Genomic DNA, 576,716 nt, shown 5'->3' with positions numbered 1-576,716 from the left:
GGCCTCCACTGTAGAAAGGGTGTGGATGCATTGGAGAAGGTCCAGCAGAGGGCAACCAAAATGATTAGGGGGCTGGAGTACATGACCTATGAGGAGAGGCTGAGGGATTTGGGTTTATTTAGTCTGCATAAGAGAAGAGTGAAGGGGGATAGATAGCAGCCTTCAACTTCCTGAAGGGAGGTTTCAAAGAGGATGGAGAGAAGCTGTTCTCAGAAGTGGTAGATGGCAGAACAAAGAGCAATGGTCTCAAGTTACAGTGAGGGAGTTCTGGGTTGGATATTAGGAAAAACTATTTCACTAGGGGTATGTCTACACTACAGCGCTAGTTCGAACTAACTTAGTTCGAATTAGTTAATTCGAACTAAGCTAGTTCGAACTAACGCATCTAGAACTAAAAACTAGTTCGAACTAGCGTTTTGCTAGTTCGAACTAGCAAGTCCACATTGAGTGGACTCTGAACAGGGCTTAAGGATGGCCGGAAGCAGTGCCGGCAGGGCATAAAAGGAGGACTTAGAGCGTGGAGATGCTGTCTCAGGCTAGCCGAGGGCTGCGCTTAAAGGGTCCCGACCCCCACCCCGGACACACAGTTCTAAGGGGTGCCCCGCTTGCAAAGAAGTTCTGGCTTGGAGTGCCCTGAGTGCCCACACTGGGCACATCACACCACTCGGCCATCAGCCCGGCTGCACTTGCCGCAGGCTGCCATCTGGGGAGAGGGAGTAATTGGGGGGCTGCAGGAGAGCTTCCACCCCCAGAAGCCCGCAGAGCCAGCCCAGTCCTCCCCATCGGGGGCTCGTACCCCATTCCTCCCTCACCTCCTTCCACTTACCCTTCCTTAGCCCCCCTTCTTATTGATGTACAAAATAAAGATAACGTTTCTTCCAACATTGACTCTGTCTTTATTGAAAAAAAACTGGGGGAGACTGGGAAAAGGAGGTGGGAGAGGGGAAGAGAAAGGCTGGGAGAGGGGAGGGCAACTAACATGATCAGGGGTTGGGAACAGGTCCCAGATGAAGAAAGGCTACAGAGACTGGGACTGTTCAGCTTAGAAAAGAGGAGACGGAGGGGGGACAGGATAGAGGTCTCTAAAAGCAGGGGTTGGGTGGAGAGGGTGCATTCAGAAAAGTTCTTCCTGAGTTCCCATAAAGAAGGACTAGAGGACACCAAAGGAAAGGAATGGGTAGCAGGCTTGAAACTAGTAAGAGAAAGTTGTTCTTCTTGACAAAGCAAATAGTTAACCTGTGGAACTCCTTGCTGCAGGAGGCTGTGAAGGCTACAACTAGAACAGAGTTGAAAGGGAAGTGAGATAAAGTGATGGAGGTTGGGTCCATGGAGTCCTATTAGCCAGAGGGTAGGAGTGGTGTCCCTGCCCAAAGTTTGTGGAAGGCTGGAGAGGGATGGCACGAGACAAATGGCTTGGTCATTGTCTTCAGTCCATCCCCTCCAGGGTCCCTAGGGTTGGCCGCTGTTGGCAGACAGGCTACTGGGCTAGATGGACCTTTGGTCTGACCCAGTACAGCCATTGTAAGCTCAGGGCTCAGGGTCGGGGGTCTCAGTGGACCCCCTTGATTTTCATGCACACCTGGTCCTGGGTGGCCAGGCTGGCAGCTCTCCTGCCCTAGACGGCCACTTTCCTGTGCCTAGTGCGGAGATCGTGGACGAGGTCCACGATGTCTGCACTAGCCCAGGAAGGTGCCCGCCTCTTGCGGTCCAGGGCAAGCTCCCGGGAGCCGCCAGCCTGGTCCCGGCAAGAGGGGGTGGGCTGGGGGGCATCGGGTGGGTGGCTCTGTGCCGTGCCAGGTGCAGGGTCTGCTAGCTGGGTGCTGGCAGGCTTGCACCTGGCACGGGCACCGTAGCCAGCCCGTGCCCCTTTAAGGGGTCCGGGGCCGGGAGGGGGGCATAGAGTTTCCCTGGTGTTGGCCAGAGTGGCCACCAGGGAAACCTGGGGAGGGCTAGCCTCCCACTAGTTCGAACTAAAGGGCTACACAGCCCTTAGTTCGAACTAGCTAGTTCGAACTAGGCGTTAGTCCTCGTAAAATGAGGTTTACCTAGTTCGAACTAAGCGCTCCGCTAGTTCGATTCAAATTCGAACTAGCGGAGCGCTAGTGTAGCACCTATTAAAGTTAGTTCGAACTAACGTCTGTTAGTTCGAACTAACTTTGTAGTGTAGACATACCCTAGGAGGGTGGTGAAGTACTGGAATGGGTTACCTAGGGAGGTGGTGAAATCTCCATCCCTAGAGATTTTTAAGTCCCAGCTTGATAAAGCCCTGGCTGGCATGATTTAGTTAGGGTTGGTTCTGCTTTGGGCAGGGGGCTGGACTCGATGACCTCCTGAGGTCTCTTCCAGCCTTAGGATTCTAGGATCCTATGATTCTAAGTGTTGCAGTGCACCTATTTTTAATGTACTTTTAGAAATGACTCAAACCAGTTGGGAAGACAGGCTTTTTGAGACAGTGTCATTGCAATCCATCTGAACAAACTTTACATGATTTATTTGTTTCTAAATATTTCCAGCTGAACATTTGTGAAATGAGAACACTTCTTCATGGTTTATCAGAGAGCTACAGATATAAACACTGGGAAATTAGCAGCTCACTGCATTAACAAAATGCTTAAAAGCCTCTCAAGTATAAAACGCCCAAACAAACAATTAACATAAAAATTGATTTATCCCAAATTTTGTGAAAAAGTTGATTTTTCACAATATTGCACCTGTGTGAGTCAGAGGCAAATGGAACATGGACATAAGAAACAACACGGGGACCAAGGAATTCTGAGTGGTTCAAAGATACTTTCTCTAGTATTTCTTTTCAAATATGTTTCCCTGCTAGGAGCTGAATGTTCGTGAACAGTGCCAGAAATACAACACAGTAATTTCAAGTCCTCTATTTACCCACTGAACCAGTAGAACGTGGGTAATTTAAGACAACCTCTTGGAATAAGATTTTAAGTTCTATGCTTCTAATCTTTGGCTCCATTCTCAACTGAGAAGAGTAATAAGCATTAAATATAATGCTTACTGTAACAGTAATTTTTGTGCTTTGATCACTGTCTAGTAGACAGACATCATCAACTCATTTCATGGAGGCCATCAAGCGTCAGACAGTTACTTATGAATGCTATAAACCTAGATGGGATCTGAACCAGTCACCTAATAGCAAAAACCCAAAGGCTACACTATTACAAACTCTTTTAGAATTTCACCATTGTATATACTGTGTAAGCTGCTTCTGCAACTTCCAAGTCAGCTTCATTCACTATATTATCATAATGTTTTGTATTATTTATACATTGCCCAAATGTGTGCTGTTCTAGGCACTTTGAGTGTGTCTAAACTACACCCTTTGCCGACAGAGGGATGTAGATTAGGCACATTGCTATTGCAAATGAAGTGGGGATTTAAATATCCTGTGCTTCATTTATATAGAAATGGCTGCTGCTTTTTGCTGCTGTGGCATTTTGCCGGCAAAAAGCAGCAGTTTAGATGGGGATTAGTCGACAAGAAAAGCCTTTTCTGACTGACTCTGTAAACCTCATTGCACGAGGCATAAGGGATTGGTTGGAAAAGACTTTCCTTGTCGACCGATCCCTGTCTAGATTGCCGCTTTTTCACGGTAAAGTGCTGCTGCGGCAAAGAGCGGTGGCCATTTCTATTCAAATGAAGCGCAGGATATTTAAATCCCCACTTCATTTGCAATAGCGATGTGCCCAATCTACATCCCTCTGTCGGCAAAGGGATGTAGTTTAGACACACCCTTTGTGAACATACAAAAGATATGTAAGGACACCTTTTTCTTTGGATACCTTACTATGTTAGGAACATAGGCCTGGCTTCCTAGGGTTTTTAGAATGCAGATCACTTATTAATACAGAAGAGAGATTTTCACCTCTCTTTCACAATTGGATAGACTGCCTCCCCCTGCATTTATAGAATGCAATTTGAAGCCACTGCCACAGGCAAAATATAGAAAGGGGGATATGTCAGATGAAAGGACTTCAGTGAGGCCCCCTGTGGTTGCAAGTGTCTGGAAGGGTTAGTATGCTTTGTAAACCGGGTTAGTTATTGCTGTCCTGAGACAACAGGAGTTGAGATGTTTTTTATTATAGAATGTATTTACCCCACTTTTTCCTTTGGCTCTTTTACTTCTCTCTCTCCCCTTTCAGTCCTAAAAAGTGATTTCCTAGTGCTCCCTCTCTTTCTTTTTTCGAAATTTTAATCCCATTGAGGCTTAGGTTTTATTTTTGTTTTAGATACTTTCTGTTTATTAAGCTCTTATCTATTCTTTTATATAATTTATTCATCAATAGGTGACATTCACCTCAAATCTGTGCTATGTTTTGGTGGAGGACTGCTCAGCACATTCTTTCAGAGGTATTTTATAAATGTGGGTAATAAAATATAGGTAAAAAGTACAGCAAAGGTTGAGATCTCTCCGGTAAGTTATACCATCCTTAACTTTCCCATTCTTATCAGTGGGAGCTGCAGACATTCAGCATGAGCAGGGCTGGGACTTGTGTGGAGAGCCATTAGTGCCAATACCAAGTCCTTCAGTAAATGGCAGAAGACTATTTTTGAGATTACTAATGGCAATAAGTCAGGTGGCTGCAATCTGTAAATATTGCTGAAATTACTTTTCTGAATTGTATCTTTCCAAACAAGGCAGGAGACAACTCAATTTCACCATAGGTCAGTGAAGAGATGAGCTGTTAGGTCTTTTTATTTCCCTAACAATTACTACTCTGAGCTCTTATATAATATACTACTCCACTTACTAGTATACCACATAAAACAGAGAATTGTCTGGATCTTGTGTTTTCAACCACTTTCTGCCATTTTATTTTAGCATCACCAACATTTTATACACATCACCAGAGACACACAAGCTAAAGTTTTTTATTAAAGAAAACCTTGCCACTCTCATTTTTTCAGTTCTGCAAAATAGTTGTTTTCTCGGGTATAGTAATGCTCTGTGTGTGTTTAAAATGATGGGACAACAATATCTAGCTCTTCATCCCTAGCTATCAGAGTACTTTACTATGGAAATTTTATAAAGTGAGAAACTGAAGCACAGAGAGGAATGTGAACAGAAATCCTTATTCTCACACAAGACCTCTAACCAGTAGGCCAGATTACTTTCCCAAAAGAAACAATCTTTCCAACATCTTATAAAGTGGCAATAGATACACTCACTTTTGGTAGCCCGTGTCAAAAGGGATATGAAAAAAGTATTTCAGTATTTCTAATACCAAATTCATACAAGTTATTGGACTGCTTTTGTTCTTTGGGAATATATTTACGATCTCTTAAAGAACTAACTTTACATACTATAAGACAAAAAGGTATGGAATTTCTATTTAAACTGTAGTGCTTATAATGGAGATGGTATTATTTCAGTGGAAAGCAATTCAACTTTTTAGTATTTATAAAATTCTTGGGACAATTCTTTTAACCTAAAGTATTCTCTTTTCACTATTACTTATCTCAGCAATATCTGACATATGCTTTTTAGTTATAAAAGCCTCAAATAGTGCAGAATCTATATTACAAACTTTTGGTAATAAAAGGCCTCAATTTTAACTGTATTTTTATCCATACTCTTGATTATAAATCCTTTAAAAGTGGCAGTTTCAGAAAAATATAGTAATTCTTGCCTAATCTTTGTCTCACCTTTGTAGTATTTCAAATGAAGCCCTGCATATTAAGGATTCATAATTACAGCTTCTAAGGCATGCATGTTTTTAATCTATTTGCAAGTGAATTTACTAGACAAGGGTTTTGTGAAGCATTCACACACATGGATTACTAAACAATGCTAAACAACTATTGGTCAAATTTTGCCTTCAGTTTAATTCATGCATCTCAGTTAACTGGAAAAATATTTACAATATTCCCTTTAAAAATGTATTAATGTTAAGACTGCCAGACTTCACAGCTCATTACACAAACTGTACAAATCCAAGAAAATGAGCAGTTAAGATATTCTGCTGTTTCTACCCATTAGTTCTCCTCAGCCTCAGCCACCATACTTCCATCATCCACTGCCCTCATATCTTCATCATTGTCCTAAATAGTGAGTATATATCAAAATTGATAGTATTTGTATGTGGGCCCAAAGTCTGGTTCTGTTATTATTAGTGGGACTTCAGCGGGACCAGAATGTTGGCTCACAAATAGCAATCAATGTTTCATCTTCCCATATCACTACTACTCTTCTGGGACACATCCTCCTTACCCCTGACAAACTTGCACTCCTCCTTCATGTTCTCTGTAGGGATGCAGACCTCACTAGTTCTTCTTCATTGAAGACCCAAATACATATGAAAGTGCAGTTCCTCTCTAACAAACCATAAGTAAGAAGATACTTACTTTGTCATCCTGACTAGAGCCCATTCTTGAGTAAGGATTTCCTTACCACTTCTAGCTACTTGAATAGTTAAATAGTTTTTACTTTCTTATATGCCACATAGCTCTTATAAGACAATTGCCTTCTGCAACAGGAAAGGAGTGTTGAAACTGCCCATTCATATCAGACATTGGCAAGCAGTCTCAGAACTGTCTTCAAGCCTGATAAATTTTAAATACTTCCCCTGTGTTGGGCCAAAGGAATCACTGTAATCATCTTGTTTGACCTCCTGCATAACACAGCCAGAACATCACTCACTAATTTCTTCTGTAGAGGGAATTTTTCTTCCTTTTGTAAATGAGGACCATCACTGGATTCTGGGACAAATAAGCCATTATAGTCCTTTGTGAATTGTAATTGAACAAAATTTTGTCTTTTTCCTCAGTGTCAAAATGATAATCTTTATGGGGAATTTCTCTGGCTTCAGGGTATTATATATATATATATATATATATATATATATATATATATATATATATATATATATATATGCTAAATCGACACCACTGGTTTACAAGGAGTAAGAGAAGTTGATGGGAGAGTTTCTTCTGTTCACCTCCTGTAGCTGTAGTGGGGATGCCACAAAAATTTGACCCATGGTACATCAACTCCAGCTATGCTATCCTTGTAGATAGAGTTGCGTATCTTAGGTCGACTTTCTCTGGTAATGTACATCTGGCCTTATTTAGTGAATGCTCTTCTGTTTATCAGTAGGAACTTTTTACTTCTGTTTGCTGATGTTTCTAGAAGGGGAGCTCACAGATTGTTTCCCTCCTCTTTACTTGTTTGCACTTTAATCATATTTGACGCAAGTTGTCATTTTCAAATGAGACATAATTTGTAATGATTCCTTGTTTTATATCTATTCAAGTCTAATATCCATTTATCCATCCTTGTGATAGATATACAATCCAGAAGTACAATACAATTTCTAAATAAATATGCTGGGATGAGGGGAGGAAGAGAAACTATTTGGGGGTCGCTCACAAATTTAAAAAGAATCTACTAATTTACAACTTTATAATTTATTATGATACTTTGGAGACCAGGAATCTGAGTGGCATTTTGAGTCCAGTCTTTTATTCCAAAGCCTAACACATATTTTTCTCAGTATGTAACTGTGTCTCAATCACCCTTAAATTCATGTTTTCTCCACTGGCATCTTTCTAGCTTTTTCATTGAGACTTGGCAGGTGATTTAGGTCCCAAAAGCTCATTACCTAGCCTTTAGCATCTCTCAGGTTAGAGGAATCTTAAAAAACTCCTCACAATAGTAAAATTTCTTAAACAATATTTATTTCAAAAAGAGATAATACTGATTCTAATCAAAGTATGGATATACTAATTACACTAGTCTGGAGATCAGAAATAATGATCTAGATTTCCTCTTCTCAACAATTAAATCAGATCAGAAGCATCCTTTAGCTATAACTACAGAAAAGAAGCAAAGATCTTATTTGTTCAGAAAGCAAATCCTGGTTTTCCCCTCTTCTGTGAGAAATCCAGCCTCATGATGTTCACAGAAAAGGGGACGCCTCCTACACTCACCCAACCAGTTTTTCCAAATTCAGGTCACAGAATTGGTTACCATGTCTGGGGAGATCACTTTTCTCCTGAAAACAAGAGCTCTCTATTACGGCTCCTACATGAGACAGACAATCTTAATTCCTAAGGCAGTTTTCCTATGTCCCACTCTTAGGGCTTAGACATAACAAATCGATCCCCAAGTGTCCTGTTGATTCTGGTACTCCTCCAGGATGAAAAGAGTAGTCAGAATCGATGGGAGAGCAGCCCCTGATGATCTTGCTGCACAGAAAACACCACAGTGCATATGTTGACTTGAGCTATGTTATTTGTTCACAGAAAAGGGGACGTTTCCTACATTCACCCAACTAGATTTTCCAAATTCAGGTCACAGAGTTGGTTATTATGTCAGGGGAGATCACTTTTCTTAAATGTAAGCTTAACTCATCAAATTGACAAATTGCGGATGGACCTATTCATTGCTCTCGAAGAAGAAAATTCAGAATGACTGGGAGGGGCGTTTTTTCTCAAGCTAAAATTAACCTTGAGTTCCTTGATTATAATATAAATAATAAATAATGCATCAATTTACTGACAAACCATAGTTAGTCTGTCACATTAACATTGTTAGAATCATGTACAGTGGGGACACTCAACTTTGAAAGCCCCGGGGGCCACAATGATACAGAACATGCCAAGGGCCGCAACTTAAGTGTGGTTGCATATACATGCAAATATATGCAAATAGCTTCTCTCATACTGACTGACATGAATACAAAGATTAAGGCAAGATTACACAATACGTAAATCCCATGTAAGTCAGTTATGCTGATATTAATAAAAGGCAATATTTACCTGATTTCCACCCATATAACAGCACTTTTAATGAGCAATGACAGTCCAGGAATTTAACTATTAAAATGCATATCAACAAAAGACCATTGTATTAACTCGACATTATCAAGTGTGTTCCAAGTGGAGGCCATGTTCAAGAATACCACCCACAGGCTGAATATTGAGCCCAGCGTAAATCCAAACTGCATGGTGGGCAAACAAACCGGCCACGGGCCACATGCGGCTCCTGGTCTGTGTGTTGAGTAGCCTGATGTACAGACTATATGCCAGCAATTGAAGGATCCAAGCAAGAAATAAATAGAATAAGAAACATATTATTTGTGCTGTTTTCAACTAAAGAACTGGCTATTATGACAAAAGTTTTCTTAAACCACCAGACTAGTTTCAAGATCAAATAGTAGAGCTCAGATATCTTTAATATTTTTATCTACTACTAGTCCATTAAGGCATATATTTTAAAACATTTTATTTATTTTTAAGTGAAATTGGGATTTTATTTCCCTCTGTTATTTAAATTTCAGTGGTACCTACAAAGTGTTACATGGCCATTGCGTATCCATCAGTAGTCTAATTAGAAAGCATGTGATTGTAGATCTTGTGAATTTGGGTTACTATAGTTTCAAGTGAGGAAACTGACACTGGGAATTTAACAGTACTTGCATCTCTGTTGACTAATAAGAAAAATAATTCTCCAATACTAAGTATTATGCATACTGCTAATTTGTATTTAGTGCCACATCTTGCAATCCCTACTTCAGCAAAGTAGTTTCTGAATTTGGCTCTGGTTTTTTTTATTATTATTACTCTTTTTATAGCTTGTACTTATGAACTATCTGTACCATGCTTTTAAAATGTGTATCTCAAGAAAACTATTTACACATAACTAGTCTAATCAGCATAGCTACACAGAATCAACATTGATAATACGTTCAGGAGTGAAGGGTGGGTAAAATTCCTGCATATGTGGCCAGGTCAAGTAAAAGCACTGAAAACATGAAAATTTGTTCACCAAGCCTAGGATTTTCAAAGAAGCTTAAGAGAGCTAGACATCCATCCTATTAAAATTCAATTGGAATTTGACATATAACAACCAGGTCCTCCTGAAAAATGTGAGGATTTTCAAAGGAGACTCCCTCCCCCTACCACATATATTTCTGCCCTTCAGCCTAAATAAAGAGTAACCCCAATTGAAATCAACACAATTATACCAAAGTTCAATGGTAGAAATAATATCAGAATCAGACCCATAATAATTAGCCAGCAGCAGTGTGAGGTTTATTCTGAGTGTGTCATGTGCCTGCACTTTAAAGATAACCTACAGGTGAATTATCCACAAGAACCTGCAAAATATAAGGCAAAGGCACAGGTCTCAAATCAAGTCTGTTGGCACAAGAGATGTAAATTTGGTGCTCTCACCTGCCTTCTCCCACCTATTCCACAGTTGCTTCATAGCAGTAAAGATGCGGAGACAGGCCTTAAACAGTACAGTCTAATTGTAGGAGTACATTGGTCAACACCAGGTCTTTCAGTGAAGCAGAAAGATTTTGTACCACCAGTGGTGTCAGGTAACCAATATAAATCAGCACAGTGCATTTGCTTGGAAACTCTGCAGATTCCCAATAAAAAGGAATGCTTTCCTTTTTACAGAAGAAAACCAGATGCTAGGTCTACACTATAATTTTTTTTCCGAAAAAGTTATGCAAATTAAACTTGCAATTTGCGTTGCTTTTTCCAATTGCTTTTCTGGAAGAGACTTTTCCACCATTTGGTCTCCTCTTTTGGCAGAGCCCTCATTCCTCATAGAACAAGGTAGACAGGGCTCCCTGAAAGAGTGTGTTTGCTCTTCCACAAAAAAAGTGGAAGAGCAAACGTGTTGCCTGGATGCAGCAGAGTTTTCTTGCAGTGTAGACATACCCAGACTGTGAGCACAACGATGGTTATGTTATTTTGATCATTGTTGAATTCCCACTCCATGCTTGTCATCCTTCTGATGCTGCTATCCCAGCAAACAGCTCTTTGAATCTTTGGATTACATCCATATCCATAGTATCTGCAAACATAGAATATATGTTGGACCTCCCTGGTTTGGCACCCTCACCTGACCTGTCCCGGATGAGGAATTTTGCCAGACCAGATGTGCTCATTTCTGGTCCTCCTGTCACCATCCCCACCAGCCTTGGCCCAACCACAGCCCTCCCAACTGGTTCCCCCCTCTCACTGGCCGCACTGCCCTGTCAGCCTCCACTACCCTACGAGGCAGCCCTACCACCTCTGCTCGTCAGGCTCCCACAGTTGTGCCAAGCAGCCCTATCACCTGTGTGCACACCAGGCTCTTGCTGCAGCACTGGGCAGCCCTACTGTCTTCACGCTCCGGGCTGTCAGTGCTACTCTGTGCTGCCCCACTGCCCCTGCACACTAGGTTTCCACTGCCTCTGCACTGGGCTTCTGCAGCCCTGCTGGGAAGCCCCACTGCCCTGTCAGGTTGCAAGGCTCCATAGTGCTAATCCTCCACTGGGATTCTCTGGTCTGGCAACATCCATGATCCTGCCAGACCACAGATGTTGCCAGACAGAGAGTCCTGGTTAAGAGTTTCAACCTGTACTTTTACATTTGATATCATGTCAGATGATCATTGTCAGAAAGATTATTGCAACACATACTTTACTTACACTGGAAATGCTTTAGGAAGAAGAAGAAGAGGGATTTTACTTAGGAATTCACAAAACATACTTTTGAAATTGATGTTAGGTAAAGGTTATCATATGAAACATTCAAATTATCTACACTGGCTGCTAGCTTCAAAGAGATAACTGAAAAATTCTGAAATAACAATCAACAACACAATGCTGAAATCAATGTTGTTAGGCTGCTTTGAAGAGGATATTGCTTTTGCCTGTAAAATTGACAATAATACAGAGAACTGAATGATGAACTTAAAGATTTGTATCAGTGTGAGATTCATTGCTGTCAATCTCTGAAATGAAGACCAGAAAGATGTAGGGAAATGTAATCCCTGCTAAAATGCCAAGAAACTCATTTGCAAAGGCTTATTTTCAATTATATGAAACTACATGCAGTGTATGAGATCCTATGTCTCTATCTGTCTCCAAGAAGGTTTTATCAAATAAAAGCTTATTTGGGGATGGCAGACTTGTCTGTAGCACACAGATAAAAGAGTAATGACACTTTCCTATAATCCATTCAGACATATCTTGTTAGTCATTGTTATTCATCACCACATTAAAAAAACCAAAACAACCAAAACAAAACAACCAAACAAAACAACTCCTCCCCCAAAATACATTATGAATCTCAATCATTCTGGGCTCTGTGTATTTTTAAAATATAGCTGAACATCTAAATAACCTAGGGTATGTCTATACTACCCTCCTAGTTCGAACTGGGAGGGTAATGTAGGCATACCCCTATTTAGGATATTGTTGAACATGAGGAAATGGTGATTTTTACTAGTACAGTTACACGCAGTACTGGTGACTACTTGGATTATACATTTTTTTGAGACTGGGTGTGAATGAACTCTTTAATTAATAGCTTCATGGGGTAGACGAATTAGTTTGTACAGGATAAACTTAAAAAACAACCAATAGTCTGGTAGCACTGTAAAGAGTAACAAAACATGTAGATGATATCATGAGCTATCGTTGGCACAGCCCACTTTTTCAGATGACTGGAGTGTTGGATGTCCAGAACTAAAATAAATAGGAGAGAAGGAGGGGGACAGGAGAGGGAGAAAGAAAATAATGGGAGGAGGGGAAACAGGAAGAGGCAGTAGGTATAATGTGAGTATCAGGATGAGTTAGCAAGAAGGCCCCTCACCTGGGTTGTTGCCCCATGCCCTAGGCGCCTCCCGATGACTCACCTTTAATACAACTACTCAGTGATGATTCATCTTTTGCAATTATTTTAAGACCTATAAGTTAGCCACTTTTTAGTCTGGGTAACGTATGTTATTTTGATTTTGTATTTTTCTAGTTTCTTAATCAAACTATAATGAAGTAACAAGCCAAATGTCTTATAGAAGTCTTGCTATCTGGTATTTCTCCCCATACCACTTTAGGAATAGGAGAAATTCATGAATAACCAGAATTTTGCTCTTCCCTGTCACCCTCATGATTATGACTCTGTGGGCATGGCTACATTAGGAACTTATTTAGAAATAACTTATTACGAAATAATTATTTCAAAATAGCATGTCCATACTGCAGGGTAGCCTCAAAATTAGTCCATGGCAGGCTCCCCTAATGCGGATGTGCTGCCTCAACTTAGAGCCCCAGGAAGCACTGGGGAGTAAATACTTTGAATGTCTCTGGGGAGTAGTTATTTCAAAATAGCAGTAGTAGAGTGTCCACATTACCGCTATTTCGAAATAACTATTTCAAAATAAGTTTTATTCCTTATGGACAGCTGGAATTATTATTTTGAAATAACCAGCCTGTTATTTTGAAATAACAGGCTTGGTAGTGTGGATGCTCTGTGTGTTATTTCAAAATAAGGGGAGTTATTTTGAAATAATTCCCTAGTGTAGATGAGGCTTGAATTACAACTACAACCTTTTAGATCAAGCGATATTCACTGTGATTGCAAGTGTAACAAGCCTTTCATGTAGATGCACCAATATTGTGACAAAACAATTGCTATTTGCTCCAAGGGGCCACCAATTATGAGAAGGGTCAAGTCTCTGACAAGACCTCAGTACACTTGCATTGTCTGCTTTTTTAAGTGAAACATGAGGACCAGAAATTTAACACATTAATCCCATTTCACAGCACTAAAACTTAACCAACAGATCAGCAGGCTACTTCATTTTCTTGTAGTGGGGGTTACGGAGAAAGACTTTTGAAAGGTTTAATTGAAAAATATTCTTATGATTTCATTTGTGACCCATGGCATTTTCACTTGTAATGTCAAAGATATGTATCTTCCTGTGATGGGGTGTACCAACCCCTAACTGGACCATGCTAGGGTTAACCTGGCCGAGACAGCCCTACTCCTACAGCCCTGCTGGGCATGCTCCAACTGGAGGCCAGCAGAGCAGCTCAGTCAGACTCTGCTGCCAGAGCTCTGCAGGAATGGCTACAGACAGACTGAACCATGGAGGGCAGTCAGCAGAAAACAGCTGGAGAAGCCCTTAGCCCAGCAGAAACTGAAGAAGAAGCCAACTGCTGTGAGTACGGTAGGAAGTAGCCCAGAATGGGGAGTTAGATCCTTGAGAGCTAAGCATGTTTTGTTCAGATTCCCCACTGAGCTAGTGGCAGGACATGCTCACCACTGACAGAGCCCCGGGCTGGGACCTGGTGGAGAAGGTGGGCCCCGATCCTCTTACCGCTTCCCCTCTTCCATTAACTCCCTAAGGGGATGCTACCACTGTGATTATTGACTCTGGCCACTGGGCCTTATTGCCCTGAGAACAGGGAGTATTGATTATTGACTCTGGCCTTACTGCCCTGAGGGAAGTGGGTGGGGGTTGCCACTGGCCACTAGGCCTTGCCGCCCGCAGGGAAGGGGGTGATTACTGACTCTTTCTGCTGGCTCTCACTACCCTTTCAGAACAGGGTGTTTAATAACTGTTGCCGCTAGGCTGGACTGTTTTATTGGAGAAGGGGGTGCAGTGAGAGGACCTGAGCCCTAGGGATTGAGACACTTGCATTGTCTGCTTTTTTAAGTGAAACAGACAATGAGCCCTAGGGATTGAGACACTCATAGGGTGGAGCTTTGAGAGGCTTGAAAGGCCTAATGCCCTGCCTCCGAGGGGGCGAGGCATATCCACCCCATGACACTTCCCATTTCAAAATGCTGTGTTTTGCTATTAATTGAAATGTTTTGTATAAGGGTGAGTAATCCTGTGTGTTATCATCAGATTTAATTGTGATTGTTGGAATTGGTGAATTTCATATAGTCTAGAGATTTCATACCACTCAAAATCACAGCTAACAGCATGAAAGTCAACACATTGACAGTAGTGTGAGATCAGAATGAAAGTCACAACAGATTATCTTAGTCTGTAGGACTCGTATCAGTCTGGACCTGATTCCTGTCAGGTAACCTTAAAAAAATGGTTCTTTCAACGGTATGAGTTCCGTGAGAGTTTCTCTTAGAAAAGCAGAAAGATTAGGCTGTTAGTATAATTAATTACCAAGCACAAAGCAACAGCATTAACATCTTTTCTGACAAAAACTTTGGTACAGCTCAAATGATTGAATCACATTAAAGCAGAAGGTTGATAAAATCACATTCTTCATTATGAATGACTAGTTTGGACTCATAATTCCATATAAAAGAAACAAATTATGCTTAAAAGAGTAAAAATGGTTTGTTTTATGCTCTCATTCTCACCCTACAGTCCATTCTATAAATCAGCCTGTTTCCTGATATATCCAGGGACCACAATTATTCTTGTTATGGTTTCATTAGTACTGAAAATATGCTGAGGCTTTCACAGAAACAGCTCCATAAGTATATTTTAAAATTCAATGGAAAGAGGCTTTATCAAATTAAATCACCTCTGTGTCTGCTTTTAAGCAGACAGTCAACGGTATTTATCGCCAAGGTAATGAGAATTCTGTACACACTATTTGTCTTTACTTTGCTACATAATGAAGAGGTCTCCAGACAGATTCTGAATCTGGGTTGGATTATAGCCCTAATTCAGCAAGGCATTTAAGTACATGTGTAACTGTAGGCACATGTTCCAATTAAAATCAGCAATACTATTTATGTGCATAAAGTTAGGCAGAAAACTACCTACCTTGCTGAACTGAGGCTTAAATTCTTGGGTATTTGATCAAACAGTATTCCAAACACAGCATGGGCTATTCTGCAGCAACTTTCCAGTAACATTATACTAAAATAAGATTGTTGTGATATATGTTTTTAGAGATTGAGCAATGTTGCAGGAAACTTAGAAGCAAACTGTAAAGGAACAGCAAAGATTTACAAATAGAAGGGAGAGCTGATTGTAATTGGCTCATGGTTCATTTAACCTAGTCCCAATTTTGGAGTAGAATTGTTTTTATTATTCCTAGCTCACTGGAGTTAGTGATGTCCTTGTTCCATATATCTCCAATTATGGCAATTCCACATCTTCTTTTGGCAGCTTGTATATTGTTCTAATACACTTTTTTCTTATTTGTAATCTAAATGAGGGAATTCAGTAAATAAAATGAAGCAGAACCATAGACTCATAGGGCTGGAAGAGACCTCAGGAAGTCATCAAGTCCAGGCCCTGCCCAAAGCAGGACCAATCCCAACTAAATCATTCCAGCCAGGACTTTGTCAAGCCAGTACTTAAAAACCTCTAGGGATGGAGATTCCACCACCTCCCTGGGTAACCCATTCCTGTACTTCACACCCTCCTAATAAAATAGTTTTTCCTAATATCCAACCTAGACCTCTCCCACAGTAACTTGTTCTGCCATCCATCACTACAGAAAACAGCCTCTCTCCATCCTCTTTGGAACCTTCCTTCAGGAAGTTGAAGGCTGCTATCAAATCACTCCTCACTCGTCTCTTCTGCAGACTAAATAAATCCAAATCCTTCAGCATCTCCTCATAGATTATATGCCTCCGCCCCCTAATCATTTTGGTTGCCCTCCTCTGGACCCTCTCCAACTCACCCACATCCTTTCTGTATTTGGGGGTCCAGAACTGGAAAATTGCTGGAAACAAAACTGTTACATATTATAGATACAAAATTCTAGCATTTACAGATATTCAGTACAATTATTTATCTGTTAAATACATAATTTCATTACAAATATAGTTACAATTACACTGATCTACAATTTTTTAGAAGGCGTCTGCTTCAGAGATAAAATGTGCTATTTATTATGTATTTTGATGTGCTGAATTCAAATATGACAATTAAAACAACTGATTGGCTACTGTTTCCAAGATATTTAAGTTTTTACATTTTATGTCTATGTATATTGTGTAGATAGTAGAGCTATAATCATAAATTGTAAACCTAGATCTTTTCATGTATTTATGGTTGCTTTACATGATAATATTTCACCTGTTCTGTTTATGTAACACTTTAAAAATCAGCAAAAGGGTTATATATATAAAATTTATTATGAAACAAAAGGCAAAAAACTATTATGTACGTAGTTTAGTCCTATTCAGTGTCTACTCGGCGCTTCTTGGCTTGTCTCTTGTATTCATTAAATGGAGCATCTCTTGTCACTGTCCAGCAATAGTCTGGAAGCATTGATTGGCTCCATTTGCCCTGATAGCATTTCTCCATTGTTGCAATGTCCTGGTGAAATCGCTCGCCGTGCTTGTCGCTCACTGCTCCGCAGTTTGGTGGAAAAAAATCTAGATGAGAGTACAAAAAATGTATCTTTAGTGACATGTTGCAACCAAGGCTTTTGTATGCCTTGAGGAGGTTTTCCACCAACAACCTGTAGTTGTCTGCCTTGTTGTTTCCGAGAAAATTTATTGCCACTAACTGGAAGGCTTTCCATGCCGTCTTTTCCTTGCTACACACTGCATGGTCAAATGCATCATCTCGAAGAAGTTCACGAATCTGAGGACCAACAAAGACACCTTCCTTTATCTTAGCTTCACTTAACTTTGGAAATTTTCCACGGAGGTACTTGAAAGCTGCTCGTGTTTTGTCCATGGCCTTGACAAAGTTCTTCATCAGACCCAGCTTGATGTGTAAGTGTGGTAACAAAATCTTCCTTGATTCAACAAGTGGTCGATGCTGAATACTTTTCCTCCCAGGCTCCAATGACTGTCGGAGTGGCCAATCTATCTTGATGTAGTGGGAATCTCTTGCACGACTATCTCATTCGCAGAGAAAACAGCAGTACTTTGTATATCCAGTCTGCAGACCAAGCAAGAGAGCAACAACCTTCAAATCGCCACAAAGCTGCCACTGATGTTGGTCATAGTTTATACACTTCAAAAGTTGTTTCATGTTGTCATAGGTTTCCTTCATATGGACTGCATGACCAACTGGAATTGATGGCAAAACATTGTCATTATGCAGCAAAACATCCATGACTTCTAGGAATAACATGATGCAATTCATATCATGTATGACGCAATACCAGCTTCAGATTGCATCATTCATTGTTTTGCCTAAAAAGCAAGTACTGTCTAAACCCTGTCATAGATTTATTCATAGATCCAGTCAAAGATGTATTTTAGTCATTTCTGGTTTAAACTGAGATCCCTTCCCTTTATAACTCACTTATCCTCTGCCATTCGCAAGTCAAGGGTCGTATATACTGACACAATAGTATATCTTGAAAACTAGAGCCAATCAACAATTTTAAGCATTATTTCGTTCTCAGTGACCCAGACTTAGTAAAGTTTGACTACATTTATTTCAGAAGCATTTTGGCTGTAGAGCAGTGTTATCTGTAAGATGACACATGAAAAACACAAATTATCACTGCCAGAGTTGAAGTGAGTGTTTCCATTAATTAATAGAAATATGAACTATATTGTTCCTATAGTAATGGCTATGAGCTGGAGACTGAAATAATACAGAAGTACAAATCAAGTATCATTGCTGTCTGCTCTCTGTAGGAATACATTCCCTCAACCCACAATGAGAGACAATAAACAATATTTTTTCTTTAGAACAGAATCAAACTGAAAAGAGAAATATAAAAGATGGAGGAGTATTTCTCTATTAAAAAGCCAGGCATGATGCTGACAAGACCACATTTCAAGAATAGTAATAGTCATAGATTACTGATGGAAATTTTTTGAGTTGTATCTATAGTTCTTTGTATCATGTCAAATGCAAATGCTGGCTGAAGGAAAGATCTAGAAATTACCAACATCCATTTTGCAAATTCGCACTATTGGAGTAATCAGGTACTACATGGAGAATAGAGGTTGATGAGCTTATAAATGGGGATTATCTCCAGCTCCAGGAGCCTTGCCTGACCAGACAAAAAGCCTTTCTGATGGATTCTGAGTTTGGGAGATCTGAACCAGGGTCCTGAAGTACTGGGTTTTGCACTGCAATTCCAAATCCTCCTTCCCTGGATCTTCATGAAAGGAGACATATTTAATTAATTTGTTTTGGCTTCTCCTTATCCCAGTGAAATGCAAGAGGATTCATTGATGTGGAGTGGGGGGGGGGGGCAGAATTCATTCACAGTGCCACACCCTGACACCAGGGGACACCTATGGTGGCCCCTCCCTTTTCAATGTGATATTAACTACAATGCTAACATGGTACAACAGGCCATGTTAAAATGAACAGTTTCAGAGGTTGATGTTGTTTCCATCTTATACAATTGGTGAAAACATCAATGCTAGCTAAATAATGGTGAAACAAATGAGAAAAGTTGGCTATCAAGAATGTATGTCCAAAACACAACTTCAAATTACATGAACTCAGAGAAAATCTTTATTATCAAAACATTAAGTCATAACTGTCTCCAAGCCATCTCTATGAGCTATCTGCAGAGTATTCCCATAATGCATTTACAAGTTTGAATATGAAACAATTAACTCAATTATTTTTCTTCAGGGGGTAGCCGAGTTAGTCTGTACAGGATAACCTTAAAAAACAAAAACTGGTCTGATAGCAGTTTATAGACTATCAAAACATATTGATGGTATAAGCATTGTATGGCCACCAGCAAAGTATGTTCCCTTATAATACCTGGTACTAATCAAGCCAGGCTAAATATTGTTTGCTTCAACACTGTGACTTGATCTATATCAAGGCTGTATCATGAAAAGGCAAGTTCTACCAGTGTAATCTGAGGCAAAATAAATATTACAGCATTATGCTATATTGAATAAGTATTATGACAAACCCAAGAGTTTTTATCATGCATCTGAAATTTAAAATGTGTATTACAATAAAATATTAGTTTGTGTGATGTTAGGGCTAACTCGAAATAAGCTATGAAACTTGAGCTATGCTGATTGCGTAGCTTAAGTCGAAATAGTTTATTTCCAACTTGGGCTCGTCCACACAGCACACATTTCAAAATAGAGCACTCTTCCTCTGACTTTCCTTACTCCTCATACAATGAGGTTTAAAGAAGTCAGAGTAAGAAGCTCGTGTAGAGGTCAATTGTGGAAGAACTCTGCATGTGTGAAGTATAGGAGTGGTGAGGCCTGCATTCTCCCCCCTTATCTATTCTCTTTCCGTTCCCTACTACTGATGAGCCAGAAACAAGCCTCTAGGAACATACGCCATTGTAGCAAGAATGAATTGTAGCTAAGGGCAGGAACATAACAATCTCGTTTATCTGAATGTACTGATCATGTAAACAAAGTCAAAGGATAAGCAGTACAGCTGAGCCATACTGTAACAAGCAATAAGTAACACCCAGAAATTTCCAAACTGCCACAAACAAGGTAGAGACACAGTATTTAAAGCTGCACCAGAGCACAGCAATTTGGACCTTACTGATGGGCTTTGGGTACCGGTGCCTCGGAAGCTGAGACAGACTCCCACTTCATCTGCAGCCAAAATGGGGTTCCCGGCTAGCCGAAGGGATGTAAGAAATGCTGCTTTTCCTATCATGTTGTTCTTTTAGTTAAAGGGCACAGCTGATAGCTGTCAGGAAATAAACTGCTTGTGTTTGACAGATACCTGTGTAGTGTTTTTTGTACTTTGAGAACCCAGTGTCGGACATCAGATTTACTCTTGCTGGCAACAGTTCTTTATTTCAAATTTATTTCCAAATAATGGGCTTGCTATGTACATGTGCAATATGTAATTAAAAACTGGTGTGTAAATGTATCCTTAGGGTACCATAGCTTGAAATAAGATACACAGTTTGAGCTATGCAAATTGCATATCTTATTTTGATCTTATCTCCAAAAAGCTTATTTTGTAATTTGGCTTTGTCTACACAGCATCAAATTTTGAAATAGCCTGCTATTCCAAAACGTCCCTTATGCTTTGTGGAATGAGGTTTACAGGGACGTTGGAACTTCAAAATAATGGGCTTGATGTGAAGAGGCAGAATAGCTATGGGTGTGTCTACACTACAAAGTTAGTTCGAACTAACGTCCGTTAGTTCGAACTAACTTTCATAGGCGCTACACTAGCGCTCCGTTAGATCAAATTTAATTCAAACTAACGGAGTGCTTATTTCGAACTAGGAAAACTTCATTTTACGAGGATTAAGCCCAGTTCGAACTAGCTAGTTCAAATTAAGGGGTGTGTAGCCCCTTAATTCGAACTAGTGGGAGGCTAGCCCTCCCCAGGTTTCCCTGGTGGCCACTCTGACCAACACCAGGGAAACTATTCTGCCACCCTCCCGGCCCCGGACCCCTTAAAGGGGCACGGGCTGGCTACGGTGCCCGTGCCAGGTGCAAGCCTGCCAGCACCCAGCCAGCAGACCCTGCACCTGGTACGGATCGAGCCACCCACCCGATGCCCCCCAGCCCTCCCCCTCTTCCCGGGACCAGACTGGCGGCTCCCGGGAGCTTGTCCGGAACTGCAAGAGGCAGGCACCCGTCTGGGCTAGTGCAGACATCGTGGACTTCGTTCACGATCTCCGCACTAGGCACAGGAAAGTGGCCATCTAGGGCAGGATAGCTGCCAGCCTGGCCACCCAGGAGCAGGTGTGCAAGAGAATCAAGGGGGGTCCAGTGAGACCTCCGACCCTGAGCCCTGAGCTTACAATGGCCGTCCTGGGTCAGACCAAAGGTCCATCTAGCCCAGTAGCCTGTATGCCGACAGCAGCCAACCCTAGGGACCCTGGAGGGGATGGACCGAAGACAGTGACCAAGCCATTTGTCTCATGCCATCCCGCTCCAGCCTTCCAAAACTTTGGGCAGGGACACCACTCCTACCCCCTGGCTAATACCATTCCATGGACCCAACCTCCATCACTTTATCTCACTTCTCTTTAAACTCTGTTCTAGTTCTAGCCTTCACAGCCTCCTGCAGCAAGGAGTTCCACAGGTTGACTCTTTGCTTTGGGAAGAACAACTTTCTGTTACTAGTTTGAAGCCAGCTACCCATTCCTTTCCTTTGGTGTCCTCTAGTCCTTCTATTATGGGAACTAATGAAGTACTTTTCTGTATGCACCCTCTCCACCCCACTCATGCTTTTAGAGACCTCTATCCTGTCCCCCCTCCGTCTCCTCTTTTCTAAGCTGAAAAGTCCCAGTCTCTTTAGCCTCTCTTCATATGGGACCTGTTCCCAACCCCTGATCATTTTAGTTGCCCTCCCCTCTCCCAGCCTCTCTCTTCCCCTCTCCCACCTCCTTTTCCCAGTCTCCCCCAGTTTTGTTCAATAAAGACAGATTCCATTTTGGAAGACACGTTATCTTTATTTTGTACATCAAGAAGAGGGGCTACGGAAGGGTAAGTGGCAGATGGCAGCCTGCGACAAGTGCAGCCGGGCTGATGGCCGAGTGCTGTGTTGTGCCCAGTGTGGGTAGTCCGGGCAATTCAAGCCAGGACTGCTTTGCAAGCGGGGCACCCTGAGAACTGTCTGTCCGGGGTGGATGTCGGGACCCTTTAAGCACAGCCCTCGGCTAGCCTGAGAAAGCATCTCCACGCTCTAAGTTCTTCTCTGATGCCCTGCCGGCACTGCTTCCGGCCATCCTTAAGCCTGGTTCAGGGTCCACTTAATGTGGACATGCTAGTTCGAATTAGAAAAATGCTAATTCGAACTAGTTTTTTAGTCTGGATCCGTTAGTTCGAATTAGCTTAGTTCGAATTAACTAATTCGAACTAAGTTAGTTCGAATTAACGTTGTAGTGTAGATATATCCTATTTTGGGATACTCCGGCATTTTGAAATAGTGCTGGATGTAGACGTAGCCTTTGAGTATATAACAGTGTTGGATTTGGGTTAAGAATACATAATTAAAAAACCCTCCTATTTTGTGTTATTAAAAATTCCGTTCAATTTTAGTTGATGTAGTGACTTATATTTAGCATCTTTCCATAAGAAAAGCCATGTATTCACAGCCTATGGTATCTTGGTTTTTGTATTCTTGATTACAAGGTTTATCTATATCTTTTATGTTTTAAATATAACACTTGACTTATATATGATAGTGGTAGGTTAGAACTGAACGAAAAGACTATTTTCCTTTCTGATAGTCACTTCAAATTCTGTTATCTTTATTATATAATTTGTATTTGAATTAAGCATCACCTCAGAGTCCATCTGATTACCCATTTCAGATAATTACCTTTCAGTATACTTGATCAAGAAATAATCAGTGATATTTTTCAATGCCTTATACTCAACCTCCCACTAAGCCCCATGGAAGAAAGCCAGCAAGCATTTTCACAAGAGCAAAGAACAGCATTGCTCCAAGTTTAATTAGCTATTTTAAAGGAAAAAAAGTGTCAATAAGAAAGCATGGATGAGAGAATGTGTTAAAAGAAATGTTCTTACTCTATGGAGCAAGAGTGACTGACTTGGTTTGAATGAAAGAAACTAATTTAGAATTTGAAATTGCTCTTAAGATTCAGTCTATGTCCTGGAGTGGAGACCATTCTAGTCCTGTAATCTCCAATTCAGGCTGCTAAGAGTAAAAATGTCTTACCAACTAGACAGCGTGCGTACGAGGGCAGGCTGATATAGTGCCAATTAGGATATTTTTTCTTTTTAAATATCAAACTAACTTACAATTTATAACTGACACATTTATACAGTGATTGTTAGTCAAGTGACATTATTAATGGTTTTGAAGTGAAATCCTTGAACTTGATAGATACTTGGAAAAAGTTATTTTAACCTCCATTAAATTATGTGATGAGACCTATGCATTATGAGGCCCCAAATCAGCAAGTTGTTCTTACTGTGCAGACCCTAGTACTGAGACCAAACTCCATTGAATTCAATGGAGTATCCATGGTCTCTATGCATGTGGTAGGATTGGGGCTTAGACTGGGGTTTAGGATTGTGGTAGGATTGAGACTTAGGTTCAGAAAAGAGCAACAAAAATTATTAGGGGTTTGAAACGGGTCCCATATGAAGAGAGATTAAAAAGAATGGGACTTTTCAGTTTAGAAAAAAGGAGACTAAGGGGGGATATGATAGAAGTCTATAAAATCCTGACTGGTATGGAAAAAGTGAATAAGGAAAAGTAATTTACTTATTCCCACAATATAAGAACTAGGGGTCACCAAATGTAATTAATAGGCAGCAGATTTAAAACAAACCAGTGGAACTCCTTGCCAGAGGATGTAATGAAAGCTAAATCTTTAACAGGGTTCAAAAAAGAGCTAGATAGATTCATGGAGGTTAGGTCCACCAATGGCTATTAGCCAGGATAGGTAGGAATGGTATCCCTAATCTCTATTTCTCTGGAGGTGGGTTACTGGGGAGGGATCACATGAGGATTACCTGTTGTGATGCCTCCCTCTGAGAAATCTGGTATTAACCATGGTCGGCAGACAGGATACTAGCCTAGATGGACCTTTGTTCTGACCCAGTATGGCCATTCTTATATTTTTTTGTTCCCGCCACCACGCTGTTATCGATTGTTTTGGAGGTTACAGAAGCAGTTAGATATAAATAAGCACATTTAAATGAAATATAACCGACACCTAGCTTTTCTTCTACTTGTGTATTCCTTTGATATATCACAAATTTTACTAGTCCATCAGTTCTATGTAGTCTTCCACAAAAGAAAAGCCTTTTCTAAAATCAGAAATTAGCAACATAAACATTCAAAACTTAAAGAACCCTTCTGAACATCTTTATGCATTATTTTGTAAAAAGTGTATTTTTTCATCCTTTGCAAACAGATGAATGATTTTTAATTAAAAATCAGGGGTTTTATATAGAGGATTTTTATTTGACTTGCTAATTCTTTACTTTGTTCTAATACTGGAGTCTTAAATTGCTAAAAAGGACATTTTAATTAGTTTTCTAAATACTGCCAGAATTTAAGATTTCTCATTGAGGTTTCACCTGCTCAGACATTTCACTATTACATTGTTTAAGTTTTTGCACTGTACATGTTAGGCTATATTGAATGCAGATCATTTTGAAAAAGGCATTGCATGTGGGAAAAAAAACCCTGTTCTTTTAAGCTTTTGAGAATATTCTGAAGTTTTAGCAATACTTGCAATGCTGACCTCATTTTTACACTTGAAAATTGCAGAGGTCAATCATATGTGTAATGAGAAACCCTTCTTTTCTTGATTATCCCAAAATTAGCAGCCACTTGCCTTTAAATGCAAATCTACAATTTAGATAAACTACAAAAACACAGACGCTTCTCAATGTCTTTAGATGCCACATATGGCACCCACTGAATTAATAAAAGAGTGAAGAAGAGCCACACATATGGTTAATTATTTCCAGTAATTAAACCTAGAGTATACAGTGTAATAAATGCCAAAAGCTGATAGTTAATATATATCAGAGCCTGGCTCACTCTCTGCCTACACAGCAGAATGTAAACTATCTGGCTATGTCTAGACTGGAAGCCTCTTTTGAAAGAGGCTTTTTCAAAAGATACTTTCAAAAAAGCCTCTTTCGAAAAAGAGCGTCCAGACTACAACCAGTACTTTTGAAAAAGCAAGCCGCTTTTTAGAAAGAGAGCGCCCAAGCAGTCTGGAGCTCTCTTTTGAAAAAGGACAATTGGCATTACATAGTGCTTTTTTTCGAAAAAGCACTTTCAAAAAAAGATGTTATTCCTTGTAAAACAAGGTTTTCCACAGTCGAAAATACTGCTACATTCTTTTGATTTACTTTCGAAAGAAAGCAGCAGCAGTCTAGACCCAGGAGAAGTTTTTTCAAAAAAACCCTGTAGTCTACACACACCGTCTGGGTCTCCAAACCCCATCAGTATTCAGAGGGAAGTGCCAAACCCTTCTCAGCCATGCTGTTATATGGGCTGCCACCTTTACTACCACATTCCTGGCCAGTCAGAAGTCACTGAAGTCTACAATCTTCTAGCACATAATCCATGGGATGTAGGACTATAAATATAAGACCTAAAGAGAAGTTTGCATTAGTATAAGGTAGAACATAGAATGACTGACAATGGGAGAGAGTTAAGCTTATGTGTTAAATTTTTGAAGGACTGATTTTTTTTCTAGAACATTTTGCAACTGTTGCACCTGTCCTTCAATATACAAAATTTACAAGAGAGGAAAAATAATTGGTAATGAATATTTTGATTTCTTTTTCTTCACAATTAATCTGGGTCATATTACAATTTCTTCTAATGTATTCATTTTCTCTTCTGATTCACTGGTGGATTTTTGTGAGTAATTCTTGAATTTCAAGTTGTTCATGAACTTTTTAATACAAATACTCATTTCCAAAGTTTGAAATGTGAATTGTGCTTTTGAGCAGATACATAGGCCAGATGGTATTATTTCTGTTTGTGATTGGATTAATCTAGCTCTTTGAATCTGATGTCATACTTACAAAGTTCAAAGTTTTGATTCCATGAAAATTCTATTAGGGTACGTCTACACTACAGCGCTAGTTCGAACTAACTTAGTTCGAATTAGTTAATTCGAACTAAGCTAGTTCGAACTAACGCATCTAGAACTAAAAACTAGTTCGAACTAGCGTTTTGCTAGTTCGAACTAGTAAGTCCACATTGAGTGGACTCTGAACAGGGCTTAATGATGGCCGGAAGCAGTGCCGGCAGGGCATAAAAGGAGGACTTAGAGCGTGGAGATACTGTCTCAGGCTAGCCGAGGGCTGCGCTTAAAGGGTCCCGACCCCCACCCCGGACACACAGTTCTAAGGGGTGCCCCGCTTGCAAAGAAGTTCTGGCTTGGAGTGCCCTGAGTGCCCACACTGGGCACATCACACCACTCGGCCATCAGCCCGGCTGCACTTGCCGCAGGCTGCCATCTGGGGAGAGGGAGTAATTGGGGGGCTGCAGGAGAGCTTCCACCCCCAGAAGCCCGCAGAGCCAGCCCAGTCCTCCCCATCGGGGGCTCGTGCCCCATTCCTCCCTCACCTTCTTCCACTTGCCCTTCCCTAGCCCCCCTTCTTATTGATGTACAAAATAAAGCTAATGTTTCTTCCAACATTGACTCTGTCTTTATTGAAAAAAACTGGGGGAGACTGGGAAAAGGAGGTGGGAGAGGGGAAGAGAAAGGCTGGGAGAGGGGAGGGCAACTAACATGATCAGGGGTTGGGAACAGGTCCCAGATGAAGAGAGGCTACAGAGACTGGGACTGTTCAGCTTAGAAAAGAGGAGACGGAGGGGGGACAGGATAGAGGTCTCTAAAAGCAGGGGTTGGGTGGAGAGGGTGCATTCAGAAAAGTTCTTCCTGAGTTCCCATAAAGAAGGACTAGAGGACACCAAAGGAAAGGAATGGGTAGCAGGCTTGAAACTAGTAAGAGAAAGTTGTTCTTCTTCCCAAAGCAAATAGTTAACCTGTGGAACTCCTTGCTGCAGGAGGCTGTGAAGGCTAGAACTAGAACAGAGTTTAAAGGGAAGTGAGATCAAGTGATGGAGGTTGGGTCCATGGAGTCCTATTAGCCAGAGGGTAGGAGTGGTGTCCCTGCCCAAAGTTTGTGGAAGGCTGGAGAGGGATGGCACGAGACAAATGGCTTGGTCATTGTCTTCGGTCCATCCCCTCCAGGGTCCCTAGGGTTGGCCGCTGTTGGCAGAGAGGCTACTGGGCTAGATGGACCTTTGGTCTGACCCAGGACGGCCATTGTAAGCTCAGGGCTCAGGGTCGGGGGTCTCAGTGGACCCCCTTGATTTTCATGCACACCTGCTCCTGGGTGGCCAGGCTGGCAGCTCTCCTGCCCTAGACGGCCACTTTCCTGTGCCTAGTGCGGAGATCGTGGACGAGGTCCACGATGTCCGCACTAGCCCAGGAAGGTGCCCGCCTCTTGCGGTCCAGGGCAAGCTCCCGGGAGCCGCCAGCCTGGTCCCGGCAAGAGGGGGTGGGCTGGGAGGCATCGGGTGGGTGGCTCTGTGCCGTGCCAGGTGCAGGGTCTGCTAGCTGGGTGCTGGCAGGCTTGCACCTGGCACGGGCACCGTAGCCAGCCCGTGCCCCTTTAAGGGGTCCGGGGCCGGGAGGGGGGCATAGAGTTTCCCTGGTGTTGGCCAGAGTGGCCACCAGGGAAACCTGGGGAGGGCTAGCCTCCCACTAGTTCGAACTAAAGGGCTACACAGCCCTTAGTTCGAACTAGCTAGTTCGAACTAGGCGTTAGTCCTCGTAAAATGAGGTTTTCCTAGTTCGAACTAAGCGCTCCGCTAGTTCGATTCAAATTTGAACTAGCGGAGCGCTAGTGTAGCGCATAGGAAAGTTAGTTCGAACTAACGTCCGTTAGTTCGAACTAACTTTCTAGTGTAGACATACCCTTACTCTCTTAAATTTCTATTTCTGCAAACACCTCAGCCAGTAAATAGATCATTAGCATACTCATGGAAAGCAAGCTGCAAAGGAGCATAAAAAAGGCAAAACTATGCTTATTCAATCAGGAAATGTCTTGAATAAATGACAAATATTTTGAGAGTTTACTCCCTCCAAAAATTACACTAAAAATCCAGCAACAACTGCATTTGTCCCCAAATGTCAGAGAAGTATCAAAAATCATTTTTGTTTTAGTTCAGTGTACATATGTCATCAGGCCCACCAATGTGGTGAGGGGCAAAGGGGGCAATTGTCCCAGGCTCGGCAATTCAAAGTGGTCTTGGGCTTGGCCTGCCACTGATGCCACCCCAGCAACTGTGACAGCCAGAGTCCAGGCCCTTAAAATCACTGACAGAGGGCTGCACTATCCCCGCCCCTCCACCATCACTGCCCTCGGCCTCTTCTACCTTGGCCAGGGGCCTACATAGGCTGTCTGCTCCTGTGTATGTCAGACAGCAGCTCCAGGACTTTTTGCACTCCACACTGAGACTCCCTCTCCTGACCCAATTCAACACATGGCTTCAGGAAGCATTATCACAAATATATTGCCCATCTGGTACAGATATCAGGCATTTCTGTGCCCAAAACAGCTGGCACTCAATGGGTTCTATTTATTAGCAAATACAGAAGATTAATAAAAATGAACTTGTTCATCTAGGATACTAGAAATATGTTTGTTTTATTAATTCATAGTGTGTTATCTTTCTGCTACCTTCAGATTTGATGCCTACTGATGGCTGTTGACTACTCATGATGACGCATTCTCCAGAACACTTAATTTACATGTTACATTGTTACAAAGTGGTGCCAGTCTTCCATTCATTATTCATTACTCAAGCATTCTATATTACTTCTCTGCATATTAAATATCTGATTAAACAAAATATATGCAGAGCTACGTGATAAACAAGTTGTTCTACTTGCTTCAAGTTTGTCCAATCCACTGTTCTAAAGTACTTGCATCAGGCATACTTCATTCTCACGTGAGATCCCTTACAATTTATAAAAAATGCTAAACATTCAGTACATGTTCTGGCTCCTTATAGTTACAACATGCAATATTTATACCAGGTACTCTATGCCATATTTTGGCATACCTGCTATTTTTCATATTAGTTCATGTACTTATTTAGGTCATATATGCAAAAAGGTTAGGGATGGAAGAGACCTCACAAAGTCATCTAGTCCAACCCCTTGCTCCAAGTACAACCAACCCCAATTAAATCATTTCAGCCAAGGCTTTGTCAAGCCTGGCCTTAACAACCTCTAAGTATGGAGATTCTAACACCTCCTTACTCAGGCCGTTCCAGCGCTTCACTACCATCTTAGTAAAATATTTTTTCTTAATATCCAATCTAGCCTTCCCCCATTGCAACTTGAGACAACTGCTCGTTGGTCTGTCATCTGCCTCCACTGAGACTAGCCAGGCTCCATCCTGCTTGGAATCCTCACTTCAAATAGCTGAAGGCTGCTATCAAATCTCCCCTCATTCTTCTCGTCAGTGTCATCTGTGAACTTGCTGAGTATGTGAACCAACCCATCATCGAGGCAAGGATTGTATTTCACTCCGTACAAGTAGATCAATGTTATATCCAGCTCTGATCAAAGTTAGTTTCTAGACAGTTTCCAGACAAATAAATAATAATGGTGAGAGTAGGAGAATGAGTCAGAGCTCATTATTGCTTTGCGTGCTTTATCACTTATATCTGAGTGATTTCTTGAACAAATGATTTCTTGAACAAATCATTTCATCCCTTGGTGTTTCATTATATATATTTGTAAAACATGTATAATACTAGAAGATGATAGAAATGTAGCCGTGTTAGTCTGGGGTAGTTGAAGCAAAATGCAGGACAATGTAGCACTTTAAAAACTAACAAGATGGTTTATTAGATGATGAGCTTTCGTGGGCCAGACCCACTTCCTCAGATCAAATAGTGGAAGAAAGTAGTCACAACCATATATACCAAAGGATACAATTAAAAAAATGAACAAATATGAAAAGGACAAATCACATTGCAGAACAGAAGGGGGATGCGGGGGGGGGAGGAGGGGGAGGAAGGAAGGTAAGTGTCTGTGAATTGATGATATTAAAGGTAGGGAGAGTGGGATGTTTGTGAGTTAATGGTATTACAGGTGATAATTGGGGAAACTGTCTTGGTAATGGGTGAGATAGTTCAAATTCTTGTTAAGTCCTTGTTGGCAAGTGTCGAATTTTAACATGAATGACAGTTCAGAGGATTCCCTTTCAAGTGCAGATGTAAAAGGTCTTTGTAGCAGAATGCAGGTGGCTAAGTCATTTAGAGAGTGTCCTTTCTGGTTAAAGTGGCAAGAAACTGTTTTCTCTTTGTGTTCTTGTCTGATATCTGTTTTGTGGGCATTAATCCTTTGGCGAAGATGGACGTGGCATTGTTTGGGTCCTTCAGGGCAAGGGTCTAGAGTTGTAGGGGACAAGAGTCAGGGCAGGGGCTTCAGGATGTGGGGGTATCAGGCTGTGAGTCTGGAGGTGCAGGAGTTAGGGTTGAGGTGTGAGGAGGGGCTCAGGACAGGGAATGGGAGCGTGCAGGAGTCAGGGCAGTGTGTTGGGAGGTGTAGGAAGGATCAGGGGACTCAGGGCAAGGGTTGGAGTTGGGCACCAGCTGCTCCCTGGGGCTAGCCCAGGGGAGCAGGAGTGGCACTCCTCAGCTGGTAGGTGCTCCCTGGCTCTATGGGGGTGTCAGGGCAATGGCGGTGTGCTTGCTTGCTAACCCCCTGCAGTCATTCAAGAGTATAACTGTCCCCTACGCTTGCCTTCCCCCTCTGGTCATTGTGAATGGTATCTGTCTCTGTTATCATATGAGAAACAATAGCATTCCATGAACATTCCATTGTGCTTGCTTTAAGTTATGGTAAAAGGAAGCTGAATACCAAATTTCATGGTCCTCACTCTCACCATTTAGATGTTCTTGAACAAACAAACTCATAGATGGATGGATGAATGGACACACAGACACACACAGACATGCTTGCCCTAGCTCTCATTAAGCTAGTTTGCTAAAAATAGAAGTGTGGTTCTGGAAGCATGGGCTAGTCATCTCTAGCACAAATTGGCCTGTACCAAATGGGTACATACTTGGGGTGGCTAGCATGTGCCATGGCTCACCTGACTTACTATTTAATACTATTCAACATGACTAAGTGGAAGGGGGTTGGGCATCTGCGCCAACTAGTACTGCTCTCCAGGAAGTCTGTGTTGATATCACTCAGTGTGTCTAAACTACATGGCTCCATCGACAGGAGCCATGTAGATTAGGGAGGACGGCAAAGAGAAATGAAGCGGCGATTTAAATAATCCCTGCTTCATTTAAATAAAAATGGCCGCCATGCTGTGCCGATCAGCTGATTGTCAGCACAGCGCGGGGATCGGCAGATCCCCGTCGAGACTGCAGTGCTATGCCAACAATCAGCTGATCGGCAAAGCACGGCGGCCATTTTGATTTAAATGAAGTGCCGCTTCATTTCCCTTTGCTGAGTAAACTAATCTACATGGCTCTGTCGACGGAGCCATGTAGTTTAGACATACCCAATGGTAAAAGTCTGTGTGACTGGAGGTAGGGAAACCCAGTATCTCTCTGCTTGACCAGATTCCAAACAGGGCCCTGTGACTGGCAGTCTGGGAAATGAAGATTGGGGCCAACCACCATCAAACCTGCTCCCTGTGTCATTTTCTATCATGTCTTCTGCCTCTCCAAAGTGACAACTGGAACTTCTTATGCACCCACTAAAGGGTGGGCTTCTCCCTGCCTGTGGTCTAGCAGCACATCTCCATCAATCTAGGCCTGCCATCCCTAGTCTCCACCAAGACTTCAGCAATTTGACAATGGCGCTGGTCCAGGAGGTATAGTGTTCCTGAAGCCTCTCTGCAGGAACTAACAGCAGCTCCTTTCTTTTGTTCACCTTGACTGAGGTCACTCTATTTTAGCTCTGCTTGCACTGTGAGCATGACTGGCAGGTGAGGCTGGGAAGGGCCTTCTAGGCCCAGAGTTACTTGGTTCCCCTGTGTGGGGCTTACCCTATAACATCACTCTTCTGTGTTTGATGTGCTATCAGGATGAGAGACAACAAAATTTTATCTATGTGACCTGGCATTGTATCCCTAGCTTTGATTATAAATGTAGCCATGTGGCAGAATCAGGCTATAACTCTTTAGTCTTCTACCTTGCTCCATACTAGTCAGAATCACTTTCCAAATAATTCAATGAAATACAGTGTCTGATAAAGAAAGTCTAGCTTCTATTTCTTTGCCCACAAAAATATGCACAAAATTTGGGGTGAGTAATGAAATATGTGTCCTTGTGTTTTGCTGACTGGCTATAAACTTTCTTCCCATTAAAAACAACAAAATGAGTAGTCCTGTGGCACCTTAAGGTGCATCTACATTGCACCTGAAGCTCAAAATAAGCTACACAAATTGAGCTACGCAAATTGCGTAGCTTATTTTGAGTCAATTACAAAACAGCAGTTATTTCTAAATAAATCACTATTCCAAAACGTCCCTTTCTCCTTGTGCAATAAGGTTTACAGGGATGTCGGAATAGCAAGTCCATTATATTTCGAAACAACAGGAGTGCTCAAAAGATGCCAAATAGCTATTTCAGGATATCTCTGATATCTAGAAATAGCACTGAAGTGTAGATGTAGCCATAGAGACTAACAAAAATATATAGTATCATGAGCTTTCATGAGTAAAGCCCACTTCAACGGATGAGCTGGAGTGGAATTTCATTTATTAAAGCCTCAGTTCATCTACCTAAGAGAGTTCTGTATAAGCTCGAAAGCGTGTTCTCTCATCCACTGAAGGTTGCCCAATAAAAGATAGGTTTGATGTGACATGACCATTCTTTATCCATTAATTAAAACATTATATGACACAGAATGATTGCTTCAGCTATGAACTTATTCTGTCTGTGAAATGGTATTCTTGACATTTCACATCATGGTTATTTTCTGAGAATTACATATGAGAAAGTGCTACAAGTTATTATTCATAATGTTATTATTAGTCCAATTTTCAAACTTAGACATAGCAGGACTTACTGAGGCAGTACTATGGAGTAGTGGGTTTGTAGATGCCTTGTTTTCTGAATGGAAAGATCTCAAATATGGTTAATTTTTTTTTCCACTTATTTAAAATTTCAGTGACATTTTCTCATGAAAAATTGTGACTGTATTTTGAAGAATTGTTATATTTTTTGACCAGCTCCAACCTGGATACAGTGCTTACTTGAGGAATTACAAAACATGAAAATTCCCTGTGCCTCAACTATACAATCTGTAAAATTAGAAATAAATCCCTCATATTTCTGAACCCCAACCCTCTGTGCCAGTCCAGAGCCCTTCATCCCTGGTCCCACCCCATAGTCTACATCCCTAGCCAGACTTCTTGCATCCCTGCACCCTAATCCTCTTATCCACCCCTGAACCCATCATCCCCAGCTTCATTCTAGAGCAACATGACCCCAGCCAGAGATCTGACACTTCTGCACCCAATCCTCTGTCCCAGGCCTGAACTCCCTCCGGGTGTGTCTACACTACCCTCCTAGTTCGAACTAGGAGGGTAATGTAGGCATACCGCACTTGCAAATGAAGCCCGGGATTTGAATTTCCCGGGCTTCATTTGCATAAGCGGGGAGCCGCCATTTTTAAAACCCCGCTGGTTCGAACCACGTGCAGCGCGGCTACACGGGGCACGAACTAGGTAGTTCGAACTAGGCTTCCTAGTTCGAACTACCGTTACTCCTCGTGCTACCTAGTTCGTGCCCCGTGTAGCCACGCTGCACGGGGTTCGAATCAGCAGGGTTTTAAAAATGGCGGCTCCCCGCTTATGCAAATGAAGCCCGGGAAATTCAAATCCAGGGCTTCATTTGCAAGTGCGGTATGCCTACATTAGCCTCCTAGTTCGAACTAGGAGGGTAGTGTAGACATACCCTCCCATACACAGATCTCCTTGACCCCACCTCTGCCACATGAATTCTGTTATGTGCACCAATATGAAAGTGATGTGACTCACATCACCTCCATATTGGTGCACATAACAAAATTAATTCCACTCAGTGGTGGGAAAATTAGAAGGAACACTGATAGGCACAGTGGGTTCCAAATAATCATGTTAAAAAACTAGATGTATAATGTATATATAGCACATGCGAGCACACACATACACACACACTTCTCTGGAAAGGTTTCGGTAGCTTCTGAAACACGGAAGAGAGAGGGGGTCATAAAAGGGCTCACAAGCTATTTGAAAAGGATATTTCCCAATTCCTATGCAGTCTACGGGGGTAGGAAAAAACCCTCTTTTCCTCTATTATGCAGGTGGTCTCTTTCAGAGATCCCAGTGTGGGAGAGAATGATTCTTGGAGTAAGGCAAACTCAGGGGTTTTCAGGAATGACTGAATATAAGAACGTAAGTAAGACCATACTGGGTCAGACCAATGATTCATTTAGCCCCGTATCCTGTCTTCTTACAGTGGCCAATGCCAGATGCCCCAGAGAGAGCGAACAGAATAGGTAAGTGATCCCTCTCATCAAGTGATCCATTTCCAGACTCTGACAAACAGAGGCTAGGGATGCCATTCCTACCCATCCAGAATGATAAGTATTGATAAACCTAACCTCCATACATTTATCTAGTTCTCTTTTGAATGCTGTTGAAGTCCTGGTCTTTGCAACATCCTCTAGCAAGGAGTTCCACAGGTTTGCTGTGCATGGCGTGAAGAAAAACTTCCTTTTGTTTGTTTTAAAACTGATATAAAAGAATGGAATTTTAACCATGTAACCTTAATATTTAATTAATTAGGGTTTATTTGCAACATAGATACAGTATAAATTTTAAAAAATCAAGTGATAATTAATACCTTTCTATAGCTCCAGGAAATCAGCCCTGATTACAAATATTTAATATATCATAGGACATAAAATAGCTAGAAAAAAGTGTGACTTGATATTTGTGAAGCACCAACTTTCTGTATAAATATTTTTTTCTGCAGTTCTATCAAGAGCCACAATATTTGTTTACTTTTCATGAGAAAGGTCATCAAAAGCCTCCAGACATATTTAGAAATGATCGGTTTAATTGTTCCTTTGTGACTAAAATGTGAGGTTCACTTTAATGTAAAGACAGACTCAGACCTTTCTTTTGGCACTACTCTAGCATCATCCATGCTTTGCTCCAGGGACTGCTAGGTCAATATATCTGGTTTTGAGAAGAGGGATTAAGTACATGACAGAACTTTTAGCTGATGATGGCCTGAGAGTATGGTAACAATGTTCAACTTACTGCAAACTACCACGTTCACTATCTCCCCCTTTGCTTACCTCCTGGCAGGACATTATATGTTCCTTGAGAGAAAATTATCCAAGTGTGAAGTTCTCTTTTCTGATGGTTATCTTTTATGTGGCCTGAGTTATAGAATAATCCTCTCGCCTGTATTCATAAATCTCTTGTGTCTCTCTGTATATATGTCCAAAATGCAATAACTCAAAAGTAGAGTTCACTTCTTGCAGGAAGAGTGCATTTATAAACACTGAAAAAGCTGTCACTTAATTTAGATTTACAGACAACAACTCCTTGCACTGAAGTTCTATTACCTCTAAATTGGGATAAAGAATGGGAATACTATAATCAATAATAGCAAATATTAAAAATATATTATATTTTATTCATGATGCATCCAGATATACTCAGTGACTATTTTTTATTGATAAAGTACAATATATGGCTATCTGGAAGTGGTTTTACAAAAGAATTAAATAAGGACAATACTAATGTTTAATTAAATTGTGTTTTTCAAGACACATATATTTTGTCTGATTTCCAGTTCTGTTGTGTGTATGGCATGGAGGAGTTAGAAAAGAAGTGGAACTGGAAATTATTATATGTAAAATAGATTCTAAAATCCTTTCAATTAATAATTTTTCTAACAACTTTTACCATAGAATATGGTGCTATGTACCCTTAATTTCCTCATGAGAAATGGGACAAGCAAATTAGACTGTTTGAAAATTCCTCTTTGCCACTGCTAATTATTATTTGATATGTAAATTATAGAAGCAGCCTTACAATCTAAAACACTAATCCTGCACCAAATCTACTTGTACAGACCTCTTTGTATTGTACCCACGGAGCTTCAGAGGACAGTAAATAAGGATACAATCAGATGTATACATTTTGGAAGTACATGTGCTTATATTTATCTTATATTTATCACTGAATTGGTTAAGTGACTTTCCAGATTATTTAGGATTGTGCAATGATTTCACCTGTTCAGAAGTAGGTTGTACCATAAGGACACAATGCTACCCAATGAGCATCTCAGGGGAAAGAACTGGTTCAGGTATCCTCCCTGCTCTTTTTTGCTTCAGAGGATTGCTGATTTTGCTGCTTCTCTACACAAGCAGCATTTTTAAAATTCTCCCTCCTACACAGGCTCAGCTTTGTAGGATGATGCCTTAATGTGATGGGGACACAAATCTACTGCATAGTCTTGTGGTTTGATTCACAATCTAATCTTTATCAGAGGGGCAACCGTGTTAGTCTGTATCTGCTTAAAAAATGAGTCCTGTGGCACATTAAAGACTAGCATATTTGTTTAGGCATAGGTTTTCTTGAGCAAAAAAACCTACTTAATCTAATAAAATGGGGTTTTATCAAAAGCTTATGTCCAAATAATTCTGGTAGGGTATGTCTACACAGCAAAGTTATTTCGAAATAACAGCCTTTATTTAAAAATAACTTTCCTAGCATCTACACAGTCAAACGGCAATTTTGAAATAAATTAGAAATAGCGGAGCACTTATTTCAAATTTGGTAAACCTCATTCCATGAGGAATAACACCAAATTCGAAATAGCAATTTCAAAATAAGTGCTGTGTAGACACTTATTTCAAAATAGGGGGCCTCCAGCCATCCCAGGGTGCCCTGGTTGCCACTCTAGCCTCAACCAAGAACACTCCTCTCCCTCCTCCCCAGAGCCCTTACACAGGTAGACTCTGGCCACAGGTCCTGTGCCAGCTCCAAGCCTGCCAGCCCAGAGCCAGCAGTTACTGCCCCTGACCCAGTAGCCCCAAAACATGAGCCAGCAAGCCACTGGCAGCCAGCCCTCCACCACTCCCCAGGAGCTGTCTGCCAGCTCCCAGGAGCCTGCCAGGGCCCAGAGAAGGCAGGCGCCTTCCTGGTCCAGGGTGGAGATCATAGACCTTATTCAGGTTTGGAGGTGATGCCCCCAGCATCCAAGATCTCTGCACTAGATGGAGGAACGCTGCTGTCTATGGCAGGATAGCTGCCAGCCTGGCCACCAAAGGCCACATGTGAACCCTGGAGCAGGTTTGCATGACTATCAAGTTGGTCCGGTGAGACCCCCAACCCTGAGCCCTGAACTTCCCCTCACCCTTCTTTCCCTTGTTTCCTCCTTCCAGCTCCCTCCTCCCAGGTTTCCCCCTCCCTTCTCCCACCCTCTCTATCCCTTCTCCTCCTTTCCCCAGTCTCACCAGAGTTTCATTCCCTCCCCTCAGTTTTGTTAAATAAAGAAAGTTTGTGTTCATGAAAATACTGTATTTTATTTGACATCAGGAAGGGGGGTTAGGGAGAGGTAAGTGGGAGGACATGAGGGAGGAATGAGGCACAAGCCTCCAATGGGACAGACTAGGGAGGTTCTTAGTGCTCCTTAAGGTGGAAGCTCTCCCACAGGGCCTCCTGGATACTGACAGCCCCCCGATGGACCTCCAGGATGGCAGCCTGCAGAAAGTGCAGTCAGGCTCACAGCAATGTATCCAAGAGAAGCCCCAGAGTGCCCAGGGGCAGCTCTGGCTCCATGTTGAAGAGTGCTGTGGTGTCCTGAGTGAGGGCAATCAGAGCACGCAGAGACAAAATACTTTCCTGTCACTCATTGAGGTAGACAAGCAAGCAGGGAAACCTGAGAACTGGCTGTCCAGGGATATCCCTTTAAGCACAGACCTCAGATAGCCCCAGGCAGCAGCCCCACACAGTAAGTCGTGACCCAGTGCCCTGCCAGAACTGGTTCTGGGTAGCCTTAAATGCGATTCAGAGTCCACACAGTGTGGACGTGCTATTTTGAAATAGCAAAATGCTATTCCAAAATGCATTTTGTGGGTAGATGTGTTATTTCAAAATAAACGCAGTCTCCAAGGTTCTGTAGGATTCCTCGACGTTTTAATGAAATCTTTATTACAAAATGTACATAATAAAGTGTATACATGAACGTGCTGAAAATAAGTGTAGGTCCTCTAGTTCAGTGTCTCTCAACCAGTTGTATGGGTACACGAGAGACATCTGGGTATACATCAATACAACTGAAATTTGAAGAAAACTGATTTTTTGTTTTAAGTTTTACAAAGCTTTACTATTTTTGTCCTCTTTACAACCAAAAATTCCATCGCCCGCCTGGCTACAATGAAGTTGTTTAAACAATGCAATGGTAGAAAACAAAATTGTGTGTCTGAAAACTGTAGGTACTGGGAGTACTTTATAAAAAAGGTTGAGAAACTACTCTAGTTATTAAGCAAGAAGAACTAATGAAAGATGACATCAAGATAGCTGAAGTGTAAATGCCTGTTTTGCTTCATTCTTTGCTAAAAAGTTTAATGGTAACTAGATACTCAACACAATTAATATTAACATCAAAGGGAAAAGAACAAAAGTCAAATTTGTGAGAGAACAGGTTAAAGAATATTTAGATAAATGAGATGTATTCAAGTTGTGAATGTTGCAAGCGGGGGGAAGGGAATAAGGAACCCTGGGAGATATGAATTTACTTGCAACTAACCTTGGACTAACAAGTATTGGGACCACGAGGTAACGGGCGCAAATGGCTTTAATTGCTTTAACCATCTCTGGAAGGAGGAGAAAGGAGAGACTCACTCTCACTATCCACAATCACACTTACAGTCTGACAAAATACAGTCTGAGCGCCAGGCACCAGAAGGAGTTCATGCTGAGGTTCATGCAGTTGATCTCTTCCCGTGATGATTCTGGAACCAGTTTTCTGGCCAGGCAATCCGAGCAGAGGATACCCTCGAGAGGTCCTGCTTGGTGATCCCCCTTCCGGGTTCTCTCGCTCTTTTATGGATCGATGACATACAGGCCATTGCAGCTTCTGGGTCTAATGGCCTTCCTCACTGTACTTGCTGGGCCGTGTGCAGGGGGCTGTGTGCACTTAAGTTCAGGTGAGTAAAAGTTCATCACCCATTGCATGTTCATTTCCCACACACACCATGCGTTCATTCAGCAAGGGGGATCCCTGAGGGGAACTTACAGAACGTAAGCCGATAAAAATTCAGCTTTACATAAATTATAACTTGCAAACAAAGAACAATGTCCTTCACTCTCAACAGGGAGGACCTAATACAACTCACCCTAGGATGTTTAAGGAACTAGCTTAAGCAGTCTCAGAACTATTAGAAATTACTTGTTAGAAGGGTGAATGGATCAGATTGCTGAAGACTGGAGAAGAGCAAACAGAGTGCCGGTTGAACCTCCCTTAACCAGGACTACCTGAGCCAGCAATATCCATAGGACAGCATGGATCACAGATGTTCCTGGACCATGGATCCCAGGAAGAGGGAGGTCTGGTGGTGGGGCAGGAGTGCTATAGGGATCAACAGCGGCTCAGCCGTGAGCTCAGAGTGTGTGCATGCAGGGGAAGGATGGGCAGCACGGCAGGGAATTCTCACCCCAGTGGAGCTCCCTGGCCCCAGCAGCTGGGGAACTCTAGCCTGACAGTGGCGATGGAGCTCTGACCCCAGGGACAGCCAGGGAGCTCAATTCTGGCTCCAAAAGCTGGGGAGCTCCAGCCCCAGTCCCAGCCCTAGCAAAAGCATCACCCAGGGAGCTCTGGCTTGGGCCAAAGAGCTCCCGCCCTGAACCAATACGTCAATCCTGGCCGTGGAGCTCTGGCTCCAGCTGCAGAGTCAGGCAGTTGCAGAGCTCTACTTTGGTTGCACAGCTCAGGTTGGGGTGTTCCAGCTCCAGCGGTAGCAGGGCTGGTGACATCTAGAGAGCCCCGGGAGGCTGGGACAGCAGTGGGGGCAGGCTGGAGCCCTATCCCAGTAGCAGTGTGGGCCATGAGGGGAGGGATCTTCCCTGGTCCAGAAAATCAGGTCATTTGGGACCAGTCAGGTCCCAAGGTCACCGGATCATGGAGGTCAAACCTGTACCCACCTTCCTTTAACACGAGGAACAAAAGGACCCAGGCAACCATAGACCAGTTGGCCTAACTTTGATACCTGGGAAGATACTGAAACAAATTATTAATCAATACATTTGTGAAAGGTTGAAGGATCATAGAATCATAGAACCATTGATCTGGAAAAGACCTCAGAAGGTCATCAAGTCCAGCTCCCTGCTCTAGGCAGGACCAATCCCAACTAAATTAACCCAGCCATGGCTTTATCAAGCCAAGACTTAAACACCGCTAAGCATGGAGACTCCACTACTTCCCTAACCTCTCCCACCCCAAATTGAGACCATTGCTCCTTGTTCTGCCATCTGTCACTACTGAGAACAGCCTTTCTCCATCCTCTTTGGAATCTCCCTTCAGGAAGCTGAAGGCTGTTATCAAATTCCCCCTCACTCTTTGCTTCTGCAGACTAAACAGACCCAAGTCCCTCAGCATCTCCTCATAGGTCATATGCTCTAGCCCCCTAATAATTTTGGTTGCCCTCTGCTGGACCCTGTCCAATACGTCCACATCCTGTTTGTAGTGGGGGGTCCAGAACTGGACACAATACTCCAGATGTGCCCTCACCAGAGCCGAATAAAGGGGAATAATGACATCTCTGGATCTGCTGGCAATGCTCCTCTTAATGCAACCTAATAGGCCATTAGCCTTCTTGGCTACAAGGGCACACTGTTGACTCATATCCAGCTTCTCATCCACTGTAACCCCCAGATCCTTTTCTGCAGAACTACTACTTAGCCTGTAACAATGCTTGGGATTCTTCCATCCCAAGAGCAGGACTTGGCACTTGTCCTTGTTGAACCTCATTAGATTTCTTGTGGCCCAATCCTCCAATTTGTCTAAGTCACTCTGGACCCTATCTCTTCCCTCAAGCGTATCTACCTCTCCCCCTAGCTTAGTGTCATCTGCAAACTTGCTGAGGATGCAATTTCCTCATCCAGGTCATTAATAAAGATATTGAACAAAACCAGTCCTAGAACTGAACCTTGGGGCACTCCACTAGAAACTGACCGCCATCTTGACATCAGGCCATTGATCACTACCTGCTGGGCCCAGCCTTCTAGACAGCTTTCCATCCATCTTACCGTCCATTTATCCAATCCACATTCCCTTAACTTGCTGGCAAGAATATTGTGGGAGACCTATCAAAAGCCTTGCTAAAGTCAAGGTATATCACATGAACTGACTTACGAATGTCCATAGAGCCAGTTACCTCATATCATAGAAGCTAATCAGATTGGTCAGGCACGACTTGCCCTTTGTGAATCCATGCTGACTATTCCTAATCAGTTTCCTCTCTTCCAAGTGCCTCAAAATAGATTCCTTAAGGATCCCTTCCATGATTTTTCCAGGAACCGAGGTAAGACTGATCGGCCTATAGTTTCCTGGATCGTCCTTCTTCCTTTTTTTGAAGATGGACACTACACTTGCCTTTTTCCGATCATCTGGAATCTCTACCGATCTCCACAATTTTTCAAAGATAATGGCCAAAGGCTCCTCAATGACATTTGCCAACTCCCTCAGTACCCTCGGAGGCACTGAGTCCGGACCCATGGATGTGTGTACATTTAGCTTTTCTAAATAGTTCCTAACCTGTTCTTTACCCACCAAGGGCTGTCCATCTTCATCCCATCTTGTGTTACTTAGTTTGTTAGTCTGGGAGCTGACCTTGTCCATGAATACAAAGGCAAAGAAAGCATTGAGTACTTCAGCTTTCCCCACATCATCTGTCACTAGGTTACCTCCTTCATCCAGTAGGGGCCCCACACCCTCTCTGATCACCTTCTTCTTGTTAACATGCCTGTAGAAACCTTTCTTGTTATCCTTCACATCCTTTGCCAGTCACAATTCCAATTTCATTTTCACCTTCCTGATAACCCCCTGTCATTCTTGAGCTATACATTTAAACCCCTCCCTGTTCATTTGTCCAAGTTTCCACTTTTTGTAAGGTTGCCCCATAAGCCAATCTGGTCTCCTACCAGATTTGCCTCTCTTGCTATGCATCGGGATGGTTTCTTTTTATGCCTTCAATAAGGCTTCTTTAAAATACTGCCAGCTGTCCTGAACTCCTTTCCCCTTCATGTTAGCATCTCAGGGGATTCTGCCCATCAGGTGTCTGAGGGAATCAAAATCTGCTTTTCTGAATTCCAAGGTGTGTATTTTACTACTCTGTTTTCTTCCTTTGGTCAGGATCCTGAAATCTACCATCTCATGATCACTGTTTCCCAGGTTATCACCCACCTCTGCTTCCCCTATTAGTTCCTCCCTGTTTGTGAGCAGAAGGTCAAGCTGCGCATGGCCCCTGGTCGGATCCTTCAGCACTTGTACCAAGAAGTTATCCCCAACATTCTCCAAAAACTTCCTGGATTGCCTGTGTACTGCCATATTGGTTTCCCAACAGATGTCAGAGTGATTAAAGTCCCCCACGAGAACCAGGGCCTGCAATCTGGAAGCTTCTCTCAGTTGTCCGAAGAAAGCCTCATCTACCTCATCCACTTGATTCGGTGGCCTGTAGTAGACACCAACCACAACATCACTGCTGATGTTTGCACTTCTAAACTTAACCCATAGACTCTCAACAGGTTTTTTTCCCTGCTATATACTGGAGTTCAGCGCAATTATAGTGGTCTCTTATGTATAGTGCAACTCCTCCTCCTTTTCTCCCCTGCCTGTTCTTCCTGAACAGTCTATATCCTTCCATGACAGTGCTCCAGTCATGCGAGTCATCCCACCAAGTCTCTGTTATCCCAATTAAATCATATTTCTTGGACTGGGCCAGGGCCTCCAGTTCTCCCTGCGTGTTGCCCAGGCTTCTCACATTAGTGTACAAACACCTCAGATAACCAGTTGATCATCCTATCTTCTCCATTCGAATCAGGGGTCCTCCTTTCTTGCGAAAAGGGTCGAATCATGGGTCCTTGTTCCTCTTTGCATTTCTTCCTGGTATCCAACTTTACTCCTCCCCTCAGGGTTTTGGTCACCATCCCCCAATGAACCTAGTTTAAAGCCCTCCTCACTAGGTTTGCAAGCCTGCCCGCAAAGATGCTCCTTCCTCTCTTCATTAGGTCGATCCCATCTCTTCCTAACAATCCTTGTGCCCAGAACAGAGTCCCATGGTCGAAGAAACCGAAGCCCTCTCTGCGACACCATGCATTTACTTCCTCAATTTGACGATCCCTGCCCAGTCCTTTCCCTTCAACAGGGAGGATGAATGAGAACACCACTTGTGCTCCGAATTCTTGGATCCTTCTTCCCAGCGCTACATAACCCACAGTAACCCACTCAAGGTCATTCTTGGCTGTATCGTTAGTTCCCACATGGAGAAGCAGGAAGGGGTAGCGATCTGAAGGTTTGATCAGTTTGGTAAGCCCCTCAGTCACATCCTGAATACGAGCTCCTGGTAAGCAGCACACCTCTTGAGATTCCAGGTCCAGACGCAGATGTATGGTTCAGTGCCTCTTAGGAGGGAGTCCCCGACCACCACCACAGAATATGCCAGATCAACCTAGTTTCCTTCTTTGACAGGACTGATAGCCTATTGGATAGAGAAAAAGCAGTAGAAATGAAATATTTTGACTTTAATAAGGCTTTTCATATAGCCACCCATGATATTCTGAAACAAATTAAGCAAGTGTGATCTAGATGAAATAAGTCAGTGCACAACTAGTTGAAAGACTACTCAAAGAATAATTATAGTATTCATTGTCAAACTCAGAGGCTGTGTCTCATGGGGTCCTGTGCTGGGTCAAGAACTACTTACTATTTTCATTAATGATCTGGATAATGATATACTTGGAAATTATGCTTTAAAAATGGCAGGTAACACTAGACATTGACTTAAACTCTGAACTGGTCTGAAAAGACCCATCTGCAGCTACCAAACTCAACAACTCTATATAACTGAACCTCAGTTATAGAACTGAACTCATGTCTGTATGTATATTGATCTGTTAACGGATATTTCTCTTTTCTTTTTAAATAAATTTTAATTTAGTTAATAAGAATTGCCTATAAACATGTATTTGTGATAAGGCCTAAAATATTTATTGATCTGGAATGTAATGTGTCCTGTCTTTTGGGATTGGTAGAACTTTATCTGACATGGGTGTCTGGGTGGAAGCCTGAGTCTGGATACTTTAAGAGTACTGCATTGTTTGAACTTCTGATTAACCAATAAGTTAATACAAAAATGTTTTTTGCTGGCTCAGTAAATAAAAATATTGTAATAACCACAAGCTTTGGGGATTGGCCATCCCATTTCTTGCAGTGTACACTAATTGAGTCACCTCAGGTAGCTCCCCTAGGACTCCAGTTATCACATGGTGTAATCTACAGTAAGAGAGATTTAGGTGGATACTAACAAGAACTATCATGCTAACTATCATGGTAGTTAAGTTCTAGAACAGGTTTTTAAGGAAAGTTTTGTGGAATCCCCATCAATAGAAGTTAAAGAACATGTTGGACAAACACTGGTCAGCAATGATCTAGGTTTAACTTCATCCCGCTTTAATGCTAGGGGCTGAAATTGGTGACCTATTGAGTTCCCTGCCAAAACTATTTTCTATAATTATTTTGTAGTGCCTATGAGTCCAGGTTGGTGGGAGTAATGGCTAAATAAAGATGATGAGTCTGTGATGTCCTTAGGACTATATGATCCTTAGCATGAGCTTTAACCAAAATTTTGTATATTTACCAAGTTACATTGAATTATCATGTGGAATCACATTTATGCCTGAGATCCCAAACCAAACTGTACCTTCTATTTATGACTACAAATCTCTGTCTTGTGTACTAGATCTTTGCTATAACCTGTTTGGCCCTCACCTGCAGAATTATTGCAATGGTCACTCACTTTAGATGCATTATAGAAGCATATTTCATAAAGAGGAGCCAATTCTTGAACAATTTCCCTAGCATTATGTTAATACATGTTTTTAAGACTTCAAGCACATATGGCAAACATTGTTCTAATTTTTCCATCATGAGCAAACAGACTTTATTATGGCCTCTATAAGGAAATTAGCACTCATCCTTTGTGTTGGAGTTCCTCAGAGCCCTCATGTTTTTAATCTCAGAGCACTGGTTAAGTCCAAGATGTTGTGCTAAACTCTTGTTGTTTTTCTTCTCAGACAGCCCTACAGAGCTCCAAGTGACTAGACAATCTTACAGTGCTAGTGACTTCTTCTCAGCTATGTCTATGTCTGAGATACTCAAATAGTCTTTTATCATGCTATTTGAAGGTTCAGTATATACTATTTGTGGCAGGCCTTTCCTGCCAAATTCTCAGCACTCTCAGCTTTCATTAAAATGAGAACCAGTCTCATGTGACTTACTAATGGAGGCTCAAATCCTGCAAATGACTATCCATGATTCTCACACACTGCCCCATTGAAGTCAAGAATTCTGTCCACACAAAGTGAGTTGCAGGATATAAAGTCTATGACAGATGATATTTAGTCAAATACAAACTATAAGGCTCAATACTGAGGTGGAGGGGGTAACTGGGTGAAATTTTATGACCTCTGAATCTCAGATGGACTAAGTGTGTGTGTCCATCAGCAGGTCTGCTCATCATGCTTTTGTAAACAAGAGTTCAAATTAGTGGTAGTGGCTTCTTGCTTGATTTTTTTCAGTTTATTTTCATATGGACAATATTTGAAAATATATATTGTTAGAAATTTTGTTCTGCTTTGCATTTGATCAATTAATAACTGGTTTATATTCCAGTGAAGTTTTCCTTTTAATGCTTACAACCAACCAAAACTTGTATGCAGCTACAAGTACATTCACAAAATATATAATTGTAAAGCCCAAGAAATTACCATAACGCAGGAAATTTCAATAATTTGTTCAGTGTTCTATCTGGCCACAGATGTATTTTAAATAATAGCATTGCTACAAGTGGATTTTGGTTTATTTCAAACATCATTATCTGTAATTACAGGGTTTATAGTCTAGCTTGAGCTTTTTTGAATTTGTTATGAAACAAAGCACCAGCTATGACTTGCAATAGCACTGTATTAAAAGCACAGTATGCTAAAATAATGTCATATCAGAGGAACAAGTTCTGCATTACAAAATATAACTGTGAGTCATACTACTACTGAGTGGGAAGTAGATATGTTTAAAATTAATGAACCTAGGCTGCAGATAATGCAGAGTGACAGAGAAAAATGTTAAATGAGAAGCAAGAATTGCATCTGTGCCGGTGCAAATGAAAATATTATAATTCACTAACAGGTGAGAAAATGCCCTGCATTTTTGGTATCTTGCTTCAGATAGGTTATGTATTTTAAAATACTGGATTTTCCATACACAAAATACCTTTTTGCCAAGATAGGCAACATTGCAGATACTTTAAAAGACCTGAATTTTAAAAATATTAAGTATACTCAATGGATAAAAATATACTGACAGTTTAGTTTTCCAAAATGTAAGTCTACAACTGGAATTGGATAGGAAAGGAAACAATCCCTACATGTCAGACAAGCATTCTCAAATATGGCACATCTTTGAAAAATAATTTCAGACTTAAGACCTACTCTGATGCTCCTATTCACATTGTCCATACCTTACTTCATAAGTAGTCCCATAGAAATCACTATGTAATGTGGTTGGTGCAGAGGAATAGGCCATTGGAAACCCTTCTTGAACATTGCTCACAAGCACTATAGAATTTGACTATGACTCTATCTATGCTTATCATTAATGTTACATGTCCTTGTGGTCTTTTCCTTTGGTTAATACAGTCATATATAATTCTCAGAATAATGACACCAGCTGGAATTCAGTTTAGCAGAAGAAAGGTTACAAAGGCGGCTCCTTTTCTGTGGCTAGTAAAAAACATTTCTCTTTTGTTTGAAAGAGAAACTTCAACTTCCTCTCAGAGTTACTTCCTGAGATAGGGACCCTTCCTACCACCAGGAGACATCCAGAGGAGCTGGATGTGGGAGTGCCAAGAAACACCCAGCCAGCACAGTAACTTAAGTCCAACTGTAAGATGAACAGTTCCTAGGTTTAGTGTAAAGTAATTGTGAACAAAAGTTCACCCTCTAGGAACCTAAACTAGCACTTCCTTTTAGTAGCTGAATCACTGATTAGCCTGGCAAATTATACAGTAGTGTAGATCAGGGACCATCTTGTCTGCTCTTATCAAAAGGAGCACAACCCACACATAGATTCTCAATATTTAAAATACTAGCAGACTTACCTGGCATTGCCTGGATCCTTCACGGCAGGGGGCTGGTGGGTGGAGCATGCAGGACTCAAGGTAGGGTGTTGGGTATGTGAGTTGGGAGTAGAGGAGGCTGGGAGTTGATGGGTGGGAGAGTGAGAGTTGGGGGTGAGGAAGGGCTCAGGATGGGAGGTCCCATCCAGCATGGACCTTTTTTCTCTCCTTCCCAGTCCTCCCCACAGCTGCCAGGAGCCCTTATTCTCCCCCCAGACCCATCCAGCTGCCAGGAGCCTTCCCCCCAGGAGGTGGGAATGTGTTTGGGGCAGGCAGGCTATTTACTCGGTGTGCTCACAAGCAAGATGGCAGAACACCAATCCTACTGACCAGTCCTTTGGTGGTATGGCTTCCCCCAGTGGACATTATGCAGGATAGCTCTCCCCTAGGCTTGCTGCCCCCAGTGGTCACTCTCAGTATAGCACCCCTCCTTTCTATGCCCCTCCCTTTCCATGTTATGGAAAATAGTTCTTTTCCCAGAGCCAATGGTTGTCCTGGCACAACCAAACCCTGACCTTACTTTAAGGAAGGAGAATTGGAATTTGAACACCAAATTGGATGGCCTTAGCTTGTACTGTTTAAGAGGAGTTGAACAAAACACACTCACAGCTAGACACACAGACAGAAAGGACTTCTGGGATTATCATGTATTTTACTGGCCTTTTAGAAAGATAATCCAAGATGTTCTTTCACAGAGCTCACATTGCATATTGATGTATTCCATGTTCCATCCTAACACTGCTATCTGCTGGCAAATAAACAACAACAGTAATTCTAATCCTGATTGGAGAAACTGGGTAAGAGAATATATTTTTGAGAATTTATTTTAGTCTGCCACAAATTATTTTTTTGCAAATCTTGTAGAGAAACATTTATTTTTATTAGTTATATATACTCTCTGAGAATCTTTCTGAATTTTACCTTTTTCCCCACATTTCCATCTTTTGGATATGTAAAAATCAAATAGATTCTGATATTCTTAATAGGTGGAAGAATATAAACACATTCATAAATTTTATCTGAATTTAGTTACTATAAGTCTAGTTATATCTGCATCATTTAAGACTGTATATTGTCTCTACAAACTTTGTCCCTGCTAATACTACCAAAAGTAAAATGCTTCCAATATTTTTAGTGCTGCAAAGAAAAATGCATTCAGAGAGACAATGCAAATGACAGCTTACCATAAACATCTGTGTGAATAAGATGTAATTACTCTAGTCACTACTAAAGGCAGCTTTCATACACTATAAAAACTATTAATGCAAAATACTGAAATAAATACAGATACTAAAATGAACAATTAGGTTATTAAAACTAGGGTAATAAATTATGCTGTTTTTCTATGGATTAAAACCCTATCACACAGCCCCAGACAGCACATATTTCCATTTGTCTTTACTATTACCTTCTGGTTGCTGTAGGTCAACATTCAGCATAATGTGCAATACTGTGCACTATGCTACTACAGCCTGAAAACCTGTCTGAAGGCAATCATTCTTTTCTCCCTTACATTGGAGTGAATCCAAGATAGTTTCAATGGACTTAGTTGATCGTCTCGTATTTGGTCCACCATCTGCATTCTAGGATTCTTTAGGCAGAAGAGTGCTTCTTCCCAAAGTGCATTCACAACATATGGAGACATTACTTGGTTATTACTGATTGTCATAATGCCTCAGTGGTCTCACAGCGTTTCTAACAAACAAAATAATGAAGCAAAAATGATTAAATAGCTTTCCTGTGCTGGATCTTTTGTTTTTTTTACTAATTTCTTTTGCCTTAAAAGCAAACACTTAATTCTTAAAAAAAAACCATAGCTGTGAAGATAAGCACTTTTTAAAATCTGCCTGATACATTCTGAACATATACAGTTCAGGGCAGACTAAATGGAGCATTGGTGACCATTTTATTTTTATTTTTTAAGTGAAGAAATATTTTATTGCAGTTACTCTACATAGGGAGCTTGCAGCATGTATCTGTTTGTGAATCACACAAACACTTTTTTGTTGCTAATTTCTGCCTAGAACTCCAGGCAAATTGTGCTGATGTAAATGTTGCTGTGACTGCCAAATATATCATGTCCAAACAAGGCAGATTATCAAATCAGTCTTATCCTTTCAATGCTTTCCCTCATTTCCTTGTGTGTACGTACTGTGAAATCCCATCTACCCTGCAGAGGGTCCAGTCCTGCAAGGTACTCAGTGTCACTTTCAGTAAAAGTTATGGGCACTCATTATCTCCCAAGAAACAATTAGAGCGGTTGCCTAGGTGAGGCTACCTGCATGAGTGATGGTGAATGAGTGTGGTTGTCTCGGCATTTACAAACAATCAGAAACAAAACAAATCTCACTCACCATGGGTGCGAGAAGTGATGTCCCCTGGAATGAAAAGGGATGGGACTTCAGGAGATGACAACAGGGGTGACTGTTGTCAGTGGCAATTGTGCAGAAGACTGAACTAAAAGGAGTCCTGCTTTCACACTTCCCCCACATAGCACTGTGTGAATAATGGATTTTTCAGTTTGCTGGCAGTTCCACAAACAAACAAACAAACAAACAAATAAATAAATAAAATAAAAGATTGCCCAGCTCTGCTCTGAGGCATTATAAATCTTGGCAGCATTACTACCCATACTCAATAATCACCTGCTCGGTTGTACTAAAGGGCAGACAGTCAACGAATGGCAGGTGGAAAGTGTGTATACACATCACATTTATTGTAGACAGTGGAATTAATTAGTCCAAGAGATGCTGTCTTCTTTTCTTTGTAAATGAAACAATGGATGATCTAATCACTTTTCCTTATGGATCTGTGGTTGTTTTCCTTCTTTATATAGCAGTAATCCAAAGAAGAATAAGAGCTCTCTATAACTATGGATTTTATTTGCTGAATTTTCAAATAGCCAACAAAGCCTTGGGGATAGGGAAGAAAATGTAGCTGTGATCAAGCTTAGAATTTTACCAATCTTTTAGTTATCCTTAATGGTTTCATACCAGGATTAAGAGAACCTGTTCTAATCAGGAACTATGTTATACATTTTCTCTAGGTGAAAATTGCAGATTTTTTCACTGCAAACACATTACCATGACAAAATCTAATTTCATATGATATTACATATAGGTCTTATTTTTTTATAGTGCATCTTGCAGTTAAATTTATAATTTATAATGTTCATGCTACAATGAATTACAAATTATAACTCAGAACACATATAGCAAATCTGATTTGCCTTTCTCACAGGAGTCTTTTCTTGGACCTCAATTAGATATGTAATGGGTGTGTCTACTGAAGGGTATGCATGGAGAGGCATGCTGTGGCTCACCACCCTACCAACAGCCTGGGGGAGGCCAAGGGGAGGGGGGTGAGCTCGGCATGTGGACTGGAGAGGTGCGGGCATGTGACAAACAAAGCCATATATGGAAAGGTTGGATCTGATTGGTTTAGAAGTTTGTGTTATGTAACCTGTAACCATGTGCTATAAAACAGCAAGGGGAGGGGCTCCTTGCTTGAGGGGCTCTGGCTGATTTTAGTACCAGGGGCTCTCCCTTTGTGCACATTGAATAAAGTATTGAATTGAATTGAATCGAATCGAATTGAATCGAATTGAATTGAAGACCCTTGATTCTGCCCAGCACCTGACTCTCTGGGAACCACAAAATCCCAACAGTTTCTTGGCGCAGCGAGCAGGGTGAGAAATATCCTTCAGGATCAAGACCTACAATCAAGTTAGAGGGTGATTTTGTTCATTTTTCATTTGGTTGTTTGTCCCTGACCTGACTGGTGACTCTCACACCTTTTGTAGTAAGTGAAACTGGGTGTTGGAGAATTTAAGGGGTTTGTTGCAGTTTTGTAACATTTTGGTTGCAGTCTTAAGACACTGTACTTAGTGTGGGGGCGGGTTAAGCTGTAAGTTCCTCTGACTAAGTGTTGTTGAAGTGGGAAATCAAAGAGGCCATAAGGACCAACAGTTAATGTAGGGGCAGGTATAGCCATAAGTACCTCTAGTTAATGTGTTGGCTGGCCCAGATCTCCTAATTGGAAATTGTTATTAGTTTGTAAACAGTATTGTATTTAAAGATTTTGAGATTGGAGGATATTTAGGTTAAAAAAAAGGGTAAGATGAAGGGATTTAGTGATCCAAAATATGAAGAGTGTTTAATTAGTGCTTTTATCACTATTGTAGCAGTAAGTTTATTAGTTTTCTTGTTGAGATATCTTGGCTGTATGACTGAAAGAAAGAAGGATGACCAACCCCCATTACAAGTGGGCAACACTGATTTTGTGCATAAACCACAATATTTATCAAAGGACAAATTGGCTGGTATGTGTTTAATTGTTGATTATGAACAGCTGGTTAGAAAGTGTGATATGCTAAAAGGAAGGGTAGGAGAGTTAGAAGCAGAGGTAGAAAAACTGCAAACAGAAGCAAAAATATATAAAGAAACAGCCTTGCAGGAAAAGAGATCTTGTCCCTCAGCACTTTTGGACCCTACATGTGGAATGTGGGGATATCAGTCTGGTTTTATGGCTCCAGTGAGAGTGCACACTGTCCTTAATCCTCAACAAGGGGAAGGGGACCCTGCTACTGTGAGTCGCCTAGAGCACACTCCTATGAGTCCATCTGACTTGCGGAGCATGTTAAAAGAATTGCCATCTTTGCAGCTTAATAACCCAAACCTACTCTTCTGGGAAAAGGTGCACGAGTGGATGGTCATGGGAGGCCTGCATGCTTTTATTGTTTTCACCATGGTAAAAGCAAAATGTCCTGTGCACCCTGACAGTCAATTTTGGTTTGCATTTACTGTTAAAGGGAAGCAATATACTTTTACTCACTTAAGCCAAGGTTTTCATAACTCACCTACTTTGTTTCATAGAGCATTAGCTGATGTGCTGGCAAAGCTGCCAGACATGGCTTCTTGTGTTGTACAGTATGTTGATGATCTTCTTATCTCTTCACCAGATCTTCTTATCTCTTCACCAAACGCACATGAAAGACTTAGAAGTGATCTAAGTTGGTTAGGTCCTCACTGTTGTACTCAGCCATCTATTAAAAACTACTAAAATGTCTGAGCAAGCTTTGGTCTGGAATGGTGTTATCATACTGGCATGGTGTTAACATTAAAGTTGCAGCCCTGATAGGAGACTTGCTCGTGTCACAGGTGCCCTGTTGGGTGAGAGCCGCAGTTCTCAAAGACCGAATGTCTTCACCTTGCATGATGGCAGGGGTGTGGTCTCTATTGATAATGGGCATTTTGGAATGATTATTCCATCTTTGGAGAGGTGTTAATTCCTGTGGGTTGGTCTCCTGGATTGGAGGCTCATCCCTTCCACCCACTCCCATTATCATGTCATAGACACCTGTGTAGCTGAGGTTTAACAGTTAGTTTGATTTAGGGGCTTTAATCCGAAATACTGGGTCCCTGCTGCGTGTAGATGCGGGCAGTTAGTCCGGACTTGTAAATTTTAAAAATGGCAACCGGCCGGGGAGATGCAAATCAAGAGTGGGATATTTAAATCCCGGGCTTGATTTGCAACTTCGAATGCCTACATTAGCCTCCCTAGTTTGAACCAGGGGGCTAGTGTAGACACACCCTTACTCTTCATACAATGAGGATTACAGGAGTCAGAGTAAGAAGTCCTCCAGCTTGACAGTATTTCAACATTATTTTTTGAAAAACTGCCTGCTGTGTAGACACAGACTACATTATTCCAAAATAATGCTAGTTATTTCAAAATAATGTTGCTGTGTAGACGTACCCATAACGTGTGGGTAAGGCAAGCAGGATTTGGCCCAAAGTAGTTAACATAAAATCACCACTTAGAAAATTAAGGGCTGTATTTTTTCAAAACAATATAAATGTTCAGTGTTAATCACAAGGTATTCTTGCACATGATTAGACAGGCAATTGGGCATGCAAGATATACTTTTAATTTTTTTTTAAAGTCATTCATGTGCATATACTGGTTTGAGTTTGCAGTTAGCCATTCTGCATAAACAAATGTGTGTTTTACCTGTGTAATTGCCTCTTTGGAAACCATGCTGCCTATTTTGTAGGTGCAGCAGAGTTGCTGAGTTTTGCAAACCTTACATTTACATTTCTGTAAGTCACTGAAGAATTACTAAAGTCAATAGTTATCTCATTTATACCTGAGAGAAAACAAGTAATACTCGGCTGTGTCAACACTAGAAAGCTGAAAACGGTGCAACTGTGATAAAGATGTGTTGTGGTAAAATGATTTGTTTAGTTGCTCTATGCCAGCAGTGAGCTAATACCAGTCTGTGGGCTGGATCTGGCTCCCCAGGGTTAGCCTCTGAAGGGCCACTGTGCCTCCATGGTGTTCTGGTCTATACCTGCAGTTGCCCATACCTATGAAGGTCCAGCATGAACCACTGTGATCTTATTGGGGACGAGGAGTCCTGTGGCACCTTATAGACTAACTGAAGTGTTCTTATTGCCCACCTCTGCTCCATGTCAATAGAAGCGAGTTCTTTGGTTGGCCTAATAAAAGCACCTCAATGAGTGGCAGTAGCAGTTCAGTGCACACTAGCACATATGCTAGCAAAACTTATGCCATAGGAGTGTTTTTTCACAGCCCATTTATAGACGCTTCCTTTTAATCTTACTGATCACTTCCTGTCACATTACTACACCACTTCTCTCTTTTCATAGGATGCTGATACTTGAAACTTTTTATTTTTCATCTACTTTCAAGGATATTTCTTCCGTCTTCACATTTTTGTAATTACATATCACAAACTTGTTTTTTCCTCCTTTTTGAGCCCATCTCTCTCCAATATGTCTCTCCATTTATGAAGACGCTCTCTTCACAGCACAGACCTTTAGCATTCAGACTTGGAAAAGGCATGTATTAAAGAGTCTTCTTCTGTGTTCCTTGTGTGGATATTCAGGGTGAGGAGAAACAACTAAATGCTGAGCTGATTTTTTTGATGCACTCCTGCCTTTACCAATAATTTATTTGTTTCACCACTATTAATGTTCTGACTAATGTTTGTCCCCTTGAATGAGTCACACAACGTACAGGTGACAATTTCCTACTTATACATCTCTAGCAGATGGCTTCTCTTGGAACTCAAAAGCCTTTTCCATATCAATGAATACCATGTGAATATTTTCCTTTTCTCTCTTTTTTCCACTACCTGCTTTAGGACAAAAACAGATTTTATTGCTGACCTTCCTGGCACAAAGTCACGGTGATTAATATCCACTTCACTTCTTAGTCTCTCATTGATGACATACTCTCATTTTATGACTCATCTTGCTTTCTATCTCTATAAATAGTGCAATTGCCAGTGTCACCTCTTCCCTTGTCCATCAGCACCAACAAAGATGCATTTCCTCTATACATTTGGTATCTTTTCACATCTCATGACTGAATTAAAGAGGTATGTCAGAAGATGGATGCCTTCTATTCCAAGCTTTTTCAGTGCCTCTAGTATGGATTCTGTCTGATCCTAGGGTCCTTTTTTTTTCATTTCATTTACAACGTTTGCTTCTTCAGTTGGTTAAATAGGCTCCATTGCTTTCTTGGGTTTTCTTTATTAAAAACCTATTGAGGGTACCATCTCTTTACATGACTATCAACAGTTTCACCTATGATAAAAACTTCACTTCTTTTACATTTTTAGTACTTCTTTCCCATGCTTTTGCCAGCTTGTGCACTTCTTTTTCCCTCTTCCTTTGTTCCAAGTATTGTGTAAAGTTCTTTGGAGATCTTTCTTCCCACTTTTGTAACTTCATTACTGCCCTTTGTCTTTACCTCTTTTGTATTCCTCCAGGTATCATTTGCCAGAATTCATACATTCCACCCCTCCCCCCTCAATCTTTTATCACTTCTATACTTCTGCAAGGCAACACAGGCTTCTATTTGAATAAAGGCTTTCCCTTTTGATTCACCCGTAACTTATTTAGCACTCTCCAATATACAGGTTGAACCTCCCTTGTCCGGCACCCTTGGGACCTGACTGGTCATGGATGAGGGATTTTTCTTGACAAGGGGAGGTCATTTCTGGCCTCCCTGCTACCAACCACACCCCCCCCATGGGCTTCCTGGATCCCCCCCACAGCCCAACAGAGCCCACCCCCCCCTCGCAGCCCAGCTGAGCTACCCACCGGGCTTCCAGGCTTCCTGACTCATGCCCCTCGTGCATCCCTCCACATAGCGCTAGGTTCCTGCCCCCTCCCAGTGAACCAGAACTCTGAGACCCTGGAACACCTTTCTAGACCATGGATATTGCTGGACCAAAGATCTCTGGTTTATTACGGTGCAAACTGTATTTGTTACCATAAAATTCCAGTTTAACTGCTCTTTTCACATGGTGATGCTGACCTCATTTTCTCCATCATCAAAAACATGTTGTTTTTGACACTTTATATTTGGTGTTACCCATTTTTCGCGGGATTTTTCTCTATACCTTTATTCTAAGAAACATATTTAAGATGCCTTGCAGTCTTTTATTTTCCAGTGGAAAGTAGTCAATCTGGTTTCTAGTAATTCCACTCTTGTAAGGATGATCATGTTCATCTCCCTTTATAAAGAATGTGTTGGCTAGAACTAGGTTGTAAGTTTATGCTAGCTGCAATATACTTTCTCTATTGTTATTGAAAGTTCCATAAGCCCTGGCTACTATGTAGTCATGCCTGTCTGTTCCATAATGTCTGCTTAAGTCAGTGCCAATAACAATTTCCTCAGTTCCTGGAATTTGCTGAAGAGCCATGTCTGAGGGTATGTCTACACTACCCCGCTAGTTCGAACTAGCGGGGTAATGTAGGCATACCCTCACATTTCCTAGAAACTTGTTTTCTTGTCCTTGCCACAGTCAGACTGAGATGCATATTTTCTATGGTTAGAAAGCCACATTAAAAAAGCCATAGTAACCAACATTATCCTGGTACTAATTCTATTTATGTTACCACACGTTCCTTTATTTTAACAAAAGCCTTGCTTATTCTGTTTCTTGAGGTAGAGGTCCCTCCCCCAGTATTTTCTCCAATTATCTTTTGCCTTCTCTTGTTTCAATTTTATTTCCTGAATACTTACTATCTGCACCTTCTTCCTCTTCAATCCTATACTAGGGCCAGTTAATGTGCCAACATTCCAATTTAAAAATCTGATATTAGTTTCCGGGGCTGGCTTTTTGAACTTCACAAAGGAAAAATTATATGTTAACCCACAGTTACCTTCCATGCTTGGATGGAGGAACTGTGCATCCTTTTAAATTACCCCTCATTTTCTTGATTCTTTGAAGACTTATATTGTTAGCATATGACAATTTTTATAGACAGCTGCTAATCTACTGCCAGCTGTCCTCCTTTTTCTTATGATCTTGGAATTGGCTATGGCAGAGTTGCTAGTCATGTGTAATCTAAATCTCCCTTGCTGCATATTAAGCTCAATTTTTGTCTGACCTTCGGTGGACATGGTCACTGCCATTCTTATAGCATCCAATACTTTGTTTGAAGATAGGGGAGATTGGATTAGTCTTATTTTCTCAAGACTATACATGCCCAGTTAAAAAAAACCCTCCTCATGAATCAGGTCTTATTAATCTTTTATTATTTGTGTTGCTGTTCTATTGACTCTCCCCAATTTGTCCTAAATTGTAGTGTTGTATCCCAGTTGGAGTAGTGTGTCCAGTTCTGGGCACCATGTTTCAAGAAACAGGTAAAATAATTGGAGAAGATCCAGAGAAGAGCAACAAAAATGATTAAAGGTCTAGAAAACATGACGTATGAGGGAAGACTAAAATAAATGGACTTGTTTAGTTTAGAAAAGAGAAGATGGAGAGGGGACATGATAGCAATTTTCAAATATCTAAAAGGGTGTTACAAGGAGGAGGGAGGAAAATTGTTCTCCTTGGCCTCTGATGACAGGACAAGAAGCAATAGTCTTAAATTGAAGCAAGGAAGGTTTAGGTTGGACACTGGGAAACATTTTCTAACTGTCAGGCTGGTTAATCACTGGAATAAGCTGCCTAGGGAGGTTGTGGAATTTCCATCACTGGAGATATTTAAGAGCACACCGGATAGACATCTGTCAGTGATGATCTAGACAGTGCTTAGTCCTGCTGTGAGGGCAGGGGACTGAATTTGATGACCTCTCAAGGTTCTTTTCAGTTCTATGATTCTGTGATTCTAAAGTATGACACTCAGAATTGAATGCAGCACTCCATCTGAGGTCTCAAGAGTGCCAAACAGAGCAGGACAAATACTGCCTCTGTCTGACATCTGGCATGCTTAATGGTACATACCAGGATGATATTAGCCTTTTAAAAGACCCTGTATCACATTTTCTGATTCACATTCAATCTGTGACTCACTAAAACCCACAGATTCTTTTCTGTACTACTAACACCCAGACAATTTATTCCTTATCTTATATTTCTGCATTTGATTTTTCCATGTAATATTCTGCATCTGCCTTAATTGAATTTCATCCTGTTGATTTCATACCAGTTCTCCAATTAGTCAAGGTCATTTTGAATTCTAATCTTGTCCTTGAAAGTGCTAGTAACTCCTCCTCCTTTTGTATTCGCCACGAGTGCTATAAGCATTTTTTCCACAATATTATCTACGTCATTAATACAAATTTCATATAGTGCCAGATCCAGGGCAGACTCCGGCAGGACTGCGCTAAAAATGTCCTCCTACTTTGAAAGCAAACCATTGGTAACTGTTCTTTGATTGTGGTCATTCAACCAGTTGTGTACTCACTTTGTTGTAATTTAATCTAGATTGCATTTCACTGGTTTGCTTATGAGAATATCACGTGGGACCATGTCAAAAGCCTTACTAAACCCAGGATACATCATGTCTACTGCTTCCTCTCATCTGCTAGCCCAGTAACTATGTCAAAGAAAGAAATTAGGTTGATTTGGCATGATTTGATCTTGACATATCTATATTGACTTTCCCCCATTTTGGCTTGTGTGTCCTCTTTTAGAGCACAGTTGAGTATCTGGCCACAATTAACCTTTTTCCTGAACACTAAGGCAAAACAATCATTAAACAACTCAGCCTTTTTTATGTTTGCTATTGGCTTTCCTTCCTTTCCTAGTACAGGACCTACACTTTCCCTTCTCTAGTGGTCCCCCAGCCTAGGAGCTGGACTTGCTGTGCTGGCTGTTTCCCTCAGCTGGCAGCAGCAGTTTTGGGGCTTGGGAAGAGACATCTCTCTTCAATGCAACCCCGAGCACCTGTGTGGGGCTTAATAGCCCTGCATAGGGTTTATTGGGAAGCTTTCTGACCACTCAGCTTTGCAGGAACTTAGATGAAAATGCTTGTGATGTTAATCAGTATCTTTAATTATTCTTTGCTGGTATTTGTGGTGAATGTTTTAAAATAGTGTGCAATGAAAAAAGGACAATACAAGGAAGAAGAAAAGAAAGCAAATGTCAGAATGAATGAAAGGGAACAAAGACTATGAAGCCAGTTCTAATGTATAAGGCACTGCATGGCCCAATGCAGCTGCTGAATTCAAGGGAAAGAATAAAGTAAGTATCCCAGACATATGAAATTAAATAATCACTTTCAATGTAAGATCCCTGAATTACACTTTGTGCTGTACATCTTCAAGATTTCCCCAGCATGTTTGAGACCTGTCATGATGGACAGCATTTGGGGGAAAAAAGAAATTGACAACATGCGTACTGAATATAAAGCAATATTATTGGAAACACATAAATCAATGTTTATACTCTTGTGTGGTAAAAGTGTCAGTGATGCAGTAAAGGAGTTAGTGAATAAATATCTTTTTATAAGTGGTGCGTATTATGTGGAGATTGGATTCCATCTCAGGCAAGCTGGCGACAGAATGTAAGACAAGTTTTTTGATCAATATTGGAAATGGGAGGAGTTGCACCTTTCCACAATTATCAGATATCCGGCTGTCTCAGAAACTAAAATAATGACCCATTCTAGTGATATGCCAGGCAGATGAATGAAACATAGAAACTGGAATGGTACTGAAATGGCAATCCACAACTTATTAAGTTAGTAGTGCGTAAGGACATTATCTTCTCATTCTCATCATATACTAGGCATTTAACTGGATTCAGCATGTGGTTAAATGGCCTCACATCATACAATTTGGAATTAATCCTAATCCACTTAACACCCTGAATTCATCCCCCTTTTGAATCGTCCTGCTTCCCCCTTGAAAATGTTTGAGGATACATAGAGTCTGAAAATATTTAGGAGGTTCCCTTCTTCCTAGAAAATGCCTATCAGCCATTCCCTGGTCTTTGTCTCCGGGAGCTGGCTGTTTTACCCTCACTGGCATTAGAGTCTTTCATTTCTAAATGGAATTTATCTGAGTTCAGTTTCCAGCCATTGTTTCTGTTTTTGATTTCTTGCTAGATATAAAGAGTCCCTAATACTTACTATTTTCCCCATAAAGGTATATATTCTCTGTAAGTCAAGTTACTGCCCAGCCTCTTTGACAACAGAATAAGCTTTTTTCACCACTTACTAAATCATTGTCTCCAGCTCTAAAATACTTCTGTGCCTCTTTTCTGCTCTTCTGGTGTTCTTCCAAATTTTTCAATATCCTTTTCAAGATGCGGATGCAGAACTGTTTTCAGTATTCCACTATTGGTCTCACCAATGCTAGATACAAAAGTATAATCACCTTCCTATCTCAACTCACTAATCCCTAGGTTATACATTTAAGGATCAATTAGTGCCTTTTGTTACAGCATCACACAGAGAACTCATTTTCAGCTGCTTATCCACTATTGCCCCAAAATTCTTCAGAGTCACTGCTTGCCAGGATACAGTCTCTTATTCTGTAGGGGTAGTTTGTAGTCATTGTTTCTAGATGGATAATTTTGCAATAAGTAATATTAAAATCATTTTGTTTGACTAGGCCCAGATTACCAAATGATCCAGACTCTTCTGTACAAAATCTTGTTCTCATTGCTATATTCTTTATCCACCAATCTTAATGTCATCCACACATTTTTCAGTGGTAATTTTATAATTACTTCCAGACCACTGGTGAAAATGTTGAATAGCATAGGCTCTACTACTAATCCCTGTGCAATTCCATTAGAAACATCCCCTTTCAATAATGATTCCTATTGGCAACTATTTTTGAGATTGGTCGGTTAGCCATTTCTTAATCTATTTAACACATATAGTTGTATTGCATTAAATTTTTAATCTCAATGTACTATGGTACAAAATCAAATACCTTTCAAAAATATAAATGTATTGCATCTACAAAACTCTATTTTTATCTAACTATGTTAAGAGACATTAAATTTTTACTAATAGAATCCTACATGAACTTTTTCATTATTCTGCCTGGGAACGATGTCAGGCTAATTGGCCTATATTTACTTAGATCTTTCCTCTTGACCTTTTTGAATACTGATACATCATCAGCAGTCTTTCAGTCTTCTGCAATTCCCTGGCCTTCCAAGATTTATTAATAATGAACATTAGTGGGCAGAGATGTCCTCAACCAGCTATTTTAGGACTCTTGGTACAAGCTGTCCAGGCCTGACAATTTAAAAATGATTTTCCTAGTAGATGATTAATATAGTCCTTAGGGTATGTCTACACTATAGCGTTATTTGAAATATCTTATTATATATTAAGATATTTTAAGATATTTCGAAATAACGCATCTACACACAAAATGCATTTCAAGATTGCAAGTGCAAGGTTTTTCCATAGGGTGTCAGGGCTTACTGAGATAGGATGAAGAGCTCAGCTATACGGGAGAGCCTTGAAGTAGAGTTGTTTCTCCTCTGGATCAAAAGGAGACAGCTGAGGAGGTTCAGGCACCCAACTAGAGCTGTACCAGGGATGTCCCACTGAGTGGAGGCCCTGAGGCTGACCCAGGACATGCTAGAGACATTACATATCCTAGGTGGGAGGCATTATATCATTCCAGCTGGGAATGCTAGAATCCCCTGGGAGGAGCTGGAACCTGTTGCAGAGGAAAAGGAGATCTGATCCTCCCTTACTTTCCATGCTGTTGCTATGACTCACAGCAGGAAAAGGAGCATGAAGAAGGAGGAGGAAAGGCTAGGCTTTAGCATGTCTTAGCATGAAACCTCTCTCCTACATTCCTCTTCACATGAGTTGGCCATTCCACTGCTGAAAAGATCAAATTCCTCTTTCTTGCAAGCTGGGGATTGGGCCTTCTATTACCCTTCTCCATCCAGCTCTGTGAAAACTTTGTTAGATGTCTGGGATAAGAAGCCAGCCCATTAATTGTTTCTACTCTCCAGACAGAATGTGCCAGCTGGGACCAAGTTAACATCTAATGTATCAGAGCCTCAACACTCTGACAATGTACTTCACTCATATCTTATCAGAGCAACACTGATCACAGCTGACAGATGATATACTGTTGTACTGCATGCACAGTGCCATTTCTCTTAAGGTGTAATAATGCAGTAGATCCTATGAATGCCATTTATCTTCTGAGGTAGAGTACAAATCTCTCATGTAACCTCTCTCTCCTGCTCCTGCCACATACACCCACCCACTGTTAGAAGCACAATTTTGGGAAGATTCTGCCTTAATGCACATTTTTGGCTTAAACACTGACTAGGCCAAAATAATTAATGAATATTGCATGAAAAGCACTGCATATAGTTAGTACAGATGATGGTCTACATATGAAAAGTAGCCAACCTGAATTTGGGCCTGTATGCTGATGTTACCCGGCAGGCGCAATGGTAATGGTGTCTACTAATTGATTGATTGCCAATTAGCCTAATTAACCTGTGAGACGATTACAAGTGCGGACCCTCTCCTGTATCTAATCACCAGGTAGTCTCAGGAACTGGCGCAGAAATAAAAACCTACAATTTGGATAGATTTTACAACCACAAGACTATATTAAAAACATGAAATAATTGAACAAACACTCTTTTGGGGAAGTCCCAAAGAAGAAAGAAACAACAGAGCCTTACGGCGCGGAGACGATGGACCAGGAGTTGGCAACCTACAAGCCGTTGGTCCCGTAGGGCCTTGGGTGAGGAACAGCCAGGAGTCCCTCGGAGTCCTGTCTCTGGATGGACGCAGGCGACCTCAATCTGTTGGCTAAATTTAAGCTGCGGGAGAGGACCAGCCAGGCGATCCCCTAAGAGCTGAGCTGAATCGCTGGTTTCACCTTCCGTGAAGAATGATTCTTCAGGTTTTTCGGTGCCACTGGATCAAGACTATTGTGGATGATAACCTAGACCTAACCTAACCTAACCTAACTAAAAGAAAACCTAAGTAAACGCGCCGCGCCCGCCGTACAGACACGATGACAGCTGACATGCGTTGAACCGACGCAGCCTGACGGACAGTCACGATGACAAAGAGCTATCCTATCTAAACCTAACTAACTTAATTTAATTGAAGACAAGACCTTCCATCTTACTTCGAAGAAAAGAAGAGCTCTGATGCCTAGACTACCTAAGCCCGACACCCCGACTCAGCAACTTGCAACTGCCGCTGCGTGGTCTAAAAAAGGCTGGGCTCATGCATATTCATAAGTGTTCCATTTCAAATTGATTGGCTGAATGGAGACACTTATCTGCATGATTTAAATCTATTGGCTACCTAAACAATAACAATTTACATGGAGACATTTCAAATCTGAACAGACAGGTAATGGTACGTGTCCTGCGTGACAAACCAATATACAGGAATGGCTTCCTTTGACTGACAGCTAGTAATGGTTGACAGTTAATAGATTGACAAATGTACATCAAGGTCACATAATACATTTCATATGTACATTTCATATGCATGAGACTCATTTGCATACATAATTAATTACAGGATGGCATGCATTCAATTAAAACTAGAAACGTCCAGTTGTGGCTAACACTGAGATAGCTCAGAGTACATAGCAGCAGTATATGAGTTGTCATTTAGTGTAATATGTGAGGGCTGGTAAGCCTACCCTACTTGTGAGCCTAACTTGTAGTACATACATGTTCATAATGTATCACACAATACCATATAATATCTATAAAGAAAAAGTTGCAACAGGAAAACAAACAGAATTTGTCCAAACAAAAAGGCCTACTGATATAATTCAAGCACTATAGCTATGCCTGATAAACAAGACAAATATGGGACTGGAAATAAATGGACCAAATTAATGGACAAAATAAGCGGGGATGGGCTATAATGCTCCTCAATCTTCTTTCTGCACCCTCAGAAAGAGACTCTGAGATTGAAAATTGGAGCAGGTAAATATTGAAATTTTACCATCATTGCTTTCTCTATAAATTCTACCACATTTCCTGGGATCCCAATGCCAGATTAAGAAAGGGGATTTATGGGCTGCAGCCCAGAGCCTTATGCTAAGGGGAGCCCCTGCAAAAAGATATCCAGGCTGCCAAAAGTACAGGTCTTTTTGCAAGGCCCGCTTAGACTGAGGCCCTTGGCTGCAGCCACTAAAGCCTGTGCAATATAGCACCACCTGCCAGATGCAGGGAGATGCAACTCTGAGTGCTGCCATTTCTCCCTCCTCCACAGGGTTGGAGCTGCAACTGCAAGCACCAGGAAGCTCTGGCCGCATGGAGAGCCCTTTCCCCTTCCCAAGCCTGAGTTATCAAAGGGGAGCTACCCTGTAGGAATAGATTCTGGACACCGCGTATGAAGCAAGTACCCCAAACCTCTCTGTTCCAACCAGGAGCTCCCCCTACAGCTCAAATGCCTCATCTCCACCCAAGAGCATGCACGAGGAGTAACAGTTAATTCAAACTAAGGACTTAGTTCAAATTAACGTTTCAGTGCCGCGTGTAGCCGCGCGGCAGTGAGTTCGGGCTAGTGAAATTTCAAAATGGCAACCAGACGGGAACATGCAAATAAAGCCCGGGATATTTAAATCCCATGCTTCATTTGCAACTCCGGTCACCTCATTTGCCTACCTAACTCGAATTAACGAGGTAGTGTAGACATACCCTATGGGCTTTGTCCTAATCCTCAGACATGCCCTGATCAGAGAAAGGAACAGAGATGATATCACCACTTCACCAGCTCTGGATAAATCTTAAATACCAAAAGGGATGTAAGATGACTTCCCATTGCTCTGTGGATGTCCTTTTCCACCCACCACTATATTTCTTCTATTACCTGTATCTTTCTTTTTGTCTTCTATCTAACAAAAGTCTGGTTTATCCATATTTTGCAATACTTATGTAAACTTGTGATAGAAAAGCACCTAAAAGCATTGACTGAACCTACCTGACTCTGGGGGAAGTTTTCCAGGTGTTAGCATGGCCAATAAAATTGTGTGCCATTCTGAGTTTTTTCCCAGCTATGAGATTGTAAATAAGAATCAAAACCTGAGACAACAGCTGTATTTCTATCTTTGCTGTTATTATCTGTGTGCACACATGCATGTGTACATGAGGGTATGTCTACACTACCCTCCTAGTTCGAACTAGGAGGGTAATGTAGGCATAGCACACTTGCAAATGAAGCCCGGGATTTGAATTTCCCGGGCTTCATTTGCATAAGCGGGGAGCCGCCATTTTTAAAACCCCGCAGGTTCGAACCCCGTGCAGCGCAGCTACACGGGGCACGAACTAGGTAGTTCGAACTAGGCTTCCTAGTTTGAACTACCGTTACTCCTCATTTCACGAGGAGTAACGGTAGTTCGAACTAGGAAGCCTAGTTCGAACTACCTAGTTCATGCCCCGTGTAGCCGCGCTGCACGGGGTTCGAACCAGCGGGGTTTTAAAAATAGTGGCTCCCCGCTTATGCAAATGAAGCCCGGGAAATTCAAATCCCGGGCTTCATTTGCAAGTGCGGTATGCCTACATTACCCCGCTAGTTCGAACTAGCGGGGTAGTGTAGACATACCCTGAGAGTGTTTGTTTTCCCTTAGGAAATGTGATTAGACTTCAACAACTCCAGCCCATCTCAACTAACTTTTTCTCTTTTCACTTATAAGACCAATTATTACCATGTAAAGAGTCTGTCTAACAAGGTTTTTTTTGCCTTCTAAAAGCTCTTTATAGCTAAAGAAAAAGAGAACAAGAGCTGTCAAAATGAAAGTCTTATTTAATGCTTTACATTTCAAATGCTGTTTCCCTTCTTTTATGTATCTTTAATAAAAAGAGGGAAAAGATTTTTTATTCGTGTTTTTGTCATGGAATTAAGGCTGAAGTCTCTCTATATCAAAATCCAAACATTGTTTAAGGCCATTTAATGTAGGACATTGACAGGGTCACATTTAACAGCTTTAAGTGTTTGGCCCATGTATGACATCTTAGGCTACATCAACACTGCAAGCTTCTTTCAGAATAAGAATTTCTGGAAGAGATCTTGCAGAAAAGCTTATTTCGAAATAGATCATCCACACACAAAAAGCGCAATGAAATAGCAATGTACTATTTAGAAAGATAGCGTCCACACTGATTGGATGCTAACTTGCATTTAAGGCCACCCAGAACCAGTTCAGGCAGGGCATTAGGTCAGTAGTTGCTTCTGGGTGCCTAAGGGTACATCTACACTTGTTCCCTAGTTCAAGCTAGGGATGCAAATGTAGGTGACTGAAATTGCTAATGAAGCGAGGATTTAAATATCCTGCACTTCATTAGCATGATCTCACCGGCGCATTACTCCGCTCAACAGCTGATTCAAAACAGGAAGTGTGTGCTGGGATGCGCTAGCTCAAACCAAACCTCTTGGTTTGAACTAACATTACTCCTCATTTTTTTGGGATCATGCTAATGATATTTAAATGGACCAAATCGTGGGCGGATGTGCCTCTGCGGGCTTCCCTAACTGCAGGGAATGGGGGCTATAGATGGAACCAACATCCCCTCCGTGCCCCAGATCATCGGACTGCCCAGGGTATAAACCACAAGAGATAGTTTTCTATGGTCCTGAAGGCCCTGGTCGACCACCGCAGACAGTTTTTGGACATTTTCGTCAGCTGGTCGGAGAAGTTGCATGACTCCCACTTCTTCAGAAACTTCAACCTCTACCAGAAGCTGGAGGCTGGCACATTCTTCCCCCAGGAAACATCATGGTTGGAGAAGTTGAGATGCCACTGTGTATTGTGAGGGACATGGCCTATCCCCTGATGCCATGGCTGATGAAGCCGTGCATCAGCCACTGGACCCAAGCAGGGACCACTTCAATGCCCACCTGAGCAGGGCCAGCCTACAGGCCAAATGTGCCTTTGGGCACTTGAAGGCATGGTTCAAGTGCCTCCTGCCCAGCCTTGATGTGGGGGAGCACAACGTACCCCAGGTGGTGTTGTCCTGTTTTGTTCTCCACAACACTGTGGAGAGGAAGAGGAAGGTCTTTTTTCTGGGGTGGGGAGTAGAGGCTGGCCAGAGGGAGTGGCCTTTGAGCAGCTGCACACAGCTGCCATCTCCCAGGCCCATTAGGTGGAGGTGTAAATCTGGGAGGCCCTGAGGGAGAGTTTCTCTGAAGAACCCTAGTAACTTTCCCCAGGGCCTCCCCACTAGTGGTTTGTGCCTTGCCCCTCTCTGCTTTTCCCACAAAAACCTCTCACTTCCCCCCTACAACTGCCTTTTCCCGCAGACCCAATAAAAACAACTGTTCGGTTTTGAAAAAAATAACTGCTTGGTTTTTTATTTGGTATAAAAATAACTGGGGGAGGGGGAGGCTAGAAATCTGGATATGGGGAGGGGAGTGAGAACCTTGGAGTGGGGAGAAGAGGCTCAGCGCTGGGGCTGAGACTGGCTCATGATTTGGGTGCTTGTTTCACCTCGTGTCCAGGGACCTCAGCCACCTCAGGGGTGAGGGGTCCTGGGAGAAAAGGGGGATAGGCAGGAGGGGAGCTGGATTGGTGGTCGGAATGGGAGAGGGACAGAGATTGGAGCAGGGACTGGGATTGGTGCTGCATACGCCTCATCTCCCGGACGGTCACACTCTTGTTGCAGCTTTGCGTCAGCAGCTTGGTCCACATCAGGGCCCACCATTGTGCATTGTCCTGGACCATCTGCGCCAGTATCTGCCGCATGTCCCAGAGGATGGGCACGTTCTCCCTCATCAGGTCCTCATGGACCCTCCAATGTCTGCAGCTCCCCCGGGGTCAAGCAGCTGGCTCGGGTGGTGTCGATCACCCCATAGTCGTGGCTGGTCCGGCTGGGGAGAATAAAGAGAGGTTGTCAGTCATCCCTAGAGACACTGTCCCTGAGGTCTTGCCCTCATCAGCAAGCTGAGAGCAGCAGTTCTCAGGACAGAGAACAGTGATGTCTCAGGAACAAGGCCATGTGTGGCCTGCACAGTGTACCTTGCCTCACACGCCTTCCCCCCTTCCCCCATCACATGAACAAGCAGGAAAGGGAACTGTCCGGCCAAACTGGGATCCAATGGATGGGCGAGGGGCCTTGAGCTGCCTGGGCTTCCATCGAGGCTGCACACAAACATGCACTGTGCCCGTGTGCGGTGCTTCAGAGTCTGAGTTTGGGTGTGTGTGTGCTCTTGTCCCCAGCCTCCTTCCAGCAGTGACTGGTGGTGGGAGGGAATCCCCCAACAGGGGTCAGAAGTGTGTCTGGCTTTTCCAGAACCCATAAGCAGAAGCCCAGGTGTGCTCCAGGGCTATCTCTAGGGGCTGCATGGTGCAGATTGGTGCTGCATATGCATATCCATGTGAACAGATTGCAGCATGAGGGCCAGGCTGAGAAGGCTGAGCAACGATTGCACCACAACCTCTCAGCGCCCGCCCTGTGTGTGAGAAAAACTAAAAGCACTCACCTGATGATCCTTCCTTAGCCTTGGAGGATGCCTGGGAGACATCCAGGCCCTGGGGTACAAGCTCCAACATGATCGTGTTGGCCGTTTCTTCCTCCTCCTCCAGCTCCTCGTCCTCCTCCTCCTCCTTCTGGGCTGGGACTCCTGGGCGGATGATGACAGTTGTTTCTAGCCCCAAGACCACCACCAGAGATGGGAAAGGGGCTGCACTGCCCCCCAGGATGCTGTGCAGTTCTTCATAGTAGGGGCAGGAATGAGGTCCTGCCCTGGAGCAAGAGCTGCTTTCCCTCACCCTGGCATAGCCCTGCTGGAACTCTTTTACTTTGCTCTTGACCTGCTCCAGAGTCCTGTGGTGGTCCCTCGTGGCCAGGTGGTCAGCCATTTGGTCATGTATATCGGCATTACACCATCTGGAGCAGAGGGTCTCCTCCGTGCTCCTTAATTCCAGTTGGGCCAGGATCTCCGCCCCAGACTAAGATGGGGGACATCTTTTCCAGCCCCTGGCAGGTTCCTGGGAGCCCTGTGTATGCTCCCTGGGAGGGCCAGTAGGCTCTTGGGGGGCTTGTGGCTGGGACATGGGTGTCCACACGTCAGGCATGGGTAGCCACACAGTGTGTGACGTCTCTCTAGGCCGGCTTCCTGCCACAAGCCCTGTCCCCGATTTCTGCAGCTTTCAGAGCTGCCAGGGGATAGGAACTATAGAGTTGTGATGAGCATGGACAAAGTGGCCAGCAGGACACCTGTGTTATTTCTGGGAGGCCTCTTTTTTCGAAAGAACTCCCTCTTCTGTGTTTACACCGCCTTTTTCCAAAAAAAGGTTTTTTAGAAAAAGACTTATTCCTCATTGAATGAGATTTTACCACTGTCAGAAAAAGCACACAACTATACCGACTGTCAAAATAACACAATTGCAGTGTGGATGCTAGTATTGTTTTTTCAGAATAATGGATGTTATTCCAGAAAAACACTGCAGTGTAGACATACCTTCAATGAATACATTACATTTTTGTGGGCATGTGATTTTAAATAAAATTATGAAAAGATAAATCAAGCATAATTAGATTTTAATAAGTTCATTTATACATATATAAAAGAAAAACAATGAAAAGTAATAGTTATTCTGTGTGTCAAGAACTGGAATACGGAATGTATTACTCCTGGTGACCACAATTTTAATTTTATCACCACCAGTTGAGCTACAAATTGCTTTGATTTTACTATAACATATTTTTACATTTTTGTGCAGTGGCCTTGCAGTTTATTATTCAGAGCAGTTACCTGAATAATGGAAAAATGAGCATTCTGAGGCACACAGCTATTTGATAATTGCAAGTAGTGCTGTGGGTTACATTTTGGTTGTCTGATAGCATCAGGTGCATAGATGTATGCAAAATATGCTTTGTGTAGCAGCCATACACTTACCAAGGCTGATATTCCTGGTGTCTGACAGGAAATTGAACAGAAAAGAAGCTAAATATATCAAACACCATTTGTCTTGATTTTTCCTTCATGCATGGTATAATACCGGTGTTCCTGCAATATTTCACCAATGCTAGTTCTATGAAAGAGCATAGCAAGACACTGAGTTTAATTATAGGCTTTGATATCATTTCCCATAGGTATACCAGAGAATCTAAGGCACAGAAAAGGGACACTTACCCCCGTTTTCTGCCTAAGATGTAGCTACTGGTCCATATTTATTTCTGGTGAAACTCTACTGAAATCAGGTCCCAAACTTGCAGATGCAGAGGATGGTGTATCTGCACACAGCCTTGTTGTCATTAGTGGGAGTCTGTACAGGTTCATTCAAGCTGTTGAAGGATCAGAATGCCAAACTGTTTGTTTGATTTACAAGTTAATGGAAAATTACTGTGATTAGTCAGATGCTGACTAAAGTAATATTTACTTAATATTTACACGTATGTAGACTTAATACAGTAAAACTCCATTAGTCCGGCATCCAATGCTCCGGGACTCCTGATGGTCCGGCACCATCAGGAACCCGGAAGTGCTGGGGCAGCCGGACAGGCTTCCCACATTCAGCTGCTGCTGAAACTGCCTTGTATATTAAAAATGTACACACTTGGACTGAAGTGGAGATGAACGTAGGAGATAGCTGTGTAGAGAGTCTCTAGGTTAAGCTAAAAGGGGTAAAAAATGAGGGTGATATCATGCTACGAGTCTACTACAAACCACCTAGCCAGGTGGAAGAGGTGGATGAGGCCTTTTTTAAACAATTAACAAAACTATCCAAAGCCCAAGATTTGGTGGTGATGGGGGACTTCAACTATCCAGACATATGTTGGGAAACTAACACAGCGAGGCACAGGCTATCCAATAAGTTTCTGGACTGCATTGGAGACAACTTTCTGTTTCAGAAGGTTGAAAAAGCTACCAGAGGAGAAGCTGTTCTGGATTTGGTTTTAACAAATAGGGAGGAACTAGTTGAGAACTTGAAAGTGGAAGACAGTATAGGGGACAGTGATCACGAAATAATAGAGTTCATGATCTTAAGGAAAGGTAGAAGGGAGACCAGCACAATTGAGGTAATGGATTTCAGGAAGGCAGATTTTGATAAGCTCAGAGAACTTGTAGGTAAGGTCCCATGGGAAGCAAGACTGAAGGGAAAAACAACTGAGGAGAGTTGGAAGTATTTCAAAGGGACGTTGTTAAGGGCCCAAAAGCAAACAATTCCGCTGTGTAGGAAAGATAGAAAATATGGCAAAAGACCAGCTTGGCTTAACAAGGAGATCTTGCATGATCTCAAAATAAAAAAGGAGTCATATAAAAAATGGAAATTAGGACAAATAACAAAGGATGAATATAGGCAAGCAACACGGGAATGCAGGGGCAAGATTAGAAAGGCAAAGGCACAAAATGAGATCAAACTAGCTACAGGCATAAAGGGAAACAAGAAGACCTTTTATAAATACATTAGAAGCAAGAGGAAGACCAAGGACAGGGTAGGCCCACTGCTTAGTGAGGAGGCAGAAGCAGTAACAGGAAACTTGGAAATGGCAGAGGTGCTTAATGACTTCTTTGTTTCGGTCTTCACCGAGAAGTCTGGAGGTGTGCCTAACGTAGTGAATACAAGCAGAGAGAGGCTAAGTTTAGAAGATAGGATACGCAAAGAACAAGATAAAAATCACTTAGGAAAGTTAGATGTCAGCAAGTCACCAGGTCCTGATGAAATGCATCTCAGGATACTCAAGGAGCTGATAGAGGAGGTATCTGAGCCTTTAGCTATGATTTTTGAAAAATCATGGCAGACAGGGGAGATTCCAGAAGACTGGAAAAGGGCAAATATTGTGCCCATCTATAAAACGGGGAATAAGAACAACCCAAGAAACTACAGACTGGCAGTTTAACGTCTGTCCCAGGGAAGATAATGGAGCAGGTAATTAAGGAAATCATATGCAAACACTTGGAAGGTAATAAAGTGATAGGGAATAGCCAGCATGGGTTTGTGAAGAACAAGTCATGCCAAACTAATCTGATAGCTTTCTTTGATAGGATAACGAGCCTTGTGGATAAGGGAGAAGCGGTGGATGTCATATACCTAGACTTTAGTAAGGTATTTGATACGGTCTCGCATGATATTCTTATTGATAAACTAGGCAAATATAACTTAGATAGGGCCACGATAAGGTGGGTGCATAATTGGCTGGATAACCGTAGTCAGAGAGTTGTTGTTAATGGTGCTAAATCCTGCTGGAAAGGGATAACAAGTGGAGTTCCGCAAGGGTCTCTTTTGGGACCCGTACTGTTCAATATCTTCATCAATGATGTAGATATTGGGATAGAGAGTACGCTTATTAAGTTGGCAGATGATACCAAATTGGGTGGGGTTGCAACTTCTTTGGAGGATAGGAACATAATTCAAAATGACCTTAGCAAGTTAGAGAAATGGTCAGAGGTGAACAGGATGAGGTTTAATAAAGAGAAATGCAAAGTGCTCCACTTAGGAAGGAACAATCAGTTCCATACATACAAGATGGGAAGCGACTGTTTAGGAAGGAGCATGGCGGAAAGGGATCTAGGGGTCATAGTGGACCACAAGTTGAATATGAGTCAACAGTGTGATGCTGTTGCAAAAAAAGCAAATATGATTCTAGGTTGTATCAACAGGTGTGTTGTAAGCAAAACTCTTGAAGTCATTCTGCCGCTCTACTCTGCACTAGTTAGGCCTCAGCTGGAGTACTGTGTTCAGTTCTGGGCGCCACATTTCAAGAAAGATGTGGAGAAATTGGAAAGGGTACAGAGAAGAGCGACAAGAATGATTAAAGGTTTAGAGAACATGACCTATGAAGCCAGGCTTCATGAACTGGGCTTGTTTAGTTTGGAAAAAGAAGATTAAGGGGGGACATGATAGCGGTTTTCAAATATCTAAAAGGGTGTCACAAGGAGGAAGGAGAAAATTTGTTCCTCTTGGTTTCTGAGGACAGGACAAGGAGTAATGGGCTTAAAGTGCAGCAGGGGAGGTTTAGATTGGACATTAGGAAAAAATTCCTAACTGTCAGGGTGGTCAAATATTGGAATAAATTGCCAAGGGAGGTGGTGGAATCTCCCTCTCTGGAGATATTTAAGAACAGGTTAGATAGACATCTGTCAGGGATGGTGTAGATGGGGCTTGGTCCTGCCTTGAGGGCGGGGGGCTGTACTCGATGACCTCTTGAGGTCCCTTCCAGTCCTATTATTCTATGATTCTATGATTCTATGCAAATGAAGTGCTAGAAAATGCTAATGAGCGCTTCATTGGCATTGCCTTGTCCGCAAAAAAAAATTGTAGTATAAATATAGCCTAAATATATTGCTGTCTATGCTGCTTAGGTGGGTCCTTGATTATGGAGAAAGCCATTGTACATATGAAGGGAAAGATATTTAAAAGCTTTAGTAATGTTCTGATGCTGACATCACCTATGAGCTAAGAGTAAACAAAAGAACAGGGCCATTTTAAGGAGAAAGGTGAGAAATAGCATCTTTCAATTAGCCATCGTTGACTTGAGCATCTGCTAATAAAGAAATAATAGGCTCCAAAATACCCTTTGCTGATGGTTTGAAATACCTTTAAACTCTGTAAAAATCATAATAAATTATTTATGATAACAGCTAAGTGCTCCTTACTAATGACAAATAGTACAAAGTAAGAGCTACTGTAGTAGGAAGAGAACCTGAGGCCTGGGCTGAAATAGTAGTCAAAGCTTTGCTAATATGAAGCTAAATCAGCCTGAGAATTAGAAGCAGGCCCTACTCACAGAATAGGGAAGTAACAGGGCTCATGTAGCAGACATACACGTTGTTAAGTGGTGTTAGGTACAAGAATATACATAAGAACACATTCTGGATGGGTGGTACATAACACCCTAATACCAACACATCCCCCCCAAAAATAACAGGAATATTCTGACCCATCATGAGGATAAGGTCATAATGACAGCATGGTGGATAAAGATGTTTTGGTTGAACCAAAATGTACAAGGCAATGGATGGCAAATGAGCACTGTAATTTGTTTGTATCAGTGCATAAAATTAGAAGGAATGTCTTCGGCTAAGTTGGGGCAATGGAATGTCCATTATCACTGGCATACATGCATGACTGTAACTGTAGATATTGATCCAGGGAATGAGGGCTGTGCATAGCTGACAGTGAACTTGGTTGGGCCTTTGTACCTTAATGGATCTTGGGTGATTTGCTCATGGTCTGCTGTGCCAGCTACTGTCATGGAGCTGTGACAGCAAACAAAGAGCACGCAAATATACATGCAAATAAACATCTGACAACACTGTTGAGGGGAACTCTTGTGAAAGCAAAAGCTGACATTTTCTGGGCCATATAACTGACCATTATACACACGTTTAAGGTGTATATTCATTATTTTGTCCAAATCAAATCAGAAGCATTCGGTAACCTGATTTTTTTTACTGATAAGGATCAATGTTTCTTCCCATACCTTAAACATATCTTAGAGATATGCTTAATGGACATGTTATAAACAACAATCCCATCCTGAAGATCACAAGAGTGAACCATAAGATTAACCTGAAGGTTTCTGCGAGCACAGATGACAAATTTCATTATGTCTCCTGAGCAAGCCTTGTGTTTTGAGTTATCTTGGAAGTTCACAAGAAAGACTTTTCTTTATACATAAGATATTGTCTATGTCAAACATTAGAACATCCTTAAAGTCATTTAAACATTTTCACAGATTTCCTGATATTCAATTGAAGCCAAAAAAAAAAAAGGCGTGGGGGAGATGGTAAATATTAAGTGAATAAAAGATAAACATGTTCTTTCTTGCCAACTCACAAGGAATTCCTTCATCTTGATCATATTACTGATATTATCCTCAAAGCAACAGTCTCTTAGATTTCTAAGGGTATGTCTACACATCAAAGATATTTCGAAATAACAGCCATTATTTTGAAATAACTTTACTAGCATCTACACAGCCAAACTGCTATTTCAAAATTAATTTGAAATACCGGAGGGCTTATTTCAAAATTGGTAAACCTCATTCCATGAGGAATAACACCAAATTTGAAATAGCTATTTCAAAATAAGTGCTATATAGACACTTATATCAAAATAGGGGGCCTCCAGCCTTCCCAGGGTGCCCTCGTGACCACTCCAGCCTCAACCAAAAACACTCCTCTCTCTCCTGCCTCCCCAGAGCCCTTAAATGGGTAGACTCTGGCCACAGTGCCCGTCTCAGCTCCAAGCTTGCCAGCCCAGAGCCAGCAGTCACTGCCCCTGACCCAGTGGCCCCAAAATATGAGCCCTCAAGCAACTGGCAGCCAGCCCTCCACCACTCCCCAGGAGCAGTCTGCCAGCTCCCAGGAGCCTGCCAGGGCCCGGAGAAGGCGGGTGCCTTCCTGGTCCAGGATGGAGATCATGGACCTTATTCAGGTTTGGGGGGGGGATGCCCCCAACATCCATGATCTGTGCACTAGATGGAGGAATGCGGCTGTCTATGGCAAGATAGCTGCCAGCCTGGCCACCAAAGGCCATATGTAAACCCTGGAGCAGGTTTGCATGACAATAAAGTTGGTCCGGCGAGACCCCCCAACCCTGAGCTTCCCCTCCCGCTTCTTCCCATTGTTTCCCCCTCCCCTCTCTCACCCTCTCTTCTCCCCTCTCCTGCCTCCTTTCCCCAGTCTCATCAGAGTTTCATTCACCCCCAACCCCTAGTTTTGTTAAATATAGGGAGTTTGTGTTCATGAAAGTATGTGTATTTTATTTGACATCAGGAAGAGGGGCTAGGGAGGAGTAAGTGGAAGGATGTGAGAGAGGAATGAGGCACAAGCCCCCAATGGGGCAGACCAGGGAGGCTCTTAGTGCCCCTCAGGGTGGAAGCTCTCCCGCAGGGCCTCCTGGATACTGACAGCCCCCCGATGGATCTCCTGGATGGCAGCCTGCAGAAAGTGCAGCCAGGCTCACAGCAAAGCATCCACGAGAAGCCCCAGAGTGACCAGGGGCAGCTCTGGCTCCATGTTGCAGAGTGCTGTCGTGTCCCAAGTGAGGGCAACCAGAGCACGCAGAGACAAAATGCTTTGCTGTCCCTCATCGAGGTAGGTAAGCAAGCAGGTAAAGCTGAGAACTGTCTGTCCGGTGGGGGGGGAGCGGGTCCCTTTAAGCCCAGCCCTCAGATAGCCTCAGGCAGCAGCCACACAAAGTAACTCCTGACCTGATGCCAGACCTGGTTCCGGCCGGCCTTAAATGCGATTCAGTGTCCACTCAGTGTGTACATGCTATTTCGAAATAGCAAAATGCAATTTGTTTTTTGAAAACAAAAAAAACCCTAGTCATGTAGCACTTTAAAGACTAACAAGATGGTTTATTAAGTGATGAGCTTTTGTGGGGAGACCCACTTCTTCAGATCATATTCTGAAAGTGAATTGGCATGACCATTATATAACAGAGGGATACAATGAAGAAGTAAACAAATTATAAAGTACCGAATCAGCTACATAGAATCAGAAGGTGGGCAGGAGGGGACGAGGAAGAGATAAGGAAGGAGGAAATTGCTTATTGTAAGAGTCAATTAAGTGACTAATCTGGAGTTACTACGAATATCAAAAGGTGGGGAGGCTTGTCTTTGTAATGTGTAAGGTAATTATTATCTAAATTAAGGCCCATTTCCAACATGTCGAATTTTAGCATAACTAGGCAAAGAGATAAAAAACACCATTGCTGCTAAAGTAAAAGGTTAGTATAAAGGCTGTGGCAATATTAATTCATCAATTAAATTATTATTTATTATTAGCATTACAGTAATTCCTAAGAACTCATTGTAGAAGGAAGCATACAAACTCTAGAGATCCTTGGCTGCTGTAAGCACTATTTCTGTGATCTGGCTAAATCCTGCCTGGGTTTGCATTATGTCCAAACAGAGCATTGATGTACACAGAGTGTAAAGTCTTGCTTAGAGATGGTGTCAAATCTTTGCCTGATGTACTTATTAATTTTCTCATGGAGATTCCATGGCAAGACTGCTGTTTCCCTACCATCATGGTATGACACTCTCCCAAATGTTCCCTCAGATTGTGCTGCCAGAACCAAGTTGACATAGAGTATGGCTACATAAGGAGCGGGGTGCCCCTGGTTTGCATCCAGAAGCAGAGCCCAGGTTTTACTGTTAACCTTAAGCAGGGATATGTCAGCCAGAGTAATGGCAACCCACCTTTAAAACTCACCATGATCAGAGTGTCTGGAGAGATCTGTGTTTCATAGAATCATAGAATCATAGGACTGGAAGGGACCTCGAGAGGTCATCAAGTCCAGCCCCCCACCCTCAAGGCAGGATCAAGCTCCATTTACACCATCCCTGACAGATGTCTATCTAACCTGTTCTTAAATACCTCCAGAGAGGGAGATTCCACCACCTCCCTTGGCAATTTATTCCAATATTTGACCACCCTGACAGTTAGGAATTTTTTCCTAATGTCCAATCTAAACCTCCCTTGCTGCACTTTAAGCCCATTACTCCTTGTCCTGTCCTCCTTCCTCCTTGTGACACCCTTTGAGTTATTTGAAAACCGCTATCATGTCCTCCCTTAATCTTCTTTTTTCCAAACTAAACAAGCCCAGTTCATGAAGCCTGGCTTCATAGGTCATGTTCTCTAAACCTTTAATCATTCTTGTCGCTCTTCTCTGTACCCTTTCCAATTTCTCCACATCTTTCTTGAAATGTGGCGCCCAGAACTGGACACAGTACTCCAGCTGAGGCCTAACTAGTGCAGAGTAGAGCAGCAGAATGACTTCACAAGTTTTGCTTACAACACACCTGTTGATACAACCTAGAATCATGTTTGCTTTTTTTGCAACAGCATCACACTGTTGACTCATATTCAACTTGTGGTCCACTATGACCCCCAGATCCCTTTCTGCCATGCTCCTTCCTAGACAGTTGCTTCCCATCTTGTATGTATGGAACTGATTGTTCCTTCCTAAGTGGAGCACTTTGTATTTCTCTTTATTAAACTTCATCTTGTTTACCTCTGACCATTTCTCTAACTTGCTAAGGTCATTTTGAATTTTGTCCCTATCCTCCAAAGAAGTTGCAACCCCACCCAGTTTGGTATCATCTGCAAACTTAATAAGCGTACTCTCTATCCCAATATCTACATCATTGATGAAGATATTGAACAGTACGGGTCCCAAAAGAGACCCTTGCGGAACTCCACTTGTTATCCCTTTCCAGCAGGATTTAGCACCATTAACAACAACTCTCTGACTACGGTTATCCAGCCAATTATGCACCCACCTTATTGTGGCCCTATCTAAGTTATATTTGCCTAGTTTATCAATAAGAATGGTTGCCTCTAGAGAAACAAGAAAAGTGGACAGTTTTGTTCAGAGACATGCCTATTAGTGAAATGTTGCAATCTTTATCAGGAAAAGTATAATAACTCTATTGTTAATAACAAGAAATGGTCTGGTAGCACTTTATAGGCTAACAAAACATGTAGATGGTATCGTGACCTTTCGTGGGCACAACCCACTTCTTAAGATGACCGGAGTTATGAGTAGGGGATATGAAAACTTGAAATAAATAAGAGATGGGAAGGGGGGGAGGGTAGAGAAAGATTCTGTCTCCCACCCCCCTTCCTGTTTTCTGGAAAATGGGTGTTAGACCAAAGCAGATAAAAATCAATATCTGCTTTGGTCTAACACCCATTCTCCAGTAAACAGGAACGGGGCTGGGAGACAGCATCTTTCTCTACCCCCCCCCCCTCTTTTCCTATTTATTTCGAGTTTTCATATCCCCTATTCATAACTCCAGTCTTCTGAAGAAGTGGGCTGTGCCCACGAAAAGCTCATGATACCATCTACATGTTTTGTTAATCTATAAAGTGCTACCAGACCATTTATTGTTTTTTTCTGTAACAGACTAACTCAGCTACCCCCTGAAGCTCTCTTGCTAATGGTTACTTTCTGGAAAGAAAGTCTCAGCCTGTAGATTTCTGTATAGGCCACTGTTCCCAAAGATGCATGCACCATACACCTTTTCAGACCACCCATATTTATGTCTGTGAAATGCCTGTGGTGATCCACAAGTGCCAAAAGCACCATGGAGAAGTACCCCTTCCAATTAATGTACACTGAAGCAAGGTGGGGTGGTGCTATAAAGGGAATATGTGTGCCATTAATTGCCCCACCACACTTTGGAAAGCCCATTTCAGCAAAGCCAGGCACCATAATATCATCCACATTTCCTAGAGTTACAATCCAATTGAATAAATTACTATGTATTGCCCTACACACTCACAGAAATGCTGCCCGGATGGTCAGGATGGTAGACTTCCCCACTCCATACTAATTTGAAACTGAACGGTAGCAATTGGAACATGCCAGCTTCCAGAAATCAATTGCAACACTCTTCTCTACTGAGAAAGTAGCTCTCTCTTGAGTGTCCTTACACCACAGGTCAAGGGCCAGCTCAGCACACAGCTCCAGGAAGGTTACTTTATGCATCCAAAAGTTTTATAGCCACTGCTCTTCCCCCCACAAATGCATGACTATGTGATCTCACTAGTCAGTGCTGGTTTTTCTAGTCCAAAAATGACACTCTACTGTTCACTGCTGCTCTGTGACAGTGCAGTGAAATGTCACTTCACTGCTGTCCCTAACACTCCCTTTGTCATCTGCATCTGAGTCTTTGCCCTCTGCTATTAAATGCATAAGTAGCTCTGATGCAAAGTGTGATGACCTAAGCATATTGAATAGAAAATGGGAGAGATGTATGGGATCCATGATTTCTTACAGCAGATGCTGGAGTTCACTGCAAGGTCTATCATTCAAGTGGCAGGAAAGTAATCTAGAAGCCACAGGAGGGCTGGGAAGCAAAGAGGTGGCTGATGAGATGTTTTTCACATTTCCCAAATGCCTACCACTTATGTTGCATGTTTCCACAGTGTTTAGCAACTGAAAGTGATGCCATGTACTGTGGGATGCATATCCACATTCCTTTGCTCTTTCTGTCGATGGGGGAACTAACAAGGTGGCCAAGATATACTAACAAAGGGTAGACTTGTAAACAGGATTTGCCATCTTTCTTTTTGGTGACTTATGAATATTGACAGTACTTTCATCACCAAATCTTTCCAGTGTAGACATAGTTTTGTCACGTGTTGTACAGTGCCTATCATAATGGGGCCCCAATCTGAGTTGAGGACTTGAGATGTCACTGAACTAGAAGCAACAACATAAGGAGGCTTTCATTACCACTCCCTGTTTAGTATCTTTGTCTGGCTAAACAGAGCCTTTATATTTCCCCCAGGCTTGAAGTATTTCAGAAGCACTAAATGCACTAATAAAATATTAGTCCAGAAGAGTGCTAATTATTTGCATAGTAACACAGAATGATGGCAAGCTCTCTCACAAAGTTAGTGACAAAGGAATTTCAAACCTCAAATAGCACAATTAATCTGGACCTTGAGTAGCTCTTTTAGTCCACATGCAAGAATTCAAGTGTTCCTATGAATTCATTGCTGTCCCTTTTCAAGGTCTGAAAGAAAAGGAAGGCAATAATTCAGGTAGGTTCACAGTGTTCTTTAACAGTGCAAATGGTTGAATTAGAGAGATGATTGAAAAGGCTTGCAATTTAAAGAACGTATGTAACTGAAGACTTTTCACCTTGAATACACTTCTCAGATCTATCATAAAGGCACAAATAAATACACACACAATTGACTGAAATTTTTCATCAAAAAGTTTCACAGTATTTTCCCCACATATTTAGATTTTTTCTTTTTGACAAAAAAGATGCATCATACTCTGATCTGTTGATAGTTGTTTTCTTCTGAATGCTTTTTACTTTTTCCAGTTGATGTCTGACATATCTGATAAACTCTTCTGTTACTTTGTTGTTTCAAAGAATCACTGGCTGATTTGGAATAAGAACATGAGCACATCTTAGTTGCAATGAAATCCCTACTCCAGAGGGTCTCCCACATTCCTAATGAAAGTCCTTACCATTGAGTTAAAGGTTATGGTGGGGAGGGAGGCTCCTCCTGATTCCCATTTCATCTAAAACCTTGTCTACATTGAGAGATAAGGTTGAATTTATTATGGTTGATTTACTAGCACCTGATTTTGTGAAGTTGAAAGTTCATGGCCACAAGAATTTAATATAGTTTGACATAATGCATTCCCAGTAAGGTGGCTACCATCAGATTTTAGAGTGATGCACTGTGGGTAGCTATCCCACAGTTCCTACACCTCTTTGCATTCTGAGTTATGCTCCCAGTGCATGCTGGGACTACAACTGTGAAGCAGGTGGTTCTGGGAATATGTTATCAGCATCCCATAATACATTTATTTCCTCCTTTCCCCCCTGCTTGAAAACAAAGGCAAAGAGTATTTTTGTATCCTTTTTCCCCCTGGTTATCCATGTAGACACCATAGCAGGGTAAGAATGGAACAAAACATGGAACCTGTTCAGCAGCAAAGTTCTATGGAAGTCATATGGATCACCATATGCCTTTTGCTGGATAATATCCGAAGTATATTCAGGGCCTTCTGGAACAAGGAAAAATATTGGAGAGCTGTGAACATACTCTTATGTGAAGCACTTGAGTTGAGCGACTTGCAAATGCTGTTTGCTTTTGATCCTCATGACACAGTGAAATGCCGGTCTGGTGCCATCAGACAAGCAGAGACAGGTTGGACCTCATAGTTATGCAACTAGGAGACAATCAGCAATGGCTGCCAAACTTTCACATGAAAAAGGCCACTTTCATGGAAGCTTGTGAATTGTATCCTTCACTCAGAAGTGCAGGAAAATCAGAATGAGACCTGCTCTGACAGTGGAGAAGCGAGTGGCAATAGCTTTGTGGAATTTTGCAACACCAGACAGCTACTGGTCAGTTAGAAATCAATTCAGAATGAGGAAATCTACAGTGGGGGCTGTTGTGATCCAAGTACCCAAGACAATCAATATCCTTCTGTTACAGAAGGTAGTGACTCTGGGAAATGTGGAGGACATAGCTGAGGGTTACGGATAATGGGGTTCCTTACTGTGGTAGAGCAAGAGATGGAATGTACATTGCTATCTTGGCAGCCAACCACCTTACCAAAGAACACATAAGCCACAAAGGGTAGTTCTTAATGATGCTGTAGGTGCTCGTGATTCACAAAAGCCATTTCAACAGCTTGATTAATAAATAAGTAAATGTTCAAGTGGTGAAATCATGTGAACAGCTCTTGAAATTCAACTCTTTATATAGTTTGGTGATACTTTGAAGAAGTAAGTCCTTTTTTTTACATATGAAACAATCACCTGGTTTTTCAATATGTTAGCAATGCCATATTTTACACACATAGCATGTATTTCAGAAAGTAATTTCTTTCTCTTTCAAGGCTCTGACATCTGTAGTAGGCTTGTTGAGGTTTCACATCAAAAAGAAATCTAGGGAGCTGAGGATAAGATTTTTACATCACAGCTGAGCAAAAAGAAAATAATCACACTTTTTAAAAAAGTGTGACTGCAAAAAGAAATCAGTTCATTAACATTTAATTCCAGTACTGAATGTATTCCATGTTTCATCCACTTCATAAAAGCCAAGATGCTTTCAGATACCATGATGTATATCAGATAAACAAGTGAGATAGATGCAAGAGAGCTAAAATCTACGTTAGTAACAATAAAAAAAAACTTTCTGAAAATGGTCTTTAATAACCAACATGCTGCCAAACTACAAGTCTTGTGTGTTTAGCCACAGTCACCTGGATAGTCCTTATTTCTCACGTAATTCCTTGTTTACTTTAGATATCATTTCTTTGAAGTTGGAGGAACAATTTTCTTCTCCAATTTCATAATTAAGAATATTCAGCATCTTACAGGACTGGTTTCAGCATATATCTCAATAATATGTAGTGGCAGAGAGTCACATAGATTAATAATTTATTTAAAATAATTATTTTTCCCTATCTAAGTGAATATATTTCCTAGCCAACAAGGATATCCAAAAATATATATTTAATTGACCTTTCATTTACCTTAGCTGTATCATTTCTTTATATTCAGTAAATGTTTTATTTTACTTTTGAGATCAAAGTAATTTCTGCACTGTGTTTTTATTTCAGCACATTAAAAAGCATGCCATATTTTTACATGTAGAATATTCTGATATCTGAATTTTCAGATCTAGTTAATGTTCATTTGCTGTGATCCATGGTGCCCTCCTGGGGCATACATTCATTGTCATGCAAATTTAGGAAATAGTAGTACAACTGTTAAGCATATGTTATTCATTAAAAACAAACAAAATTAATGCTCATAATTGCATGCCAACAACTGACCACATACTTCATTACAAATTTCAGATATACGATGGACATGGGTAACCATTTTAAAATTACTAATTTCCCATAAAGTAATAATTTTAAATATATTTTATTTTATTACATTTTGGTTAAAATGGCTGTTAACAAGATATAATGCACATCAATTGGTCAGGTTTATGGCTGAGTATGGCAGAACTGCTCATATTAATACTCTTAAGTGATGTAATGCTATTGCCTCAAAAAGTACTGTCTATTTGCATATCCTTTGCATTTGATGCCCCTAAATAAATTTGAGAAATGGATAAAAAGCCAGTCATAGACAGGGAACTTATATTTTAAAGACTCCCAGTGGCATGCATTTTGGCAGGGAGGGTCATTGGCTCAGTCCTGCTAGAAGTGAAGGTTCTCAAAATCTGCAGGCATTACACAGCACCAGAGCTCTGCAAAATGGCCAGGATTTCAGTTCAGTAGCCAAACCAAAAACAAAAGAAAAAGAAAAAAATGATACATTCTGGGTCAACATTTTGAATTTCTCAAGAACATCAAAGGTCGACAAAAATTTCATTTAATGACATAAGTGTGTGTACTCACTCTTAAAGGGGATTTAAATGTGAAATGCTCTTGACTTTTACAGAGTAGAAGATAACCTACCTCCTTGTGGCACAGTAGGGGTTAAATTTTACTCCTTAACAGGGTTTAGGTAGGATGGATGCATCTGCATACAAGGAAATGATGTGCTAGAGGTGAGTGGCCATGGTATAGGCAGCAGTGCTACTTTCATAATATATATTTACATACCAAAATACAGGACTATGTAGCACTTTAAAGATTAACAAGATGGTTTATTAGATGATGAGCTTTCGTGGGCCAGACCCACTTCCTCAGATCAAATAGTGGAAGAAAATAGTCACAGCCATATATACCAAAGGATACAATTAAAAAAAAATGAACATATATGAAAAGGACAAATCACATTTCAGAACAGAAGGGGGATACGGGGGGGGGGGAGGAGGAAGGTGAATGCCTGTGAGTTAATGATATTAGATGTGGGGGAAGGGTAGATGTCTGTGAGTTAATGGTATTCACCTTCTTTCCCCCCCCCCCCCCCCGCATCCCCCTTCTGTTCTGAAATGTTATTTGTCCTTTTCATATGTGTTCATTTTTTTTAATTGTATCCTTTGGTATATATGGTTGTGACTATTTTCTTCCACTATTTGATCTGAGGAAGTGGGTCTGGCCCACGAAAGCTCGTCATCTAATAAACCATCTTGTTAGTCTTTAAAGTGCTACATAGTCCTGTATTTTGTTTCAGCTGCCCCAGACTAACACGGCTACATTTCTATCACTATTTACATACCAGAATCTCAAGCCTCTCTGATCATTTTCATAGTTAGAGTTTCTGAAAGCTTGGATTTCAGTGCAGCAGGAGACCTGCTATTTCCTCTGTTAGCACAAATGGAATGAGTAGCAAAATATTCTTCCTGCCCACATTTCTATGTATGCTATCATGCTAGCTGGTAACTAAATGCATTACAGTTATTAAGTTATATTAAGCAGTTTTATTCAATGCCTAGCAAAACAACATCAGAAAGTTTGTTTTAGGAAGATTATAAATATTACTAATTGGAAGTGTTCTTGCAAAGTTTGTTCTGAATTCTCTTGAATAGAACCAAAAAGGCATGCTGTCACCTGTTGCTAAGTTACCAACAGAAGTTCATTTCTCTTCAAGGGAAAGCAATTAGGCCTTTTAACCTATTTTAATGGGAAAAAAATCCATAAAATTTAGACTTGCTGGATGGCTTTCGAGTGTGCAAAGTGCTTGTTTCCAGAGGCACCTGCAAAGTTAATTTCAAGTGCACTGTAGAAAGCCAGTGTTTCCTGGTCCTTCCTCTTCTCATGCTAATTACCACAGGAGCAAGAATCCTAAGATTACTGCCAAACTCATTTTCTTTTTAGGGCCAGTGTCATTTCACGTGAAACATTACTAGCACACCTTGAGACTGCAAACATTTACAATACATAAACAGCAACTATGGTCAGTTAGTGGTATGGAAATCCAACATTTGAAAATGGATTCTTTATTTTTTTTAAAAAGGTAAAGTTGTGGAGCCCAATCCTGCTTTCCTTGAAAACAATAGCAAAACTGCCATTCCTTTAATCAGAGCAGGATCAACAACTTATTTCCTTGGACAAGTATGAAAGAAAGGACTACCCATGTGTAATTGTTGGCAAGAGCATTTGGTCTATATGAACTGAAGTATTTCTCTTTTTAATGGTAAAAATATATCAGGATTGGGATATTTTTTATTATTTAAAAAACACAACAGTGATCAGTATTCCTGAATAACTAATTCATATAGACAGCCCTGGAAATTCTTTTACATTTGATTTGGCAGTGCCAAAAAAATCAGTTCCATGACAGCATATCAGCTAAAAATAAAACAAATACTAGAAATGCAAAGGTTACTTCAAAACACATTCTAAGTATTATAAAATTCTACCATGCACATTTGAATTTCTCACTATTCCTTTATATCTTTTACTTTTATTTTGAATATATAGTCTATATTGATGTTCCTGGTTACTCAGTTTTATGCTCTTAATAAAATCCTAGGTCTCCAAAAGATATCTTAAAAGTAAAATCTCTCTCTATAAAAAACCCTTTTCCTGAGGGACACCAGTGATGTCATCAAGTCACTCTGTGTCCCGACTGCCTTGTCCCTATCCTTTCTCCAGCGCTCCGCAGCTGTGCTGTTGCTTCCCCGTCCTGCCCACCCTCTGGTGGTTGGGGGGGTGGGGGAGGAGGAAGGGGTGGAAGGGACTGAGGGGGCAAGAGCAGGGGCAGCCTTGGGACAAGAGGCAGCGGGCGGAGAGGCAGGACCAGGGAGGCCTCAGACCCTCCCTGGTGGTGGTGGTGAGAGAAGAACCTCAGCTTGGCCACTTCCAGCAGCCGGGCTGAGATCTGCGCTGCCTCAACCTGGACCACCTCCACCCCCAGTGGCCAAAAGGAAAGAGACAGACCTGCTGTAGCCTTGGCCTAGCCCAACCCTCCGACAGCCAGTGGTGGGGAGGAGGTGCCAGGCAGGCCTGGCCTCAGGGGGGACCAGCATCTTGGAGGAGAGAGATAGGGCAGGTCAGGGCTGCCACACCTTGGCCTGGCCTTCTCCAGTGGCTGGCTGGAGAACTGGGGCTGCCTACCCCCAGAGAAGGTGGCAAGTATAGCAAGCAGGGGGAACGGACCCCTCGTTAAAAGCAAAAAGCAAAATACTGTAAATTTTCTGGCAACATTAAACATATGGGCTGTGTCTAGACTGGCATGATTTTGCGCAAATACTTGTAATGGAATAGTTTTTCCATTCAAAGTATTTGTTCAAGAGAGTGTCTATACTGGCATGTGCCTTTGCACAAAATATTTGCTTTTGCGCAAAAGCATCCGTGCCAGTGTAGACGCTCTCTTGCACAAGAAAGCTCCAATGGCCATTTTAGCCATCGGGCTTTCTTGTGCAAGAAATTAACTTGGCTGTCTACACTGGCCCTCTTGTGCAAGAATACTTGCGCAAGAGGGCTTATCCCTGAGCAGGAGCGTCGGAGTATTTGCGCAAGAACCACTGATTTTTTACAGTACAAAGTCAGTGTTCTTGCACAAATACTCATGGCCAGTCTAGACAGGCGGCAAGATTTTGCTTTTGCACAAAATCTTGCCAGTCTAGACGTATATGATGTTTTATGTAGCACCTGGGAAGAGGATAATGGATTATGTCTAGATTAATTTTCAGATGAAATACTAACAGGTGATTTTCTTTTTCATGCCCATTCTCTCTCAACTTTACAATGCAACTGGAAACATTTTCTATTACTAATTCATACTGTGCTTTGTCCAGACATTCGTCTCAACTACTTCTGAAAGTTTTAATTTGTGTTGTTCATTAGATTGAATATTCCTATTCAGTTGCAATGAAGTACACCTTTGTGAAATAATTACTTTATTGCTGCTTCATGAAAGGAACAATGTTGGCTCTGTAATCTATTTAGCATGGCAGTGATTGGCAGGAACAGCCCAGAAATTCTGAGAGAAAGCCAAGGCAAAACCACATTGTTCTTTGCTCTCTTGCAAGCAAAGTCTCTATGAGTAGTGCATCACTGGGGCCACTCAGATTTTGGAGAGTGAATGTATCCTGGGGACAGATTTTTCTTTATGACATTGTCCCCTAGGGGCAACAAAGAATAATTCCAACACACATCAAAGTCTGGAAGCAAAATTTAAAAATTGTCCAAGTTCAGGAGATGAATCTTTAAACATCATTACATGTGTACCTTTTCCTATCATGTACCTAGAACTCTGTATATATTCACCAGTATGATGGGTTCCTTTTTCATGCTTTTTTTTTCTGCATTTCATGCTCCCAAATTCAGTTTTGTTCCATTACTAAATATGGCAAAAACATTCACATTTAATTCCTACTTACGGTAGGCAGTCTTCAAAAAGCACAAACACATAGACACATAGCCGAAGGTGTAACTTACATGCTGAGAAAGAGGTGTAAGCAGGAAAAAAAACAGGAAGATATAATAAGCGTAACTTGAAGTAGGCAACACATTCAAATAATTGTCATTTAGGCTATGTCTAGACAACAGGCTTCTTTCGGAAGAAGCTTTTCCAGAAGAGACCGTCTGAAAAATCTTCTGAAAGAGTGTCCACACTGCGAAAGTGCAACGAAAAAGCGATCTGCTTTTTTGATAGTGTCCGCACTGAATGGATGCTATCTCGCATGTAAGCTGTGATTACTATGGGTGGAATGGCCGGGGTACCTGTGCTTTTTCCTCTTTTTGCAAAGAACTCCCTCTTCCCCGTCCACACACTCCTTTTTCCGAAAGAGCTCTTTTGGAAAAAGGCTTCTTCCTCATAGAAAGAGGTTTACCAATGTCAGAAAAATCCCTCAGTTCTTTCCATTTTTTTTGAAGCACTGTGACTGCAGCGTGGATGTAATTGAAGTTTTTTTTCGGAAAAAACACTGTTTTTCCGAAAAAAACGCTGTAGTGTAGACATACTCTTATTTACAAACTCCTGTTGATTTTTCAGATAAATTTTTCCATCTATACACAAGTAAATCATGCCAATTTATAATCTTAGAGACTCAGTTGGCTAGTTTTGAAAGCACTTTAAGAGTTATACATCAATATATGGGGGTGAATTTAAAGGATTTGGTGCAATTTACATACTGAGGGGTTTGGAAGAAAAAGGATCAATACAACTTTTAATTTGGCCTATAATCTACACCAAGAAACATAAAAGTTCTCTGAAACTGTTTAAAAGTCTTGTAGTCATTTCTTATTGGCTCCCCAACTGGAGAGTTGGGCTCTCCGCCAGAGTCTCTTCCAACAACAGTAGCTACCAACAATCTATAAAATGTCTGAGCAGCACAAGCTTTCCTATCCTGGCTTGCTCATTTCAGCTTCTCCGAAGATAAACTACATGAGACTATAATGAAGCTGAAGGAAAAGAAGAACTCAGAAAGTCTTATGCACACATGATAAAATGTTGATGATAGAGGTGGTGATCCAGAATATGGATCAGGATGTTAATGGTCTAAGATCTTGAGCTAACTAAGGGTACGTCTAGCTAGGCATACCTGGGAGGTCGACAAATGCCTTTGATGTTAACTGCGGAACGTCCAGACTACCGCGCTGAGCCGACAAACAGCTGATCGGCTCAGCGCGGCAGCCATGTAAATTTAAACGAAGCGGCGATTATTTAAATCGTCGTTTCATTTTCCTATGCTGCGTAGTCTAATCTACATGCCTCTGTCGCCAGAGGCATGTAGTCTAGATGTACCCCACCTTAGACAATGCTGTGTCCATTATAGATGTAAAATCCCATTTTATTAGTTAATTAGTGAAATGTTACTTTTAATCAATTAACCAATTACATTGGGATGGGCTGGAATGTCCTCCCTCACTGCAGATGGGGGCTTCTCCAGCCAGGCTGTGCCAGCCCTAGATGGGGGATATTCTGGCTAGGCTGGAGTACCCCCCACAATGGTGGGCCCTGCAGGATTGGCGTAGTCTCCCACCCCTGCTGGTTATCTGTAACTAGTTAACTATTCACATCCCTAGTATCTATACATACATTTTCAAATCTAGTTCAGCAGCTGTAGACTCATAGGGTGAGAAGGGACTGTCAGGGTCATCTAGTCTAACCCCCAATAGAAGTTTGCTATAAAATGTACAAACTAAGTATGGATTTTGATTTTGGTCTACTTATATTTTTGACTCTTCATTCTAACTTTCCTGTACTGTTCATTTTAAGTATGAAATGACTTAATGACACTATATAACAAATGTCAAATAAAATCTTCAACTTGGAGTTATCAAATCTATTGTTCGGCGCTATTGGAAAAGTATTTACCACATATAAGGGGCATACATTTTCCTCACACAATAATCATTATATTGGTTCTTGACAGGGCCCTGTAGCACTCCACTGATTCATACCCTATTGTCTGGTCTCATGCCAAATCAGCTGATTTCTTTATTCACTTGTAGAGGGACTGTAGCTAACATGTTTATATATATAAATGGCTGTTAAAATTCAGGTTTGTGATGGCTTTCAATAGTGTACATGTCTACAGTGTGCAACGAGATATGTAATTTGGCAATTTTGTTATAGAGGTTACTATATATAAAAAGGTAACAAAGTTGGTCATAAGATCATTTCTCTACAAGACTTATGGATGGATCGTGCGAAGACTCAAATTCAGCGTATAATTTGTGCTAAAGCTTTCTGGATCTTATCCTGAGGACCTGTAGGTTTGTCAGTTCATAGTCATAGCACCTCTGGGATTGATACCTGGCATCTTTCCTTACAAACTAAGCACTGCTTAAATAGACTCACTGAATCATGTTCCATTTTTAAATTTAAGTTTTGCTCATTTGGGTGACTTTTTGTGTTAATTTGTAATTAAGTGAACAGTGTATGGGCAGGTCAGGAAAAGAAATGATCAGCATATTGGACACATGGGAGCACCTGGATGGAACTGTGGAGCACACTTTTTTAAAAATGCAACTTCTAATATTCTGACATCGTTCTCATAGAGAAATGTGTGTAGTACATTTGCTCCATCCCACATTAAGTGCAAAAATTGCCATGATGATTTACCATTTTGCAGATTAAGTGATGCTTTTTGTGTCATCCCCAGTTTTGTGTCTTTGTAGAAGGGTTAATTATAGTTTGGCCCTGCATTTACTGGATGAGAGATTCACTTCATGCTGTTAAGGTCTCTGTGGCCTCAGGCTGTGTCTACATTGGCAAGATTTTGCGCAAAAGCAGCCGCCTGTCTACACTGGCGTGCAATTCTTGCTCAAGAACAGTGATGTGCTAATGTAAGAAATCAGTGCTTCTTGCGCAAGAACTATAATGCTCCCACTCAGGAATAAGCCCTCTTGCACAAGTGTTCTTGCGCAAGAGGCCAGTGTAGACAGGCAACATGAATTTCTTGCTCAAGAAAGCCCAATGGCTAAAATGACCCATTTCTTGCGCAAGAGAGCCCATTGTCCATTTCTTGCGCAAGAAAGCATCTACACTAGCATGGATGCTTTTGCACAAAAGCACATGTCTTGCGCAAAAGCACATGCCAGTATAGACGCTCTCTTGCGCAAATACTTTAACGCAAAAAATCTTGCGTTAAAAGTATTTGCACCAAATCTTGCCAATGTAGACATAGCCTCACTGGCATGTTATGATGTATAAATGTCCAATTTTTTCCTTACAAAAATAGATATTCATCATGCCAGGACATCTTAAAGTGAAAAAATTTATATTAAGCTACTTATTCCATCTTGGAGCTCAGTCGAATGTTTAGATATGACCCTTATTCTTATGAGTGGACTTTACTTTTTACTTATGCAAGGGCTTCAGTAGAACTGCTTACTGAGTTAAGTTTTGCAGGATAAGTACCTTTGACGGGTCCCTTTTTCAAAAACACATTTGAACTCTCTGTGGGTATGTCTACACTACCCTCCTAGTTCGAACTAGGAGGGTAATGTATGCATACCGCACTTGCTAATGAAGCCCGGGATTTGAATTTCCCGGGCTTCATTAGCATAAGCGGGGAGCCGCCATTTTTAAATCCCCGCTGCTTCGAACCCCGTGTAGCGCGGCTACACGGGGCTCGAACTAGGTAGTTCGGACTAGGGTGCCTATTCCGAACTACCGGTACACCTCGTTTCACGAGGAGTAACGATAGTTCGGAATAGGAACCTAGTCCGAACTACCTAGTTCGAGCCCCGTGTAGCCGCGCTACACGGGGTTCGAAGCAGCGGGGATTTAAAAATGGCGGCTCCCCGCTTATGCTAATGAAGCCCGGGAAATTCAAATCCCGGGCTTCATTAGCAAGTGCGGTATGCATACATTACCCCGCTAGTTCGAACTAGCGGGGTAGTGTAGACATACCCTGAAACATATAAGAGGGATGGGAATAAAAAATGTGAATGCAGTGTAGATATTCAGATGAAAATATCAGGTTTGTGCACATAGCTTGACTCAATCAAGAATTAAGCTTGTGGAATGCTGATACGTGGATTGAACGTGGGACCTTTGGAGCTTAGTGTATGAGTCTCTACCACAGAAGCTAAAAGCCAGATTGCTCTCCACTAATTCTGTGGAACAGACCCATTAATTTCCCTTCAAGTGCTCCTGCCGCTTCTAGCTGGAACAATGCACTACACACCTACTAGTGTGTGGGTTATATACTTCCCCTAGCTGAGGAAACACATCCTGAGCCTCAGAGTCTTTCCAGATGATGTCCCAGATGAACCCCCACGTAAAACACGAACAGATAGAATTAAAGCTGGATCATGCATGAGCCTTTACTGCATGAGCTAAAGGTCAGTATATATCCCACACATCTGCTGGATCTGGCGTACTCTTGCACTTACTTTGTCTGTAATAGATTTTATAAGCGTATGTATACTGCTCAATAGAAAAAGAAACACTAATGGAAATTCTATGTTCATTTTCATCACTACATTTGCTCATGTTCCTTGTAATATTTTGTAATTATTAATTCATCAGAAATTTTGAAAGAGGATAGAAGAGAAGAGATAACATTTTAATATGATATCTTTATCTAAGGAATGATAAAATGTTATTCCATAACTTAAAATGCCTGTTTGAGGAGACCATTATAATGACACTGTTCATAACTGTAATTCAGAGAACGTCTGTGTTGTACTTTGAGGCAGGCTGAAAAAACAAAAACAAAATCTGTTTTGTCATGTACATTATAGCTAGGAAAGTTGTGGAGCATAATACTGCAATACCAAGAATAATAAAAAAAAATTAGTTTTGTAGTTTCTCAACAGTTCTTGATTGCTTTCAGATGCTTTGATGTTCTACAAGATTGTGCCATACAGAACATGTCATTATTTTGGGAAAGACGAGCTTTCCATAGATTAATGAAGCAAAGCTTCAAAACTTTAAAAAAATATATTAATCCACATGAAAGTCACAAAAAGGGGAAGATCTGAAAGTTGCAAAAGGAACATAAGACTTTTTGGAACAATAATATAAATGGAACTGGTAAAGTAAGGCTGTCCTGTTTTCTTTTAAGAACTTTTGATTAGTGTCTTTTAATTTCTGTCCTTTCTTAGAAGATCAATACAAGTTGTGAGTACATACCAGAAAATAGAATTCAACTGTTAAATTAAAAAGCATCAGGAGTTAAGAGAATGATTGTCTATATTTGCTTAAATCACACTGATGTATATAGAGCAGAACTCTAAGTACTTTTTTTTGCACAATAGAAACGAAAGACATTAAGCAATCATTGGATTAAAAAAAATTCCACCCCCTCAAAAACATAACAAAGAAAAAGTTTTGACTTTGGGAAAGAGAAATCAATATATTGGTTCAGATATTGGTCTCATATCACAAGCCATTGGACTGGCATGACTATGAACATCTCTGAACAGTGGGATTTTTGACACCAAGAACCATTTCTCCCTTTCCTTCTCAGACCCTCCTCTCCTAAATAAAACTTACACATTCAACCATTCATGAGTAAGTGAATAAAAAATTACAAGTACAAATTTATTTGTTAGTATATTCATAAATATGTCTTTGCTGTAATTACACATTTCTAAACATAATGAAAACAATGTGGACAGAAATTCTCCTTTTAACCACATTCTGTCCTGTTTAAAATATATTTCCATAGTATTGAGATTTGTTTCCATTTTTGACCTTTGTGCTGAAACATCCAGTAAGTCTACACTTATAATTGCATTCTTGCTTGTTTTTAATTAGACACACTAGTCGATTACGAACAGGACTGAAGCCATTACACATCTCATGAGACAAAAACCCCTTATTTTTAACAGCCTTCAAATGTCCTATAGCAACATTTTTGCCTTCACTAGAAATGGGTAAGACTTTCAGAAACCATAATGAGGGCAATTATTCAAAACAGATATCCTGTATAAAGTTTAGCTGTCAGCAATAGCACAGAACTACATTTTTCTTGGCAAAAGTCAACATAAATTTCCAGTGGATAGTCATGTGAAAATATTTTCAGAGATACTGACAATTTCATGGGATCTGTTTACTCATATGAGCAACATTAGAACTAAGACCTAAATATGCTGCTTATTAGAGATCAAACCCTGGTCAGCAAACCACTAAGCTCATTGCCATTAAGCTATTCTGCTTAGTATGAAAAGCTTAAAAACTGCTACCATTCAAAGAATTTGCTTGCTTGTTTTGGTCTGACTGGGACTTTTTAGCAAGGCTGGATCGGGAACAAATATAATACATGTAAGATTCACCCCTTCTTGTCCCTCCCTCCCCAATATGGAGATTTCTGCAATAACTTTAATTAAAATTCTCAGCAGGGTTGCATACTTGGAGAGCTTTAAAAGTGCTTACTTATCAAGTGGGCTTTTTCCAAACTCTCAGCTCTTAATTAAAACATCTGTAAACAAGCTGATCATAGTCACCAAAAACCTGAGAATATTTATGAAGAACAATCACCTTATCACAAGTTTTCTTTTGAACTTGCCACATGGGATTATGACATGAAGTTAAAGAGGAATATTTTACGCATTATACAAATATTTGCCTTCTGAATTCAAAAGATACCACAGGGAGTTATTCTGAAATATCCCTGTATTATAACATTCAGTCAGGATGTTCTCTGCCAGCAGACATACAAGCCAATTAATTCTGGACACCAGAAAAAATCCCCAAATATCAGCTAACAGCCTGTTTTCTAATGACAGATTAGTGCCATTTCTTTGGCATATAAAAAGGACAGCATCATGCTCTGTTTCTCCAAAGCAACAGGAAAAGCCAACTCATTATACATGTTTTCCAAATTTTTCCAAAGACCAGTTTCTCATCCTACATCGTCTAATTTAAGCAATGGATACTTTGTTAACTGCAGCCAGTTTTGAAGAAACTTTGGATTTCACTGCCTGAATACATGGTTGAAACTTGGATATCTTTTGCAGTAAGTCAAGTCAAAGAGCTGAGCCAAAAAAGAAAGTGTGTATTGCTTTTGTCTCTGCTGAGGGATTGTGGAATCTCTTATGAGCATGGATTAGTCTTAGACACTTAAAAGTTCATGTCATTAGTGATGTTCTTTTATAAATTTTGTTGAAGTTCACTCATTTTTTGCAGAGCAGATGAATCTCTAGTCAAAACTTAGCCACAGGCGTAACGATCTCTGTCATCCAGATACAGATGACTACTTTGAGCATCAATAACACTTAGCAAGTTAGTCATGAGTGCAGAAGACAAAAAAAAACAAAAACCCTTATTCCAATATGGATCATAATATAAAAGCATAGGTCATAAAACCTGCTCAAGAAATGTGATCACTGAATAAGTTAATAGGCTAGCAATATAGCTACTCCATTCAAGATCTTAAAATAACTCCCCAGACTGTGCCAGTTGCTAAATTGAAAGACTCCAAAGAGTCTATAAAAATTAACACTGTAAAGATGTTAGATGCCACTATACAACACTGAACACTGCTAATAATAGCTCTAATAATAATAGAAAACTGGATCACGTAGATTTGTCAGTTTTTAAGTTTCAAGCTTTTCAAATATATATACCGTAAAATCGTGAGTATACTGTGTGCTTTTCCCCCTGTTTGAGGTTTTCTGTTAAAGTTTAAAACTCACCCTCCCCTCTGCACAAAAACTTTCCAGCTGCAGCGCAGCACCCTGCCAGGCTCCCGGACAGGGCGAGGAGCCAGCGGTGCTGCCAGGCTGCAGTGCCCTGGCTTGCTGCTTGCCAGGTCTGTCCAGCAGGTGGGTGGGGGGGCTCAGCGAACTCAGCGGGCAGCTAGGCAGGGGGCCCCTGCAGCAGGCGTGAGTTCAGCTGGGCAGGGGGCCCCTGTGGCAGGCGCAAGCTCAGCGTGGCACGAGCTCAGCTGGGCAGGGGGCCCCTGCAGCAGGTGCGAGCTCAGCACAGCGCGAGCTCAGCTGGACAGGGGGCCCCTGAGGCAGGTGAGGTGAGGAGCCGGTGGCACCACCAGGCTGCAGCGCTCTGGCTTACTGCCTGCCCGGTCTCGGAGCGGGCAGCTGGGCAGAGGGCCCCCGCGGCAGGCGCGAGCTCAGCAGGGCAGGGGGCCCCCTTGGCAGGCGAGAGCCCCTTCCTTCCTATATATACCATAAAATCGCAAGTATAATGGGGGTGCACATTATAGATAAGAGTTCAGTGTATTCCAGAATTCTGACATTTAAAAGGCAGGTGTGCATTATACTCACTATTTTATGGTATATATATTATATACCAAACATTTTGCTAAAGATTTTCATTAATAATACCTGTCACATTCTGGGATGCAATGCATACCAGTCTGAGGTTTGTCATCATTTATCCTGTAACCCAGAGTACCCCAAAATGCTTTGCTACTGCAACCCAAGGTCAGCAAACAGACACTAAGGGTATGTCTAGACTACATGGCTCCATCGACAAAGCCATGTAGATGAGTTTACTAGACATAGGGAAATGAAGCGGTGATTTAAATAATCGCCGCTTCATTTACATCAAAATGGCCGCTGCGCTGTGCCAATCAGCTGTTTGGCGGCACAGTGGGGCAGTCTGGACACTCCGCGGTTGACAACGGAAGCCTTTGTCTAGCGTTCCAGTAAACCTCATTCCACGAGGCGTAATGGAGCGGTCGACAAAGACTTCCGTTGTCGACCACAGAGTGTCCAGACTGCCCTGCTGTGCTGCCAAACAGCTGATCGGCACAGCGCAGTGGCCATTTTGATGTAAATGAAGCAGCGATTATTTAAATCACTGCTTCATTTCCCTATGTCTAGTAAACTCATCTACATGGCTCCATCAACGGAGCCATGTAATCTAGACGTACCCTCAGTGAATGCTTGTGTGTTGAGCAGGCAGTTCAACAACTCTGACTCCAGCAGTTGCATTCTCATCTGCACCAGACAAGTGACTTCAACACACCCACAAGTTCCCCCAAAGCCATCTGCCCTCAAATGTCCCCTCTTTTCCTGGGACATTCCTCTTTCTTTCGAGCCATGACGGACTTTCTCAATCAGGACCATTTGTTATCTTAGTTATCTTGTCTTAGTTATCTTCCTATGTGAAATATTTTTGTCTGAGCATGTTTCTCACCTACCTTCACTTTCTGGAAACATCAATTTGGGCTACGTCTACACTGGCCCCTTTTTCGGAAGGGACATGCTAATTTTGAAAGTGGGAATAGGGAAATCCGTGGGGGATTTAAATATCCCCCGTGGATTTTAATAAACATGGCCGCCACTTTTTTTCCGGCTTGGGGAAAAGCCGGAAAAAAAGCGTCTAGACTGGCCCGATCCTCCGGAATAAAGCCCTATTCCAGAGGATCTCTTATTCCTACAAAGTAAATGGGGCTTTATTCCGGAGGATCGGGCCAGTCTAGACACTTTTTTTCCGGCTTTTCCCCAAGCCAGAAAAAAAGCGGCGGACATGTATATTTAAATCCGCGGGGGATATTTAAATCCCCCACGGATTTCCCTATTCCCACTTTAAAAATTAGCATGCCCCTTCCAAAAAAGGGGCCAGTGTAGACATAGCCCAACACTCTTAAATGAAGGTTCCATCCTTCTCACTTTGCATGAACTCTCTGACACCTTGAGGAAGATTTATGATGGATACCAGAATGGCTTCTTTCCCTGAACCCTCCTCCTTACAATCAAAGTGACCTCATGCTGTTTTTCTCTTTCTGGAGACATCCCACATTCACATACAAATCAGCAGGTGGAGGAGACATGTATTCATAGAATCATAGAATCATAGAATAATAGGACTGGAAGAGACCTCGAGAGGTCATCGAGTCCAGCCCCCCCGCCCTCAAGGCAGGACCAAGCTCCGTCTACACCATCCCTGACAGATGTCTATCTAACCTGTTCTTAAATATCTCCAGAGAGGGAGATTCCACCACCTCCCTTGGCAATTTATTCCAATATTTGACCACCCTGACAGTTAGGAAGTTTTTCCTAATGTCCAATCTAAACCTCCCCTGCTGCACTTTAAGCCCATTACTCCTTGTCCTGTCCTCAGAAACCAAGAGGAACAAATTTTCTCCTTCCTCCTTGTGACACCCTTTTAGTTATTTGAAAACCGCTATCATGTCCTCCCTTAATCTTCTTTTTTCCAAACTAAACTAGCCCAGTTCATGAAGCCTGGCTTCATAGGTCATGTTCTCTAGACCTTTAATCATTCTTGTCGCTCTTCTCTGTACCCTTTCCAATTTCTCCACATCTTTCTTGAAATGTGGCGCCCAGAACTGGACACAGTACTCCAGCTGAGGCCTAACTAGTGCAGAGTAGAGCAGCAGAATGACTTCACGAGTTTTGCTTACAACACACCTGTTGATACAACCTAGAATCATATTTGCTTTTTTTGCAACAGCATCACACTGTTGACTCATATTCAACTTGTGGTCCACTATGACCCCTAGATCCCTTTCCGCCATGCTCCTTCCTAGACAGTCGCTTCCCATCTTGTATGTATGGAACTGATTGTTCCTTCCTAAGTGGAGCACTTTGCATTTCTCTTTATTAAACCTCATCCTGTTTACCTCTGACCATTTCTCTAAGTTGCTAAGGTCATTTTGAATTATGTCCCTATCCTCCAAAGAAGTTGCAACCCCACCCAGTTTGGTATCATCTGCAAACTTAATAAGCGTACTCTCTATCCCAATATCTACATCATTGATGAAGATATTGAACAGTACAGGTCCCAAAACAGACCCTTGCGGAACTCCACTTGTTATCCCTTTCCAGCAGGATTTAGCACCGTTAATAACAACGGTTATCCAGCCAATTATGCACCCACCTTATCGTGGCCCTATCTAAGTTATATTTGCCTAGTTTATCAATAAGAATATCATGCGAGACTGTATCAAATGCCTTACTAAAGTCTAGGTATATAACATCCACCGCTTCTCCCTTATCCACAAGGCTCGTTATCCTATCAAAGAAAGCTATCAGATTAGTTTGGCATGACTTGTTCTTCACAAACCCATGCTGGCTATTCCCTATCAATTTATTACCTTCCAACTGTTTGCATATGATTTCCTTAATTACCTGCTCCATTATCTTCCCTGGGACAGACGTTAAACTGACCGGTCTGTAGTTTCCTGGGTTGTTCTTATTCCCCTTTTTATAGATGGGCACAATATTTGCCCTTTTCCAGTCTTCTGGAATCTCCCCTGTCTGCCATGATTTTTCAAAGATCATAGCTAAAGGCTCAGATACCTCCTCTATCAGCTCCTTGAGTATCCTGGGATGCACTTCATCAGGACCTGGTGACTTGCTGACATCTAACTTTCCTAAGTGATATTTAACTTTTTCTTTGTGTATCCTATCTTCTAAATTTATCCTCTCTCTGCTTGTATTCACTACGTTAGGCACACCTCCAGACTTCTCGGTGAAGACCGAAACAAAGGCATGCTTTACATAGCAGACAAATAGAGAGCTGCCTTCCCTCATGTCTGCCAGAAAACCTGTTTTTCTTCCCTTTGGTCACTGACTTCAAAGCATAATATTAGCAAATATCCATAATTCTTCAAGTACTGTTAATACATCATTTTCACAATATTAGCTATCAGTGTGTCACCTTTCACACATCATGCCTTATGTAGCCCATTTTAGTTACAGCTGAGGAGTTGGCAGTGCATTAGACTAGTGAAGCCAGCTGAAACTCACCCCTGCTCACCAAGGAGCCACTTGCCATCCAGGTGCTGTTAGACTGACGGTATCACAGGTAATTAATATTTCCATGAAGACTTATTCCAGATTCTTTGCTCTTTTAATATGGCTACTCAACAAAGGGTGAAAACTCTCTGCCCTGGGCAAAAAGGTGTTTTTGCAAACTTCAAAGCCTGCATTGCTCTCATCATAATTCACACAATGTTGCAGGACTTCCTAAGTTATTTTATCCTATTACTGCTGATGGCCAGCCATGTAGCACAGCACGTCTAGGGCATTCTAGGCTGCTGCTCCCCCCCCATCCGGCTCTCCCCCAGTTTCCACTAGCCACCCCATTCCTGCTGCCTAGTCCTATTGTGGCATGATTCTGCATTGAGAAATGTGAAGAAGTCTTCAGAGGAGAATCTATGGTCATCTTTCTCAGTTTAGCTATGATTACACTGTACAATTATTTTGGAATTAGTTATTCCAAAAGAAATCCTCTGAAAGAGCTTATTTTGAAATAGAATGTCTATGTATCAAATGCCCATAGAACCAGTGCTGAGCTATTCTGAAATACAGTGTCCAAACTCATTGGATGCTGAATCACATTTAAGACCACCTGGAAGCACTTCAGGCAGGGCATCGGGACTGCACTCACTTTGGGTACATCTAAACTACATCCCTTTTTCGATAAAGGGATGTAATTTAGACATATCGAAATTGTAAACGAATCTGGGATTTGAATTTCCCAAGCTTCATTTATATAATGGCATCTGCAGCTTTTTTTCTAAAAGCTACTTTTTGAAAAAAAAACCTGCGGTCAAGATGGGGCTCTTTTGACAGAAATGCCCCATTTCGAAAGATCCTGTAATCCTCAAAAAATGAGGGTTACAGGATCTTTCAAAATGGGGCATTTCTGTCAAAAGATCCCCATCTTGACTGAGGGTTTTTTTTCGAAAAGCAGCTTTAAAAAAAAAAAGCCGCGGCCGCCATTATGTAAATGAAGCGCAGCAAATTCAAATCCCGGCTTCATTTATAATTTCAATACGTCTAATTTACAGCCCTTTATTGAAAAAGGGATGTAGTTTAGACGTACCCTTTCTGTGGCTGCTGACTGAAGCTTGTGCTTAAAGGCACCCCCCTTTACAGAAGTGTCTCAGGCTTTTCTCCATTCCTTTGCCTGCTGTTGTTGCCCTTACTGACACCTTAGCACTCCAGCTATGGATCTGGAGCTGGAGTTGCCTCTGGGCAGTTGACGACTATTGCAGCTTGTGCTGCACCTCATGCAGCAGTTTCTGCAGGCTGACTCCCAGGCTCTAAAAGAATTCAACCCCCTGTTAATCTTGGAGACCCTCATCAGCCCTCTGCAGACACAGCTCATGCTGCTGGATCCCACCCACCCTCCCCTGCACACTGAGGTTTTTCAGTCCCACCCTCACATAGCCCTACTGGGAGATGGGAAGAGAGGGTTTGCTCCTGCTATATTAGGGGAGGGGCTCAGGGATCTCCCAAGGGCTCTGGCAATGCTGTGATTCTCTGTTTGTTTGTCTCCTTCTACAGGGCCATCAACATGGTCCTGCTGTGCAGGGTCATCAGCTTGGAGATGTGGACACCATTGTTGCTGGTGTTGCTGACATGGGCTTCCCCAGCTGCAGGGAAGGGACTGTTGATGGCACTCATGTCCCCATCTGGGTCCCTGACTATCAAGCATCTATGTACAACAACTGGAAGGGGTACTTTTCAATGGTCCTGCAGACCACCATGGCCATTTCACAGACAACTTCATAGGGAAGATGGTCAGGGAAGATGCACGACGCCCGCATCTTCCACAATTCCAGCATGTTCCAGAAGCTGCACACCGGCACTTTTTTCCCTGAACTCATCATCAGGGTTGGAGATGTGGACATGCCGGTCTGTATTGTGGGGAACATGGCCTACCCTCTGTTTCCCTGGCTCATGAAGCCCTACTCTGGCCACCTTGACCACTACAAGAAACACTACAATGCCAGGCTCAGCAGGGTCAGCATGGTGGTGGTGGGTGCCTTCGGGCATCTGAAGGCAAGGTTCCATTGCCTCCTCACCCGGCTGGATGTCAGGGACTGGAACATCCCACAAGTGGTGTCCACATGCTGTGTCTTTCACAATATTTGTGAAAGCAAGTGAGAGGCATTTCTCCCTGGATGGAGTGGCGGGGGTGGGAAGCTGAGGCTGACTGGATTATTTGGCAGAATAAACTTAAAAAACAACAAATAGTATGGTAGCACTTTAAATACTAACAAAAACTTCAAGCAGCTTTTTGAGCTAACTTGAAGCAGTGGCAGCTCCTGCTGTCTGCAACGAGACTTTTCCCCTAAGGCTGCAGCTGTAAGGGCTCCAGGGGAAGTGAGGACTACAGAGTTTTGATGAGTGTGGACAGAACAGCTAGCAGGGCACTGTGGGAAGGGCTGGAGGCCAATTATTTTGAAATAACTCCATCCGCCCGGTCTACGCAGATACTAGTCTAAAATATCTGTTTTGGAAGAGGCATTATTCCTTGTGGAATGACATTTACAAATGCTAAAATAAGCTGTTCGTTATTTCAAATTTATTTCAAAATAAAAGATTAGCTGTATAGATGCTTGCATAGTTATTTTGGAATAACAGATATTATTCTGAAATAACACTGCTTTGTAGACCTACCTTGGAATATACATCTCTGAAGATATTTAAGAGCAGATTATATAGACATGTATCAGGGATGGTTTAGATGGTACTGGGTCCTGCCATGAGGGCAGGGGACTTGACTCGATGACCTCTTGAGGTCCCTTCCAGTTCTATCTATGATTCTATGATTTATGTGCCAGGGTATTATTCCTGCAGCTGGATCTGGGAGTATTAGACCCTCTTGACTGCACTCCAGCTCTCTGTCCTTGTGTAGAAGGATTAGAGTGGGAAAAAGGTATTACATGAGCTCCCCCCAATTAGGATGTGGTCATAAACTCAGTAGTATGACTATTTATGGTTCAGATGAAGATCCCAATTCTTCAAAATTATTCATGTCAGTCACTCCCTGGAAGTCAGAGTATTCTTGTGAGCAAGTATTAACTAAATCAGAGCCTAATAGTGAAGAGTTACTAAGATGATATGTTGAGAATGCCATGGAAATGCTTTGTAAATAATATATTCTAGAAACCATCTGAAGAAATGTAATAATATTAGTTTTTAAAAATACTGACTCTTCAGTGTCCTGGCAGTAACACTGACATATTTCATAGCTTTTCAGTTGTACAAAGCTATGCTCTTTGAGAATATAACTCTTCAGATAGACCATTTTATGATTTATTCTGTGTTACCGTAAAGTCAATTGTGGAGAGCAGGAAGTAATAGCCTGCAAGAGGGAAATAAGAGCTAAATCCTAGACAGCCCAGGACACTATATAAGTCTTCTTCTAGTCTTCTTCTTGGACAGAGAAAACTAGGGATCTCCCAATCCTAAAGAACTGTGGAGGTACAAAGTTTCAGACTCACAGTGGGTTAGCTGTGCTGTTACAGTATTTCACTGATCTCTACTTTCTGAAAAGCAGAACTTCCTTCTTGTTTCCATTGACCAAATGCCATGCTAAAAATCTACCTCCAACACCCCTACTTCCAACACTTACTTCAGATGCACCATTATGAGAGGCAGGTACGCGTCCTAAAAAAAGGGTATTTCTGGTGCTATCTATTTAGATTTCTGTCTTCACTAAGATAGTCATAGTCTCTGGAGATAGAATCTCAGACCCTTCTTCCTACAAAAATAAAAGGGCCTAGGAGAGGAATTGTCACAAGGTCCTGGAAAAAGGAAGACGTTACTCTCCTGATAATTCCTCCTTTTTCTATCCTGTTTATACCGAACCTGCTCCATATGTGCACCCTGTTATTTACGGAATAGGAAGGACAATCTAGTCCTTTGAGATAGTGTCTATCAGAACTCCAGGTATGTCTACACTACAAAGTTAGTTCGAACTAACGGATGTTAGTTCGAACTAACTTTGATAGGCGCTACACTAGCGCTCCGTTAGTTCGAACTTATTTCGAACTAACGGAGCGCTTAGTTCGAACTAGATAAACCTCATTTTACGAGGATTAAGCCTAGTTCAAACTAGCTAGTTCGAATTAAGGGCTGTGTAGACCCTTAATTCGAACTAGTGGGAGGCTAAGGCTTCCCAGGTATCCCTGGTGGCCACTCTGGCCAACACCAGGGAAATTCTATTGCCCCCCTCCCGGCCCCAGTGCCCTTAAAGGGGCATGGGCTGGCTACACAGTTTGTGCCAGTTGCAAGGCTGCAAGCACCCGTGCCAGCAGACCCTACACCTGCCACACCATGAGCCAGCCACCCGATGACACCCAGCCCTCCACTGCTCCCCAGGACCAGCCTGGCGGCTCCCAGGAGCCTGCCTGGGGGTGCAAAAGGTGGGCGCCCGCTTGGTCAAGTGCGGACATCGTGGACCTCATCGAGGTTTGGGGGGAAGCCTCCAATGTCCACAATCTCTGCACTAGCCACAGGAACGCGGCCGTCTACGGCTGTATGGCTGCCAGCCTGGCCGCCAGGGGCCACCAGCGCAGCCAGGATCAGGTCCGGTGCAAAATTAAGGACCTGCGGCAGTCCTACTCCCGGGCCTGCCAGCCAGGGGCAACCCGGAGGCCTGCCCCCACTTCCACGCCCTGGACCACCTCCTGGGGGCTCAAGCCGTCCCTGCCCCCCGGGATGTGATTGACCCCGGGGCAGAGGGCCCGCTCCTGGAGACGGAGGAGGAGGAGGAGGGCTCTGAGAGCCAGGAGCCTGCCGCCAGCCTGCCCAGGACCCGGGATCCCCGAGGCACCCCAAAGAGCCGCTCGCCTGTATTGTCTGAGGCCGGGGAGGCGTCCACCTGTGAGTACCATCGTGTTCCCCTTATGTGTACGGGGGGCTGGGGCAAGAGGGAGCCCCGGGACCATGCGCCTGGGCCTTGCCCACCACGGAGCAGCAGCTGGGGATCCTGCAGGGGCCCTGGTCTTGCAGAGGGGAGCTGGGTTTCACACACCTGGGCCCCTGGGGTAATTGACCGCTGGTCTTGTTGCACCACAGCTGCAGCACGTGGGCCTGCAGGGCGCACCACACCGCCTGCAGCAGCTGCCGGTGCCCGGGCAAGCAGGAGAGCCAGGAACGAGGAGGAGTACCAAAGGCGGCACCTCCGGTTCATGGACCACCAGCTCCGCACCCAGGACCACTGGGTCCAGGAGGACCTGAGGCTGCGCCGGAGGAGTCTGGAGGCCCTGGAGGAGCAGGGCCATGCCCTGCGAGGCCACCTCCAGAGCCTGCTCGACCGCTTCCCATTTCCTCCTCCCCCTGCTCCCCGTGCTCCCCCTTCTCCCCCTGGTCCCCCTGCTCCTCCTGTTCCTGCTCCTGCTTCCGCTCCTGCTTCCTCCACACCCCCTGTCCCTCCTGCTCACCCCTCCACAACCATTTCCCACCGACGCCTCCGGACCCGCAGTGTGGCGAGACGGGAGAGGCAGCCGGACTCCCACCACTGAGCTTTCCTTTCCCTTCCTCCCTTCCCTCCCCTTCCAGCTCCCTCGTCCCAGGTTTCCCCCTCCCCTCTCCCAACCTCCCCCCTCCCTCCCCCACCCCACTTATGTTAAATAAACATACGTTTTTGTTTGAAAAACAGGTGTCTTTATTCTACAGTAGGTAGGGAGGGGAAAGGGGAAGGGGGGTAGGGTGGAAGAAGGCCCCAGTGGGGCATGCAAGGGAGAGGTCAGTCCTCCTCCTCTACCAGAAAGCTCTCCCACAGGGCTTCCCGGATCCGGACGGCCCCCCCGCTGGGCTTCCCGGATGGCGGCGGTGTGGGGCTGACCGTAGTGTCCAGCCATGCGGTCAGCCTCAGCCATCCAGGCTGGCAGGAAAGCCTCCCCCTTTCGCTCACACAAATTGTGGAGCACACAACATGCTGCCACCACTGGAGGGATGTTGTGCTCGGCGAGGTCGAGGCGGGTGAGGAGGCACCTAAATCGGGCTTTCAGTCGCCCGAAGGCCCCCTCCACCACGATGCGGGCCCTGGTCAGCCTGGCATTGAAGGCCTGGCGGGAGGGATTGAGGTGCCCCGTGTAGGGCTTCATCAGCCACGGCTGCAGTGGGTAGGCAGCATCCCCCACCAGGCACATGGGCATGTCCACGTCCCCGACCCTGATGTGGCGGTCGGGGAAGAAGGTCCCGGCCTGCAGCCGCTGGCACACGGAGGAGTTGCGGCACACCCGGGCATCGTGTGCTTTGCCGGACCAGCCCACATTAATGTCCGTGAACTGTCTCCGGTGGTCACACACGACCTGCAGGATCACGGAGAAGTACCCCTTGCGGTTGACGTACTGGGATGCCTGGTGTTCCGGGGCACGATGGGGATGTGCGTCCCGTCGATGGCCCCCCCGCAGCTGGGGAAGCCGAGGTCGCCGAAGCCCCGGATGACGGCGTCCGGGTCGGCAAGGCGGACCACCCTGCGGAGCAGCACCCAGTTGATGGCCTTGACCACCTGCGGAGAGAGACACAGCAAAGCGCCAATCAGTAGGGCGCCCGGGTGGCTGGGAGAGTTCGTGCCCTGACAGTGCCCCGCGCCCCACTCCCGGTAGCAACCCCCCTGGCGGCGTGTAGTACGGCCTCCTCCCGCCCCCCCTTTGTCCCTGGGGCGTCCCATCCCCTCCTCGCAGCCCCCCTCGCCCCCCGGCTCGGTGGCCAACGAGTGCCATACCTGCATGAGCACCGCTCCGACGGTGGATCTCCCCACGCCGAACTGGTTCCCGACGGATCGGTAGCTGTCCGGCGTGGAGAGCTTCCAGAGGGCGATGGCCACCCGCTTCTGCAGGGGGATGGCGGGCCTCATGCGAGTGTCCCTTCTGCGCAGGGCAGGGGCGAGCTACTCGCAGAGCTCCAGGAAGGTGTCCCTCCTCATCCTGAAGTTCTGGGTCCACTGTCGGTCCTCCCAGCGCTCCAGGACGATGCGGTCCCACCAGTCGGTGCTGGTGTCCAGACGTCAGACGCGGCGGGGCACGCCGGTGCCAGGGCGCCGCTGTGGCTCCTCCACGGCCCCCAGGGCGGCCAGGCGGAGAGGCAGGGGGCTGATGTGCACCAGGTGGTGCCAGGCAGCCTCGAGCCATTGCTGGCAGGCTTGCAGCAGCAAGTCCAGAAAGTGCACCAGAAGGTGCAGGGCGAGATGTGGCTCCATGTTGCCACCTGCGGCGGCCCCCCCGAAGGGAAGCACCGACACAGACGGGCACAGAGACCAACACTTTGCTGTACCTCGGCGAGGTTGGCAAGCAAGCAGGAAAAGCTGGGAACCGGCTGTCCGGGGGGGTTCCTTTAAGCTCGAGCCTCAGATAGCCTCAGACAGCAGCCACACAAAGCAACTACTGACCTGATGCCCTGCCAGAACCAGTTTCAGCTGCCCTTAAATGCCCCCCTGCGTCCAATCAGTGTGGACGCGCTAGTTCGAATTAGCAAAACGCTAATTCGAACTAGTTTTTAGTTCTAGATGCGCTAGTTCGAATTAGCTTAGTTTGAATTAACTAATTCGAACTAAGTTAGTTCGAATTAGCGCTGTAGTGTAGACGTACCCTATCTGTCTGACTCCAGAGGATATATACTGGTAAGTTATGAAAGGTTTAACAATTTTATCTTTCATCACTCAGAGACATCTAGTAGATGTTTCCTAATTTCAGTTTCAATAGATCTGGAAATGTCTTTTTATTCTCTATAAAATAAAAAAAATCAAGGCATGCTTTTGAGTCTGCTATAAGTACAGAATCTAATAGAAACTGATGAACAAGTTTACACCAGCTTTTACATATATTTACAATAACTCAAGCCACTCTTCCCATCCCGTGAGGTTCCAAAACAGAATTTAAAGATAAATATGGCTATTAAAATAAGCTTTTAACCCTAGGTAATAAAAATAATATCAACTTTGCTTTTTATAGCACACAGTTCAGAAAAATGTCATGTTGACAAAAGTAGAAACTTTGTTAACAGAATTATTTTAGCTTAGGGCAGTGCAAACTACTTCATATGTCAAAGCTGATGTATCATCACTTTAATGAGGCACATCAGCTTCTAAGTTTATTCAGTCCTGGGCCTCCCTGCTGAGGCTGACAACAGAGGTGCCAATTGTGAACAGTTTTTAAAATACAGACTCCTGTGAATTAGTTACCAGACTGAAGCTACCCACCAGCACCCCCACATAACCCAATAAACTGTTGGATCAAATTAAAGAGATTCAGACTCTACTGACAGATTTTTAATGAATATTCATGGACATTTTGCAGCAATAACCAGCAATCTGGGAAAATCTCTGGAAGTTCAAGTTGCAAAAACTTCATCAAAATAAAATGACTAAAAGCAATTGAGATATGTTGCATGCCAAACCCAAGCAAAGCCTTCACTGGTGGACTTCACATCCTTCAAGATGATACACTGAGTTTTCAGGAATCCAACTTGGCTTATTTTATGGGCCTTGACTATTAACAATCACTATTCAGCAGGGACAGTGGTAGAAATGTATCACAGATGGAGATACATTTTATAGGACCAGACAAAAATAAAGGAACTTGTAATACAAGGAGGAACAAGTTGAAAGATACTAAAAATCAGACAAAATTAATGTTCTTGTCTACATACACAGAGTAGTATAAATGAGCAAAGAAAGGAAGCAGATGCAGCTCAGTAGCAAGAGAAGTGCCTATAGATCAGGGGTGGGCAATAATTTTTAAAAGGGGGCCACTTCAGAAATGTCTAAATTGGCTCCAGACCACCCTGAAAGGGGTGGGGTCTTGGGCAGAAGGGGCAGGGCCTGGACACTTCTTGTGCTCCTTCCCCCCCCCCCACACACACACCTTGATTGCCCTGAGGATGGGGAGCGGCAGGGCAGTTGAGGGCTGGATCCACCGGCTTGGCGGGCCAGATCCAGCTGGCAGAGAGCCTTTTGCCCACCCCTGCTATAGACTAATGGGAAGTTACCCTACCATAAGAAACATACCATAGGTCTTTGCAAGTCTCCTGATCAAAATTCAAGAAAGCTGCAGAGTTGATAGTTCTATCATGCCATTTTGTAAGAGAGAGAAAACAAGGTATAAGACTGAATGATCAGTTTTCAAAATTGTTAAGAAATAAACAATAGGAAGAAAAAGGTTTTATGTTTAGAATTGGTGTTCTTTATGTTCTGGACTAGGAGTTAGACAGTGAGGTGGGAAAAACTGCAAATGACACAAATTAATAAAATTAGTCAAAGCAAGAGAAAACTTCAGAGAGATCTGACAAATCAAGGGCAGTTGTGAGCATAATGTCTAATGAAAGTCACAGTTCTCAAATGCAAAGTAAGGACTAATCTGAGCTATTTATACCAATGAAGCAATCTACATGAGTAATAAATCCTAGGACTAATTTGTAACAATGGTCTCAGTGAAAACAACTGCTCAATGTGAACTGTTGCTCACCAAAAAAAGAAAAGTGTTAGGACGTACAAAGGTGGAATAAGAGGCAATATCAGGTTGTTATAATATCATGAGTTTTTGTTGGCATATATGTGATACCAATATATTTTTGTTAGTCTCTAAGGGTATGTCTACACTTGCAGCCTAATTTGAACTAGGGCTGCAAATGTAGGAATTCGAAATTGCAAATCAAACCCAGGATTTAAATATCCTGCGCTTGATTTGCATCTTCCCGGCCTGGCGCCATTTTTGAAATTTACAAGCCCGAATAACTGCCCGCATCTACACGCGGCAGTGAAATGGTCATTCAAAATAAAGCCCTAGTTTGAACTACCTGTTAAACCTCATTGCAGGAGGAATAACAGGTAGTTCAAATTAGGGCTTTATTTCGAATGCCCGTTTCACTGCCACGTGTAGATGTGGACAGTTACTTCAGGCTTGTAAATTTCGAAAAATGGCGCCTGGCCGGGAAGATGCAAATCAAGCGTGGGATATTTAAATCCCAGGATTGATTTGCAATTCCGAATGCTTACATTTGCAGACGTAGTTCAAATTAGGCTGCAAGTGTAGACATACCCTAAGATGCCACAAGACTACTTGTTGTTTTTAAAGTTACAGACTAACACAGGTGTCTCTCTGAGACTTGGTGATATCAACATAACATTTAAGGCACGTTATTTGTAGGCAATTGTCTGCTGTAGGGTTTCTTACACCTTTTCTGAAGCATCTGATTGGTACTGTGCTTTGACAGCAACAGAATAGTGAACCGGATGGACTGCCAGCATGATCAGGTAGGGCAGCTCCCGTGTTAAAGGGAATGCATATGGGGGCAATCAACTTTTGAGCACCTTCTGCTGATGCATCTGATACTTCCCTGCCCTTACAACAATCTGATGGTTATCAGCCTTCAATGGCTGGTCTTCAGTCGCTCCGCCTCTGGCTAAGTCATACAATCAAAAATGGACCCTTGCAGGCTAGCAAAGAGTTCACCCAATTGCCCAAACCAGGGTCTTTAGCCTCAGCTCTGGGTCCTTTAAATCCAGCTATTGACTTGGGCTTCTAAAGAAACATTGTTCCTTTCATAAGGCATAGGCCACTTTGGTGGCAAGAGGAGGTGGGGGTAAGGAGGGGGCCCACAGGGACCATTTACTAGCTCAGGTTCCAATCCAGGGCCCATATTCAGTAACATACTCTCACCCTCAATAACTTGCTGCTGCATTCCCTGGGTTCCTTCCTACTGGCCCCTTTAGCTTCATCCCTCGAGGAATTGTAGCAGGCAGAGTTCTCAGGTCCTCCTTCTCCCAGTTTAAGCAAATGCAACCAGTCACACATCTTTGAACAACACATGTAGACATACCCTTCCTGACCTCTCTGCTGCTATCCACTCAGCTCCCTACAGCTTCTTTTATTTGAGCCTGCTTGACTCTGATAGGGTGCTTCCACAAGACCTCTCTAGGAAGAACTGAATGGTCCACCTCTGCTCCTCTTTCTGGTGTGGGGTGCATTAAGTCTTCAGGGCCTCTAGCAGGAGGCACAAATGACCACCCACACTCCGTCAGAGTGGGGTATAAATGAGTGATGGATTTGACTAACACGTAGTCAAATACAAATAGTGTTTCATTTTGTTCAAACACAACTAGAAAAAATGTGCTAACAATACAGAATTATGTTTCTGTAGTTTAATGAGTTAGAAATAAAAAGTGATGTGGACTGGATCAAAGAGTTGGAATACCACCTACACCTTCAACACGCCTACACAGCAAATAACTTAGCAGCAGAATGATATAAGATAGGTTAGCTGAGATCTGAAACGCAGTGTAATTTTAGGCAGCAGTCATGAAAATGAACAAGATCTTTGAATGCGTAGCAGAAAATAAGAGAGTAAAATCACATTGCATCCATCATTAAAAGAACCTCCAGGCTACTGTACACACTGTTAGGTGTCATACTAAAAGGAAAGCTTTGAACTCAGAGGGCAACAAGTAAAATTAAAAGACTGAGAGTTTACAGCCATGAATGGGGACTAAAACACCCAAGGATTTTCAAAGGTAAGAGATCGGTGTCTAACTTTCCGTGGTGTGATTTTGAAAACAAGAAATAGTGAAGGGATGTGGCTGCCATACAGAAGCACAGAAGAGAAGAGGGATTCTGTGGCCGTATAAAATAGTAGAGAAAAAATAAGAGGCACCTAGGGAATTTAGAAACAACTTGTTTAGTCAGAGAAGCCTCATTCTTGCAAGTATTTATGTACATGCTTAATTTCTTGCATGTGCATAAATTCAGTGAATTGAAAAGGACTTCCTGGATGCATAAATGATTGTAGGTGCAAGATCCCAGTACATCCTCCACTCACAGAGCTACACTTACTTTTGCTGGTATAGTCAAGATGACCACTTTTCCTCCTGAGGGGTGAATTCCTTCTGAAGACCAGGGATCCTCGCCCAGTATATAATAGTGGAGTGCAAAAAATCACTGTCAAATGACAATCTAACAATGCCAGTAATATTTCATTATACTTACTTAGTACCTGACATCTAACTCTAAAGTACTTTTCAAACAATGAATGAATTCAGTCTCCATTGTATGAATAGGTACGTTATTATTTAGCACCATTTGACAGATTAAGAAATTAATGCTCAGAGGAATTATGTGTCACAAAGGAATTTCAAAGAGAGTCAAGAAATAAAATGAAGGCTTCCCTCCATTTTATTCAATGGCAAAACAAGAGAAGTGATAGAGAAGTTCATAAACCAGTTCTAATTTTGTTCTTATTCCATGTACACGATTCTGGACTCCTATAGATGGCAAACAGCACACATCTTGATAAATCAGCTAACATCACACAAAAGCTAGTATGGAAAGACTGGACTCTGTTGCTATTTTATAGCTCAGCCAATATTTTCCTTTGTTAAAGGTGAGTTTTAGATCTTAAAAAAAAAAAAAAAAAAAAAAGTACAGTGGAGATAATAAAACAGCTTTAGCTTTGGCAGTCCTACCTGTTTTTTCTTAAGCTGGCAGTTTAAAGATTCAGTATGAGATCACATTATAGAGGGGGTTAACTGCTTATAGTTTCCTGGAAAATGAAACTGTGATTGTAGTAATTTAAAGAAAAAAAAAGCTCATGTGTCATCCTTCAGGATTCTAGGCAAAACCTTTCATGTGTCATTCTATCAATTAATCTGAAATTCATTCTCTGCCACATAAAAGAACACATAAACATATCACAGCAGCTGGGCTTGGAATGGAAATGTGACTGTTATGTTCAAAAGCTAAACATCCTTGAGTGATATTTTAATATGTACTTATATTGCTCACGATATTGCTTTTAAATCTATTACAGCCACACAAATAAATGAGTTAATTTTTAGTCCACCATTGCAGATGAAATATTGCACTTGGAAGATATATTGTATGCATGCTAATCGGTATTGCTACTGCCTTTACTGTTACTAGCTATATACATTTCTTTTCTGATGTCATTCTTGTTTGCACAGTCTTTTAATAGATTACTATGATAGTGAAGGGCAGTCAGTTCTTTTACCATGGGTGTCTTTATGACCAACTCCCCGATCACAAGTAAAGCATATTTTGCTGATAAATGACCAGCCTATTTTATAGTTTGTGAACTAATTATCAATAATGATCCCAAGCAGGTAATTCTAGTTTTGAAAACACTATAAAATACTGTTAAAAGGCTAAAGAAATGAAATACACAAGTATGCTACTCGAAGCAGAAAATTCAAGAACTGAATTATTTCTTTTTTAAATTCTGTTTCAGCAGTTCATGGAAATAAAATCCTGCTCAGCTCTGGGGGTTTGCAATTTACCAAAAGCTCTTTATGAAAGCGAGTATTATATTATAATGCAAATAATTGAAAAATAGGAGGGCGCATAATAATTTTACTGTGTACTTCCATTTATTAAGTTTACAATCATTGTCACCTTTGTACAGTTTCAGTTTGATTGTAACTTTTGCATTTGTTTCTATTGTGTTACTTTTTTATTTCTGGCATTAACATCCTCCTTTCTTTTTCAAAACTCTCAAAAAAGCAAGATTATCTTTTTGAATAGCTGTAGTAATAAAGTTTGTATGAACACAATGAAGCCCATTTTACTGTGTACATATTTCTAAATTGTGAAAATAGTTTTCTCTCACATTCTTTTGAATGTACTACTGGTAGATTAGCAAAAGTGCAATATACATTGAAAGCTTTGTTATCCACCAGTCATGGGGAATTGGAGTTGTCAGTTAGTTGAATGTGCCAGATAACAAAGCTTATTGCTATGCCCCTGGGTATGTCTACACTACAAAGTTAATTTGAACTAACAGCCGTTAGTTCAAATTAACTTTCATAGCATCTATACATGCAAACCGCTAGTTCGAACTTAATTCGAACTAGAAGAGCGCTTAATTCAAACTAGATAAACCTCATTCTATGAGGACTAACACCTAGTTTGAATTAAGTAGTTCGAATTAAGGGCTGTGTAGCCACTTAATTCGAACTAGTTGGAGGCTAGCCCTTCCCAGGTTGCCCTGGTGGCCACTCTGGGCCAAACCAAGGAAACTTTTCTGCCCCCCTCCCAGCCCCGGAGCCCTTAAAGGGGCACGGTCTGGCTATGGTGCTCATGCCAGTTGCAAGTCTGCCAGCACCCAGCCAGCAGACCCTGCACCTGGCACGGCATGAGCCAGCCACCTGGTGACACCCAGCACTCTGCCTCTTCCCAGGACCAGGTTGGAAGCTCCCAGGAGCCTGCCCGGGACCATAAGAGGCAGTGCCCGCCTGGTCTAGCGCAGAGATCATAGACCTCATCGAGGTTTGGGGGGAGGCCTCCAACGTCCACGATCTCTGTGCTAGGCACAGGAATGCAGCCATCTAGGGCAGGATAGCTGCCAGCCTGGCCACCAAAGGCCACATGCAAACCCAGGAGCAGGTTTGCATAAAATCAAGTTGGTGCAGTAAGACCCCCAACTCTGAGCCCTGAGCTTAGAACATAAGAACATAAGAATGGCTGTACTGGGTCAGACCAAAGGTCCATCTAGCCCAGTATCCTGTCTGCCGACAGTGGCCACCACCAAGTACCCCGGAGGGGACGGACCGAAGACAATGACCAAGCGATTTGTCTCGTGCCATCCATCTCCAGCCTTCCACAAATAGAGGCCAGGGACACCGTTCCTACCCCCTGGCTAATAGCACTCCATGGACCCAACCTCCATGACTTTATCTAACTTCTCTTTAAACTCTGTTATAGTTCTAGCCTTCACAGCCTCCTGTGGCAAGGAGTTCCACAGGTTAACTATGTGCTGTGTGAAGAAGAACTTTCGCTTATTAGTTTTAAACCTGCTGCCCATTCATTTCATTTGATGTCCTCTAGTCCTCATATTATGGGAACTAATGAAGAACTTTTCTTTATTCACCCTCTCCACACTACTCATGCTTTTATAGACCTCTATCATATCCCCCCTCAGTCTTCTCTTTTCTAAGCTGAAAAGTCCCAGTCTCTTTAGCTTCTTTTCATATGGGACCTGTTCCAAACCCCTAATCATTGTAGTTGCTCTTTTCTGAACCCTTTTCAAGGCCAAAATATCTTTTTTGAGGTGAGGAGACCACATCTGTACACAGTACTGAAGATATGGCGTACCATAGTTTTATTCTTCTCCTACTCCTTCTTCCCCTGGGTTCCCCCTTCCAGGTCCCTCCTCTCAGGTTTCCCCCTCTCCTCTTCCACCCTCTCTCTTCCACTCTCCCACCTCCTTTTCCCATCTCCCCAGAGGTTAATCCCCCGCTCCCGCCCCAGTTTTGTTAAATAAAGAGAGTTTCTATTTTTGAACACGTATCCTTTATTTTTTACATCAGGAAGGGAGGCTAGAGAGGGGTAAGTGGAAGAAGGTGAGGGAGGAATGGAGCACTAGCCCCTGATGGGGAGGACTGGGGTGGCTCTGCGGGCTCCTCGGGGTGGATGCTCTCCCACAGGGCCTCCTGGATCCTGACAGCCCCCATTTGACCCCCCCAGATGGCAGCCTGAGGCAAGTGTAGCCGGGCTGATGGCCGAGTGCTGTGATGTGCCGAGTGCAGGCACTCAGGGAACTCCAAGTCAGGACTGCTTTGCTGTCCCTCATTGAGGTAGACAAGCAGGGAACCCTGAGAACTGTCTGTCCGGGGTGGGGGTCGGGTCCTTTTAAGCACAGCCCTTGTCTAGCCTGAGGCAGCAGCTCTACGCTCTAAGTCTTAACTTGATGCCCTGCCGGCACTGCTTCTGGCCATCCTTAACCTCGGTTCAGGGTCCACTCAGTGTGGATATGCTATTTCGAATTAGCAAAACGCTAATTCGAATTAGTTTTAGGTCTAGATGCGCTAAGTCAAATTAGCTTAGTTCGAATTAACTAATTCGAATTAAGTTAGTTCGAATTAGTGCTGTAGTGTAGACATACCCCCTGCTCCCTACTGGCAGATCTGGCTCTCAGCAGTTCAAGGCAGGCTGCGGGGGAAGGAGGCACCTACTGATGATGTTAGTCTGTGGTGCTGGCTGTCAGAAGTCCTCATAATAGTTGGCTGGACAGGCAGGAGTCAGGTGCATATGCCTGAAGACACGGCAATATTGTGTCTGGGGGGTAATGCCAGTTAACAATGTTTTCCGGTTGATAGAGTGCCAGATAACAAAGCTTTCACTGTAACTGGAACAGGTTGCGTTTTTCTGGAATTCAGGTATTTTGGTTTGCAAACATTTTCAAGAAGCTAAATATTGGGAAACATTGTGCAAAAAAGTATCAACTGACAGAAAAATAAAACCTTTTTCAGGAAGCCATGTGTGATTCCATTATTTTAGTAAGGATAGCAAATCCATATACATTTCCTATAATTACCTTTGTGAGGTGTTAAGAAAATGCAACCAACCAACAACTACAAAAAATAAAAGCCCAGTGCAGTCAATAACAATTAGAAATTATTCTATTTTTATATTCTGGGGGCTCCTGGATTAACCTTCAAATCTTATATCCTCCCCCTGTGGCTGACCAGTGAATGCTATTATGTACATTCCTGTTATGAGCCCATACAATCTTGATTCTGCAATGAATTCTCCCTGAGCAAATCCCTGTGACTATATAGAACCCTGTTGATGTAAGAAGCTGACCCACAGCAGAACTTGTTAAATGATCACAGCCATATTTTGGATTCCTACTTCACTGCCTCAGCACTTTAATTTGTGTTGGTAGGAGCGGTAAGAGACTTCAGCAAAGAGTTCATTCTCTGCACCCTGCCAAACAGACCAACAATAATAAAAACCACTCAGAGGTGATAATTACACCATAAAACTCAGTTACTATGGTAATAGGTGTCACTATAAACCCCTAAGTCAAATACAGCCTTCCTTGGATTAGTGTACATTCTCTTAATATTTCATTCTTAGATTTTAAAAAAGTCTTGCAGTTAATTTGTTTCCCTTAACCTCTTTTTTGGGGGCTTCATTTTGTGTTTGGAACATGGGCTTCCCATTGTAATGAGGTTTAACAGGATCTTTCAACAAAGCCTTCCCTTTTCGAAAGAAACGTGTCTAGACCACAGTTTCACTTTCAAAATGGTGCTTTTTCGAAAGAGTGCCATTATGTGATTATGCAAATGAAGCGCGGGAAATGCAAATCCCAGCTTCATTTGCAATGTCTAAGTGCCTAATTTACATCCCTTTGTCGAAAGAGGGTTGTAATCTAGACACAGCCTATATCTGTTTAGGTGGGTGAACCCGATTTGTTGCACTCTTTTCCTACCAGAGTCCTCTTTTGGCAGGGCTCTTGAGCAGTGGATATTGGAACTAACCCTCTATTAAATTAGTGAGATAGTTCATATCACTCAGAATTATTGTTTCGGGCTGTTTACAAACGGGCAGATAGCACTGCTTCAGTTACACACAGTTGCCTTTAGAAACTTTCAGAATTTAGTTTTCAAATAGGAAAGCTGGGAATCTGATGTAATCACATGACTCCTGGAGCCAGGTTTCCAGGCACTGCTGTGCAGAGGGGTCTCAAACTCTTGGCTCACAGGCCACCCCTGACTGGAGAGATTATGCAATCCAGTTCAGGACTCCCACTGAGCTGAAGTTGAGGGCCTGTTCATTACCAGCTTTCAAGCCCCTACCTTTCCTGCCATTGCTCTGCTGTTTCCCTCCCAATGCACTCCCTCCCTGAGGACATGACTTCATGGGACGGGTGGTGGAAGAGCTGGTGCAGCAGCAACAGTCAGGATTCCCCACACTCCCCGTGGCAGCAGGAGCTATGGGGGAAGCAGAGAGCACTTGCTGAGTGCACTTCCTCCACTGTGCTCCACTTTCCCGTGGCTCCTGCCACTGCGCAGCATGCACAGGGGCACGGCCATTGCCACTGCATCCTCAGGGATGGGGTCCCATGGGGAGGAGAGGACAGGGCAATGTCAGGAAGGGTCAGGCTCGGGGGCTGTTAATGGATGGGCCCCCAGACCACCACGTGTCCTGGGCCTGATTGCATAATTTCCCCACCCAGGGAATGGCCCCATGACCATGGGTTTATACTGGCCTATAGCATCTATGGCTGAATCCTGCCCTGCATGTAGAGTGCATATAAAATCTAATCTTGAGATGACAAAGATATGGATACCACATATAGTTTTAGCTAAGTATAGACAGGGATGTTAAATATCAATTAATTGAATAGTCGGTTAACCTCATTAATTCTTATTAATTAGTCGACTATTCTATAGTCCCTGGGGGTGAGGCTGGCAGCTAGTGCACTCCAGCCCCACTCCCAAGGATCCCTCTGCCATCCCACACTGCTGTGTCTCTATCAGAGGCAACAGCATGGGGTGCCAGGCGGGAACTAGTCTGCAAGGGAAGCCAGTTTCGTGGTCTTTGCCCATGAAAGCTTATGCTCCAACACTTCAGTTAGTCTATAAGGTGCCACAGGACTCCTCGCCGCTTTTGCAGTTTTTAAACTGGCTCCCTTCTCAGTCTGTCTGCCTGACGCCCTATACTGCTGCCTTTGATACAGTGGCAGCAGCAGAGAGTGGCAGCAGCCCTTTTCCTGAGGGGCAGTGTCTGAGCTCCCGGACCTGGCACGAGCTGGAATTGAATTGGGAAACCTGCCTACTTGGCTCCTAATACACTTCAAATGCAGAGCCACTGCAGGGGTAAGTCCCAGACCTGTGGCAAGCCGGGTCTGAGCCGTGTTGCTGGCTAGCCTGCTAAAAAATTTACTGGCAAGGTTTGTGGGGGAGGGGAGAGGGGAATGCCTGTAGTCTATAGCATTAACCTATAAGCTTTTGCTTATCGGTTAATCTGTTAATCGATTATACTATTACATCCCTAGTACAGACTGGCCACTACTGTATTCGTTCTTTCAATTGTTTTCCCGCTCCCATTAGTGTGATGCCAGGACACCAAAGACCTGTACTCTAAGATTTGTCTTTCCAAGTGGAATTGAGTGGAGAGGGATTTTAAACTTTGCAGTTGGAGAGATGCAATTAAAATATAGTTATTTGTATCTTGAAGAGAGAAATAGAGACTTTTTGTTTGAAAGGAAAGGCTTGCATAATTTTAAGGGCAGATCGCATTCCTTCTGGAGAATACATTTGACAGAATTTTGTGAGTGTTCATCAGCTAACTTATTCAATGAGTATATTTTTGCAGTGTTCAGTCAATTCTGTGGCTGAGCAAATACTATTTTTAAATATGTTTTTCAGCAAATAATGACATCTCTTGAATACATTTTTGGCGGATTTTTTGGTTCACATTTGACTGGCTCCAATCACTTTATTAACAGGGATTCTTTGCAAAATATCTGGGTAGTAAACTCTTTCTGCGGAGAGATCTGTGGATACATCAATCTATACTATTATAAAAGGAGAGGTGTCTGTCTCGCTGTCTGTCACAGAGAACATCTGAGAAAACTTGAGAGGTTTCTAGGGGGAGGCAGGCCCCAGCTGCATCTACAGCACCACCACATCCACTGAGGACTCGCCCCCCACCAGGGGAAGGAGGAGCCACAATCCCACCATGGGGAGGGGAAGAACACACGCATGCCCCAGTGTTCCTGGAGCAGTGGGGAGGGAAGAGGACTCATGGCCCTAGTTCCCCCCATACACACACCCCGGAGCAACAGGGAGAGAAGAGGCCATGTGCACATGCCCCCCAACCACCACCAAGGAGAAGGGAAGAGTGTGTGCTTGTGTCCCAGAATCCCTGGAGCAGTGGGGAGGGAAGAGGATTCATGACCCCAACTCCACCCCTTCTCCTGGGAGCAGCAGGGAGGAAGGAGTGTACATGGCTGCAGCCTCCCCAGCCCTGGAGCAGCTGGAAGGGAGGCAGACGTGTGATCCAAGCCTGTCCAAGTCTTCCTGCCCCTGGGAACAGAAGGGAGGAAGGAGGCCCTGTGTACGTCTACAATCACAATGGGATGGATAATGCTAGCATTACATAAAAATTGTTAAAGAAAACCAAGATTTTTTGCTTTTGTGAATCCAATTTTTTACTAGTTTCTTTAAGGGGAAAGCTTCACACAGTTGTAAATACCTCCACCTTCCTTGAAGCATCTTTTACTTTATCTTTCATATCTTCAGTACATCTTAACTTTCAGTATGATCTATTTCTTCTAAATACAAAAAGTAAGGACCTGATGTATGTATAAATCACTTAGGCATGTATAAATCAGGAATAGATTATTGGAGTCAATGGTGTTAAACTGATGTAAGATATGAGCAATAGGCCCTTTGAGTTTTTCCACCCCAAGTTTTCCCTTGTTAAGTATGTCCCAGTGATTGTATTTTGTAAGTATCGTAAGTATTCAAGAAGAATAGTAAATTTTAAAAAACCAAAATGTATGTAAGGATATATTTGTAACTTATTTAATAAAGTACTTTGCTGTAAATTAATTGCTTCCCTTATTCAATATTTATTTTACCTGCTTTTAATTAGGAATTGTGAGTCCATTGACAAATGCTCTGATTTGAATTGTTTACTTTCACTGTAGCTTCTGTTTTTTTACTTTCTTATAGCAATTCTCCTCAATGAGGTGTACCTGGATGCCTTATCTTACAACTGTGCACTAAGGAAAGGAGACTGTTGTCTTTCTTACTTGATGTGGAAACACAGGCTACATCTAGATTACAAATATGTCAGAAAAAGATATACAAATTGCAAACCGCAATTTACGTATCTTTTTCTTTTGTTCTTTCGAAAGACACTTTTCTGAAATTTGGTGTGTCTACATGGCACCAAATTCAGAAAAACCTGCTCTTTTGACACGTCCTTTCCTCCTCATAGAATGAAGTTTATGGGGATGGCAAAAGAACGTATCCGCTTTTCTGATTTTTTTTTTTTCAGAAAAGCGGACGCTTTCCTTGGATGTGGCATTACTTCTCCAGGATACCAGAGGAAAAGCGTTGCAGTCTAGACGTAGCCGTATTGGTATTACCAAGGCCTTAGCTACATAAAAAATCAATATAAGAAGCAATCCTCAAAAAAGAACTATAGACTGTGAGTCGATAGTTACCAGTTGTGCCAATACTTGTATTATTCTATATTTTTTGTCTAACATCTTTATAAAGAAGCATGCAGTGAGTAGACAAATATTACAGAGTATCTATCACATGCACATCCAGGATGTTTCTGAAAAGAGCTTGTTCTGATGCTTGCACCTAGTACATTAAACACAAACTGAGACCATTTTCAAAAAAGCAGGCTCTGAATAACTTGAGTTCAGAGGTTCTCACTTTCCCCCCTAGCATGGACTGCATTTGAATAGAGATACTGTTTCATGCTCTTCATATTTATGTAGACCACCTCCTCTCCCTTTTAGGATTAACTAACTTCCCTATGGCAACTACTAATATTGCTCACTGAGGAAGAGATGCCTACAGTTAAACTTGCCTGATGCTTTTTCTTTATAAGAATATTTTTTTAGGTTGCTTATGGCATTGCAAATTAATCTGTTTAGCTGAAATTTCCCCTGCCAGGTGTTTGCTTCAGGCTAAATACTTTGGAAACATTTCTGCAAAAACAGTATAGCTGTTTCACAAAAAGTGAGAGTTTAAGGTAAGAAGAACATCAGATCTTCTAGTCTAACATCTTGGTTCTCACGGTACACCAATACCACCCTGCACCAGAAAACTAACCTCAATAGCCAAAAATAAATGAAAGTATAATAGCCCACAGAAACTAAAATATATGTTCAACACGCAAGGAATAGGATGAACTAAGATGCACTATCGCCTGAGGCAGTGGATTGATTAAATGCCGCGGTGCATTGGAGCAGGGACTAAGTCACAATTTCCGGTGACATTGCCCTAGTTTCAAAGATGTGCCTTTTGCCATTGCTGTGAAAAAAATCTATCCAAATTTAACCATGTTTTGAGTTTCTGGAAATCTTAATTTGTATATGCTCAATGGATTATTATAGCCAGTAACTTCTCCAAATGCCTGTACTGAGCATTCTGCAGACCAGAACTTCACACACTGAAAAGAACATTTCCTACAATTACATCTTCCATTATCTAGAAGCCACTTTGGTGCTGAACACAGTAGTGTTGTCTTCAAGTCATCATTGTAAAGTCCAAGTCGAGTCTCAAGTCACTACAGTTCAAGTCCCAAGTCGAGTCTCAAGTCTTAATTTAAAAAACATCAAGTTGCTTTTGTACAAGCCATCAATTACAAGCCATTTTGTACAAGCCATATCGGTATTTTCGGACAATTTTTTCAGTCAACTTAACAAAATTAGCAAGTCTCAAGTCAAGTCTCAAACAATGAACCCGAGTCAAGTCTCAAGTCAAGTCATCAAGGCAACTTAAGTCAGACTCAAGTTCAAGTCGTGGGACTCGAGTCAATAACTCTGGTACTCAGTGTCTATGCTACCAAGTTCTGTCTTTTTAGTGCAGGGCTATTCAACAGATGGCCCACGGGCCACATGCAGCCCGGGGCCTGTTGGTTTGTTGCCTGCAGTGCAGTTTGGGTTAATGCGGAGCTCAACATGCAGCCTGCGGTGGAAGCCAAAACAAAAAAGTAGTCAATATAATAGTCTTCTGTTGATATACGTTTTAGTAGTTAAATTCCTGGACTGTTGTTGCTCATTAAAAGGCTGTCATATGGATGGAAATTGGGTGAATATTGCATTTTATTAATATCAGCAGAACTGACTTAAATGGGGTCTGTGTGCTGTGTAGTCTTGACTTAAACTTTGTAGTCATGCCCATCAGTGTGAAAGAAGCTATTTTCATATATTTGCACATCTATTTGCATGTAGATGCAACCACACTTAAATTGTGTCCCTCGGCATGTGCTGTGAGTATCATTGTGGACCCTGGGATTTCTAATTTTGAGTAGCCCTGCTTAAGTGCCTTCTGTGTTCCTCCGGTGATTCTTAAATTTGAGTGCTTGATTTTGCAACCTTTACATTGTTTTAATATAGTTTTTGAAATGTATTACTTATTAAGAGAAAGTAATATCAAGAAAATATTTAGGGAGAGATCAACTGGTCAAGTCAATGGAGCTGCACCAATTAATACCAGTTGAGGATAAGGCCCCTACATTTAGCTTTTTAAAAAAATAAATAAATTTAGCAGTTAGAAAAGGATAGAAAATTGGCAAAACTAGTAAATAAAAAGTGAAACAGAATATTAGGAATAATTAGGAAAGGGATATCGTATATGACACAAAATGTTATAATGCCGCTATATAATCCATGTATGGCCATATCTTTAATCCTGAGTGCAGTTCTGATATATTAGAATTGGAAAACATTCAGAGAAGCACAACAAAACCATTAAGGGAATGAAACAGCTTCCATATGAAAAGAGATTAAAAATACTGGGGCTTTCTGCTTGGAAAAGAAATTACTAAGAAAAATGTGATAGAGGCCAATAAAATCATAAATGGTATGTAGAAAGTGAATAAGTAAATGTTATTTATTCCTTCATATAACACAGGAACCACAGGTCATCCAATTAACAGGCAACAGAGTTAATACAAAATAGAAAAGGACATACTTCTTCTTGCAACCTGTGGAATTCATTACCACAGGATATTGTAAAGGCCAAAACCATAACAGGGATGTGACCCCATGTTCTAGGTGTGCTGCAATTTAGCTGCTCCTACTCTCACTGACCTGCTGCTCCTGCCCTCTGCCTTGGAGCTGCTCCCAGGAACCTCCTGTTTGATGTTCATCTATTGTGTTTCCTCCCTCCTGCCTCAGTCTATGCTGCCTCACAGTGTGAGGCTACATTTACAACATGTTAACCCTTGATGGCTCAGTCGAATGTTAATTCATCATTTAATGCAAAACATTCCCTGGGAAATATTCCACCGTCAGGGTATATCTACACTAGCCCCCTAGTTGGAACTAGGGAGGCTAATGTAGGCATTCAAAGTTGCAAATCAAGCCTGGGATTTAAATATCCCGGGCTTAATTTGCATCTTCCTGGCCTGTTGCCAGTTTTGAAATTTACAAGTCCGGACTAACTGCCCGCGTCTACACGCAGCAGGGACCTGGTAGTTCGAATTCAAGCCCTAGTTCAAACTACCTGTTAAACCTCATTCCAGGAGGAATAACAGATAGTTAGAACTAAGGCTTTAATTCAAACTACGGGGTCCCTGCCGCATGTAGACGCGGGCAGTTAGTCCGGACTTGTAAATTTCAAAAATGGCAACCGGCCAGGAAGATGCAAATCAAGTGCAGGATATGAATCCTGGGCTTGATATGCAACTTCGAATGCCTACATTAGCCTCCCTAGTTTGAACTAGGGAGCTAGTGTAGACATACCCTCAAATTCCAGCATCTCAACTTAGCATCAGGATCATCATTGCTTTTTACAGTATTAAATTATTCAACATTTCTTAAAACTTTCATTTATATGTGTATACTGCCTTGATATGCTAAAAACAATTTCCCTTGAACCTACTCCCTTCCATTTACATTATTTCTTATGGGGAAATTGCATTCGCTTAACATCATTTCGCTTAAAATAGCATTTTTCAGGAACATAAACACAATGTTAAGCACGGAGTTACTGTAGCGGGAAAGTTGGTTCTTGTGCCCTTAATAATGTCTCACATTGAACATTCCCTTTGAAAATATAAAAACAAAAAGATATCTTTTTTTTCCTGTCCATATAGATTGTATATTCCACTAGTGTAGTGTATAATTTATTCACTAATCTTAACCATGTTCTTTCTGTTCCCAAGTTGTTTGCAAATGAACAGATATTTCATATTTAGATTATTTGATTAATATGTTATGCAAACATATTTCAACCTTTGGTCTGCTTTTTAACTATTCATTCTGTCTATGTGCTAACCAATTTAGCTACATAAATTTAGGAATGAATATAGTCAAATTGATGCAACTCTATCATATGGAAAGATTGATATCAATTTAAAGGTGATTATATTGGTTATCTACATTCCATACATTTACCAATATAGTTAAATCAGTAAAAGCCATGGGTAGACCAGCTCTATGAATTAGCTGTTCAATTGCTTCTTAAAATGACTTGTTATTTTTTCTGCTTTTTGAAAATTTTGGCTAAAATTTGTATTCATAGGAATAGGGAAATCTACAATATTTCAAAGTAGTTGCATGAACACTTCCAGCATCAGACTTTACATGAAGATATTACCATGATTGGCCTCAAGAGATTTACTTTATATGAGCGTTCTTGCAAACAAGGAACTCACTCCTAAGAATGTTCCTGAAAATAGACATAAAAGACAATGGCATACTGATAAACAATCATCAGAATTAGAGCCTGCTTATATCTGCTTTAATCACCGAGTTTATTCATTTGATACTGAAACAAAATGCATCCTGAACAAAAAGATCAGATGCCATAGCAATAATACAGTTTTCACCTATTATATTTTATGTAAAAACTCTTAATTTCAAATGCCTTTTTGCTTGTACATTTATGTTTCCTCTTCCCATAGCATTTACTGAGAACATTATTTTCCTGAATCTTTCAGGTATTTTTATTGCTGCTTTTTTTCTATTGTTATATTTTCACCCTCTTCTTTAAATCAAATGCTTAAAATCTGTCCCCTTGGGAAGAAGTTGCTTTTGAGTTTGAGTGGAGGCACTTTTCTGCATCTCTGGAGATTTCTTCTTCCCTTTGTCTTTTGTTCTTTGTTCCTGGTGCATTGAACTTTTTGTCTGTTGTTTTCTTTCTTATCTCCTCCCATTCCCCCAAAAAGAAATAGAATTTGTTTAAGGTGTTTCCTTGACTACTTACTTTTACTGCCTAAAAGATATCAAAGAACACAAAGATAAAACCATCCTGCTTAATAAAGTCCCACTGCTGCCATTCACCTCAACTTCTAAGCCATGAAGTATCACTTGGAGTAAGTGAGTGTAAAATGTGATTTAATTTGGAGTACTTTCTCATCAGTAGGAATTAAATCTGAGGGGTTTTCACTAAGTTAGATATCCAAGAAAATTGAGTGGACTCCAAAATGAATAGATGGCCTGGACTGGTGCTTAAACATTATGTGTGAGGAGCAAAGTTTAAATACTGGAGTAGAATAGTTTGGCACAATCAGTCATCATGCAGAAGTTGCTTCAGGGATTTTGCTGAGCCACAGATGGAACTGAGGAGATCAAATTAGTTCTAAATATACTCCAATCAGCTGACAAGGGAAACCCAGACCTATTCTCTTTTATGGATGAACTGTGCTACAAAAATGTAATAAGAAAGATTTTATCTATGGGGAAAGGAAATACAGGATTTCTATTAGGAAGTCTCTAGCCTAACCAGATCAACACCACCAGAGTTAATACAATATCATTCTATGATCCTCATGACAGAGATTAAAGCCTGAAAGCATCCATGAGATTAAAAAAATTGCTTACATAAAACATAATCTGTTACTTTTTCTGGGATTTATTTTAGCCACACAGCCAGGCCAAAAAAGCATTTTTTCTGCTAAAATAATTGTATAGATATGCTTCTTTGCAAAAATGAGATTTTTATATGATAATAAAATCCAATTTTCTTTAAATTCAACAAATTTGATGGAAAATTAAAGAAAAAAGTCAGTCTGTAGGTCACAAACCATTGCCCAAATTTTCCGGAGTCTGGTAGTCCTGCCCAAATTACACATTCTGGATTTCAAGCACCCTCTCTGGATCAATGTAGAAGCAAGTTTCTCCATTCTATCCTCCTCCCCCTGCACACTTCAACTTACAGGCTGCTCTTTTTATCAGCAAGGCTCACAGGACAAAGTCTATTAAGCCATTCAAGTTGTTCAGCAAGGGAAGAGCAAGGTGTCTCTCTTGTCTGTTCAGAGGAAGATTGTTAAGAGAAAGAGATTAGATGAATTGCTGTTTTAACCCCATTTTCATAAACATTAGTTTCCTGTTTATATCTGTTGGCTAGCTTTGGTTAGCTTGTTCACAGCTGTATATAAAATTGCTTTATTTTCTTCAGAGCCTCCTGTTTGATGTTCAGTCCCTGAATAAACGTGGCACATCCAACATTTCCCAGGTCTTTTTTCCTTCATAAAACACCTGCCAAGAACAGCCATGAAACAGAACCTGAGAATTGTGAATGGTCACGGATCTTGTAATCTAAGGTAAGAAATGACCTTTGTACTGACTGTTCAGTGCATGGAAGGACATCTCCGTGACCAGAACAAGAGAATGAATGTAAAGCTACGTATCTGAAAATTACTGTGTAAATCAGATTAATTATTTGTGAATATATTTGTAGAATCATCAGCTAAGTATATTAGCTAGATAAATAATTCAGTATATTTATATTGAATAAAACCATTTGTAAAATATTGAGACATTAACCAAATGAATCATCAGACAAATATTATTTTACTGCCTATATTCATGACTATCATCAAAATGATATGGAAAAATTTCACAATGCATACAGTACTATTGAAAATCCATCTTATCATATTTAGAATAGTCATGATCAGTATGATCTAGAAATCCAGGCTGAAAATATGAGGGAATGGGAAAGTATATTTATATAATCATCACTCCCATTTCTTTTGCTAACACATAGCAGAGATCTGCTGCAAGTGGAGGTCATACAGATGTTTCATACTCCATTATTCCTGACTGATTGGTCCACCCAGTCTCTGCAAGGCTCTATAAAATAGATCTGATTATTGGTTTGTCATTTGCAAAACAACAGGAGATTTGCACAATAGTTATAGCTTACAGACTAATCATTTCTCTTTGGCATCCTGTTGAGCACTAAGAACTTTTAAGTTTAAGGAAAAAAGATTTATTCTTCTTTTGAAACTTTTGACTTCACCTATGCCTTTGTTATGAGAGAATACTACATAAAATAGCTATATATGGGCCACAGATGAAATGCCATCACTTCTGGTGTGTAACCCTGCAAATGAATTTATAGAACTGATGTATGTTGATTGTACAGTTTGTTTGAATATCATGGTGCTTCTTGGGAAGATATTGATGTACTTATTAGAGATGGGATGATGAGACAATGAGGTGTTAGCCTAAATCTGATCTGAAGACTAAGCTTCAAGGGGTAGCCGAGTTAGTCTGCATACGATAAACTTAAAAAACAACAAATAGTCTGGTAGCACTTTAAAGACTAACAAAACATGTGGATGGTATCATGAGCTTTCATGGGCACAGCCCACCATGAAAGCTCATGATACCATCGGTGGCTGCATCTAGACTGGCAAGTTTTTCCGCAAAAGCAACTGCTTTTGCGGAAAAACTTGCCAGCTGTCTACACTGGCCACTTGAATTTGTGCAAGAACACTGACGAGCTAATGTAAGATTATCAATGTTCTTGCGCAAATACTATGTTGCTCTTGCTTGGGAAAAAGCCCATTGCACAAATTCTTTTGTGCAAGAGGGTCAGTGTAGACAGGTAAAAACTGTTTTGTGCAAAAAAGCCCCGATGGCGAAAATGGCAATCGGGGCTTTCTTGTGCAAAACCACGTCTTCCTCAAAAAGTGCTTTTGCGTAAAAGCATCCGTGCCAATCTAGACGCTCTTTCCCACAAGTGCTTTTAATGGAAACACTTTTCCGTTAAAAACATTTGCGGAAAATCATGCCAGTCTAGACGCAGCCTACATGTTTAGTTAGTCTTTAAAGTGATACCAGACTATTTGTTGTTTTTTAAGTTTATCCTGAAAACTAAGGTTCAGCATTTCTGAACCAATCAAATCTAGGATTGGGATTCAATACTACTGAAATCTTACCAGCTATTGTCAAAAGAATTTATCCCTAAATGTTCTAACTCTCATGAAAACAGCTGCTGTTCTAGAAGTTTCTATGAATCAAAATAGGAACCTGAAAAAGCCCTGTAACAGAGCAGTTGCCACACACCAAAATGTAGAGAGTTAAAATGTCCTGGAGGAGGGCTAACCCCAAAAGAGACATTTGGGAAGGAGCTTCTGGCACTCAAGCAGAGTCTAGCAAGGCTATGTTAACCAGATGGCTGGCAAGAGGAAAGTGAGTCTCTCTCCAGTTTGGGAGAGACAAGGACTCACTGCCTAATCAGATAAGAGTACCTTGCAAGGAGCAGTGCTGAGGAAGACCAGTAGGAACTGAGAAGCACTGGCCTGGCAAACTCCCAGGAGGAGGTATTTTTGTAAAAGAGCTGTAGAGGTGCTAGAGATGCACAGGAACAGCCAGGATGGGAATAGGCAGCAGGTCCACCCCCCTTGCCAGTGATGGGCGTGGCCATGTTTGACTGCAATTTGTTCCTGAGGGAAAGGGCAAGAGAAAGGTTGATAATTGATCACTGAAGCAAGTAGTGATCAGGAGGAAGTACCATGGTAGTGAGTGCAAACTTGATATAGGCCTCTTGCTGCTTTTCACTTTGACCTGAAACCACAACTGTAGGAATTCAAATCCTAACTCCTTTGGGTATATCTATACTACAGCGTTATTTTTAAATATCTTATTTTGAAATAGTTATTTCGAAATAACACGACTACACACAAAATGCATTTTGAAATAGCTTTTTGCTATTTCGAAATAGCATGTCCACACTGAGTGGACACTGAATCGCATTTAAGACTGGCTAGAACCAGGTCTGGCATTAGGTCAGGAATTCCTTTGTGTAGCTTCTGCCTGAGGCTATCTGAGGCCTGTGCTTAAAGGGACATCCCCCCCCCCCCCCCCCCGGACAGATGGTTATCAGCTTTCCCTGCCTGCTTGCCTACCTCTATGAGGGACAGCAAAACATTTTGACTCTGAGGGTATGTCTACACTAGCTTGTTAGTTCGAGCTAGGTAGGCAAATGAGGGCAACCGGGGTTGCAAATGAAGCCCGGGATTTAAATATCCCGGGCTTCATTTGCATGTCCCCGGGTGCCGCCATTTTTAAATCCCCCTTAGTCCGAACTCTGTGCCCGCGGCTACACGCGGCACGGAGTAGGTAATTCGAATTAGGATCTCTAATTCGAACTACCGTTACTCCTCATGGAACGAGGTATATCGGTAGTTCGAATTAGAGATCCTAATTCGAACTACCTCCTCCGTGCCACGTGTAGCCGAGGGCACGGAGTTCGGACTAAGGGGGATTTAAAAATGGCGGCACCTGGGAACATGCAAATGAAGCCCGGGATATTTAAATCCCAGGCTTCATTTGCAACCCCGGTTGCCCTCATTTGCCTACCTAGCTCGAACTAATGAGCTAGTGTAGACATACCCTGAGTGCTCTGATTACCCTCACTTGGGACAATACAGCACTGTGCAACATGGAGCAAGAGATGCCAGTGAGCACTCTGGTGCTTCTCGTGGATGTGCTGCTGTGAGCCTGGTTATCGGGGGGGCTATCAGTATCCAGGAGGCCCTGTGGGAGAGCTTCCACCCTGAGGAGCACTAAGAGCCTCCCTGGTCTGCCCCACTGGGGGCTTGTGCCTCATTCCGCCCTCACATCCTTCTACTTCCTCCTTCCTGATGTCAAATAAAAGACATGTATTTTCATGAACACAAACTCTCTTTATTTAACAAAACTGGTGGGAGGAGGGGAGAAATGAAACTAGTGAGACTGGGGAAAGGAGGTGGGAAAGGGGAGAAGAGAGGAGGGGAAAACCTTGGAGGAGGAAGCTGGGTGGGGGAAACAAAGGGAAAAAGCGGGAGGGGAAGCTCAGGGCTCAGGGTCATGCCAGACCAACTTGATTTTCATGCAAACCTGCTCCTGGGTTCACATGTGGCCTTTGGTTGCCAGGCTGGCAGCTATTCTGCCATAGACGGTTGTGTTCGTCTGTCTAGTGTGGAGATCATGCACATTGGGGGCATCTCCTCCAAACCTGAATAAGGTCCATGATCTCCACCCTGGACCAGGAAAGCGCCTGCCTTCTCCGAGCCCTGTCAGGCTCCTGGGAGCTGGCAGACTGATCCTGGGGAGTGGTGGAGGGGTGGCTGCCAGTTGCTTGCTGGCTCATGTTTTGGGGCCACTGGGTTGGGGTAGTGACTGCTGGCTCTGGGCTGGCAGGCTTCGAGCTGACACAGACACTGTGGCCAGAGTCAACCCCTTTAAGGGCTCCGGGGAGAGAGGGAGGGAGAGGAGAGTTCTTGGTTGAAGCTGGAGTGGCCACCAGGGCACCCTGGGAAGGCTGGAGACCCCCTATTCTGATATGTGTCTACACAGCACTTATTTCGAAATAGTTATTTTGAATTTGGCATTATTCCTCATGGAATGAGGTTTACCAAATTTGAAATAAGTGCTCTGCTATTTCAAATTAATTTCGAAATATCAGTTTGGCTATGTAGATGCTAGTAAAGATATTTTGAAATAGCTGTTATTTCGAAATAACTTTGCTGTGTAGACATACCCTTTCTGAATTTGATATAGTTCTTATGTGATGTTTTGACAGCTCCCTAGTCCCTACCAGAGATTGTGTCAATAAATATTTAATCACTAATGAAATATGTTCATCCCAATAGCCAGGTTTTCCATATCACATGCTTATAGATATAAACAGCTGTGGAAATTTTAATCTTAAATTTAGCCTTGTTTTCAAATGACTGGAACAAACAATGAGAAGTCCTGTGACACCTGATAGACTTAAGGTACATCTACACTTGTTCCCTATCTTGAGATAGGAATGCAAATGTAGTGTACCGAAATTGCTAGTGAAGCGCGGGATTTAAATATCCTGCACTTAATTCGCGTAATCACGTCCAGGTGCCCTGTGTAGCAGCGTAATTTTGAGAGAAAACCTTTACCTACTTTCAAAAGTAGGAATAAGAGATCCTTCGGAAAAGGGCTTTATTCTGGAGGATCGCGCCAGTCTGGATGCTCTTTTCCGGCTTTTCCCCAAGCCGGAAAAAAAGCAGTGGCCATGTTTATTTAAATCCCTATTCCAAAGTTAGAAATTAGCATGCCTCTTCCGAAGAAGGGGCCAGTGTAGATGTAGCCAAGGAATAAAAGGAGGTGCTAATTTAATATGTTCTGAGTCCATTGTGCTTAGGTGAATAACTGACACTCTTCAGTGACCACTTGAATAGTGGTACCTGTTGTCTTCCTGGTCATAACTTATCCCCTGTCCTTTGACATACAAAAGAACAAAAATACAAAAGTAGTTTATTACCCATTCAATCATCTCATGCTTCTTCTAGATGGACAATGCCTCATAAACAACATAGGAATTAGCAGTATTTTCACCTTATCTGGGATACTGGCTGAAAGGTTATTTCCTTCTATCAAGACTCAACGTCAAGCCACATCGAGGCTACTTATTAAATACACTAATATAAGCATATTAAAATATAACAAATTAATCTTTATACTCAATGTCTAAATGACTATGTTCATATACATTGTACATAAGCATGGAGAAGTAGGATAGAGAGGAACTGAAAAAAGCTTTGAAGTTGCGAGCACAATTAATTTCTTTTCAAGTATTTTCAATACAATAGGTGAGGTAAAATGTTTGAAATAAAATAAATAATAAAAATATTCAACGTGGAAAGAGAGGGGAAGCCAGTGAAGGGGTAAAAAGAAAGGAGTGACAAATTGGGAGAGGAAGACAATTTCAGTTGGGTAGTTTGTTTCTTTTATATACAATATAGTGTGGCAAGATGACTTGCCCAGAATCTCAAAGTGGATGGACAGCATCACAGTAAGGAGCTGTCAAATAGTTAAGATTAAGAGATAAGAACAGTCAATATTTTGCTGAATATCTACACATATGAGTGGTCAGATGAAATTAGAAAACATGGAAAAGCTTGTAATGACTCAGTTCAAGAATCTTCTGTGGAATTTCATGGCTTATTATTGACACTAGTAACTGAAAATACCATATGATTAACCTGTAAAAGTGAAAGATATCCATGTGTCAATAGGATGTTACAGAAAAAAACAGATAGGAAAAATGGCAACACGTTAAATGACAAACTCCTTTGTGATCAAGAACTAATACACAGTGTAGAATATTCAGATCCAAATATTACCCTAATATTACCGAGAATATAGTAATTTAGAAGTTCTCATTCTGAAAGCTGTTTTATATTTGTTGCAAATTGAGGGTACTGCTGGACACGAGAACTGATACAGAACTAGCTACAGTTGACTGTTAGATTTCTTTGGATGCGCATGTAATATTGAAGAAACTATTAAATGGTTAATTTGCCATATTTATCATATTTAATTAGTTTCTTTAAATGTCCGGCTATGAGAATGATATTGGAATTACAATGTACAGTTCACACTAGAATAAATACTTTGTCATACATATATATATACACATACACACTGTGTTCCAAGTGTGCAAAATGTTTGTACAATGAAACACAAACCATTCAAAATTTAGGCTCAAATCCTGTTATAATCCCAAATTTAATCAGTTTTCATTTAAAATATCTCAGGTTCACAAATCTCCTTAATGTACCCAAGCCCAGCTTTTGGTAAACGTAAACCCTATTTTTACCAAACCTAGGTCAGTGGAGGTTTTATGTCATAATAATGCATGCAAAATTTGCTAATTGCAAAACTAGAGTTCTAATTCTGTGGTTTCAGATGAGTTTCACTTTCAGGTTTTGGGTTTGTTCAAAACACACATCAAGGCCAAGGAAAACTTAAGTCAAGAGGATGAATAGTCATGGAAGGGAAATTCAAGTTTGCAAAAGAACTCAGATGGAAAGGCAAGAAAATGTTCTTCCGAATTCCATTGAAGAAAACTGCTAAGGGGTAGCAAGGTTTCTCACTGAGACATTGCCAGTTTCTGGGGGTATACTTAACAGTACATCAGGAAGAATATCTAGATTTTTTATACATTATTTGAAAGGTTATCACCTGAGTAAATGACATGCTCATTTAATGAACTGCTGAGGAACATAGGTGTCAATTTGATCAAATTAATTTAGAAGTAAAAGACTCATGGGAGGATGCTAAATTGGAAAGGCATACATTTGATTGGAAAAATACAGATGTTAATGAAATGTTTGAACTGCTAAGTGGCATGAGGTCAATAAAAGTAGGGGATTATTAGAGGTGATGGATACAAATTTTTAAACCATTAAAATGCTATAAAGTTCATGTCTAGCCCAGGGGTATATTTTCTCCATCTGTCACTGTGGGAATTGGTTGTTCCAACTATCATGGGTACGATATAGAGGGGGGCTGAAAAGGAGCAATTGCCCTGGGACCTGGCAATTTAAAAGGGCCTAGGGCTCCAGCCTGCTGCTGCTGCTACCACAGCAGTAGTCATGGCCAGAGCTCCATATCCTAAATTGCTGCTGGAGCCCCAGTGTGGTGTGTGGAGGGCTGGTGTGTGGAGGTCTGGGTGGTTCTGAGGGCTAGCTATCCTTAATCCTGTCCCTTCCACATGTGGCCACACCCCTTCCTGGGGCTAGAGCAGAGTCCCGCAACATTGCCCAGGGCTCAGCGAAGTTTGTCCCCAGCACTAATCGTGGGAAGATATAGTTATTTACTTAACTCTTGTCCAAAAAAACTAATATCTAAGGGTACGTCTACACTACAGCGCTAATTCGAACTAACTTAGTTCGAATTAGTTAATTCGAACTAAGCTAATTTGAACTAACGTGTCTAGAACTAAAAACTAGTTCAAATTAGTGTTTTGCTAATTCGAACTAGCATGTCCACATTAAGTGGACCCTGAACCGAGCTTAAGGATGGCCAGAAGCAGTGCCAGCAGGGCATCACAGGAGGACTTAGAGCGTGGAGATGCTGTCTCAGACTAGCCGAGGGCTGTGCTTAAAGGGACCCGACCCCCACCCCGGACAGACAGTTCTCAGGGGTGCCCCGCTTGCAAAGCAGTCCTGGCTTGGAGTGCCCGGAGTACCCACACTGGGCACATCACAGCACTCGGCCATCAGCCCGGCTGCACTTGCCGCAGGCTGCCATCTGGGGAGAGGAGGCAATCGGGGGGCTGCAGGAGAGTTTCCACCCCCAGAATCCCGCAGAGCCACCCAGTCCTCCCCATCAGGGGCTCGTACCCCATTCCTCCCTCACCTCCTTCCACTTACCCTTCCCTAGCCCCTTTTCTTGATGTACAAAATAAAGGACAATTGTGTTCAAAAATGAAATCTGTCTTTATTGAACAAAACTGGGGGAGACTGGGAAAAGGAGGTGGGAGAGGGGAAGAGAGAGGCTGGGAGAGGGGAGGGCAACTGCAATGATCAGGGGTTGGGAACAGGTCCCATATGAAGAGAGGCTAAAGAGACTGGGACTTTTCAGCTTAGAAAAGAGGAGACGGAGGGGGGACAGGATCGAGGTCTCTAAAAGCAGGAGTTGGGTGGAGAGGGTGCATACAGAAAAGTTCTTCATTAGTTCCCATAAAGAAGGACTAGAGGACACCAAAGGAAAGGAATGGGTAGCAGGCTTCAAAGTAGTAAGAGAAAGTTGTTCTTCACAAAGCAAAGAGTCAACCTGTGGAACTCCTTGCTGCAGGAGGCTGTGAAGGCTAGAACTAGAACAGAGTTTAAAGGGACGTGAGATCAAGTCATGGAGGTTGGGTCCATGGAGTGCTATTAGCCAGGGGGTAGGAGTGGTGTCCCTGCCCAAGGTTTGTGGAAGGCTGGAGAGGGATGGCACGAGACAAATGGCTTGGTCACTGTCTTCAGTCCATCCCCTCCAGGGTCCCTAGGGTTGGCTGCTGTTGGCAGACAGGCTACTGGGCTAGATGGACCTTTGGTCTGACCCAGGACGGCCATTGTAAGCTCAGGGCTCAGGGTCAGGGGTCTCAGTGGACCCCCTTGATTTTCATGCACACCTGCTCCTGGGTGGCCAGGCTGGCAGCTCTCCTGCCCTAGACGGCCACTTTCCTGTGCCTAGTGCGGAAATCGTGGACGAGGTCCACGATGTCGGCACTAGCCCAGGCGGGTGCCCGCCTCTTGCAGTCCCAGGCAAGCTCCCGAGAGCCGCCAGCCTGGTCCCGGGAAGAGGCGGAGGGCTGGGGGGCATCGGGTGGCTGGCTCGAGCCGTGCCAGGTGCAGGGTCTGCTGGCTGGGTGTTGGCAGGCTTGCACCTGGCACGGGCACCGTAGCCAGCCCGTGCCCCTTTAAGGGGTCCGGGGCCGGGAGGGGGGCAATAGAGTTTCCCTGGTGTTGGCCAGAGTGGCCACCAGGGAAACCTGGGGAGGGCTAGCCTCCCACTAGTTCGAATTAAGGGGCTACACACCCCTTAATTCGAACTAGCTAGTTCGAACTAGGCTTAATCCTCGTAAAATGAGGTTTTCCTAGTTCGAACTAAGCGCTCTGCTAGTTCGAATTAAGTTCGTCTAGCGGAGCACTAGTGTAGCTCCTATGAAAGTTAGTTCGAACTAACGTCCGTTAGTTCAAACTAACTCTGTAGTGTAGACATACCCTCAGATATTAGTGATCTGATGATCTAACATTCAGATGAATTACATGCAGAGAAAGAAAAAAGCTTATTCACACAGCGTTTTCATTGTTAGGTCCGACAACCACATAGTATGCCATCAATGACTAGAGCTGGATCTAACACAAGAAAGACTCATATCTCCTTGTATGCAGCCACTTCCTTTTCATGTGCCATCTTGCAATGCTTTCTCTTCTTGAGCATTTCTACCCTGCTCACCTTCCAGTCTGTTCAAAAGAAAACTCATTATTAAGCCAGAAGTTGCAATCACCTTAAACTACCCCATAGATGTCCATTATGTGGACACACACTCCCCATGAAATATGGATACTACAATTCACAGGGTCTGGGTGCTCTGACAACATAAACAAATGCAAGAAAAGGAGCAATAGCGATCTAGGTCTCCCTATGTGATTTTATCCCAAGAGCATCGTTTAACTGTAAAATGAAAAGCAAGTAAAGACAACATCAATGATCCTGACCTACTGAAAAACTGCAGGACTTCATCGTTGTTGTGTGTGAGGGGGAAGATTGTCAGACAGCAAAGGAGCCTATAGAAATACTTTATATTATGTATGATCTGCCCTAACTAGAAGTTTACAGGAAAACCAAAATTTATTATTTAAAATTATTAAAAAACCTCAAGACACAATCAGGGCCCTTTGTGCGAAGAAGACTTTAAGCAACAAGTCCCAGCTCAGATAGTTTTAAGTCTCTCAGAAAAAAGAAGGATGAGAAGCAGAAGAAGATGGAAAATGAACCAAGTAAGTGTTGTACAGTAAGTAACCATCATGGTTCAGCACCAGCCTCACTTTCTTAGAGAACAGTATTTCAAGTAAAAGGAAAATGGAAGTTTAAACTTTGAAATTGTTATCAGAGTGAAAGCAGGATAAACACAAGTCTATTGAACTTAAAATAAGAGACCTCTTGTCCAGGTAGTAATTTCATAGAGTGAATTAGTATGGAGAGCCACATAGCACAAATATCAGCATTTCTTCCTAAAATGAAAATCATCTTTCCCTTGTAGTAAATTGGCTGGAACTCTGAGTGTGTTTGAACATATGTGTGTGGGGGGAGGAGAGGCGGAATTTTTGTTTGTTTAGAATAAATGATGTCTCTTTTCTAGGACAATTATGTGTAAATAGCTTTGTGTTCACCCTCTGATAGAGCAGCAGAAAATAATATATCCAAGAGACCTATGGGAAAGCTGCTAAATGAACCAGTTTGCTTTTTGTCTCTTGAACTTAATCCTCATGCAAATGCAGAATTCTGGTAAAGCGTCCGTGAATTGCAAGGTACTCAGCTAGTCCCAAGCTTTGGCATTTTAAAATCCTGCTGATGAAGAGTGTCCCGTATGACCAAAAAAACCCACACCTCCTTCTGGGAAAAGGGGAGTTTGAGCCACCCCTCGTGGCAATTTTAAGTAAGCATATATGGCCAGAGAACACAATGGGACAGTTTAGATGACTTCAGTGTGCACCCAGCCATGTTCACTCACCTTAGTTCTGCTTCATCTGCTTTCTAGCTTCCTCCATCCTGTTTCCAAGGCAGAGTTTTGATGGGAATGGCGTGGTCTTTGTATTACAAAGTTAATGCAGCAACTCGAGCCTAAGATATAAGAGTTCCTGGATTGTTGAGTAAGTGTTCCTCTTTTGAAGACTGAGTGAAGATTTGGACAGTTGCCACTCAATAGGCAAAAATCTTCCAGTCCAGGAGACATTTGAACAGCCAACAGGTGGCATAGTGAACTCCAAATTCTCTCTCAGGATCTAGCTCACTGTGAGCATAGATCTCAGAAGGCACTGACATTAAATATATAATGTTCATGTACGGCCAAGAAGGTTTGTTTTCTTATCAACCACTTCACTGATCTTTAGCATAAAATCCCTATATATTTTAGAGTCTGTCTGCCTGTCTGTCTGTGAATCGGTTTGTTCAAGAACTCCTCAGCATGCAAGAAGTCAGGGTTTGGTTGTGCCAGGACAAATGGAAGCCCCAGGAAAAGGACTGTTTCTCATAATATGCAAAGGGAGGGGCTACTGTTCAGAGGAATGCAATATGAGACAGACCACTAGGGACAGTGATCCTATAGGAGAGAACTATACTGAAGTGTCCACTTGGAGCAACTGTACCACCAAAGGAGTGGCCATCAGGGGAATACTGAGTAAGTAACCCCCTGCCCTCCTTGCCCCAAACTCTTTCCCCCCTCCTGGCCTTTGGCCTCAGTGCCGGGGGAGACTTCTGGTGGCCACAAGAAACATGTGGGGGGGGGGGAGAGAAAATGCACTTGATGGGTGGGTGGCAGGGGAAGCTGGAAGGAGAGAAAACAACCCTGGCAGTTCTGGGATGGGTGGCTGGGAGAGAAAAAAAGCCCGTGTGGGTTGCTAGGGCTGGAGAGAGAGAAAATGTCTCTGATGGGCAGGAAATGCCAGTCAGCCAGAGAGAGAGAAACCACCCCTACTGGCTGGAGAAGGACTGGGAGGAGAGAAAACACCCTGCCGGCTGGTGAGGGGCTGGGGGAAGAGAAAATACCCATGCCTGATGGGATCCCTTGCCCTTAGCCCCTCATCACTCACCCATAGATTGGAGAGAAGGAGGAGAGAGGAGCACATCCTCTCAGAGAATGATAGAGGCTCCAGCCATTTTGAGTTTAGAGACCCCAGCCCAGCCCCAGGTCCCCCAACATATCTAACTTCTCATCCACAGGGTTATACTAAAACCAAAATAATATATTAAAATGAACACTTGAGAGTTTTATTTATTAACAATTAAGTCATTATACCAATGGCATATATATTAAAAATGTAACTTTAATTTTGAGATTCCATTGCAAACAAAACTCCTAATTTTTGGAATGTTTTTCTGGCTTTGCTGTGTGCAAACTTGTTTATAATTGGAAAAAAATCTTATTTACATGCAACATCACTGTTAATGTTAAACATGGCAACCCCACTTAAACACTCTTGTCCCAGTGTAGAACGATTATAGTTCTTTGCTTGTTTTAACACGTTGAATGTGCATTTACCTGAAGCCACTGATACAGGGAGACACAAAAATACGTAATGCAATTGTGATATTAGGAAATACAGTCAGCTGGCAGACATTGAATATTTCTTGAAGCAGTTATTTTGGCTTGCAGTCTGATTTAAAGTTGGTGGAATGTATTTGTTTTACAAAGATGATCTCGTCACAGAGATCTCTTGAAATTTCATTGTTGTACCTATGTTGAAACTGTTCAGCTGCTGAATATAGATCTTCATCACTTAATTCTCTGAACTCCCAGAGGAATCCAAAAAGGGGACAAATTTGTCGCAGTGATTTAAATTGACATGTAAGACCAGATTTAATGGCATCCATAATAACAACAAAAATTGACTCAATAGTGCCTTTCTGCAACAGATTGAAATGTTAAGCTGCGATTAGTAAAAATCTCAGGTGAAATATCAATACCCTGTGCTACTGATTCGGACACAGACAGAATTGCATCCCACTGATCATGAATCTTTTTAATATCTTTAAGAAGTCATTAAATGTTATCCCTTTCAACATCTAATGTAGCATTGCATGCTTCAATTAGAAGATTAGTTTCATGGATCATTTTTAGCAGCTTCATCCACATGGATGACATTAAATTGCTTTCAAATTTGATATATACTTCTAAATTTACTTAAGGTCAGGGTGAGCCTATGCTGAGAGAGTAAGAGATTTAAGCTCACTGAAAGCATCTCTCAAAGAGTCCAAATACTGTGCACCTGGTTTAGCACCAGCAATTTGTGCTGATCATCTTGTTGTCAACATGGCGTAAAGGAAGACAGGGAGATGCTGCTTCAGAATTTTCCACTTTTGAGGTCTGCTACTGAAGAGGTTGTGCAATTGCTGGATTGTTCTAAAGTATGTGATTGCTTCCTTGCATGATTCAGTATAATCCATTCCAACAAGATTTAGTGTGTAGTTGTCACAACTGGAGAAAATACACAGTTTGGATTTTGTTCAAGAAAGATTGTTTGTATTCTGTTGTACTTTCCAGACATATTGGATCTATTGTCATAGGCTTGGCCAGTATAGACTTGAAAATTTAATTTGAAGCCTTCCAGGGTTTCTAATACACAAGCAGCAATTTCTTTTCTAGTTTTTTTCATAAAATTATCCAACAAAATGAATCATTATCCAATTGAAATCTTTGAACTTCCTGAAATACTAACATATGACAACCAAGGTCGTCTGTTCTTTATGGCTGTGTCTACACTGGCATGAATTTCCGGAACTGCTTAAAACGAAATACTATTCCGTTTTCAGTTTTTCCGGAAAAGGAGTGTCTACATTGGCAGGCTGCTTTTCCGGAAAAGCCCTTTTTCCGGAAAAGACTACTGGGCTGTCTACACTGGGGCTATGTCTAGACTGCAGGCTTCTTTCGAAAGAGGCTCTTCCGAAAGTATCTTTCGAAAGAGCCTCTTTCGAAAGAGAGCGTCTAGACTACATGGAGAAATTTCGAAAAAGCGGCTTGCTTTTTCGAAAGAGAGCACCCAGCGAGTCTGGATGCTCTCTTTCGAAGACAGCCTCTTTACATTGAAGAACGCCTTCTTTCGAAAGAGGAGCTTTCGAAAGAAGGCGTTCTTCCTCGTGAAATGAGGTTTACCGCCATCGAAAGAAAAGCCGCGTTCTTTCGAAATAATTTCGAAAGAACGCGGCTTGAGTCTGGACGCAGGGGAAGTTTTTTCGGGAAAAGGCTACTTTCCCCGAAAAAAACCCTGAGTGTGGACACGGCCTGGCCCTTTTCCAGAACAGTGTTCCGGAACAAGGACTTATGCCCGAGCGGGAGCAGAATAATTTTTCTGGAATAGCAGCTGATTATGTACAGTAGAGCGTCGTTGCTTTTCTGGAAATTCAAGGGCCAGTGTAGACAGCTCGCAGCTTATTCCGGAAAAGCAGCTGATTTTCCAGAATAAGTGGCCCAGTGTAGACACAGCCTATGAGAACAGTCTGCAGTTGCATCAATAATAATTGAAAAGTACTTCTCATGTCCTATATCTTCAAGAATTGTTGTTTGCATAAATATCCCACACAGAATCAATAAACTTGTTTTGTATTCTGGTAGACAATGGACTTGAATGCATTTTCCTCTCATGTGATTCATGAACATGTTTAACATGCCCTGATAAAAGTGGGTCATATTTTCTAAGAAGTGCAAGTATCCAAGAAAGTTTCCATTTGTAGGGTCACCAATATGTTGTCTGGAGCCAAACAAAGCCAATCCCTGTTCAGAAAGAAAAAGAATGACATTCAATATGTGCTCAAGGAGTTTTTTCCAGGTATCACTTTCCAGTTTATTTCACTCAGGAGTAAGTTTTCAATTGAACTATCAGTTAGTGCTGTTCTACTAGCTGATTTCCATGTAAAAGTCTTCTTTATGTGATACTGAAGTTTCATGTGCAGGTATTCGGTCTTTCAGTTTCCTCCAACCTCTACTGATGCTCCAACTGAGCAGACAGTACTGATGCATGTGAAATATTACTATTAAAAATTAAACAGAGTACACATTACAGAGCCATGCTCCAGCACAGCCAGTCTCTTGTGTAGATCTCTGCATTTGGAAGAGTTTTGGTCAGCAAAAGAGTGGAAAAAGCATGATTTTCAGCATCTCTAACTTTGAGAAACGACTTCATTTGAGCAACATTGTTTTTATCAAGAAGTCCAGTATCAGGTTCTGATGCCACTCTTGTTGCAACTAGCACAGGTCACTGTGTAAGTTCTTGCTCTTGCTGCACAGCATCTCTGAGGTTCACGTTTTCTGCCTGCAGAGTCTCTAAATCGAGTATAGATTCTGCCTCTATTGCTATTATTGGCATTTCTGAGTTTGATTAATGACCTCCTCATTTTGAGTCAGTGGTAGTGAAATATCATTTGTGAGTACACTGTTTTCATTGTCAGAACTGGGAGTGTCACTCTCAGTGTGGCCACTGTCTAAGGCTAAGAAGTCTTTTCTACGGGAAATGATGTTATTGGCTTTAACCTCCTAACTGCTGCTTCACTCTGTTGATTTCACCATCTCTTACACCACTTTCAAATCTTTGCTTCATTTTTATAAAAGGGTTCTTTTAAAGCACAATAACACACAATAAATTAATTCACTAAAGGCTATTGGTTATACAAATTTTGAATTGCATATACATCACAATGAATATTATATAATAATGGTTTGGGAGAGGGGAGGTGTTATTTACTATGGCCCTTATAGCTTTATTTCAAAATCCTGAAATTTTGTCTAACATGTTTCCATTATTAAATTCCTCTAATAACTGCTGCATTATTATGAATATGAACATAGGGTGATTGCCAGATTACATATAAAGTTTATTAAACAACTAGAATTAAAAGTTTATTATCACAAACAAAGCTTTTTAAAGGTAAATCTAAAACTGGATGAAGAGGTAGCTTACAGTTGAGCCTGATTGGTTATTGTATACAAAGACACATAAGAAAAAACAGGAATATGAAAATATTCCATGCAGTGACAAACATCTAACTTAAAGCTTAAACTCACCCACACACCAAGCAAAATCATTTTACAGCAACAAAATTAATTACGACCTTCAAAACCTCTAAATTATGCAGAGATTGTAAACAGGGTTTCATAACATAGAATCACTAATCACAGAAAATATTTCAGTCATGCAGATGAAAACTCGGACAGAAAAATGTGACGAAGGCCAGAGGTCTCACAATGATTTAAATATTTTTTGCAGGTATATATATAGCTTCTTTTGTTGTCTCTGTTATAACTACAACGTTTATAATAAATGGAAATGACTTGGTAAAAAAAAGTCAAAATTTGAGGCCCCTTTGTCTCCTTAGGCCTGAACCAAATGGCCCTCCTGGTCCTGCCATCTGACAGGGCCTGGGGAAGGGTGAGGGCTGGAAGCAAAGACTAACATCTCTCCCAGATCCTCCTCCCCCCCCCCATCTTGAAGAAAGACCTCTTCCTTCCTGCTGCTATTATTGCTTCTGCATCACCTCCTGAGTAAGCAGCCTGCACCCTTTAAGACTAAGAACATTTAGCTACAGGCATTGCCTGCAGCCATTGTCAGGGATGGGCTTAAACCCAGGAGGCTGCCGCCAGCAGTGAGTCACCAAGGCCAAAGGGGTGAGCCAAAGAGGGCTGACCTTTGGGAGGGCCCTTCGCGGCAGACTGAGGGCAAGGGTATATGTTACGTTGTGGCTGTGATTCGTTTTACGTGTCTGTGTCTGGTATACAGGCAGTCCCCGAGTTACGCGGATCCGACTTATGTTACGAACGGGGATTTTCTCACCCTGGAGGACTGGAGCGGCGGGACGCCTGGTCCCGCCGCCCGCCTCCTCCGGGGCGAGAAAAGCTGCTCCCCGTCTCCCTGGTCTGCTGGGGGAGCCAGCAGACCAGGGAGACGGGGAGCAAAGCGGCGGAGGACCTGGGGCCGGACCCATGGCCGCTTCCAGATCAGCTGGAAGTGCCGCGGGTCCGGCCGGGTCCTCCGCGGCTTTGCTCCCCGTGTCACAGACACAACGTAACATATACCCTTGCCCTCAGTCTGCCGCGAAGGGCCCTCCCAAAGGTCAGCCCCCTTTGGCTCACCCCTTTGGCCTTGGTGAGTCACTGCCGGCAGCAGCCTCCTGGGTTTAAGCCCATCCCTGACAATGGCTGCAGGCAATGCCTGTAGCTAAATGTTCTTAGTCTGCAGACCAGAGAGACGCTGAGCAAAGCCGCGGAGGACCCGGCCGGACCCGTGGCGCTTCCAGCTGATCTGGAAGCGCCGCAGGTCCGGCCCAGGTCCTCCACCGCTTTGCTCCGCGTCTCCCTGGTCTGCTGGGGGGGGGACGCAGCTAGTGTTCCCCCCCCCCAGCAGACCAGGGAGACGTGGAGCAAAGCCCGGACCTGTGGTAGAGCAGGTGGGGCGCTGCCGGTTGGTCCCGCAGCACCGCTCCTTGGCGCTACTGGACCAACCCGGCAGCACCCCAGCTGCTCTGCCCCAGGAGTCCTGATTCAGCCGCTGCTGATCAGTTTCAGCAGTGGTTGAATCAGGACGCCTGGGGCAGAGCAGCTGGGGTGCTGCTGGGTTGGTCCAGTAGCGCCGAGAAGCGGCCGCGCTACTGGACCAACCCAGCAGCACCCGAGCTGCTCTGCCCCAGGCATCCCCAAGTTAGCCACTGCTGAAACTGACCAGCGGCTGACTACAGGAAGCCTGAGGCAGAGTTGCTCTGCCCCGGGCTTCCTGGAATCAGCTGCTGATCAGTTTCAGCAGCAGCTGACTTGGGGATGCCTGGGGTTCTTAAGTTGAATCTGTATGTAAGTCAGAACTGGTGTCCAGATTCAGCCGCTATTGAAACTGATCAGTTTCAGCAGCGGCTGAATCTGGATGCCAGTTCCGACTTACATACAGATTCAACTTAAGAACAAACCTACAGTCCCTATCTTGTACGTAACCCGGGGACTGCCTGTAGTTTAATTTTGTTTTTTTGTGAGGGTTTGTTGTGGTTGTTTTTTTTCTGGTGAGAGCAGCCCCATTGTTACAAGACAACTATGATTAAGGATTTAATCCTGGATAAAGGGGCAGACCTGGCCTGTATCACTGTGACCTGGATGGAAGTGGAGGGAGGCACTGACCTTTCCCAATTGGGCCTGGCTATGTTTTTGGTTCAGCACCAGCCTCAGCTTGATAGTTGAGGAGGGGAGTGGCAATTGTATATTAGAGGATACCATCTCACTAGCCAGGACCCTGGTACAACAAAGTGCTTATAGCCTGAGAGAGAAAGAATGTGTGTGTGGTGGGGGGGAGTGAGGGTTACCCCTCTTCTCAGTTTGTCTTAGTAGGTTTTATGCCCCCCTCTTGGGTTCTTTCATTTTACGTTTTTATATATTGTGTTTTAAAACTTTATTTATAATATTCAAGGCAGCTTACGGAGAGGCAGGGTAACATTTTTTTTAAATCAACCAATCGTTGAATCTTGCAAGCCCCACCAGCCACCTACCTCCTTCACTCCCTGCACATAGTCACACTGCCAGTCCCCTGCTCTGAAGGTCCTGGTAATGCCAGGTAGGTCTGTTAGTGTTATTATAATAACTGTGGCACTGAACAGTTCAAACTATACATTTTAAACACATGAAAATATTTTCTACTTTACATTTTAATATTTTGACAGGTAAAGACTCTGTGTTGGACATTTTGTGACATCTAGATGCTGAAAATAATTAAAAAGCACACAGAGAAAAAATATTAAGATAAACAAACTGCCCAACATTCTAGTTAGTTATTTTTCTTTAGAATGGCACCATTAGACCAAGATACCTGATTCTGGTCTAATTTACATGTGTGTAAGCTGCAGGTTAGTTATTCCCGATTTACCACAAATGTGTGATGAGAACCAGTCCCAGTAAAATTTCTTTTCTAGTAAAATAATATTCAAGTTGCAGATACACAAATAAGAAGTACACAGTTTACATTATAATCTGCTATGTAATCACATTTGCATTGCAAACTTATTGATTTAATAATATTAAGCAGCCCTTTGGACAGATCCCTTTTTCTCCAACAACAAAAGTAGCTTAAATGGCAAACCTAAGAACATGCTACTCATTAAATGGGTTTATTGTCTCCTGGGCACTATTTAATTACCCCTTTAAAGCCTGTGTTCATTGAATAGTTCCCTTTTTATCAGGAAATATAAAAGCAAGTTTTATTGTTAGAAATGGTTGGTTTTACATATGTAAAACTGGGTTGCTTAATTAGTTCTGATCAATGAGAAATTTACATTTTTCCTGAAACAATCAGCTTCTTAATTATTGTCCATATTTTCTGGTGGCTTTTTATAGTTCCCTTTTAGGAATTAATTATTTACAACTTCTGCTGATTGTTATTATTATTTATATGTCTGGTTGCACTAAATGATTCTTGGCCAATGGTGTTAGTCATTGTACTGACATATAAGAGAAAGTTCTTGTAGTCAGCATAAGGCTAGTGGCAACAAGTGAATCCAAATGGAAACAATGACATAATTATGATAATGAGTGGTCCCATGGCACCTTATAGACTAACCAAAATATATAGAATAATGAGCTTTCATGGGCAAAATCCACTTCATCAGATGAAATGGACTGGAAATAACAGAAATCAAAAGGTATATATAACTGAGTAAGTACCTGTCAATTGTAAGACCCATGTTAATGAGATTAATTAAGTGGGCTGAATGTGTCACATACATAGCTTTTGATGTGGAAAAGCAGATGTTAATTTCAGGAGAAATTGTCTTAGTAATGTGCCAGCCAGCTAATGTCTTTGTTAAGACCCAGGGTAACAGTGTCAAATCTGTAGATTCTCTTGGTAACTGGTTAGTGAAATTCCTTTGTAGAAGAATGGCTACTTTTAAATCCATGACTGAGTGACCAGACAAGTTAAAATGTTCCCCTACAGGGTTATGTGTGTTACCATTTCTGGAGTCGGATTTGTGTCCATTTATCCTTTGGCATAGAGACTGTCTGGTTTGGGGAATACACATGGCAGAGAGGCATTGCTGGCACTTGATAACATACATCACATTAGTAGATGTGCAGGTGATGAGCCTCTGATGTTGTGGCTTATGTGGTTAGATCCTATGATGGTGTCACTTGTATATACAGGCAGTCCCCGGGTTACATGGATCCGACTTACATCGGATCCCTACTTACAAACGGGGTGAGGCAACCCCGCACTAGCTGCTTCCCCCCAGCAGACCAGGGAGATGCGAAGCTAGCGCCTCCCCCAGCAGACCAGGGAAACGCAGAGCGGTTTTTCTAAGCAGACACCTCAGCTTGAGAATAAAGGACTGAGGGAAGTGAGGTGTGGGAGAATAAAACTGAGCTCTGGAGAAATGTTTGGCTAGAGTTTCCCCTACAATATGTACCAGTTCCGACTTACATACAGATTCAACTTAAGAACAAACCTACAGTCCCTATCTTGTACGTAACCCGGGGACTGCCTGTATGTGTAGTTAGAATTGGCAACAGGGTTTGTTGCAGGGATAGGTTCCTGGGTGAGTGTATCTGAGGTGTGATGTATGGCTGTTGGAAAATATTTGTTTCAGGTTGGGAGGTTGTCTGTAGGCAAGGAATGGCCTGTCTCCCAATGCCTATGAGAGTGTGGGATCATTTTCCAGGGTAGGCTGTCAATGATGCGTTGGAGGGGGTTAAGCTGAGAGCTGTAGGTGATGACCAGTGGTGTTCTATTATTTTCCTTGATGGACCTTATTTTCCTTGTTCTATTATTTTCCTTGTTGGGTCTTGAAGGAGTTGACTTCTGGATACTTGCCTGTCTCTGTCAATCTGTTTCCTCACTTCCCCAGGTGGGTATTTAAGTTTTAAGAATGCTTGGTAAAGATCTTGTAGGAGTTTATCTCTGTCTGTGGGATTGGAGCAAATCCGGTTATATCTTAGGGCTTGGCTGTAGACAATGGATTGTGTGATGTGTCTGGGATGTAACCTAGAGGCATGTAGGTAAGTATAGCAGTCAGTAGGTTTCCAGTATAGGGAACTCTTTATGTGACCATTATTTATGTGTGGACTAGTCCAGGCTGAGGTTGACAGTTTTGTGGAAATTGTTGAAATCCCTGTGGAATTCTTCAAGGGTCTCCTTTCTGTGGGTCCATATGATGAAGATGTCATCAATGGTAAGTAGAGGAAAGATGATAGGAGTTGAGAGCTGAGGAAATTTTGTTCGAGATCAGTATAAAAATGTTGGCATATTGTGGGGCCATGTGGCTGGCCATAGCAGTGCCACCAACTAGAAGGTATAAATTGTCCCCTTATTGGAAATATGTGTGGGTGAGGACAAAGTCACATAGCTCAACCACCAGGTGTGGCTGTGGCGTCACCGGGGATAGTATCCCAGAAAGCTTATAGTCCATCCTCATGTGGAATGTTGGTATAAAGAGCTTCTGTGTTCATGGTAGCCAGAATGGTGTTTTTAGGAAGATTACTGATGCACTGTAGTTTCCTCCAGAAGTCAGTGGTGTCTCAAAGATAGCTAGGAGTGCTAGTAGCACAGGGTCTGAGGAGAGGTGCCAGCAAATTAGCTGTCTAGGGCATCCAGACATTTTGAGCTGATGTGCATATGAAGAAAGGAATGGAAAAGTAAAATAAAATTAAATAAACAGATAGTAGTATATAAAGGGAGGATGAGTCAACTGTTAGAGTGTTGATTTAGAACTGATGAAAAGCAGATTCTGTTCCTGGTGTGCCACAGACTTTTTGTGTAACTTAAGGCAAGTCGCTTGGCCTCTCTGAGCCTCAGTTCCCATTTGCAAAATGGAGTGAAAAATCACTTCTGTATCTCCACAGGGTTGTTGTGAGCATAAATACAAGACACTCTGATACAATGGTTATGGGGGGGGCCACTGCAATAACAAAGATAGATATAATTATCTTACAATATATCTCTGTTCATATTGTTGAACAATGATAATTGACTTTACACTTGGTTACGTTCACAGAATATAACCCTATTCAAAAATAATTAGAGATTTTCTTTGACACCTCAAGCTCTTTTCACTTTCAGGAAACTTTGCAAAGAAAAGCACTCACCTCATATTCACTCCTAATTAACGATGTGTAAGAAAGTTCACTAGAGTTGTTAGATCTGAGTGAATGAGTACTAACAATATGCACATTAAAATTGACAATTTTCCTGAATTTTTAAATGAATTTTCTTTGGCCAATGATATGTCCCTCTTGAGTTCTTTTTTAAGAATATGTGTATGACTAAGTCTTACAGATATGGTTGTTTACAGGAAGCAAATATAGAGCTTTTGACGTGAATATTTACAGAAAATATTTTAAATTCATTTTTCTGAGTACAGATGACAAAATTAGTTGAACATGAACACTCATCAAAATTAAGAGTAGCAATACCATATATTATGACAAATCATAGTGAAATAATTTCTCTGGAATAGAAAATTATTACTCAGAAATCTGTTCAATAATAATTCATTTATAAAAATTACTGAAGGTAGTCACAGAATAATTCAGAAATGTCTGATGGAATGGTAAACTACTGATGATTAAACTAAAAAACCATCAAATGGTTCTGCAGTACCTTTAGAGACTAACAAAAAACACTACTTTACAAACTCAACAATAAAGGGAGAAAGAGAGATTATACAAAGATAAGTGAAGCACAATTGATCCGCATGCTGAGGTGTGAGGTCTGTAAATTGATGTGTGGATTTATTTAATGAAATATCAAAGTTTTGTGTTCCTGTAAAAACCTAATCTAGAGATTACTCATTACATTCATAAAGGTAATTATTTGCCTACATATTTATGGTAGTCAAATGAATCAGGAAAAAAATTCAAACCTTGTCTAACTCTAGGGACACAGTATCCCAGCCAATATCCTGCTGCAGTCATGCTATTGATCCAGAGATAACACTGGCTGTATGAACAGCTGTCTGTGAAGCCAAGAATTACATGAACTCCCTTAAGAATAGCTTTCAAAGCTTGACACCTGATTCTTTTAATAGTTAACTGAGCTGCTGTGATTCTACTACTGCAGGAGGGAGCGGAAAAATAATCATTGTTTCATTCATTTTATTATTTTATAAACTGTATTTTACTGAACAAAAATATTTTATTGCAGACATAATTTGAAGGTAGCTGAAATCCTAAATTTAAAAAATGTAAATGTTCTGTTAAGAAACATGCTACAATAATTGAAAAGTAAAAAGAAATATTGAAATAACTATGAGACAGATTGCCTATTGAGAGCCAGTCCCATTGCACAATTCAGGAGGCACAAAGTGGTCAGGATCTGTCCACACATCACTAGAAAAAAATTCCCTGTAGGAGATATTTTCCCCGTTAGTGCACAGATGCCAGATGTGTGTCCCACCCTGTGTCCCACCCTCACTCAGCATAAATTGCATGTTGCAAGCAGAAGAGAGCATGTAGAGGCAGGGAGATCTGAGAAAGCGGCCTGGCAAAACTCAGTTCTGATACATCTTGTGACAGGCTGCCCCCTGAGGATGCTACCTAATGTGCTGAGATATCACTGAGCCTGCCTCTTGTGGCAGCCTGGACACACTGTCTTGCTGAGCCAGTGTCTTACGCCTCCTCCAACACTCACAGATGCAGGATCACACCCAACTGCAGAATGATCGACACTGTGATTCATCTTCAGGGACTTGCCCCAGCACTCATGTGTACACCTCCCTCGGAATGCAGACCAAAGATATACTATGAAATCTACCTCCTCTCTCAATGTGGAGGAAGGTATGCACAGCCTTTTACTCCTCCCGCTGCAAATAATGAATTGTACAAACAGGGTTATATTAAAAAAACGTGTTTCTTGTTATTAGCTACAAAGGGGTAGATTTTAAATGGCTAAAGAGGCAGGAAACAGAACAAAGCAAATTACTAAGCAAAAAAAGCATGCAAGCTCAGCTTGATTCACTAAAGAAACTAGTTAGAAATAGTAATTCCTCACCCTAAATATTGTTGCTGGCAGATTACTGAAAGTCTTGGAAGGCAGCTTCACTGGAATGCAGCTTGAGAGCTCAGGTATTATTACTCAGAAGCTGCATGGACCCAACTCTTCTCCTACAGGTTCAGTTCTTGTTTTCAGTTGTGTTTCAGCGTCTCGTTGGGTAGAAATACAGGCAGAGGAGAACCTTGATAATGCCAGTCCCTAGCTTATATATAGTTGTGTGTAAGGTGGGGCCCCCATGTTCTCCAGAAGAAAAACACTGGTATTCCAAACAGAGAAGAGGAGTGTCCAATATTAGATGATTGGAGCCCTGACTCTGCAGAGCTATGGCAGCCATTACTTGCTGGCTGACTGGAGTTTCCATAGGAGGACTAAACTCCTTTACAGACCTTTGCTGTGGCTAATGGGCCATCAGCTCTGTCTGGCCTTTTCATTGTTGTACCTGAAGGGCTAGTGGTGGTTGACTTCTAAAGTAGCACATTTGAAATACAGATGTGTATTTCAGATGTGAATATTCTAAACTTCAGATGCAATACAGGCATACAAATTGGATAATCACATTCAGTAAATCATAATCTTTCCAATGATAGCCATCTTGCATAAAGGACATCCAGGTATGTCACTTCCATATCATAAGCATATTTTCATAGAATACTAGGATTGGAAGGGACTTCGAGAGGTCATCAAGTCCAATGCCCTGCCCTCACGGCAGAACCAAGCCATCTGGACCATCCCCGACAGATGTCTATCTAACCTGCTCTTAAATATCTCCAGTGATGGAGATTTCACAAACTCCCTAGGCAATTTATTCCAGTGTTCAACCACTTTGACAGGAAGTTTTTCCGAATGTTCAATCTAAATCTACCTTGCTGGAGTTTAAGTCCATTGCTTCTTGTTTTATCAGCAGAGGCCAAGGAGAAGAATTATTCTCCCTCCTCCTTGTATGACCCTTTTAGATATTTGAAAACTGCTATCGTGTCCCCCCCTTAGTCGTCTCTTTTCTAAGTTAAACAAACCTAATTATTTCAGTCTTCTCTCACAGGTCATGTTTTCTAGAACTTTAATAATATTTGTTGTTCTTCTCTGGACCTTCTCCAATTTCTCCACATCTTTCTTGAAATGTGGTGCCCAGAACTGGACACAATACTCCAACTGAGGCCTAATCAGGGCAAAGTTGATTGGAAGAATGACTTATTGAGTCTTGCTCACAACACTCCTGTTAATGCATCCCAGAATCATGTTTGCTTTTTTTTGCAACAGTGTCGCACTGTTGATTATTATTCAGCTTGTGGTCCTCTATGACTCCTAAATCCTTTTCTGCAGTACTCCCTCCTAGGGCTACTCAACTTTGGAAGCCTCAGGAACCGCAATGATACTCACAGTATAAGCCGAGGGTCGCAACCTAAGTGTGGTTGCATATACATGCAAATAGATAGAAGGTATTTACATGTATTTGTATTTTACACTGATGGGTATGAATATAAAGTTTAAGTCAAGACTACACAATGCATAGGTCTCATTTAAGTCAGTTCTGCTGATATTAATAACATGCTATATTTACCCAATTTCCACCCATATGACAACAATATTAATGAGCAATAACAGTCCAGGAATTTAACTACTAATATACATATCAACACACTATTATATATACCACTTTTTTTTGGCTCCTACACGTGGGTCATGTGTTGCGTATCCCTGTCTTAGACAGTCGCTTCCCATTCTGTATATGTGAAACTGATTGTTCCTCCCTAAGTGGAGTACTTTGCATTTATCCTTATTCAATTTCATCCTACTTACCTCAGACCATTTCTCCAGTTCATTTTGAATTATGACTCTATCCCCAATAAAGAATATGAAATGTACTGTCACACATCTGTGCCCCCACTGCTATTGGAGCTAAGGGCTTTAAGTTAGTAGCACAAATTACAGCTGAATGACAAAAGTTGAATGCAAGCTAAAGCTGGTCCTCAGAATCCAGGAGACAGATCCGATCTTTAACATCTCTATTCCTGTGCCAAGCTAGACTCTGGTGCAGAAGAGAATCAGCCCTAGGCTGTAACTAAATGAGGACATTAAACTCAGGTGCAGATAAAAAGATTTTCTTGACTCCCTCTTCCAGAGTTCTTATTATCTAGTTAATGACCACAAACTCCTCTCATCATTAAATACCATGGAAAGGGTGGTACAGCAATAACTCTGAATTGAAAGTATATGAAAATCATCATTTTGATTTAGAGATATATTTCCCAACTTCCTCAGTCTAGCAGAACATGGGCTTCTGTAGCACCCCTCCCCCAGACTTCATGTCTAAGAAGCTAAACCACTTAAAAGCTGAATCTCTCAACTCTCTGAATCCAGAAAGTGAGTTTTAATGTAGGATAAGAAATTAAGCACGGTCATACTGGGTCAGACCAAACGTCCATCTAGCCCAGTATCCTGTCTGCCGACAATGGCCAATACCATATGCCCCAGAGGGAGGGATCACAATCAGTAATCCTCGTATGATCCCTCCTCTGTAACCCACCTCCACAGAAACAGAGGCTAGGGACACCATTCCCACCCATCCTGGCTAATAGCCATTGATGGATCTAACCTCCATGAAATCTATCTAGCTCTTTTCTGAGCCCTGTTAAAGTTCTAGCATTCACCGCATCCTCTGACAAGGAGTTCGACAGGTTGACTATGTGCTGAGTGAAGAAAAACTTCCTTTGTTTGTTTTAAACCTGCTGCCTATTAATTTCATTTGGTGACCCCTAGTTCTTATATTGTGAGAATAAGTAAATAACTTTTCCTTATTCACTTTTTCCATACCAGTCATGATTTTATAGATATCTATCATATTGCCCCTTAGGCTCCTCTTTTCTAATCTGAAAAGTCCAAGTCTTGTTAATCTCTCTTCATATGGGACCCGTTCGAAAGCCTAATAATTTTTACTGCCCCTTTCTGAACCTTTTCCAATGCCAATATATCTTTTTTGAGATGAGGCGACCACATCTGTACATAGTATTCAAACCATGGTTTTATATAGAGGCAATAAGATATTTTCTGTCTTATTCTCTATTCCTTTTTTAATGGCCCCTAACATTCTATTTGCTTTTTTGATTTCTGCTGCACACTGATTGGATGTTTTCAGAGAACTATCCACAATGATTCCAAGAGCTTTCTCTTGAGTAGTTGTAGTCAAATTAGTCCTCATCATATTGTGTGTATAGTTAGGATTTTTTTTCCAGTGTGCATTACTTTACATTTATCAACATTAAACTTCATTTGCCATTTTGTTGCCCAATCACTTAGTTTGGTGAGATCTTTTTTGAAGCTCTTCACAGTCTGCTTTGGACTTAACTATCTTGAGCAGTTTGGTATCATCTGCAAATTTTGCCATCTCACTGTTTACCCCTATCTCTAGATCATTTATAAATAAGTTGAATAGGATGGGTCCCAGGACAGATCGTTGGGGGACCCCACTAGTTACTTCTCTCTACTCCGAAAACATACCATTTATTCCTACCCTTTGTTTCCAGTCTTTTAACCAGTTATCAGTCCATGAAAGGACCTTCCCTCTTATCCCATGGCAACTTACTTTACTTAAGAGCCTTTGGTGAGGGACTTTTTTAAAGGCTTTCTAGAAATCTGAGTATACTATATCCACTGGATAAAAAATGATCTTGCATTCTCTCTGTGTGTGATTGGTTGCTCCTTCCCATTCTTTGAGGCAAAAAGATATCTGCTCCCAACTGGCCTGTAATTCTCACCCAAGGAACTCATGCTAATCTATTAAACCTTAAACTGATGAATTGGGTGAAGAACTATAATGGTCCTGATCAAAGTTTTTTTCCCCTCTTTTCTAAGTAGGCATTGAGCAATATCCATCCACTTCATAACATTCTGACTGGGATTTCCTGAGATCCACAGGAACTGCATATATAAAACTCTTAGGACCCTTTGAGAATCTCAGCCTATTTTACCATCAGTAATAAAGGAGTATCTTAGTATTTCAATTTTGAGATCAAGGAATGTGGTGTGATCAAAAAGTCTGTTTGTTGGGGTTGCCCTTCTGAGGATTTGCAGAAGACAGTCATTTGTGGAATACTATTTTCTGTATTTGGGATGTGAAAATTTGACCCAATTCATTCATGTGAGCTGGATGTCTAGGTTAATATCAGTCATATCCAATTCCTAACGCAATTATGGTAGAATGATTACTCTTGGAATCAAAATTATTTTCTTTGATGCATGAAACTTCAACATTTATATGCCAGTTTGAAGCCAAGGTGTGCTTAATTGTGGCTGAGAAGGGAGATATGAACACATGCCAAAGTAATTCAGCATCCAAGGGAATTTTGCCCCAAGGGAAATTCCTGCTCAGCAGGATGCCTTCCAAAGACTACCAAACTTGCAGTTTCACAGAGCCTGTTAGATTGAACTAGCATAGATTTTGAATATTCATATTAATATTAAAGATTCATACAACGATTACAAGTTATCACAGATTAACAATAATGATACTATAGTTAATACTGAATTCAAATTTGCATTGAAGCCTCCAGGCTTATTTGTTTAAAATGTTGTATTTTATTATATCTTCAGTATATCATCTGTTCAAAACAGATGAGGCTGCATTCATACTAGCTGGAGCCATAATTTGCCCCTTTCCATACTGAGGAAAACTAGGCTTTCTAGAGGACAGATAGTACTGAAATTTAGCTTTTCTAGTGCTAGTCCTGGCCAACTGGGAACCTGAAAATGCCCAGGATAATACTGAGGCTAAGTCTACACTACAGCTTTTTTTTTTTTCAAGAAAAAGCTACGCTACACATTTTGCGTACCTTTTTCTGATTTTTTTTCGGAAGAGGCTTTTCCAAAATTTATTGGGCCAAATTTTGGAAAATCCCCCTCTTTCAGAAGATGCCTTCTTCCTCATGGAATGAGGAAAACAGGGCTTCCGAAAGACGCTTTTGTACTTCCTAAAAAAAATGCGGAAAAGCAAACGCATTCCCTGGATGTGGCGGAGTTTTTCCGGGATACCACCAGTATCACAGAAAAACCCCACAATGTAAACGTACTTCAGGAGTCTGCCCCAAGAAACAATAGCAGATCTTTTCCCAGACTTCATATAGCCCCTTCCTATGCTAACAATAAATACATCGACCAAGGTAACAGGACTAAGGGTGTCATTAGCAATGTGAGAATCAAGACATTGTGCTGACTCTGGAAAGCACTACCAAATAAATATAAGCATGTCTTTTGCTCAGCTCATCACTTCAGTGCACTGGGTCCTGTATACTTGTTTTGCTGCATTGTGCTAAATGCTTCATCATACACTGCCTTATCTAATAGTTTAGGAACACTTCTGCTGAGAAAAATGATAGAGGTAATGTCAATGTTCCTGTTACCCTTGGTTAAATCATATGATTCCCAGTGCATTAGTATTCATTTTCAACTGCATTACACTGACAAGACTGTACTCACAAGTTAATATATTATACATGTGTCTTGTGGCTACCTTATGAAATGGTTTAAGACTGACTTGCAGTTTGGCATATGCGTCTGCCTTGATCTTAACATATTTTGTCTTTTCCCTTCTGGAGGACAGGAAATCTGACATATGAGAGTGTTTATTTCATCATGGCAGTTGTACTGAAAAACTAAATAGCTAGACAACAAAAGATGCAGAATATACCTGGATATATGTTTTTTATCCTTTCTGAAGGGATTACAGCATCTGAAGTTGTTGTTACAAATGAATGAACCAGTTTAGTGGCAAACCTAACGTTTCAACGGCTGAAATTTTTATTAAAGACCTTGAACTTTATAAATAGGGTATAACTCCTCTGTGGACTGCCTTGCTGCTATAGCAAGAGCCAAAAAAAAAAAAAAAAATCATTTGTAGGCTTATTTTCGGAACCCCAACCACTTGGATATTTGAGTGTGACTTTGTTTTAAACATGATATGCCTCTTAGAGCTGCTACAGTCTTTTCCTATACAAATATTCTAGATAGTTTGAGGATGAAGGACTGATTGTTTGAGTACCTAATGTGTTGTACAAGGTCTCCCATCAGGTGTACAAGTGAACATAATGCTGTGATTTTGCCTTTCCCCACTACTTATTTGTTATAGAACATGATGTTGGTACTTAGCCAATAGGCAGTAAGCAAGATTATTATTTCTGCAATCATACAAACAAAATAGTTCTTAAACATGAGGGCTTTTTCCTTAGTATTCCAGAAAAATCCAGTTAACTTGTGGCTATATCACACTATTATAGACTCCATTTTATAGCACTGGCAACAGAGTTACCTTTGCTTATGCAATACTTTGCTAAATATAAACACTTAAGATAATTTTATAGGAAAACTATGCATAGTAGGTTAAAACCTGTAGGTGCTGATTTTTAAAATAACAGGTAAATTGGATACTTCTGTTTCTGGATGCCCAGGAAGAGATGTCTAAAGGGTGTACAATATTCAGAGTGTAGTTTTGCACTAATTTTCAAGTAATCATTTTGCCAATGGTGCTCTCATTAGCAATTATCTGTTTAACAGAAAAAAGAAAAAATTCAGAAAGCTTTTTGTGAGAAGTACATTTGTGATTGGCTAAATATAGAACAAATCAATTTGCTTTTAGCTTTGATAACTCTTTTGATATTAAAGGGGGCAGAGAAAGAGTTTAAAACAAACAATCTGCTTAGTCTTGCTACATAGGGAGAATGTGCTTTTCTGCTTCCATCAGCTCAGTCCTGTCTTGACCATGGCCTGAGGAGCTTACTTGTCTTTTGTACATGCACAAGTCTGTATAATATGCTAATGAGAATGGGCACCTGGCTCAGCTTCTGGCTCCCATGATACACTCACAAAAGCTGCCGCTTTGAAGGGCTCGCCTGCTTGCATTCCCTTTTCCTGCTAGGTTACTGAATACAGAAGAATGAGACCTTTACATTCCTCCCAACTTAATTAAATATTGTGAGCTTCACTTCAAAAGTTGATTGGGTGTCTGTTAGAGCATGCCTTCAAAAATAGCTCTTTTTTTTACTCATGTATTTTTATTGACCGGTAACTGTATCCTGAGTTACCAATTACTGCCAGAGAGTTATGATCCACTCACTTGCTTGCCACTGTAATAAAGCGATTGCTGTTCCTTTCTAGCTTTTCTCAGGGGCTTACTCAGTCTGTCTGTGACAGCTATAGCATTACTTCTGCTAGAGGCTAGGAGCTGGCATATGGGCTGTCACTGAATGAGAGTTCTAGAAGCCAATAGATGATGCCCTTTTCTGCCCCACTACCAGATGCTACTAATAAAAATGACCTCTCTGGCTTATGGGGGCCTTTTACAATGAAGTGGCATACACTATGTTTAGTAAAAGGGGAGGGAGATAGACTTTAGGGCTGAAATTCTGGAATGAAAATATCCTTGAAATAGGAGAATGAAGTACCCAGGATTGCTCTGGATAGTAACAAGGAGAAATATTAACTTTAGAAGAAACATATTTTAGAGCTAGTTAAATTATATTAATCAAACAGAAAAATCTTGCTGTCTTTGAATTTACCAATCATTCATATACTAGTCCTGTTAGCTGTGAGCATATTCAGCATTTGAAAGTATCTACTAAATATTTTGGAGAAATACTTTAAGACCATGTGCTTTAAGGCATGTAGGTCTGGAAGGGACCTCTTAAAGTCAATCTAGTCCATTCCCTGCTCTGAGGCAGGATTCAGTATATCTAGATATTCCTTCACAGATGTTTGTGTAACCTGTTGTTAAAAATACCTCCAGTGATGGAAATTCTGCAGTCTTGCTAGGTAACCAGTTTCAGTCCTTAATTATTTCTTGTTAGAAAGTTTTTTCTTAATATCTAACAAGTTTTCCTTGCTCCACCTAAACCAATTTCTTCTATTATTACCAGACTATTTGATCATTTCTTGCTATTATGTGTACTCTGTGATTTCATAAATGAAAATACCTCACAGATAATGAATGGAAAATAGTAGATATGAGTTGTTTCATGAATACTCAAATACTTTAGTTACAAATAGCTGAATCCCACAATATTTATTTATTTATCACTATTTAACATACCTACATTATTCAATGAACTCTGTTACAATACCTGATCAGCGTGGGAATGTAGTAGTGGATTTGTCCTACAAATTAGCATATTCACTTTTATAAGTGCAGGTTTACTGGAAAATTTTCAAGAAAACCTCTAGAAAAATCAAACTGATTCAGATCAAAGAGCGAGTTGAAAATTAAGAGTGCATGTCAGAGGATACATTATCTTTGTTCCCTAGAGGTGAACAGCCAAAAACCCATAGCTACATCAACACTGCAGGCTTCTTGCACAAGAACTGTTTTGCGCAAGAGTTTTTGCACAAAAGGTCTTGTTCAAGAGTGTGCCCACACTGCCATGTGCTTTTGCGCAAGAGATGTGCTCTGATAGCCATTTTAGCCATAGATGTTTCTTTTGCAAGAAACACCTGTTGCTCGTCCAAGAGCTCTTGCTCAAGAGGGCTTATTCCTTGTGGGGAGAGGAATAACTCTTGTGCAAGAAGCCCTCTGTTCCGACGCTTTATGGTAAATTTACTTGTGCAAGAACGTATATGCAGTGTAGACGCTCTGCAAGTTTTTGCGCAAGAATGGTTGTTCTTGCGCAAGAAGCCTGCAGCCCATGAGAGACTGAGAAGCTGTTGATTTAAGTGCTGTTTGATAAGTAGTCCAGAACAAACATCTATTCTCTTTCCCAAGTTACAGTAATATCTCCAACACACCTCCATCTACAAAACCGATTCTATTAAAATAAAATATCTCCCCTAGTAGGAATCAAGGAAAAGCACAGATTTCATCCTTTCTTAAACCTAGTCTCTCATTTACCAGAGTGCTACTAGTCCCTCCCTTCTTCTGTTATACCCAACAGCTGGGCCTGATAGTTAAAGGAGTCCAGCTGCATATGCATCACACCCTTTAACTTTTTTCTGTCTGCCTCCACATCTGTATCAACACAGAGAGAGAGCCAGAGAACTGAGCTGGAGCTATCTAGCTGAATCCAAGCCCATTTATAAGGGGCTCAGTGACACACTGGGTACGTCTAGACTGGCATGATTTTCCGCAAATGCTTTTAACAGAAAAGTTTTCCGTTAAAAGCATTTGTGAAAAAGAGCGTCTGGATTGGCATGGATGCTTTTCCGCAAAAGCACTTTTTGCGGCAAAGTGCCCGTGCCAATCTAGATGCGCTTTTTTCTGCAAAACAAATCTGAGCTGTCTACACTGGCCCTTTTGTGCAAAAGCTTTGCGCAAAAGGACTTTTGCCCGAACAGGAGCAGCATAGTATTTCCGCAAGAAGCATTGATTTCAGACAGTAGGAAGTCAGTGTTCTTGAGGAAATTCAAGCGGCCAGTGTAGACAGCTGGCAAGTTTTTCCGCAAAAGCAGCTGCTTTAGCAGAAAAACTTGCCTGTCTAGACACAGCCACTGAGTTCTCCATTTAGATTTATATACTAGGTTCCGTCTTGAGGTTAAGTTACTTAATAACCAATCTGGAGTTGAAATATCAATTCTTTTACTGTGTTTTTTTAGTCACTGAAATTACACTCTAGCATAGTAGTGTCAACATTGCTACCAATATTGCAGCAAGGAAGAGAGAGCACAATACAATCACATGAGACAGCTTTGCCCCTTGTATACTAACTCCAAGTGGAACTACCATTTGATAATAGAAGCATCACAGAAGCAACTGTGTTCTGCTTGTTTTCAGTGACCCAGCTATTACTGGTAATTAGTGATAGAAATGTAGCCGTCTTAGTCTGGTGTAGCTAAAACAAAATACAGGACTATGTAGCACTTTAAAGACTAACAAGATGGTTTATTAGATGATGAGCTTTTGTGGGCCAGACCCACTTCCTCAGATCAAATAGTGGAAGAAAATAGTCACAGCCATATATACCAAAGGATACAATTAAAAAAAAGTGAACACATATGAAAAAGACAAATCACATTTCAGAACAGAAGGGGGAATGCGGGGGGGGGGGGGGAAGGAAGGTGAATGCCTGTGAGTTAATGATATTAGAGGTGGGGAAGGGTAGATGTCTGTGAGTTAATAGTGTTAGAGGTGATAATTAGGGAAGCTATCTTTGTAATGGGTAAGATAGCTGGAGTCTTTGTTCAGGCCTCCGCGGAGAGTGTCGAATTTTAGCATGAAATTCATGCTAAAATTCATGCTAAAATTCGACACTCTCCGCGGAGGCCTAAACAAAGACTCCAGCTATCTTAGCCATTACAAAGATAGCTTCCCTAATTATCACCTCTAATACTATTAACTCACAGGCATTCACCTTCCTCCGCCCCCCCCCCCCCCCGCACCCCTCTTCTGTTCTGAAATGTGATTTGTCTTTTTCATATGTGCTCACTTTTTTTTAATTGTATCCTTTGGTATATATGGCTGTGACTATTTTCTTCCACTATTTGATCTGAGGAAGTGGGTCTGGCCCACGAAAGCTCATCATCTAATAAACCATCTGGTTAGTCTTTAAAGTGCTACATAGTCCTGTATTTTGTTTTGGTAATTATCTAGTAATTCAGGGAAGGAAATTGATAATGTGAAGCATCAGCATACAGAAGGAGGAGGAAATAGAGCAAACTCTTGTCTCCGTTTGATTAGTGGTGGACAGGGAGGAAGGTGGCAACTCCCTACACTTCTGGGACATATTGTATTCCTGATGCCTTTTCCAGCATGTTAGGAACTGGCAAAAGGAGGAGAATGGCACCAGTTTTCCCAGGGGCTAAAGAGCAAATCAGCCCCACAATCATCCAGTCAACCTTGGTTGTTTTTGGGGCTGTTCTTGTCTCCCTTCTCCAGCATTGTGCTATGATACCTGGGATCATATGGCGTTGGGACACCAGGCACTATATTGCACCACCACATAGTGAAATCTCAGTGGGCCAATGGAAGGGCAGCCAAGCTAAATGTGAGTAACTCCGCAAAACTGTGCACTAAGTTGCTACATCCAGAGTAGGAATCTGGATTCAGCCCAATGGGACAAGAATTGTTACTGCCAGTGAGTTGGAGAAGGCCTAATCTCCAGCCCTTCCTTGTCCAAACTTTCCCTCTGCACCAGATTGGAATTAGGGCTGCAGTGCAGGGGCAGAGGTGCAGCAGGTGTTATACGAGCCAATAGGTTTAACTGAAGATGGTATCACCAATGAGCCACTGTCCCCTGGCTCTGCTACTGCATTGTAGTAAATCAACCCTGAGTTAGCTGTGGTAACATAAGACAAATCATGTGCATAGCGAATTGGGTTTATATGTACATATTTCAATAGAGTTTTCATTAAAAATGTCATCCAATAAGTACAGAACTAGCACTTTGCATATTTTATATGGCGTACCCTTGAAGGTGGTTAACAGGTCTATTAAGTTCTCTTTATAAATTATTCCAGCTAGGGAATGTCATAAAATGGATAACTTCAAACAAAGGTGATTGTCATTACTTTTAACTTTGAAGGTGGGGCTAACGTATTTGCTTTTATAATACGAGCCACTCATTTGTTGTTCCATGGGTGTCAGGACAGACCAAGGACTGTCACTAAGTCTACACAACACACTGTGAACAGATGCCCAAGTTTTTAATTGCTATTATTCACGATAGCAGCAAAGTCTGTTTCAGATAAATAATGTATATTCAGCTGGTTCCTTGCTACATGCAGCCAGAATAAAGGGTCATTTATAGAATTTAAAGCATGTGCAAAACTGTTGGCTTCCACCATTAGAGTCATGAGGAAATTGAAATATCTATCAATTGAATGAATGTATTTGCACTGGTCTGAGTGGGGTCATCATATTAGAGAGCAGTAGCAGAAGTAACTGCTCTCCTGGGCTTTGCTGACATGGAGGCCCAGTTTTTCTCTTGGCAGTGCTTGTTTAGTCCTTTGCATTATGTGGAACACAAGCATTCTGATTTGGAAGAGCTGTATCCCTTCAACACATAGGTGTAAATAGCCTGCATTCTGGCCAGTGGAGACTTCCACATCCTTTGTAATCCAGACGTCCCCAGGCATTTTGTTTATGCAATCTATACCTCAGCTGAAGATCTGAACTAATAAAATACAGTAAAAGTGCTGTTATCCTGTACTCAATTAACCAGCATTTCTGATATCTTCCAATACAAATCCTCAGTCTAGTATCTAGGGCTAATATACTGCCCAGCACATTATGCAGTTGCATACTTTGCACTCTACTTTTATGCAAAAGAGTCAGAAGACAAGGAAGCAAGGGATTTATTAAAAAAAATAAAAAGCTGTTTCCAGAGTGTGTCATAGAGGTCATTACAGATTCAGCCCAATCTCTTACACCTTCTCTGTCTTCAGTGATAATGGATGTTGACTGTGGGCAGCAGGTGAACCAAAGGCTTGAGAGGGCTAACCTGGCCCCTCCTGCCCCCATTTCCCGATACTCCTGCTGGAACCCAAAGCACCTTCCCGCCAGTCTAGGAGTGCCCAGTAGCAGACAGGTGGGCAGGCAGCTGAGCACAGACTGTCGTGCTCGGGCAGTTAGCATGGCCCTGCCCTGAAGGGCCAGTTGTGTGGGTGACATATGTACCAGTTCCAGCTGCCTGGAGTCCCTGGTTGCAGGCTGGACCCCATAGTCCCATTTTGGGCCATGGGCACTGGAGCCCTCCCAAAATTGGGGGTGCAGAGATAGAGGTGAAAGCAAGCAGCCCTCTGCCCATGTCCCAGAGCCCATCACCCAAGGCAGGTGGAAGGACACAAATCCCTCATACCTTCCTGTGTAGCTCTTCCTAATCTGGTTCTGGCTGAGGGGAGAGGCTTGGAGCCACAGCCCAGCCATGATAAGAGGAGGGCAGGCAGCTTTGCGGGACTCTCCACGTGACTGGCATGTGTAGGGGTGAGAATAGCTTGTGTCCCATGTTCCCCAGCTCCTGGGCTCCTCACCCATCCAGGGCTGGAAGAAGATCCACGACTCCACGCTTCTTCACAGCTGCCCATGCATGGCTGTTGCTCCAAGGTCCCGCCTCCAACTGAAGCTAGGTGGCCAGCTGAGAGAGCTATCATAGAATTGCAGACCCTCCTCTTGCTTGTGCAGCCTGGGAGAAGGGGAGCATGGTGGGAGGGACATAGGCTGCTCTCAAATCCCCAATCCCAACCCAGGCAGATGGAAAGTTGCTGCAGCTCTCAGCACTGGCCTAGCTGGGGCTGGGACCTCTGTGGGGAAGAAGGGAAGCAGAAGGCTATGACCACTGGTCCCCTTCCACCTCCTCTTCCGGATTATGGCACCACTGGCCCAGGATCCCCAGCAGCAGAGCATGGTGGGAAGCAGGAGTGTGGGAAGGCAAGACAAGCAGTTTGGGTAAGGTTAGTCTTCCCCTGCCAGTTACCTTGCGCCCACCATGATGACCCTGAAGCACTGCAAGATCCTGAAAGGTCCTCTCAATAATCAAAGAAAGATTAAATTATGTTCAGGATTCTTGTAGTATTAAAGGTATTTCTAATGATCTGGGTATACTCCAGGCATTGACCACAGTGATAAAACCTACTGTGTAGAAAGCTGTCCCTGTGCATAACACCTAAGTGCTTCAAGAAACCAAACTCTCTACTCTACAGCCTGACTACTGGATTGGAGAATACCTGTATTCTACTTTACAGTTTGTTCATTTTATTGTATTCTAATTCTTTGAAAATTGGCATTCCATTGGCAAAGTATAATTCTTAGTTAACCAGAATATGTTATTAACTGTCACCCCTATTCTCCCAACATGCCAAATTACAGAACTTTTATCTGTAATAAAGTGAAGTACCAAACTGAGTTTACCTCTTCCTTTTAATGCATAATCCCAGATTATTACAACTCATATTGTGAGATAAGATCTTCCACAAATGTAGCATGACAAATATTTGATCTGTGGAGAGAAATGTCATTTTAAGAAATAAAATGATATCCAAGAATGTGTTCTTGTCCTCCCAGCTGTTATAGAACATATACAAGCACTTAAACTTATCATTTTGTGTGACCTTTGAAAAGTAATTTGAAAAGCATCCTTTTTTACAGTACCTAATGCTTCAGAATATCTCTTGGAGATACAATGAAATGGAAAGAGTTTTATTATAGTTTTACTAGACATGGAAAGATAAACACAGCTTCCTTAAAGTGGTATGAGAACATCTGAAGATTCTGTTTAAGAGAAAGAGAATTGTTTTTTGCATATTTAAGACCCCAGCTCAGCAGGATTAGAAAAAAAATTAATAGGCATCCGAAAATATTTTACAAATGAAAACAGACAATCCAACTTGCATCTTGCTAAATTAAAGGTGAAATGATGACAGATGAAATTCTGGGCCCACTGAAGTTAATGAGAGTTTTGCAATTGGTTTCACTGGATCTGAAATTTCACACCAAAGCTTCTTTTTTGGTGGGGAATGGAGAGGAGAATATGAAGATAAGACGTATCTCCAGCATTTGCATCTAAACTTCCACAAGATTTTGGAGTCACTGAGGCTATGGCTACACTGCCTTTTTTTTTGCAGAAGAGGCTATGCAAATCACACTCGTTTGCATATCTTCTTCTCATTCTTTTTTGGAAGATATTTTGCCAATAAAAAGCCCCATGTAGACGAGGCCATTTGTTGGAAAAAAAAAACTTTTTTTGCAAGATCCTGTAAACCTTGATTTTTGAGGAATAAGGGAACTTGCGAAAAAGGGTTTTTTCTAACATATGTCCCAGGCTACATGGGGCTTTTTATCAGCAAAACCACTTCTGCAAAAAAAATTGGACGAAGATATGCAAATGAGAGAGTGATTTGCATATTCTCTTCTGCAAACAAATGGCAGTGTAGCGATAGCCTCAGTGACTCCAAAATCTTGTGGAAGTTTAGATGCAAATGCTGGAGATACGTCTTATCTTTATATTCTCCTCTCCATTCCCCACCAAAAAAGAAGCTTTGGTGTGAAATCTGTTGGTGGGCTTTGATCCGCCTCTGGACTACTAATTAAAATGGACTACTTTGAAAAAGATTTAAAATATTGAAGTAACTTTTTTTCTACTGTTAAATGATAAAAGCTAAACAAGAACATCCCTTTCCACCAAAAAAGGTAGGGATGTAGAAGGGTGTATGTGGAAGGGATTGTTTCCTAGCTTTTCTCTTGTCACAAAATTTTTCCTCTCTGAAACCAATGAGTGCAGAATTTTCAAAAAAATTTGCAGAGCACATTACAAAGCAAAATGTAGCCATTTTTCTTCTCTATCCCCATTCTGAATACATCTACACTATGGTGCTATTTCGGGATACTTCCGGTATCTTGACATAGTTATGTCTTTGAAATGGGCTTGCTGTTCCAACATCCCTGTAAATCTCATTTCACAAGGATTAAGGGACAATTTGGAATCAACGTTTATTTCAAAATTTGGCACCATCTACACTGCACCAAATTACAAAATAAGCTACTTTAAAATTAACTTGAAATAAGCTATGCTATTTGCATAGCTCTAATTGACTAGCTTATTTCAAGCTAAGCATGCTATGTAGACGCATCCCTGGAGGGCTAACAAATATCTCGTACACTATGCATAATATCTGTAACCTCCAAAGTGAATATTATAACAAAGTTGCGGATGTCTGCATAAAAAGCTTTCCTTTTTCAGCTTACTTGTAAACCTTTTAATCCTTTTCCTGTTTTCATAAGGTTAGCCACATTGTCTGAATCTGATGACAATCTAGACCTTTGCAATAGATAACTCTGTAATAGCGCTCTCCTAAAATGTAAATTGTGATTCTGGAAAGGGCCCTTTTTTCCTAGGTCACTGACTGAATTTCTGTCTGATTGTTTAAGGTGGCAGGCATTATGTTGTTATATACTGAGTGTTAGAATGTTTAAAGTCTTCTATTGATGTCTTCTTGGCTATTTAAAAATAAGTGAATAAATAAAAACAAATATAATACAATAAGTTATGTATTAATCTTACACAAGGCTACCTAATGAAATACAGAGAGCTAAATTGTCAGTTGTTTATATTAAAGTAGTCTATTCTAATCACTGAAGCAATGCAGATTAATACTGGTTGGTGTTCAGGAGCTGGCTTTAACTACTGAGTTATTTCTATTGGCTGAAATTCACCCCTTTTTGATAGTAGGTAGATAAAATTGTGTGTGTGCTTGGAATCTGACTGACTCCAGTGGGACAGGGTAAGTCTGCAGCAGCAGTTTGCACATGTTCTATTAATTGCAGATAAAAGTAGGTGGGAAATGACTGTCCTTTTCTACAAAAGTACATTGAGATTTCAAAAGGTTTCCTATCTCAAATCAGGATCAAAAGTTGACATCTTAATTTTTTTGTGAATTGAAATAACAATAGTACTCTCTTCCTCCAAAAAAGCTCATTCACCCATGGTTTGGGTTGATCAAAACATTGTGTTCTGTTAATGTGGAAATATTTTTTACCATATTTACTAAAGCTCAAAATTATACCTAGACATACACTGAGGCTACGTTTACCCTACAGGTGTTTTTGCACAAAACTAACTGTTTTTGCTCAAAAATCTGTGGCATGTCCACACCTCAAGTGAGTCTTTGTGCAAGTAAATTTACAGTAAATCAAAAGAACAGAGGGCTTTTTGCAGTGTAGGTATTCCTCTTTCTACGAGGAATAACTCCTTTTTGTGCAAGAGTTCTTGCGCAAAAAGATGTGTGTTGATGGGCAACAGAGGGTTTTTGCGCAAAAAGAGCCGATGGAAAAAAGCACAGGTGCTCTGGTGGCTATTCTGTGAATAGATACCAGAGTTTTCTTTCAAGAGAGCGTCCATGCAGTCTGAACACTCTCTTGCACAAAAGCGCGTCGATTTTGTGATGCGCTTTTCTAGTGTGGATATGCTCTTGCACAAGAAGCCTGCAGTGTAGACGTAGCCTAAGACTGTAAAATCTTCTGGGCAGGGTTCATTTTTCTATATGTTTGTGCATTGCCTAGCAGGGTGGAGTATTGGCTTCTACATGCTACTGTAAAACAGAAAGTAATATGGAAGGAAGGCAGAAATAAACATTCTTTACCTGTGTAAATTTTCCAGGACAAAATGTTAACAGGGATTTTACCAGACAGTTGAATGCCTATGAAAATCAAATGTAGTTAGTCATAATGAGAGCTGGGTATTCTGTCCTATCTATTTTTTCTTGTCAATAAAAAAAAAGAACAGAAAAGAAATTATTGGTACAATATAAGATTGTTCAAGGCCTAATGACAGACTCAGTTGTCTTCAAAAGACCTTGGATCAGGCCGCGCGTGCACAAGTTTTTCAACAGCTTGGATTACAAAGACCTACCCTTCTCCCGAAGTCCTAGAGCTACAATTAGCAGATGAATTAAAGCTTCTTGTGAAGAACAAAAGTCACAATCTGCCTTCCATTGCCCCTCCCCTGCCTCCGCTCTGGAAGTAAGGGTGGGGGAATATCCCTGGCATCAGCACTCATCTGCAGTCCTCTCACATATGGCTGGATAACAGTTCTATGGAACTTGTTTTTCCCTCAGCACTAACAAGAATTAATTTACAAATGAATATAAAATATTTTTCATTTAAAGTAACTACATTGGAGGTTTTCAGCACAAAGTTACGTTGGAGATTTAAATATTTAATACATTTTAACTAGTAAAAATTTGTCCAATTTAGCACTGACAAAAATGTGAACTGTTGATTGCATTTGTCATCCTTAATCCTCAAATTTACAAAGTTGAAGTGCCTGTCAGTGCTGTATTCTGTGCTTGGCTTGTCTAAATGTCAGAATAGTTAACTGAACATTAATGATCACTTCTGCGTTACTGAGACCTTTCATTGCTCATCAGCATGGGTAATTTATTACTCACCCAACCAATACTCACCTAAGCTTTTCCAAAATATAGAACTAGCTGTGCTTTTAGGTTAACAGAGAGTTACTATACATTGCAAGTGACAGGAACATTGCCTTTTGAAAACACTCAGCTCTACCTTCTAGCCATCTTGTTAATTTCTCTACAAAAAGGTTAAAATTGTAGCTTTGCTGTCAAAATAATCTAAGAATTCTTCATCTGAAGCCAAAATACAATATGGACCGTGTACATATATTTAAATAATGGTCAATTTTGATAATATAACTAATTCAGGTGGAATGACTGCTGTGTATTTAGACATGGTACATATCGATCAGATCAGATCATCATACATCTTGCAGGCTTTGTGTCCTGAATCATTAGCATTGGCATAAACAACACAATAAAAAAGTCAACTTTATGGTGTTATTTACAGCAAAATGCCCATCTCATTTGCTGAGCAAAACATTAATAGAAATCAAATACATATTCTCATTTAAAAGTATTAAATAAGCAAAGTAAACAGAATGGAAATCTGCAACAGTTTGTAAATAAATTATTTTAATTAAAGCTAATATTTCACCAAAAGCCACTTACAAAAACACGGATTAAATAAAAGTCTTTAATCTCTTTTACGACTACAATGGGTTTTTGAAAGGTAATTGTACAGAATATAAATGCATTTTCATTGCACCACCAAAATTTGTAATGCCTACAGTGTTTGTTAATATTCTGAAAAATATTAGTGGCATACAAGCATTAATAAAAGTATTCAGAGAAATATGATTTTCCATAGTTAAGGATAATACTAATTTATCATAAACCTAATTATGATGCCCTCAATCTTCTAACTTAGACCAAACTAATCTGCCTAACATGTCAAGGGGTGATCTTGTGCCATCCTAGAAATTTTCAGACAAGAATATTCAAGGGATTACAAAAATGTAGGCTGGGGTGTTTATTGTTTTGTGGGGTTTTTTTTTTTTGTTTTGTTTTGGTTCATCATAGTTTCAAAACAACATGGCAAAGCAATTTCAATTGTTTTACTCTGTCGGTTTTAGAAACAACTACAGCCTTTGCCTAGGTATGGGAGCTTTGCTGTTGTATTTGTTAAAATTGGCTTGTGTATGGCTGGTGGAACATATAACACTATCTGGCTCCAATGCTACTGTAACTCATACACCTTCTGGGTATGGTTCACTGTCATAGACCATTTACAGACAGAAAGTACAAATGAGTTTCTTCTATAGCCTTAGCTGAGAGTCAGCTGGCTTTTAGCTCAAGCTGTAGAGGCTCATGCTCTTAAACTTCGAAGATCCTAGGTTTGGTTCCACCAGGGTAACACTACAACGAGGAAAGTAACAACAGGAAAGAACATGAGAGGGGTTTGGGGCCACTAGAAAGAGAAAGAACCACTGTATAGAGAAAGCCTCCTGGGTGGTAAGGGGAGCATTATAGACCATTTAGCAATACAGAGCGCACTCTCCAAAGAAAGCCACTAATGCTACTTATATGCCCTTTCCTAACAGTGGCTCTGCAGTCCCCCAGCACTCCCACTATGGCCCAGTGGGCTCTGCGCTCCCCTCCAGTGGTCCCTCTGCTGCCCTCCTCCTGGTGATAGGGAGCTCCGCCTTTCCCTCTTCCTATTCCTCCCTCCCTCCACCCCCCGGAGACCAGGGGCTCCACTCTCCTCTCAATGGCAATGTTGCCTCCAGGGCTCCTTTAGTATAACTTTAACTTTGAATTTCTAGAGTAATGGTGGGTTGTTGTTGGTTTTTTTAAAGAAAACTAACACCTAACGTGTTTTCAGAATTATCTACAAATGAAACTCTATGCTAATAAAAGGTTTTACTTGTGAATTATTTCTAGGATCAATCCTAGTTTTAATTTTTGGCCTCTTTGTGAATCTAATTTATACGATAGAGCAAACTAAAATTAGTTTTCATTATATGAGACATTCAATAGGTTTCTAGATACGTTGTAATCTCTTGCTTGCACATATATCTTCCTCTACAATATCTAAAGGGAAGGTTAGTGGAAGGTTGCTTTTTCCTCTGCAGAGTTCTGCTCCTATTTTTTCACTATCAACCTACTTTACCTCCCACAGAAATTAAAGTGTTTTTTTTTCCATTTTCACATCATAATTTCAGTACTTATCTGCAATCATAGTCGCTCTGTAATTCTGACAACAAGCTATGCTCTTTTTATTCCTTTGTATTTAACAACAGTTACAGTGACTAGCTATCTGCTTTTTAACGATGGTTTATATTGTGAAAAGCACTGGGAGGTTTGGGAAAGAACACTTTTAACATTTTTTACAATACTGTTACTAGCCTGATTATTATTTGGAAGCTATTCAAAGCTTTTGCTTAAAAATTCAAATGCAATGTTGCAATTTGTAAGAAGATATATGCAATTTTGAAATTTAAACCTCAAGTTGACTGTAATGTATACACTGCGTTATTAATACAATATTTCCTTTTCTGAGACAGAAAAACATCACAGCTTATGAGAAATTATTTTTAATACAAACAAAACAGACTCTGAGAGATGCAGCTTCCTGGTATTACAATGAGAGCCTGTTCATACATACAATGTTTTTAACTGCTAATGTTCTTTAAAGTTAAATATATTCTTGTTTCTGATGCAGTATTTGTTCCAAGTAGGGAAGATTGCTGTGTTTTGATTAAAAGCTTTTTCCTTGAAGCAGGAAAAGCACAAACATCTACAAAAGACGTTTTGCTTCAGCTTGTAAAACTTTATCTAAGGATGCAGCAACAGATTTCTTTCAGCTTGCAGACCAGATTGCTGCACCTTCAATATGCTGCTGAGTTCATTAGTATTTATCACGGTGTTTATCTTCATTTCTTTCCTCTCCTTCTAGTATTTCATATTATTTAGATCATTCGGATCTGATCTGATAGCAGCAGCAGTTTAGGCTAATCACAAAGTGTGTTTCTGGGTGGGTGGGTGGACAGTGAGCAAGAAGGGTTCTTTAAATAAGTATTTGATGAAGATGTTCTATCTTGTATTGTATGACTGAATTTCAATGTATATTTAGGATTATTTTGGTAATTGGATAGTTCTTGTCTATATAGTATAAAGATTAGTCAGACTAAACAAAATTCTATGAAAATTAAGTGCAGTTCCTACATTCAGAATTACAATATGGGAATTTAAATTACATTATAATTGATCTGAGACAAAAAGAGAGAGAGAAGTGATAGAATTTAAATCCACTTTTAGATTATATAGGATGGGATTTTCAACAGTACTAATTGTTCCTACTGTAGTGGGAAGAAGTGCTATGGACTTCAGTGCAAGTAGAGAAAGAGTTATCCCAACCATGAGTACCCATAAAGGGTAAATTTTTCAATGATCTCTCGATGACTTGAGAACCTAAATCCCACTTACAAAAGTGACGGAGAGAGATAGGAAACACAGGGTAAACTCTTGGCTGCCTTGAAGTTAATGGGAGTTTTGCTTCGACTTCACAGAATCTTAGAAATGTAGGACTGGAAGGGATTTTGTAAGATCAACTAGTCCAGCCCCTCATACTGAGGCAAAACCATGTAAACAGCATCCATGTCTGACAGATATGTCTCTAACCTGTTTTTAAAAGTTTCCGCTGACAGAGAATCCACAGCTGCCACTGTAAGCCTATTCCAGTGCTTAACTGCCCTAACAGAAAGTTATTCCTACTATCTAACCATTGTGTTATCAGTAGTGGGATTGAAGATTCATTGGTCACCTTCCTTTTTATAACAGCTCTTTACATATTTGAAGCTGTTAACTGCCCTTCCTCTTATTTTCTCAAGACTAAATATACCCAACTTTTTTACCTTTCCTCATACAGCAGGTATGCTAAACATTTTATCAATAGACCAGTATTTCTCCCTCTGTCTCATTCCAAATCAATAAGACTTAATGGGGGTTCAACTGTGCTCTTCATAATAATTTCAATTGTAACTGAAAAAAACCATACATCCTCAAAGATTAAATACTATTGACTTAAATATACACCTAACACAAAAACACGGAGTTGGGGGGCTGATCAACTTCATTTTTATTTGTGAGAGGATATATTTTTTGTTGCACAGCTATCAGATGCTCTGCATTTTTTCCATGCATCAATTCATTATTAAATGTAACTAGTCAGGACAAGAAAAAGAAATAATGTACATATGGGAAGCTGACAGCTTATGAAATGGTTCATATAAAAGTGAACTTGCTAGAAATGTATTCATTATGAAAAGCATGTAGAGAAGCAACAATTCTAGACTTCTAAAATCATGACGAAGAAATAAAATATAAAGAGACTTCACCGATGGTTGGAAAGATAAATCAAGTTAAATTGCCCACAGAAACAAACCAAAAACTTCTCACTGTAAATCTAGAAAATTAAGTTTGTAGTTTCTTGGGAATTTTGCAACTATTTGTTTTCATTTCCTTGACTTCTCTTCATTTATATTTTGAGGCTGGATTCCAAAATAATGATCAAAACAACATCAAAATTTGTTCCACAAGGATTCAGGGTGAGAGTAATATTTACCAAAGTAAGGCAAAGTAAAGAAATCAAAATGGGGTCCAGTACTTTTAAAAAAGGAAAAGGGAGAAAAAAAACTGGATAGTAAGAACAAGATAATTTTGCAACTGATTTTTCTAGCAAGAAGCTTCCATCATAATTGTTAACCTTAATTGGGCAGCAAAAAGCAGAAATTGAAACCATACCAACAACTGGCTTTCAGTGATGCTGACCTTTGTGTTTTCTTACATTGACAATATTTGTCAGAGTTCATTAGCAACATCATTTCTCTTGATAGCTACATTCCTCTGAAAGTTCAAGGAAAAAAATTAATATGTTTACCTCATTATTTGCTTCTCATTCATTTTATGTTAACTCAATATAAACAAGCTACATTATTTGAGAAACTAAACTCTAGAAATAAGTAATCTAATTGCTTTCATCCAGTGTGATTTGCAGTTCTCTGTGTTTGTGCTGAGTTTGATAGCACTGGTGAATTGAAAGAGAGGGGGATTAAATATATTAGTGCGCTTGGTTAGTGCCATGGCTTTTGGTAGTGTGTTGCACCTGAATGCTATTTTAGCATGACTTCCTTTTTAGTGTTCATGCTAAGGGGATGAAAAAACCAGAGCACTGCCTGGATATAGTCATTAGCTATTGAAGCAGGGGGTGGAGAGAGGCTAGATGCAGTGGCCAGAAGTAACGTGCACAGTCAGGAATTGTTATATCTCAACAAAAGAAATGTCAAACCTAGAGTCCAGCTCTGCAGTTTCATGCTGCAATTCCTATGCAAACTTGGCACTATCACACCACTCTGAATAGAAACAGAGTGACTAGCTCACAACAAAAAGCATTTTCACCTCTTTTGGTATTCTTGCCTTCTCATCAACTGTTTGAAATGGGCCTCTGTGATGACGCAGTCGGGGTTTCCCCATTCCTGCACCCCCATAGCAGCAAGAACAGACTCCACCAGCCAGTAGAATAGAGGGAGTTTATTGCTTCTCCTGGATACAGCACAGCATAGATGTAGTCTGGTTACAGGGCCAGGCCTAAGATGCCTCAGCCACCCTTGAATGAGGGAGACTGGGCCTCTGAATCCCAGCCCCCTCGCTTAGGCTGCTTCCTCCATGATTACAGCCAGAAACTGCTCAACTTCCAGCCCTGCCCCCCAGCCAGGGCCTGCACTCTGCCTTCCTCCCTTTGTTCCTCTCCCTGGGAGGTAACCGGTAGAATAGGTTACCTACCTGACCCATCAGCTACTCTGCTGGGCCATGGTACAGACAGCAGCCAGTGGCGGTCACCCACAACCAGTGGCGGTTACCCTCAGCCCAAGCCTAGCAACTAGCAAGGTACCAACACTACATCACAGCCACATACACCCTGAATGAATTGGGCTTATTAGCACTGGACCTCCTTTTAGTAATGTAACTTTGCATGTGTGTATATACACCTACCAAACTGAAGCTTCTTGATAGCTGACAAAAGGAGTTCCAGCCCACAAAAGCTTATGCCCTAATACCTTTGTTAGTCTATTATGTACCCCAGCACTCAACCAGATTAACAAGGCTACCCCTTTGAAACTAGTGTGAGTCAGTAATCAGAAGCAGGATACAAACTGGAGCTCAAAACCACAAGTTAGAAATCGAAGGAGCCAAGCCAGGTCAGGTTAGAATTCTAAGAAGTTGAGCCAGAAGAAGAGTAAGTGTGGGACGGTCAAGTTGGATCCCAGTCCTTCAGATACCTTCCTGTTTCTGGCTTAAGACAGGCTGGCCTGCCAGGCTAATTGGCTGCCCTGAAACTTCTCCAGGACAGGGGCAAAAACCTCAAAGAAGAGCTGGGCTTTATGGATCCTAGGTCAGCAGTTATCAGCCAGCTGCTAAGTGGAGGGTTGATACATGACGGCTCCTGTGATGCTGGGGTTGAGGCCCATGGCTTATGACAATGGGACAGAGGAGCAGTGAGAATGCACTAGTATTTCCATAGCTTTTGAAGCATATTGACCTATAGTGATTTGACAGGGACAAGCCTTTATGGGCTTATTTTTGTCTCTATTATTTCTTGCATCATGAATAAGGATAAGAGTTTGTCATTCCATTACTTTCGGAGATGTCTGTGATATTTTCTGCTTCTGCCCTGGGGATGGTAGAATTAGAGCTGCCAGGTAGTGAGAATCCCAGCCTTCTGAGCAACTACAGGTAGTGGGGGCCCCAGAGTGCTCCAAGTGGTGGGTGGTGCAACCCTTTCCCACCCTGCAGCAGAGTTTGGGATCTCATTCCCCCACCATAGATCTCAGGCTTCAGTTGTCCCCTTGTCAGAGCCCTGCAACCTGCTCATTATTCATAGTAAACATTCCAGAAGGTCACCAGCTTCTGTGAATTTTATTACCTATAGACTGTCTAGGACTAAAAATAACTGTCACAATATCTTAACCTTACCAATGAGGTGCCATGTGCTTACTGGGTGAATTGCATCTTCACTGTTTTAAGCTGCCGCTGTGTCAGCTGTACTGCATGTTACAGAGTTAGCCACAATATTAAACAGAAAGAAACCCAAGTATTCAATTATTGCTTATGCGGTATGGCTTACTGACTGCAGAACCACTACATTCTGTCTGTTCACATGATCTGTGATCAGGGGAAAAATCCAAGCAGGCAAAAGACCTCCACATCAAGTCTCAGGTCCCACACCTATCTTTGGAGTTAGGGCTCCTCTTTCATAGCCTTTGGATCTTCCTACAATAAAGAAACTCCCATAGCCAGGGTACTTTTCTCACCCATTCTTTGCTTTCTGCTACATAAAGAACTCCTCATTCCTCCTCCCTATCTTGTGGTAATTTTTACCTAAAGCCTTTTTAGTTCTGCCACCCAAACTTGAGGTTAAGTTCACAAGTTTCATCCCACTAATTTCTTTCTCTCTCACAGGGCCTATTCTGTCCAGGAGCCTAACTTCCTCAACTGATAACCTTGCAACTCCCTTCCAGTATAAGTTCTGCCTGCCTTCCTATTAAAGATCAGGTAATCACCTGCCAGTTAAACCACCTAGCAGTCAATTAGCCACCTGAAGCTGGTTTACCAGCCTTGGTCAATAGTAGAATAGCTCAGATTCCTCCAGAAAAACAGGTTTCTTAAGAAAACTTCCATGCTTTATATGGCCCTCTCTAGCCTTTATTGAAATGTGCACATAGCTTTTTAGTTAATCATATATTATATTACTTTCAGGAATGGAATGTTTGTCACATTTACCTGGTGGCTTAAAGGGCTAGGCAGCATAATGGTCAGAGTGAATTTTTCTCAGCCTCCTGATTATTTCAGCCTTTAAGACCAGAGAGTAGGGAACCCAGGCCCCCTTTCCACCAGGTCCCCACCTAGGGCTTTGTGTACATCAATCCCGGGGACAACCTGCCAGCAAGGATTAAAAATTCACTGTCCTGGTAGCAGGTTTAAAGCAGAGAAAAGGAAGTGTTTCTTCACACAATGCACAGTCAACCTGTGGAACTCCTTGCCAGAGGATGTTGTGAAGTCCAAGATTATAACAGAATTCAAAAAAGAGCAAAATAAATTACTGGAGTATTGGTCCACCAATGACTATTAGCCAGAATGGGCAAGAATGGTGTCCCTAACCTTTGTTTGTCAGAATTTGGGAATGGGAGAATGGGAATGGATTATTTGATGATTATCTGTTCTGCTCATTTCCTCTTGGGCACCCGGCATTGGCCACTGTCAGAAGACAGGATACTGTGCTAACAGACATTTGGTCTGACCCACTATGGGCATTCTTACATTCTCCCTCGGATGATACCTTGCCAGGCTGTGTCAGGCACAGCACCCATAAATTAGTAACCCCTCACCTCAATATCTCTGGGTTTGTTCACTCAGATACTTCAAGTGCTGGATGCTCCTAGGTCTACCCCCCACAATCTCTGTGGACTGAGCAGTCAGTGCTCTCTCTCTGCTGGTTGCCTTACCTGGCAGGCTAGTGCTACTTCTCCTCAATTTAGGAAGAGGCTAGCTCCTGCCTCTTTTCCAGTCAGTCCCAACCTGAGTCATGCTTTCTCCTTTTCTCTCTACCATTCCAGTTCTAGCATTAGCTACAGGTGTAGTGAGGCAGGGCTAGCTGGGCACAATGACTTTCTTTAGCTCTTGCTGTACAGACAACACATCACACTAGAAGAATCATGTCATACTTCATGCCTTATCCTTTTTCTCAGTAAAGGCAAATGATCTATAGCTGTTCTTAATTTCTCTACCTATTGCACCATGTGGCATGCACTTCACAGCTCTCTGTGTTAAATTTCTTTGTGGTTTGGCATATAACTTAGGAACTCTTTAGAAAAGCTAAACATATACAAATCCATGGATCCGGACTTAATGCATCCGATGGTACTGAAGGAGTTGGCAAATGTCATTGAGGAGCTTTTGGCTATTATCTTTGAAAAGTCATGGAGATCAGGAGAAATCCCGGATGATTGGACAAAGGCAAATGTAGTGCCCATCTTCAAAAAAGGGAAGAAGGACGATCCAGGGAACTATAGGCCGATGAGTCTTACCTCGGTTCCTGGAAAAATAATGGAAGGAATCCTTAAGGAATTAATTTTGAGGCACTTAGATGAGAGGAAAGTGATTAGGAATAGTCAGCATGGATTCACAAAGGGTGAGTCATGTCTGATCAATCTGATTAGCTTCTATGATGAGGTAACTGGCTCGGTGGACATGGGAAAGTCAGTGGATGTGATATACTTTAGCAAGGCTTTTGATACGGTCTCCCACAATATTCTTGCCAGCAAGTTAAGGGAATGTGGCTTGGATAAATGGACGGTAAGATGGATAGAAAGATGACTAGAAGGCTGGGCCCAGCGGGTAGTGATCAGCGGCTCGATGTCAGAATGGTGGTCGGTTTCTAGCGGAGTGCTCCAAGGTTCGGTTCTAGGACTGGTTTTGTTCAATATCTTTATTAATGACCTGGATGAAGGGATGGATTGCACCCTCAGCAAGTTTGTGGATGACACTAAGCTGGGGGGAGAGGTAGATACAATTGAGGGCAGAGATAGGATCCAGAGTGACTTAGACAAATTGGAGGATTGGGCCACAAGAAATCTGATGAGGTTCAACAAGGAGAAGTGTAGAGTCCTGCACTTGGGACGGAAGAATCCCAAGCATAGTTACAAGCTGGGGACCAACCAGTTAAGTAGTAGTTCTGCAGAAAAGGACCTGGGGGTTATAGTGAATGAGAAGCTGGATATGAGTCAACAGTGTGCCCTTGTAGCCAAGAAGGCTAATGGCATATTAGGTTGCATTAAGAGGAGCATTGCCAGCAGAGCCAGAGATGTCATTATTCCCCTTTATTCGGCTTTGGTGAGGCCACATCTGGAGTATTGTGTCCAGTTCTGGGCCCCCCACTACAAAAAGGATATGGACGCATTGAAGAGGGTCCAGTGGAGGGCAACCAAAATGATTAGGGGGCTGGAGCATATGTCTTATGAGGAGAGGCTGAGGGACTTGGGTCTGTTTAGGCTGCAGAAGCAAAGACTGAGGGGGGATTTGATCGCAGCCTTCAACTTCCTGAAGGGAGGTTCGAAAGAAGATGGAGAGAGGCTGTTCTCAGTAGTGACAGATGGCAGAACAAAGAGCAATGGTCTCAAGTTGTGGTGGGAGAGATCTAGGTTGGATATTAGGAAAAACTATTTCACTGGGAGGGTGGTGAAGCACTGGAATGGGTTACCTAGGGAAGTAGTGGAGTCTCCATCCCTAGAGGTGTTTAAGTCTCGGCTTGACAAAGTCCTGGCTGGGTTGATTTAGTTGGAATTGGTCCTGCCTAGAGCAGGGGGCTGGACTTGATGACCTTCTGAGGTCTCTTCCAGTTCTATAGTTCTATGATTCTATGATTCTATGATAATGCAACACCCCTTCCTCTCAGGATATTCAGTGGACTTTGCAAAATGAAAATCTTGTGGCAGGCCCAGTTTTGTCATTTTTCTTTAACTCTGACTTTTCTGCAAAGGTAGAATGCTAGGCTGCTACCCAGCCTTTTGAAAGACAGCTGACCTGTGCCAACCATATGTGTTTTATTGTAGTACAGACAAATTATTAAAGTTCGAGTGCCATGACACTCATGCTGCATCGAGAATCCCATGATGAAGCATATAAATTGATAGCCAAATACTTTGACCAATCTGGCTGGGTTGAAGGAGCAGTTCTCTCTAGGTGCCACGTGCCCCATGTAGGGGAGGAGATTTTGTGTGCTCCCTTGACCCAAGCCAATTGGGACCCTGGGGAGGGGGAGAACACAAAGTCATTCATTGTTCAAAAGGGCTGTTGGTTCCCTCTAGGTATTGTGTGTGAAGGTAGGGAGCCACCAGATACTTTGAACAGCAAATTATTTTGCACACTCCCTCACCCCCAGGTTTCGATTGGCCCACGGGCTGGATCAAACAGGTTGGCAGGCCGGATTGCTCACCTCTGAAGTAAACCATCTCCTAAAATGTTTGCAACAGGGGCAGCTGCATCAGCATTATCGAACTCTAAGTTCCCTAGAATTATCCTTCTGAAAAGTGGACCAGATACTCTACAACTGCATTGAAATAAGAGGAGACTTTCCCATAGCAGACTATCACTGAAGCTCTGAATCCACTCTTCCTTGCCATCACTATGTGCTGGTAATGAGTCAAGGTCAGGCTTTGGCAGTCATGGTGCTTATATAATTTCCAAAATTTGCCATGAAATTATCACTGTGGAAAGATTATTGGGCCCTGTTACAATCACACCTTCCTGAAGACTTGGTAGGAATGTGAATGAATTCACTGGATAGAAACTCAAACCTATTACCCCTTTTGCCTAAGAAGCTGCTAGACTTCCCATAGGGAATCTTCTTGATGTTCACTATGTTGGGGGCAGCCTACCCTACTTTGTGATATCAAAAGCTATCACTATCAGCAACAGTACTAATATGAGCACCAAATGCTAGCCCACTGTTGCATAAATTCCCTCATTTGAGCCACCATCTGATTGGTTAGATGTGAAATCAGTCAGTCACACTTGACATATTTAGGCACTTTATTGCAATGACTAGAACCAGTGTTGTAGTGGTAATGCTAGCATTTATAGAAATATTCTAGATCAGAGAAAGGTTGTGAAACTGAAACGTCACAGAGAAGAAAGAAAAAAACCTCGCTTATGAGATCTGCTATGTCATGAAGCCCATAGAGTGTTAATATTTATTTAAGTAATATAAATTTAAATAATTAAAAATGCATTGTTTAAAATGTATTCATGGAGACACAATATTCTGTATTATCTCAATCCATAGGAAAATTCTGGACATTCAAAAAAGCCCCACAAATCAAGATGAGACTATGCTATAAAGTTTTATTAAAGGAAGTTTCTCTAGCATATTATGCATGAATGATAAACATTATAGTTGCAAATATATCAACGTTTCGTTTAATTACAAATATGGCAAAAATAGTACACGAAAAAAATTTATTGTAATGGTCCCTTCTGGCATTAAATATCTATGAAAATCATTAGCCATGCTCCTGGATCTACATACAACTATTCAGAACTAGCTGTGCGTTTTGAGTTACTCTGTACATATACCTCAGGCGATGTTCTGAGGCACATGATTTGGAGGCAAATGCCCCAATGTCTGAAAAATTGCACATAACACTTTATGGCCTGTCATGTATAGAACATATATACAAGGTTGGCAGTAGGATATCAATCCTAACTGTTCAAAAGGGAGATCAGGATTCAAATCCAGATGAGCAAACGTGCCTATACACTGAGCTATGATCAAGGGAATAAATTACTTCTGATAGATGGTCTTCCAAAATATAAAGACCTAAATAATACACCAAGATTCTGAATCAAACCCAGAAAACCTTTCTGACCAGTAGCATAGGAGCTGGAAGACTTAAGGTTTTTTCCTCAAAGACCAATGGCAAGCAATGTCTCCAATACACACCTCATTAAAGACCAAAGAACCCAGTGGCTTTTCATTCCCATGGAAAATGTGGTCCAATTTGAACTGCATCCACACTTCACCTGGCAGCTACACATAAATGGGGATGGATATAAGCCTATTTGTTACTAGAGAAATGGACTTCTAACCTATGTAACATCTCATTAATTGCTGACCCAAACAATTTCATCCTAGCAGTATCTCTGACATTCACTTTTATCACTTGAAGAACTTTAAAGACTAACAAGATGGTTTAATAGGTGATGAGCTTTTGTGGGCCAGACCTACTTCCTTAGATCATATTTTGGAAGAGAATAGCTATATTCCCTCCCTCCCTTCCTCCCCCTCACCCCACCTTCAGTTCTAAATCTGATTTGTCAGTTTAATAATGTGTTCACTTTTTTCATTGTATTCCTTTGGTATATATGGTCATGCTCAATTCTCTTCCAGAATATGATCAGAGGAAGTAGGTCTGGCCCACGAAAGCTCATCACCTATTAAACCATCTTGTTAGTATTTAAAGTGCTATATAGTTTTTCCTTTTGTTTTAGCAAGATCAGACTAACACGGCTACCTCTCTATTACTTTTTATCACTTGAAGCATTCAATTGGACTACCAATGTCTTGGGCATCTAACATTGTTGGTTTTAACCCATTCAGAAGAATAATATGGAAAATAAACATGGCATTCCACTATCCATCAGCTTGAATTTTATCTTTATTACAGTCTTCTTTTAAATATTGTGTACATGCATACACAAGACTGATGCTTTCAGTAGTATCCTAATATATATTCATTTTTAGCTCTGTTTCATTTTGTTCTCCTGAATTTTTGAGAGTTGGCTTTGTGCATTTCTTGAGAAGAATTCTGATACTGGTAAATCTTTTGTGGTTTGTTTGTGTAGGAAAGCATAGAAAGAAATACAACACACTCCTTTGACAAAGCCAATGTATACTTTTGGAACTCTTGTCTATAAGATCAAGATATAGGGAGAGCAGATGTCTTCTTTAAATAATTCAGATTAGGTTTAGGAGCATCATGACAAGGTGACAGAAAGTAAGTAGCTATATATGATTTTGGATAAGAATATGTCAATATGTATAATCTTAGAGGGAACTCTCAAGGTACATACCCTCTGTTACATGTTTTACTACTACTACCTAGTATGCTAAATTCTGTTGTAATAGGACACATTCTGGTCAGTTAAATCTGGACCAACTACAGTATTTTTGGTGGAGCTTTTCTAGATTTAGAATGGCAAAACAGAACAGAATTTGCCCTTTAGATTATTATTGTTCAAAGTATTATTAAAATTAAAGTTTTAGATCACCATTTAGGGTCCTCACTGTGTATACTATGCATGAGTTAGCACAATGGTATTTTATTAAGGTTTTTCAACAATGCAAGGGATTAATTAAAAACATCAAGACATTTGATTAGGTTTAAAGGTAAAGTCATTCTTCTTATTTGAAGAGACAAATATATTTAAAATGTAAAGCAACACAAGGCAAACACTAGAAAGAGTGGCTTTCTCTCATGGAGAGAGACTTAGGATGTGCCTAAACTACAGAGCTTTTTCGAAAAAATTGGCCTTTTTTTAAAAAAAACTTTCCCTGCATCTAGACTGCTGCCGTGTTCTTTCAAAATTAAATAGAAAGAACACGGCATTTTTTTTTACCACAGTAAACCTCATTTTACGAGGAAGAGCGCCTTTCTTGAAAGTGCTCTTTCGAAAAAAAGGCATTTTTGAATGCAAACAGGGCTTTTTCAAAAGAAAGCATCCAGACTGCCTAGGTGCTCTCTTTCGAAAAAGCAGCTCACTTTTTTGAAAGAAGTGGTTGCAGTCTAGACGCTCTCTTTCAAAAGAGGCTTTTTCTAAAGATTCTTTTGAAAAACCCTCTTTTGAAAGGGGCTTGTAGTCTAGACATAGCCTTAAAGAGTTTAACATGTCTTCCATTCATTTAACCTAGAAGAACTTCCTTCTTTTGAAAAAAAACCATTAACTTTTAGTGGTCTGCATTCAACAGTCATGCCATATTTACAGAAGTGTCTAAACAAGGTACGTCACACCTGTCAAAAAAGGTATGTCACACATATCTCTGAGCTACAATAATTAGACACATAGTGGAGTTCTCGTCATGACATCCAGATAACCATCAAAGCAAATTTTGTAGAGTGCAGAATGTCATATAATACCCAAACTACATGTGTATATCCATTGGTCATTTACTATAGTTGGCCACACAAAAGCTTCCCCCTGTCCTTCTTAACTCTAGCACGCTTCATCGAGAAGTATCAGTCTGTCATTTTAATGCATACAAAATGCACATAAAAATTAGAGCTGTCTGATTTTTGTGAGCTATTTTTTTCATGAAAAAAGGGCAGATTCAATTGAAACAATTCATTAATTACGATTGATTCTGGCAAATTGTCAAGTTTTTAAAAAAATGTTGACACAGCACTTTTCTGCCTTTCAAAAATGTTTCACAGTTTCCTCCCAGAAAGATACTGTATTTCAGAACTTCACTGAAACATTTCAAGAAACTGCAAAACCTCAAAACCAAAATATTTTGGGTTTTTTTGTTGAGCTAAAAAATTTTTTCCCAAGTTTTCAGTTTTGTCATATAACTGAAAAATTAGTTATTTACTTTATATAAAATGATAGCATTTATTCAATACAGTGATACTATTGAAACTACATGGTTCCATTTCCAATATGAATTTTGTTGTTTCTTCTTGCCTTAATTAAAATAAATTGAAATTTTGCCATTAAATGGACATAAGATTAGGTGCTTGCTACATTGTTATGCTAGTCTCTAATATATTACCAGATATATTACTGTAATCGAACAAGATGAAATTTTAACTAATGAACAAAGATTATATATATATATATAAATTAAGAAGCAGAACAAAAGACATTAACATGTTTGGTTTAAAAGATGGTCACTTGAAGTGCTATACAATACACACTTCATTTTAATTCTACAAAGAAGTATAGAAGTATTCAACTAGAAGATGCTTCAGTAAATAATCTAATTCAGTCACCTGTACCCAAGGAAACACTTAGGATGCAACTACACTGCTCGCTTACTTCAAAATAAGGTATTCTGGAATAGTTATTCCAAAATAGCTTATTTCAAAATAGCATGTCTTCACTGCAGGGAAGCCTCAAAATTAGCCTGAGGCCAACTTCCCTAATGTAGACGTGCTATCATGATTTAAAGCCCCAGGAGGCACTGGGGAGGAATAACTTAGAATGACCCTTGTGAGGGGCTATTTTGAAATAGCAGCACTGGAGCAGCTACACACACCTTATTTCAAAATAGCTATTTCGGAATAGGCGTTATTCCTCGTAAAATGAGTTTTATAGATTTCGGAATAAGCAGTCCATTATTTTGAAATTATTTCAAACTAACAGAATGGCTGTGTAGATACTCGCATTGTTATTTCAAAATAATGCTAGTTACTTGAAATAATAGTGCAGTGTAGACGCACCTTAAATAATTACTACGCTAATCCTGACAGGTTTGACTATTCTGTTCTTAAAAACCTCTAATCATGGGGATTCTATAACTTCCCTGAGTTATTTGTGCCTGTGCTTAAATACCCTTACTATTAGCAAATTTTTCCTAGTGTCTAATCTAAACCTCCCTTGCTAGAATTTAACCCCATTTTTCATTTTGAATTCTTTGGGGAATCATTATTTAAATTTAATAAGAGGATTTTCTTTTCTTTTATTATTGTCTTAATTTGTAAGTAATATTTGAGATACACCTATGGAAAACATAACTTTATTTGGAGGAAATTTGCAAACTTCAAGCAGAAAACAGAAAATCTGCAGAGCATCGAGACTACTCCAAAGTATTTACAGAAATAAGCTCAGAAACAGCACAGGATATGGAAAGAAGACAGAGGACAGTTTATTCCTCAGCTGGTATAAGTTGGGATAGTTCTATTGACTTCAGTGGAGTTATATTGATTTATATTAGAAAACATATGTAATTTATTGTCATTGTGGGATCTATTTTGTCCTTAATGCTCTCATTACTCCAAATGACATTAGTAAAAATTTACATATAAATCAAGGGCAATAGCAATGTGTCCTTCATACATTTACTAGCACTCCAAGCAAATACTCTTAATGCTAATACTAGAGATTCAGAAATTAAAATTAATTGCCTTAAAATATTTATTAATTAAAAACATTAAAATATTTGTACAAAGATGATGAGAAAATTCTCATGCAAAATCTTCAAATACAATAAAAATAAGTAGATAGTAATATGGTAATTTTACTTAAATTATAGCTTCTTTATAGTAACTTTTATGGGGAAGAGTTGCTGTAATCTGTGTGCCTTAAAGCACTAGTCAGAGTAATTCCAAAGCTATATTTAAAAGTTATAATTTTTTCTATGGAACTTATGCCAAGATTTTCACACTTTTCACTATGATTAACATTTAATACCCTATTACTACTACTCAGAAAACTGGACATAGACATATGAACACTGAGTGATAAATTCCTCAATATCACTGTACTTCTAAACAATTTATGTTAATGCATAAAGTTGCCAAAAATAGATTTCGATAATTCCCTTAAATGATGAACATATCTTGAGATTGTAATGGATGACATCTGTTTTCTGCTTAATTACAAATCTGCACTGAATTTATAATTTGTGTATATTACAAGTAATTTGCATAAGTAAAACAATTAAGGGATTGACATATCATGGCAATTAGAAATGCATCAAACTCTGAATGTTGTACAAAAGAGAGCTTCAATATGAAACATTAATTCTCTGAGAACTAAATATCCTACAGGTTGCTGCAGAGCAACCTGAACAAATTCAACTTGTGTTCACTGAACTTCAGTATGAAAAAGTATTTCTTGGGGATATCTGGTTCTTCTTTTAGTTGTTGGAATTTGAATCAGAAAAAGACAAAAAATGCTGTTTCTTCATTTCATTATCTATGGCAGTCACAGTATTGACTTGTGTGTTTATTGCAGATTTCAAAAATTCTTATCTCATTTTCCTTAGCCTTATTCTGTTTTCTTTGTCCCTCTTTTTAAGAATAAGAATGAACTGGTTGAAAAAGTGCTCTTGGTCTTTTTTCTTCTGAACAAGTCGAAACCGCTGATCTCTGCCATATTTCTCTGCAAACTCTTTAAATGTTGTTCTGCAGAAAAAAAATGAATACATGAGCAAAGGATCATTAAAAGCTTTGCCTTTTTCAATGTATTATTAAATTCTTTACTCCTTAGTTTTATATCTGACTTTTCATATTGGTCGTAAAAGCACCAAGATTGTTCCTCTTGAACTGTGCCCAAATTTAGTAGTGTCCCATGCTGCATATAACTCGCACCATGCAAGGGCAGTGCTGGCTCAAGTAGCCCCAAATCCCAGTCCCACTCCCCTGCACAGCTTCTGCATCGCTTCTTGGCCCGGGTGGCCCAATCCTTTGCCTTGATCTGCCTACCGACCCCAGAGTCCCAATCCACCAGCCCCTCCTCCGCCTCCTGGCTATTGCAGCCCAAACCCTCAGCTTTCTCATCCCTGCTCCTCCTCCTCACCCTGGCAGTTGAATCCACCAGCCCCATGCTCTGCCTCCCAGTACTGGAAGTTGAATACCCTACTTCCCCCATCCCTGCTCTAATCACTTCCTGGTCTTGGTGGCCCAAACCCTCAATCCCCTGATCCTCTGCTTCACCTCCTAGGGTTGCCAGGTGTCCAGTTTTGAACTGGACAGTCCAGCATTTGAGCTTTCTGTTCGGGAAACAAATTGAGAAAATATAAATGAGAAAATATAAATGTCCGGTATTTTCTAAATAAGATGTAATGTAGATTGTGATATAATGTCAAGTGTGTCCGGTATTTTTGTTGAAACCATCTGGCAACCCTACCACCTCCTAGCCCTAGTGGCCAAATCCCTCAAGCCCTCATTCTGCCCCCCACTCCAGTGGCAAAATCCCCCAGCTCTCCACCCCCTGCTCTGATCACTCAGCCAGTTTTAGTGGCCACAGTCCCCTAGGCCTCTCCTCCACAAACTAGCATCTGCAACCCCAATCTCCCTCTGCTCTGCTTCCTGGCCCACAGCTCTGGTGGGCTACACCACACCCTATTCTGCCTGGTTTACCACCAGCCTCCCTGCCTGTTCCTGCACCCACAGTCCTGAGCACAGACACCCCCTGCAGAGTTGCTGCCCTTGACAGAGGATGGGGGACAGTGTTCCCTCTAAACTGAGCATCAGCACAACTTCACAGGTAATTAATCAGACCCAATCCTGTCAGTGAGCTCCATGCAGGGATCCCCAAGCCTCTGACTGAACAGGGCTGATTAATCACCTGTGAATCTGTGCTGCTGCTCAGCTTAGAGGGAACACTGATGAGGAGACTAGGTACTCAGGCTGTGCAGGGCACCAGACGTCATAAGTTTAGCCCTATTCCTGAAACTATTTATCAAGAGCATCAGTGGGACCACTGTGAGTCAAGAGGCAATGCTAAAGTCAAAATCACCTTTGCTTCTTGATCCACTTGGCCTGCCTGCACTAATCATTATTCTCATCTTTGTATAGTGTACATTTATTGATTTTGAAAAGCTTGCTGAGTAATTAGTTTATCCTGGTGATGTAGAATAATGGACATAATAGCTGCCGAAATGTGTTCATTTAGTAATACTGCTGGTTGATGAGCATCATTTTTACAAAGGCATTCTCAGATTTTCCATAATTATTCAAAGTCATAGTAGAAAACACTACTCTGTGTAATCAATTGGAAAACATTTTCTCAGTAATACATGGTAAATGATACCTAAAAAAACCACTTTGATTTATCTCTTCTAATAAGTCACAGGAAAATTGCATAAGGGCTATATGATCATGCCCGGTATTTACAAATGTGATTGCTATATTTGGGTATGTCTAGACTACATGGCTCCATCAACGGCGCTATGTAAACTAGTTTACCCGGCATAGGCAAAGAAGCAAGGATTTAAATAATCCCCACTTCATTAAGATAAACGTGGCCACCATGCTGTGCCAATGAAAAGCTGATCCGGCACAGCGTAGCAGTCTAGACGTGGATCTGTCGGTTAGGGAAGCCTTTGCTGACCAATCCCTTATGCCTCATGAAATGAGGTTTATAGGATCGGTCGGCAAAGGCTTCCCCAGCTGACAGATCCGCATCTAGACTGCCACACTGTGCTGGACCAGCTGATCGTTGGCAGAGCACAGTGGCCATGTTTATTTTAATGAAGCAGCGATTATTTAAATCCTTGCTTCTTTGCCTATGCTAGGTAAACTAGTTTACATGGCTCCGTTGATGGAGCCATGTAGTCTAGACATGCCCTATGAGAGTAAAGATGCTGGCTTATGTTTGTACTCAGATATCATGGTGCTGAGCATGGGAAGTACTTGGGTAAATAAGCATTTGGCTAAACATAGTCATATGATATGCCAGTAAGTTTCTCTTCAGAAATCACCAATAGCAAAGTCAGGAATTATGTTTAATTAATTATCTTCTATCAGTATATTTTAGAAATGTGCATCTGTCTATCTGTTCAAGAACTACTAAATGATAAGAGCTGGGACCACCAAATTTATTATGCAGCTTCCTCTTATGTTAACCTAAAGTAAGGTCAGGGTTTGGTGGTGACAAGACAGAGGGATGTGCCTGGAACTGGATTGTTTCTCGTGGAATTGAAAAGGGAAGGGTCTGGTACTATACTATGGAATGACCACAGGAAATAGAAAGGCCCAGCCTAAAGCCTCTGGCTGGCAGCACCCACCACCCTGGTCTGTCCCAGGGAGCAGCTGCTGGCCACTGGGTGGCCCTGCAGCCTCCCCCACCCCTGGTCTGGCTCTTAGACTAAGCCGGCAGCCAGGATACGTGGTTCTACCAGGTCTTTTAATACAACATAATAAAAATATTGGCATCCTGACTCACTCAAAGGTCATTAATAAGTTACTGTTTCCTGGATGTCCAATTTGATATTTCCCTTAGAATCCAAGGTTGTTGTTGTTTTTAAGGTTACTCTCAAATGATTTTGAAAAGTTATGGAAAAATACAGATGTAATGGGAATAGTGGAGAAAAGTAATAATAATATGTAGGAGCTGATAAAAAGCATGTTCTGTGAACTGGAGATGGACCCAAAAGCAGTACTGAGATTGCTCTGCAGGTCTGCCATTAACTTGTGTGATCTTGCACAAATTCATTTATCTGCTCAGTGCCTCAGTTTCCCCATATGTACAATTTGGATTGTACTTACACTACTTTGAAGTGCTGTATGATCTTCAGCTAACTGTTACTAAACAAAATAATCTAATCTTCATACAAGTTTCATTGAAATAAATTCTGGATTTTTGTCTTAACATCCAAGTACTTCATAGATACACAGTTGCAAACTTATATACATGAAATTGTAGACCGTTATGACCTTTAGATCCAGAACCTAACTCCAAAGTACAGGGGGATTTATATCTAAAGATAGTTTGGGATCATCTCTAGAATGAATTTTGGGAATTCTGGAGATTGGTTTGCTGTGTGCTTCTCTGAATTTACTGTGGCAATACTTGTGGCTGCTTACTTTTGCATTCCATTAGATTTATTTTTCAACATTGGGCTGGCTTGCTGACTGCTTCTTTATTTTAATTACTGTCCATTCCCATATGAATGTTTGATGATTTGTCATTAACTACGTGTTGTTATATAGTACGCAGATTTGTAATGGTCAACTTGGAAATTACTTGTTCTTTATTTGATAATACTAGAGACTGATCCAGGATTATTTAAAAGGTGAGAATATTACTAAAGTCTGGGTATTCCAGCTGAATTGGGCAAACCCAGAAAGTGCAAAATCCTCTGTACTCTTGTAGGCCATGAATATTACAAGTACACACAGAATGATTTTATTCTTGAAAATAAAAACACAATTGCTTGAGCCAATTATTAGCTATTAGATTGGCCTGGAGTATTCTTAGTTCCGCTGTCAAAAAGATACTTTTAATTATTACTTCAATACAATTTGATTAAATGTTGTTCATTTCTTGATATGTGGACACACAGTGCCACAAAATTATCTTCCATTTTAGTAAAAGAACTATAATTTCATCTTTATTTTAATGATTTACCAGAGTCATAAACAAAAAAGAGAAAATGTATATATCTGCATAATTTACCTTAAAAAAGCAATATCATAAGAATGTAATTTCTTAGATACAATTCTTGACCCTAAATATCTTTGGAAACACAAGCAATAGCTACTTAAAATGTCATTGACACATACAGGCATGGCATTAATCATAATTCTTTAAAAAGTGTAATTTATTTTTTGTCAAAAACCACACAAATAGAAAATACTTTGTAATTTTGCATTAAAGACACTTGTATGCTTGTTATTTTTATCACACTTTTTATATACTTTCCAGTTCCAGGAATGTCACACGATACTGCAAACTATTATTGAGGAAGAAAGCATACAATGACATTAATTTTTAGTGCAACAGTAAAACAGGATAATTTAATTTTATCCTACCCAAAGATCTCCATTTGTAATGTCAGATTTTTTTCTACAAAACTTGACTTGGAAGTTTTACTGGATGTCAAGGAGAACAATCATAACCTAATGTACATGGTTTCTTCTCCATTTTTTGTTTTGATTAATAAGAGACAACAAATATCAATTGCTTCACAAAATAGCTCCATACCTTGGTGACAGTTTGGATTCCTCCAGAAGTTTTTTAAATTCTTCTTTGGCTAGCAATAATTTATTTTTCTTTTCCTTGTACTCATCTCTTATTCTGGTCTTGACAAACTGCTCAAATATCTTTTTTTAAAAGAAACAAATGTAGAAGGATTTATTAACAAGCACATTGTGGTATACATGGTAAATCAAAGGGTTACAGGCAGCCTTTGAGTACTGCAGTGCTTTAGCTACATAATAGGTTGGAGATGTCAATTTTGGCCGTTGTTTCTAGATCCTAACACAAAGTTCAATCTTAATCAGAACTTCGGGTACGTCTACACTACAGCGCTAGTTCGAACTAACTTAGTTCGAATTAGTTAATTCGAACTAAGCTAGTTCGAACTAACGCATCTAGAACTAAAAACTAGTTCGAACTAGCGTTTTGCTAGTTCGAACTAGCAAGTCCACATTGAGTGGACTCTGAACAGGGCTTAAGGATGGCCGGAAGCAGTGCCGGCAGGGCATAAAAGGAGGACTTAGAGCATGGAGATGCTGTCTCAGGCTAGCCGAGGGCTGCGCTTAAAGGGTCCCGACCCCCACCCCGGACACACAGTTCTAAGGGGTGCCCCGCTTGCAAAGAAGTTCTGGCTTGGAGTACCCGGAGTACCCACACTGGGCACATCACACCACTCGGCCATCAGCCCGGCTGCACTTGCCGCAGGCTGCCATCTGGGGAGACGGGGCAATCGGGGGGCTGCAGGAGAGCTTCCACCCCCAGAAGCCCACAGAGCCAGCCCAGTCCTCCCCATCGGGGGCTCATACCCCATTCCTCCCTCACCTCCTTCCACTTACCCTTCCCTAGCCCCCCCTTCTTATTGATGTACAAAATAAAGATAACGTTTCTTCCAACATTGACTCTGTCTTTATTGAACAAAACTGGGGGAGACTGGGAAAAGGAGGTGGGAGAGGGGAAGAGAAAGGCTGGGAGAGGGGAGGGCAACTAACATGATCAGGGGTTGGGAACAGGTCCCAGATGAAGAGAGGCTACAGAGACTGGGACTGTTCAGCTTAGAAAAGAGGAGACGGAGGGGGACAGGATAGAGGTCTCTAAAAGCAGGGGTTGGGTGGAGAGGGTGCATTCAGAAAAGTTCTTCCTGAGTTCCCATAAAGAAGGACTAGAGGACACCAAAGGAAAGGAATGGGTATCAGGCTTCAAACTAGTAAGAGAAAGTTGTTGTTCTTCCCAAAGCAAATAGTTAACCTGCGGAACTCCTTGCTGCAGGAGGCTGTGAAGGCTACAACTAGAACATAGTTTAAAGGGAAGTGAGATCAAGTCATGGAGGTTGGGTCCATGGAGTGGTATTAGCCAGGGGGTAGGAGTGGTGTCCCTGCCCAAAGTTTGTGGAAGGGCTGGAGAGGGATGGCACGAGACAAATGGCTTGGTCACTGTCTTCGGTCCATCCCCTCCAGGGTTTCTAGGGTTGGCCGCTGTCAGCAGACAGGCTACTGTGCTAGATGGACCTTTGGTCTGACCCAGGATGGCCATTGTAAGCTCAGGGCTCAGTGTCGGGGGTCTCAGTGGACCCCCTTGATTTTCATGCACACCTGCTCCTGGGTGGCCAGGCTGGCAGCTCTCCTGCCCTAGACGGCCACTTTCCTGTGCCTAGTGCGGAGATCGTGGACGAGGTCCACGATGTCCGCACTAGCCCAGGAAGGTGCCCACCTCTTGCGGTCCAGGGCAAGCTCCCGGGAGCCGCCAGCCTGGTCCCGGCAAGAGGGGGTGGGCTGGGGGGCATCGGGTGGGTGGCTCTGTGCCGTGCCAGGTGCAGGGTCTGCTAGCTGGGTGCTGGCAGGCTTGCACCTGGCACGGGCACCGTAGCCAGCCCGTGCCCCTTTAAGGGGTCCGGGGCCGGGAGGGGGGCATAGAGTTTCCCTGGTGTTGGCCAGAGTGGCCACCAGGGAAACCTGGGGAGGGCTAGCCTCCCACTAGTTCGAACTAAAGGGCTACACAGCCCTTAGTTCGAACTAGCTAGTTCGAACTAGGCGTTAGTCCTCGTAAAATGAGGTTTTAACTAGTTCGAACTAAGCGCTCCGCTAGCTCGATTCAAATTCGAACTAGCGGAGCGCTAGTGTAGCACCTATTAAACTTAGTTCGAACTAACGTCCGTTAGTTCGAACTAACTTTGTAGTGTAGACATACCCTCTTTGTCATACATGTAGATTCCTCATCATGCTCACAGCTAAACATTCATAAGATCCACATTATATTTATTTGGTTTGAAATATGCATCTTGCCTGAACTCCCAACTGTGAAACTGTCTCTGATGCTCAGATAGCAATTTCATGGAAGTTACATAAAGGAAGATTGAATGGTCCTTCACCTCGGCTGGATTCCATGAGATACACTGTACCTATGTATATGAAGCCAATAATGTCTATGTGAAATCAGGCACCTACATACTGTAATAAATCTCTCAAGATGCCAATCTGCTTCTTTAAGCATCTAAATATCTATGTGAATTTTCCTACCAAAGAAAAAGCTACATAGGCACAGAATAGAAATTAATACTTTGCTTACGAATAATTTACAATTGTTTAACACTCCAATGGTGGAACAAAAGCAGCTGTTTGTCAAAAGGCTCTTAGTTCTCTTTATCTGCCAATTTCTTGTTTGCACTGTAAAAAGTACACAAACACCCTCTGGGTACTAGGGACTTTTCATTCACTCATGAATGATGCATATATGCAAATCTACATTTCATGCAAGATAGAGTGAAAAATCATTCAGTTTATTTTATGAAACTGATACACAGTAACATGGATTTTTACCTGATGCACAGTTAAGGGAAGAAATGCTTCTGGTAAAGTTTACACTCAAAAGGCGGATAAAGTAAGTGGGATCAGTAAAAAAAGTAAAAAAAGCAAGTAAAAAAAGTAAACAAGTAAAAAAAGCAGATGAAATTATTGCAAGTGTTCTTACAAGTTGGGTAAGTAAATATGTGATAGAAACAAATGAAACATAAAATCAGTTGATGTTGCCATTACTAGTGCTATCACCATGCATTCACCTTCAGTATTGGTAAAGTCATTATCATTTAGTTCTATTCATTGAAATAGTGCTTGGCTAGCAATCATAATTGTTTTCTAGAAGTATTGGCGTATGAAAGAGCTTGTCAGAGAATATATAGTTCGCCTCTTGGGGTTCCAATAGAAGGAATTCTCATTATACTGCTTACACAGTGATTATTTTTGTCCAAAGCTCAACTAAATAAAGGAAAAATACAATAAATAATGTGTTCGATCGCTCCTTTCTCCCTTTATCTACAGAGAATTCCAATTAATAAGCAGTCTCTTTGTTAGTATTACAGAAAAGGAGTCCCAAAATGACAACACTTGATAATCTTAATAAAAATTAATAGATCACTTCATTTTCTAATACAATATCTCCTTCACATATCACTATTTCTTGCCATAGTCTATTTCACTGGAGTCTAATGTGTGATGCCATTTTCTACTGGGTGGTAAAAACCCCTTGGGAAATATTGCTAAGTAAACAGAGCAAACATGTAGTATTACATAAAAGATCATTGCATTCCCCAAACAGCACCGAGAAAACTACACACAAACATTAAAAAAAACAACCACAACAACAACCACAGTTTGCATCATGATCAAATTAATACAAGAGAAAGATCAAATCAGGGTTCATGCTCTTTCTGTTTGTGGGTGCAATTAACCTACACTTTTCAAGCTTCCTGTTTGTCTGAGACCAAAAGATGGAAGCAGCATCAATTATTGATTGTATAAAAAGCCATCACCTAGGTATGAATCCTATATTTAATTTTTGATGTGGTCTTCAAAAAACTCACCACAGAGTCCACAAAACATGAATTAATTCAGATAACTCCAAAACTGCATGGGCATGCATCCCTTCATGCCAAAACTTACTGATTTACAGCACAGGTTATTTTTTTCCCTCCAACCCCCCAATCCTGATAGTTTTACTTGAAATAAGGCCTTGGAATCTGCATCAGTACAGGCAAATTTTTTGATGAATCTGATAACAAAAGGGTGATTATTTCTTTTACCAATTTTAGCTATATTGAAACGAATATATAATGATTCATTACGTCAGTCATTTAATATTATCCAAGGCCACCCTCTTTTTCAGGAATAAAAGAGAATAATAGATAAATAAGTGTAATTGCTTCCAGTCTGTGGTCACACTATTTAAGTATCTATAATTTCAGTATGCAGATGCCACCTACTAAATATGTTAGACCCATGGCACCTGGCTCACAGTTCAATATGTCTACCCAGCAAATCATCTAAATTAGAAACCTCTATTTTGATTAATCTTTACTTACTGTGAACTATTTTCGTAACAGTTCTCAAAAAATGCATGGATTAATTTTTAGCATATGCACATTTAAAAATAGTTCCAGACTGTCTCATTTCTTTGCTGGCTCAGAAAATCCAGGGTACTCTCTCTTTACCTTCTCCATACTTTTTACACAGTATCTAATTATATTCCACTTCTACATTGATTTTAAGCTTGAATTATTTTGTCTCAGTAGCAGCATTAGCATGACTTTGATCTTCTCTATATAGTTATACTCCTTTTTGTAATATAGTTATGATTGTATCTATATAGTCTTTTGTTCTTCACAATGATTTTCCTTCAGTATTTAATATATCCCATAAATGAGGCTCATGTCAGCAAGACTTCAAGCTAACGCCTATAAATGAATTTCTCATGTGTATCACACATGCACTTGATAAAAAGAAAGAAGCAATAAGATTGAGCAATGTCTACATTGTGTCCTTGTTGAATCACTGAAGGAAATACAAAGCCTGCTTGCTATGTATCACTGTCTTCTTGGTCCATTACTAAGCTTCTATTCTAAATATTTCTCTCATTTTCATAATCAAATTTTATAAAACGTATAAAGAAAAATAAAATTTGGAAAGGGTTTACATGGAAAGGGTATGTTAATATATTTTTAATATTAAGGACAGAAGAGTATTACTGTATGTGTTTCCTTAAGGAACTTTCCTTTTGTACTCTGCATCACAGGCAACTGTTCCTCCACTTTCAAGGCCTCACCTATAGAGCCCCACAAAGTTCAGTCCTCTTCATCATCCCATTCAATAACTATATGAAGTCATTTAGGGGAACTGTGGAGACAATATATGGGTGGAAGCATGAACAAGGACAAGGACAAGACCTGATTCTATATCTCTTTTATATCTAAAGTTAACATAACCATTCCCCGGGTTCTTGAAGCTCCTGAATGATGAGAGCTGATTGAGAAAGAAACTGGTTGAGAGAGAAACTCGAGGTGACAGAAATAATAAGATGGAAGCATTTTGATGAATGGAACTTCTTCATAACATTCTTATTATATAGGGCATTTGCCCTCAAAAGTTTGTTAGGCTGGTTGGGCTTTGAAGTCTTTTTGAACCATCAGTGGTACTGGATACCCAAATAACCATGATCACAATAAAATCCACTTCTATTCACAGCTTGTCAGAAACCTGTGTTCATCCTATTGGACACAGACCAACACATTATGATACCATTCATCCATTAACTTCAGGGTTGACTACTGGAATGTATATCAATGAAAAAAAAAACAAGTACCCTGAAAAAGTTTTAGCGGATACAAAGAACATCATTTCATCTGCTAAAGTAACACAAATCATTATAGAAATAGCCCCTTGATGTCCTCCCTCCCTGATTTTCAGAGCTGTTTGGGGGGTTGGCCCTGACAGCTGTGTTCTATGGGTTGCCCAACATAGAGACTTGTGAAATCAGGTGATAGGAATTTCACAAGAGCGGCACCTAGACTCAATCTCATTTCACAAATATTAAAAAAAAAATCCTTAACTGTAGTTAACATTTTAAATCCTACTTTCTAGAGAAGAAGAGAGGAAGGAAGGTTACGATTACAATGGTAAGTATCACCAATAAGATACTCGATAGACTGATAACATACATTATTAATTCTCTTTTGAACTCACCTGTTTACGTTCCTCAGAGTTTAGCAGAAGGTAACGTGGATCAAATACTATTTTATGTAATTCTTTTTCCCATGTAGAAAATGCTGAGACCTGAAGAAATACATGAATGCATCTGCTTTAGACAACATCACTAGGGTCTTGTAATAAAGAAGTGTTCCAAGCCACAGAACTATCTTTAATACACGCGTGGGCAATAAGGGGTGTCCTGAATTGTGTTGCTTCCTGCAGCTCCCATTGGTAAGGAATGGCAATCCATGATAAATGAGAGCTGCGTGCAGCTATACCTGCAGATGTGCAGGTAAATAAAGTGCCAGTAGCCTGTCGGGGCTAATGCTGGCAAACTGCATCCAGCCTGCAGGATGCTAATTTCCCATCCCTGATTTAATGGCATAGAGTCTCCTGACAAAATATTCACACAAATGTGACTGGGATAGGATGTTTCTAGGAGGATACAAAATGAAGAACCAAAGTGAAGGGAAAAACTGGATGAAGAAAACTAACCTGAAAGTGAGGGTGCCATTTGAGAAACTTATCGACTCAAACAACAGAAAAGGAAAACAAGAGAGCACTGTGATACAAGGCTTCTTTGAACTAGTGTGGGAAAATATTGTACCCGAAGGAAGCAAACACATAAATAAGGAAAATTATAATTTTTCAATCCGTTGGGTTAAATTGATTTCTGACTCTCACCATACATTATTTTGTAGTTCTACTTATTATATCTCTATTTAGCCACCTCCTTTTATCTCCATTTATCCTTTTATCTTTATTTACCTATAAAATGACCATCTGTCTACTGATTTCTACTAACAATTGTCTAGTCTTCAACTGCATTTTTTTCTGGAAGTTTCAGTCTTATGTGAAAATGTTTATTACTTGTAATCTGACTATTGATTTCTACTAACAATTTTTATGATCATTTTCCACTTGATTTGATATATCTGCCACAGGTTTTTTGAACCCTGCAGTATATATTTACTTTAATCTTGCTTTTCTGTTTTTCTGCTTCCTTAAATATAGCCTTTAATTGTACTTTTTCTAGAAGCATCTGTCTGTTTATGTGATAACATTTATAACCATAAATGCCTAAACAGAAACAAAAACAAACCTACAAAAGAAAATGTCTTGTGGACAAAGTGTGGGAAAATCACAGCTAATGCTGGAAAACAGACAGATAGTTAATGAGCACTTTGAAAACACATTGGTAAAATTTATTGTGAATGAGTGGGAAAGGATGGTTGATTTCTAATCTGTGTGTGGAGAGACAATTTATCTGATTAGTGCCAGACTATCAATACTGATTGCTGAAGATAAGGTGTAACTAATAGATGGGACTATATAAGAAAAGGAAATTCCACAGACTTTCCCTCCTTCCCCCAATAAAATATTTCACTGAACATTTTTACAAAACAATGAATTAATGATGCATATGCTTTATTGGATTAAGATCTCATTAATTCTTTACATAATGGTAGTGAGAAGAGTCCTAAGCTTCATTTGCTAGCACTGTACCAATATAAAACAAACAGAGAACCATTGTCCTGGAAAGATAGCTCCCTCAACACTCCTTAAGAATACACTTCCTCTTTCCCCCCCATCAAGTCAAAATTCAATTCATTTAAAGCAATATATCTCAACACATTTACCCAAATAAAAAAGGGCTAAATTATGGCTGCTTATGTGAGCGTGCACTAAGGAAGGTTATAATAATTGAGCCTATAAATTTACCCTAATGATAAGTCTCAGAGGGGTAGCTATGTTACTCACTCTTTTTCTCCACTTGGCTGAGGAAGTAGTTACCCTAATTGTAAGTTCAACTTTGGGAGAAGTGGTTAAAGATTTAAAAAATGGCTACAATAGCCTTTACTAAAAATAATGGGGGAGGGAGGCCTGATGAGGTATGACTTAAACTTGAGGCCCATGGCAGGGAATAACAGACTGAACTCCCCATATGTCCCACAGAGCAGCGGACAGTGCTAGGCCAGCATTGCCCATAGTGCTCTAGGTTCCCACTGTCTGCCAGCTCCAGCCGTGCTGGCCCGGGGCGGAAGCTGCACTAGAAAATATTATGGAAATCTCTGAAAGTCATGGCATCTGAGATTTCCATGGCAAACTCTTATCCGAAATCATACTGCTTCCTTCTGCCACCCTTGATGAAGTATTCCAGAGGTTGTATCCTACATTTCTGTCACCACATTTCCTCACTAGCCCCCAAAACAACCATTTAACTCCAGATTATATTGCTTTTATATATAATATTCAACCAAACAATAGCCATTTCATTCCATCATGAAAGCTCAAGTCAATTCAAACAAATACATACACAAATCAATGTAATGGAAAGAAACACTCTAATGGGGAGCATCTGCCTTGTTTTTGTAAACCGTATACTCTTCACGGGAGGGATTGTGTCTCCATTTTTTGTTGGAACACATCGGCACTTTAGGTGATAAATAATAATAAATTGTAACAAAAAGACTTCCTGATGTTCTCAGAAACATCCCTGTGGTTGCTCGCTTGGAATGTGTTATTCTTTTAGGAAACCATCAGAGGACAGCATGCAAATGACTCTGCTTCTTTTGGTGCAGAATTATCCTTCCAGTGCCGCAGGCAGACTCATTTTGCGGCCATTAGCTCAATTATCAATCAAGAATTTTTCTTTGCAGACAAGCCCCTAATATCAGAAACATTATTAAATTAATAAGGCCAGTGGGGGGACAAAACATTAGATTTGAGGGTCTTCTATATTCTTATTCACCTTTGCTCAGAAGCTTTTATGATGTGACATTTTCAATATATGTGAGTTAAATCCCTAGCGTGGTTTCAAATCTTATATAATATCACTGTTAATTAATTAATTATACAAAATATCATCAGTAACATAAAATATTCTAATTAATGCTGGCACAAAATGAAATTTATTTTTGTATAACATGACTAGGGGCATAGGTCTGCAATGCCTTCCAATGAAAAGCTGCCTTTGATTTAACTTGGAGTTTTGCCTTTGTGCAGAATGCAGGATTGGGCCCTGGAGCTGACAAAATTAATTCTAAATAGGAGATAATAAAATTGGGAACTGATCTTTATATAGGATTAGTTGCCATACACCTACCAATTATGCTATTGTTTTACACAATAATAAATAAAATCATATAAATGAAAACAAAACTCATGTTTAACATTCTATTATTCACTCACACTCAGAAAATACATATTTTATATAAGTGTATCCCCTACACAACAATGTGGTATTTAAGCAAAATATTCTGTGCTAAACAGAAGTCGTGATTGGCACTTAAGCTTTGTATTCTTAAAAATGCCTGCAGCAGCCCTAGTGCTATTCAAAGAAATCATCTTTGAAAAAACAATGGCACTGCTGCAAAATGGCAAATGATATTTAAATAATCAGTATGAAATAAGAATAACAACTATACTTCTCTGCATTTCCTGAGGAAGTTATAGCCAACTGGGATTAATCATCAGCATGCCCTGGACAGTTAGTATTTAGTAAGTGCCTTGGGCTTCAGTCATTAAGCAATGTAGAATCAATATACATTTAAGTGATAACGGAAATGACAAATTTCTCATTGTTCTAACAAGTTAATCTGAATTTTATCAGTGTACAACATTTCAAAATGCTTTTCATATAACAACCCTGATACTTTTAAACTTTGACCATGACAGTTGAATACCTAAATCATTGCACATTTCTTGTGCTATGTTTAGTAATATTTGGAAATATTCTGCACACTTTTGGTCATAAAATAATGAAATCTTAATAAAATAAGTTTGATTTATGGGTAGTTTACTGCTAAACTACAGACACACCTATCTCTAATTCTGTCACCCCACCCCAGTTGTGGACTACAGATTAGAAACTACCCCTCCCCCTCCTATAGTATATATGATGGGAAAAGACATGTGCCACCATTTTGAAATGCTTTTTCTAAAAGTCACAGTTTCTCCCATAAGAAATATATTTGGGGGCTGTAGACTCCCTTTGATTCATGAGAGGTTAAAGGCACTGATTCTATAACACTTCAATATCTGAGTAGTCCCACTGAATACAGTATGTGCATTATTTGTTTGCAGAGTTGGGACATATATGTATAATGCTTGTTAATTCCAACAGGAATTGATATTGAATCCTCCTTCATTGTACTGAGGGAAGAGGAGACACTGGGGGGTCTAATTTTGTGGGTGAAATTTTATGGTCACAGTATTAGACAGATCTATAATTCAGATTGTGGTGATGATTATGAGACAGATATAACTGATTTATTCTACCTGTAATTTAAATGTACACTTTATTTACCTACTCAGAATGTTGATTGTACAACATTTAAAGGGCATGGATAAGTCCAAGCACTCCAATAACTGAAAAAAGGCATAATAATTGAAATTACTTGAATAGTGACTTTCCATTAATACTCACCAATAATCTCATACCCCACAACTGTAAACACTGGAGTCCAGATTCACAGGTCTGATTGAGGTGTACACCACACAAAATTGGAGATGGGGGAAAGATGTTTTTATGCCACCTTTGAATTCCCTAGAATTTCTGGTAAGCCTGATGCAATACAGGTTGCAGGCGTAAATAAATAGAGACATGCAAATCCATAGATATCCACTTTATAGCCTCTGGGTACGTCTACACTACAAAATTAATTTGAACTAACAGACGTTAGTTTGAATTAACTTTCATAGGTGCTACACTAGTGTTCCGCTAGTTCGAACTTAATTCGAACTAGCGGAGCGCTTAGTTCGAACTAGGTAAACCTCATTTAACGAGGACTAAGCGTAGTTCGAACTTACTAGTTCGAATTAAGGGCTGTGTAGCCCCTTAATTCAAACTAGTGGGAGGCTAGCCCTCCCCAGCTTTCCCTGGTGGCCACTCTGGGCACCACCAGGGAAACTCGTATGCCCCCCTCCCGGCCCCAGAGCCCTTAAAGGGGCAAGGGCTGGCTATGGTGCCCGTGCCAGGTGCAAGCCTGCCAACACCCAGCCGGCAGACCCTGAACCTGGCACGCCATGAGCCAGCCACCCGATGCCCCCCAGCCCTCCACCTCTTCCCGGGACCAGGCTGGCGGCTCTCGGGAGCCTGGCCAGGACCGCAAGTGGTGGGCACCTGCCTGGTCTAGTGCAGAAATCGTGGACCTCATCCACGAACTCTGCACTAGGCACAGGAAAGTGGCAGGAGAGCTGCCAGCCTGGCCACCCAGGAGCAGGTGTGCATAAAAATCAAGGTGGTCCACTGAGACCCCCAACACTGAGCCCTGAGCTTACAATGGCTGTACTGGGTCAGACCAAAGGTCCATCTAGCTCAGTAGCCTGTCTTCTGACAGCAGCCAACCCTAGGTACCCTAGAGGGGATGGACCAAAGACAGTGACCAAGCCATTTGTCTCGTGCCATCCATCTCCAGCCTTCCACAAACTTTGGGCAGGGACATCATTTCTACCCCCTGGCTAACAGCACTCCATGGACCCAACCTCCATGACTTTATCTCATGTCTCTTTAAACTCTGTTCTAGTTGTAGCCTTCACAGCCTCCTGCAGTAAGGAGTTCCACAGGTTGACTCTTTGCTTTGTGAAGAACAACTTTCTGTTACTAGTTTGAAGCCTGCTACACATTCCTTTCCTTTGGTGTCCTCTAGTCCTTCTATAATGGGAACTAATGGAGAACTTTTCTTTATGCATCCTCTCCACACCACTCTTGCTTTTATAGACCTCTATCATATCCCCCCTCTGTCTCCTCTTCTCTAAGCTGAAAAGTCCCAGTCTCTTTAGCCTCTCTTCATATGGGACCTTTTCCAAACCCCTGATCATTTTAGTTGCCCTCTCCTCTCCCAGCCTCTCTCTTCCCCTCTCCCACCTCTTTTTCCCAGTCTCGCCCAGTTTTGTTCAATAAAGAGAGATTCTATTTTTGACCACATGTTTTCTTTATTTTGTACATCAGGAAGGGAGGCTAGGGAGGGGTAAGTGGAAGGAGGTGAGGGAGGAATGGGGTACGAGCCCCCGATGGGGAGGACTGGGCTGGCTCTGCGGGCTTCTTGGGGTGGAAGTTCTCCTGCAGCCCCCGATATCTCCCTCCCCCCGGATGGCAGCCTGCGGCAAGTGCAGCCGGGCTGATGGCCGAGTGCTGTGATGTTCCGCGTGTGGGCACTCAGGGCACTCCAAGCCAGGACTGCTTTGCAAGCAGGGAACCCTGAGAACTGTCTGTCCGGCGTTGGGGTTGGGTCCCTTTAAGCACAGCCCTCGGTTAGCCTGAGACAGCAGCTCCACGCTCTAAGGCTGTGTCCAGACTCCATGCCTCCGTCGACGGAGGCATGTAGATTAGCCAGCTCGGAAGAGGGAAATGAAGCCGCGATTAAAATAATCGCGGCTTCATTTAAATTTAAATGGCTGCCCCGATCTGCCGATCAGCTGTTTGTCGGCAGATCGGGAGAGTCTGGACGCGATGCCCCGACAAAGAAGCCTTTCTTCATCGACACAGGTAAGCCTCGTGAAACCAGGTTTACCTGTGTCGATGAAGAAAGGCTTCTTTGTCGGGGCATCGCGTCCAGACTCTCCCGATCTGCCGACAAACAGCTGATCGGCAGATCGGGGCAGCCATTTAAATTTAAATGAAGCCGCGATTATTTTAATCGCGGCTTCATTTCCCTCTTCCGAGCTGGCTAATCTACATGCCTCCGTCGATGGAGGCATGGAGTCTGGACACAGCCTAAGTCCTCATCTGATGCCCTGCTGGCACTGCTTCCGGCCATCCTTAACCTCTGTTCAGGGTCCACTCTGTGTGGGCATGCTAGTTCGAATTAGCAAAACGCTAATTCGAACTAGTTTTTAAGTCTAGCTGCGCTAATTCGAATGAGCTTAATTCGAATTAACTAATTCGAATTAAGTTAGTTCGAATTAGCGCTGTAGTGTAGACATACCCTCAGATATCTGTGGCTCATTTTTTCAGATATTGTTGTGGATGCAGATACAAATTTTGTATCTATGCAGGGTTCTATAAATAAGAGTAAGCCAATCCTATTACCACCCAGCAGCAAATGGCCCACCATCGAGTTGACTGTAACTTGCTCCTCTGCAGAAAAAGAGGCTCAATTTTCAAGACTTGTGTTGTTTTCAGAGGATCTGCAGGATGCAGAGGCCTTTGTGCAGATGTTCTTTGTGTCTGTGCTGCTGCTCAGCTTCACTGGTCTCTAGTAATTCAGTTCTTGTGATAAATGTTCTTTCAGGGTCTTCTCTCTTCATAGAAGTGAGTTATCAGGCAGTATTAACCTGTGCTGCTTTTCCCTGATGCTTTGGGCAAAAAAAAATGGCTTGAACCCAGCCAGTCCATTACTGGTCCCACATCCCTGATCCTTCTTGCCATCACACTGCCCAGTCCCCTCCATGTCACTTTGCCCCCCGAGCATTCGCATTTGAGGATCATTCGGGGGCCTGGCAGCATGCAACAGCAGTGGCTGCACCCTCCCGTACTCCCCATGGCAGGAAGAACCACAGGGGATGCAGAGCATAGCAGAGTGAGCACACCCACCAAGTGTGCTCTACTTCTCCATGTTTCCTGATACTACAAGAAGTGCAGGGGCCGCCATTCCTGCCATTGCATGGTGCCAGGCACCCAAAGTGATCTCCAAATCCATATGCTCAGGGGGCAAACTTCAGGCCAGTAGTTGATAGGCCCCCTCAGCCCACCACGAGTCCTAGGCTGGATTGTGCAATTGCTCCAGCCAGGACTAGCCCAGAGTCCGGGAGTTTGAGTCCTCTGCCTTAGAGCCTCCGGAGTGCACCCCGCGACACTCTTCTGGTGGTTTAAAAGCCCTGGTGTTCCGGGCCACTGTCACCACTCCCGCAGCAATGGAAGTGGTGGCTGGGAGCCCTGGGGCAACTTACTCCTTTGCCCCTACTCCACCTCCATCCAGGCAGGCCTGGAAAGACCCCGTTTGGTGGGTAGGACCGAACCTGGAATGCCTGGAGCTAAATTCACAAGCTAAAAGGTACAAGGCTATTAGTGAAGACTGTAGAGCAGTGGTCTCCAATCTTTTTCAGCACAAAGACCATTTTTTGAATTTAAATGCAAGCCAAGATCTATCCCTAAGAAAATGTAGAATAAACAGTCTATTTATGCTATATAAATCTAAACTCAAGTATATATTACACATTTTGTCCTCTACTCATCAAGTCTCAGTGTGACACCTGTGACTGCATATTATCTGCTAGAAAAAATGTGTAAACAGTATCTATAAATAGGTTCAGACACTTGCCCTTTAAAAATTGTTAAAATGAAAATGAAGATGTTCTTATTTATATATCTTGTTACAATACTACAGGTTTTATATTTTGAAAAATACCTCTCTTTAGTCATGTCCACATTTACAATTGAGATTTCATAATGGTAACAAATGGTGACAGGGCATTAATCGTCCATAAAGGTTTGCTGCCTCTTGGGCTGAGCAATAGCGTGAAGGAGAAGGGGGTGGTGCATCTCCAGCAATGGGGTAGAAGCAGTGTTTGTGCTGGTGGGAGTCAGGGGAAGCCCTGGGGCCAACAGAAGCACTGGAGAGTCATGGTTGCCCTCTCCGCTACAGAATAGGTGTAGCAGAAAACACTCCATCCAGCCATGTGGCCGCTGCCCCAGCTCCCAGCAGCAACAACCCTCCAACCCACCCACCCCATCAGCAAACCCTGGCAGCAGCAACCTGCTCACCTATAGTCCCAACCCCCAGTGGAAGCCATGCCACTCACCTCCCTGGTCCAGCAGGAAGGTGAGTGATGCTGCACGGTTCTGCGAAGGAGGTGGGCAGGCTTAAAAAAATGTTGTGCGCACCATACAGGCGCACACTTTAGAGAGAACAGTGACTGAGACTGAGATCAACTGTTAGAAATGCTGCAGTTGACGGGTTGGAGATGACTGCTGTAGGAGAAACTCATTAATGTCTCTGGGTATGTCTACACTACCCCGCTAGTTCGAACTAGCGGGGTAATGTATGCATACCGCACTTGCTAATGAAGCCCGGGATTTGAATTTCCCGGGCTTCATTAGCATAAGCGGGGAGCCGCCATTTTTAAATCCCCGCTGCTTCGAACCCCATGCAGCGCGGCTACACGGGGCTCGAACTAGGTAGTTTGGACTAGGTGCCTATTCTGAACTACCATTACTCCTCGTGAAACTACCTTATGCAAATGAAGCCCAGGAAATTCAAATCCCGGGCTTCATTTGCAAGTGCGGTATGCATACATTACCCTCCTAGTTCGAACTAGGAGGGTAGTGTAGACATACCCTAAGTCTTCTTGGTGCTACTGGATGGGACAGAACACCACACTCAGAAGGTGTGTGGATTATAGAGGCACCTACGCTGAAGCCTACCCTCCTTCAGTAAAAGATTGAGTAGATGGCTGGCAGAGTGTTCTCTGTTAGAACCCTGGACCTTTAGAACTCATTTCTCCCCCAGCATGTAACAAGGTGAAGTGTTAGCTTTCAGGGCAACCTCCCTGGTCCACTTTTTTCTTTGTCTCATGATGGCATGGGTGTTGGGCAGGGCTGGGTGTGGAATTCTGGGGACATGCTGATTAATTTCAGTTGTACTGATGTTGTCACAGAGTATTTGAAACAATCAGAGGAACTGATGGATCTGTTTATTTTGTGTGTTTTTTAAAAATTCGCAGTGGTGCCTACACCACAGTGCTAACATAAATCTAAATTGAAAAATAAATAATAAACATTTTCTGAGTTTCCACTGTTTAAAATATTGCCGTGACAAACAACATGTATTTGCTGGAAGCTTTTACAGGCCACTGTGCCAAAGCAAAAAATAACTGCATCACAATACTCTCATTGCCAAAATTCTGGGATAAGATTATCTCCTCTGGTTCATTTTAGATTACAGATCAGGCAATTTTCTTAACAATTCTTTCCTCTTCTCTTTTCTTTTTTCTCTAGCAATCTATCTTTTCTATGCTGATTTCTTCATATACCAGTAACAGGAAAACATTCCACAGTGCCAGATGTTTACATGAAAGTGACATAAAATTGCATGTAAAAACGCAAGGATTAATTTGGGGGCTACAATTCCTGGGTGCTTGCTGTGGATTTCAGATTAGACATAGCATTTCTATAATTTATAGATTGGACCTCCCTGGTCCAGCATCCTAGAGACCTGACTGATCCTGGATAAGGGATTTTTCTGGACTATGGGAGGTCATTTCAGCCCTCCCACCCTGCCAGCTTCCTGGTTCCCCCCACAGCCCAACTGAACCGTGTGCTAGCTCACAGCTGCTTTCCAGCCCAACTGAACCATGTGCTGGCTCCCTGTACCACTCCCCTTCACAGCTCAGATGAGCTGTGTGGCTCTGCCCCCCTTGCAGCCCAACTGAGCCACAAAACAGCTGCTGTCCCCCCAATACAGCTGAGCTGTGTGCTGGCTCCCACAGCCCAGCTGAGCTGCACACTGGCTGGGCCTCTGCCTTCCTGCAGCTCTAGGGCTCTCTGATCCTAGAACATCCATGGTTAAGCCGGACTAAGGATGTTGCTGGACCAGAAAATCGCGGATTTTAGAGTTGCAACCTGTACAATACTCAAATAAATACAATTTCTTACCCCTCTTTCAAGAAGCATATCTCGGAAATGGGCAATGCGTTGTTCTAAAGGAAGAATAATTTGATCTGTTGATGTTTTCACGTTTTTCTCTCCCCCTTCAACCATCTCCTGATCAGCATTCTGGAGATCTTCCGTTCTTTAACAATGTGAGATATGAATAGTTCAGTAAATACACAGTGTACATTGTTTAACCCTCTACTTTCTCTATAAAGAGATTTAAATGCAGGAGATCTTTATACACCATATATAATATTGACAGCTAATTAGCTAAATCTAATGAGGGAACCTTTCAGAGTAGTGAATAGAGAAAATAATCTTATTGCTTTTAAGATTAAAAAAAATCAATGCTAATCTTTATTTTATACCCCCCTCCCCCCCATATTCCCTCCTAGAGGAAACAGTGTGACATACTGCATGTACACAACATGTAATGAAACATCAGTGAAGAGTGCCTCTATCAGTGCAAAAATCTTTGCAGACATTTATAATAATTTTCCAGGATGACTTCATGTTAGAATACAAAGCTGTTTCCAAGGAACTAATTACCATTGCATGAGCTTTTTACTCTACAAGATTCACTAGAGGATGACAGATATTTAGCATGACTGTGTTGACTGTAGGAGATAACATGAAATCATGAACATTTTTTTCTTAAATGTGTATCACTAAGATATTAAAAATCCATGGACAGATTTTCACCAGGTGTCAATATGTATAGCTCCCTAAGAAACAATGGAGCTGCACCGACTTACACCTACTGAGTATCTGTCCCATATATATTTTAGCTACGAATAGTGATTGCTAAAATAACAATTAACAACCCCAAAATACCACAAAACAAAACAAAAACAAACAAGATAACACACAGCACTTACAAACTAAAATTCACTATTTTTTTACTGCATAAGTTCAGCACTGGTAGTACAAGTTCTGCCTTAACACTGGCTTTGTGAGGAGTAACTACATCAATAAGCTAATCAGAAACTAAACTTCAAGTTGAAGTTGTCAATAGGACTATCAATAGCAGTTGCGGGAGGAGGGAGGAGGTTGTTGTTAGGTTTGTGTGTATGAAGCAAGTATTTGTCCACATGGACAACAGTAAAATCAAACTCACATCACATAGACTACTGACCATCCATGAGTATAGAATTACTTGTGGTCTCTTCTGAATTGGATTACAGAGGTAGAGAAGTCCACACTAAAGCCCTGGATTTGAACACCCATAATTGAATTGTGGAAGTATAAATCTCCAGTCTTTTTTTTGTCTTATTCCCATCTCTAATATTTATCAATATTCTGATACATGTTTAAAAGATAAGGGCCAAAAGATGCAATAATATTGGCCAATTTTTTCAAACATCAATGCTACAGTAAGGCACTTTATTTCTTAGTAGGCACTTTAATAAAGGGAACAAGATTACCAGAGGCACTGCAGTTCTCATTAAAGATAAATAACTTTCTGCATCCTTATTTGAAACTGTTGACCATTGAGTGGAGGAGGGAGGAAATAATCTCCAAAATGCTTTAACCTGCACAATTTGAAAATGGAAGAAGTTAAAATATTCTTTTCAGCTAACAATTTACATCAGTCAGTAATGCAATATGAGCCCTAGCATATTACCTGTCTTCCATCAGGTAATTGCATTGTACTTAGATCATATGAAAATTGTATTATATAGCATTGGCAGTTTCAAAGGCATCAAATTGTTACTCTTCATAATATTATGGTGACTTTTATATTGCATTAGCAATTTTCATTTTCCCTAAATCATAATATTTTGTAATATGATCCATGAACCTTCCACTCCAATTTCTCATATCCACAAAGAGATTTTTTTCAAGCTGAAACCAATGCTACTCAGTCAGCTAAGACAGCAGGAGAGACAGTTTCTCCTTTAGTTTGGTTAATTGAAAATGATCCTTTAGAGCAGACGGATTTTACATTTATTCTCAAATAAAAAACTACAATGAAGGCAACTGAAGCACTGACACAATGGATTCGAATTTGGAAATTTATAGATAAAGGACACATTTAAATAGTCTTGTTTTTTTTTTTACTCTATTCTTATCACAGTTTTGAAGCCTAAAAATCTCAAAATAGGAAATATTTTTATAGAGAGTTCTATTATTAAGTTGTGCTGGGATTTGCAGTTGACTAGCATGAATTTTCTATGGGGACAAGAATCACAATGAAATGAGGAATCTAGACTTTTACACTTTCAAAATGAACATGTCTGATTTACTGTAATATGTTTTTTGTATTAGATTCTGACCAAATATAGCAAGATAGCACTCCCTTTAAATAGAGTTACAAGCTTGTCTCCCAGAGCCTTTAAAATCTTGTATAAAAATTGCATTGGATCTTCTGAGCAGGTAAAGATATTAAGCCATATGTTGCTTTCAAATACATGCACACAGCTTCCACTGAACTGAATGTGAGTCACGTGGTAATCCAGAGACTGAATAAGTCACATTACATTATACATTGTGTCACATAAAATCTGAAAATTTTTCTCATGATCTCACAAAAAACAATTTAGTAGATATATTCACAATTTCTCCATATTTTTAAGCAATTAAGATTGAGCAATTTGAAAACATTACAGATAAATTCCAGCTTCTCGGTAATCTGACTCTTTAGAAAAAAATGTGCCACTTTTGTATACAAATAGTTTAGAGTGTTGCTTGAGTAAGTATTTGGACTGTATGCCATAGATACTATAATTAAACTGTATTTAAATTAAAATATCCAATCTGAACTTCCCAAGAAGCAATGGGCTTAAACTGAAGCAAGGGAGGTTTAGGTTGGACATTAGGAAAAACTTTCTAACTGTCAGGGTGGTTACACACTGGAATAAATTGCCTAGGGGGCGTGTGGAATCTTCATCTCTGGAGATATTGAAGAGCAGGTTAGATAGACATCTATCAGGCATGGTCTAGATGGTACTGGGGCCTGCCGTGAGAGCAGGGAACTGGACTTGATGACCTCTCAAGGTCCCCTACAGTTCTAGTGTTCTATGATTTAAATGTAAATTAAACTACAGTAATATGTATAGAACTTCTTGCAGACAATTGCTTGCTGAATCCATAACAACTGAACTGTAAGTTTAGATTCAGGACTGGAAACATTGAAAGTCTGTTGCAGTAAAATAAGAGTATTTCCATTCACTTCAGTGGATCAGGCCTTAACCTAGCTATTCAAAATGTAGTACCACTGCAAAAACCAATGAAAGGAAGAAAATTAGAGTGTGAGTATAAAACATTTCTGGTAATGTGCACCTGCCATATGAGTGTGAAACTCACAAAAGGCAACAGGCATAAATATATGAGGATTAGCAAACTTTAACAAAACAGTAATTTGTCTTACTGTGCTTTAAGTATAATAAACTGAACTTTGATGAAAGCAGATATTAATACCAGAATAAGACACTCAAATTATTTAGTCTGTGTTACAGGAATAATGTAATTTATTTAGGTCATATTACTTTAAATGATGGAAAATAACTGAAAAGCCAGTGAAGAATATGACAGGTTTCCAGACCATGGCTGAGATCAATTATGTTTATCGCACTCAACCACATTTGACACAGTAATTATCGCATATGGGTACAAAGGGTCTGATGTATTAAAGAGTTTATTGGTTGGGCTATTAGGGATTCAGGAGTTCTCAAATTCAATTCACTGTTATGCCAGACTTCTTAAATAAGGGTAGGCTAGTCACTCGTAGGAATGGGGGTATTAGGCTCAATGCTGTGCCTCCTAATGAAACCATAGTTCTAAGTTAAGTGCCGAGGCTCCCTATACAATACACAGGGAAAGATAAGAGCCTAAGACTAGGACTCACTGAAGCATAGAATGGAGCACTGCCTTGGTTAGCAAGTAAGTGTAGCCCAGCCACCTACCTTTCCTCTATTCTATTCACCGCCCTGTAATGTATTCTGCTTTACTGCAAGGAATCTATGGGCCTGAATCCTCTAACACATTTGCTCCAGCAGATAGATGAGGCTTGAGGCCTCTGAACTTTGGCATAAATAAACAGTAAGTCCAACATTCTGGGGAATTGGAAATAGAGTGTATGGGGAAATTTTGTCCATAGTGATATCAGAAAGCCACAGAAACATAAATTAACATCAGCTTCTGGAGGTTTATGGATGGTTCATCCAATTGCAAGAGTTCCATGGCAACGAATTGACATATATGATAATGGGGTGAAAATCATCAATATAGTGATCTATAGAAAAAACACCTTAATATTAGTAAGGAGAGGATATACAAAATAAGGAAGAGGGAAGAAAACCCTACTGAATATGCATTATACATGGCAATATCCATATAACATATTATAAAAATGGCATAACTTCCTGTGGGCAACAGGAGAGACAGATGTATCTTTTGAGTGCCAGAATAGTGACCATTGGTGCAGATGAGGAAAGAGAGAAAGATGAGGAAGATAATGGTTTACATTTTTTCAAAGGATGGTGTGGATATGGATGTCCAGCTATCTCTCTCTTCTTTACTGAGTTACAGTATGTGTCTTGCTAAATATATTAGCATATAATTCATTTGTGAATATAAAAGAGTTAGTTCGAACTAACTTTAATAGGCGCTACACTAGCGCGCTGCTAGTTCGAATTTAATTCGAATTTAATTCGAACTAGCGGAGCGCTTAGTTCGAACTAGGAAAACCTCATTTTATGAGGATTAAGCCTAGTTTGAACAAGCTAGTTCGAATTAAGGGGTGTGTAGCCCCTTAATTCGAACTAGTGGGAGGCTAGCCCTCCCCAGGTTTCCCTGGTGGCCACTCTGGCCAACATCAGGGAAACTCGTCTGCCCCCCTCCCGGCCCAGGATCCCTTAAAGAGGCATGGTCTGGCTACGGTGCCCGTGCCAGGTGCAAGTCTGCCAGCACCCAGCCAGCAGACTCTGCACCTGGCACGGATCGCGCCACCCACCCGATGCCCCCCAGCCCTCCCCCTCTTCCCGGGACCAGGCTGGCGGCTCCCGGGAGCTTGCCCGGGACCGCAAGAGGCAGGCACCCACCTGGGCTAGTGCGGACATTGTGGACCTCGTCCACAACCTCCGCACTAGGCACAGGAAAGTGGCTGTCTAGGGCAGGAGAGCTGCCAGCCTGGCCACCCAGGAGCAGGTGTGCATGAAAATCAAGGGGGTCCACTGAGACCCCCGACCCTGAGCGCTGAGCTTACAATGGCCGTACTGGGTCAGACCAAAGGTCCATCTAGCCCAGTAGCCTGTCTGCTGACAGTGGCCAACCCTAGGGACCCTGGAGGGGATGGACCGAATACAGTGACCAAGCCATTTGTCTCCTGCCATCCCTCTCCAGCCTTCCACAAACCTTGGGCAGGGACACCACTCCTACCCCCTGGCTAATACCACTCCATGTACCCAGCCTCCATAACTTGATCTCATTTCCCTTTAAACTCTGTTCTAGTTGTAGCCTTCACAGCCTCCTGCAGCAAGAAGTTCCACAGGTTGACTCTTTGCTTTGTGAAGAACAACTTTCTCTTACTACTTTGAAGCCTGCTACCCATTCCTTTCCTTTGGTGTCCTCTAGTCCTTCTTTATGGGAACTAATGTAGAACTTTTCTGTATGCACCCTCTCCACCCAACTCCTGCTTTTAGAGACCTCTATCCTGTCCCCCCTCCGTCTCCTCTTTTCTAAGCTGAAAAGTCCCAGTCTCTTTAGCCTCTCTTCATATGGGACCTGTTCCCAATCCCTGATCATTGTAGTTACCCTACCCTCTCCCAGCCTCTCTCTTCCCCTCTCCCACCTCCTTTTCCCAGTCTCCCCCAGTTTTGTTCAAGAAAGACAGATTCCATTTTTGAACAGAATTGTCCTTTATTTTGTACATCAAGAAGAGGGGCTAGGGAAGGGTAAGTGGAAGGTGGTGAGGGAGGAATGGGGTACGCATCCCCGATGGGGAGGACTGGGTGGCTCTGCGGGCTTCTGGGGGTGGAAGCTCTCCTGCAGCCCCCCAATTGTCCCCTCTCCCCAGATGGCAGCCTGCGGCAAGTGCAGCCGGGCCGATGGCCGAGTGCTGTGATGTGCCCAGTGTGGGTACTCCGGGCAATCCAAGCCAGGACTGCTTTGCAAGCGGGGCACCCCTGAGAACTGTCTTTCCGGGGTGGGGGTCGGGACCCTTTAAGCACAGCCCTCGGCTAGTCTGAGACAGCATCTCCACGCTCTATGTCCTCCTCTGATGCCCTGCCAGCACTGCTTCTGGCCATCCTTAACCCCGCTTCAGGGTCCACTTAATGTGGACGTTCTAGTTCAAATTAGCAAAATGTTAATTCGAACTAGTTTTTAGTTCTAGATGCGTTAGTTCGAATTAGCTTAGTTCGAATTAGCACTGTAGTGTAGACATACCCTGTGATAGCAGTGCTCCCCATAATAGCAAGATAACAATTTTTTATAAGATAGTTATAGAAAAAGTGGAAAATGTAAAGGTAGGGTCAAGTGTGGGGCTCTCAGTACTTTTCAATTTATGTGCATATCTTGTCATAAATTTCAAATATGATAAAAAATGCACTATTTGTTACGTTTATTGAATATATTGTTCCATGCAAGAGTGAGAAAACCTTGCTATCAAACTCAAAATGTAATATTTAGGCAGTGTACTTTATAGACTGTATGTAATGATCTTGTACTAGGTGCTATTTTGACTTCTATTGCTATGTATATTTACTCCTGATAGCAGTCTCTATTACTTGTAAATCAAATTACCCTTGGGCTGTGTCTACACTGGGCCACTTATTCCGGAAAATCAGCCGCTTTTCCGGAATAAGCTGCGAGCTGTCTACACTGGCCCTTGAATTTCTGGAAAAGCTACAATGCTCTACTGTACAAAATCAGCCGCTATTCCAGAAAAACTATTCTGCTCCTGCTCGGGCATAAGTCCTTATTCCGGAACACTGTTCCGGAAAAGGGCCACTGTAGACAGCCCAGTAGTCTTTTCCAGAAAAAGGGCTTTTCCGGAAAAGCAGCCTGCCAATGTAGATGCTCCTTTTCCGGAAAAACTGAAAACGGAATAGTATTCCGTTTTAAGCAGTTCCGGAAATTCATGCCAGTGTAGACACAGCCTTGGAGTAAAGAGCAGAAAAGATAGCTTGCCATTCTTTATGCACAGTTTACTATGGGTAAAATTCATTTGTTGTGTGAATTGCCAATATAAAGCTCTTTACAGTCATTGTTCATCACCCTGGAGCTTCCTTAGTCCTTGCTCACTCTGTTTGCTGTGGAAGTGGTCTCTTTACTGGCTGCACAGTGAAAGCTGAGAGAGGAATGGCTGAAAATAAGCCAGAGGACCTATATTTATTCAAGTGGTGCAGACATTCTGCTCTAGTGCATAGGGTGGGGAGGGCTGTGCTACAATTCAGTGGCTTGGGAGCCAGTGTGTGGAGGTGCATGTGATTGCCTCAACCTGAGTGGCATTTATGCTTTGGTTTTAGAACAAAAATATATATTTTATGGACTTTGAAAAGAAAATATAGAGCAAAAGGTAGGTCAAATTTGGGGTCTCCCAATTTTGACAGTGCCCTTTTAAATGTAAAGAAGATAAGAGACCATAAAAGAATCACCTTTTAAAATATGAATAAGTAATGGAAATCCAGCATACATGGGACAAATAATCTCTGTTCATAAGTAGGCAGTGGAGGAGTCACTGTTTGACCTCCTGACATTCTAAGTACATTTTATATTGTCAACACACAGATATGGAATGATCATGGTTTTCTCAAGATTAAGAAAGAGGAAAGTCTGTGACAGGAGTTCTTGGAACTTTTAATTTGGATATATTAACAGTGGGAGGTTTTAATAGTTTCTGAACCAGCTCTTGTTATTTGGTTTTTTTTTTTTTTAAAGCCCATTTTACTAGAACATTGAAAATAATCACTTACACTGACAGGATGAAGCCATGACATATTGAAGAAAATATGCAAAACTGCCAGTTACCTCTATGAGAGCAAGTAGGAGCAAAAGGAATGCCAATGAAGTCAATAATATTATACTGGTAAAAAAGCAGTGTAAACGGAAGACAATTAGCCCCACAATATTCATCTTGGAAATGTAGAAATACTTGTGATTTCTGTTCACGATTTTCCCAAACCATGTTAGCTGACAGCTAAACAGACACCATTCTGCAGGCAATGCTTATATCATCTTACATACCGCCAGTATTGTTAGAAATAGTTGACTATTTCCTGGAATAGGAAGGAATTCCTCATTAACTATTCTCATTAACTATTCTAATAATTTTAATTATTTTTGCATAGAACTATTTTTGTTCTGGTGTGACCCTGTGCAAAATAATGTTGGATGAAGACTTGTAATGAGGGACAAATTAAGTAACATTAGTAGAAGCATGTTGAAATACAATAAAATTTAGGAAGCAAATTATCTGCTGGTTAAATGGACACAGTTTTGATGGAGTTTTACTTAGTAAAACCAGTAGAAAATCTGACATATTGAGGAAAATCCTGGCCCAATGGAAGTCAATGGCAAAATTCATATTGATTTCAGAGTCAGGATTTCGCTAATGTATTTAATAGTAACCATTTTTCTTGAAGCTTCATTTAATCATTCATCTGTTCTGATGTAAACAATTTCCAGTGATAAAGGGATAGTTGCGATCTATGGGAAATGATTCTTTTAAAGCACAAGAGGGACAATCAAAAGAATAGACATCTTGAAAATTATCACAGTTGATGTCTGCATATAGCTGTGCAATGAATAATAAATTAGTTTCTTCTTAGTGCCATATCCATAGTAGACTTTGATTTTTCTATAGAACATATGGGTTTAGAAACAATACAACTTACTTATTTCTCTTGCTTTTGGTGTTATGATCATCACTTAGTTCTTGTCCAGAGGAAGTATCACTTTTATCTGCTAAAGAGAAATACATAAAATTGAAATAACTAGACAGTTACTATCTACACAAAAATAAAAGTTCTAGATGTCTCCCTTCACTTGTCATTTTGTTCTGATACTACTCATATTTGCTAGTTTCTGCTATTTTTTTTATTCTTTTAACATTAGAATATACATTATAAAATCCTCATAGATGAGCTTATCAAAACAGAGTAGTCAATACCAAAAATTGACAATTTTCTTATTTTTGCCCCGAAGAGCTTCTCACTGTAAATTTGTGATTTTTTAAATCACATTTGCCTGAACAACTGAAAAATAAAACCACAAAGTTGTTTATGTAACATTGTTATTTCAATGCTAACATAGTGAATTATTTGAGGATGTTCACTCCCATCACAACAGCTTCATTTTTCCTATTTTTCATTCCCATGTTACTGAAACACAATGCTGCTTTCTCATTAAATCTGACACACCGTATCGGTATGGAAGCAAATTTAAGCGGATTTTGTGGAATCTCAAACTACAATATACCAAAACCAACTTTGACCTGGATATTCTCCCAAAGAGGACTTTGAGATGGGGTTGTGATTCATAATGAATGTGAAGGACATCTATTTTTACAACTTCAAGTACTTCATTGTTTTCTTTCCAATAGAAATTACATTCTCCAGCTTAACAGTGCACTGAATTCAAATGCACTGGCTTCCAGAGTTTATTTCCACTCAATGCCTAGGCTGATTTTTGGAGTTTTAAGCAGTTTACAGGAAAATATGATATATGTGCTGAGCTCCTAGTATATTTAAACAACATAAAGACAAACCCTGCATAGACTGCCAATCCTGCAATTATTCATAACATGGACACAGAGCGTTATGATGGGATAAAAAAAACCAACAATTTTATTTGTGACTTTAAACATAGATTTTAATCCAGATTTGCTGATCTACCACCTTTTAGTGATCCTTAGAGTATAATCCTATCCCTGCTGAAGTCAGTGGCAAAACTTTGACTTCAGTGACTTATCTCAGAAGCCTAAACTATGAAATCATACGCATATTAAGGTGTTAATTAAACTCTGTTTAACAATATGCATTACTGAATTATTTTAAACCAATAAGTCCTGTGTATTTGTTTTACATATTAAATTTATATTATGTATCCAATCCTACTTATATTGAAGCCAATGGGATTTTGGTGTTTTACTTCAAAGGGAGCTGTTTTTGTCACTAGAGCCAGGTGATTTAAGAGTCCAGGGCTGGTGGTGAGAAGCTACCCCCAGCCCACACCTTTTACCCATGCTTTCCAGGAGGGCCTGGATTACCCCCATCTACCTCTCCCAGGGGCTCAACATTGTTGTCCTCAGTCCTGGGAGATATATACTAGGTCAACATTATTTAAATTCTGCTGACTACAGAGTACCTTTTGGGGAAATAGCAATGAATGGCACTCTAAAATAAAAAGACTATATCCTCATAAATACATCAGCACAAGTATTATGAATATACTTTTATATATGGTAATGAACCTGAGTAATGTTTTCAGTATCAGTACAATGCATGAAGACAGTTATCCATAGTGTTAAATTCTTCAAAAGAGATAGAAGACTACATAGAAAACAATCTGGGGATTCGGAAGATAGAGTAAAAGAATATCGTCTTGATATTTTAAAGCTATTAATCAGGAGCTATTCATCCTGCTGAGACAGCAGTGATCTTAACTTTAATAAATTCCTAGGAGAGTAATATGTAATCTTTTAACAGCATACTTGATGTTGCTTTCAAAGAGAATTCAAGTTAAAAATGACCTGAGGTTCAGGGCTGATTGGGCTAGCACAATTCTATTTCTATAAAATGGCACCACTAGTAAAAAAGCCACACTCAGCAGGCATCAACACCAAATAAAAATCAATTGTCTCTTATCTGAGTTCATTTAGCTTCTCCTCAATGACTTTATCATTTTTCAGTGCTCCTTTAGCATCTCAATCATCCAAGAGCCCTACTGGGTTGTTTAACAGGCTTTCTGCCTCTGATATACTTAAAAAACATTTAGTATTACTTTTTGAGTTTTTGGCTAACTGGTCTTCAAACTCCTTTTTGGCTTTTCTAATATATTTTATACTTAATTTGATAACGTTTATGCTTCTTTCTGTTTTCCTCTTCATGATTTGACTTCCACTTGTTAAATTATGTCTTTTTATCTGTCGCTGCTTCTTTTACTTGGTTGTTAAACCACAATGGCACTTTTTTGGTTCTCTTACTGTGTTTTTAAATTTGAGGTATACATTTAAGTTGGGCTTCTATTATGGTGTTTTTTGAAAAGTTTCCCATAACCTTGCATCTGATAAAACTAATTTTGAAAACCAAAATAAGCTCATAATCTCAGTAGCCGTTCCTGGAAATCCACTGAGTGATCATTTCTTCTAGTGCATTTACATATTCTGATGATCTGGGCGGTTTTATGACTTTGGATACACAAATCCAATTAGACATATGTTTCTGAACACACTGTTCTAATAGATAGAAAGTTCATTGCCTACAGAAATAAGATGACAAAAATCCTCATACATCTTTGAAAAGAGAAAGGGATATTATGGTTGGTATCTGATCACAATATGATAGAATAAAGATATACAGCACCAATAAAATAGTGCTATGGTCATAATGAGTAATGGCTGAAGACTTAGAAGAAATCTAAGGATATGTCCTCCTATCTGAATAGTCTGATTTGGAAAAGTTAGTCTATAAATTGGCCATGAACTTTGCTGTTAATGTTCATATGTGCCTGTAAGGATCAGCAGGACACATGCCTGAAGGGTTACTAGGTATACAGCAATCCCACATTGCTCTTTAGCACCAGCTATAACCTGAGGAGTGGAGAATGAGGTCTTCAGTCTAAAAGCAGCTGAATGTACTGGATTAAATCATAGTTTCCTTACCATGTTCTTACAAATACTGCTATTAATTTCAGAGACAATGGAAATTTTGCCCATCTTTGGACTGAGAGAAATGGCTATGTATGAACCCATTAATAAAGAATCGTGACACTCTCATAAATCTCTGTAGGAATTAATTTCTTAGAAGATGTGGAATAATTGATAAATGCCTAATCTTTCATTCATTCCTGAACTACAATTGCACTTGATCTTTCAGCAGAGTGATGTGCTGATAACCTATGATACACTGATTAATTATTATACTTGCTCACATTTTGGTGTGCCTTTGATTTACGAATTGTAATTAAATCCAAGAATAGCAACTAAACTAAGTACAACTGGCAACTACCTCACAAATATGTAGTTCATCTGATTTATTTATTTACTCAAGATTTTGAACTAATCAATATGCTGACTAATAATTTATTTGACTTCATCAGCTAATATACACTAACTGTAACCTGGTTTTAAGAAATACTCATATAAATCCCATTTAGATTAATGGAAGCTGCAAATGATTAGCAACAATGAAAATCTAGTCACAATTCACCAAAAGAACCTCACACAGTGGTCAAGGCATGTCACATACACAATAGAATATAAAGAATAGAAAAGAAATTGTTTAGATAACATGGACCAACAGTGACCTTGACACAAAGACATTTTGAAGATTAATGATAGGTTATGAATAATGGCCCTCAGTCTTGTCTTGGGTTATTACCCACATCTACCCAATCATTAATTAATCCTCCAGAATGCCCTACACATTCATATTATTGCTAAATAAAACGTATGTTGCATTGTGCTTCTGAATCAGAACTTCAATTTTGGTTGTGGAGCCTAGGTTCACTCTGTTAATCAGAAAGTTATCTTTTTTATATGAAGAAAGGTTTTAGTTTCTTCCAAGTCTCTTTTAAAATTGAATTTATAGCTATAAAGACAAGAAACTCATCTCTTAAATGATGTTAGGTGATACAGAAATATATCCCCTACAGTAATCATCTATGGAATTTTTTCTATCAAATATTTATAACAAAGGTCCTGATTATCATTTACTCACATCAGCTTGCAAGAACACCTTTCGATATCCTCAGTTCATCCTCACAACTTCTGTTTAGGAAGAGTCCACTGAGAATTGTTTGTGAATCAACAATATACACTGTGTCCTGTAAAATTTATATTTTTCCCCACTTTCACAATAGAGAAAAAACAAATCTCACTTGATAGAACTTGATGGCAATTATGGGGGTTGTTTTAACTTATTTGCATAATATTATATTTTCCAAAATAATGTTTAAAATTAAACTCATCACTTCAACATAGGCATGGATTAAAGGTCACAAGTGTAACTCTAATATGAAATATGTTATTCAATCCATATGTGCTGGTGGTGATTATTCCCCAAAGTAAACAGCTAATTACAGTGTTTCAGGTAATTGATCTGCATGTAGATCTTTTCCTAACAAGGACAGAAAAGTTGCCTAGCAGTCCTGAGCAAGAAGCTACACTAAATGGAATAGAACCCAGTAGTAGCCCAAAGTAGAAAGGTATCAATCTGTCAAAGAAGATTTTCTTTAGGGAGAAGTACTTACTTTTATGAGGCTAAATATCTGATGTAGGTGGAGACTGAGGACCCAGGTCATGTCACTGAGCAAATACTGACATGAGTTGTCTCAGTGGAAACCACTCATATAAGCAGCCACCAATGGGAGTAATTGATGCACTACTAGCGGGCTGAATGAGCAATTAAATAGGGGGTGGGAAATTAGACATTCAGTGAGTGATCTGTGATCAGGAAAGCTGAATGAAGTGGATGGGATGGGTTAGAAATTGGCAGAGCAAATTAGTCCATCAAATTGACCTTCTTGAAGGCACACAAGATGGCAAATGGTGGTTCTCTAAGAAGTAGTCGTTTTAAAAATACATTTGAAACACTTAAACATGCTCTACTTCAAAGCTAGTTCTCTCTTCAGTCAGCACCAAAAATGTCATTCAGAAATATTCAGTGTTTAAGGGTTGATTGGCAAAGCCATGTTGGGATTGAAATACCCACATGTCTGCCAAACCTTTTAGCAGTCCTTTGAGATTTAATTTTGGGATTATTTTCTTACAGCTGGGTTAAATAATCATTTATTACTGTGCAACTGCTTTTGGCAGCATGGTCAGTAAAACATTTGCAGAAACCATGCTATGCTGACACATTCCTAATGTATCTCTTGAAAATGTAAGTGCATTGAAAATAAAGACAAAGTCTTTGAAGCTGTTATTTTTAAATATAAGAAAATTCTTTCAGCATAGGAACCTGCCTATTTTTTTACTTCTTTGTTAATAACGAGAGAACTCCAGAACAAAAGGTTAGAATTTCAGTGTCAATAAAGATGTTGTAACCAGCATCCTATTAACAAAATATTTTACACAAAAGTCCACAAGAAAATCATCATTCTGATTACAGTTACCTAAATTTTTACTTAATATATTTAATGATCAAGTTTAATTGAGCATTTGATTTTAAATAGATGCAAATAATCACAGCTTTAGTTACTTGCTGAAGTTTCCAGTTTGCGTTTATGAGGTGGATCTTCAATTATTCTATTAATATCACCACGATTCTTTAGATCCACTGGTTTCTCCCATACAGACAGCTGCATTGCAGGGTTGAAGAAGAAGACTCGGTCATCTCCAGTCCAGACTACACACCTATTTTAATTAATAAACTATACTTAGATAATCTCACGTACAAATGAAAACAAGGTATTAAACTTATTGCTAACTTAATGTTCTCCATAATCTTATATAGAAAGGTGAAATTCACCTCAGGACAATAGCCCTCATATTCAACTTACGGACTCTATAGACATTTTTCCTCACGCTAATTGTCAGTGGTCGGAACAGTACAAACATACACATGCACTCAAGTATGAAAAAAACAAGGAAACAAAAAAAAGACCCATGCAAAACAATGGTTCTTATAACAACTGAGGCCATGGTAAAAGGTTACGTTTCACATTTTCAAAATGTGCGAGTGCAGGTGGTGAGTGATAGAAATTTCAAGCTGTTTTGCATAGAAAATGCCTCCTCAACAGCCAGATATGACAGATTCGTGGATTTTACAGTTGGGTAGAAGGCAGCCACAGAATACTTATATGGATGCCTCTGACCAGAATTAAAGGTATCCTAAGCAGAATACCATTAGGGCGCCACAGCCATGGATCTCAGTCAAACCCATCTGAAGTTCCATGCTACAAAGACAGAAAGGGCTTGATCCAAAGTCCACTGAAATCAACAAACATCCTCCCACTGATTTCATTTGGCTTTGGATCAAATATGCACTGTGATCAAGCCATGCTATATAAACCAGAATTTTCTGTCTTGTACCATTTAAATGTCAACCTCAGCATTGCATTAGCTTAGTTCCTTGCATTCAATTTTTTTAAACAGTAAAATAATAGGTATTATATCACAAGGATGGATAGTCAAGAAAATCTACATGTGTTTGACTAAACATACAGTTTTTACAGAAATCTAGGACATTCATCTGAAGTCTATACTTCACGCATACTTAAGAAAACTAATATACAACACATATGCACTGTGCCATTCTAAAATATATATAAAGGGCCAGCTCCTGACTTCCTTGAATCAGAACCACCTATCAGGAACTGAGTTTATTAATCCAAGCGTGCAACCATTTCACAGTTCTCAATGGCACAGGGAAATAGATCTTGCAGAAAGGCATGCTTAAAAAGAAATCTGTTCTGTGTAAAAGACTAAGACTATGAAAAGTGATATATAAATGCGAAGTACTATTACGGGATAATTTGAAGTTTTCTGTGAATTAATAGTAAGAGAGCACTATTGATTGCCTGTCCCCATAAGAAGAAATATATAACCTTTAGAGTGACCAAAGGGAGAGCGTATAGTACAGAAAACAGAGGCAAGAAGTGTAATATTGGATATGAAGTTAAAAGTAATTAAGAGGCTCTGTAAGTTATATGCATTCCCAAGGTAGAAGAGAAAGATGAAAGTGAACACAAAACTGTTGAATTCTCAATTATAATTAAATCTAATGTAAGTCCTCTATACCTTTGGAACTAAAATATATAGTGGGGACATGATAAATATTTTAATAATTTTCCTATTAGTATAATGTACAAATAATTTAACTCTGAAAACAGCATCCCAGAATGGCTGCCCTATTTTTTATGTGGTAATAATTTTGTACATGGTGTCTCAGAGCTAGTGTTCTCAGTTCTAACACAAATGCTGTTAATCAAATAAAAAATTACCAAGCAATAGATTTTGCCTCACAATAGATCAGGATAAAGTTGATGGAAGACTTTAGGAACAAGAAACCAAACTATCATAAATAGCACAGTCCTACTAGTGGACTTCATAAAAGCTGATGTTTAGGCAGAAGAAGGGAGTAATCAGTTAACTGATTTATTTAATAATATGGTTACATTTCTCCCTTTATCTAACTCTGCAGAAAATGGGCCAAATCATGTGAGATGGTGCATGCCTCTTGAAAAATGCTGAACACTCTCAACTATAGTTAGCTTTAGTGTCAATTGAGCTCATTCTGTCCTTTTGCAGAATTTGTCCCCATAGGAGTACTACATGGAGCTTATGGTGTGCTGCAAAAGCAGGAAGTCAATATATTATTAGTGCCACACTCATGCATTCATACACATTTAGGACAGTCTAAGTTCTCTGACAATTGCACATGTTGGCATCTCTGGCCAGGAGGAGATGAGAACAAGTCTATTTTCAAAAAAGCTGTTGATGCCGCTCTTTAATAATTTAATAGTGATTTCTCCCATGAACACGTACAAAGTGTCTGCTCTCACTTACAGTTTCTATCACTTTGGTGATAGAAGACCACATTTGAGGCTGAAAATGTATTCGTTATTTCAAAATGTACTTCTAAGCCATCGAGAGCCTCAGAATTTATCTAATAAAAACAAGGTGATTGCTAAAAGGGAAATGGTACATTTTCACACCTGATTGAAAGACAAAATAAACATCTCTGGAGGGCTATAAAAATATCTCCAAATGGCAGGTACCTCATGAAGCCTTTCATTTTTTCCATAACTATCCCAATTTGACATTTAATTTAAAATTAGTATCCCCTTTCCTCACATTATATGTTACCTATACATCTCTGGCATAATAAAAATTTCATTATACAAAAGGGAAAATATGGTATTTGGATTTCAGTCACAGATCACAAATTAAAAGTACAGATGATGCTATGATAAGCTTTTTATACTGAATTTATTTTCTAACTAAAATAATGACATTTAAATATATAACAAAATAACCTTAGTGTATCATATAACGTATTTATGTGGTACTTGGGCACTTAACTAATATTTCTGAGAATCTTTTTTGTCAAATAAACAAATTGGGCTAATTATTGCTCAGCTGTAATCTCTCCTTTTTATTTTAATTTATTCATCAGCTAGAGGCCAAGAAATGTTTATGAGTTGTGAAGTCCTTAAATTCTTTGGCTTTTTAGTCAGATATTAGTGTTCAGATCTCATTAATATATGATCTCCTCTGAGCAATAAATAATAGTCTGGTGCTTAAGCTGCCTCATGTGAGGCAGTCCTTTTGATAGCATCATGGGTCAATCAACCTGGGAAGAAGGAAAATGTAGAAGCACTCCCCTCCCTTTTGGCTCTCCTTTCTTCATCTTCCTCTTTGTCCCATGGTCTGCTGTACCCCACTGACTGTTTCTCCCATCTCTCTCTCTGCTCCCCTTCCATTTCAGGTCCTGAAAACCCTTCCTGAACTTAATGCACTGTTAATTGTCCTAATGAAATCAATACATCTACTCAGTGAATAAAGATAAGCCTTCTCAGTATTATGACCTTAGCAGCTAAACTTTACTTTTGTCCTCTTCCCATGGCAAATCCCATTCAGATTGGAAATTCTCTCTAGGATAAATGTAATGAAATTAAGGAAGCAAAAATCCTAGTTGAAAAAATTAGGCAAAAATTCTTAATAATAAAGAGTCTGGTAGGCTATGGAAAAGTCATCCATAGTGAGAGGTGATGGGAGTCTAACATGTTGGCGCCTTTTAGACTAGAAAAACCATTGGAAACATAAACATGGCATAGGGTAACAGGGGATGCATGATGGGGCCAAGCAGTAGTTTTCCATCTCTCATTAATATGGTATCTATGGAAAAGTAAATTAGTGGGCCATTTTAGTTGCAATGCATCACTGAAATAGTTATTGTTAACATTTAAATTGTTATTGGTTGGCTTCATGATTATCATCCCACTGGGACAGATAAAATAAGTTCTTATTTCTCAGAGCTATTTGTAATTGCTGTCTGAAGAAAAGGGAATATAGCCATGAATAGTTACAATTTGCTTTTTTTGAGGACATGAAACATGTCCTCCGTTTTCTGTGATTCCATGATTGATGAATTTCCCATAGGATTCAGCACTTGAAACAAAATTCTCTACCAAAATCTAAAGCTTTCATGAAAAGATTTAAGCTCAGGACTCACAGCTTATGTCCAATCTGTTTCACAGACAGCTACAGTGGCACAGGAGCCAGTAAACAGAGTTGTAAACAGGGGAGTTTGAGTGGGAGTTTGTAAGGGGAGTTTGGATTGTGGGACTCATTTGGGGTTTGTTTTTGCTGTGGGGGAGGTGTTTTGGTTTGTTTTTGTGTTCGCCTGACTAACAGGATTTAGGAGAGAAGGCTGGTAAACACAGAGGCAGTAGTGGCCATGACCCAAGCAGTAGAGGACACAAGGAGGATGATTGGATGTGGCAGCTGTGGTATGTACAGGGGGTACCTTTAAGGAGTTTTGTTTGAATGAAGTGCCGCCTGATAGAGCTGATGGAAGAAAAGATCTGAGGATTGGAGATGCAGGTGGAAACTCTGGTCAAGTTTAGAAGGGGGTTCGAGCAGATGATGGAGCAAAGGCATGAGGTGGCTGAAGGGGAAAGCTTAGACATGCAAATGGAAGCAGGATCAAAATGGACAGTGGAAGCATATGACTAAGAGAACCAGGCAGAGGAAAAGATGGGCCAGTGCAGGAGAAATAGAGCTCAAGAACAGGTGTGCGGAGTTGAAGAATGAAGAAGGGGCGCAGCAGGTAACCACTGAAGATAGAAGGGCAAGGAAGAAGAGAAGAGTGGTTAGTCCCTTAGATAAAGAGGAAGAGTCGATGGAGACAACACCAATAATGAGCACCAGGAGGATACTGGATGGGTTGAAGAGGATTACAAGGGAAAATAGAAGTGAAAAGAATTTGCAACTAGAGGAAACAAGAGATAGACCAGAGAATTTGACTGTCACCAGGAAAAGGCAGGTCTATGTGATTGGGGACTCCTTATTGAGAAGAATAGACAGGCCTGTAACTAGAGCTGATGCAGAAAATAGAAGGGTGTGCTGTCTGCCAGGTGCTAAGATACGGGATGTAGAAGTGAGGTTGAAGAGGAGCCTAAAGGGAGCAGGAAAGAATCCATTGATCATCCTTCATGTAGGAACAAATGATATGGCTAGATTCTCGCTGGAATGAATCAAGGGAGACTATGCCAAGCTGGGGAAGACTCTTAAGGAAATTGAGGCTCAGGTGATCTTTAGTGTGATTCTGCCTGTTCCTGGAGAAGGGCAACTAAGGTGTGACAGGATTATGATGCTCAATAGATGGCTCAGACAGTGGTGCTATAAGGAGGGCTTTGGGATATATGGCCACTGGGAGGCATTCATGGACGGGCCTGTTCTCTCAGGATGGACTTCACCTAAGTAGGGAGGGAAATAGACTTCTAGGATGGAGGCTGGCACAGCTTATTAAGAGAGCTTTAAACTAGGAATCTGGGGGAGATGGTTGGGAGATGTCCAGGTAATCTCTATGCCAGATTTTAGCATTGAGAGGGAGGAAAACGAAATAAGAAAGGATATAGCTAGGGGTAGGAAAATGGACATAAGGAGGAAGTGTAGAATGGATACTAGTCTAATAGGTCATATTGGAGGTACAATGTCTGGGCCAAATTGGGTAAAGAATGTGAGTGAGGCCAAACAGCAAAAATTAAGATGTTTGTACACTAATGCGAGGAGCCTAGGTAACAAAATGGAGGAACTACAGCTATTGGTCCAGGAAGTGAAACCAGATACTATAGGAATAACAGAAACATGGTAGAATACTAGGCATGACTGGAGTACAGGTATTGAAGGATATGTACTGTTTAGGAAAGACAGAAATAAAGGTAAAGGTGGCAGAGCAGCATTGTATATCAATGATGAGGTAGATTGCAAAGAAATAAAAAGTGATGGAATGGAGAAGAAAGAGTCTGTCTGGGCAAAAACCACATTGGGGAAGAAACCTATTATATCCTCCCCAGGGATAGTGCTTAGGGTGTGTTATAGACCACTGGGATCTAATTTGGATATGGATAGAGACCTCTTTAATGTTTTTAATGAAGTAAATACTAATGGAAACTGCGTAATCATGGGAAACTTCAATTTTCCAGATATAGGCAGTGCAAGTAATAATAATAGGACTCAGATTTTCTTAGATGCGAGAGCTGATGAATTCTTTCATCAAGTAGTTGCTGAACCAACAAGTGGAGATGCCATTTTAGATTTGGTTTTGATGAGTAGTGAGGACCTCATAGATGAAACGTTTGTAGGGGACAACCTTGGCTCGAGTGATCATGAGCTAATTCAGTTCAGACTAAATGGAAGGATAAACAAAAATAAATCTGAGACTAACGTTTTTGATTTCAAAAGGGCTAACTTTAATAAATTAAGGAAATTAGTTAGGGAACTAGATCGGACTAAAGAATTTATGGATCTAAAGGTGGAAGAGGCCTGGGATTATTTTAAGTTACAATTGCAGAAGCTATCAAAAGCCTGTATCCCAAGAAAGGGGGGGAAATTTATAGGCAGGTGTTTTAGACCAACCTGCATGAGCAAGCATCTCAGAGAGGTGATTAAGAAAAACCAGAAGGCATATAAGGAGTGGAAAATGGGAAGGATCAGTAAAGAAAGCTACCTTATTGAGGTTAGAGCATGTAGGGACAAAGTGAGAAAGGCTAAAAGACATATAAAGTTTGGACCTTGCAAAGGGAATTAAAGCCAATAGTAAAAGGTTTTATAGCCATATATATAGGGAAAAAAACCAAAAACAAAACAAAAAAAGAAATGGGACCACTAATCACTGAGGATGGAGTGGAGGTTAAGGATAATCTAGGCATGGCCCAATATCTAAACAAATACTTTGCTTCAGTCTTTAATGAGGCTAATGAAGAGCTTAGGGATAATGGAAATATAACAAATGGGAATAAGGATATTGAGGTAGATATTACCATATCTGAGGTAAAAGCCAAACTCAAACAGTTTAATGGGAGTAAATCGGGGGGACCCAAATAATCTTCATCCAAGAATATTAAAGGAACTGGCACATGAAATTGCAAGTCCATTAGCAAAATTTTTTAATAAATCTCTAAATTCCGAGGTTGTACCATTTGACTGGAGAATTGCTAACATAGTTCCTATTTTTAAGAAAGGGAAAAAAAGTGACTCGGATAACTACAGGCCTGTTAGTTTGACATCTGTAGTATGCAAGGTCTTGTAAAAAAATGTGAAGGAGAAAGTAGTTAGGGACATTGAGGTTAACAGTAATTGGGACAAATTACAACATGATTTTACAAAAGGTAGATCGTGCCAAACCAACCTGATCTCCTTCTTTGAGAAAGTAACAGATTTTTTAGATAAAGGAAATGCAGTGGATCTAATCTACCTCAATTTCAGTAGGGCATTTGATACAGTACCAAATGGGGAATTATTGGTTAAATTGAAACAGGTACAAAGAAGGGCCACTAGGATGATCCGAGGAATGGAAAACCTGTCTTATCAAAGGAGACTCAAGGAGCTTGGCTTGTTTACCTTAACCAAAATAAAGCTGAGGGGAGACATGATTGCTCTCTTTAAATATATTAGGGTATGTCTACACTACAGTGCTATTTCAAATTAACTTAATTCGAAATAGTTATTTGAATTAAGCTAATTCGAAATAATGCATCTATACACAAAAACTATTTCAAAATAGCATTTTGCTATTTCGAAATAGCGCGTCCACACTTAGTGGACCCTGAACTGAAGTTAAGGTTGGCCGGAACCAGTGCCGGCAGGGCATCAGTTTAGGACTTAGTGTGTGGGGCTGCTGCCTGGAGGTTAAATGAGCTCTGTGCTTAAAAGGACCCCCACCCCAGACAGACAGTTCTCAGGATTCCTCGCTTGCTTGTCTTCCTCGATGAGGGGCAGCAAAGCAGTCCTGTTTTGGAGTGCCCTGAGTGCCTGCATTCGGGACACCACAGCACTCGGCCACATGGAGCCAGACCTGCCCCTGGGCACGCCGGTGCATCTCGTGGGGTTGTTGACATCAGCCTGGCTGCACTTGCTGCAGGCTGCCATCTGGGTAGTCCATCAGGGGGCTGTCAGGATCCAGGAGGTCCTCAGGGAGAGCGTCCACCCCAAGGAGCCCTTAAAGCCTCCCCAGTCCTCTCCACTGGGGGCTCGTGCCCCATTCCTCCCTCATATCCTTCCACTTACCCCTCCCTAGCCCTCCTTCCTGATGTCAAATAAAAGACATGTATGTTCAAAAATACAAACTGGGTTTATTGAACAAAACTGGGGGGGTGGGTTGAACCTCTGGGGAGACTGGGAAAAGGAGGTGGAAGAGGGGGAGACAGAGGGTGAAAGAGGGGAGGGGGAAACCTGGGAGGAGGGAGCTGGAAGGGGGAAGCAAGGGAAAGAAAGGGGAGGGAAAGCTCAGGGCTCAGGGTTGGGGGTCTCGCCAGACCAACTTGACTTTCATACTAACCTGCTCCTGGGTTCCCATGTGGCCTTTGGTGGCCACGCTGGCAGCTATCCTGCCATAGATGGCCGCATTCCTCCATCTAGTGTGGAGATCGTGAAAGTTGGGGGCATCCCCCCCAAACCTGAATAAGGTCCATGATCTCTACCCTGGACCAGGAAAGCACCCACCTTCTCCTGCCCCTGTCAGGCTCCTGGGAGCTGGCAGACTACTCTTGGGGAGTGGTGGAGGGCTGGCTGCCAGTGGCTTGCTGGCTCATGTTTTGGGGCCACTGGGTCAGGGGCCCGGTGGCCACTGCTGGCTCTGGGCTGGCAGGCTTGGGTCTGGCACAGGCACTGTGGCTAGAGTCTACCCCTTTAATGGCTCCAGGGCTGGGGAAGAGAAGAGTAAGTTTTCCTGGTTGTGCCCAGAGTGGCCACCAGGGCTCTCTGGGGGTATGTCTACACTACCCCCCTAGTTCGAACTAGGGGGGTAATGTATGCATACCGAACTTGCTAATGAAGCCCGGGATTTGAATTTCCCGGGCTTCATTAGCATAAAGCCGGCGCCGCCATTTTTAAAAGCCGGCTAGTGCGAACCCCGTGCCGCGCAGCTACACGCGGCACGGACTAGATAGTTCAGATTAGGCTTCCTAATCCGAACTATCTGTACGCCTCGTGGAAATTCAAATCCCGGGCTTCATTAGCAAGTTCGGTATGCATACATTACCCCCCTAGTTCGAACTAGGGGGGTAGTGTAGACATACCCTGGGAAGGGCTGGAGGCCCCCTATTTCTAATGAAATGTCTACACAGCACATAGCTGTTTCAAATTTGGTGTTACTCTTCGTAGAATGAGGTTTACCAAATTTGAAATAAGGGCTCCACTATTTCAAAATTTATTTTGAAATAGCGGTTTGCCTATATAGACGCTATTAAATTTAATTCGAAATAACTGCTTTTATTTCGAATTAACTTCGTAGTGTAGACATACCCTGAGAGGGATAAATACCAGGGAGGGAGAGGAATTATTTAAGATTAATACCAATGTGGACACAGGAACAAATGGATATAAACTGGCTATTAGGAAGTTTAGACTCGAAATTAGACAAAGGTTTCTAACCATTAGATGAGTGAAGTTCCAAGGGAAGTAGTGGGGGCAAAAGACCTATCTGGCTTCAAGATAAAGCTAGATGGGTTTATGAAGGGGATGGTTTGATGGGATAACATGATCTTGGCAACTAATTGACCTTTCACTATCAGTGGTAAATAGGCCCATGGTGGGATGATATGAGTTACTATAGAGAACTTTTTCCTGGGTGTCTGGCTGGTGAGTCTTGCCCACGTGCTCAGGCTTCATCTGATTACTATATTTGGGGTCAGGGAAGGAATTTTCCTTCAGGGTAGATTGGCAGAGGCCCTGGAGGTTTTTCGCCTTCCTCTGTAGCATGAGGCACAGATCACTTGCTGGAGGATTCTCTGCATCTTGGGGTCCTTAAACCATTTGAGGGCTTCAATATCTGAGATATAGGTGAGAGGATTATTCTAGGAGAGGGTGGGTGAGATTCTGTGGCCTGGATTGTGCAGGGGGTCAGACTAGATGATCATAATGGTCCCTTCTGACCTTAAAGTCTATGAGTCACTTTGATGACAAAAAATTATTGTAAACCCATCTTAGTTCACCTGCTAAACTTTGTTGTCCATTCAGTGCAAAGCAGCCAGAGTGAACTAGTGAATTTGGCCCTAAAAGGTTAGCCCTTAAAGTTGTGAGGTGTATAAAATTCCAAACGTGAGTCTCGTGTAAACCAATGCTGTATTCTCTGCCCAAGTCTGTGCACAGATTGCCTTCAACAACAGCTTACTCTTATTCACCATAATGGGATGTTAACGTCAACTCATATTCTTCCCATTTATTTCGTTATTCGATTATGTGTATTATACATATGTTTAAATTCAAAGTAAAATATTTAATGTTGTAAAATTGGTCATTTCACTGGAAATACAGAGGAACTACATTTATTTAAATGTTTTAAATATAGCACATTGTATATGAAGCAGATTAATGGGATTCCATAGATTTTAAATATCCCCATTACAACCTATATACATGAATGTTACTTAAAAGCAAAACATGTGACTTATTTTCCTTCTTTTCAGGTGATCAGCCAATGGAGGGCTTCACCCTGCTTTGCAACTGTTTTGCCTCAATAAGAAATGCAGGATAGGGCTCAGAATTAGCTTCATTCCATTACCCTTGGTACTATGTGCTGAAAGCCCTACAAGGCTAAGAAGGGCTGGCAGCACATTAACAATTGAAAACTCACCTTTTGGTTTGTTTTAAGTGGCACAACCTCCAGCCCCACTCAGGTTTCTCCAGTATGACACCCCAGCATACACCTAGTGATGTCACATCAACCATGGAATTCTGCAGAAGCATGGAGCCAACCTATAGGTGGAGAGGGGTTGAGGTAAATTCCAGGCTTGCGTTGAATGTATTAATTTATTTAGCCATTTAGAATTGCTTTGTAAATTTGCTCTTTAAAGAACTATTTTATATCCCAAAGGGTGCATATTAATTAGAAGACCCCCACAGGCATGCTCCATCTTCCAGTGTGATTCATGGTAGATCTGAGGGTATCAGCATGGTGCATTTTGGGTATTGTCACATCAGAGCAATGGACAACTGTCAGTAATAGGGTCTAGTCATCCTGGGACTTAATAAAAAGGATCAGATTGTGATACCATTATCCCCTTTGAGTAATGTCTTGCTCATCAAATAATCTCTGGCAATCTTAGAAAAGTAAGTTAATACTCATTATGAGCAAGGGTATTACAAATTTGGACCCCAAAAAAGGTGCAATTTCAATTGATGTGCTGAATGGTCCTTCACCATTCCACTTAGGCTGCTACATATGTCGGAATGCTGTAAATTCCTTTTGCAAGTTTCCTGTTGATTACAGACTCTACTGTACAAGAAAGGACCACTAAGAGATGTTATAAATGGCTCATGATGCTGTTGAATTTAAATGGTTACAGCTCCCCAGCTATCACATTTTTTACATAGTAGCAGATGTCATGAAGAGGAGTGGTTATCAAGTATCTTAAAACAGAGGTCACCAACAAGTTGGTTTGCGGTAAGACACAATATAGTAATTCATTATACCTATAGATAGTTACATAGGACCTTTTTTCCAGAGATTCCAAAATTCTCTGCATACAGATGAAAAACAACAGGGACCACTTCTGTTACTAAAATTACCTTCTGGGGTAAAGAAAACACACACATACACACACACACTGACAGTTTAAGACAGAAAGTGAAGAATTATCTTTGTCCATTTCAGACCACTGAGGAGTTTTATTTAGGCAGATGTAATTACCCAAAATGGGATTTGGCCAGGAAAACAAGCACATAGAACACAACTTACTCGTAAATATGGCCTGAGACCTATTATAAATCTGCAAGACAATGAGTTTCTTCAAATCCCACTGAAGTCTCTGGAAGATGAGGATAATCAGGCTCTAAATAATCAATAGCATTTCTTGCTGCACCGACATTTTGCAGATAACAATTGATTTCAAACTTGTATTGGTTGTCTTACAAAAATAGCTGTCTTAGACTGTACATATGGCTATGTCCTATTGTTTTGTGAAATTATATGACTAGTGATGTAAATCTACAATGTCATCTTTGTAAAAGAAAATAGGACAATGTTGTTAAAAACCCAGAATTGTATTACTGTTGCTACTCTGAAATTATAAAGAAATGGACCAATAATACATATTTGGCAATAACAATGACATTGAGGTTTTGTTACTATTTTCCAGAATGTGCTTACCATGGTGATCCTGGTACAGGAGTAGATGCCACAGGCTTGTTGCCATTTGATGTACTGTCATCGTCATTTACTAGTTTTAAAGGGTGATGATCCTTGACATAGAAAGACAGAAAAAATAGTCAGCATGTGAAACTAATGCTCATGAGTGCTACTATTATGCAAACAACCTCATTTGTACTTGAGGAGGATTATTAAATCATCTTTATTCCATTAGAGGCCACATAGACAACCATCTACTTCTAAACCGGTGGGAAGAAGGGGGTTAGATTGGAAAGAATATAAACACTGCCCTATTTGAAATGTTATGTATGCAAAGCTGGAGAGATACAGTCTTCCATATAGCACAGGTGATAATTCGTTGAAACACTGTACAATTTTGCACATTTCACCATAAGTTATGTAGGGGGGAAGAGAGAGAGCGAGAGAGAGAAGCTACATCTAGACTGCAGGCTTCTTTTGGAAGAAGCTTTTCTTAGAAGAGATCTTCTGAAAAAACTTCTTCCGAAAGAGTGTGTCCACACACAAAAGCGCATCAAAAAAGCGATGTGATTTTTCGAAAGAGAGGGTCCAGATTGATTGGAAATTAGCATAAAAGGCCACCCAGAACCACTTCAGGCAGAGCTTTAGGTCACTAGTTGCTTCCAAGTGCTTATGCCAGAGCCTTGCAGAGACACGTGCTTAAAGACATTCCCTGGACAGCTGTTCCTCTGCTTCTGCTGCATGCTTGCTTACCTACCTCTTCAAGGGACAGCAAAGCTCTCATAGTACCTGCTGTGGTTGCCCTGCTTTTTTGGATGCCACAGCTTTTCTCTTGGTGCCATGGCACTGGAGCTGCCCTATCAAATGCAATGGCCTCACACGGCCATGCTGCAGTGTTTGCAGCACTTTGTGCCAGCTGCCTTCCTGGTCCTGACTGAGCTCAACCCTGAGCTCATTCTGGGGACCCGCTCGCTGGGTGTGGGAGCTACACTCTGGCAACCAAAACCACTGTGGAGAGGCATTTCTGGAGGCTGGACACCAGTTCCGACTGGTGGGACCGGCGGGTTCTGGAGCGATAGGACAATCAACAATGGCTCCAAAACTTCCATATGCAGAAGATCACCTTTTTGGAGTCACGTGCCTGGCTAACTCCTGTGCTCCGGAGACATGACACCCACATGCGGCCCACCATCCCCCTGGATAAGTGGGTCGCAATTGCCCTCTGGAAGCTCATCACCCCTGACAGCTACCAGTCGGTGGACAACCAGATTTGCATGAAGATGTCCACCATCGGGGCCTTCCTCAGGGAATGTCTACACTAGCCCCCTAGTTTGAACTTGGGAGGCTAATGTAGGCATTCGAAGTTGCAAATGAAGCCCGGGATTTAAATAACCCAGGCTTTATTTGCATCTTCCCATCCGGGCACCATTTTTAAATCCCCTTAGTCCGAACTAACTGCCCGTGGCTAAATGTGGCAGTCAGATATTAACTCGAACTAAGTCCTTAGTTCGAGTTAACTGTTACACCTCATTCCACGAGGTGTAACAGTTAACTCGAACTAAGGACTTAGTTTGAGTTAACGTCTGACTGCCGCGTGTAGCCGCGGGCAGTTAATTCAGACAAAGGGGCTTTAAAAATGATGCCCAGATGGGAAGATGCAAATAAAGCCCGGAATATTTAAATTCCGGGCTTCATTTGCAACTTCGAATGCTTACATTAGCCTCGCTAGTTCAAACTAGGGGGCTAGTGTAGACATACCCTCATAGAGGTAAAGCACTCTCAGGCTGCTGTCCCTTCACAGGGGATGGGAAGTCCTGGAAAAGGGGGACCCTAGGGAAAGAGGGATTGGGGGCTGTTCTGCCCTCAAACAGCCCTGTTGCTGGGGGGGGGGGGGGAGGCGGCCTCATAGGGAGTGGCTCCTGGGGTGTTTGGGGGAGAGAAGAAGATGGGGGGCGGGCATCCCCCAAGGGCTCAGGCACTCCCTGTCTCATCCTCTGTTTTGTGTATTTGTTTGTTTCCTTCTGCAGATGCCATCATCTTGATTCTGCTGAGGAGGGTCATCCGCCTGGGAGACCTGGACCTGATCGTGGCCGGATTTGCCACCCTGGGTTTCCTGAATTGTGCTGGAGCCATAGATAGGACCTACATCTCCAAGGTGATCACAGCATGTTGTGTCCTCCACAATATTATGGAGAGGAAGAGGGAGACCTTCCTCCTGAGGTGGGGAGCAGACACCAAGCCTTCCAGCAGTTGCCACCCAACAGGCCCATCAGGCTGGGTTGTGCATCCAGGAGGCTCTGAGGGAGATTTTCGCTCAAGTACCCAAGTAACTCTTCCCAGGGCCTCTATCCTAGGGGCTTCTGGCTGGCAGCCCTATGCCTTCCCACCACAACCCCTCCCTTCGCCCCTTCCCTGACATCAGAATAAAGATACCTGTTTGGTTTTGAAAAAACGAAGTCTGTATTTATCTTTCATTAAAAAAAGGTGGGCAGGGGGAGAGGTGCTCATAACATGGAGGGGGAGGGTGGCAGCTAAATGTGCCACCTCGGGTGCAGGGACCTCGTCGTAGTTGGGGTTTGGTGGGTTGAGACCTCAGTGGGGTGGGCAGGAGGCAGGGCTCGAGTGTGGTCAGAGTTGGCAGGGGAGCAGGGAGAGAGGGCATAGGCATCACTTGGGGAGGGAGCACAGGCATTCCATGGGGGAAGATGGAGAGGGAATGGACATGGGGGGGCAGGAGGATGGTAGCAAGGAGCATCAACAGCAGATGGGTGAGCCATCATGTATGATATGATGGCACACATGTTATCGCACCACTGCATGAGCTGGTCCCATGCATGGTTCCATCACTCTGAGTCCTTGTGGATCTTCTGGACCAGGGTCTGCTGCATGTCATGCAGGATGCTGACATGCTGGCATCTGAGGGCTTCCTGGACCCTGGAATGCTTTTGTGTCCCCGGGGTTCTGGCGGCTGGTTCTGGTTGTGTGGCTCGCCCCTCAGTCCTGGCTGGTCCGACTATGGAGAACACAAAGAGGGAGAAGCAGTCATTCATCCATGCACACACTGTCTCTGAGGCCGTGCCCTACTCTGTGAGCAGTGCCCATCAGTTCTCAGGGAAGAGGAGGGGGATATCCTGGGAGCAAGGCCACATGTGGTCTGCACAGCGGGTCATGCTGCCCTCTTCCCACCCCGCTTCCCAACCTACAGACAAGCAGTCAAGGGAAGTGTTCGTCTACAGTGGGATCCCCTCATGGATAGCAGAGGTGCCAGGAGCAGCTTGGCCCTCCCTGGGTCTGCACACATATCTGAGGCTTGCAGCACTGCCCAAGGGAGTGGTTGCTGCCTCGTATGAGCAAGAATTCTGGCATGCTGTGTGTGGCACTCCTTGGTGTGTCTGGGGTCGTGCCTGAGCCCTCGTGGCTAGTCTGCTTCCAGCCATAGCAGGTTCTGGAAGTCCCACCCCAGTGGCTGGACTTCTGTAACCTCCCCTGAGCCTGGCAGCAGGATCTCACCCATGCTTAAGGGCTGTCTGCTGTATCCGCATGGCATACACTAAAACTGAACGTGGTTCCATGTGTGAGGACTGCAGCACAATATCCATCCTGAGCAGCCTGAGGGACACTTGAACCCACACCTTCTGTGCCAGCCTCCCCTGCCTTGTGTGCATGACAAACTAAGGCTACATACCTGAAGATCTCTCCCCGGCATCCTACGAGGACTGGGAGATGTCCTGGCTGACAGGAACCGGCTCCTCGGACAGGGTGACGGTGTCCGTATCCTCCTCCTCCTCCTCCACCTCCTCCTCCTCCTCCTCCTTCTCTTCCGCTGTGACCTCCAGCTGGGCGATGATGGGGGTTTGGAGGCCAAAGTCCACCATGATGGGTGGGGAAGACATTTTCCCACCCCTCAGGATCTGGTGCAGCTCCTGGTAATAGGGGCAGGTGTGGGGTCCTGCCCCTGAGTGTGATCTGCGCTCTCAGGCCCTGCCATACCCCTGGTGGAGCTCATTAACATTACTCTAGACCTGTTCCAAGGTCTGGGGGGGGGGGGGGCTGCACTCTACCAGGGACTCGGCCATGCACTCCAAAAAAACTGGCATTGTGCTGCTTGGAGCAGAGATCCTGCAATGTCTCTTCCTTGCACCACAGATCGAGGAGGGACAGGATCTCTGCTCCAGACCAGGAGGGTGCCCTCCTCTTGGTACCCCTTGATGAGTCCTGGGACCCCTGGGGCTGCTCCCTGCGAGGGCCAGTGAAGTGTAGAGGGGCTTGTGGCTCTGCCATTGGTGCCAAGGCCTGTGGCAGGGAGAACAATGTGGTGAGGTGCTGCTCTCAGGTTGCCTTCCTGCCACAAGGTTTGTCCAGGGTGACTATGACTTTAACAGGAGACAGGAACTATAGAGTTCTTATTAATTTGGATGGAGTGGCCACCAGGGCACCTGTTTTATTTCATGGAGGCCTCTTCTTTCGAAAAAAATCCTCCTCCCCATCCTCACATATCTTTTTCCAAAAGACCTCTTTCAGAAAAAGGCTTCTTCCTCATAGAAAGAGGATTACCAATGCCAGAAAAACCCTTCTGTTCTTTCAATTTACTTTCAAAAGAATGTGATTGCACTGTGGACGTAACTCATGTTTTGTCAGAAAAACAGTTATTTTTCCAACAAAACTCTGCAATGTAGACATACAGAGGAAGGAAGGAAGGAAGGAAGGAAGGAAGGAAGGAAGGAAGGAAGGAAGGAAGGAAGGAAGGGTTTGATCAGGAATTGGATCAGATGGCAAACCAGAAGGCCAGCTTAGAGGGCAATGTTCTCACAAAACATGAGGGGCAAAGCAAACTTGCATATTTGAACAGGTGAGAGGAAAAGTCTAGAAAGGAAGGGATGTTGTTTGTTTCTTGGGTTGACTGCAAAACACTTTGGTTGGGCAGTGAAGAGCCAGTGGTTGCAGGAAGCAGTCTCCATAGTAAGCAACTGGAGCTGCTCGAAGTCACGCATCAGAGAAGTTGAGACTGCTCTGCATAAGTTCATAATTCAGTCATAACTAGGTACCTATTTTTAGATAATTTTGCATTACTTTGGTCAATGATAATGCTGTTGAGAGTGGTCCTCCACCAGCTGTGTGTCTGACAACAGTTCTTATGCTACCAACTGGGAGCCTGACAAATATAGACATGTTAACTATTTGAAAATTGCATTTAAACACGTATTTATCCCATAATCTAGAAAGCTATAGATAATACACATTTTAAGGGTTAAAAAATCAATTTATACCAGCAGTTTAAAGAAATGAATGGAATGAAGGAAAGAGATGCTATGATAGTGTAACCCACACACCTAGGGTATGTCTAGACTACATGGCTCCGTGGACAGAAAGATAGAAAATATGGCAAAAGACCAGCTTGGCTTAACAAGGAAATCTTGCATGATCTCAAAATAAAAAAGGAGTCATATAAAAAATGGAAAGTAGGACAAATAACAAAGGATGAATATAGGCAAGCAACATGGGAATGCAGGGGCAAGATTAGAAAGGCAGAGGCACAAAATAAGATCAAACTAGCTACAGGCATAAAGGGAAACAAGAAGATCTTTTATAAATACATTAAAAGCAAGAGGAAGACCAAGGACAGGGTAGGCCCACTGCTTAGTGAGGAGGGAGAAGCAGTAACAGGAAACTTGGAAATGAGATGCTCAATGACTTCTTTGTTTCGGTCTTCACCGAGAAGTCTGGAGGTGTGCCTAACGTAGTGAATACAAGCAGAGAGAGGGTAAGTTTAGAAGATAGGATACACAAAGAAAAAGTTAAAAATCACTTAGGAAAGTTAGATGTCAGCAAGTCACCAGGTCCTGATGAAATGCATCCCAGGATACTCAAGGAGCTGATAGAGGAGGTTTCTGAGCCTTTAGCTATGATTTTTGAAAAATCATGGCAGACAGGGGAGATTCCAGAAGACTGGAAAAGGGCAAATATTGTGCCCATCTATAAAAAGGGGAATAAGAACAACCCAGGAAACTACAGACCGGTCATTTTAACGTCTGTCCCAGAGAAGATAATGGAGCAGGTAATTAAGGAAATCATATGCAAACACTTAGAAGGTAATAAAGTGATAGGGAATAGCCAGCATGGGTTTGTGAAGAACAAGTCATGCCAAACTAATCTGATAGCTTTCTTTGATAGGATAACGAGCCTTGTGGATAAGGGAGAAGCGGTGGATGTCATATACCTAGACTTTAGTAAGGCATTTGATACAGTCTCGCATGATACTCTTATTGATAAACTAGGCAAATATAACTTAGATAGGGCCACGATAAGGTGGGTGCATAATTGGCTGGATAACCGTAGTCAGAGAGTTGTTGTTAACGGTGCTAAATCCTGCTGGAAAGGGATAACAAGTGGAGTTCCGCAAGGGTCTCTTTTGGGATCCGTACTGTTCAATATCTTCATCAATGATGTAGATATTGGGATAGAGAGTACGCTTATTAAGTTTGCAGATGATACCAAACTGGGTGGGGTTGCAACTTCTTTGGAGGACAGGGACATAATTCAAAATGACCTTAGCAAGTTAGATAAATGGTCAGAGGTAAACAGGATGAGGTTTAATAAAGAGAAATGCATAGTGCTCCACTTAGAAAGGAACAATCAGTTCTATACATACAAGATGGGAAGCGACTGTCTAGGAAGGAGCATGGCGGAAAGGGATCTAGGGGTCATAGTGGACCACAAGTTGAATATGAGTCAACAGTGTGATGCTGTTGCAAAAAAAGCAAATATGATTCTAGGTTGTATCAACAGGTGTCTTGTAAGCAAAACTCTTGAAGTCATTCTGCCACTCTACTCTGCACTAGTTAGGCCTCAGCTGGAGTACTGTGTCCAGTTCTGGGCACCACATTTCAATAAAGATGTGGAGAAATTGGAAAGGGTACAGAGAAGAGCGACAAGAATGATTAAAGGTTTAGAGAACATGACCTATGAAGCCAGGCTTCATGAACTGGGCTTGTTTAGTTTGGAAAAAAGAAGATTAAGGGGGGACATGATAGCAGTTTTCAAATATCTAAAAGGATGTCACAAGGAGGAAGGAGAAAATTTGTTCCTCTTGGTTACTGAGGACAGGACAAGGAGTAATGGGCTTAAAGTGCAGCAGGGGAGGTTTAGATTGGACATTAGGAAAAAATTCCTAACTGTCAGGGTGGTCAAATATTGGAATAAATTGCCAAGGGAGGTGGTGGAATCTCCCTCTCTGGAGATATTTAAGAACAGGTTAGATAGACATCTGTCAGGGATGGTGTAGACGGAGCTTGGTCCTGCCTTGAGGGCGGGGGGCTGGACTCGATGACCTCTCGAGGTCCCTTCCAGTCCTATTATTCTATTATTCTATGATTCTATGTGGATGAGTTTACTAGACATAGGAAAATGAAGTGCGATTTAAATAATCGCTGCTTCATTTACATCAAAATGGTCACCACGCTGTGCCGATCAGCTGTTTGGCGGCACAGCAGGTCAGTCTGGATGCACCGCGGTTGACAAGGGAAGCCTTTGTCGACCGCTCCGGTATGCCTCGTGAAATGAGGTTTACCAGAGTGGTCGACAAAGGCTTCCCTTGACCACCGCGATGCATCCTGACTGCCCCACTGTGCCGCCAAACAGCTGATCGGCACAGCGGAGTGGCCATTTTGATGTAAATGAAGCAGCAATTATTTAAGTCACTGCTTCATTTTCCTATGTCTAGTAAACTCATCTACATGGCTCCGTCCACATAGGCATGTAGTCTAGACATACCGATAGTGTGGTTACTTAAGAATGCAAGTGGTACCTAGACCACAGCAAGAGTTAAGATCAAGAGACCTCTATAGCATGGGTTGGGAGCCACCTGGCTTTTAGATCAGAGGGTAGAGGCTCCTATACTCAGCTCCAGAGGTCCCAGGTTCAAAACCGACCGGTGGTTGTTACAAGAGCTCCCATGAAGTATCAATGCTGGAGAGGAAGTAATATGATTAAAAAGTAATGATCACATATAGAGAGCTCTTAATCTTCAAAGCACTTTGCAAACTTTAAGCTCTCCATAATACTTCTGAGCCAGTGCTGCATGTGAGGTTGGGAGCAGTTGAAGAGTTTGAAGAATGATGGACTGAGACATTATGATTGTATAAAGCATAATGACTCTAGGATGCTCAGGGATGGTGCAATAGGAATGGTAGAGATGAAACACCGAATAGCAACCTCTGCTATTCCTTTCCAAAAGGTAGAGGGTGCTCTTAATGCACTGCTGCCTTACTGGGATAAACTGGTAAGGTAAAGAGAAAAAAAGAGGAGAAGAGACCTATCACCTATAGTTCTCAAAGGGTATGTCTACACTACCCCGCTAGTTCGAACTAGCGGGGTAATGTATGCATACCGCACTTGCTAATGAAGCCCGGGATTTGAATTTCCCGGGCTTCATTAGCATAAGCGGGGAGCCGCCATTTTTAAATCCCCGCTGCTTCGAACCCCGTGTAGCGCGGCTACACGGGGCTCGAACTAGGTAGTTCGGACTAGGGTGCCTATTCCGAACTACCGGTACACCTCGTTTCACGAGGAGTAACGGTAGTTCGGAATAGGACCCTAGTCCGAACTACCTAGTTCGAGCCCCGTGTAGCCGCGCTACACGGGGTTCGAAGCAGCGGGGATTTAAAAATGGCGGCTCCCCGCTTATGCTAATGAAGCCCGGGAAATTCAAATCCCGGGCTTCATTAGCAAGTGCGGTATGCATACATTACCCCGCTAGTTCGAACTAGCGGGGTAGTGTAGACATACCCAAAGGGACTAAGCAGACTCATCACTGTTGCCTATTGTGTGGAGATGCTAGAGTATGAGGTGCACAGTATATGGATAGGATTGTTCCCTAATTTGTCCATAACTGCATAATCTCCATGTTGTCTTCATGAGGTAAGTCAATCTTTCAATAGATCTGAAAGGGATTAGATTCAGATTCTATACCCTTTACAATCCATTGAGAAAGAATTTGGGTATAAAAAGCTACACAAATACTAAAAAAGTACAATGCCAGTGTTACTGCTAATCTCTAATAAAAAATCTTACATTAGATAAAAGTTTAATTATCATTAACATTTGTTATCCATACATATCAATTGCCATCTTTATGTAATGAGCTCATTAATGATGTTTAAGATGGGGTAAAAGTATATTAACTACATACACAGAGGATATCAAGTTGAAAAGTGTTGCACTGACAGTTAAGTAGGAGCCTAGAAATGAGTCCAGGTGTGCTTCCCTCATGACTTGCTGACATTTCTGCACACACATCTGGAGTTCAGGGAGCTCTAGCTGCTTGATAGTTGGGGCTTGTGGATCCCAATTTTCCAAGTCATTTAAATTGGCATATAAAGCAATATAAAGACCTAGACTCTTTTAAAGTGCTGTGTTAATTTCCCCACTCCTTCACTCCCCAGCACTATTTAGAATGTACAAGATTACAAAACTGACTGAAGGTATGTCTACACTTGCCCCACAGTTCAAACAAGGGAGGCAAATGAAGCATACCAAAGTTGCTAATGAAGCACGGGATTAAATATCCCATGCTTCATTAGCATATTTGCAGCTGGTCGCCATTTTAAAATGCCAGTTGCCCGATTTAACTTGCCACATGTAGACACAGTAGTTGGATCAGAAACCCTTCTCTCAATTTAACTGTTACTCCTTGTGCAAAGAGTAACAGTTAAATCGAAGGAAGGGTTTCTGATCAAACTACCACGTCTACATGCAGCAAGTTAAATCAGGCGACCGGCATTTTAAAATGCCGACTGGCTGCGAATATGCTAATGAAGCATGGGATATTTAAATCCCGCGCTTCATTAGCAACTATGGTATGCTTCATTTGCCTCCCTAGTTTGAACGAGGGGGCAAGTGTAAACATACCCTGAGTGGGTAGATTTGATAGAAACCTATAGAAAAAGAGAGCATAGGGGACAATCCTGTCTTGACATAAGAAACTCCACATCCCATGATAGTCCTATAGTCACTCTCTGATTTTTGCAGTTTAGAATTTTTAAATTAGAACAAAATTCATAATGGGAAACAGACCTTATCCTCATCATTCTCTGTTGGCTTGCTTTTTCTGTCGGTATGTATAAACAAGGCTGGTGGGCAGGAGGTTCTATTTGATTCTTTGCCTTTATCTGTAAGGGAAAATATATATATATTAAAATTCACAAAAACATATTTCTCATGACTCACTGAGATATCTATTAATTTTCTATCACTTGGGAGCTGTGAGTTTAGCTGTAAAGACTAAGTCCCCCTTCACGAATAAGCTGGATGACAAAACAAAATGTTCCATTATTTAAAATAAATGATTTTGGTGTCTGGTAGAATTGACCTACTCAAGTCTCCAAGATATGCAGCCACGGCATCAGGAGTTGCTTGAATCCTCTATGAAGTGTTGGGGTGAAGTTGAATTAACAATACTAGGTCAGGGATAGAACGGCAAACTCACAGCACTGGAAAATTTAGGACCTCAATAAGCATTCATAAACCAGCTCACACTATGTATTACTCAATTCATGTCAAAATGGTTGTTCTAGAACAAAGAATATGAAAAATTCCATAGAGATCTAAATATTCTTCTACCTACCTCAAAACTACCTTCTCATGCACAAAGAAAGGAGTGAATACATTACATTACAAAATGTTGACATAAATATATACATTCAAACACACTATAACTTGCCCATTATTTATTGAACTATATTATATTGTATTTATTTATTTATTATGACCTTGAGCAGGTTACTGCGGATTATGTAGTGCTGGGAAGAAGGATGAAAGAATTCGAAGAGCAAGTGGTGTTCTCGTCTATCCTCCCTGTTGAAGGGAAAGGTCAGGGTAGGGATTGTGAAATTGAGGAAGTAAATGTATGGTTGCTCAGGTGGTGTCGGAGAGAGGGCTTTGGTTTCTTCAATCATGGGACTTTGTTCCAGGCACAAGGATTGTTAGGAGGAGATGGGATCCATCTAACCAAGGGTATGTCTACACTACCACCCTAATTCGAACTAGGGTGGTAATGTAGGCATACCGCACTTGCAAATGAAGCCCGGGATTTGAATTTTCCAGGCTTCATTTGCATAAGCCGGCGGGCGCCATTTTTAAATGCCGGCTTGTTCGAACCCCGTGCCGCGCGGCTACACAAACAGGGAGGAACTAATAGGGGAAGTAGAGGTGGGTGACAACCTGGGAAACAGTGATCATGAGATGGTAGATTTCAGGATCCTGACCAAAGGAAGAAAACAGAGTAGTAAAATACACACCCTGGACTTCAGAAAAGCAGATTTTGACTCCCTCAGAGACCTGATTGGGAGAAACCCATGGGATGCTAACATGAAGGGGAAAAGAGTCTAGAAGAGCTGGCAGTATTTTAAAGAAGCCTTATTGAAGGCACAGGAAGAAACCATCCTGATGTGCAGCAAGAGAAGCAAATATGGTTGGAGAACGGATTGGCTTACCGGGGAAATCCTTGGTGAACTTAAGCACAAAAAGGAAGCTTACAAGAAGTGGAAACCTGGACAGATGACACAGATGACTTGTGTATAAATGTATAGCTCAAGAATGCAGGGGTCAAGAATCAGAAAGGTGAAAGCGTAATTGGAATTGCGACTAGCAACGGATGTGAAGGGTAACAAGAAAGGTTTCTATAGGCATGTTAGCAAGAAGAGGGTGATCAGAGAGGCAGTGGGGCCCTTACTGGATGAAGGAGGTAACCTAGTGACAGATGATTGGGGAAAGCTGAAGTACTCAATGCTTTCTTTGCCTCTGTCTTCACAGACAAGGTCAGCTCCCAGACAAATGGACTAGGTGACACAATATGGGAAGAAGGTGAACAGCCCTTGCAGGGGAAAGAACAAATTAGGAACTATTTAGAAAAGCTAAACATACACAAATCCATGGGTCCAGATTTAATGCATCTGAGGGTATTGAGGGAGTTGGCAAATGTCATTGAGGAGCCTTTGGCCGTTATCTTTGAAAAGTCATGGAGATCGGGAGAGATCCCAGATGATTGGAAAAAAGCAAATGTAATGCCCATCTTTAAAAAAGGGAAGAAGGACAATCCAGGGAACTATAGACCAGTCAGTGTTACGTCAGACCCCGGAAAAATCAGGGAGGGGATCATCAAGGAATCCATTTTGAGGCACTTAGAAGAGGAGAAAGTGATCAGGAATAGTCAGCATGTATTCACGAAGGGAAAGTCATGCCTGACCAATCTTATTAGCTTCTATGATGAGGTAACTGGCTCTGTGGATATGGGAAAGTCAATGAATGTGATATACCTTGAGTTTAGCAAAGATTTTGATATGGTCTCCCACAATATTTTTGCCAGCAAGTTAAGGGAATATTGATTGGATAAATGGACTGTAAGATTGATAGATAGCTGGCTACAAGGTTGGGCCCAGTGTGTAGTGATCAACGGCTTCATGTCAGGTTTCCAGTCGGTTTCTAGCAGAGTGCCCCAAGGATCGGTTCTAGAACCAGTGTTATTCAACATCTTTATTAATGACCTCACCCTCAGCAAGTTTGTGAATGATACTAAGCTAGGGAGAGAGAGAGATTTGTTGGAGGGCAGGGATAGGGTCCAGAATGACCTAGACAAATTGGAGGATTGGGCCAAAAGAAATCTGCTAAGGTTCAACAAGGACAAGTGTAGAGTCCTGCACTTGGGACGGAAGAATCCCAAGCACTGTTACAGGCTTGGGATCAACTGGTTAAGTAGAAGTTCTGCAGAAAAGGACCTGGGCATTACAGTGGACGAGAAGCTGAATATGAATCAACAGTGTGCCCTTATAGCCAAGAAGGCTAATGGCATATTAGGTTGCATTAAGAGGAGTATTGCCAGCAGATCCAAAGACGTGATTATTCCCCTTTATTCCGCTCTGGTAAGGCAACATCTGGAGTACTGTGTCGAGTTCTGGGCCCCCAACTACAGGAAGGATGTGAGCGCATTAGAGAGGGTCAAGTAGAGGATGACCAAAATGATTGGGGGCTGTATCATATGACCTATGAGGAGAGGCTGAGGGATTTGGGTTTGTTAGTCTGCAGAAGAGAAGAGTGAGGGTAGATTTAATAGCAGCCTTTATCTTCCTGAAGGGAGGTTCCACAGAGGCTGGAGAAAGGCTGTTCACAGTTGTGACGGATGGTAGAACAAGGAGAAATGGTCTCAAGTTACATTGGGAGAGGTCTAGGTTGGTTATTAGGAAAAACTATTTCAGTAGGAGGGTGGTGAAGCACTGGAATAGGTTACCTAGGGAAGTAGTGGAATCTCCATTCCTAGTGGTTTTTAAGTCTCGGCTTGACAAAGCCCTGGCTGAGTTGATTTAATTGGGATTGGTCCTGCCTTGGGCAGGGGGCTGGACTTGATGATCTTTTGAGGTCTCCTCCAGCTCTATGATTCTATTGTATTTATAGTCTCCATCCTGCTCCTACTGAAGACAATGGCAGAAGCATGATCAGTGTTTGTATTGGTACATCTACACAGCAGTGTTATTTCAGAATAACTGATGATAACATCTGTTATTCCAAAATAACATAGTCTGCCTCTACACTACAAGCAGTTATTTTGACATAATGTCAAAATAATGGTAAGCTGGAGGACTTCTAACTCTGACTCCTGTAACCCTCATTTTATGAGGAGTAAGGGAAGTTGAAGGAAGAGTGCTCTAACTCAGTATTCCTGGTTTGTAGACAGCACAAAATCCGAAATAAACTATTTCAAATTAAGCTATGCAATTGACATAGCTCAAGTTGCATAGCTTATTTTGGCTTTAGCCCTGCTGTTCAGACATGCCCTAAATGACCTTAACTACTTGGACCATAAGAAAAACTGGAAAAATGTTTGGAAATTCATTTTCTCCAAAGTTTGTTGGCTACTGTCTCCTTAGTACAATGAAAGTGTTTTAAGTAAACCCTTAAGTGCCAGATTGCAGTCTGGCTGCTTAACAGATGTGGTCTAATAAATAGAGAATAAAAATTCATTCAAAAAGCTTAGGGATATCTGAAAGATATCCTTTAAGATAGGAGGCTCATAATTAGTTTGGTCTTCAGTACTATACATTTCATTCTACTTAGTGTGTGCAGCTTATGTTTCTAAACAATTATACCTATGCAAAGTGATTGCATGGGTATAATTGATTAATAATATTGGGTGTAAAATAATGCCATATCAGAATAGCAGTATCTTAAACTCACCTTGTATCAGGGCAAACAACAACACAAGGAGCTGGACAGTGGAAAATTATCCCGATATGTGTGATAAAACGTGTTTAAAATGAAGGTTAGGTTATTTCCTACAATACTATTTTGCCACTCAGTGAAGACAATGAATTTTCACTAGCAAGTAGGAGAGTGGACAGCCAGGTATCTATACACACACTACCATATCACCCCATTTACGGACAAATTTAGCTCCAGAAAAGATAAGATCTGAACTTTAAATGTCTCTCCTCATTCTTCTTTCCCTGATAACTCTATTTATTGATTTCTGCATCATTAACTTGCACTCAGTAATCACACTGTATTTGATATAAGTCTCTTCTTACAGTAGATTTAACCTTTGGAAACCCAATTGACTTAATTGGATTTACATCAGTATGAGTGAGTGAGTGGAGATTCATACCCTCCTTGTATAGTATTACAAAATCTGGATACAGGATTCTCTCTTCTTACTACAAATTTTTAGTAGAGACATTTGAGGATCCAAGATGACTCTCACCATCATTAGAGAAATATGGAGCTTCAAGCTAAAGGCTCAGCTCTCATATTATGTTATCACTGTTCTAAAGTTAACACCTCTGAAATCTTTCTTAAAGAAGATTTGACATTTCTTCAGAATTGTTTCACCAAATCATTCCTGTTTATTAGCTCAGCTCCACGATATCCTACCATTTATTTGATACTCTTTTCAGAGTTGGCCTCAGAGCCAACTTCTGGTCATTTGTCTTCTCTTTATTTTGATTAGCACAAGAGGTTAAGTCCTCTACCAATGAAATCCCAGACATTCACCTTTTTATCTGAAACTGCAGAAACAATGGACAACAAAATGCTTTTTTTCCTAAATTCCTGCCCTACTAATGGAGATTTGTGCCTTAATGTGCCTGCTGAAATAGATGGAGAAATGTTCTTTTGTATAAGGTACTTCCTTTAACGCACATTGATTTTGCAACAACTTCAGAGGCATGTGGATTAACCTGAGTACTCTAGGCTTTTTAGACACATAATTGGCTCTGTTGCTGTGCTTATTCTAGCATAGGATAATTTATTCTATAGCTCTCTGAGGGATAACGATATTGTAAAATATAAGATATCTAAGTATTTCTTGTTTTGTGTCCTTCCACAAACTCTAATGCTCTTATTGTGAAATAATCACTGTATAGAAAAAAGAACTACTTCAGTATGGAATAGTCAAGGAACTAAATGACTGTAAAGGTATAATAACTAAATGCTCATACTTACAAAATAATAATCAGAAGAAACAAATATTTGAGGCAAAATATTTTTGTACATGGATATCTAATAAAATGGGGTCTTTGTTTTTTCCCTTCACAGTTTAGGGAGAAATCACAATAACCCTTCCAACTGGAAGAAGAGTTATTGTGATTTTCCCCTCAACTGGGAGGATGAAGCTATTTTATATTGTATTTAATATCATCACTGTTCTGGTTTCAAAATTCATCAAGATCTCTCTGTTTCTTTTTCATATGCATTTACTTAGATAATGTGTTTATATGTGTGTGAGGCACTTATAGAAAAGAAATAAAGCATTAGTAATGTTTAAATAGTCACAGTTATAATTTAATTGATAAATATAATAAACGCATTTGGTCCATATTTGAAATAGTTGTACATGGGATGGGACACTTAGGGTGTGTCTAGACTACAGGGGTTTTTTCAAAAAAAGTGGCCTTTTTTTGAAAAAACTTCACCTGCCTCTAGACTGCTGCCACTTTCTTTCGAAATTAAATCAAAAGAACGCGGCAGTTTTTTCGGCTGTGGAAAACTTCATTTTATGAGGAATAACACCTTTTTTTGAAAATGCTCTTTTGAAAAAAGGCATTATTAAATGCAAACAGTGCTTTTTCAAAAGAGAGCATCCATACTGCCTGGGTGCTCTCTTTCGAAAAAGTGGCTCTTTTTTTCGAAAATACTGGTTGCTGTCTAGGCGCAGTCTTTCGAAAGAGGCTTTTAGTCTCGACGTAGCCTTAGCAACATCTCAACATATTGTCCATAAACCTGAAATTGCAGGAATTAATTAAATGTGATAGACAAATATGACTACTAAGCCTGAGAGCACAGATAGTTACTAAAGTGTTAATGAGATATTGACATTGTTGAAAGATGGTATGGTGACAGAAAATGGAAGCCTACAAATTCAATCAAGGGTCATGGGAGGAAGGTGTGGTCACCGAACCTTCCTCCCATCTAAATATCTCCCACTCCAGATGGAATCCTGGCACCAGTGCAATATAGTCAAATGGAAGATACGTAACTGCACTCTTCTGCATATATTCACAAGCACAATGACTTTGTTTGAGAGCAATTAGAGAGAGTTGGATGTTAAGCAGTAAGTATGGCTTCTAGTCCTTTGTGTGTTTCTTTCTTTTCTTCTGTCAGAGTAATGCTTCTCCTTGTGGAAATGAGAAATTGAGATGTTTTAAAATGTTCCCAAATTGTATAGTCCTGCTTATAAAAAAGGGATGGTGGGCAAAGGAAGTATGATCCAGGACGGTAACATTCAAGGTCAGAAAATGTTTTTGCGCGATTGGATGCTTTTCTAAAAAGCTGTGCTTTAGGAATTATTTTGTCAAATTTTATAGCTTGCCTTTTCCAGAAAGGCAGACTAGATGATCACAATGATCCCTTCTGACCTTAGAATCTATGAATCGTCTCCCACTCTCACCTTCTCTTAAGTACTCCCTTTCTAAGGGTATGTCTACACTACCACACTAGTTCGAACTAAGGTGGTAATGTAGGCAACCAGAGTTGCAAATGAAGCCCAGGATTTGAATTTCCCGGGCTTCATTTGCATATTGCCAGGCGCCACCATTTTTAAATGTCCGCTAGTGCGGACTCCGTGCCGCGCAGCTACATGCGGCATGGACTAGGTAGTTCGGACTAGGCTTCCTATTCCAAACTACCGTTACTCCCCGTTATAAGTATTTCTGGAAAAGTGCATCTACATTGGCAGGATGCTTTTCCGGAAAAGCACTTTTTCCGGAAAAACGTCCGTGCCAATGTAGACGCGCTTTTCCACGAAAAAGCCCCGATCGTCATTTTCGTGATCAGGGCTTTTTTGCGGAAAAGACTACTGTGCTGTCTACACTGGCCTGTTTCTGGAACAGTTTTTCCAGAAAAGGACTTTTGCCCGAACAGGAGCAGCATACTTTTCCGGAAAAACACTGACAATTTTACAGTAGATCGTCAGTGCTTTTCCGGAAAAGCAAGCGGCCAGTGTAGACAGCTCGCAGCTTATTCCGGAAAAGCGGCTGCTTTTCCGGAATAAGTGGCCCAGTGTAGACACAGCCGAAAAGTCATTCTTCTGGTCTACTCTGTACTGATTAGGCCTCCTTTGGAGTATTGTGTTCAGTTCTGGGCAGCACATTTCAAGAAAGATGTGGAGAAATTGGAGAAGGTCCAGAGAATAGCAACAAAAATGATTAAAGACCTAGAAAACATGACTTATGAGGGAAGACTAAAAGAATTGGGCTTGTTTAGTTTAGAAAAGAAAAGACTGAGAAGGGACATTATAGCGGTTTTCAAGTATCTAAAAGGGTGTTACAAGGAGGAGGGAGAAAAAGTGTTCTCCTTGGCCTCTGATGATAGGAGAGGAAGCAATGGGCTTAAATTGCATCAAGGGAGATTTAGATTGGACATTAGGAAAAACTTCCCAACTGTCAGAGTGGTTGAACACTGGAATAAATTGCCTAAGGCTACTGTGGAATCTCCATCACTGGAGATATTTAAGAGCAGGTTGGATAGACATCTGTCAGGGATGATCTAGACAGTGTTTGGTTCTTCCATGAGGGCAGGGGACAAGACTCGATGACCTCTCGAGGTCCTTTCCAGTTCTAGTATTCTATTATTCTATGATTTCATGTTTTACAGATTTTACTATCTTAAAAAACCCTCATAACCCTCTATTCTGTACAGTACAGGCCACAGAATTTCAGCCAAGTGATCTCTGCCTCTGACCCAAAACATTGCAGTAGAAATAGAGTACATACAACTTAAAATTGTTCTTTCAGCTAAAATCGTGTTGCACTAACGAGGCAGCCTAAGAACTGTAATAAAACAATCTGTTTGTCAGATAAGGAAAGTAAGGTTTAGAGAGGTCACACTGCCTCAAAACAATCTGTTTATCAGATAAGGAAAGTAAGGTTTAGAGTGGTAAGGAAGCCTGAGCTGTCTATGAGAAGGGAACATCTTGAAGATTTCTCTCATCCACTAAAATGAAGGACATTGAACAAGATGCATGTTTACTTTCTCTTTGAGATCATACACTTCTACAGATTTGTGCTTCTTTTAATCTTCTTTTCCCACTTCAATTTGAAATAAGTGCATAAAATATCCCACAGTATAACACTAATTACTGTTATATATTTTATATATAATCAGACTTCCCCCTCCCCAAATTTATCACCTTAATTAACATTGATATATTGCTGTAGTTGCTTTACTGCCACCTGATGGTATATAGGAAGTGTGCAATAACAATGATCTCTCCAACTTGATTCAGGTAGAGCTGAATGAATAATACATATGTAGAAGTAAAAGATCTCAGCAACATTGTCTTGTGTACATGGTAGACAGTATGTGCTAATGTATGTACACATTTTATTAACAACTGGATTATACTGAGTTACATATTTAACTAAATGGGGAAAACAAATCCAAGTAGAAAAGGCAGCATTCAAATGACTGAATGTCATTTCTATCATGTATGTTAATTAACTGTAATGATTCCAGGCCAGATCTTCAGGTAAATCAGGGAAGTATCTCTGAAAACATAAAGCATGGCCTGTTTACACCATCTTATATGCTGGCCCTCAGATACTCAACTCCTTAGCCAGCATTATTATCATCCAGTTCTTTTAGCCATATATCTTATTTCCCTTCTTCCATCTCTTCTCTCATTTCCTCATACTCTCCCTCTTACTCTGTGCATCCTTCCTGCACTTTTTTTGCAAAAAAAGAAGAAAAATAGTTGAAGCTAGTCTTTACGCTGTGATTCAGACATTTGCTGATTCTTGCAGACATGCTGTCCTCTACTTCCTATCGTGATTTCTAAGACAATATCCAGTTTAAGATTTTGGTACTAACCGTCAAAGTTTGCAGTGGTGTGGGAACAGCATATTTACTAGATCACTTAAAGTTCTGGGAGGAGGACTGTTCTGGTTAACAAAGCAGCTTCTCAGGTGCAAAGGGACTTCCTTCCACAAGGATAATACTCATCTGTGAAGGAGATAGAGCTTCCCTGTGGCTGGTCTCAGACTGTGGAATCAACTTCTCCAGAACACAAAAAATTCACCACCTTCTGTTTTAAGTGCAACATGTATATTTAAAAAACATAACTTTACTAAAACAAAACATTATACTGAACATGTAGTCCCCCCCTCAAAAAGAAGAGGAGAGAAAGAATAAGCCACATGTCACAGCTGTTAGTCAAACTGATTAATACACTAAAGAATTGCATCTGACGAAGTGGGTCTTTGCCCATGAAAGCTTATGCTCCAACACTTCAGTTAGTCTATAAGGTGCCACAAGACGATTCAGACTAACGCGGCTACCCCTCTGACACTAAAGAATGGCACTCAGATACTACAGTGATAATGGTGGTGCAAGAATCTATGTAAAACAGAATAGATTAGAACAGAACAGAATAAAATAGCTCCTAAACCTAGTTACTCACAGAAAATTTGAAAATATAACCCATTGGGATAAAACATATCCAACCTAATGATTTCAAAATATTTCTAGAATTTACATGGAGATTTACTAATTGCAATCTAGTTGAAATAACTAAGCATATTTTATTTGTCTGTGATCAATTATATATCATTGCTCTTAGTAAGTCTGATAAATAAATGAACTTTTCAAAGGACCATCTCTCTTGTTTTAACATTGACTCAAGAAAGTGAATTTTATTATGTTGTAGATATCACCTTTGTACAATTCCTAATTTACGGTCATATTTTGAGAAAGGGAAAAGCTACTACTGGGCCATTAATTGTTAGTTGTAGTGGAGGATAAAACAATATTTTTGTTTAGATTTTTGTACAGTGTTCTACAAACTATTTGTGGTGAATATAATCTGAATTAAAACATGTTCAAGTGAGTGAGGCTAGTAATCTATCATTACAAATATATGCTCTTTAGTTTTCTGAAATGTATTTTCTAAAATAGGGTCATATTCCCAAAGTCTATTAATCACATTTAAATTCTGCTCTGTTATGGAACTTCAATATTCTAATGTATTCAGCTGTCCCCATCAAGGTTTTATTCTATTTTTTACAACAAACATTGCAGTTCCCCTCTATAAAAGAAAGTCATGAGAAGGTAATTTAATACTGGTAATTTAAATATTAAAATGTGTATAATATGAAATATAATTGCCAGAGAAACATGACTGTGCCACACCAGATGTCACTGTTTTGTGTCTGATCCTTGATCTTACTAACACTTAAGCATATGCCTGACTTTATATTTGTTAGTAGTCCTATCTAAGTCAATGGAACTACTTGCATACATACATTTAGGCATAAAGCTTCAGTCTTTTCAGAATCGGGCCGTTGTTTGGTAATGTGTCTATCATAGTGGCAAGTATTTGATGTTTCAGGGAGAGTTAACGTAGATCACTAGATCAGTTATGCAACACCTTTCTGTGGGGAAAAACACTTAGAAGATATTAGAATATATCTTCCCTTTTGTATCTCCCAATACTATTTGCCTGGCATAAGACTTGATGATCCTTGTGCCACTTTGACACTTGGAAGTGTAGCTGCAAATATTAAAATATCTATTGCTTTTTTATTTCCCCCAAACTATTTGCCCATGGCAGTGAATTTCTACAAGTTAGTTACATACTATGTAGGAAAGTATTTCCTTCTATCCATTTTAATTACTTGCCTTTTAAGATCACTTTATTTATGCATTTACTGTACTCAGGTTCTGAAAACGTTCAAACTTGGCAATAATATAAAAGAACTGTTTTGGTACAGTCAGTATGCATGAAGTTCAGCAAAACTCAGTTATCTCCCTAACAAGGCTGTACATATAAGATACATTGCACCACTAAAAAAAAAAATCTAGTTCCTTTGGAAGACTTATGTTTTGCTTTGCTTTATAAAGATTCAAATTCTGACCATTTCAGGAATGTTTTCATTTCCAGGGTGGTTTTCTCTCCCCTTGGTTCTGGATCCTGCACAGATGGGAACTTTTAAAATGGAGGCTTCTCTGACTCCTTTGCAAATATTCCCAAGGCAGTAACAAGGGTGGTGTAAGCGGGGTGCTCATCCCAGGTGCATCATAATTAGGAATGCAAAGACGCAATGGCTGCATCTAAACTGGCATGATTTTGCGGAAATACTTTTAATGGAAAAATTTTTCCGTTAAAAATATTTCCGCAAAAGCGCATCAAGATTGGCACGGATGCTTTTGCGCAAAAAGTGCTTTTGCGCAAAAGCATCCGTGGCCAGTCTAGACGCGATTTTGCGCAAGAAAGCCCCAATTGCCATTTTAGCCATCGAGGCTTTTTTGCTCAAAACAGTTCTTCCCTGTCTACACTGGCCCTCTTGAGCATGTATTCTTGCACAAGAGGGCTTTTTCCCGAGCGGGAGCGTGAAAGTATTTGCACAAGAAACACTGATTTTGTACATTACAAAGTCAGTGCTCTTGCGCAAATTCAAGCGGCTAGTGTAAACAGCTGGTAAGGTTTTGCACAAAAGCAGCCGCTTTTCCGCAAAATCTTGCCAGTCTAGACACACCCACTAAGTAAAAATGGTAAGCTGCAAAAGAAAAGAGCATGACACATGCTAACCTAAGGAGAGGGGTTGCATAATTAATATTTTGCCCCAGGCACAAAAATACCTAGTTACTGCACTGAATATCTCACAGTAAATACAGCTTTCCATCTCTTGGCTTCTTTTTGCAGTGCAGGCAGACCTAGATCCCATGAACTCCAGCACATTTTCAATGAAAAGAAAGGGAGATCAACAGATGGAGTTCCCTATCCACATATGAATGGATCTGAGCGGAGGAGAGAACCCGGTCAAAATGGCTCACAGGTTGGTGTATTCTAATTTTTATAGCCTAGAAGCCCTTTGAACAATCAAGGGAGCATTGCACAGTTCTCATGCATGCCACCTTGGTCTATCTTTTTTCAAAAAGAAATTTTAATATGGCAACATGCTAGAAGATTAGTGACCTAGGGTCTCAGGTCAGTTACTGAGTCACATTGTGACCCTGGGCATGTCATTTTACTTTTGTGACTTTGAGATTAATGGATGAAACGAGCTAAATACAATTGTGAATTGTTATTGCTTATTATTATTAATTTGATTTTTCCATTGAAGACAAGGATTACTGAAAGTGCTAGCTAGTAGTAACCCATGGAAATACTGTTTTGTCATCTTAGATAATATTAAAGAATAAGTCATGATGTGATTTTCCTTCAGGTGAAGTTGCTATTTTTCTGTTAGATGAAATTACCAGGAAATCAAATGAGAAAAACTGGGAAAGATGAATGAGTTTTATATTTATAAGAAAAAACTGGAAGCAAAAAAATAATGCTTATCTTTTTTGCATTACATGGATAAATGGAAAAATATAATGATTGCTGTTCTACACCTATGACATTTCTATGATTCTGGTGCAATAGTACTCATTTGATTGAGGAAACCTATTGAACAAATGTCATACCAGACTTACAAAAAAATATTGATAGTCACAAAAAAAGCTCTATGCAATCGAATCACCACACATATCTATGGAAAAAATGAGGATGTTAGTTATTTTTCAGTCTGTCAATAAAAAGACTATTAATAGGGTCTTAGAACAACTAGAAATCTTGTTATCCACCTGCAATTGGCTACACAATGGCATATCAGCAAGACTCTAAGTAAACTTTCATCTTACTTTTAGTGTGTTCCTTAAACAGTATTAAAGACAATTTATTTTAGAGGACTTTGCTTTCAAAAAGGAAACATAACTTAGCACAATCCTCTCATTCTTAATGATTCATAAGCAGGAATTTTTGTGTGTGGGTCTCTAAGCAATGTAACTCTCTAGATCAAGGCTACTCAACATGCAGCCTGTGGGCCACATGCAGTCCACGGCCCTCTTGTTTGTGGCCCGCAGTGCAATTTGGGTTTGGGGTGCAGTTTAGATTGATATGTGTTTTAGCAGTTAAATTCCTGGACAGTTGTGAAAAAAAAGTAGTCAACATAATGGTCTTCTGTTGATATGCATTTTAGTAGTTAAATTCCTGGACTGTCATTGCTCATTAAAAGTGCTGCCATATGGGTGGAAAATGGGTAAATATTGCATTATATTAATATCAGCAGAACCAACTTAAATGGGGCGTGTGTGTTGTGTACTTTTGCTGTAATCTTTGTATTCATGCCAATCAGTGTGAAATAAGCTATTTGCATATATTTACATATATATTTGCATGTATATGCAACCACACTTAAGTTGCAGCCCTCGGCATGTGCTGTGAGTATCATTGTGGTCCCTGGGGCTTCCAAAGTTGAGTAGCTCTGCAGCAGATGATGAAAGCAACTAAACGTCTGAAAAGTAGATAATCACAGAAGAAAGACAAACACATTTGACACACATTTCTCTGAAGTTTTCTAAAGTATCTCATAATTGAAATGTGAACAATGACAGAAAACTGTGTGTACACATGTGTAAAAGATAGAATATTCAGTGTAGTTACAAATAAATCAGAAGATTTTATTTGGGGAAAGATGTAACATGCAAATAATAAAATGCTTATTAATAAATAATCAAAAAACTCTACTCTTCAGGGAAGCCTATGAGTCCATTAATGTATTTTTGTAGAATAGCCCATAATTATTAATTCCTTGAGACAAATCTACATACCAGCCTATTTCAGACCTTAATTTTAGACAGTGTATTTTACCAGCACGTTTTAGTGATTCAAACATGGTTTCACGGTAATTTGCAAGCACAAAAAGGTAGGTCAGCTTCTGAAATATGACCATCTAATTCTACATCTCTGGGTGCAACATGTTTTTTGTGCTAAAATTACTTAGACAGAGGAGATCCTATAGAATTATGCTAGGACTGGAAGCTTCAATAGATCAGAGTATTTCTCAAAAATATGCCCTAGAACTTGTGCTTACCAACATATCCAAGTGGGGTGTTGCAACCATTTTTCTCTTCTTTTATGTTAGATTTGGAGGGGAAACTCTTTTCTACTGTAACATGGGGGCAGGTTATGGACAAGCTGGAGAACCTATGGCTTATGTAAAAATGACAAGGAGTCCTGTGGTACCTTAAAGACTAATAGATTTATTTGAGCATGAGCTTTTGTGGGTTGTAGCCCACTTCATCAGAGGCATGAAGTGGAAACTTCTGTTTGACATATGTATATATATGTCCCCAAAAAGGGACTGTTACATTACTATGCAGAGGACCAGTATAACTGAGGCCAACTCTTTTACGGTGGAAGTGGACCATTCCCAACAGTTGATAAGGTAAAAATGCCCAGATGGATTGGTTCTGGGCTAGTATTTTTGTTGTGTGATGTGTGGTTGGTAGTATTTATTTCAAGTTGGGAGGCTGTGTGTAAGCAACATCTGTGAGAGTGAGGGATCGTCATCTAGGATATGTTGTAGATACTGATGTGCTGAAGAGGTTTTAGCTGGAGACAGTAGGTAATGGCCAATGGCCTTTAACTGGGGGACTGTCGGTACTAACTAGAGGCATTACCATACTTGAACAAAAAACTTTCAAACCCAGCCTGCAGCATGAAACTACAGAGCTAGAATTAATATGCAAACTTGACACTATCAAAGTAGGTTTGTACAAAGAATGGGAGCAGCTAGCTTATTACAAAAAATATTTCCCCCCCTCTTGGCATTCTCAACTTCTTATCAACTGTAGGGAGTGGGCCACATCCACAGTAATTGAACTGGCCTCATGCACACCAGTCCTCCCCATAGTAATGCGACACTACCACCTTTATATGTACATATCTCTGCCAATCTGAAGTTTCCACTTCATGCATCTGATAAAGTGGGCTCCAACTCACTAAAGCTTATGCTCAAATAAAACTGTTAGTCTTTAAAATAGTGATAGAAATGTAGCCGTGTTAGTCTGGGGTAGCTGAAGCAAAATGCAGGACAATGTAGCACTTTAAAGACTAACAAGATGGTTTATTAGATGATGAGCTTTTGTGGGCCAGACCCACTTCCTCAGATCAAGGTTTTGATCTGAGGAAGTGGGTCTGGCCCACGAAAGCTCATCATCTAATAAACCATCTTGTTAGTCTTTAAAGTGCTACATTGTCCTGCATTTTGTTAGTCTTTAAGGCGCCAAAGGACTTTTCACTGATTTTAGTGAAGCAGACTAACATGGCTGCTCCTCTAAAATACCACTTAAGTGTTCTTCCAGTATCTTGAGGTACCTCAGTCTCAATTCATCCCCTCATTCTACTCAGGAAGAGAAAGCACTTTGCTTAGTCCAAAAGCAATCATCTTCCACTAAAATGCTGCTGTATTCACATTCAATCTGTCAGTATTTTGCCTAGTTAAGAAAGCATAATTACAATTGCACATCAAATTCTGGTCTCCCTTTAAACATAATTTGCCATGTGTAAATTTGAATTGAGACAAAGCCTTAAGGCTCCCTTGAACCTTTCAGAAGAATGAGATCACCCTCCTGCCAATCACATCATTTCATCTACAAATACATGCATGTTTAGATGGCTGTGGGCATGATACTGTGATCAGTGGGGGACATCAAAAAGCATCCACTGTGGTGTATAGACAAACGGATTCCATAGACCAGCTATGGGTATATTATCTTTGCAATGCCTGTGAACATTACTGACATGGAACGAGAGGCCTAATGATGGCTCCAGAAATTAAACCCTTTACATCACCAAATGCAAAGCTGCTGCTAAGTATCAGGCAGGGAAAACAAGATCTAAAATATTTTGAAGAAGCTCTTGAGAAATTTTACTCAAGAGTAAATTGTGTAAAATTTACAGGTTTTTTTAATGTTTTACGCTACTGTGCAGTATAGGAATCATGACTTGGTCAGAAGTACACAAATATGGAACATATGGTTTAGTAATATAAAACATACAGTGAAACATACACTCACCTGTTAATGCCTGATCCACCAAATTGGTTGTCATGAAAGTCACAGCTGGTGTAGATACAGCTGCAACCCTGGTGACTTGTGTTGGCATCAAAGGAGTCATATGAGCATCCATTCTAGAAGCAGCACCTGCATACAGAGTACAAGGAAACATTAACTTTTTTTCCCTCTAGATAAATTTACTAAAAATTTATTTTGCTTGTGCCATCTAATTTCAAAATGACTTAATTCAGTTCTTGATAAATATAAATGGGAAAATATTTCCAAACATTTCTATGAATAATCATTTGAATGTTTAAATTAATTTATGTTCACTGTGTTCATACCCCTTTTGTGTTTGCTTTATTCATTGTCAGGGATGTTCATAGAGAGAGTGAATTTTAAGCAAACATTGGAGAATAATCACAGAAGGTGATTCTCAATTAGTCAACATGGAACAATTTCACCAGGCACCACATTTGCTGAGATCTAATCAGAGATTTTCTGCTCATCTACTCAAGAAATAGACTACATCAAGTTTAATCTCTTTGCCTATCAAAACTAACCAACCTAACCTTACTTTTTAATGTGGATTATTCACAATGAAATGATTTTTGGCCAAAAATTATTCTCCAAAATTATTTGGCAAATGATTTAAAAGAAGAGTATATCCCTGAAATCACAATCTACTCAGACAAGTCAAAAACTGAAAAAAGTAAAAATGAATCAAATACATTATTTATGATGAATTAGTCACTATTGCTGAGCTCCCCTGCTAAATCTATGCTAATTAAAACTGAACTACTTAGTCTTTAAGATACATTTCAATTTAGAGCTACTGAAAAATTCATTGTTAAAACCTAAGCACTAATTTTCACCTTTGTGTGAGTTTACTCATACATTGACTCTGTCCAAGCACGATCACCAGATTTTTAGAGTCTTTGGTTTCACTGAATAGTCTAACTGTACATGGGATATGGGATTATTTCTGTAGTACTTGAGCTTTATTGTAGCAGGAATGCATAAAAACCCCATGAACACATACCAACTCCATGAACACATTTAGGGTATGTCTAGACTACATGCCTCTGTTGACAGAGGCATGTAAGTTAGACATACCGACATAGTCAATGAAGCGGGGATTTAAATATCCCCCACTTCATTAGAATAAAAGTGGCCAACACGTTGTGCCAGCTCAGCTGTTTGTCAGCACAAACTGGCAGTCAAGACGTGGATTGGTCGACAAGGAAAGCCTTTGCCGACCGATCCCTTATACCTCGTGAAACGAGGTTTACAGGATCGGTTGTCAAAGGCTTTCCTTGTCGACTGATTCATTGACTATGTCGGTATGTCTAATTTACATGCCTTTGTCGGCAGAGGCATATAGTCTAGACATACCCTTAGAGTCTTTTGACTCTTTGATTACAAGTTTTTGAAGGAAGGTTAATAAGAAAAACTATTATTAATATATAAAATACTGATAATACTTTTCAATATATCCACCATTGCACAAAATAAATAATACACTTGAAATCAGACTTATTCCTTAAAAGTACTATTTGTATCTATTTATATCCTTGGTGGAACTCAACCAGGTATTTATTTATATCTGAGATGTAAATTAGCATACACAAAAATAATGTTTGTACTTTTACATGCTTTAGCTGGGACCACATGTACTTTAAAAGTCCGTTGTCAAACGGTACATAATGCACCTTAGACACAGCCATTGGAAAAGACTTGGCACGTTCACCCTTCTCAAAACAGTTGTTTTAAAGTGAAAAAAATAAGCCATTTATGTGTATATTCTGCTGCTAAACATACATATCCCCTAAAGGGTTTAATATAAGCTACTCATGCAAAGATAATAGAATAAACTACTCTCATTGAAAATCCAGCTCTTCCAGCTTCAATATTCAGGAGACAATAGTGAGATCTATTAGTCAGCTGAGAGAAACTGCCCCAGAAAGTGGTGAAAACCCAATTATTTGATTCACTTACACCATTGGGCAAATATTAAGAATGTAGTGTAGCAACCAGTGGAAGAGCAATGAAGTAGGTGATTTGATCTATAGGCTTTATCCATCTCTAGTTTCTAAGGAGCACATTGTCCTCACCCTCCAGGGGAAGAACTAGAACCCAGGGAAAGCCCACTTAAGTCCTTATGAACAGTTTAAAAAATAAGTGTTCTAGCTCCCAATGGGGCTAAACTGCCAGGACCTCTTTTACCTGCCACAGATTCTTGAACAGGGCTGGACAAAATATGATCTGCAGGCCACATGTGGCCCATGGAAGCCTCAGCCAGCTCCCACTGGGCACTCAGTAAAGTCAGCTGCAGAGCCATGTGTATGTCTCTGAATGCTGAGAGCCTAGAGGGAGGGGGCAGAGGCTTCTCATACTGCCCCCACCCTCAGTAGCTCCCATTGACTGGTTTCTGGCTCAGAGCAGCTGCCAGTTTGCAAGACAGGCAGCATGTGAAGTACCCTTCCCAGATATTGCCTGGGCTCACAAAATTCAATTCAGAGAAGCAAACATGATCCCTGAAGCTGCTCTAGGCATGTACAGGAGATGCTCCACAGGGAGCCTAGCTAAAGAACCTGCTAACTGGGAGTTGCCCAGGTAAGCATCTCCCAGCCACAGCCTGCCTCTGCACGCCAGCTAACCTTTTGAATCCCCATCCCAGCCCCTCATCACCTGCCCAATCACTGCCCCTCTTACACCCATCCTCAGGTCAAAACCTGCTCCCAGACCTTGTACCCCAATCCAGTATCCCTGGTCACAATCCAAATCACTGCACCCCCTCTTGCTCCAAGTCACAATTCATTCCCAGGCCCTACACTCCCTCCTCCTACACTGCTTCCCCAAGCCAGAATCCTCTTATGTACCCATACCCTCTCCCAAACCCCACACCCCAATCCCCTGTCCCAGGTCACAACACTAACCCCTGCACCTCTACCCCAGATCACAGTCTCTTCCCAGAACCTACGCCCCTCCTAAACCACAGTCCTCTGCTCTAGGTCACAATCCCCTCCTTTGCCCAAAACTCCCCCCCAGATCCCACACCCCAATCCATTACCCCAAACTCTCTTCTGCACCCAACCTCCATCACAGACCCCGCACTTCCTCCATTAATATAATGGACGAGCGTGGCCCTCGACCTCTTAGAAAATTCTAGGAGTGGCCCCCTCCTTCACAAATTATTGCCCACACCTTCTCTTGATCCTATTGAAAGGGTTTCTAAAGCAAAGAGGAGTCTGCAAAAATATAATGTATGTACAGGCTGCATTAACTTTAATTGGTTTCATGCTGGTGAGGACAATGCTTAACACCCATTTCCACATGTCAGCATGGAGCCTAGGGACTATACCACAGATATGTCTCACCTCCACTTTGAAACAGAGGAAGACCCCCATGCACAGGCCTGGCTGTACATGATCTGGGCCTACAACCTCTACAAATTACAACTTCAAGATCACTGATTAATATTTATTGTCTTCTCCAAGTAATGGGTTTTTAAGTTGCTATTTTAATATATTGTTTTTTCCAATTATCAATTACAGTTTCCCAGATGAAGACTGGAATTTAGCCAGCACTATGACGTCTATCCTGATCATAAGTGAAGAAGATTAAAAATAAACCCTTAGTAAAAGTCATTTTAATGGTGTTTCATTTTTTATACGATCCTAACTTTTGCTGCAGCAGAAGTGGCAAAAATATAAATTTAGTTGATATCATAATGCTTGAAAGAACTAGAAAGAAAAAGTTATTATAACAGGTTACAATTACTAAGGAACCACCCAGGAAAATAAATAAATTAATATTAAGCACTGCCAAAAATGACAAGTACTGAAGGAAGAGCTAGAATTTATTTAAAAAGAGGAGATAGATAATTGTAGTTCAGTGAATACTAGTGGTGATGCAGTTTTATAAATATAAACTAGTATAAGCCAGAATGTCTCCAAGACATAATAACATGATACAGGAAACAGGTAAAGTGATATATTTATTTTAAAAAAACAACAACAAATGGTCTGGTAGCACTTTATAGACTAACAAAACATGTAGATGGTATCATGAGCTTTTCGTGGGCACAACCCACTTCTTCAGATGACTGATCATCCGATGACTGATCATCTGAAGAAGTGGGCTATGCCCACGAAAAGCTCAAGATACCATCTACATGTTTTGTTAGTCCCGTGGTCCCCAACCCGGTGCCTGCGGGCGCCATGGCGCCCGCCGGGCCCTTTACATGCGCCCGCGGAGCAACCTGGGCTGGCCCCGCCCCCGGGCATGCAGCAGGTGCCAGCCCCGGGCGCATGGCCGGCCCTGGCCCTGGGTGCACTGCGCGTGCCCTTGCCAGCCCTGGCCCTGGCCCCACCCCCATGTGCGCCGCACGTGCCCTTGCCGGCCCCGGCCCCGTGGAACCGGGGCAGTCCCTGCCCGGGATCGCTGCACATGCCGCTGCTGGCCTCAGGCGTGTGGCGCATGCTTGGCCCCACCCCCAGTCACGTGGCCTGTGAGTGGCCCCGCCCCCGTACATGCAAAAGTGAGCGGCCCCGCCCCCAGGCGCCCGGCAATCCCAAAAGGTTGGGGACCACTGTGTTAGTCTATAAATTGCTACCAGACCATTTGTTGTTTTTTTCTGTAATAGACTAACTGGGCTACCCCCTGAAGCTATTTATTTCAAGTTTGTTTCATTTTTATATGGTGAAAGTGACACTGATACCAGTGGTACGAGCATGCTTTCCAGCTCTAAGAGACATTAGGAGTGTGGGACAACTTTAAATCAAACGAGAGTCCAAATGTGTTTAGAGCATTGAGGAACTGTCAGAAATATTGAGGAACAGGTCTCTGAATCCATGGAGATAGATAGTTATTTTGGGCTTAGAAGTGATAAGCATGTTGCTTTTGCTATTGGTACTTGAGCCTCCTGGTATATTAGTAATACACATTTTTTTAGTTTTCTTTAACCGCAAGCTCACTTCTAGCCCTTCAATCTTCTGAGGTTGGTAAACTGCATCCTATGCACATGTGTAATCTGTATCAGAGACTTTCATCTGAGAGCTGAATGTCTAAGGCATGTCAGCTCTAGGAGGAGATTAATGATCCAATAGCACTTTATCATATTAGTAGGAACTGGGCCTATATTTTGTTCATGCACTGATGTGCACTGATGCTGTACAGAGGTGGTGCAGGATTAGCTACTGATCCAAAAAATGGCTGCATGAAAATGACATTGTTTTTTAAATACCTTGGGAACTAGTGCAGAAGGAAGAAAAAGGACGCTGCAAGTCTTCAATATGAAACAAAGATTTACATCAAACAGAATTCAATCAGAGGCAAAAAAGACTTAAATCAGGCAATACATAGAAAAGGAATGCATTATACATTAAGAAACAGATCTGTATTTTTATTGCATCTAAAGATAACAACAGGACTGACACTTCATTGTACAGGCACACAAGTAAGCATGACAGACACTTGGAGAGAAGGGCCCATATGTTCTTATGGTAATAGAAATAAGATCGTATGGTTGCAAAGCTCATGATGATTCACAATCATCTGAAGTACAGTATAACTGCTGCACAATATATTTATTCATGATTGGCTGATTTATTGTACACATTACAGCAGATGTGCATCTTGAAGGAAATGAAGGATGAGAAGGCAGTGGCGTTGTGGAATAATCCTGGAGGGCTTTCCAAGCACAAGGGACAGCACGGAATAAAGCAAGGAAATGCTAGCAGAAGAAGTGCTCAAACGGATGATCTAGGCTGCAAACGTTTTGGTGGAGCAGAAGGAATAGAAGATGCAATAAGAACTCTCTGGCTTGCTTAATCTCCTAACGAAAACAGCCCACAGTCTTCTTCCTGCTATCCCATCCCTGTGGGATAATAGTTACCTTCTGGCAATTACCCTTGATGAGCCAGTAGGGGTTACATGAGGGAAAAGCCAAAAAGTTTAATTGCCAGCAGCTGTGGGAAATACTCCAGTAAAAAAGCATTTTATTATCCCTTCTTACTTTTTAGTCATTAAATCAGTAATGAAAAATTCTTATAAGACATGTGAGTAGAATGAGGAAGGAATCATTTTACAGTTTATTGTAATTAATCTAATATATACACACTCAGTGGAAGACTCCAAAATAGAACTTTCAGAAGAGATTAATTAGATACCATAGTAATAAGCACCTTAAATAGTATTTTACTAAATACTGAAGCTTTTGAACTTGGCAATTGCTAACAAGATATCAAACCATTCTCCATTTTGAGGAGATTCAAGTGGTGATGATTCCTTTTGTAAGGCCTGCCTTTGCTCCTATTGAAGTGAATGGCAACACGTACGTTAAGTTTGATAGGAACAGGCTTTTAGAAGATAAACTAACTCTGAGAAACAACTACTGCTCACAAGGATTCTGCTATCTGAGTCTCAAATATTTTTGAATATACAAGAAATCTCCACAGGATATCATTCAGATCAGGTGTTTCCTGTCTTATAAAGACTTCCTACCGTATCCTCTTAATGAAACAAGATTCATTAAAATCTTGTTTCAAATTTATTGAAAGTCCATTTATTAAGTTATAATTTATAGCTATGCTCTGACGTATACTACATAAGCATGCTCAGAAATTAAATATATGATCTCTCTCTATATATAAAAAAGTTTTCCCCGCTGGCTGACAGAACTGACATCATCACATTTTTAAGCTCTCTGACCACAAAAGTGAAAGTGGCCAGAGAGAGGGACGTTGGTGAGCAAAGCAAGCCTGGGTCTCTGGCAGCAAAAGCGAGAACAGCAGGAGAGAGGGCATTTGGCAACCATAGTGAACAGGGGGTGCAGCCTGCTAGTTTTAACTTTATAAAATAGTATTGTTGATAGCAGGGAGGAATTATTTTCCTACCACTTGATAAAAATACAGAAACAAGTTAAAATGGTATTTACTCTTCTAATTTTGATGAGGCAAGAATCAATATATACATAATAAGTTTCTTGTTATCTCCTTTAGGAAGGAAAAGAGAGGAAAGGATAGATAACTAGTATGAATGTATAATTTTCAAGATAATGACAAGCTTCATTTATAAAATTAAGAGGGAGAATGTCATGTATTGTTTTCTCATATTATCAATATTTTCATATTTCCCCATAATTTGCAGGCAGACTCTAAGGGTATGTCTACACTGCACGCCTTTTCCAACAGAGACTTTGTTGACGCATACTGTCAACAAAGCCTCTGTCGAAAAAGAGCATCTAGACTACAATCAGTAGTGTCAACAAAGCAAGCCGCTTTTCAAAAGAGAGTCTAGACACTGTCTTTCAAAAAAGCATAATTTGCATGTAATAGCGCCTATTTTCAACAGAGTACTATCGAAAAAAGGAGTTATTCCTCGTAAAATGAAGTTTACCACCGTCAACAAAACTGCTGCATTCCGTCGACTTACTGTCAACAGAATGTGGTGGTAGTGTAGATGCAGGTATAGTTTTGTAGACAAAAGCCCACTTTTGTTGACAAAACCCTGTAATCTAGACACAACCTAGGAGCCAAATTCCCTGAAAGCCCATACTGCCCTATACTGCTGAGCCATTTCCTAGTGGCAGATCATATTTTAAATGAAAAGGCTATGGATGTGCAATGTAAACATTATACTGAAATGAGTGGTACTGACTGGAAAGTGGCCATGCCCAGTGCACCTGGAGAGTCAATTGATTGAACAGCTGTATACGCACATTCTGCCACCAACACAACCTCTATACCACTTCAAGCAGTTAAAACTGCTCATTCATGGGGAAAAAATACCCCACATAAAACAAGAGAAGAATCTATTCTTTCCTTTCTCCATGGAATGTTTATTTCACAGCACCAGTTTTTGCCTTTGACTGAAAGACGTCAACGTGGCTAATGTCAATAGTATAGACTCATCCCAGACAGGTAATAAAAATAACTTCTAAGTAGCTGAGAGGATCTCATCTATGAAAAAAAATACCAAGGTCAAATTTTTTCCTTTCTATAAGAAGATTTGCAATTGCTGCTATTTATTATTTTTGTGCATTTAACATGAGAGCCAACTTAGTATTCATTACAATTGTCTGATTACACTTGCTTGTTTTCATCCACATAATTTTGCCTAAGTTTCTTCAGTATTTACAGTGAAACATTGCTGAGGTTCCTGTAATCAATGACTTCCATTTATGACACTGAGTGCTGATTCAATGATGCAGACAAATGGCAATTACAATTAGACTAACCACATTTTACTTTAGGGGATAGCCAAGTTAGTCTGTACAGGTGTGCCCACGAAAGCTCATGATACTATCTACATGTTTTGTTAGTCTTTAAAGTGCTACTAGACTATTTGTTGTTTTTTAAGTTTATTCCATTTTACTTGTGAGCTAAAACAAGGTTTGAACTTAGGTATAATACACGTGGTCAATACTGCATGTCCTTCCCATCAACTAATGCGTAGATCGCCTGACCTTGCCTGAGGTAAGCTATCATTTAATGTATATATCGGGTCTGATCCTGCACCTCTGAAATGAATGGGAGATTTGTGTTAATGTTGATTTGTGCAGGATTGAGCCCAGATCACCTGTGGTACCCTGTATTCATTTATATCTATTTCAACTTTCACACCCTCAAACCAAAGATTTCTATAAAAATGTAATCAATATAACTCATTTCTCATTGCCCACACTAATTGAATCTTTTTAGAAACACACTGAAGTCCTTTGTCACAACTATGTGGCTGCTGACGAGCTGAAATATCATTATATGCGCTTACAACTGTTTTTCTCATTTCCTATACTGTAGTTAAAAGCAAAAATAGTATTTCCATTTGGAGAACAAAATCAACTTAAAAAATGTTAGAGATGAGCTTGAATCAGAATTTCAAGTCCATCCCTTCACATCATTAATTTTGTAGGGAAAAGAAGAGATTTGGGTTCCTATCGGCAGATCTAAACCTTTTTTTCTGTGGTTTTCTTTCTAAGCTGGATTCTGTTCACATGCAGCATCAAATGCTGAAAAATCTAGAGAGCACACCAAGTCTGACAAGAGAGCCATTTTTTCGAGCCAAAACCTTGGGAGAAGAGCAATCTGATCTCCAGCCTGAAAACCTGAACCCCAGCATGTCTTAGCCACAAAAACCAACTAACCAAAAACACCTAGAATTGTTTTAGAATGAGTCACAAACATAAACAAAGGCAGTGCCATCCTGTAGTTAGCCATGGAATGTTTGTTCCTGCACACATGAAAAAAATTGCAATTGTGACTATCAGACTTCAGGGCAATTGCACTTGTAACTCCCCTTTGTGGTCCAGCAAACTCCCTAAGGGTATTTCTACACTACTACCCTAGTTCGAACTAGGGTGGCAATGTAGTCAACCGGAGTTGCAAATGAAGCCTGGGATTTGAATTTCCCGGGCTTCATTTCCATGTTGCCGGGCGCCGCCATTTTTAAATGTCCGCTAGTTCAGACTCTGTGCCCCGCGGCTACACGCGGCACGAACTACGTAGTTTGGACTAGGCTTCCTATTCCGAACTACCTGTACTCCTCGTGCGCCCAGCAACATGCAAATAAAGCCCAGGAAATTCAAATCCCAGGCTTCATTTGCAACTCCGGTTGACTACATTACCACCCTAGTTCGAACTAGGGTGGTAGTGTAGACATACCCTAACTGACTCCTCTCTTGGGTGGAGACCCACCTCTCTCTCTTCCTGCCCTCTAACCCAACCAGGGTTTTCCCAGCCTGCACGGTTCTCTGTGAACAATGAGTTCCCTACCAAATCACACTGCCTAAGCATCTATCCTTTGCTTTCCCTTCACAGGCTACAAAGGCTGTGTCTACACTACAGGGTAGTCAAAATAAGACATGCAACTTCAGCTATGTTAATTGCGTAGCTGAAGTCAAAGTACCATAACTCTACTTTTGGTGCTGTCTACAAAGCAGAACACTCTTCCTTCAACTTCCCTTACTTCTTATGAAAGCAGAGTAGCCGGCATGGACCAGAGTACCCCCTCACTTTAAGTTAGTGGTCTTAACTAGACCCACTAATTCAAACCCTGGAAGATTGGCAGCGGCAGCTGCAGCCTGTAGACATACAAACAGTTTAATTCCCTACAAGCATAAATTACTACATAGCCCTTTCTTGGCAAGGAGATTTATTCTTAATGTTAGATTACAGGAAAAAATATTAAAACCATAAAAGACCCTACATACACACTAATAAGCTTACCAGAGATCACCTCAGTTCTGTCCTGGGTTCTGACATGTTTCAGTCCTTTAAACTTTTCAAAGGCTTTTTTTTTTCTCCTGTGATCACAAATTCATAACAACTTCAATTCTGAACAAGTATACCCATGGATCAGAATGACATTCCTTTACACAATTTGGGCCTTTGATGTTGGGATCCTGGGAACAGGTAATCAACAGACAATGGCCCTCTCCTAAGTGGCATTGCTTCAAAGGGCTGAGGAAACTGTTGGCAAGAGGGGGAGAATTTACATTCACCTCTCCCTTGATATTTCCCAGGAAATCAACTTCATACATATTGTCCCATCATTCATTCTTGTCTGCCATATTGTTCGTTATAGTTCTTTGATCATCCAGGCCCACAGTAACACATAAACTTTTGATTTAATACAAAGGACTTTAAACATACTTAAATTTAATTTAAAAGCTTTTAAAAGAAACTGCCATATCTGTCACACTAACCACACAGTGTGTGAGAAGTAAGTGGGGCAGTAATTCAAAGCTAGGCATGCAAAAATGCTCACAAATATATGCAAACACATTATGAGATGCCTAGGTACATCGGGTAACTACATACATAAATTAAGGATTCATAAATGCATAGTACCATTTTATATGCCTAACTTTGGAAATTGGTGTAGTTGTATTTGTTATGGTACACAATTCATTATTTCTGTATAGTTTTCCATATGATTAATAAACATGCACCATTTGAGAGGTTCATTCTATTCATTCTGTCAACGCTCATGTTGTATGTTCAGACATGATTCTCTATTATTTCCATTAGCTCTTGAGCTGTTTCCTCATTGTTGATATATTTTCACATTTAGTTAGTATAAAATGAATAGTGCAGCTCTCATCATGACTGAAGAAATTAATTCAAAGCTTTCATTCATTCAGGGTTTTCTTTTTCCTTCATCTATTTGAAACAAGTCCACTTGTTTAGTAAGGGTATCTTATGCTTACCCTGATACACTTGATTGATATAAGGCAATCATAACCTTTAAGGAATAAATATTTGTGCTTTTTCGCACTTCATGCTCATAAAAAAGCAATCTTTGCAATAGATTGCTTTGGTATGCAAATGCCCGATAAGCACTCTGGATTTGGTTTAATGTCATAACATAAGTTTTCAAAATGAATTGAATATAACCGTCAGGAATGGAATAATACTTAAGCACTAACAATAAAGAATCTAACACAGACTCACAGGTAGCTTTTCATGATTAAGGCACCTTGAGTTGCAAAAGAATAATGATTTAACAACTTGTGTGTAAGTATAACTGTGATCAGAGAAATATTAATGGGAGCAATGAGACCATATCTGCTGGAGGTTCCAAAAGTTGAAGAGTCATTATAAATGACTCCGTGTCCTGATTTGCATGTTTGATTAATACACATCGCCTTATCTCTCTTTATGTTTAAAAAAGTTTTTCCTGCAGGGCAACAGAATGTCACCACACTCTCATTCTCTGGCGACGAAAGTGAAAGTGGCCAGAGACCGGGAGGTTGGTGAGCGTAGTGAGCATAGGGCTTAGCCTGCTAGCTTATATAAATGATAGCAAATATCCTGAATACAAGAATTTAAGATTGACATGGCTGCAGTATGGAATAAACTTTAGGATCATAGGACTCTAGGATCCAGACTCACTCCAATTTGCTCTTAGGGAAGTATTCAAGTAACTCTAACAGCTTCTTGGGGCCAGGAGCATACTGGCAATCAAAATAGGCCAGGGAAATGGGTTGAGAACGGCCCTTCCCATGACGTTATCCCTGCGTACCCCTCTAGCCCCGGCCCCTGCGTCATGTCCAGCATGTGGCACAGGCGGCGGGTCGGGTTCTGCATGCCCCATACAGCATGGACATGGAGCCACTCGGAGTGAGGAGCAATGGCATGTGGACACAACGGCCCACCGGATGGCGGCTCACCGAGATATTCCCGGTATTGCACTGGGCCAATTCACCCCTGCTTGGGGCTCTACCCAGTTCCCAGAACTGGGTGGAAGTCTGCAGTTGAGATGCTCATCTCTTGTCTCAGAGTGGGGAGGTCAGCTGTTAACCAAGGTATGATGTGACTAGGATGCTGGCTCCTTACTGGGTGCTGTGTTCTGGAGTACCTTGTTATCTTGTGGGGGGCTCTTCCTGATCTGTTTGTGTGTGTTATCGAGAATAGGCCTGACTGCCCTGCCTCGTTTCATGAGCCAGGGAGAGAGTTTGAGTCTACAGCCACAGATGGGTTGAAGAACTATGCTCTAGGCTACCTCTCTGAAGTGAGAGCCTTGGAGAAGTAGAGAGCCCTAACCACTAAGAAACAGTTCAAAGCCCAAACATACAATACTTGGGTTGGGTTAGAGCTGGTTCGAGAGTATATTTGTGTAGCCTGGTTGACACATTTCTATTGTGCAGAATAATAGTTCTTTCTAAATATGTTACTAGCCTTCATGGTAGCAGAGGAAACCCTCCAAATTTCTGCTGAGGATTCCAACAATCTCGCTAAGACAAGACTGTATTCCTCTCTTGAAAGAGGAATGCAAATGAAGCAGATCAAAAATTCAAATGAAGCGTGGATTTACAAATCTCATGCTTCATTTGCATAATCACGTCCGAGTGCTTTTTTGAAAAAGTCTTTCTTGAAAAAAAAAATCCCCACCATGTAGACAGGGTTCTTTTGAAAAAAAAATCCCCTTTTTGAAAGAAACTATACTTCTGAAAAAATGAGGTGTACGGATTCTTTCGAAAAAGTTTTTTTTTAAAGAACCCCGTCTATACTGCGGGTTTTTTGTCAAAAACTCCTTTTTCAAAAAAGCGCTCAGATTAGATTACGCAATGAAGCACAAGATTTGTAAATCCGCACTTTATTTGAATTTTCAATCTGCTTCATTTGCATTCCTCTTTCGAGAGAGGAGTGCACTCTAGATGAGCTCTCTGAAGCTATATCTGAAAAGAGATGAACTAGCCTGCCCTCTATTTATCTCATTGGGACGCCAATTCCAAAGACCAGTGATGACATCTCATTCTCTTCTGCTTTCATTCCCTGAAAGATCAGTAAAGATGGTGGGAATGGAGCTGTCCAGGGGTGGAAATTAGTAGTTGCTACTGGGAGTAAACTGCAGAGGAGAGAACAGAGGAAACTTTTAACTGGAGAAAAGGAGAAAAACAGAAAAAAGATATTTGAGAAGGATGAGAAACAATAAGCAGAAAATAATTCTAGTCTAAAATGGGTAGGAGTTCCTACCAAGTGATAATGAATGTGAAAATAGGGGTGTCATAATCAGGAGTGCTGACCAGAACCTGGTGGCTAAGGGGTTAACTCTGTACCTAGCAAGGTATCAGGTGGTCAGCCAATAACAATGCAGGTAGGAATTTTAAACTGGAAAAAAGGTTTTTTTCTATCTCTCTCCTTTGTTTTGAGCTTGAGAGCAGTTTCTCCCAGCTATTGAGGGAAATGGGAGATGCTTCTCTCTCCAAAAATGGACTTCTTAAAATGTGTAAGTATGGAAAAGTTTAGATAGTCCATCAGGGTTTATTGTTTTCCTTGTTTGGGGATTTGGAAATAATGTCTGAGCTTGCTAAGTGTTTTTTTTTCTCTTTTGTAACTAAGCTTTCAGCCCAGGGACTCTCCCTGAGTATATCAATGGTGGCTCTTTCTTTATAGCCAATTTACTATGCTTGCAACTGTAGTTTTGTTTTGACAATAAACTATTGTTTCTTTTTTCCAATTTCCCAGTATTGGTCGATCTTTGTTTCCTGGAAGGTCTATCTGTGTGTATTTGCATGCCTGACTGAGGGGTCAGCTACCAGAGACTGAAGCTTGTTTTTCCTCTTTTCTTTTTTAAGCTCTTTTTGGGAAAAAGAGCTTGGGGTACCCCTAGGGTTGGTTTCAAGTTTCCACCCCATTTGTGGGTTCAAAAGCACTTGATGGTGGAAGTGGAGTCCCCATAATCTGGATATTAGGAGGTTTTCTACCAGATCCTGTAGAGGCAAGGTTTTGGAGTACTTTTGGGGGGCCCCCAACTTCTGCATTTGTCGTGCCAGAGTGGGGAACAGCCTTGACAAAAGGACTGGACAAATAGAGTGAAACTGCAGTCACTTAATGCAATGCAAATTTTTATCACAAAAAGGGAAAATTGTTACCAATAATAAATTAAAATGTTGTTATTATATAAAAACTTTATTTACCCCTTCATGCCTGTGTAAAGCTTGCTATGACATCAGGTGAGAGATTTGCTGTGGGTTGAGAGAAGTATGAAACCCTGAATTATATGTCCAAACCCAGGGACCATAAACAAACAGGAAAGCTGGCCCTCTTCTCAGAATGAGTTTGATACCTTTGACCTAGAGTATCTCCTCAGCTTTTCCACAATTCCAGTTCTTCAAAGCATTTAAGACTGTCCTTAGCACACACTGAAAGCTAATTATATGCTTAAGTGCTTTGCTGGATTAGGGGACCAAATTAGAATAATTTCCCCCTTAGGCAGGAGCATTTCAGAAAGCAGCTAAAAACAGCCTAAATGGGAATGTTAATGGACATAAATGAAGTAATTTCAATAGAAACAAGTAAAGCAGTACAGCACATATATCATTACAGTCTGATGGGCTCCACTGGCATTTTCTCTAATTAATGTTGGGTGACTTCCCTCCTTTCATTAAAGTGTCTTTGTGACATTCAGACTCCGTGCTTGCAAGTTGGGAAATATTGCCTCTCTGAGGTACTCAGGCTTGTGTGTAATTGTCCCAGGAACTGGATGGGGTCTAAAGTCCATGGACACTGACTTTTGTTTTTGCCAGTCGGTGCTTTTGAAGAGGTGTGTGAGAGAGGGGGGCACTTTGCCAGTTTTGGAGGAGGTTATTTTCAGCATATTTATATACCTTTTAATATTCTAGTTATTGAATGTGTCTGTCATTGAGATCTTTAGTATTTTAATAAGCATACAACTTGTTATGAACGACATAATCACATTATCATGAATTGCATTATATTTAAATAATTGCAATCACCTATGAACTGCCTTCACTAACATTGCAGTTTAAAGCCATTATGTCTCACTGCAGCTTTCTAGATAAAACTGTCAGCAATCTTATTTACATATAGGTTGCCTTGTGTTTGTTCTGATGCATGTCAAAGTCAGCTATATTCTTCAGTTGCAGTTGTCTCATTGATGAATGGCGAGAATTTTTAAATCTTCCGAAGTTGGAGAATGTGTTCAGAGAAAGGTACAGCTGGAAAGATTCTTATGACTCCAGGGTCTCTTTTTTGATGGATAACAGTGAATTACGGTACCATCATTTTGTATGTATAGTTGGGACATGCGCATATATTCTGTCATGTGCATTACTTTGCATTTAGCATTGAATTTCATCTGCCATTTTGTTGCCAACTCAACTAGTTTTGTGAAATCCCTTTGTAAGTCTTTGCGGTCTGTTTTGAACTTAACTAACTTGAGTAATTTTGTATCATCTGCAAACTTTGCCCCCTCACTGTTTACCTCTATTTTCAGTTTATTTATAAACATGCCGAACAGCTTTGGTTCCAGTATAAGTCCTTTGGAGACACAACTATTTACCTCTCCCTATTCTGAAAAGGGACTATTTATTCGTACCTTAATCTTTGTTAATTTAATGACAAGTCTCTTCATATCTAAATCACCCTGTCCCTATTTATAAACAAACTCCCTGGCCCTAGGGCAGAAGTTGTTAGCAGCCCAGAACTTATCACACACCCAGCTCAAGCTCCACGCTTGGATAGTAAGCATTGTTTTTCTGTGGTTGCTGAAGCTCCAGAGCACCCATAGAATTGGTGCCTATACTTGAACCAGTTCAGTGTTGTATTTTTGAAAAGGAACCTCTAGATAAAAAAACATAGCCCCTATTGCTCCCAGCACCCACTGGCAGAAGGGTTACTGTTACAAGAAACTAAAATAGAAGGCAATGTAATATGTGTGAGATTTATAGAAGATATTCTTATTCACTTTTCACTTCTTAAGCTTTTTGTTTTTTAAGAATAGATGACTCTTAAGCTGACCATTACTCTTTTTTACAAACTAACAATATTAAAGAATGCTTCATTTTTTGCCCATGGAGCCTGAAAATCTATCATAATTGCCAGGTCTCCCACCTAATTCCTTGTGACTCCAATAGCCCATAGGAGAAATATGATATCAGGTACTTGTTACATTATAAAAAGAATAAAAGAGTTTTAAAAAGCCTTATTAAAGGCACAGAAAGAAACCATTCCAATGTGTAGCAAGAGAAGCAAATATGGTAGGAGACCGGATTGGCTCACCAGGGAAATCCTTGGTGAACTAAAGCACAAAAAGGGAGATTACAAAAGGTGGAAACTTGTACAGATGACTGGGGAGGGGTATAAATGTATAGCTCGAGAATGCAGGAGAATGCAGGGGAGTTATCAGGAAAGCAAAAGCGCTATTGGAATTGCAACTCGCAAGGAATGTGAAGGATAACAAGAAAGGCTTCTACAGGCATGTTAGCATGAAGAAGGTGATCAGAGAGGATGTGGGGCCCCTACTGGATGAGGGCGGTAACCTAGTGACAGATGATGTGGGGAAAGCTTAAGTACTTAATGCTTTCCTTGCCTCTGTCCTCTCGGACATGGTCAGCTCCCAGACTAAAGTGCTAAGTGATGCAATATGTGACGAAGGTGGATAGCCCTTGGTGGAGAAAGAACAGGATAGGAACTATTTAGAAAAGGTAACATAAATCCATAGGTCTGGACTTAGTACATCTGGGTATGTCTACACTAGCCCCCTAGTTCCAACTAGGGAAGCTAATGTAGGCATTCAAACTTGCAAATGAAGCCTGGGATTTAAATAACCCAGGCTTTATTTGCATGTTCCCATCTGGTTGTCATTTTTAAATTCCACTAGTCTGGACTAACTGCCCGCAGCTACACGTGGCAGTTAAATGGTAATTTGAACTAAGTCCTTAGTTCAAATTACTGTTTAACTGCCATGTGTAGCCACAGGCAATTAGTCCAGAGTAGTGGCATTTAAAAATGGTGACCGGATGGGAACATTCAAATAAAGCCCGGGATATTTAAATTCCGGTCTTCATTTGCAAGTTCGAATGCCTGCATAAGCCTCCCTAGTTCGAACTAGGGGGTTAGTGTAAACATACCCTCTGAGGGTACTGAGGGAGTTGGAAAATGTCATTGAGGAGCCTTTGGCCATTATCTTTGAAAAGTCGTGGAGATTGGGAGTGATCCCGGATGATTGGAAAAAGGCAAATGTAGTGCCCATCTTTAAGAAAGGGAAAAAGGATGATCCAGGGAACTATAGGCTGGTCAGTCTTACCTTACTCCCTGGAAATATCATGGAGGGAATCCTTAAGGAATCCATTTTGGAGCACTTGGAAGAGGGGAAGGTGTTCAAGAATAGTCAGCATGGATTCATGAAGGGCAAGTCGTACCTGACCAATCTGATTAGCTTCTATGATGAGGTAACTGGCTCTGTAGATATGGGGAAGTCAGTGGATGTGATATACCTTGACTTTCACAAGGCTTTTGATACAGTCTCCCACAATATTCTTGCCAGCAAGTTAAGGGAATGTGGATTGGATAAATGGATGAATTGATAGAAAGCTGGCTGGAAGGCCGGGCCCAACAGGTAGTGATCAACGGATCAATGTTAGGATGGTGGTCGCTTTCTAGCGGAGTGCCTCAAGGTTCGGTTCTAGGACCGGTTTTGTTCAACATCTTTATTAATGACCTGGATGAGGGGATGGATTGCACTCTCAGCAAATTTGAGGATGAAACTAAGCTAGGGGGAGAGGTAGATACGCTGGAGGGCAGGGATAGAGTCCAGAGTGACTTAGACAAATTGGAGGATTGGGCCACAAGAAATCTGATGAGGTTCAACAAGGGCAAGTGTAGAATACTGCACTTGGGACGGAAGAATCCCAAGCATTGTTACAGGCTGTGGACCCACAGGCTAAGTAGCAGTTCTGTAGAAAAGGACCTGGGGGTTACAGTGGATGAGAAGCTGGACATGAGTCAACAGTGTGCGCTTGTAGCCAAGAAAGCTAATGGAATATTAGGTTACATTAAGAGGAGCATTGCCAATCGATACAGAGATGTGATTATTCCTCTTTACTCAGCTCTGGTGAGGCCACATCTGAAATATTGTGTCCAGTTCTGGGCCAATTACAGGAAGGATGTGGATGCATTGGAGAGGGTCCAGCGGAGAGCAACCAAAATGATTAGGAGGCTGGAGCATATAACCTTATGAGGAGAGGCTGAGGGAGTTGGGTCTATTTAGTCTGCAGAAAAGAAGAGTGAAGGGGGATTTGATATCAGCCTTCAACTTCCTGAAGGGAGGTTCCAAAGAGGCTGGAGACAGGCTGTTCACAGTAGTGATGGATAGCAGAACAAGGAAAAATGGTCTCAAGTTGCGGTAGGAGAAGTCTAGGTTGGATATTAGGAAAAACTATTTCACTTGGAAGGTGATGAAGCACTGGAATGGGTTACCTAGGGAAGTATCCCTAGAGGTGTTTAAGTCTCGGCTTGACAAAGCCCTGGCTGGGTTGATTTAGTTGGCATTGCTCCTGCATTGGGCAGGGGGCTGGACTTGATGGCCTTCTAAGGTCGCTTCCAGCTCTATGATTCTATGATTTAAAACTGAATGCAGGTAAAGTTGGAAAAAAATAAACTATATTATATTTCACCTGTTTGTTATCTCAGGGTCCCCTCAATAAGGGTGCATCTACACAGCAGTGCTAGCTCCAAATAAGCTATGCAATTTGAGCTACACAAATTGCATACGTTATTTCAAGCTTATTTTGAGATAGTCTATTTTGAAATTTTGTGCTATCGAGAGAGTGCCAAATTTCAAAGTAGCCCGCTATACCAACAAATCCCTTAATCCTCATGGAATGAGGTTTACTGGGATGTCAGAATAGCAATCCCATTATTTCGATTGCATTTCAAAATAATTGGCGTGCTGTTAAGATGTGGAAAATGCTATTTTGGGATACCAAAAATATCCTGAAATAGTGCCCACTGTCTAGATACACCCTAAGAATCCCTCAAAGGAACACAGCATGGGCCTTCTGACTCCACTTCCACTACACATGGTACATCTGCCCTATTTTAGAAAAATTTTACTATAAACATTATGAACAATTGCCATCCAGAGAGATGGGTTACACACTGGAAAAAATTGCCTAGGAGGGTTGTGGAAACTCCATCATTGGACATTTTTAAGAGCACTTTAGACAAATGCCTGTCAGGTGATCTAATACTTAGTTCTGCCACAAGTGAATGGGACCGGACTAGATGACCTTTTGAGGTCCCTTCTAGTCGTATAATTCTATAACATGAGTTGCTTGCAAACAGATTATGTCAATGCTGTGGAAGTGACCAAAGTACTTCTCCCTCTTGTGTAGACACCTTATATGACCTGGGTGCTACTGCATCCACCATGACTATTTTAGATCACTCTGTCTGGTGTGACTTTAATGGCTGAATCATCTCAGGACTGCTTGTCTCCAAAGGCGGTAGATTGCATTCTAGTGTCTGTTTTCTCTGATTGTTGCACATCTCTTCGTGGTAGTGTCTCCTATAGAAGGTCTCCCCTCTCTGGGAACATGATTTGATCCTTTTTCCTATCAGTGTGTGAGTTGGGCTGTTTTGGTGCCCCTGTAATGACGTATTCCTTTGTGTACCAAAAATGCTAACAAGGGGTTGGAACCAGTTTTGTGTAACTGTCTCTTAGCTGTTTTCACATTATCATTACCCTGGGCATGTTGGGGATGAAATCTGGTGGAAAAGCTCTCATTTGTGTGTAAATTCCTTGAATTCTTCCAAGGCAAATTGTGGTCCATTGGCTGTGACTATACCATCTGGAATGCCATATCTCATAGCTCTCTTTTTTTCCTCATTTTTTCCTCATCCCGCCCTCCTCCATTCCCTTATTTATTCTTGGATCTGGACTTCTAATACTCCTGTCATCTGAAGAAGTGGGTTGTGCCACGAAAGCTCATGATACCATCTACATGTTTTGTTACTCTTTAAGGGTACTTCTACACTAGCCCCCTAGATCAATCTAGGGAGGGTAATGAAGGTGACCAAAATTGCAAATCAAGCCCGGTATTTAATATCCCGTGATTGATTTGCATGTTCCCGGTCGGTCGTCATTTTAGAAATTGACAAGCCTAAAATAACTGCCCACGTCTACACACAACAGTGAAACGGGATTCCTATTTAAACCCCTAACTCAAATTAGCTGGTATGCCTCCTGCAATGAGGCTTACCAGCTAATTCGAATTAGGGGCTTTAAATTGGAATCCCGTTTCACTGCCGTGTGTAGACGTGGGCAGTTACTTCAGGCTAGTCAACATCTAAAATGGCGACCAGCCAGGAACATGCAAATCAAGCGCGGGATATTTAAATCCCAGGCTTGATTTGCAATTTCGGTCACCCTCATTAGCCTCCCTAGATCGATCTAGGGGGCTAGTATAGACGTACCCTAAGGTGCTCCTAGACTATTTGTTGTTATTTAAGGTTTTCCAGTTACAGACTAACTCGGCTACCCGGCTGAAGCTTATGTCTCACAAAGTGGGCCTTCAACTTTCCAGCCAATGATTTGTGTCTTGTGTCAAACAGGGCATCCACTCTCCAAAGTTTGAATAGTAATCCATTGTCATCAAATCCTGTCCCACCTTTATGAATGATCATGTGGTGACAGTCTCCTGCCATCTGAAGAAGTGCATTGCACCCATGAAAACTCATGATACCATCTACATGTTCTGTTAGTCTTTAAGGTGCTACTAGTCTATTTGTTGTTTTTAAAGGTTTTTTTCTCCTAACAGTTATGCAAGCGGCAGGTGTCATACCCATTTCTCAGGATGTGTATTCATCCCAGGCAAGTAAACAGGCTCTCAAGTTTGGTCTAAGACTGCTACCAATTCCCAAGTGTAAGGGTTTTTTTCCAGTACAAGACAGAGACAACAGCTCTCTCTGTTCACAATATGATTCTTTTCTGCACATTGTGTTCATCTTTCATTTGAAACTGCAGTTCTGTTTCTCCCCATACTTGGCTTTTGTTCTTCCACACTGTTAGTATCACTCCCAGGACTGCATATAGTTGGATGATCCTTTCCATAACCCCTCTGCTGTCCACCAACATAGCTGTTGAAATTGGGAGAGAACTCACTATGTTAATGGATTCAGTATCCTGATCCGATTCGTCCAAACACGCTGATGCTGGGTACATGTCCCAACCAGGGGGTCAGTTAACACCAGTAATCATCTTGGACAATATTCAATATCTGCATAATTATGCTGGAGGAATATCAACATGCTCTGCAAACTCTTTGGAAGTGCTTGACATGATTAATGTCTCTAGAGATTTGTAGTCCTATTGTACTATCATTGGAAGGCCAGTGCTTTACTGATATAATTGCTCCACTCCAAACTCCATACCCTAAAACTCTTTTCTTATTTCTATAAAACAAATCATACTGAAATGCTACTGGCTCTCCTGGCCACGCCAGAAATTCCTGTCCCAAATCAGGGAATGTATCAAGTCCTCCAAAGTTCATGGAGCAGCTAGTGTGCATAAGGCTGTAACAAAGAGGTCTATATCCTCCTCTTTTGTTTGGCCTGTGTCACTTTAGAATTTCTTTCTAGCACTGCTGTGAGGCTTATGATAGTGATAAGCTTCAAGGTGGTGCAGACTTCTCTGCCTTCTTCCCCAGTAAGGTAAAATACCAGTTTTACTTTTCTGTTGCTGTTATTCTTTCACATGGTCAGGTCTGTTTGCAGCTCTAAATGCTCCTCTTTTCATCAGGGGGTTCAGATGGACTTCCCTGGCTCACTCTGCCAGCTGTTGCAGTTCAGAGAACCCAAACTCCAGCATCAGCAGGACAGCAGTGAAAGAAGTTCTTATTCCTCATTATCTTCAAGGGAACTAAATAAATGCTTTAACACCATCTTGAATAGGGATGTTTTACTGATCTGGGGCCGCAAATATATATTTTAATGTAGGGAAACATATGCAGTGGGCCTAATCTTAAACTTAGAGAAGTTAGTTAAAACCTTTTTATTGAGTTTAATAGACATTTGATGTAAATATGACAAAACCAATGCGTTCCTTTCTTGCAATTCATTGGTCTCTAGTCTGGCTACTATATTTCTACCATGAGATAAAAGAACCTAATATATTATTGAAAAGTATCATTTATCATTTATGTTTACTTTAATGGAGCATATATAATTTTCAATGAGAGAAAACAAAGCTTATTTCTGTAAATAGCACTCCAAACCTGTTACAGTATATGAATGGTGTAAGTTCTAAACATCAGTCCTTCTCAGATGATAGCACAAATACAAAGATACAAATCATTCTAAAATTCAGTTCCACTTTGGAAAGGCTAGTTTGCATAGGGAAACACTAGGAAATAGAAACATCCCTGTAAAGAGTTTTTTTTTCCTGAGGAAAAAAGATGTGTTAGGCAGGAAAGAGACATCTTTGTGCCATGACTCCTTTTGCAGTTACAGACACTTACAAACAGTGTGTGTCAAGAAGACAGAGTGCTTTGTAGTGATGGTAGCTAATTGGTAGTTTTATTTATGTGTGTTGGAATGCTTGTGAAGTTCTCTCTCTGTTTCTGATGCAATTAGTTTCATTGATACTAAGTTTTATAAAATGAGATAGCAGGGAATTAACACTTTGCCTAAGACCCTGGAATGAAGTAAAAGTGATTATTTATATGCCATCCTCTGTGCAAAACACCTTGAAAGCAGCTTTCAAACTTTCATAAAAGAAAAGAACGTGCCCACATAATTATCTTGAACTGTACACTAGAAATACAGGACTACGTCTAGACTACATCCCTTTTTCGGAAAAGGGATGTAAATTAGACATATCGCAATTGCTAATGAAGCAGGGATTTAAATCTCCCACGCTTCATTAGCATAAAAATAGCTGCCGCTTTTTTCGGCATGGAGCTTTGTCGGAGAAAAGTGCCAGTCTAGATGCTGATCTTTCGAAAAATAAAGCCTTTTCCGAAAGATCCCTTATCCCTTATTTCAAGAGGGATAAAAGCACTTTTTGCAGAAAAACGTCCGTGCCAATCTAGACACGGTTTTGCGCAAGAAAGCCCTGATCGCCATTTTTGCGATCGGGGCTTTTTTGCACAAAACAATACCGCATTGTCTACACTGGCCCTCTTGCGCAAAAGCATTTGTGCAAGAGGGCTTTTGCCTGAATGGGATCAGCATAGCATTTCCGCAAGAACACTAACAGTCTTACATGAGATCGTCAGTGTTCTTGTGGAAATTCAAGCGGACAGTTTAGACAGCTGGCAAGTTTTTCCGCAAAAGCAGCTGCTTTTGCAGAAAAATTTGTCAGTCTAGATGCAGCCCTTGAGTTTAGATGGCAGATTAATGCTCAAGAAATTACTCTTTTTTGAGAAACTGAAGATTTACAGAATAACATGCAGGGAGTTATGCTCACCACTCCAGCTACAGTTAATGAAAGCTGTATACATCAATCCTCATTTATTGTGCTGCGAAAGATCTAACATTAACTTCTAGCTTTCTCTTCAAGCATAAGTCTCTTCATATCTCAGAGCATAGGCCAACCACCAACTGCCTGACATCAGCAAAACGTTTCCCAGATAAGCACATTGTTACATTTTCTACCACAGGGTAAGTTGCATCTTCCATTGCTACATCTGGTACTGGTCAATGTATATACGGGTAGATGCAATACAGTTTTGATCTAATATTGCAGTTATTATGGTCCTTGCTTTGCTTTGCAACTGTGTGCATTACTTAGAAAAATAATCAATTAATTTGTCTGTAAAATATATATAAATGAATACACACAGACTTCAGCTATGCACCTTTTACACATCTAAAGTGAATGAGGATGTTTCAGTAGATACTTCTCTGTCCAAAGTAAAAGAGCACCTGTATATTTTGCATTGTCTGACTAAAAGGCTCCTATGGATCCTGGAATGCAAGATCTGAAAATGTTTGCCAGTCTGAATAAAAGTTGAGTTTATGAAGCAGTTTATGTAAACTCACATCAAGACTCCCTGGGTATGTCTACACTACAAAGTTAGTTCGAACTAACGGACGTTAGTTCAAACTAACTTTAATAGGTGCTACACTAGCGCTCCGCTAGTTCGAATTTAATTCGAACTAGCAGAGCGCTTAGTTCGAACTGGGAAAACCTCATTCTACAAGGATTAAGCCTAGTTCGAACGAGCTAGTTGGAATTAAGGGGTGTGTAGCCCCTTAATTCGAACTAGTGGGAGGCTAGCCCTCCCCAGCTTTCCCTGGTGGCCACTCTGGCCAACACCAGGGAAACTCGTCTGCCTCCCTCCCAGCCCCGGACCCCTTAAAGGGGCACGGGCTGGCTACGGTGCCCGTGCCAGGTGCAAGCCTGCCAGCACCCAGCCAGCAGACCCTGCACCTAGCACGGATCGAGCCACCCACCTGATGCCCCCCAGCCCTCCTCCTCTTCCCAGGACCAGACTGGCGGCTCCTGGGAGCTTGCCCGGGACCGCAAGAGCTGGGCACCCACCTGGGCTAGTGCGGACATCGTGGACCTCGTCCACGACCTCCGCACTAGGCACAGGAAAGTGGCCGGATAGGGCAGGAGAGCTGCCAACCTGGCCACCCAGGAGCAGGTGTGCATGAAAATCAAGGTGGTCCACTGAGACCCCCAACCCTGAGCCCTGAGCTTAGAATGGCCGTACTGGGTCAGACCAAAGGTCCATCTAGCCCAATAGCCTGTCTGCCAACAGTGGCCAACCCTAGGGACCCTGGAGGGGATGGACTGAAGACAGTGACCAAGCCATTTGTCTCGTGCCATCCCTCTCCAGCCTTCCACAAACCTTGGGCAGGGACACCACTCCTACCCCTGGCTAATAGCACTCCATGGACCCAACCTCCATGACTTGATCTCATTTCCCTTTAAACTCTGTTCTAGTTGTAGCCTTCACAGCCTCCTGCAGCAAGAGGTTGCACAGGTTGACTCTTTGCTTTGTGAAGAACAACTTTCTCTTACTACTTTGAAGCCTGCTACCCATTCCTTTCCTTTGGTGTCCTCTAGTCCTTCTTTATGAGAACTAATGAAGAACTTTTCTGTATACACCCTCTCCACCCAACTCCTGCTTTTAGAGACCTCTATCCTGTCCCCCCTCCATCTCCTCTTTTCTAAGCTGAAAAGTCCCAGTCTCTTTAGCCTCTCTTCATATGGGACCTGTTCCCAACTCCTGATCATTTTAGTTGCCCTCCCCTCTCCCAGCCTCTCTCTTCCCCTCTCCTACCTCCTTTTCCCAGTCTCCCCCAGTTTTGTTCAATAAAGACAGATTCCATTTTTGAACACAATTGTCCTTTATTTTGTACATCAAGAAGTGGGGCTAGGGAAGGGTAAGTGGAAGGAGGTGAGGGAGGAATGGGGTACGCGCCTCCGATGGGGAGGACTGGGTGGCTCTGCGGGCTTCTGGGGGTGGAAGCTCTCCTGCAGCCCCCCAATTGTCTCCTCTCTCCAGATGGCAGCCTGCGGCAAGTGCAGCCGGTCTGATGGCCGACTGCTGTGATGTGCCCAGTGTGGGTACTCCGGGCAATCCAAGTTAGGACTGGTTTGCAAGCGGGACACCCCTGAGAACTGTTTGTCCGGGGTGGGGGTCAGGACCCTTTAAGCACAGCCCTCGTCTAGCCTGAGACAGCATCTCCACGCTCTAAGTCCTCCTCTGATGCCCTGCCGGCACTGCTTCTGGCCATCCTTAAGCCCGGTTCAGGGTCCACTTAATGTGGACATGCTAGTTCGAATTAGCAAAACGCTAATTCGAACTAGTTTTTTAGTCTGGATCCATTAGTTCGAATTAGCTTAGTTTGAATTAACTAATTCGAACTAAGTTAGTTCAAATTAACGTTGTAGTGTAGACGTACCTCCTGTCATTTAACTATCTGGTGACTATGTAGACTTAACAAATTCTAGTAAACCACCACTCCTGCACAAAGATATCAATGTATGGACCTGCCTGGTCCTGCACCCTTAGGACCTTTGTGGTCCCAAACAAGGGAGTCTGAAAGATCAGGGGAGATCAATTCTGGTCCCTCTGCTGACAGACTCTGGGCTCTCCTGGGTTCCGTCAGCAAACCCAGCTAGGCTCCAATACTGGCCGCTGGGTTCAGCTGCTGGGTTGCACTGCTACCCTGGGATCTGGCTCCTGCCCCTGACTAGACTCTATGCCCCTCGTCACTGGGCAGTGCTACCACCCTGGCTGCTGGGTTCCCTGACTCTGGGTTCCCATAATTTTAAAGAGACTCCAGTAACATCTTACTTTGGTAGTATACTTTATTTTTAAATGCCTAGTACTTTAGTACCTTAAAAATCTGCCAAAGCTACATTAACTAAACTCACTGAAGTGAGTGGGTGGATGATCTCCTTCATTACTTTCAATGTGTCTGCCTGGTGTTGCTCATTGGGGGGCTAATACCTAAGACACAGCTATTTTCACAGTCCATTTAGATGGAGTATAGAATGCTTAATCAGTTTGATGTCAAAGGATCAACATAGGAAGGTTCCTTTTTTCCAGGACATAAAGTATAAGACTTTATACTTTAAATATAAGACTTCACAACACTCCTGTACATCCATACTTAGAGAGGTAACTTTATTAAATATTAATATAAATACATTTTACATTCATACATTAATATAAACAAATGCATTCAGCAAGGTACATAGCCCACTTTAAACATGAGAGTAGTCCTATTTAACTCATTTCCAAATAGTGACCATTTTAATTAAACATTCCCAGTGGGAAGCAGAGGGAACAGAGTCCAGGGCCCACCAAGCAATTGCAAATCCTAGCCTGGCCCACTTCTGACAGCTGAAGCTGCTGTAGGAGGATGAATGTCTCTTTATAACTTCTTATCACTGGCATTAATATAATTAGCCACAGATAATTTTGGATCCTTTCATAAATGGGGCATGACGTAGTGTTTGTGTGTGTTTATGAAATGATAGAGCTTTTAAAATGCATTGTAGATATGTGTGTTTACATATTATTCCTCTGAAATATTATGAAAAGCCAGTTTTCCAGATGGCTTAGTACAGTTGTAATAATAACATGTATCATTTATTTGAGACTGTTTCTTTAGTAATGCTACAATTATTTAAAGTCTTTTATATAGCCCACATTATTATGTATTTACTGTGTTAAAAATCCAGCTAACTAATGCTTTAATCAGGAGGAAATCCAATGTGCTGTTCCAGAGTCACTGGAGGAGCTTTCAGCTGCAGTGCCAGTGCCCTTCTTTTGTGCAGGGGAGTCAGATGGGTAGGAAGATAAGATCAGTGGTTCAGTATAGTCTGGGACTCTGCACAGGGAATTGCAATGTGTGTTCTCTAGGTCTAGTCTCTGGGGGTATATCTACACAACAGTTATTTTGGAACTTTGTAAACCTCATTCTATGAGGAACCGCACTGTGTAGACAGGGAATAGGGGCTAAATTGAAATAGGAAGCCTCCAGCCCTTCCCAAGGTGCCTTGCTGGCTGCTCTGGCCACAAACCAGGAAAACCCTTCTCCCCTCTCCTCCCCTCCCCAAAGCCTTTAAAGCTGCAGAGTCTGCCAACAGGGTTTGTGGCTAGCACAAGGCCTGACAGCCCTGAGCCACTCTACAGCTGCCCCTGAGTCAGTGCCCACAAAATGAGCCAGGCAGACAGTGTCAGCCAAACCACCCAGGACATCTTCCTGCAGCTGAGTCCTCCGCAGGCATGCCCATCCTCTGCAGGAGTACCAGAGATAGTACCTGAGGGCACTGTGAGCCCTGCACTGCACCATCAACCGCTGGATGGAGGAAGACCTGAAGCTCCAGCGGGAGAGCTGCTGGGAGCAACTTGCCCAAGGCCACTCCATCTGCGCCCATCTGCAGACTCTTGTGCAGAGCATGCTGTCTCCTCCCACTCAAGCCTCTGCTGCCTCCCCAGCTATTGCTCCTCCTCCCACTGCCTTTCCCCCTCTCAGTTCTCCCTCTATATCCTCCCCACCTCATCCCTCATACCTGTGGTGCTGGGAGCCAGAGAGGCCGGTGCTGCTCTGGGTCTGAGCCCTGAGTGTCTTCTCCCTCTTTCTCCCCTTTCTTCCCCCTTCCAGATCTCTGCTCCCATGTTTTCAACACCCCTCCCCCTTCTTCCATCCTCTCTCCTCCCCTCTTCCAGGTTCTTTCCCTAGTCTCTCCCAAGTTTCATTTCCCACACAGTTCTGTACAATAAACAGAGTTTAGTTTTGAGAAATTAAAGTGTCTTTAATTTTATATCAGGAACAGGGGGGAAAGGGAGGAGTTAGTGGAAGGATGTGAGGGAGGAGTGAGGCACAAGCCCTCAGTGGGATGGATCAGGGAGCAATGTCTGGGCAGAAGCTCTCCCTCAGGGCCTCCCGGATGCACACAGCCCCCTGATGGGCCTGCTGGATGGCAGCTGTGTGGGGCTGCTCGTACAAACTGGCTATGCGGTCTGCCTCTGCCACCCAGCCTGGCAGGAAGGCCTCTCCCTTCCTTTCACACGCTTTGTGCAGCACACAGCACATTGTCACCATGTGTGGAATGTTCTGCTGGCTGAGGTCCAGGCGGGTGAGGAGGCATATGAAATGCGCCTTCAGCCGGCCAAAGGCACCCTCCACCAACATGCGGGCCCTGCTCAGCTTGGCATTAAATGCCCATCGGGAAGGGTTGAGGTGTCCGGTGTAGGGCTTCATCAGCCAGGGCTGTAGGGGATAGGCTGCATTCCCCAGCAGTCAGACAGGCATGTCCACATCTCTGACCCTGATGTGGTGGTCAGAGAAGAAAGTCTCAGCGTGCAGCTTTTGGCACTCGCTAGAGTTCTGGTACACCCGTGCGTCATGTGCTTTGCTTGACCACCCAACACTGATGTCCAGAAAGTGGCCCCGGTGATCAGTCACAGTATCCCTTCCTGTTTATGTACATGGAGGACTGGTGGTTTGGGGCATGGATCAGGATGTGGATCCTGTCGATTGTCCCCCCCCACACACACACAGTTGGGGAAACCTAGGGCGCCAAGCCCCTCAATGATCACATCAACATCTGCCAGGCAGATGATTCTGTGGAGCAAGACAGTGTTGATCGGCCTGACCACCTGCAGAAGGACACACAGAACCCTGAGAATCACAAGGGTGCCAGGGTGCCTGAGAGTTCTTCCTTCTCCGTTCCTACTCCCCTGTTCCCCCATTCACCAGGAGCAACCCCCTGCAATCCCGGCCACTGCAGGCAGGCCTTTATGCAGGTGGTGCAGGGGACTTGCACCACCTCCATGTCCAGCCCCCTTTCCCTAGGGTAGCCCATTCCCTCTTTCCACCCCCCTTCTGGGACAGTCACCCGAGAATGCCATATCTGCATGAGCACAGCCCTGACAGTGGATCTTCCCATTCCAAAATGGTTTCTCACAGCTGTCCGGAGTGGAGAGTTTCTGGAAGATATTGGCAACACACTTCTGGAGGTGAATGGTGGGCCTCATGTGCATGGCCCATCACCTCAGGGTGGGGCTAAGGCACTTGCAGAACTCAACAAAGTGTCCTTCTTCATCCTAAAGTTCTGGAACCATTGTTGGTCTCCCCAGTGCTCTAGGACTATGTGGTCCCATCAGTAGGCACTGGTGTCCAGACACCAGATGTGGTGGGGCACAGCACCCAGACCACTGCGACAGGCACCCAGGTCCTGTATCCTCTCTGCTACATACCCCAGGAGGGTCTGCAAGAAGGCCTGGGAGTTGGGTTCATGCAGAACCTGTGAGGCAGCCTGCACAAAGTACTGCATGACTTGCAGCAAAATCTCCAACAGCTGCAGAGTGCCCAGGGGCAGTTCTGGCTCCATATCAGAGAATGCTGTGGTGTCCTGAGTCAAGGCAACCGGGGCAAGCAGAGAAAATGCTTTGCTGTCCCTCAGAGAGGTAGGCAAGTAAGCAGGGAAATCTAAGAAACGGCTGTGGGGGAGGGTCCCTTTAAGCACGAGCCTCAGATAGCCTTAAGCAGCAGCCACACAAGGTAACTACTGACCTGATGCCCTGCCTGAACCGGTTTCGGGAGGCCTTAATTGTGATTCGTCTAATCAGTGTGGACGCGCTATTTCAAAATGCATTTTAGGTGTAGACATGTTATTTTGAAATAAGATATTTTGAAATAAATATTCAGAAAAAATTTATTTCCAAATAATGCTGTAGTGTAGATATACCCTAAAACGCATTACATCCCATTTGGGAGAGGTGGGGTGGGAGTGGCTCTGTGGCCTTAACTGTTCATTGCCCATTTCCCTCTGGTGTTGGGGGCAGTCACAAATCTGTACCAGCCACCCCAAGGATTATACCCACAGCTACATGGCATTATACCCAGCATTGTACCCACAGATATATAGCTCAGTATGGGGAACAGGAGTAGCCTCTTCATAACATAATTTGCTTATTTAATTAGCATAGATCTAACCAATGGTTTCTTATCCTAAGTAATATAAATATCAGATTTTCATTCTTTGTTTTCTCAGTAATGAATGCCCTGGCTATATTTGCAGGGCCAAATCCTGACCATGGAGGCTGGCACCATACCAACCAGACCTGTGTTCGGCAGCTCAGGTCCTGTGTGATCTTGGTGCAGGGTGTTTCTTCAGCTGCTGTGTAGCAGAGTAGTTTAGCTGCTCATAAAGGAATGGCAACAAAGACCTGCTTGTAAATGAGTTTGCGATATCCCCAAAGCAGACATCTGTACTTCCAGCCCCTTATTCTCCTCTGTTCAGGTTATTACAGCCCTGGGGTAAAATCCACTAGAAATGACACAGGAAAAAAGACAGTAGTAGAAATGAATCCAGGAACAGTCATATCTGTACCAAAATGCCTATTCAGTATCTCTTGGGGGCTGCATAGAGAGATATTCTTTCTGACTGACATTTAAAGCTGGAAGGAAATCATCTCTCTGATAGGCTCATTGTCCATTATACTTGGCAGCCCAGTTTCTGAACTAACATCCAGAATCTCACTCTTAGGGTGCATCTCCACTGTACCTTTCTTTTAGCAGTGTGCAATGCATACTATACATAAGAACATAAAAACATAAGAACAGACATACTGGGTCAGACCAAAGGTCCATCTATCCCAGTTTCCTGTCTGCTGACAGCGTCCAATACCAGATGCCCCAGAGGAAGAGAACACAACAGGTAATCCTCATGTGATGCCTCTCCTGTCACCCATTTCCAGACAAACAGGCAAGGGACACCTTTCCTACCCATCCAAACTAATAGCCAGTGATGGACCTAACTCCATGAATCTATCTAGCTGTTTTTTGAATCCTGTTAAAGTCCTAGTCTTTACCACAACCTCTGGCAAGGAGTTCCACAGGTTGACTGTGCTCCGAGTGAAGAAAAACTTCCTTTTGTTTGTTTTAAACCTGCTATCTATTATGTTCTTATGTCCACTGTAGCATTCTGTTGCCTCACCAACACCATTTCCTCAATGGTGGCAATCTTGAACTAAGGTACGATGTACGTTAGGATGAGTAACCACAGTGTTCCCACTGATGGGGTGGGGGGGAGGGGGAGAGGTAAATAGGAGAAACTCTCTCATTGACTTGTCTTATGTTTTTGGAGTAATAGAGTTGATCGGAGTGTAATCAGTGGTCGATTTAGCGGGTCTTTACTAGACTGGCTAAATCAATCCCCAGGGAATCGACTTGCACAGTATGGATCTCCTGGTAAATGTAGACAAGGCATTAGTCAGCGTAAGCTGCTGGAGCCCTCCCCTATCCCCCAAGAGAGACTTTCCTTGTGGTGGGAGTAGGCTCCATGGTGAAACCAGACATGACAGTTATACAAAGATAGTCATTATTTCATCTATTTTTTTCTCCACAGAACATGTTTAAAAACCATCTACACCAAAGAATTACATTCTTTAAAATAAATAAAGATAATTAAAGTAAGGCATATCAGAAATATATGTTGTTGTTTATTAAAACCGTGTGCATGGTTTACGTTCTTTTAAAAATGTCTTCCGCTTTTTTATGCACCATAAAATTCACAATGGTATCCACTTTATAGTCAGAACTTGGTAGACCACAGTCTTTAAGGAAATCTCAGATTCTGTCATTTTCTTAAACATACACACCCCCACAATAAATTGTTACTATTGTCCTGTTTGGTTTTGCTCTAAAGTTTCCTAAGTGTTTGCTTAAGTTTAGGATTGAAAAAAGCTTAGATTGTACCTGGCTTGAGTTAACGTATGATAGATCATTTAATGTCATTCTATATTAATAGTATACTAATAAAAAAAAGCATACACACATTGCCAATGGGACTACCTCAGAACCTGTAAACAAATAGTTGGAGATTGAAATTTTTAACCTCAGAACCTGGAAACAAATAGTCTGAGGTTAAATTTTTTTTGAAAGAATCAACTTACCATACATAATGCATTAGACTATTATTAGAAAATATTATTCTAACAAAAGGAATCATGCAACTTGTCATCTTTAACAGCTATTGCACAATTCAAGACTGGTCTGTTTTTAAATGGGTTGTATTGTTTATGACCTTCTACTCCCACAGATCTCACAGAAACAGTCATGGGAGCTGCTCATTTCAAATACAAGTGCAATGAAATCCTCCTGATTCATTAATTTTTCTCTTTTAAAGAATGAATGAAAATTTGAATTAACATAATGGAAACATATGGAAAGTAAATTTACAAACCAAACAAATGTCAAGCAACAAAAATATTTGAAGTTAACTATATGCGATTGCTAGTATGCTATAATGGATTGATTGCCCTTGTTTGACAAATAAGGATAAAATGCTAAAATGATGATCCACAACCAATGAACCAAACAAAATCCAAAAGCGATAGCAGTATAAAAGGCTGAAAGAAGAGGACTGGGAGGAAAAAAAAATGAAAAGACTCCAAATACTGGGTCTACACGAGAAAATTTGATACTCATTTTCCACTTATGGTGCAATCATATGAATATTAACAAATGTATCTGTAGCTCAGATATTTTCTGCTCCATGCCATGAAATCTTGAAAAGCTTTTCATTCTGCTATTTTGGAAACACCCGTATTCTTTCTACCCCACCACCTTTATTATTGTTAGCCTTGGTGAAGCTGCACTATTAGGCTACGTCTACACTTCAGCGCTATTTCGGGATACTGGCAGTATCCTGAAATAGCTATTCTGTGTTTTTTGAGCATGCCTGTTATTTTGAAATATAACAGGCTCACTATTCCAATGTCCCTGTAAACCTCATTCCACGAGGAGTAAGGGACATTTTGGAACAGTGATCTATTTCAAAATACATGCAATGTAGACAGAGCCAAATTTTGAAATAAGCTATTTTGAAATTAAGTTGAAATAAGCTATGCAATTTGCATAGCTCAAATTGTGCAGCTAATTTTGAGCTCCGGGTGCAGTTTAGACTCACACTTACTTTCCATATCATCCATGATTCTCTGGGACTATAGTCTTATGCAGTATGATACCGTAGCATTATTTAAATGACTGTCTTACTTCCTTTCCATTGTATAGTTTACTTTATTTTGTCCATATTGGCAAACTGGGCAAACACAGTTTATTCAAACAGAACATCTTTTCTCCATAAGATGAAGCAACATCATATGAAATTTTAAATCATGGCAAAAATTAACAAAGGACTTAGCATGAAATGCTTTATATCTGAAATGGATAGAAATCTTCCAAAGTTAGAGTCCTAACTGTAAAAACAAACAGATTCAAATAGATAGTAAATAGGACATTTAAAAAGGCCAGCACATAATTTTCTGTAAAATAGAATAATGATCGCCAATATCCAAGTGGTTTCCTACTGTACTACCTGATGATTACAGTCAGGAGAACTCAGGGTACGTCTACACTTGCACCCTATTTCGAAATAGGGATGCAAATGAAGACTTTTGAAATTGCAAATGAAGCCAGGATTTAAATATCCCACGCCTCATTTGCATATTAATGTTATGGCGCTATTTCGAAATAGCACTATTTCGAAATAACAGACGCTGTGAAGATGCAGTTATTTCTAGAGAAAACCCTTCTGTTGAAATAACTGGTAAACCTCATTGTAGGAGGAATAGCGCCATAACATGAATATGCAAATGAAGCACAGGATATTTAAATCCCGGCTTCATTTGCAATTTTGAATGTCTTCATTTGCATCCCTATTTCAATGTTTAAATCCCGGCTTCATTTCAATTTCGAATGTCTTCATTTGCAGCCTATTTCGAAATAGGGTGCAAGTGTAGACATACACTCAGGATGGCTACGTCTACACTGGCCCCTTTTCCGGAAGGGGCATGTAAATTTCACTAGTCGTCGTAGGGAAATCCGCGGGGGATTTAAATATCCCCCGCGGCATTTAAATAAAAATGTCCGCCGCTTTTTTCCGGCTTTTAAAAAAGCCGGAAAAGAGCGTCTAGACTTCAAAGTAGGAATAAGAGCCTCCAGAAAAGGGCGCTTTTTCCGGAGGATCGGGGCCAGTCTAGACGCTCTTTTCCGGCTTTTTTAAAAGCCGGAAAAAAGCGGCGGACATTTTTATTTAAATGCCGCGGGGGATATTTAAATCCCCCGCGGATTTCCCTACGACGACTAGTGAAATTTACATGCCCCTTCCGGAAAAGGGGCCAGTGTAGACGTAGCCGATACGTCTAGACTACAGGGTTTTGTCGACAGAAGTTTTGTCGACAGATACTGTCGACAAAGCTTCTGTCGACAAAGAGCGTCTAGACTACATTCAGTTCTGTCAACAAAGCAAGCTGCTTTGTCGACATAACAGTGTGGACGCAAAGGACAGTTTAGATGCAATAATGCCTTCTGTTGACAGAACTCTGTCAACAAAAGGCGTTATTCCTCATAAAATGAGGTTTACCAGCGTCGACAAAACTGCTGAGTTCTGTCGACGTTATGTCGACAGAACTCAGCGGTAGTGTAGACGCAGGTTTAGTTTTGTCGACAAAAGTCCACTTTTGTCGACAAAACCCTGTAGTCTAGACACACCCTCAGAGACTAACTATGCAAGGGATAACTACAGGCATAAGGCAAAAAGGCTGATCTATAACGCAAAAGGGAAGCATATGTTCTTTGAGGGTAGCATTTAAGAACAGCTATTTTTTCAGGGACTGTGTGAATGTAAATAAGGCTATGAATCATGTGTCAACTCATTTCTCTCCTAAAACAGAAATAAATAACCTACACAATAGCCCAGATCCTGGTAACTGTTCCTCCTGCTTTGTGAAATCCCCAGGTGTTGTAGAGCAGATAACTAGTTCTATACCATGTCTCCTCCCAATCGTGGCATTGAGTACATGACCAAAATGCTGCTGCACTCCCAGCAAGCTTTAGTTACTGGAAAGTACTGATCTCCATCACTGCCCTAAGAGCTGTCAGGTTGCCAGGGGCTGGAAATTTAGAAAAGCCCTTGATGTACTTCAAAGGCTCACACTCTGAAGAGAGGGGGCACACCTAGCTTGTCCATGGCCGAGTGGGAACCTGTGCAGAGTGAAACTGATGCCAGGTCTACACTAGACCTGAAAGGGGGTCTTAAGGTATGCAACTCCAGCTACTTATTCTATAGATTACCTGGAGTCGGCTTACCTTAAGCTGAGTTTGGCACCTTCCCCACTGCAATTTGCCCCGTCATCTTCCATTACTCCTTGTGGCTACAAGGAGCACAGACACTGGCCAGAGTTGCCCTCAGTGTTCGATTTACAGGTCTATATTAGACCCAATAAATCAAATGCCAGAACATCAATATCCAGCACAGTGAGTGAAGACATGCCCTGAGTGTCATCCTTCCATTAACACCTCCATTGTGAAACCTTTAAAGGAAATAAAACTGTTGTGCTTTGTAGTTTTCTCTTTTTTCAGACAAAGTTTTAAAGATACACACGTCTCACCATATTGGCAAACATAACAGTAAACTTGCTTTGGCAGATTATGCAGGTGCCTGGAGGTATATATAGAAACCTGGGTAGGTGTTAGAATTAAAACGTTCACAACAGGCAAAGGAAGGAGGACTATTTCCAATTAAATGATGCATCACTTCTGAAGGCAGAATTATCCCACTCAGTCCATGAGCTCAAAAAGTTCAAAGCTTTACTTTCTGATACAAAAGTTCAGTCTTTTCAGTATCACTTTTTTCTAGCTTATTTTTATGGTTGAGACAAAGACCTTAAGATGTATGTTGCTTTGCTAAATAAAGTATTTGTTGGCTGCATAGAGATTAGATGTTGAAATGTTTTCTATAAATGTTTTATTCAGTGAAGTTAGTTCTTTGCCAGTGCAATTGGTCTCTGGTCTGGGAAGATAAGGAGTTTGCTGCTTGTATATAACCATGCGTTCTACTGGTACCATATCCACAGTCACTCTGGATTCTCCTGTTTGGAGAAGTGTATTATTCTTGATTATTTCTAAACTGATTCTGTATTTCTGTTGCATATATATGGGATCTTGGTATCAAAAGATGGGATTTTCAATGGAAGCTACTGAATCCAAGAACAGAATATTTATAAGCGCAGTAATGACTTAAGAGCACAAATCTCACTGAGAGTCAAGAGGAGTTTTGCTTCTAAACCTCTGGTGTACTTTTGAAAATCCCATGCTGAATCATGAGCACAGCAGGTATTCCCTGGAAATTCATGTTTCTAGGGTTAGTTTGATTCAAATGGAGATGGAAAAGAGAACAGATGTCACGTGTATTGACAAATATTGACAAATATTTACTGGCACTCTAAGCTCTCCTCAGAAAAAAGCCCAGGATGGATTCTATCGGCTAAATCTGGAAGACAATACTGATGTACTGCAGATTTTAACCTCTTAAACCATTTGGAGCAATCTCTACATGTAGTACAAGAAAGTAGAGCACATAAATATGAAATATTATGGTGACATTAAATATAATCATTGCAATTAGTGCTTCCTTCCAGGCAGATTTACTTACTCATTTTCTGAGGAGTAACGTTAGTTCTAACCAAGGGGTTTGATTCAAACTAATGCATCCTGGAGCGCACTTCCTGGTTTGAATCAGCTGACGAGTGGAATAGCATGTGGGTGAGATTATGCTAATGAAGCGTGGGATATTTAAATCCCTGCTTCATTAGCAATTTTGGTCGCCTACATTTGCATGCCTAGTTCGAACTAGGGAGCAAGTATAGACATACCCTAAGTTGTTTTATAGTAAGCATACACAAGAAGGCATTGTTTTGGGCACAGAAAGCATTACTCTTGTGTAATATACCAGCTACTCATTATCATCATTATATATGGTTGATAATATGCTTGCATGGCTCTAGTGTGTTATAGAAGATGAGCACAGTACTTTACAAGCTAGCTAACAGTCAATAGGTAAAATCCCAGCTTTATTGACGTCAATGGCATAGCTCCTATTTACTTCAGTATGGTCAGGATTTCTGCAAAAGAACCGCATCTAGACAGCGGTTTCACTTTCAAAAAGCCCTTTTTTGAAAGAACATGTGGCTGCCATTATGCAAATGAAGATCGGGAAATTCAAATCCTGGCTTCATTTGCAATTTCGATCTATCTATTTACATCCCTCTTTCGAAAGAGGGATATAGTCTAGACATGCCCTAACATTCCATAAACTACTCTCTAGATTTCAGTTATATGAAAAACATAAAACCATGAATCAAACTTTGACTCTACCCCCAATCTTGGAAGTCCCACCTAATGAACCTCTCCACTATGGAGTATTGCATCCTGACCTGAGTATGGATTGTGATTAGAAGCAAGGGGTAGCATGTGATCCAAAAACTCTCTCCACCACCATTTACTAATTGGAAAGTGTTTCAGCCCTGTAGGATCTCCTCAAGCATGCGGATGACCAATCAGGGCAAGTTCTGGAGTGCCCTAGCAGAAGAGAGTCTTGTGACCTGGGTAAGACCTCCTTCCACTGCCCTCTACCTATTGGAAAGATTTTCAGACCTCTTGTTTTGTGGACTTGGCCATCTTGTTTCAATAACATGTTTCCAGAAATCATGGAAATGTTGAGAAAAAACATAGATGCCTCCATTATCCTCATGTAAATTATATTTTGTTTTAGTTCCTAGGGTGCTCGGTTGCTTGCAAAGAAAGTGCTATATCAGTGACAGTTCTGAGAAGGAGGGAGAAGCCCTGAAAGTGAGATATAGGCAATTATGAGCCAGAGTGATGAGCACAGAATCTATCTGCTCTCCTCCAGGGAGTCGGACATCAATCATGACTCCTTGGAGTCATTACTGGACAATATTAACTGACATGATACCACTTGGATAAACAGACTATAAAAAGCGGAGTTCAAGGGGATGTAATGAAGCAGGAATCTATATGAAGTTTTATAAAAATAGGGAACTTACAGCTATTTGTTTTGTGAAAACATTTCAACAACTCAATGATGCCTTTCTAGAATTTCTAGACAGCTTTGTATCAGAAAGCAAAGATGAATCAAGCCCACTTTTCTTTGCTTAACACTGATGGTTTGTCTAGACTACAGGGTTTTGTCAACAAAAGTGGACTTTTGTCGACAAAACTATACCTGTGTCTACACTATCACTGAGTTCTGTCAACATAACATCGACAGAACTCAGCAGTTTTGTCGACGGTGGTAAGCCTCATTCTATGAGGAATAACGCCTTTTGTCGACAGAGTTCTCTCTACATATGGTGTTATTGCATTTACACTGTCCTTTGATCTACACTCTCATGTCGACAAAGGGGCTTGCTTTGTTGACAGAACTGGATGTAGTCTAGATGCTCTTTGTCGACAGAAGCTTTGTTGACAGTATCTGTCGACAAAGCCTCTGTCGACAAAAGCCTGTAGTCTAGATGTACCCGAGAGAGATTGTTCAAGAGGACACCAATGCCTTATCAACACTATCACAATAAATAAACATAAGTTACACTACTCCAACTACGTCAATAATGTAATTGGAGTTGACTCAGTTTAAGTTGACTTACTATTCCATGTTTCATAGATGGGAGACACTCTTGATTGACTTACTTATTCTTCCCATTCTGGTGGTGTACCTGAGATGACAGGAGAGTCTTCTGCCATTGAATTATTGAGTCTTCACCAGACCGACTAAATCAATCCCTGCTGTATCAAACACAGCAGCATCACTCTCCAGTAAGTGTACACCCAATTGTTGCCTGGGTCACACAGGGAAGCTGCCGTGAACACTTCTTGGGCTGGGATAATTCTGGCTATAAATACTCACCTGTGTCTATTAACACTTCATCAGTGATAAAGATACTTTGCCTCATAGAGTCTACACATTATCAGCAAATAAGTTTGATGAATGGTCAAACTAAGCAGTTTATGTAATGCCCACACAGGGTGGTAGTGGCATTCACTAATTAATAGTACAAAGCACAGGAAAATGCTATGGGATAGTCTTCAAGAAAATAACAAAAGTCTTTACAAGTGGTCTAATCTTGTCTAAACACACACAAAATGCTCAACCTTAAAAGGAGTAGAATTATAAACATTGTGAAAGGCATATGAAGTACAGACATTTAACATCAAAATGTATAAACTCCATACATGAAAATAAAAAGACACATAGATGATAGCAAGATATTTAAAAAGTAAGGATGAAGAGGAGAAACACATAACTGGGGAAAAGGCTGCAGCTATGGATTAGTAACAAGCCTAAATCTTTATGTTTCTGTTACAAGATCTATGGGCGGGAGGGGAGCTTTAATTATAACAGTGTTTGATGGGCTTTCAAAGGCTTGTATGTTTTAAAATGAAAATAGCTTGCTAGAATCCTGCTATTGGTCTTTAAAAAAATATTTACAACACAAAGATGAAAACTTTGTAGTGGAAACTGTGGTAAATAAAATGTTGGGGTTTAAAATAAAGCAACCCCCCCCCCCATCCAATCCCTAAGAACATAAGAATGGTCCATCTTGCTTAATATCCTGTCTCCTGATAGTGACCAAGATCGGTTGTTTCAGAGAGAATGTCTAGAACAGGTGATCATCAAGTGATCCAACTTCTCTCACTCATTCTCAGATTCTGGAAAACAGAGGCTAGGGATGCCATTTGATAACTTTATAAAACATGGAAGTTTGACATTTGTTATACAGAACAATAGCACTGAATCAAACCCATTAAAATAAATTGGGACAACTTTGTTTAACAATTCTTTTGAAATGACAGGAGTGGTCTTCAGTTATCCTCTTACTGTTGGCCTAAATGTGATTATCCACCTACATTTCCTTAACACTCCATCTGGATTAAAAATATTCTGCTTTATCAGAGAGCTGTGTAAGCAGTTTGCTGAGCTTTACCCACAGAAATATCAGTAAAAAGATTTGAAGATCAGAAATGTGGATGGTGAGATCAGATTAATAGTAAATTAAATAAAGCCTCACAGGTCTGTAGAATGCTATTGGTCAATTTTTCTAGCAACTGAAAAAATTATGGAAAGTATAAGAGTAATTAATTTTCAAAAGTAACAAACACCTGGTCTATTTCAAATTGTAAATGTTGAAGGGAGCCACAAACCTCCAATGTACTTATAACAATAAGTATGTTCTTTCAGAACAAAAGTCTCATCAAATATTTAAAGAGCAAAAAGTTATCAACAGCAAACTTAGGCTACGTCTAGACTGCAAGCCCCTTTCGAAAGAGGCTTTTTCAAAAGATACTTTCGAAAAAGCCTCTTTTGAAAAAGAGCATCTAGACTACAATCAGTACTTTCGAAAAAGCAAGTCGCTTTTTCAAAAGAGAGCACCCAGGAAGTCTGGAAGCTCTCTTTCGAAAAAGCACAGTTTGCATTACATAGCACCTTTTTTCGAAAGAGCACTTTCGAAAAAAGGAGTTTTTCCTTGTAAAACGAGGTTTTCCGCAATCGAAAAAACTGCTGCATTCTTTCAATTTACTTTCAAAAGAACACATCAGCAGTCTAGATGCAGGGGAAGTTTTTTTGAAAAAAGGCTACTTTTTTCGAAAAAGACCCCTGTAGTCTAGACACACCCTTACTGTGTAGACAGTTTAATTTTTACCCAAAGAACACAAAAAGGGAATGAATGAACAGTGGTGCATCCTTTTCTTATGTATCAATTTAGAGATGTAGTGATCAAATAAACCGGCTAAATGCAGACATTGAAGTCTGAAACAAAGAAGTAGGTTGGTGTAACAATATGAGGATTTGTTCGTTTGTTTTGTCTTTTTGCAATAGACACCATCTTGAACAGAATGGCTGCTGCTAGATTTCAAAACAAGGTATGGTGATTGTTTTAAAACTCTGAAAATGTATATTATACATTCTTATTCTCTGTGCATGCAATATTAATAAGGGCATAACTTTATTGCAATATGAACTGTTTAGCATGGAAGCAACAACTTCAAATGGTAATCTACCAGAGCAAGGTAAAACCCCATTTTGACCATGTTTGTGTTTAATATAGGTTTGGTATATAGATATGTGTCTGTGTGGTGGTAGTGGGGGAGTATTTTGTTGCTAATTGTTTTTGGTTGTGGGTGCTTCAAATAATAGGATGGGTTTATGTGTGTATGTAATTGATACATGGTTTTGCTAATAGGTGCACAGAACAAGCAAGTGTCAAGACTGAAAAACAAGTGTTAGTCTTCATGTGTCAGTCTTGTGTGGGTGCTTGTGAGTGGATGTTTTATATCCTGAAATGAATTTTGTAAAGCTGTGCTTAGCATGCCTTTTAAAGAAAGGGGAAAAACACCACAACTGATATTTTATTTTAAAATTTAATTACAAGACTGTTTCATGGGTTTTTTTATAATAATGTTGTCACATAGCACAGTCAAAACAAGAGATCCCCTTAGTCTAGTGTATACACGGTAAAAACAAATAAAAGAAAAAGGAAAATTCACCAGCATCTATTGCTGACATTTGGTTGAATGCTAGTAAATATATTTTGAATATGTATTTGGGTTGTTTTTAAACAGGTCAGTAGAGTTGGCAGATGGATGACATATCTGTGGGTGGCAAAGGGATTACGGTTTAAGATTGTGGATTTTTTAAAATGGACTTTTGATACTGAATTCGGACACCTGTTTTCCTGAACTATGCCTGTGCAACTCTTCTGATGATGCCTTAGACACAACTACAGACATACCATCAGGAGAACCACTACAGAAACAGGAAGATGCTCTGAGACCTTTAACAACAATGCTACCTCTAAGCAAAAGAAAACCACAGACAAAGCATCAGAGCACAGCTCATTGTTCAGATGCATCAAGCCAAAGGACTAAACAAAAAACTCAAGTAGAAAGAAACAATGAAAACACATCTCCAATGTCTCAGTGGTTGACACTGCATAAAGCCCTCAGAAAACTAAGAGTAAAAACACAAAGGTTCTCAAACCCAAAGCATGTGCTTTAGAGATTATGAACAAAAAAACAAGAACTGAAAGTTCATGCAATGCAGGGGTATGTCCTTATGAAGTCTCTGACATTTTAATGAACTATTCTCATACTTCAGTAAGACTGAGTCCTCAGGGGTACTAACAGAAAAGATAACTGGAGACTATATGAAAATTCAAAAGACTCTTGTGACTGACTGAAAAATTCTTCCGTTTCCCAGGAGATGGTCCTGGTTCTGAGAAGGCATGACCAGGCTTGGAAAGGGATAAAGGCAGGGGGCTGACAGAATTGCTAGGCTCCTAGATCCCTAGACAGGGTGAGTGGAACCCAAATCCCCTTCCAGGCTCCGCCCCTTCTATCAAATTTGCAGGTCATGAAATATTACAGGATCAGCCACATTTGTCATTTCATGTTTGGAGAGCAGTGCAGGATTCATACTTTCAGGCAAAGATGGTGTGTATACATCTTTGCAAAGACAGTTGAAAAACAATGTAAAACAAAGTTGGAAGCCCATTGTATGATGGCACAGAGAAAACTGCATCATTGGACAGTGCTCCTGCCCCCACAATGCACTGCAATCCATTCTTGTAATTCCTGGTGGCAGAACATGCTGGGTTGGGCAGTGAAATAGCTACCCACAGTACACTGCTTTCTCTGTTAATGCCAGAGCACTGGATCTGGGCATGTTCTACTGACACAAGAAGCAACATGTGAAATTGCACAGGCAAAATAATTTCAGCAGTTTATGATCGTTGACAGAACTTGTTGACATAACTCTGTAGTGTAGACATAGCCTAAGAGGTATTGACTGGCTTAAAAAGCCTATTGTTTCATCCCAGGTCTACACTACAAATTCTGTCAGTAAAACTGTGTTGCTCAGGGATATGGAAAAGCCATGTTATACTGACTAAGCGCCGAGTAGACAGCACTATGTCAAGGAGAGGTTTTCTCCCATTAGTATAGCTACCACCACTTTGTAAGTTGGAATGCCTACTTCCATAAGAAAAGGGCAAAGGTAAAAATCTTCACTAAGCCCTACAGCAGTGTAGCTGCACCAGCTCAGGGCATAAGTATAGGCATGCCACAAACAGACAATGGAGACAAAAGGTAGGTGGGAAAACAGAACCCCAGAGAGGTGAAGTGAGTTGCTCAAGGTAAGACCCCAGGTCAGTGACAACCAAGAAAAGAACCCAGGTCTCTTGATTCCCCATCCAGTGGGGTCTCCTTTAGACCACACAATGTTTCCAAGTTTGTCCTATCCTAAATGTTGTACTATCAGGATCTCATCTGAACCTATCTAAGCAGACTTCTCCAATCCCCTTAATTCTTTTAACATCAGTGCTGGGGTACCTTATGGGGAATTGGACAACACTACCCCTTCCAATGTAAAGACATAGCAACTAGTGTGGTTGAAAACCTAACTCATCCAAATAAGAAGTTGAAATAAAAGTTGGCAATTATTATTTATAATGATGAAAGCAGCTATACTAAATAATGATGATTGATGGTAGGTACTTGTGTAATACTGTATCTTGTTCATTGGCCTGGAACATATTAATATCCCATTCACTCTTCATTTAAAAACTAAAAAGAAATTGCAGTGAATTACAAAATAAGATATAAACATGATTTTGTTAGTAGGGGAAAAAGGAGGGGAGGATTTACTTGAAAGAGTTTAAATAATGAATTCTCAACCTGCAATTCCAGCAGTTCCTGGTTGTGTCATGATCACCCATTCTTTTCTAAGATTAGATACAAGGCTCCTGATTTGTACCTCTTTTCATGTAACATGGGACAATGTGAAAACCTACTGGTTCAAAATTTTCCTAGTGAATGTAGGCCTGAATTAGAAGTCAAAGCATATCCAAAGATTTACCAGTTCATAAACTATTAATGAAGACAAGAGGGGTGTATGGAAGCATCTGGAAATGTAGTTTTTATCACAGCTAGAGTCTTCGAGTACACAGCATAAAACTGTTGCCTACAGCCTATTTTTTAAATAGAGGATTTATGTGGATTTGTGGTGGCATAATTTTAGTAAGAATGAATAATTTCCATGATTTTCTTAATCAATGTATAATAGCCATATATTGCATTTCTTTCCCTGCATGAGAATTTCAATCAGTTTTACTCCTAAAAGATTATATGAAATTTTGTGTTGTAGGGAAGACTATAATGTTTCTTTACTGCCCAGTTTCTTGTATGCTTTTTTATATAAATACACTCCCTTTTAAAGACAGCTCTACACTGCCACTTGCATCACTACTTATCTTATTCAGGGATGTGACTAAGCCACCTTTGAGTTATGTAAATTACATCAACTTAAGCACTGGTTTAAGCAATATGTTTGTGGGAGAGCTTCTCCCATGGATATAACCATCATCTCTTGCAGAGGTGGATTTATTCTGACACAAGAGCTTTCTCCCATAGTGGTATAGATTACCTGTGACATATGGCCAGAAATGGGTAAGAAGCTCCCAGGCTAAATGAACGTAGAGACATGTTGGCAAAGTATGTAGATGGCAACAATTGTCATTCCATGATAGATAAACTAGAACTTTGAAATGCAAACCTGCATTGTTAGACAATTAGACGTACACTAATTGTATGAGTGTCCTTATATCTTGTTAGATATTAGCTGTGTGAACCTACAGTTCCGGTTTATCACTCTAGCTATTGATTTAGGCTACGTCTACATTGGCATGATTTTGTGCAAGAACTCTTTTGCGGAAGAGTTCTCGTGCAAAAACTTTTCCAGAAGAGAGCGTCTACACTCGCATGTGCCTTTGTGCAAGAGATATGCTTTTGCACAAGAGCATCCATGCCAGTGTAGACGGTCTCTTGCACAAGAAAGCTCTGACAGCCATTTTAACCATGAGGCTTTCTTGCGCAAGAAATTCATGTTGCCTGTCTACACTGACCTCTTGCACAAGAACAGTTGCGCAAGAGGGTTCATTCCTGAGCGGGAGCATTATAGTTCTTGTGCAAGAAGCACTGATTTCATACATTAGAACGTCAGTGTTCTTGTGCAAGAACTTGCGGCCAGTGTAGACAGGCAGCAACTTTTTGTGCAAAAGCATTTGCGCAAGATCACACCAATGTAGACAATGTAGAGTCCAAAAGGGATTATTAACATTTAGATGAATTCTCAGGTGAAATAATGTCATTCTCTGTATGTCTCTTTAAAATTTGTGATAAACTGGGAGGGGGAGAAAGTCAGAGTTAAATTTTTGGCTTTATGTCGTCTTTGAGTTCACCCAATCCTAGTTTGCCTTGGAGTTTCTCTATGTTACAAGACAAGGCTATTCAGGCTGCTTTTTGAGTTGAAGTGCTGGTCAGAACCTTTGCAATGCTGAATGTGGCAGCTACACACGTAATGCACCCCTTTGCCCCTAGCCTCACACCCAGCGGAGAATATAGGGCAGGGTGAGTGGGGCGGCTACCCTGGGCCCCGCACTTCAATAAGCCCTGTGCTAGCACCAGGGGCGGATTGGCCCAGAGGAATACTGGGAATTTCACGGTGGGCCGTCTGCCGAAGGGCCGGCTGGTGGCTGCTGGAGGAGGAAGGGGATTGTGATGGGGCGCCGCAGCCCTGCACTTTAAATTCCCCGGTGCCGGCCAATACAGGCCATGTGGGGCCTAGGGAGTGCATGCGCAGCATGCTGTAATGCCGCACAACAGCTGAGAGGGGGAGATGCCTGGGCATGGCGTGACGTCACAGCCTGGGACTTTAAAACTGCGCGGCCCAGGGTTGCATCGCTCGATTCGGCACGTGGTTTGGAACCTGGGCCGGGGTCGTGGCCACTCTGCAAACTGGAAGTCAGAAGGTGGATGGCAGAGGAAGGGGCTTGTACTGAGGGGAGGGGGACAGATCAGGAGAAGAAAGGGGAAGGCACCAAGGAACAGCGTGGAGGAGAGACAAATGCCAGGGTGCCAAGTGGAGGCAATGAGGAAAAGGGCAGGAGGGACAGGGTGATGCTGGAAGAGGAGAGGGTAAGGACATTGGGGACTAAAGGGGACAGGGGGAGGTTCTCGGAGAAAGCTTGAAAGTAGGGGTGGGCATGAGGAAGGTGGGGAAGGAGCAAGTCATGTGAGGGCACAGAGGGGCATGAGGGGAATGGGAGCAGAGGGTGGTGAGGGGGTGGGCATCAAGGAAAAGAGGGCAAAAGGCACAGGGGCAGTGAGGGAAGGGGGAAGGCACCAGGAGGGTGCAGGGGTAAGGGAAGGTGCAGGTGCCAGGAGTTCTGGGGGTGAAGCAGAAGGGCAGACACCTGGGGTGTGTCTAGACCACATGGCTCCATCGATGGAACCACATAGATGAGGCAGGATGACAAAGGGAAACGAAGCAGCGATTTAAATAATCGCCGCTTCATTTAAATCAAAATGGTCGCCACACTATGCCGATCGGCTGTTTGTTGGCACAGCGCAGCAGTCTAGACGGGGATCTGCTGATCCCAGAACCCCATCTAGACTGCCGCACTGTGCCAAAAACAGCTGATCAGCACAGTGCGGCAGCCATTTTGATTTAAATGAAGAGGCGATTATTTAAAGCACCGCTTCATTTCCCTTTTTCGAGTAAACTAATATACATGGTTCCATCAAAAGAGCCATGTAGTTTAGACATACCCCTGCAGGGGAGGGACCAGCACCAGAGGAGAGAGGCAGGGAAGGTGTGTAGAGGGAGGTGTTAGGAGAGGGGATGGGGAGGGGTAGCTCACATGATCAGAGTGGGGCTATTGGAGGAGTGGGCACACAGGGGGGGATGCCTTTTTTCTATTTTTTCTCCAAAGGGGGGCCTCTCAAAATTGTGCTGCCCTGAGCCCTGCAAAACTCTCATCCGTCCCTGTTCACACTCACATGCAAGGGCTAGCACAGAGAGGTCTTTAGGAGTGTACGTGTGCCAGTAGACTCCTCTTGCAACTGGATACAGGGATTTGAGGGTCCCTTTATGCTGCTTTGACACATTAACTTGGAAATAAGTGACTGCGGGAGGAGGCGTGAACATCTCACCCCTAGATTCCTCTACTGCTTGGACATTGTCTTTGCAGTTTTAGCATCACAAAACCCAAGTCTCATTTGTAAAAATGGGGCTAATGATGCATAAATACCTTCGTAAGGTGTATTGAGAACTCCAGTGAGAGCTGCTACATGAAAATGAAAATATAATTTGTTTATTTAATTAAACTTCAAAGTTTATTATGGGCCATATTCCAAGCAAATATATACACATAAGGGATTCATTTTCCTACTCCGCACAGCCCCTCTCAAAAATCATGGAGAAGTTGGTTTGCAATTTCATTTCTATTCTTTTTTTTCAAAATCTCATGTCAGGGAATTGAGTGGGTTGCAGAGTAACTGTTCAATCCCTATCAGGCCCACTGATGGGGGGGAGGGGACAAAGGGGCAATTATCCTGGGGCCTAGAGATTCAAAGGAGCCTGGAGCTCCCAGCCACTACCACTGTAGTAGCAGTAATGGCCAGAGCCTCAAACCCCTTCAAATTGCCGCTGGAGAGCAGCTCCATGCAGCTGTGAGGGCTGGGGAGGGAGACCCGCTGTCTCAGCTGACTGCCCTCGGCCCTGAGCTTGGCCCTGCCCCTTCTGGGGCGTGGAGCTGGGTCCCCCACATCTTGCTCTGGGGCCTGGCAAGGCTGTCGGCCCTTCTGCCCTATAAAAATACAGGTTCAGTTCTGGATAAATTGACAAATGTTCGGATGTCTCAGTCCAGTCCCTACAGAACTTTGTTCCTATCACATAGAGCATGATTCAATGTAGCACAATTCTGACTGATTAGTGACTTCTGATCATTGGAAGCATAAACCTGGATTCTAATGGCTGCTGTAAATCAGGACTGAAGGAAGCATTCATAGCTTGTGAGTGCTATTCATGGCTCTTGCCTTTTTTATTAGCCTCATGATCACAATAATTTACTCTGAGTTTTAAGAAAAAGAAATGAAAAGCAACACTAAATCTCAAAGCCACGATGAACAAATCAACATTTCGGGATGGAGGTTTAAAAAAAAGTAGATAATAACTGCCATGAAAGCAAAGGTTCAGTATACTTTATATGAATATTTAAGCAAGTATTCACATAAAAAAAATCCATCTACGCATAAGTATCTCTTACAGCAAAACTGTAACCCCTTCCACACAATTGAAAGGGCTAAATTACATGCATCAGGCAGAATTTCCATCAGCTTTGATGTTTCAGCATTCTCAAAACTACAGTGTATTGTCAAATGAACTGCCAGTCACTGCAGACTAGTCAGTCTTGCACACTGTGAGGCATAAATCGATTATTGCCCAGTGGAAGGACAATAACTACACAAAGCAAATGCAGCACTTATATTGAAAAAAATACAGTGGATTCTTAAAATCAACCCTTTTGTTTGTTTTTTACATTATAGACAGAGAAAACAGATGATGATTTAAGCATTAACAGCATTGACTGTTTTTTATAGAAGTAGTCTACCTACAGTTGCATTGCATTTGTTTATCCAGGCTCTTCTGTCTTACTCTTTTCAATTTTCTTATCTGTTGCTGTTTTCAATAAAGTAATGCAAAATGCAATCTGTACCTTCCGTGGTTTTTATTATCATTTTTGTTTGCTTTATTATTCTTGGAACCAAAATAGTGCCAAGGAACCACTGTTAGGGATCTATTTTACTACGATATTGCCAAGTATAGCAGTCAGTTCCGGCTCCAGAGAACTCACATGGTACATCTCAGATGGGATGAAACAGACAAGGGTGGGAATGAGTTGGTAACAATAAAACAAATGTATTTGCAGAATAGAAATTTCTGTCACTTTCCCAATGACAGGCAGAAGTGATTTGTAGGTGGTACAGCAGAGGAGGGATTTAAAAGAGGATAAGGTGGTAAATATTAATTCTGATAAAAAAATTCTCTTTTTATCCATATGGGCAGCACAGAAGGAAACATGGCTGTACTTGAGGAAGAGGGAAAAAACTTTCAGTCAAAGCTGGCATGACTGGCAGAGCTAAGGTGGAGGTCAACATTTAGCAGATGAAGAAGTGGTACTATATTATACAGCTGAGATCAGGGGTCTCAGTTCTCGGTCAAATGAAGAACAGTGAGAGGACTCAAGATTAATATACTGAACAAGAACAACATAGAGTTGTCTGAAATTAGATTTTAGTGGAGTTAGGGGTTGCCCAGGAATACAGTTCCTGAATTAAGCAGAGAAAATAAACAATCAATCTGGCCCTAAACAGCAATATAATGCTTGAGAACTGATAGTGAGGACATGTGACACTTTAAAAAACAATTACATTATTAAATATAAATCTAAAAAGAAACTCAAGTACTTGCCAGAGTATATATCTGACTTCCTTCTCCCATTCCCCATCCCTCAAATGTTGGGAATCAAGTAACATGGAATCAAGAAATGTCCTTGCTTTATAATAATTTCAGTGATTTGAGTCTCCAACAGTTACTGCAGAAGTAAGCTCTCATCTACAGCTTTTTACCTATAAGATATAAAGCCTATAAGAAGTGACAAGTGGCTTAGCCCTTTCAAAATTTTGAGGCGGCGGGGCAGGTTTTATTGTGTCTTGCTGGCAAATTCACTCAGAGATGAAAAAGAGAAACATGTGCTTAATTATTATCAGCCATTCATTTAACTGTAGTATTTAGTGACCCCAATCTCTAGGTAATCTATACATGTACAGAGAACGAGACAGTGCTTCCTCTGTGTACAAATGCAATTACATTGTTGAGAACCCAGTGATTAACTTTCAGGGAAATATTCTGCTAGATTTTTTGGGGGTGGGAAGGGACTGCCATTGCACATTATGTGGCTGTTTTCAGGGAACTATGCATAATGTCTGTATGAGCTTTCCCTTCTGTGGTAACAGCTAACAGACCCCAACATTTCACTAAATTTAATCTGCCATTTTGTTGCTCAGTTTAGTGAGATCCTTTTGTAATACTTCACAAACAACATGAGATTTAACTGTCTTGAGTAACTATGCAGCATCTGCAAATTTTGCCATCTCACTGTTCATATCCTTTTCCAGATCACTTCTGAAAACATTGAAAAGTACTCATCTGTCAGCATCCTCATCCAAATAAGGGTTATCATAAATATTCTGACAACAAGCCCAAGGCTACATTGGAACAATAGAAGGGCAGACTGGGAAAAAGCTTACTGACTGATATTTAGTCTATATCCAGCATAACATCGAGAAAGATCAAAGCATATTCAAGGTTTATCAAGTAACTATTAATGGTGTCTCCAAGCCTCTCCTGTGGCTGCCAAAAAATCCTATATATAATGTCTGAACAAAGAATATGCATGACTCTTTAAAACAATATACAAAAATCCAGCCATCCAGTAATAGCCAAGCATCTCCTAGAAAGTCTGAATGTAGCTCAAAGAGCATTGTGGGAAAAGCAATCTATAGGAAATCATGGACATATATTGGGTATCGTACAAAATCCACCAAATACATGGCAAAAGGTGTCTCAAATAGTGCTGCCATACACATAACCAACATCACCAAAGCAGGCAAAGATAAATTTTTTGATGTATCAATCAACAAAGAAATAGCATCAGTACAAGCAATCTCCATAGCTTAAGCAAGATGGAGACTTTTGGAAAGAAATAGAAAAGATACTGAAATATATGAAAACAGGGAAAGCCTGCAACTTTAACAATGTATTACCTGAACTATTACAGCTTTAGAAGAAAAATCACCACTGACTATCTTTATGTCCTACATCATACAGGAGAACATGAAACCAAAGATATGGCAAACAGCTAAGATGATCATTACACACTTGGTTTTGGTAAAGCTAACACAAATAAAACTCCTACTGTTTAGCAGCCAGTTATCACCCACTATCACTCCTGAAATGTGTAGCTACACATTGTTGAAGTGAAAATAGTACAAGTATCATACCTATAACAGAGTCATTTTTGAGTTATGCTTAGGCAGGTTTCTGACCAAATCATGGCCAAATCCCATGTGCACTGAGAGCTCCTTTCAAAGGGAGACGAAAACTGGAACAGTCTTTTTTTCACCATCGAGCAAATGACACCACCTGGCATCTCGTTTGCTGTATAAGATGTCAAGAGTTATTCCTAGATGTGCTCATTGACAATTGAGCTGATGGTCACATAAAATTTTTCAGAGATCTCTGGGCTACATGAGCCCTTGGAGATTTCAGAAGAATGGACTCCATTTCCAGGTGACTCATTTATACCGACAATACGTGTTTGATCTCAAGGAATCATAATTTCCAAAAATTGCTGGGATAATGATGCTTCAGGGGGTAGCCGAGTTAGTCTGTACAGAAAAAACAACAAATGGTCTGGTAGCACTTTATAGACTAACAAAAGACATAGAGGTATCATGAGCTTTTGTGGGCACTGCCCACTTCTTCAGATAACGATGTCTGTCTTTGATGACTAGTGCAATCAAGTGTAGCAAAGGCTGTGTTAGCATGCTTCTATTTATGCCATACTCAGAGCCCACTAGAACTTAAATTTCATTGAGTAGTCAGAAATGTTTAAATGGTTGGCACATGAACAAAACACAGTGTATCTAGAAGTTACCCTAAACTGCACATACATACAAATGCCATGTAACTGAAGTAGCTCAAAAGACCAAGAACAGAAACTGCTTTCTTAACAAACTAGTAAGGCCCACTTGGGGAGTAAATGCACAAACACAGTTGGGGTGTGTCTAGACTACATGCCTCCTTCGACGGAGGCATGTAGATTAGCCAGATCGGAAGAGGGAAATGAAGCCGCGATTAAAATAATCGCGGCTTCATTTAAATTTAAATGGCTGCCCCGATCTGCCGATCAGCTGTTTGTCGGCAGATCGGGGGAATCTGGACGCGATGCCCCGACAAAGAAGCCTTTCTTCATCGACACAGGTAAGCCTGGTTTCACGAGGCTTACCTGTGTCGATGAAGAAAGGCTTCTTTGTCGGGGCATCGCGTCCAGACTCCCCCGATCTGCCGACAAACAGCTGATCGGCAGATCGGGGCAGCCATTTAAATTTAAATGAAGCCGCGATTATTTTAATCGCGGCTTCATTTCCCTCTTCCGATCTGGCTAATCTACATGCCTCCGTCGAAGGAGGCATGTAGTCTAGACACACCCTTGGTGATTACTGTGCCCAAATTTTGTTAATCTTTGCCCTCTCTAGGCTAGAGACACAGAACTTAATCATAAACACAAGCTGACACCAAAGCCAATAAAACTGGTGTTATTGCCAATCCTATTTTGTATTCCTGTGCTAACATATGGAATCAGAATGCAGCCCAACTAATCACCAACGTACAGCAAATACCATGCTTGCCCATGGTCAGGGATATGTGGGGTGCATCACTGACTGCACAGAAGAAAACCTAGCTCAACAATACTGTATACTTTCCATTCAGCTGATAATATCATCAGTTTACAGTGGTGGCCAAAATGTGAGACAGCTTCATCCTCTGACAGGAACTCCAACATCATAATGAGCCCAGATGAATGGTTGCTTGGCTATGGGTTCCCATTCCAACTTTGGAACCAGCTTAATTGGTTCAGGTGCAGTATAATTCAACTATGTCAGGAATGATTATTCTTGGGGCAGCTAAAGCAGCATATTGTGGATCTGTGCTGGATACTACACATATTCTGGATGGTTGTTCTGTTCGTGTTGCGCTCCTTGGGGATCTTAGATGCCTCGGGACTATTTCACTGTTTGTTTAAAACCTTACCCTGTCCACTCTCTTATACACGTACACTTTCTAGTTCTTGCTCTAACAAGCTGACATTCTTAATAGACGAGGCAGTGAAAGCTGTTAGGGGAGGCAAAGGAGTGGAGTGACTTACCCAAGGTCAATGACAGAACTGGGAATAGAAGCTAGGCCTTCTGTCTTCCAGTTCAGTGCTTTCTCCACTAGCTCATAAGAATTCATTTTCTCAAACATCTTTAGAACCTTTTAACACAGCAGCTCCAGTAGCTTGAATGCTCCGGCTGTCTTGATACTGATGGAGCCTGCTTCTGCTCACACTCTTCCCACTGTTTGCTTGATGGCAGAGAAGCAATTATTTACACTTAACGTTTTATGTATTTTTCTATAATGAATACAGACGGGTCTGAGCATAAACATGGGGTGCAAGCACTCTCAAACTGATAAAGCAGATATAAGAGTTTGAAGATTGCAGCTGGATCCTGATTGCATAACTGAACAAATGAATACCTGAAATTTAAGTCCCTTTTCTTGAACTTTGTGGAAGTTTGGACCTGAACTTGTCTCTCAGGACCTTCTCCACATTTAAGCTACTTTATGATTGGTTATGGCAATTTGTACATTCCAACTTTTATCAGGGAATAATGGTCAAACAATTAGCATGCTGACTAGCCAGCTGATGTTTATGATCTTGGCAGAAGTTGGCATGTTGTCTTGGCTGACTGCTGATTGCTGATTGTCTGTTGTCTTCTAAGTGCCCTGTTTCTGTATACTTGAGGAATTAAGAACAGTTTTGTTTTAAACAGTGAATTCAACATGCATTTACTTTCAGAGCCTAATGGAAAGGGTGGTCCCCCACAGGAAATCAGTTATTTATTTTTCTATGTATTTCATGAACCCCATTTTTTTCATTCCTAGCATCCCTTAACATGTTTCATTTACACAGTGAATATGAAGTGAGTTCATAAGCATTTCTGCCTGGTGGAAATAAAGCTTTGCTTAGAATCCCAAGAGTTCAAAAACTAGCTACAAATGATTGAACCAGATGTTTGAACAGTATGCCTGAATATTACTGATAGACAGCAGCTGATTCCAAACAGAAAGAGCTCTGTGTTTTGAAAATATTTACATTTCATTAAAATTAAGCTCTGTTGTGTTTCTGAATGCCAGGCTGGCAAGTCAATTCTGCATAAAACAGCTTTTGGCAGAATTTCCCCAAATTAATGTCGACATAATGAGATGATCTCAGGGATCATGTGTATGGATGTTAATATGCAGGTATTTAACTAATTGAGTAGTTGATAGAATTTCTATTGACTTCTCAATTAGTCGATAGGCAGCTTGGCTCAGTTCTGACTCGCACTATGCAGTGGGGTTTTGTCCCGCACCCGGCACAAGCCAGAACAGAGCTGGGATGCCTACCCAGCTGGCAGCAGCTCTTGTGTACGGGGCTTCCAGTGGGGATTTAGGACCTCCTGCGCACAGGGACTGCTGCTGTGAAACAGCCCCTATCCACGGACAGGTTGCTGCAGATGGCAGCTACTTCATAGCAGCAGCTCCTGCCCTCCCCTGCCTGGTGGCGGGACAGGTGGCACCACATAGACGATGCCGGGGGGAACTGGCTTTTAAGCTGGCTCATCCCAGCACTGGTTCCTGTCCCCCCCCCGACACACACACACGCACTGTGCTGCTCTGTATGGGTATGTCTACACTACCCCGCTAGTTCGAACTAGCGGGGTAATGTAGGCATACCGCACTTGCAAATGAAGCCCGGGATTTGAATTTCCCGGGCTTCATTTGCATAAGCCGGGCGCCGCCATTTTTAAATCCCGGCTAGTTCGAACCCCGTGCCGCATGGCTACACGCGGCACGGAGTAGCTAGTTCGGATTAGGCTTCCTAATCCAAACTAACTACTCCATGCCACGTGTAGCTGCGCGGCACGGGGTTCAAACTAGCTGGGATTTTAAAATGGCGGCGCCCGGCTTATGCAAATGAAGCCCAGGAAATTCAAATCCCGGGCTTCATTTGCAAGTGCGGTATGCCTACATTACCCTCCTAGTTCGAATTAGGAGGGTAGTGTAGACATACCCTATCAAAGGGGTGACTCGACTACCCGATATGCCTAGATAGGCTTATTGGGTAGTCGACTAGTTGACTACTCTTTTAAATCCCTAATCATGTGTAACCCACACACCTAGGTGGGCTGTACTATCCCATGTAGTGACACCAAGACCACTTACAGAGAGAATAATGAGTCTGCTCCACAGTCTTAGCTAATAGCTAGCTGGCTTTTAGCTCATGTACTGAGCTAAAGAGGTTCCAGGTTCAATTCTGCCTGTAGGCATTACACATGCATATTGGAGCTTTGCCATTTTTAAAGTTTCAGGGCCTTTTCCTGTAATTCCTTACTAACAAGACTAATCCATACTCATGCAGAAAATGTCACTGAAGTTAATGGGATTACATACAATATTGCAAGTATAAATTGACTCATCACAGGATCAGAACTAAACAATATTACTTTTATATTTATCATGAAAATACAACAAATAGTAAAGAAAAATGGAAAACAAGACCCAGTCAGGTGAATGTTCTCAGAAGTTAACTAAAGCTGATAAAAATATAATCCATTCGCTATCAATAAATTTACTGAGACTCATAATGAACAAGAATGAGTTAATGTATTTGAAATTGGGGAAGTAGAAACAACATTTCTTAGACTAGATCAGCCTCAGCTGAGGAGAGTTGAGAGTTCCTGCATAGCAAATTGTTCCAAGCCTCTTCTCGCTGCGGGTATGTGCCTTAACACTGTATTTTCTTGTTTTCAAAGATTTAAACCTGGGTACATTCAAAATTGTGGCAGCGCCTGGAGGATCTCCCAACAAATTTTCTTCTGGGTTACTGAAGTTTTGGGGCAGTAAGCAATAAGTGGATTCTTTCCAGTTGTTATTGTTATAACTGCCTAAATTTAACCAAAATATTATATTTGTTAGCTGACCATGAAACAAATATTATACTGCTTAATAATTTAACGTTGTTGTTCTTTTGACACCCAATTTGTGTGCAAGCCTAACATTTCAAATGATAGCGATGCATGAACATATGTCAAACCAATTTCTTTGAGCACAAAAGCTTTTGTGTTTTTTGCACATTTACAACAGAGACCTCATGAATAATAAATAAGTATGAACTGAGCCATTACAAGAGTTAGAATCCAGCATGTGCATTATTTGGCTTCTACTTGTTCAAAACAAGCAAACTGACCTGTTCCTATTCTCTTATTCTGAACACAAGTTATTTGAAATGATCCTGGTGTATGTGAAGGGAAGAAGGGAGAAAATAAATTGAGTTTAAATTTCTGTAAAGCTCTGAATCACTATGTCTGTCTGCTATTTATAAACTGATCCATTATCAAGGGTGTTAACACATTTTTTTTTCTCTATAGAGGGTCATTAGCACTGAACTCCCTTCTAAAGTAAGGCATTGAAACAAATAAAAACATTGACCCTTTGGTGACAGAATTCCTTTGTTTTATCTCCTTTGTGAAAACAGTCTACTGCTCGACCTATGAATTTCCTCTCCTACACATTGTTGAACCTTAGTAATATTTTTAAAAAAATGTTTCCTGGCTTTTATTTCTATAACAAAACTCTTCTCTTAAAATTCCAAACATTTAATTGAATCAATACTTGGATGCAAAAAAAAAAAAAAAAAAAAAAAACAATAACACAACCCACCAGTCTTGGGCTGTGGAAACAGAGTTTGAACCTTTTTGCCTAGCAGCACGCATAACAATGTACCTTATAAAAAAGCCTAAGGTAAAACTTACATAGGAGCTAGATGATTTGAGAAAACAGAACCAGTATATTCACAGTATACTGGATTCAAAATCTTTGATGTTACTGGATTCAAAAGTACTCAAGGGTTTTATTCCATAATTTCTTGTCATGGAATTTTTTGGACAAATACCCAGACACAAAGAGTGTACCATAGGAAGCCATTCTCAGACCTGCCCTGTAACTGAGGGTATGTCTACACTACCACCCTAGTTCGAACTAGGGTGGTAATGTAGTCAACCGGAGTTGCAAATGAAGCCCGGGATTTGAATTTCCCGGGCTTCATTTGCATGTTGCCGGGCGCCGCCATTTTTAAATGTCCACTAGTTCGGACTCCGTGCTCCGCGGCTACACGCTACTCCTCGTGGAGTAACGGTAGTTCGGAATAGGAAGCCTAGTCCGAACTACCTAGTTCATGCTGCGTGTAGCCGCGGGGCACGGAGTTCGAACTAGCGGACATTTAAAAATGGCGGCGTCCGGCAACATGCAAACGAAGCCCAGGAAATTCAAATCCCGAGCTTCATTTGCAACTCCGGTTGACTACATTACCACCCTAGTTCGAAGTAGGGTGGTCGTGTAGATATACCCTTATATACTCAGTTCAAATTCTACCATTAGTAACCTTTCCATAGAAGTCATGAGAGTTGAGTCTTTTTTTTCTCATGCATTTTTCTCTCTCATGTTCCTTCCTTGTATGTTTACCCTGTTTTAAAAACATTGCAGTTGTGTGGAATTCAGCTGTTTATTTGAGCTATTTAAGATTCAATGGACACAATAAGGAAACTTTTTACTTGACCGTTGAGGTATTTTAAAATGGTGTTATTGGTTGTTAAATATATGTGATTTTTTTGTTTTGTTTTTTGTTTTAAATGAGAAACGGAGCAGCCTCAGAAGTAAAAAAGTGGTAAAAACAGAGTTCTTTCTAGAGCCAAAGAAACCTGTTCTAATTTTATCCAAACTTGTTGTGATGCTGCACTTTGACTTCGTCACCTCTATAGACACAACGCTTGTGCTAGCATATGTGATCAGGAAATCTGGAGCATCTCACCAGATGTGAAACAGCTGAGAGGTAAGGGTAACAGAGGCAATGTTTTCTAAAATAACACATTTTAAAAATATGCCAAACATATGTTTACAACTATACTTGATATTATAGTTCATTAAAAACAGATTAGGGTTCTTAACAAAATGAACTTCTTGGCACCATTTTTTCCCCACTGGCAGCATCTCCTTTCAATGATTCCTAGAACTTACTTAGCACAGAAATTAGCATATATTATCACTAAAGCTGTTTGGAAAAGTTCCAACAAAACATTTTGGAAAAAATTGCCAATATGTTGTAATTGGAACATTAGACAAAAATGATTAGATTTCGATGAACTTTTGATAGACCCCATGCAAGGTTCCTTTGGAAATCTGCCTATTTTCCTGCTAACTCATCCACCCAGCTCATTTGAGCTTAGGAAGCTGAGAGAATACAGGCTCTTGGTTCTCCTTTAGCCTGCCTAACCAGCTGTCATGGAGCTGGGAAACATGGACACCCTAGCAGGAGTGGCAAAAATTAACATTCTTGTCATTTTTTGTCGAAGACAGTAAGCCTCATTCTACGAGGAATAACACTAATAGTACTCTGTTGAAAAAAGGTGCTATTGCATGCAAACTGTGCTCTTTTGAAAGAGAGCATCTAGACCCTCTTTCGAAAAAGCGGCTTGCTTTGTCGACAGTACTGGTTGTAGTCTAGATACTCTTTTTCAACAGAGGCTTTGTCAACAGTATCTGTTGACAAAGCCTCTGTTGAAAAAAGTGTACAGTCTAGACGTACCCTGGGAGTCTGGCTGGTTCCCATTCCTTTGAGCATCTCATTAGAAATGGGAAAAAACTGGGCTTTTGTTTGTCACATCATGCTATGACACATTTTTTTTTTTTTGCCATTAGGTATTTTCCATATCCAGGGCTAGTCCTAGACCATATTACACCCCAGGTTACGAGTTTCTTTAGTGTCCCTCCTTGCCCGCTTGTTAAACTTTTGAACACTTTATTTTTTATTTCTTTTGTAGCCCATTTCACAGCTTTGATGCATAATTTGGATGCATAACTTCTCCCTGTCATATTAAAATGATAAATGTGCATGCTAGGTTCTGTAAATCTGTACTTATTTATGCTATACAGAATTTTTTTTAAAATGTTTCCTCTAAGCTTCTAGAACCTTTCCAATTTTAAGAATAACTGAAATTGAGCTATGCACTAACTCTAGGTGCCCAAATATTAAACAGTGTTACAGTAGGTGAGAACCTTAACCTTAGTCCTCACATTTTCATTCCTTATCTCCGGGTAAATCTGCTAATTTCTTAGTAATAGGAGTTCAGTCATTTACACTTCACTCCTCAATTTCTTCAGCACTGGGAAAATTGCTATTGCCTGAAGCCCAGTCTATGTTCTGTTTCAGATATTTTCCCATCAAAGTTGCCCTTTGTTGCAAACTAAATTGCAATTGAGCTCATTGCTTTCTATACTGAGCTCCTTTGGGGACATTTTTAATTTTTTAGAGGGGAAAACGTATGATATTAAAGAAAGCTATAGTCTATGTTCTGCAGTTTTCAAAAGTTATCAAACATTACGTTAACCATAGCAAAAGAAGTAACAGTATTTCTTTTATACTATTGTGTAGGATTTGATAGATCTCTTGTGTCACGTTAAATTTGACCTTTATTAGTCATTAATTACACTTCTCAAGTCTTAAAACATTACACAATAAAACAAGGTTCAAAAAATTGCAGCTGGACTCTCACATTATACTTATCTCATTGACTGACTTGTGATGTGCAGCACTTTATGTACCCATGAGGGAATGGCTAATCACATTCTAGGTGAAAAGGAAAACGTTCTTGTATTCCAGGTAGGTTACACCAGCTTCTACACTGGCCCAGAACATTCTAGGACATCAATGAAAACTTAATCCCCCTACAAAATAGCTACAATATATTACTTCAAACACTCTACTTCAAACATTCTGTGGTTCCTTGTGCTTCTCACAATGGCACCTCAGGCACCCAGCATCCCATGTGGACATTTCCCCTAAACCTGCCCTGTATACGTAGAAATGTACTGTGATGGTGCTTAGGTGTTTCAATGATAATTTTACTCATAGTCTGGAATAGAAAAAGCAAATACTTTTTTTTTAATAGACATAAAAGCAGCCACATCATAAAGACAGTTCTATATTTTAGGCAGTACCCATGCATTATTTGTTACTGTATCTGTGAAACTGGAACTCTTAATGAAACATAAATTGTTTATAGACATTTTGGCAGCGCAGGCTATTTTGACACATTTTCAAACTATCCAAACTTGATTTGCTTTTGAACACTAAGGAATCCAAAATTTTAACAACATAAGTCAACAATGACTGGTTGTGCCTCCCACTCTGCCAGAACATCAAAAGCTCCAATAATCTAGACCTGTGAAAACCAGGAAATAGAGTTAAGGTACAAAGCAGTCCTGCTCTGCAACCTTAAATTCTGCCTTATCAGGCAGATTGGGACATCATTTAGACAGCGACTGTAGCACTCAAACCTTCCAGGTGCACTGTGGAGATACAATGCATGAATAAAGACAGAAAAACTGTCACACTATGCCCTAACTAACTAATTATTCATATTTATACTGCAGCCATCTTATAAATCAATTTTTTACCCTGAATAATTTTACAAATGTGGCTATTCCAAAAGGACAGTGAATGCCAAATACCAGGTGACTGTTTAACAGCCTCCCCACTAAAATTGTATCTACATGTTGTTTGCACTACAATACCGCAGTTATACACTGTACTTGGTTGTTATTGATGTGTGCAAGAAACAGAATAGTAGGATTTATATTAAGTCAAGAATTTAAGCCATGATTGTCTTTGACTGGATGTATTCTGGTCATTCGGCACAATTTAGAGCAGCCCAAGGACAGTTCTAAATTATAGTGCTGCAGGAGTCCCCTAAAAGCAGATCCTAGGGGATCACAGAGAAGCTAACTTTATATCCATAAGCTGACCCTAGCTTGAAGGTTTCATTACAACAGCTTCATGCCATTAAAAGAATCTGCCAACATTGCAGTGACCCACCTAAGGCCAGCTGTGTTGGCTATTGACTTTATTCGCTGTACCAGTGGGAAGCAAAACAATCATGGCACAGATAAAGAGCTGATCCCACAGCAATGCATAAATTCACGTATCTTTGAAAAAGTACAGTGTTATCACTAGAAAGTTGCTGTAAATTTACATTTATCACGGTTTCTGTATTGTTGTGCTTTTGAGAGGTACCCTATTGCTTAAAGACTCAATGATATTATTTGAATTTTCACTTCCAAAATTCACAACCTATGATGTAAACACATACACAACAGAGGTCTCTCCTCATTTCTGAGCAATGGTTTAATAATAGAGCTCCCTATTGAAGTCTAAGATTACTAAAATGAATGTATTTTTTACATACTGCAGACACTACAATCAGTGTGATTATAAACTATTACAATTATACTACACTCAGATAAACAAAGTACATTTTGTGCTTCTTGACTTTTCTGCATACCTCCTAATTCACAGAATTCAGCCATTAGTGGTTATTAGTGTCAATTGGCAATGTTCTACTTAAGTTATCATGGGTATATTTAGCTTTTCACCCATTATTTTAGTTTGCTTAGACTCAGGGTAAAATACTCCGGACATATCAAAATATGCTCCAAGTAGGGTTGCCAGGTATCTGGTATTCACCCAGACAGTCCGGTATTTTCGGCTCCTGTCTGGTAAAAAATTCAGAGAATACCGGATACCTAAAACGTCCAATATTTTCTGAATTTTTCCTCGGCCAGGAGGCAAAAATGCCGGGCACCTAGCAACCCTACAAACACTCAGAGCCTGGCCTTCTCCGCCCCCCCCCCCCCCCCCCAGAACCTTCCCTGGCCCCCAGCACCACCAACTCCAGCCCTCATGCTTACCTGGTTCCCCAAGGCTGCCGGCACAAAATGGCTGCCAGGCAAAAGGCCAAGGAGAAGCAATGCTTCCCCTGGGTCTTAGTGTTCAAATTCTCCCCTGTTCCTATCCCTGCATCCCTGCACTTAAAGGGGACATGCTGTTTTATTTATTTCTTTATTTTTGGCTTTAAGTCCTTGGAATCCTTTTTTTTGGGGGGGGGGGTTCAACTTTGGTCTCCCCTCCCCCCTTTTTTCCTTTCAACAGAATTTTTTCCTGGTGTGTTTGTTTTTTTGGTGGGGGTGGGATAATTTGGTATTTTTGTTCCAACCATCTGGCAACCCTAGCTCCAAAAAGGGTCAGGGCCTCAAGAAGATGGAGAACCTGGGGGCAGCCAGCCCTCAGTGCTGCCTGGAGCATGCCACACGATAGTCCTCCACTCCCAAGCAGGCCTCAGAGCCAGCTAGACATCTCCCTCTGCCCCTATGCAGTGCTTTCTCCTCCTGGCCCCACATTATCAGGCCTGTATGGGTACGTCTAGACTAGGGGTTTTTTTTTCGAAAGGAGATATGCAAATTTGGCACTAAGTTGCAAATCTTCTTCTGGTCACTTTTTCAAAAGTTCAAGTAATCTGGATGCGGGTTTTTTGGCAAAAAACCCTTTTTGAAAAACCGCATAAACCTCCTTTTTTTTTTTAGGAAGAGCAGTTTTTTCGAAAAAAGTGGGTTTTTTGTTGTTTTTTTTAAACCACTTTCGCTTTCGGAAAACCAGCTTTTGAAAAGTGATTGGAAGGAGATATGCAAATTAGCATTGAATTTGCATATCTCCTTTAAAAAAAAAAACTTGGTCTAGACGTACCATATGTGAAGTTATAGGGGAAGGAATCTATCTTCTTGTATGTTGTCCAGCACATTTGGATGCTGCCATTGTACAACTGTATAATAAATAATAAACGACAACATCTCTGCTTTTGTTCCCACATTTCTAACACCAGAATTTCCCTACTCCTCTGTATTTAATGAGATATTCTAAACTGCTCTGCAGTGAAAAACAAGAACATGTTAAATCTATACCTTAAAATACTCATAAGGGAGTTCTTACAATGTTCTTCTGAAAGGATTTTGTACTTTGATCTACTTCATGGTATTGGTACTTCTGTCGTCTTTAGCCTGGAAATGGCAGGGGTAGAGTATGTTGGTTCTCTGTTTTGGGGACATATACATCTATGATGATGCATTTGCCCCACACTGATACATAAAGGGTTAAACAGCCAATCATCTCTGAGCCAGCAATAACTGTCTCCCCTTGGCCAGGCTTCATCATGTCTACAAAGTAATATATAAACATCATCACCAAGAAAACCCTTTTCACTCTGATACTTCCTGCATGTTACAAATACATTCAACTCCACCAGAATGCTGAAATAACTGCAATTGAACCATTGGATCTATTTATTCCTTGTAATAACTAACATTTTAATGTAATTTGAAACAGATCATGGGAAGAGAGGAGGATTATAAAATACCAATTAGAATTATTTTAAAAAGTGAAATTTTGTTAAATTCCCTTGGCTTTTATTAATTTTGCATTGTGCTTGACAATACAGCATGCTTATAAACCTGTCCCCTTGAATAAAAAAAATAGTTTACAAAGGCTGACATGCTTATTTCTGTTCCAAGAGCAATTCTAAATCTGGGAAAAAAACTGTTTTCTTGTGGTGCCATGAAAATTGGGATTATAGCCATAAAAATTAGTATTACAGATGAGACAGATTTTCTGGTCTGCAGCTGAAGCACTGAAGCATAGTCTTATTAAGTAAGCAACCAAAGGAAGGAAATCTATAATCTCTGAAAAAATGGGAAGAAGGGGAACAAAATACATAATCCTGAATCTCATTCAATGCATTAAGGATAAATCAGACAGTTATTTAAATGCATATTGAAAATCAATTCTATATTGTATCATTTAAAAACAAATAAGATATTTTAATTTAAGAACATAAGATCCTTCTTTTGCTGAAGGCTATTTTCAACAGAAGTCCATAATTCATTGTGCTCTCAAGCACAGCAGACAAGCTGTGTAGTTTTACACCAGCTTGATCATGTTGCAAAAGACAGACTGTGCTAGGAAGCATCTGTCAAAAGCTGTGTACACAGTTTTGCCCCTACGGCGGATGGGTCAAAAACTGATGCTAATTGATTTCTTCAAAGAAACTGAGATGGAACATTGTTTCAGCAGATTTGCAGGAGGCACTAAGAGGAAATGAACTAACTGACCTTTGTGCCTCTGAAGATTTTCTTCTAATTTTGAAACTCATTTCAGAACTGTTTATCTCAAATTATGACTCATTCACACTAGGAGCAGAACTCTGCTAGCTAAAAAAGCTTTCAGAATTGGAGGTCTAATTTACTACTTGGTGTAAGCCTGAAAGCTCAAGTAAATGGAATTGCCTTCTGGTAGGAACATTATGCCCAACAGTACTAAAAAGCCAGTGCAAAACTGACTATTCTTAGTATGGTTTTCCATAGTGTAGACACTTTTTGTGGAGAGGGAGGAGCTATGTCTACTTGTCTATATTTTATGCCAATAGCTCATTGTATCAAATGGGCACATAACAATGGTTCTCATTCACTTGACCCTTCTTGTCCTCCCCTCTTTTCACAGTTAGGTTAAAATAGTATATTTTTCTTTTTGTTCTGACAGTGGCAAGATTTGTGCCCACTCATATGTTCTATAGTCATGAGTCAGCTCACAAACACTCTATGGCTATGTCTATACTACAAAGAGAAGTTGGAAAAAGATTTGTAAATTGTGAACTGCAATTTTTTTATCTTTTTCTGCTTTTCTTCCAAAAGAGGCTTTTCCAACATTTGGCCTGTCTACGTGGGGCCAAATGTCAGAAAAAAACCCTCTTTCAGAGCATCCCATCTTCCTCGCATCTTTGTGAGACAGGCAAAGGGTCCTGCACTGCTCTCCTGTGCTCTGATAATGGTCACCAATGACAGTGCAGTTAACCATCAGGTTCCTAACTGTTTCCTGGCATACTGTGTGATATGGATAGGAGCAACCTTAGTTTGTTTTGGGCATTCACAGAAGAGCTGCAGATGATGGGCCATCACTTTTGGGCTCAGGTAAAAAAGCACTGAATGGAGGAATGGCATCATCATGAACAGGGCTCGACAAACTATACAATCTACTTGCCCATGGTGAATAGATTTCAGCCGCGTGTCCCCTTCATTCGTGGCACGCACATGCGCAATGCGGCTCTTGCTCATGTGCAGTACGGGGCTGGCGAGCAGTTTTCATCGCTGTTTGTCAAGGCCTGATCATGAAGGTCTGGGATGAAGAGCAGTGCAAATGGAACTTTCAGGTGTGGAAAGGATTGTGGTGCAGCTAACGGGGGGAAGGGGAGAATTATAAAAATCTCTAACATTCTCCCACAGGCAGGGGTCATTGTATCAAATCTCACTACTGAGGGGAAGCAGAGAAGTGAGGTTACAACTACTACACCATTGTGGCTTCTCTCCTGGTCCTTATGGTGATGTTTTGTTCCCTGCACAAGTGATTGCTGAATGTCATGGGAAAGTTCCAACAATGGGGAAAGGAACAAAACAGCTCTTCCAAGAACCTTCAGCAGAGGCTTGCTGGGTACATCCATGAAACTTTCCCAAAGATAATCTGGAGGGTTCCTGTGAGCACTCAGCATGCATCAACTCCCTGTTCCATTGTACTGGGAAATGTCCACTGCACAGAAACACAGATGGTCATTTACATTTTTATAACCTGAACCCACCTCCACACTATATAAACCACAGTCACTTACCAGGCATTTTCTCACCTGCTTCTTGCTCACTAGAAAGCAATAGTTGAGTCTGGCTAGCACCTGTGGAGTAGTGAACTGTTCCTGGCTGCCTACCCTCTGGGGAGTACCATATCATCATCTAACTCCACCTCTTCAACAATTACTTCATTCTCTGGGTTAGTCCTCTTTCCACTGTCTCTAGGCCCACTAAAGTATCCACGGGGCCCTTCATGAAGCAGGGCGCATTGTGCCCAGCTTCTCATAAAGCCGTCAAGTCTAAGGTAAAGCATTGGAGCAATTGTTTGCCTTCTTTGTCTTATGGTATGCCCACCCCAGCTCCTTTATCTTTGCTCTGCACTGCAGCATGTCCCGATCATAGTCCTTTTTGCACAAGCCTCAAGAAATCTGTCCATTTCTACAGCTGAAGAACAGCTGGGATTTCACAGCCTCCTCTCCTCATATACTGAGGAGATTCAGCAGCTCTGCGGTGGTCCAAGTAGGAGAGTATATGCTTTGATATGCCACCACAATCAACTGGGAAGTTGCAACGAGACCTTTCCAAGCTGAACCAACAGGAAATGGAAATTCAGAATTTCCTGGGGCTTCTAAAGGGAAAAAGTACATTATTGTTTACCTGGCTGCAAGGCAGTGGAGTTCAAACAGCTGACCAGAGAGGTCAGGATGGGCATTGTGGGAAATCTCCTGGAGGCCAATTAAAATGATAAAATCAAGCCTGGTATTTACACAAGTACTTTGTTGATAACATTTTTGCACAAAAACTCTTGTGTTTTGTCAGGGTGGTTTTATTTTGTTGAGAAAAGGTGACATTTTTGCTACCAAAGGTCAGATCGCAGTGTGTACACATTCACTGTTTTGTCGACAAAACTCTGTAGTGTAGACAAAGCCTAGGAAAAAGCTATATTTTAACTCAACTTAAATTGTCATAATAACTAACCCATATTACAGTCCCAGTGAAGACAAGGAAACTATAACGTTAACCTATACAGGCAGTCCCCGAGTTATGCGGATCTGACTTATGTCGGATCTGCACTTATGAATGGGGCTTTCTCGCCCTAGAGCTCGCAGGCAGCGGGACCGCCCAGAGCGCAGCGGTCCCACCACCTCGACCTCCGGGGTGAGAAAAGCTGCTCCAGGTGCCCCTCGTCTGCTGGGGACCGTCTCGCAAAGCCTCAGAGGCGCGGGACCCCTCCACCTCCCGGCTTTGCTCCAGGTGTCCCTGGTCTGCTGGAGACGGTCCCCAGCAGACCAGAGGCACCGGGAGCAAAGTGGCAGCGGCGGCGGAGTCCTGCACCTCCGAGGCTTTGCCAGAGCAAAGGCTCAGAGGCGCGGCATGCCGCCGCCGCTGCCGCTTTGCTCCCGGTGCCTCTGGTCTGCTGGGGACCGTCTCCAGCAGACCAGGGACACCTGGAGCAAAGCTGGGAGGCGGAGGCGGAGGAGGCGGAGGAGGAGGAGGTAGGGTTGCCAGTTAGTTTAATCAAAAAATACCAAACACTCCCCTCCTCCCCCAAAAACAACACTGGGGAAAAAAATCTGTTGAGAAAAAAAGGGGAGGAGACCAAAGCTGTTGAGAAAAAAAAAGGACACAGAGTAAAGCATAATAATAATAATTAATAATAATAAAAACAGCATAGCCCCTTTAAGAACAGGTTGGGCTCTGCCTCTTCTAACAGGCTGCCGGCAGCCGGTGGCCATCTTATCTTCCTGCTCCGGGCCAGATGGCTCCCCTGCAGAACCAGGTAAGTGAGGGCTCAGTTGCTGAGTGTGTGTAGAGCTGCCAGGTGCCCGGTATTGACCCAGACAGTCTGGTATTTTCACCTCCTGGCCAGGAAAAAAAATGAGAAAATACTGGACATTTCAGGTGTCCAGTATTTTCTGAAATTTTTTACTGGACGAGAGCTGAAAATACCGGACGGTCCTGGGCAATACCGGACACCTGGCAACCCTAGGGGGGAGCAAGGAGCCAGGGTGTGGGGAGAGGCTGGCTGAGTTTGCTGTAAACCAAAGCTCTGTAAATAGAAAGTGGTAGGAAAAGGCACAAGTGACTACACCAGAAAGGGTCTCCAGCTGATTTGTGGACAAAGAAGGTGTCCCAGGGCAAGGGGCCTGAGCGGGGACCTTGCCACAACGGCTATCCCTCTGAGACAGAAAAAAAGGAAATACTAACAATTTTCCCAGTTCCTGAATTTTTAAGTTCATCTCCCTTATGCTACACTATACAGACTAGCATAGCACCCCCCCCCCCCACATACACACACACACACACACCCTTCCAAAAAACAAACAAACAAAGCCACTATCAAGAATAGTTTTTAATGTTGTGCAACCAAGGCAATTTCATCGGGGCTAAAAATGTAAAAAGCTTGACTCCAGTGTTAATTTACACCAATTGAGACTATGGCCAGTTTGTCACTCGTTCTCTTACTTAGGGCACATAAATGACAAGAGGCAACTGTGATCATCCTTTCATGTTTTGTTTAGAAACAGTTGTGAAAGAGGCAAATACCAGGATTCGAGGAGAAGTATTAAGCACAGGAATTATCCGTAAGCTCTGTCCATCGTTAATGCTATTATAGACATTAATTTCACATTCATTTTTGACATAGGTGTAAATCCTAATTCTCTCTCAACAACCCTGGTATTCTCATACACTGCACATTCATTTACTAGGCAACTCAGCATCTGAAACTGGCACAGAGTAAATGAGTAGCATTAAACATAAGTACCTTCTTTTGTCAATGTCATTGCTTATTACATGCATTCATTCTACTGACTGCCATCTACCAAAGTAGATGTACTATTGAGGAAATGCCAGCTCTTTGCAAGAACGGTATACCTGATGCTAAGTTGTTTATGTAAACATGGTACTTCTTTTGATGTTTTTGAAGATGGTAGCACATCATTTTCCTGTACAAATTATGTACATCTACTCATGTGATGAAAAGCAATGTTATTCCCCATTTCCATGAATTCATGCTAAAATGTGAGCCATTTAGTCACCCCATCTTCCCTAAATGTGAGCATACATTTATATCAACCTTTCCCTTACTCGCACAATTAAGATTCTCTGAGAAGTGGGTGATTCTAGAAATGCATGCAATTGACCTCAGAACATAAGCTTGAAATTCCCAACAAATTGAAAATCCTGCACAGGGTACTTTGAATACACTTTTCTGTACATTTGCTTCCCTCTATTTCACACATCCAAAGGACGTGTATAGCATTTAACTGTGGCATTCTGAGTACCAGCCAGCATTCCACCACGCACGCTTTTCAGAGTGTGCCACGGGGCAGAATCACTGCCACGGCACCTCCTGCCATTTGCACTGGGAATTAGTTCATCACCAGGATGTCTCCCTCTGGCTGGTGTCTCCCCATGTCCTCACTCCATGTTCCAGTTCTGCACCTGCATCGCTCCCGGACCACGGCGTCCTCCTCAGGATACTGCTTTCTGGCAGTATCCAATACAGATGTCTCACAGTCCCCCTTTTGTGGGAGAGGGCTTATCAACAGTCCCGTATCTCTGCACTCTGGGATCCTCTCCCCCCCAGAGAAGCCTCAATCCATCTGTAACCTTGCCTCAGTAACCCACTGCCAGTCATCATCTAGCCCCTTACCTCAAGGGCAAACTGCAGTCCGAAATGGCCTCTCATCATTGGCAAGGGGGTGTGGACATGTTGCCTTTTCCTATCACTGACTGTGTTCCTGCAGCCTCAGTACACTTAGGCCTTGTCACAGGCCTTGCATCCTGGGAGCGAAGTCAGGCCAGAGCTCCCCAGCTCTGCCTGACTTTCCCTAGCACTGCCCTATCTATCTCAGGAAGTCTCCAGCTTCCCTGAAAGCCAGATCTCTCCTGCTCCCCAGCTGGAGCAAGAGTGTGTGTCTCTCTTTGCCTCCCTCTGCGAGCCCTTATTTATAGAACGTCAAGCTTTATTCTATCCTCTGGATGAGCCCTTATTGGCAGTATCTGCTTCAGCTGTGGGCTTTGCTCTATCATCCCTCACCCAGGGCTGGGTTTTACTCTTAAAGGGCCAGTGTGGGGCAGGTCTGATTTGGCCACTGTCACACATATGTAATGGTACTTGCTCAGTGAGCAGTCTTATTCTTTTTAATACATGTAAGTTTGGCAAGACAGGTGTTTTAATAGCTAAAAGGTACAATTCATTGGTTCCAGGGTAAATCTTCCACTTTAGATCTAACCTTCTCTAATAATCTATGAAGCAAACCTGTCACGTTATTGTGCTCATGCAAAAGAAAATCCTTGGAGCTTTTTAACATTTTCGTGCTACATTTTGTTGCCTATGAAATTCTGATATAAATCTGATCTTTATCATAGTTTGGTACCTTCAAGTGTGATAGAAAAGGAATATGATGAGTGATACACTAGGAAAAAAACAAAAAACAACCCCACCCACTTATGTCCACACACAAAAGACAGTGATGAATTTGATTTTCACATTGTGTGTAGCTAGTAGTAGTCAGAAATAATCCACAGTGTTGCATTTTGGAAGAGAGCCAAGTTCAGATTTATAATTAATTGTATGGAGCCTAGTCAAGGTAATATCACTTCATTTCTTTAAAATTCAAAGTTTACGTTGAGAAATGTCAATGAAACAAAAAACACAGGCACCTACAGGAAAGAATAACAGTTTTAGGGACAGGCCTACTAAGCACTATAAATAATGTGCATTATATTTCTGAATAGTTTCTTTAATGTAAAAATCCTGTGAAAACTGACTCGTTAGCTAAATGCAGATAGGTAGCTCAACTGTACTTTTAGTGCTTAAGGGCCACAAATGACGGTAGTGCTGTATCCACATCAAGACATTCTCAGGCATCATGTGTCTAGCATCAGAGCAATGAGTCAAGTATCATGTATTCTCTCCCCCCACACACTTTATTATATATATATATATATACAAGCTAGTTAGAGATTGGCCTTAGGGAAATGATTATTGGTGGAAAGATTTCGTCAGCCACACCCCTATGGCAAATTCAAATTTATTATACAACATAAAAGAAGCTGGGGGCAGGAGTGGAATGATGTGATGCATACTATGTAAAACAAGCAACCTTTTGTTCTACGTTTTGTTGCCCTTTTGTTCTACGTTTTCCAACCTCCCTCTTTCCTGATACTAAATCTCTGTGGGCACATCTACACAGTAGGGCAAAAGTTGAATTAAGCTATGTAGCCTGAGCTTCATCAATTGAGTAGTTGAAGTCAAAATAGCTTAATTCTGATTTTGGTTCTGTCTACACAGCACGAAGTTAAAGGAAGAAAACTTTGACTTCCCTTACTCCTTGTGAAATGAGGTTTACAGGAGTCTGAGTAAGAAGTCCTCCAGCTCTCCATTATTCCAAAATAATGGCTTGCTGTGTAGATACGTCAGTTATTCCAAAGTAACGCTGCTGTGTAGACATAGCCTCCATGTGTTGTGATAAATCACGCCACATGGGGCCTGCTTCTATGCACCATGCATGAAGGGACTGAATGGTCAGTCTCTCTGGAAAGTACTAAGTACATCTATACTGCTACACACGCATTATTAATAGCAGCAGATACAAAGGAACCAGGTATCATGGGTCAGACACAGACATTGTATTTGAACTTCCATAATGCAGTTCTTATCAGTTATCCTCTATCCTTCCTGTCAAAGGTAGGGGCCCGGGCAGAGAGAGGTGCATCCTGGAGGTGAATGCCTGGCTGCGACGATGGTGTCGCCAGGAGGGATTCGGCTTCCTTGATCACGGGGTGCTCTTCCAGGAAGGACTGCTTGGCGGAGATGGAGTTCACCTTTCCAGGAGCGGGAAGGCCTTGTTTGGACACAGACTGGCTAACCTTGTGAGGAGGGCTTTAAACTAGGTTTGTTGGGGGCAGGTGAGCAAAGCCCACAGGTAAGTGCTGCATGTGCGGGACTGGGAGATGGGCTGGAAATGGGGGGGACTACGGCCTATAATGGCAAGGAGAAAGGAGGGTCAGGGCACAACAGGGAGGCAAGATCAAATCAGTATCTTAGATGCCTATATACAAATGCGAGAAGTATGGGTAATAAGCAGGAAGAACTGGAATTGCTAACCAATAAATACAACTATGATATCATTGGTATTACAGAAACCTGGTGGGATGGGACACATGATTGGAATGTTGGTATGGAAGGGTACGGCTTGCTCAGGAAGGACAGACAGGGAAAAAAGGGAGGAGGGGTTGCCTTGTATATTAAAAATGTACACACTTGGACTGAAGTGGAGATGAATGTAGGAGATAGCTGTGTAGAGAGTCTCTGGGTTAAGCTAAAAGGGATAAAAAACGAGGGTGATATCATGCTAGGAGTCTACTACAGGCCACCTAGCCAGGTGGAAGAGGTGGATGAGGCCTTTTTTAAACAATTAACAAAACTATCCAAAGCCCAAGATTTGGTGGTGATGGGGGACTTCAACTATCCAGACATATGTTGGGACACTAACACAGCGAGGCACAGGCTATCCAATAAGTTTCTGGACTGCATTGGAGACAACTTTCTGTTTCAGAAGGTTGAAAAAGCTACCAGAGGAGAAGCTGTTCTGGATTTGGTTTTAACAAATAGGGAGGAACTAGTTGAGAACTTGAAAGTGGAAGACAGTATAGGGGACAGTGATCACGAAATAATAGAATTCATGATCTTAAGGAAAGGTAGAAGGGAGACCAGCACAATTGAGGTAATGGATTTCAGGAAGGCAGATTTTGATAAGCTCAGAGAACTTGTAGGTAAGGTCCCATGGGAAGTAAGACTGAAGGGGAAAACAACTGAGGAGAGTTGGAAGTATTTCAAAGGGACGTTGTTAAGGGCCCAAAAGCAAACAATTCCGCTGTGTAGGAAAGATAGAAAATATGGCAAAAGACCAGCTTGGCTTAACAAGGAGATCTTGCACGATCTCAAAATAAAAAAGGAGTCATATAAAAAATGGAAACTTGGACAACTAACAAAGGATGAATATAGGCAAGCAACACGGGAATCCAGGGGCAAGATTAGAAAGGCAAAGGCACAAAATGAGATCAAACTAGCTACAGGCATAAAGGGAAACAAGAAGACTTTTTATAAATACATTAAAAGCAAGAGGAAGACCAAGGACAGGGTAGGCCCACTGCTTAGTGAGGAGGGAGAAGCAGTAACAGGAAACTTGGAAATGGCGGAGATGCTCAATGACTTCTTTGTTTCGGTCTTCACCGAGAAGTCTGGAGGTGTGCCTAACGTAGTGAATACAAGCAGAGAGAGGGTAAGTTTAGAAGATAGGATACACAAAGAACAAGTTAAAAGTCACTTAGGAAAGTTAGATGTCAGCAAGTCACCAGGTCCTGATGAAATGCATCCCAGGATACTCAAGGAGCTGATAGAGGAGGTATCTGAGCCTTTAGCTATGATCTTTGAAAAATCATGGCAGACAGGGGAGATTCCAGAAGACTGGAAAAGGGCAAATATTGTGCCCATCTATAAAAAGGGGAATAAGAACAACCCAGGAAACTATAGACCGGTCAGTTTAACGTCTGTCCCAGGGAAGATAATGGAGCAGGTAATTAAGGAAATCCTATGCAAACACTTGGAAGGTAATAAAGTGATAGGGAATAGCCAGCATGGGTTTGTGAAGAACAAGTCATGCCAAACTAATCTGATAGCTTTCTTTGATAAGATAACGAGCCTTGTGGATAAGGGAGAAGCGGTGGATGTCATATACCTAGACTTTAGTAAGGCATTTGATACGGTCTCGCATGATATTCTTATTGATAAACTAGGCAAATATAACTTAGATAGGGCCACGATAAGGTGGGTGCATAATTGGCTGGATAACCGTAGTCAGAGAGTTGTTGTTAACGGTTCTAAATCCTGCTGGAAAGGGATAACAAGTGGAGTTCCTCAAGGGTCTGTTTTGGGACCCGTACTGTTTAATATCTTCATCAATGATGTAGATATTGGGATAGAGAGTACGCTTATTAAGTTTGCAGATGATACCAAACTGGGTGGGGTTGCGACTTCTTTGGAGGATAGGGACATAATTCAAAATGACCTTAGCAAGTTAGAGAAATGGTCAGAGGTAAACAGGATGAGGTTTAATAAAGAGAAATGCAAAGTGCTCCACTTAGGAAGGAACAATCAGTTCCATACATACAAGATGGGAAGCGACTGTCTAGGAAGGAGCATGGCGGAAAGGGATCTAGGGGTCATAGTGGACCACAAGTTGAATATGAGTCAACAGTGTGATGCTGTTGCAAAAAAAGCAAATATGATTCTAGGTTGTATCAACAGGTGTGTTGTAAGCAAAACTCGTGAAGTCATTCTGCCGCTCTACTCTGCACTAGTTAGGCCTCAGCTGGAGTACTGTGTCCAGTTCTGGGCGCCACATTTCAAGAAAGATGTGGAGAAATTGGAAAGGGTACAGAGAAGAGCGACAAGAATGATTAAAGGTCTAGAGAACATGACCTATGAAGCCAGGCTTCATGAACTGGGCTTGTTTAGTTTGGAAAAAAGAAGATTAAGGGGGGACATGATAGCGGTTTTCAAATATCTAAAAGGGTGTCACAAGGAGGAAGGAGAAAATTTGTTCCTCTTGGTTTCTGAGGACAGGACAAGGAGTAATGGGCTTAAAGTGCAGCAGGGGAGGTTTAGATTGGACATTAGGAAAAAATTCCTAACTGTCAGGGTGGTCAAATATTGGAATAAATTGCCAAGGGAGGTGGTGGAATCTCCCTCTCTGGAGATATTTAAGAACAGGTTAGATAGACATCTGTCAGGGATGGTGTAGGTGGAGCTTGGTCCTGCCTTGAGGGCGGGGGGCTGGACTCGATGACCTCTTGAGGCCCCTTCCAGTCCTATTATTCTATGATTCTATGATTCTATGATTTATGTCACCCTTGATTTTCAAATCATTTTCCTCCATGTAAATTAACTAATTTCATAGAAGTTTTGCCTGTGAATTTAAGATCTCCTGCTGGAATGTGGGACTTTAGTCCTAACTATTTCAAGGGGAAATTCCTTTCTGACCTTAGGATATTGAAACTGTCATGAGACTATAATTTGTGTATCTTTTGTTAAATGAATGAGACAGTGGATTTTGCTCCAGATTAGATTTGCATCCTAATCTCCCTAAAAAAACATCCATCAAGGAATATTTAGACTTCTTAAGACCTTCCATGTAATTTCAGGCATGCTTCTAAACACAGTAAATTCTGAAATTAATCAAGAAACTTCTCCTTTCTCTATGTAAACAATACATGCACAATGATCCTAAATAGTTTTGGTACTCATAACCTTCTGCAGTGTCCACTATACTGTACTTGACTTCTTTATGTAAGTAGCCTTCGGAATGGGAATTACTCTAAATCAGGGAAAAGAGAAATTTACTTTCCCCCTGCAGAAGGTTGAGCCATCATCAGCAAAGGAGAGTTGTAATTAGATATTCCTTCAGAAAGCATTTTTCCACATTTAATAGTAAAATACTGCATATCAAAACACAACACTTGCTTTTGCATATAACATACAGCTAAATGGCTATAGGGATATATGTTCTCTTGTTTAAATATGTAACAAGGAGCCAGGCAGAAGATTTGGGGAAGGTTCTTTAGAGACAGAGTAACTTATTGGATCACGTTCTTTCCCTAATTTCTTAATGAAGTTCTTCAGTGTTAGAAAAATCAGCTATTTCTGGGAATTTTTACTGGTGCCACATGATAAAAGCAATACGCATTTCTTGCACAAAAATATTCTTTGCCATATTACTCAACACCCTGTTCAAAGTTGAGTAATTTTAGGCTTTTTATAACAGTCACACTGACCAATTTAATTCTGTAGATCAGAGTTGGATACACTTATTCACATCAAATTGTCTTTTATTCTGGAAGCAGTTCCTTGAACTTCATTGTGATATAACAGAGATCCAGATACCACCCAACAGTAGTAAGAGGATCACAATCTATCTCTTGACTCTGAGTGACCTCAGAAATCTGTCATCTGAGGAGGTTCTAAAATGGACAGTGTGCTACCAAAAAAAAAAAAAAAAAAAAAAAGAGAGAGAGAGAGAAGGTGACCAGAACTCAGAGTCTGTTAGTAAAGAGGCATTCCCAACTCTCTATTTACCTTTTCCATATAGCACAGGTTAATGTGATGACAGTTTTTATACCCAAACGTTAATGACAAAGAAGAGTTTAGATCATACCATTTTGATTACAAATCATAAATCAGCTCTATGACATGTAACTTTATTCAGTATTATTTTTAAGAAGAAAATGACTTTTAAGTGAAATATAGAGAATATAATTATCTCTCACATAGTTAAATCTTTTTGACCCATACTGAAAATAATGCCCTTAATTACTACTCACCTATAGAAATCTAACTCAGTATATTTTTCCATTACATTTTCTCCTAATCATTATTGCCATTTAAGACATATTTTTAATAAGGAGACATTGAATGTTTAGGATTCATATTTAACAAGTTGTTGGAAATATACAGGATTGGATACTTCCATTTCCCTACACCTTGCATATTGATTAGCAAAAGTGCAAAGTGGGTGTATTATACTAATGAAAATATTAGCATTTTATATCAACAATGCACTCATTTTGTACAGTTGAAATGATTACACAAGGTTTAGAGCAACAATCAACCTCTTATAATGTATTGGGTTGACAGAATATAATCGTGACTGAAAAATTATACTAAGAAAATTTTAAAAACAAGACATATGCAGTGGCACTTGGAAGTAGAAGTTTCCAGATGGAACCCAGTATGAAGGTACAGGAAATCTGGTTTGTATGCAATTTTAAAGCAAAACAAACAAACAAACAAAACCAACCAGTAACCTCTGCTTATGGTGTGAGCTGCAAACTTCATAACCAAGACTCTGATCCTGCAATTAGAGCTGAGTAAAATGACCCTACACCCCTGCTAAGTCCCACAGACTATGGGACATATCTAATAGGAACTTAATGTCAAATCATATAACAATTTGTAAGTTTTTTTTAAATACTACTATGCATTTGCTATATTGTACCAATATGTATTTATAACAATACAGGAATTGTCAAAATATTTCTGTGATAAATGTTTCTGTGCTGATATCATGCCTAGAGTGACATTCAGTATTACAATGATTTATATCAAAGACACTGCTATAATTTTTTATATATGATTTCTCTCTACTAAGTTTACATGTAGACCATCTACACAGGAGAGCTATATTTGTGTACATTGTGAACAGCCTATTTGAAAGTTCTTCACATATCACTTTTAATTTGAGTCAAGATCCTGTTCAAAATATGAAATTTCTGCTTGACTATTGACTACTATGGTTGATTTGTGCCTGATTAGGTAGAAAACAGAATGGAAAGCTGTGGATGTTTCATTGATATCAAATATGGCATATATTTTCCTTAATCTTAATACTTGAAAATTAAAATCTCTGGTGTAACAGATTTTGCCACAAAAAAGTCAGCAAAGATCCTTATAAAGGAATTATACAGGTGCAGAATATAGTATTTCCATGTGAATTATAGAAGCAGGTCTTTAAACATAAATAAATTCAGTTCATTTCTTAGTATCTAATATGATCACTAGTAAAACAAACCCAAATTTACAGTTACAGAAATAGTCGTCGAAATAGAGAGGGAATTCACTGCTCATTGTGAAAAGCTTGAGTAAACCATATCTTTATTGGGAATAGTGGGAAATAAGAAGTGGGTAGAGGCAGATGGAATTCAATTTGTAGCTATAGGGAAGCTATGGGGTTCAATTCCAACCCGCCACTGTAGCTGTAACCTCCTTATGCATAGGCAGATCCAATGGGCTAGAACACCTATTTCCATTTCTGTCCTGCTTTAAACAGAAGAATTCATAGAATATTGTATCACAGGGTACGTCTACACTAGCCACCTAGATCAATCTAGGGTGACCAGAATCACAAATCAAGCCTGGGATTTAAATATCCCACGCTTGATTTGCATGTACCGGGCCGGTTGCCATTTTAGAAATTGACTAGCCTGAAGTAACTGCCTGTGTCTACACGCGGCAGTGAAAAGGGATTCCGATTTAAAGCCCCTAGTTCGAATTCGCTGGTAAACCTCATTGCAGGAGGAATACCAGCTAATTCAAGTTAGGGCTTTAAATTGGAATCCTGTTTCACTGCCGCATTGTAGTGGTCAATTGTGGAAGAACTTTGTACGTGTTAGTTTAGGGGTGTTGAGGCCTGTATTCTTTCCCCCCCTTTCCCTTTTCCCTATATATGATGAGCTAGAAGCAAGTCTTTGGGAACATACGCCACTTAAGATAATCATTGTTGCCAGTATAGCAGGAACAAGTAAAGATAAGGGTAAAGGGCAAGAACGCATAAACAATTCTGTTTCCCTAACGTACTGATCATGTAAACAGGGCCAAAGAACAAGAAGATCCAGATCAGAACCAGATCAATAACTAACAGCTAAGCCCTACATCAGCATGTAATGAGTAACTCCTGGAATTTTCCAAACTGCCAAACAAGGCAGAAAAAATGTATTTAAGGCTGCCTCAGAGCCTACCAAATCGGACTTCACTGATGGACTTTGGGAACCAGCACCTCAGAAGCTGAGACAACCTCCCACTTCATCCACAGCCTACCCGGGGACCCAGGTTTGCAGGAAGGGACGTAAGATATGCCGCTTCTTTGTTATATTGTTCTTCCATTTATGGGGCACAGCTGTTATCTGTCAAGAAATAAACTACTTGTGTTTGACAGATACCTGTGTGGTGTCCTTTGTACCTTGAGAGCCCAGTGTCAGACCTGAGACTTACTCTGGCCGGCTACATGTGTGTAGACGTGGGCAGTTACTTCAGGGTAGTCAATTTCTAATATGGCGACTGGCCGGGAACATGCAAATCAAGCGCGGGATTTTTAAATTCTGGGCTTGATTTGCAATTCCAGTCGCCTTCAATCTACAGAGCTAGTGTAGATGTACCCACACTTGTCAAGAAGTATGTGCAATTTAATGTCACTTTTTGGAGGCTGGAATGTGGGCACAAGCTTGTATGATATGTTTGCCTTATTGATGAAACTATGTTTTATCTTTCCCTGAGTACTTATATATCAGATCATATAGTCTTAAACCACAAGCTTCAGAAAAGTGAGAAAAGCAAAATATCCACAAAATCCTGTAAAAACGTGTGTCAATTACAGGGTCTGGGGGCAGGGGAGCACACAAAGTCTCTTTCCCCTCTACCTGCCCTGCCAGGAGTACGGGGCACTTGGAGGGAACTGCCAGCTGTTCTGTTCCCTCTAGGCACCGTGGACCCCTTGTGGGGGAAGGAGACTTCACACACTCCCTAATCCCAGGTCTTAATTGGCCTGGAGTGCAGGAGCAGCAGGATCTCCATGGGCCGGATATGGTGGTTTGGCAGGCCAGATCCAGCCTGCGGACCCTATCTTGCCCACCACTGTTATAGGGTAACCTTGTTGCTTTCATTTAATGGCTACGTCTAGACTGGCATGAATTTCCAAAAATACTTTTAACGGAAAAGTTTTCCATTAAAAGCATTTTCGGAAAAGCACATCTAGATTGGCAGGATGCTTTTCTGCAAAAGCACTTTTTGCGGAAAAGCATCCGTGGCCAATCTAGACGCGGTTTTCCGCAAAAAAGCCCCGATCGCCATTTTCGCGATCGGGGCTTTTTTGTGGAAAACACTATTGTGCTGTTTACACTGACCCTTTTGGGCAAAAGTCTTTCGGAAAAAGACTTTTGCCCAAACGGGAGCAGCATAGTATTTCCGGAAAAGCACTGAAGATCTTACATGAGATCGACAGTGCTTTTCCAGAAATTCAAATGGCCAGTGTAGACAGTTGGCAAGTTTTTCTGCAAAATCATATGATTTTGCGGAAAAACTTGCCAGTCTAGACACAGCCAACGTGTCTATCTATAGGTATAGATTTATTATTTGCGTATGGTCTTGATTATATGCTTATTATAATAAGTTACAGTGTGTTTATATTAAAGTAGTTTGGCAGTTTGGCTGTAACTCAAGGGACTTGCTAACTACATCCTGTATGTTTAGTTAAGGCAAAATTAACATACACATGTGTGAGAATTTGCAACCAGTTAGCAAAGGCAATGTGTATTATTCAAACATTTCATCTAAATAAAATACCCTTTAGTGGCATATGGGCTTCCAAGAATTACTCAGACTTAACAGGTACACCAACTATGACTTGGAAAACCCCAACTAACCCATTAAAACCAGACTGAATAATTGGGTAAGACAGAAATAACAAATATGATACATAACCACAAAAGTATCCATGGTAACAAATTGACATATATGACAGTAAGCTAACATCAATGATGTACTCTGACTTATAGGAAAAAGGCACTTCACCATTAGGAAGGAGAGAAAGTACAAATAAAGAGTAAGAGAAACATCCCTTACTGAATATGCATCCAACATGACAATGTCAGTGTAACTTAAAAGTGGCATCCTAGCATAGGGGCAATAGGAGAAGGTGATGTAGTCTTTGAGTGGTGCCAGAATAATGGGAATTGGTGATGATAGAGAAAGTGATGGTGGAAAAGGTGCCTGCTAACACTTCAGGTTGTTCTAAAAAGAATGGTATGAATATATGGAAATATATATGTACATTTTTATCTATCTTGGGAAGTTGGAATGTTTGAGATTGTACTAAATGTATTAATAAACTATATTTGTAAATATACAAGAGTTCCTATAATGTGAAACTTGCAACTATGCTCATCAGAGTTCATAGCCATCAAATAATTTAAAAACTAGGCCTGATCCTGAGACACAGAACCTGGCAACCCTTAAGCTGGGTCTACACTAGACCCAATATGTTGGCTTAAAGTATGCAACTCCAGCTATGTAGAATACGATGCTGGAGTTGGCTTACCTGAAGCTGAGCTTGGCAGTGCCCCCACAGCAGGAGGTTCAATGGGACCAAACATTCTCGTTGGCTTCCTTTACTCCTCACAAAAGCAGGAGAACCAGGCCCCAGTGGGGGCACCCTCTGAGTTTGATTTAGCATGTCTTAACTAGATTTGCTAAACAGATCTCCAGAAGATCAATCACAACCTTAAGGAAGTAACTGGAAATTCAGAAATAACCTATACAATTAATTTACACAATCTAAAGATTAGGCAACAAAGTTAATTTTCCATCATTGACTTCCATCCCCTCCTTAGTTTCATTGGCCTCACAATGAACAAACCTAATGCATACCTAGCAATCAATATATTTAATGATCCATCATTTACTGTTTGTATTATAATAGTAGATAGGAGTTCTTGTCATGGATTAGGACCCCACGAGCCTGCTGTTAGGGCTTAAGAGGACACTGCACCATGCAGGCGGCACTGGGAGCTAGCTGCCACAGCCCTGCCCATTCTGGGGTTGTAGAGCTGAGCATCCATTCACATTGCCATGGAGCTTTCCTGAAATACACTGTTGCATCCCTCTTCTATCCACTTCACTACTAGCTATTTTTTGTCTTTCTATATAATGCTGTGCCTAATTTAGCATGTACATTTCTGGTGGATTGATACAGTGATAAGAGACTGTGATACATCAATACAACTCCCCTTAATAGTATTTCTATAAATATCACAAGTTACAGGAATGTACACATGTATAGTTATTCCAATCTGCTATTGCAGCTAGTTCTGTAAATAAAGCTTCACAATATTATGTTTGTCCGCAAGGGTGTGTTTAAAGAACCTGGCTAAATGATCTGGCTTTCTGATTTTGGCCTGACTACTAACTATTACATTGAGCAATAGAGCTATCACTGGACCTAGGCACAATTCAGTAATTCCAGTCTTGCTAATTTAAAAAGTATCATGGCATTGGCTTAAAATCAGATTTAAAATAAATCCTGTCAGTTTGGGATATGATTTTTTGACTCTTTACAGAAAAGCTTCCTGGACATTGAGTGTGTGTGTGTGTGCGCAGGTGTGAGCATAAAAACACACCCTGAGATAAACACAAAATGAGAGCTCATTCCGCTGAAACAAATGCCAAATTTTCCCTTATAGCCTTGAGCTTGATAGTGTTTCCCAAAAACTCCATCTCCACTTTCCTCAGGCTTTCCAGTCTCTTCTTCCCCTTCTCCTTGCAAATGTGACCTCCGACTTCTCCCTAACCGTCCATTGTCACTAGTCTTCCTTTCTGCCACCCCTGGGTTGGATCCTTTCCAAAGGCCTACCCACATCCTTCTTCCCCCTATGCAAGCTTCAAAACTCACAGCAGTTTTCTTCCTCCCACTCAACAGGCTCCAAAGTCTTCCCCTCATCCTGCTCCCCAGTTCCGTAGGGCAGAATACAATTTCCCCTTATCTATAGAGCCCCTTGATCTTTCACCTCCCAAAAACTGGGTTAGTCAACTGCATGGAGTCCTGTGACAACTGCAAATCTCATTTTGAAAAACCACATTAATTTCTTTTTTTTTCACATATTGTAGCAGATGAGACAGGTAACACCTATTCTGAGTATATGTGAAGTAAACCTTAGGGACTGGTTCAGACACACAGAGGATAAGTAATGCCAAAAGAGAAGAGCCATACAGAGAGTATAGCTGTTTTCCAAAGCTGTTTATCCTTAAAACTCACTGTTATAGTAAAACATAAGGAAAGTAGCAACCTGAAGAGTCTATCAGTGTATACATGGTAGCACTCAAGAATTTAAACCAGCACTGTAACTATGGAACAAATTTGCCTTTGTGCTTCAAGGGACATTCTAGCATCTGGTCTGAGATATGAAACCATGCAGAATCATTTGCTAACAGAGGCTGTCCTCATGTATTCTTTTAAAATACACAAAATAAATACCCTTAGGTCAGAGTGAATTATACATAATTAATGCCCCAGTAAAGTGTTGGACTGAATAACCTCACTTTAAGAATTCGAGTGGCTGAACAGAACAGATAGCAGATGATTGTCCTTTCAAAGGGAAGTTGTGTTGAAAGTACCAGGACAAAGATATGTACAGTGTTATGTATAAAACTAAATGCAGTTTTGAGAAATTCATCTGCACAAATTAAGCATTTCTGCTGTAGCTCTGACTGCAAAGGAATAATCTTCTGACATTTGAATTGACATTGGTTGCAACTGTGTAAATAAAGTCTGTGTGTGTGTGTATGTGCACACATATGTTCCTATATGTGTATCACACCGCAATCCAGTACCAGAAAAAGAGCTCATATCATTTGGGAAAATTGCAAAGGACTAGAAATTCTTTAAACATGTTTATAAAGAAACACGTACCATAATGGTGCTGCATAAATACCTCAATCCAAACTAGCTTGTATTCAGTATACTTTTATTTTCCCAATGACTTTGCTCATGTGTCACTATTTTAAGTATCAGTTCTTCAGAAATAGTTAGATTGAGGTTGAGGATTAGTTACCCTTTGCTCTCATTTGTGAGTACTTATTCATTCAGACAAGTGAATCCCATTTTCTTCATTGGGATGATTCATGTGAATAACTGTACAGGAATGGGAGCTAGGAAATCGTACTTTGACCCATTGAAAACATAGATTAACGGGTGCCTCAGATCCCTGTAGGGTTTCACATAAAATATTCTTCGGAGTTATAAAGTTATTGTGTTAGTTTGGTAGCCTATTTCACTGTGTTCCTTGTTATTTTGTGCAATTCTGCCTGATGAAATTGAACTGAAAATGGTTTGTTCAGCTAGGCATGGAAGAAACACATAAAAGGTTTATGGACTGGTTCACATCTGCTCAGAAGTATGAGACATTTCTTAATATATATATAAATTGTTTCCTTTTTTTTTTTAGGACATAGATATTCAAGCCTGTTTATAAAGAGCAAAGCCAAACCAGTAAGAAGGGTAAATAAAAAAAAAGTCATCAATACTTAGGTATTCCCCATCTCTCTGTTGTTTCTTTTGAGGAAGGTACATTTCAAACTAGTCACTGAAACTTAGGTTGATAGCTTTCTGTCTGGGAAAGGCCGGATCCCCATCTCTCTTTATTATTTATCTGTATGATTCTGTCTGGTTCTTTCATTGTTTCTATCTCCTTTATAATTAATTTTGCTGGATGTAAACCAATTAAGATGGTGGGAGATAATAGGTGACACTGTTGCAAAAAAATCAAACATGATTCTGGATACATTAAGAAGAATGTTGTGAGCAAGACACGAGAAGTTATTCATCCGCTCTGCTCTGCACTGATTAGGTCTCAGTTGGAGTATTATATCCAGTTCTGGGCACCACATTTCAAGAAATTGGAAAAGGTCCAGAGAAGAGCAACAAAAATGATTAAAGATCTAGAAAACATGAGCTATGAGGCAAGGCTAAAGGAATTGGGCTTGTTTAGTTGGGAAAAGTGAAGACTGAGAGGGAACATGATAGTGGTTTTCAAGTATCTAAAAGGGTGTCACAGGAAGGAGCAGGAAAAAGTGTTCTCTTTGACCTCTGATGATAGTACAGGAAGCAATGGGCTTAAAATACAGCAAGGGAGATTTAGGTTGGACATTAGGAAAAACTTCCCAACTGTCAGGCTGTGTCTACATTGGCCCCTAGTCCATAATAGCGATGCAAATGTAGCACTTTGGAATAGGCAAATCCGCGGGGGATTTAAATATCCCCCGCAGCATTTGCATTAACATGTCTGCCGCTTTTTTCCGGCTTGTAGATAAGCCGGAGAAAAGCGCCAGTCTGGACGCGATCCTCCGGAAAATAAGCTCTTTTCCGGAGGATCTCTTATTCCTTTCAAGTAGGAATAAGAGATCCTCCGGAAAAGAGCTTATTTTCCGGAGGATCGCGTCCAGACTGGCGCTTTTCTCCGGCTTATCTACAAGCCGAAAAAAAGCGGCAGCCATGTTAATGCAAATGCTGCGGGGGATATTTAAATCCCCCGCGGATTTGCCTATTCCAAAGTGCTACATTTGCATCCCTATTACGGAATAGGGCCAATGTAGACACAGCCCCAGAGTGTTTGAACACTGGAATAAATTGCCTAGGGCTGTTGTGGAATCTCCAGCACTGGAAATATTTAAGAGCAGGTTGGATAGACATCTATCAGGAATGATATAGACAGTGTTTGGTACTGCCGTGAGGGCAGGGGACTAGACTCGATGACCTCTCAAGGTCCCTTCCAGTTCTAGTATTCTATTATTCTATGATTTCATGTTTCACAGATTTTACTGTCTTAAAAAACCCTCAAAACCTTCTATTCTGTAGAGTACAGGCCATAGAATTTCAGCCAAGTGATCTCTGCATCTGACCCAAAACATTGCAGTAGAAATAAAGTACATACAACTTAAAATTGTTCTCCTTGCTGGAGATTTAGGTTGGAAATTAGGAGAAACTTCCTAACTGTCAGGGTGGATAAATGCTGAAATAAATTGTCTAGGGAGGTGGTGGAATCTCCATCACTGGAGATATTAAAGAGCAGGTTGGATAGACATCTATCAGGGATGATATAGATCATGCTTGATCCTGCGATGAGGACAGGGGACTCGACTTAATCTCGCGAGGTCTCTTCCAGTTCTAGTATTCTATGACTCTAAAATCATGTTACAATATGTTAGTATTGGTTAGTTAAATTTCAGTAGAATGATTGTTTAAGGTTCAAACAGGAAGTGAGTGGGAAAAAACAAGGCAACAGGGGTAGAAAGAAAACTGGATTCATGGCTGCTGGCAGCTAACCCCTGTTCTCTGTTCATGTAATAAGGACGAAGAGATAAGGCCTGTAGCAAATTTCTAATTTAGAGCAACAAATCATTGAGTAGTCTTGTGGCACCTTGGGGTACGTGCACACAGTAGTGTTATTTTGAAATAACAAAGAGCGCGTCTACACTGCAAGACATTATTTTAAAAAAATGATGAGCTGGAGGACTTCTTACTTCAATTCATGTAACCATCATTTTATGAGGTTTTCCCTTCGACCTCCTGCTGTGTAGACAGTGCCAAAAGCCTAATAAGTTATTTCGGTTCAAGCTATTCAATTGATGTGGCTCGAGTTACGTAGCTTAAGCTGACTTTTGCCCTGCTATGTAGATATGCCCTTAGAGACTAACAAATGATTACGTCATGAGCTTTCCAGGGTAAAACCCATTTATTTCATCAGATGAGTTGGAGTGGAAATTACAGAATCCAGGGTACATGCAACAGCAAAAGAAGTTTCCTGTCAATTACAGGACCAGTTTTAATGAAGCTAATTAAGTCAGGGTAGATGTGTTTCATTCACAATATTTGGTGTGGAGATATGAATATTGATGTCAGGAAAATTGCCTTCGTAGTGTGTTAACCAGTTCAGATCTTCATTCAAGCCTAAATTGATAGTATTGAATTTGTAAATGAACTCCAGTTTAGCTGTCTCCCTCTATAATCTGAATAATGGTTTTGTTGAAGGATGACTACTTTTAAATTCATTATTGAATGTCCAGGGACGTTAAAATGCTCCCCTCCAGGTTTATGTGTGTTACTATTCCTGATGCCTGATGTGTGTCCATTTATCCTACAGCGTAGAGTCTGTTTGGTTTGACCAATATACATGGCAGAGGGGCACTGCCATGGCACTTGATGGCACTTGATGGCATATATCACATGTAGATGTGCAGGTAAATGAGCTCCTGATGTTGTGATTTATGTGGTTAGGTCCTGTGATGGTGTTGCTTGTATAGATATTTGGACAGCTCAATGGGGTTTATTGCTGTTGGGAAGTAAAGTGAGCATTGTACTTGGTTTGCCTTGTTTTTTTAAAGTCCGGCCATGTGGAAGCTTGATTTTTTTTTATGAGTCTCTACTTTTGAGAGCTAATTTTTTATTTTCTACTGTATGTTGTACAGGATGCTGATTAGTTGGTCCCAAAGTTTCCATAAGAGTGTAATGCAGTCTCTCTCTGTAGTTTGTGTAGTATGTTAATTGTAATGGATTTTTCACTTTCAGTCCATTAGCTATGATGTTCATCTGTTTACACGTGGAGAGGAAGATGATGTTTGTTTCTATCTGTGCAACTTTCTTCATGAAGTTGATGGATTTCAACTTTATATGGCTTGTTTATATGGCTATGTAAAAACAGTGCCTTATTTTTACAGGTACAGACTAACACAGCCACCCCTCCAAGAAATATAAACATTAGTAAATCAAATAAAGGGATAATGTATGTTAACTGGTTGAGAATTTGAAAATGGAAGGCAGCTTGGGTGAAAGTAATCATGAAATCATAGAGTTCACAACTGTGAGGAAGAGTGAAAGGGAGAACAGGAAAATGGAGAGAATGGATTTCAGGAAGGTGGATTTTGGTAAGCTCAGAGAGTTGATAGGTAAGGTCCCATGGGAATCAAGACTGAGAGGAAAATCAACTGAAGAGAGTTGGCAGTTTTTCAAAGGGACATTGTTAAGGGCCCAAAAGCAAGCTATTCTGTTGCGTAGGAAAGATAGAAAAAATGGCAAAAGTCTACCTTGGCTTAACCACGAGATCTTGCATGATCTAAAAATAAAAAAGGAGTCCTATAAAAATGGAAACTGGGACAAATTACAAAGGATGAATACAGGCAAACAACACAAGAATGCAGGGGCAAGATTAGAAAGGCAAAGGCACAAAATGAGCTCAAACTAGCTACTGGAATAAAGGGAAACAAGAAGACTTTTTATAAATACATTAGAAGCAAGAGAAAACCAAGGACAGGGTAGGCTCACTGCTCAGTGAAGAGGGAGAAACAGTAACAGGAAACTTGGAAATGGCAGAGATGCTTAGTGACTTCTTTGTTTCAGTCTTCACCAAGAAGTCTGATGAAGGAATGCTAATGGGAAGGGAGTAGGTTTAGAAGATAAAATAAAAAAAAGAACAAGTTAAAAATCACTTAGAAAAGTTAGATGCCTGCAAGTCACCAGGGCCTGATGAAATGCATCCTTGAATACTCAGGAAGCTGATAGAGGAGGTATCTGTGCCTCTAGCTATCATCTTTGGAAAATCATGGGAGACAGGAGAGATTGCAGAAGACTGGAAAAGGGCAAATATAGTGCCCATCTATAAAAAGGGAAATAAGAACATCCCAGGAAGCTACAGATCAGTTAGTTGAACTTCTGTGCCTGGGAAGATAATGGAGCAAGTAATTATGGAAATCATCTGCAAACACTTGGAAGGTGATAAGGTGATAGGGAACAGCCAGCATGGATTTGTAAAGAACAAATCACGATAGTTTTTTTTAATAGGATAACGAGTCTTATGGATAAGGGAGAAGCAGTGGATGTGGTTTACCTAGACTTTATAAAGGCATTTGATATGGTCTCGCATGATATTCTTATCAATAAACTAGGCAAATACAACTTAGATGGGGCCACTATAAGGTTGGTGCATAACTGGCTGGATAATCGTACTCAGAGGCTAGTTATTAATGGTTCACAATCCTGCTGGAAAGGTATAACAAATGGGGTTCCGCAGGAGTTAGTTTTGGGTCTGTCTCTGTTCAATATCTTCATCAACGGTTTAGATATTGGCATAGAAATTACACTTATTAAGTTTGCAGATGATACCAAGCTGGAAGGGGTTGCAACTGCTTTGGAGGATAGGGTCATAATTCAAAATGATCTGGACGAATTGGAGAAATGGTCTGAGGTAAACAGGATGAAGTTTAATAAAGACAAATGCAAAGTGCTCCACTTAGGTAGGAACAATCAGTTTCACACATACAGAATGGGAAGTGACTGTCTTGGAAGGAGTACGTCAGAAAGGGATCTAGGGATTATAGTGGACCACAAACTAAATATGAGTCAACAATGTGATGCTGTTGCAAAAAAAGCAAACATGATTCTAGGATGCATTAACAGGTGTGTTGTGAGCAAGACATGAGAAGTCATTCTTCCACTCTACTCTGTGCTGGTTAGGCCTCAGTTGGTCTGTGTTTACATTGGCAAGATTTTGTGCAAAAGCGATTGCTTTTGCGCAAAATCTTGCCACCTGTCTACACTGGCCATGAGTACTTGTGCAAGAACACTGACGTTCTAATGTAGGAAATCAGTGCTTCTTGTGCAAATACTCTGACGCTCCCGCTCAGGGATAAGCCCTCTTGAGCAACTATTCTTGCATAAGAGGCCAGTGTAGACAGGCAACATTAACTTCTTGCGCAAGAAAGCCCGATGGCTAAAATGGTCATCAGAGCTTTCTTGCGCAAGAGAGCATCTACACTGGCACAGATGCTTTTGTGCAAAAGCACATCTCTTGCGCAAAGGCACATGCCAGTGTAGATGCTCTCTTGCGCAAATACTTTAACACAAAAACTCTTGCATTAAAAGTATTTGCGCAAAATCATGCCAGTATAGACGTAGCGTTGGAGTATTGTGTCTAGTTCTGGGCACCGCATTTCAAGAAAGATGTGAAGAAATTGTTCAGGGTCCAGCGAAGAGCAGTAAGAATGATTAAACGTCTACAGAGCATGACCTATGAAGGAAGGCTGAAATAATTGGTTTTGTTTAGTTTAGAAAAGAGAAGATTGAGGGGGGACATGATAACAGTTTTCAGGTATCTAAAAGGGTGTCATAAGGAGGAGGGAGAAAACTTGTTCATCTTGGCCTCTGGGGATAGAACAAGAAGCAATGGGCTTAAACTGCAGCAAGGGAGGTTTAGGTTGGACATTAGGAAAAAGTTCCTAACTGCCAGGGTGGTTAAACACTGGAATACGTTGCCCAGGGAGGTTGTGGAATCTCCATCTGTGGAGATATTTAAGAGTAGGTTAGATAAATGTCTATCAGGGATGGTCTAGACAGTACTAGGTCCTGCCATGAGGGCAGGAGACTGGACTCGATAACCTCTCAAGGTCCCTTCCAGTCCTCGTAATCTATGATTCTATGTGTCAGCACCCATATTTTTAAAAAGTTTTATTTTTCAAACAGAAAATACAAAACTAACTGTGGTGCATAGGAGCAAGTCAATAAACATATTGACCAAGATTATAATATGATAACATTCCCTTAAGGAGATACAGAAGATGGACTATATGTATCAAAATCCAAAAGCCATGATATAAATACAGATGAATTCCAAAGATATGAAAAACTCTTCTTAAGCAGAAGTAGCTTCTGTACTTAGGGATTTGGAACATAATTTTAAATTTACTGCCTTGTACTTTCATACAGAAACTTTAGAAGCAAATGAGGATGCAAACTGTTCATTGAAGTGAGAACTAAAGGTGAACATCTCTGGAAAAAATATGTAAATGCATATCACATTTGATGTAAATGAACTGGTATTGGATAAGATGTCTGCTGTCTGTGTTACTTTATTATGTGCTAATATTTAAAAAAATAAATTCCCATATGTAAATATTTTTTAAAATAAATTCCCATAGGTAATGAGAGAAACAAGTTGAAATGGAAATGGATTTGAAAAGTCAGAACATTTTGAAAAATCAGTTGAACTGTTGAATTTAACTTTTTTAGCAATAGGCCTATTATTTATTATTAGTGCCTGTAAATACTGGAGATACAAATAGTAAGAAGGAAATAATTCAGAGCAAACAAACATTGATTTAGACTTCAAAATGGTGATTTTCTTAGAACATGCAAATTTTGTATTTTAGCGTCTGAATAGTAAACTAAATTATTTTATACATTATATTATTATTACTTAGTAACTGCTTTGTATTGAACTATGCAAGGCAGGAAGAACAATTACAGCACAAGACCAGAAGACAGGATATTTGGTTTCTCCATCTGGTTGTAGATTTGCTGTGGGACAGTTAGAAAGACTTTAAGTCTCTGTACCTCTGTTTCTTCATTTATGAAAAGGGGACAATTACTACCTCACAGAGCTGTTGGGAGGCATACATAATTTTGTTAAAACAAACACTTTGATTATAGTTTAAAGATGAAATTCTCCCCTTAGCAGTAGTTGGGTATAAGTTTACGTATGTCCCACTTAGCTGTCAAAATGAGGCATATCTAGAACTGCATATAAGCCTTGAGCAGTCCCTTAAGTGTCTAGCCACAGCTTTATTCATTAGGTAATATGGACAACCCCAAAACCAACTACCTAACAGGAAAACTATTCCAATAATTACCTCCTCAGGCAACAGGGGTAGCAGGCTTCCAAAGATAAAAGAATGCCAGGAACACACTCATTGAGATGATGCTCATGAAAGAAATTTGCCAGCAAGCTCTTTCCTGGTACAATGAAGTAGGCATGAATGAGGGATGCTTCTACTCTGTGTCCCACCTCCTTCTAATACTCACTGCATTCCCCAGCTCATTCCTTTCCATCCCTCCATGTGGGTTTGCAATACTTGTCTTTGGACACTGGCTCATAAAAGTCATGTAACCACATGCAGTGAGGGGATGGTGGTGGGGGAGGGGAGAGGGAAGGCTGCCACAAAGCCACCCCTGTCCACGGTGGCCTGGGCTTGCTGTGAACAGAGGCTGGTCTGTGGTGGCAGCATTGTCTGTGGGGAAGCTTGAGCTCCCTGTATACAGGGGCTGCTGCCATGGACTAGCCTCTGTACACGGGGAGCTCGGAACCCTGCGGACAGCAACCACGCTCACCCCATGCTGCTGCCTCTGTATCAGAGGCAGCAGAGTGGGGCAACAGGCAGTTGGTCTGTATGGGGAGCTGGTTTTTAAACAGTGAGGTGTGACGGGGGCTCCCTGGGAGTGGGGCCAAGATGCACTGGCTGCTGGCCCCACCTCCAGGAACTATTGAATAGCCATGTAACTGCTAAGATTTCATGCAGTTACACAACTATCAATTACACAATATGTAACATCCCTACAACATTATACTTGATTTTAATTTAGGTGAACTTATTCAGTGACTGTCGGGTTTTCAAAGTTTGACAGCTGCTGAAAAAACTTGAAGAAATCTGTTCTTCCCCACTGTTTAAACATTCAAAAGAAAATAACTTCAAACAGTCTGATTTCTAATGCCTTTCACAAAGAGTCTAGATGTTACATTTTGAAAAGCAGAAACTTTAAATGTTTAAAGAATCCTCATTCTTTTCAGATGATTTTTTCCTGTTTCTTTCAAAACAAACTGAATATGGCTATAGAAGTCAAACTTCCCTGAAGAAATATCCCATTAGAGGGTATGGCTGGAACTGCACTTCCTAACTCTACTTCTTATTCTGACTCCCTATCCTCTTGAATAAAGTTAAGGCCAGAAATTAATTCCTTAAGTGCTTCAAGCGAGATATCCTCTCTGTACATGGAGTTTTCCCAATATTTAATGAGATTTCTCAATGTAGTAATCTGAAAAGTAAAATGTCATGTATGCATCTGACAAACAAATAAAAAGCAATGTCAAATAATAATACAAGACTAAAGATCAACAGTTATGACTTTTTAAGCCTACACATTTTTTTGAAAAAGTAAATTAACTAAGATTAAAGAGTCTCAACTAGTATCTGCCTCTAATTCGCCATCTGCCTGAACTTCCATTGTTTCTAATTCTTGTGACATTTCGCTTGTGATCAGTTTCTACCTTTGTAAACAATTTGAAAATATAAATCTTGCCAAGAAATTTGATTCTCATATTCACAGGATCTTAAACTGCAAAGTTAATCCTCAGCTTCCTCATACAAGGTCTGAAATCTTAAAAACATTTTTCTTTTCTTCAAAATATTAGTTGTATAAGCCAGAAAATATTCAATTTTTGATCCTTTAAGTACTGATTCTCAATTCCACTCTTCTATAAGGGTAGAATTCCGGGGAAGAGTTGAGGTGTTCTCTTCAAACATTTTGCAGAAAAAAGCTAATACATAGAGCTCTGTGTGGATACAAAATTTGTTATCTGTATCCTCAAAATATGAGCCATGCATATCCAGGTCGGGAGATATGGATACCCTCAGATATAAAGTGATATATTCACAAACTGCAGAGTTCTCGAGACAAGATTTATATCCACATCTGCATCTGCATAAATGAACTGTGGCTATCTTCATGAACACTTGCAGATAAAAAGTGGATATCTGAGGATTTGCAGGGCTCTACTGATGCATGTAAAGTCTCTGCTCAAAGACAGCTCTCTAATCATTTAGCAAAACAATTCCCTCAACTACCATATTGAATATTCTCCTGATCTGCCTAAAAAAAAGCTATCTTAGATATCTTTAATTTGCTTGCATCTATGATCTTTTGTTATTTATCATCATAAGCCCAAATGATATAATAACCAGCACAGAAGTGTTATGTAACTTGATACAAATTGGGACCTTAATAAACAATTTAATCTCTTGTTTTTTCCTTAATAAAGTCTACTATATTCAGACTATATTCTTGGGTAATGCTACTTTAATTGTTTCCACTAATGTTGCACTAATACTCAGATGTGTCTGTCTTTTCTGTAGCTTAATTCCATTTTTTAAACTAAATTTTAGTGGCTTCCACCTAAATCAAGGTTACTGGGATTTTAAAAAAATCAGTAAAATATTTATTTAAATAATATTTAAATAATATAAAATTATTCAAAGTCTAGCCTACATAAACTAAAATGATATTAGGTTTTCAATCATAAAGAAAATTTGCATTATGTATTTGTATTGATTTAGTGAATAACTATTTAGTATTTCTTTTTTAAAGATAAATGTCACAGCTACTTTGGTTTGTATTTATATTTTTAAATCAATTTTTTTTCATTATGGACTATGTAGTTTTATTATATTACGAATCTGAAGAAGTATAAGAATGAAGAGGCTGAGACTTGGGGTTTCAGGATACAGGAATGAGAGGACAGATAGTGAAAACTACCAGGAAGAACAGTGAGTGACTTTAAAAGAGCTATGATCTCTAGGAGACATCCTTCCAGACCTTTACATAGCAAAGTTGTCACAATCAAAAAATAATTGAGACTGTGGGTTCTTTTATGACAGACCTGAAATGATGTGACCATAGACAAACCAGTGAAATTTCTCCTTGGAGGATGATTCAAAACACCTGTGAAAATATTGCTTTTCGCATGTATATTTTTAAAGGAAAGTGGGTCATTTTACATAATTCTATTCACAGGTGAAAATTAGTATTACACATTCGTTTTCATACTACAAAACCATTTCTCATGGCACTGGTTAGTAGTCTATTCAAGACTCATCTAGGAATGGATCAAAAAAAAGTGTAGTAGAATTAAAAACATTCATTGACAGTGTTCTCTAATGGGAAACTTACCTACCTATTGCATAAAATGGATCAAAACCAATGGGATTAATCACCCTTTTTTGAAAGTATTGAAATAATTCACAAAAATTTAAAAGATTTGCCCTATCTGCAAACTGCATATGGTCAACACTGAAAAAAATACGGTGATATAAAACAGGCATTAGCACAGCATTACTTTATAGGCTTCTCACCTTTTCTTTCTAACTGAATTTTGCAGTAAATGAGTGATGGCAAAGGCATTGTTTAAATTAACTTCCCAAACCTAGGCTTTTTGTAATATTAAATGAACATAGCAACTCCAATAAAAATCTGTTAAATTAGCTTAGTTTAGTTCCTTCCAGACTTCAGGAGGCACTGATACAAGAATAGCCACAAATTAAAATTAGTCTTTTAATCTTTCAGTCTGTCAGAGACAAACTATGTAAGTGTAACTATCTCATATTATTCTGGCATTGACCTTAGACAGTGAGAACTAATTTAATCTTGACACATTATAGATTTACGGTGTATTAAAATTCAATCGTTTTGGTATGAATTTAATCTGAAGGTTAAAAACTGAGTAAAGGATGCAAATTAATCATTTATACTGCACTTTCCAAACCTAAAAGCAAAAAAGTTATTAGGGACACCAACAAATCTCACAACCAGCAACAGACAATTTAGTAGAATTAAATATATACCACTTCTAATTATTAGCATCCGTTAAGCATATGCAAAGCAGTAGAAATACCTACCATTGTAAATTCCACTGCATAAACATTGCAGGTACCCCAATAGCATGCTGCATTTAACTTGTGTCTAATGCATAATTTCTATGATTCTACATTGGTATTTAAAAAGGTATTTAAGGAAGTTAACTACATTACTTCCAGTCACTAATTTCTACATCCTGATTTTTTGTCACTGTCACTATTTCAGTACAGTACTATTTAGTGATGTTTTTAAATTGCATAGGCCTAAGCAGATAAAGAAACATGGCTCAGAAAAAGGTAATTATTGTCATTCACAAGTTGATACAGTGCCAGATTTTTTTGTATTTTTTTTTGTATTGAGGTTGTTTAACCGGTTCAAGCAATTCTTGACAACAGAAGCAGTTGAAAGGAAACAATTGGTGCCTTCTTGCTCTATGGGTTTGCTAGCTGACTGTTAATGTGAAACAAAACAAGACACTCCACTTTGTCTTGATGATGCAATGATTTATGATACATACTGAATCTCTCCCAGGGAACAGTGAGCTTCTGCTGCTGCATACTCAGCACTCCTATTAACTCAGTTATACCACAAAATTCAAAGCAATTTATTTTATTTACTTCCCCATCGTGATATTTTGCTACAATTAGCTCTTCTTTCTTTGATAGATTAGCTCTGTCTTCTCTGCTAAACTTTTATCTTGCCTGCTCTTACAGAGCTCAGTCTCCTTCTGTTTGAAATCTACAGCATACTTAAATGCATATAAAATTGAAGTTTCTGCTGTTCCTGTCATGCCCTCATTATTGTACATCTGCTCCACAAGGTCTTATATGTGTCTTAAAAATACAGTGGAAATGGCAAACAATGGATTCCCTTACCAATATCTCAAATTTATTCTGAATTATGACATTTTTACTTGACACTAAAAATGTGTTTAAAAAATCAAGTGACACTCCGCTAAGGTCACAGTTTGAAATATATTTTGTGAAAACTATGCATTTCTGTAATTAGCTACTATCTCTTATCACCATGCTGAATATGGTTCACCCTATGTTTCACCTTTCAGTTGATACCCACTGATGGCATAGCTTCCTATTTTCTGAAGAATTAAAGTAATATTACTGGGGGGGAGGGAGGGGAGAAGGAATCCCAAGATATTACTACTAAAAAAATTATTGCCAATATTCCACCATAAAGGACTGGATTCAAGCAGATGCATCTAGCATTCTGATTATAGTGATGAAAGTGCATGAGACAATATGCATTGGAATTAAAGACAAGAACAAAGACAAGATATTGATCAGGGCTATTTCCTGCATATTTATTTAGGCTTACAAAGCAAAGAGGAAAGCCTTTCACTGAAGTCAAGGTACGTTACACATCTAACCTCCTTAAGTGGTTCTGAATATCCCACTAAGTGCTGATTTGTATCGTTCAGTGCCTAAATACTTATGAAAAACTGGCCATTTATGAAAGGAGCCTAATTACTATCACACTAAGTCACTAAGATACTTTTGAAAATGTTACTGCAAACTCTCATAAAGGACTCCTTAAATAGATAAATTGAAAGTGTGTATTCTATGTCAGTTTTGATACAGATGAATTAGGCTACCTTTGAACTAGTAACTCTTTGTGCATATTTAGATCTGTCCTTAGTGAATTGTCTGACTCTCCTTTTATTTGCCTCCCAACATTTTCACTGAGCCACAGATGATACATGAAAACATGGTATAGAAAAAAAAACATTTGGGCAAGAATTTAGCAGCTGGGAATAGCCTGGATCAGCATCTAAAAAAACACCACAAAACCAAAACCACCCCAAAAAACCCAAAAAACAGCCCCTTTGAACACCCACATGTTCACAGAGACAGTTATCTCTTACTGTTTAAACTCATTAGCACATCCTCTCTTGAAACTATGGATGTATTCCATGCTGTGGGCCATTATCCAAAATATCAACATTTTTTCTGTGGTATCTCATATCCCCAGACTCTCTTTTAACATTGCATCTGGAGTTACTACCTGCTGTTGTGAATGGGCTCTTAAACAAACCTGTACATACTAATTTTTCCTACCCAATTTTACAAATCACCAGCCTATGCTATCACCCCACATTTCCCTTAAAGCCTATTAGGCTCAATTCTGTATCTTGTCCCAGTTTCAGAGCAGTTAGGCTGTAACTATGCTCATTTAATCAAGGTTATATCCTATAACTTTCAATAGAAATGAAGGGCCCAGTTCTCTGCCTGCTTATGTAAGAACACAATGGAATTGTATTAATTCCAAATTTGGGTAAATAGGGAAATCATCAGTAAAATATTTATAAATTACTTCAAGCATTTAGGGATGATTGCCCATTTTCAACTATAACTTGTACTAAAACTCACTGTTCAGATTGCTCAAGGACATTGTTTGGGCTACCTTGTTCTGCCTATGACATTCCTAAAAGTTACAGGTAATAACCAAATCAGTTTGTTCTTTGTTACATGAAGGCATTTTCATTAACTTTAACAATACTGAGAATAGAATCTAGCTCTTTGTCTTTTTAGTAAATTAAACTACAATTCATAATTGTGTACAGGCAGTCCCCGACTTACGCGGATCCGACTTATGTCGGATCCGCACTTACGAACGGGGCTTTCTCGCCCCGGAGGTCGAGGTGGCGGATTGCTACCTGCGAGCTCCGGAGCGAGAAAGCCCCGTTCGTAAGCTGCTCCGGTGCCCCTGGTCTGCTGGAGACCGTCCCCAGCAGACCACAGGCACCGGGACTGAAGCGGCAGCAGCGGCGGTTCCCCGCGCTTCTGAGGCTTTGCCAGAGCAAAGCCTCAGAGGCGCGGCACCCCGCTGCCGCTGCGGCTCTGCTCCCCGTGTCCCTGGTCTGCTGAGGGGGGGGGGCGCAGCTAGTGTGCCCCCCCCAGCAGACCAGGCTTTTGTTTTGGACCCTGGGGCAGAACAGCTGGGGCGCTGCCGATTGGTCCTGCAGTGCCGCTCTGGGCACTACTGGACCAACCGGGCAGCACCCCAGCTGCTCTGCCCCAGGTCCTGATTCAGCCGCTGCTGGTCAGTTTCAGCAGCGGCTGAATCAGGACACCTGGGACAGAGCAGATGGGGTGCTGCTGGGTTGGTCCAGTAGCACCGAGGAGCGGCGCTACTGGAGCAACCCAGCAGCACCCCAGCTGCTCTGCCCCAGGCATCCCCAAGTCAGCTTCTGCTGAAACTGACCAGCGCTGACTACAGGAAGCCCAAGGCAGAGTTGCTCTGCCCCGGGCTTCCTGGAATCAGCTGCTGATCAGTTTCAGCAGCAGCTGACTTGGGGACGCCTGGGGTTCTTAAGTTGATTCTGTATGTAAGTCAGAACTGGCGGTCAGTTTCAGCAGAAGAACAAACCTAAAGTCCCTATCTTGTACGTAACCCGGGGACTGCCTGTATTAGGAATAATCTCCATTTCCATAAAATATACGAATGTGCATTAGCATAATGATAAATTAAATAAATTCATGCAATGCATTTCTTCGCTATGTGGGGCTAGTAATGTGTGTTTGCATATATAACGCATCCTATGTCATTGAACTGTTCTGCAATGAACACCAACAGGACTGTTATTTTTCTCCTTTTCAAAATGATTATAGCTTCCTAAAACCAAGCAACCAAGCAAATATGATCCTTCAGAAAGCAAACAATATGCTAATTCAGAAAAAAGTCAAACACTACCATTCTTCTAACAAAATAATCTGTGCCTTCAGTAAACAGAATGCACCTGTTAGAGATAATAGAAGAAAGGGTACTGGCTTCATGCAATAGTATATGGAAATCCAAACTATTCTGTTTCTTAACAATGAATGAATCCAGCATGCTTATATTATGTGGTTTACAAATCTTGTAAAATTACATCATTCTCCAGGTTTAGTATAGAAATTACATCAATGTGCGAATTAAATTCTACCGTGTTTTTCCAAAAATAAAGTTCAAACAGAATATGATTTGTTTTACCTTTTCATTTTTTAAAAAGCATCTCATTTTCCTTCTCATTTTAATATGAGTTAAAATTAATGCCATCTGGCAAAGATGACAATGTGCAGATTTTCATTTCCAAAGTGACTTCTCACATTTTGCTCATTAAAAATAAAAATGGAAATCTCTAGCTTGAGGGAATTGATAACTTGAGTTACTGGTAATGGTCTACAGAGCTGTTTAGTCTGTGGGTCCCTGATCCAGAATCAGCTCAACATCCAAAGACTGATTGATGGAATACTGTATGTATAAGTTAGTTCCTAATGAACCAATGCCCATATCACAAAAAACTTCTACCAAAATTGATACAAGTGGCAATCTCAGCCAAGAACAACTATAGCAGTGTTATCCAAACTCCCTGGGATTCTCCCCCTTACCACTAATGGAATCTGTCTGTGCTCTGTTTCATTATTGCACAATTGGCTCAGCAGAGGAACTTGGATTTACAGCACCATTAGGGGAAAAACTGGGATGGGGGGGGGGGAGGGGAGGAGTTGGGGCTAGAGATGAAGCTGGCCTAGGAGCACAGAGGCACTGAGGCAATATCCAGGGATGTGACTGTGGGTAGAGTTGGTCTGGGTCCCTCTCTGCCCTTGTGAGGGCTGGCCAGGGCCCTGCCACACATTCCCTAAGCATTTCTTATCATTCACTTGGAGGGGAATGCCCCATATTTTGAAGACCACTGGACTACAGAGAGTGAACTTCCCATACTCTTCCTTAGAGTAAAAGCCATTTAGGTCAAATATGAGGTGCACTGGTGGGGTAATATGATAACACTTCATAGAAACTGTCCATCCTGTACCTATTTTTGAAGACTCGAGCCTTCCATGCGGTCATAAGATAACTTTTCAGGAATATAAATAATTTCTGCCTGTAATTACTTCTCTTTACAAAGTTATCCTTTCACTCCTGTGCTTTTGGCATGCAAACATTTATTTTCTACATTTTAAACTGAGAAAAAAACAGATCTATAACATCCAGGATCACCAATGATTTTGCTGTGATTGTATACATTTTGAAAATTCATCCATCAAAAGATGACTGTCAAGTGTCTTGTATGCATACATTCAAGTCCCACTATATGTTTGTGCTGCTCAGACCTTATGTAAAATCTGCTTGTTTTAGGTGGGTAGCTCTGGAAATCATACTGCAACAAACTGCAGCAAAGCGTATCTCAGAGCCACCAAGGTGTATGAATAAGCCAATCTCTTAATTATGTCACCACAATATCTCAGATATCCTGAAGTGAAATGGTTTGTTTTAAATAATTTAATATTTCCAAATGAGCTGCTTTAGATTATAGCACTTTACAGGTTATATACTTTTATTTCCTTTTTATGCAGAGTACCATCAGGACATTATTATTTTAATCCTCAGTAAAAAGCAAATGAGATGTAACTGATAGTTCTAAAAGACTGGAGCAGTGGTTACTGAGACATATTGTTTTTCTAAGCCTGGTTTGTATGTGTTTCTGGAATACAGAACAAGGACTCCAGTGAATCTATTTTAAGCACTGTTGGTTCTGTTGCATTAAAGATCATTATTAGGATATTCTCTAGGAGGAAAAAAGATATTACAATTTCACCTACTTCTCCAAATGACATTTAACCTCTGTGAATGACTTACAATGGGAGGTTTTCTTGAATTTGGTATGCGTGATCAAGCACTTAATGAAGGATCATTTTTGAATTATTCATTGAGTGCATTGCATAAACTTAGGAATCCTGAAAAAAACATGATCATTATAGAGTCAAACAGCCAAAATGTGGTTCATTTGTATCCAGTGTAACCCTGCAGATTTCCATAATTTAGTATAGGATTTGAGCCAGAGTCTCAGGCTACAGTGTCTTTTCTTTAGACAAACATATATTAAATAAATATATGAAAACATTCATTATTTATGCTATCATTCCTTATGCCACACCTTCCCCCTTCCAGAGGTCATCAGGCCATACATTTTAATTGGTACATGGTGCAGCCACCATAGCTCATGAGTCAGTAGGGAGGAGGCAGAGAAGGGAGAGGAAGAAGATCTTGATAAAATCTGGGTGAAAGACCATACTCAAAGAATCAGTGGTTTGCTAGCAATCTGGTAGGATCTCGCCAAGGTCAGTACTTGCTCCAATACTATTCAATATTTTCATTAATGTTTTAGATAATGAAGTAAAGAGTAGGCTTATAAAATTTGCTGAGGACATGAAGCTAGGTGGGGTTGCAAGCATGTAGAAGGACAGGATTAGAATTCAAAGCTACCTTGATTAATTAGAGAACTGGTTTGAAATCACCAAGATGGCACTAATTCAATAAAGATAAGAGCAAACTACTTCACTGAAGGATAAAATAAATGCACAACAATACAATAGGGAATAATTGGCTAGGCAGTAGTACTGATTAAAAGGATCTGGAAGTTATAGGGTATCATAAACTGAATGAGTTAATGTGAGACAGTTGTAAAAAAGGGCTAATCTCACTCAAGGGTGAATTACAGGAATGTTGTATGTAAGACATGGGAGAAAATTGTCCTTCTCTACTTGGCACTGTTAAGGCATCAGCTGGAATATTGTGTCTAGTTCTGAATGCCACAGTTTGGAAAAGGGGTGGACAAACTGGAGTACAGAAGGCAGCAACAAAAATGAGTAAAGACTCAGAGAACCTTATCTATGAGAAAAGGTTGAAAAATCTGGACATGTTTAGTCTTGAGAAAAAAGACTGAAGGGGAGCATAACAGTATTCAAATGGGTCAAAGCTGTTATAAAAAAGTACTATGATAAATTATTCTCCATCCTCACTCAAGGTAGGGCAAGAAGTAATACGCTTAAACTGTAGCAAGGGGGAATTAGGGTAGATATTAGCTATAAAGATAGCTATGCTCTGGAATAGGCTTCCAAGGGTGGGTATGGAATTTCCGTCACTGGAGTTTTTAAGAACAGGGCAGGCAAACACCTATTAGGGACAGTTTTTGTTTACCTGGTCCTATCTCAGTTAAGGGAGCTGGACTTGATGATTCTTCAAGGTCCCTTCCAGTCTCCATTTCTATGTGTCTGTGAGAAAATGGCTAGTGCAAGCCAGATCAGCTTGAAGGACAATAACATGGCCATTCAACAGTCAAGGTTTTACTAAAGCACATGGATGCCATGGCCACACACCCTTCTCTCTGGATATGCCCCTTGCCCTAGCAAGAGGAATTTACACCATCTAGCTAAGTCAACAACAGAGCTGCATGATGCTACATAGATGCACTGAAGGATGAGGGCCTTTATAACCACTCCTGAAAATCTCTTAAGCCCCTTCTCTGCAGCACTACTCCTTTCTTTGTAACCAATGACTTTGCTCCTGTTAAAAGATCCAAATCATTTTCATTTTTGCCTGAGAGAGTGATCTCTTCTGACACTCTCTCAAATGGGCTGGTGAATTTTACATTTTGATTGCTAGGGCAGGGGAAGATACTATCACTTTTGGGTTTCTTTTAACTACTGACACAAGTACATTGTAATAGTCAAATAGGCTAGCAATGCTATAACAACTGTCTTCTTGGGCTGAAGTCTATTTGAAGACAATGAAATAACTTGCATGAGTATAAGGACAGAAACGTATGACCCTCGATGCTTTTAATTTTAAGCCAAAAGGAATTTTCCAATAACTGTGTTGAGTCTTACAACCTATGCATTACTTTTTCATACATACAAAAGTTTCAGAGGGGTAGCCATGTTAGTCTGTAACTAAAAAAAACTTTAAAAACAATACATAGTGTTGCAGCACCTTAGAGGCTAAAAAAAAATATATAGATGGTATCATGAGCTTTTGTGGGCACAACCCTAATGAAGAAGGGGGTTGTGCCCACGAAAGTTCATGATATCATCTGCATTTTTGTTAGCCTCTAAGGTGCTGCAAGACTATAAGTTGTTTTTTAAGTTTTTCATATGTAATACAGTTTGACACAAATATCATTTTGCTAATGCTGGTTGTTTGCTGATCTTTCATTCAGTGATGCAAAACAATGTGCTTAGTATACAATGGTCATAATAAATCTTGCTGATTTTTTTAATTGAAAGCACCTTGAATATTTGCCATGTCCTTCATTACAGATAAAGATGTTGAGAACAAGGGAGATCCAGTGGATATAGTGTACTTAGATTTCCAGAAAGCCTTCGACAAGGTCCCTCACCAAAGGCTCTTAAGTAAAGTAAGTTGTCATGGGATAAGAAGGAAAGTCCTTTCATGGACTGATAACTGGTTAAAAGACAGGAAACAAAGCGTAGGAATAAATGGTAAGTTGTCAGAGTGGAGAGAGGTAACTAGTGGGATCCTACAAAGGTCTGTTCTGGGAACTATACCATTCAACTTATTTATAAATCATCTAGAGAAAACGGTAAACAGTGAGGTGGCCAGATGGTTTAACCAAAAATACTGACCCCCCCCCAAAAAAAACACTGGGGAAAGAATTCTGTTGAGAAAAAAAACGGGGGGAGACCAAAATTACTGAGGAAAAAAAGGACCCCGAGAGCTATTAAGCAAAACAAATTATTATTTTTTAAAAAACAGCATTGCCCTTTTAAGAACAGGCTGGGCTCTGCCTCTCCTAACACGCTGTCAGCAGCTGGCATCCATCTTGTCTTCCTGCTCCGGCCCAGACAACTCCCTGCAGAACCAGGTATGCGGAGGTGGGTACCTGGGCCCAGTTGCTGAGTGTGTGTAGGGTTGCCAGGTGTCAGGTATTGACCCAGAGAATACGGTATTTTCACCTCCTGTCCAGGAAAAAAATCAGAGAATACTGGATATTTTAGGTGTCCGATATTTTCTGAATTTTTTTACTGACAGAAGCAGAAAAAACCAGACTGTCTGGGTCAATACTGGACACCAGACAATGCTACTTCAAAAAGATCTCACCAAACTAAGTGATTGGGAAACAAAATGGTGAATGAAATTCAATGTTGATAAATGTAAAGTAATGCACATTTGAAAAAATAATCCCAACTATAAGTACAAAATGATGGGATCTAATTTAACTACCACTATTCAAGAGCGAGATCTTGGAGTAACTGTAGATAGTTCTCTGAAAACATCCACTCAGTGTGCAGCAGCAGTCAAAAAAGCAAACAGAATGTTAGGAATCATTAAAAAAGGGATAGGGTATGTCTACACTACAGCGCTAATTTGAACTAACTTAGTTCAAATTAGTTAATTCGAACTAAGCTAATTCGAACTAATGCATCTAGAACTAAAAACTAGTTTGAATTAGCGTTTTGCTAATTCGAACTAGCATGTCCACATTAAGTGGACCCTGAACCGGGCTTAAGGATGGCCGGAAGCAGTGCCGGCAGGGTATCAGATGAGGACTTAGAGCGTGGAGCTGCTGTCTCAGGCTAGCCGAGGGCTGTGCTTAAAGGGACCCGACCCCCACCCCGGACAAACAGTTCTCAGGGGTGCCCCGCTTGCAAAGCAGTCCTGGCTTGGAGTGCCCTGAGTGCCCACACTGGGCACATCACAGCACTCGGCCATCAGACCGGCTGCACTTGCCACAGGCTGCCATCTGGGGAGAGGGGCAATTGGGGGGCTGCAGGAGAGCTTCCACCCCCAGAAGCCCGCAGAGACCCCAGTCCTCCCCATCGGGGGCTCGTACCCCATTCCTTCCTCACCTCCTTCCACTTACCCTTCCCTAACCCCCCTTCCTGATGTACAAAATAAAGAAAACGTGTGGTCAAAAATAGAATCTCTCTTTATTGAACAAAACTCGGGGAGACTGGGAAAAGGAAGTGGGAGAGGGGAAGAGAGAGGGTGGGAGAGGGGAGGGCAACCAAAATGATCAGAGGTTTGGAACAGGTCCCATATGAAGAGAGGCTAAAGAGACTAGGACTTTTCAGTTTAGAAAAGAGGAGACTGAGGGTATGTCTACACTACCCTCCTAGTTCGAACTAGGAGGGTAATGTAGGCATACCGCACTTGCAAATGAAGCCCGGGATTTGAATTTCCCGGGCTTCATTTGCATAAGCGGGGAGCCGCCATTTTTAAATCCCCGCTGGTTCGAACCCCGTGTAGCGGGGATTTAAAAATGGCGGCTCCCCGCTTATGCAAATGAAGCCCGGGAAATTCAAATCCTGGGCTTCATTTGCAAGTGCGGTATGCCTACATTACCCTGCTAGTTCGATCTAGCGGGGTAGTGTAGACATACCGTGAGGGGGGATAGGATAGACGTCTATAAAAGCATGAGTGGGGTGGAAAGGGTGCATACAGAAAAGTTCTTCATTAGTTCCCATAATAGAAGGACTAGAGGACACCAAAGGAAAGGAATAGGTAGCAGGCTTCAAACTAGTAACAGAAAGTTGTTCTTCACAAAGCAAAGAGTCAACCTGTGGAACTCCTTGCTGCACGAGGCTGTGAAGGCTAGAACTAGAACAGAGTTTAAAGAGAAGTGTGATAAAGTGATGGAGGTTGGGTCCATGGAGTGGTATTAGCCAGGGGGTAGGAGTGATGTCCCTGCCCAAAGTTTGTGGAAGGCTGGAGAGGGATGGCACGAGACAAATGGCTTGGTCACTGTCATCGGTCCATCCCCTCCAGGGTCCCTAGGGTTGGCCGCTGTCGGCAGACAGGCTACTGGGCTAGATGGACCTTTGGTCTGACCCAGTATGGCCATTGTAAGCTCAGGGCTCAGGGTTGGGGGTCTTAGTGGACCCCCTTGATTTTCATGCACACCTGCTCCTGGGTGGCCAGGCTGGCAGCTCTCCTGCCCTAGATGACCGCTTTCCTGTGCCTAGTGCGGAGGTCGTGGACAAGGTCCACGATGTCCGCACTAGACCAGGCGGGTGCCCGCCTCTTGCGGTCCCGGACAAGCTCCCGGGAGCCGCCAGCCTGGTCCCGGGAAGAGGGGGAGGGCTGGGGGGCATTGGGTGGCTGGCTCGAGCCGTGCCAGGTGCAGGGTCTGCTAGCTGGGTGCTGGAAGGCTTGCACGTGGCACGGGCATCGTAGCCAGCCCGGGCCCCTTTAATGGGTCCGGGTCCGGGAGGGGGGCAATAGAGTTTCCCTGGTGTTGGTCAGAGTGGCCACCAGGGAAAGCTGGGGAGGGCTAGCCTCCCACTAGTTCGAATTAAGGGGCTACACACCCCTTAATTTGAACTAATAAGTTCAAACTAGGTTTAGTCCTCGTAGAATGAGGTTTACCTAGTTCAAACTAAGCGCTCCACTAGTTCGAATTACGTTCGAACTAGCGGAGCGGTAGTGTAGCACCTATCAAAGTTAATTCGAACTAACATCCATTAGTTCAAATTAACTTTGTAGTATAGACATACCCATAGAGAAAAAGACAGAAAATATCCTTTTGCTTCTATATAAAACCATGTTATGCCCACATCCTGAATACTGCATACAGATGTGGTCACCTCATCTCAAAAAAGATATATTGGCATTGGAAAGGGTTCAGAAAAATGATTAGGGATTTGAAATGGGTCCCATATGAAGAGAGACTGAGAAGACTTGGACTTTTCATCTTAGAAACGAGGAGACTAAGGGAGAATATAGTAGAAGTCTGTAGAATCGTGACTGGTGTGGAAAAAGTGAATAAGGAAAATTTGAAAAGTAATTCATTTATTCCCACAATATAAGAACTGGGGTCACCAAATGAAATTAATAGGCAGCAGGTTTAAAACAAACAAAAGGAAGTTTTTCTTTACTCAGCGCACAGTCAGCCTCTGGAACTCCTTGCCAGAGAATGTAATGAAGGCTAGGACTTTAAAAGGGTTCAATAAAGAGCTAGATAAATTGATGGAGGTTAGGTCCATCAATGGCTATTAGCCAGGATAGGTAGGAATGGTGTCCCTAGCCTCTGTTTCTCTGGAGGAGGGTGACGGGGATCATGTGAGGATGACATGGGGCATCTGGTATTGGCTACTGTTGGCAGATAGGATACTGGGCTGGATGGAACGTTGGTCTGAGCCCATATGGCCGTTCTTATGTTCTTATGAGATATACCACTGAATATTTTACCTTTTCATAAAACTTTTCACTTTCTGTCAATATATTTATACAGAAAAGGTCTGCTATCTGGCATACTGTGGGAATGCTGGTTAATATATGGAGATATGCCTGTGTCATAGAACTGGAAGGGACCTTGAAAGGTCATCGAGTCCAGTCCCCTGCTCTCATGGCAGGACCAAGTACCATCCCTAATCAAATATTCTGATAAACTATGAGTTATACTTTACCAATGCAATATCAATTTTCAAGGAATTAGAAGACAACAAAATGAATGAAGTATAAAATAGTAAGTATATCAGTACTCTCTAATCCAGTAGTAGTTATATACAAATAAAGTTTTCTATACAGTAGGGCTGTGTCTAGACTTCATCCCTTTTCCATAAAAGGGATGCAAATTAGACACGTTGCAATTGCAAATGAAGCGGGGATTTAAATCCCCCCCACTTCATTTGCATAAACATGGCTGCCGCTTTTTTCTGGCTCAGAGCTTTGCCGGAAAAAAGCGCCAGTCTAGACGCGGATCTTTCGGAAAATAAAGCCTTTTCCGAAAGATCCCTTATTCCTTATTTTAAGAGGAATAAGGGATCTTTCGGAAAAGGCTTTATTTTCCGAAAGATCCGCATCTAGACTGGCGCTTTTTTTCCGGCAAAGCTCTGAGCCGGAAAAAAGCGGCAGCCATGTTTATGTAAAAGAAGCGGGGGGGATTTAAATCCCCGCTTCATTTGCAATTGCAACGTGTCTAATTTGCATCCCTTTTATGGAAAAGGGATGCAGTCTAGACAAAGCCTAGGTTACTATGACACTACATAAGATAGGGGCAGTGAATGGCATTCACCCAGATCACTAAAAATATACTTAACAGTAAAACTATACAGAATATAATTTAATCTTTCTTAAATGTTTCAGAAGGCAGGACCATCCTTATCAACATCAGTTATCATTGTAGTTATAAGAAGGTGTACGAGACTGGGCTGAATCTGTAATAATCCAATGACACACCTTAGAACGTGCTTTTTTTAATAAATCCCTGATATCAGCTTGCTTACATATCTTCTGCTTCGTTTTCATAAAAATAGAGCACAGAATATGCAATTGCATAATGTGCTGAGCAGAAAATTTAGACTGAAAATTTGTATTGGGAGATATCAGAAATGCTGATTAATTGAGTTTTCTTGTTAATTGAGTTCCAGATAACCGAACTTTTACTGACCCTGTGTTTGTAAAGCTTCTTCAATTTATTTTCACACTGGTGAAAATTATTTCTAGCACAAATTTGAATCTTTCAGTTGAATAGTGTATAATTTTGAATGGGTACAATAAATTATGCAGTATCTTAAATGTTTGGAACTTTACATTTCTGTTATAGCACAGCAATTATTTCTGCATAAACTAGTCCATTGTATTTCAGAATAAAATCTTTTCCAATTTCTTATTCCCAGAAGGATCTTAGCTGTAGTGTAGGTTTGGAATTACTTGAAATATTAAACTGGTACAACTTCTACAGGCCTGATTCTACTCTATTCTATTATCAAGGTTCTTGTGCCATAAACACTGCTGTAGTTTATGAGATTATATTTGAATATTTAGTTCCTAAATTTTCATCTGGAGGTTGATACAATACAAGATGAAACAGTTTTACAGAATCCCTTTTTGTGGTTTTTTTTTTTTTTTTGTAGTTTTACAGAAATGTAAAGGATTTTGCAAATTTGGTATCACATACTGGAGGGGCTCTTTCCACTTTTCTCAGTGCATTTATTTTTCATTTCTTTTTCAGTCCACTGCTAATTTAACAGTGATTTATTCATTATATTTAAGGAATTGTTCCCATGTTATACATTCAACTGTATAGATTTCATTTCTACATTGTTCCATATCCTGTTATGGATTACAATGTGTCCCTTTACACTCTCAGTAAATATGCCTCCAGATCATATGCATGAATTAGATGCCTGTTCGTGTGTAATCCATACTTACTGTCCCAAGCAGTAGCACTTATACCACTTGCAGAGAAAAAGAATGAATGTGCTCTACAGCCTTAGCTGAGAGCCAGGTAGCCTTTAGGCTCTTACACTAAGCTCCAGAGGTCCCAGGTTAAGTTCTGCCTATCAGCATTACACATGCACAACCAAGGCATTTAGTTAGAATTCATGATTTTTCTTACTTCTTTATAAATTGTTTAGGGCTCTGGATGCCCGGGTAATCAACACCTTGAAGGTAATGTATTGGTTTAGGAAAGACTAAAGGCCATTATGTATCAACACAATTTGGGGAGTTCAAAACCACTCACCCCCCCCCCCCCAAGCAAAATTTACACACTTCGGTATACAGTCTAGTTTCTCCCTACAAGACAACATAATAGCTTTTCAGAGCAAGATAAAATCTATTAACCATTCTGGAGCAAAGAGTCATTTGCATACACAATGCCATACTGTTTCTTTTCTTCAACTGGAGTCCCTCTTGGATGCAGGTTTCTGCTGATCAGGTTCTGATTTTCATACAGCCTAATGTTTTTTCAATTCAAAGAGAGTTTTTTCCCCTTTTCGGCATTTACCGTTTTGAGGAAGAACCATTAGGAATCAGCATCAGATCAACATGCAGTCCCCCCAGAGAGGAAATAGGATTTGATTTTTACATAAGAAAGGCCATACTGGGTCAGATCAAAGATCCAGCTAGCCCAGTATCCTGTCTGCCGAGAATGGCCAACACCAGATGCCCTAGAGCGAGGGATCACAACAGGTAATCCTCATGTGATCCCTCCCCTGTCATCCACCTCCAGAGAAACAGATACCTATGCTAGGGATACCATTCCTACCCATCCTGGCTAATAGCCATTGATGGACCTAACCTCCATGAATCAATCTAGCTCTTTTTCTTGCTTAGCAAGAGAAATATAGTTCTTTGTCCCGCTAGAAGAGTGTGGACTATATATATCCAGATTTTCAACCAACCCATATAAATTGAAAAATAACTTTGTTCATTCTAGTTAACTAATACCTAGAAATATCAAAATATCCAAGGACAGCATCAATACCATGAACAAATTGTAGAGTTTAAGTAATTTCGGGTGAAAATATTCTGTTCCATATACTGAACTTCATTTTACTCCACTTCTTAAACTCTTGTTCTCTTAGGCAATAAGAACCTGATCCAGTCCTTCATGAAGTAAACTAGAAGACTTCCATTGACTTCCATTGACGTCTAACTTCCCATAGTTTATTAATTATCATAGGATTCTGATAGGTTTGTTTTCCACTGTGCAGGTGACTAAATAAACATGTTTTTCTCACTGGCAAAAACAAATCATCTATTTTATAGCACATTTCAGTTATCTTTGATGTCCCAGGTGGTAACAGTTAAAAGCTGCAGAAATTAAAGCAATTAGTAGATGGAAGAGAAGGCACCTTTCTATGGTACTGTTTGTGAGATAAATGAAACAGATCTTAAGTGTCCAATCTTAATTGCTAATGGACAAGTGCAGATAATTGCTATGGTTTACTGAAATGAACATCCAAATCCAATCTCCTTTAGAATAAACTTCCAAAGAAATAGTACCAGGTAGGTCTACATTACTTTTAACTTCAAAGATTAAATGTAATGTTGTTAAATTATCTGAAGCATTCTTTTGGAGCATGGAATTTGCTTGATATCTGTTAGGTTCATAATTACATTATGCAAACTGTTAAGATGAAGATTAAAATCTTAACCTTTTGAGTATGCACTACAGTCTCTACTTTATTGAATACTCAATATCATTTCATAATATATCATCACAAACCATATTTTCTGTCACAATTTATAACTTGACAGAGACCAAGGAATATTTTTCTAGAAGCTAAGTTTTTCTGCAGTAGGTCTTCATTATTGGTTTATATTTCAAAATTATACATCAGAATCAAAATTTGAGGAAGTCTGGATTCATATATAAATCTCAGCTTCATTGCTATGTCACATCTCTAGTTTATAACATTAAAAACAAATAAAAAGTACAAGTTGAAATACAGAACAAGACACAAAATACTAGAAAATTTGAAGATTTCAATGCAGCAAATATCTAAGAATGAAAATCTGAGCTTCTCTTGACTGATGCATACTTAATGCAAAATACTTAGCACTGATGTACCATTTCTATGTGCTTGTACTGACCAAGGACACACTTTTGCTCTTGCAGTCTACTAAGGAAGCTCTACAATATTTCTCACTTTTGCATATCACTGTATCAGAGAAGATGGATTTGTGTCATTGGAGCTTGTGTCATTTTGTGCTATAGCAAAGTAACCTCATAATGTAAGTATATGGTAAAAGGAGATATGTATACAATTCATAATAGTATACCAGCACAATAAACTGAATTAGTACACTTTAGCGCCAAAGTAAAGACTCATTCATGAACACACATAATACATCTTGTCTTCAGTTCTACCTTTCCCTATAGGGGTTTACTGCTATTATTTTCCAGTCTACAAGTCGTCTCTTTTCCCTTCACCACTTCTCTTTCCTAGTTTTGGATACACTTGGTCTCTTATGACTTCCAATACTCTAACAGAATGTAAAACATGCATAAGATTGCACAATAAGTGACAGAAATGTGAACTTGAACAATTCTTACTGACAGCATTTAAGTGTAGGACATGTATGGTTCCTTTAGTGAAGTGTCTCTAAATATAATATTTTTATGACATCTGAAGTTCCTTCTCATATAAAATTTTTGGTGCCACCTATGAAAAAAAGAATCAAACCACATCATTTCTGATTTATATATGCAAGATAATGAAGTAGTCACTATATAAAGTGATAGTACTGAACCACATATTCACACACACAAAAACAATTCCAGCCTAAAGACAAACATTGATTGTGTAATTGTCAGTAAGTGAACAGGCAGATTAATGGATCTGATACTAAGGGGTAGCATAAAATCTTTCTACCTGGTGTGTCAGCTGTGCTACTTCAAAGATTTGCAATGGGTTAAGTGTTGACCCGGAGGGGAGGGGGAAAGAGAATGGTGTCTCCCAAGGAGATAGCTATCTCACTGTACAATCCCTAGTTGGAGACAAGGCTCAAGATAAGCTTTGGTGGGAAGGCAATAACTGTATACTGCTCACCCAAGAGTTAAAAGTCATGGTCAGATATCAGAACACCATTAGATTGGCTCTAATAATCATAGTTAAAACAAAAAATAACACTCAGAAGTCAGTTTTGTGCCTCTCTCTTTTAGCTTTTGAACTGCCCCAGCCATCTCTCTCCCTCTCCCCTATCCCATCCTGTAAACAGTGTGGTGTATCAAACACAATTCAAAATTCAGTCTTCATCACATGCTTACACAAATGTAGAGCCAAGCTGCCCTGTATGCCTGCTACACAATTCTTGATCATACTGCTCAGAATCTACACTGGCAGTCCCCCATTCCTCTCCAGCAGCTGTTCTCTGTTTCCAGTCTTCAGGTGGGGGATCTTTTCCTAGGTTCTGATTCTTTGTCTACACTGCTGGAATGAGCGAGCATAGCTAGTGTGCTAATAATAGCAGGGAGTCAGTTCAAGTCTGACACTCAGCCTAGCCATCTGGGGCCTGGGTGGCACAAGTTTGTCTACATAGGCTAGGAGACTCACTATCACCTGCACTGTGTTGGCATATCACAATAGGAAAGGGATGAGGCTACTGCTGCTGCTGTTTTAGATGGTGGATCATTCTGCTGTACTCTGCCAGATCTGGGTCTCTGACCACACAGAGCACACAGGGAAGCACAAGTGCTGCAGACAGCTGTTACCTTTACCTCTTGCACAAGTGGAAGAGCAGCCTCTAGTGGTTAAGGAAGAAATTACAGAGAGACCTTACAAAAATTCTGAGCCGCCTCTTTTTTTTTTCTCTCCCCTGGAAAGCCTCTCAAAACACCCAAAAGCTGCTGAGGTTTTTACCTCTCTTATTCCTCATCTGGAAGAGACCAGATTAGGTTGTGTCAAATCTTACATCCAAAGATTCATATTACATCCAAAATTCAATTCAAGGTATTCTATCAGCCGAGTGACATTTAGGAAAACAAACAAACAAAAAAAACCCTGCCTTTTATCTAAAGAACCCAAAACTTGTAGTAAATAAAATCTAACTTTCATGACATTTAATATGAACAGATTTTTGTATGCATAAAGAAATTCAGTTTGTCTGTAAGTACTATATACAATATTTGCATTCTTTAAATACTATATACAATATTTAATTAACTTTTTGCCATTGTCAATATGTTTTTATTTTAGTCAAGTCATTGCTAGGCTCCTTCCACTAGTCAATTGAAAAATGGAATGTATTGTTCTTCCCTTCTACTCTGACTGGGAAAAAGTGTATTTATCCTTGTAGATTAAGTAGTTAACTTTAGCATAGAAGGGTGCAGGCTCAAACCCTATTGCTGCTGTGTTTTCACTAATGTGCTATTAAAAGCATCTGCTCTTCTTCTAAGATCTAGTGAATACATACTCAGGACTATTTTATTTTTCTTGTAAACCAAAAACAAGAGAAGTGACATTGAGCACAGACCCTTGCTGCAGAATTCAAAGTAGAAAGAAAAATATAAAAAGAAAAAAAAACCCTCTTACTTGCAGCCTCACAAGTGTGTGTGTATATGAGAAAGAGAGAGATGGGAGTGGGGAGGAGTGTTCATTTGGGCCAGCAGTAAAAGTAAAACTCTAGGGACCTTTTAAGATTCCCCATTCCCCACCCATAAAAAAAAAAAGCGCGGGACTGGGACCTCACTGCAGGAGCCGAAGCCTGGGTCACCCAGGGAGATGGTAGCAGCTAGGCAAGAAGCGCAGCCGGATTGGGGGTAAGAAGAGGCAAGGTGCACTTGCTGGCAATGGTCTGGGGGCTGCTGGCAGGGGACCTCCCCTGGTCCGGCAAATTCTCTTGTTTGGGACCAGTCAGGTCCCGATGGTGCCAGACCAGGGAGGTCCAACCTGTAGTTTTTTATTGAGAGGAGGGAGTACAAACTCTTTTCCCTTCCCAAAGTTCAATTCTACACCTGCAAACAACAGTTCTCTCCCCCCAATTTAAGATTAGAATAGGACTGAGGTTTGAAGCCTTGCTGAGGAAATGATGATAGCATTTTGGGGGACAGTGAGAAATGTTTCCCCTCATGGCCAAATTAGCCTGGGTGAGATGGGGTTTCCCCACCACTACATTCCTTTCAGAAATTCAGTGAGTAGCTTTGGTCATAATGTGTTCACATTATTGCAACTTAATTGGAATTGAGTGCAGGCAATCCTTCAATATGAAGTCTGTTTCCCTAATAAATTGGTATTGGAGTAAGGATAAAGGTGGGGGATCTCTGAAAAAGGAGCCTGAAGCTTTTAATGTCTGGTACAGTGAGGTCATACTCTACTTTGCTCCATATCCTTAAGCTTCATATTGGAGAGGCTAGTAGGATCATCGCTGAAATAGGTTAAGGTTTAAGAGTTTGGGCACTGATATCAATAGGAGCTAGACTTTTTTTGCATTGTGTCTTGTCTTCTATTCTGTAGTATCCAGAACAAAAAAGCTGTGATTACTACTACTACATGCACACACACTACTGTATTGAATTTGGAGCAGTACACTGGGAGCAATTTCCCCATCCCCATAGGTTTCATAAACCCCAGCTTAGTAGTATCTTATATTTGCTATTGCATATTTTCTTTATACTCTACTTCTAAATGAAAAAGAGTTACCCTCTCTTTCACAGATATACCTGAAAAAGGGGGCATACATACACTGGATATTATAGTGTTAGAGAATTAGAATTAGAGAAGGTTCACAGCATGGTACAAAAATGATTGAAGACATTGAAAGACTCATATGATGTTGTGTCTTAGAAAGGAGAATAATAAGAAGGAATGTAGATTTAAATGTAGATATAAAGTGAATGGAATAGAGAGAGCATGTCAGGAGCTTCTGTTCTGATTTCATAAAACAAGTTCAAGGGAAAATTCAATGAATTAAAAGGTGTCAGATTCAAAACTGATAAAGAGAAATACTTTTTAATGCAATGCAGAATTAGATTGTGGAACTCATGGCCGTGGGAAATAATTGTTATAAAAATTTAGCAAAATGCAAGAGGGGGATTGGACAATTACTAACATAAGATAAGAATATCCAGTGTTATCATAATGAATTATAAGAAGAAATGTGTAAGGGATATCAAACTTCATTATTTACACCAATCTCTAACTAACAAAAGTCAGCAAGAACCTAATGTCAGGAGCCAGATTATCCCACAACTGCCTATTGCAGGGCTCTGACACCTTTGAAGCATCTGGTACTTGGCCAGATAAATAAATACATTTTAGATAAATTTTAGATCTGGGCCAGTATGGTACTTATTATATTTCTAAAACCTTCCTTTTTGTCTTTGTCTCTCCTCCACACACAGCTCTTCCTCCCTCTCCCTCACACCTCTTGTTCTATATATAAAATGGATGGTGTAACTTGACTGTCAATAATACTCTGGACACTTTCCAAATTACCTCAACATAACTTACAAGAAGAAAAATTGACTTACTAATCAAAACAATTTAGTCATGGTGTTTATGTAAAACACAGTACTATTTTAACAATGCTCTGTATTTATCAAGAGACCAAGCTTTACAAACACATTAAAATATTTAAGAAATGCTGAATAATAATACTCCATTTTATACCTAAACACGATGTTTCACAAAACTATTAAGGAGTTTACCTAGAAAATGTGTCAGATACAGTGTCATAAATAAGATCAAATTGCAAAGAGAAAATACTGTAAATATTTAAAATAATAATTTTAAAAATGAGAGGCAAGCTCATGCTAATTTTTTGTACTATTGCAAAACACAGATTTCCCTTCTGGTTACCCCCAGACAATGAGGTTTGCTGGGCAGAGCAAAGGGTGGCTCAGGGGGATTTCTACCCTTACTCTTCAACATTTTACTGACTTATTCATGGTATCTAGTTTATGTTCAGATGGCATGTCTCAAGTTAAATATATAAATCCCCAGCTGGAGTGATATGCCTTTCTGGCCAGCCTCCACAGCATCTACTACACAGTGCATCTTTAATAGTATGTTATTATTATATATTGTTCTATTTTTGGTGTTTAGTCTCCTTTGGCATTTGAAAATCCTACTTCCAAAAATCCCATAATTTATAACTATCATAATATATGGATATTCAGCTATTTCACAGTTCATTGGAATACTTTACCCTCAGGGAATATTTACTGCTTGCTGATACAAGGATTCCAGTGCTGGTCAAAGTGTTTCATGTTTAGAGTTCAACATTTTGATTAACTGAGAACCCTACAGAAAGGGCAGCGGGCCACTAGCATTTCTCCTCTTATTAGCTTATTATAGCTTAATCTGTAACCACTGAAACTAATGACTTTTGCTATTGACTTCATTGAGAACAGGAGCTTAATCTGGCAAGAAAGAACAAATAGCCCTAATGTTCATAAATAAACACTACTTTATTTTATGATTCCTGAGCTATAAGATGTCCATACATAATGAAAAACAATGCAAGTAAAAAAAACCCCTCAAATTAATACAGCTCCAAACCCCAAAATACTTTGTACTCTAACAGGCTATCAAAACGGTTTGCAAAGACCTGTTGCAATACCATCCAGTGAGAATGGACAAAAAGTGGTAATCTCTGCTTATAGACTGCATTAATGAACTAGAAAATCCATACCACTGCCTTCTGGCCACAGCATCATTCTTCTTACTTAAACTGAGGGGGAAAAGACCTATGGTGCTACATAACTTCCTTTCTGTGATGGAACTGTCACTGATTATTTGTCATGACCTGGTTCATCTGCCATTTCTGTTAGGCTTCATTTCAAGGGTTTACGCTGCTAGGGGCAGCCTTCACTTCAAGTTTTTAAAGGATATTCTATGTTGTAATTATCTTTTCTTCTTCCTTCTTGCACATGACCATTTTCTATTTTCAGATTTATTGTGACTAGGGGTATATTTCTGCCATTTATATCATGAAATTGAAATGGCATTGATGCACCTTACTTTGAGTCATTTTCTGCATGATCTTGTGATAGGTCTCTGCATAGACATTACCTACATAAGGGAATGGCTCCCTCCAAGATAAATATGAGAACTGAAACCAAAAATTTCATTAAAGTTTCATTAAATATGGTTATTTTTGCTTGTATTCACCACCCTTAGGCACTCTAATCACAGATTAGGACCATCGTGTATTAGGTGCCATACAAGCACCAAAAAGACAGTTCTTGCCCCCCAAAAACTTGTAATCTATATATGAGATAAGGAATAACAGATGGACACAGACAGACAGAGGAGAACAAAATAAAATGAGACACTATTGGTCAGCAGGATAGGCAGTTGTTTCAATGCTTTAGCATTTTAACCATTGCCAAGTTTTCTTTAGGCTTTCTAGAAAAGGAGAGTTTAAAAGGAGGAATTTGGAGGAGGAGAAAAAAGTGGTTTTAAAGATATTTTGGGAGAGATTCTCCCAAGTATGAAAAACAGCATGGGAGGAGGGCCTAGATAGTGAAAACAAGTAGCTTATATTTAATGTGAAAGAGAAGGAGACAGTGAGTGATGAAGAGAAATGAGTGACAAGGAAAATTACTATGAAAAATTATATCTCTGCAGCAGATTTCTGAATGGATATTAGGCAAAACTGCATTTGCCAATGCAAGAAAAAAACCATGTAGGAATCAGGATATAAGACGATGTGAGTTCAATTGAGAGTTTTAGCAGTGAGCATAGGTTGTATCTTAGAGAGATTATGCAGGAAGAATCAGCAAATTTTAGATTATAGTCTAGATGTGAGGACCTACAGAGTCTTCAGAGACTAAGTTAACAGGCTTGAGTGACAGGGGGAGAGTATTAGGAGCTTTTATTTAGCCACTTTGACCTTGAGCATATATCAGAGAGACATGCAGATTTTATTTTGAACAGAAGATGACAGGTTTGGAATCAAAGACAGATCTTTGAGTCATCAACATGGAAATGATAGTTGAATTCATGCCTGTGGATCAGATTACTTGGAGGAAGTACAGAAGGAGAAATGAAGGGGACCAGGACACAGTCTTCATCACAAAATGTTGGAGTGAGAAAGAGTATGATACTCTGAAGAACAAGCCAAATGAGCAGCTACAGAAAGAGGAAGAGGAACAGGAGAAGAAAGAATCAACCATGGCAGCATAGGAAGGACAAGATTTCAAGATGAAGAGCCTGGTCGATGTTGTCAAAGTTGGCTGACAATCTAAAAGAATCAGGAAAAACTTTAAAAACAACAAATAGACTAGTAGCACCTTAAAGATTAACAAAACATATAGACGGTATCATGAGCTTTCATGGGCACAACCCACTTCTTCAGATGACAGGAGTGTTAGAAGTCCAAATCCAAGAATAAATAAGGAAAGGAAGGGGAGGGGAGGGAAAGAAGGAGGGGAAAAAAGGAGGGGAGGAAGAAGAAAGAGACAGTGAGTAGATAAGCTACAGAAGGATAGCCAAGTTAGTCTGTAACAGGAAAATCTTAAAAAACAACAAAAAGTTTAGCAGCATCTTAAAGACTAAATAGTTACAAGAGACAGATAAGAAGCATTAGCACCTCCATTGTTTGGTTGGTAAATTAAGTCATAGGATGTGGAAGGTAGTGTGCAAGCCAACTGCTGCTCTTGTTCATACCATGTGACTAAGAATTAAACTTGTAAATTAAGTTAAGTTCCAGTCCTTCTCCATGTATTTGGCTTGTGGAATTTGCCTGAAACAAAACGGTGACTTGGAGATCCATTAATGGGTGTCCAGGTACATTAAAGTGTTTTCCAACAGGTTTTTTTATATTGTCTTTTTGGATATCTGATTTGTGCCCATTAATTCTTTCCCATAGAGACTGTCCAATTTGGCCAATATACATGGCAGTGGGGCATTGTTGGGATTTGATGGAATACATCACATTAGTGGATGTGCAGTTAAATGAGCCTCTGATTTGGTGGCTGATATGGTTAGGTCCAGTGATGATATCGCTGGTGTACATGTGTGGGCAGAGTTGGCACTGGGGCTGATTGCAGGGGTGGGTTTCCTGGATGATTATGATGGAGGTGTGTTGCAAGGCTATTGGAAATAATTTGTTTGAGGTTAGAGGGCTGTCTGTAAGCAAGGATTGGCCTTTCCCCCAAAGCCTCTGAGAGTTAGGGATCATTTTTCAGGATAGGTTGTAGATTGTTGATAATGCATTGGAGGGATTTAAGTTGTGGACTGTAGATGATGACAAGTTGAATTCTGTTATCTCTTTTTGGCCTGTCTTGAAGTAGTTCATGTCTGGGTACTTTTTTGGCTCTATTGATCTGTTTTTTCACTTCTCTGGGTGGATATTTCAGTTTTATGAATGTTCTATGTAGATCCTGTTTGTCTCTGTCTGTGGGATTGAAACAAATCTGGTTGTATCTTAGGGCTAGGCTGTATACAATAGATTGAGAAATGTGTCTGGGATGGAAGCTAGAAGCATGAAGGTAATTGGAACGGCCAGTACGTTTCTGGTATAGGCTGGTGCAAATTTGTCCATTATTTATTTTACTGTAGTGTCAAAGAAGTGGTTCTCTCGTGTGGACTGATCCAGGCTAAGGTTGATGGTGGGGTGGAAGTTGTTGAAATCCCTGTGAAATTCTTCAAGGGTCACTTTCCTGTGTCATCGATGTAGCATAAGCAGAGTAAGAGTCCGAGGGGGTGAGAGCTGAGGAAATTTTGTTCAAGGTCAGCCATAAAGATGCTGGCATATTGTAATGCCATGCAGGTGCCCATGGTTATGCTGTTAACTTGAAGATACAAGTTGTCTCCAAATCAGAAGTAGTTGTGGGTGAGAACAAAGTCACAGATCTCTGTAACCAGGTGTGCAGTGCTGTTATTGGGGATGGTGTTCCTGATAGCCTATAATCTGTCTTCATGTAGAATGTTGGTATAAAGAGCTTCTATGGTCCATGGTAGTCAGGGATGATGTTTTCAGGAAGATTACTGATGTTTTGTAGTTTCCTCCAGAAGTCGGTGGTGTGACGAACTGGTTCAGATCTTTGGCTAAAGAAACTGGCTTGGAGAAAGTCTAGGATAGAACTGGAAGAGAGGTGTGCCAGGCAGCTATTGCATACAGTGCATTCAAGGAGCTTATATGAAAGATAGAAAAGTGACAGGAGAAAGGAAAGAATAGTTGAAGATGCAGATGGAGTCAAGAGTAGTGTTCTCTTCATGTGTGTGTGTGTGTGTGTGTGCACGCGCGTATGTGCGTGTGCTTGTTAAGATGGGAGAGATTAAAGTGAGTTTTTGTTGTGAAGTGATGGAACTAGAGGAGAGTGAGAGATTAAGGAGAAGAATAAGTGCAGTGAGGAGTTGAGAGTAGACACAAGAGAGATTAAGACATGAAATAGGATGGAGCAGGAAGGCAAGTGGACCAGAGTGTTGCAGAAGGGGGAAGAGGAAACAAACTGAGCAGAGGGATAAGGTCATATTGTATTTTGATAATTCTCTTCCAATAAAGCAGGAAGCAGAAAGAGAAGAGTTTCAGAAGTGAATCAAAAAGACAGCAGAGACTGAGGACATCATATTCAATAATGTTGATGAAGCAGAGTTGATAAGCTAAGAGGATGGCAGAAGTGAAGGAAGGAAGGAAGGAAGGAAGGAAGGAAGGAAGGAAGGAAGGAAGGAAGGAAGGAAGGAAGGAAGGAAGGAAGGAAGGAAGGAAGGAAGGAATTTGTAGTGTAGAAAGTCAGCCTGGTAACTAGATTTTCAGAGACCAAATATATTTCAGATTTATAAATATTCTGCAATTAACAGTTGAATTTTCACCAAGTTCTGACCTTGCTTAAAAGAATTAGAAAGGCAACAGATTTGGGGTTTTCTTATTATTGAGGCATTCCTCATAGCAATGACAAAAACTGCATCAGCAAGATATAATTTCCTAGATCCATTCCATTGGACATAAAAATCCAAGCTCTATACATAAACTAGTTCAATTACCACACATAAAGCCACCTGGGATATGGCCATTCTTAAAGCAGTGTCAGATCAATGCATGCTCTAACAACTCCTGGGGAAGAATGATGTCATGAAAATCTTTTGCCTTACTTAAGTCTGGGAGATGAAAAAATTCCACATCTCTCTTTGTAGGGTATATTTACCCTTGCAATCATCCTTAATTATTATAGACTTGTTATAAATAATTTCAGAAAATCTGCAGGTAAAATAATTAAAACTTAATAATGAAGGCAATAGATGGTTATTTTTCTTTTTATGAGTAAAAATCACCTTAAGAAGGATCATCCCATTTCCAGAAATTTATTTGGAGAAGCTGAACATTCACAGATCACTGTGGGTGTTTGCTCTCCAACTATAGGAGAAAACTAACATTTTTGACAGTAGTGTTATCGTAGCTAGGAAAGCCATCCAAAGACAGACATGCATCTGAAAAGTAATTGTATGCCCAAGATTAGTCTGAGGAAAAAAATCACTTTAATAACTATGGACATTCATTTGTTTGCTCCAATATACAGCATTAAAGCTGGGCAAGTAATTTTTAGTGAGTAACTGCCGATTATCTCCTGTTCATCTCCTTGCAGGTTGCCATCAACAAATTGGGGTTCCCACAATTTCTGCTTCCTGAAAGGACTGTCATCGAATTATGTTTCTATTGTGAATACAGTAGACTTCCGATAATCCGGCACCTTTGGGACCTAGATGGTGCCGGATTATCGGATATGCCGGAGTATCAAGAGGTACTGCATACTCCCAACCCAATCCCTCTGCCCCTCCAACCTTATGCTTGGGTCCTGGAGCTGCCGGTACAGCCGTGCATCTCCCTCCAGGAGCTGGGGCACATGCGCTGAGCGGCCGGCTTTTCAATGGGCTGGCTGGGACGCAGTGCATAACCCAATCTCCCTCCCCTTCTCTTCCCTCCCCTTCCCCAGAGCCAAACACCTCCCCTCTCTGCTGTAACCCACGTGACAGTGGCTGACCTGAGCATTTCCAGGTTCCGTCCTGGTTCCATTAGGAGTGCTTGCCAGTTTGATGCTGGACTATCAGGAGTGCTGGACAATTGGGAGTTTTACTGTAATTGCTCATTTGATCTTCCACAAGTATTAGTCAATATTAATTTAAATTTCATCTTCCGGTAAACTCATTTGATAAGATAGTTTCACAACAAAGTGAACCATCTTAATAATATGGGGAGAGGGGATAAAACTCAGTATTCTCCTGGCTCCACAGAATATAAAGATACAATCTAACATGGTCAGATTCCCTAATGTAGGCTTTCAGCATTTACAGCACTTTACATCTTTAATAAATACACGCATAGACCAATTTGTATATATTATGTGTATAAATAGCATTTCTAAAAGTGGGACCCAGGAAACATAGTGATTGTTTTTCATTTCTACTAATTTCCTTTTTCACTAAAATCTATGAATGCAAAATGCAATAAAGGGGAAATCTGAATACTTTGAATTAAAAGTTGCACCTGCCTAAACAGAGACTACTGGTTCAGCAAGACCACGGATGTTCCCAGGCCAGAGAGACCCAGTGCCTGGGAGTCAGGCAGCAGAAGGGCTGACAGCTGGGAGTGCTGCTGGGCTGGCAGCCCAGTAGGGCTGGCAGCAGACTGGCAGGAGAACCAGGGCCCCAGTCACCCAGTATGCTGTGCTCAGCAGCAGCCAACCTGGCCAGGGTCAGTAGCTGGGTGATCGTCCAGGGCTGGAAGTGGAGCCAGCAGTAGACTTGGGAGCCAGTGGCAGGGGACCTCTCCCAGTTCAGCACATTCCCTTGTTTGGCCCAGGTCAGGTCCCAAGGGTCCCAGCCACGGAGGTCCAACCCATAGTATCAATGAAACATTATATGGAATACGAAGACTGTGAAACAAACCACTTTTAAGATACACAGGTATTGTTATTTTTTTTCAATAAAAGTTTTATAACTTTAATTCTCTTTGCTAAATCCTTTATTTTTCCCTTAACATGGTGTCCAATCCAAAATGCATGCATTGAAGTAAATGAAAATCTCGTTGATTTCAGCAAATATATAAAACTCTAGAACATTTCTAATTTCTACATATCATTGGCTCAAAGAAGATGTCTTTGTGTCACAGCATCTTGCATTATTTAGTGATATAGCTATGTATAGGAGACACAAAATTTCTAATAGTACAATAGCACCAATAGACCCAAGCCAATGACAACAGAAGTGATCAAAGCACATTTATTAGGCCTCTTAGCCCTAGTCTACACAAGGGAGTTATTTTTAAATAAATTCCCTTATTTCAAAACAACAAGTGGAGCAACCACACTGCCAAGCCCATTATTTCGAAATAATGAGCTGTTTATTTCAAATCTGTACTCCTGCCTTCCATGAGGAATTATTTCAAAATAGCATTAGTGTTTCAAAATAATTGTCCTCCAGATGCCTCTCACAGCTGCACTTGTGGATGCTCTGGCCACACCTGCCAGCTCCAGTGCTCCCCTTCTCCTGCAGAGCTTTTAAAGCAGCAGGCTGCAGGCTAAGGGCTTGTGGCATGAGGATAGCCTTGCCAGCCTTGTGCCACACTGCAAAATCCCAGGAGTCATGGCTGACCCCAGCACACCCTTTGAGCCCCCATTGCTACAAGTTCTCCTGCATCACCCTCAGCTGCAAGTGGCCAGGGATGCAAATAAGCTTGGTCCTGGATGGGTGCAGAGAACCTAAACCTCACTGATGTCTAGGGCGAAGAGACCAGTGGTGGCCCATCCATATGCATGAGCTAGGAGGTTGCCTAGGGCGCCAAATTAAACGGACATTGAGGAGTTTGGAGGTGGGGGCGCCGATTGCGTGCCGATTGCACATTTCGCCTAGGGCACCAGTTGCTGGCAGCTCATCTAGTGCTGCTCCTGCAGAATACCAACCTCTAGGATGTCCATACCAGAATGTGCAACACCAATGTCTCCTGCCGGATGGTCACCAGCCTGGTCGAGAAGGGGCATACATGGATCCTCGACCAGGTTCCCAGGAAAATAAAGAAGCTTCATCAGGCCTATAATAAGACCAAGGGGCATAATGGATACTCTGGGGTGGCTGCACACATGCCAGTATTATCACTAGTTTGATGCCATCCTGGGAGACTGGCCGGTAATCTTTCCTCCTACCACCATTGTCTTTGAGTCTAGCCAGGACATATCTTTGTCAGCACCATGGGGGCATGGTTGTGGAGGATGAAGAAGACAAGGACGATGAGCAGGCCAGCTAGGTGACCATGCCTGCCAACCAGGAGCAGCTCCTCATCTTGGAGCTGGTCCCCCCTCCCAGGATGTCTCCCAGGCATTGGGTGAACCTGGGGAAGGCACTTCAGGTGAGTTCTATAACTTTCCCTATCTACACGTGCAGCCTATCATAGCCTGTCATCTGCCTCCTCACTCAGCCTGGGGGGGTCACACAACAGCCTGTACATGTGAGTACACATGGCGTGCCAGTCTGGAGCACTCAACTCCATGATGCTCTCACGAAGGAACCCCTCACTCCTTTTCACAAGGTTCCTGGACAGGCCTGCCTTATTCCAACTCTGTGGTGAGACACCTTCTCATGACAAGCCACCACTTAGGAGGCTGGGGTTATAGAATCACACAGCAGTAGTGCACATGGCCCGCACTTAGGCAGCATCTGCTCCTGGTCAAGCATGGTGATGCAGAGGAGACCGATCTCCTGCATGGGAACCTGCCGGTGAGAGGAAGAAAAGGGAGCACTCACTTCGGCAAGAGGTGTATGCTGCTCACACAAACATCCCCCAACACACACCCCCGTGGGAAGGGGTAGAAGTTCTCTCTCTGCAGGATGCCATCAGTGCCAAACCTGGCATGTGCAGGACACAAAGGAGGCTGAACTACACTGTCCTCCTCTCCCAGTCTGCAGGCTTCTGGCCTAGCCGAAGCCATACCATGCCTACTTTTCCCTAGGCCAAGGGTGTAGCAATGCTCCCCTGGGACATCCATGCCCCTGCAGGAAAGTGCCTGCTGTCTAGGCAAGAGATGGCCTCACTCGAATCACATTGCCATCACATTCCTTTCATCTGAACCAAGACCTTCAGTGTTGGCTCAAAGATTAGGGCTAGGCTTCATGAATAGTGTCTCCTGGGATAAGTACCTTTGTCACTTTTCTTCACAGCTGGGCCAGCTGCAAGCATCCACCTCCCATGCCATCCTCCTGACTTCATGGGATCTGCCAGAAGAAATGCACCTGGGAAGACTTGCTGCATGAGCAAATGGCCTGCATCTAGTCCCTCATCTGGGGGCTCAACAACAAGCCATGGGAGTGGGCCACTGACCAGGAGGAGTGCCAGGCTGACCAGAAGCAGTGGAAGACTGCCTAGGGCTAGCTGGCGAGCCAGCTTGAGGCTATGTGTTTCCCTTCCTAGACATCCCACGGTGGCTCATGAACATGGGATAGTAGGACCTCAAGGGCAGCCAAAGCCTCACGAACTGACCAAAGCAAGCATCACTTCCAGCCCTGTCCCTGAGCCCCCTCTCCCTTCCCTCATTCCAGGTTCTTTCTCCAGCCCTTCCCCTGGTTTATATCCTCCTAATAAACAGACTTGTGTTATCAAACAAAAAAGGCTTTTTTATTTGCTGTGTGGGAGAGGAGGGAAGGGAGGACAGGGGAAGTGAGGGGTGTGGGAGGAAAAGCACATAAGGGGAATGCAGAGGTCCCTTGTGGAGAGACATGAGCGAGATTCTCACAGCTGGCTTTGGCTGAAACTCTCCATTAAGACCTCCCAGATGAGCACTGCCCTCTAAAGCGCTCTCTGCATGGCACTGTTGTCCAGCTTCTCATAAGCCCTGGCCATCCATTCAGCCTCTGCCTCCCACCCTAGCAGGAAAGTCTCCCCCTTGCTTTCGCATAGGTTGTGGAGCACATAGCATGCCACTACCATGAAAGGGATCTTGTGCTCACTAAGGTCAGGCAGGTGAGGAGACTCCTGAACTTCACCTGAAAGCAGCCGAATGCACATTCTATGACCCCACGGCTCCTGCTGAACTTGGCATTGAAGTTATGCTTGGTGGGGTCCATGCTGTCCATGTACAGCTTCATAAGCCAGGGGATGGGATGGGTAGGATGCACATGAAGTTGTGGTTGGGGAAAAAAGTGCCAGCATGCATCTTCTGGAATATGCAGGAGTTACAGAAGATGTGAACATTATGTGCCTTCCCCGACCACACAATGTGGTGTCCGTGAACTGGCCCTTGTGGTCCACTAGAGCCTGCAGAACCATCAAGAAGTACCCCTTCCTGTTTATATAATCTGAGGCATGGTGGTCGGGGGCCAGGATGGGGATGCGAGTGCCATCTATGCCTCCTTCCCCCCAGAGTTTGGAAAACCCATGATGGCAAAGCTTTCCATGATGGTATTGAAGTTTCCCAGAGTGATGACATTCCATAGTAGCACATTGTCGATAGCCTTGAGTACCTGCAGAAGCACTGCCCTGACTGTGGATTTCCCCAAGCCAAACTCGTTTCTGACGGAGATGACAATGCGCTTCTGCAGGGGGATGGCGGGTCGCAGTTGGGTGTCCTGTTGCCTGAGGATAGGGGCAAGCCATTCAGCATGCGGAAGTTCTGCAGCCACTTCTGGTCATCCTATCGCTGCAGGATGATGCAGTCCCACTAGTCCAAACTGGTCTCCCTCTGCTAGAAGCAGCATTTGATGGTGTCCAGAGGGCAAAGGAGCCTTTGCAGCAGCAGGAGTGCCAGGACCTGGGTGAAGGTATCCTCTGGTTCAGGCTGGAGCAGTATGTGGGCAGACTGAATGAACTGCACCATTAAGCGCAGCACGAGGCCCATGAGCTTGGCACAGCTTTGCAGCAGCTCTGGCTCCATGATGTCAGTGTTGTGCCATCTGCAAGGGCAACCAGAGCACACAGTGTCCATTTGGTGTCCCACAAGGGGGTAGGCAGTGTAGGAGTAATATGTGAAATGTGGCTGTAGAAAGGAGCCCCTTTAAGCATGTGTCTCACCTTGACTGACCAAGAAGCCGCAGGAAGTGTCTGTCCTCCTGGTGCCCTCCCCAACGTACTTCCAAGGTCTGTTAAATCTGAGGCAGGCGCCAAACGGTGTGGACATGCTATTTCAAAATCATTCTGAGCTATTTCAACGCTCCCTCATAGTGTGGATGTGCTATTTTGATTTTGTTATTTTGGGCATTATTGTTTCAGTTTTACTTATTTCAAAATTATTCCCGAGTGTAGAAATGCCCTCAGAGTTTTCCCATTAACCTCAATCAAGACAGGATTTTATCTACTTGGCCTGTAGAAGTTGGCCTCTAAGCCTTGGTTGTTAGATTCAAGTTTGTGGGGTTTGCACTTTCACTCTAAAAACAGCAGTGGTGTTGAAGCCCAACCCGCTCTCTAGGCTTCAGAGCCCAAGCCACAATGTCAAAGCACTGTCTACAATGCTATTTTTAGTGAGCACCAGGAGTCCCGCTCTGTAGACCCTACTGGGACATGCCTCCTGCAGGATGTATGAGGCACTCATGGAATCGCAACTCGCAGGATGATAAGTGGTGTTCCCTGTAAGCTGTTTGCTTGTGCAGACACTCAAGAGAAATTCAAATGCCACCCAGCTGATCAGGAGAGCACCCACAGATAAGTTTTTTTGTTTCGATTGGCTGTGCACATTCATACATGTAATGGTGCACATACAAATAATCCAGCTTTATTCACATTGGATAGGTCCAGAGTGAGTATGAATGAATCAATCTGGCCCTATGTGTTGGAAGGTGAATTTTAGGATTGCATTGGGGTAATTCCTTTGGTACTGAAACTATAAGAAGTATTATGACACTTTTGAATTAGCCATCAGTTTTGTTTATCACAGAGAAGGAAACAGCCCTTCTAAAAAATGCCATCCAAAAATATTTGGGTAATTGTTGTGATAAAAACTTGTTGTTACTTTCAGCAAAATTTGCTAATGGGGAAAGCTGATAGACACATGAAAGGCCATGTAGCAAACTCCTGGAATTGAGAGGTGTTTTTAACATGTAATGTGCTTGGTTGTTAAGTTACCGATAGGAAAAATACTTAGTCACATCCCAGCTGTTCTGTGGAAGGCTAAAACATTAAATTTAAACCATTAAGTAATTCTGAAAGCAAGAGAACAGGTGGTAAATGGTTTATATGGCAGATGGTGCCTTTTTAATATTTGTACTCACTGCTAATTTACAATAACAGTCCACAACTACCAACTCATCTTTTACCTTTTTTCCACTTGAATGATTAGAAAACTGTAGGAGAAAGCATGAAAATAGACACCATGATTATTTTAAAAAAAGATAATTTGTCACTTGGCTTACTTGATCTTCATCCAATAAACATAAAGCTAATAATTGCTAATTCTGGGAGCCCTAAAGTCCTCAAATATGAATTAAATTCCAGAGTTGTATAAACTCCAGAAGCTTATCACAATTTCTCGAAGAATGCTGTTTTGACACCCAGGAGAATGAACACCTGTCTTTCTAACAGAGCAGATAAAGTACAGGTACTACCGTGTAGTTCTCCTTGCTATAATTTATGGTATCTCTAGAGGCAAATAAATAACATGTGCTGAATTTAGCATACTGATATCATGATGGAGACACCCATTTCCTTACATTTATTTTCCCCCTGCCTCATCCATGAGGGATACACTGTCTCAACTTGGAATCACTTCCTAATTCATTTGCCTGCTAGACCTTTCTTTGTCTTCATCCATCAAGATATTCACCACTGCAAATAAGTCACCAAAAATGCCTACATAAGTTCACCCACAAAAGAGGACAAGCACTGTGTTTTCCTTTGCCCCTTGCTCCTCTTCCCTTCCCCGCCCCCAATGTGTGGTTTCCAAACATTCACCATTCACATTTAGTTTCAACTAAATTGTAAGAATTTTTGAATGAAAAGAATCTTTGGTAAGAGAACTACAAAGATCTAATAATCAGAATATGATTGCAAAACTTGTTCACAATCAAATAATCTTGTTGCTATTCCTCCATTGACCTACTATATATTTGAAAGAGTCTGTCTTTCTGAAAAGAGACAGAATCACCAAATCAACTTCACTCCTCAAAATTGGCATAACTGAGAAAATATTAAAAGAGGGCTCAGTGTGAGCTCAGGGAAGTCAGGGGCTCAGGCTTGGCACACTGATTGCTACCTCTGCTTGTTGGCCCCAGCACAGAGCTGCTGCAGCAACTCCATTCTGAGCAAGCGAGGGAATGTGCCTCCTCCTCCCACCAGCTGTGGCAACTCTGTGCTAGGGCCGGGAGGGGGAGTGACCCCTCACTCTCAGCCATGTCTGCTCCATGCTGGGGCCACTGGAAGGGGCACCTCTTACTTAGCCATGGCACCCAATCAGGAGCTGCCCCAGAGCTGCCAGTGCTGGGGAGCCTGACCTGGACCTGCATCAGCCAGGGAACGTGTACCCCTCCCTTGGCTATGCCCTCTGGAGCTGCAGCAGCCAGAGAGAGGCACTTCTCACCTGGCCCCAAGCTGCTGTAGTGAGAGAGGCCTGGTTAGTCCTCCCTTTCCAGGGAAGTCTGCATGCTGAACCACTGATCCCCAGCCCCACCCCAAAGCAATGATTCAAATGAAACATTTTCAATTTTATTTTATTTTCTGAAAAATAAAAATTGAGTTAAAGGACCCAGTATGCTATCCTGCACAGATTAGTTTACTAATTTCAGAGGGGAATTATATTAAAAATCTAATATTTATTGTGCTGATACTTTATATATTAATTTACCATATGTTTTGATGTGTTTGACCAACAGACCATCTAGCCCAGTATCCTATCTTCTGACAGTGTCCAGTGCCAGGTGGACCACAAGGAATAAATAGAACAAGTAATCATCAAGTGATCCATCCCCTATTATTCATTCCCAGCTTCTGACAGACAGGCTAGGGAAACCACTCCTGCCATCCTGACTAATAGCTATTTGACGGACCTAGCCTCCATGAATTTATCTAGCTCTCTTTTGAGCTCTGTTATAGTCTTGGACTTCACTACATCCGTTGTCAAGGTGTTCCACAGGTTGACTGTGTGTTGTGTGAAGAAATACTTCTTTTTGTTTGTTTTAAATCTGCTATCTATTAATTTCATTTGGTGACTCATAGTTCTTGTGAAGATTTTTTTCCATTGCGATTGCTGAAATTGCTATCTATTAGGTAGACATATTGACTTTGCAGTAGTTCTGCATTTTCAGAAGTGTACATTAACACTTTGAGAACTATACTAGTGTCAAAGGTGAATCTTGTAGTACGGCAGCTACAATGTAGGTTTTAGTCAATATTTTACCTGTCAGTTACAGACTAACACAGCTATCCTGAGTCAGTCAGTCACATTTGGCAGAATTTCATCATGTACATGTGTCAAAGTAAGTTTAGCAGTGCTTGACAATATATTCAAGGTGACTTATTTTAAGATTTTTTAATTATCAAGAATTCTGGCCACTGTTAGAAAAAAATGAATTAAATAATTGGGATAGTGCTTTGTACAATATATGGAAGGTATCATTTTATTCTTTGTTGAGAAGGATCAACATTATCCCAAACTAGCAATCTTGCAATTGGTAAATGACTTGTTTTGTGTAATCCATTCAATGAACTATATGTAGAACATCAGGTTTGAAGAATGACATGTTAAACGATTTCATTAAGGAAATTAGACCTCTATTTTTGAACAATGGAAACTAGAATATTTTACTTTGTTAAACATAAAAAAATAACTCTCTTCATGGACTACCGGAAACAAAGAAGGGATCTAGTCATTTTAAGCTATAATTGGGCAATATTAGAGGCTGATTTGGAAATATTTTCCAAATGGATTCTTATGTTACAAAAGCTAGAAAATATACTACAATGCATCAGGTAGCAACATACAGATCAGTATGAAGTTCTCTATATCATGGGCCTTGAGCGGTTAGATAGTGAGACCCTTAAGACAGATGTTTTAGTTCAGAGAATTTATTTGGAAAACCAAGATGGATGCCTCAATTCCAAGCTGGAAAATATCAAATATTATAAGAGTATTTCCTTTTATGAATGCACTTAGTGAAGTTAAATGTAGAGTTGAGCTGTATGAAACTTTTTTTGGATTAATACTTTATTCAATATAAATGCAGTTTCAGTTGCCTGAAAACTACCACAAATTTGACCTGAATTCACAGAATAGTTTTGGCCAAATAAATGTTTGGGGCTAGATTCACATGGGAACTAGGTGCCATGTACCAAATGCAGCTGTGGTACTGTTACTCTCCACCCACCAGGAAACAGGGCCTGAAGTACAGCCCCTCTCTGGGCCACCTACTGAGCGCTGCTTCATTGGCTACACAATCTGGTTAATTAAAAGAGTCAGCAGCCATTCAGCAGCTGTTCAAAGCACTTGCCCATGGCTATGATAACTTCTGTGCCTCCTTGTTCCCAGCCCTAATCCTGTCTTGCTTCTTCCAGGTAATCTGGTCCTGACCCTTGGATATCAGGATCAGATGCTAGGTATCAGAGCCAATTCCTGACTACTGATGTCTGTGTCCAGTCACTAGACACAATATACCCACTCTAACCATAAGGCACAACTGTCCACCTTCCAGTCTTTGACCCACCTTATAACTTAATGTTAGGGCACTCATATAGAATGCAGAATATTTTAAGATTATTTTCTTTTTATGAAAAAGAAAAAAAAACTATCCATAGCTTTATTGATGAACTTCAATTCCTCACATGCCTATACATAATTTTTATAACCAGAAAGCTCATCAAGTGAATTGCCTTTGCATCAGGAATTAACTAAGAAATTATATAAGTCCAGAAGTACAGAAAACTATAAGCCAAGCCTAGAACGGAAATGCTGTCCTCCAAAGTCAATAGCAGAAGTCCCACTGACAGTTGGACAGGCTCCTCTGAACTTTGGGTGCATTATGTGATGCTGAACACCTTTTGTAATTTCTTGGCATGCAGTACAAAAGATTTGTCATTGCTGCACCGGCTCCATCCCTGTTTTGAAAGAGACAAAAACTCTAAAGGGTGGGTCATTATCAATGTTCATTCAGTCTTTGTCGCTCAGAGAACATCAGTTGTATTTCTGCTTTTCTGATGTTGACAGGCATCCATAGAAAATAGACTAAGGCCACCAATTCATATTATACTGCTTAATGAAAAGCCATTCATTGACAACAGCTTGTGACTCCATTGGACGTGCATAGAACTACCTACCAACATGCAAAAAACTTTGTTACCCATTATCAATTACCTAAGGTTGAATGTGATTGATTTTATCTACCTATACCTCTTAATAAAAAGACTACTTGGATGTGATAAAATCAGAATGAAGATATCTAAAGGGATCTAAAGGGATCTAGGGGTCATAGTGGACCACAAGTTGAATATGAGTCAACAGTGTGATGCTGTTGCAAAAAAAGCAAATATGATTCTAGGTTGTATCAACAGGTGTGTTGTAAGCAAAACTCGTGAAGTCATTCTGCCGCTCTACTCTGCACTAGTTAGGCCTCAGCTGGAGTACTGTGTCCAGTTCTGGGCGCCACATTTCAAGAAAGATGTGGAGAAATTGGAAAGGGTACAGAGAAGAGCAACAAGAATGATTAAAGGTTTAGAGAACATGACCTATGAAGCCAGGCTTCATGAACTGGGCTTGTTTAGTTTGGAAAAAAGAAGATTAAGGGGGGACATGATAGCAGTTTTCAAATATCTAAAAGGGTGTCACAAGGAGGAAGGAGAAAATTTGTTCCTCTTGGTTTCTGCGGACAGGACGAGGAGTAATGGGCTTAAAGTGCAGCAGGGGAGGTTTAGACTGGACATTAGGAAAAAATTCCTAACTGTCAGGGTGGTCAAATATTGGAATAAATTGCCAAGGGAGGTGGTGGAATCTCCCTCTCTGGAGATATTTAAGAACAGGTTAGATAGACATCTGTCAGGGATGGTGTAGACGGAGCTTGGTCCTGCCTTGAGGGCGGGGGGCTGGACTCGATGACCTCTCGAGGTCCCTTCCAGTCCTATTTTTCTATGATTCTATGATTCTATGATTCTATCTCTTGACTGAACAGTTCCAGTTATTCTTTATCACATCCCCAGTGAGATCAAAGCATTTCTTCTTTGGCTGTATAGAGCTCTCCAGTATGCATGCATTCACACTTCAAAAACAATGGTTTCCTGCTCAAGAGGCCAGTACTTCTCATGTTTTATTTTCACATCTAAGCCATGGTCATGTTTCTGAAGTGTGAATAAGAACACTCTTGACTTGAGAAATCAGATGCTATATATCCTCTCTAGGCCACAGAGTTCCAGTCTATCCTATAAATCTTCTTGGAGCCAGCTAGCTTCATGAATCTTTAGGGCAGGGGTGAGGAACCTCAGGCCGGCAGCTCTCAGCCAGCCTGGATTTGGCCCCTGAGGCTCAGGGCTCCCCTCCCAACATTGGGGAGCCTGCACTGGCACTCAAGTCTTTCCGCTGCTTCCCTGGGGGGCTGGAGCACACATCTACTAGGCTGGGTCCCCTAGGCTCTGGTGTATGAGGGGAATGTGGGGAGTGTTTTTCTCATTTGGGAGGCACAGAGAGGGTTTTTTTTCCTGCTCCTGACTTGTGTGTGGCCCCGGCTGATTTTCAAGTGGGTCAGCGGCCCCCGGCTCAAAAATGGTTCCCCACCTTGCTTTAGGGGCCAAAAAAAATGTCATGTGTAATCCTGGCAATGATCATTTCAGCTCTATCATAGAAATAGCATTCAGTCTTAGTCCTGCTCTAGGTTTACCCTCATTGTCTCTAGGGGCAGAAAAGACCACGGTGATCATCTAGTCTGACCACTTGCACATTGCAGTTCACAGAACCTCACCCAACAACTCCTGTAGAGAGACAACCTCTGAGTGGGTTACTGAAGACATCAAATCATGATTTAAAGACTTACATTTAGAGAGAATCCACTGTTTATAATAGTTTAAACTTACAAGTGACCTGTGCCCCATGCTACAGAGGATGAAAACAAACAAACAAACAAAACAAGTGTTTCTGCCGATCCAACCCAAAGGAAAATTTCTTCACAATCCCAAATACAGAAGTTAGTGAGACCCTGATTATATGGGCAAGAATCATCAGACGTGTCACACCTAAGCTCACATCTGGGAAAGAATTCTCTGAACCCCAATGAGTGAACTGAATAAAACCTATGGAGATGATTTTGTAATGATATATAATCTTGAGATTCAGAACCTGTAAAACATAATCTAGTTTATATCAAATCCCTTTTCCCAGTTTTAAAGACTGTCATCCAGATTATATGATTTGAGTGACATATAATCAATACTGGATTAGGTGATGCAGGGTAACTAGTTTTAAACTACCTTTTGCAGCTAATGCATTCTGGAGCCAGTCAAGACCAACCTGGTCCCTACTGTAAACTGTAGCAACCATGCTTTACTACACTGGTTGTGCTGATAAATGGGGTTAGCCAGAGTGGAAACACATCCCAGATAGCGGTGAGGAGTCCTGTGGCACCTTATAGACTAACAGAAGTGTTGAAGCATAAGCTTTCATCGGCAAAGACCCACATGCATCTGACAAGTGTAACTTTTGCAGATTCAGACTAACACGGCTACCCTCTGATACCACAGCCCGGATATATCCTCTTCCCCAAGCAATCTGCTGTGTTATTTTGCAAAGGTCTGGAACTAACTCTTCAGATGTACAGACATTGTGGTTAAGAAGTTCCTTTGTTAAGCCTGTGAGGTTGCCTGCCAAGTTGTTCCCAAAAAGAGTTAAATTAGAAGCAAGAGCTCTCAAAGGGAGACAAAACTCTGAAGAAACATGAATAAACATGTAGGAGACTTGGGAGGTTTAAAGCACTATATCAGGGTCTGGGACAGTTGGACTTGTCACAAGAAAAGACTCACAAGGAAGGCTCCCATGTTACAAGGTAAGGTGCAGACAAGGGGACTAAGCCTGCAAGTGTGTCTTATAGATCCAGACCTAAAAAGGTGACTAGACTCTGCCCTGTCTGGGATAATTTACAAACATATTAAATCCCGTGGTGGGTCCACTTGGAATACATACTAAGTATGTCCTCTCAGTGACATCATTGTGAAAAGAAACCAACAATGACTAATACAGGTTGAACCTCTATGGTCCAGGACTCTCTGGTCCAGCAACATCCGTGGTCCTATTGGACCACAGACATCACTGGACCAGAGAGCCCCAGCCACAAAGGTTGCCAGTGACTGGGAGTTCAGCCAGGTAGGCAGCCTGGAGGGCCAGCCAGATTCTGACAGTCAGAGCAGGGTCAGACAGGGAGCCCTGCCAGCCAAGAGCAGAGCTCTGCTAGACAAGGATAGGGAAGCCTCTGAGTATGGCCAAGGGTGTGGAGGTGCCACCAGCTGGGGACACAGAGCCCCTGCCAGCTGGGGTGTGGATTCACTGCCCATCAGTGGCAGGGAAGCTTCTGTAGACAGGGGCATGGAGGTGCCGCCAGCCAAGGGCAGGGAAGTCCCTGCAGCTAGGACATGGAGCCCATTCCTGCTGGGAGTGCAGAACTTCTGCTGGAGAGGAGCAGGGAGATTCTGTGCTAGGAGGTATGGAGCCTTTTCCGGCTAAGGGCAGAGAGACCCTATGGCTGGAGGAGCTGAGCTACTTCTGGCCGGGGGCAGGGAGCCCCACTGGCAAGGATACGACCAATGGGCCAGAGTGGAGTGGCAGCTGGGAGTGGAGCCCAGCCAACATTTGGGGGGCAGCACATTTTCCGGGCCAGTGGGCATGAGGAGAGTCCTGGGAGAGCCCGAGGTTTGACCACCTCTGGTCCGGCAAACTCTCTCCTTCAGGACCTCTCAGGTACCAAGGGTGTCGGACCAGGAAGGTCCAACCTGTACTTACAAAACTTCACAAGTTGCTATTGTTGCCTCTGATGGATAGGAATGAGAGTGTGCACTAAATAGGTCTTATGCCTTGCAGTGCAAGGGTCAAGAAATGTGGGAAATACAGGAAGCTCACAGGCAGGGCTTGCATGAGATCTTATGGTCTGTATTTGTAAGAGGGCTTAAGCCTAGGTCTAACACGGCTTCCAGTGAAATCAAGGGGAATTTTACCATTCTACATAACTCAGTCTGATCCACTCTTGAAGGCAGGGAATGTTTTTTCCAATTCTGATTCAATTTAATGCAGGAGCAGCAGAAATGTTATCATTCTACCTGTTCATCCAAGAAAAATGCATGACATTTATGGAAACTGAGATACAGAAATAACATTACAATGAGAACTAAAGTTTTGCTTTATTTTTTCCCAAGTCTTTTTAAATCAATGTTTCCTGATTCAGGTTTTCAAACTTATATGAGATAGAACAACTTATATCTTCTTCTGAGAGAGATTTCTCAAACTTGAAATCTGCCTCAAAAGCCATTTATGCTCATGTCCTCTTCATATGCCTGTGCTATCTTGGGCAGAAAGAACTGTTGTGTTGTCAGCTGATCAGGCTGAGCTCTTTGAAATCAAAGATAGTCCCTATTTAGGATCCTAAATAGGAACAGACTGCATTTTAAAGATCCTTTCTTAATGGAATTTTGAAAAACATAACAAAAGATTTCTTGTTTTGCAGCTTCTGAGGGTTTTTTGTTCTGAATTTGTCATTTTAAATGCCCAGAAAATCATATAATTTGTGGTTTTAAACACCCAGAAAATCATATAACTTGTCTATTAAAATACATGTCTCATTACATATAAAATGATTTTCTCTCTTAAATTATTCATTTATTTTAATGAAATATTTTAGAGTTCTGACAGTAAAAATCCTTTTTATGCTGAGGGATTTGAGGGCTTGAGAGTTTTTCCTCAAGTTTTTTTTTGTTTTTATTACAGAAAATTTATTATTCAAAGGAATTAATTATATATGGCATGAATTCTGTAGAACATGAATTATCATTGCTTAATTATTGCAATGATGAATAACATTTTAGTAGGCAACATTGCTCAACTATTTAGCTTTATAAACCTCAATATGAAAAAGACTTTCTTAAAATATAAATGCAATTAATTATAATAATAATAAAAATCTCTGGTCACTTACTGTAATGGGGGGGAAATGATACTACAGGTTGGACCTCCCTTGTCTGGCACCCTTAGGAACTGACTTGTCCTGTATGAGAGATCTTTTTCGACTAAGGGAGATCATTTCTGGTCCTCCTTTTGCAGGCCCCATTCCCTGTCCTGCCCCTCCCCACTGGGTTTTCTGTCCACCCCTGCCCACACAGCCCAGCTGAGCTACATGCTGGCTCCCCGTCCCTACAACCCAACTGACCAGAGCACTGGCTCCCCCCACCCACCCACCCAGCTGAGCCACATGTCCCTCCCCCTGCCCCATGCATTGTTGATGTTGCTGGATCATAGAGTTCTGGTTTATGGAGGTGCAGTCTGTAATTGTTATGGGATGATTACTTGGTAGTGCCTCCTTCTGGAAATTATTGGGTTAGCTACACCAGCACCCTCTTTCTCTTTCTGTGTTTTTGCAGCTGTTCTCTTCCTCACCAAGGTTCAGAATCACTGCTTTGTAACTCAGTCATCTGAACAGGTCACATTCTGATTCCCCTTTTAGGAGAGTCTTTCAAAGTCTCTCTGCACAAGCTGTGGCTGGCAGTCACCTTGTCCATGGTCCTGACTATGTCAGTCCTTCAGGCAATGCCATGCTGTACTGAATGGTAGGGTAATCTAAGTCTACCTTCAACTTTGGGTTATAGTACGAGGCCTTACAGTGAGCAGTTAAACTCTCTGGCTATACTTTACTACTTTCGCCCCTCAATCATTTTTTACTATGCTTCTCCAAGCTTTTCATTTTCCAGCTTCTCTAGGTAAACCCTTTCTTAGGGGTTCCTCTTCCCACCTCTTCCTTCTCACTTACCTCAAGGAGGAAGCCTGCTGTTGGCAGTGTTGCATAAAAAAGCCTCTGCCTGAGCTCACTAGATTTATATACATAGATTTTCTAAAGCTACACCCAAACTGTAAGGTCTAAGGTTTTAAACTGCAACTTACTGTGATCCTTGTCAATCTTTGTAATCTGTGTAACTCTCAAATTTACTGTAAACTGCAAGTTTGTAATCTTTGTAACATGCATCCACCTTGCTTGTAACTTTCCCTAAGCTGCATTCTTCCCTTAGTGAATGGAGAGAGAGTGTGAGTGTGTGTTTGAAGAAGGCTTGGAACAATGGACCACATGGCAATGAGTCATCAAAGTCTGGGCATGCTCTCTGCTGGATAAAGGGAAGTCTGGGCATGCTCCCTGATGACAAGGTGAATGAGTCACAGGAGCCATTCAGACACTATATAAAGAGAAGGAACACATGTAAGACGCTCTTTTTTTCCTTCCACTGATCCTGAGAAACTCCCCTCCAGTGTCTTTCCTCCTGACCAGCTTCCCCAGCCATGATGAGCAGACAGACCCTCCAGGATCCACATGCCTTGGCTCCTTCTGCAACCTATATGTCTGTGTAAGTGTGTGATTGCATGAGGGCAGGAATGAATGGGTGTGAATGAGTGAAAGAATGGAGAGGTGTGTGCTTGCTTGCTTGTCTCTCTCTCTCTCTCTGTGTGTGTGTGTGTGTGTGTAAGAGAGAGAGTTCTATCTTCTTTAGCTTAAACCTTTGGTGGCTGCTTTCTCCTCTTTAGTTCTACTTAGTGGAAATAAACCAATACTAGTGTAACCCTGGGTGGTCTCCAGGGAGAATATTTTTAAAGTAACAGGCAGCCTCCTAGCTTTATAGATGCCACCACATGTTCTGTCACAAGTTAGCTTCCTTATACACAGCCTAAATCTCCCAGCTTTTGTAGCACTATTGGCTGATTAGGCCAGCCAGGGCTAAATCAGCTCTCAAGGGGTGCGTCTAGATAGTGGCGCTATTTCAGAATATTTCCGGTATTCCAAAATAGCTATTCCAGTTCTTAAGTGCACAATTTGCATAGCTTGTTTCAAGATAAGAGAGCAGTGTAGACGCACAGCCACTATGGGTAATACAACATCAATAGTGCTATAAAAGTGCTGTCCAGTATAACTGATTAAATAGAGATTTGATTTTACAAAATGTTAAGGCTGATAGCTTTAAGATGGATATAACATGTTCTGCTATTTGCTAACTTTTCTTGCAAATTATTTTGACATTGCCTTACATAAACTTTATACAAGGAAAGAATGAAAGATCATTAATTACCAAGTTACTTTATAAATCGTACATGAGACAAGAAAAATGCAATTGCCCCAGGGTACACAAATTATGTTCTTTTAAAGATTTATTTTTGTTTGAGAACAATAAGTCATCTTTAATAAATGTCAATGCACTGATATTTCTAACTGAAAAGCAGACAGAGTTGTAAAGTATTTCCTACACAGGGGATTATCTATATATTAGATTATTTTTCCTTGATGCTTTTCCAGTCATTAACTTCTGTGGAGATATAGAAATGTAATTTTGTTCTTGACAGCAAAGGGGCACTTTTGACCAATTGACCATTTTTTTCCCTGCAAGGGTAGGAACTTTAATTTAACTTCAATATCTCATCCACTGTGTATTCAACAGAAGAGATCACAAGTAGTCATTTTACAAGACTTATGTGTTCTAGGTGCAGCATCTGCAAAGGATGTAACTGATGTAATATGAAGCAAATTCAGCTCACTCCATTAATATTTGCATGGTAAGTTAGACTGTCAAACAGGTGTTTCTTGAATCGTATTCATGGGAATCTTTCTATAATTTTCATTATGCATGCTATAATTTTAGTTGTATTTCTATGAACTCAGTCACATAATGAAAATATGTATCCCTTATTAAATCTATGGGGAAATGCATAAATATAATAGAACAAAAACCTTAGATTTTGAGCCAAAGTCCCCCAATGTCAAGAGGAGTCCTTCCATTGACCTTCAGGGGCTTTTTGTTGGTCTTATACTTAGTAAGAACATCTAAAATAGACATCTTCATCCCTATCTCATTATTAGCATATTCCATTAAATCCCTTTTTAGTGCATTTTACATGAGCATATTGATAGTCTTTGCAAAGTAAATAGCTTCAAATTTCTGGGCTGTCTGATTAACGTATAGGTGAAATCCCAAATCTGTTTAGCATGTTCAGACACATGCTTTGAAACTACTCTTCTCAAGAAGCTACTATATACTCCACAGGAGAAAATACCCATAAAAAGTAATTTACTGTGAAAGATTGATAATGGGATTATTGCTCAGACACTCAAAGCTTGATATTTGATATCCTATCAGCCTTGCATTGGTTAGGAAAGCAACAATTGTCCTAGTCTGACATGTTTATCGTTACAAAGCTGAGCCAGTTATCTAAATGTGATAGCTCCTTGGTTTGATACTATTCTATCACATCTAAGGCAATTCATGCAGAGCATATTAGTACAACTGTAAATCAAAAGTACATTTCTTAGGGCAACTTTTGCTTCTTAGAATACTTCAGTATTTCAATTCAAGATGTCTTTTGTCTAAAAGGATACAACTGGCACGATGTACTTTTTTTTTTCCAGTACAAGTATGACTCTTCTGTATTTATACTCTTCTCAGAGCTTTTACCTGGGAGCCAAAATGGGTTCTTCTGGAGGCAAATTAATCTCTGGTATAACTCCTCTGACTTGAATGGTCTTACAGAAAGGATGAGTTCAGTTTTGTGTTTTCATTTCAGTACGCTAGCACCTCTACATGCTCGGAAAGAACCTCACATTTTGATTCCTATGGGTCAATTTGTCCCAATGAAATCTTGCCTTTTAAATCTTGGATAAGAACTACTTCTGCTAAAGTAAACACTTGGGTTACGTCTACATATGCAAGATTTTGCGCAAAGTCTTGCCACCTGTTTACACTGGCCGTGAGTACTTGCGCAAGAACACTGATGTTCTAATGTATAAAATCAGTGCTTCTTGAGCAAATACTCTGACGCTCCCACTCAGGGATAAGCCCTCTTGTGCAACTGTTCTTGCACAAGAGGCCAGTATAGACAGGCAACACCAATTTCTTGCTCAAGAAAGCCCGATGTTTAAAATGGCCATCGGAGCTTTCTTGCTCAAGAGAGAGTCTACACTGGCATGGATGCTCTTGAGCAAAAGCACATCTTTTGTGCAAAGGCACATGTCAGTGTAGACTCTCTCTTACTCAAATACTCTAACACAAAAACTCTTGCTTTAAAGAGTATTTGTGCAAAATCTTGCCAATATAGACATAGCCTTGGGAATCTCCCAACTGTACTGGTGGGCATGCTCTTCCAGCTTGATTTTACAGGCACTCATTTTTATGATTTGTATTTCCAGAGATTGCTGGACACAAATTGGTCCTCTTAAGATTGTATTTGCACCCCGTGCATAATTGCACACTTTTTGTAAGTTTCTGATCTGGCTATACTTCTCTGTGCTAACAAATATCCCCTCACTTAAAAAAAAAATTAGGTATCCAGAAGAAGCTGGAAAGTGCATCCAAATACCAAATTTAGCCCTTCGATTGGTACCTAACATTCCAAATATATATAGTTCTTTATGGCTGTGTTCTGCAATTCCTCACACCTATCATTCTAATTATTTGAAATCACTGTGACTACACACATACCTGCTACCACACTCAAGGTAAGTTAGGATTGCAGAATAGGGCCCTTTGACTGACAACATATTAAGAACATTAGAAGGTACCATGCCAAATAAAGTTTTTTTTCCTTTTAAAATAGCAATATTATCACACTTATAAGGACAAATATATAACCATGGCAACATTCTGTGAGTATATGATACTTCTTGAACTTAAACTTGCTGTTTACTGTGTGGCAATTGATTCAAGTTTTATTTGCATCCCTAAGTTTACTAGAACAGAACTAGAACTTTGATATTTCATGGTAATGCCCCTCTTCCCCCGACATAATCAATGTTTATCTCTTTCCATTAGTTTCCTTTTCAAGCCTCCACCAGCTCTTCACTAACATTAAAATTCAAATAGACTCATATTGTATGCAGGGCCGGCATTAGACTCACTGGGGTTCAGGGCAGTCATTAAGGAGCTGAAGGCCAGGCCCAAACCCAATCATGTTATTTACCCTTCACAAGACTCTTTGTGGCATGGGCCCCAAGTAGTTATCCTGCTTGCTATCTCCTAATGCCAATCATAATTGTATGATGTACAATACATAGTACCCCCGTCCAAAGATAAATGTTTTCCACTCCATATCTGAAAGTTTTTGGTACCTTTGAGTGAGCTGTTTTTAATGACAGACATAGAGAATATAATTTTTTATCATATATACATATTCTCCATACATACACTCACAAGGATTTTAATGACCAGTATGACACAGGATTTCATGAAATACTTCATAGGACATTTAACTAGAAGACCTCTGTACCTTGATGTACACCAATGCCATCTGCCAGGTGGCATCCATAGGCATTTGAGCCGCAGAGTATAACTGATGAAATCACCAAAAACTAACAGTACTGTATTCTTAATCTTTACTGTAAGTCTAGCAGAAGCCTACTAATAGTGGATGATAATTCAATATATAGGGCCACCCTAACCAGCACAGATGGACAGTACTTTCTCATTGAAGTAAATAGGATACTGTGGGATAAAATTTAATTGAGATTTTTGTCTCCATATTTTTGTAGTGAGTAAGATTATTATAATTACAAGGAAGGAGTTAAGGTTTGAATTTCACCCTCTGTTCTAAATTTTCTCTTGTGTGCATTTGAATCAAGCTGAAGAAAAGTTGTGGCTTTATAAATGCATGGATCATTTAACAATGACACCTCAGTTCAATACAACAAATAATAATAATTGTTTTCCTTGGCATTAAAATATACAAACTCAGATATCACAAGCTGTCAAATTCAATTCCCACTCAACAATCATTTAACAAAAAGCATTTGTAACAAAACAACCCCACACAAGGCACAGTCTCTATGATTCAGATTGAATAAAAGCAGTTATGTGGTACCACAAACCTCTTACCTGGAAAAGGTGAAGTCAAAACTGGTATTTTGACAGGTGACAGAGTGAGCACATGGCAAGGTTGGACACTTGTAGTTGATGGTCCCTGAGGTGCTTCTGAATCTACAGACACCATAGCGGCTGCTGCCGCTGCAGCAGCTAATGCAATTGCCTGATTACTGCCCACTTGTTTAAGGCTATTTTGGCAACCACCTGTGGAAAATTTGAGTAAAGTTTATTTTATTTTACATTTGAAACAAATATTTGTTGGCAAGTTAAGATACATACACTATAAATAATAGTGCTTTTCAAACTTCCTACATTACAATATAAGAAGGCACCAAGATGTCTTTTTTTGTTATTGCAATTATTAGTAGTTTAGTCCTTTACTGGTTACTCATCCAGCCATCCAACTTAATTTAATGGGACTCAAGATTCATCAGAATTCTTTGTTAATATACTGGAGAGGCAGGTGTCATTGTATACAATATAAAAGATTCTTCACATACTGACTCACTCAAGGCCAAACAGGATGTCTCTGGTTAAGCCAGTAATTAAACCCAGATTTCCCAAATCCCATTGGAGTGCCTTATCCACAAGGCCATGCATCCATCCTTTAACTCAGGACCTTTTATGCCATAGACTTCTTTATATGTTATAAATATCCGTGTATAGTACATTTTAAAAACAAGGAGTTATTTTTTCAAATATAGATCCTAACATAAAGAAACGGCAAGAATATATTAACCAAGTGCATGATTTGAAAGCAACATGTATATTGTAACTTTTTTATAGTTATCACAATCAAGTGAAGAGCTTTGGATTTGGGGGATGGGAGGGGATACTTTAAAAACAGCTTCTGGCACTTGCCCCACTTTTGGCCTAGAGGAAAAGGCACTGAACCATGAAGAAACCAAGAATTGTAGTCTCACCGAAAGGTCTTAAGTCTATGTACATTACTGCCCTTATAACTGAGCAAGGTCTCATGCCCCTATCTTATAAAAGGCAGACACGTTTTACAAATTTTAAAATAAAGTAACCAAGAGGTAACTTCTGGTATGGCTCTGAATAGAGCTCAGGTATCTAAAATTGCAAGTCTCATCCACTTTGCTGTGTCACTTTTTTTATGAATGTGTTAATTCTTTGTGGTTGGCAGCAACATCTTTAACTACTAGGATCACATTACCATCAATACTAGGAACAAAATCCTAACAGTTCATTTTTCCTGACTTTTGAGTGTTCGATTTTGCAATCTGAATCATTGGTATATGTTTAGTATTACCTATATCAATAGGACCAGTCTCCTGTAATTAGTCATGAAACTACCATCAAGTTACATATACACATGCCAAGTGTATATATACAGATGCTACGTTACATATACACAGAAACCTCTGTCACTAAAAGCACTCTAATCATGGAGCCACTGATTTAAATGGAAGTTCCATTGGGCCTGAAGAGAATGTAACATTTACCTTGGAAGTATAATAAGCTGAAGGGAAGACCTTTCGAGCTCAATCACTGCTAAGTATGTTAAATAAACAAGAAAATTAGTAGTAAAAATCCAAAGAAGAAAACCTAATTTGACAAACACCAGCTGTTACCCTCTCTGCACTGAGCTATGTATTCAAAAATTAAGCAATCATTAGCTGATTATGTCATTTAGCAAATGTTTTCAGTTCATGTGGAAATCCTTTAGGCAATAAGAGCCAACTGGTAATTCTGCAAAAATCACTATTTGATCAGAGCTGTCACTTCAGGCATTTCACAGGTTTATAACATTTCTTTTTCCAAATGAATTTGAAAACTAAAGAGACCCTTTGGGCCAGATCCTGGTACCTCTTGTGGCCATTTCCCACCTGCCTACTGACATAAACCACCTGTAAAGCTGGCAGCTACAGCTACCTGGGGATTCCTCCGGCATGAGAGAACACAAGGGTGTAGTGGGGTTTGCCTATAAGATATTAGGCTATACTTTCCTTGACCCCAGTGGAGAAGGCTTGGCCAAGATAAAAGGAAAACGATCAAAGCCCCTGTGTTTTCTGGTGATTTCTGGCTGCTAGAGGAGTCCGATACATCCATATACAGCTCCCGCAACTTAAAACAGTGCAGAGGTTGCTCTATGTTGTGCATCATTGCTAAGTGGCCCCCAACTCAGTGGAAATGAACATGGTCTTATAAAATACCCTCATACTCGACTCTACCACTAAGCTGCAGTAGGTACAGAAGGATCAGTTCTAAGACTCTGACCCTTGGTTCTTTCTATGCTATGCACCAGTAGATTTCAAAAATGGTAAAGTAAACCAGGGGACAATTTTAACACTGGCATAAGAAGAGCCATTCCACTGAAGTCAACAAAATACCTCTCAGTTATGCCTGTGATAAATTGGATACAATGACTTTTGAATAGACATTGCATTGTGAATATTTTGAATTTAGCTCAACAGGAGAGTGGGTTGCATGGATAAAGAGATTTCCTTGAGTATAGTTATTTCCTAAGTTTGTGCTACCCTCTTTTTTAGTTTTTGTTTGCAATGCAGATGTAGGTAAAATATTTTCCAGAAAAATAAACTTTACAACATTAGTAATCCATAATAAATATATAGAGTATTCATGTCAAGTAATCTCTGTCATTCTTAATGTAATTGTTAGGTCTAAGATATGTGCTATTAAAAAAACAAACAAACAAATGAAAACAACCATATGTAAGCATAGGTACTTGTTAGTACAAGCACATAGGCCAGAGAAACAGTAGCATGCATTAATACCAAGTCTTAGGTATTTCAATCTGCAACAAATGAAAGAAAGATAGATTACATCTCCCAGGGCCAAAATGGAATTATTCAAAAATAGCAAGTCAAAGCATCTGATGACAATGATTTTATTGTTGTTTCAAACATTTTCTTCTGGAATCACATAGGCTTATGGGTTAAGTTAATCAAATCCTCATCAGTAGTCTGACCTTGAAGAGAGAGAAAGAGAGTGTCTGTGTTTCCAGTTCCAGGGATTTTCTGCTGTCACCAAACACAAGAAGGAAAAAATCCCTTTAACTGTTCATGGACTCTGATAAAGTACACAAAGAAAAGAGACTTTTTTTATCAGTTTCCCAGAGAGTTGTTATTAAACAGGGAGAATGTTCTCTTCTAGCTTGACTTTTTTCATTAAAATAATAATAAAAAAGGGTTCTGGAACATACAGATACAAATCTCAAAATGGGTGAAATAAAGCAACAAAACAACAATTTAGTCACAAGAACCATTGTGTCCACCCAATAGTGAATTAGCCACACTCAACTAGCCAAATAGCCACATGTGGCTAGTGACTAGAGTGTTGGACACCACGGGACTAGAAAAACCCTGTCATCTTCCTGGTATATGCTCAACATGCTGCAGCTGGCATGTGACCAGGATTGATCACCAAATTTGGTCCGTCGGTTGGATCATTAGCCTGAACTGAGTACTGACAGGGAGTATGACATGAATGCTGATCCATGCCCCTAGCCTTGGTACAAGTGGAACTAGTGAAACTAGTGAAATGCTAGAAGTTGTCAGGACATAAGCCCTTTGTTAAAATGTCACCAATCAAAATATAATATAATTATAATATAGTTTTGATGATTTCCCAACCATCAACAGAGTTTGCTCTCTCTCAGGACAGTGTTAAATCATTCCCGGCAGAAAAGACATATCTAGAGATCCTACTACTTCATTCACATGAAGCTTTCTTCTCTGGAACATATAAGATTGCACCAGAAAGCAGCTATTTTCAAAATTATTTCTTAGAACTATTGGTATAAGGTCAATTCTCAGAAACTTCAAAAGTTGAATGATATAGCATCAATATGTGTACAAGAAACAAAGTTCAATGCTTTTCAGTGATGTTCACTTCTAAGAAGGTTTTTTTTTAAACTTAGAGCTGCTTGTTTATCACAGAAGATTTCTGTTAAAGTGCAAAAACATGTGAATATGTAGATTAATTCCTCACCACATCTCTTCACAAGCAGACAGCAAACACTATCCAGTTACAAATACTTTATCACAGATTAAAGGAAAAATATTTGTGGAAGCCTTTTGTTAAAATGACAGTACACAGTACCGATGACAACAGATAACTCAGATTCCTCCACAGTGGATGCCACTTGATTGCCAAACATCCATTATATAGGAAACTGCATTTTAAAGTGCCTGTCTGGATATATAGCAGCTGAAGACTGTTATCCCCTCTCCTTTATTCTCTCCCAAGATTTTCTATGTGGTTTTGGGATTCACTCAGGCTACGTCTAGACTACATGGCTCCGTCGATGGAGCCATGTAAAATAGTTTATTCGGCATAGTCAAAGAAGCGGGGATTTAAATAATCCCCGCTTCATTAAAATAAAAATGGCCGACGATCAGCTGATCCAGCACAGTGGGGCAGTCTAGATGTGGCGTGGTTGACAAGGGAAGCCTTTGTTGACTGCTCCGGTAAAGCTCGTTTCATGAGGCATACCAGAGTGGTTGACAAAGGCTTCCCTTGTCGACTGCGCCGCGTCTGGACTGATTGTCAGCACAGCGCGGTGGCCATTTTTATTTTAATGAAGCGGGGATTATTTAAATCCCCGCTTCTTTGACTATGCCGAATAAACTAGTTTACATGGCTCTGTTGATGGAGCCATGTAGTCTAGACATAGACTAATTGTCCCTGTTTTCCTATTCATGTCCTTCTGAGAGTTCAGACATCCTGAAGTTCTTGTTGCAGTTCATATATGGTGTGTTTAAAGAATGAACCACTATTCCTAAAACCACTACTCCATGGGCACATTTACAATATGTGGAAGATCGATATTGACCCTGTCGATCTTTTTGCTACATCAAACTCAGAAGGAACCCCCATCAGTACCGGTATTCTTGCTCCTCACAAAGAGTAAAGGAAAACAATGGGAGCATTTGCTCCTGTCAGCCTCTCATTGTGTGGACAGCATGAACACGTGATGTAAGATATGTCAACTCCAGCTACGGAATGTATGTAGCTGGAGTTGTGTATCTTACTTCAACCTTCTGCCGTAGACCAGATCCATGATTCTTGAGGCTGCTCCAGTCAAGTATCAGGAGACACCCTGCAGAGCATATCACACAAGGATTGTACTCTATTTATGTCAGGAATTATCCTAGTTTTTCTCCTCCACAGTAGCATACTTTTTCCATTCACTTTGACTTTGTCCAGACACATAGGCAATGAAACTGGATTCTGATTGCCAACCCAATGTCCTCCCCAACCTTATGTTCCTTTCATGACTTCTATTTCTGCAGCCATACAAGGTATAACAGAATTTGCTTTCTCATTATTATGACTATTACCAAACAGTTAAAACCACTATATTTCTTCTCTAGGACCAATGAAAATGGCTGTTTCTTTTCTTTAACAAAACAGAAATAAGGATTTTGGATGCCACTGAAATTTTCAGTTCAATCCTATCTGATGAAGTCAAATCAAGCTCCTGTTTTAAAAACATTCTTTGTACTGTAAAATTCCAGTGTGCAAATTGACTAATTAAACTAATTTTAAACTGTTCTGCTCTTTTACAGGCCTGCAGGCCCTCTCCCCCCTTTTTTGTTTTTTTCTCCCTGAAATATACTTTTAAAAAGCTCTTTCTCATAAGATCTCCAGAAATAATTAAAACAGCAAAATCAAGTCATTCACAAAGGAAAAGTAAACTCTGGGATCACAGCAATCAGCAGACATGCTGGAACAATTTTTATAGAAGGGTTGCTGAGAGCCATTGAACCAAGCTGCAAAGCTTGTTTATAGTACAAACCATTTCAAACCAGGGGGTGTGATAATATCCCATAGCACCTCTAGTTCCAACACTAATGTTAAGCAGTTAAAAGTCCTTTGGAATACTATAGTCATTTAGAAGGGGTGGAATAACTTAAATAGAGTAGGATAGTGCTCCTTGCAACTTGTTTTATATCTGTTCATTAAAATAAGTGAAATATATGGGGCTTGCTTTTAATTTTCTTTTAATTTGTGTTGCAGATTCCCATCAATAATCTTTTTTAGTAGGTGTCTCACAGGTATTTTTTTTTTTTTTTTTGCTTTGATAAGAAAATGAGTCAGATTTTAACTTTGCAGTCCTTTCTATTTCACCCCATCCTCCTCGCCGCTTTTGCAGATTCAGACTAACACGGCTTCCCCTCTGATACTGAAGTTGGTGGTCCTAGCTGTTACCACTTAAGAGAAGTTCTTGTACAGATTCTCTCTCAAATATATAATAGATTGTTTAAAAATAATTTAAAATATTTATTTTTCAAGCCTTATAAATACATTTATAACAAATGAAAGCTCCACAAAAGTCAATACAATTTAAATCCCTTTAGGAATATAAATGTGTGAACAATTTTTTAATTTATAGTTGTTGACTTTTTAAATGTAAAAACAATGTACACAGGAGGGAAATACAAGTGTTTGTTTTTTAAGATACAAATTTATATCTTCTTTAATTCATAAAATTAATTTGCTCTAAATTGTGTATTTCCTTGTTTAATATTTTGAATCAAGGAATTAGTAGCCAAACTAAACAAAGAGACAGATTTCCCTCTCATACCTCTGACCACACACAGAATGTCATCATGTGGCATGTAATACTTTTCGTTTATCAATTTACTAAATAATTGTGCTGCAGAATCCAAGATTTCTTTTAACAAGGAATTTTATGTCCATTACTTATAATTGTTCAGATACCTTTAAAAATGGACTTTCAAGAGTGCTTGAAACAGGAGCTCTGAAAGGTCTGAGCTGTCCCACTCTTGCCAACTGAAGCCTTAGGCCAGACTCAGATTTTATAAGCTATTCTACAGAAAAGGGCAACATACTGTTGTGCTGCCCCTGGAGCAGCCCTGGAGGGAACAAGCTTTCACAGGTCCACACCTGTCACAGCATAAGCTCCCTCCCTGTCAAACTGTAATCGTGCTGCCAGATATGCTAAGGGCTCAGAGTCAAGGTTTCACTATTTTCCTACCCATTTCAGCTCACCTGTACAAATAGGTAATGTAGCAGATCCACAGAGCCTAAGCCTCTCCAACCCCCATGCTCAGCAAGATGAGGCATGGTGTACTGCTGGGAATAAATAAAGTGGGGTCTTAAATTCCCTCTACTCTAGTGAGCTGGAACGCAGGATAAACTAAAATTGGACCTTTAATTAGGACTCTTCTGGTGATGACATTATTAACAATTTCACTACCAGTCATCTTAGGAGAAAAAACAACCTAAAGTCCTTTTCTGACATCGTGTCAAGTAGTGTCAGAAACCGGGTCAGAGTGTGACAGGATAACTAGTTGCCATCAGTGATTCCAAAGGTGAGAAATTCAATCCTGTCCCCAAATTTGAAGTCATTGCCACCCATCCAAAGGGGGGAGGAAAAAAGTAGCTACATCCTCTCTCCACGACCAGGTGATTGCTGGATTCAGAAGCCAAACTGGTTCCCTAATCTTCTTGAATGCCAAAAGCTCTTTGGGTACGTCTACACTAGCCACGTACTTTGAATTAGGGAGGCTAATGTAGGCATTCAAAATTGCAAATGAAGCCCGGGATTTAAATATCCTGTGCTTTCTTTGCATCTTCCCGTCCGGTCACCATTTTTAAATTCCACTAGTCCGAAGTAACTGCCCGCGGCTACAGCCGGCACTGAAACGGCAATTCGAACTAAGTCCTTAGTGAATGTAACAGTTAATTCAAACTAAGGACTTAGTTCAAATTGCTGTTTCACTGCCACGTGTAGCCGCGGGCAGTTACTTTGGACTAGTGAAATTTAAAAATGGTGACCGGACGGGAAGATGCAAAGAAAGCCCGGGATATTTAAATCCTGGACTTCATTTGCAACTTCGAATGCCTACATTAGCCTCCCTAGTTCAAATTAGGGGGCTAGTGTAGACATACTCTTATAGTCTGCTACCCAGTGGCAGAATTCCTAGTTTTCACCAGACTGTATATTGCAGTTTTACATTTTTCAGTATAAAGGTCTAGGGCCCAATGAAAAGGACATCAAACTTGGGGCCTGTGTAAAATAAACTGAATTTATTATCAGAATAAATATACACCCCAAATATTATATCGTCTGGAATGAGGCAGAACAGTTGGGTCTTTGGGATTAAAGTCTCATCAATCTCGGGATTCTATCACATAATTCACTGCTCTGGGCCACATAACCTTTGTTTCTGAGTGTTGCATAGGCTTTGTTATATTGGTGCAAATCAGGAATAACTATACTGAAATCAATAGCGATACACAGATAATGGGTGGCACGGCAGAGAGTTCCGGCCCCAGCGGCCAGGGAGCTCCGACCCCAGCTGCAGAGCTCCAGCCCTGTCCCTGTTCTGGCTTCAGTGGCCGGGGAGCTCCAGCGCCAGCAGTAGCTCTGGGAGCTCTGGCCCCAGCCCCGGCTATGAATCTCGAGCCTCATGTGCGGAGCTCCAACCATGGCTCTCCAGCCCAGCAACAGTGGGACTGGAAGCAACTAGAGAGTCCCAGAGTGGGGGGATAGGGGCAGCAGGGTAGCCTGGGCCACAAGAAGAAGGACCTTCCCTGGTCCAGCAAATCCCCTTGTTCGAGACCGGTCAGGTCCCAAGGGTGCCACACCAGGGAGGTCCAATCCGTATTCAGCGCACACTAATATAGTCCAGGTTGAACCTCTCTAGTTTGACACCCTCACCAGTGCTGAACCAGAGAATTTGCCAAACTGTGGGAAATCAGTATTGTCTATCAGCATTACCAACACTTTCACTGCGTACTTGGATTTTAGAAGATATTTGGGGGTAAATTAAAACTAAAAAACAGCACAAAACACTGAGAGCCAGAACTGGTGGCTATAAGCAAACTTTTTGGGACCGCAGGAAACTTAGCCATACCCATCATAAGTGGGCATCCGGCTAACTAAAATCATGTGTATGTTGCCAGACCAGAGAGTGCCAGACAAAAGAAGTTCAACCTGTAGATGGAAAGGAGACCTGCCTATTTGTGAAATATCAATGCTAACATATGATTATGATACTTCTTGAGCTAACTGTGCTTCTGACTCATTGGTGGCCTTGTTGACAACACTCCCCTAAGGCTTCTGACTACCACATTCTTCAGGGCAAGATCCTGTGATCCTCTACCTCTAGACCTGGACGTAGGCTGCAGATTCCTGCAATTACGTCTACAGGTCTCACCTTAGTTCAGGAGGTTAGTCCTGTTCTCTCAAGGATAATGATAGGGTTAACCAGCGACTAGCCAGCTATCATAAAGCAGAATACTATTTCTTGCAATGTCTTTGGGAGCTCTGACTATATCAAGTTTATATATCTTTATGGGTCAGAGATTGCATGTGATTTCATGGGGGAGAGTAGCCATACTTCCTAGAGGACCTAAGAACTGTGGGGAAGGATTAAGCAAATTCAAGGAGGTTGTAATTCCACCAAAGAAGTCCCAACACTGTAAATTCTTGCATAGGATAGTTCAAACAGAATGCTCCAGAGACCAACAGAAAAAGGAAGGATATTTGGAGAAATTGCTTGAGTTTAAACTAACTCAGGCCTACTTACTGATCTAGCAAATAAAACTTCTGCCCAAGGGAAAATCCCACTCTTTTGGGAAGGGATGAGGGAACATAACCTGCTAGGGTCCCATAAAACTGATAGGTGACATTGTAAAAAAACATTGCTACATGCATGTAAACAACTTATTTTACTTAACATGTTTTCCGTATAATGCTTTTATCTGAAGAATAGATGTACTTGCTTAGAAAGAACCGCATAGAAAATTATAGTTGTAGGCAATACATTGGTCATGGCCCTCAGAGATAAAGCAAAGCACAGATGTTTGCCTGTTTAGACAACTTTATTTGCTTAGAATATTACAGTGTAAATCCAAGGAGCTTCCAACCCTTAAAACCTCCAGTCAGGAATGAGTAAGATGTGGGTTTCTGACACACAGAGGTGATGATTAGGACCTGGAAGCCTGCCTCAAGTGCCCATACAAGAAAATACAGGAACCAGGGGGATCACCAGATGATATTAATATTCAGCAAGTTAAAAAACAAACATAAGGAATTACTTCTCACATGAACAAGGTAACTCATTGCCAGGACATATTGTGAAGGCCAAAAAACCAGATTGCATCTCCCTGGTCTAGGACCCTTGGGATCTGACTGGTCCCAAATGAGGGATTTTGCCAGACCAGAGGAGGTCATTTCTGGGCCACCTGCCACTAACCCACCCCAACCCTGGCTCAGCTACTGGCCTCCCAACCGGCTCCTCTCCTGCTTCCAGCCCCCTTGCCCTGCTGGCCCATCAGGCTTCCCGGCCTACTGGGCAGCCTGGCTGCTGTGCGCTGGACTCCCAGCCCCACTGGCAACTTGCTGCTGGAAGCCTGCTGGCCTGCCAGCCCTTTATCATGACTCTCTGGTCCTAGAACATGCCTAGTGCTGTACCAGGGCTGTTGCTGAACCAGAGAGTCCAGGTTACCTGTATAACTAGGTTCAAAATAGAATCATAGAACACTAGAACTGGAAGGGACCTCGAGAGCTCATTGAGTCCAGTCTCCTGCCCTCATGGCAGGACCCAGTACCATTTAGACCATCCCAGATAGATGTCTATCTAATATGCTCTTAAATATCTCCAGAGATGGAGATTCCACAACCTCCCTAGGCAACTTATTTCAGTGTCTAACCATCCTGACAGTTAGGAAGTTTTTCTTAATGTGCAACCTAAACCTCCCTTGCTGCAGTTTAAGCCCATTGCTTCTTGTCCTAATACAAAAAGACAAGGTCATGGAAGGACAGGTTTCTAAATAGCTGTTAGCAAAGATGGTCAGGAATGCAAGCTCTTGGTATCCCTATGCCTCTGACTGCCAGAAGCTGGGACTTAATGACAGAGGATGGATCCCTCGATAAATTGTCCTGTCCTGTTCATTCCCTCTGAGACATTTGGCACATTTATTACCACCACCAATTGCGTTGCAATAGCCTTAAATGATGTTATTTTTGTTTTGTTTAAAACTGTGCCTTCTAAGTGTTGATCAACTTGTATACATTTATCAAAGAAAAATATTTTGTAGTCTTTATGCAAATTGATGTGTAAGTTAAAGCTATTCTTAAGCATCCATTCTACTGTACAAATCCATTGACTTGCTGGCCCTGGAAGTGGTAGGAAGACTATTTCCCAAGCTGTTTTGGAATCATTTCCTAAATGAATGTGCAATTTTTGTAGGAGGGAGGAGAACAGGGCAAAATACCCTGTACATGTGTCATACTTATTTTGATCTCTAAAAATCCAGCTTTTATTATGCCATATTCAAGGAAAGATTCATTATTACTTCCTGTTTTGATTCCTTTACTCCTTTTCTTGCAATATTCAAGATACATTGAGTAACAATTCAAAGGTGACCTAGGTTATGTAAGTTCATCCATCTGTGCACTTATCAAGGTGAGTGTACAATTTGTGCTATGCACATTCATCTTGACTTCTTTCTGCTTCAGTTTCCATCTCCTATTATCTGCTTTTCATTCAAATCAAGTGCCTGCTTAAGAAACCCTTTTGTTTTTGCCAACCACAGATACATGGGAACCCTATGGATTTATTTCCATTGTTCTTTAGCGAGGTCTATAGAATGTGACAAAGGTGAGGTCAAGTCTAAAAAAGTTTATGGCACCATTATCAAAGAAACTGGGATTCTTGGAGACAAGATGATGTTTGTTGTACAAATTTTCACAGATAATAAAATATTCTACAGTAGCAAACAACTATGAAGCCGTCTGTAAGACATGTAAGACAAAGGATCTATATAGGGGAGGTATAGGTTGGATATTAGGAAAAACTATTTCACTAGGAGGGTAGTGAAGCACTGGAATGAGTTAGCGTTACCTAGGGAAGTGGTGTAATCTCCATCCCTTGGGGTTTTTAAGTCTTGGCTTGACAACAGCCTGACTGGGATGATTTAGTATGGGTTGATCCTGCTTTGGGGAGGGGGCTGGACTCGATGGCCTCCTGAGGTCTCTTCTAGCCTTATGATTCTATGATTCTATGATTTTATCTAGCTCATTTAATACAATAGTGTTAATTAACTGTTGAAAGATTGAACATGCTGGTGATCCAGGTCATCTTCTGAAGTCTCAAAGAAAAAAATGCATAGCTACATCAATTGCATAGCTTAAGTCGAAAAAGCTTGATTTGGCTTTTGGTACTGTCTACACAGCAGGAAGTCAAAGGAAGAACACTTTTCCTTTGACTTCCCTGACTTCTTGTAAAATGAGAGTTACCATGAGCTGGTGTAAGAAGTCCTCCTCTTCTTTTTTGCCCTTAGCTCCTATGTGAGCATAGGCAATCAACAATTTCTTTCCAAGCCTCTCTGTCTTGTGCCACCTTTTCTAATTCCTTCCAGCTTTTGCCCATTTTCCTCACATTCACATCCAGGTCCCTTCTCCAACTATTCTCTGGCCTTCCTCTTCCTCTTTTTCCCTGTGGATTCCAGGATCGGGATTGTCTGGTGGCTAGTTGGTGGCTTCGTCAGTGTATGGCCAATCCATCGCCATCTTCTCAAAATCTCTTGCTCTACTGGGCATTGCCCTGCTCTTTCCCATAAGCTAATGTTTGTAACCTTGTCAGACCACTTCAGGCCAATGATCTTACACAAGCATGTATTAATAAAAGTCTGCAATCTTTTGATGTTTGTCCTTGTTGTTCGCCATGATTATAATCCATATAGAAGTACTGATTTTACCTTTGAGCTGAAGATCCTTATTTTGATCTGTAGCTTGATCTCTCTTGAATTCCATATGTTCCTCAAAATAATAAAATAACTTCTTGCCTTCTTTATTCTGGTCTTAATATCTTTGTCAGTACCTCCCACTTTTTTACAATACTACCTAAATAAGTGAAGGTATCAACTTCCTCCAGTGTCATTCCTTTCAGGACAATTGGGCTGCTGTTATTTGCTGCAATCACTTTCATGATCTTGGTCTTCCCCTCGTGGATCTTCAGTCCTATCTGCTGTGAAATCTTGTCCAGCTTCACTGTTTTATTTTCCATTTGAAGTTGATTATGTGACAGAAGAGCTAGGTCATCTGCAAAATCAAGGTCTTCCAGCTGTTTAAACAGGGTCCACTGGATTCCATTCCTCTCATTAGCTGTTGTTTCTCTCCTGATCCAATCAACCACAAAAGAAAGAGAAAGGAGGACAGCAGACAACCTTGCCAAACACCAGACTTATTCTGAAGGGTTCTGTAAGTTGACCCTCATGCAAGACCCTACAGCTCATATGTTCATAGGTCTTTTTTATAAGAGTTATGAGCTTCTGAGGGATCCCACAGTGCTATAATAATTTCCACAACGTTTCCCTATCCAAGCTGTCGAACACTTTTTCATAGTGCACAAAGTTGATATATAAACAAACATTCCATTCTAAACATTGTCGAATAATTATGCGCAATGTGGTTATCTGATTTATACAAGATCTATTCTGATGAAATCCTGCTTGCTCATCTCTTAGGCTACATCCAGACTGCAAGCCACTTTCGAAAGATACTTTCAAAAAAGCCTCTTTCAAAAAAGAGTGTCTAGACTACTACCAGTACTTTCGAAAAAGCAAGCCGCTTTTTTGAAAATGAGCACCTAGGCAGTCTGGATGCTCTCTTTCGAAAAAGCACAGTTTACACTACACAGCACCTTTTTTCAAAAGAGCACTTTCGAAAAAAGGCATTCTTCCTCATAAAATGAGGTTTTCCGCGGTTGAAAAAACTGCTGCGTTCTTTCAATTTACTTTCGAAAGAACACAGCTGCAGTCTAGACACTGGTAACTTTTTTTGAAAAAAGGCCACTTTTTTCAAGAAATCCCTGTAGTCTAGACACACCCTTAGACTGGAGGGAAGGATATTTAGTTAAATTGCCAAAGAAAGGTGATCTACAAGAATTCACGAATTATAGAGGAATCATGCTTTTGTCAGTGCCAGGCAAAGTATTAAACAGGGTAATTTTAGAAAGACTCAAGAAAATTATAGACTCCAAGCTAAGAGAGAAGTACTCCAGCTCAACATTATTTCAAAATAAAGGCTTGCAGTGTAGATGAGTACTATGTTATTTTGGAATAAGGCTGCTATGTAAACATAATCCAGATCCTTTGAATCTCAGTCCTTGTGCACCACTCTATGGCTCTAATACACCTACATGTGACTACTCCTCTGAAGCTTTTGCAATATTAGATTGTAACTCACTATCTATTGGAGTTTTCTTGTACATTTGCCTGTACTGATTGTAATCAGCAGTCAAGTATTTTGGGATACTTCATAAAATGGAATATATTACTTCAATTTAAGTTGCAGCAATTCTATGTCTTAATATAATGAAGATACATTTCTATTTATAGCTCTTCATCTCACCTTCACAGCATGCTACATGAAAGGCTTGCTCTACAAGATTTCTATGGAAAACCTTTTAGAACATTATTACCAAAGTGTGCTATTTTTCAAAAAGGGAACATTGCCTGCAAAACAGTGATTGAGAAGCAAATCTGCCAACAAAGTGAAACCATACTGTCAGAGAGTGTAGGGGAGTCACTGGGCCCTGCACCCCTATCTTCACTCAGATGGAACTCTTAGCCAGCAGGTAGAACAGAAGGTTAATTCATTGACGGGGATATAGCATAACCCCTGTTAACACGGGAACCAGAAGCAGTCAGTACAATCCAACTTGCGGTGAGAGGGACCCAGGGCCAGCACCCTGGGTCCCCTCCCTGCATCCTCAGCCAGCCAAGAGGACTCACACACCCCATAACCAATCCCAACCCTGCAGGCAGCCCTGCCTCCTCTTTTGTCTAGCTTCAAAAGGTGTCACCTATTGAATCTTCTACCTAAGCTCAGGTTAGCCTGTGCTATTCTTGTGTACATGCAAATGTGGGGCAGCTTTCCCCTCAGTGAGAGCCACACACAACATTCCCATCCCCAGCAAGGTACCAGTGCAACGTCTAGGAAAACTGAGGCACACACCTGGGTTTACAACAGAACAATACTGGACAGTAGGAATCACATACAACGTAACAAAGCAAACAGAGTGAACACAATCCCCATTATGTCACACACATCTTGAAACATTAAAAGAATTGCAAGAATTTTAGTAATAATATGAAACATAGGAGATATTTGCCCTCACACCTGCCCCCCCAAATCTCTCAAAAAGTTGAAGGAATTCCTAATAATTTAACTCAATACAAGGAACCAGTTCTAAAGACCATGACAGCTTAGACACCTAATTCAAGACTCCTGGAAAGATGTCCTGTATTCATACAGCCTTGGACTTGTCTCTCCCCATAAGTGGGGAAAGGACATTTATACAAGGAAAAACAAGCAGATCCACCTGTTAACAAATTAACTATGACTCTATTCCAGATGACAGGCTGCACAATGTACTGGAGAAAAATATAAATAATTTTCCTTGCAAAATATGTAAATGTTGTATCCCCAATATAAAATACAGGACATTGTTTTGTCTGATGGAAATAAAAAAATAAACAACCATTCCTGGGTAAGAAAATAATGTATCATCATTTTATTTAGATAAATACAATTTTAAGTTCATAAATTCAATGTCTATAATCCATTTTTATCTGCCAAGGAAGAATAACTGATTACTTTTCATTTAAAAAAAAATCCCTTTCTAATACCTAGTGTTCACAACTGACAAATTATGTGTGTTAGTACTAATAGTGAGTGTTAGCATTGACCAACCTCCAACAGTTCATAGTTAGGCTAGGAAAGATTAGATGTTTTTTATCAGAGAATGTCTATTTCACTGTAAACACACAAATCATTTGAAAAGTATTTCTATGGATAATATAAATTTACAGCTAAAACAATAATGCTTGAAGATTTACTACCTTGATCTATGCCCATTTACTTTGTATATTTTGATATATGATGTTGACAATGTGTCTTCATGGTTATAAAGCTATAATTTTTGAATCACAATGTGTCCTGTTAGTAAATAATTGTCTGACCTCCTTTCTGTATGACTGTCTCCCCAGATTTCTAATAACTGTGGAATTTTTAAAAAGAAAAATTATGAAAAGCAAATATCAGTATTATCCATCGAAATTAAACAAAAATCAAATTCCACAAGCCAAGACTTCATAAATATTTTTATTCTAAAATGGCCACTGAACTGAAGAAACAATATCACTGTTACCAGGAGAGCCAAGATCCTGCACGGACCCCTGGGCAAGATACAGAGGGACCAGCTCTACACTCCTAGAAGGGACGGGCCTTAGGCAGAAGCTGGCAGGGCAAGGGGCAGTGAGCCCTCTGCATTGTATGGAGAACAGCACACATTACTCCCCCCACCCCTTGCTTCACAGAATGCAAGGTACAGAACCCCGGAAACAATTTAAAGAGCCCACATCTCTAGTCAGCACTAGTTCTGTACTGCTGCCATAGTAACAGCGGTGCTGACCAAGAGTCCTGACCCCTTTGAATCACCAGGCCCCAGTACAAGTGACCTCTTTGTCCCTCCACCCAATCCTCCCCGTCACCAGGCCTGACTGTTACTAATGACACTGATTCCAGGGATGGATCTAATGTATCCATCCCTGGAGGCAGTGGACAAGATTCTTTCATGCTTGACTGGACAAGATTTTTTTTAAATCAAGAAAACCATTCTGATCTAAGTAGGGCCAGCATCTTCCAAAATTCCAAGTGGTATGGGTTCCCACTTTCATTTCCTTTTATAGTTCTGTGTCAAGTAATCTGAAAAGTTAGAATATGCCTAGCAATAAATGCTCTACCCCTCTAAGAGGCAGAGCACTCCCTTTCTGTAACTCCTATTGGCTAGGAGCAGCTGTCTGTGATCAATGGGAGTTGTCATTGCCCATACCTGCAGGGGCAAAGCATCTCATGGCCAGCTAGCAGCATGCCTTTACAAGCACTGACCCAGAGTTTGAAAACCCCTGAGGCTACGTCTACACTGGCAGCTTCTTGCTCAAGAACAATTGTTCTTGAGCAAAAACTTGCCAAGTGTCTACACTGCACGCACATTCTTGCTCAAGTAAATTTACAGTACAGCGTCGGAAAACACAGCTTCTTCTGGAAGAGTTATTCCTTTCCCCACGAGGAATAAGCCCTCTTGCACAAGAGGGCAGTGTAAACGGGCAACATGAATTTCTTGCGCAAGAAACCCCTATGGCTAAAATGGCTATCAGAGCTTTCTTGCGCAAGAGAGCGTCCACACTGCCATGGACACTCTTGCGCAAAAGCACATCTCTTGTGCAAAACACATGCCAGTGTAGATGCGCTCTTGTGGAAGACTTTTTGAGCAAGAACTCTTATGCAAAAGAGTTCTTGCGCAAGAAGCTGCCAGTGTAGATGTAGCCCTGGAGTAAGGACCACTAGACCTACTTACTATATCATTTTCATTTGGCCATTCAAGATTTACTATTTGCTGCAACTGGAGAGGGCAAAAAGGATAGCGAAAAACACCCATTTCTTCTTGGCAAATACTATTTGCTGTCCCTACATCACAGCTCTTCTAGTATATAAAAGTCTCTGCTGTGCATCACAACTAGAGAGGTTATAGAGAACAGATTTTCTGGGGACAAAATTTAGTAGTTAACCAAATGATGGCTATTAAGTGTCCCTTTGCAGCAGATTTTAAGAGCCTATAACATCCATTTGCAGTCTGCTCCCCATCCCCTTCAACTTCTTTACTGTGTGCATACTCCAGCAGTTCAGTCCAGGAAAGATTAGGAAACATTTGTGGCTTTAGCCGAATGCTATTGATTTCCACAGTGACCAACATCTATCGTTTCTATTATGGTAACATTTTTGCACCTTAAATAAGATTGGAGCCCACTGTGATGGATGATGTACAAATTACATCTAAATGAAAACTTCTATCCTAGAGGGCTTTTAAGACACAAAACAGATGAAGGGTTGAGGATGACGAAGACATACAGGCAAATGAATATAGTGAAGAATTGGCAACTTTGTTGTTTTCCTATTTTTTTTAATTGAAGATAGGAAAAAAGGGAAGGAAGGAATGGGTAAATTAATAAGAATGAGGCAGTAAGAAAAGAAAGGAAAAGGGAACAATCAGTTATCTAACAGCCATAGTTAACTGACAGGGTTTTGTAGGCATCTCAACAGAGACAAGTTTTAAGAAAGCAATTTGAAGATCAGGCAGGAACTGAATGGATTATAAGAACACAAAAGAATTCATATGGGGCCCCTCTAACCCAGTAGCCTGTTTTCACATAGTAGCCAGTGCCAGATACTTGAGAGGGAATGAACAGAATAGGATAGTTACTGAATAATACAACCCATCATACAGTTTTAGCTTTTTGGCAGCTAGAAGCTTAGGGATATGCAGATTATGGGATGCTACTTGACCATTTTAGCTAATAGCCATTGATAGACTTAACTAAGAACTTATTGGTGGGGGAGGGAGGTTGAATAAAGGTAAATAGCACTCCCTTATTCACTTTCTCTACATCATTCATGATTTTACAAAACTCTCTTATATTCACCTTTAATTGTCTCTTTTATAAAATGACCAGTTCCAGATTTTTTAATCTCTCCACATATATAAACTGTTCCACACCCTCAATCATTTTCCAATTTTATATATATGTTTTGCGATGGGCCAACAAGAACTGTATGCAGTATTAAAGATGTTGGGGTACTATGGATCTATATAGTGGCATTATGATATTCAATATGTTACTTATTCCTTTTACAGTGGATCTTAATATCTTGTTGGCTTTTTTGAGTGTCACTGCCCATTGATGAGATGTTTTCAGAGAACTATTCATGATTATTCCAAGATCTCTTTCTTGAGTGATAACAGCTAATTTAACCCTCATCATTTTGCATGTATAGCTGGTATTACATTTTTCAATGTACATTGCTAGGCATTTATCAACATTCAATTTCAACTGCCATTTTGTTGCACAGTCACACAAAATAGTGTGATCCTTTAGTAACTCTTCAAAGTCATCTTTGGGCTTATCTATCTTGAATACTTTTGTATGAACTGCAAACATTGCCAGTTCATTATTTCAGATAGTTTTATGAATATATTGAACAGCACTGGTCCCAGTCCAGATTTTTGTAAATTTCAAAAATGGCGCCCAGCCGGGAAGATGCAAATCAAGCGTGGGATATTTAAATCCTGGGCTTGATTTGCAATTCCGAATGCCTACATTTGCAGCCCTATTCCAAAATAGGCTGCAAGTGTAGACATACCCATGGGGACTAATTTAGCTATAACTACTCAAGAGAGACATCTTGGAGTTATTGTGGATAGTTCTCTGAAAACATCCACTCAATGTGCAGTAGCAGTCAAAAAAAGCAAACAATGTTAGGAATTATCACTGAATGAAGCTATAAGTGTTAAGGGACTTAAAGATAAAGATAAAAAAGTGAAATCCAGACCCCACTGAGAGCAATATAAAAAAATCCCAGTCAGTTCAAAGGGGTCAGGTTTTAACTCCAAAAGGTTACATTATATAAGAAATGAAGAGGGAGCCACTAAAGTCACTGATGGCATAAGGTGGGGCAGTGCAACGAGCCAGACAGATGGTTCTGACAGCAGTATTTTGAGAGGGAGCAAAGATGCAGTAGTCCAGTCCAGACAGGAGGAGAGCTGCTCCAGCTGTGTTTGCTGTGGCCTCTGGCAGGGTCCAGATGTCCAGACTGGTTAACCAGTTACCTTGTAAGCAGGCTGATATGCCTACTGCTTACTGGGAACCTTGGTAACCTCTAACATCCCTAATATGACTGCTAACAATAGATTCGATCCTGTAGTTCTTATTCAGGTAAAACTCCTCATAGAAATTAGTAAGAACAGTGAGAAGTCCTGTGGCACCTTATAGACTAACAAATTTATTGGAGCATAAGCTTTCATGGGCAAAGACCCACTTCATCAGATGCATGTCAGATGGCATGCATCTGATGAAGTGGGTCTTTGCCCACGAAAGCTTATGCTCCAATAAATTTGTTAGTCTATAAGGTGCCACAGGACTTCTTGTTGTTCTTGCAGATTCAGACTAGCATGGCTACCCCTCTGATAGAAATTAGTGTAGATGGTGCAGGCCTCTGGTTGATGGTCCAGGACAATAGGAATCCATTGCCATAGAGGCAGATGGCCCCAATGCACCTCTGATATAAGAATGATGAAGAAAAATGCCAAGAAATGCAAACATGGCATTTTCAGTTCTCATGCATAGCAATAAATTTGAAAGAGATTCAGAGGGTGTAGGGAGGCAATAGTATTTCTTAATGGGTTGGAATTTCAAAAACTCCTAAATATGTTAAGAACCAACTCTCATAGAAAGTCAATAGGAATTAGGCACCTAATTCACTTCAGTTCTTCTCAAAATCCCAATTATAGATGTCAATGGGAGCCGGAGCAGATTAACTTCAGCAGTTAACATTTAATAACATTAATATGAGTTCAATGTGATTTTTATCTAAATTAGCATTATAGTACTAGGCCCTCTTTGTTTATTTCTACTGGAAGGTACATATAGACAGAAGTCAGAGGAAAAAAATATCGATCCTACCAGTTCCTACACCACCAATACATGTAAGATCAAATATCCAAATACATTCCATCAGGCATTTATAAAAACATCTGTCAACATAGCATCTGGCCAGAGATATAAACTTCAAACAATGTATACATTTTGCAGACACAAATTAAGTATAATCATCCAGATAGAGATTCATAAGCAATATAATTATTTACCCACCAGTATATTTATTTATGTTCCATTATGGAAAGTTGAACAGCACTAGAGCTGATCAATACTAGTGCCAAGAACAGAAGGCAGTTTAAAGTATTATTAAAACCACTGAAATGCAGAAATTATTTGAATTGTTCCACTTACTTCCTAAATGCTGAACAAGATTAATTGATAATTAACATAAATAAGTCTGGCAAACAGACAGAAAATGGATTTCCTCCCTCATAATGAATTCCTTAATTATCCAAACGAATGTTGCCTTATTACATGTTGCAGAAATTTGAAGTAATACAAGAAGGTACAAAATAACATATCTGTATTACAGTTTCAGAATAAAAACAATTCCATAATAATGAAAACTGGGATGGGTATGATTTTGCCATTATTTAAAATTATCTCAGTAAGACAGACATTTGTACCTTGGTTTTCTCTACATTTGTCTTCAATTATCTTCATTCTAATTATTTGTTTTGTTTTCGAGGGCAACTACTAAGTTAGATCAATGCAACAAAATACTACTGAAGGCTCACATCCATCTTTGCAGCAATATATTTTCTGGCTTTTTCCAGGTTAAAACATAGCAGTAGCATGAACAATATACTACCATTGGCAGCTTTAACTTACCTTATTTATGTAGATTAATGGAATTTATTTCATGCATGTCATCTTGCATAAATGTATTTAATTAACCGATGATCAATTAGTGTTTCCTATTAATAACTGTGCATTCAGGGATTATATAAAATTTTTAAAATAAGCAATTGATGTTAAAATTACACGTTAAATATTGTGTCAGCATATCATTAGTGTGTTTGAAGATAAACCAAATCATCACTGGGCTGGCTACAACCCAGGTCAATGGAGAGGGTTTGCTGATTGCTGAGAAATCTAGTTTCTAATTTTCAATAAGTTTATACTTTTTCTTTATACAATTTTTTAAAATTTAAATGAAGGTGAAATGTTCTTGTTCTGGACCTTGTTATAGAGGTAACAACCCAAATGGGAATTTAGCTGGAGAAAAGAATGCAGAAACCACTACCTAAAGTAAAAATAAGATCAATAGGACGAAAATGGAGAGTGTGAAAAATTGTTCATATTTATTTATTACTAACCTGGTATAGGCTGAGGTGTTAACACCACTGTGGGAAGAGGCCTTGAGGCAGTAGCTGGCCTAGATATAGCCATAGCTACTTGATTTGTCATGAAAAGAGGCTTCTCATGTCCCTGGAAGATTCTTGATTCCTCAGGATGTATCCATGCTGAATCCAGAGTAAATGCATTATTTAAATATATCTGCCAAAGATAAACAAAAGGATGCTGAAGTTAAAGATAATATAATTGCACTGCTTGTTATTTTCATAGTTTTTATGTCTTTAATTCAGGCTCTCATAGCTATTTATACACCTTTGTGGCATGGAACTTATCTTAAATCATGAACAGTCTTTAAGACTAGATTGATTTATGCTTCCTAACTATTGAGAGGCTGTGGTTATCTAACAATCTCATAAGGGGACTATCCAATTTAGGAAGTATTACCAAGCAAAACACCAAACTTTAACATATGAAAAAGAAGGCCAAACCTAGCCCCAATGAATTTATGGTAAAACAAATGTATCTACAACATTCGGTATCTTAATTTTTTTTTCATTGAGGCCCGAGGGATGGAAGAGGTGGAAAAAAAAACCAAGACTACCCTATAAGTTATTCATATGCCTAAATTTACACACATGACTAGCTGGTTTTAGAATAAAGGCCAGAGGTTGTAAATACAGCATGAAATCTTGGCCTCACCGAAATTGATGGCAAAACCCCCCTGGACTTTGTCAGGATTCAAGCTACTGAGTCAATTTCTAACAAATATACATAGAAAACATGCAGTCAATAGCCAGGTGTTGCAAGTATACAAAACATGGAACACACATTAAAGCCACATAGTTTGTGGTATAAACATGTTTTACCCAACAATACAGAACTAATGTTAAAGCTATTTTAGTCCTTTTCACTATTTAAGAGAACTGCTGATTTATACCTTCAGAAATAGCCTATTTATTGATCACCTATTTATAGCATTCATTCTTCTACAGGAGTTTTTCTTGACATAAATTCGTGACCTTCTGCATGCCATTGAGGTTTGCAAAATTCAGTGCTTTCCAATTGTTATGATAAGATCTTAATATAAAATGACCCAAGTAAAGTTCAGCGTTACCTTGCAATTAGATAGTCTCTTATCTCTCCAACTTTTCCTCGCATGAGGTGGAACAGTAGATGTGTATACATGTGGGAAAATAGGAACAAATTCCACACTAGAAGAAGGTGAAAATCCTATAACTGGAGAATGAGCTCCAAACATCCACTTAAAAAAAAGAAAAGAAATTAAAATTAAATGAATGAAAAATATTCTACAAAAAAATCAACCAATGTTTGAACATATTAAGAAAGTGAATTTCAAGCAAACGTAATTTATCAACCTCTTTAGAATAAACATTGCTTATTTAAAGAAAGCATTTATTGTATCAATCCCACATTTATTGTGTGCTTTGCAAAATTAACTGCTCTAGAAATCTACAAACAGAAGAATCAGAGTTAGAATACCAAGTTAGTACTATTACTGCAATGAACTTTTAAAAAAGATCACATATAAATAGAAAACATCATCATACCAGATTGTGTGTTTGTTTCTGTCTTGATAGGCAATGAGAAAAAGCAAACCAAAGACATGGTAGACTGTGTGATTTTTTTTTACTCTTGAATTCTTTGAACAAATAGATTGATATTGAAGAAACATTTCAGCATTTAAATCTAAGTTCTTCCCACTTCAAAATAATTGATGTTATTCTTGCATTAAATACAAGACCATCTAGCTTTTTCTTCTGCTTGTACTCTTTCCAAAGCACTAAGTTCCAATAGACAATAATAGCTAAAATGTTTGGCTGGGAATCTCTAAATGAAATGAATCAAAGATTATGGAACTCAAAAGTTTTATGTGAAACAGCATTAAAAATACAACAGAAGCAATAAACTACTAGCAAATTAACATAGCTATTAATATCTAATGCATCCATAAAAAGGTATGATGAATATTGAAACTGACCAGCAACAGTTATGTTATGTGGCCTTATAATACTGACAAAGAAATGGAACATTCATCAAAAAGCATCACTGAGATGTGTTGTTTAAATTAGTATGATTGAAAACATCTTAGTGCATATGTATATATACATACACAAATATGGAACACTGATTATAATGGTTTATATTGTTAGAAAAGAATCCACTTCATTATCAGTTTGTTTTTTCCCCAGCAAATGGGAAAAGATCAGAGGGCTAAAGGATGAATAGGACAAATCTTAACAAGCCAATCCAAGTCCCTTCTTTTACTTTTCTTTTAAATCCTGCAGGTTTCTAAATGTTAAGGGAGGGAAGGGTGGAGGGGGAGAATCTGATTTCTAGACATTAAATACCTCTAGTGGCAGCATCATGACACAACAAGATAAAAAATGTTGCAATGGAATCCAGTTGTGTTTTTTAAAAATCATATTCTGCATATTGAAAAGCCTTATGGGGCATTCACAAATACTATAAAAACGGGAGTGTTCAGGTGGCTTATCTCTTCCAGTAGGCCAATGTTAAAAATGACCAGAGAACTTTGTTTTAAGGCAAGGAGAGGCAGTTGTGAGGCACTTGGCTGAAGGAAAGACACCCTTATATCTTTATCTTTCACTTTTTAAAATGTAGCAATACACGCTATTCCTAGCCTGCACTTTCACAGTAAATATAAAACGAGATGATTTTCTACAGAAAATAAATGCCTCTTCCGAAACAAATACACCAGAACGGACCAAAGGCAGCCTTCACTTCATTGCTCAGCCCCAGCATTAAGGTCCTTTTTGCGGGAGATCTATTTAACACAATCTCTGCTCTCTCAGTCCTCAGATCTTCACAGTCTAACTCTTGTAAACTGCCTGGCCCAGCCACTTAACAGAATATTAACTCTTAGCACATGCGAGTCTTACTGCAGGGACTGCGGTTCTATACGTTTTCAGACACACAGGTCTGTAGAGACACACACGTTTTCTGCTGTAGTACGAAGAGACACAACCGGAATTAGAAATAAATTCTGATTCACAGTGTACTCCGCGGTCTCGCCCCCAGCGTTTGAAGTCTGAAGCTGGCGGGGCAGTTACTACCGAATGCGCCGAAACTGCGTGGCTCTTCAAGAACCCCAGCGCTGCGGGGTAACTTCAGCACCACGGCGTGTTGGACAGCGACTGCCGGGCGAAGGCGAAAGTTCTGCCCCTGCCTTTGGGCGCCCCCTCCCCCGCCGCCAGCGTGGCTTACTGACCCTGCAAAGGACACGCACCAACTTGCGCGGATCCAGTCGGCTGCGCTATTCTAGCAGCACTTCGCGAGTCAAATACCCGGGCGGGAAGGGAGCGAGGCGAGGCGCGTTCATTACCTGCCCGTTGAGGAAGGGATACTGGTGCACCGCAGGGCGCTGCTCTGGTGCAGAGGGCACCGCCAGAGGCAGGAAAGGCTCGCAGGGGACTTGCCAGCCGGGCAGCCCAGGGAGCAGAGGAGCAGGGTGGGGAGGATGTGGCGACGCGAGCAGGAGTGGAGGGGGCACCACCCCAGCACCACCCAGCCTGAAGAGCCCCGCTGCGCTCGGGACCATCCAAATCCAGGGGGGTGCTGGGGGTTCTGCGTTCATCGGCCAGAGGAGAGGCTGCTGCCGCTTGGCTCTCAGCACCGGGAGCATTCTACATGGTACGGTACCGTCCCTCCGCTCGCAGGGCTGGTCTCCGGGACGCGCAGGGGCAGGCGGCAGCCGGGCCGGGACAGCTCCGCCGAGGGGGCGATGCCCATCAGTGCCCCCGCTGGCTCTGGCGGCTGGAGCGGCGGCAGCCCCAGAAACTCCGCTCCATTCAGCGGCGCTGCTCCTGCCAGGCTCCGCCCTCTACCCGGATCCGCCCCCTTCCCCTTCTGCGGACGCACAGCCCAGCAGGAGCCACCTAAATGGGGCGGGGGAAGCAGCAGCGGGTGGATGGACTCAGGCAACCTCCCCTCCAACTTCTTCCCCCTGTGAGCAGCCGGGAAGCTGCGGAAAGGGGGGGAGCTGACTTAAGGGGGAGCGGGGGGGGGGGGGGAGACACCGTCCGAGGGCCCCTGCCCTAGTCAAAGGGGTGGAGAGAGCCTGCAACCCGCTCCTCTGGCTTGGGAGGCGGCAGGAAGAGAGGGGAGGCTGGCGGGGATCCCTTGCGCCCTCCCCTCACATACTGCTAACCCGTCGGGGACGCCCCTGCACTCAGTCCTTTCCATGGCCAGCTCCGCAGGGAGGCGGACAGGAGCGCAGCGAGCCCCTTGCTCCCAGAAAAGGGGGGGGCAGCAGATAGCTTGTGGGGCTCAGTCCACTCGCGCCGGCTAGCCCGGCTTAGCCCGCTAAGGCCCAGGGCGCACACAAGGGAGCTGGCACTGAGTAAAGGAGCTTTCCAGTCTCCCCCTCTCCCCGCCCCACGGACGCCCTGGCAGATTATCACCCCAGGAAAAGGGCAACAGGTAAAGATGGGGGGGGGGAGGGAAGAGTCGTAATTTCCCATTCATAAACGGCACTTTTAGTGACGTTTCAAAATGTGTTTTAATTTAATTGCCGGGGGGGGGGGGGGGGGACTAAAACAAAACTAAAGACATCAATACAAGTTCAATATTTCCAGTGGGAGGGAGGGAGGGAGGAATAACAAAAATGTTGGGGGTTCAAGGGCAGTGTTTTGTTTCAACAAAATTGAATTAGGAGGTTCTGATTTTGTCTTTAAACGTTATATTACATAATATTTAAGAAGAGTAGACTGAAGATATTTCAGAATTTGGGAAAAAAACTTGAAAAGGAACATTTTGCCCTGATAAAAAAGTCTTAAATTTCAACACTCTTCCTTCCCCCTTCTCCCCCATCAAAGCCTAATGTCCAATAAATGGTTTGATTAAACAACATTTTCCTATGAGAAAGCAAACAGACAAAACCAAACCTTCCACTGGGAAATTTCCAGCTCGCTGGAGTTATAATCAATCTGTGTTTGATGTAGGGATTTTCTTATAACACACCTGCTTAATTTTCTAGGAAAGTATTAAATTTCTTGGGGACTGGACAGTGCTACAGGTCACTTAACATTTTTACCAGCAAATGGCTGATCTTAAAACCTCTTACCTACAGCTACTGATGGAGGCAGTGCATCTAGTTGCTAGGACCTCTGATAGAGAATGAGTATTCTAAGTTTTAGTGGGGGATTTGCCATTGATCTACCTCAGCTGCTTCACTTTTCTTTACCCATTTTCCCTTTTATCCTTTTTCTGTCTTTTTAGAGTATAAACTTTTTGAGATGGGAGCTGTCTCTTATCACGTGCGTATAGCATCAAGAATATCACAATATACAACTATAATAGAAATTTTTAAAATTTAAAAAGTGGACAGAAAACAGTCCAAGAATTAAGTTTTCACATGAATGTAAAATGCTTTTGAAGATTCAGGAAATATTACAATGTAAAGCAAAGATGGCTTGGCCCCAATAGTGTGTCCAAGTTTGGTCTTCGATAACACACTAGGAAAGGCACCTGTGTGAGGACAAGTCTTCAATATCCAAGAGAGGCCTGTATTCTTCTAATAAAATGAACAACAAGAAATTGTGCTTTCTTATGAAAAACATTCAGCAGAGAACTTAGGACTAGCAAATATTCTTTCAGCTCTTCCAGTCAAGGAGATTAAATCTCCCCACTCCTCTCTCCCTCTGTTACCTCCCTTACAGAAGATATTTCTCCAGAACACACATATACCAGGGAATTTGTCAAAGGCACAGGACATCTACACAAAATCTCAAGCTATGACTAGACTACATGGATGAAAATGGAGAGTGTTGTTTCACAAGGCATACTGGAGTGGTCGACAAAGGCTTCCCTTGTCGACCGCGCTGTGTCTAGATCAGCTGATCGTCAGCACAGCATAGCAGCCATTTTTATTTTAATGAAGCAGGGATTACTTAAATCCCTGCTTCTTTGACAATGCTGAATAAACTATTTTACATGGCTCTGTTGACAGAGCCATGTAGTCTAGACACAGCCTCAGAGTCTTGGAAGTTCCAGAGTACCTCTGCCTTCCATCTTACCTGTTCTGTTCCCTTCCCTACACAAAAATGAATGCAACATCGTACTCTATTAATGTTTTCACAAATTTTTTCACTGATGGGAAAATTCACATCCAACTTCCCTAGCCTCAATCTATGGATGGCACAAATGCAATGCAGATGGAGAAAGATGCTGTAAAGGCAACTTGGATCTCTTGGAAGGAAGGACAGATCTGAACACAGAGGGACCTCTCCGTACATAGTGAGTGCAGTCTGATATACATGTATAAAATCCCAGAAAAATGAGAAGCTTCACTAAAAAAACCCAAGAAGCATTCCAAACTCTCATCCTCTCAGGCCAGGTCTACATTAAAAGGGAATAGTTGAATTTAGATACTCATCTCCATGAATGCATGACCTCAGGCAGGGTATGTCTACACTACCACCCTAGTTCGACTAGGGTGGTAATGTAGGCAACCGGAGTTGCAAAAGAAGCCCGGGATTTGAATTTCCTGGGCTTCATTTGCATAAAGCTGGGCGCCGCCATTTTTAAATGTCCACTAGTGTGGACTCCGTGCCGCGCGGCTATACGCGGCACGGACTAGGTAGTTCGGACTAGGCTTCCTCGTGAAATAAGGAGTAATGGTAGTTCGGACTAGGAAGCCTAGTCCGAACTACCTAGTCCATGCCGCGTGTAGCCGCGCGGCACGGAATCCGCACTAGCGGACATTTAAAAATGGCGGCGCCTGGCTTTATGCAAATGAAGCCCAGGAAATTCAAATCCCGGGCTTCATTTGCAACTCCGGTTGCCTACATTACCACCCTAGTTCAAACTAGGGTGGTAGTGTAGACATACCCGCATGTTTTCATATATGGGTCTATTTTCCAGTTATTAGTAGGTACATCATCCCCGGGAACATTATTCTCTTCTTCATACAAGTGAACAGCTCCCATGATAAACAAATGTACTAAGAGTTTGATTTCCCAAAGAAATGGATTTTCAGTAGCACATTTGGTGCAGCTTGGACCTCTATTGGTACTACCAGTTGAATCATAAGTGAACTCCCACTCTTTCTAAAACAAAATATCATCCATGGCCACTCATTATGCAGACTTGTCTGCTATGCTTTTCCTAAAGTATAAAGGAAGTCTTCTACATTATGCTGCTATTAGTATTATTTGTTGCATATTCTAAAATTAGACCTTCAAGATAAACGCATGAAAATGTCAGATATTTTGTGATCACATTTAAAGCTCTGATGATGATGATGGTGGTGTAAGGTTGACAAATTTTAGTGTGATGATTTAATTGGGGTAAAGAAAAAGGAAATATGAAATTGTGAGGGTGGGGGATCGCCTCTTCCTTTGCTAAAGGCAGAAAGGGGTATTTTCTCTGTCTGTCTCCTCTTTGGCTTGCTTGGGCAAGCACCTCTCCTTCACAGCACCTCTTCTTCCCTGATGGTGCAGTGAAAGCTCCCCCACTGTTTCCATCTGCTTTAACCATTAGATTTTTTGTTATTTATGTTATTTATGTTAGCTGTCTGCTTTTTTCCTGCAAGGCATAAGCTGAGCACATAAGATACAGGAAGGCATTTTCTCCCAACCTTTAAGAGCAGTGTGTAAATTAGCTAGTTTTTTTTGTCTCCCTCTACATATAAACACTGACCACTCCTTGAAGGATACTAAATAGACAAGAGTTCTGACTTGCTAATGTCATTATAGCTTCCAACATCTTTAACAAAATATTACAGGAATATATTAAGTTGAATTGTACCTGCTTTTAAAAAAATGCATAAGCCCTAGGAAATTTTAAAGTTACACTTTAAAAATTACTGCATGCATTTCCCTGCCAAATAACCAGCATTGTTCCTATTTTCTTTTTCTTACTGACAAGTCATATAGCAAAGTACAGAGTAGGAGAAAGACGTACTCATTATTATTAGTCTTATTTTTGTTGTTGCTTAATGCCCAGAATGTCAAAAATACAATAGTATCAAACAATTTTTCAGAAAGTCTATGCTGTTACTTTAAAACAGCCAGCAAGAGACATTTAAACATGTACACAAGGAAATCAGGGATAATAAAAATTAATCACTTCCCTCCATTTTCTCCACTGTGAAAAAAATCTGCTCTTTGAGTCCAGAGAATACCCCGAAGAAATTTCAATGACAAATATTAATGGAAAATATGTCTTGATATTTTTCTTCACATTTCCTAAGGTATGTCTACATTGCATTCCTCTTCCGAGAGAGGCATGCTAATGCAGACACCCGAAATTGCAAATGAAGTACAGATTTGAATTTCCTGTGCTTCATTTGCATAATTGCGGATCGCCCCTTTTCTGGAATAGCGTCTTTCAAGACAACAAATGCGGTCCCCACGAGGTTATTTTGAGAGAATACCCTTCCTTCGAAATAACCTTTAAATCTCATTTTTTGAGGAGTAAGGGTTATTTCAAAGGAAGGTTTTTCTCTTGGAATAACCCCATGGGGACCGCGTTTGTTGTCTTGAAAGACGCTATTCCGGAAAAGCAGCAGTCCGCGATTATGCAAACGAAGCTCAGGAAATTCAAATCCGCACTTCATGTACAATTTTGTGTGTCTGCATTTGCATTCCTCTCTCGAAAGAGGAATGCATGTAGACATACCCTCAGGTTACGTCTACACTATGAGTTTTCTCAGCAAACATCACATTAACAACCCACATTCAGCCGATAACCAGAAAAAGCAGTAGACCTAGGAGTTTTGAACCCAGTATTTCAGTCTCTTTCACTCACCAGGTGTTCAGTATTATTGAATTGTGAAATATTGTGAATTATTGTGAAATATTGTACAAAGATTGGTTGGTAGTAAACATTGTAAAATCATTGTGATGGGAGAATCAAAGGTGCTCTTTCTAGCTGTGCACATTTTTGTTTGATGTTTTTTAGGGTTTTTTTTTTAAAGAGGAACTCTCTCTCTTCCTCTTTTTTCTACCTTCTGGGTTAGTGCAAGATAATTATAAGGTCCTCAAAGTTTCAAGTGACCTTATTTACTTAAAAAAATAAGTAAAGCGAGATGTGAATAGCACAAATTATTTTCTCACATAAACAGCAACAGTTAAAAAGAACCCTACTTCCCTTTGAACACATTTCTCTCTTATGCTCAGGGGAGAATTTGTTTCTTCTGAGGATTTCTTTTTCTATTTGAAAAAGATGATGTTCCACTCCTAATTGTGTGTGTTTGGTTTTTATCTCACAGATTCACATTTTTTCTTAAAAATCACTGAGGGTGCAAGATTATGTATAGCAGACAGATACGAAAAATAAAAAAAATAATTTTATTATTCAGCTAGCCAGAGGACATCTACAAATAAACCACAGTCCAAAAGCTAGATAATCCATTGAAGTTCAGTGAGATTGGGTAACTAGGTCAAAGATTTGCTCATCTTTGCAATCTCCTGATTCTAGCAATAGCCAAACACCAGTCTGATCCATGAAAAATCATGAAGTTTCTCTATGGTGTGGACAGCAACCTATGTGCCAAAAGGCTATTCCATTACCCAGTTGCTGGTGTATAGGATGCCTCAGTGACCACTCTATTTTCTGGAATGTTCTTCATGCCAGGAGTACCCAGTTCCTTGTACCAGTTCTTTGTATCGTGGCTGTACTTAGCCCTGCCTTAATTTTCCATTCACTTCAGGCCCCTTGACGAGTCCAGCTGTTCAAAACATTCCCTCTTCTGGGGCCCAGTTTGCTAAGGCTTTGCCCAAAATCTTTCAAAGAAATGATCAGGGTTACAAAGTTTTCAGCCCAGTTTCAGCTGGGACCTTACTCCCAGAAGGTCTGTCCTCTCTTTAAGACTTCATTTCTTTCTCTCCAGTACCAAGCTGAGCCCAGCTCCTGTTTTCCAAAGGTCTGTTTTCCCTTCAAAATTCAGACAAATGCATGCTTGCTTCAGTGCCAAGCTAGGTACAGCCATTCCTCTGCAAGAGTCTGTGTCGTTCTCCATCAAACTAGGGCTTAGCGTTCTCCACAGACCTGCCATGCTGTTGTCTTCTCTCTGCTAACTCATAACTATGCAGAATTCTTATTGCTTCTTACAAGGGTTGCAGGCCTTTGACTACACCCACATGTGGCAATCTCTCCCTTAACAAGGGTCAGGTATCTTCTCTTAACCCCAGTTTATCAGATTAATCAATCCAGGTAAACTGGACCCTGCCCCTTTGGAAAGATGCCAGTAAATAAGTGACAGAGAGATAGTTATGGCCCCATACCATCAAGCTGAAAATAGCTATTCACAAGACTTTTGCTTAGCTTCTTGTTTCCTTCTATTTACTGTACATGTATTCCCTTTTCTCTATGGAATGGGTGATGAAAAATTTAATAAATAAAAATGTGGTTCTAAAGCTCATTTACTTAAAAAGAGGGGCAGATGTTATCAGCATATTAAGGTAAGGTTGCATACATAAAGGCATGGGGGCTAAGAGAGGTGTACAGTATGTCATGCTACATGGCAATTGTTTGTATTTGTCTTCATTCCCCCTCCTCCTGAAAAAAATCTGCACCTCACATATAATTATGGTTTGTTATCTCAGGAAAACCCTTGCCAAATTCTAGTATACACTGTTTAATTCCAGAAATGTGGCTTGTTTTTAATTAGTTACAAAAATCAGCAAACCCAGTCAAAAAAATTTCTGATCTTAAACAAGAATGCTTTGTATACAGAGACAGGTCAGAAAGCCATTTCTGCTTTTAGCTGATCAGATTAAATTCTATAATAGTGCATCATTCTGTAATGTTCCCTATGTGCTGACGTGTCCATTGCTTTTTCACTGAGGCTTTCTGCAAATAAAATAAATAAGTAAATAAATAAATAAAAATGGATGTGCATTTCATCTGGGTACCTGGGGAAATCTTTGGTTGTTATCCAATGTAATTGTCTGGCAGCTTTATAACATGCCAATATTCAAGAGACTCAGCTTTATGGAAATTTAGTACTTTCATTCTACAGGCTGGTGGAGGATGAGATAGCTGCCGAAGTGACAAGCTTGATCACCTTAGAAAATGCTAATTGGACTGTTCTCATTCTGCCTTTCTTGGCCAATCTATGGAGTGACAATGGTATTGAGTTTGGATGAAGCAGAGAAAAAAATCAAACAAAAAACCCCAAAGTACAACTTCCAGATGGCGAGAGGCTACTGAGGAGCAATCCCAGCAACAAATTAGGAAGTAATAGGAAAAACTTACACCCTGCTCCATGAAGCTAATGTTCAGCATATTCAAACTGACTTTACCCTTTGGAAGCAGGGCATTGACAAAAGAAAGACCAGAGTATAATTTCCACACCTTGGCATCATGTCCCATCCACTAGTTCCCTTTCTTAAGGTACAGTGAGCCACTGGTCACTGCAGTAATAATCCTTCTTAACTATTCTAACAGAATTATCTATCTTCAAAAGGATCTCTGCTCAGTACTTCATGCTAGAGGAAACAACAATGCTACCAGTGGCTTGTTATTAAGATGGAAAGTTAGTGAGGAGGCCTGGGGCCTGTCTAGGTTACAGGAGCTAGCCCTGTGCTCTTCTATGGGCTTCAGAATTGATAGACATCTCCAGAATATTGTGTGCTGCAGCTTCCAGTGCTACCCTTTTGCTTCCAACAGGTTTCTATGTTATATCAGTGCAAGTGTCCTCAGGAGGCAGCAATATAAATGTACTCTATGGCACCTGTCCCTTTGTGCTGTACAAAATTATTAGATCAGCAAAAATGGAGCTGTAGTGGAAATGGGGCTCTCATCTGAGATTTTGGACACCTCACAATATTGTATACATGGAGGGAAGTGCAAGTTTTCCTCTTATTATAGCAAACTGCTGTTGTCTCCCTTCTGTAATAGTGTAGGAATAATGAACCCCACTGTATAAGAAACCCCAACCTTTTCCCCAAAGGAAGTGTCAGAATCTTCTGCCAAATAAACAACTTGTTTGACTTAATGTTCTTTTGTGCTTTCAAATAACAACACAAGTGAAAAGACTATTGGGCTTGGTCTATACTACAAAGTTAGATCAATGCATGCCGTCTTCTACAAACCTATTTTTGCATCTGTTTACACTCAAATTTATATGCCACTGACATAAGCGTCCTGAAATGGTGAGGCAGCAAAAACACCTCATTGGCTGGTGTTGAGCAATGATTAATATACCATGGGCAATGAAATGTGAATATAAACACTGAGTGACCTATGTTGACACTAGCAGTCTCCCAGCAGCTGTCCCATAATGCCTAATACAGATTACTCTGGTTGCAATTGTGAACTCCATCGCATAGGAGTCATAGAAACTTGAAGCTCATCTCCATTAAAACATACTGCATATTTTTGAAATGCTTGTTCTGGCTGCTCATCATGGTGAGCACAAAGAACAGCTCTTCCTTGTTGTGTACAGCTGCCAAACATGCTGGTTAAACATTCCAGACATCTCCTGCAGGGAATAGATGGCAGGTATTGGATCTTCTCGGCTTCTGGGAAGAAGAGGCTGTGCAGACACAGCTGCGGATTAGTCATAGAACTGTAGCCATCTGTGAAAGGATTGCACAGGGGATATGGATAAAAAGGTTCAATGGGGATCAGCAGAAATGCTGTGTAAATGTGAAGGAATTGTAGCAAGGTATACCACAAGGTCAGGGAGGCCAACTGTCAATCTGGTGGTGAACTGCAGATTATGATGAGCTGCCTGCCATACCTGATGAAGACCCTCTGTGGCATGCAGCACCATGCAGACCACCTTGGATAACTCAAAGGAGCCTGAGATGTGAACTCTAAGAAGGGGGAGGGTTTTGGCTATGCCTTGAGCCAGAATCTGTTTGCGATTCTGCAATATAACTAACGTTACATGGGCCTGTTCCAATGGAAGAAACCTCAAGTTACCATGTGAATGCATTTTGTCTTACAATGTTTAAATCTAAAGATGGTGCTTGTCCCATCCCAAGTTACCAAAGATGCACTGATTAACTCTTCATTGTTTTACTTTTACAAGAAAAGGTAGTGGTACAACTAGAGGTGGAGGTATTATCTGGGTTTCATTCCCTTTAAGAATTCAGTAGAGGTGGTGGGCATGCTTTTTAGGTACAGAAGGATGTACCTTGTAACCTCCCTGATGAAACATGTATGGATATCTATTAGTCCTTTGGCCTCCTAATGGAGCATAAGGCCTCCACAGTCATTCTCCATCTCTTGCAATCCATAGCGATATTCTTGATTTGATCCCACTTTAAGCCAGATGCTTTTACTTTGTCCAGGCAACTTCATCGCCATGTTTGTTTGGGACGTCCTGTTTTCCTCTTTCCCTTTGGATTCCATTCTAACGCTTGTCTCATGATACATTCCTCACAGTCCTTATGCAGGATGTGGTTTGCCCATCGCCATTTTCTTTTCTTAATCTGGACCCTCACTGGTTTCTGATTTGTTTTGGTCCACAAGGTTTCATTTGGCACTCTATTGTACCACCTTAGCTGGAGAATGTGTCTAAGGCATTTATTGATAAATGTCTGAATTCTCTTAGTGTTGCTCTGGACAACGCACCATGCCTCCAAGCCATAAAGCAGCATTGATTGCATATTGGAAGTGAAAATACGTAGTTTGGTTCTTGTTGAAATGGATCTTGTACCCCAGACTGATCATAGAATGGCAAAGGCTTGTTGCATCTTTCTTATTCTTGCACTGATGTCCTTTTCATTCCCCCATTCTTGCTGATATCACTCCCAAAGTATACAAACTGATCTACCTCTTGCACTACTTTTCCTTCAATTGTAATTTCACCTTCCTGTCTGTTATCAATGCATAGAATCATAGAATCATAGAATAATAGAACTGGAAGGGACCTCGAGAGGTCATCGAGTCCAGCCCCCCGCCCTCAAGGCAGGATCAAGCTCCGTCTACACCATCCCTGACAGATGTCTATCTAACCTGTTCTTAAATATCTCCAGAGAGGGAGATTCCACCACCTCCCTTGGCAATTTATTCCAATATTTGACCACCCTGACAGTTAGGAATTTTTTCCTAATGTCCAATCTAAACCTCCCCTGCTGCACTTTAAGCCCATTACTCCTTGTCCTGTCCTCAGAAACCAAGAGGAACAAATTTTCGCCTTCCTCCTTGTGACACCCTTTTAGATATTTGAAAACCGCTATCATGTCCCCCCTTAATCTTCTTTTTTCCAAACTAAACAAGCCCAGTTCATGAAGCCTGGCTTCATAGGTCATGTTCTCTAAACCTTTAATCATTCTTGTCGCTCTTCTCTGTACCCTTTCCAATTTCTCCACATCTTTCTTGAAATGTGGCGCCCAGAACTGGACACAGTACTCCAGCTGAGGCCTAACTAGTGCAGAGTAGAGCGGCAGAATGACTTCACGAGTTTTGCTTACAACACACCTGTTGATACAACCTAGAATCATATTTGCTTTTTTTGCAACAGCATCACACTGTTGGCTCATATTCAACTTGTGGTCCACTATGACCCCTAGATCCCTTTCCGCCATGCTCCTTCCTAGACAGTCGCTTCCCATCTTGTATGTATGGAACTGATTGTTCCTTCCTAAGTGGAGCACTTTGCATTTCTCTTTATTAAACCTCATCCTGTTTACCTCTGACCATTTCTCTAACTTGCTAAGGTCATTTTGAATTATGTCCCTATCCTCCAAAGAAGTTGCAACCCCACCCAGTTTGGTATCATCTGCAAACTTAATAAGCGTACTCTCTATCCCAATATCTACATCATTGATGAAGATATTGAACAGTACGGGTCCCAAAACAGACCCTTGAGGAACTCCCTTTGTTATCCCTTTCCAGCAGGATCTAGAACCGTTAACAACAACTCTCTGACTACGGTTATCCAGCTAATTATGCACCCACCATATCGTGGCCCTATCTAAGTTATATTTGCCTAGTTTATCAATAAGAATATCATGCGAGACCGTATCAAATGCCTTACTAAAGTCTAGGTATATGACATCCACCGCTTCTCCCTTATCCACAAGGCTCGTTATCTTCTCAAAGAAAGCTATCAGATTAGTTTGGCATGACTTGTTCTTCACAAACCCATGCTGGCTATTCCCTATCACTTTATTACCTTCCAAGTGTTTGCATATGATTTCCTTAATTACCTGCTCCATTATCTTCCCTGGGACAGACGTTAAACTGACCGGTCTGTAGTTTCCTGGGTTGTTCTTATTCCCCTTTTTATAGATGGGCACAATATTTGCCCTTTTCCAGTCTTCTGGAATCTCCCCTGTCTGCCATGATTTTTCAAAGATCATAGCTAAAGGCTCAGATACCTCCTCTATCAGCTCCTTGAGTATCCTGGGATGCATTTCATCAGGACCTGGTGACTTGCTGACATCTAACTTTCCTAAGTGATTTTTAATTTGTTCTTTGTGTATCATATCTTCTAAACTTACCCTCTCTCTGCTTGTATTCACTACATTAGGCAGACCTCCAGACTTCTCGGTGAAGACCGAAACAAAGAAGTCATTGAGCATATCTGCCATTTCCAAGTTTCCTGTTACTGCTTCTCCCTCCTCACTAAGCAGTGGGCCTACCCTGTCCTTGGTCTTCCTCTTGCTTTTAATGTATTTATAAAAGGTCTTCTTGTTTCCCTTTATGCCTGTAGCTAGTTTGATCTCATTTTGTGCCTTTGCCTTTCTAATCTTGCCCCTGCATTCCCGTGTTGCTTGCCTATATTCATCCTTTGTTAGTTGTCCTAGTTTCCATTTTTTATAGGACTCCTTTTTTATTTTGAGATCATGCAAGGTCTCCTTGTTAAGCCAAGCTGGTCTTTTGCCATATTTTCTATCTTTCCTACACAGCGGAATTGTTTGCTTTTGGGCCCTTAACAACGTCCCTGCACATCAACTTGGTCTTTTCTTGACTAATCTTGAGGCCCACTCACTCAGCTTTTTCCTGTAGGGCATCTGTCTTCTCTTGCATATGCTCTAATTTGTCTGCAAGCAGGGCTAAGTTGTCTGCAAACTCTAGATCTTCAAGCTTCCTAGTTTGAGTCCACTTGAGTCCCCTTCCTGAGTCAGCATTTCCTTTTTTGTGACCCAGTCTAGGACCATCAAGAAGAGTAATGGAGAAAGAAGGCAGCCTTGGCATACACCTGTTGTGACCTGGAATTTTTCTGACAATTTTCCATCATGGATGACCTGGCAAGAGTATTCTTCATACAGTTTCTTGATGATAGTAATCAGTTTGCCTGGAACTCTGTAATGTTGAATGATGGTCCAGATGAACTGCCTGTCCAAACTATCAAAAGCTTTCATAAAGTCTATGAAGTTGATATAGAGTGGTGCTTGCCATTCAATGCATTGTTCTACAATGACCCGAAGTGTTACTATCTGGTCTGTGCAAGATCATCGTCTCCTACAACCTGCCTGTTTTTCTCATAGTTTGTGATTTATGGCATCTTTCATTCATTCCAGGATGACTCTGGCTAATACTTTGCTTGAGATGGACAGAATAGTAATCTCCCTCCACTTTGTACACAGTGACAGATCACCGGATTTAGGGAATTTCACTAGCAGCCCTTTTCTCCAATCTTTCGGAATCTCTTCTGTTGTCCATATGGGTACGTCTACACTAGCTTGTTAGTTCGAGCTAGATAGGGTAATTAGGGCAAGCAGATTTGCAAATGAAACCCGGGATTTAAATATCCCAGGCTTCATTTGCATGTTCCCAGGCGCCGCCATTTTTAAATCCCCCTTAGTCTGAACTCGGTGCCCACGGCTACACGTGGCACAGAGTAGGTAGTTCTCATTAAAGATCCTAATTCGAACTACCGTTACTCCTCTTTCCACGAGGAGATGTACCCTATCAGATTTAGCAAACTATAGCAGCTCCTCCTTCTTTTAGTAAGTCAGGTGGAATATTATCAGATCCTGCTGCCTTGCCGTTCTTTAGGTTCCTTATTGCCTTGCAGACTTCCTCTTTTGTAATTGCCCCAGTGTTGATGTCTAGGAGTTCTCCTACTTCTAGCTGTAGTGGATTTGTTGTTGGTGGTCTGTTTTAACACTTCTTCAAAATGCTTTTTCAATCTGGCTAGTTGCTTATTCAGAGGTAAGTAGCTGACCATCTTTGTTTTTGAGCGGTCTGTTTGGGTTTGTCTTCCTTCCACTCAAGACTCGAGTTGTATTGTACAGGGTTTTCAAATCCCCTTGTTTAGAGGCTGGGGATATACTCTGCATATATTTTCAGAAAGGTCTTGCAAGGCAGTGCTGTATTGGACCACAAATCAATGGCATGGCAGGCCAACATTATAAAGGCATAGGAAGGGATGGATAGGACAGGAGAAAATGGAAAAATGGAAAAAGATCCAAGAATCTCATCATGAAAAGGAGATGGATACAAAGATGGTCCAGGACATAACAGGGCTTTTCAGGCAGCGAACACAAATAATGCAAACTCTACTTGCCCCATAGGTCCAACAATGAAAGACTTGCCATCACTTGCAATCCCTGGAAAGCTCCATGTTGGCAGCTCCCTACACCCAAAACCAATCTATATGGCAGAATGGGTTAAAGCGCTACTCTGGAGAATAGTAATGACAACTGCATCTCCACATACTCCATCCATGCTTCTCGTAGATTGCATTTCTCCATGGTGAAATACTCATACCCAAGTGGCAGTAGGCACAGGCACACATTCCAGAGGGGTCGTAACAGAACAGCTCATGAAGAAACATCTGGGAACTAACACGTACCTCACACATAACAGGAACATACTGAGCCAGGTTCAGGACAGGGTCTAAATTAACAGCATGCTAGACAGTGGTTGACCTCCCATGTATGAGGCAATAGGTGGATCTAGGTAACATGAGAGGTTGGCAACCTGATACATCATGTGTAACTTGTTTGTACTTGTGTGTAAAATTTACTCCAAAGAGTTGTCTTTGTCCAACCTAGGGGACAGTGATAGATTCTCGTGTCACTGACTGAGGCAAGTCCATTATCAGGAGGTACATATGTGTAATGGGTCAGTAGAGACTACTGACAACTATTATTATACTTCACTTGACAATACACCTGGCCGGGTGCCTTTAATCTTTATCTGATCTTGTGGTCTTTGGGGGCTCTCTTGGAGTCTGCTGTGGTGGCTATTTGTGCAAGTCAGCATGACACACAGAGGAGCACACATATGCAGCCAAACAGTGTTCATCATAGATGGATCAGGAGACCTGTCAGGATGCCATACCAGTGAATCCTGACTACTACTCCTATGTGGAACAGTTCAGAGCTGTATGGATTCCTTGATTCTGTCAGAGATGGTGACCCAGAACAATGCTGCATGGGTTTGCAGGATCTTAAAAACAGGTACAAAAATAGGTCTGACATTGTAGGATGAAGAAAGTTGCATGATGGAAACATGACCCCTAGTTCCCAGAGTTCTGCGTGTGACTCATCTTCCCCCCACAACACATTGCAAAAACTTCCCAGAAGGCATTATACCAGATAGTTGCATGTGTCATGCTGGGATACCTACCGATGCTTCAGATTTCCACAAGCATTCCTGGTAAATATGCCAGGCAGTGATTCAAGCAACAAAGTATGCACACACGAATGATATACTAACTGAAGCAGATAGATGAGGATGTAACTTGCATCAACCAAAGTGTGTAATGTAGACATGGGCTCCAGAGTCTGCCATACTATAATAATTTATTTTCAGCGGCAGTAAATATAATATACTCGAGAAAAGTATCAGATAAACTCACATTGCACCTAATTTTGGAAAACTATACCATAAAAGAAGATTTGTTTCTGATTCCAGCAAGTGATCAGCTTATGGCCTGTAGCATGAAGATTGATTCCCTTTATACTTTTTATTCTAGCTAGCATAACAACAGATGCTATTTTTATTCCCATATATATTTAAACTAGAGATTTGACAAATCCTTTTCCTTAGAAATGGTGGATATAAAAAATGTTGATTTATAACCAAGTAGAGGGATTAGACCTATAAACATCAGAAATGTCATGTTCACATATTATTTAGCAACTGCACATGCTAATATAATGCCCCTGACTGAGCAATGCCAAAGCATGGGAAACAGATTTTGTCTCTCCTTGATTTGCTAAACAAATCCTGAAAAACCAAAGAGGTAAAATGCTAGCTCCATATCCAGATGCTAAGACTTATATTTTTAATAATGGGCTTGTTCCAATATTAATTAGATTCATCAGGAGATTTTCCACTAGTTTTAATGGCATTGGATCATGCTTTGTAAGCCCAATCCAACTCCTGTTAAAAGTGATGGAATTACTCTAATGGATGTTACCTCAGACCAAATATCAAAATGGCTAGTGGCTACTGTTCCCTCAGGACCAAACACACTGAACCAAATCCTTTCTAGTATGGAAATGCACATTTTCTGTGAATCACCTTTTAGTCTACAGGACATCAATAAAGAAAATTCATTTATCATCCTTGAGAAGCTGGTACCCAAAGACAGTTGGAGAAAGTATCTGTCAGTGACTGGGATGTGGGTGGTTAGTATAGGAGTCAGGGCTAGTGGTTAGAGCAGGAGTCAGGAATCAGAGTCTAGGACTCAGAGAACTGAAGTTAAAGGCCAGATGCCAGAGCCCAGGGTAGAGCCAAAATCAGATGTCAGGAACCAGAGCTGAAGGTCAGAACCAGGATTTCTGGGGGGTGAAACAAGGCAGGAGCAAGGCCGAGGCCATGGCAGAAACAGGACCAAGACCAAGGCTGGAATAAGCAAGAGCAGAATCTACTGTAGCTATGGGTAAATGCTTTGAGCTGCCATTTGAACTTTCTGCTGTTGGACTTACGAGCTGCTCTGCTGACTCTTCCAACCAATCAATCAAAGTAAGCAGCTAGGCGGCCTACTACAGATCTACTGCCCTAAGTAGGCTGCCCAGAGCCAGCTCTGCTGCAAACCCTGATTCCTGATATCACCAAGGAGCTACAGACTTGTCCAGCCAAAACCTTTACACTACAGAAGACATGCTTCTTCTTGGAAACTAGCCACACATTGTACTAGGAGAAGAGGTGGGTTTTGGAAAGTTCTGCAGAGAATCTTACCAAGCATGGCACAAAGTTACACATGGGAATCTCTATGATTGTGTCAAGTAGAAACGTGAATCTCATACATGCACAGTTCAGTATACAGTATGTATTTTACTTTTTCATGAGAAATCAGTGACTCCAGATACTTGGGGATTAATCCTCCCCCTCCGTGCTAGGATTGTGCTATCATGTACGTGGCCTGGCAGTGGCTATGCAGTATTAAAACCCATTCTGCTAGCACAGGAAAACGTGATTTAGAATGGCTGAATAATGTGTTCAGAGACTCGTTATTCCTGTTTTTAAAGGAGCTCAGTGCACATCCAGCTGACACGTGATATACAGCACATATTCTGGGGCAGAGCCCTGACCAGGCTTTTTAATCCCCAGTATGTATCCCCTTTGTGAAGCAGTCAGTCATGCTAATTTTAGAGTTTATAATTTAAACAAGTGCCATACAAAGGGTGGGGCGAAGAGATATACAATAAAGTATATACATTTACATTTTCCATTTAAAATATACAATTTAAACTATCCATTTCCTCTACAATCATTATTAACTAGCTGCTTTCTTAGGCACATTGTGGCAGAGGTGGGTTTGAGGAGGGACTTGAAGAAATAGTGATCACATAGATTAGTTCAGACAGCTCATTATGCTGTGGAGTGACAGCCTGGTGCAACCTCCTAAGGTCCAAAAGGGGGGATTTTTCATCACTATGAGATTGCAGGTTGCCTGGATTAGGGCTCCTCTATTTTCATTTACAGGACTGAGTCTCTTCTCCAAAGGTATACAAAAAATGAGGAATGTGCATCTGCTAGGAGGTTTGGGGGTAGCAGAATCATGCACTATGTTCCATTGTTCCGTAGCCCCAATTCAGTGAATGTCAAGGTTGGACAAAACCCAGGCCCTCACCTCTGCTGTGTTCTACTGCTCATCTTCTTCTAGATTGTTGAATGTATTGAGCAACATACGGCTAGTAACAGCTTTCCATTAATATCTTTTCATACTCATAATTGACTATTTATTCCTACTTTTTGTTTTCTTCAACTCAGCTCCTAATTGTCCAGTTTCCTTTATATCATCTTGTGAGATGTTTTCTCAATCTGCAATTTGGGGTGGGCCAAATTATTCAATGAGAGTTTGGACAGCTCTTTCAAAATATTTAGTAATGCACAAGCAAGGATGATTAATTGATAATTTTTGTCTATATTGAAAATATTTTTTAAAAGTCTGTATCTCCTTGCTTGTTAACTTCAGTCAATTTATTTTCAATGATTTATGCAAGTGTGAGATCCTAAAAGAGAAAGATTTCTATAGGAATATGGATTTATTAAAGGAAATACACTACTTCCAAGATCACTGATCATTTAGGTGTGAAAAACATAGTTTTATTACTGCTTTTGTTTTGTAAGTCTAACACATGACCATGAATGTGGGAGGCAAAGAGCTATTAACCATAAAGCTCCTTAGGTATTACGGTGGCTATCAAGCCTGCTTATTACAATCTATATCCAAACTAATCATATTGGAATGAGAAGTCAAATATGCATTATCTGTTTCAAGAATACTTTTTTGATTAAATATGCAATCTAGAATAGGGCACCATGCTGCTTTGCATGTTAGAAGTCCTTTTCAATGGAGTTATTCAAATTAAGGTAGTTGAGAAAAGAAATGGCAAGGGATGCAGAAGTAGAGAGAAAATATAAAATTATTACAATAAAAACATACATATGTAGTAACAACGTTTATATATGCATATATGGGACAGCAGATTCCAGTGATGGGGTGGGGTGGAGTTAATAGTACCCAAAGGTTACAGGAATAAAAGTCTTATTTTCCCTTTCAAAATAATAATAATAAAAAAAGAAGCAGCAGTTCAGTAGTATAATAATGTATCTACAAGACTGATCTGTTAGGAAAGCTTTGCTTTTTAAAAATGGGCAAGTTAAATCAAACAAAACTCAACTGACTCCTTCAGTCTCTCATTCTCCAGTCCCATTCTTCACCTGAGCAATGCTCAGCACAGGGCCAGGGAAAGGGGGGACAAAGCTGGCTTGAGTTGCCCTAGTCATGGGAGAAGAACTTGGAGTGGCAACTAACTTGATGCTTATACTTCATTGCTGCTTGTAACAGTCCCCGAGGAGCTGTTATGTCACAAGGGGGTGAATCTACACAGCAGGGCTTAACTCGAAAAAAGCTACACAAATTGAGTTACGTCAATTGCACAGCTTATTTGAAAATAGCATATTTTGAAATTGGGAGTATCTATACAGCACTTAGTTCGAAACAAAGCACTCTTCTTCCAATTTCCCTTACTTCTTGTACAATGAGGGTTACAGGATTCAGAATAAGAAGTCCTCCAGTTTCATAGTATTTCAACATTATTTCAAAATAACTGCCAGCTGTGTAGGTGCAGACTAAGTTATTTCGGAATAACGCTAGTTATTTTGCAATAATATTGCTGTGTAGATGTACCCTTGGATACTGTTAATGTTCAAAATACTTTGGCCTCACTCCATCCTGTGGGGATCAGAATTACCCTCCTTCATTTTGAGGCTAACAGGCAGGAAAGAAAGTGTGGCTACTCAGATCAAAGATGTTATAAAAAGGCAAAATAATTAGACTCAGGGTAAGATCTTTCTAGCTCTTTCAGGAAAAAAGCTGTAGTATCAGGAACTTCTTAAGCTTAAATTTAAGGTTTTGATTGGTGTTCATATTTTGGAATTAGGCTCAAGCTCTCATTGGGACTTAAACGTGTGCTTTTATGCACAGAGCACTATACTGAATCGTACTGACATTGATAGCCCCTAGGTCTGGGCCTGTGTGTCATCACACATTCTGCTTACTCATTAACTTTCCAAATAGCAAAGAATGTAACTTTGCAGTCTCACTGAAGTTTGTTTTGCAGATTACTATCCACCCCCAACAATTTATGTCCAAATTTACAATATGTTTCTTTTTTTAAAACTACTTTTATGGAATGACAGAAGCACATAAAATGAAGCAGCCAGAAAGTAGTAAATTACAAAATGATACAACTAACAACAGATGGTGCCACCTCATAGATACCTCTTCAAACTCAAACTGAAGTGCTGTTTCATGGATAGTGTAATAAGCTTTTCCTGAAAAAGCTCAACCCTAGACTGGAAGGTCTATGTAATTCAGACATTTCCCCATATCCTGGCTTATGAGTAAGAGGATGAACAGCGATCACATTCTGCATACTGTGTAGTAATAGTAGATGAATCCACAGTAGATGCCAGTGCAATGTCAAGATCCTGTAACATACACAGTAAATTTCCTGTTTACTTTCAGAAGAAAGTGGCACTAAATATGGGAGGAACATGAAAGCGTCCTACTCCTGCTGTAAGCCACTCAATTTTAGCAGGTTGTGATGAAACTTGAAAATTGGAAAAATGGCTATTCTTCATATCAGTACTTTTAGTCACATGTGAACACCCATATTTGTGCATGAACAAACAGTATTTGCTATTTGTCATTCTCCAGATTTAAAAGATTCAGTCATCCAATGAGGGGGTAGAAACATCAACCTGTGATGTAACACATTATAAATAAATACACAGTGATTAGTTGAAGGAAATAATTCATATACTGAAAATTGTTTTCTCCAAACGGTGAGGTTAATATTTACAAATAAGTAATATGAAATCAGCATTATTTTGTATGTGACATGCAAACATAAAAGGTGACATTCATAAAATAGTTTCTTTGTAAAGAAATAATTCAGACAGCTCTAATCTTGATATATATACTGGCCTATAAAAGTGACACATTAACCATGATTTACATTTCGTATTGTGGAAAGTGTTCAGGAGTGAAAGTCTTTGCTTAAATTCAGACAAAACAGTCCCTCACACATATTAAACTATTTTCTCCAGTTTTGATTTCCAAGAGATACAGTCTCTGCCTAAACTCAGAAACTAATTATGTAATCAATCAAACCAGCAGGATTCTGGATACAGAAATAATATCCTGTAGCAGTACCCTGGATACAAAGTAGGGGTGTTTGAAAGGTGCTGTGCCCACCCACAACACTACTGTTGCACATAACATACAAAAGATCAGTTGATGAGTCTAAAGCAATATTTCATGCCAAGGACAAACTTTTCCTAAGGCACTTAATTACCATCAGCCCACATGCTATTTCTTTATTTTTACAAATTGTTTAGAAGGGGTTGTTGCCTAGTCAGTCAGCATTGTAAGACAGTTGGTGTGCTGAACTCAGGTTATTTAGGATACAATGGGGGAGGATATTGGGTACTTCAGTCTTCATAGAAGGTGGAAAATCATTGCTTCCTACCTTTTTTACATAGTGTATCAAGTTATGACTTTATTTTTTTATTAAACCTCAAAACCCTTAACATTATATGACTCATGTTAACATGGGTTCATACAAGCACATTGCAAGTCCCCGGGTACATCTACACTACAAAGTTAATTCGAACTAACAGCTGTTAGTTCAAATTAACTTTGATAGGCGCTACACATACAAACCGCTAGTTCGAACTTAATTCAAACTAGCGGAGCGCTTAATTCAAACTAGGTAAACCTCATTCTACGAGGACTAACACCTAGTTCGAATTAAGCAGTTCGCATTAAGGGCTGTGTAGCCACTTAATTCGAACTAGTGGGAGACTAGCCCTCCCCAGCTTTCCCTGGTGGCCACTCTGGCCAACACCAGGGAAACTCGTATGTCCCCCTCCCGGCCCAGGAGCCCTTAAAGTGTCACGGACTGGCTACAGTACCCATGCCAGGTGCAAGCCTGCCAGCACCCAGCCAGCAGACCCTGCACCTGGCATGGCATGAACCAGCCACCTGCTGCCACCCAGCCCTCCGCCTCTTCCAGGGACCAGGCTGGCGGCTCCAAGGAGCCTGCCCGGGGCCGCAAGAGGCGGGCACCTGCCTGGTCTAGTGTGGAGATCGTGGACCTCATCCATGACCTCTGCACTAGGCACAGGAAAGTGGCCATTTGGGGCAGGATAGCTGCCAGCCTGGGCACCCAGGAGCAGGTTTGCATGAAAATCAAGGCGGTCCAGTGAGACCCATGACCCTGAGCCCTGAGCTTAGAATGGCCATACTGGGTCAGACCAAAGGTCCATCTAGTCCAGTAGCCAACACCAGGTACCCCAGAGGGGATGGACCGAAGACAATGATCAAGCCATTTGTCTCGTGCCAACCATCTCCAGCATTCCACAAACAGAGGCCAGGGACACCATTTCTATCCCCGGCTAATACCACTCCATGGACCCGACCTCCATGAATTTATCTAACTTCTCTTTAAACTCTGTTAAAGTTCTAGCCTTCAAAGCCTCCTGCAGCAAGGAGTTCCACAGGTTGACTATTTGCTTTGTGAAGAAGAACTTTCTGTTATTAGTTTGAAGCCTGCTACCCATTCATTTCATTTGGTGACCTCTAGTCCTTCTATTATGAGAACTAATGAAGAACTTTTCTTTATGCACCCTCTCCACACCACTCATGCTTTTATAGATCTCTATCATATCCCCCCTCAGTCTCTTCTTTTCTAAGCTGAGAAGTCCCAGTCTCTTTAGCCTCTCTTCATATGGGACCTGTTCCAAACCCCTGATCATTTTAGTTGCCCTCCCCTCTCCCACCCTCTCTCTTCCCCTCTCCCACCTCCTTTTCCCAGTCTCCCCCAGTTTTGTTCAATAAAGAGAGTTTCTATTTTTGAACACACGTGTCCTTTATTTTGTGCATCAGGAAGGGGGGCCAGGTAGGGGTAAGTGGAAGGAGGTGAGGGAGGAATGGGGTATGAGCCCCCGATGGGGAGGACTGGGGTGGCTCTGCAGGCTCCTCAGGGTGGAAGCTCTCCTGCAGCCCCGCGATTGACCCTCCGCCCCCCAGATGGCAGCTTGCGGCAAGTGCAGCCAGGCTGATGGCCGAATGCTGTGATGTGCCGAGTGTGGGCATTCAGGGCACTCCAAGCCAGGACTGCTTTGCAAGCAGGGAACCCCTGAGAACTGTCTGTCCAAGGTGGGGGTTGGGTCCCTTTAAGCACTGCCCTCCGCTAGCCTGAGACAGCAGCTCCACGCTCTAAGTCCTAATCTGATGCCCTGCCAGCACTGCTTCCGGCCAGCCTTAACCTCGGTTCAGGGTCCACTCAATGTGGACATGCTAGTTCGAATTAGCAAAACGCTAATTCGAACTAGTTTTTAGGTCTAGATGCACTAATTTGAATTAGCTTAGTTCGAATTAACTAATTCAAATTAATTTAGTTCAAATTAGTGCTGTAATGTAGACATACCCTCCTTGATTAAAACTTTCATCTTCTGAGCCACCAGTTTTATTTTTACTGTACTTCAATTTTACAGTATTTTAAATAAAAAGCTACCGATGAATTCTCTTGCCCTCGCCATTGGCTCTTGTTCTACCTCCAGTCCCTTGGAAGAAATGTTTTTACAGTTATTCCCCATTGCAGCTACCATGTTTTGTCTTTTAAGTGTTCTTTAGGCTTCTGCATTATTAATGTGTGATTTTTTCCCCTTCAGTTTTTGATAGTGATTTGAGTTATCTCCAGAGAAGTGGGTGAGTACTTCACAAAACCTCCCCCAGTACCTTCTCCACCCCTTTCAATTCTATAAAGGAATTGTCTAGATCTCTTGTAGAGACACAAATATTATTTCACAAACGGCAGAACATTTCCATTCTTCAAATACTCCCCTTCCATACTTAGAGGGCTCATAAGTTACTAAGGATACGTCTACACTACAGTGTTATTTCAAAATATCTAATTTCAAAATAGTTATTTTGAAATAAGATGTTTCAAAATAATGCATCTACACACAAAATGCATTTCAAAATAGCATTTGGCTATTTCAAAATAGTGCATCCACACTGAGTGGATGCTGAATCACATTTAAGGACGGCCGGAACCAGGTCTGGCAGAGTATCAGGTAAGTAGTTAATTTGTGTGGCTGCTGCCTGAGGCTGAGGCCTGTGCTTAAAGGGACTCCCCCACTTCCCCCCCCCCCCCCGGACAGCCAGTTTTCAGCTTTCCCTGCTTGCTTGCCTACCTCAATGAGAGACAGCAAAGCATTTTGTCTCTGCATGCTCTGATTGCCCTCACTCGGGACACCACAGCAGTCTTCAACATGGAGCCAGAGCTCTCCATGGGCAATCTGGTGCTGCTCGTGGACGTGTTGCTGTGAGCCTGGCTGCACTTTCTGCAGGCTGCTATCTGGAAGGTCCATCGGGGGGCTGTCAGTATCCAGGAAGCCCTGCGGGAGAGCTTCAACCCTGAGGAGCACTAAGAGCCTTCCTGGTCTGCCCCACTGGGGGACTGTGCCTCATTCCTCCCTCCTGTCCTTCCAGTTATCCCCCTAACCCCCTTCCTGATGTCAAATAAAATACATGTATTTTCATGAACACAAACTCTCTTTATTTAAAAAAATTGCGGGGGGAATGAAATTCTGATGAGACTGGGGAAAGGAGGCAAGAGAGAGGAGAAGGGAGTGTGGGAGAGGGGAGGGGGAAATCTGGGAGGAGGGAGCTGGGAGGGGGAAGCAAGGGGAAGAAAGGGGAGGGGAAGCTCAAGGTTCGGGATCTCGTCAGACCAATTTGATTTTCATGCAAAGCTATTCCTGCATTCGCATGTGGCCATTGGTGGTCAGGCTGGCAGTTATTTTGCCATATATGGCCATGTTCCTCCATCTAGTGCGGAGATCATGGACATTGGGGGCAGCTCCCCAAACCTGAATCAGGTCCATGATCCCCACCTTGGGCCAGGAAGGCGCCCGCCTTCTCCAGGCCCTAGCAGGCTCCTGGGAGCTGGCAGACTGCTCCTGGGGAGCGGTGGAGGGCTGGCTGCCAGTGGCTTGCTGGCTCATGTTTTGGGGCCACTGGGTCATGGGCAGTGACTGCTGGCTCTGGGCTGGCAGGCTTGGAGCTGGCACAGGCACTGTGGCCAGAGTCTACCCCTTTAAGGGCTCCAAGGAGGGGGGAAGAAAAAGGAGTATTCTTGGTGGAGGCCAGAGTGGCCACCAGGGCACCCTGGGAAGGCTTGAGGCCTCCTATTTCGAAATAAGTGTCTATACAGCACTTATTTCGAAATAGCAATTTCAAAATTGGTGTTATTCCTTGTGGAATGAGGTTTACCAATTTCAAAATAAGCCCTCCACTATTTCAATTTAATTTTGAAATAGTGGTTGGCTTGTGTAGACACCTGTTATTTCAAAATAACTTTGATGTGTAGACATACCATAAAAGAAAAGTTATGTTAACATCCTCTAACCAAAAATTACCTGGCACAAAGCATGACTAGAGATATTTTCTGTACTAAATTAAGACCTGATCTTGATAAATTTATGGAGGGGATGGTATGATGGAACTTCCTATGGTGGCATGTAGCCCACTGGTGATTGCTAGTGGCAAAGCTACCCAACAGCTGGAGATGGGACCTAGATGGAAAGGGCTCTGAGTTATTAGGGAGAATTCTTTACCAACTATCTGTCTAGTAGGTTTTGTCTTTTTGGCCATATTTAAAATCAGGAAGAAGTTTCTCCCATCTCTGATTTGGGATTGACCATTTTTTTTCCCAAAAGCATTGAGTACCTACTGATGCTGAGACAAAGTAAAGCTAAGCTAAATGGCAGGTGTTTCAAGGGAGAAATTGTTTTTGTGGCTCTGCAGAGACACTGTAGAACCCTACATTACAAAAGCAGAGATCCATAGGAGCTGACAAATGAAGTATGGACTAATGTTTATACTGAGCACTTATATAGCTCAGGTTTTTCCCTTAGATCTTAGTGATGCAAAATAATGTGTTAGCATTATTTCTATTCACAGATGGAGAACTAGGTAGAGAGGTGAAATGATATCACTAAGTTCACACTAAGCTAATTACAGAAATGGGACTACAACCTATGTCTTCAAGTTCTCAGTCCTATACTCAGTCCGATATTCAATGCACTAGAGCACAACCACCATTCTGTCACACGCCTACAGTAAATATTTGAAAGTACTTTTTAAACAATTAGTTCCAATATAAATATAGCAAATTTAAAGTGTGTCTGCCAGCTTGTTCCATGTTCTAATCAATTGTAGACATACAATGAATGGCATCGTAAGGCGGCTATCCCTAGCAGGAGCAAAATAATTGTTTTTTTATTAGACCATTAATTTTCTTTCCATTGACTATGAATTCCAGATTATTCTAGTGAACTAGGAGACCGCAGTGAGACAAAATTATTCTTAGTATAGCAATCAATCTTTTCTAATTGCATTGTACATGCCTCACTTTTATTAAATGCTTCAAGCTATTAAAAACAACAATTAGCTGTCAATCATAGTGTATTTCTTCTTGAAGTCCTCAAGAAAGTTACACTTGATTTTCTACTTTAGGAAGAGAAAAGTCTACTCTATGGAATATGATTCAATAAAGTTATCATTTCAACTAAAAGTCTGCCACAGAACGAATAGCCATGGATAATTCTGACATTATGAGTAGAGAAGGAGTTCATTAGGAGTAACGAGTATGTTCTTCAATTTTTAAGGAAAATGGAAAATTGATTTCCATGTATGTAACTCATTGTGAATAGCATTGATTAGATGGTGGCTTACTGACTTTAAATTAATCCAGGAACAAGTACCACAAATATTTAATTTCATATTTACTAGTCAACAGCAAAAGTCTCTTATTGGGAAAGAACTATGGATCTTTTGGAAACACCAAAGTACAGAGTAAATAATGGCCGGGGGGAGGGGAGAAAGCAATCCAATTGAACAAATTGGCAAATGAAACAGAATCTGAAGCTCAGATTCCTCAACATCTGACAGATATCTCTGTCAGCTTCTGAGAAGTTGAATGCAGATGGCTATTTAACAAGTAGAGGAGCTTGAGTCAAGAGAGGAAATGCCCAACCCATCACCTGCAGAAAGGTTGGGAAAGTTCATGGGATGGGAGAAGATTATTTATTAGAACTAAGGGTAGAGATTTTGTATTTCGATTTTAAACCTACCAATAGCCTAAGAAATATTAAATTTGAAAAAAATCAGATTCAGAAGATTGAATAAAGCATTTAAAATGCACATTATCATTTAGGCCTGGTCTACACTAAAGGGGTAAGTCGACTTAAGATACACAGCTCCAGCTACATTAATTACTTAGCTGGAGTCCACTTATCTTGAACCATTCACACGGCAGGAGGTCGAGAGGTGCACACATCTCCATCAACTTCTCATACTCCTTGTGAGGTCCAGGACTGCTGGCTCTGATGGGAGCACCCTCTTAGTTCAAATTAGAAGGTCTTCACTAGACCCACTAATTTTAACCGTGGAAGAATGACTGCAGTAGCATCAATCTTCCAGATAGTGTAGACAAGCCCTTATAGTCTTGAATTAGTGCCAAATCCCAAAACCCACCAATGAGTTTAATGCAAATTGAAGGAACTCTATAGATCTCAGAATCACACCATATGACTCCAGAGTTTTCCTCCTCTTTTTAAATCTTCCCTTATACCACTTGCTGTTTTCAGTCTTTAAGTTCCTTTTTAAGAGCTATTACTGGCCTTTCCACTGCTAAAGCATCCTTCAAGCTCATTTGCTTTCATTATAATCTTTTTTTAACTATCCCCAAATATGATTCTGATTATGGCTTATCAATAACTGCTTTTTGGTTTAGTAATCAAATTAGAAATGTTTTCAGGTCAAACAAAATTTTCGGAACTTTTGTCAACCCCTTTAAACAAAAATAATTAAGTGAATTCAATATGAGTTTGCAAAATGTTTTGATTGACCCAAATTATGTTTTTGGTAAAAGAAAGTTTAAGTTTAAAAAATTCACCCAGCTTGAATTCTGATCCTACAATTCTCTCCTTAATTTTACCTTCTCTGTTTTTATCTTTACTTTCTCCCACTTCTTTACTACAACATTGGCATTTCCCTCCATTTTTCCCAGCTCACCATAACCTCCACCATTTTGGGTACTCAGCTTGTACTGTGCATGCGCCTCTGTCCCCACTTTAAACCACTGTCCCTCTCTCCAGCTTATATTCTCGTCTCACTTCCCAGTACTCCTTATTTGAAACGATCTGCTTCACACAATTTGCATGTCACTCTCCTCTCTTGGCTACAGTTTACTCAGAATTGCTGGCTGCCATGACCCAGAAGGAGAGTGAAGTACTGTGTCTCTCTTTCCTTTGTTGAACCATATGTGATGGGGCAGAACAACCCTGAACTGAAGAGCAGACAGTGTGCTGAGCCCAGCTGGCTGAAATGGCCCCTTACCCACTCCCCTTCTGGGCACGCTCCAAGTGGAATCAGACTATAGAAGTCCCGGATGGGGACTTTGGCTGTGGGGCCGTATTACACTCCTCAGGGGGGCATGCATTGGGGGACTCTGGTAGGTAGGCTGCAAAGGGAACTAAGCTCAAGGGGCAGGGCCAGATTAAGACCTTTAGAGGCCCTAATCACTGAAAAGATTATGGTGCCCTTCCCCCCATGTAATTCAAAATAAAAACAATACTATACTGTAAAATCTCTTTTTTTGTGTGTGCCCCTGCTTTGCTGGTGCCCTAAGCACGTGCTTAGTCTGCCTATTGGGTAATACAGCTCTGTTGAGGGGCCTCCCAGAGTAGGTCACCCCTCGACAACGAGGTGGAGAATGTGGGCATAACCCGATCCCACTCTTGAGATAAGGGGTTGGAGGACGATCCAGAAAAAAAAAGGCATTATCAGAGATTTAAAGAAAAGGAGGTTAAGGGTGCAAAAAGCCATGGGCCCGGAGAAGGGTTTGAGTGGCTGCTGGAGAACCAGCGACAGCAGGCAATCCAATTTCAGCAACAACAAAATCAATTGTCAAAACAGTTAGCTTCCCAGCAGCAGCTGCAAGTGACTCAGAAGCAGGAGTGGCAACAGCAACTGCTATGAGAGCTCACCAACCAGCAGTGGGCTCAATAGTACCAATGGCACCAGTTACACTGGGGAAGGTGACACTGGGTACTGACCCCCCCAGGAGAGGGCAACATGGGAGTGATGCCACAGCTGCCCTTCCACCTCAGCAAGATGGGACCTGGCAATGACCCCAAAGCCTTCCTAGAGAGCTTTGAAAGGGTTGTGACAGCTGCCAGATGGTCTGAAGAACATTGGGCAATGATATTAGCACCATATTTGAAGAGACCTGCACAGGTGGCATGCTACAGTTTAAAACCCAGAGAAGCCCTGAACTGTCATAAGGTTAAGGGGGCAATCTTGGACTAGATGAGAGTTAGACCCGAAACATAGTGATAGTGGTTTCACCAACAATTATATTCAACAAGGACCAGGCCATGGGCCGTGGCACAGAAACTCTGCAATTACTGCTAGTGGTGAGTTGAGCCTGAAAGGACGACAGGGACTCAGGTGGCAAAGATGATGGTCTTTAATAATTTCTACAAATCCTCCCTGCTGGGGGGCGGAGATGGATACAACAACATCGCCAAATTTCCCTCAATGAAGCTTTGTCACTGACAGAAGACTGCTCGGCAGTGGAAGGTCCAGAAGTGAGGGGGAGAGGAGCAAGGCAACACCCAGTCCCAAGACCCAGGGGGAAGCCAGGCATCCAAAGCGTTATGTCCCATCCCCCCAGCCTGGGGAAGTGAGGAGGAGACGACAATCACTAGGACAACCCTGGGAGTAGGGGACGAATGCCTAGCCAAGCAAGGAAGAGGAAGAGAAGGCAGGAAAACCAGGAGAAGCCAACCATAAACGACGTTATGAGTGTATACAGGAGGGACACTTTTGACATGAATGTCCATACATGGACTGTAATTACAGGCAAGTGCTGATGGTGGGGTATAGAGCCAGAGGAAGGGACCCGGCTAAGGTGTTAACCATCCTGGTAGTAGAAGGGACCCTGGTAACCGCCCTAGTCGATTCGGGGTACAGCCAGACATTGATGCGGGACGAACTGGTGGAATCCCCCAAACCTGCGGGAGCTCCCATTCTAATGCAATGTGTCCATGGAGAGGTTCAATCATACCCGACCATGTAGGTGTGGTTGTCCAATACCCAAGAAGAAGGGGTTTGTTAAGTAGGGCTGACCCCAAGACTGGCCTATCGCATGATTTGGGGCCGGGATTGGCAGGGATTTTGTAGAATAATCAGGGAATGGAGTCAACAAGAGCCACAGAGGGTTAGGTGGTGGGTAAAAAGGTGGGGATTGATTGCTCAAGGGAGCGAAAGAAACCCAGAAGGGGAGCCCACCATTACCCCGGGAAGCTATCCGTGCCAGGACCCAGGGATCAGAATACTGAGTGAAACCAAAGCCAGGTGGCTGGAATAATGGGGGACACTGACTTTCTGTGAGACCAGTGGGACTGAGAGTAACTGACTGAACCCGAGACAGGGGGGACACAGGGCAGCAGATTCCAGTTTGAGATATGTGAAGATCAACTATACCAGTTGGACAGGGACCCCCAGACTCAGGGGGAGGTTCAGCAGTTGCTGGTCCCAAAGAAATACAGATGGGGTGTATTAAAACTGGCCCATGCAAACCCTTGGGCTGGATACCTAGGCAGGGAAAGGATGTTACAATAGTTGACCCAGAGGTTCTTCTGGCCGGGGATACACCACAAGGTTTGTGATTTTTATGAATCCTTCCCAAAGTGCCAGCAAAGAAGCCCAAATGGAGTACGAAAGGCACCCCAGCAGGTAGGCCACAAGGGGGACTAAGCTCAAGAGGCCTGCCAGCGTAAGTCACCGCTCCCCATATGCAGAAGATGAGAATGTGCAATAGCAGGGGTAGCATGTGACTCTTTTACACTTAGGGTGTGTCTAAACTACATGGCTCCATCGACGGAGCTATGTAGATTAGGTAGGATGGCAAAGGGAAATGAAGCTGCAATTTAAATAATCACCACTTCATTTAAATCAAAATGGCCGCTACGCTGTGCCAATCAGCTGATTGTCGGCACAGCATGACAATCTAGACGGGGATCTGCTGACCCCAGAACCCTTTGTCTGCAGATCCTGTAAGCCTCATGTCACGAGGCACAAAGGATCTGCCGATGAAGGGTTCTGGAGTCGGCAGATCGCCATCTAGACTGCCGCGCTGTGTCGACAATCAGCTGATCGGCACAGCGTGGCAGCCATTTTGATTTAAATGAAGTGGTGATTATTTAAATCACAGCTTCATTTCCCTTTGCTGTCCTGACTAATCTACATGGCTCCGTCAACGGAGCCATGTATTCTAGACACACCCTTAAAGTGTAGCTCTCTGAGCACCTCACACCACTCGCTCACTCTCACCTACCAGAACGGAGCGGGGGGACTTTGGGACTTCTGCCCTGTAGCAGAAGGTCTCAGAGCTTCAGCCCCACAGGAGATGCCTGCAGAGACTCAGAGCTTCAGCAGGAGTGGTGCTGAGTCCCAACAAGTGCACCTGTCTTTCAGACTTCTCCAGATGACAGCCAGCAGTTCGGAGAGTCAGTATGCTTGACCACCAGAATGCTAAGCATTTGAGCTTATTGCAGCATTCCTTCCTCATCTTCAGACAGGGATGAAATAAGCCAGTGTGTGTGTGTTCGTGTATCAGAAGTATTCTCCATGGAAAGAGGCCGAAAGACTTCTTATCAGTGTTTATCAATGACCAGTCCATGGACTGGCAATGGTCCCTCAGAATGAGATGTTGCTGACACAGGTTTAGAATGCTGAAAGCTGGTCCCAAAAAGGTTGAGAATCACCATCTTACATAAGCTATATGTGAAGTGTGGGGTTAGCGACGATAAATGTAAGCAACTGAGATATTCCCACTAGAGAGAGAAACTGGCTGTCAGCCAACCAGTGCCGGGGATCTGATAGCAATAGGAAGAGCTAGTTTTCCTCTCGAATGTTGTTAAATACAGCACTCACTCTGTTCCAAAACCAGCTGTACTCTTTCCCCCATCATTTGAGATCTTAAAGAAATCTCTAGTTTTCAGCCAAGCCTTTGGAGCTCACTTTTGAGGGCAAGCTCTCTGGTTTATCTGCTTAGCTTAGCAAAACTCCAACCTTTGATTTGTGTTATATTTATCCATACTAGCTAAATATATGTACTTATTTCTCTAGAAGCCTTTCTGAATTTACATATCTTTCCTCTAGATTAGCACACTAGCAAAATTATAACAAATAAATGTCCTTCAATTGAGAAGGACAGTGTCCTGGGTTTAAAAAGAATCATTGGACAGCAGAAGCAGAAACATTGTTTTACCTCTTGCATTTTCTCTTCATTAACTAGGCACTATGCAACCTTTGGTTTCTGCATATCTTTAAGCAAGGAGCTCTTTCAAAAAAGCACTGTCCTTTCAGAAAGAGCAGACATGGGTTCTCTGTTGAGGTAGCATTCCTGCCTGATACTTCTCCGCAATGTGTCACTAACACTACAAGACTTGATTTATATTTTGTTTGCTGCCAGAATAGATAATTTAGTTGAATAATAATCTACCTTGTGTGAGAACTTCTATTTTCAAAGCAGTTCATTACTTAATAAGTTTTCCTACAGGCTATTAACTGACATCAAGAACCTTTGTAAGTTGCTGTCTTTCATAGAAGAATTAATTTTAGATGTGAAAACTGTCAGATATTGAAAGAAGCAGAGCTGCTCATGTGATGCAGCATCAGAAGAAGAATCTAAAAGAAAATGGTATTGGAAGTTCATGCACACTGGAACTCATATAGCAAAACCTTTCCTACCCCAGAACAAATTCACTATAAGGAGAGATTCACTGAATCAATTTACACTTTTCAATACATTGGAACATGTTGAAACTTGTATTTAAACACAACTATCATACTTTATTATTCTCATGTTCTCTATGGATGTAACCCAGCATTGTAAAGCACAAGGTCAGTAGATCAAGGCGTAGAAATCACTGAAGTGTTATTCTGAGAGCTTTGTTCTGGTTACCTGTCCAGTAGTGAATTTCACCCTGTACAGTAAAAATTTAAAAAACAACAAATAGTCTGGTAGCACTTTAAAGACTAACAAAATATGTAGATGGTATCATGACCATTCGTGGGCACAACCCACTTCTTCAAATGACCAGAGTGTTGAAAGTCCAGAACATTCAACACTCCAACATCCAACACTCCAGTCATCTGAAGAAGTGTGCCATGTCCACAAAAGCTCATGATACCATCTACTTGTTTTGTTAGTCTTTAAAGTGCTACCAGCTCATTTGTTGTTTAAGTTTTTCCTGTTACAGACTAACTTGGCTACCCCTCTGAAACCCTGTACAGTGTTCACTGTAATTCTCTATTTCTTCTAATAGTCATCAATAACATTTTCCATGTATAGTAAACTATTATGATGCCAAATTTTCATTGATTTTCTATTCATTTTCTTTTCCTTCACAAAATAATTTCCTTTAGGAAACCCTAAATACCACAAGTTCTGTTCCAATTTTCCAGCAATTAATGTATATTGGTTACAAAACAATAATTACTACTGGATTTATCTGTACAATCAGAGAAAGGCTTTGACTGCTTACTCTTTGATTATTCTGTTTTTTCTGTGTTCTGGTATTTAGATACTATACTGGTAAAAAATTCCTAACTATTTCTTCTATTTTTGCTGCTGCTCTAGTAAAATTCAGTTTTCAATTATCCCATCCACTCCCAAGCTGTTGAAATCCCAATACCATAGGAACCTATTTTTTGTTTATAGTAACTATTTCTGATGTGAAAATATTCACAATTTATATCATGTACTGTACTATATTTTCAGTTCTACACAAAGTCAAATATAGACATAATGCTGAAACCAATGTTAGAGCCATTTCTGCCATTTGTATATGATGCTTGTGTAGGTAAGCTACTAATTAAGATGAATATAAGAAGCAGATTTGGGTCCTTAAAATTATTTTTTCTCATTTTCAATCTCAAAATGCCAAAAAGCCAATATATATTGTAAGTATACATCAAACTTATTTGAAAATTTGGACCAGGCCAAAATGTGTGACTAATTCATCATTTGATTAAATGTTACTACATATAAATCAATCCTTGTTATTCAAATAATGGTATTCCTTTGTAATTTCAGTCAACCAATTTAATGATATGTTTTCAACACTGTTTTTTATGCTTTGCCCTTTGAAAATAAAACATTTTTACAGAAATGCAAACCAAGAAACCTGGGAATAAATATTTCATTTGATATATTTTACATAGGAGAGGCTGAGATTATTTTTAATATAGAAATGTGTATGATACTATTTTTCATTAGAGATAGGAAGATGGAGAAGAAGTAAATTTATAAAGTAGCTAGAAGAAATCAATTACTGCAGCTCTTTAGTAAGAAGGTATGTCTGCTCATCTCAGCTGTTCTTATTTCTCCGCAGTAAAAGTGAATATTTTGCTGAGACCATGCTGGACCTAAGACAGTTAAATTCCCTGCAATTTTGAAGATAACTCCCCATTGTTAAGTTTACAAAGTCAAAAGAAAGCTATTTGTTATCTGCGGTAAGATTGATATTTTTTGAATTTATCAATACTACTACATTGAAGTAAGGCTAATTATTTAGGTCTGGGCTTACACAAACTACGTTTCAGAGAGCAGTTGCAAGGCAGCCAGAGAAATCTGTGAGGTGTTAACCAATAGTCTTACCACTACTACTCTTTTTTTGGTTAATTTACTTAGACATCACTCAATAAGCATGACTTGTATGCAGCACTATTCCATTCTTAAAGAGGCCCACAAAATGAATCCTGAATTTTGTAGGCTTTGAAAGTGAACAAAATCCTGCAGATTTGACAGGCATTTGATTTCAATTAACTGGAGCCTCCCAGCAGTGGAGGTGATAGGGAGGTAGGTTAGAATGACTTATAACCTAAATTTGAAGATCACAGCCTGAGTTTATTCAATTAGCTCCTTAAATGTAGAGCTAAATTTGAGATTCAATGCAAATATTTGGTACAACTCTACTGTCTTGTCGATTTCCCTCTCACTTAAGAATTCACGAATATGATAATATTGCATACCGGGTGAGTTTTTTACTGCTTCCATTTAGTACATTTTAAATTTTCATTAATCAGTTAAAAAAAAAAAAAAAACGGTCCACTTATAAGCCACTAGATGTCATCTGCGCTTGATTCCATAGAGTCACATTCCCAAATAAAAAAGTTTTCTCTTGCAGTCCTTATTTAGGCAAAACTGATATTGTCTTTGAAGGAATGTTTTGTCTATTTATTTGTATGTAACAATCTGGTAATGCCCCTCCTACAAACTGAGTACCTAATAACATTAATAGTGCAGGACACATATTATAATAAATCACTTAGCAGTACAATAAAAAATAAATAATTCCATTCTCTATGTAGATCCAAAGGTTCAGATTAGCTGTCCTTTATATTTCAGCAATTTCTGTCAGTCACTAGGTGTCATTTTTTGCAGACGTCTTATGCCAACAGTGGGCATCCAAGACCAGTGAGTACGAGGCCTGGGTGGTTCTCCTTTGTCTCAGTGGGCCACAGGTGGGTAACCTGTGACCCACAGGTTTTCTGTCTGCAGACCAAAGGTGGAATCTCAGTGGCCATATGCAGTATGTGGGTTCCCACCACTGGCTTATGCCTTTTCCCATTTATTGCAATTTAGAATTTATTGGCCTGTGTTCTGGAAAAGGAGAAGAGGTTTTAGGGAGCCTTTTCCAACCTGCCTCTCTGCCCCACAGAACTAGGTGGTCTCTTTTTGTAGCATTCAAGAAGACTATGAGAGACTGACCTAGGTAACCATCTGATCCTAATAGAAGATAGAATGGGCACCAGAGGGTGAAATGATTTTTATTATTTCTGCCAGTAACATGAGCTAAGCAAGTATGGGGCTTCCTCTTTTCAAAATCATTCAGAGCACATCTATAACATGAGAAAATTGCATCATAAACAGGAGTCCTGCAACAAGAATGCACTGTGCTGTACTTCTATGCCAGCTAAGAAAGGTCCTGGGTAAGGATGGTTAGGCCACATCCTATCTCAGAGGAGGGGGAGAGAGCTACAGGCTGAGTGCCTTCAATGGAAGTTATTGCAATGTGTTCCTTCCAGAAACTTATAAATGACATCCAAAGAGAAAAATTAAAACAACTGTGTACTACTGGCTCTGGCATTCTCCCATTACAAGTACCTTCTCTGTGCAATTTCCTCTCAACACCTGAGACAGAATATGTAGTAGAAACAGGGGACAGGATAGCAAATGTCTTATGCAGAGGGTGTTGTCATACAATCATTATGACTTTCATATGTGGAAAGGAAGCAAAAGGGGGGAAAAGTCTTTTAAAAGAAAATCTAGAGAAAATTAATAGTGACTGGAACAAAATATTAGAAAAATCTACTATTCTGTTTCATTTAAAATGAATCGAAAGCAGTTGCTGACAAAGCCACTATTTCAAGAAGGACATGCAAGCATCTGATTGGGATATTTCTGAGCTGATGAAAATGGAAAGGAAATAAGAAGTATTTAATGAAAAGCCAGGCTTGACTGATGAGAAACCCCCTAAAGGGAAAAAAAGTAATCAGTGAATGAGGGTCCTACTGGTTGGTGGCTATTATACCTTCTGGAAAGAGATATTGCAGATAATTGATTTCTGCTGCTCTGAGATCCAAGAGAAACTGGGAGGAGAAGGATAGGCTCTTGTCTGACACAATCTTAGGAAAATGAAGCCTATTTAGAGTCTAAACAGATTTTCTTGTGCAAACCCACAAATGCATCATCACACTAACAGAATACTTATTAGGAAGCAGATAATACAGCACACACTCATCTGTTGTAGTAAGGGAAAGGTACTGGCACAGCAGTACTTAGCTGGCCAAGTTAAAAATGTGCCTTGTTCTCCTTTAAGTTGAAAAAGTTTAATTAAGGAGGAAAACCCAGAGTATGAAGTTTGGTATATTGAGCAGTGGCTGCCCCAACTTCTTTAAAATACCGTACCTGGGGATTGATTTAAAGAACTTAAGAAGATAAATTTAGCTCTGTATTCTCCCTTTGCTTTATGCTTATAGGGTTCCTCCTTCAGGATTGTTCTGTCTACATCTTTCAACTGAAAGACTCTTGCAGTGAGGGTAATTGTGAACCATCAGGATCTGTACTGTTTTCTAACAGGATGAACAATTTCCAATGGGGAAGTTGGGCTGTTTCAAGCAAATCTTCTTAGCTTGTTATAGGCATATGTTTTATCCTTGTTGTAGAAAGAACATTTCTCTTGGGGTTTATTAAAAAATATCAGAGAATAATGTAAAATTCTCATGATCTATGCAAGAGTTAAAGCAAGTACTCCAAGGCAAAAAAAGAAAGGAAAAAAAAACTACCATCTCTGTAGAACAGTAACAAGAATGAAAGAGCTTATTTAAGATGGAAGAAGTGGATAGTTAAGTGAGTATTAGTTATAGTCCACGGTTGTGAATGTTCCAAGCCAACAGATCCTGTAAGTTTCAGTAGGTGGTAAGGAGTACAGAGGTACAATAAGAGAATAATGTAGAGTTACTGGCACATTTGCCTGGTCCTTAAGGAGGGGCCAAGGATATGGAAGGTACAAGAGGTAGGGTTGGAGGTGAGGAGGAGCTCTGAGCCAGAGAGAGGGACTGTGTGTGCATGTATGTATATATCTGAGAGTGGGCAGGAGAGGGGATGGTAAAGCTTGGCTTGACTCTGTATTAGGGTTGCTTGCTCTTCCCCTTCTTGTCCCTGTCAGGGAGTGACAGCAAAGAGCACAGCTTGTTTGCCCCTATTCCAGCCAGAGTGAGGAATGCACTTTCCTCTTGCTCCCTGATGAAGAGAAACAGCCAGTAATGTGCCCATATGAATCAAAGGGGGGGCCTTCAGACTCCTCCTCACCCCCCACAAGTACAAGTAGGGAATACTCACCACAGGTGTTGATAGGATGCAGAGATGGAGAAAAACTTGAGGGTGGGGATGGCAACAGTCCACAGATATTAAAGATCATGTTGGCAGAAGAGGGTGAACATTCCATGATTCTGTCTAGCCACAACCCTTCTGAGTTTATGGTCTTGGTTAAGGAACTTCCAGAATGTCAGGTGGTTCTTACCAAAGCTATTTGGCCATGGGATCTTTGATCTTTGGTGGGGGGGGAGGGGGGCGTTCTCTACACTGGAGTAAGAGGCTTCTAGCATCTGTGAGCAGAGGGAAGCATTCTTCAACCGTAGCTAAGCAACTTTGACAGAATTAATTCTGAAATCTTGGCAGTGGATGTGCTGGGGCTTTCCTTCCTGGCAGCCAGGCCAAGTACAAAAAGAGGAGGCTGGATGAGGCAGGAGTACATGCAAGCTAGAAACAGGGAGGGGCTGGAGCAAGACAGTGTATGGAATCTATTAGCAATGGGAGTGCTTGACAAAGTAGCAACATTGAGCTAAGGAGAGGGTCTGCATTCCTTAGGACTCTGTTTATCTGTTTTGAAATCACCTGGGTGCGTCCTCATCTGTGGACTGGCAGAACCCTGGTGAAATATTTTGGGGACTATCGCAAGACTGACAGATAATTGCCTCTGACTCATCACACACTCTAGCTCAGGAATAATTCATCAAGTTTAAGCAGGCTCAGACTCAGAGCCTCAAGGATGACTCATCAGGCTTAAAGAGGCTCAGAGTCAGAGGTAACTCTGGCTCAGAAGTATTACATTTTGTTCCCACGTGAGTACGTTTTAAGCACCTGCCTTTTCACCTCTGCCCCTTTGTTCTGTTTGAGACTTTTCTACCCCTCCCCCACTCCTAAAGAGAAACTTGGTCAAACTTATTTCCCCAGCCCAGCAGCTCCCTTACCATATCATCTGATGCAAAGCAGACACAGCTGATTCTATGCTACTCACCTAATACATCAGGGGAAAGGTAGTTCAAATCCCAGCCTTGGCACTTAGTATAAAGCCCTAGGTATGTAACTTGACTTCTTGTCTTGTGTTACCCCAACTACAGGTATTAAACAGCAATCATATCCTCTCTGGTATTACTGTGAACAGGTAAAGTGGTACATAATGGTAAGTATATGTGATAGCTGGGGAATGAAAAATCCCCCAAACTTTAATTAAACTCTCTGACAGGAAGTTTAGAGTTTGTACAACTATACTTAGAATGTGAATACTATGAATGGACCATTAAACTAGTTAGCTGTTCACACTCGATAATAAAAAAATGCCAGAACATAGGACACAGCAAACATTTATCTCCTAGTAATTATTTGACAGTCTAAGATGGATAAAATCTGTCTGCATTAGTCTATTCATTACTTCCTATCAACAATGGATATACCTGCTCTGCAGATGAACATTTTTCCCAGTTTATGTAGACAGAGATACAGGCCTGTCAATAGGGGTGTAGGCAGTAAAGGGCACAGTTACCCAGGGGTCTGGGACTCCCACATGCTGCTGCTGCAGTGAGTGCCGCATACTCTGGGGGGCATGCTGTGATCTGGATGGCATTGAGGACTGGCTGTGCTGACTCTGCCCCTTCTACCCAAAGTTCTGCCCCTTCCCGGGGGGTGGAGCTAGCCTCCCACACATCCCTTGCCCTGGGGCCCACAGAGGCTGTTGGCTCCCCTGCAGACATGTACTAGATCTACTTGAGCTAGGTCACAAAATATAGCAATGGGAAGACTAAGGCTACCCATCCAATATGAACCATGGAATCTGGGTGACTTTATACTGTGGTGGATAGTGCAAGGGTAACGTTGACAGGCAGAACTGAACTGTGGACCTCTGGGGCTTTTACTGCATGGCTTAGTCTAAACTGCAGGGCTATGTCTACACTTGTGGCTTCTTGCAATGGAAATATACATATGAGGCTAAGCGTGGAATATCGCTGAGCCTCATTTGCATACCTAATGAGCCATGCAGAAGAGGCTCTTGCGCCAGAAGGAGCTGTTTACACTGCCCCTTCTTGTGCAAGAAAAACCCTCTTGCACAATGCTGTTCTTCCTGAAAAGTATTGGCATTGCACAAGAGGGTTTTTGTTGAGCAAGAAGGGGCAGTGTAGACAGCTCCTTCTGGTGCAAGAGCCTCTTAAGCAAAAATAGCAGCTCATTAGGTATTCAAATGAGGCTTGGTGATATTCCACACAACCTCATTTGCATATTTCTGGTGCTAGAAGCCACGAGTGTAGACATAGCCCAGGGTTTGTGCTCAAGCAGCCATTTGCGCAACAGTTTTTGTGCAAAAACTTGCACAAAAGTGTATCCAGACCTCAGAGCACATCACAAAAGCAAAGTGTATTTGCACAAGAGAGCATTGACACTGCTTTCTTGCACAAGAAAGCTCTGATGGCCAGTCACAGAGTGGCCATCAGAGAACCTGTGCTTTCTCCGATAGGGCCATGGTCTCCAATCCGTTGATCATGATCGACTGGTCAATCCTGGGGGGCCAACCAGTCAATCATGAGGCTTTTGGGGGCCTCCGCTCGCTGCCCCCAAGATGAACACCACGCTGATGCTTCCTCCAGGAACAATGGAGGTAGCGCGGGCTTCTGGCGGGGTGAAGGTGAGTTCTGCAGCTGTGCGCCAGGTCCCAGAAGTGTGTGGGCTGCTCTTCCTCTCCCCCCAACAGCTGGCATGGTACCTAAAAGGCCAGTCCATTGCATGCTGGGGACTTTGTTCCCCTGCTGCCTTCCTGTGTGAGAGGAAAGGGATGGAGGTCCAGGACTGCGCCGGCTCCAGGTGCTCGGGTGGTGTGCGCTGCCATGGGAAATGGAGGAGCAAGGCACATGCTGCCAGAGTGGTTGGGGCTGGCGTGGTCCAGGACTCCCCCTTTCTTCTCCCCCCCCGCACAGGAAGGCAGCAGGGGAATAAAGTACCCAATGTGCCGGCTCCAACTGCTTGGACGAGCAAGGTGCATGCTGCCCGAGCGGTTGGGGCTGGCACGGACCAGGACTCCTCCTCTCCTCTCCCCCCGTGCAGGAAGATGGCAGGAGAATAAAGTCTCCAGCGTGCCGGCTACAGATGGCGCAGTCCAGGACTCCCCCTCTCCCCGTTCCCACCCCGTGCAGGAAGGCATCAGGTGCACGATGGACCAGAGTTTCAGGTATACATTACTGTTTGGGGGATGGGGGAGCAGCCCACATACTTCCCGGGCCTTGGTGCGCAGCTGCAGGGTCCCCAGGTACCGGTCCCTGTCCCTAGACCCCCACAACTACCCGTCCTCAGAACCCACCGGCACCCTGTCCCCTGTCCAAGCATCCATTGGCACCCTGCCCCAGCACCCTGTCCTCTGCCACAGCACCCTATCCCCAGCCCCCACCATCACAGTTGGGGCCACATTAGTAAGGCTTGAGGGGTTTGGAAAGGCGGTATTTTTGTATCTCACTTGTGTGGCCCCAACTGACTTTTCTGTGGGTCAGTGACTCCTGAATCAAAACAGGTTCCCTGCCCCTCTCTTAAATAAAGACAATGCTGAAAACTTTTGTGTTTGACATAATATTTTATTTAAAAATGAAGCCTGGCCAACAAGCCCCAAATTGGGGCCAAGCCCTCATCTGGCCACAGCATCATAACACTCCTGTACCCCTCACTCTGACCCCAAATCTGAGCCTATCATATACTGGAACCCTCTGTCCTGAGCCTCTCACATCTCCAAACTCCTGCACCCCTACATCCTCAGTCTTCCGCCACAACACTCTTGCACCATCCACACACTGCAAATCTGTGTCCTGAGCCTGTCCTAAATCCCTCATTCCCACCCCAGAGCCCGCACTTCCTGTCTTAACCCAGGGTATGTCTACACTGCCACCCTAGTTTGAACTAGGAGTTCCACGAAGAGTAACGGTAGTTTGAATTAGAAAGCCTAATTCGAACTACCTACTCCGTGCTGCGTGTAGCCGCGGGCACAGAGTCCGCACTAACAGGGATTTAAAAATGGCAGCGCCTGGCAAGATGCAAATGAAGCCCGGGATATTTAAATCCCAGGCTTCATTTGCAACTTCGATTGACTACATTAGCCACCCTAGTTCGAACTAGGGTGGCAGTGTAGACATACCCCCAGTGAGGCTAGACTGCAGGAGTTTTTCTGGGAAACACACTCTTTGGCACCCCCTGTATTCCTCGTTCTATGAGGAATGAGGGGGGCTTTCAAAAGAAGGGTTTTTTTTTACATTTGGCCCAGTCCAGACGGGCCAAATGTTGGAAAAAATTCTTCCAACAGTAGGATCGGAAAAAATAGCAGCAGTGTAGCCATACCCTGAGAGTGTATAAGTGGATAGCAAGTGATGGAGAGAAGGGGAACAGAGGGGGCAGGGCCTCAAGGAAGAGGAGGGGTCTTGAGGAAGGGATGGAGTAGATCTTGGCTTGTCCTGACATTTAAAAAGTGATCTTGGGTGTAAAAAGGTTGGAGACCAATGCGATAGAGGTTTCTTGTCCAAAAACCCCTCTGGAGCATCCACACCTGCCTTTTTGTGCAAGAAGGAGTTATTCCTCATGGGAAGAAGAATAACTCTACGAGCCAAAGCCCTCTGTTCTGTCAATTTTCTTGCACAAAAATGTGCTTGAGTTGTGGACGCTTTGCTTGTTTTTGCACAAAAATCTTGTAGTGTATTCATAGTCCATGAGTCTTCACAGCTTGAGCTAAAAACCAGCTGGGTCTTAGCTAAGGCTGTAGAGCAAACTCTTTCTTTCTCTTTATATGTAAGTGGTCTGAGTGCCGCCACATGGGATAATGAACCACACTCAGTAGGTGTGCAAGCTACACAAGCTGCTGCCAGTGCTGCTTGCTGCTATACTAGTATTTTTAGTGCATTAACTTAAACAGACCTGAGCATGTCTGTCCATCCAAGATGGGATGCATACTCCCTGCTGTAGTGTACATGTTGCCAATGACAAGTTTAACAAAAGAACAAGAAAACCTTAATTATCTTGTTTATAGTGTCAGCCTATGTCCTGACTGGCCAGTGTAAAATAACAGGTGTTGCTCAAAATTTCCTAGGTGAATTGTTGTCCTGATCTAGCCTGTACTCAAGTCAGAGGAAGCATTTTCATTAAGATAGATTGGGTGTTATGTACAAAATCCACAGGCTTCCACTCTTTGTTTCTGGTACCTTTCCCTACTAATGCAGTGTATGACAATATACCACCTGGCCACTTAGCAAAAAATAGCATGCTCTTCTTGGCTGAAAAGCTTGCAGATTGGGCATTTTGTATTGCTATGTGTGAAGGCACTGCTCAGCCAAGCTTTTCTTTCTTTTTTGTTTTTGCACTTCACACATTCAGGAAATCTACTGAAGTTTATTTTTATCTACTAGAAAATCTTCCAAGTCATTAGTTTTAAAGAAATTGGCAGTTTCTGGCAGCAAAATTGCCATGCTTGATTAATCTCCAGATCCCTCATATCAGGGTTTTGTTGTTAAACAGCTTTCCTTTCATATGCATCACTAGCTATAGGAAAATTCCCTAGTCTCTCCTTTAAGGTAGAATGCTGTTAAACAATAGAGTCAATGTCCAAAGAAAAAGTGTCTATAAATGTGAGCAGTGCTTAGCTGAGATATTACTCTTATTTTTACAAAACCATAGTTCAGTATGTTCCTATCTTTTCCATAGATACGTAAATAAATATGTTAAGTCAATAACATTGCTCTCTATACTATCCTGGTTTTTCAACTATGTTAAACAGGTAATACATTTTTGTTGCCACCACAATCATTTCCCAGTGCATCAGAATAAAAATCCAGTAAGGGAAAGATGGAGTTTCTGACTTGATATAATATGTTGATGGCTTGGTGGGACAGAAAAAGATGAATATATAAACAATACAGAGATACCCAATCTCCTCTAGTTGGGTGATAGATCACTTAGGGCATGTCTACATTAGGAAATGATTTCAAAATTACTCCCAAATTAACTATTTTGAAATAGTGTGTTCATAATACAAGGAAGCCTCAAAATTAGTCCGATGCAGGCTCCCTTAATGTGGATGCACTAGCTCGACTTAGAGCCCCAGGAAGCACTGGGGAGTATTTACTTTGAATGACTCTTAGGAGCAGCTATTTCGAAATAGCAGCAGTGAAGCATCCACACTACCGCTATTTTGAAATACGTATTTCAAAATAAGCGTTATTCCTCATGAAAAGCAGGAGTTATTATTTTAAAATAACAAGCAGAGCATACACACTACTAAGCCTGTTATTTCAAAATAACTCCCTACTATAGATGAGGGCTTAGCTAGCATCTGAATAACTACATAGTTTCCTGAAAATCCTTGCACAGCACACCTCTGTTTTATTGTAGTTTGTTCAAGAAACCATGTCAGCATTGCCCTACCTAATATGCTTGAAGAATTCACTACTCATCTCCTCTCTCGTAAAGAAATACATTTTGAAAGAAAGATTATTTTTAGAGGAAGTTAGTCACCAGGAAACACGGCATATTAACAGACCTGGACAAGTAAAGTCTTCTAATTATCCATGTAAACATTACAGTGCTATAGACCAGGATGAGTATGTCTCAGCCCAACTACGGTAAGCTTTGGGATCTCTGATGAATCTCCCCCCAGGAAGGTTTCTATTAAAATGTGGGGGGCAAAACAGCCTCCACCAACACGGTGGATCTAGCCCTCTGCCACTTTCCCATTCCCAGGCCAATCAAGACTTCGGAACAGGGGAGCATGCAAAGTCTCCTCCCTCACAAGGATGTGCAGCATCAGAGGGAACTGCCAGCTGTTTTAAAACAGCTGGTGGTTCTCTCTAGCTGTTGCGAGCTGGTAGGGGGCACGGGACTTTGTGAACTTCCCCCAGCCTCCTGGGAGGCGAGAGGAGCATGCAAAGTCTCCTCCTGCAGTGGTGCCTAGAGGGAACCTCCATCTGTTTTAGAACAGCTGGCAAGTCTCTCTAGGCACCAGGGGTGGGGAGCAAAAACTTCATGCGCTTCTCCATCCTCAGGCCAATCAGGGTCTGTGAGCGGGGGAGCACAAGAACTCTCCTGGCCCCACCCCTTCTGCCTGAGGCCATGCCCCTTCCGGGGTGGCCTGGGGCCACTTCAGAAATTTATGAAGTGGCCTCCTTTTAAAAATTATTGCTCACTCCTGGATTAGACTGATATAATTCACTAATTTCATGTGAGCCAAACAGGCTTCAGATGATTAGGACTTTTATATTATCAATCTCATACAGATTTGAAATAGTGACCGAAGACTTGGAAAAACTGTGTTCCATTATGAATTTTGTAAGCCAGTCTGTTCTGTAAGGCAAAAGAATAATACAGATTTAAATCTTCTGAACATTTTTAATACTCACATTTATTTAAAATTAAAATGAAGGGAAAATATAGGACCACTGTATTTTTAAGAAGGAACTCATCTAAATGGTCAGTTTCCACATATGATCTGGAATTTTGGTGATGCAACCAAAAATAACTAAAAACACAGGGTTCTCTCTCTCTCTCTCTCTCTGTAGGTTGTCCAAAAGAAGTTTATCCTTTTTATGGCTGCTAATATTATTTACATATAAACATTAATGCTAATTGCATGTTGTTAGCAAGAGCCCTGTGAATCAAATCAGGATTACACCCAATAATTCTATCAGCACATTCAGATTCATAGCTATCTATTTTCTGAGTTAAAATATCAGCTTCTACATACTTCGGTTAGACTGTAGATTTTTAATGCATAATTTATTATTAAAAACACTGTTTATGGTGTATGTGCTATTGTACTTCTGCCAAACAATCTCTTCACAGAGCTGGTGTCACACACATTGCCTAGAGAAATACAATGCTTAGTACATTTCGTCAATAGATCTCAAAAAGTGCACTGTTGTCTGCAATGTATTTATCTGCACAGCACCCCAGAGAGACAGGAAAGTATTATCCTGATTTTGTAGATGGGGAACTGAGCCAAACAGAGTATATCTACTAGGGATATGAACACGTACCCATTTACACAATTGACGGATGAGCCTGGTCTCATCAGTTAATCCTAATGGTTACATGCAGCCCCCTCCACCCCCCATCATCCCCTCCCCCTGGTGTGTCAGAGGCAGAGGGAGAGGCAGGAATTGCTTTTAATCTGGCACCCCACGCGTGCTGACTCCTGCAGAGCCACCTTCTTCCCCCGTGCTGTTGTCTCTCACAGAGGATGCAGTAGTGGGGTTGGAGAGATGGAGAGAGACATTGCTCACAGGGATCCAGCTTTTAAGCTTAAAAGCTGGCTCCCCACAGCACCAGCTCCCACATGGCCTCCTTCAAGTAAAAGTATAACTGCTGTAAATTTCAGTGCTTACATGTTTACAAAAATAAATGCATTTGCATTTTAGTATCCCTAATATCAACACTGCATTCTAAATCCAGGCCTGTGGGCTTGATGTTTGCAAGCCATGCTTGAGTGTCCACCTTGCCTCGTGAACCTGGGCTTACAATTGCTGGAGCCGGTTCTCACAGCTGTACTATTGCTTCCAAATTGCACTATGCTGTCTTTGTGATTTTGATCTGCAGCTTCTAGACTACCCAGCTGCAAAATGGCAGGACTTGGACCTGAATCACAGCAAGGACTCAGTCTCTGAACCACTTCTCAGAAGGGTCCTGAGTTCTTGCGGACATGATTTGTGTGTAGACGGAAGCAGCAGGGCTAACAGCCTTGCAAGGCCCCTAGGCAAAACAGACAGCAGTGTTCCCTCTAACCTACCGGGCAGCACAGCTTCACAGGTGATTCATCAGCCCCACCCAGTCAGAGGCTCAGGGCTCCCTGAATGGAGCTGACACACTGGGTGGGGCTGATGAATCACCTGTGAAGCTGTGCTGCCCTGCAGCTTAGAGGGAACACTGGCAGAGAAGGCTGCTCTGCCCCTTGGAAGGGGTGGGGTCTCCAGATAGAAAGGGTAGAGCTGGCCTCAGCACCACATGGAAAGCAGCATGCCTTGCCCAGGAAGCCCTCAATGCTGACCAGAGTGTATCCTGTGGCACTCTGGCAATGATTTAAAGGGCCTGGGACTTCAACTGCTGCCACAATTGTGGCAGCAGCAGCAGCAAATGGGAACGCCGAGCTCTTTTGCATCATTGGGCCCCAGAGTAGTTGCCTCCTCTCACCCCCACCCCATTGGTGGGCTTGGATGGAAGTTGGGCTCAGGTTTAAATCCAAGACACTGGTCAGACTTAGCATGCTATGCAGACATATCAGAAAGGCTGAAGTTACTTATCCAAGGCCACAGTGGAAGTCTGTGGAGGGAAGCAAGAAATTGAACCCAGATCTCCCAAGTTCCAGGGTAGGGCCCTAACCATGAGGCAATTCTATCTCTTTTCATGGTTCTGTGCTAATATTTTCACTGATTCATGATCACTCTCCTGTGTTAAAAATAAATCCCAGTAAATCTGAGCAAAGAGAGTGAAGTATGGCTCACATTTAACAACATGGTGCAGATAATCGGAACTTGGAACACTTTGGATAGGTACCAAACATATCTGTAATTTCACAGTATGCTTAAGATGACTGCTCTGCTAAGTACAAAGGTTCACATCTTGGCCCTTGAGTCCCTCACAATTAGTAGTATTCACAAGTTGTGGGGCCATGTCAGTTTCTTGGATTACAGATGGAATCAGAGGCCTTAAAGGCTGGTTTTAATCAGTAGCTGGCATAGCAGTTGTGAACATTTCTCTTCTATTAGGGTCTTGCCTGCATGTTGGCAGTAGCCATAGAGAAATCACCTATTCTCCAGAAGCTGCTCTGGCTTCCTGTTTACTTCCATATTTAATCTGTTCTGTTGGCTTTAAACTATAAACCTTATGGTTTATAGGTCTGGCTTTGAAAGACTGCCTCTCTCTCTACTTCTCTATTGCTGCAGCTGAGAGCAGCTGTAGTGATTTATAAATGTCTGGGATGTTGCAGGATGTTCTCAATAGAGGACTCTCAGCTCAGGATTTAGCATTCAGACCAGTCTATTTACTGTTGGGGTACATAACCTATCTGCTTCTTCAGATTTTAGTTGGAGAAGGGGATCATTATATTCTCTGAGAGCTGTTATATGTTCCTTGAACTTAAAAACATGAGTAATATGACATTTTCCAAAGATATTCCCCCCTTTGAATTAGTGACATATTAGACAAGTGAGAAATGGATCACAGCACAATGGAAAGAGTAATGTATAAGCCATTCCCTAATAAACTGTGAAACAGATCCCAAAAAAGTATTGATCCAATTAGTCTACTCTTTCATTATAAAACCAGCAATTCTATCCTTGTGAATTTATCTACTGTTTAGAAATAATAAAAGCTGCAGAGTAAGCAAATTTAAATTCTGAATCAGTAGGTATCTAATGAACAGTGATATAGAGACACAGGATATTTTATAGAAGAGAAAAGAAGAGGTTGTTTACCTATACAATAATTGAGATGCTTTTGTCCCTCCACATTACTGATGTGCTCATAGGGACAATAACTCAAAGAAAAAAATTAAGTTACTTGAAATCAATTCTCATTAAGTTGAAGGGGGAAAACCCCTTAAATGAAAGATCTTTTATAAATCAACCTTCCAAAAACAGATCACCACCTATGGTCAGCTCATGATAAATCTTTGAAATTAGATAAACTTAATATGAGAGTAAACATTTATCCAAACCTTTAAAATGTGAATAATAATAAAAGGCTTTCAAAAATATATGTACATGGGAAACAAATGGCACATATAACTGTCACTCTAACATTTCTTTTTATTAGAATGAAGATGATGTAACCCACTAACACTGAGGAAGGGAAAGAGACCTATAATTTTAGGAATTTAGACATTAATATTTCTGATAGCTATCTAAAATTATGCCATAGAAAATTACTACAGTACTTTCCTCACCAATCTCATATTTCTAAGTAGACATAAGTAATTTGTATAGATCAATGTTGGGATCTTCCCAAAAAGATGCCAAATTATCAGATCCCATTATACTGCTAGTCATAACAGATGACAACCACCTTATGTTGGAAGCCTCTCCCAGGGATGAGTTTAAATTAGCTATTAATGGTTTGGAAACAAGGCTAATCTCCAGTGAGGAATAAATTCTGGTGAAACTTTATAAGACATTCAAATATTATTATATTTGACCTCTAAATATAACCTGGAAGTCTCATTCACACACTGAATTGAGTTGGAATGTTTTAGTCTCACATGTGAAACTATATACATTATTAGCAAAATGCAGGCCCTTCATATTAAACTGATTTTTAACAAAAGCACAAATCTCTTTTGAGTGAATTTTCATAATGAAAGATGACTTTTGATGATCATCACAAAGTGGATTAAACTCATTCAAGTGGCATGCAAATTGGGGAATTATCACAATGAAACACTGAATATAAAAAAGGCTAATATTTACATAACTCTGCTTATGGCTAAACATGAACTAGAAACAAAGTATGCATTACCAACTGTCACCTCTCCTAAAATATATATACATAGCCCTAGGACATACAAACTATTGTTTCATATATCACACAAATTGAAATAGTATCTCTGGTAAGTGGTAATTCCTATGATAATCTACAGTGAATCAATCATAATTTCCCTTATTTTTAAATTGTATTTCCCCCCCAAAATATAAAAGCATTTTTGTTCTGTCAGGACTAGAGTAAAATCGTCTCATTCACATAACACCAAGAAACTCAATATAATGTCTCTAATAACCTGTCTCTGATAACATACACACATAGACTCAGACTTTAAGGCCAAAAGGACCATCATGATCAGCTACTCCAGGTCTGAGCAAATTACAGCCAGGCTCCCTGCCTGCCCTGCCCTGATCTCCTACATGTTGCAGGTCACAGAACCTCACCCACCCCCTCTTGTAATAGGTATAGTCTCTTGATGAATTACTGAAGTCCTCATATCATGATTTAAAAATTTCATGTTACAGAGAATCCACTACATGCACTACTGTAAAGCTATAAGTGACCCCTCATTGCAGATAAGTTTTAAAAAAAAAACCAGGTTCTCAGCCAATCTGACCTAGGAGAAAATTCTTTCTGGTGTCCAAATATGGTGATCAGTTGGCCCCTAAGCATTTCGAGAAGCCCCATCAGCCAGATACCTGGTAAAGAATTATCTATAGTAACTCAGAGCCAATGTAGCATATCATCATCAGTCAATGGGGATACAGGTTGGACCTCCCTGGTCTGGCACCCTTGAGATCTAAGTGGTCCCAAATGAGGAGCTTTGATGGACCAGAGGAGGTTCTTCCCCTCATAGCCTCTGCTGAACCACTGCCTCTTGGCTAGGGCTCCAGCCCAGCTCCACTGCTGCCTGGCCAGCCATAGCTCCTAGGGCCGGAGCCCCCTGGCCACTGCTGGCCCCGTTGCTGCCAGAGCCAGAGCTGTTTTGCTGCCGCCAGGGCTGGAGCTCTGCAACCAGGGCTCGGGCTGCCTGACTGCTGCTCAGGCCGAAGCTCTATGGTCATGGCCAGCCTCCCCATTACTGTCTGTCTGCTGGAGCCAAAATTCTCCACTGTGCTGCTCTTCAGCCTTCATTTGGTTAGGCTAAACAAGTCATGCTCTGAGTCTCCTATAAGGCAGACTTTCCATTCATCTGATTATCCTAATAGTGCTTCTCTGCACCAGTTCTAATCTGAGTTCATCTTCTTTAAACATGCAAGACCAGACCTGCACACAGTATTCCAAATGAGGTCTCACCAGTGCCTTGTATAATGGTACTAACACTTCACTATCTCTGACAGAAACACCTCACCTGATGCATCCTTAGGATTGCATTAGACTTTTTCAATGGCCACATCATACTGGCATCTCATAATCATCCTGTGATTATGCAGTTTTTAAAGTAGTCTTAATCCAATAAAACATAAGTAGCATGGATCAGAGAACATCCCATAGGCACAATATAGAAAAAGCAGCTAATATGAAGTTCAGCAATGCAAAATTCAATGTGTACTTACTATGTAGGATAGACAATCCAGAAGTAAAGAGAAAAAAATACTCAATATGATTTGTAATTCAAGCTTATCCCTATACAATAATGACACTGTCTCAATTAATGGGAATTTTGACATATCACCATCTAGAATAAATCAACTGATTAACATGCACTAACAGAATGTTACATTATACATTGATGCTATAGGAATTCATTTTCATTTTAAATTCCAAGTTGCTGAGGAACATGTCCATCCTTGAAGTGTATTACAAGTCTAATGAACATTAAAAATGTGCTGATTTATTCTCCATTATCTCCCATTCTGTGAAAGACCCTATTTGCAATTCACAAATAAAGACTAAATTCTGCCCAAGCCTCTTCTACACTTAGGCTATGTCTAGACTGCAAGCCTCTTTCGAAAGAGAGAGTCTAGACTGCACGCGGAACTTTCGAAAAAGCAAGCCGCTTTTTTGAAAGAAAGCAGCAAGTGAGTCTGGATGCTCTCTTTCTAAAAAGCCCTGCTTGCTTTCAAGAATGCCTTTTTTCGAAAGAGCACTTTCGAAAAAAGATGTTCTTCCTCGTGGAATTAGGTTTACCGCCGTCGAAAGAAAAGCCGCATTCTTTCGATTTAATTTCGAAAGAAAGCGGCTGCAGTCTAGACGCAGGTAGTAGGCTACTTTTTTTGAAAAAACCCCTGAGTCTGGACACAGCCTTAAAGAAAAGGTTCTGAAGGACACAATCTAAAGTTTAAGGATTTGACATAAAAATGTCCATAATTTCTAGTTGTAATACTGCAGTTTCAGTTCCTTGCTCAACTTTTTATGGTTAACGTTTTATTTTTCAGGTTTAACTATGTCATCTTTCTCCAATATCACCCTCATGCCATTGAAATATAGGACATTTTACACTCATTTGGGGTATATCTCACTGTATTTCAGATAATGGTCTGAATTCTAAGTTTTACCATGATCAGAAGTCAGAAAGTAGAGAATAGGGTTTGGGAACTATGTTCTAAACTTCTGTTCCACTCCATGGATTCTGGAGGTGTTTGTCACTGACCTTAGAACAGTCCCTAGCCTACTCTAAAGGTCCATCTAGTCTCAAAATAAGCTATGCAATTTACACTACACAAATGTCATAGCTTATTTTGAATATATTTCAAAATAGCTTATCTACACAGTGTCAAATTTCAAAATAATTCACTATTCCAAAATGCCCCTTAACCCTTGTGGAACGAGAGTTACCAAGATGTCAGAATAAGCCACCCGTTATTTCGGAATAATGGGCTGCTTCTATAGACACGGAATAGCTATTTTGGGATACTTCTGGTATTCCGAAATGAAGATTAATAGCTCCACAGTGTAGGCTTACCCTTAGCTACTCAGCTGCAATAATCCTATATGGTGAACCTTCATTCTGCAGGGTGCCTAAATGTTGCATGCCATATTCAGAAAAGTGGGTATCATGATTTGTTATTTATCTCACTATAACTTCTAAACTGCTTGGGTGAAATCCTAGCCCTGCTGAAGTCAATAGAGGTTTTACCATTGACTTCAGTGGGCCACAACTTCACCCCAGTGCCTTAAAAGGACATGCATTCTAATAAGGGATAATGGTACTTCCAGCACCACACTGTCTGACGGTTTTAATTCTTATCAAGACTCCTCATCATTAGGAGTTCCTCTGAGAGAAGCCACCATGGAGAGGTGCTAATTAATAGCTAATAGTTCAGCCACTGAGAGCATGCTCTGACTCCAGCCCACACCATTCACATTTTGGGTTGCACTGGAGACTCATGACTCTCTTTCTAGGCCTGAGAGAGATAGCTATTGCATTGTACAAGTGCAGCCTCATGTCCCAGTGGAATATCTGCCATGTGCCAATTCTCCATGTATTTCATGCCATCCTCTGTCATTTTCTCTCCTATGGCAGCATCCATAGCAGAATCAACAGCCTCAAAACAGAAGTGCAAAATTCAGGTTAAGTTTTTATAGGACAGTTCAGGAGGACTTTGGCTATGCCAACACAGCGCCTTCTGACAATCCAAGTTTCTTTCTCAATATCTGCAAAAGGAAGCCAGGTCTGGGGAAGGAAGCCAGGGAAGATTTTAGATGGCATGAGCACACAGTGCTTGGCATAATACTGCTTTCCACATTCTACTGAAGTTCTTTGTCCCATTTTCCTATGATGCCTCAGTCCTTAGCTATGACACAATTCTCCTTCAGCCTTATCTGTGTTCTGAAACATACACTGTCACATCTTCCAAAACAGAATATTTACTGTGTAGACAGATCCAATGAACTCTGTAGACTGCCTTGTGCACTTGGTCCTCACTCAAGTATTTAGTCAGAGTGGGTTTTTATTCTCGGTTTTGACAAGTGTATTTCCATGCAGTCTCCACTCCCTGCTCATTCAGGGTATGTCTAGATAGCGGAGCTATTTTGGGATACCAGAAGTATCCAGATATAGCTATTCCACATCTATTGAAGCAGCCCGTTATTTTGAAATAAGATGTCCGTTATTTCAAAATCTGTTTCCAACACCCTGGTAACCCTCATTCCACAAGGGTTAAGCGGCATTTCAGAATAGTGTGTTATTTTGAAATTTGGTGCTGTGTAGACAGCACCATATTACAAAATAAACTATTTCAAAATTAACTCAAAATAAGCTATGCAATTTGTTTAGCGCAAATTGCATAGCTTATTTCAAGATGAGGGTGCTGTGTAGATGCACTCTCAATGACTAGTGAGAACTCTGGTATCTTAAAATCACCTGCGTACTTCACCCCTCTTAGTACCCTCATTCCAAAATACATAAAAAGCCATCATATCAGTACTTCTGCTGTAAATCCTGGTAATTGTAGTGTGAATATGCACAGCTATATTAGTATTCAGCTACCATAACCACAAATAAATGTCTGCTTTTTAGTGATTTTGAACATAGTAGTTTCTTTGACTCACTGTGGTGCTAGGGAATAATTACACTTACATGCTCCCTCTCGCTTATTAATAATTCCATGGAAGTCCATGGAAGAGAAGCTTACTAAGAATTCCCGTTATACGATCTTCATTGCTGAGGGGTGTTTTCAGTAAAGCAGGGATCTTTTGAGCCTGATGACACATGTTCCATTTCCTCCAGAAAGAAAAGTTGAATTAAAGGTTGATAGAAGGATGAAAGATGGACACAGCTGGAAAAAGAGTATATTCATAGTTTATGTAGCCATTCTGGCAAGGTGCAGCAGGCAGTTGCAGAATAATTTGGATTGGACTGAACTGGAGCTCTGAGCCAGAACTCTGCTTCTTTGCAACAGGCAGAACAGATTAACTAAGAAGAGACAACACAAACATTGTCTGATTCACAGTAAATTTCTCATTTATTTTCCTTTGATTTTATAAACACTACATTTTATCTACATTTTGTTTGCCTAGTCACCCAGTTTTGAGAGCCTTTTGTAGCTCTTCACAGTTGGCCTGCAACTTAACTCCCTTGAGTAGCTGCAAATTTGATCACTCCACTTTTTACCTCACTTTTTCAGATTATTAATGAATATGTTGAATAAGACTATTCCCAGAATATACCCCTAGCTGATACCACTGTTTACTTCTCCCCATTCTGAAAACTGACCATTTATACCTTCCCTTTGTTTCGTATCTTTTAACCAGTTTCCAGTCCATGAGAGGGCCTTACGTCTTTTCCCATGACAGCTTACTTTTCTTAAGAGCCTTCTGTGAAGGACTTTGTCAAAGGTTTTCTGAAATTTAAGTACACTGTGTCCACTGGTTCCCCCTTGTTCACATGCTTGTTGACCCCATCAGAGAATTCCGGTAGATTGGTGAGGCATGATATCCCATTACAAACCACCATATTGGCTCTTCCCCAACAATTCATCTATGTGTCTGACAATATTTCAACCATTTTACGTTATAATGAAGTCAAACTAACCAGTCTGTAATTGTTGAGAGCATCCCTGGAGCCCTTTTAAATTATTTTAAAACATTGGTGTCATACCAGCTATCTTTCAGTCATTTCATACAGAAACTGATTTAAATGATAAGTCAAAGATTACAGTTAGTAGTTCTAAAAATTTCACATTTGAGTTCTTTCCTAATTCTTGATGAAGTTATTACTGTTGAATTTATTACTGTTTCTTGATTTGTTCCAAAAACTCCTCTAATGACATCTCAATCTGAGTATGTATACCAAAGCAAAGAATTATTTGTTTTTCTGCAATGGCCTTATCATTTCTGAGTTCTCCTTTAGCATCTTGATTGTTCAGCGGCCCCACTGGTTGTTTAGCAGGTTACTTCTGATATACTTTTTGTTTTTGGGGAGTTTTTTTGCTATTACTTTGAGTGTTTGGCTAGTTGTTTTTCCATTCTTTGTTGACCTTCCTAACCATTTTTTCATACTTCATTATCCAGAGTTTATATTTCCTTTCAATTTTCCTCACTCGGATTTTAACGTTCACTTTTTACAAGATGCCTTTTTGCTTATCACTGCTGCGGTTTACTTTATTGCTTAGCCATGACAATGCTTTTTCAGTTCTCTTGTGTTGTTGTTTTTTTCAATTTGGGAGTATACATTTAAGTTGAGCCTCTATTCTGGTATCCCTAAAAAGTGTCTTCAAATCATGGAAGAATTCAGGGAGCCTGAGGAACAAAAGGATAAATAACAAATCAATAATATTTTCAATGTTATTTGAGGGATTCCCAACTCAAATTTTATTTTAAATTCTCGTATTATTATTGTACTAACAACATCTAAGTCTAGGACCAATCAATCTAACCTATGAGTGATGATAGTTAAAGGAGAAATTTGAGGATATGTAATTAGAGGAGCCTCATAGTGCCTGGCCCTATCTGGCATTCTTTACCTATAAGCCCGACTTTTAAAGCAAAATCTATTTTGAGTCTCCCACTTATCAAGGTTTGCAATGAGACCATTTTAGAAAAGATGGGTTTATTGAAGCTGCCAGACATTTTTTCAGTAACTTCCAAGCTACAGTAGACCTGTAATGCTGGGTTCTCTTTCAGACGTTGTTTTCTTAATCATCATTATCATCTATTCTACGGTCTTAACTGCCCAGGCAAGAAGCAGTCAGAACCTTAACAGTGTTGAAGATCAGCACATCTATATTTATGCTAGCACATGGACTGAACTATTCATTTTATTCAGAGTCCAAGGCTTTTTTTGATTCCAAGGCTGTGGAAGACCCTTCTAAATTCAGAGCTAGCTGCCGAATTTATAGCCTCTTGCACAAATTAAATAAAAATAACAATGATGAGCTTATCCTCACTCTCTTCTCCTCGACCCCACCCTTTTTTAATTGGTTTAGAGCCAACTCTGTAAACTCAACCCAAGATCTGAAAGTAAAGCTGTGTTCTTTTTGTTTGATGTATCATCTTCAGTAATTAGAAAAAATTCTGCCCTCAATTAAACCTGTATAATCTAGTGAATTTGTACATTTAATTAATAATCTTGTTCATGTTACATGTTATCTATGATATTCTCATATCTGCTTTGCCTGTTCCATTTTACTAACCTTTGTTGCATAAATCACTAAAGAGTGTTTAACATTATTAACATTGTCCCAAATAAGCAGAGATATAATAATTTGTTTTCAGAATTACAAATAAAAGCTTCTACTTCATGATGTTGCTATTCAATTGTTTTATTTTAAAATTACATTCTACAAAATTCCATAAATAGAAACATTCCCAAACTGTCCAATGCAGAATTTGATATTAAACTTCTCTTATGATATTGAAAACCCCAAACCAGCCAATGCATTAATGGTATATTTTCCTTTAGTTTCTTTTTTCCAAGAAGTCTTATTGAGTTCCTATTGCTAAATATGCAATGCTGCTGAAGCAGAAGTTGGTCCAATAAAAGATATTACCTACCTACCGTGTCTCTAGTATTGCTAAATCTACTATATATTTGAGAGTTGATCTGCAAGTCTATGAGGGCTCTGTTTACTCTAAAACAGCGAGGACTAGAACCACCAAATTTGGCATGTAGTTTCCTCTTTTCAAAATATAAAGCAAGGTAAGGGGATGGTTGTGCCAGGAAAATGGGATGTTTCTGGAATGAGACTGCTTCTCAGAAAAGAGAGAATCACTTGGCAGATGAAAGGGATTGGCTGGGATGGCAACCCCCACTCCCCTCCACCATGTTGGACTGCCCCAGCCCTGATCCTCCCACCCCTAGGTGCACTTTAAGGAAAGCAAGAGGTTGACACTCCCCTTCCCATTCCTACGCGAATATTGCTGACTGTTCCCCTTCATCAGGAAGCGATGGGAAAGTGCACAGTTTGCTGCATTCCTCACTCTGGTTAAGGAGCACAGGTGACAGACAAACCTGGACTTCCCAAGCTGAAGGTTATGCACCTCTCTCCCGGCTGTGCCCACTGTTGCTACAGCAGCCATGGAGGGGTGCTTCTCACCTGGCTCCACATTGCTGTGGGGTGAGAGGGCTGGTGTTGTCTTCTGTCCCTGAAGCAGCCTGTATACTGAACCCCTCAATCCCAGCCCCACACCAAAGCAATAATTTAAATGAAGCATAAACATTTTCATTTTATTTTGTAAAAATCAAAAAATATTTGAGTTAAGGACCCAAGTAACACCTGGTAAATCTTCTAATATGTCATATTTACATCTAATTTATGTGAGGCCTTGAATGGGTAAACTCTCAAAAGTATCAGCCCAGAATAATCATGTTACCAACTGAATATGGGACTTGTGGATGCAAATGTTTTCATTTATTTTTACCTTTACTGAGTTTTTAAATAAAAAACAAAATGTAAAGTGTTTATCTGGGAGCTTTTCGATGGAAAAATTAGATTCCAGAAAATAATTTGTTTGGGGATCTATTTCTCCTCACTTTGTATACAGCAGAAATTGATATAGAATATGGGGATAATAAGTTCTAAAATTTCTATTTGTGTTACTGTAGCACCTAAAAGCTCATGGTACAATTGTCCTAAGCATTGTGAAAACATAGAACAAAATGATGATCTCTAACCTTCTCACAACCTCAGTATAGTCTCAGAGTATAATTTGTGTACCCTCAAAGAAAGCAACTTTCCTGGCATACTAGATTTGCATAGATGCAAATGAATATATCTCTTTGTTTGTAGTTTTATAATTCAGTGGATTGTAATTGAATGGAAAATTTAAAGGGTGGCTCGTTAAGACCTGATACTGCTTCTATTGCAGCCAATGGCAAAATTCCAATTGATTTCAGTGGCATAAGCTTAGATTCTTTAATTTACACCTGTAAAGTGTACAGATAGCCACAGACACACTTTTGAGCCACATCTGCAATTTGAGTATTTACAGCTCTAACTACATGACTGCCAATAGATGTAATCACCACCAGGTAGCTTTGAACCTAGCACTGTTGGAGCTTAGTATAGGTGCATTTACAGCTAGAGCTACAAAGCCAGCTGGCTCTTAGCTCAGGCTGTAGAGCTCCCTTTTTCTTATCTATCGCTGTAAATGGTCTAAGTGCCGCTACATGGGACAGTGAACCACACTAGGGGAACATCTAAACTACAAACATTTTTCAAAAGAGAATATGCAAATTCCATGGAAATCTGTATATCTTCTTCCGATCACATTTTTGAAAGATGATCTTTCGAAAATGAAAGTAGTCTGGATGCATTTTTTCAGAAAAAAAAAAACTTTTTTGAAAAAAACGCTCTTCCTAAAAAAAAGTTTTTTTTTTCTGAAAAAACGCAGCCAGACTACTTTCATTTTTGAAAGATCCTCTTTCAAAAATGTTATCGGAAGAATATATATGGAAATTCCAATGGAATTTGCATATCCTCTTTCAAAAAAATCTTTGTAGTTTATAAGTGCCCTGGGTGTGTGAGCTACATAGGCACAAACCAGATAGGTAGAAGCAGATGAATTCTGACTGTGCTCATTTTGTTTGGTAGCTACACATTTTTTAAATACCTAAATTTTATCAGCCCTGAGAAAAGGGAAGACTGGACTTTACTCCAGTATAAAAAATAATCTTAAAAATCTATTTACAAAGGAAATAAAAAAACAGATCATGACCCAAGTTTTAAAAATATTTAAGAATAAAGACGGTCCTGATCCTGTAATCCTTGCTCAGACAAAATCTCAAGTGACTGTAACACTATATAGACTGCAGAAATGGGCACCAGGCCTGACAGTTGTTAATCTGCTAAGATACCAAATAAAGCATTTCTGATCCTTGAATAATGAATATATAATTTGATTTTTGTGGTAATAATTAAGAAATGTAAAACAGCACCTGCATCCTTACGCAATAACTCAGCATGTCCAAAGATGTGGTGCTTTTTGTCCTTAAACAATGCACCTTTATTTGAAATCTTCACATGAAACTAGCTTATCTAAGTGAAAACAGCAGGGATTTTTCTGGGAGGAAAACACATGAAACAACACTTTCATGGAGAAAAAGAATATTGAAGAAGTTAAAAGCCCTCCATAACTCTTCCTGCACTATCCAGATTCAATAAGGTCATTACAGTTAAAGAATACACCTATTCCTGTTGTGCTATGGTCTTGATTGAAACATGTAACTTTTTCATGCTGCTTATTTCTGAGAAAACTATATACTGCATGTCATGCAGGTATGACACAAAGGTATACAGCTATCAGTATTTCTTATGGACTCCCAAACTGTATTAATATTCTCCTAAATAGCAGGTATCTTTTCAAGGTTTTATTATACTGACAGCAGTAAAAACTTAAGAGGTGCAGAAAGAACTTCAGCTCTACACTAACACACATGAGAATCACATTGTGTTCTGTGCTACTGAGCCCCTGAAAACAAACCCCAGTTAGTTTTCCATAAAAGAAAAGGCTGAATAATCACCTATACAACCCATCCAGATCTGATTCTTAATAATTTTCTCAGCAACATACAATGGAATAAACCTGAGTATGGAGCACTACATGATAACAATGACTGAGAAAATTATCCTGTGCTTTGTTAGGAGAGCATTTATCATTTCATCAAGGCTTTATTGGAGCCACCATGATTTACTTGAGCCTTGTGTCTTCTTCCCCACCCTCAACTATGACCATGGTTGCTTTTGTCTTCTTGGATACATTGTAGCTGGACTTGATTTCATTCAGGTCTGTTCGATTCCTGATTTACCCTGGTGCAAAATCAGAAGCGAGACCCTGCACTTTGACGAGGAACACCACCATCCCTTTCATGGAAAAGTCTATGTTGCAATATCAAACACAAACCAGCAAAAGACTATGCAGCTCCCCTGAGGAACACGACAATGTAGAGAAGAGGAGAGAAGAGATCATTAACAGTGTAGAATAAAAGTGAGACTCATATCTTCAGTGCTTCCAATCTGAATCTTCCAATTGCAAAGACCTTTTAGTTTCTGTTAAACCTTCTTTCCTTCTCTGCAGTATTTTGATTACCATGAAACTAATGCAGCACTTTGAAACTGCTCTAGGACAGGAAGCAATATGAAATGTAAGAATGAGAAAGTAAAACCTTAATCAATCTAGTCCACCAACTGTGAGAAGGAAATACTGATTGGGGACCAAGTTGTCAGGGAATGGACAACAAGAACAAGCCAATTGATTCTGCCTGACCCTTATTTAGGAACTTAAGAATCCCCCTGTTCAATCATGAAAGACACCACAATTCCAGTGCCTGTTCTCAAGCGAGAGCAAAGACAGCTGACTTCTGATACTCCTAGGGGCCCTATGCTTCAAAGAGGGTGGGGGAAGGAGATCAGGCTATGGCATGATGCTTTTTAAGAAAAGCTTCTTTTCTTGCATTCTGCTGGGAATTTTGAAATGTACCTTTTCCCTAAAAGGCTGAATTGGGAATTGCAAACATATCCCGAGTTCATGTTGAAGTAGCCCAACCATGCTGATCTGCAGTACTTGAGAAGAAGCCAAGTTAAAATGAACACGTTTATAGTTCCCAATTTAGTATTTCAAGTGGAATGAACATAAATTCCCAGCTGTATGTAAGGAAATTGGCTTGGTCCTCATTATAATTCATATGAATGAACCTAAAAGACATTTGTGCCGAAGTAGCAAAAAGTCAAACGAGACAAATGTCTCCAGTTTTACTTTTTCCAAAAGCCAACGTTCTTCAACACTGGAGTGATACTCCAAGTACTGGCCATAGTTCTTAAAGATGATACAGTAATTTTTTGTGTGTTTGGAACCTTCATTTACCACAAATTGATTTAGATAGTAACTTATAGCTAAAACCGAACAGAAACAATGAGATAACTTAATATAGAGAGAGGAATGAGTCATTTAAAAGACATCAGAATACAGACAAATGTAATGAGAGGGTCCCATCACCCCAACCAATATATAAAAATCCATTTTATATATTTGGTGTGCATGTTGTATGGACTGCTAAACTCTTTAACTGTTCAAACTTTGGGAACTGAAAGATTCACATCCCACCTCATTTCCCATACAAAATGGATTTATGCCTCTTCTGAAGCCACTTTTTAACTGATCACAATTTTTTAAGCTTGGTGTTTTTGATGATCCCGTCACAATCTTTGATATCCTAATTTTGTAAGCATCAATACAATCCAAGTGTTTGACATTTCTTAAAGAAATCACAACTATCAATTTTAAATGAAAAATTCTACATAATTGAAATTCATTTATCAAGACAAATTCTCATTTGGGCCAATGGGGCTGAAAACAAGAAGGGAGAAGTAGCTCATTTGCTTTTCCACAGGTGGGTTGCTAGACAGAGCAATGTCCTTCTATGTCCAGGCTTGTAAAAGATGCTCTTTTCCTAAAATAAAGGAGTGAATTTGGAAAAATATGCAAGTAATTCCAGTAAGCAGACTAATGTAATACTAACTTAAAAGCTTTAACGACAAATAAAGTCTAGTTATTTAACCCCTTTAATATTGAAATTTAAAACGGGCCATTTTTCTTTACAGTAAAGATTATTGTAGTTTTAAAGTACTGAATACTTTAGATAATGTAAAAAGAAATTCTCAAGTAGGCAGAAAATATATAATTTTTACCTATTGTGATGGGGGGTCAGTAAAGGTATATTTTACTGGTATAGAGCATATTTTCTAAATAATTTTTTTTTGATCCACTGGACTTATTTGGAAACAAGTAGTTTAAAAGGAAGGTGCTCTTGCCACCACAATTTTTCTTAGTTACACACAAATTCACACAAATCTGAGATTGCCTGCCTGCATATTTGAATTTTACATGCAGAAATTGATATTGCCACCTAGAGGTGAACAAGTGGAACAGAACAAAATTATTTCTAGTTTGTATATTACAAATTAAGGGAATGATGGGAAAATGATATAATAATTCTAATACTGGCTTAATTGTATTAAATTAAGCTGTTTATATATATTAGACTTTTAATTCATTCTGTGTTTTGGATACATGCCTTAAAGCTTTACACTTTAAAGTCAGTGTTGCTGGAATGAGGATGAAAAGGCAGATTAGGATACCAACTCCTGACAGGCTTTTAGAAGGTGCTCTGGGTTTGCGCTATTTTCCATATTGAGGGGTTGGCAGATAAGGTAATTTCCACCCTCAGATGCAGAAAATGGAACCAGGAAGCATGCCTATTACAGTCGACAACAGTGGAGTAGGGGAACTCACTATTGCAGAGGAACGTGCAATGCACAATATATAGAAAATAAAAACCACCAATCTTGTAAGTCACCCTAAGCCTGAACTTTCCCTGAAATTGATTAAATGTCAGTCACAGGACCATGCACTGTTATCTGTGCACATATGTCACCTGGCCAATACTATGGCTCAAGTGTTTTCAATAAGCTCCTGAAAAGAGATATGTTACTTACTTGAAAAAATAGAAAATGCATCTTAAAACAAAGCCAAGGTAAGAGTCCAGTTATGTGGAACACTAGCTCTAAAGTTATTTCTTAATGATTAAGAAAATTATTTCTTACTAAGCAAAGCACTTTAGCCTATGTTTATCTTGAACTATCGGAGTAGCCTCACAAAGTTCACTGTAGGATATGAAGTCAATGAGTCTAATTAGGGGCTCAAAATTTTTGCTAGCTTGGGGGTCTCAGTTAACTTTTTTACTAAGCAAATGAAACAAGTTTATGTTTAGAATCTCTGACTGGAAGTCACGCAATCTGATGACGAGTCTTAATGTATTAAATTGTATGGAGGGCAGATACTTAGAAAAGTGAACTCATTTTTACTACAGGAATAAACCGATGCATATGGTGAGTAAGATTTGCCTATGGATTAATAACTTTTAGTGCAGGGACTTGGGTGCATATGACTATTGACATTATTCTCAGTATCTTCTTCCTGGTATGACTTTTTTTTTTTTACGAGATACTGCTTGTAATTCACATGAATTAAATTCTTTAACATGTACCCCAGAAATCAATGACAAAACCATAGCCATTCAGTACTTCACAATTACATTTAAAATGAAAGTGTGTAATTCTATTTTATGCTTATTCCTCCAATAGGGTTGTCATTCTGTCTTCTTTAGCTCTCTCGGCACTTGGTTGATCACGTAGATAGGCATTTCTGTTTGCAGCGCTGCATTCAGGAAGGAATTTTAACTGTATTTCATGCATTTTTATGAATAATTTTTTGAAGTCTATGTTGGGGCAGTTGCCATGCACTGGCAAGGCAAAGGTTAAAACTGTCCTGGGAAAGGACTGATCCAATGGAGAGAGGGCTTGGGGCAGACTATCAGAGCCTGGCTGTATAAAAAATGGCTGGCCAGAGGGAAGTCACTCTCCCTCCTAAGAGAAGGGCATCTTGGACAGAGAAGTGGTGGGAGAGTCAGAAAGATCTGGGGAGCTTTCATATGGTGAACTCACAGGCAAAGGCATTGCTAAAAAGGCCTGAGGAAGTACTCAGGCTGCATCGGGGCAGCCAGGGAAGGAAGTTGCAACAGGTCCACCCCTTGTTGATGATGATGATAATGAAATGACCAGTTCGGACTGCAGTTACCCCTGAGGGAAGGGGCTAGATCAGGGGTCTCCAAACTTTTCTGCCCGAGGGCCGCATTAACTATCAAACAGCAGTTCGGGGGCCGACTACACACTTGAGGTCCAAATAAAAAACAATCAAAACATGGATGTTGTTTTTAATTATTTATTTAATATTATTTTATTCAGTTATTATTTAATAACACATTGATTTATCAGCCCTGTAGATCCACTGTTTGAAATTGGGGGTGGTGCTTGTCCTAGTCCTGCAGGAGGGGCTCCAGAACGGGGAAACTGCTGAGAACTCATTTTCACCTGCGCAATGTGATGAAAATTGTAAGCAACATAATCCTGGCAATATGTTCAGCCTAAGATGCTCACACTTGAAGAGATGTGATCGCTCTCCTATCATGCAGGGAATGAGGTGACAATTTGTAACATAGCCCCATGGAACAAGGGGCATGCATTTTAATGGGAAAAGCTGGTTTGAAAGCAGACACGTTATCACTTGGTAAAGGAAGTTGGAAAGCAGTGCCCAACGCTCCCACAGACTGATACCCGGCAGGGCGGTGCTGCTCTGGGTTGTGGATGAGAGAGACCAGACGTGGAAGGGAGAGTGATGTTTCTTCAGGGCGCACTGCAGGGACCAGGGCAGCGCGCTAGGCACGGCGCAGCATCACCCAGAGGCTGCACAGCAACCAGACCGCCTCCTGCAATGGGCACCAGCTCCTCAGGTATCCCCCCCCCGCGCGCGCGAAGTACCCACTTCAGCCCCCTCTTGCGCCAAGAGCCCCATAAACCAGCTACTAGCCCCTTCGCTGATTGGGTGTCATAAAGGATACTACGTCATAGCCCTGTACCAATCCAAGGTCAAGCTGGGCCACGAGCCAATCGAACGCAGATTTAGGCTCGTGCGCTCAACCAATCGAGAGCCCAGCCCACTAGTGACCTCATGAGAGAGCTAGCCAATAGGATAAGAACGCACTGGCCAATAGGGAGCAATTGTCCACGCCAAGTCCCAACCCCTCTCGCTGTGAGAGACGCGCAGAGCCCGGATGTTCACAAGCAATAAAGCGCAACGGCCACCAACAAGCCAAAAAGGTCTCCACGGGCCAGATGAGAGGGCCTCGTGGGCCGTATCCGGCCCGCGGGCCATAGTTTGGAGACCCCTGGTCTAGATGAAAAATAGCAGTGGGTCACTGAGGAAAGTGGCAGGCTCAGGGATAAGTGCATTCTCTGGGAGAGGAGGACCCCAGAATGTGGATTCTGCTTTGGGTCAGTACCCAAGAGAGGGGCGTCATGGACTCAGAGGGACACAGGTCCTGGCAGATTGTGCAGATATAAAGGGCAGGAGAAAAAAGGTGAGACATTGCCAGAAGAGGGCATTCCAGTCTTGAAGCAATTTAATCCTGGGAGTGCCCACCAGGAGGTGCCATAGCAATGAGTCACTACCTGTCCCAAAGTCCCAAAAGAGACTCATTGATTTGAGCCTAAGTGAATCTTTTCGAATAAAACATTTGTGTTATTTATTTGAATTACAGCACTGTCTAGAAGCCCCTTCTGAGATTAAATGTCTCTTTTGTTGCACAGACACACTGTAAGAGATGGTTCTTGTCTATGGGTAGCTAATCTATATCCAAAAAAGAAAAAGGAAATATAAACCTGATTTTACAGATGGGTAGTCAAGGTAGACAGAGTATGGGTGATTTGCTCTGGATAATAGAAAACCTGTGGCAGAACATAGATTCGATTAGATCTTCTGAAACATTGCCAGTGCCTTAACCACAAGACCATGTTTCCCCACCCCCCATCTTCCTCTTTGTCAGTGTATTTTCTTCACTGCATACTAGAATGTTTGTGTGACTAAGTCCATCTACTTTGTTCCTTAGTGATCATGTGGAGGAAAACAATGGGCCACATAGATTGTTATCTACCATAAATCATTCAATTTTTAAATAGTATTGAGAAATTTGTAGGAATAATAGGTAAGCCTACTTTTATAATATTTGTTAATTGATGAAAGAGTAAAATTAAGTAAGGGACAACTCAAATCATTAGTATTCAGTGACTGGTAATATTTCAAGGTAATTTTTATTTAAATGTGCATTTTGAATTTTAACTTTGCCATGTTTTAATTGTGCTCAGGATTTTGTGAATCAAAAATAGTTCCTTAGACATTGTTTCATTTTGCAGTGATTCAGAGGCAGAATAGATTATCAATACATTAATATACAATGGACCGTAGAAGATATATACTCTAAAGCAGTATACATTTTGTTTCACAAAAAGAGCTATCACTTTGTGAATTATGGACACAGACTCTGATTTTAATAGTACAATCTATAAGTTCATTAGATAGTAAAATACTCAGTGTATCTAGACATCATTTAAGTTAATTGCTACCTTGGTCATCATGCAAAGAACAGCTTGCTGAGTGCAGTGCTCTATAATCTTGAATTGCACATTATGTCTCTCTGAAGATTTAAGGTCTGAAAAATGTGGGTCACATTACTAATAGGACATAGCTTAGAAGTAATACTTTTGGTTCATAAATATTTCACAGATGCAGGCAATTCCCACAGTATTTTAAAAATACAAATTTCCAGCTTAGAACAGAATGGTTTATTAAAACTGTTTCTGTCAAGCTTTCAGGAATGTCCTTATGTTTGCCTCCTTATTTTGGTCATTAAAACATATATATTTTCTATAAATGGGATACTTACCGTGGCAGGATGTTCAAAAATCTTGTCTCAACCTCAGTTTTCCCACTCTGTGCAAGTTGAAAGGATAATTCACCAATGGCTACTCCCATCAGTATCTCTCTCCCTTTTCCAAGGGAGGTATTTATTATTCAAACATTTCAACATCAGACTGGGTCCTTCTGACTGTCCCCTTCTCAGTCTTCTTCCCCAAGGGTTTCTGCTACTTTACCCCAGCTAGCACTTTCATTTAGCTGGTATGAAAAGCTTGCTTTTGGGTCCTTTCCCTGAGCCAGGCTTTCCTTTAGGAGCTTCCTGAATCTCTTAACCCCAACTCCAAGGCTGAGTCTAGACTACATGCCTCTGCGGCAGAGGCATGTAGATTAGACAGATCAGCAAAGGCAAATGAAGCCGCGATTTAAATGATCGTGGCTTCATTTACAATTACATGGCTGCCGCGCTGAGCCGACAAACAGCTGATCAGCTGTTTGTCGGCTCGCCGCTAGTCTGGACGTTCCCCCAGTCGACATCAAAGCCCTTTGTCGGCAGCCCCATTATTCCTCGTGGAATGAGGTTTACCAGGGCTGCCGACAAAGGGCTTCATTTACCTTTGCTGAACAAACAAATCTACATGCCTCTGCCGACAGAGGCATGTAGTTTAGACGTACCCCAACTGACCTGTTTGTTAGTCTTATATTTCACTGACCAGAAGTCTGCAGGTCAGTGACACCAAACACCACAAACAGCTCCATCCCACTACAATGCTGCTAAATCATATTTCTGAACAAATCACTGTGCCTATGTTTGGAATATGCTTGGTTTGGAAATTTTTTCAGCCCTAACAATCTGAATGTTTTCTTTTTCCTATTTATGCCAGTGGTTTCAAAATGTTAATATTGGCTGGTGAAAGGAGGCCTGATTCTACAAGGAACTGAACTCCTGGGGGAGGGGAACTGTTACTCCCACTGAAGCCAATGACAAAAGGATCAGGATTTCACCCCTGGAATTCAGTGAGAACTGAAGGTGTTCAATATCGCAAGCACTTGCTCAGACCTTGCAGTGCCTAGCTCTTTTCTTTTCAAATGTTTCTACAGTAGTCCAAATTCTTCAGGGCCAATGTGAGCATGGCCACCTGTAAAAGCAGCAGAAAACACTCTGGCTATAGTTACAATAAATAGGAGGGAGATAAAAGAAAAAAACAGAAGTTGGTCTAACATCTAGGTTAATAGGGATAGTTTGGTATGTCAAAGGGAAGAGAAGAGAACCAACTGGCAGGAAAAGATGCAGGGGAAGAAGAGAGAAAGGGGACTCGGTAACAGAGAAGTTTGTGCCCAGTAGGCACATAGTAACTTTCTTCCATTAAGTTAATGACATAGGATATGCCTACACATCAAAGTTATTTCAAAATGACAGACATTATTTCGAAATAACTTTACTAGCATTTAAACAGCCAAACCGCTATTTCAAAGTTAATTCAAAATAGCGGAGGGCTTATTTCAAATTTGGTAAACCTCATTCCACGAGGAATAACACCACATTTGAAATAGCTATTTTGAAATAAGTGCTGTGTAGACACTTATATCGAAATAGGGGGCCTCCAGCCTTCCCAGGGTGCCCTGGTGACCATTCCAGCCTCAACCAAGAACACTCCTCTCCCTCCACCTCTCCCCGGAGCCCTTAAAGGGGTTGACTCTGGCCACAGTGTCTGTGCCAGTTCCAAGCCTGCCAGCCCAGAGCCAGCAGTTACTGCCTCTGACCCAGTTTCCCCAAAACATGAGCCAGCAAGCCACTGGCAGCCAGACCTGTAAATACTTCAACCTCCACTGCTCTCCCAGGATTCTGGCGGGCACCTTCCTGGTCCAGGGTGGAGATCATGGATCTTATTCAGGTTTGGGGGGGTGCCCCCAACGTCCATCATCTCCGCATTAAAAGGTAGAACATGGCCATCTATGGCAGGATAGCTGCCAGCCTGGCCACCAAAGGCCACATGCGAACCCAGGAGCAGCTTCGCATGAAAATCAAGTTGGTCCGGTGAGACCCCAACACTGACCCCTGAGCTTCCCCTCCCTCTTCTTCCCCTTGCTTCTGCCTTTCAGATCCTTCCTTCCAAGTTTCCCCCTCCCCTCTCCCACCCTCTCTCTTCACCTCTCCCACCTCCTTTCCCCAGTCTCACCAGAGTTCCATTTCTCCCCCCGACGAGTTTTGTTAAATAAAGAGAGTTTGTGTTCATGAAAATACATGTATTTTATTTGACATCAGGAAGGGGGGTTAAAGAGGGGTAAGTGGAAGGACATGAGGGAGGAATGAGGCACAAACCCCCAGTGGGGCAGACCAGGGAGGCTCTTAGTGCTCCTCAGGGTGGAAGCTCTCCCTCAAGGCCTCCTAGATACTGACAGCCCCCCAATGGACCTCCTGGATGGCAGCCTGCAGAAAGTGCAGCCAAGGCTCACAACAACACGTCCACGAGAAACACCAGAGTGCCCAGGGGCAGCTCTGGCTCCATGTTGCAGAGTGCTGCGGTTTCCCGAGTGAGGGCAACCAGAGCACGCAGAGACAAAATGCTTTGCTGTTCCGCATCAAGGTAGGCAAGCAAGCAGGGAAAGCTGAGAACCGGTTGTCGGGGGGGGGTCCCTTTAAGTACAGGCCTCAGATAGCCTCAGGAAGCAGCCACACAAAGTAACTCCTGACCTGACGCCCTGCTGGACCTGGTTCCGGCTGACCTTAAATGAGATTCAGTATCCTTCAGTGTGGACACGCTATTTCGAGATAGCAAAATGGTATTTCGAAATGCATTTTGTGTGTAAATGCGTTATTTCGAAATAAAGTATTTTGAAATAATGCGGTACTGTAGACATACCCTAACTGCAAGTGAGCACAGAGGTGATTTGCATACAAAATGGAGAGGGAGATATCCAGGAGAAAATGTCCCTCATAGACTATTGTCCACATCCTAAAAGGCCTGAAAATCTTACTTATCTTATGTCTCCTTAGTAAGTATTTGCCTAATGAAAATAGACAGATCTATTTCCCTTGACAGTTATAATACAATTCAATGTGAGGATTGCAAACTTTTCAAGGGAATGTTCATTTGTAACTGTTTTCCACTGGAATTAAAAAACATATGGAAATCTGTGTTGGTAGAGTAATTTTCTAAATGCATATATGTTTGTAAATTAAGACAAACTTGGCCCAACAGGGGTTCTTTTAAGTTTTGCTTGTGTGTTTTGTTAATACTCCCACTTAACATTTTTGAGTGTGAATAGTCTGAGGATTTTCTAAAACCACGTGCAAGCAACATCTCCTAAAATTAGACTTATGTCTCATTTCAATAGTGTTCTTAAACAAAAATACCACAATAGAGGGTGAATAATATGGGAACCAGGGACTAAGTGGCCCAAGGAATTAAAAATGGGCTTGAGAACATTTCATCTTTAGGTCACTAGTGCAACAGCACTTCAGGTCAGCTGTGATCAAGAGTTGTTACCATCTAACAGTTTTATGGTTTCCTTTGGGATATGGATTAGTGATTTTTTTCTAGTTGCTGGTTGGCATTGTTTATTGCTGCCAATCTCAGTGGAAAACTAAAGGATTAAGTGGTACAGAAATTGAATTCACATCAGTGTTAGAAGCTTAGAAGCATTGCTGCAGCAGTGTGGGAGAAACTCACATTGCCAGTGCCTGTTCAATATCAGAACTGATAAAAGATTTACCTCGCCAGAGCTGTTAGCACAACACAATCCTGAAGCATAAAATTCACATACACACATTGCTTTCAAGGGTTTTAGAAACACAAACAACAGCCAGGACTGACATGGATATTCACATAAGCACCTTTATGGGACTTCAGACTGCAACCATCTGAACTCTGTTTTAGTGACATAGGAGGCTACTGCCTAAGAAAAACAATTCACACAAGTGAAACATATGCATCAATGTTTATTAGAAATACGTTGCACTTCTACTTTGTGTTTGCAGGCTATTGAAAGAATTTCTGTCTGCATGCCATATTACTTGATCTGGGAAATCTCTTCTATAAATACATTTTATTTCCTAGCCAATATACATATGCACATTTGTTTACATGATTTCATTTTGAGTAGAACTCATCAATATGTTGCTAAATACAGTATAAAAATCATGTGTGAGTATTATAATGGCTGCAATCAGAACAACATTTTTTAAATCTAAACATCTATTGGATAGGTGCTTTTATTAAAAGTGCTTTTTCCACTTTAAAATAAAAATAAATAAATAAGGCAGCAGGGTAAAAGGTGCTTTCTAATTGCACAGCTCACAGATCTGTGGACAGGGCTAATTTGTCACCATTTGAATTGCCAACAAATTGAACTCATCTTCAATTAACAATAACATTTCAGAAATTCTTGTTATCGTAAAGTGATTTTTAATTCTCTGTGGACAATAGCACAGAGGAAGAATGGCCTGACATGATGTTCAGGATGGAATAATGTGATGTCCCACTGATTGCTTATGAGTAGAGAACTATCCACTAGGGACTGTGGGAAAGTGTTTATAAGCCATTTGCTTTGAACAGAGAGGTGTTGCAGGCAACATTATCCAAGACTCTACAACCAGAAAGGAACCAATTGTGTAAGCAAGAACAGATTTAAGGATGAAAGCCCAGTGGGCAAAATGATTGGAGGCCCCACACACACACAGTAGAGCAGATTGTATGATTAAAAAAGTAGGAATCAGGAACAGAAATCTGTCCATCTGGCAGTTGCGAATTAGAACCTGCTGGAGAATACTTGTCAAATGATGTACATGGAATATATGTGAGAACTGACTGCAGAGGAGGCAGGGTGTCTCACCCTCTGATTACTAAAGAACCAGAACTTGCTGGCAGTTTCTTATTTAAAATAACTAAACCTTTATATCAAATTCTAAACTGGGAATAGGAAAAGTTAAGGTTAAAAAATAAATAGCTTCCTTGATATACCTTGCCTTTGCTTCCTTTCTCAGGCTACATCTAGATAGCAGCCTTTTGTCAGCAGAGAGTACGCTAATGAAGTGCTCATTAGCATTTGTCGAGTTGTCATTTGCATATTCTCTGCTGAGGCTTTTTGCACAAGAGGTTTTTGCGCAAACACAAGTAATGTAGATGGGTCCTTTTTGTGCAAAAAACCCCTTTTGCACAAGATCCTGTATACCTCCTTTTTTGAGGCATAAGGGATCTTGCACAAAATGGCCCCCGTCTACACTGCTTGTTTTTGTGTAAAAACCTCTTCCACAAAAAGCATCTGCAGAGATATGCAAATAACAGCGCGACAAATGCTATTGAGTGCTTCATTTGCATTGTCTCTGCCGACAAAAGGCTGCAGTGCAGATGTAGCCACAGTAGCCTCAATGCTACTTTCAATCCTTAAAAGTCTGGGGTTTTGTTTTGTTTTGCTCTAAACATGTCTTACTCCATTTTATCTTCCAGCACTCATTCCCTTGGTTTGCATTTCTCCTCAAGTGTTCTCCCAATTCAGAGATTAAGATCAGAATGGACTGATAATAATTTAGTCTGACCTCCTGTGTAAACAGTGAATATAATTTTGTTCTGTAATTCCTGTATCAAGTCCAATAACTTGTGATAAAACAAATCATGAGTTTTAGAGCTCAGTCTTTACAACTCTTGATGATTTGTCCTGAAATATTTAATATTCTTTAAGACCCAGCTCCTAAACTCTGTCAGTTATACGAGCATCAGTTTTTTGCTGATGTTAATATTAAAACAAATTAAGACTACTTGAAAAATTAACCTCCTAGAGATAAATGATAAAGAAGTACTTTAAGCTCATTATCTTTAACACAATCTTATGATTTTTGGGAGAGGCTCACTCATGAGTTTTCAGCACTCAGGATTAGCTGTACTGAGAGACATTCTCCCCATCCATGCCTACCTCTCTTCCCTTCCCTGTCCTAGTGCTGAAGTTTTCATTCCCCACTATCCTCACTCATGCATTTCCTTTTAGATGTCCCTTGTAGGTGAATTTGTCTATATAAGTTCACTACCTCTAATCCCCATAAAAAAATTAAGTTTACATAATAATAGGGATCAGATCCTGAACTTGTGTAAATTGAGGTAACTAAGCTAAAGACTATACAGCTTTGAAATTTTATACCAGGAAAGAATCCGCGGACAGATAAATTCACTAGTTTTTTATAGTGTGCTTCTCAGGATCTTTATATTTAAAAAAGTTGGTACAAGATCAAGGGTCATGGAATCATAGAACATTAGAATCAGTGACCTCAAGAGGTCTTCGAGTCCAGTCCCCTGCCCTCACAGTACCATCTACACCATCCGTGATAGATGTCTGTCTAGCCTGCTCCTAAATATCTCCAGGGATGGGGATTCTACAACCTCCCTAGGCAATTTTTTCCAGTGTTTAACCACCCGACAGTTAGGAAGTTTTTCCTAATGTCTGGCCTAAACCTCTCTTGCTGCAGTTTAAGCCCATTGCTTCTTGTCTTATCCTCAGAGGCCAAGGAGAACAATTTTTCCCCCTCCTCCTTGTGACACCCTTTTAGGTACCTGAAAACTGCTATCATGCCCTCTCTCAGTCTTCTCCTTTCTAGACTAAACAAGCCCAATTCTTTCATAGCTCATGTTCTCTAGACCAGTGTTTCCCAAATTTTATTTGGCCATGGAACCCTTTTCAGCTTTTCAGAATTTCAAGGAACCCCTAGGTTTGTCAACCAAAAAAAAAAAAAAAAAGAGGGGAACCCACCAATGCATGAAAATCACATTAATTTCCCAAGACCCCACTCCTTTGAGGCCCCATCCTCTCTGTTCCCCTCCTGTCCATCACTTGCTATCCGCAGCCCTTATACACTCTCATTATGTTGAGACAGGAGGTGAGGGCTCTGGGGTGGGAATGAGGGATTTGGGTGTGGGAAGGGGTGAGAAGTGCAGGCTCTGGGAGGGAATTTAGATGCAGGAGAAGGGGATGCTGGCTTGGGAGGGGGCTTCAGGCTGGGGAGTGTTGGGCTCAGGTGGAAGGTTGGGGTGCCGAGCAAGTCACAGGATTGTGGATGTGAGGGTGCAGGACTTTGGGCTGGATATGTGAGGGGCTCAGGGCAAGGAGGCTGAGAGTATGATGGGCTCAGAATACAGATTTGTGATGTGTGGATAGTGCAGGAGTGTTGTGGCAGAAGACTGAGGATGTGGGGATGCAGGAGTTTGCAGATGTAAGAGGCTCAGAACAGGGGGTTCCAGTGTATGATAGGCTCAGATTTGGGGTCAGGTGGTGCAGGAGTGTTATGATGCTGTAGTGAGATGGGGATTTGGCCCCAATTGGGGGCATGTTGGCCAGGCTTCATTTTTAAGAAAATATTATGTCAAAGTCAAAAGGTTTTAGCATTGCCTCTATTTATGAGAGGGCCGAGGAACCTGTTTTGAGGCAAGGGTCACTAACCGACAGAAAAGTCAGTTGGGGCCACACAAGTGAGATGCAACCCCCCCCCCCCCCCGAAGCTTCCCTAATGTGGTCCCAACTGTGCTGTTGCAGGCAGGGGACAGGGTTCTAATGGGTGCTGGGGCTGGGGAGAGGGTGCAGCTGGATGGCAGGATGCTGGCACAGGTGGTGGTCTTCTGGAGCAGGATGCTGGGGTCAGGGACATGGTCCTGCTGGGCACTGGGGGTGAGTGGCAGGGTGCTGGGACAAGGAACAGGGTGCTGCTGGGTGCTACGATGGGTGGCAGGGTTTCTGGGGTTGGGGACAGGGTGCTGCTGGATGCTGGGGTGAGTGGCAGGGTGCTGGGGCCAGGGACAAGGTCCTGGGGTGGGCGGCATGGTGCTGGGACTGGGGACAGGGTGCTGCTAGGTGCTGGGGACAGTGCTGATGGGGGCAGGAGACAGGGTACTCATGGGGGGTCTGGGCAGGGGACGGGGCAGCTGGGACCAGTACCTGGCAATCCTGCAGCACCTCTAGGTTCTGGGAAGTGTGTGACTGCACTTCCCCTCCCTAAACAGCTGGCATGCATGCTGCCTGAGCAGCAGTGGCTCTTGCATTCCAGCAACTTACTTCTGTGATGCCATCTTGTGGAGGGGAGTGGGAGGGTGAGGTGAGTCCCAGGGCACAGTGTGCTGCCTGCACAGTTGGAGCTGCACAGATCTGGATCTCTTGACCTCTCCCCCGCCCCAACCACGCACAAAGATGGTGGAACTAAGTTGCCAGGTGCCACAGCCCCAGCTGTTCAGGCAGTGCGCACCGGCTTCTTTGGGGAGGGGAAGTGCTTACCTCCCCACTGTGGGTTACATGGAGTCACCCCTGTCCAGCATGCCCCTAGTGTGCCGGCCAGGAGCAACTATTCCCTCTGCCCCCACCTCCCTATGCCTCTGCGTCACCAGGGAGGAATGGGAAATAAGCTAGCTGTCTCTCTCTCTTTCAGAGATGGTGGAGGAGTGCCTGCTCTTCATGGAACCCCTACTTTTGCTTCGCAGAACCCCAGGGAAACACTCCTCTAGACCTTTAATCATTCTTGTTGCTCTTCTCTAGATCTTCTCCAATTTCTCCTCATCTTTCTTGAAATGTGGTGCACAGAACTGGACACAATACTTCAATTGAGGCCTAATCAGAGTAGAGTAGAGCAGAAGAATGACTTCTTGTGTCTTGCTCACAACACTCCTGTTAATGCATCCCAGAATCACGTTTGCTTTTTTTACAACAGCATGACACTGTTGACTCATATTTAGCTTGTGGCCCACTATGACCCCTTGATCCCTTTCTGCAGTACTCCTTCCTAGACAGTGGCTTCCCATTCTGTATGTGTGGAACGAATTGTTCCTTCTTAATTGGAGTACTTTGCATTTGTCCTTATTAAACTTCATCCTGTTTATCTCAGATCATTTCTCCAGTTTGTCCAGATCATTTTGAATTATCACCCTATCCTCCAAAGCACTTTACCCCTCCCAGCTTCATGTTGTCTGCAAACTTAATAAGCGTACTTTCTATGCCAACATCTAAATCATTGACGAAGATATTGAACAGAACCAATCCCAAAACAAACCCCTGAAGAATCCCTCTTGTTCTGCCCTCCCAGCAGGATTGTGAACCATTAATAACTATTCTCTGAGAATGGTTATCCAGTTATAGTAGCCCCATCTAAGTTGTATTTGCCTAATTTATTGATAAGAAGATCATGCAAGACCATGTCAAATGCCTTACTAAAGTCTAGGTATACCACATCCACCACTTCTCCCTTATCCACAAGACTCATTATCCTATCAAATAAATCTATCAGATTGGTTTGACATGCTTTGTTTGTAATTTTCCTTTTTTAATGGTTTTAAGAAGGTACTTGCAAGTTTTCACAACACCCATCACCCTTACTCCTACTTTAATTTATATATTACACATATTTACTTTAGGAAAGTACATTATTTGCCCCAAACTTTCATCCTTCAGTCACAATTGTATTTTTACTAGTCCTGAAATGCTCTTTTTTCTGATGAGTCCTGAAATCTGCTAAGCTTTCTGACATTCCCCCGATAGGTTGCTGTTCTTGGTGGTTCTGAATGCACGTATTAGGCTTAAAGAGAAGGTCAAAAAATCTTCCACTAAGTGAGTGGAAAAAATGTGCTTCTGTAGTACTAAAATAACACAGTTGAGAAGAAGGATCTAAGAACCCCCTTGAGGAAAGTGTGTTGCGAGAAAAAAAGAAAGGGCATCGTTGTCAAGAAGCCTGGAGAGATAAAGGAATTTTTTCATGGAACCATTCACTTGCCACCATGTGTCTTAGTTACAAAGACCTTGTTACATAACAGAGGGCATTCATCTTGAGGGCAGTGTCTTCCTCCCTGAGGTTGAGGTAGAGAACTGTAACCACTGTCTGATGGGCAGAACCAAGATACCCACAGGTGCCCCTCCAGAAACAGAGGAATGGGACCAGGACAGGAAATATAAAGGACAAGCCCACCAGCTGAGTTAGAGGAGAGCTGCCAGAGGAGCAGAATGTCCTACCCCTATCCATTTGTTGAGCATGAAGCTGACAGATTTCTACAGTGCCAAAGATCTGGAGGAACTGATGGAGCTGTCAGTTACTGGGAACACCTGGGGGCTACTGCCACTGCCACTTGCTGTTTACCCCAGTGGAGTGCTGGGAAGCCAAATAGGTCTGGTGGTGTTATTGACCTCAATCTGTCCAGCATGTTGTGGCTGGATTTTCCCATTGACTCAGTGGCAGACCATTCTGCCACTGCTAAGGCCCTTGGCTAGGACTAGGGTTGCCAACCCTTCCGCTTTCACCTGGAATCACACCCTATCTCCCAGAGACTACCTCAGACAAACTAGAATATTCTGGACACTAACAGTCCCATGTGGCAGCTGAGCAAAAGCAGGCTCCTTCACCTGTTTTCACTTTGTGTGACTCCTGTAAGTAGCCAGCACTGCCCCTGTGGCCTCAGGGGAAGACAGGGAGTATCTGTGTGCTGCCTCCACCTGGAGCGCTGATTCTACAGCTCCCATTCGCTGGGAATTGTGGCCAATGTGAGTTGTGGGATGGTGCCTGCGGACAGTGGAATGCAGTGCCCCTTCCCCCACCTAAGAGAAGCCATTTCCAGATGGATGTACCCTTGGAAGCCACACTACCTGGTACACACACCAGAACCTCCTTCCCCACACCAATCCCCTACCCCACCCAAATGCCCTTCCAGATCCCTCACCCCATGCTGCAGCCCAACACCCTGACCTAGCTCTGTTAAAAAGACAAGGTGGGGAAAATCGAGAAATGAAGTATTGATGGAATGGCAGAGGACTTGGCCTCAGAGGAGGTGCAGGGCCACAGGGAAGAAGTGGGACAGGGGGCTGGACAAGGGTCTTTGGGTTTGCACAATTAAATAGTTGACAACACTAGCTGGGACACAGTGAGCAGGTGGGCTTGCATCCCCTTCTCCCTGCCACTCCACCATCAGGAGGGGCAACATCCCCACCTTTTGGCCTGGAGGTCTGAATAGTCTGGTGCCCAGCCAAGCTAGAATGTCAAATGGTTTTCTGACTCTCCCACTAAAGAGCTAAATTCCCCTAGACTGCTATGTGTTGCTCTGCCTGATTGTAGGTTGAGTCCCTCACCTGATTGCTGCCTCGCCCTGATTGAGGGCTTCTAACAGATAGGCTGCCTACTTCTCTGCCTGACTGCAAGCCAGAGCCATTAATTGAGTACTGCCCATCCTGATGCAGGGCTCCAAGCCTATAGACTTGTTTCTAACCCACCTGCTGCCCAGGATGGACTGCAAGCTGGGACCTATAGACTGTGGACTAATTCACGCCCTCGGCCTGCCATAAATAGAATCTCTTTAGAAGCATTGCAGCAAGAAGGTGGGGTCTGCCTCCCTCATGAATGGGGAGAGAACCAAAACTACTTTACAGAGCAGTATCCCCTGACTTGAGTGGTTGCTAGGATAAGCAGCCTCTGGATTCAGAGCCTACACCAGATGGGCTCACTCTCGTTAGAAATTAAGTGCCTTATTAAATGTTGAATATTTAGAGGCATTTGGCAATTCTGCATTAAACACATTATACATTGTTGGGACTGACATTAGAGAGTACAGGAATGAGCTGGAAAATAATTTTCTTTTTTATTGCTCTTTACTGATACCCAAATGAAGGAAAAGGTGAAAAGTGGTGAGAGTGGGTGGGTGGTAAGATACTGAAAAGCCAAAATTTGCTGAAAAGTAAGGAGATAAGTAAGTAGATAGTAGCAGTTGTTCCTATTCTCTCTTCAGTGAACACTATTAAAGTCATTTTAAAAAAAGTGTGTGGGGGGGGGAGAATAGGAAAGCAACACTTTGCTGCTGAAGAAACTGACTGCAAAGAAGTCTATCCCTGTCCAGATAAATAAGAAATATGACATTTTAAAAATTCCTCCCTCTACTACCTTGAAGACATATTATTATATTGTTTTGTTTTGATTCTAACTGACCATTGCATTTGTAAAGAAATTAATAAAATGATCAGCAAAAACTTTTTTTTCTTAAATCTATTATTGAGCTGGAACTCATTATAACATCTAGAAGTGTCTCCTGGCAGTAATATTTTTTCTGTCCTCACTATGCCTCATTCAAAACCTATTTAAAATCAATGTAAAGACTCCAGTTGTCAAACAGACTTTAGAAAAGGCTCAGTGCATTTTGATGTGCACTTAAACAAGGGACAATATTTTGTCCCTGTTCTTCTTGTTTAAAAACATGAATCCTGAAGGAAAAAAATGTTTGAAACAGTAACTTTTTGTGCCTGCAGGAGGGCTGAACTCTAACACAGCAGTCATTTTCCCCTCTAGCACTCCATCTCCCCTGCCTCTGCAGGAGAACATATCTGTTAGCTCTGTATTTGTATCTCTTGTCACAAATCAGAGAATGAAGCCAATACTGTAATTCTTAGTATTGATCTATAACACCTAGCAAATGCACACAGTATAGACAGATTAATTACCTTAATACAGTCTGCTTTCTACTACACTACTGCACACTCCCCCCTTAGGGTTACATTTCCTTAAAATGTTGTGTGTGTTAACACTGTGTTTCAGTCCTCTACTTCTTTCTTTTCTGTATACCAGCAATGGGCAACCTAGTCTAGTGAGTGGGTCTTCCTTCATCTCAGTGGGCTGCAAGATTGTCATAACCAAAACAGTCTCCCAGAAGAGCAAAACTACCCTACCTGTACTTTCGTACCTAGAATCTGCAAGATGTACTGATTGAACAGTAGCAGCACTTTCATGGATGCAAACGGAGTACATGGCCCTTACTGCCAGTGCTGTTTGTATTCAGCACACCTCACTTTATGTACCCTTGCTTTACATGCATGTCACTTTAGTAATACTGGTAGAGAAGATAACTATGCATATTGACAACAGAATCTAGCAACTCTGTGCTTCGACAACTATAAATAAAATGTCTTGCAGGCACATAGAATGCTGACTGGCTGTTTGCAGCCCTTGGACTTCAGGTTATCCACCACTTCCCTGAACTCTAATGTAGGGAAGACTTACATTTTGCTCCTCAATCAACAACTGGTTCTTTACATCACTAAAGACTCTTCATTTTGTTGTTAAATGTAAGGTAAAAATAATGAGCTGAAATTCAACTTCCCTCTCTTCCACATCTGTAGCATTTCTCAAACGGAATTCCCCATCCTCCACTTACCACCTCTGACTTTTTCTAAACAGCTTCAGCCAGACCTAATATGGATTTTTCCTTACGGTATTTATTTTATGTTTTTTATTTTCTTCAAAATGCTTGGGACAAATTAGATCTGACTAAGCTTGTGAGTGGGTTGAACTTTAAAACACCACAAGTCTGCTTATGTGTCATTTGCAAGTTCTCCAAACCCTTATTCTGCTTCTCATGAGGCCTGCCGCTGTCCATTTTGAACAATTCACTTGGCTAAGCACATACTGCGCAAGAAAAACCCCCATTGTAAAGTGGCACTTAACTTAGCAAGGGAACAGCCACTTTGTGAATGAATGTAGCAGAAGCCAGCCATGAATAATCATGTTGTGATGCCCTGATCCATGCTATAAACTTTAAAAAAAACAATTTTATATTGATAATATACACAGAGTAGAATACACCGTAAAAGCATTAGCAACGTATGTTTTTAAATTAATGAAAACTAACATCACTATGTTTGTACAGTTTATATTAAGATATTTAAATATTTATAATGGTGTGCAATACAATGTAAAAGCAGCATATCAAAAAGTAAAATGTAAGTACAGTTCATTACATAAACACTGCTTTTGTAAATAGCACTTACCTAGGGATTTATTGTATTAAAAGAGAGGGAAAGGATCTTCCTATTTATGATTTGCTCAGGCACCAACCACCAGTTACAGATGACCAAACTACCTTAAAGTACAGTAATTGAAATGGGTTAGTGAACCATCATATTCACTGGGTCATGAACAGAAAGCATTTTCATTCACTCTGCTTCTGTCTTCTACAATAAATTCACACTGAATACCTGCAAGAGATGTGCCAAACCTACTCAGTAATAATTCAAGTAGTCAATTGGGTTTGGCTGCCAGATAATGGATAATTTGAGTAGAATACTGCTACGCTGATGTGCTTTCATTTTAACTAAAAACAGTGTGTGTGAAAGACTTCAGGATAGGTGCCTGATCCTGCAAAATCAAAATTCTTCCTGATGTAAATGATCTGAATCCTAATGTGCTCTGCTTCTGTTTGTTAAATAATTGTTTTATGTTGTGCATAAAAGAAGGTTAGTTGGCATAGACACATCTCAATATTAAATAATCAATTCTTATTATTCAGTCTTGTACTGTCTGATATGTGCCTTTGAAATGGAATGAATGTGTATGAGGAAGGGGTATAGTTTTTGTGGTTTTCCTGATAATTGCTAAGTGGCATCTCTCTTTTTTTGTACTTGTGTGTTAGCTATCATGCCTATAATTTCAGGAATGGGGAAAATATACGGTCCTCAACTCTCAGAAAATGCAGTAATGAGCTTAGCTGTAAAGCTGTAGAGGAATAAGAAAACATATCTTGGATCAATAAAAAATAATTTATTTTTCTATAACTCCTTTCAGCTAAGACTCTCAAAGTGCATTGTAAACAATGTCACACAATAACCATGTAAGGTAATTAATGCTATTGCAAATTTTACAGGTGAGCAAGTTGAGCCACATGCAAATAAAATGATCACATGCAAAATAACAAACACCAATTAGCATCACAGCTTATGAAGATTCACTAACCATTCCATTAGATGAATATCACAAATCTCTTCATAGTAATGTGTCAAAATCCATGCATGATTGGGGCCATCTTTAAGCAACGTGGGGAGTACATATGAGAATTCAATTAGTTTACCATCCTTCCGGTGGATGCTTAGGGGCATATTTTTAGATGAGCAGTGTTCACCTTCTGGGTCAAGCCTCTTGACTATCTTATCCCCTCTTTGTCTCTTAGGGATGCTCCCAAATTGCGATTAGTTGGAAAGAGGAGTTAAAGAAAATTAAACTCAGAAATCTTAGTAGTCATATTTTATGATCCTACTCTTCCTTTTGTGTTATCATATAACTAGAAGGCTTACCCGGTATTGTTCATGTCCTTCAGGGCAGGGGGCTAGTGGTGTGTGGGGGTTCAGGTGTCAGGGCAGGGTCATGGAGATATGGGGAGGCAGGGCAGAAGATTGGGAGGATTCTGTGTGTCATTTACAATTTACCCTCTCATGCAATAACTCACAATTTTCTTCAATCTTTACTTTTCCTCAAAGTGCTTAATTTTCATTTGTATTACTGCTAATTTTCTGGAATTCTTATTTAAAATGTCTGTTTTTCCTGAGTTTCAACTTACATTTATTGCAGGACCAAGGTCAAATTTGTTTGCATCCCATATTCCATTTCTTCTTTTATTTTGTTTATTTACCTCTGAAACCTTGGAATCTCTGATCATTTTCCCACAACACTTCTCTAACTCCTCCTTTGCCTTTTTAATCATTCTTTGTGCCACTGCTTTACATCTTGTGTAGTTCATTAATTCCTTGCTATTCATTGCACTTTTTGCTTTTTAGCATGCCTTATTTCTTTCTTTAATTGCTCCCTTACAATCTTCATTCCACCAGGGAACTAGATGTCTGAATTGGTGGTAATTCAAGGTCTTGTATACAGCTAGGTTGGCGGCTGTCAGAACTCCCTTTATTATAATATCATGAAATATCTCTAACTTATCACTTATACAGTTGGTACTTAGATACTCAGCATTCTTTGAAAGTAGGAATAAGGGATCTTCCGGAAAAGGGCATATTTTCCGCAAGATCCTGTCTAGACTGGTGCTTTTCTCAGGCAAAACCCCGAGCCAGAAAAAAGCGGCAGCCATGTTCATGCAAATGCCGCGGGGGATATTTAAATCCCCCGCGGCATTTGCAATTCCGAAGTTTCTCATTAGCATCCCTTTTACGGAAAAGGGTGCCAGTGTAGACACAGCCTGTTTGTACCAGTTCCTGGCTCTAAACATGAAAAAGTTCAAGCCACTAAATTAAACCTAGTGGGTGCTACTATATTGAGCAGTGCCAAGTTAGGTAAGTCAATAAACTGTTCTAGGCATATACCATTATAATCAGTTTTCCTACTTCCCCGTAATTCATTATAGCCATTAAGGTGTCCAGATATAACATACATACCTTTGATACCCTTAACTAGCTTGGCTAATTCTAGACTGTTTAGTCTTTTACATGGGTTATAAACATTACATTATTCTACAAAGGAAGCTGAACATGGTTGTACTCAAAACTTAGCTAATTTCAACATAATGAAGATCTTCCATAAATATGCAGATCCCCTCCTTTTGCTGTTTCTCTATCATGTCTATGTAGATCCCAAAAGCTTAAAGATAAGTTTCTTCACAAACCATGTTTCTCATAAACATATCACACCAGGCTTGTTTTCCATTTCAAAAAGAATTTTCTTTACTTAACAATTCAGGATTGGGAATTAATGTGCCTTCTAGCAAAAACAAAAACAATAAAAAACAAAAACAAATTAGAACAATGTGGTTAAACTATATTATCTTTATTTCAAATTTCATGAATATGATATACTGAGAGAGTGCCTAAATGCAAATACTTTTCTATCACTTTTGCTGGAATGATTCCTTGTGTTCTTTCCTATCTTTAAAATGTAATCAATCACTTCTGTCAAAAATGTAGTATATCTTCATCTATTCCCCTTAATTTGTCTTTCTTATTCTTGACTGTGTTGTTGTTGTACCCATAGCTTTTCCCCCCTCACTAGCATTTTTATCTTCCACGCTCCATTATGAATTTTGGTAGCTTCTGCATAGGATATTTTATGGATTGTTTTAATTTTCTGTATCTCTCTAGCTCATTCTGATGCCACACAAGTTTGTATTCTTCACTATGCTTATCCCCACAACTGATGTATTTTAATGTGGTTCCTCCCATACAATTCTGAAAACAGTGTTCTTCTCCAAAACACCTCATTTTCCCAACTTCCACATGTCCAAACATTTCATATTTATAATATTATCTCAAAGGGTTGGGATGTATATTTTAACCCCAAAGAGCAGATATTCTACATTAATTCTATTAAATAGCACTGCATTAGTAAGTGTTACTCAGGGGCATGTCTACACTAAGAAATTATTTCAAAATAACTCCCAAAATAATAATTTCAAAATAGTGCATCCACACTAGAAGGCAGCATTGAAATAGCTCAGAATTATTTCAGAATAGTGCATCCACACTGATTGGAGCCTTCATCAGATTTAAAGGGCCCGGAAGCACTCCAGGGAGGACACTAGGAGAGCAGACACTTCCTGTGGCTGCTTCCTGTGGCTAGCAGAGACGCATGCTTACAGGGGCTCCTCTCTACAGCCTCATCTCACACACCACTTCTCCACTGTATACCCCATCGGAGAACACCAAACTCACGCTGTGAGCTCTGGTTGCCCTTGTAGACACCACTGCACTCATAGCATGGAGCTGGAGCTGCTCTTCCCATGTTGCTGTGGGGTTTATATACCCCATCACAATGTGACAACTTTGTTTACATCTGATAAACAGTCAATATAGTCTTTTTTAGAAATGTCACTTGTTAAATAAGCTGTAATAGGCATTTAATTCTGATGTCATATACTTAATTTCTTGAGTCCTATTGTATACAATTATACGGTAATACAATTATGGGTGACAACTGCAAATGACCATATCCTGAACATAAGGATGGCCATACTAGGTCTGACCAAAGGTCCATCTAGCCCAGTATCTTATCTTCCAACAATGGCCAATGCCAGATGACCCAGAGGGAGTTAACTGGACATGCAAACATCAAGGCTACGTCTAGACTTCAAGCCTCTTTTGAAAGACGCTTTTTCGAAAGAAACTTTCGAAAAAGCATCATTTGAAAAAGAGCGTCTAGACTACAACACGCAGATCGGAAAATCGATCCGCTTTTTTGAAAAAGAGCGTCCTGACTGCTGGATGCTCTTTTGAAAGAAAAAGCCACCTGGAACCGCTTCTGCCAGGGTATGGGGGCAGCATTTCCTTCTAGGTGCTGCTGCCTGCCCTTTGCAGAGACGCGTGGTTAAAGGGACGCCCCTGAACACCCATTGCTCTGCTCCTGCAGCTGCCTTTGCTGTCTCTCTAGGAGATAAGCAAGGTATTGCAGTGCTTGTTTGGAGTGCCCAGCTTCCTGGGACATCCCAGCAGGTTTTTTGTGTGGAGGTTTTTCTGTTTTAGACCCCTTTTTTTGGCATGGAGCCAGAGCTGCCCCTGGGCAGGCGATGGCCCCACGCCATCATACTGCAAGTGTTGCTGCATCTGCATGACACAGTCATGAGGCTACTTCCCCATCTGGACCCAGACCAGAGGTACGAATGGTTCGTCCGTCATGCAGCCCCACTGCCCTTGCCTCCAAACTGCTTTGTGGACAGGTGTTTTTGGAAGCGTGACACCAGCTCTGACTGGTGGGACAGGCTCGTTATGGAGCTCTGGGATGACCAAGAGTGGCTCCGCAACTTCCAGATGCGGAAGGCCACTTTCCAGGAGCTGTGTACCTGGCTCGCCCCGGCTCTGCAACAGCAGGACACCCACCTGCAGCCCGCTATCCCCCTGGAAAAGAGGGTCGCCATTGCCCTCTGGAAGCTGGCCACCCCTGACAGCTACTGCTCCATGGGACACCAATTTGGAGTGGGCAGGTCTACTGTTGGATCCATGCTGATGGAAGTAAGTCATTGTCTGGGGACAGTCACAGTTTTGGGAGGGGGAGGGAGACTGTCAGGAAAGGGCAAAGTGGAGTGGGAGTGGGAGTGGGAGTGGGAGGGAGCTCCTCCACTCACCCTGAGCTGCTGGGCGGGGGTAGAGTTCTGAGGAAGGGATTCCCAGGGTGTTTGAGAGGGAAGGTGGGTGGTGGGTGGTATCCTTCTAAGAGATAAGGTACCCCTTCTAAAATTTTGTTGTCTGTCTCTTTCTGCAGGTGGTAAGGGCCATCAGTTCTGAGCTGCTGAACAGGCTCGTCCGTCTAGCAGATCTGGACAGCGTTGTGGCTGGCTTTGCTGTCCTTGGGTTCCCAAATTGTGGAGGAGCGCTCGATGGGACACGCATTCCAATCCGTGCACCGCCCCATAGTGCAGCCCAGTTCATTAACAGAAAGGGCTACTTTTCAATGGTCCTCCAGGTCCTGGTCGACCATCGTGGCCAGTTTACTGACATTTGTATTGGGTGCTCAGGGCAGGCACATGATGCCCGCATCTTCAGGAAATCGTACCTCTACCGAAGGCTTCAGGCAGGAACACTTTTTCTGCATCACAATTTTGCAGTTGGGGATGTGCACATGCCGGTGTGCATAGTGGCTGATGCCACCTATCCCCCGATGCCGTGGCTGATGAAGCCCTACACCAGCCACCTGGATGTGAGAAAGGAGCAGTTTAATGCTCATCTTAACCGGGCTCGCAACCAGGTGGAATGTGCGTTCGGACATTTAAAAGGCAGATTCCAGTGCTTGCTCACATGGCTAGACATGGGGGAACGCAACATCCCTGAGGTGGTAGCCGCGTGTTGCGTTCTCCATAACCTGTTGGAGAGGAAAGGGGAGGCCTTCCTACCAGGGTGGGGTACAGGTGCTGATGGTTAGAAGAGGCACTTTGCCCAGCCCCGGACAGCTGCCATCCGCCAAACTCACTGGTCTGCTGTTTGCATCCGGGAGGCCCTATGGGAGCGATTCTCTATTGGAGGCCACTGACTCTCCTGAGGGGCTTCTGTCTGGGGGCTTGGCCCTGGCCCAATACAAACTTCCCTCCTCAACCCATATCCTGACCCCATTTGTAGAAATAAGGGTACGTCTACATTACAGCGCTAATTCAAACTAACTTAGTTTGAATTAGTTAATTCAAACTAAGCTAATTCGAACTAGCGCATCTAGAACTAAAAACTAGTTGAATTAGCGTTTTGCTAATTCGAACTAGCGCGTCCATACTGATTGGACGCAGGGGCGCATTTAAGGGCGGCTGAAACCGGTTCTGGCAGGGCATCAGGTCAGTAGTTGCTTTGTGTGGCTGCTGTCTGAGGCTATCTGAGGCTCGTGCTTAAAGGGACCCCGCCCCCGGACAGCTGATTCTCAGCTTTTCCTGCTTGCTTGCCAACCTCGCCGAGGGACAGCAAAGCATTGGCCTCTGTGCCCGTCTGTGTCGGTGCTTCCCTTCGGGGACGCCGCCGCAGGTGGCAACATGGAGCCAGAGCTCGCCCTGCACCTTCTGGTGCCCTTTCTGGACGTGCTGCTACAAGCCTGCCAGCAATGGCTCGAGGCTGCCTGGCACCACCTGGTGCACGTCAGCCCCCTGCCTCTCCACCTGGCCACCCTGGGGGCCATGGAGGAGCCGCGGCGGTGCCCCGGCACCGGCGTGCCCCACCGCATCTGGCGTCTGGACACCAGCAGCGACTGGTGGGACCGCATCATCCTGGAGCGCTGGGAAGACCAACAGTGGACCCAGAACTTCAGGATGAGGAGGGACACCTTCCTGGAGTTCTGCGAGTGGCTCGCCCCTGCTCTGCGCAGAAGGGACACTCGCATGAGGCCCGCCATCCCCCTCCAGAAGCGGGTGGCCATCGCCCTCTGGAAGCTCTCCACACCGGACAGCTACTGATCCGTCGGGAACCAGTTCGGCGTGGGGAGATCCACTGTCGGAGCGGTGCTCATGCAGGTATGGCACTCGTCGGCTACTGCGCCGGGAGGGTGGGGGGCTGCAAGGAGGGGATGGGCCGCCCCAGGGAGAAAGGAGGGGCGGGAGGAGGCAAAAGTGCCCCGCACAGGAGGCGTCAGTCTGTCCCGGCCATACTACACGCCGCCAGGGGGGTTGCTTCCGGGAGTGGGGCGCGGGGCACTGCCAGGACATGAATGCTCCCAGCCACCCAGGCGCCCCACTGATTGGCGCTTTGCTGTGTCTATTTCTGCAGGTGGTCAAGGCCATCAACCGGGTACTGCTCCGCAGGGTGGTCCGCCTCGCCGACCCGGATGCCGTCATCCGGGGATTTGGCGCCCTCGGCTTTCCCAACTGCGGGGGGGCCATCGACGGGACGCACATCCCCATCCGTGCCCCAGAACACCAGGCGTCCCGGTACGTCAACCGCAAGGGGTACTTCTCCGTGATCCTGCAGGCCGTGTGTGACCACCGGGGCCAGTTCACGGACATTAATGTGGGCTGGTCCGGAAAAGCACACGACGCCCGGGTGTACCGCAACTCCTCCGTGTGCCAGCGGCTGCAGGACGGGACCTTCTTCCCCGACCGCCACATCGGGGTCGGGGACGTGAAAATGCCCGTGTGCCTGGTGGGGGATGCCGCCTACCCACTGCAGCCCTGGCTCATGAAGCCCTACACGGGGCACCTCAATCCCTCCTGCCGGGCCTTCAATGCCAGGCTCACCAGGGCCCGCATCGTGGTGGAGGGGGCCTTCGTGCGACTGAAAGCCCGCTTTCGATGCCTCCTCACCCGTCTGGACCTGGCCGAGCACAACATCCCTCCCGTGGTGACAGCATGTTGTGTGCTCCACAATTTATGTGAGAGAAAGGGGAAGGCTTTCCTGCCAGCCTGGATGGCTGAGGCTGACCGCATGGCTGGCCACTACGGTCAGCCCCGCACCACCGCCGTCCGGGAAGCCCAGCGGGGGGCCGTCCGGATCCGGGAAGCCCTGCGGGAGAGCTTCCTGGTGGAGGAGGAGGACTGACCTCTTCCTTGCATGCCCCACTGGGGCCTTCTTCCACCCAACCCCCCTTCCCCTTTCCTCTCCCTACCTACTGTCAAATAAAGACACCTGTTTTTCAAACAAAAACGTCTTTTTATTTTACATAACTGGGGTGGGGGGAGGGAGGGAGAAGGGTGGGAGAGGGGAGGGGGAAACCTGGGATGAGAGAGCAGAAAGGGGAGGGAAGGGAGGAAGGGAAAGGAAAGCTCAGGGGTGGGGGTCTGGCTGCCTCTCCCATCTCGCAACACTGAGGGTCCGGGGGCGTTGGTGGGGAATGGTTGTGGAGGGTGGGGCAGGAGGGACGGGGGGTGTGGAGGAAGCAGGAGCGGGAGCAGGAGGGGTAGCTGGGGGAGCAGAGGGAGGAGGAGGAGCAGGGGGAGCAGGAGCAGGAGGAATTGGGAAGCGGTCCAGCAGGCTCTGGAAGTGGCCTCGCAGGGCACGGCCCTACTCCTCCAGGGCCTCCAAACTCCTCCGGCGCAGCCTCAGGTCCTCCTGGACCCAGTGGTCCTGGATACGGATCTGTTGCTCCAGGAACCAGAGGTGCCACCTCTGGTAGTCCTCTTGGTTCCTGGCTCTCCTGCTGGCCCGGGCGTGGGTGGCTGCTGCAGGTGGGGTGGTGCACCCTGCAGTCCCAGGTTCTGCGGCTGTGGTGAAACAAGAACAGTGGTCAATTATCCCAGGGGCCCAGGTGTGTGAAACCCAGCTCCCCTGTGCAAGGCCAGGGCCCCTGCAGGATCCCCAGCTGCTGGTCCGTGGTGGGCAAGGCCCAGGCGCACGGTCCCGGGGCTCCCTCTCGCCCCAGCCCCCCGTACACATAAGGGGAGTACGATGGTACTCACATGTGGATGCCTCCCCAGCCTCGGACGACACAGGCGAGCGGCTCGGTGGGGTGCCTCGGGGGTCCCGGGTCCTGGGCAGGCTGCCGGCAGGCTCCTGGCTCTCGGAGCCCTCCTCCTCCTCCTCCTCCTCCTCCTCCTCAGTCTCTTGCAGCGGTCCCTCTGCCCCGGGGTCTATCATGTCCCGGGGGGCAGGGACGGCATGAGCCCCCAGGAGGCGGTCCAGGGCGTGAAAGCGGGGGCACGCCTCCGGGTCAGCCCCTGGCAGGCAGGCCCGGGAGTAGGACTGCCACAAGTCCTTAATTTTCCTGCGCACCTGCTCCCGGCTGCGCTGGTGGCCCCTGGCGGCCAGGCTGTCAGCCATGCAGCCGTAGACAGCCACGTTCCTGTGGCTAGTGCGGAGATTGTGGACATTGGAGGCTTTCCCCCAAACCTCGATGAGGTCCACGATCTCCGCACTAGACCACGCGGGCGCCCGCCTCTTGCGGCCCCGGGCAGGGTCCTGGGAGCTGCCAGGCTGGTCTCGGGAAGAGGGGGAGGGCTGGGTATCATCGGGTGGCTGGCTCATGGGTGTCAGCTTCTGGGTGTGCTGGCACGGGTGCTGGCAGCCTTGCAACTGGCACAAACTGTGTAGCCAGCCCGTGGCCCTTTAAGGGCTCCGGGGCCGGGAGGGGGGCAGACAAGTTTTCCTGGTGTTGGCCAGAGTGGCCACCAGGGCAAGCTGAGAAGGGCTAGCCTCCCACTAGTTCGAATTAAGGGGCTACACACCCCTTAATTTGAACTAGTAAGTTCGAACTAGGCTTAATCCTCGTGGAATGTGGTTTACCTAGTTCGAACTAAGCGCTCCATTAGTTCGATTTAAATTCGAACTAACGGAGCGCTAGTGTAGCGCCTATGAAAGTTAGTTCGAACTAACATCCATTAGTTCGAACTAACTTTGTAGTGTAGACATACCCTACTAAACACAAGGGTTTGTCTTAAAAGAATAAGTTCTGTTTTATTGTTATAAATATCAGTAACTGAAAGAATGTATAACTGTTACAAACATAAAAAAGCTTTTGTTGATTTTTGATGGAGAAAATATACTTTCATGATAAACTATATACAATAAATATTTTCTTTAACACAATGCTTGTTATTTAACTGGGGTGATGGGGGTGTTTGAAACCTGGAGGGGGGAAGGGGATCAGGTTGCATGGTGCTTGCCTGCTTGCAGTCTCCTGCTTGTGCCTCATGTTTGGGGTCCACCATGGCCCGCAGGACTATCCGTTGGCTGGACGACAGAGGGTAGGTGCACTTGGGACTGGAAGCCTGGGTTAGAGGAGGGCCAGGGGGAGAGAGGGGTTGGGGGAGAGGAGGGCCAGGGGGAAAGAGAGGTTGAGGAGCTGGGGGGGGGGGCTGGGGGAGAGGGAGGTACAAAGGGGGAAAGGGATGGTGCTGTGGTAGGGGGGTTTGGTGGGGCGGAGTCATGGGGTGCTGGAGGAGCAGAACCAGGCACAGGAGCAGGCAAGCCACAGACCTCCCTGAGAGTGGCACACAGGGACGTGCGCTGCTGGACAAGCTCCTCCATCGGCCGATCATGCCACCGAGCCTCTGCCTCCGCCCTCTCTCACAGGATGGTGTTGAGCTCCTGCACGGCCGCCACATGCTGCCTCAGGATGTCTGCACAGACATGCCTGTGTCTGCGGCTCCCATGTCCCCGAGATGGAGGTGGGGCTGGGGTGCTGCGGCCCTCTTGCATGGCTGGTCCGGCTGTGGAGGAAAAGAGGAAGACACAATCAGTCATAAAAAACAGGACTATGTAGCACTTAAAAAACTAACAAGATGGTTTATTAGGTGATGAGCTTTCGTGGGCCAGACCCACTTCCTCAGATCAGGCTAACACAGCTACATTTCTATCACAGTCAGTCATGTGTGCAAGAGCTGTCCAAAAGGGCATGCCCTCTCCTTCAGACAGGGGACTCAGACATTCTGAAGGTAATACCATGTGTGACCTGGGCATCAGCCTGAGCATCACAGGGGTCCCGAAGTGCCAATGGGACCTCACACTGACAACCCGCCTGGGTGTGTTCCAGACTTGGTTTATGCCACCACGTGGTGCACCCCCATGTGTCACACTGTACCGCTGAACATGTTGGCACATGCACAGTCAGCTGCATGATGTCCATGGTGAGCATAACAGGTTTCCCTTGTGCATCACTCACTGTGCACCCACCTCCTCCCCGTGTGTTACACGACCTCACTGCACTTACCTGCTGCTTCGTCTCCGGCATCAGATGACACCTGGGAGGCCTCTGGGGTCTGGGCGACTGGCTCCAGAGTGAGGGTCACCGTCTCCTCATTGTCCTCCTTTGGCACCATCTCCCTGTCTCCAGACTCCCTGGACTGCTCTGGGTCCTGCTCTGCGCGTCCACCCCAGGGTCCCCCAAGCCAGACTGGACAAGACGCAGTGGTGTGAGTGCTTCGCCACCACCCAGGATCTGGTCCAGCTCTGAATAATAGGGGCAGGAGCGGGGGGGGGGGGGCCTGTCCCAGAATGGGAGCTCTCCTCCCTGGCCTTTACATGGCCTTGGCGCAGCTCCTTAACTTTAGAGCGCACCTGGTCCTGGGTGCGGGGGTGGTGCTCTCTCTGGGCCAGGGCCTCTGCCATGCAACCAAAAATGTCTGCATTTCGCTGCCTGGTGTTCAGGGCTTGTAAGGCCTCCTCCTCTGACCAGAGCTCGAGAAGGGTCTTGAGCTCTGGCCCAGACCATGCCGGTGCCCGGCGTTTGGAGCCCCTGGTTGGGTCCCCAGAAGGCTCTCTGGAAGGGCCAGGAGGATCTTGGGGCTGGGACATGGCTGCACTTGAACAGCCATGTGCTCTGGCTGCTTTGCTGCCACAAGTGGCTGTGAGGGTGACTGTCCCTTTAAAAAATGGCTGCAGCCAGGAACCAGAGAATATCCCAGATTGTCCACCAGGGCTTCGTCCTGGAGGCCATTATTTTCGAAAAAAAAGGCCTCCCTGCATCCACACACACTTATTTTCAATGGATCTCCGTCGAAAAAGGCGTTCTTCCTCGTGAAATGAGGAGTACCGCCGTCGAAAGAAAAGCCGCGTTCTTTCAATTTAATTTTGAAAGAACGCGGCTGTAGTCTAGATGCAGGTGAAGTTTTTTTCAAAAAAAGGCTACTTTTTTCGGAAAAACCCTGCAGTCTAGACACAGCCCAAGGGATTGTTCCCCTGTCACCAATTTCCAGCCTCTGACAAACAAAGGCTAGGGATAGCATTCTTACCCATCCTGGTTAATAAGTATTGATAGACCTAACCTCCATGAATTTATCTATTTCTTTTTTTTTAACCCTGTTAAAGGCCTAGTTTTCACAATATCCTCTGTCAAGGAGTTCCACAGGTTGACTGTGCATTGGATGAAGAAAAATTTCCTTTTGTTTGTTTTTAACCTGCTACCTATTAATTTCATTTGGTGACCCTTCCCCTATATCTTATGTTATGGGAACAAGTAAATAACTTTTCCATATTCACTTTTTCCATACCTGTCATTGTTTTATAGACCTTTATCATACCGACCCTTTAGTCTCTTCTTTTCTAAGCTGAAAAGACCCAGACTTTTTATTCTCACTTCATATGGTTCCCGTTCCAAACCTCTAATAATTTTTGTTACCCTTTTCTGAATCTTTCCCAATGCTAAGATACCTTTTTTTCAGATGAGCAACCACATCTGCATTCAGGATTAAAGATTTAGCCAATCCATGGATTTATTCAAAAGCAATGAAATATTTTCGCTTTTATTCTCTATCCCTTTTTAAATGATTCCTAACATTCTATTTGCTTTTTTGACTGTGGCTGCATATTGAGTGGATGTTTTCAGAGAACTATCCACAATGACACCAAGATCTCTTTTCAGTGGTAATAGCTAATTTAGTCCTCATCATTTTGTATGTATAGTTCGGATTATGTTTTCCAATGTGCATTACTTTGCATTTATCAACATTAAAATTCATTTGCAATTTTGTTGCATCATACAATGTTTCACTGAAGATCATTTAAATCTAACAATGACTTTATTAAAAAAAATATTTGAATTATATATGAGTTTTGAATTAAAAAACAGTGATAAACCATTTGATGTGTATTTGCTACTAAGTGTTTCCAAAAGGTTGTTGTGTTCAGTATTAAAAACCCTCAAGTTGTTTGCAATTACATAATTCTGCAAAAAAATAAAAAACAATTAATAGTTCTGCAGCACCTTGGACCCTAACAAAAATGTAGATGAGCTTTCGTGGGCATAACTGATTTCTTCAGATGAATGGACCCCTTACACAATTTAGCTGAAGAAGTGTGTTGTATCCACAAAAGCTCATAATACTATCTATACCAGTGGTTCCCAAACTTTTCAGCATCACACCTCCCTTTTTGATTTTTAAAAAACCCTCACCTCCCCCCCCCCCCGCCAAATAGTAGCAAAACTTGTTGAGCAAAAAGAAGAAAAAAAAGAGGAACTGACCGGGGGTGAGGGGACAGAATTGACAGGGGGCCTGGATTGCCCCCCCTCCGGAATTTCTTCATGCTCCCCCAGGGAGGCATGCCCCCCAGTTTGGGAACCCATGATCTATACTTTTTGTTAGTCTCCAAGTACTATACATTGTTTAAGTTTTTTCAAAAGTTACAGAGCCAAGTTAGTCTGTAACAGGAAAAACTTAAAAAACAACAAATAGTCTAGTAGCACTTTAAAGACTAACAAAACTAGATGGTATCTAGTAGATGTAGATGGTATCATGAGCTTTTGTGGGCACAGCCCACTTCAGATGAGACACACATGGCTATCCCTCTGAGACTTTTATAACTCTGCAAGTGCTTGACAGAAGATATTTGGGCTTAATTATGATTTTTGGTATGAGCCTAGCAAAATCAGAGTTTCCCAAACTTTAAAAATCTATTTAATAATTTCCTAATAGTCAACAGAAAACAGTCGCTAGATAAGCATGGCTTCTTGGGAAACAAAATGCAATGCATGTTTGAGGTGGTTAATAAAAAGGTCTTTTCCATTAGGGTTTTTTTCTGTTCTGAAAAATGAGAAAATATCTATCTCCAGTTAAAAAATATTTAAAACAGTTGTGGGTTTTTTTGGGAGGGAGGAAAACATCATCTCACATGCACACCTCCCTATTCCCTTCCTTTGATGGATTTTTTAAATTAGAATATATTTTGTTTTCTTCTTTGACAGAGTGCTGATAGCCAGTAGCTGACCTAGTACTTTGATCACTTATGCATTAATTAACTCCCCCAGAAGATGCCTGATAGAACAGGGTAGAGCACATAACTACCCAGAGTGTGAGGGGCTGATTAGGTAAGAAGCTTATTATTGTATTAGCTACAGCCATTTCTACACTACAAGATAAAGTAAAATTTATTAAGGTCAACTTTTTGCCACCTGAGTTTGTAAAGTCAACGGTGCATTTCTCTGACTTTGAGAGCAATGCACTATGGGTAGCTATCCCACAGTTATAGCCATCCCTTTGCATTCTGGGTATCCTCTCAGAGCACATTGGGTCCAAAACTGTGCAGTGGGCGGTTCTGGTGTATCAATAATGCACTCGTCTTCTGCCTTCCATTCTCCCCTGCCCTCGCTTGCAAGCAATGACAATCTCTTTGGACCCTATTTTCCCCTGGTTATCTGCACAGATGCCATAGCAGTGTAAGCATGGAACCGATTGTGGATCTCAATGAGCATCAAAGCATTGGGGCAATTATTAATCATGGTGAGCCTTATGCTGAAGTATATCCAGAGTGTACCCAGGGTCTGCCGAAATGAAGAAGAATTTTGGAAGACCAAGAACATACTCCTCTGTGAAGCACTTGAGTCGAATGCTCCTGGCATTCGATCCCCTGGACACAGTGGAAAGCTGGTTCTGGTGCTGTCAGACAAGCCCAGACTGATGAGACAGCATAGTTATGTGGGGGTTTGGGATGATCAGCAGTGGCTGCAAAGCTTTTACATGTGTAAGGCCATTTTTATAGTAGTTTGCATAGAGCTTTCCCTGAAGTGCAAGAATACCAGTATCAGACTTGCTCTGACAGTGGAGAAGCATGTGGCACTTTCCCTGTGTAGGCTTGCAATGCCAGACAGCTACTGGTCAGCTGGGAATCAATTCAGGGTGGAGAAATCAACATGGGGGATGTTGTGATCCAAGTAGCTGATGCAATCAATACTCTTCGGCTATGGAGGATAGTGACTCTGGAATACATGGAGGACATAGTGGAGAACTTTGCCTTGCTGGGGTTCCCTAATTACAATGGGGAATAGACAAAATGCATATCCCTATCCTGGCACTTAACCGCCTTGCCAAAGAGTACAGAAACCACAGGGGTACTTCTCAATGGTGCTCCAGGCGCTGGTAGATCATAAGGGCTGTTTCACTGAACATTAACACAGGTGAATGACATGTGCATCTTTAGGAACGCCTGTCTCCTCAGTGAGCTTCAAGCTGGAACTTTTTTCTCAGGCTGAAAAACTACCATCAGAGACATCGAAATGTCAATAGCAATCCTTGGAGACGCAACCTAACCCTTGCTCCATGGCTCATGAAGCCATACATGGGTAGCCTGGACTACAGAATGGAGTAGTTGAACTTCAGGCTGAGCAAGTGCAGAATGGTGGTAGAATGTGATTTGGGGCATTTAAAGGGAAGGTTGCACAGTCTACTGATTAGGTTAGACCTCAGTGAATGCAACATTCCCATTGTGGCAGCCTGCTGTGTGTGCCATAATATTTGTGAAAGTAAGGGGAAAGTTATCTGATCGGGGGGTGGGGGCGGGGGACAGAGGCACAGTGCCTAGCCAATGATTATGCGCAGCCAGTCACCAGGGCAATAGGGAGAAAGCAACAAGGGGCAGTTCAAATCAGAGACTCTTTGAAAGACATTTTTATGAATGGCTAGTTTTGAGAGTCATGTGTTTTGATGTCAACAAGTTGCCCCTGCATTGAGTGTGCTTTCCTGTAAATCCCTCCACCCCCTTTCAACACAAGTAATAAAGAGACTGTTGTTCAGTGAGGCAGCAGTGCATATGCTCAGAGACAGAAACAGAGGTGCTAAGGAAACTTTTTAAAAAATCTTAGGTGCTAAGTTTAGGCACCTGCTGGATTTGGTAGGAGTTTTAAGGATTATAATGTAGTCAAAATTGGGACGTGAGTACATGAACGCCAAATATTTGCACATTAGTGGATCCACCCAGGGAGTTTTTTATCACTTAGAAATCACAACACCTGTCTCAAAAAAAAAAAAGGTTTCATAGAGTAATCAATGCACTAGAACTGATCAATGAACCTTTTTTGAAAAAAAAATCAAAATATTTTGAACAAAAAATGTGGATCTGGCTGGCTGGTCTCCCAGCTCTACTGAAAGGTGGTGCAGTCCTAGAAGGGTTCTGTACTGTGAAGGGTCTTATTTCAAGACCTTTTCCTTGCTCTGCTTCTTCCCACCCTTCTGTGGCAACCATGCAAGTATAAATTAAAGATCCCCATATCTAACATTACCTTCAGAAAAATGTTAAGTCTGGTGTTTGAGCTAACCTACCCACTTCTATTAAAACAAATTCTAATTTCCAGATTGGTGAGTGAGCCATTTCAGAGTTCACCTTGGCTACCATATCCTATTGTGTATGCTCTATCCATTGCCATCACTTAACTCATTGATTCAACACACACTCTTTGGAATATTTCCTAATAGAAAAATGGCCATCTGATATTTTACTAAGAAACAGAATATTTGTAACAGACACCATTAAGGGCTATCCTGCTTTGCTCATTCTGGCATCTGAAAAAGAAGAATCCTACTTGGATCAGAATCGGCATACCAACATAATCAGAGTAGACAGCTGGTCCCAAATTTTGAAATTGTCAAAAATCTTCAGGCTAATTAGGACATTCTTAAACATATTAATGTTTCTTTAATTCATCAGTCACTTATTGTCTGCAATCAAAATGTTCAGAATCAGCTTCTGCCCATTACTGAAAGGAATGAATGACTCTATGAACTTCCTCCAAGAGTCCATATCTCACTGAGCTATTAATCAGACAAATATAATTAAAGTGTGAATCTTTGTTTTAGCCCAAGCCTGCTAAAATATATTAGGAAGAACACAAAAATGTGTATAAACAATAACAGCAATTTTCAAAAAGCTACTATATATTTGAGAGAGTTTGTGTGTGTCTGTCTGTCCGTCCTTCTGTGAGTCTGTTTGCTCAAGAACTCCTCCTAAACAGTAAGAGCTATGACCAACAAATTGAATATCAAGACTCAAAAGCAGATAAAGGTTTAGTTATGTCAGGGCAATGGGATGTGCCCGGAATGCGATTGTTTCACGTCAAATGGAAAGGGAGTGTGTTGAGGGTCTCATCCCCCCCAAAGTCAATGCCCCTCTATCTGAGTAAATACAGCTAGTAGCATAGTCCCCCAAAGTCAATACTCCTCTAGCAGGGTAAATACGGCTTCTGAGGCCTACCCACCCAGAGAAGCCTTTCCTGTATCAGGGATTGTCCAGGGTAGGGAAAATGGTGGTAGGGGGACATGGGCCCTCCCTCTCCACCATGTCCCAGCCCAGGGCCCTTTAGGCAGGGACTATGGCTCCTGCCCACTCGGCAGGGAATCCGGCTGATACACCCCAAGCCACACTATCGGTCCTTTGCCCTGGGCTGCTTCCTATCACACCCTGGTACTCCCATAGTCTCTGGCCTCCCGGGCTGGTCCTTACCGGGGCTGGCCTTGGGGCTGCCAGTGCTCCTGCCTCCCTGGGGTTGGCAGCTGCTGGCTCTGCTCCAGGGTAAGCCATGGGCCATGATTCAGGTTCTACCTGCTGCAGAAACACCAGCGCGGACTGGACTACTCCTTCCCCCTGCAGCCTTCCTCGCTGCAGGGCTCTCTTTGCTTTTATACCCTGGTTCTGCTAGGAGCATGCGCAGCAAGGCTGGAGGGGCGGGGCCTTCTCAGCCAGCTGGGCCGGGGATACTCCTGGTCCTTCAATGCGGGGCCTGTCCACCCCATCACACACCCTCTCTCTTAAATGGGTGGTTGTGCTCTGTTTTGACCTGGTTTCCTCCTCCCCTACCCAGGAAAAAAAATCTGCATTTGCGTGATTCTTACCCAGGCAGTGAGCCACCTCAGAATCGTATGACTGTAACACAAGGTTTTACCACATTATCTGGGGGTTGGTGTCCTTCATGCTGTGCAGCCATCTCAAAGGGGCGTGATCCATTACCAGTTGGAAGTGGCTACCTAGGTAGTACCAGAGAGTATCTATGGCCCATTTTACTGCCAGCGCCTCTTTTTCGATTGTGGAGTACTTCTGCTCCCGTAGGAAGATTTTCTGGCTCATATAGAGCACTAGATGCTCTTCACCGTCCACTTCTTGGGCTAATACGGCCCCTAGGCCCATAGCCCCCTCTCGGAGGCATCTGTCTGGAGGATAAAGTCCTTAGAAAAGTCTGGGGAAATTAACACTGGTGCCTCCATCAGACGCCATTTCAATGTTTGGAAAGCCCCCTCACATTCCTGTGTCCATTGTAACTTTGTCGGCATGGAATTCCTGGTCAGGTCCGATAGTGGCACCACAAATGCTGAAAAATCAGGGACGAATTGGTGATAACATCCCGCCTGTCCCAGGAATTGCTGAACCTGTCTCTTAGTTGTTGGCCTTTTCCACTCCTGGAGGGCCTGGACCTTGTCAACTAGGGTCTTAAAGTCCCTCTCCCCACTGTATATCCCAGATAAGTCACCTCCCTCCATCCAAAGTGACACTTCCTGGGGTTCACTGTGAGGTTCGCTTCTCAAAGGGCCTTTAGTACCACTTCCAGGTGTTGGAGGTATTCTGGCCAAGTGTGGCTTTAGACCACTATATCATCTATCTATGCAGTGGCATATAGCTGGTGAGGGCGTAATAACTGGTCTACTAAGCATTGGAAGGTGGCAGCCACCCCATGGAATCCAAAGGGCATGGTAGTGAATTGATACAGCCCAAACGGGGTGGGAAAGGCAGTCTTGGAGGCTGGGGTTAGCGAGATTTGCCAGTACCCCTTTGTTGAGTCCAACGTGGAGAGGTACTGGGCTTCACCTAGCTTTTCCAACAACTCATCCACCTGAGGCATGGGATAAGCGTCGAACCGTGACACAATGTTAACCTTCCAAAAGTCAATACAGAAACGTATCGACTCATCTGGTTTTGGCATGAGCACAATCAGGCTCCGCCACTCGCAGAGTGATTCTTCTATTACTTCCATCTCCTGCATCTCCAGGAGTTCTTTCTGTACTTGCCCCCACATCTTCCTTGGCAGCAGGTGATGATGATCACATACTTTCTGGCAAGGTAGAGTACTTATATGATGGCTGATCAAGCTAGTCTAGCCCGGATGCGTGGATAAGACGTGGGCATACTTTTGGACTAAGCGGTGCAACTCCTCCCTTTGTTCTGGGTTCAGCTCTTCTCCCAGGACAGTCAGTGGCAGTGTCCACAGCCGAAGGTCCTAAGTCGTCATCGGGCGGGCTGGGGGTGATCAAGATTCCTTCTTGAGACTTCCATATTTTTAGTAAGTTCACATGATAAATCTGCACTCCTAGTGCAGAACTACCTAGTTCGAACTACCTAGTTCGAGCCCCGTGTAGCCGCGCTGCACGGGGTTCGAACCAGCAGGGTTTTAAAAATGGCGGCTCCCCGCTTATGCAAATGAAGCCCGGGAAATTCAAATCCCGGGCTTCATTTGCAAGTGCGGTATGCCTACATTACCCCCCTAGTTCGAACTAGTGGGGTAGTGTAGACATACCCTGAGAGGGTAAGAGTAGGAGCACACGGTCTCCGGGCTCAAAAGTCCGTAGTTTAGTTCCCTTGTTATAGCCGGGCTTGAGTCTCTTGAGCCTGAAGCAGGTTTGTCTGTGAAAATTCCCCTAACTTCTGCAGGCGCTGCCTCAACTGCAACTTGTAGGGGACCGTCCCCATCACCCAAGACTCCTGCACCTCCCAGTCCTCCCTCAGGAGGTCAAGTATCCCCCCGGGGTTACCGCCCACAGCGGAGCTCAAAAGGGGAGAAACCTGTCGATGCTTGCAGTACTTCCCACATAGCAAAAAGCAAGACCAGAAGAATTTTGTCCCAACCTCGGGGATCCTATTCTATGAATTTATGGAGCATTGATTTCAATGTCTGATTAAAATGCTCTACCAATCCTTCTGTTTGGGGATGGTATATGGTAGTTCGGAGAGCTGTTTAACAGCCGGCATAGCTCTGCCATTAATTTGGATGAGACGTTGGTGCCCTGATCAATCAGTATCTCCGTCGGTATCCCCACTCTGGAGAACAACTTAAGGAGTTCCACGGCTATGGTAGAGGCCATTGTGTTCCGCAACGGCACTGCCTTGGGGTACCTCATTGCATAGTCCCTATAACCAGGATATATTGGCACCCCGAGTTGCCTTCTCAAGGGGCCCCACCAAGTCCAACCCGATCCGCTCAAAGGGGACTCCTACCACGGGCAGGGCCACCAGTGGAACCTTGGGTACTCCCTTTGGGTTGGTGTGCTGACATTCGGGGCAGGATTCGCAGAAATCATGTACCTCCCAGTGGATCCCTGGCCAAAAAATTCTCTGGGCCACCTGCTACAGGGTTTTCTCTCACCTGGGCAGGGCCTTCTCAGCCAGCTGGGCCTGGGCTACTCCCGGTCCTTCAGTGCAGGGCCTATCTGCCCCGTCACAGAGGGCTGTAATAGCAGGGACATTTATACTTCTGAATGACCATAAAGAGGCAGCAAGTGCCCCAGCCCTTGGGAGCAGCCAGCAGTTTTCTAGTGCAGCCCCTGCCATCCTGTACCGGCTCTATGGAGAAGTCGGAGGCTGCCTCCATTCCTTACCTGAGCACTTCACCCTCTTCTCTGACTCCTGCACTCTTCCACATCCGCAGCCCCCTGCTCTGACTTCTGCATCTCCCACACCTCCAATCCCCTGCCCTGAAGGACCAGAGGAATGTTGGGTAAATCTTCTGGTGATAAAATTAAAGCCAATGATATTTAAAAAGTAAAGTATTCGTATGTATACATTTTTAGTCCAACTACTCAAGAAAATACTTGCACAAATTGCGTTTCTTTCCCTCTTGAATAAATATTAATAGGCATTACAAAGGCAAATGGGACTATTTTACCATTACTGTTAGGTTCTAGAGTGAGGTAGCCTTAAGCCAGATCTCACCCCTCCCCTCCCAATATACTGAATCAAAGTTTGCCATCACTTTCATCCATGCAACCTCATGTACCTTAACAGGGTTGCATGGACATATTTCACACATAATTTTGGCCTACTTCCTTTAATAAAGAAAGGATTCCCAGGATACATGTTGTCCAAGTTTTAGTCCCTCATTCCTCACAACTCTGCCACAGACAAATGTAATTTTGCCTATACCTACACTTGGAACTGGGTTGTGACATACTTGTGCTAGGTCTCAGAGGGTACGTCTACACTACAACGTTAATTCAAACTAACTTAGCTAATTCGAAATAACGGATCTAGACTAAAAAACTAGTTCGAATTAGCGTTTTGCTAATTCGAACTAGCATGTCCACACAGAGTGGACCCTGAACTGGGCTTAAGGATGGCCGGAAGCAGTGCCGGCAGGGCATCAGAGGAGGACTTAGAGCGTGGAGATGCTGCCTCAGGCTAGCCCAGGGCTGCGCTTAAAGGGACCCGACCCCCACCCCGGACAGACAGTTCTCAGGGGTGCCCCGCTTGCAAAGCAGTCCTGGCTTGGAGTGCCCGGACTACCCACACTGGGCACATCACACCACTTGGCCATCAGCCTGGCTGCACTTGCCGCAGGCTGCCATCTGGGGAGAGGGGGCAATTGGGGGGCTGCAGGAGAGCTTCCACCCCCAAAAGCCCGCAGAGCCAGCCCAGTCCTCCCCGTCGGGGGCTCGTGCCCCAGTCCTCCCTCACCTCCTTCCACTTACCCTTCCCTAGCCCCTCTTCTTGATGTACAAAATAAAGATAACGTGTGGACAAAACTAGAAACTCTGTTTATTTAACAAAACTCGGGGAAACTGGGAAAAGGAGGTGGGAGAGGGGAAGAGAGAGGGTGGGAGAGGGAAGGGGGAAAACTGGGAGGAGGGAGCTGAAAGGGGGAAGCAAGGGAAAGGAGGGGGTGGGGAAACTGAAGGATCAGGGGTGGGGGTCTCGCCGAGCCAACCGCCTCCCAGCACGGCAAGGGAGGAGGCCTCGGCGTCCCCGGGGGATGGGGTGGAGGGTGCGGAGATTGAAGTGGGGGGTGTGGACATTGAGGAAGAGGTTGTGGGGGTTGAGGAGGGAGAGGTGGGAGGGGGGGCAGGAGTGGGAGGAGGGACAGCAGTTGGGGGGGCAGCAGGCGCAGGACCAGCACGGGGCACCATGCTCTGCAGCAGGAGCTGCAGGTTGGTGCTCAGCCCTTGGAGCTCAGCCAGCAGCTCGTGGCGGACCTGCAGGTCTTCCCTCATCCAGGCCTGTAGTGTGCGGTGCACGGCTCACAGGGCCCCCAGGTGCTGGTCCCGGTACTCCTGCTCCGTGCTGGCAGTCCGGAGCAGGCCGCGGGTGCGGGAGCATGTCCCGGGCGGGGTGGTGCGCCCTGCACGAGCAGCTGGTGCAGCTGTAGAGAAAGAAGAGAAGTGGTCAGTTCTCCCTGGGGACGCAGAGGATGATGCCAAGCCCCCTCCCCAACTCCGCAACGTGAGGGTGACCATGTCCTGCACCATCACAGCCGCTGTACTTGTACAGAGGCCATGGTCAGGATGTCTGGCTCTTCCCGGGACTGGGAGCTGCCCCAAGACCGCACCCATGTCCCTGTGCCATGTATAGTGTGGCCGGGGCGGCGGGGGGGAGGGGAGATGTCCCCTGCCTCCGTGTAGAAGGGACATGTGAAGGGAAAGCATCCTGCTGGATCCTGCCCCGGGGTCGGGAGCATGTCACGTCTCTTTGCACAAGCATGTGCCTATTGGGCAATGGCCCCTGGGTGTCACGCAGCTGGAGCCACCTGCCCAAGGGTGGCATGGCACGTGCACAGGTGTCTGCGTGATCCGTGGAAGGCATGGCCCACGCACACGGTCTCTGGTCTCCCTCCCACCTCCCCCCCCAAACTACTTAATTCAAACTACTTACCCGGTACGGTCTCCCTGGACGACCCTGCTGGAACAGCTGGCGGTGGCCCCTCCGGTGCGCCCAGGTCAGGGCCCTCTGGTCCCGGTTCGATGTTCCCCGGGCTGGCACAGACTGCCCTGCCCCCCAAGAGTTGGTGGAGAGCAGTGAAGTAGGGGCACGTGGAAGCCCCTGCAGTGGCGCCGCCCCTTGTGGCCCTGGTGTACCCCTGCCGCAGCTGTTTCACCTTAATTCGCACCTGCTCCTGGGTACGCCTGTGTCCCCTGCTGGCCATGGCGGCTGCTATGCGGCCATAGACGGCCGCATTCCTCCTCCTAGTGCGGAGATCATGGACATTGGGGGCCTGCCCCCAAACCTCAATGAGGTCCATGACCTCCGCACTAGACCAGGAGGCCGCACGCCGTCTACGGCCCCTGGCAGGCCCGTGGGTGCTTGGGGACTGGGCAGGGGACGGCTCACTGCCACTGGCTACCTGGCTCATTGTGGGGCCACTGGCTCAGGGGCAGAGATTGCTGGCAGAGCTGTCTTACTCCAGTGCCGTCTGGCCAGAGTCTACCCCTTTAAGGGCCCGGGGCTGGGGAAGAGGAGAAGAGTTTTCCTGGTTGTGCCCAGAGAGGCCACCTGGGAAGGGCTAGCCTCCCACTAGTTCGAACTAAAGGGCTACACAGCCCTTAGTTCGAACTCGTAAGTTCGAACTAGGCTTAATCCTCGTAAAATGAGGTTTACCTAGTTCGAACTAAGCGCTCCGTTAGTTCGAATTAAGTTTGATCTAACGGAGCGCTAGTGTAGCGCCTATGAAAGTTAGTTCGAACTAACGTCTGTTAGTTCGAACTAACTTTGTAGTGTAGACATACCCAGAGTTAGCATGCTAAATAGAGTAGCATAGCTATGACTGCATGGATGCCCATGGTGAACAATAGCTAAGGCTAAATGCCCTGAGTACAAATTTGCCTGAGCCTGAGGAGTATGTACTCAGGGTAGCTAGTGTTATTGCCACTTTCTGTTGTTTGTGCTATAGCAGCTGCACTATCATTTTTCACATACTAGTTTGAGATCTCCTGCAAGTATGTGTACTCTAGCTGGCAAACCCATCCTCAACTTCCAATTTATACGTACACTCTATAGTGGTGACACTGCAGAAAGCTTTCTTTATTTTTATGACCAGAGCACAGCTAATACACACGGTCAAAGATTACAGTGCAATGGTCTGAGCTTCAGTTCACTGAGGTGTTGCTAAGTGGGGTGTTAATTGAATAGTAGGTAAATTTAAATAGACAGCATGGCAGGGAGGGGAATGTAAACAGATTAATGTGGCAGAAGGATTTGTGAACAATGAGGTCAGTAACCAGACACTTTACTCATCTCTGTTACACGGTGCTTCCGAAACATCTGGTCACTTCCATTGGCCTTTTGTGCTACAGGCTGAGTATTGAAAACTACAGTGAACAGAATCAAAACCTTTCCAGGGTTCACAAAATAGTTTTATTTTCCCCATTTGCTCATACCCAGTACATTCATTAGACAAAACTAGAGATCTGTTCATTATGGGTACGTCTACACTACATGCCTCTCTCGGCAGAGGCATGTAGATTTGTTTATTCAGCAAAGGTAAATGAAGCCGTGATTTAAATGATCGTGGCTTCATTTACATTTACATGGCTGCCGCGCTGAGCCGACAAACAGCTGATCAGCTGTTTGTCGGCTCGCCGTTAGTCTGGACGTTCCCCCTGTCGACATCAAAGCCCTTTGTCGGCAGCCCCGGTAAACCTCGTTCCACGAGGAATAACGGGGCTGCCAACAAAGGGCTTTGATGTCGACAGGGGGAACGTCCAGACTAGCGGCGAGCCGACAAACAGCTGATCAGCTGTTTGTCGGCTCAGCGCGGCAGCCATGTAAATGTAAATGAAGCCGCAATCATTTAAATCGCGGCTTCATTTACCTTTGCCTACAACCCTAATCTACATGCCTCTGCCGACAGAGGCATGTAGTGTAGACACAGCCTCTGTCAGGAACCATAGCAAATTCAAATGCAACACAGGTATGCATTTCTTGAATATGTTATAAAATATACACTGTTATTGATCTAAAATGTACATTGATGTCTAAGCTAGAAGTAGCATATCAGAGTAGCTACTATGCCAGACATTTTATATTATGCCTTACTAATTGGAGAAGTGATGCACTGTGTTGAATGACTACTGCTACAGTATCATCCTTGAGTAAGTGACTACCATAAAATTGTTGATCTCTGCTTCTATTCAAATCCATATGATGATCATGGTTCATATAAGACTATTATATGTGATCAAGGATATTGGTGCCCCAACTTTTTAGCCTCTGGCATTAAATGAAAGCTTATTTTATAACAAACATGTCTCTCTAAACAACAGCACATGCAACCACAGCATGATGGGTAGATTCATCAGTGCAAGTCCTTTCATATACTGTACTGTGAGTTAATTCACTATCTTGAATAAGGAGAAGCACTTGTTGTGCATCTCGTGCCTCTTTGTGGGCCAAACTGGCCTTATCCATAGCAAAGCACTGCACAGACTGCAACAAGTTATAGGCCTGGGTAAAAACAACCTGGTGCAAGTAACTTCCCTCATTTCTTAGTGCATGAGATTGAGAAGGTAAATATATCAGTAGGCTAGAGACAGGGTATCTGTATTGGCTGAGATAAAGGGGGATACATAAGTACCATTTACTTTGAGCAAGACAAGCCTGGAATGTAAGATGAGGTAAAGGGTAAGCCATGTGCATGGACAGGGCATGCTGTATAGGAGATTGGTAATTGCCCAGTAACCAAGCCACTCCAGACGTATGGGATATGATGTGTATTTGTCATTAGTGTTAGTAAAAATGTATATAAGGAAAATATTTACTATGTATAACTGTGGATGTGAGATACACCCTATACTTGAGCTGGATTAACTCAATGTAGCTTTGATGTATGTCAAATAAAGGAATCCAACTGATAAGACTGGAGTCAAACTATGTTCTTGGGGAATTGAGCAGATGAGGTCTCAGAGTAACTCCAACATGGTTGTCCTCCATTATGAGATGTGTGTTATGTACAGTTTGCTATTTATGTAGTTTTGCTTTCAAGCCACTTAGCAATGACATCAAACTTTACATTTCCAGTGGACTGAAGGATGAGATTAGATCAAAAGGATGCCCCTTGGGACTTCTTTGAACAGTGAGGGGGGAGACTGGAACCCACTAGAAAAGGAACACCAGAAAAGAGTATTAAGTCAGAAATGCAAGAAAAAGAAACAAAACACAATTAAGTTGCAGTATGCAATTTTTCCTGCAGAGCAATTCCCTAAAAAAAGGGATCTAGAGGGAGACTCTTTTACATGGGTATCCAAAGAATTCTTGGCAGAGTACATGCCAAGGTCTGTTGCATGCCACTGAAACTTTAAAGAATAAGCTCCATAGATGACCATGGAGACAACAGTAATTATAGTTAAAGAACAAGTGCTGGAAAAAAAAACCTCACAAAGATAAGCCCAGAGCCATGGACAGAAATCAGTTGAGAAATGTGTTGCTTTAAATTAATGAGTCATAGAAGAAAGAAAGAAAGAAAGAAAGAAAGAAAGAAAGAAAGAAAGAAAGAAAGAAAGAAAGAAAGAAAGAAAGAAAGAAAGAAAGAAAGAAAGAAAGAAAGAAAGAAAGAAAGAAAGAAAGAAAAGTTATGCAGACATGGAAAACTTTACTGAATGCTGAAGGGATTAAGCAGGCTGGTGTAGTAAAGGTATTCTATGCAACTCTAAATGAGAAGGAGAAAGAGAATGCTTGGTTTGATAAAATCCAATTATGGCAGTACAACTGGATGCAGTCTCATCCAAGGAAGCCCTGGTAATCAAATACATTTTGTAAAGAGATGTCAGCTATCACCACTATGATTTTATCCCCAGAAAACTATAGAGCTATTCTGAAGGAAAGTCCTTATTCAATGGCATAATAATATTTTAATTAGAACAAATGCTTAACCCCTTACACATGGGCTACGTCTACATTGGCAAGATTTTGCGCAAATACTTTTAACGCAAGAGTTTTTGCGTTAGAATATTTGCTCAAGAGAGCGTCTACACTGGCATGTGCTTTTGTGCAAGAGATGTGCTTTTGCGCAAAAGCATCTGTGCCAGTGTAGACGCTCTCTTGCGCAAGAAAGCTTCAATGGCCATTTTAGCCATTGGGCTTTCTTGCGCAAGAAATTCATGTTGCCTGTCTAAACAGGCCTCTTGCGCAACACAGTTGTTCAAGAGGGCTTTTTCCTGAGCGGGAGCATCATAGTTCTTGTTCAAGAAGCACTGATTTCACACATTAGAATGTCAGTGTTCTTGCGCAAGAACTCCCTGCCAACGGGCAGCATGTTTTTTCGCAAAAGCGAGCACTTTTGTGCAAAATCATGCCAATGTAGACACAGCCATGCTGTAAGTGCTCTTTTGAACACCTTACACTTTCTTTAAACCACTTACTTGTTATTTCGCATTAAACTATTTGAATACCTCTATGTTTTTATAAAGCTTAACATCTGTTTGATTAAGGACTGGAGGACATAGCTGTGTCAGGAATAGCAAAAATAAGGATAATAAGAAGAGATTCAGAATCCTTTTCTAGTAGTAAAACAGCAAGTGAAAGCTGCAAAATAGTGTGACGAGGTCACAACTTGAACACAGGGACCTTGACTGACAGTTTGGAAATGGAACTGCCAGACATAGACTGTAGACTGAATCAATCAGACACAAGATCACTTCCTCAGCAATTAAATGAGACACTTTATAGATTAAGAAGTTTATGGTATGTTCGGAGAAACTTCAGACATCCCAATTGTATTTTCCCCTGCCCCTCATTTTTGTAAAAGGTTCCTAGAGTTATTGAAGAGTTATAGGAATCCCTGGCTGCAATACTATTCTCACCCTATCCCCCACACACTGGGAAAGTGGGCAAAATCTACACAGGACTGCTCAGGAGGGCAGGTCTGCTCACTTGTAGTTGAGAGAAATTGCAGAGGATTCGGTTATTAATTTTTAGTTTGAAAGCTGCTAGATAGTTCTACTCCCCAAGATGCTGGGCCCATACTGTGTTACATCCTAAAGCTGCTTAAACCATGTTGCATTAAGCCTCAGGCTGCTTGATCCATGCTGTGCTAAAGCCTATTGAAATCTACCTGTGAAGGGCACCACTGTGACATTTTTCATCTTGAAACCTTTATTATAGGCCACTAATTTGGACAAGGAATTTGTCTCTTATTGTTCATTCTCAGCTGTTGATCTGGTATCTCTCTGCTTTGTAAGCATCACAGTATCCTGCAGCTGAGGAGCAAATTCACACCAGTGTTGATACACTGAGAGAAGACAGTAATAACAATGTTTTACCATATTTTTTTAAAAAAAGACAGTGCTTCATCAACTAGCGACTGTCTAGGAAGGAGCATGGCAGAAAGGGATCTAGGGGTCATAGTGGACCACAAGTTGAATATGAGTCAACAGTGTGATGCTGTTGCAAAAAAAGCAAATATGATTCTAGGTTGTATCAACAGGTGTGTTGTAAGCAAAACTCGTGAAGTCATTCTGACGCTCTACTCTGCACTAGTTAGGCCTCAGCTGGAGTACTGTGTCCAGTTCTGGGCGCCACATTTCAAGAAAGATGTGGAGAAATTGGAAAGGGTACAGAGAAGAGCGACAAGAATGATTAAAGGTTTAGAGAACATGACCTATGAAGCCAGGCTTCATGAACTGGGCTTGTTTAGTTTGGAAAAAAGAAGATTAAGGGGGGACATGATAGCGGTTTTCAAATATCTAAAAGGGTGTCACAAGGAGGAAGGAGAAAATTGTTCCTCTTGGTTTCTGAGGACAGGACAACGAGTAATGGGCTTAAAGTGCAGCAAGGGAGATTTAGATTGGACATTAGGAAAAAATTCCTAACTGTCAGGGTGGTCAAATATTGGAATAAATTGCCAAGGGAGGTGGTGGAATCTCCCTCTCTGGAGATATTTAAGAACAGGTTAGATAGACATCTGTCAGGGATGGTGTAGACGGAGCTTGGTCCTGCCTTGAGGGCGGGGGGCTGAACTCGATGACCTCTCGAGGTCCCTTCCAGTCCTATGATTCTATGATTCTATCAAGAGAATACAATTCAGGTAAGGGAATTCTTGGACCATTTCAACATAGTAGATTTCATGTATCTTAAGAAAAGAGGGGAATTAGGAAACGTATATGACTTTTTAAATTTATCAGAAAACTGGGCGGGTTCCAAGGAACTGAAAACCCCTCAGATGTGTAATTACTTTTGCTAGTAAAATAACTGAACTAAAATTAAAAGAAAATGTCACTAAGGGCTGATCTGCTTTTATTCAATTCAATGAAAAAACTTCCATTTGTATGAACAGTAAAAAAGAAGGCTCCACATTTCTTTAGGTAATGGAAACATGCTTCCAAGGGAAGAAACAGAACAGGTTTTCTGGCAGTCAGAGGTCTGGGGATCCTGAGAATATAGGAGTGCATCCCTTACTGTCTTGTGTATAAGCCATTTATGGACATACCCTCCATGAACCTATCTAATTCTTTTTTGTATCCAGTTCTATTTTGTGTTTCACAACATATCTAGCAATGAATTCTACATGTTGGCTGTGCCTTGTGTGAAGAAATGCTTCCTTATGTTTCTTTTAAACCTGTTACCTATGAAATTCATTTGGTGGACCCTGGTTCTTGTGTTATCTGAAAGGGTAAGTAATACTTTCTTCACACCATTTATGATTTTGTAGATTTCTCTCATATCTCCCCTAAACTGTATCATTTCTAAGCTGAACAGTCCTGTGTTTTCCTAATGGTTCCCAACATTCTGTTAGCTCTTTTGACTATCACTGCATATTAAGCAGATATTTTCAAAGCACGGGCCAGGATGACTCCAAGAGCTCTTTCTTGAGTGGTAATAGCTAATTTGAACTCCATCATTTTGTATGGCTGGGATTATGCCTTCCACTATGCATTACTTTGCACTTAACAATGACATTTTGTTTCCCAGTTATCCACTTTTGCAAACTCTCTTGGTAACTCTTTGCAGTCAGCTTTGCATTTTAATATCTTAAGGAATTTTGTATCAGCTACAGACTTTGCCTTCCCCCTGATAAAGATCATTTATGAATATGATGAACAGCACAGATCCATGGCAGACCCCTCTATTAACCTCTCTCCATTGGGAAAACTAACCATTTATTCTTGTCCTTTGTTTCCTATTTTTAACCAGTTACTGACCCATGAGAGGTCTTTGCCTCTTAATCCAGGAAGAGACCAGTGAAACTTCAAAGCACCTTTTTTTTTTGGCAGTACAATTTGTTAACTTGCCCACCCTGTCTTGGTCTATTTTTGGTAACAGAATATGTCTGCCTGCCAGGTATAAGTTTATTGTGTTGCGTTTTGGGGGAGTAGGGACTGTTTATTTATTTTAATTTTCAGCCTTTCAGTGTGAGGGTCTTTATTTCCTTAGGCGCTATCATAAAACCAAGAAAGAGCTGCAATGAAAATATATCACATACTGAAGCCAAGTGCATAAGGTAATTCCATGGGAATTCCTACAATTTATTTAATAACTAACTTTATCTATATGCAAACTCATTACACACTTGAGTTTCTTAATGAATATAATGCTTCTTCCTTGTGCTCTTACTTAAAGTATAAATATTAAATTAAAATGGAACAACTGTGAAAACAGAGGTGGCAGTTTCATAAATACCAGATGAATTTATAATGATAAGTGCTTCTAAAATTAAGGCAAAATGAATCCATAATAATAGGCTACTTAAAATAAAGTGTTATCTTAACAGCTTGCAAAATAGAAGCACAAATTATTTAAACAGTTTGAAGAGTCTTAAATGCCTTACCGGCTGCTGTATAGTTCATGGTTGAAAAGACCGAGTAGACAAGCAATCACTTTCCTTTTGGGATCCCTTTGATCAATATCAGAAGTCTGGTACTCTGCGACTAGAACATCATTCTTCCCTTAGGTTACATCTACGACTTTATCAGGGCTAAAGTCGAATTAAGCTATGCAACTTAGTCTACATGAATTGCATAACTTAAGTCAAAATAGCTTAACTCGGCTTTAGGCACTGTCTACACAGCAGGAAGTCGAAGGAAGAACACTCTCCTTTTAACTTCACTTACTTCTTGTAAGGATTTAGAGTAGGAAGTCTCTCAGCTTGACATTATTTCAAAATAAAGGCTTGTAGTATAGACGTGCTTTTTGTTATTTCTGAGTAAGGTCAGTTATTCTGAGATCATGCTGCAGTATAGACATACCCTTAGAGTTTTATTTGGTATTGTCTGAGCAGCTGGTCTCTGCATTTCTACAAGAGAGCTTGTTTATTGGCTATTCTATTGATAGATTGCCCCTTCCTCTGAAGAAAACCAAAATAACCTACTTCAGATACAGCCTGAATCATAGTTTAGAATCACAGTTCACTTATTGTTAGAGACAAATTTTAGGGGCAGAGTCATTCTGATTTCACTCACATCAAAGTAAGCGATATGGATCTCAATCCCATTTACACAATTCTATTTGATTTCAAGTGTTGTTTCTCCTGATTTTTACTGCTATGAGACCAGAACTAGACTATTAAACTTGTGGCATATTGTGGAGGTATTTCCATACTAGAAATTCCCTTCCCCAAGTACCAACTGTATATAGGCATAAATATTCAGTCGTAGTGTGAAATTTAGAATATTGTTTCCATTTAAAATTTTGGATGCCATTATGTTATCATAGACCATTTATTTGAGACTACAAATCTTATTTAAAACCATATGGCTGCATCTAGACTGGCATGATTTCGTGCAAATACTTTCAACGGAAAAGTTTTTCCATTAAAAGTATTTCAGCAAGAGAGCGTCTACACTGGCACGGATGCTTTTGGGCAAAAAACATCTTTTGCGCAACAGCATCTGGGCCAGTGTAGACGCTCTCTTGCGCAAGAAAGCTCCGATGGTCATTTTAGCCATCGGGCATTCTTGCGCAAGAAATTAACTTGCTTATCTACACTTGCCCTCTTGCGCAAGAATACTTGCACAAGAGGGCTTATCCCTGAGCAGGAGTGTCAAAGTATTTGAGTAAGAACCACTGATTTTGTATAGTACAAAGTCATGCTCTTGTGCAAATACTCGCAGCCAGTGTAGACATGCGGCAAGATTTTGCACAAAAGTGGCTGCTTTTGCGCAAAATCTTGCCGGTCTAGACACACCATATATGTTTCATTTAGGAATCATAAGCTACATACAAGCATACTGTTTGTGACTTAACATTTATGTCAATCTCAGCAGCATGCCTACTCTCAATCTGTGCTTTGACACGATACAATACAAAAACACAAAAGCAGCTGTTAAAAGGTATCATGTTTAAAATCCATTCCCTCACCTCAAAATGACTACAAAGCAAATGTTATAATGTATTAAGTCAAAGGTAAATGTAATACTGTTTTCAGATTGTGGATTGACATAATACATCTAAAAACAACATCAAAGTATGCAGCCCTCTGGCACATTTCACTACAGATTGAAATATCCTCAGAGCAGCAGAAGGGAGGTGGACTCAATACCACAAATAAAAAAAAACTAAATGAAACAAAGCACTGAAATGACATTAACCTTTTTTATTTGTTACTGTAAAAGAAAAGCCTTATCATTTAATCCTAAATGGTAGTGTCCTACAAAATAAACAACTGATTGCAGTTAGGTATTGTCCAGCTTTGCCAACAGGACACACTTAATGTAGATTTAATGAGATCACAACTTTATTAGATATATACAATTGAAGTAACCTCATATTTATTCAAGTAACTATCTGGGGCTTCCATCAGCCCTCCATTTTCTATCCATGTACCCCAGACAACTCAAGGCTTTGACTTTACAATTCATTTCCCCCATCAATTAAGGTGGGCTATAAAAAGGGGAAGTTGGCTCCTTGACATACCAATCATAGGAGTCCTGAATAAGCTTACCCCATTTCATTTCTCTAACTAGTACCTCCTTTTTTAAGTCCTTTACCAGGCCATTTATCTCCTCACCATAATAGGTTCTCACACTGTAGGGAAGGTGAAAAAACCCACTTCACTGAAGCTAAAATAGGAGTGAAAAATAATTACTTTCCAGCCTACAAAGGAGGAACTAGTGCAATATCCACTGCAGCTCCTAACCCTACCTGATATTAACACCACAGGGGGAGAAACGGTAGGTGCTCCTTGGCCTTTCACATAGAGAAAGGACTTCCAACACCAGGGACTGCACCTTTTAAAGCCTCCAGTCCTTACATTCCCTAGGGGTGAGTCTACTGCAAAGATGACCACCACTCACTTTTCTGCAGCAGGCCCCCCTTCCCCCGGCATCCCACCCTAAAGCACTGCTTCAGGTGTGGTGTGGTCATTGTGCAGATAACAATTATACAAACTTTCACATCCCAGGTTAGGAATATATTGTAACTGGACCCACCCCACCCCAGCTGTTATCATTGTGTAATGTCTGGCATTTGATATAAGACACAAAAAACTAACACAAGCCTTGTCTTGACAGGCAAAGGGGGTGTGTGTTTCAATCATGTTATCTTAATTGAGTTAGATTAATTTATGTATTAAATTATATGAATTCATTAATCTAACTTATGTAAGCTACCATGCCTGAAACTTTATTAGTTGGCCTTGTTGTAGCTCAGGCTTCACTGAGTACAAATTCTGCACTATAAATAGATGCAACTGGTTCCACTATCTGAAGTGTGCTGCAGTCAGCTGTTTTAAAGGCAAAGTCAGCTACAATCACGAAGTCCTGACACAAAGCCCTCAATGCCGCAAACACTTACACAGGTGCTTACCTTTAAGCAGGTGCACATATTTGTAGGATTAGGGCCTTCGTCATTATATTCAGAAGCAAACCACACATTTTAAAAATTTGGCTAAATACCTCCTTCTGGTTGAGTTTGCAAATTACTATGCTTAAAAAAAATAAGTACATAGTCACTGCTAGCACACAAATTTAATTGGCTGAGCAAATGTCATTAACATTTCATATTTAATGTAAACATAATTAAATAGAATTTTAAACCTTACTTTTGATCATGTTGCATGACAAAGTGGCTCTGTGTTTTAAAACTATGAAGAATGATGCTCAAAAAGCTTCTTCCTCATGGAAATGGAGATGGCACTCTCTAGATATGTACACATCACTGTAATCATGATTTTCACTCTTTCTCTTTCTTAGTGCCTCTGTTGATACATTTACAATAATATTGTTATAAAAAATGAGAACAAAATAATAGTCTACACTTCATCAACCACCAATACCCTTTCAGAGTGTTGTTGCCTTAGTTGTTAATCAGTATTCAGGACATTGCATATTTGTTTCTCTTAAAAGGATTTTATGACATCTTTTTGGTGTAATCCTATTCATTTCCAAGAAACTCACTCAAAACCCTGGTTTGCTGCACGCTATAGGAACTAGCAACAGCTTCCTTGTTCAGAAGTCCCCAACCCTCTCTTGGTGCTATGGCCAAGCAGCATTGCATCTGCTTCCTCTCACAGCTATGCACACAGCTGTTTCTCTTGTCCACTGTTTTTCTTCCTATCCTTCATGTTTACTAAATAATCCCTGAAGCCCTGCTCTCACAATCAATACTGGAGAAATTCCTCAAACTACATAACTTTGCTCTGCTCAGGCTTCCTCAAGTGGCTGATTGCCATGAGTGGTAGCTTCAGTTGTCTCTTACTATCTCATTCCATAAAGGGCAGCATATTTATTGTTCCTTCCATCTAGCATAAAAGAAGATTGGTTACAACACCCATCACCTTTAATGACATTCCAGATTGTCTAGAGACCAAAGATGCACTCGATGGCAGCCATTAATACCTTCCAGCACAACAGTATTGATAAGACATTTACCATTGCTGCTCAGCACCTAATCAAACGTCATTTGGTGAAATTTATCCTTAAAATAAAACCTTAGCAGGACTTAAGTTGTATATTGCCTTTGTGATGACTGTCTGCACAGAGATGAACATCCTTAAAGACTGAGTTTTGTCAATATCAATTACTGACTTTCTAGAAGCACATCTGCTGCTCTAGGCTACAAACTGGGAATTGGCCCATATTTTTCTTGGCTGGTGATAGCCAGTAGGGAAATATTGGGCCCATTGTTAACTGAGATCATCAATTGCCTCTCTACAGAAAGTAGTTCATCAGCTCTCCTTAAGGAAGCTATTTCGAAAAGACACCTGCTAGAACTGTTTTCAGCATTGTATACATTGAAATCTGTGCAAAATGATGTCCTTATTAGGCAATGTTCTTAAGCATCTTTCCTAAAGTATCTCCAAGTGTACTGAGTGCGATTTTTTTGAGGACCACCTTTGTTAAGTAACAAATTTGGTTGTATCTCTGGAGTGATCACGTTAAATCAGATTTCATTGTATAGGAGTTATAGTATAGTCCTTCAGTTCTGAAAGGAATCATGCTAGATATAACAGAGTAAACTCCTGTAGTCAGCTACTACTTGATATTTTATGGGGAGGACTCAGGAGAATTTAACTGTTCATGATGACCAACTCCTTGCAGTGGATATACTAAAGCTACTGATTGAAGAATGGCATGATTTGAGAAATTACAATTTTAATATGAAAATACTAGAAGATTAACAGTGTTTTTTGGGTTCTTAATTCAATTATTTTTTGTTTTTCTTCATTAAAATCATTGCTCTGGTGTGGGGCTGAAGATCAGGGGTTCAATGTGCAGGATGCCCTGGGGAGAGAGGACAACCCCAGCTCTTTCTCACCATAGCAGCTCGGGGCCAGGTGAGAAGTACCTCTCCATGGCCATTGCAGGTCCAGCATGCACAGCCAGGGGACGGGTACCTATCCCCTGGCTGGGGCTGGTCCAGGTTTGTCGGAACCCTGCACTCCCCAGCCAGAGTGAGGAATGTAGCAAACTGTGCATTTCCTTTCACTCCCTGATGAAGGGGAACAGCTAGCGACATTCCCATAGTGATTGGGGGGAAAGAAGTGCTTCAGGCTGGGTGCTTAAAGCTGGGGTACTCCTGGATGGAAAAGGAGGGAGGTGCACCCCCATGCAACCCCTTTCAATTGCCTGATGATTCTGTCTCTTTTCTGTATGTTTTTCATAAAGCCAGTCTCATTTCAGGAACATCCCATTTTCCAGCCACAACCAGTTCCTTACCTTAAAATATAAGATCCTTAGGCTGTGTCTACATTGGCATGATTTTGCGCAAAATTTTTGTGCAAAAACATGCTGCCTGTCTACACTGGCAGGGAGTTCTTGTGCAAGAACACTGACATTCTAATGTGTGAAATCAGTGCTTCTTGTGCAAGAACTATGATGCTCCTGCTCAGGAATAAGCCCTTTTGCGCAACTGTTCTTGTGCAAGAGGCCAGTGTAGACAGGCAACATGAATTTCTTGTGCAAGAAAGTTCGATGGCTAAAATGGCATTGGAGCTTTCTTGTGCAAGAGAGCATCTACACTGGCATGGATGCTTTTGCGCAAAAGCATCTCTCTTGCACAAAAGCACATGCCAGTGTAGACGCTCTCTTGCGCAAATACTTTAACACAAAAACTCGTGCGTTAAAAGTATTTGCGCAAAATCTTGCCAATGTAGACGTAGATTTACAGTTTAGCTCTTACTGTTTAAGAGGAATTCTTAAACAAATAGACAGATTAACAGACAGATACCTGGATACACAAACTCTCTTAAATATACAGCAGATGTCCCAGCCTGCAGTGCTGCACTTAGATTTATAATAGCATCCTTGCTATGGAACAACTTCAGTTTCAGGGCCCTGGTTAGCCACAGACCCGACATATTTTCCGAAAGAAAATGTGAACATGTATAAAGTTTAATTCAGTTCTAACCAAAAAAAATCTATCTTGAAAAATTTGAAGATCCCCATAACAGACTACAATGAAAACCAGTAGCAAAAATGCATAAGAATTGTCCTGGAACAAAGTACAATTATCATGACAGGAAGATATTTCAATTTTTAGGAGCCAAAGGTCTTCCCTCATCCAAAAAGCTCCCCATAATGATGTTTGGATTATTTTCAATCTATTCTCTATTTCAGCTTATGCAGGTGTCACAGAGGTAGAGATGAGAGTGAGTATAGCAGGAGCCAGCAGGAACAAACACTAAAGATGAGGGTTAGGAAGATAACCCTGTTTAATCAAAACAAAAATGCCTACCATCAACAAACTGTCAATATCCTGAACTAAGCACACTCTGGGGGCAGTCCCAGAGGAGCATGTTAAATTATTGCTTCCCCTCTAATTTCTTCTCATAGATATCTGAAAAAGTCTCTCTTGTGTGTGTTAAACTTATGTCCTTTAAAATGGGAAAAACTCTTTACCATATGAAAACCTGGATAGTCTCTCATTCCTCAAATGAAGAGCACTCTAAAACACACCCTTTCTTCCTTGCCCATTTACAGTCATCAATCATTTCAAATTCTTTTCTAAACCTCAGTGCAGGGGTGGGCCTGGCTTTTATAGGCAGGGCTTGAAAAGGGACCAAATCTAAAAAGTTGCGAGTTCCTCATAAGGAAAGCTGCATTTGGGTAGTGGAAAATACCACGGATATAGCTATTCAAAGCAGAGTGCAGCAACTCAGCCATCCCCCCGACACACACACACACTTGCACGTGAAGGATCTCTCTTACCCATATTGATCTTGGCAGAGGCTAGAGGAGGATGGCAAGAGACAAATCACTTGTTCATTGTCTTCGGTACACCCCCTCTGGGGTACCTGGTGCTGGCCACTGTTGGCAGACAGGCTACTGAGCTAGATGGACCTTTGGACTGACCCAGTACGGCCACTCTTACGTTCTTATGTTCCCCAGATACCCCTATGCAGCTAACCTTTAAACATTCCTACTTACCCACACACCAATGGACAACCACACGGCTTCATTCACAGACACTTCCCAATTTCTATTCAGACACCATACTACTCCCAGAGAGGTGCTAAATACCCAGCACTCTCCCAAATGAACACCCAAAAACCATCCAGAATCCTCTCATCCATCAATCACATCACCCATCCTTCTACCCACATTTTGGGCAACTCTATGTCCTACACTTGATCAGGATATATTGACCATTAAATGACATTGGGGATTAAATAAAAATTATTTAAAAATAAGCTAATGTGCCTATTAATTAGTTATATAAATGTTGCACAGGTAGCTGTGAGTTTGTAGACTGTCCTTTTTCCACTATCCTCTTGATACCATATGGTTTATCTGTGATGCTGACCAGGAAAAGAAAATGGAAATAGAGAAGAGAGGATGGAAACAGACTGAAGAAAAATCATTAGCGATAGAAGATGGTGTGGGTCAAATTATCCTCATGATACACTCAGTGATTTTCCATGGGCAAAACTAATGTGAGAATTTAGCCAACTTTCTTTATCTGAACTCTGGTTTCACCCACTAACATTTTAAAAAAATTACTTCATTAATTTATAGTGAACTGACTCCAAAACTATTTGAAATCTATTCATTATATCCACCTCACCACTTAAATTTGCCATTTTATGCTTCACAGGTCATAGCCACAAAAGGTGGTTTTAGAAACAAAACTACACCTATTTCTGCCATTCTTGTTTTACTTTTCAGTCTAAAATAAGTACTAATGAGATTATTTTAGAAGTACATTCAAGGCAAACCAATAGAGACAAAAAATACTATATATACAGCTTTAATATTTCCAGTTAAAGAGTCACTAGAATTTTTGGTATTCTCATTCTTTGCCGGAGATATGTTGAGAATGAAAAGTGCCAATTTGATATATACTGTGCAGAAAGGAGCAAAAATTATTTTTTCCCAGGTAAGACCTACAGAGCATCACCAGCAGTATATGAACGAAATAATATGTTGGAGGCACAGAAGATTTTCATCTTTCCTAAGATGAAGGAAGAGACAAACTTTGTTCTCTACTTGTAATAGTAATAAGAATGGGTTTAACATCTTGCTTAAGAAGGAGAAAGAGAAAATAAAGGGTTCTGAAGAGATATACGCAAAGCTTATCTTAATGGGCTTGGGAAACAACGTTTAAAATATGTAAATGTAAAAATATTCTTGGCTTCAAATAACTTATATTCACTGTGCTCCACAGCCCTTTTTATTAAAGTTACACGTTCATCTCTGTTAAAAACACAAGTACAAATATTTCCCTTTTAATATTTGCTATTTTATCTCTTTTCCCTTTAATCTTCATTTATATATTACTTTCAAAAGTTGTAGTTATTCTATTTCTCTTTCTTTAGTCAGAAGCAATTTTCCTAGTTCTGTTTGGTTTTGTTTTCCTTATCTTGTCTAGTCATACATTATTTTCTTTTTTTTCCCCATCTTTCACAACTATGCTAACGTTTAAGCTTTAATAATTTCTAGAAATTATAATGTACGAAAACAGGCTGAGGTTTTTAAAGGAACATAGGGGATTTATATATTTGTCATTACTTTTAAAAAAAAACCTATGTGTGTCAGTCTCCTAGACTGCTTTTTTTATTTAATTATTTTTTCATATCATGTTAGGAATCAGGGTTTCATTGTGCTAGGATCTGTTGTATACACACATATATATTTTAAATTATCATATGCACATCTAGTTTTTGCTAACTGATAAGGCCTTGAATCAAACTTTACCTTGGGAGTGCCTATTGGAGGGAGAAAGAAGGCTAAGAGTAGCCCACTTTGTTCACCATATGGCATTTCATCTAACTATCTCTTTAGATTAGTTGCAAACAGAGGCAGTCTCCACATACAATTAGCTCTGGGGTGCCCCATAAAAGATCATATTCTGGGTACCTGCCAAAGCTCTGATAAGTTAATCATTCATCATGACATAGACAGGAAACAGAGAAGAGGACATTAGCAATACTTTAGAGAAACAATAGGAATGGTCCAAATTATGCTCCTCTTGACTCTTCTCCCTCCAGTAGTCTGGCATCTGCAGGAATTGTGTTGCCATTGGCTATCCACTTTGCACCAGCACAGGATCACATCTCTAAGCCCTGGTCTACACTAGGGAGTTATTTCAGAATAACCCCCCTTACTCTGAAATAATAAGCGGAGTGTCCATACTACCAATCCCATTATTTCAGAAATAATGGGCTGGTTATTTTAAAATCTGTATTTCTGCTTTCCTTGGGGAATAATGCTATTTTGATTTTGTTATTTTGGGAGTTATTTTGAGTTTAGTTATTTTGAAATAATTTTCTAGTGTAGACATGCCCTGATGCAGGAGGCAAATGCAAAGCTGAAGGAGTGTTGCTTCTAGAAGAATTAAAATAGGTGTAGTAATCCTTTCAGATTCTGCAGCATTCTCCTGGCCAGGCAGTAAGTAAGGTTCTTTCATTGCTCCTCCAATGCTCCACTATTTAAATCTTAATGAGCAAAATTGCAATACAATTCAAACACAGGAGTGCCAGAGATGGCGGGCAGTGAGACAGCTGCTCTTCAGTCTGTGCCCCCAAAACAAGATGATTCTCCAACTGTGCACCAACCAGTGTAAATAAATAGAGGGGGAAGAGTTGGCACCTTGTTTTTTCATTATTTTTTGTCTTAAAAAGTACATTTCTCTCCCAAAATGTCCTTCTCTAAATCTCTTCTTCTCTGCCAATTTCTCTTCCTTGTTATCCACCTTTTACTTAAACATACCAGAATAAATACATACATAAAAACACATTCAATAAAATTGCCCAGTGGCACATTTCAAATTGATAAAGAAATACTTTATTATGCAATACACTTCTGTGTCATGGGAAATCAAAAAGGGGACGGAACAAGTATAAAATGAACAGGAACACTAAATTTGGTAATTAGGTCAAAATTTTCCAGGGAAGGGAACCCTCAGGGTCTAGATCATAAGATGATCACTGCCGTGTGTAGAAAACATTTTCCCCATCTAATCTATAAGCTTCAAATATGAGTAAGATTAACTATTTTCATATCACATTCAAGGGACTGTGATGAAAAATATAAAATCCTGGGAATTCAAACTTTCCAACCTTGTTTTTGCTTCCTGCACAAGAGCCTGAGCAATGTGAACATATTGAATGATCCATTTCCTTGTGCTCTGGACAAGAATAAAACACACACACTGGGCTGAGGCCTTGACTGGAGCCATACTCTTAGGCTACATCTAGACTACATTTCTCTGTCGGCAGAGGGATGTAAATGAAGCACTTCGAAAGTGCAAACGAAGTCGTGATTTAAATATCCCGCACTTCATTTGCATAATCACGTAATGGTGCACTTTTGAAAAAGTGCTATTTCGAAATTGAAACAAGAGTCTAGACATGGTACTTTTGAAAATGGGGCACTTTTTCGAAAGATCCTGTAAACCTAAAACAATGAGGTTTTTCTCAAAAAATTAGGTTTACAGGATCTTTCGAAAAATTTAAATCCCAGCTTCATTTGCACTTTTGAAGTGCTTCTTTTACATCCCTCTGCCGACAGAGGGATATAGTCTAGACGTAGCCTTAGACTGCATCAAACTAAGTCTGCAGGCCTCCCTACTTATCAGTAAAGAGAAGAGACAAGAAAACATTGCAGTTGAGACGGGAGTAGGAGGGAGGGAACTGTACTGTTTTCCCAAGAGAGGGGATGATTGGTAGGACTCCTTTCTCCTAACTCTTTGTGCTATCTTTTCCCTCTATCCTGCTGTATTCAAAGGTCTCATCTGCAGGACAGTTTCCATGTTTCAGCTGTCTGACTGCAAGTGACCCATTTCAAAGAGACCTAAAGAATGTAGAAAACATGGGAATCCACCTTCTTTTAAAACTTAGAGATAATAGCAGTGCTACACAGAACTAGATGTAGCTCTTTTCTGTAAGGGGGAGTGGACAGAATCATAAAAGTGCCTAAGCAGGTTAGGTTCCTAACTCTCATTGGCAGTCATAGAATCATAGGATTGGAAGGAACTTCAAGAGGTCATCAACTTCAGTTCCCTGAACTCATGCCAGTATCAATCATCATCTAGACCATCCCTGACAGACATTTGTCTAACCCACTCTTTAAAAAAATCCAATGATGGAGATTCCACAACCACTCTATGCAATTTATTCCAGTGGTTAGCCACTAATGTTAAGAATAATCTGTCTTCCTCCTTCTTGTAACATTGTTTTAGGTGCTTGAAAGCTGTTATGTACCCTTCCAGTCATGTCTTTTCCAAACTAAACAAATCCAGTTCTTTCAGTCTTTCTTCATAGGTCATGGTCTCCTGACCTTTAATCATTTATGTTGCTCTTCTCTAGACTTTTCCAATTTGACCACATCTGATCTGAAATGTGGTGCCTAAAACCGGACACAATACTCCAGTTGAGGCCTAATCCATGTGGAGTAATGCAGAAGAATTACTTCTTGTTTCTTGCTTACAACACTGCTGCTAATACATCCTGGAATGATGTTTGCATTTTTTGCAACAGTGTTACACTGTTGACTCATATTTAACTTGAGGTCCATTATGAACTATAGATCCCTTTTCATTGTACTCGCTCCTAGACAGTCATTTCCTAACTGGAGTACTTTGCATTTGTTGTTACTGAATTTCATCCAGTTTGCCTCCGACCATTTCTCCAATTTTTCCAGGTCATTTTGAATTACAATCTTAGCCACCAAAGCACTTGCAACCTTTCTCAGCTCAGTATCATCCACTAACTATACAAGTGTACTTTCTATGCCACTGTCTATATCATTGATTAAGATATTGAATGGAATGCTGGAAATACTGCTTTGATCATGTCTGGGATAAAAGCACAAGGGGCCAGACCTGAACTTTACATCTTGGTATAGTAAATAATATTGGCCCTCGCACTTATGGCAGTTTGACTGGGGGGAAGGGAGACCACAAATTCTCACTATTGCCAAGGTGAGGGATATGAAGATGCCAGATATTAGTATTTGAAGGGTGTCACCATAACAGTAGAGTGGAAGCAGAGAAACTGCTGACAGTATCAAGGAAAGAATGCTGCTGATAGACTGGCCCTAAGGGAATAGCCGTGAATATTTTATGGATAAAAAGGAAACCCAATATCTACTGATGTAATTACAACACCTTTTTAGTTAATTCTCTAAGGTTTTATTGGTAACACCCACAAAGTCTCTTTTCCTCTTTAGTGTGTACTTCTTGTTGTGAATGCAAATGTGCTTATCATGTGCGTGAAGCTGAGAATAGCAAAATAACTGTACTCAGATTTCTTCCTTCAATTTCATCTTCCACCCTCCTGAAACTAATATATTAAAGGTACAGAAAGGAAGGCAAATACCAAATCTGAGATGATACAAAAGCAATTAAAATACCTGCACTAAAAGAAATAATTAGGCAATTTTTGTCTCCCTAAGCATTCACTGGACTTATTGGTAAATTACTGAGAAAATCCACTTCAGCAATGGAGGAGGGTATTTTTACCCTTCTTTTTATATTCTTAACAACTGCTGCTAAGCTATTTGCACTTTCTCTGAAATTAAACCCCTATGTGATAGGGAGGGTGGACAGCTGGGGAATTCTACCTTAAATTGACAGTTAGAAGACAAATGCTCACACTGCAGCTGAAACACAATGAAAGAAGAGTGTTGGATGGTCATGTGGCAGACGGTAAGTTGAAAGGAATGGCAAGAATAAATGAAGAAGAAAACTAAATTGACTATAACAGATGGAATTTGGATAACATAACTGTTAAAGAGACACAGTCAACTTGAAAATCACATTTCAGTTTGTAAATTTTGTATCTACTTTATTACAAGTAACCCCTGAGATTACTGTAAGTGAAACATGTTAGCAAATGTGTGTATAAATAAATCAATTCAGTTTGTTCACTTTGTGTATTTGGCAGAACTTTATATATATAGTCAGTTTCTCCCATAGAAGGAAATTAGTTCATTTGTCTTGCTGAATTATTTTTTTAACATCAATAGGGCAGGAAAAAAAAAAGCTATATACATTTTTGAAAATGTGGTATAGGGATGAAACCTAGCACATACACTAATGTCCAGGTATTAAGTATTCAATTCTACTCGGACTTCTGACAAAAGTGTTAATTGTAGTAATGGCTTTTATGGTAAACATGTGTGCACTCAGACTGAGTCTGCAAATTCATTGCATACAGATCATCTAATGGCCATGAGAAGTAATTCATTTTCTAGTTACCAATGCTAGAACTCTTCTGGGTTACATTCATACAAGCAGGGTGGAGGAGAGTTTTGTGGGCCCCAGGGCACGGGGCCTATTGAAGCGCGGGGCCCGGGGCAGCCACCCTGCTCGCCCTGTCCTATATCCACTGCTGCATACAAGGGAAACACCCATGAATCATCCATTCTCATTTTTCATTAAACACCATTAATATGTTCAAAAGGAGTTCTACAGGTTGGACCTCTCTTGTCGAGCACCCTTGGGACCTGACTGGTCCCGCTGAAGGAATTTGACAGTCAACAGGAGATCTCCTGATGCTAGCCCCTCAGCCCACTGCCCCTCCCCACTGCTGGCTCCTTCCACCTGGCTGGGCTGTTTGCAAGCCAGCCCTGGCTCTGCTGCTGGCCAGCCAGGCAGCTCCAGCTCCATTGATGAATGGCACATTGCACGATTGGGCTGCCACAGCCCCAACCCCACAGTCAGCCAGCTTGTGGTACTGGGCACATTCATTCTGCCAAGTTGCTGCAGCTGGGTTCCCTTCTCAGGCTGCTGTAGCTGCAGCCGCGGCCCCACTGACAGATGGCAGGCAGCCCCAATCATGCTGCCGTCACCACCACCACTGCCACCTGGGCTATTGTGTCCCCACCACCTCCAAGGCTGATGTGGCCTTACCAGGATTCCCCTCCTGGGCTGCTGTGGTCCCAGCCCCACTGCCAGGTGGCCGACAGTGCCAATAGCTCTCCGCCCAGGCTGCTGTGGCCCAACTGCTAGCAGACTTGCAGGGCTGCACCAGGCTCCCAGCTGCTGCCTTCCTGCCCCAGGACTCTCTCATCCAGGAACATCCATGGTCAGGCCAGACTAGATAATCCTGGATATGGGAAGTACCAACCTGTATCTTTTGTAAAAATAAAATCTGAAGCTTTTATTTGAAATGTTTATACCTATGCTAAATGGATTTATTTATGATTATAAACAATGCCTCTTAATTTATATTTTCTTTATTCACCCTGTTGATTCTTCTCCAATTCCCCTGTGTTTAGCATACTGCTTGTATGTATATTTCAGCAAAATTTATTTATTGCACAAATACTGTTCCTCCCTGATTCTCAACTTTGTAGCTTTTTATTGAAAATGATTATTATCTTCACTGAGGCATCAGATCCTCTCCCTTTTAAAAAGTAAAAACTAATTAAACAGGAAAAAAACTTTCAAGCAACAGCAGAAACTGGCTTATTTTCATAGGCAAGAAAAGTAGCATATCTAGGTATCTTAGGTTTCATAGTTATACAAACAGAAATGCCCTTCACTTTTTATTTAGCATAATTATCAAGCAAAGTACATGTAGTCTAGCTCCAGAATGCAATCAGAAGCATGTACAATCTCACTACTTTTATAGCTATTGCTTTGAGGTATCACAAAATATACATCTGATTATAATTCAGCCAGTCAGACTGATATGGTGCAATTTGGTGCAGAGTCCTTTTTTATAATTCTCTCCAAATTCACTTCTTCCCACAAGTGGGTGTCTTTCATTATGGCTGACATTAATACTGAATGAACCAGCAGCTGCTTCTTGCTAATGAGCCCTAAGTAAAAAGAAATATATCTCAGTGCCTGCACTTTTAAACTTGGCAGCTTGCCTGTAGAAATCTTTTAGAAAAATCTGTTTTCTAGAAGCAGTATTCCAAAGATGTTTTAGTCTTCTCATGAATGCTGTGGAATTTCTTATATTCCAAGCATATATCTGATATAATTAATCATAACATCTACTGCTTTATATAGTTCTTTTCATCAATAGACCTCAAAGTGCTTTACCAATGAAGTCAATATTATTATCCCCATTCTACAGAAAATGGGAAAATGTGGCATGTAGAGGTGTATTTAATGTATTTTCCTTAACTGGAAATATAAGAAACCTTTTTTTTAAAGCAGTGAGAATTAAAAAATCTTTATTCTTGGTCACGGTACTAGTATCTCCCCTCTTTGAAAAAACATCTAATTTTCACTGAGTATATTAAATGCAGTATTTGAGAAAAATGAAGTGGTAAAGTGGTAAGCAGCCTGCAGGGAACAATTACTGCCTTAAAAAAAAGGCTGCAAGCTAATTTTATATTATACATATAAATAATTGTAGATGTTAACATTCAAAAAATGGTGCTCAGGAGCTTCCTTTTTACAAAAATAAAAAGGTATGAATTTGTGCCTTCAGTAGCCTTGGATCAAGAGTCTGGCTCTATAGAGTCAATGGGAATTTTATTAACTTCAGTGGAGCCAGGATTTCTCACTGCTTTCTCTTCTGTATTTGTAAAGCACTCTTCATAATGTCTGAAGCAACTGGGTGCTATAGTAAAATACATTATTAATAATAATCCTGTGCAGTTGCTAGTTGACAGGGCATTAGAGCCAATATTGTCAGGTAGAAGTTTGCGCGATCTCTCTTTCGCCCTGGTTCTCTGTCCAGTGTTTTGGGTATGGTACTTTGCATGCACCATTCCCTACCTCTCCATTCCAACACCATCTCCAGCTCACCAAAAGGAATATTTGGCAAATCTTGTATTGTGTAGAATCTGCTCATGTTCTGAGATCAATCAAAGATCCCTGTGTATATGATTTTGCACCAGACGTGAAGGTGAGGTTCTTGACTGTAGCCAGTGCTGAATGTCTTAGAAGAGGACAAACTAACAATAATGCATATGTGGTCCAGTGCAATGTTACACCATGAAATGAATATACCTAGCCATTACTGGTAATCAAATTTTGCTCCGAAGCATGCAGATTGCTAGTTTTGGTAGTTTACCCTAGCTAATGTAATTTGTAGCTAACACATCACCATATCAGCCTATTAGTTTGGTCTTAGTGTCCTATGTCCTGCTCTAGCAAAACATTTTTGTGTAAGTCCTATAGCATGAAACTCTTAGTCTACAGGATAAAGAGCTCTCTGTTCTCATTTGTTGGTAAATGATGAAAGACGATCCCAGATCTGTGTAATCTTTGTAAGCTATTTACCCAGAACTCCAAATGGACAGAAACATTGGTAAACCAAGAGAAGTGTATCTACACAGACTCAGAGGAGTTGCCATGTTAGTCTGTAACTTTAAAAGCAACTTTTAAAAATTGTATCTACAGAGAGAGTTAACCTGCATAAACTTTCTATCCAGAATTACTCCAGTGACATTATGGGAGTTGCCAAAACTGAGTACAAACTAAGAATTGGACAGATAGTGGAAATGGACAGTGAAAGAAATGGGAAGAAGGTTCCTACCTTGTGACAAGAACTCCATTTAAGGGGCCTAAATGTTACTAGTTCTCCGGCACTAAGGCTCCTGAGACAATTAAGGGACTTCTCAGAAAGAGAGGATACTGAAGCAGCTTCTTGATGGGAGACAATTTTTCTTCTCGATGAGAGAGAGGAATTTTTGCTGAAATTACAGTAGAGCTGAGTGAGTTTCAGTCCCTTAACAAAGCTGAAATCAGTACATCTAAGTAAAGTGGTAGAATGACAGGACCAGGAGGATCAGGCAGGATCACTTCACCTCAGGCCTCTAGCATAATGCTACTCTTTGACACCAAAATGTAAGTGGGATTTAGCAGATGTGATAATTCAGGAAGGGAATTATTTCAACAATCCTTTGAAAAAAATGAATTAAGGATGAATTTGTAGAATTTTCAATACAATTGTAGCCCGGTGGGGAGCACACCAACCCGCTACTCTATATCCCAGGCTGGTTCAACAGAGAGCTATTCCCCTAGCAGTCTAGAACCCCCAGCCCTTGTGCAGGGCAAAGGCTGCAGTAGTCAGCCAGCTAATAAGCCCGCCCAGACACAAGGTAGGTTGCCTCAATTAAACAGTCAATTGCCCGGTCCCTAACACAGGGCAAGGGCTGCAATCAGTAAACAGTTAGAGGCCGAGCCCTCAGGCAGAACAAGGGCTTTACCCAGGGCAAGCCAATCAGTTCACAACCAGTAAGCACAGGTAAGTAGTCTGTCTTCTTGTTCAGGAGGGTTTCAGGCACCTTGCCTATGGCTGCCAAACACAGGAGAGGAGACTGTCACCCAATCAAGGGCTGGCAGGGGGGACGAGGGACCTCCCTACACCATCATGCCCCAGCCCAGGGCCCTAATAGCAGCCAGTAGTCAGCTGCTAGGTCAGCATGGATCCAGTTCCAAAACTCACTTACCTATTATGTCGGGGTCAGCGAGGGTCCACACTCCAGCCCGCTGACCCTTAGCCAGACCAAGGTCAGCTATCCCATGGCCAGCTCTAATTCTCCCCTCCGCACCCTATACCTGGTTCTGTGGCAGGTCCTCCAGGCCTCATGGGTTGGGATCCTCTGGCCACATAAGCAGTCCAGCTTGGTAGTCCTCCAGCAGTGGGCCCAGCGGCACAGTCCAGTTGTCCACTTCCTCTGGCTCCAGTTCTAACTTCAGCTCTGGCTCCTCAGTGAGTGGGGCTGGGGAGGCTTCTGGCTCCCTGGTTCTTTTGGCCTCACTGGCCCTTCAGGCAGACCCTTTTATATCCCTGGGACTGCCCCCTGTCTCCTTTCCAGATGCCTCATTTATGTCAGGTGCTGCCCACCACGGCTCAAGGAGGGCCATTTCCCCCTCGGGGTCAGTGGGTAGCCACACCAACCCACTACAACAATCAAAACAAAAAATCCAATAGATGCACCCTCAAAAATGAAATACAATTAAATACTTGCATATTGGTCACCTTGCGATAGACAAATCAGATTTAATAAATAAGCATTTAGTCTTTTCTTTATTCTAACCAAAGCTATATCAAGTATACCAAGTCATATACCAAGATATATTCCCGTGTGCATATGTGCAATGAAAGCTAACCCAATTGTTTATTAATGAGTTTGTTTACCTTCAATCATAAATATTTTAAAGATACGAAGATACAGCAGACCAAATAGCATTTTCTGATTGGTCTGGTATCAGGGCACATTTCCAGTTATTAAAATAAGTCTTGTAACAGGTGAGTATTATGAGTATTTTAAATTTGATGTGACAAGTATCCTTGACTGGGGATTCAAACTTTCTTAGTGGGATCATGAAAATAAACTTTATTTCAGTGAAGAAACCAGTTAGGTTGAGAGATTGCAAACCTCCTGCTACAGAGTTCTGCTGAAAAGAAGGCAGATTTGTTTTATTTAGGCTAAGATGAGGCTAGCCAACTCACACATATATTTGATATCACATTAGACAGGACACTGGCTAGCATACCTTTAAAAATCATTAAATATAATAGTTTTGTCAGTATACATGGTCTATGACACTCAAACAAATATTAGTAATGCCATGTGTAGTATGTTCAAAATGAAAAGAAAGGGGATGAAGATCTAGAGCCTCAGGGGACCTAAGCAGCTATAGGCTGTAGAGACAGGTTCACCACCCTGAAATATTATTTTCTGGATATACATCAGAAAGATATGAAGAAAATTAAATCATATGGATATATTTTCTTGATCATAACTGTAAAATTTATGACAAGAGAGTGTATTTTACAGCATTACAATTTTCCTTGAAATACAGAAACGTTGCTAGGAATATTTTCCTGACCAAACCAAGGTAAAGATATCAAGTAAAACTCAAGAGAATACTTCTTGCGCACAACAGTGGTTTAATTTTAGATTGACTTTCATAATTTACCAGTCAATGTCCAGAGACACAGGGTTGCTGTATATTTGAAATGTATTTGATGACTCTGGTGACTTTTGTTGGTGGAATATGTTTTGGACCCTAACACAGCACTACAAATTTTAACGATTTAGGTATATGTTAAGTCAGTCAACAGCAGCTACACTCCACCAGAGCTATGAATTGTTGCCACTGACTGAAAGTTTTAGAAGTTGAGGTTTTTTTTTTAAAGCTTATGTCAGATAATTTTGCAACCCACATTTTTGTTTAATTGGAACACATCATAAATTAAAATTTTCTTATGAAAAATAATGTACTGAAGTCTTCACACACAAGCTAAAGGATTACTCAATTGCCATTGGAGAGACTCTGGGAATAGGTCTTATTATTGAAATATTGTATAGTTGTTCATGAATGAGAGATTGGGGGAGGGGAGGAAGTATTGAATTGCACGTCAAGAATATATATGTATGTTCTGAGGTCCAGACAAAGGTGAGATTCAATCCAATTGCAAGTTTATGTGGAAAAATAAAAAAGGAGATGGGAAACTGGGCCAGTGTCATGGCAGGTATTTATTAGGCACTACCAAATCAGGTGGGAGTGGATGAGGCATTTCTATAATAAATAATTAAATTGCCACAACACAAGAGGTAGCAATAACAGGGACTTCAACCATCCAGAGATCTGGTAGAGAAGTAATACATCTTGCACCTTCCAAATCTGGGGTTCTATCATCTGGCAACAGCTGTGGTCCAGCATTACCATGGATGTTCCTGGATGAGAGAGCCCTGGGGCAGGAAGGCAACAACTGGGAGACCGGTGCAGCCCTGTGAGTCTGCTAGCAGCAGGGCACCACCATCTGAGTGGAGCACAATCAGCACTTGGCAGCAGGGCCGAGACCACTGCAGCTCAAGAGAGGAAGGCTGGCTGGGCCACGTCAGCCTGGGAGGCAGTGGGGCCACAGAATCTCAGGCAGCAGTTGTGGTGGCAGCAGCAGCATGATTGGAACTGCCTAATGCCTGTCAGCAGGGCCAGGGCTGCAGCTACAGCAGCCCAGGAAGGGAAGCCAACCATGGCAAAATCAGTGTGACTGGGACCACGTGCCACCCAGCAGTGGGGTTTGGCCTGTGGCAGCCTGACCGGACAATTTGCTATTTGACACTGGGGCTGAAGCTGCCCAGCAGCCAGCAGAAGAACTGGGGCTGGCCCAAGATAGCCCAGCCAGGCTGAAGAAGCCAGCAGCAGGAAGGGGCAGCGACTGAGGGGCTGGTGTCAGGGGACCTCCCATTTTCCAGAAAATTCCTTCATCTGGGACCAGTCAGGTCCCGAGGGTGCTGGACAAGAGAGGTCAAACCTGTTGTAGAATAAGGGCAGTGGACTTCAAAAAAGCAGACTTTAATAAACTCAGAGAAATTCCACGTGCAAAGAAAATCTAAGGAAAAAAGACATTAATAAAAGATGGAAGCTTCTGAAGCACACAATATTAATGGCATGGCAGCAAAAATAGGAAGAATATCAAGAAACCAACATGGCGACATCAGGAGCTTCTTCAGGACCTGAAAATTGAACAGTAACCCTAAAACATGGAAAAATGAATTAATTGCTGGGGATGAATATAAAAGAATAGTATAAATATTTGAGAACAAAATTAGAAAGATTAAGGCACAAAAGGGGGCATAAAAGATAATTTTCTATAAATACATACAGAGTAAAAGAATGACAAAGAAAAGTGTAGTGGGGAAGGAGAGCAACTATTGGATGACATCAGTAAGGCCAATGGGTTTAATACTTGTTTTGCTTCAATCTTCACCACATTTTTTAATAGTGACCACCTTCTTAGCACAATTAGTACTAGTAACAAGGGGGAAGGAATGCAGACTGAAATAGTGGAGAAAAAGCTTAATAAGATAGTTGAATTCAAGTCATCAAGTCCTGACAAGAACAAAATTCATGCTAGGGTAGTTAAGAAACAAGCTGATCTTGAAACTGTGATTATCTTTGAGATGCAAGACAGGTGAGATCCCAAAGGGCTACAGAAGGAAAAACAAAGGACCTATATTTTAAAAAGGGAAACAGAAAGGACCTCAAGAATTATAGGTCAGTCAGCCAACATTGGATGTTGGAAAAAATACTGGAACAAATTATTAAGCTATCAGTTTAAAGCACCTAAAGGAGAATAGGGTTACAAGGAATGCGGTCGGAAGGTCCGGGATGAGGACTAAGAGAAGGGGGCTCCAGGACAGGGGGAGGCGTACCCCTTCACACTCCTGGTATCTGAAGCGATGTCTACACTGCAGAGCTTTTCCAGGATACCAAAAAAGCGGACACGTTCTTTTGGAATTCCTGTATTCCTCATTGTATGCGGAATAAGGGATGTTCCAAAAGAGGAGTTCTTTTCTGAAATTTGGCCTCGTGTAGATGGGTCAAGTTTCAGAAAAGCCTCTTCTCCTCAAAAAAGTGGAAAAAAATACACAAATTGCACTTTTTCTGATATAACTCTGCAGTCTAGACATAGCCTGAGTGGCCTGACTCCCAGTTTCTGCCCTGACTACTAGATCAGATCAATGGCATCCCAATCATAACATATATTGAGAAAAATCTCTTTGAAATTCATCCAAAACAGTTCCACATTGCAGACACTTGTAACAGGAGAATGATTAATGTTTGAGGTAGCCCATAAGAAAAACTCTGGCTGAAATGTCCATATGATTTAAAAGTTTTGAATGTGGGAAATTTTAGGTATGTTAAGTTTAAATGCACATATGAGGAGGAAATGTACAGAAATGTCCCAGAGAAATGAATTTTGTGTGTATAATATGACTTGACTTTAGCAAAGTTTTTGATACAGTCTCCCATAATATTCTTGCCAGCAAGTTAAGGAATTATGGATTGGATAAATGGACTGTAAAGTGAACAGAAAGCTGGATAGATTGTAGGGCCCAATGGATAGTGATCAACCACCTGGTGTCTGGTTGGAGGTTGGTTTCAAGTAGTGTGTCCCAAGGATCAGTTCTAGGGCTGGTTTTGTTCAACATCTTTATTAATCACCCGGATGAGGGAATGGATTGCACCCTCAACAAGTTTGAAGATGACACTAAGGTGGGAGAGAGGTAAATATGTTGAAGGGTAGGTATAGGGTTCAGAGTGACCTAGACAAATTGGGAGATTGGGCCAAAATAAATCTGATGAGGTTGAATAAGGACAAGTCCAGAGTCCTGCACTTGGTATGGAAGAATCCCAAGCATTGTTACAGGCTGGGCACTGACTGGCTAAGTAGCAGATCAGCAGAAAAGGATATGGGGATTATAGTGGATGAGAAGCTGGATATGAGTCAGTGTGCCCTTGTAGCAAAAAAGGCTAATGGCATATTGGGGTGTATTAGGAGGAGCATTTCCAGCAGATCTAAAGAAGTGATTATTACCCTTTATTTGGTTCTGATGAGGCCACATCTGGAGTATTACATCCAATTCTGGGCCCCCCCATTATAGAAAGTATGTGGACACATTAGAGAGGGTCCAGCAGAGGACAACCAAAATTATTAGGGGGCTGGAACACATGACCAACGAGGAGAGGTTAAGGGATTTGGGTTTGTTTAGGCTGCAGAAGAGAAGAGTAAGGGGAGGGGGGATTTGATAGCAGCCTTTAACTACCTGAAGGGGGGTTCCAAAGAGGATGGAGAGAGGGTGTTCTCAGTAGTGATGGATGACAGAACAAGGAGCAATGGTCGAAAGTTACAGTTACAGTCGCAAGTTACAGTGGGCGAGGTTTAGGTTAGATATTAGGAAAAACTAATTTTACTAGGAGAGTGGTGAAGCACTAGAATGGGTTACCCAGGGAGGTGGTGTCATGGAAATGCAGAAGACAATTGTGATAGAGGAGTTTAGGTGGTGTACAGCAATCGTTCCTTTATGCCTGCATCCCCTTTCAGGTCTGGATGCCCTAGGCAGCCTTTTGTGCTTTTTGTTTCTCATTATTTTCAAAGAGTTAGCTTCTTGCTCAAGATGGTACAGTTTAGGAATGCACTGTTTACTTTCAACAAGTTCTGGGATGGGTCGCAAGGCCAGCCACCTGGTACGGGAGTACAGGAGTGTTAGGGATTATCACATAGTTACCTATGTTGAAGTTTGCCACTGGCCAAGCTGATAATTTGACCTGGGAAAATGTGCAATGTATATCTTGTCAGGTTCTCAAAACAACAGGTGTGAGTAATGCAGATCCAATAGTATATAAAGGCCAGGAATATTCCTAACATCAGAACCTCAGTGTAGACCGAAGCCACAGAAAGTGCTAAGTACCGGCCTTGGGGTCCATCCACTGTTCTTCTTCAAGGGGTTCCTGGCAGGAGAAGGTACATAAATATTGTATTTTATTCTGGGATTTGCTCAATAAAGTCTTTAAGCCTTCACACAATTTGTGTGCTTATTGCCTCCAAATCCTTTAAGGAAAGGACTGTTGCCTCTAGGCAACACAGGTGTTAGAATCTCCATCCCTAGAGATTTTAAAGTCCTGGCTTGACAAAGCCCTGGCTGGGATAATTTAGTTAGAGTTGGTCCTGCTTTGGGCAGGGGGCTGGACTCAATGACCTCCTGAGGTCTCTTCCAGCCCTGGGATTCTATGATTCTATGAATATTTTAGAATGATACTTTCAAGTTGTATGAGTGAAATACTGACTGTTCAGCCTCTATGATGTTTGTTACATGGAATTAAATGTCATCATTGCCAAGAACTAGATGAAATCAAAAACATCGTTATTTGATTATCACAGAACTATATTTAAAAAGGCATTGATCATGATTATAAAAAAAACAAGGTTAACAGGAGTTTGTTTCTGCAGGAACTTTTCCATGTTAAACACATTGGTTAAGAGTAGTACTTCCATAGTAATTATTGTCTTTCCATTTGCATGGCTTAGAAATAGCATTTACCATGCTTAGAAAAATATCCAATTAGAGATATGAGTTGGTTAAGTAAGCTTCTTGGGTAGAAACTAACCACAATGACTTCTGCTGACTGGATTAATTTCTTTCATCATTCCATGTTATTATTTATTGGAAATTGATACCGACAAAGATCAGCATTATCTCAGGTGCTTAATCTTTATCTCTTTGGTATTGATATATTCACTAAGTATATGGTCTGTCATCTTCAGGAGTGTGATTTATGACCTGACAGCTGAACCTCCTCTGATTGAACTACAAACCAACTTCCTTTCCTTCCACTGCCTCAAGAAAGAAAACATCAGTGTAACCCAATGGAGAACAGAAGTATCTGAAAATAAGTTGTACAAAGGAACTCTTATTTTCATAGAAACTAGTTTCTGTCTTGGTGTGTTGGCTGTAAGGAGCTGTAAACTCATGGTAGCTGGAGGGCTTGTATCCACAATTATGTGGTATTATTTGAAAAAAATGGTTATTTAATTTGTATACATATAGAAAGAGTGAAAAAATGAACCTTTTGCCACTCGGCGATAGTGACATCAATGCTAGAAATTAATCTCATATCTATGTGATTCAGTTGTTGCTAGCATGAGGGCATGATACACCTACAAACATCCTTTCTCTCCCCTGCAGTCCCATTCCTTTCACTCTATGGTCTAGTGCTAGACCATACAGAGGCACATGTACATTCTTGACCTAGTTTATTGTAACAAGTAGCACCGCAGATCTGGCTCAGTGAACATATAGTATGTCTTATCTCCATATGCTCCACAATCTTCTGGTGTAGGATGTGCTTTAGAAACACAATTAACTGCATTTGGAAACAGCAGTCATGAATTGCACTGGAGGAAACATGTTTTAATGTGTACTTCATCCATAGGAAAACCTCCAACCTGACAACACTGAAAGTCAAACTACCATTTGTACACAGCTTGGTCTTATATTTAAGGCACCAGTTTGGAACTTGGATACCTGGATTGGAATCTTAGTTCTGTTACCTTTTTCTAGTATACTTCCCTTGATTCCTAAGCTGTATAATGGGGCTAATTGTCAGGATATTCTCATGCCAATTCATTGGTATCTGGTACTGTGGCGACAGGAATCATATGAGCATGAATGAAAACACTGCAAATTTCTTCAGACTGGCTGTGCAAATATGCCTCTGTTGAATGATATTGTCAACACAGTTAATATTATCATCTGTCCAATAGAAAGCAGGTTGTGTCAACCAATACAGTTTCTATGTACCAGTGAGCAAACTAAAATTAATGAAGTTCAGACATTATTGACTTATTTTGAACAAGTGGCCTAAAGAGGGAAATTTCCAAATCCTCTTGTTCATATCAAGAGCTATTCAATCCTGCTTCCTGATGTGCACAGTTTAAAAACATTAAAAATCTTTCTTTGGGTCTTTATAGAAGCACAAATGTAAAAAGATGACATTTAACATTAGGAGTTGCAGAAAATTGTTCACTACATCAGCAAGCATTGGCAAATGAGTCTCTCAAAACATTGTTATTTTATCTAGTAGACTGACCCTGAATATCAACACATTCCCAGGCGAATGCCCTATCCCCTAAGCCACGCCAGAACTCACACCATCTCCCTACCTTCAAGGACGTCAATTAGTTTTACTTTGAAAAGTAAGCAAAATGTATGTAAAGCAAACGTGGAGTCTTGATTTTTATTCACTGATGAGTAGCATACGTCTAGAAATCATACCAATGAAGTAATTTTGAATCCCAAAGAGGAAAAGCAGAACAAGGTTCTGATATAAGAAAGCAAAATATCAAATACTCTAAGCATGTTTTTATACCATGCCCATCACTGTGGTATCTGAGCTACTTCTAGATCACTCCCTCTCCAATGGAGAAAAATAACATAAGTCATGTTAATGCAGCACTGTTGGGTCATATTCTACTAAATGAAAAGCCCTCAGATGTGCAGGACTCTTAGCTCTGATGAATAAAAACACTATTTATTCACAGAAAACACATTGCCCATGCTTATATCAGCCTACAACATCACATATCTTTCCCTTTCCCCCTGCATTTGGCACAGGAAGCAGCAGGACACAAAGGTAGTTAAGCTACCTTTTTGCCTTTCTAACTTTGAATGACACCTCTCAGTTCAGTTTAGAGCTGCCTCTGGGCTGCTCTAAGAAAGCTGCATTGACTTGTAACAATCTTGTGTAAAATGAATACTAGCACAGAAATAAAGAGAGCAAACTGTTCTGTAATCACATCTGCATTCATTATTGGTCTCCCAAACAGCTTCTTATTTCATAGAGAAGAACCTGCCCCAAGCTTCCAAAAACAAGATTATTGGGGAAGGGGGGTGAAGGGAGTTAAACCCTTTCACGACACCAAAATATTGGAGAAAGAGAAATGTCACAAGTTAGAATTAGAACCAAAATAACAGTTTGAGTTCTGTACCCATTCACTCTACATTGTGCCTATACTGCTATTTTCAAAGGCACTTTCATTTGTAACGTGCAGTAGGAACTGGACTGTGATGACTGCACTTCAATAAGTTGCATAATTGTCATTTTGGTATAAACTTTGTCAAATTGACTTGGGACAGATTTACACCAGTGACACAAAAGTTAATGTTTTCTACAACTCTGTTAGTCTCCCTGCATCTTGTAAAATTTGGATTTCTTTTAAATTTTTTTTTGCAAATAAGTCAATCATGTTATTGTAACATGCAGAATAGTGTGTTTTACTCATCAAGGTTTTTATTTTCATTAGAAAGCAAGTTTGCAACATGTACAATATTCAAATCTTTAACATGCCATCTGTAGTTTTCACCCAAAAGCAAAATAGTCTGTGGAGGAAATCATAAAAAGTTCTGAGAAGTACCAAATATTAGTTCTAACTCCTTTGACAATGGCACATTATTACAAAGGCCTCATTTAAGCTTCACAGTTTTTGTGGTATTTTGATACAAGAAGCTACTGGAACATTTCCCACAAATTCTATCTGATTAATTTAACGATCATTCATTATATCTTCCAAAGGCTACACTATTCCACAGGCTTTGTTCAACTGCTGCAACAATCTTGCTATAATCATTTCATTGTGGTGAATAAAATATTTTTAATTAAAGGGTCAGTTAACATGTAGTAAATCTCAAAATGAAAGCAAATGGGAGATTCATAATTTAATATTATGTAAAAAGCTTTTTATGAATTATAGGATGAAAGCTAATATTACAAGAATAGGGTGCACTCTCTTAGCACTGATTTAGGTCAAGATTTTAAAAAATGAACTCAGTAGGAACTGTGGACTCCTTGACATTTTCAAAGGTCATCCCATGTATCTCAGAGTTTTAAAAAAGATTTAGGAACCTAACTTTACACTCACAGCTTTGAAAATCTTGGCTCTTCTGAATAGGAGTAATAAGATGAAAGCGTATCACTTAAATGATTCCCAATTATCTTAAGAACACTTCACTAGATGCCCCAGAAAGCCACAATACCACCTTCAACCAAGAACAAAACAAATAAACTAAAATAAGTGATTTAGAAGGGAGTGAAGGCAATTATAAAAATAAAGTACACAGATATAAGAAAGGGAAAGCTGATAATAAATAAAACAAAAAGTTAGAAATTATAGAAAACTGATAAGGGAAGCAGAGAAAGGCCAGGCAAAATCTGTGACCAATAATTGGACAAAAAGACAGATTTAAAAAAATAAATATTAGAAACGAAAAGAAAATATCAAGATTGGATTTTTAAATGACATTCCCTATGAATTATTTTGCAGAAATTCTATGGCTTGTGTTATATAGGAGGTCAGATTAGATGATCATAATAATTCCTTCTGGCCTTAGAACTGATGAGTTTATAACAAGGACACACGTAGGAAGCACCTGGCATTTTGGAAGAGGCAAAAGAGTTAGAGCACTGTGGTGCTTGGAAGCTTCCCCCTGCCTCTGTTTTCCTCAATTTTCTCTGCAGAGAAAAAATGTCTTCCTCCCTCTCTTTTAACTAATCCTCACCACTATGCAGCCATATCGGGAAGATGCAACGGAGGGATGGATTTACCCCTGAGGAGCAATGAAAAATGTGGTTTCTTTTAATTCAGTATGTAAGCATGGAGAAGTGACATATTCATCTGATAATATAAAGTAATTTGTGTAAGGTTTCTTAGCTTTTATGTTCTCCTTGAGGGGCATGATCTTAAAGTCAATGGGACATTTACTTTTGCTTTTAATGGGAGCAAAGTTGAGGCCTTACTGCTTGGGATTTTAGTAATAAAGGCAAATTAGAGAAGTTTAAAAGTCTCAGAGGGGTAGCCGTGTTAGTCTGTAACTGGAAAAAAACCTTAATGAATAGTTCTGCAGAAACTTAGCGACTAACAAAAATGTAGATGGTACCATGAGCTTTCATGGGCACAACCCACTTCTTCAGATGAATGGAGTAAGGGGTCCAGAGTACAAATAAATAGCAGTGAAAGGGAAGGGACGAGGAGGGGGGGGGGGGAGAGATAAGGAAAAAAATAGGAAACAAATAGTCAATTAGAATGTCTGTGCTAAATGAGGCTAATAGAGTGGGCTCTAATTACTCGGAGCTTAACTTTTTGTGTTATTAGGGTGTGGAATGTAGCAGCCCATCCAGGTCAGGTCTTTGTTCAAACCTTGATTACAGATGTCAGACTTGTAAATGAAACCCAGTTCTGCAGTTTCTCTCTCAATCTGGTTTTTGAAATTGCTTTGTAGTAGTATAGATACCTTTAGATCCATTAGTGAGTGCCCAAGAAGGTTAAAATGTTCCTTAACAGGTTTCTGTGTGTTACTATTCCAAATATCTGATGTGTCCATTAATCCTTTGGCATAGAGACTGTCCAGCCTGGCCATTATACATGGCAGAAGGGCATTGCTGCCATATTGCCACAGCTCATTGTTGATGGGAAAGTGCTCCAGCTGACAATGTTGAACCCTGCCTATAGGAATTGGAAATATTAATGTCAGGCCCGCCGATTGGTGGAGCAAAGGGGACAGCTGCCACAAGTCCTGATGATTTGAAGGAACTAGGTGAGTCAAAGGGGCCTGGGACTCTGGAGCCTGCTGTGGTAGTGCCTAGAGCCACATTGGAGCACTGTTTAGTACACTCCAGGCAGCACTGGGAGTGGAGGCATTACCATCCATGCTGAGGGATGGCTGACCACAGTCCTGACCCTTCTGCCTGAGGTCTTGCCCCTTCCAGGAATGTGGAGCCACACCTTCCCTCCTCCCTCCTTACCCCGGTGCTCATGTGCATCAGCAGGGTGGACACAGTCTATGACAGGCTAGATTCATACAGCTTTCCATAACCTAAATGTGTGGAGACAAGCCCCAAGTTTCTACACTTTATGAAGGACTATATAGGATTATTATGTTCCTTCCTGCAATCAGTGGCATGGTTTCCACAAGCTTGTGCTTTGCAAAGCAATAATGCACATTCCAACATGATAAAATAGACCATAGCATCTCTGATAACAGGTGGTAAGTATAGACAAGTGATGATAAAATGTGTGCTATTCACTGGTATCACTAACGTGGTTACCTTCAATAATATTTGTTTCACTATTTCAGACATACTACAGCTCAAACATAAATTATAGTATTTCTGCAGGACTTAATAGGCAAGGTTGTATGTCTGGATTGTGCAGGAGGTCTTGCTAGATCAGAACAATCACTTCTAGCCTTAAAATCTATGGGACTAGATCAAAGTACTATAACAAATTTAAATTAATGTCAGGAAAGTGCATGCCCCCCAGCCTGCTGCAAACGCTAAGGCTTTTTCTACAATGAACTAATGAACAAGTATAGATGGTGCACAGTAAAAAAGTTCACAGTATCACAGCTTGATTCTCACTTTATTTCAGTTCACTGTTACATCTCACTGATAAATTGGTGATGCCCAGCACCTGGTAATCTCTGAGGGGAAAACTGACAACAGTCTAGAAGGCTTGATGGAAATGTAGTTCTCAAAGTCTGGAAGGTTTTGTGAGAGTCTAAGAAAGGTCTAGAACATACCAGGAGCTTAGAGAAAAACATACCTACATATGGAATATCTGAAACATTTTACCCTTCACACATTCTATTTTCCCTATTACTGCCAACAATTAAAAACAGCAGTTTGAGCCCTGTGGCCTCGCACTCCTGATACCCTAACCTATTGCCTGCCCCTAAATCCTGCTCTTTCCCTTCAGGAGATGGAAAAAGTGATATTTGGAGAAGATCTCGAAGTTCAGGAATATTTGCATAAAATGTGGTAAGGCACCACCAGCAATGCAATAATTAAAAAATGAAAGGAAGAAATGTAGGGCAAAAGGATACATTTTAAGGCTAGTTCATTTATAAACTGACCCGCACCCACTCAAGATGAATAAGTACAAATGACAAAATGCGAGGACTCTTTCAGAAACTGACCCTGTATTTCAGCAGCTGGCAAACTTTTGGTTCCCAGCTCACCAGGGTAAGCCACTTGGCTAGTCTTTGGATCTTTCAGGCTGTACTTCAATTCATGAGGGCAAAGAAAAGAAAAGGCAACCTGCTGAACTAAAGAACTAGGATTAACATTTTAAGGCTGTCACCTATTTAATACTGGTCCACCCAATATTGGTGCACAGTTCATTTTCTTGATGTTAGTACATTTCAGTTATTCTTAAAATTATAAAGAATCTTTAAGATTGGAGGAAATTTTATTTGCGTATATTTGGCATGAATAAATACATATTTAAAGATCTAACCTTTATCTTGTATCTTATGATGGAGAAATCACTCATGAAAACTGTACAAAGTCATAAAATGTACTACAATTCAATACAAATTAGGTATTCAGAAGTTTAACAAATTGGGAGGGGGAGATCATTTGATCAAGGGCCAGACTTAGGTAGGGAGAGTACTGTGACCAGGAAAAAAAATATCCATGGTAGTAGCAATGGTTTTCCTTTCATTCTGTATTAAAGTATTTATGAGTTACTGAGTCCTAACATGAGCCTGCCTGCTTTCTCCCCATAGTGCCAGTGCCACAGAGATCCCAATGCATTCCTCCTTTGAAAAACTCAGTGGATAAAAGAATCAGAGAAGAAACAGCACATTCCACTTTGAAGAGTGATGGAAATCTGCTCTTCAGAGTCCAACATACCACTTCATTACCATCTTCTTGCTCTCCTGGCTCCTTGAAGCACGAAAATAACTGACCCCCTCCTTATATATGCTTCTGTAAACAATCTGCCCATCACTATTTCATTTCCTCAAGTACCACTAAAGAATTTTCTGGGGAACTTGGATGCAATCCCGCTTTCACTGAACTTAATGGCAAAGCTCCCATTGATTCCTATAGGAGCAAGATCTGCTTATTTACTTGAATTCCTATAACATCCTGTTTCCTTAATATTCCTGTCACCAGTACTGGTGCTGCTCCTCTTTACCCTTCTGCTCACCTCTATGGCACTGAAGTAGTATTCACACACTGTTGGACATTTGAGGAATAAATGGCTGAGAAAGTGATTCTGTTACTATGCTTTCCTGAAACATCTTTTCAGAGGTTACTTGCTAAAGATTTTTATTTCCCCTTCCAATAAAAACCTTTTATTTCTGGTTTAGTCTCTTCTTCCTCTAACTATCCATCCTTATACCTATCTTTCTGACTGTTGAAAGAGAAAAAAATAATTCTCCCTTACACAAAATGATTTCATAGCAAGGAAGAATAAGGCATTGCAGAAAGAACATTGTGCAACACAAAAATTCAGAACAAATGGATAATCAGGAACCAAACAAATAAAAATGCTTCATTTGGAATGCAAGTTAAAATTAGTTGAGCAAAAATGTGTTGTCAAATGAAAATGCTGGATACTAGTTTAAATGGATACTTTTTTTTCCATTGCTCCTTAAATGGCTATTTTTTATATCATCAGTTGAAGTCTTCTAACTATTGTGTAGTTTAGAATTTTGCTTTTAAAAGAAAAGTTGAATATGTCTGTTACTGGGAATATAAGAAGATGGCCAATGATGGCAGGAACTACTAGGCTGTGTCTACACTGGCCTCCCTTTCGGAAAAGGGATGCAAATGTAGCACTTTGGAATAGGCAAATCCGCGGGGGATTTAAATATCCCCCGCAGTATTTGCATTAACATGACTGCCGCTTTTTTCTGGCTTGGAGATAAGCCGGAGAAAAGCGCCAGTCTAGACGTGATTCTCCGGAAAATAAAGCCTTTTCCGGAGGATCTATTATTCCTACTTGAAAGGAATAAGAGATCCTCCGGAAAAGGCTTTATTTTCCGGAGAATCACGTCTAGACTGGCGCTTTTCTCCAGCTTATCTCCAAGCCGGAAAAAAGCGGCAGTCATGTTAATGCAAATACTGAGGGGAATATTTAAATCCCCCGCGGATTTGCCTATTCCAAAGTGCTACATTAGCATCCCTTTTCTGAAAGGGAGGCCAGTGTAGACACAGCCCTAAAGAAACAAGAGTGGCATTTTAAATTTTCAACAGTTCAGAAAATCTTAAAATTTTAATAGCATTCACCTGTAGTTGCTCCTGCTTACAACTAGTTAAAATGCTCAACTATGCTTCTTGATTAAAAAAAAAAACACTTGAAAAAAAACTTAACCTCATCCATCCTGCTGAATTCAAAGGGCAGCTAACATTTGGATGTTAAAATGTAGAGAAATGAGAACCGGCAAGAAGGAAGGTCTGGTAAAGAAAGAGAGCAGGAGAAAGGACAGGAAATGAAGGAAACTGTGAAGTTCATAGTATCTAATCCCAAATGCTTTACACAGACCCAGCTGCCACTGACTTTAGTGTGAGTTTGGCCCAGATAAAGTACTTGGATCAGGTAATACATCATTACTCACTTATGCAACAAGGTTACATGAACAACCCTTACAATGTTGTACGCAAAAGGACTCAAATGTAGTTGTAGCCGGCCAGAATAAGTCTCAGGTACAACACTGGGTTCCCAAAGTACAAAATACGCCACACAGGTATCTGTCAAACACAAACAGTTTATTTCTTGACAGCTAACAGCTGTGCCCCATAAATGGAAGAACAACATAACAAAGAAGTGGCATATCTTATGTCCCTTCCTGCAAGCCTGGGACCCCGGGTAGGCTGCAGACGAAGTGGGAGGTTGTCTCAGCTTCCGAGGCGCCAGTACCCAAAGCCCATCGGTGAAGTCCGATTTACTAGGCTCAGAGGGTACGTCTACACTACAGCGCTAGTTCGAACTAACTTAGTTCGAATTAGTTAATTCGAACTAAGCTAATTCGAACTAACGCGTCTAGAACTAAAAACTAGTTCGAATTAGCGTTTTGCTAATTCGAACTAGCGCGTCCACACTGATTGGACGCAGGGGGGCATTTAAGGGCAGCTGAAACCGGTTCTGGCAGGGCATCAGGTCAGTAGTTGCTTTGTGTGGCTGCTGTCTGAGGCTATCCCTGAGGCTCGAGCTTAAAGGGACCCCCCTGGACAGCCGGTTCTCAGCTTTTCCTGCTTGCTTGCCAACCTCGCCGAGGGACAGCAAAGCATTGGTCTTTGTGCCCGTCTGTGTCCGTGCTTCCCTTCGGGGGGGCCGCCGCAGGAGGCAACATGGAGCCAGAGCTCGCCCTGCACCTTCTGGTGCACTTTCTGGACTTGCTGCTGCAAGCCTGCCAGCAATGGCTCGAGGCTGCCTGGCACCACCTGGTGCACGTCAGCCCCCTGCCTCTCCGCCTGGCCGCCCTGGGGGCCATGGAGGAGCCGCGGCGGCGCCCTGGCACCAGCGTGCCCCGCCGCGTCTGGCATCTGGACACCAGCACCGACTCGTGGGACCGCATCGTCCTGGAGTGCTGGGTGGACCGACAGTGGACCCAGAACTTCAGGATGAGGAGGGACACCTTCCTGGAGCTCTGCGAGTGGCTCGCCCCTGCCCTGCGCAGAAGGGACACTCGCATGAGGCCCGCCATCCCCCTCCAGAAGCGGGTGGCCATCGCCCTCTGGAAGCTCTCCACGCCGGACAGCTACCGATCCGTCGGGAACCAGTTCGGCGTGGGGAGATCCACCGTCGGAGCGGTGCTCATGCAGGTATGACACTCATCGGCCACCGAGCCGGGGGGGAGGGGGGCTGCGAGGAGGGGATGGGCCGCCCCAGGGACAAAGGGGGGGCGGGAGGAGGCAAAAGCGCCCCGCACTGGAGGGGTCGGGCTGTCCCGGCCGTACTACACGCCGCCAGGGGGGTTGCTACCGGGAGTGGGGCGCGGGGCACTGCCAGGGCACGAACGCTCCCAGCCACCCGGGCGCCCCTCTGATTGGCACTTTGCTGTGTCTCTCTCCGCAGGTGGTCAAGGCCATCAACCGGGTGCTGCTCCGCAGGGTGGTCCGCCTCACCGACCCGGACACCGTCATCCGGGGCTTCGGTGCCGTCGGCTTCCCCAATTGCAGGGGGGCCATCGACGGGACGCACATCCCCATCCGTGCCCCGGAACACCAGGCGTCCCGTTACGTGAACCGCAAGGGGTACTTCTCCGTGATCCTGCAGGCCGTGTGTGACCACCGGGGCCAGTTCACGGACATTAATGTGGGCTGGTCCGGCAAAGCACACGACGCCCGGGTGTACCGCAACTCCTCCTTGTGCCAGCGGCTGCAGGCCGGGACCTTCTTCTCCGACCGCCACATCAGGGTCAGGTATGTGGACATGCCCGTGTGCCTGGTGGGGGATCCCGCCTACCCACTGCAGCCCTGGCTCATGAAGCCCTGCACGGGGCACCTCAATCCCTCCCGCCAGGCCTTCAATGCCAGGCTGACCAGGGCCCGCATCGTGGTGGAGGGGGCCTTCGGGCGACTGAAAGCCCGCTTTCGATGCCTCCTCACCCGTCTGGATCTGGCCGAGCACAACATCCCTCCCGTGGTGGTAGCATGTTGTGTGCTCCACAATTTGTGTGAGCGAAAGGGGGATGCTTTCCTGCCAGCCTGGATGGCTGAGGCTGACCGCATGGCTGGACACTATGGTCAGCCCCGCACCGCCGCCGTCCGGGAAGCACAGCGGGGGGCCATCCGGATCCGGGAAGCCCTGCGGGAGAGCTTCCTGGTGGAGGAGGAGGACTGACCTCTCCCTGCATGCCCCACTGGGGCCTTCTTCCACCCTACCCCCCTTCGCCTTTCCCCTCCCTACCTACTGTAAAATAAAGACACCTGATTTTGAAACAAAAACGTCTGTTTATTTAACATAAGTGGGGTGAGGGGAGGGAGGGGCGAGGGTGGGAGAGGGGAGGGGGAAACCTGGGACGAGGGAGCTGGAAGGGGAGGAAAGGGAGGAAGGGAAAGGAAAGCTCAGGGGTGGGAGTCCGGCTGCCTCTCCCGTCTCGCCACACTGCGGGTCCGGGGGCGTCGGTGGGAAATGGTTGTGGGGGGGGGCAGGAGGGACAGGGGGTGTGGAGGAAGCAGGAGCGGAAGCAGGAGCGGGAGCAGGAGGAGGAGCAGGGGGAGCAGGGGGAGGAGGAAATGGGAAGCGGTCGAGCAGGCTCTGGAGGTGGCCTCGCAGGGCATGGCCCTGCTCCTCCAGGGTCTCCAGACTCCTCCGGCTGCCTCAGGTCCTCCTGGACCCAGTGGTCCTGGGTGCGGAGCTGGTGGTCCATGAACTGGAGGTGCCGCCTTTGGTACGCCTCCTCGTTCCTGGCTCTCCTGCTTGCCCGGGCACGGGCAGCTGCTGCAGGCGGTGTGGTGCGCCCTGCAGGCCCAGGTGCTGCAGCTGTGGTGCAACAAGACCAGCGGTCAATTACCCCAGGGGCCCAGGTGTGTGAAACCCAGCTCCCCTCTGCAAGGCCAGGGCCCCTGCAGGATCCCCAGCTGCTGCTCCTTGGTGGGCAAGGCCCAGGCGCACGGTCCCGGGGCTCCATCTCGCCCCAGCCCCCCGTACACATAAGGGGAACACAATGGTACTCACAGGTGGACGCCTCCCCGGCCTCAGACGACACAGGCGAGCGGCTCTGTGGGGTGCCTCAGGGGTCCCGGGTCCTGGGAAGGCTGGCGGCAGGCTCCTGGCTCTCAGAGCCCTCCTCCTCCTCCTCCGTCTCCAAGAGCGGGCCCTCTGCCCCGGGGTCAATCACGTCCCGGGGGGTAGGGACGGCATGAGCCCCCAGGATGCGGTCCAGGGCGTGGAAGTGGGGGCAGGCCTCCGGGTCGGCCCCTGGCTGGCAGGCCCGGGAGTAGGACTGCCGCAAGTCCTTAATTTTGCACCGGACCTGCTCCCGACTGCGCTGGTGGCCCCTGGCGGCCAGGCTGGTAGCCATGCGGCCGTAGACGGCCGCGTTCCTGTGGCTAGTGCGGAGATCGTGGACATTGGAGGCTTCCCCCCAAACCTCGATGAGGTCCATGATCTCCGCACTTGACCAAGCGGGCGCCCGCCTTTTGCGCCCCCAGGCAGGCTCCTGGGAGCCGCCAGGCTGGTCCTGGGGAGCAGTGGAGGGCTGGGTGTCCTTGGGTGGCTGGCTCATGGTGTGGCAGGTGCAGGGTCTGCTGGCACGGGTGCTGACAGCCTTGCAACTGGCACAAACTGTGTAGCCAGCCCGGGGCCCTTTAAGGGCTCCGGGGCCGGGAGGGGGGCAATAGAGTTTCCCTGGTGTTGGCCAGAGTGGCCACCAGGGAAACCTGGGAAGCCTTAGCCTCCCACTAGTTCGAATTAAGGGTCTACACACCCCTTAATTCGAACTAGCTAGTCCGAACTAGGCTTAATCCTCGTAAAATGAGGTTTACCTAGTTCGAACTAAGCGCTCCGTTAGTTCGAATTAAGTTCGAACTAACGGAGCACTAGTGTAGCGCCTAGGAAAGTTAGTTCAAACTAACGGACGTTAGTTCAAACTAACTTTGTAGTGTAGACATAACCTGAGGCAGCCTTAAATACAGTTTTCCTGCCTTCTTTGGCAGTTTGGAAATTTCCAGGGCTTACTCATTAATGCTTATGTAGGGCTTAGCTGTTAGTTATCGATCTGGTTCTGATCTAGATCTTCTTGTTCTTTGGCCCTGTTTACGTGATCAGTACGTTAGGGTAAACAGAATTGTTTATGTGTTCTTGCCCTTTACCCTTATCTCATATTTGTTCTTGCTATACTGGCAACAATGCTTATCTCAAGTGGCGTAGGTTCCCAAAGACTTGCTTCTGGCTCATCAGAAATAGGGAAAAGGGAAAGGGGGGAAAGAATGCAGGACTCACCACCCCTAAACTAATACGTACAAAGTTCTTCCGCAATTGACCACTACAGTAGTCCTCGGATTTATAAGAAGTAGAATATTGAACAGGAGTAGAGAAGTTATATTAGCCCTTTATTGGGCACTAGTATTAGAGTCATAGAATACGAGGACTGGAAGGGACCTCAAGAGCTCATCGAGTCTATTCCCCTGCCCTCATGGCAGGACCAAATACTGTCTAGACCATCCCTGATAGACGTTTATCTAACCTAATCTTAATATCTCCAGAGATGGAGATTCCCTTGGCAATTTATTCCAGTGTTTGACTACCCTAACAATTAGGAACTTTTTCCTAATGTCCAACCTAAACTTCCTTTGCTGCAGTTTAAGCCCATTGCTTCTTGTTCTATCCTCAGAGGCCAAGATGAACAAGTTTTCTCCCTCCTCCTTATTACTGCTGCTAGAATACTGTTTTCTATACTGGTGTCCACAATTCCAGAATGATGCTGAAAAATTGGAGAGGGCTTTTGAAAAGCCATGAGAATGATTAAAGAATCAGAAAACATGACAATAAGAAAATAGATTGGACTGCTTGAGTCTATTTAAAAAAAAGAGGTTTTTTTTTTAAAAAAAAGGTTAAGTGTGTCTTGATTACAGACTAGAAGTACCTTTAAGAGGAACAATACTTGGATTAAGGCTTCTTCATTTTAGCAGACAAAGGTACACAAAGATCCAAGAGCTGGCTATTAAAACTAGACAAATTCATGCTGGAAATAAGGCACAAACTTTTCAAATAGTGAGAGTAGTTAACCATTGATACAACCTACTGGGATTGTGATAGATTCTCTTGTCACTGGCCATTTTTATATAAAGACTGGGTGTTTGATCTAGGATTTGATCTAGGCAAACTGGAATTAATTTGAGGAAATCCTATGCTTTGTGTTATACAGGGCTAGATGACAAGATGAGCAAATGACCCAATTTTATAGAAACAGTCCCAATAATCAGGGCTTTGTCTCATAAGTGTCTGTTATCCCCCCTCCTATCCTGATGTTTTATACTAGCTATCTGGTCACTCTGCTAGGTGATCTCAATGGTTCTTTGGTCATATAATCTCTGAATATATGAGATTATTAAGGTTTGCAGGGGGAAACAGGATGTTCTGTGATCCTAGACTGTATAGCAGGAAATTGCAAGCCTGAAAAAATGGGATTGGGAGACTGAAGAAAGATAAGAGGCAGTTTGGAGAGTCATAGCTTTGAAAGCATGTTTAAGTTTCACATAAGCATCCATACCAGGACAGATGATAAATAGAGGGTTTATTAGCAAAACAAAACACAAAAAATGTTTATGACAAAAGTTTCCTTTTTGTTTAAACTCTACTCTAAATTCTAGGATGTTTTTGCAAAACAAATCCTATAAAAACTTTTGTGGCTGCCACATGGCTGTTCAGCCACAGTCCCCCATGCACAGAGGAAGTGTATTGCTAGAATTTCCACGAAGACTACTGCTTCCCAGAGCTATTGAAAATATGGTCTAGGCAACATCTTTCCAGGGTTCAAGG

The 576,716-nt window shown here is 41.6% G+C and overlaps 1 protein-coding gene across 1 annotated transcript; it reads right to left on the bottom strand.

Moving 5' to 3' along the window:
* Positions 1-180,689: 180,689 nt before the first annotated feature.
* TCERG1L (transcription elongation regulator 1 like) lies at positions 180,690-427,876 on the bottom strand. The gene is made up of 13 exons (XM_006136638.4): positions 427,375-427,876; positions 425,125-425,271; positions 424,031-424,211; positions 402,201-402,392; positions 259,510-259,635; positions 243,199-243,293; positions 233,149-233,240; positions 221,032-221,186; positions 215,506-215,575; positions 206,672-206,807; positions 196,069-196,158; positions 190,067-190,185; positions 180,690-185,541 (listed from the first exon to the last, which is right to left on the bottom strand). The coding sequence occupies exons 1-13, from the start codon at positions 427,672-427,674 to the stop codon at positions 185,385-185,387; spliced, it is 1,860 nt and encodes a 619-aa protein (XP_006136700.2). The 5' UTR covers positions 427,675-427,876; the 3' UTR covers positions 180,690-185,384.
* Positions 427,877-576,716: the final 148,840 nt, after the last annotated feature.

The sequence above is a fragment of the Pelodiscus sinensis genome, chromosome 8 (genome assembly GCF_049634645.1).
Source record: "Pelodiscus sinensis isolate JC-2024 chromosome 8, ASM4963464v1, whole genome shotgun sequence".
Taxonomy (NCBI): Eukaryota; Metazoa; Chordata; order Testudines; family Trionychidae; genus Pelodiscus; species Pelodiscus sinensis.
The sequence above is the reverse complement of the archived record's forward strand: the minus strand, read 5'-3'. Positions and strand labels throughout refer to the sequence as shown.

Bases quoted from the DNA above. Each gene is read 5' to 3' on its own strand.
- TCERG1L (XM_006136638.4), bottom strand. From the start codon at position 427,674: ATGCTCCCGGTGCTGAGAGCCAAGCGGCAGCAGCCTCTCCTCTGGCCG. The intron at 243,294-259,509 runs GTGAGTGTATGT...TTTCCCTTACAG, and splicing joins GGTGGATCAGGCATTAACAG to ATAAAGGCAAAGAATCAAAT. The intron at 215,576-221,031 runs GTAACTAAAGCT...ATTTCTCTTTAG, and splicing joins CAAACTGGAAACTTCAGCAA to CAGATAAAAGTGATACTTCC.